The 576,716-nt window shown below is 24.9% G+C and overlaps 5 protein-coding genes across 12 annotated transcripts; all 5 read left to right on the forward strand.

Moving 5' to 3' along the window:
* The first annotated feature begins 114,764 nt into the window (after nt 1-114,764).
* On the forward strand, nt 114,765-172,854 carry LOC129610852 (uncharacterized). 2 transcript variants are annotated; one of them, XM_055523615.1, is made up of 2 exons: nt 114,765-115,201; nt 172,459-172,854. In XM_055523615.1, exons 1-2 carry the CDS (start codon nt 114,775-114,777, stop codon nt 172,473-172,475), a joined length of 444 nt encoding a protein of 147 aa, XP_055379590.1. In that variant the 5' UTR covers nt 114,765-114,774; the 3' UTR covers nt 172,476-172,854. The 2 variants fall into 2 exon arrangements, with proteins under 2 accessions (XP_055379590.1, XP_055379589.1); XM_055523614.1 differs by lacking the exon at nt 172,459-172,854 and adding an exon at nt 133,761-134,086.
* Nucleotides 172,855-174,982: 2,128 nt separating this feature from the next.
* LOC129610851 (cyclic nucleotide-gated cation channel alpha-3) lies at nt 174,983-372,712 on the forward strand. 3 transcript variants are annotated; one of them, XM_055523610.1, is made up of 12 exons: nt 174,983-175,028; nt 235,187-235,235; nt 285,161-286,321; nt 287,110-287,452; nt 287,693-288,606; nt 348,627-348,778; nt 348,908-349,049; nt 354,931-355,080; nt 368,212-368,379; nt 369,574-369,721; nt 369,799-369,965; nt 371,778-372,712. In XM_055523610.1, exons 3-12 carry the CDS (start codon nt 285,427-285,429, stop codon nt 372,065-372,067), a joined length of 3,369 nt encoding a protein of 1,122 aa, XP_055379585.1. In that variant the 5' UTR covers nt 174,983-175,028; nt 235,187-235,235; nt 285,161-285,426; the 3' UTR covers nt 372,068-372,712. The 3 variants fall into 3 exon arrangements, with proteins under 3 accessions (XP_055379585.1, XP_055379587.1, XP_055379586.1); XM_055523612.1 differs by having other exon boundaries at nt 369,592-369,721; XM_055523611.1 differs by having other exon boundaries at nt 354,931-355,068.
* Nucleotides 372,713-381,792: 9,080 nt separating this feature from the next.
* On the forward strand, nt 381,793-465,603 carry LOC129611221 (filamin-A). Of its 5 annotated transcripts, none has more exons than XM_055524232.1 (18): nt 381,793-381,849; nt 402,362-402,861; nt 419,947-420,597; nt 420,678-420,983; nt 421,051-421,843; nt 421,901-422,097; nt 422,397-422,744; nt 422,866-423,485; nt 423,556-423,974; nt 454,610-454,990; nt 455,061-455,691; nt 455,781-456,001; nt 460,925-461,073; nt 461,133-463,329; nt 463,393-463,754; nt 463,811-464,812; nt 464,876-465,055; nt 465,127-465,603. In XM_055524232.1, the coding sequence occupies exons 2-18, from the start codon at nt 402,622-402,624 to the stop codon at nt 465,256-465,258; spliced, it is 8,829 nt and encodes a 2,942-aa protein (XP_055380207.1). In that variant the 5' UTR covers nt 381,793-381,849; nt 402,362-402,621; the 3' UTR covers nt 465,259-465,603. The 5 variants fall into 5 exon arrangements, with proteins under 5 accessions (XP_055380207.1, XP_055380209.1, XP_055380212.1 ...); XM_055524233.1 differs by having other exon boundaries at nt 381,822-381,849; nt 402,279-402,861; XM_055524234.1 differs by lacking the exon at nt 422,397-422,744 and having other exon boundaries at nt 465,127-465,602.
* A 55,124-nt stretch (nt 465,604-520,727) lies between these two features.
* LOC129610879 (GATA zinc finger domain-containing protein 14-like) lies at nt 520,728-552,675 on the forward strand. The gene is made up of 6 exons (XM_055523652.1): nt 520,728-520,815; nt 520,990-521,197; nt 521,372-521,762; nt 521,847-521,986; nt 552,476-552,609; nt 552,662-552,675. The coding sequence occupies exons 1-6, from the start codon at nt 520,728-520,730 to the stop codon at nt 552,673-552,675; spliced, it is 975 nt and encodes a 324-aa protein (XP_055379627.1).
* Nucleotides 550,066-556,356, forward strand: LOC129611156 (uncharacterized). Its single transcript, XM_055524126.1, has 4 exons — nt 550,066-550,323; nt 552,476-552,910; nt 553,835-553,930; nt 555,817-556,356. Exons 2-4 carry the CDS (start codon nt 552,675-552,677, stop codon nt 556,082-556,084), a joined length of 600 nt encoding a protein of 199 aa, XP_055380101.1. The 5' UTR covers nt 550,066-550,323; nt 552,476-552,674; the 3' UTR covers nt 556,085-556,356.
* The last annotated feature ends 20,360 nt before the right edge of the window (nt 556,357-576,716 follow it).

The raw sequence follows: 576,716 nt of genomic DNA on the forward strand, positions 1-576,716 counted from the left end.
ACAATATATCGATAAAAATAAAATGAATAAATTACATACGTGATTATATCCTTTTTATATATATGTACATATATTTATAAAATCTATAAGAAAAACGAGAAAAATGAAAAAAAGAAAATCGTTTTAATTTTTTTTCTGTTTTTTTTTTTGTCTTTGGTTCCATATCTTTTGTATACGTGTTTGTTTGGATCTCTTCTCAATCTGCTCCATTATTATTATATACATACATATATAAAATAATTTAAATGAAAAAAATTTTAATTATATTGTGCTAATATATGTGCGTATTTCCATTATTTAATGAAATTTGACGTCATGCAGCGTTATAATTTGAATTGGCGGCGGCTTCATTGTTTTTTTTTTCTTCTTCTTCTTCTTTTTTTTTTTTATGTTAAATCGCTATATATTCAGTGTTTTTTGTACCTGATGAAAAATTACTCAAAAATAATGATAAAAAATCACAAAAAAATTAAAAAATCGTATAGTGTAAAAATGTACTCATTTGTGTACGTGGTGTGAAGGTGTCATTAAGGAAAAAAATGGAGATAATTTATTTTAATGTTGAAGGTGAAAATCGTAATCAATACATGTACATTTGATTAAACTTTGATATTCAAATAGAAAATGGGATTTTAAAATTTTGTAATAATTAAAATTTTTAATATTGTCTGTTCATCTATTGTGATGTTTTATGATAGTTTATGGGGATGATTTAGGCTTACTTATTCTTACTTGATTTTATTTAATAATATTCGAAATTCATATTTCAAAAATTCATAATTATTTAATGCAGATTTTTCTAATAATTGGAAAATGTCGACGTATTAATTGTACTCGTGAAATAAAAAAATTTTCTGTAATAATTATAATAAAGGCTCAAATCATGTCAATAATTTGTAAGGGATATTTTCCTTTAAAAAGTTAAATGAGCTAGCTACTTTTAAAGAAAAACAATTTTTCATTTAAACTGATATTCTTATAAACGTACTCTAATTATTGCATACTTTCAGGATAAGAACAAAAAATTAATAGAAACGTTTAAGAGATTAAAATGATGGAATGCGAGACCTAATTATGTGATATGCTATATTCTCTAGAAGTTATTAGAGACGGAAATGTTTGGGGCCTTTAATTAAAAATAAACTCTTCTATTGTATTTATTAATTTTTTGTTTTATAAAATTTAAAATGTTCTATTTGTCTCACTAGTTAAATTTACGAAAATAACATTTGCAGGGACAGAAAATTTTATATTTTCTAAATTGTTGTATCTTCTAAATTGAAATCCTTGTTAATCATTAGAATTTAAGAGTAATTTTTTCCGAATTTTGTTTTGTATATTGAATATTTGAGTAGAATGACAATGAACTAACAAAAATTTTATCGGTAGTTTTAAAATTTTGATTTTTTAACTCTAAAATTTTACTTTTGTATACATTAGCAATAAAAAAGTTTATATTAAATTTTTTTTTGAAAAATAAAATATAATTGCCAATTCATATAAAATATTAAAATTAAAACATGCAATTACAAGTATTGAATATTTTTTCTTAAAAGCATACAAAGGACTTTGTTTTTATATTTTGCGGAAATATCCTTTAGAAACGTTCATATAAGATATGAAGCAAAAAATTGTAATATGAGAAAAAATTATATAAGATGAATGTATGTATATATGTAAGTGAGAAAGTTGGCAAAAAATAAAGAAAGATGTGTACCAAGTTTCTATTGTGAAATGAATGAGAGACAATAATATGATAATGAATGATTTCATTGTTCCAATTTATAAATATATATGTACATACAAAAATATACAGATTTTATAATATATAAAATATAAAAAATTTTATTTAGGTCAGTTGAATTAATATTCCGCAGTGTTAAATGAATTTTAATTGAATACGCAATGACGCAAAATGATTGCTATAAGTATATTGTATTGATTGTGATGTTTTTATTAAAAGAGAATTTGGCCAAAGAGTGTGTATTATAAGAATGCTGGAGGCTTAAAAGACTAACGTATTTTTAATTTTCTGAATTTTACAAATATAACAAAAATAAAAAAATTCTTAATTGAATTTCAGTCAAAATAATTTTAATGATAATTTTAAGAAATCAGAAATTGTTTTTTTCTCATTAACTTTAATTAAAAGTTTATTTGGATTTTTATTTAATTGTAATTGCAGTTAAAGAATTAAAATTTATTTTTTCTCCAATTTAATTGGTATAAAAAATTTTATTCGAAATTAACTTATTTCATATGTCAGAATGGGTTGTTTACGGAGTGCAATGTATTTTGAATTTACGTTTTTATTTTGTAAGAATATAAATTAAATGGGATATATTTAAGAATATTTGGCTGATTAATTATAATCATCGCCATATATCTGACAGAATATCAGTATTAATGCAATTGAACTTATTAAATTTTATTTATAATTTAAAATTTTTCAAATATCCTTAAATTGAATTGAATTTGAACTGTAATGATCTTCACAATTTCCAATTATTCTAATAATTAATTCTAATAATTTTTCTTTTGAATTTGATTGAAAAAGAAAATTAGGCTATTTTTGGAGTTCTAGTACCATAAATTAACAATATAATGAAAAAGAAATAGAGATATTAAACAAAAATGTGTCATACCGTTCGATAATGTTCGCTAGGTAGAGCAGATACCATAATAGCTAATTGTGATGGTCCTTCATCTGACCTTAATATGACATTTTAGTTATTTCAGTTTTTGCAGTGAATTTTAATGGACCTACGATTTTAAATTTAAACTGAACTAAATTTTTTTGTTTATTACAAAATATATATTAAGTACTTACCATAAGTACTATTCCATAAGCGCATTCATAACATTTTAAAATGTAGGCAAAACATGTTAGCATATATTTTATGTCTGAATTTCATAAAATACGAGTGAGTTCACTTGACCGCATATTACTGTGTTAAATTAGGATATCAAAAAAAATTTTGATTCGAACTCTTAAAATATTTAACCTCATTTTTTCATATAATTTTTTTTTTGTACCATGATGGTTTTCATAGACTTATGCTTATATATACAATATAAACTGCGTCCAGTATAAAAATTTCTTTAAACCAGGAAATACAAAAATTTCTCTTGAATAATTTTCAAATATAAAATTTTTCTTATATCCTTTTTATACAATTTTCTTTCATTTATTAAGAATTCTAAACTAATAAATTTTCTTTTTTTCAATTTTTTCATTACAGGCATTACAATGGAAGAAATTTTCCTCTTAAACAATTATTATCAATAATAAAAACGAAAAGGACATTTAATTTTCAATATTTCATTAAATCTTAAAATACAAAACAAAAAAAAACACAAAAACATTTAAAAAACAATAAAAAAAACCAAAAACAAACAAAAAAAAAATTTAAAACTAAAATTTTTGAGAAAAACAAAAGAAAAGAAAAATTATAAGAAAATTTAAGTGAAAATTCCGTAAAAAACAAAAATAACTTCTCTCGTACTGTTTATATTTGTCTTGTAAATCTTTCTATTAAAAAAACGGAAGATCCTTAAAAGTAATAGTAATAACAATAATAATAAAAAAGGAAAGAAAATCAAATAACAAAAATCCTTCGGAAAATTAGAAAAAAAAAGAAAAAAAGGACAATGTTTTTTTTTTTTGTTTAATTTCCGCGTCTATGGTTAAGTGAATTGAATGTGTTGTTGTTGTTTTGGAGACAAGATAATGAAAAGTTCATATTGAAGTGCTTGTTACGAAAAGTGACATTTTTAATACTAAAACAAAGAAAACAAGGAGAACAGAAAAAGTAAAAAAAAAAAGAAAATTAATATAAAAAGACGAGAAAAAAATTTTTTTTTTCTATTGAAGGGAGAAAAAAAATCCTTTAAAGTGATTTTTTATTTTCTCTGTTTATTTTGTAAATTATTTATTTTTACATTGTGTTTTTGTTTTCCTATATACCCTCCTTAAAAATTAAATATTTAAATTAAAAAAATATAAAAGAACCTTAAAACAAAAGCAAGACAAAGAACGAAAAAAGAAAAAAAAAAATTAAGGAGACCATTATGTTTTTGTATGTTTAATGGTTAACCTTAAAAAACCAATGGAATAAAATTTTATAAGGTGAGTAAAATTATTATTTTTCTTTTTTGTTTTAAATTTTTTTTTTAATTATTTGTTATTTAATAATCAAAATTCAAATGAATTTTAATTAAACATAATTGAAAAAATGAAATAGTCCTGCAGGCGTTATTGTTTTTTTTTTTTGGTTTTAAAATTTTCTTTCCACTTTTTTTTTTAAAGAATTTATTGAAATAGTAAGTGAATTTATGGTTTATAATTTTAAAATATTGCTGTCAATAGTTGCAATAATTTTCGTACCAATAATTGAATTTTCTTGAACTACTTGGTAATGGATTGAATAAAGGAATTGCTTTTAATCAGACGCAATGCCATATTTTTAAAGCTGCACGAAATGGAAAAAGATGAACTTGAATATTTGCTTACTACTTAACAACTACGAAAAATGCAAGGAAGTCTATCAAATAAATGAAAAGTAATTTTTAATGATTTAAGAATTTGGGTATTTTTTTTTTTTAAATTTGATAATTTAGCGAAATTTTGTACTTCGAATAGCAATTTTTATAGAAAAATTTTAAAATATTAAAAATTAGGAAATTTTTTTCCAAAATATCGCGTTTATTCTAAACCCAGGGTTAATTCAATTATACTTATATATAATACAAGAAGAGAATAAATACTATTTTGCCGGTATACAGTCATTATTCTTATATGAAAAGCCGGCAAATTTTTTTTCTATAAAAATCAAATGGCTTTGTTTTTCATGAAAATTTTCGATAAATTAATGAATATTTCTTTGAATAATAGAATTTTATGGTAAATTAATTATTATAGCCCTGTATTTATACTTAATTATTCAAATTCATACAGTAAATTTGCTGTATGAGTTATAAATAATTGTTTGTACTTTCATCCTTTATAATGTACTCATTTCATATATTTTTGAATAATTTACAGTGGTTTATTAGCATTCATAACACTATATGTACTATATGTAGATTGTATTAGCATTAAGATATTTATTCTCTCACTATTTTATGTATACTCGTAACATGATTAACAACATATAACAGAAAACAATAAAGTAAAATTTCATGTACTGTCACTATTAATATAAATTTAAACAGCCTGATGATTAAAACTTTATTTTCTGAAATTTTTAATTTATTTCATCTTTAAGTTGTCAATTTTAAATGTCAACTACTCATATACATTGAGAAGACTATGCATGTATTTGTATTTGTAAAAGTGGAAAATTTTTAATTTTAAATAAATTAAAAATTTTCCCTTTATTATATACACATATGATGAAAATGAAAATTAATTTTCAATGGAAAATTAAATTAAGAAAAAATTATTTTTAAAATTAATTTAAAATAAAAATTTTATTTTTCATTATTTAAAGCTTATAAGTAATTTCTATAATTGTTTTTATAATCATGTCAATTGCGTTTCTGTACCGATTTTATAACAAAATTGTACTGTTTATGTCAAGTACTATTTATAATATATGTGAAAATTTTTGTAGAATAACGCAAATTGGAATTTCAAAGAATCAAATAATTTTTATTTTGTACAAGTTTTGGTTCCGAAATATTTAAAATTAAATTTACTAAACAGCATAGCTATTCTGAAAAATTTCCTCGAAATATTTGGGGCTCTGAAAATTTTTTTTTTAAATTTTGAAATTTTCACATTTTCAAACTATGCCTATGTTATATTAAACCTAATTTGGTTTTGTATAGTTTGCGAAATTAGGAAGTTTCTTTAAAAATGAAATGCACCATTGGTTCTTGGAAATCAAATAAACAATGAGATAGACTCAAAATTTTATTCAAATAATTTTTCTTAAATATTTTTTTTTAGATATTGATTTTTTTTTTATTTAAAACAACTTGCAATGCAATTATAAACTTTTATTTTATTTAGTTACGTAATTACAATGCAAATAATAAATTTTTATTATAAATATTTGTAATGAATTGATTTTAATAATTAATTATGTACGGTAATTAATTATAAATATTTAAATTTACAATTTTGATTTTAAATTCAATTGTAAAGGTTAATATGGTAAATGGCAAACACATACATATTGAATAAATAATATATTTCCAATTTGTAATGTATTGTATATTTAAAAAATTGCAAATTTAATTATTTAAAAATATAAAAGACTCAAATCAAATTAAAATTTTGTTAACGCATTAAGTTTAAAGCATTAATAATAATGGAGAAATCTGTAAAATGCGAGTATTAGGTAAGTAATTTCCCATTCAAAATACTTTCTTCATGAAAGTTTTACGCACTTTAAAGGATTGTCATAAAAAAAAGGAATTTTTAACAAAAAATAATATTAATTTTTATACAAATAATTTTATACAGGTTCCTGCTGAAATTAAAAATAGTTTTTTACATTTTCGACGAAAAATGAAGAGTTTTATACGTTGGTTTTACGAAAAAAAAAAATAACAAAAATTAAGAGTTTTTATTAGAAATCACAAAATTTAAATTTTTTTTAACTAAAAAATTGTAAGTTTTATTCGAATTTACATTTTTGCTAAAAGCAAAGATGTTTTCACATTTTCGACGAACTATGAATAATTTTTAAAATTTTTTATTTCCAGAAATTAAAGTTGAATAAGGATTTGTTTTCTTAAGATTAAATTCTAAATTTTTTTTCAGAGTTTTGATACTTTTTTAAGCTGTAAAAAAACTACGGTATGCAATAAAATCTTGCGTTTTAAGAGTTTGAAGAAATCTACGTTAATTTTCCTTTATTTTATTTGTTTATAATTTCTTTTCAGAATGTAGCAATGAAAAGTAGGACCTGTTCTATAATATAAAATTCAACAATAAGAAAAAATTAATGAACAATAAAGTAAGAATTTATAAAATAATTAAATTATTTTTGACAAGGAATTCGAGAATTCATGGAAGACTCAGGGTAAGTGAATTAAAATATAGGTTTTATAATTAAAATAAATAAAAATATTTTTTTTTACATTTTAAATTAAAATTAATAAATTTATATTTTTAAATTAATTCTTTAATAGTATCTAAGTATTTATAATATTAATATGATAAAATGAAATTTTAAAATCATAAATTAATTATTTTACAGAAAAACTTTTAAATAGAAAAATTTCAACAAAAATAATGGTATACAAAGGGAATATAAAAGAGAAGTCCAACATCCTTTTATCATATAAAAAAATAAATTACATTAAATTTAAAATTAATGAGATCAAAGACCTTTATCTACATACATACATACATATAATATGCGCCATTTTTTAAGCAACAGTTCTATAATAATATTTGCGTTGAGATTATAATAAATTACGCAATAATAATACTAACATGTATGAATGTCCTTGTATTGACTGATAATGTTAAAAAAAATTAATTTCCGTATTTATTAGGTAATAAAATTCGAGAAAGGATAAAAATAAAAAAAACAAAAAATAATATTTTGTTTTTATAAAAATTTAAATTGATTTCTAATGCAAATTTTTATCTAATTTACATGTTTACATATTACATACACACATACATATGCATATCTATTGAATTTTATACATTTTTGTTATATACAAAATTGAATTTATTATATTATTTTTGTAATGTTAAAATAAATTTCAAAATTTCAATCAAGATAAAACTAATACATGCATAATATTATGGAAATAAATTATAACTACACATATATATGTATATGTATGTGTCTATCGTTAATCTCGTCGTCATATAATATGTGGATGATTTTTTTTTTTTTTTTTGGAGAGAAGTAGAAAATATAAAAAAATCATATATCATTGAGAAGAATGGCATCATGCTGCGCTTTTAGGTATGTATAAAATTCAATATTCAGATATGGTAAGTATATGAAATTTTTATTCTTATATTTTAATTATAATATACATATATATATTTTTATAATATTTAATAAAATAAATTTTGTTTACTATTAAAAATAAATTCTTTTTATGCATTAAGTATTATTTATTTACTACATTAAAATTATTATATTATTATTTTTAATATTCCGAAATTTTTATAGTGTTTTTCAAAATTTAATATTGTGAATGGCAACTAATTTATGTATAAAAGCTCTATACTAAAAAATTATTATATATTTAAACATTATTTATTTATTTAGAATTATTATTTGAAAATTTAATGTTAAATACGACTATGGTGTTATGACTGCATTTTCCATTTTAAGGGTCCATTTAAAAGTAACACTTTTTTGTTTATTTCGATAGGAACGTCGTCTACTAACATTAATCAACTTGGTTTTAAAACCATAAACAAATTATTTTTTGTTAAAATTTTTGTATTAATGTACAAATATTCGATCAATAAAGAGAAGATATTTGATATATTGAAGGATGATTTGAATATTAATCGATTTACTCAGAGAGTAGTCAAATTTCGCTGAACAATTTTTTAAATGTTTAATAAATGTATTAAAAATATATTTATATTTAAGTTATTTTCTAAAAGCACCACACAGAAAAATTCTATTGCAGCTTAAAATTTCAAAGAGTAAAGATCTGTAGAGAGAAGAATGTGAGGTGCCCTCTTTATATTTCAAAAAATTTATTTTATATCTCTTAATCGGATATAATAAAGTTTTCCGGATTACACTTATAATTACAAACTTATAACTTCAAGTAAAGAACTAAAATATGAAAACAAATGAAAGGGACGGAGTGTACAATTATCGAAAATTACATTATCCTGTTTCCCTGTTAATTTGCTTTATTTTTTAAATTTACTCGTTTTTATAACCTAGAGGTCTTATGGCCATTGGTATTACCCTTTTCTTGACATTGCTCACGATAAATAATTTTACACTAAAATACAAAAGAAAAGTTTTGTCTGGAAAGTGAGATAATGGAATATTTACACCAAGTATTTGAAATAGTAAATCTTTGAGTGCTAGCTTGGTCTATATTATATATAGATAAAGAAATTTAAAATATTCTTGATTTCTTTAACAGAGTCCAAGTGACATATCCAGCAACCTCAACCGCTATAATATTGCGAATCATTTGAGGCTATAGTGTTTCCCAATATTAGCTATATATATACGAGTATATACATGAAAAATACAACAAATTGGCACAAAAATTAAAGAAAAAAAATTAAAAAAGTTCAAAGTTTTTTCAATACAAATCGAAATCTGCATCCGCTTAAAATTTATATAGCAGAACAAGACAGGTGATGGAAAAAATTTGTGTAACGTGACAAAAGAAATTATTGCTTTGTCTTGGTAGTTATTTCCAAACTAGAGAACTCATCAAACTTAGCAAACAAAAATAAAATTAAAGAAAAAAATCAATTGAATATTTTTGGAAAAGGGCTTAAAGGATAGAATTAAAAGAAAAATTAAATAAAGTACGAGAAAATCAAACTGTCAATAGAAAATAAAAACTTCATTTTCCATTCTATTCGTTTCCCCGACGACAATAAAATAAAAAGAAAACGAAACGATCAAATAGAACTTTTAAAAGTATAAGAAATGAACAAAGGAAATAAATAATGATGTGAAAGAAAGAGAAAATGAATGGAAAATGTAGAATAAAAGAAAAGAACCAAAAGAAAGGGAAAATCCTTAAAGAAAAAAAAACAAAAACAAAAAATTGAGGAAAGTTTTCTTAAAAAAAATTTTTTGTTTTCTTAGAATTAGAAATTTTTTTCTTCTTTTTGGACAATTGAATATTTTTGGAGCAGAACAAAAAGAAAAAAGAAAACAGAAAAACAAGAATAAAAATAGAAGAGAAAATGTTAAAAATCCAACAACTTTTGAAAATCCTTTGGTTCAAAAAAGACTCGTCTACCACTACCAAACAAGAGAATTTTTAATTTTATTTTATTCGTTTATATGCTAATAAGCAAAGAGCATTGTGTTTGGTTTTTGCAACTTAATATAAAGTTTAAATTAAAAATAAAGTCATTTAATATTAAGGTTCTTAAGCAATTTTCATTTCAGATCACAATACGGTGCACTACTAAGGTTATGCGTCTATATTTAGCAGTTTTTTATTTAAATTTGTTTTTTTTTAAGCAATGGAAATTACTCTGTTATATGAAATTTTCATGATTCTATGTCCCTTGTATTATTTTCTAATTGGAAATGTGTGCGGTTTTCAAAGAAGATTATCTTGAAGGACACGTAGTTTTGTTTTTTAAATAATATTAATGAAATTCTGTTTGCAATATTATATTTAAATAATGTTAGTATCAATGAGAATTAACAACAATTGATGTTGTTAATAAAATGATTACGAGACAAGAGAATTAATTCTTGCAGAATTTGTGTTAGTTTTTGATATGATAGAATGCAAGCAGTGCCTTTATAATAATCTTTTGCTCTTAATTAAATAAAATTTCTTTTATAATTTTGAATATACATAATTTCTTTTGAATTAAGTTTGAAAATTGGTATTTCAGTTTTTGAAATTTGTTAGAAAAATAGGACGAATTATTCAATTAAAATTAGCGAAGAATAAAATTAATTTTAATATCGTTTAAACGTCAAATGAATAATTTCGTCTGGGACATTGTTCTGTTAAGTATAACGTATAATATTGCTTACGTAATCGAGTTTAAGGAAAGTACAAAATTTGGAATTCTGCGTGTCATAAAATTTGATAAAACACAAAGACGAACTAAAAATTTGTTGAAACACAAAGCTTAAGTCATAGTAAAATGAAATGGCAGGCCACGATTCTTCTATTAAATGAAAGTATTCATAATTTGTAAATCAAAAACTTCAATTTTTTTTCAACTGTTTATGTGTATATGACATTTTATGTAGTCGTAAATTTAATTGTAAACCACAATATTTTAAAATGAATTTTATTTTAAATTCGCAAACGATTAAATTTTGACAAGCTAAATTTTCAATTTTGATTTTTCCTTTTCATATGTACATAGGTTAAATTTTCAATTTCAATTTCCCTTAAAAAAACAAAAAAAAGAAAAAGTCAAAACAATTTTAAATTTCCTTTATCCTTGTATGAAAAATTTAAAACAGTAAATTTGTCAATTTCATTATAAATATAAAATTTCAAAATAAATAAATGTTTTATTTTAAGGAACTCCCACATATATATATATATATATACATATAAAGTATAATGTGCGTGTATTAATATATATCTAAGTATATAGAAATGCAACAATTTAATATCAAACCCATGTTATATTTTATATGAAAATCCTTCCTTATTAGGATAATTCCCATTTAAATTCTCTCTAACTCAAAATTTCTCTATTTAAGATTTATTGACATTTAGGTTTTTCCTCTTATATTTTTCTGTTATATTTTCTCTTATATTTACCTACATCAACTACATTATATATGTACATAATATAACAAATATATAAAATAATATAGAAATATTTACATAGGTTTGCAAAATTTATTTTTAAATGGTATAGTAAATTTGGGTATTCGATAAGAATACAATGGGAAATTTTCTCAAATATGAAGAAACATAATTTCTCCGTGCAACTGGAAGAATGAGGAACAAAAATTAAGGTATTTTTCAAGATATAAATCCCAGAAAATCCATAATTGAATTTCATTAAATTTACATAGCTATAAAGTTAAATATTTTATAATATCAAGATATTTTCTACAAGTATAATATTAAATTTAATTCATAGAATAATAGGCAGAATTAACTTTAGAATATTTCTTTTTTTTTTCTCACAAAATGGATTCCATCCAAATTATTTTAATACTCGAGAAATAAAAAATTATACAAAATTAACCACAACTTTTACAAGTTACTCATATATATACGTATGTCACGCTCATATATTTAAATATATGTATACCAGGAAAAATGACAAATTCTTGACATTTATCTGTTGACAAAATAAAATATTACCACGTTGTTTTGTTTTTTCGTGAATTTTATTTTCTGTGTTTTTGTTCATTACTGGCATTTTTTATTTTAAAATTTTTTTACTATATTTTATAACGAGAAAATTTTAGTAGTTGTTCAAGTCAATTATAAGGTGCATTGTTCATGTTATATTGCCGCTGTTATGTATAGTCAATATTGTTATCTTAGTCCTAATCGTTAGTTAAATTAAAGTAAAAATCGAACGGGGCTGTGATTTCACAAATTTTTGTAACAATTTAAATTATTAATAATAATTTATTTTCAACAAATTTATAAATAATTAAAAGTTTTTAATGTCATAATCTTACCAAAAAGTTGTTCATATAACTTACTATTACTATTTAGTAAAAGTTAATGCTACATGTATTCTAAATTGAAATTTATTCTGCTCTAAGAGGCATTAAATTTTACTGTAACTTATTGATTCGGTTCTCAGAATACGACTTTATATTTGAATCAAAAAAAATATTAAGTTTATTAAAATTTAAACCGACCTTTTAAAAATAAACCCATTTTTGGTCCTAAACCTAAAAGTGATCGTTGTATTTATATTTCATATCTGGAAATTTAGAAGAATATCTGAAATGAAGGTACGAATTTTGATGGTAATTCAAAATGCTGACAAATTTTTATGAATAATTTCCTCTTGAATTAAAATTTTGACTCTGATTTTAAGAGAAAGGTTTTAAATTTTAAGAAAATTTTTCCATATTTATTTCAATTTTAAAATTATGAACAAAATTTTGATATTATAATGACTTTAATTCGGCGTGATTTTCAAAATATTATAATAAGCATAAATTTGTATATATGTATGTAAAAATTATGCATAGCGGAAAATGAGAAAAGAAATTGATTAAATCTTGTCGAGCTTATATTGAGAAAATTTCCTTTTTATTTTTTATTATTATGGTAAATAGCATACAATTTTTTTTTTTAAGTATATAGGAGTAAGTACTTTTTATTATTATTGTTATTATGATTTTTTTTCGGGAAATGTGTTGCAAAAATGATTGTGGTTTAATAACACTTAAAAATTGAGCTTCATCACTTGTTATGTCGCGCTGTTGACGATATAAAACTGCTTATTTCTCTTAAATTTTTTTTTCATATTTTATAATGTGAATTTTTTTTTTGTGTATTTTCGTTGAATTGTTAAATTTGTATGTATGTATATACATTTAATGCAGGTTTATTAAAAAATGTGTATAAAATATGTACATTATGTAGATTTGCCATACCTATAAAATAAAATTATTGTGCTTGTAAAATTTAAAGAAAATAAATAAAAGGAAAAAGGCACAATAAAGAAACAAATAATAAGGACCAAAGGGAAATAGAGAAAAAAAAACAATAGAAATATTATAAATTTCTTGTTATATTTTCTTATTTTAGAATTTGAATTTTCCATTTTCTTTTGAATTATTATATTATATATGTATGTTCATAAAAAAATTGCCATATAGAGCTGAAATTAAAACTGTGATTGAATTTAAAAGTGGAGCAAAATAAAGGAGCATAGTTGTTATATATAAAATTTTATTTAATTTATTTAGTCAATGCTAAGGTGTTCCGCCGCATGTTATATATGAAAAACAATATTTTGGTTTAAGTAAGAGTAAAGGGTATAAAAGTGTGAGAAAAAAGGAGTATAGAAAATCTGTTGACTTCTAGAATTTCTAATCACATACATTTATATATTGCGGCATGTATACTAGACATTTATTCTAAATTTTTATAAAGTTGTGTCAACTATCAATAGATCTATGTGATTTTGAGATATTGTTCCAATATTAGCCGGATGGACGAGCAAATAAAACAATGAAAACACTTCAGTTATGGACTTTGTATTGCAGTTTTCACTATATATTATACAGTATACCTTGTTCATGGATATTTAAACTGGAGTAACACAATTTGAGTTGTTGTAATACTGCAAATATGGTATGAATTGCCATGATAAATTAAAAGGAATTTATTGGAAATTGTGAAACTTAAGGGAATTTATAGCTATTTTAAAAAAATATTGCGTACAAATCTAAAATTAATCTAAGGCATCAAATTACACAAAAATATTGTTTCTTCAAACCATTTACTCATTGTCTTTTGCAGCATTTTCTTAAGACAGATTGCTATGTCAGCTAATCGTTATGTCAACGATTCCATGACGGAACTTGTCAAAGAGCTTGTAATAAATATTAATTTTCAGTCTCGAATTGTAAGACGAATTAATGTCTTAAAATAAAAATTAGGTTTTTTAATAAATCTCTGCAACGGATTAAATAACTTGTATGAATTGGCGTTTTTTAATGTTTTGCCAATAATTTTAACTACGGTTTATCACAAACGTATCGATTTTGTATTTTTTATACAAAAAAGCTAAAAAATTGCATAACCCATTATATTGGCTATTCATTCAAAATAATTTTTCAAAAAAACAAAAGTCCTAACACTGTTTTATGATGAAAATATTGTGGAAAAAACAACCGCATGGTTATGTAACGTTATGTTTCATTGTTTTTATTATCTTTTGCAATCTTTCCTGGAATTTGTAAATTTCTTCAAGTTTTTATTTTATTTCGTTTAATATTGTTTTTTTTTTATCAGACCTTTAAATTTTTCATTTATTTTTTTTTTCGTATATAAAAAATTTTTTTTTTCTTTGTTTTTCTGCGGATACCGATTCAAAAGCACAGAGAGTTTCCTCTTTTTAAGTTAAGGTATATTTTTTTTTATTATTTTCGCACTTTTAAAAAGGAAGTATAAAATAAAATATTGTGAGGTGAATGATTTAAGTCAAGTAATTGTAGAATTCTAAAGAGAGATGATTTCGGTTTTTGAAAAATTTTAATAAAAAAAAAAATGTTTTTCCTCTTATTTATTACAATTTACAAAAATGTGTATTTAAAATGAAATTAATATTGAGACCGTTTTTAATTTGAAATGCGTTGCTTTTAATGTGTTTTTATCCTTACTTTAACAAGAATTTGATGAAAAATGTTTATTATATAAGGGTTAATAAATATTTTTTGTCATATACCTATGTTTAATTTATTAGGTACTTGATAATTTAGATTAGTTCCACTATTTCGTGTATAAAGTTGATTTTCTCTCACATTATGCATAGAGTGAATCAGAATGCACACAAATTAACTGCCAATTTTTAGTTTTCCCTAAAACGAGTATATTTAAGGTGTTCTCAAATAATTTTTATAATTAAGTGAAAATTAATATTACAATCGAGTGATTTTGTGGCAGAAGACTTATATTCGTTGATGTTCATCATAAAATTATTATGCCTTGTTTTGGAAAATGTAATATTTGTGATTTTGTCATTCTAAATATCTTGCTATACATTCTAAATATATGCTATAAAAGTAACTTATAATTATTATAATAAGATTTTAACGAAATAATTTAATGTCTGAAATGATTAAATGCGCATGATGAAACGGTTTGTCGAAATTGAAAATTGATTTAACCGGGGTGTAATTTTTGCCTTTTTTGTTTGAAAACGACGACAATTATTAGTCTTTTCTTATGGCCAATAACCCAATTGAGACCTTTTTGGTCGCTATAAAATATTTCTAATACAAAGGCCTGATAGCGCATTGGCTATTTAAAATCGGTAAGTTTTGTGTATAAAATATGGAAGGCATTTCAAATTTGAATAGTATTGTGCTTGTACCAATAGCTTTATATTTATATGCTCTATTATTGTGTTTTAACCATATTGTGTATTTTTATATGCTGTTTTTCTTTTCAATTATGCAAAATAATTTTTCAACATTGTGTCAAATAAAAGAGAAATAATTTGAAATTGAACATGCAATTTTTCATTGCGATTAAAAAAATGCTGGAGATTTTTTTTGTTAAATTGTGGATGTACGAGTATATGAAAATAGTTTCAATCACACATTCAATTTTTTAAAAATTTTTGGGACCACTTGATAATTCCACAGTTTTATATACAAATTCGTATAATTTTCGCTCGTATGTAAAATATCGAGTGAAAATTTAATATATGTACATAATATGTTCATAATTTTACTGAAATATCAAAAAAAAATTTGATACTTTTAAAAAAAAAATAAAGTGTCACTTTATTAGTTACGGTCAGTTAACTTTATTTTTACAAAAAATTTTTTTTTGTTCCTATCATCGTACATGTCATAAAAATATTGTTTAAAAAATTTACATCTTAAAAATTTCAGGGGTGTTTAAAAAAAACAAAAATTTAAATAGTTCCCTTGAATTTTACTATAAACAAAAATATTTTTTTTTTTAATATCGTAAAGCTTAACAATAAAAAAAAAATTCAAAAACAAGTTTTTGTTACGTTTTTTTGCTATTGCTCGTAACATATAGGAACAAAAATTTTTTTAGTCAGGTGTTATGCTCTGAGCATCAATATAGTTTCGAAAAAAACAAGGCAAGTTGAAAGTATTATGAAAAAACAAAAATAAATTGTTTTTTATTTTTTTCTTCTTATATTGCAAATTTTTTTTTTAATACATTTACAAATAAAAAATAAATAAGAAGAAAAATTGGCATTTTTTCTCTGCCGAAATAATATGATAAAGGAAGTGACAGTACCTACATTATTATAACATGATGTTTTCATATACAATTTCAGTAAACAACAAATTTTATAAATATATACAGTAAACCAATTTATTACATTGACATTTTTTTTCATTAGGTTTGTTAAAATTTACTTGTACTTTATAATATTGCAAAATGAAATTGAATGGTGTAACAAAGTGTCCTGCTATTATTTTGAATAAAAAATTTATTAATTTTTAATAAACGAATTGCTAAGTTAATAAATTTAATATTTCAATCAAGATTTTATATCCAATTGTAAATAGGAAATAAAAATTTAGTATGGAAAATAAACTACTAATTTTCAAGGTTATTTTACAGATTATTTCATTTATGCAGCACAGCTGTTCACCTTAAAAAATTTCAAGCTGATAATAACTTGAAATTACCACTCAAAATGAGGTTTAATTTGCTTTTCCTTATATATATGAATTGACTAATATTATCATATGATCAATGAAAATATTCGGACTATAAGTGATAAATTTTTAAGAAAATGCTCTAATTCCTCAAAAAATTCTATAACTTTGTTAGTACCATATCGAAAAACCTTTAACTTTAGTTTGAATTTAGAATTTTAGTTTATACTACACTATAATTTAATATTAATTTTGAAAAAATAGTAGGTTTCCTTAAAATTTTCGTGAATTAAATACATTTTTTTTTTGCCCGAAATATGAATACTTAGAAACAATAAGCAAATTGAATTGAATAAAATTGCAAAATTATTTTAAAATGTACGCATTTTGCAAATTTTATTTCAGCTATTTCTAAAGATTTCTAAATTTAAATGTAGTAGCAGAAAGCAAAAGTTACCATGAAATTTTAGAAATTACAGACTACTTTTATTTTTCAGTCTAACTTTTAAAAAATAGTAAAATTTTCTTATGTTATAAATTTTGTCACCTGCACTATGAAGATCACTGTATATATTCATTCAAAATTTAAAACATTTGCATATTATATCAGAAAAATAAAGTAGTAAGCCCTAACTTTTCATTTCAAAAAATATATTTTTTATTAATAAACAATATTTGCTAAAAAAAAAAAAAGTGAAAATTGCAATATGATAAGAAAGAAAACAAAAAAAACGAATTTTATTTTATATTCTTAAATAAAAAATAAAAGGAAAAGGGAAATAAGCATTATTTACAGTTATAAATCGATCAACTCCATAGTGATAATTCAATAAAGGTTTCATACCTGTACCTCAACACATAATTCATATACACACAATCATATAATATTGAATATAAGTGATGTACCAATGTAGAATATGAGGTACCTTATCTATACAAGCACATAATATGCACAAACTTTTGTACATTGAAATAAAAAACAAAAATATTATGTACAATTTATTTTTTTAAAAGGCAAAAGTGAGAATTTGTTAAAATAAAGTGTAGTGTGTTGTGTACGTACGATTTTTCTTTTTTTTTTTATAAAAATTTTTATTTTCTTCGTACCTTGTTATTATTTTGTATATATATATATATATATGAATATGGAAAATGTAATATAGGATATATGGGATATGGGTATAATATAGGATATGGATATTAAATTTAAATTATTTATAATATTTGAAATATTTATTGTAAGATAATTTGCCTTTCATGTACGTATTTTTAAAATATTTTTACATATTCAAAATGTATGTACACACAAATGTTGTTCACTTCAAACATTTTTCAAAAAACAGATAAACAAAAAAAATAATATAAACAAACAAATTGAAATCTTAAAATGGATTAATTTACAACATGAATTTTATGAAAAAGAACAGTCTGATAAATTGATTGGGTAACATGTTTGTTTTTATAACTTGTAATATCAAATAGAATTTTTGATTATAATTTCGTATAATGTTGAAATATCTGTTAAAATATAACAATGATTTGAGATTTTGAGCTTGAGAATACTTCATATTAATATATCAATAATATAAAATAAAAAATCGTTGCATACTTTTAGGAAGTGGTTTAATATGAAGGCAGAATAACCCAAATTAAAAGAATAAACGATTGCATTTTCTCTATGGCACCACATTAACATTACAGATAAGTTTTTGTTTTTTATAGAAATTTGAAAAGACTTGCTGTTCCGGAATAATAAGACTCCAATAATTGAAGTGTTGCTAATTTTGAGGATAACTTGGGAGAGGAAGAATATGGAGAAAAATTGTTCCGGAAACAATATTTTCGACAAACTTTAAAAATCTTATGCGACAACAAATTTAAAAATTCATTGTTATGTTCCAGAATCTATTTCGCGTAGAAGACACTGCTTGTTTTTTCTTCTTTTGTTTAATTAAAATAAAAACTTTTGCAGTTTCAAAACAATAAGAAATAAAAACCTTATAAACTTTTGGGCTTTGACCTGCCATAATTGTTAGAAAATTGAGAGTTGTAAAAATTTTTTGTCAGAGAAAAAATTTGAGAAATTTTCGTTATAGCAAGGAAGCAATTTTAAATGTCTACTATTACGACTTAATTAATCGATTCACAAAATTATTTTACCTTTTGTTTCAAAATTTATTATTATCCTAGTGATAATTCAATAAAAGTTTTATACCTCTATCGCAACACATTACTCATACACCATAATTCATGCAACATATAAGCAATCCTAACGGTATGCAACAAAATAATACGTTTTCATATCAAGAGAATAACATGTAAAATAGAAATATGTTTTGCACAAAAACTACTATTTTAGGGTTACTTTATAAATCATTTATTTAATCCATTTCTGTCCATGTTCTACAAATATTTCAAATTTCAATAAATTTTTCCAATTAAATCTTCATTTACAATGACAACCCATAATATTTTTTATTGATTTTTATGAAATTTATTATTAAAATTTTGAAAATATTTTTACACTTTTGTTTACAATATTTTTAAAGTTAAATTTATAATATATTAAGATGAAATATTAAGTTCATGTTAAATTTGTTTTAACACCAGGAAAATAAATGTATTAAAGAAAAAAATCTATCCGAGAACAGAAAAATAATAAATTTTTTGTTGAAAGATTTTGATTTATTTTTTATTAGCATATACGAATTACCTACAAAATTTTCCGTAGTTGTTATATATATAGATATGTATGTATGTATATAAAATGAAAAAAATTTACCATTTAAAATAAGATGTATGCACGAGAAGTTATATAGGCCTGCAAATAGGATTTAACAAGTGATTGTGTATAATATTTCATATTGCGATGACAAGCTTAAAATTTAAAATGAAAATATAAAAAATATGAAATAGAAATATGAAATTTGTTTCGGCCAACTTTAGGATATTTTAATATCAAATTGTGTCTAAATATGTTCAAATATGTTCTGTGTATAAATAGAATTTTGTTGAAATTATATTAGAATTTAATCCGTATTTTGACTATTAAAAGATTGAAACGCTTGTCGCTTTGAAAATTTTTTAAAAATTAATCAAGTCTTATCATAGCGTACGTATAAATTAAATTTGGTCTCATAAACATAAAACTAAAAAAAAGACTAATTTGATATTAACACGGATAAACTGGACTTTAAAAATTTTAGAATCGTTAATGAATCTTCAAGAACAATAAGGATTTGAAAATAATCCTACCAATTTTATATTGTTCTTAACAATATTTTTCTAACTTAAGAAAAATTATGCAAGAAAACGAAACTTTTCAAGCGTTTTTTTTTTGTATTAGAGAAAGTCTCACCACAACCTCGAATTGAAATTTTTTTACTTGTTTTTTAGTGTATTATTTTACAATAAAGAGTTCATATACTATAGTTTATATATGAGGAAGAGACGGCCGTACATTCTGTGTGACTGCTCTTCCCGTTAGGGGGTGCAGTTGGCTTGGGCGGAGCTTTCTCAGTGTTGGGGAGCTCATGTTCAACTCCCTGAGGAATAGCCCTGGATATTTACTTGGAACCGGGGTAGTGTAAGTGCGATATGGGACGGCTACAGTTAGCCATGGCTGGCTGCGGTGCTCGGAGGGGAGGTGTGTCTTTGCAAATATCTCCCTTTAATAATCTATAATCTACAATAATGTTGAAATTTTATCTAGATTTGCTTATATCTATGATAAAAGTTATAATTATTTTTCAAAAATTGAATTTTTGATATTTGACAATTATTGGTCATTTCTTAAAGTAACCTTAAAATAAATCTTGTCATGTGTAATCGAAATGTACATATACATATAGGTATATTACGGAAATATTTTAAAATACTCAAATTTCCAATTAATTTCAAAGCGTAATGAAGGGAAATGCTAGCTCTTTATGCATAAATCGTGTGAATTTTTTAAGAGAACAAAATTATATACATCTTATTTGTTTCGTATAGTTATGTATATTATATTTGCATGTAAAAAATATAAACTTGTGTACATTCACCTATATAAATATAAGTATATAACTTTTTGGAATTTTTACATTTTTTATTAAATTGAAAAATATATGTACAAAATGGTATTAATTTTCAAACAGATTTTCATTCAACTGTATTATGTAATAAAAACCTCAGTTAAACAAACTTAGTCGTGTATGTATTTACCATGGTAGGAATGAATGAGTAATGAAGTGTTTCCTTTCTTTTGAAGGATTTCAAATAATAGAGACAATTCAAAAATAAATTTTGTATATTAAATTAATCCAGTTTTTTTTTTCTTTATTATTTTTATTTTTAAAAGGATGTAAAATTGTTGAATATTATGATTTATTTACTTTTTTTTTCGTATATAAATTTATACCTACAAATATAAATATATATGTATTTAAAAATTTTACACGGTTACTTGAAATTTTATTGTAGAGAATAATAATATATTGAGATTAATTTAAATACTAAAGAACTGGTGCGACGATATTTTAATTCTGTTTTATTATTTTGTAATTTAAGGAGGGAAAGTCATCTGAAAATTAATTTTGTTTTAATTTTAAAACTTGATATTATTGAAAAATATTTGTTTAACAATAAATTATTTTGTGGGCCAATATGGTTTTCCTGAATTAATAGGACAGCTGTTATTTAAAAAATTCGATATTAATTTTCTGATTCTTTTAAGCATAGCTTTTAGATTAGAGTATTTTTAGATGAACTTTAGAAAAATATAAATCACATAATCGGATTGTGTTTAGAGTTAGGACCTGATCGTTCATCTCGCTATTTTACTATATCTATATAAATTTCAAGTGAGAAGAATTATTCGGTATATTCTATAGAATTATTTTTTATAAAATTTATACAAAATTTATTCACAAATTTGTGGAGATGAGACATTCAGTCGATAATTTTAGAAAAAATACAAAAATCCAATAGAAAAAATGAAATATCCATTTAGAAAAACTAAGAATTCTAATTTGAAAATGAATAAAAAATGAGTAAAAGAGCGAGATATATAATAGGGCTATTGGACTTTATTATTGCTAAAGTTATTCTTAATAAACTTTATATTTTATAAAGTTTAAGTTTTTTAAAAAATAAAAGTGATTAATTGCTTTGTAATAATAAAAATTTAATTGTTTTTGAATAATTTTCTGTAAAATTGTTTGAGTAATTTAAAATATAAGCTTAAAGTTCATGCAATTCGCAAGCATTCGTTCAGAAAATTGTGTTATCCAACTGACAGGGATTCGGCAATACAGAATTGTAGAATCTGCATTGGAGTGATCTTAGATGTTTTAATTGGCAAAGTCCTTCTTGGAACAATTTGAGGAAAATAAAGTGTTTGTAAGTTTACAATAATATATGCCTTTAGGGTTTTAGTTACATATATGTATGTATATACACATTTAGTCATGTCATGTAATAATAGTAATGACAAAAATGATAATTAATTTAGAAAATGCTAACATTGTCAACAGATAAAATATTGGTTAAAATATGCCTATAGTAAACGCTTTTCATATAATTTTAATGAGGGCGTAAACACAATAAAACTTGAGTACTTTTATAATAATTGTATTTTCGTTTAATCAACTTGAGAACTTGTAGTTCTTTCTTTCTGTCACAGTTTTTATTTTTTTTCCATATTAGGCCGTAAAAGTTGAAAAAAAAAATAAAAACTTTTGTTATTTTCAAAACTAAATTTCATTCTTGTACACATGACATTGTAAACAAAATTTCATATACATACACATATATATATAGGATGTGTAATCAAACATTTTGTCCTATGTTTAACCGTATCTAGTATAAAGAGCGAAATCAAGGTAAATTTAGAATCTTATTTTTATTCTTCGTTTTTTTTTGTAATTTTTTTTGTGTTTGTGTTTGCTTTAGTTGTTTATTAAATCAATTTATCCCCGTCAGGTGAAATTTATAGCTTTGTTTTTCTTTTATCTATTCTTATCTATATATACATTATTATTACATAAGATCACTAGTACAATTTAAAATCAAAAAAATAAATAACAAAAACAAAAGTAAAACAAGAACACAAAAAAAGCAAGAAAAAGGAAACATAAAAATTAAATCCTTTTGAGATTTCTAAATTTATTATTTTTTTTTTACACTTTAAATCCCACTGGTTTTTTTTTAAGTTGTAGTGTATATGCACGTATAAAATGAGCATCAGTTTCATTTTCATACTTTTTATGAAGGTGTGCGAAAGCAATTAAAATTTCAGTTTTTTTTTTGTTCGAATTTTGTTGTGTTCTGAATTTTCCACTGACTTCTTTTGGGGGAACACTTTGGTAATATTTTGGAAATAAGGATGGATATAATAAATCACTCAAAAAAATAAAAAAATACAATTTCTATTCGTTTACCATCACCTAGCTTAATTTGAAAAAAGTATTGTGCAAAAAAAAAAATCATTTCAAAAAGGATCTTTAGAGAATTGTTGTCGACGATTATGTAAAAATATTAGTCTAGAATAATAGAGCACTTAAATTTTAAAAGAATGATTTGAAGATAAATTTAGTTTTAAATTTTTGAAAGGTATATTGGAAGAGGTGTTCAATTTATAATGATTATATTAGTTAAAATAAAATTTTGGGTAGTAATTTTGCGAGAGAACCATTTTTAGGGACTTGAATTAAATGTAAGAGTAGTACATTATAATAATTGGCAACCAGATTTTTCATATGTAGTTTATTTTTGAATCCTCAGTTTATTGTGTTCATTAAGGTGGAATAGCAATGATTATATATTACAGTTAGGTTCATATGCATATGTTCATGAGACAAAACCATAGTATATCTAATATGAAATTATGAAGTAGGGTATTTAAAGCGGTCGCAGTATTAAGCCAGAATTTATGTTTTAGCATCCGTATAATGCATATAAATATAAAGTCAGCGTTTTAAATAAAACTTTTTTTTTTTTTTTTTAAGTCAGCGTTTACAGACTAATAATAATATTTTCGATTAGTTGTTGAAGTGCTATATGCTTATCTTTCGAAGCATAGAGCTTCCGATTGACATCTCCATCTGGTTCTATTGTTGGTCTCCCTCTTAGCTTGTTCTCATGTTAAACTTGAGCTTTTTGCCACCGCTTTTATTTAAGCTGATTCTGGTAATGTTACTGATAGATTTACTTCCAATCCATCCAAGTTTTTTTTTCTTATTAAGAAAAACTTGCTTGCTGATAGGTCCCCGGCCTGTTATTATCCAGAGTTCCTGATTGTTAATAGTTTTCGTCCAGAATATTCGGCATATAATTATGAGTCATTTGCTGATGAAGAATTTTAGCCTCTGGCCTATATATTTTAATAATAACCAGGTATTGCTACTTTATGTCAATTTCCGTCTCTTTTTCTTGTATATGTATAGAAGATCCTTCAGATCTTGTATTTGTAAAACAAATTAAACACAGTTTTTTTAATAACAAGATTCAAAGTCATAGGAATTTATTAGTTATACCGATAATATAGATGTTTGGTGCATGGGATGAAATAAATATTGACAACAATTTTGTAGCAATTTAGAGAGCCTTAAGTGGCCTTAATTCTTAATGTAGTACATTTTGCAGATGGGAAGTACTCTAATTTCGGGTAATTACCCGAAATTTTGCATTTATTACCTCTATATTCTATTAAGTAAATTTCTTCTGATTAAGGCAAATATTATTAATTACAAAAATTCAAATTCCATTAAAGTTTTTCGTCGCTTGCTCTTATAAAGATTTTAACAAAAAATTTTTCCAATCTTCAATTAGGAAGGTAAATATTTAGTTATAATTAAAGCTAATAAATGAGATTCCTTATAAATAGATTGGGATCTAATTTTCGCAAAAATTTCGTTGTCCTAAAGAAATTTCTATTTATTTATATTTTACTTAATATGTATATGATATATTTATATATTTACATAGATATTTTGTATTATATATTTATTCCTATTATGTATATTTTTCATTATATTACAACATCAAGATTTCAAAGATAAACTTTTATAATGTTATAATATTATAATTTGATAAGCAATTAAATTATTACTTCAAAGAACCTTGATTTTTATATTTTCAACTTTTAATAGCTAAAAATAATTCTCTTACATAATAGCCTACTTAATATATATATAAATAAATATGGGTGTGTGTAAATTTATATATATTATTATAACTGACTTAAATAATGACTAAAAATTTATTTAATTTTTATAAAAACAAATGTCTCCTATTAAAATATTTTGATAACATTATTTTAAATTATCGTATATAATGTACTCGTACAAACCACAATACATTAATTTTAGAAAAATGAAAAACAAAAAGGAAAAAAACTTTTTGTCTTTTTTACTTCCTATGTGAGTTATTAAGGGAACCATTTTAATACTATACATATAAATTTTTTGATTTATCGTTCATACTTCTTTAAGTCGTAAGAGATAGTAGACACGTATTCAATACAAAGGTATTGAGTCACTAATCACAATATAATATTCACACACAAACATAATGAAGTAGTACAATTTATAGTTACTCTACGATTTTGACATCACGTCTGTTCCTAGAAAAGTCTACTCTAACGCTCAAAACTTAATCTCACTTTGTACACCACGTAATTCAAACCAACTTGGTCGCTGAGGTGGTTTCAGTTGGAAATTAGGGCTTTATTAAAGTTAAGATTTCTGGCGTAGTTTTACAATATGGGCTTGTAATGAAGAGCCCTACCTCGTACGTAGTTTATCGTAGCAGCATTCCTGCTGTATGTGAAGTAAAATACTTGATTTTAAAGCAATCGTCAATAGTATTAATCAAATACGTAATTTGTGCTTTAAAATATCAAGGTTTTCTTTTTAAATTACATTAATGTTTATCTGTAAATGTATGTCTTCAAAAAGATATGCGGGAATATGTACGAAATATCTGTGAAGATCCATATTTATCATAATTTTACAATTAAGTAGACAAGTTTTCACAATAACTATACATACTCTTTAATTATTTACTGATATCTTAAAATTATCTTGAACAACTCTGATTCAAAGAACAAGGAACAAAAAGAATGGAAGGGAAAATAAAAAATTTATTTTATATTTTATTTTTTAGCTGCTACATAATGCTTCCCTTTATCATCTTTGAATTTTTTAGCTGGAAAATATTAAAGTTAAGACAAAATTTTGATTCCAATTGGATTATGTTATATATAAGAAGCTAGAACGAATTATAGAAGTTTTGTGGTGAATGTTAATAAAGCAGAAAGCTTATGCGTCATCTCTTTTTATAATTTTAACTTAAGAAAATGAATAAAAAATTTTTTTTGAGTACTTACACTATTTATACACAGTTTGTAAGTACAATGCCTATATATGTGTGTATATATTTTTATTAAAGCGTACTAAATAAGTATATGGTTTTCATCAACGTATTTATAATGCGAGAAAATTTTTCCAGCCCATAAAACGCGAAATTAAAAAAAAAGAAAAGAAAAAACGTGTCTTCAATTAGAGAAAATTTTTGATTTTTATTTTTTATTTTTATTTTCTTTATTCTTATACATATATATTTTCTTATAAATACTTTTCTGTTGTTATTGTCCTTGTCTTTCTTGAATACAAAGATAAGAAATGAAATATTATTCTTTATTTCCGTTCCATTCTTCTTTGTTTTTATTTGTGAGATTTTTTATTATTCATTTGGTTGTTGTTGTTGTTGCTCTTGTTTTTGTTGGTTTTATGATTAAATGTTGGAATTTTTATGTTGTATGGGTACATGCCTTTTGTTTTCACCTTGTAAAAGAGCTTTAATGACATTTTAGATTTGAATAAAGTATGAACATATGCACCGTATTATAAATCACTGGTTTTCAAGATTGATATTATGTAAGAATGACCATATATGTTTGAATTATAATTTTAGTAAGTCCTTTAGGATTGTGGCGAAGTTTTGTGTTCACATTTTGCAATTTGTATCGATTTCACTTTCACATTAAAAGTAAAATATTGAAATGTGTTATACAAAATAAGATGATATACCCGGTATGATAGCACGAGAGCTCAACATAATTTATTGAAAGAATAAATATGAGATTTCTCTTCCTATCTAACGGTGCAACACCATATTCACCACATGGTATCATTTCTCTAAATGATAATGTACTATATTGTACATTATAAATAATAATGAAGTTAGTCTTTAAAAAGTTACCAAAGAATAAAGACTTTAATAAATTTATAGTCTTTCAATAGTTTGCTGATAACCAAGGATAACATTATAAGGATTTGAAAATTTTTTTTAATAAAATAAAGTGAAAATTTCAGAAAATTTACTGGGTATTTGAATAAAATTTTTTGTATACAAAACGATACACTTTGTACTTTAAAGTTAATAGTTCGCAATAAATGTGTTGGAAAACTTAGATGACACATTCTTACATATTGTATAATATTGTAGTGCTTATTGCCATATGATTAAGCGAAGCATAACAAAGTAGGTTTAAATATATGTAACGGTAAAATTTTTAAGCAGAAAATAGTGTAACGCTTGAAATAACGTATAATTATTATGATTGTGTATGGGCCTGGAATAAAAAAAATATAAATGTTTTAATGGTAATAAAATAAAACGTTTCATATGGCCATAAATGTGCAACTTGATTATACACAAAGTTCATAAAGCATTTAAAATGAAAATTTTAACAGTTTTTATATTGAAGTTATTTTAAAGAAAATTTTCACCTTGCTCTTGGGCACGTATATTTTTATAGCATTTTTATATATGGGTGTCTGATGCATTACTTAATTTCTTTAGTTTTATAATATTTTTATGCGATATTTTATTATGAGACCATTTTTAAAACTTAATGTCTACAAAAATCTTATTTGTACGACAACGTATTATGAAAGATACCATTTATAAGTAAGAATCTAGATGTCATATTATAATATAAGAGAACAAGATCGTACGTAATAATGAGTTCGGGATTGTAAGATTTTCTCAAGCAGTAACTAAAAAAATTTTGGTTTTCAAGTTGATTCACTTATGATTAAAAATTTTTTATTTATCTAATTATTTTAAGAAACAGTTGTAAAAAAATAATTAAAATGAAAATTTTATTTTGGTTTTTTTTATGATTCTTCTTCTTATGATAAAAAGTAATTAGAACCATAAGGAGAATTTTCAAGGATATTTTTACTTTGGAAGAAATATGCTGAGCGAATTAATTTAAATTGAACACCATAAAGATGTAAGCGTATTCAAATAGAGAGATAGATTTTAAGTTTTTTTTAGGAAAAGAAGCATTTTTTATTATTGAAGTCTACTGTTTTGTTTTTTGAAAATAGAATGAATTTTAAAGTTAAATTACGTCTTTTTCCATTAAGGAATCGAAATTTCCCTTCAAAACTTTATGTACATATGTATTTAAAAGTGAACAGTGGGGTAAGATTATTGCCTCATATTGCAATAATGTATTTTTTTTAATGTAATTTCATGGTTTTCAAATTAAAATTAAATTTTTTACAATAATTTTTTTCAAAAATTATTACGTAAATGATACCCCCAAAAATATGCAATTTTATGCTACAAAATTTAATTTTTTTATGTTCTTTAAATTTTGTTTTTTTTTTTTACAACTGAATTTACTGCATATTTTAATTGAACGAAGGATTTTTGGTTATTTTAAATGCATAAAATTTGTGACACTTACATTAATACACTTTACATGTGAAATTTAGGTGACAAATAGGAAGAACACTTTAATGAAAAATTTCAGAATTAAAATGCTAAAGGAAAAAAAGAATTTTATTTTTTTCTATTTTAATTCTTTTTTATTTTAATAAAGCACAATAATATTCACAAAGATGATAAGTAAGGAGACGGAAAGGGCAAAACTTGTGAAAAATTAATGAGTAAATTTGAATATTACATTGTAATTCGTGTGTACAAAGTGTAAGAGATGAAACGTGCGGCATGTTAATATAGAAAAAATGAAAAGTAGATGAAAAATATAGAGAAATTTTTTTTTCTGTTATTTTATTTAAAAAAATAAACAATAAAAAGTGAGAAGCAAAACAAAAGTTTTTCACCATATCAGCTGTAAAGTTTTTGTAGCGTTCAATTTAAAAGTATAGGATTTTTGTTTTTCTTTAATGAGAAAATACAAAAGAAGTAAAAGTTCTGCAGTGTAGTGTGGAACAAATGGCTTTTAGGAGAATTTTGATGGAAATTTACCTAGAATTTTTACTTTATTTTTCCATTTCTTGCTTTTGCAACTTTTTATTATTTTTTCTCTTCTTGTTCTATAAACTTTTCTGTACGGGATTTTTTTTAACTTTTTTAAATATTTTTTGTCTTTTTGGTTTGATATCGTTGATTTTCTTTTACTAATTTGGATACGATTCTATTGTCTATGGATTGTTTGAGGCTATGGTAGGTTTTCCGAAAGTGGGTACGTGTATTTTTTAATTTGTTTCATTCTTTTTAATTCTCTCGATATTGTAGGTACTTTGTGAAAAACTCTTTTTTTTTTTATAATATAATTTCATTTGAGAGATTTTTATGGGCTAAAAATTTAAATGAGTTTTGATAAATTTTTATTTTTTTTTTGAAAATTATAATTATGAAAAAATTTAACTTTTTCTCTTCCGTAATATTATTTTAATATTCATAAAATATAACGAGGCATTGTACAGGTATAATGTGAACGTGCAGATGCTTACTCATGTATCATTTCTAAAAATACATACATATATAAATTTATACAATTTGTTTCAGGATATAAGAAAAAATAAAATATATTATGAGAACATTCACTTTTTATGGGTATTTTATATGTATGATACGTAATGGTTGTAAGAGGAATTTATTTAACAATGTTATAGTTAAAAACAACAACAGGTGATAAACTTATAATATATTGTTAATGTTACGAGTTACGAGATAATAAAAATTTAATGTTGAAATTTTCTTAATATGTTGTAATTTTTTCTATATAAGTATGTTGTATGTATTGTGGCCAGCTGTTCGTTTGTCAGTTTATATACTTGTTGGTTTTTTGTTGCTAATAATTATTGTTAAAAAAACTGTAATATATTTGTAATTATTCATTTTATTTTGACGATATAAATTTTTTAAGTAAAAGAAAAAAAAAAGTTTAAAATTGCTTTTGATTATAGTAATTTTATTGCATTGTACTATGAAATTCACTTCAAATAAGCGCAATTTAAATTGTCTAGTTGCCTAATGCACATTGTGGCAATTTTTTTTCCTCTAGTGAATAAATTTAGTGGAATTTTTGCGAATCCCAATATAAAATTGGTTTAAAATTTTATTGTTGGTTTGCATATTATTTTAACTAATGGATCTTTCAGATTTTTAATTGAGATTTTCAATTTTTGTAAAAATTTTGCCGATTTCTACATTTGCATTATATGTTTAATTATTATTAAATGGCTTGTATTTTTACAATATTCTCAAAAACACAATTTTGATTTGTTAATTTGCTATGTTACATATCGCTATAAGATTGATTTAATATTAAAACTATCCATTAGAAAAATTCTAAAATATTTTATTATTTAAGCAAATAGAAAATTTACGAATGTTTTCATTGTTATCTGGAAATAACTAGTACTTAAAATTTTGTATGCTAGTATTTTTTTGGAAAAAATTTAAATTGTGATCACTTATTACTTAATATTATTAGGGCTAATTGAACACAGGTGTAAAATATGATAAAATTTAATATTTATATCTATACATTTTTAAATATTTAAGTGTCCATTAAAATTATATCAAAAAAATACTCATGTTATTCAACAAGTGTAGATAACAAAATGTACAAAAAAAAAAAGGATTATAAAAGATTATTAAGAGGATTTTTATTTTGGGATAAAAAATATATGTTGCATACAGGGTGTTGGAAATGTTATTGATATATTTCCACAAATATATTAGAGAATATTACGTGTGTCAATGACGATTCTGGTATTGTAAAGCTATTTATAATTTCAGTTCAAAAATTTTACTAAAAAATTGCTTCAGTTTTTCTTTATTAAAAGAGTTGCCATATGTTTAATAGTTAATTTACTATTTAATTTAATGAAAGTTCTGTTTATCATAGTCATTAAAATTTTTATTTTTAACATGAAAAATTGTAAGTTTTTAAAAACTCTAATTGATCGACAAATGGCATATGATAAATTTTCATCAGATTAATCTAAAAATTTAAGCTGTGCATTAAAATTCTTACAAAACCTATTTTAGAATTAATTTCTAATATTATCGTGAATTTCAGCAAAAAATTGTTGTAAAAATTTTAATTTGTGCCTCTGATCAAGTCAATGCTATAATATTATATTGATATAGATAAATTTATCTAGAACATTCTTAAATGTTACAATTTTGTATTAAAAATAGACTTTTTATTCTTGTTAAAAATATATTTTGATTTAAAAATAGTATCAGAAACAATTAAATTAATAGCAAATTTGACTGTACTTGTTATGTCCATGTGTGTGTAAGTACCTATATATTTAAATTAAAAAATGTCTACACCATTTATACCTTAATTGTCTATTTACATACTTTCCATGTAGTCATATATAAGTATAACGTAGGTGTTTATCTAAATTATTACCTTTTTAAAATATAGAAATTCTCGAAATAATATTTTATATATAGAATATATAATTCCTTATTTACATACTGTACGTACATAATATAATGTATGTATATAACAAAAACAAAACAATAATAAATTTTCAACAAAACAGAAAAAAAAAAATATTTTTTTTTGCTATTTTTAACAAAAATTCTTTGTCTTTTTTTTTCTACTTTTTTCTATTCTATTTTATATTTGTGTAGGATTCAGACAGGATATTCTTATGAAAATATCAAGGATAGCAGTAAAATTAAAATGAGAGAGAATTATTGTTATATAAATTATACAATGTGTATGTATGTGTGTCTTATTGTAAAAGTACACGTACACATGTATGAGTGTATGTAAATTAAAAGAAAAAGCAAAATAATAAAAAAATTAAAACACAAAACAAGGTCACAATATGACAAAATAATTTTACTTAATTGTGAATATATTTTTAGAATAAAATTATAAAATGAATGAATGAGTAAATGAAATGACATTAAAAGATTCTTTTTCTTTTTATTTTTATTAAAATTTAAAATGGACAATCCATTTTCGTTTTATTTACAATAATAACAAAATAATTTTTTAATCTTTTTTTAGAATAGCTATTTAGAATTTATAGAATGTTAATTTTAAAGAAATTAATATATTTAGTGGTACTGTGAACAGGTTTTATCTAAAATATGAATTAGAGGATGGATGAAAGAATGAATGGTTGAATCAATTAATAACACGAATCAAGAAATTATAATACGAGTACATAGTTAAAATAAGGTAGAATTTATACTGAAAAATATTAATAAAAACATTTGAAAGAAATGCGCCACCTCATGAATTCTGCAGAGGAAAGTTATACATATGTATCCTCCTTAGCTATAACCAATCAAAACCATAATAATGTAAGTTTTGTTCAATTCATAGGTAGTTTTTTAAGGTTTTAAATATAGGATTTATTTCTTTTAAAGGTCTTTAAAAATTAACCGTTGTCTAGAACAGATTTCTTGTTATATTTCAAAGTAACTATTGTCTAATATATGGTTCCTCGAATGAGTTTGTAATTGAGAATCATTGGTGTTAAATATTTTATTTTACTATGGGTTTATGTTTTAAAAACATCATTTTCCTGTACCGTATTCCATTGTCTCTTGAAGCTCTAAGCTTCAAATCAAATCAATCAACGAATTAATTAGGCCTTATACTGGTATGTACTGGAAAGGTTGTACTCCCTTCGTACATTTATAAAAACATATTTTTTTAAAATATTCATTTAAATTTATGCAAAATTATTTTAACTTAAATTACGAGTATATGTATATAAACAAGTTTCAGGACATTAATTATTTTAAATGTGCTATTGTATAAATCGAGAGTCAGGTTGATTGATTTTTCTTTTAAAATCAGAAAGTCAGGTTGAAAAATGATTAAATCGTTGTGATTACTTGAGAAAAAATAAACGATAATAGAAAAATGACAAGAAAAATGAAGAATTTTAAATGGAAACTATTTTGTCGTCAATTGAGTTTATTGCTATAAAAAGTGTTGGTTCCACAATATATGCAAAGTAAGCATTTGCAATGAGCGACAGAAAACAAGTGTGTCATTGAAAACTTGAAAGAAAACTATATTTTAAAAAATAAAAATTTTTTTCTACTTTTTTCTATTACGTGTTTTTTTATTTTTTTTTCTATTTACAGCGAAATTAACTTGATAAAATACCTATAAAGGGTGTAAAACAAAAAGCTGCAAGTTTGATTTCACATATTCTTTGACTAATCCTGCACTCAGCATGATAAAGTTACAAAAAAATTATTTATTATTTGTAATGTGCAATGTTTATTGCATATTGTACATTTATTTAAAAGGGGCGGGGGGTTGGAAAGGGAAACACCTTTTTTGGAAACCGCGTGACAAATATTAAAGGTAAATAATAAATTTTATTTGGAAAGAGTTTTTTTTAATTCTGATCCAAACCGCAAGAATTATGATTATCAATTTTATCAATTAAAATATGTACATTTCTTGTACATTTGTTTTAAGCTATAATGAAGTATATGAATTCTCAAACCTCATTATTGACGTTCGTATAGTAATTTTTTGGAAACTTCTTGATTGGTGTCAAATCTTATTCGTTTCTATTGTGCAATTTATGTTTAATATTTTTTTTAATATTAGCAAACAGATCTCATTTATTTTGTTCTAAATTTCTTCTCAAAACCATGTTTTTCTCATAAAATAAATAAATTAATTGCTTTTGTTTGGAAAAATATTTAAAATGGTTAAAAACTGAAATTATTTTTCTTTTCCAAAAAAAACTCAATTTATGAAAATTGTTTCTTAAGCAACATTATACTAAATTTGTTTAACTTTACAGTGATTGTCTAATAAAATTGGTTAGCATTTTAATTTAATTTAAAATTTTATTTTGTTTATAAGTTTAAATATGTATGTATATGTATGTATCATGTGTAAAATTTCAACATTTTTAATCGAATGGTATACAATTGTACATATTATAGAGAACATAAATTATTGCAGAAGAAAGTTATTTTGACATTAACAAGAATATAAAAGTTTTAATGTTGTGTTGTACAAATTTAAAATAATTTTAAATATTCTGATTTTGTACAAGTAAGTTTATATTTTACATTGCAGTTTTATTATTTCTTAATGCAATAAAATTTAAAAAAAATATATTTTATTTATATTTGTTACACCACATATAATAAGAAAACAGGTGTCTAAGAATGGATAGTATTGTCTAAGGAGATGATAGGCTTCCGAAACATACGCTTAAAAAAATTTCAAACATCCAACAAAAACCAATTTTAAAATTTATGACTGCTGAAGTATGAGGCATCAGAATCATAAGATGGGACAATGTAGGCTTGATGTAAGAGTTCGATTAAAAAAATTGGGACTGTCTTCCAAATAACTAACTTTGCTTTATTTTCCGAATTTTTGCTATTTGTTGTGGTTTGTTTACAGCAGCAAGTTTTTGATAGTTTGAGTTTTGAAAACAGGTTTTTTAAATATGTTTCGAATGATTTTCCCTTTTCGTTTTGTTATTCTTCAAATTTTTGTTAAAAATTTTGATTTTGTATTTAAATATTATGGTAAGCGAAAAATGTCTATGACGCGAGTGATGATCTCGCTATAGAAAAGACATTTTATTAGCATTTAACTTCGAAGCCAAATAACAAGAGGAAATTTAGTGCCTTTTGTTCATGAGTACTCTTTCTATTCCCCATTATATGAAAACCATATTCTTCGACACCTTGTATTACTTTTATAATTGTATTTAGGTAAAATTTAAATTATATAAAGTTTTGTGTATGGTTAAGCATTTAGTAGACCATAAAATAATTGAAATTCTGTAAATTGTTAAGGATTTATATGGATTAAATTCTATAAAATAAAAAATGTAAAATAAAATTATGTAGCTATTTTGAAAAATTAATTTTTAATATATTTTTGAAACTATTATGAGAATTATAGGGGTTGTTTTTTTTTAAATATTTTAATACTGTTTATGGTCGGTTTATGCTCAGTACAAACAAATTTTGATGTAATTTCTTTAAAGTATTTCGTTTTAGAAATTTTAAGTTTGCAACTTTAATTTTACTTTGAATGTTTTGTAGTTTAATTGCTTGAGAATATAGAACAATGTCAGCTATTTGATGAAATTAATGAAGATTTTTACAGAATTAATGTAAAATATCCCCAAATATTTTGAATTGTTGAGTATTTAATTTCCATTTTGTTATGTTTTCAAAGTTGAATATATTAGATACCTATTATTGTAAGTAATTAATATGTTTGACAGTATCGAATCAATTACCCCTAAAACTATGCAAAATAACTTTTTTTTATTGGAAAACTAGAATATGATAATAAATTTTATTTGCTAACACATTATAAATATATAAATGGAAAAGCTAATTCTAACGTACAATAAATTTAAATATACATACATACATATTGTATGTATACACCAATTACTTAAATATACATAAATATTTGTATAATAAATTGAATAAAAAAAAAATAATTTTTAAACTTAAAATTATGTCGAGTGCATTGAATCAATGAGCCATAAAAATGGAACATTATGAAAAAAATGCAGAAAAATAAAAAAAAAATTAATATAATTTGAATAATATACATGCATACATATACTTAAAGTATTCTTGAAAAATATAAGTACACTTATAGAACATGCTTAAGAAAAAGTTTCACGTTCTTTAAAAGTACAAAATTAAATTGCAAAACTAATGAAAAGAACAGATTTTTTTTTTAATTTTTGTTTTCGAATTACTTAATATATAAATTTAATTCTTTATTAAGAGTTAAAGAAAAACCATGGAATAATTGATATACCATATAAATATCATGGTCTAGTTAGCAAAAGTTTTAATAAAATTGAAATAATTTTTATCAAACTTTACTAAGTACGTATATATAGAGTGCCTCGTATCAAAGTGAACTGCTAATTAAAGTGCACAGGGCTAACGGCCCTCATAAGTAGACGAAAATTTTGTATAGAGACGATGTTCATAGCTTAACAAGTTCGGAATTACAAGGGTTTAAAGTCAATTCCGATTGAATTTTAGCACAGCTGGAAAACTTGTCTACTCACCTTTAATTTAGTATATGGGTTATTTTTGAACCTGTTTGGATTTAGGAGTTATTGAGAAAAATAGAGTGCTGCAAATCTTATTTTATACCAAATTTTTTCCTTCAATGACTTAAAAAAATGTACAACATGACATCATTCAAAATGGTGTCTCTCTTCTGTTACGCAAATATGCAACTTAAAAACCGAGTTTCCCTCACATTTGCAAAAATTAATGGCCCGAGGAATACCACATGACGTCTTCTATAGTTTATCCAGCTCTGCAAGTTAGTTTTGATTTCAATAATCTATAATATGTAATGGTATATAGCAGTGCCCTTTGATATGAGACACCTTATGTTGTGTTATAGAACCTTAAATATTATTAATAATTTTTAAAATATATAGCTATAGTGAAAATATTATTGAAAATTTAATTTAGTCAAGTTTTAAAGAAAACTTTTTATAGTTCAATAAAATTTCTTTATATAAAAATTTTCAATTAAGCCTCTTATAAATAATTTTTGATTGTATATAGTTATTAAATGGAGAAAAGGCAAGAAATTTTAATATTAATTAAAAAAAAATATTTCAAACTTAAAAATTAAAAAAAATGGGAAAAATAGAGTTGACTTTGTCAACTATTTGATACCCGTACGAATATGTTATCGTATGTGCGAATATGATGCCATAACTGACTATGGGACAAACTATGACTTTAAGTTGCCGTACTACCATATTAAATTAATTAAAAAATTTAATATTGTTTATTTCGCAAACCCATCCTCAAATTTGAGAAAAAAATTTGTCACCTCTCAGTACTTAAAGTGTCGTAAGTAAAATATTACAATTTAACTAGCATATTCGTTTATATTTTTAATCTCTATTTGTCCTTCTTAAATAAAATCTTTGAATAGATTTAGAAAATTCAAATCATATTTTCGACATATAAAAATATTTTCAAAGAGCACAAATCCCGCACTAGAACCGTTTTAAAATTTTCCACTTTATAGTAAGGGGAGAAGATATATTCTCTATAAGTCTATAAAATATAGTTTAGTTTAGTTGTTTAAAAGTTCCATTTAAAGTAAGATATTTAAAATCAAAAGTCAACAATTATTTATTTTCTTTAAGCCTACATAATCTACAAAAGTCCTTTGAAAAATGAGCACATCTTTTCGTTTTATATTAAAAATTTCAAATAAATCTCGGAGTGTGATTCAGTGTTGTCTCTATCTTTCAAATATTAGGATTCTTTTCTATCTCCATACAATTATTTTCATTTTATTAGCTATATTTTTTTCTCTCATTTTCTGTTTTTAAATTTTTCATTATCACAATACAATTAGCTATTATTAAAGTTAATGTTTTAATTTAACTTTTAAATGATTCCAATAATTTTTTAACTTTTCAACATTATTATACTTTTTTACATACATAAAAAAATTATGTAATTACACAATATATAGGCAAAGAAGGCGAAGAAAATAAAAGCTCTCAAAAAAAAAATTCTCAATTGAAATAAATTAATTAGCATAAGGACAATTACAATTAAGAGCATAATAATTTAAATAGAAAGATTTCAAAGAATAAGTATACAAAGCAAATTTTAAAAGCAAGAATTAAGAATATTTTCGAACAATCAATATTACAACAATTTTCCACTTAAATCATTTCATATCATTTTGTATTCCTTAAGGGAAATAATGAAGAGAATCAGAAATAAAAAAAAATTATAAAAATTTAAATTTAAAAAAAAATATCACAGTGAAAGAGAAGGCAACAAAATAAGGAAAAATCGAAATTTTACATCATAATTCCAATGCAAAAAATCCTTTAATACCATCATTAAAGAGAAAAAATACATAATATATAAAAAAATCCGACACAAAATAAAAAAATGAATTAAAAGGAAAAAGGAAATAATAAAAAAAAAAAGAAAAAAAAAGAAACAAAAATGAAATTTCCTCGGTATGTTTTCATGGTATAATTTAATTGATAATGGAAAGTTTTCTTCAATATCCTTTTTTTAACACCAAAAATTACACAAAAAAAAAATGCGTTGTTGCAGTCAACATTAGGTTGATTGGAGAGTTGACGTGGTCGTTGCAACCCCAATCAGCAAAAATATGCCGTTTTGCTATCTCTACTCCATGATCACCAGATCGTCATTGAGCATACGATTGCAGGTGGCCTATTTAAGCTAACCGTCATACATGCTCGGCCCCACTTGACTATTCTGGACGCGCTCACAGCCGGACACTTGCAGAGAAAGTGAAAAATGATCGTCTTCTTATCCTTATCCCGGCAATCAACACTAAGTTAATTAATAATAGTTTTTGGTCTAAAGGGTATTTTTATTTTTAAAGTATATATGGAATGATGACTCTGATTTGTATACAAATTTAAATCGACACCAAATCTGATTTGATTTGGCGCGATTTAAATTGGCGCGTATTAATACAAAAGTGGAATGTAGAAAATGAAAGCAATTCTTTATCGCTTTATTTATCGCTTTATTTTATTTTATAGAAGGACTATACGTTTCCATTTTGCACTTTATCTTTTTACTCACTAAGTTAGATACAAAGGAATATTAATTTAATATAATGTTTGTATTATGGGTCTTTAATAATATTATTTTTCAAATAATTGTTGTGAAAATATGAATTCAGTAACACTTTTTTTTTAGAATATACCAAACCTAGTATAGAATTTCAGAGAAAAATCTAGTTGAAAAAAATTATAAATTTAACTGAGAACATCTGTAATACGGTATTTTCTCTCATTTGGTAGTAAAAATATGGCCAGATGCATAATAAAATTTTAACGAATAGTTTCGGAATTAAATTACGTGATTACATTTAATTTTCAAGGTCCTTACAATGAATTTCATCTTCAAAATTTATAGGAAATATCAGGTTATATCATACTGTATCCTATACTTCATCCAACCCATATAAGATGAGAAAGAAACATTTTCAATGGAAAATTATTCTCATAATAAACGATGAAATTTCTTATACAATATTCTCAATATACTCAATGGATATAACACAATTTGAACGTTTTGCAGCTCCAATAAAAAACAAAAGTTTTCCTTCTTTTTTGACCAGTTCTCACTTTGCTTCTATACTGATCATAAAATTGAACCACGTAGAATTAAGAAAGCTGTAAAAACCAAGAAAAAAAGAAAAACACAAAAAAAAATCATATTGAAAACAAATGTTTAATGACTTGCTTGGATTATAACGAAAGCACGACTACAAAAAAAAACAAACAAAAAATGAAAATAAAAAAAAGGAAAAAATAATAAAAACAAAATAAGAAAAGAGTGAAAGGAAATTTTTTTTGATTATTTTCCTTTGCCTTGACTTACCCTTTTATCCTCTGCCAAAAAAAAAAATTTAAACAAAAATAGGAAGTGAAAGCTTAAAATGAAATTATTTCTGACCTGGGTGGTCTTATGTATAGTTCTGAACTGGTACGTTTTTTTTTGTTCTTTTCTTCTTGTTGTATTTTTGGAATTCTTGATAATTATTATTTTGATTCTTGTTTTTCTTTTTGAAATGGATTTTTTTTCTGTACAATAGTTTGTACTGAAGTAGAATTTCGAATTGAGTTGCTTATGGTGTAGTACATAGCATTGTCAATTATCAGTCATATTATAACTTCAATGTTGTGCTAGAAATAAATTTAAACCTAAAATTAAATGATAGCTGTAGTGTGTGTATTGTAAATTAAATGTAAGGCTTGTTATTTTTTCGAACACGAAGAATATTTTATTGAGTTTTGGATTTTAAAAGGTTTTACAAAAATATGTTGGGAATGAAAATAGGATACGTTCATTTCCAAATATTCAAGGGCACACATATTTTAATACGATAACTTAGTTTGTCTGAAATACTTTTGAAAGTTATTATAAAAGAACCATTTCTAGAATCTAACATTTTTGTCAGACGTATGAGTCCCTTTAAATGTAATCAACTCAGGTGGTTTAAAATAAGTCTGTTAGTATTTTTTTGCTAGGTGTATAACATCCTATTCATTTCATTTTTAATTGTGTTCTTTGTGGTACAAAATTTTGAATGTAACATTGACTTTGTTTTTGCATCTTTAGAACTGATAATTTTGAAAATGTTACTTTTAATAAACCATCAATATTATGCTTTAAGTAACATGGCTACAATAATATTTTTGAAATATTTCTATGTTAGTGTTGTGATTTTAGCATTTTCATAACAATTTTTTAGTATTTCCATAACAGTAACATGCATACATTAAATAACAAATATTTCATTTCGAATATGATTCCCCTGTTCTTTTCTTACTATACAATTTGTTTTTTTTTTTCTTTTTTTGCAACATGCACAAATACAGGAAAATTTTTCCTTTGGGCTATATCCTTTCTTAAATTTTGTGTTTTATTTTTTTCATGTGCATCTGGTTTTAAAGTTTTATTAGGATAACGTTGTATAAGTTTTTATTTGGCGAATATTTTTGTGAATTTTTCAGGTTTAATTTTTTTATTTTTGTTTTCTTTTTGCAGTATTTTGTTTCAGTTTTAGAAATTTTTTATGGTTTCAGTTCAAACCATCTCAATAATTTGAATACCATTAGGTAAGGATAAAAATTTGTGTTTTGGTGGCAATGGTATCAAATTTATTTCCCGTTCATTTCAGGTTTCACTGTGATGAATGTATTTTTATTATATTTTATGAAAATAGTTCCATTTCTTTCAAGCAAACAGATTTCAATACCAGAAGGTATTCTGACAGAAGAATTGAAATTTATGAAAGCTTATATGTAAATATACAAAGTTTTGTTGAATATTTGCGCTTTTGTTGATTTGAATAACATTGTTAAAATATAATAAATTTAAGAAAGGACATAATATATTATAGAAAGAAATTTTGACTTATATAGCAATTAACAAATTAAATATCACAAATAAATTAAGATTTACAATAAATATACTTACATATATTACAATTTTATTAAACATTAGTCAAGACAGAATAATTAACTATCTAAAAGTATAAATAAAAAATTTTTCATCGGGTCTTTCGTTATTGTAAAATCGAGTGTGTTCTTTAATTTGTTGCGGGAATGTAGTAATCTATTGACTGCCTCAAATTCTCTATAATTAGTTCTAATAATTAGTTTTAATGCAAATGGACAATAAAATATCAGGGAACCGAGATCTTCATTAGTACACACGATGATTCTATAAAAGTGTCTGGAGAAACTATGTCAGTTTTTATAAGTTGAAAGATGAATATCATATCTGCGACATCACCTCTGTACCTTATTATCGATAAGTTAATCAGTTTAAGATTATTCTCATAAAGGTGGAAGAACAAACAAGGTTTTCCCAAGGAAGGTGGTGAAGCGCAAATCTTTTTTCTTCCATATATGGCAATAAAGTCATAATTTTAAGATAAAATTTTATAAAAATCAGTCAAAAAAGTTTTGATTTCAATGCCTTTTACATTTTTTAAATACGTTTTTTGTTTAATCTCAAATTTTAAAATAAAATAACTACAAGTCAAACAGTTTTCAAATAGTCTCAAATAAGTCTTGTAATTCCCATAAATAGTATAAAAATTTGTTTCCGAAAGATGGAGCCATATTTCGCCTTAAAATATTCCAATTTGTTCAGAGCTTCTAAGAGCCTGAGAGAATTAAAGGTTAAGTACTCAGTTAAGTACTGATTTTCTAATGATTTCAATTTTGTCCTAAAAATTTTAAACGAATTCAAAAATTTGCTTTTTTTTTTGAATGTCTTCTAAAAACTCTTAGTTTTTTTGGCAAGGTTGAAAGTTTCTCAAAATCTTCAGAACATAATGAAAAACATTGTCTTTTTCAGTTTGCCAATTTTTTTATCATTCTGACTTCAATGTCTAGCGCTGTTTTATAGGTACATATATGATAGTTACCATAGAAACCAATACAATTTGAAAGAGATATGCTGAAAATGATGGGCACATCGCCAAATGTGTTTGTTCAGTATTTTAGTTTTCTAGTTTTAATAGTTTCTGAAATAGGAATAAACAGCTTATAGGGTTGTATGGCAGCTACTACAAGCAGTTGAGAAATTTGAACGTTCGAAGTTTTTGATTTATCGTTGGGACGGACGGACGGATGTAGGTACGGGCAGGTGCACAGGCGGACGGGCGGAAAGATATGTTTAAATCGAATTAGCTTCGACGTTGATCAAAAACATATACTTGAGTCTATATCCCATACCATTATTTCTTAGTGTTACAAACGGTAAGCTATCTGCATATCCTTTGAACGTTTGGACGAAACTTAATTGAATTTAAAATTAAAAAGTTTCTTAATTTTCCTTAAATTTATTTCAAACAAAATTCAATAGAATATAGAAACTAAAATTTAATAATTATTTTCTGAAACAAATTCAATAAAATTCACATTTAATTACATTAAATAATTAAAGTTAAATCACCCGACCGGACTTTATTAATTAAAAATTAAACTTTTTAAAATAATTACATAAATTTAATGAACATTTTTTTTCTAGAAAATTTTTTATGACAAAAAAAATTTTATCTAGAATTTTAAAAATTATGAAAAGAAAAGTAATTGACTTTAATTTATGAAAAAAAGAACCATTATTGTTAAGGACCTTTTTAACTTTTTTTATTAGAATTTTTCTTTTAATATTTTTTTCCTTTTTCTGTGTTATTTAATTAAATATGGTTCTTGTTTTTTTTGGCAAATACTTTAATAAAAAATATTTAAAATAGAATTAAATACAAAAAGATGGTTATTTTCTCTTATATGTTTGTGTGTTTGTGTAAGAAAAATGTGGTGATTTTCATGTATGAATTATTGTTTAATATCGTATAAATTTTGTTTTTGGAATTATTAAAAATAAAATGAAATTTCATTATTCGTTCTCGTCTAGACTTAATTAAGTCAGTTAAGTAATGCAAAAAATAATATAGAGAAATGAAACAGAAAATAGAAAAAAAAATTGAGAAAAACATGAAAAGAATGATTGTAAAAGGTTCACTTATGGTACTTTCGATTGATTACATTATTGCCAAACACTAAGATAAATATTTTAGTGAAAAGAGTGAAAAAAAGTGTTGTTTCAAATTTCGGATAGGTTTTTGGACTGATTTCAGTTATTGTTATGATTTTGATAGGAAGTTTCGATTTCGAAATTAAAATCCAATAATAATATTCATAAATAATACTAAAAATATATTGTCACCGAATGACAGCCCCCAAACTGACAATTGATAATCATGGTGTGGCGAAATTAATTGTTATACCACAATGGCAGCTCGCAAAAGGTACCCATGTACTGTTCGGCCGCAAAGACGATTGATGACAGGAGACAAGTGTGACCATCGTGCGGATAGCTGTATTAAAGTAGTATAATCATCTATCCAGTGAAAATACAAAATAATTCAAGAAACTGAAACAGACCCTCGTATATCGACTGACCATACAGTAACACTTATTAGACACGTATAAAGACTAAAGTAAGACATTGGAAATTTCGTATGGCGCAAAATAAAGTTCGATGGATGCTACCAAAGGATGTGAAGTAGAAAAAAAATTTTGTTTTCTCAACGAAAAATAAGATTTATAAATATTTTGCGAAATATGTGCAATATTTTCGCCATTTTACGAGATTACTTTAGCTAATTCTTAAAAATATGAATTGGTATGCTCAATTAAATTCAACAAAATGCAAAAAAAAAATTTTAGATTCCTTCATTTCTTAGTTGCATTTTTCAACGTTAATAAATTTCTTAATTAAAAATTTTCTTCACCATGTGGCATTCCCAAAACAAAAATTAAACGTCATTGACTTTGAATATGGTTTTATTTTTGCCAAATTTCTTAACTTTTGATTTCTTATATTTTTTTGTGTCCTATCTTATTTATTCTCTCGCTGTTTTATTTAATATAAAATGTAAAATCTTTAATATAATAATGAAGGACTTCATTTACTCGGTTCTAAATGTACGTTTATTGTACGTGTGTTTGTGTTTTGCCATAATATTTTTGTATTCTTATATTATTATGAAGAGATTATTATAATAACGCAAGATTTTTAGGACAATAATTGTGAATTTGTGGAATTTTTTAATAGTTAAGTATATAGGCTGGAGAAAATGAATAAATTTAGAATTTTGGATTTCGAGAATAAAATAGTTTTTTTTTTGTTAATTTGAATACAGAATTTTTGTTGTTCCTATCATTGTTTTCAAATAAGAATGGTTAATAACACTTTTTATAATTTAATCTAATAAAAATATTAAAATTTTTGGAATTGATGCAAAAAATGATTAATATAGTTTGGCAGAAATTTTTGAATTGAATTAAAATATTAATTTAATTTTCGTCCAGAAAAAATCTGAAACTTGAATATGTTTTGACGTTGTATTCATTAATACGAGTATAAGTGTTATATAAAAAATTTCAATTAAAAATTTTATTCATATTACGAATTTACTAGAGGAGTAGCTAAATATTGCATAAAAGTGTAACATACATAGTATTGGAAATTTTTAGAAAAAAATATACGAGTATTAGGAAACAAACAGCAATTTTATTGAGAATAAAATAAAAAACAAAAAAATCGGTATTCGTTAAGCGTAAGCACATAAAACAAAACGTGCTTTCGAAAAATTTATTTCGTCGCAATGCTGCAAATATAAAGGCACAGTGCATACACATATAAATTTTCGTTTAAAAAATAATATTTGAGTATACGCAACGCATAGTATGAAAGAAAAAAAAATACTCGTTCAAAAGGATAAATTTTGCGTGTTTGTATGTTACACGTGTATAGAATACATATACACAGACATATCGAAAAATTAATAATTCTTTAAAATATTTTTGTTTTGTTTTCTTCTGTTTTTTTGTTATGAAAGGTAATCGTAAAAATATGGCATGTGTTTTTTCTGGTTTGTTTCTTCCTTTTTGTTTCTTTTGGCTTTTTTGGTGTTCTGGTGGTAGTGTTTTGCGAAATTAAAGCGTTTGCCTCATAATAAAAAGAAGAGAAAAACATATTCGACTTTTAAAATATTAAAAATAAAAAATATCAAAAATTTTTACATTAAGAAAAAAAAACTCCAAAACCCTAACAACAAATTTAATAATTATAAAGTTGCGTCAAACCTATGGTTTGTAAGGGAGCACTTTTCTCTTAAAAAAGTGGAAATACTACCTGTAAAAGTAATTTACTATATTATTTAAATTAATTTCATTATTTATACCAAATTAAATATGAAACTATTGCATACATTTAGGGTGAGCAAAAAAGAAATTTGAAAGAAGCATCAACATATTAGTTGAATTGGATGGTTAAGCGATTAAGTTAAGAAAAATAATTAAATTTTTTGAAAGCTTGATATTTACCGTAAGTGTTCTGAATTTATAGAAATTTTGAGAAATTTTGAAAAGCTTGCAGTTTCAAAAATATACGGTGCCAATTCCAATTTTATAAATTAGGGGGGGGGGGGGCGCGATAACTTGAGAGGTGATCGAATTAAAAAAAAAATTTTTGCTAGAAAAACTTTTTTATTAGTACCTAAAAGACTCCTACATCTTATCATCTAAAAGGAAAGCAGTATCGAAAATTTTAAAAAAATTTTGAGAGAATATAACTTTTAGAGTGGAGGGAGTTAGGTTAAAAATTTTCTTAATAAGTTTCAAATAAGACCAATAAGACTATAAAATTTTGGCTTTCTATCTTCAAGCATGTAGAAGTTGTGTAAACAGATACGCAGGCAGGCGGACGGACGGACGGACAAAGAGAAACTAAACATTTCCAACAACTCCCTTTGAAAAAGTGCTAAAAATTTACTAATTTTAGGAAGGCTTTGGAAAATGCTGTGAATAATATTAAAAGGAAGGAGAGAAAAAATCAAAATTTTTAATATTTTTATAATTACATAACTTTAGGCGTAACAGAGTTTTAAATCTTGGCTGAATATTTTGTTTTAATTAATGTCACAAAATTCAATCGAGGATAAAAATTAAAAATGGAGGATAGAATGAAAAGTGATCTGTTAAATGAAAAGTTGTATTTGTAGTTTAGAAAATGCTTGACATATTTATCGCTAATTTCTTTTAAATTCCGCAAATTTTCTTATAAGGTATTGTTATAATAAATAACCAGTTTTTATTTGATTGGGTGCACTATTAAATTTTAATTGATTTATTGGCATCGAAAAATATTTTCGTTTTTAAGTAAATTTTAAATTTCATTAGAATTGATTGCAACATTGCAAGAAAGCGTTGTTGTAAAACTAAACTAGAATTGAAATTGTTGTAAAAAACTAGATCTAAATAAACAGACACATTTATTTTAGTTTATCTATTTGTGCTCATAAATCGATCTTTTTTTTATGAAATATTTTATTTTAGCAAGGAATTTTTGTTAAAAAAAATTCTATACAATTTATAATTTTTTTTTTCTCTTTGAATTTCAAATGCAAAACGAATCCATTTATAAGCATTAAATATTTTTGACAACTTTATTTTTCCTTTGAGAATTTTTCTTTTTCAAAAAGGACAATAAAAAATAAAACAGTATTTTTTTTTTATTTGAAAAATTTTATTATTTTGAATAATAAATTGCAACTGCATTAACTTGTCTTTTAAAATTTTATTCGCTTAAGAATTAATAATCAAGGATACTTTGATATACATGCATATATTTTTAATTATTATGATTTTTTTTTGCTAAATCATTTTTTTTTTGTATATAGCTACGTATAACTTATTTGTATAACGAGAAATGTTTTTGTTAGGTTCGTAATTAAATTTTGTATTGGATTTTAAAGAAAATATTTAAAAAAATTGCAAACATTTAAAATAAATAATGTGAAAAACCAAAAATTGGAAGTTTGATATGTGAAATATTAGGAACGCATAATGTTATTGAATATTAAAATTCTGATTGCATTTTTTCGTTGTTTTATTCTTGCTATTGATGTTATGCAGCTAAGAAATCTTGCTTATATGACAAATTTCCATTTGACAAATACATACATGGTTGTGTTCTGCATCAACAGAATTATACACACATAGATACATATTTCAATATTGTTGATTCTTATGAATTTTTAGTTTTTGAAGCCTACGATTAATTCCAAAAGGTGTGCAATTTTTTGTTTTTCGGCTTCTGAAATTCTTTTCGGAAAATTTTTATTTTCGTGTAAGAGAAGCCGAAAAACAAACAATTGCACACCTTTTGGAAAATAGAACGACATTGGCTTGTTTCATTGTCGAATTGAAACAGCTGTGCTTACACACATCTTTCAGCCCTCCTTTTCAGGAATTTAGTACAATTATTTTTTATTTGTAGGAGTTCTAAAAATACTTTAGAATAAATGATTTGTGAAGAATTCTTACCAAGTATTAAATTTAATCTCGTAATTCTTAATTATATTTTCAGTAATTTTCTTTAATATAACTTGTAATTAAAAGAAAAATTTTTAAATAAACGCTCAAAACGTAATGAAATCGAATTTGTATTTCACTAGTAATTTTTTATTCTTCAACAATATCAAATTAATTCTTATATTAATATTTTTCTATACGAGTAAAAAGTGAATGAATGAACAAAAATAAATCATATAGCTAGTTAATTGGATTTGTTTGTTGAATTTTCTTAAAAATTTAAAAAAAAAAAAAAAGTCAAAAATAAATGAAAAAATTAATTCGAATTTATCAACTCATTCATCCATTTTTTTTTCTTTATTATAATTTTGACTTTAATTTTATTGCATATTTTGTTCAAAAAAGAAATTTATATCCTTTCAATTTATTCCCTTTATTATCATTTTTATTAATATTATTATCGTATATTTTAAGTATACAAATAAATATTATATCTACACACTATGTATGTATGTATGACTAGCATGTATAGGTATAATGAATCGATTGACACATTCATTTAATAAATTATAAAAATAAAAATATCATTGTCCTTTTAAGTTTTTGTTTTTTTCGTTTTCGGTATTGAAATATGAATAAATGAAGATTATAAAATAAATATTTTTTTTTGATGGATTCTACTTCACATATGTATGTATATATGAAATGTAACCCTTAAAACGTCCCCAAAATATAATGTGAATGGAAGGAAATAAATAATTTATGTTTTTGAAATGTTACATAAAAGTCAACGAACTGTTTAATATAGTGTATCGAATAAAAATGTGATAATAACGAATGTTGAATTGAGAAAATTATAATATATTATAAAGGATAATAATGATTTTATATGAAAAGGATACAATATAATAATAATTAAGAATATTTTGGGTATAATTTAATCGTGTAAATGAAATTGCATAATTTTTTTTTTTTGCAAACACAGTTTTAAATTTAAAAATGGTTAAATGTATGTACTTTGTTATACAGATTTGCTTCGTGACAAATAAAATTTATTGGCAAATACATAAATGCATGAAGATCTTTAATGCTCGTTTAATGGAACAATTTAATATTGAAATTTACTTAACAGTTTTTTTATTTTGAAAATTATTTTATATGTTTTATATTTGAATTTTTTACTTTTGAAAAAATTGCATACTTTTCGGTTCAAATAAATATTTAAGTTGGTGGGATCATAATTATTTTGATAATTTCGAATATTTAAATTTTAAATTAATTTTCACTTTAATTTCGCAAGTCATTTTATGGTAATGGACAACAGAGCGCCTATACAAAAACAATTTTATTATTAAAAGTACTCATATTATTGACTACATTCGGTTTGAAACGATAGATTAGACCATTTTGTATTATTTTTCTTTTCTTCTGTCATTAGTTTTTAATTACCGACCGCATTGCATATAATGAGAGAAATTATGTGATGGAAAGAAATGAGTTTCTCTCTGCTAGGAAAGCGTAAACAAACTATTTTTAGAGAGATAACTGTATGTCTGCCGGTGTGTCTATCTGACAGTCCAATTGTGCAGATCAGTGCCTCAAGTTCGGCTGATTTGATTTTGATGTAATTTTATATGTGAGTTTAGTTTTAGGCTGAGACGGTTCGGTAAACTTTTTTGATATGTTACGTCTCGAAAACTGAATCTTTTTTACGGCCCGAACCGATTAACTTCAAATTTTATAAATAAGCTTCGCCTGACAGCACAATTAACATAATTGCTTGAAATTTGATATCTGCTACTGGAAGATTTGATAGTTTACTATTGGAAGTTACTGACTAAGTTTTCGGAAAATTCGAATGGAATAAAGTGAAACTCTGCTAAGAATATACTAAATTCCTTAAAATTTGAAAAAAGTGTTGAAAAAGCATTTTCATAATCTTGTGCTACTTTTTTTTTTAAACTTGTCAGTACAACTTGCCGTTGGTCATGTACTGATTGCATCTGATTTTTTTACAATTGTAATAGCAGTAACATGAAAAAAAAGAATTATTTGCATTTTAATAGGATTTTTTTTTTAAATTTTTGACAAGTGCTCTATTCGTATGAACGTACAAAATATGACAATAATGTGCTACTACATACATATGTATTTTTTCCGAATTCAAACAAACGAAAAATGTTTTCGCTTTTTGAATGAATAAAATAACGAGAAAAGTTTTTAAAACAATGATTGAAGAAAAATATAGGCGAATGTAGGGAAAGACACATATAGACAAAGGAATAGGAGCAAAAAGCTTAAATTTATTTTATTTGATTTCATTTTCATTTTTTGCGGAATATGTAAAACAGAAACTAAGCTAAGGTTTATTTAAAAAAAAAATAATATATTTTTTTTTTTTGCCGAAAATGCTGATGAAAACGATTAAAATGTTAATGTTAACAAAGATATTTTTGGAAATATTTAATATTCATGTTGTATTTTACAAAATACAAGTACAAAGTACAATGCTTTTTCACGGATACAGGCTGTTTAATTGTTCATGAAATTACTTTCATTTAAACTTTTCAATATTTTAGGTTATAAAGAATTCCTGCAGGTTTTGCGTCTTGTTATAGTAGCAGTTTGAGTTGTATATCCAAAATGACTGAATTGCATAACATGATAAACAAATTACTGTCTTCATACCAAATTTCACATGTCCTGATTGTAAAGCAAGCTGTTTATTTTTTTTTTCTTGACATGTTATTTCCCTTAAAATTGTACATTTTCAGTTTTTTTTAGTAAAACAGCAAGAATAAGATAAGTTTTCCGGAAAATGAGTGGCGAAAAATTAGATCATTTGTTCCAAGTTGGATCACAGAACAATTTTTTGATATTCCCACATGTAACAGATCAAAGCGTATAAATTTTCTTAATAATGTTATAGTCAAATTTTTAATTCTAATAAAAAAATTGAAGGTGTGTCAGGGATAAGTTAAATTTTCCTGAATCTACGAATTTATTGCAATTTTTTGTAAATGATATAAATTTGATTCTTTTTAAAATTAGTGCTAAATTCTGTTAGTATTTAATTTTATGGACCAGTTGCTTATAAGTCTTTTAAAAAGCTGAACATACTTTTTACTTTTTAAGATTAAAAATTGAGTAGTTCCAAATTTCGAACACACAATTCCAATTTTTTTCTCAATTTCAATGACTATATAAAATAAATTTAGTTGTATTAATTTTTTTGAAACTTCCTGTATAAAATCATTCTACAGTTTTCATTCATTTTGCAAACAAACTATTTCCATTTTTTTTTTTTGTAATTTATTGTGTACTTTAAAAGGGGGAAAGAAAAATTCTTTTTCTGTTACAATTTTATTTTCATAATTTAGGGACTTCATTCAAATTCAGATCATAAAGAAAATTATTTTCAGTTTTAATAACAAACATAAAATATATGTTTTGTCCTTTTGTCCTTTGTTTTTATCAAAAAAAAAAAAACAATTCAAACAAAAACAAAAACGTTTTCATATTTTAAGGAAAAGTAAAAAAAGAAAATGTCGTAAATTTAAAGTTTTCTCTCCCTATTCATCAGCATTTTTTAATTTGTCCTCTAAGAAATATGACAAATATTCATAACGAAAAGTCTTTGCAGTAAAATTATAATTATATTTGGAAACATACAAATAAATTTATGTAAATATTTTGTATGTATATGTATGTCAACATAATAATATTATAAGGTGTTTCGCATTAAGTGCACATATATTGCTCACATTCCATTTAATCGAGTGTAACACGTTTTATTTAACCAACTACGAGTATATATTAAGAATTTTCAAAATATGGCATTTTGTGTTTGAAAAATTCATGTTGTAGAATCTGTGAATATTATAGCTGTGGTGAATTTTATAAGTATGGTGAAAATAAAAATAAGGTAAGTAAAATAAGTACCGGTCAAGCTAAACAGTTCAAAAATATTAAAAAACAACTTGATATTGCGAGATCCGGCTATTGATTAAAAAACAAAAAAAAATTTTAAGGGTTTGTGAATATTACAACTGTAGTAAAAGAATGGTGAAAACAAAAAATTAGGGTAAATATGGTAACAATTCAAAAAGCTTAAAATTACTAAAAAACATCATATATTCCGAAATCCAGAGGGGTGCGCACATTTTATAGAGAGCTAAGTTTACCACAGACACAAGTGAGTTAAAAGAAACCTAATACAATGTTCTCATTCTTTTTTCAGTTTTTGTATACGATACACTATGTATGAATAAACAAGAGCATGGAATTGGTGTATGTAAAAAATTTGCATAAAAATTTTGACTGTAATATTAATTTTTTTGTTTTTATCAATTTTAAGGAAATCTTTGTGGAATAGAAAGACGAAAATAACAATGTAATATTGTGTATGTGTATTAGTAATAATATAAAATGAAGAAAAATTAAGTAGGTACATTAAATAGAAATTATATAATGCGTATTCGTCCTAAATAATATTACTCTTATTTTTTATAATAAAAATAGCTATTAATTTTCACAGTTGAAATAAAAATATGATGAAAAATATTTACTTTTTTTTTGGAAATAGGAATATTTTTTGTAGAAAAAAATTATTTATGTCCCATATTTTCTATTGGGGATTTTAATTTTTGAGCGGACAATTTAATATATTTTAGAAAAATTAATTATAAGGATTGAATGCGGAAGGTTTTCTTTTTAATAATATAATAAACTTTTAATGAATTTTTATTAAAAAAATCCTATGGTGACCAAATCGTATGACAATGAATTTTGACTTGAAAAAAATTTTGTTTTTATTTTAATCAAAAAGATAATATGAATAAGGAAATGCATAAAAAATTGAAAGAACTGAGAGTTATTGTTGCCTCTAAAATACTGTCGGTTCGCATTATTCCAGAGTTACAGAGAATTTTGAGAAAGTAAAGAAAATTTGTCAGCCATTTTAATTTCTCTTAAAATTAAAGAATCATTTGAGTCATGTGTCATGATATTTTTGTTAGAATTTTAATTGTTGTTATTAAATTTAATTGTAAATTTTAATTTATAAATGCTCTTCAAATTTTGAATTCAATTCTTAAAATTCGCAAATTCAACAAATTTATGACAATCAGTTTTATTGACAATAATAAATAAATTTTACTAAATTGTATTTTTTTATTTAATTTCAGGTGAGCCTAAAAAAAAATATTGGAAAAATTGTAAGTAAAGTAAAATTAATAAAAAAAAATCAAAAAGTATGTAATTTTGCACAAAATTCTTTATAAATGCTTTTATTTTTCAATAAGAATTATTATGACATTTTGGTTTAATGGTTTATAAATTGGGAAACAAAAAAAAAACTATGTATAAAACTCAATCCCATATTATTGTACCCAAAATATACTCAGTAAATTTATGTTTTTTGAAAAATTGAATTATAAAACCATTACAAAAATTTTGGTCATAAATTTCTAAATGGTTTTTTGGTTCAAAAAAAAATTTCAACTTTTAAAATTTTCTTTTTTGTTCAACCTAATTTCTTCTTTTATCTTAACCGAAATTAGGTTAAATTGCAATATATTAAGTATTATAAATTTTTATTTTATATATTTTACTTTAGGACATCAATTTATATTATTTTACAATTAAAACCAATTTCTCTGTAATATCAGAAGCTTCTTGTGTATGCAATTACATATACTTTTGTAATAATTTTGAAATTTTTTTGGAATATTTTGCATATTTTATGATTTTGTAAGTTCTTAAGTTTAAGAATCTAAAAAACATCATGGCAATTTGTAATCATTTCAATAATATTTACGTATTTTGCAAATTAAATTTTTAAGTTAGGTAAGTTCTCTTTGCTATTCAATTTGTTCCAGTAATTCAATCATAAAATTCCAGTGAGACTAATTTAAATTTTTGGTTTAATTTTTTTTAAGATCTTTTACGTTAATCTTGTAAAGTATATGGGTTTTTATACAACTAGTCTTAACCCCCCTCGAGAAATTAAGTGTTTTTGGGTAAGTTTTGATAATATCTAGAAATTCTGTCCGGCAAATATCCATAACAATTTCGGGAATCCTAAAATTAGAGTAATGTGTTGTTCGTAAAGGGTTAAAATCCCCCTTTTTTTATATATTTTTTTGATGTGTTACGACTTCGTCACGGTATTTCATTTAGGGTCATACGCACACACCGTTTTTCACACTGCATAAAAAAATTACTGTGCGTGATTTTTTACACGCACACTGTATAATGTTTAATATATAAATATTTATTTTGAACATAAAATTATAACAGCTTTACTATTTATATAAATTTTTTGAATAAATTTTAATAGCATTGGTGTTGAACAAGATATTTTGTGGCTGAATTATATAGAAATAGAATATAATTCTCATAGACAACATAAGCATCTTATTGGTTAAAATTTACTTAAAAAGTATATGAATCTACTTATAATCTTACACAATAATTTAAAATGAAATGGTTGCATAAGATAGTTTTGCCATAATAATTTAAATATTGTTATACAATAATTTCGTAGATGTAGGTAAGGCACATAATTAAATACATATAAACCTATTCAAATATTCAATATAAATGTGAAATTCTCTTTTTCTCTTTGGTAGGTTTTACAGAAATTTAATAATCCTTTTTGCATTCCTGTTTTTTTTACGTTTCGGTTAGGTCTCTAGGTTTTATAAAATAAACTATTAGAAATCAATGTGAATTGCTACTGCTTATTTAAGAAATTTAATTGTACTTATGCATTTATGAATTAAAAGCAGAAAGATCATTGCCAAATTTCACTCTGTATTCTTTCCATTCTCACTATTATGTTATATTCGTTCATTGTGTTCTAGTGAGATTTTTATAATTAGCTTATAATTCGTATTGAATTTTGTAAATTTTTAAAATATACTCGTATTATTACAGAAGTGCCGCAGTGAGAATGAATTTATTTTTGGACATTTTAAGTATTCTGAATATTATTTTTCTGAATATAAGCAGTTTTTCAACAAAAGTGTTCGATTTGGTGTTAAAATATTAAAAAGAACGAATTGAGGAAGAAAAAAATTTTTTATTTTAAATTTATTTGAATATTATTCAAATGAACATTCTACAGTTAACACATTTTTCGGGGCGAAATGTGTCAAATGTACAATTTAACAAAAACTTTTACAAAATTAATCACACTACTCGTAAATGGTATTTTATTGTATATTAAGATTGTTTTGAACAATTCAACAGATCTGCCCGAAAAAAAAAGAAAAAAAAAACTTCCTAGAACTAAATTTTTTTTTATTAACGCCTACATTAAAACTAAATTTAAGCAGAAATTTTTCAATACAAAATACACTTGAATATTTTTAGATTTCTGGAAAATTTCAGTAATTTTATAAAACGATTACAATTAAAAAAGTATATAAATAGATAAGAAATTATTCAAACATTATTTTTGCACCAATTCATACTCTTCTTGCTATGTATGTATATAACAGAGTGTCGAGAAATTTATAAAGAAATTTATCTTGTCTAAATAATCAGAAATTGCAAACTACTCTTATGACAACGTAATTTTTTTGCATAGCTCGTAGATAATAAAATTCTTCTCGAATCGTTATGCATATTACTCGTTCCTAATTTATGAAGGTTTTAAATTTGGTCGAATCTAGACTCAATTTTTCGTTATTAATATGAATAATTTTAAGACAATTTTTCCAAATATGTATATGCAAAGAAAAATTGTTAAAAGTGCTCAAAAGATTAAATATTTTCATATTTTTCAAATATCAAATCTGACCGACGGGATGTACATTTTGAATATTCAGAACAACGAATCGAAATCAGGATTTTCCATTATGTAAAGCCCATTGTTATCATGAGTAGTAGCATAGCATGTTCTATGTTTAAAATAAAGTAAGAATTATTCTGTAAAAATCCGGACCTATACCCTTGTATGTAAAATATTAAAAAAAATACTGAGTATTTCAAGTCGCTTTAAGAAGACAACCGCTTCTAACAGTTAACTGATTTATGAGTATAATTATATTTACTGATTAAGAGAGAAACAGAGACAGAGAGAGGAAGATTTTCTTACTTCAATTTCATTTTCTTTTTTTCTTTAGATGATTGCATTGATAAATGTACTTGAAATTTAAATATTATAATATTTTGCAGATATCCACATACTTACATGTATATATATATTGAATGTTTTGGGAATTATAGTTATTTTACATAAAAGATAATGAGATGGTTAGGTAGATGAACTACATTGTTCAAATGGTTTCCTTTATTGCTTTTTATATAGGTATGTTACTCGTACGTATATCTAAAAATAAAAATTTTATAATTTATAGTTTTGCCATTTTGTAAAGAAAATGGTTCGTTCGAATAAAAAAAAGATAAATATTGTTGGAAAATTGCCAAAAATATTTACATATTTGGATGTTAAAAAATTATATACGGTTCATGTGCCAAAAATTAAAATAACAATAGAAAGTTCATCTATATATGGTGTATCACCATATATAGATTACATTTTGAGCTCATTTTGCTGTTATGGTTAAATAATAAAAATAAATATGATTTAGATTTTTTTATATATATACAAACATATATTTCTATAGCTTTATTAAAAAATAGTAGGCCAATTTGTTTAATGTTTATTATATAGTTTCTTGCTCAATAAACTATATAAATTGCATTTTTCATACAAACGACATTGTGCTTCCTATATAATACTAGTAATAGAGTAAATTAAGGATTATGGTGTAATATTTAATGATATAGATTAAGCTATTTTATATACTACTAAAATATTATTAGAATAGTGGTTCTTTGGTTTTTCAAAGTTCAATAAATGTCCTTTTCAATATGAATAAATAATGAAATATTTCATGAATTTACAATAAATGTTGTGGATATTATGTGATGATGCAAGTGTTAAAATTATATTTGGTATGTATATGAGTATAGAAGTACAATAAATATTAATTGAAATAAGGTTATAATAGTGATATTACTTAATAATTACAAATTCATTGCATAAAGAGATGGCTTTCTTGAACTCATGTTTCCACAAAAAATTTTATATGAGAAAAATATTCATTCTGTACACAGTACAAAGTATTTAGCTTGCGTGACTATATCGCAAATAAATATTTATTGCAAGAATTTCTTAATGAAATTTGAAAAATAACGAAATAATTAACTTGCAATATTAAGGGAAAGAATTCATTTATTTAGGTTACTTTAGTAACAATTATTTATTTTAATTAGATTTTATAAGTCTTTATGAAATAAATGTACTATTTGAACTTCCAAAGTTCTCCAACTTACGTTAATTTAAGCATCCCAGGATATGTACTCCTATAATGTTAGTAATTATCAAAATATTTGCAGCGATCAATCAAAATTTTGCAAAAATTATTCATGACTTTAGGCAGTATAATATTCATTGTTCATTTCTACTGAACGCATTTCATATAATGTCACCGAATTTTATGTGTGTGATAGCATTAAATTTTGCTTGTCGAGTATTTGGCGGAAATGCACTCCTCCATGGTAAGTAAAGTATTTCGTACGAGATGTTTGTCAACGTTTCTTAATTTCGGCTGAACGAATATTCATGAAAATTTATATCAGCTTTTACTTTGATTATGTCAAAATTGATCAACTTTTTAAGCATGTTATAGACTTTGAGAAATGAACCTTTAATTCAGTCTAACATATAAAGAAATAATTATACAATCGTTTTGAGAATTAATATTTCATCCCAGGCTGCTTGGGGAAAATTTGGCAATATCAGAGCTCAAAAACGAACCTAAGCACTTTGCTATTGGTTTTGTGTTTACCACATCAGATTTTTTATAACTCTACAACAAAGTTCGATTAAACTAGTTTCGCATAATAAATACTTTAGATTCATATAATTTTCCTTGTTTATATTCTTAGAAAATAATTATTACATTTAAGATACAATATTATTAATGCTATGGTTAATTCTTAATTAGTTTATTAAGTGATTATCATATTACGAGAACGTTGTATTTGTTGACCGCATTTAGTAATAAATATTATTTTGTAAGCAAATTTTAGGAAAATATTTGAAATTATTTTGGAAAATTTATAATCAATTTTATTTAGATAAAATTAATTAATTGAAATTATTATGTTTATTTGAGGGTATATTATGCAATATATACGATATAATAAAAATGTTTTAGGGTCATACGAGAGAGTTCCATTATTTACAATCGTTATTTGAAATTATATTAAATGAAAAGTTATTGTCAAAATTTGTTATTGGAAGGGATATTTATTTTATTGGTAATTACAGAAGAAATATTATGGCAATATCATTTCTATTAGTAAAATAATACAAATGATAATTATTTATTTTAATTTCCAGTTCTAGATGATTTAGGTTTAAAACGGTTCGCAATGTCATTACTATATTCTAAACTTTACCTGGGATACCAATTCGATCCTAAATATTATTTTCCAAAGCTACAATCTAAGCAGGTACACATGTTTAAAAAATAAAATGAATTGCTTACACATAATGGAATAAATCCTATACTTGATATAAAATACCAGTTTGTTAACACAGCGTGACGTTCAAGTCCAGCTCTTTTATTATAGATTGCAAATACTTTCAATATATCTACTTGTAGTGGCTGCCAATGACCGTAACAACGGTGCTAGTGCTGTCTTTGATGAATTATTCGGAGATGATTCTACCTGATCAAAAATTGCTGCAAGAAGTATAGCTTGCGCGGAGCACTGGAAGATTTTGTATTTGAAGAAATCAAACGTTTATTAAATTTTGTATACAATATTCTATTTAACCGGAAATAAAATATAGTCGTAGCTCGTGTAATAAAATTCAAAAATTTGGAAGCGTTGTTTCGGCTTCACTCTTTCCGTGAGGTAAATTGTCAAACTACACTACAGGACAAAAATATCCACTAGTTCAATATTTTGATTACATACTTTTAGGGATTTGCATTAAATATCTATTATTATACTCGTATAATATAAAAACTTTCCATTTTAATTATTAAATTAAATTTTAAACTAATAATTTGATTCTCTAAAATAAATAAAAAAACATGTCAAAAAAATATAGAATTGCTATGACTAAGAGAATACAGATTGAATAAACCATAACTTTTTTAATTAGTTTAAAATTTTATTAATGTGAAATCTAATTTAGCAAACACCATTTAATTTAGTCTTTCATTTGGTTTCTTTTTTCAATATAAATAATTTATAAATGGTGTTCATATGCTCGTCCATTCATAAATAAACTCTAAGAATATTTCACTTTTTACACAGACGAATGCAAGTGAAACAAAAACGAAAACAAAAAAACAAAAAAGAGAACAAATCCTTTCAGAAGAGTCATAGATATTTCAACAAAAACAAAAAAAAATAAGTTTTGCTCAGATTTTCCATTTGGGTAAATTTTCAGTTTAGTTTTTTTTTTACATTTTTTCTTTAAATTTATTATTTTTATTTTATTCAGTTTTCAGTTTTCTTATATTGTAAAGTCTAAACTTTAGCATATGCATATGAAGAAAAATTACCATTTAAAAATTCATATATATATATATATATATATATATATATATATATAGAGATACTTACGTAATATGCATTATATGCAAAGATAAATGAATTTGTTTAATATTTAGGTATTCTATGATATATGAGAATTTTATAGTATTTTTTATGATGCAAGGTGGAAACTATATGATGTACCAACATTTCAATTCTACGAAATTGCATATAAAGAAACAACTCTTCTGAATAAAAATAACTAATGGAAATTTCTTCATGCAACTACAGAACAAATTAAAATATTTTTCTCCTCGAACTGGACTCGAACAAATAGGCACAAAGGGCACAATAGGCCTAATACCTAGTAATATGCTCTTGCGATTGTGTTTTAAATTAAAGATTACATGTAGCATCTCATATAAAGAACACTTTGTAATCATGTAGATTACAGTATAGCGCAATGTGAAGAACAATTTGTTGGCAATTTCTTCATACCTCTTTAGTTCAGTTGATAGAACTTTAATTTCTCTACCTTGACTCGTTCCTTTGATTATATATTCCATTTGTTTTGCAGTTGCATGAATCCATTAGTTAATATTATATTACTTTTAAGAATTAATAATAAAGACAAACGACTACATGTTGTATTAGTAATTGGTAAAAGTCTTCTGAATTTAATAAGTAATTTAACCTTTTCTATATTAACATCTCATTCTCCAAATGAATTCAAAAATTTCTTTACATTTCGATGGAAATTGACAACTGAAATTGATAGCATTCTCATTAGATAGTTATTTAGCTAATTCAGTTGATATAGGAAGTAAGGAGTTGGAGTTTGGGAAAAAAAAAAATTTATTTAAGAATTGAAAGTTAAACCACCTTCTTAGACTTGGTTTGTTAAGTTTTTAAGGGATACTCAATAGTCAAAACGTATATGAAATTATTATTGTTTAGTTAACGACAAAGTTAAGGGTGAAACTCTATCGAGTTGGGATTTTATTTTATTTGAAATCTTTTTAAAAGAGTTTTATTTAAGTCATAAAAGTTTTTATTGAAACGAGACTGAAACATAGGTAATATTCATCAAAATCTATATTTCAATTATATTTGAAATAAAATCAAGAAAGTTTTTGACCTTATTCAATTACAACGTTGAGATTTCGAAAGAAATGAAAGAAAATCATTTTTAATAAACTTTAAATGAATGGCACTACATTTTATCCACCGTGCATTGCAAAATATATTTAGTTACATATATGGACAAAAAGAAATAAATACAAAATTTTGTAAAATAAAATATTTATATGGAAATGTAATGGCTTAGCTCTATTTCAAAATTTTATAATGCCAAAACAGACAAAACAAAAAAAAACAAGTACTTGGCCGTGGTTGAAATTGCACTTGTATTAAATTTTCTCTATCTTGCTTCTTTTTTCCTCTTAAAAATTTCAGAGTTTATTTCAAGCCAAAAAAAAAAAAGGATATTTTCTTTCTCCATATCTATACATCTACACATGTATGTGCAAAATGGATCCAAGTACACAGTTTACAAGTTATTTTATAAATCATGTAAATACGAGTAATATAAAAAGTTTGTTCTCTGAAATTTTATAATAGGACGAATAAAAAAATAAAACTAAAATAATAACAGAAAAAAAAATTAAAATAATAATATTGAAACAAAAAAAATATATATAGTATAATATATGTGTATTAAGGATAATTTTAAGGATTCAAGCAAGTAAATGAACATTCCGTATTATAATCTGCACAAAATGCATATTCATACATATAAATGAATCCATTTACATTTTCATAAAGTGAAAAGATTATAAACTTTTATGAAGTTCGTTTGGAATTAGTTGGGATCCTTTTGCATCTATAAAACTACTTTTTTCCCATTCCTATCTCTTCTGTATTTTTTTTTTACACAATATACAGCGTTTTGTTAAATTATGGTTGTCCTTGCTGACGTTACACTTTTTATTTAGAATTTTTCAATTCTTTCATCCAATATAGAAATAATAAAAAAAAATAAAATTAAATATAAAGAAAAAAGAAAAATATGGAAAAGAAAATTGGATGTTTTTACTTGAATTTTTTTTATATTAAAATAGATGAAATTTCGTTCTTCCTATATTGGTTTTTTTTTTAAAAGAAAATTAGAAAATATATTTAGTGTGAATTCTTATCATGTAAAGTACAATTAACGTGAATAGATTTTTGTAATGGTAATTATAATATTTTTTTGTTTCCTTTCAATTTTATAGCTTATTAAGGAATGTGTATGGTGAATATAAAGCAAGACGAAAGAAAAAAAATCCATGATGTTTTTTTCTTTGTTATTTTCAAAGTAAAGGATATAAACTGATGGATTATAAGTATATGGTTATGTTTTCATTATTATTATTTTTTTTAAGATTAAGATTTACATTTTTGGCTATGTTACAAATTTTTAAATTGAAATAACAATAATTGTGTACACATAGTGGATAGGTAGAGAATTTTAGAAAATTAAATAATTTTCTTAGTATCTCATTATTTTAGTAGTTCATTGTTTTTTCCTCATTCTTATTTTGTAATAAAATATTAATTGCTTTAATAATTATTTTATGAAATTAAAATTAATATATTGAGTTGCAGAAAGAATCTCGAGTACATAAGCAAAGCATGTCCAATAAAAACTTTTTGGTAAATTTCAATATGTATTTCTTTAAATAAATACAGGGTTTGGCGTGTTATAAGCAATTGTATAGGTTTGATAAAAAATGTAAAATTGGCCCTAATTCGATTTTCGAGTTCTGATATTCCCGAAAAATTGTTTCAATACCCAAAATTCAAATAATAAATTTTGAAAAGAAATGGGTTGATTATTTCTCTATTTGAGCAAAAATATAAACTCGGCTCATTGTAAAAGTCCACTTACTGATTTTTAATTTTCTCAAAAAGTTGGGTGACTTCATGTTAAATACGTAAATAATTTTCTTCTATATAGTCAAAAATGTAAAATCGACCGTATAGTAAAGATACACATCCAGAAATCTGTATATCCCGAAAGCTAATCAAACCATCTCATTATGTAAAGGAACTCATATATCATTTTTCGTGAAGAGCGGTTCAAAGGAACTTGAGATACTGATCTGCGCAGACAAAAAGACAGATATCTCTCTAAAAATAGTCGAAATACATGTAGACCGAAAACTCGACATGCTTTCGGTAAAAAATTATGTGATTTTGCATTTGACATGAGTTTATTTATAAATTTTTAAGGTAATTGAAAAATCCTGTAGAATAATGTGGTTCAAGTTCGTGGAGCGAATGTAGTTTTTATAACACATGTGTACAATATAAAATATAATGTAAACTATCATTAGAAAGAAAAGGAAATGGTAACGAGTTAGTTGAAGCTAGATTTTATTAGTATGACAAAATTGGATAAAAAGTTCTTGAGTTAATTTTTTTAAAAAAAAAAAAAAAAAAACAGAAAAATTAGAGGGAAGCTACAACACATAAATAAATAAATGTTAAAGCAATCAGAATTGGTAGCACGCTACGTCCTAATCATCAGCTCATTCCTATCACAATCCCTATTGTAATGAACAATTTTCAAAAGCTCTGTAAAGTTCAAATTGTTAGAATTATCCCTAAAAGAAACCTGCACCAATAGAAAAGGCGAAACTACATTCGAAACAAAGTTGACGAATAAAATTTTCTTAATTTCGAAGTCCCGGTGGATAATTTTGTATAAACTAGACTTTAGTTATGTACTAATAACAATTTTTAACTTAAATATATTTTTATGTGTGAAATAATATTTAAATTTTTAAAACCTAAAAATAACTTTTAAAGTGATACTGGGGATAAGATAAAAAGAGTTTCGGAAAAGTAAAATTAGAATTAATTGTAAAAAAATTATAAAGGAAAATTAAAATTGAAATTTTCCAGAAGCAATTTAATTAAAATTTAATTTCTGTTAAAAAGTTTGTATTAAGAGACAAAAATATAAACTTGCTTACCTAGGCAAATAAAGACTTTAAAATGTAATTACTCTTTTTAAAATGTTCTTAAGGTACACAAACACATATATGCATAAATAATTTGCGAATGAAAGAAGTAAAAAATTGAAACAAATTAAAAGTAAAAGCCAAAAGGTCTTCTAGTAAAACGAATAAAAATTGAAATAAAAAATTTTTCAACTCTTTTAAACTTTCTACGAATTTTTTTTCTCTTTCTTCTTTTATAAATTAGGCTATACTTATTATAACTTTTTCATCGATTGCATTACATACAATAAGACAGGTATTGTCATCGCAATAAAATTTATACACTTCTCTAAATTGGAGAAATTCAAAGATATTTTAATCTTTATCAAAAAAATTTTAAAGAGACTTCGCTTTGTTTGTCTCTGTACATAGATAATTTATATATTGATTGGTTTAATTTCCACATCCATCGTGGTGAATAATTAATTTTGGGATACGCTGTCAAATGAAGACTACACCTTTTACCATGTGTTTATTTTATAATATGAATGATATCTAACACATATATCAACTGATTTACTTGAACATTGTCATTTCATCTTTATTCGGATGTAGAATAACTGTGTAGGTCTTGATTTGCATTCTTACAAATATGTTTTAAAATAGCTCACGATTAATATTTAAAATCAGTTTACAAAAAAAATATTTCTTTCATCTTCAGTGTAAATAAATATGTGATTGTTGAACTACATAATGCCTTCGATCATGTGCTAGCCACATCAATATTTTTCTCCCTTATACCTTAAAAATAAAGTTTTCTTTCCAGTATTTAGAAATTAAATGTTTTAACTTCAGATCAAAACTTTATTAAAATTTCGAATAAAGAAGAGAAAAAAATGCACTATAGCAAATATTAAAAGTTTTAATGATATTATTCAAAGTATTTAGAAATAAAATTAATATTTTTAATGAAAAATTCTGTATTTTACAGTTAGTTCAATATAGATAGTTAGTTTTAGAGAAAAATTCGATTAGGAAGGATATGGTCACTTAAACTCAAGAAAAGGCGTGCCATGGCCGCGAAATATATGGGCGATTTTGTTATCGTAATTTCAGGGTTCGGTCTTCCAACAAATATAAATAAAAGGTTGTTTTGGAAGTGACATTAAAAGCAGTCATTTTCCTGGGCTGAGAAACTCCAATAAACATATGTTAATACTTTATTTGATTTGAAATTTTTGAATTTAAAGTTTGTATTAATGCTGCTAGGGTTTTAATGTTACATTAAAAGCTATTCTGGTAGAGATTGTATCTATATGGGTTCGATTTTGTTTTGGAAAAACCTTTTTGTTATGAGTTGAGTTTTAAAATGATATGTGCATGTATGTAATTTAGATATACAATGAATAAATAATGTTAAAATGGTCATTTTGAATTCAGTCTAAACTAAAATTTACTATTTATAATTTTTTTATATAACTACAGTTGGTATTTTAATTCAACCACATTTTATGTAGTTTGTTTAATTTTTAAAATTAGAAAACTACACTATCATTTAGTAATTATTTTTTTTTTTTTCAATTATTCTAGAAATGCCACGAATTATTGGTTTTCGTTTATATGAATTCAATGTGTATTTTTTGTGTTTCGATATTCCAATTATGGTTTTGAAAACACAACAATTTATAGAGTAATTGTACATGAAGAATATTAAATGATATATCAATAAAATTCTGTATAAAATATTCTACATTTTGGTAAACCTAAGATTTTGAATATTCTCCACATTAGGTACATATAATTATGTGTGTAAATTACAAAATTTTCATATATCCAGTTTTAATTTCAAACTTTGTGAAAATGACAAAAAAATGTAGGGATGAAATTATATATAAAAAATTTATTTAATTATTTAAATTTGAGAAAATTTCAAAATAACTTTTTAAAGAAATTTAAAAACATTTTTATTCCAACTTTTAGTGAACAGCACTGCGAATAAAAGTTCTGCGAAAATTTGGCGAGAAAGAAGTTCTTGCTAGTTTAACAATTTTTTAGAAATTTTTCTAAAATCAATTTTTCTAAAATTGATATTGTTTTGAAGTCGAAAAGTGTCATCTAAAAAATTTTTTTCCAACATGTAGATTATTTTGTATATCAAAGAATTTGCGACATATCAGGAATTTCTGTATTACTGTTATAATTTGAATACGTGCAAGCTGTTGCTACGCAACGAGGCAATAGAGCAATCTAATGGCAGGTGGGAGGATGGGGTGACATTTCGGGCGACTAGGCAATTTTGGGGATATGGAGATCCTGCGGTAACAGATTCAGCCCAAGTGCCCTAGGTATATCCTTGGATGGCCGCGTCAACTTAACTTAACCGTCAACCTAACCTATTTGTACCTAGTGATAAGCTAATTTACAAAAGTCCGTGGCTGAGCTAGCTTACATTTAACAAAATATTAGCTTCTGTTTAAATTATTTTTTTTTCACTATGTTAAGAAAATATTAAGCACAGTAATTATTACCAGCTGCAATTTTATTATCGAATTTAATTGCTGTTTTTTAATTTTAATTTTAGAATTTTTCAAAATTAATCAACATGATGATAATACTGTTATGACAGTACAAATTGTAAATATTGCGGTACACATTGTGTTTAAGCTTGTATACGACTAAGTCTGTGTATAGGAGCAACACATGCAAATTATTTATGAAAATTTTTTGTATATTGTATTTAAATTTTCCTTTTAAGATTTTCTATAGCACAACAATGATGTAATTTAGCCTTTTATCCCTTATTATATTACTATGTCAATTAGTTTTAAAAGTCACACAAATGAATCTCTAATATGTACTTGAAATAATAACATTTTTATTCATGCATGTATATAGTCTACTTTATTTTTTCTGTGTTTATAAAATTACAAGAAATCCTTTAAGGTTCTTTCTAATGAATAATGTATACATGTGTGTCGTATTGTAGTTGTTGGAAGAAGTGGAAAAAATAAAAGAAATAAAAAAGCAAAGGCACCGTAGAAAATGTTTAAGGTTTTTGTTTTATCCTTATATATTTTAAAAGTGCATACATAATTACTTTTGAGTATATAATTAAATTTTTTAAAAAATTTAAAAGAAGTGAAAAAATATGTATAGAAACCCTTTGGAATACGAAAATGAATTAAAATTACATTTCGTTGTTTTCTCAACAAGAATTTTAAAAGTGAACGTAAAATTTTTGAGTCTTTTTAAGGCTGAATTGTAAGCAAGTATTCAGGGAGAACGTTTGCTTTCCAAGATTAAAAATATTTACAAATAAATTACATATTTCTAACTTTACGATTACTTTAATTGTTAAACGATCGCATTATAGAGCTTATTAGGCAGAGTCGGTAAAATTTTAGATTCACAAAATCATATTAAAACTGTTAAAATCCGTTAGCTAGCCAAAGAACTTTTAATTGAAAAAATTGTATTATTTAGAATTTCGGTATTGGAACTACAATGGCAAAAAAGTTTTGATTTTTCTTATTGATTTTGAAATTTTACCACTATTAAGGATAGAATTGGATGATAGCTTTTGTAATATTGTACACATTTGTTCTATATTTATCTTGAATAGTCTTTTAGGGGTGCTGTGATATTAAGAAATTTTTTTATTTTTTCATAATTTTTAATATATTCTTTCGATTGTTATAAAAATTTTTTATATAAAATATTCTGAAAACGTGTCAATTTTTAATAAATAAAAGATTATTAAAATCCGTTTGTCATTCATATTGCACTAGGAGGTTATACGCTTTATATCGATTTAGAATATAATATTTAGTTTAGAGTATATAAATATATATATATTTGCATATTATATTTTTATGAGCAATACATGGCCACCTACATCAAGCAGTGTTATAAAGTCTTCGTTCAAAATTTAACCCTTAACTGACTTTTCAGATTTCCCTTTGTAATTTGTTCTAACATTTAATTAGATGAAGGTTACTGTTGGCTAAAAAGGTATTGATCGTTTATCAAATTTTTTTTTAAAAAATTATGCTTTGTCTAATTTAGTTTTTCAAATTGTATTTTGGCTAATTAAAGAGAGTGCTTTATAAATTAAAATTGATATTTTTCATCACTTTAAAATATGCGGGAAAATATGTTGGAAGAACCACAATTAGCTAAATTTTTGATGTTTCTATCTTTTGTGTTTCTATCTTTTGTGTTTCTATCTTTTTATGTTTTGATCTGAAACTACAATCTACGTATGTCCTAAAATATGTACTAAGGTTTTTTAAAAATTTGTTTTCATTGACAGTTAAGGGTTAATAAAGTTTTAAGTACGTAAAATATAAACAATTTTACATAAAAATAAGTTTTATGTTACATCAACATTTTAAGTACATACACACATATAAATGCAATATAAATGAATTGTGAAATGAACATATGTGCAAACATAAATAAATTATAGGGTATTATAATATTTGTTACTGTCAATAAATTCTCAAAGAATCTTGCATATGTTCTAATTAAGTGTATAGAAACATCAAGGTCCAATTTCTCATTTTAATTTTTATTTTTTTCTGCAAATAATTTTTATGTTGAGAGTACGGTTTGGCATTTGAAAGGGAATTAATATTATGTTACGAGTATAATATAGCTTGATGTATTTTAATATCTAATACGGAATTAAGCGGGGTTTAAGTACATTTTAAATGATTTAAGTAAAAAAACTTTCATGCTAAAAAAATGAACAATTCAAGTATATATTTGAATTCGAAAATTGCAAACAGAACAGAAATGAATTGCCGGATAATTGCGTCGAATGTTCATTTTATAAGTGATTAAAATAAATGAAAAAAAATTAAAATAATGGAGTCATTAGTAAACTAGTGCAGCGCCAGTTGTTTAAGAGAAAAATTTGCTATCATTGCATAAAAACTTTGAAATTGTTCCGTATTCAAATGGTATTAAATCAGGAGGCCGAACCAACCGAGGCCTTAGTATTTTGCAATCACCGTAATGAGTAGTTATTGCTTATTTAAAAAATTCTTGGTTTGCAGAAGTAAGTTGCTTAAATACAACTAAGTGGAGGAGTGGTGCAGATATACTCGCTTTCAGGCTACAGCCTGTTTGAAAAAACAAGTACCAGGTTTTTCCTATATATAAATAAATGCTTATATTTTCGGAACCATGCAATATAGAGGAACCACGGCCTTCTTTATTTCCAGTCTTACGATCAATTTGATTTGAGTTAAAATTTTCAAGATGAAGCTCGTCAAAATCAGAATTTTTGTTTTTTGAAATTCTTTTTTTAAAAACTCGAAATTTCTCAGATATTTTTGTAATTTTTTTTCTTTTATTTTCTGGAAGGTCTATAATGAGAGCTAAAAGTTATGTCGAAAGGCCCTGAAGTTATTAGAGGGTGTGAAAAATCTGGTACCTTTTTTTTCCAGCAAATGATCAAAGCTTGAAGTTTATCAAACGTTATCCCGGAAAGTACTTGTCACCTTTTGTGGAATACCCTCTATGATGCTGTTTTTATTCAAAATCAAGTAAATTATAAATTGATTACAAAATTGCTTTCATCTTTGGATTTTTAATACCTTAATGTATGTAAATTAACCATATGAATATAAAAACATATATTATTAAATTTAATTACGATATTGAAATTAAAATGAACTAGGAAATTACAAGAACCATTTATACATATATTGAAAATTATTCATGTGTACATGATCTAATAAAAAAATGTACATACACGTACATGAGTGTGCATTACGAGTATATTATATAGAATATGTAAAAGAAAGTAGATAATATTTGATAATAAAAATATCCTTGTTATATTAGAGATATTTAAAAGTAAATTTCTAATCTGGAATCCATTTCATTTTGATGAAAAATTTTTCATCAATCAGTTAGATTAATGAATAGATAGGTTGGAAATCGATAAATCACTATCATTCTTTTTACGGTTTCCTTTTATATTTTTTTTAATATTTTTATCCTAACTGAGGTTAACTGGATAATCTTGAAGTTTTTTTTTTTACTTATATTTTTTTTTTTGAAATTTGTTTTGATTTGGTACAATTTTTATAAGCGACTATGTAGTTTTTAATATGGAAAGCATTATTTTCATGTATAAAAATTTCAGCTACTCGAAAATATTTGCTCGAATCTTAATTATTTTAATACAACTGTAAAGTATGATGATATTAAGTCGGCAATACTTTAAATCTCTAAATAAATACATGTAAATTCTTCTGTCCGTTTCGTTAAAAATATACAAACCTCATGTTTCCAAAATGTAAGAAAAAATTTTGTGCATATTTTAATTTTTATCACTTTTCGAAAAAAATTGGAAAAACATGTTTATAAGTTTCACTCTTCCCGTCTTAAAACTTCTACATTATCGAAACCACATGCTCGAATCTTATACCACATATATTACATACTCGTTGTGGCATCGAAACCAGAAACATTTTTTGAACACCGCAGAAGGAAGTGATCTGTTTTCTTTTTATTGCGGCACAACGTTAAACATTGCAATTACAAAATGACAATTATGATTAGCTATCACCGTTGAAATTATTGCCTCTCGAAATCTGCAAAAGTGAATTCCGTCGCTCTATATTTTCAAAATTAAAAGATTTTCCAAATTTCTTTCATTAACGGATTTTCCAGTTTCACTTGTTCGACGGGAATCCTGACTTGGAGTAGCAAAAACTGAAATCTTTAATTGTTACTTAAGATAGAAAGAAATGTATTTTTGTCACAACCAATTAACATTCGAATTAGAACTATATTATATATTTATCCCTTGTAACATTGATAATTTCAAATTTAACAAATCCTAATAAAATTATTGAAAAAATTTACTCAATACGATAACAGAATCAGTTATAAGCTGTCCACACGACGTTTTTTATTTTTTAAAAATGTAACTGAGTAAAATAATTTCTCGGAAAAACGTTTAAAATGAATGTTATATTCTCTAAATGATGATTGGTCTTTTTCTGTTCCAAAGCGGGTTATAAAAAGTAATCAATCGTCGAAGTATTGTGTGTGTACATTCTATCCTCTATAATATTTTAATGTGATTATTTGAAAAATTGATTGATTCCATATTGAACTGCCTCTTTTTTTTTAACTAAATTTAATAATCCTCTTAATGAAAATATTGGAGAGATATAAAAGTTCTATTCTTTGAAAATTTTTAGACAATGGTTGGTAATATAATTTGAGCTAGAGGATGTAAATTTAAATGTTTGTAAACTTTTTTATTGCATTATCTGCAATCCATTGAAAATTAATAGTTCTAATGTGTAACTTAAAATTTTAGAAATTTATGCAGCTTAGAATTTTAGAAGTTGTTGTAAGTGTGTTGGTTATAGCATTGCTAAAATGTAATAAACTGTGCAATACTTACCTTATTAATTTGTAAAATTTTGCAAATATATGCGCACTGGGATATCGGTAAAAAAGTAATGTGTTATTTTAGAAATTTTATTCGGAATTATTTTGGAAAATTGGCCCAAAAAATATAGTTATTAGCCACAATGATTGTTAGACTTATAACAGTTTAAAAGATTTGATATGTTAAACTATATCGGTTTTGTGTATCGGTCCAGTTTACGACTTCTGCTCGAAATTTCATCAGTTTCCAAAATTTGAAAATTACTAACTAGTTCTTGATGAGGTGGCAGTTTTTGGTAGCTAAATAATTTTTATGAAAGAGACAACAATAATGTTATTTTTTAGGCTATTATTTTTAGGGACACTTTTGGATTATTATTATATACAGGGTGATTCAGAAAGGTATACAATAACATATACCATTGGTTAGAGGATTGAAAATGGGTAAAGCATTTAATCCGGACTGGGTGGCAAATCTCAAGGATTTCCGAGTTCCAGGGATTTCAACGATTTTCACGAAATTTATACTTATCCAAGTTTTCTTTGACTATAACTTCCGTTCTGAAAAAGATGGGGACTTCAAACAAACAGTTTCTGAAAGGCCTAGTAGAGGGCTTAAAATAAACATGTTGCTTGATTCTGTATTTTATGTATCTTTAGAATACAAAGTATTCGAACTTTAGGGAAAATCGAATTTATTTTTGTTTTATTTTATTTATTTTATCAGTTTTTCTAACTAGATAATTTCGTAAGAAATTTTTTAAAACCTTGAAAAATTTTTTACAGAATTTTACCCAGCTGCTTGAGCTTTAATTTAAGTCCCCTAACGTTAAAAAATTTTTTGTGTTACAGAAGATGTAGCACAAAAACCATTACAATGTCAAGATTTTAAAGACCCTTAATGTCAAGGATTTTAAGAGTTGTAATTATCAAATATCATTCAATTTTGGTGTTGGTCAAAATAGTTGCTCGAATAAACAGTTGAAATTTTTAAGAGCCGTTATTTTTATTAAAATCTGAATTTTAATGTTCTAATTGAAATACAACAAATAATAATAAAATTGAAACGAAAATTTTATACAAACTTTTTAATTTGAAAAACGAAAATCGATTTTAAAAAATTTGAAATTTTTGAAAAAAAAAAAATTAGAATTTTCTATTACGAAAAACAAAAAAAAATCTAGTAATCAAAAAATTTTTTTCGAAACTTTTTTTGGTAAAGAAAATTGATAGGTTTTTTATTTTTGCCAATTTTTATAAGAAATGGTACCTATATGGTTTGAAATTTTTAAATGCATTTTTCTCAGATTGGGTGCAATTTAAAAATTTGAAAAAATTATTTTTGGAATCTAGACATCATTTGGCATCAGAAGTTATTAAAATTAACCAGCCGGAGCGAATTTTTAAAGGTATGCCATACAAATTTTGACATTTATTTTAATAGAAAAAAATTTTTTTTAATAGGAAAATTAAATTTTTTTAAACAAAATGGAGTTTGTATATGATATGGTATTAAAATTATGAAGCTAATAAATAATTAATAAATAACTGAATGGGATTAACAAGTTTTCAACATATTCCAAAATTGGTATATGGTTGATGCAACTAAAGAGGAACTCCAATAAAGCAATTGATTCGAAATATGCGATTGAATAGAAATAGATTTGAAAGATGAAAAACATAAATTTTTTCCGATTCTGGTAAATTTTATTGAAAAATATGGTGTTCGCTTTGAGAAATTTGTAAAATTTTTGCATAAAGGAATATTGAATTGAATTTAATTTTAGTTTTATCAATATCTGGTTTGATTTTAATAAAATTTTTGGCTCGCAATATTTGTGGTTTTTGTGGTATATCTTCTGTACCATAAAAATTTTTTAATGCTTGACGACTTAAATGGTTGAGCAAAATTCTATAAAAAAAATTTTTAAAAATTTTGAAAAAATAAAACAAGAGAAAAATTTGATTTTGCCTAAAGTTCGAATGCCTTGTATTGCAAAGATACAAACAGATATTTTATCCTCTGTAGTCTATCTAAGTATGTCTGTATAAGGAAGATGAAAATGGGAAAATTACCAAAAAACTTTAATCTTAGTTTTATATCTTAAATGGTAAAAAGGAAAATTTAATTTTGGAATGAGTAGGGACAGAAATGTTGTATTTTAGTAATAATTTATATTTTAATTGTTTCTATGAGTTTCATTCTTGCGAACATACGTATTTCTTCTTAATTAAAATATATTATGTCCATCACAAATCCAAATTGAAAATCTGAAAAGGAAAAATTTTCATAATTTTTTTGTTAATGTTTTTTTTTATAGGAAATTATTATTCTGTTATGATTATAATAATCAGTCTCATCTATCTTTTATTCTCTTTAAGCTAAGGTATGTGTTGGCTACATAATTGCTAACATAAATTTACATTAGTTAATATACGAATTCTTATAATGAGCTGTACATATTCAGATATACAAGTACACATACGTGAACGTACAATATAGCGTTTATAAACTATATTTTTATAAACGAAATATTATATTTGAGTAATGTGCGTGCATAATATCTAGTAATTATTACAGAATAGAAAACTAAATAGGCAAATTTTATTTCGACAATATTTTTCTGAATAAATGGCACTTTTAGACCTGTAAAGGGACAAATGTAAAATAGAAATTCAATTTTTTGTTTTAAAACTGTTTCATACAATTACGGGTGATATTAAAAGAATGCGTAAATTTTAGCTAAGAATTATTGTGAACGATGGCAAAATATTTTTAGCTGATTTCTTACTTTAGGCGTTAACAGCTTTTCATGTTCGCACATTGTTCTATTCTTTTTGATCGGAAAGAGAAGTCGCAAAATTTCTGTTTCTTAAAATCAAAGAACATTTATGGTTTCAGCTTAAAAAGTCGTGAAAACCGGCTTTCTTGGGCTTTTAGAGACTAAAACCTAAAAGGTATGTGAGATGACTGAACGTTTTTTTTTAGCAAAATAATTTTGAGAATTCTAGGCGAAATTTCGAAAATTCTTATCTCAAACTTTTGTGAACAGATGCACGAATGAATGGACAGGCGTTTTTTTACAGATTATTTTGTTTTCTGATGGAAAGAAGTGCTAGAATTAAAATAGAATGTAAAAAAAACATCATTAAATTACGTAAAGTTCATATAATTACAAATGAGAATGTATCTGTCATTGTATGTATGTACATATATTAGCAAGTATGTTTTACATGTTTTGTAAATAATGTTCCACATCATGAAGTATGTTGATGACATGTCAAGAAGAGAAACATCTTATTTTCTCATATTTTCATATACGTTATATGCTCAAATATAATTCTTATTTTAGTGGATTGGACATACTATTTAGGTTTACACACCTATATAGGGTTGATATGGTCACATTTGTTCAAAATAATTTATGTAAAACAATGAAAACAAAAAAAAAAAGTTAAATTATGTTACCCTTTTGCGAAAATATTTTTTATGACTTTAAATTAATTATATATATCTTAAAATAGTGTAAGTATTCTAGTTGTAATAAAGGTAAATTAGAATTTACAAAAAATTAAGCTGAGTCTAATGAATGTTTTGTAATGTAGCACTTTCTCCTTCAATAAGTAAGCAAAACTGCTTTTAAAAACAAGCTGGTTTTGTAGTACATTAATAAATTATTATTTTAATTCGTATATTATGACAATATTTCAAAAATTGCATATATGTATAATGAAACAAAAATTAAAATTGAAATAAGCCTTAACATAATGCTCGAGTTTAAGGGTTAATTGTGTGGATTAAGAAAAATTACTATACATTTAATGGCACGGCATTTACCGTTAGTTTTTGGCATTTATAGAAATTTGGAAAAGCTTAAACCTTCGGAAATATAAAGTGGGCAAAAATTCAAATTTTACAAATTTTGAGGGGCGATAACTTGAGAGGGAATCAAGGTGGAAACAAAATTTTCTTTTAACGAAATTAAGTATTTATTAGTATCTAAAAGCTTCCAAAATTTCAGACTCCTAGAACGTGTGGTCTAGAGGAAAAATGATATCAAAAATTTGGAATAAACGGATTTTAGATAACCATAAATTTTAAAGGCTCGTTTTCTTAAAATGATTATAGTTTCTCTGCAATAAATAGTTGAAAAATAGCGTTTTCCGAGTTTTGGGGGACTCTAACTTTTAGGGGGGGATAGGTAAAAATTTTTTTTTAAGAAGATAAAAAAAAGGTTATTGTGAAGATCTATATACATATAAAATACGAACTTTCTATTAAATAGAATGCAGAAGTTTTGTAAACATGTCCACGACTAAACGGACGGACGGACATAGTGAAAATAATAAAAACTTTTTTCATATTTTTTTGGAAAGTGCTAATAAAAAGGTACCAAATACAAATAGAAATTTATTTTTATTAATGTGCTGAATTTTTATTACTCGAAAGTGTTATAATAGATTTAAAGCTCTTAAATAAACAAAATAATTCATAATAATATTTCCTTGCGAATTTCTTTAATTTTATAAAATTAAAGAGTAATGTGCTTAGTCGGGTTTGTTTCAACCCCAAATTTAAAAAAAAATTACTTGTTACTCGTATACTTAAATCTATAGGTAATGTGAAAAGTAGGGTAAATAAAAGTTACATAAGTTTTGATTGAATTTTAATTCCTATCGAGAAAAATGATAACTTAAATTTAGTTTGGCGAAGTTTATATATATATAAATCATAATATTGTAGGTAATTTCAAAATAATTTTGTCAAATCTTCATTTTTCAGTCCTTTTGCTTGAATTCCAAGAGTATTTCCTTTCAACAAAGCTTCAATTAAATCCCTTCAATCAAATGTTATTTAATACAATCAAAATTAAAAATATGATTGGCTAAACAAAATATCCTTTAAAAATTTCGTAATTAATTAATCTATTCATATTTCTTTATAGTAAACATTAAAATTTAAATATAAAACCTGTTTCATTCCATCACAATTTAATGTAATTCTATATCCTTCTAAACAATTTTCAAATAAATTATCATTAAAATTAGAATATTAGCAGTAATCTGTTGCTATTTTTTTTTTCTTTTTAAACCAAATTAATTCATAAATATTTTTAATCATTCATTATTATTTTATTTTTGTTATTTTTGTTATTAATTCTCTTTAATTATACACTCTGTCTTAAGTTGAGAGTGTACTCGAAGAGATAATAACTGTGGTAAGAATTATTTCCAATAAACACTTTTAATTTATTTGATCAAATCTAGACCATTCAATTCAAATACTCTAGAACTTCTTGTTTCTTTTTTTTTGCACCCTTTCATCTAATCCGCGTATTATTTTCTCGATATGAGAGAAAAATATAGGAATAGGGTGAATGAATAACTATAATTTCATCCTATTTAATTTAAGATTTTTGGTTTGTTTTTGATGTTTTTCACTCTGTTTTTTGTTGGAATTCTTGCAATATTTTCTAATTGTTAAGTTTAATAATTAGAATAATAAATTATGAATTTAGTCATAATTTCCTTAAATAAATTATTCTGGTGATGTAAGACTAATCTCAGAGTATACATAAAATTGTATAAAAAATTGAAGTTGTTAATTGGAGACTGATTAGTGTTAATGATTTCCCTATTTCATTGTACACAATTTTACTCTATTATAAGGTAATGAAATATTATTTTGTTTTATTGGTTAGGTTCTTAGGATCACATTTTTGACTGTCATTCTAAGACTTGCAACTTTGTTTAGGTAAAGCAGACATAGAGAATTATTCCGAATAACAATGCAAATTTATATTAAAAAAGTTGTATACAATGCAAATACGTCAACTTTCAAATTTCATTACTGCAATAAAACAAAATTTGAAACCATACGAGAAATATACGCAAAATAGTTACTAAATTTCTTTTTCTCTTATTACGATTTTTTTCTATTCACCACCCTTTTAGAATATTTTTTGTTTCCCCATTGTACTTAACTATCGTATTTCTAGTATTCATTATAAAAAGCATTATCGCACAACACGATACGACATAGAAAAAATGGCCAGATTATGGTTTGTTTGTTTGTGTATTTTTAATATTACAAAAAAGTAAAAAACATATACTCGTACATATGAATACATATAAGTATATAAGCATTGACCATGTATAATAATGTATACACATACATATATACATATATAATAATATTGTAATATAAAATACTTGTAATACGTATACAATCGGAGTACTTCTATCCGACATCTATATATCATGATAAAAATAAATGAAAAAAAAATTAAACAAAAACAGAAAAAAATGAAAACGAATTAAAAAATGAAAAACTTTAAACGTGACGTCAAACAGAATCCTTTCATCCTTGACATCGTGAATGAAGAGAATAAAAACAAAATGCAAAAAAAAAACAGAGAAAATAAAATATAAAGCAAACATGAAAAGTATATTATATAATGTTAATATATATATGTATGTGTTTATGTATGAATATCATTTATATACATATATTTAAATAAAGTACATAATGTATATAGCTCTATGTATATCATTATGTTCAGTTATGTTTGGGGGAAAACTGGTCCACCAGTTTATAATATTATATTATATTATCTATATACCCACAAACTGACAAACATATGTTTATATATCATACATATATTATAATGTTTATACATATACATATTATATATGAAATATATTATGAGTACGAAATGAGAATATATTACATAATTGTAATAACACAATTATGTTCGTTATAATATTGAAAGGATATGAAAGGATGTGAAACGAGAGAAAAAAGAGTATATTTTCGTAGTAAATATTTTACTTTTATTATTTTTTTTATATTCCTGTACTTGTGTATATGTATGTATGTATAGTTGCCTTTATATTTTGAAAATACTCAGAATAACTTCAATGTTATTTCTTACTATAATACATGTATATATATACGTGTATGCTTTTATGTATACGTATGTTGTATATAGAATGTTAAAGAAAGAAAAATATTTTTTCATTTGGATTTGATGTAGCTAGCTATGAATATGGCTATAAAATTTTTCATATTTTTATTTTTAATTGAAAATAGACTTTTAAATATTAAAATTTAATTTTACTGATTTTTCAATATTAATTTTTAGAATATTACTTTAAAAAAAAAATTGAAAAATTTTTGTTATTATTAATGTTGGTAATTTTTACATTCATATTAATTTGTGTATGATTTGGAAATTTTTTTTATGGTGCAATTATTTTGTTTCATTTAAGAGAAAATACTATACGGATGTACTATACGGAATAGTTGTGAAAAGAGTTTGTAAATGAAATAATTAATAAATTCATATATTAAGAATTTTATGCTTATTTTCCAATTATGAGAATATTTTTAGTCATTTACCGGAAAATAAATTTACGCAAATGTACATTATTCAATTATTATTCAATTATTATTCTTGTATATGGTAAACGATTTGGTATATTTGGAAGACTTGCACAACTATAATGTTTTATACGCTTAGAATATAGCTCAACAAGTTTTATATACCTTTGAAAGACGCGCTTTAAGTTTGGGTAGGGTGGTAAAAAAAATTAAGAATAATATTTTTAATATTTAGCATTAATGAATAAAACGTTGAACTAAAATTTGCCTCAAAATTCATTGCTTCAATTATTTATGATAAAATTTTAGATTTTTCTTGAATAAGTTTCAAAAGAACTCGTAAAACTTACAGGCGGCATTTGATAAAGGAATTTTAGTGAAAATATTGTGCCAAAAATATTTTTTGCACTAAAGCCACTTTCGAAATTATTTTTGTTTCCTTTTTTTAAACTTTTGGCATTCAAACTTGTATATCTTTCATAACACCTTTGAATACATTTAGTTTAAGAAATATTGAATTGAATGAAACCTTCAGAACTTTAAAAATTTAGTGAATTTGACTTAGATTTGATTACTTTGTAATGATAGTTGAACTAAACCAATATAGTCAATAAGTTTCTAAATCCATTCCAATTTATTTTGTTGCTATTAATACAAATAATCAATTGATCTTTAGAGAAGTTTTGTAATTTAATGTTATAAGTAAATGAAAGAATTTCAATAGTATACAAAATTTAAGTACAAAGTAGTCGCTTAATCAAACAAAAGCCACAATTTGGCAAAATAGTAATTTTTGTTAATCTTAAGTGACACAATTTTCAATTATATTTTACGACTTTGCAAAAAAAATAAAAAAAAAAGTTTCATTGCGAAAAATCATTTGCAAAACTTTTTGCTTACTCCTTTTGTTTTGTGACAAAATGTTGCAATTTTCAGGATAAATGGAATAAATTTCCTTCTATACAGTATTATGTATGTATACGAATATAAAAAAACTGAAATCAGTATAACACAAATACTTTTCAATGATTTTGAAAATAAATGTTTTTTTTTCGGAAACCAAAAAAAACAGCAAACTTTTGTTCATTCACAAAATTTTATAAAACATTAAAAAACCAATGCATTTAAACTGTGGTTTTGTCAAAGTTCTACTGTCATTTTAAAAATAAAAAAAAGAAGAAAAAGCTGACCCTAAACAGATACTTGGTTTAATTGTTAAAACAGCTCCAAATTTTATTTAGGAAAATGTTAAATAATTGAGAAAGCGTAATCAATTTATATTTATTTCGTATACACAATCTAATTAATTGTGATTAGAATGTCATTCTGACACTCTATACACAGTGATCATAAATAGTAGTTTACTTTCACACACTTCACATTTGATAATTAATTGGAAATTTACAAGGAAGTCAAAAGTGGTAATAATAAAAAATTGCATACTTTTAGGGCTATGCATTTTTTAAATTCGTTTGGATTTATAATTAACTAGCTATATTAGTAAAGGAACAAATATCTAAGTATAAATAATAAATCCAAAAGCTCAATTTAAATATTCTACTCTAAATTTATAATAATTATAAAATTTTATTTTACTAAAATTTTAATTATTTTTCAATATGAATTTCAAATTAATTCAAAAATCTAATAATAGTAATTTGATAAATATTTAATTAAAATTTTTGTATTCAGAGTAAAAAAATAGCATATAACCTTGGGGTGAAATTATTATTGTGCTTTTTAAATATAATTGTAATTAAATTTAAAAAAAAATAAATTATTCGATTGAAAATTAAATTTTATACTTTGGGATTTATAAAGTTTCAATTTTTTTTGTACACAGCATTTTGTACACAATATTTAATTAATGGCAATTGAAACATATGTTGAGTTGCAACTATAAATTGAAATTGCATTAGAAAAATTTCTTATTGCCATGTTTCCTACTTATGTAACATACAAATTTTCGGTAAATAAATTGAATATTAGGCATTCTTAGAGAATTGACAAAAAAAAAAAAAAGAATAAAATTAAACAGTCAAAGCATTAACAATTGCTAGACTGCAGATACACTCCCATTATGATTTGAAGGTTGGATTTTTAATTCTAATTTTAATGACGTCTTTTAATAATGCATTGTATTTTCTGTTCCCAATCTAAGAGTTAAATGTTTTTTCCTAAATTTTTTATAGTCGCATAGTAAAACAATTTAATAGACTTCCTTCCCGAAAATCAAATAAATATAATCTTCTTAATTTTAATTTTTACTAAAAACTCTAATTATTTTTGAATCCATAATATAATATAAAAAGACTATTCTTTCGCAATTTATTCATTTATTTTACGATTTTCAATTTGATTTAGTTTTGGTATATGGTGAAAAAAGCTATTAAATTAAGAGAGAAGAAAACGCGCGAATAATGGTGTTTAAATTCGTAGTTTTTCCCTCTTTTTTTATTGTGCTTGGATTTTGCTCTTTGAAATGCTAAATATTTAATGTGAACGTAAAAAAAGTTCAAGACCATATACGTATGTATATATATAAGATAAATGAAAAGAAACTAGACAATAATTTAAGTCCATTATCGTTATTGGTCTGAGAATTTTTGTGTTTTATAACGCAAAAAAAAAAGCATTTATTTTACTTTTTGTTTTTTGCTGTTGCTGGTTATTTAAACCACACCTTTATTTGTTATTGCCGCCGTCGCCGTCGCCACCACCACAATAATTTTCTTTTTTTTTTGGTTTTATTTATTTTTGTTTTTTTCCATTAAGAAGTCCTTAAAAAAAAATGGTATAGAATCGTATTTTATTTTGGTTTTTTGTTTTATACTAAAAATTCTTGTGGTTTTTATTCAGTATGTAATTTGTGTCTGAATTTCTATTTATTCAAAATTTAAATGGTTTATCTTTGTATGTGTGTTTTTAGTTTGTAACATTTTGGGATATTTTGTTACAAAAATTTTTCCATTGTTAAGGTATAAAAGAACATTTCTAATACAGGAAATTTAATAAACATATCTAGGAAATAAAATAATGTGAAAGTAATTTTTATGCTTGTATGATTCTATTTTGGAATAGAGGTGGTATAATAAATTTTCCATTCAATCCGTATATTTGCTATTTATATGTATATAGACTAAAATTTAAAATTTTGTTTTGTATTTTCGTATACATCAGGTTTAATTTATGAGTATGAACATAAAAAATAGATGAATAGAGGAAAGTATATAAAAAACTAGGTTTCTTAAAATACTTTAATAAATAAGTTAGTCTTAGATTTTGGAATCTTGGATTGCAAATTCTTCTTGTCAGTCAGAGAAATCTTAGTTAATTCCTAAAGCGAATTTTGCTAAAAGTATGATGTCTTTTATATTAGAGTATGAGTTCTTTAATTTGTTAAACCTAAAAATATTTTTGAATTATTATCATATTTTCAGTATCACTCTTATAATGATCTTATTATGCAACCAAGAGAACTTAACATATTTTTGGGTTAATAACATCGACTCAATTATTGTGCTTTAAAGAGCAATGTTAGGAAAAAAACCTGATTTAAAAAATAAAAACTCATAAAATAACGAAAAAAAAAAATAAATTTACCACTTACTAACTTAGGAGACCAGGAATTTTGACCATTTTGGTCAATGAACTACACATAAATTAAATTGATGAAATATTTTTATAACGTGCATAAATAACAACGTAAAATATTTCACATGGGTAACATTTAGAACTGGACTACAATTCGAATTCTTTCCGTCAATATTTTATTTTATTTACGTTAATAGTTTTTTTGGTAATTAATTAAAAATAAGTTTTAAAGTTCAGTTTTATTGCAATTTGGTTTTTATAGAGTTCTACCGTGAGGTTTTTTTTAATGTGATTTTAAAAAGGAAGTTCTCTAAAGAAAGTATGTTATGTATTTTTGCGAATATGAAATAATTTAGACACTGCAGAATATGATTTACTAAAAATTATTCTCAATTAAAATTTCTGATTTTTTTAAAAATAAAAATATAAACCAATTAGCATTAGATACTCGTATACGTAATATAATATTCACGATTTCCGAAATAATACGCTGGTTCAATTACATAAATAAAATTTAATGATCTATGGCGGTTTATTAAAATTATGTAACGTGGATGCATTGTACATAATTAAATTAAATGCAATTAAAACAAGTGATATTTATTTTTTAATTTAGTAATTAAAGGAAATTCTCTTGCTTCTTTTATAATTGTGAAATTTTTTCAACACTTTTAGTTAACATTTCATACAGGAAACTGACATATACATATCTTCAAAAGAAAGATTCTAAAAAAAATATGCAATTTGATTATTATTCGTCTATACAAATATAACTTTAAATAAAATTTTCAAAAATTTTAATTTTATATCTCAAATGTTTGCTTATTACTAAAACTCAAAATTATTTGAATTTCATTTTTCTTTTCAGGTGAGCGCAACAAAAAAATTGCTTTAAAGCATTTAAATTAGAAAAGTTAACTATGTATTCGAGGTTTTTTGTAAAATTTAGTTTACTATTCATACACAACTAAACAATGAGAATTAAAAAATATATAAGATTGGCAAGCAAAAGATGGTTATAGAGCACATTTTACTCCCGTGTAAGTATAGACAATATTGCACATTGTAAAGAGTTTAATATTTTATAGGGAATTATTGTATAAGAAAATAAAGCATTTTGTATCTTTGATTCTGTGAAAAAGAATTTAATATAAAAAGCAGACTCACGGTTATTGCAATTGAACATTAATGGCGCACTTGGAAGAATAATTAATCTTTTGTTTATGCTGATTTTCTTGAGTATAACAGTTAAATTAACGTAAAGGATTAAAATTGCAAATGACAATTTTTTTTTCCCCGAAAAATTTTTATCCAATTCGGTTTATACACAAAATCACTATTTTATAATTCAAAAGTTGTGGAAGTGTTTCGATCAATAAGCGGAAATGAATGAACAAAGTGACAGACATTAAAAAAACAGTAATTATATTTTTTTTTTTCCAATATATTATACACGTAAGTTCAAAATATGCTAGAAGCAATTACTTTTAAAATAGAAATTAAAAGGATACTAGCTTATATACAATTTTCGAGTTTTGTACACTCCTTAAAAAAAAATATTTAATTTGTAAAAATGACGCGCATTTTCGTACAGGAAAAAAAAACCATTTTTACTTTTTCTATTCCGTTGCTTTTCATCTCTTCATCCTGCTCATATAGGAATTTTAGCGAAAAAAAGTAAGAATAAAGAAATGTGGTGGTAATGCAATGGTTTTAATACTCGTCGTAACAAAAATGACAATGACAACATTGTCTAAGAATAGTTTTTTATTGTCTAACATTAATAATAGGTGAGCCTTCATTAAAATGAATTAAAAGAGAATAAAAAGCATTTTATAGATATATGACTAAGTTCTGGATAACAATAATAATGAAACTCAACTATAATACAAAGGGAATACAATAAATTTTCGAATTTTTCGAATTTTATTTTATTAATGATTTAGTCAATTATAACTATTTCTTACAAATAGACGGAATTGTTTTTAATAATATTTTGTTAAATTATTCTTGCTCCGTTGTCAGAGTGTGAGGCGTATAACGTACATATCATAGTCTTAACCAGTGATTTAATATGGAACCTTTTAACTTGATTAAGAATGGTTTTAGTTTGACACAAAATTTTAATTTTAAATTTTTAGAAATTGAAAATCCTTTGTGTAAGTTTAATAATAAGACAAATAGGGAACGAATATTGCAAATTCTAATTAATAAGAATTAATGTTGTTTTGCCTGCTGGTTTACAAATTCTATATTATCTTACATTATCATTAATAATATAAAGATTAATTTTAATTCTTTTATAATATTTAGAGATCAAATATTAAAAAAACTATTGCATGTATGATTCAAGTTATACAGTTGAAAAATATTTAAAATGTTAAATTACAAATGTTTAAAATGACATTTCTCATTAATTATTGAGGGTGCCACATGTTTTCTTTCGTTGTTTAAAGTCAGATAATCTAAAATTTATTATACGTACTTATTTAGTATATTATATGAAAATATACAATAATATTGTGCCCTAATAAATGACAGAAAGCGTAAAAAAAGATAATTTAAAACAATGACAATTTCACAGAATAAGAATAATGAGTGAGGATAATAAAGAAGTAATTGTAGTAAATTGATATAAAACGTAAAAGATAGTTTTTATAATGTATACATAATACGCAACTGGTATATTATATGAGTTAGTCTATGAATTTGATGTGTTTAAGAGGAACATATGCACGTTGCATTATACTTCAGAATACAAGTATATAGGTATAAGATACGTAGAGGATATTTTAAATTACAGTTATGTCAAGTTAACATAAATATTTTCCTACATTTTGAAATTATACATATATTATGTATATATATATATTAAGTTTACACATATAATTACAATTATTTATCTGTGACAAGTTCATTATTTTTACGGAGGAACATAAAAGTATAATGGGGAAATAGTAAATGTATGTGTATGAGATAATGATGGAAAGTAAAAATAAATTAAAATTAAAATTTATGACTCGAAAATTAAAATATGTTATTCTGTAAGATTTTTTTTTATACAAACATATTATACTTATATAACAGTTAAATGATTAACTAACCTATATGATTTTTTCCTTTAGATTTTCAAAATATACGAAGTTTTATTTGAAAATGAAGGTTTACATTTGTTAAGAGATTGCATTCGTTCAATTCAGATTGCAATATGAGCAAATTAAAGTTGATTCGTAGAATTTTTTGCATTCTTATAGAAAGCCCTACAGCATTTTCAGTTTAAGATTTAAGAAATTTAGTTGTACGTGTATTATGTGTGGCTTTGCATTGTCACTGATATTAATTAAAAAAAATCTATGCCAGCAATAACACATTGAGATTGTTAGTTCTATTCAGTAACAAATGGTGTACTCATGAAAACATAATTTTTATGCCGAACAATCTCCCTTGTTGATTATCGAATTAAAACGTGGTCATCGAACCTCAGCTCTAGAAAGAAATAAAAGATTTAAATTAAAAAAAGGACAATGCCATGAGATGCCGAAATACATTTATATTCTTCCTTAGTGTTCAATTTTGAGGCTATTACGATATTTTTATTCGTTTATCCTAGTATGCTAAATCACTTATTATAACCACTAATTTGTCGGGAAGACAGAATTGCACAGGATAATGCTGCCTAATTTTAGACACTTTTGACATCAAACTTTCTATTTTCAAAAAAAAAAAAATACTTTATAAATTTATTTTCATTGATCAAAAAGCTTAATACAAAATCAATAAATTTTTTTCATGATCAAATTTTTCGTTTCCAAATAAATAATTTTTTTAATAAAAATTTTAATAATGCTTGATAATAAAATATAAAAATTTCATTTCATGAATTATTCGCTATGCTCTTATATTTCAAATGGAAATTTTTATTTATTAAATAATGTTATGGAAAACATCTGATGTAGTCTACCCAATATTGAATACCTACATTAGAATTAGAAAATTGCAATAACATTACATTAAAACCTGCATTACATTAGAAACTACAATAACACTAATCGGATTATTTTTTCGAAAAATTTTAAATTACCTTGAAAATAGGCTTTGCTATTCCGAATTGGAAAACTGATTTTCTTTTTATATGCAGAGAATTTATACTCTTTTAACATAATTTCAAACAGAAAAAACCATAAGAAGAAGTTTATATTTCAGAATCAAGCAGAATTCAAACTAAAATTCAAAAAGCTGTCTATGGATATGGTTAAAATATATAGTTCTCCGCTTTAGTGTTACCGGATTTCATTAGTTCCTTGTTACGAGTAAGCTTCTACTGTTGAAAAGGGGGATCTCAGTATTGTAGTGGGCATTTTGACAGGACACTGTTTATTGGAAAAGATATCTAAGGGGCTGGTAATTTCCTCATCGGATATTTGCTGGAGATGTCAAGACAACGGGATAATGGAGGATTTACTTCAGTGCTTTGCGAGTGCTCCGCTTTGATGCGGAAGAAGGGACGTCTTTTGTGAAGATATCGCTTCGACGGATTGTAAGAGCTCTCTCGGGTACCTGTCGGTGAACTGCTAAACTTTTTCAAGTGATTTCAATGGATTTAGCGGCGAGAGGTGTGTTGTGGGGACGATTGAAGGTGCTATCTCCCTTCTCTAACTAACTAACTAAGCCCCTACCAAATATGACACCTGAAATTTAATCTTATAACAATACTTCCCTTATTGTATGCAATGCAGTCGTAAAAAAATAATTTATTAATTTCTTAGAAATTTTAATGTTGCATTAAAATAAACAAAAAAAGAAAAAAAGAATAATTGAAATTTTAGCTCAATGACAATTGACTTACGGAATATCACTGTAGATGGCAACCATATCATAATAATAGCGAGAGAGAGAGCTGAAACAAATACCATAAAATTAAATGAAAATAAAACCAGCAAAGTATCAAAGATTAAATGAAAAACTTTTCAATGAAATGAAATAATATTTAACTTTTACATTATCATTGTTATTAAATTTTTAAATTTTCTTTTTTTTTTATTTCATAATAATTTTCTAATCTTTAACGTAACTTTTTTTCTTTTATTAAATTTTTGATAATAACCTTAAAATAACTTTATTTTCGGGAACTTTTCCAACAACACAACAAGTAACAGAATGAAGACAACAATAAAAAAATTACGAAATATGAGTAAAAAGAAAAATAGGGGAAAAACGAAATTTGTATGTCATCTAAGAAGGGGCGAGTTGATTACAATCAATTATTATGTATAGTGTATATAGAAAAGTTAGAGAAGTGAAGAAAATATTGAAAAGAAGAAAGAGACAACGATTTACAATGAAATGGTCTCCTCCATATAACATTTTGACCTTGTTATAATATTAAAATACCATTAATTCACAAAAACTTAGATAACGTCTTTCGGTTTTCTTTAAACTTTAACACAATCAAAATTTTTGGCACAACAAATATAATATTAAGAAGGAAAACACATTATAAATATCAATGTATATCTATAGGGTGTACGCGACTTAATGATTTTGATTTTTTTTTGTGATTTTATCTCAGATTTTAGTCATATCAAAATTAAGGTTATAATAACTGGTCTTATTTTAATAATTTAGTTTAACAGTTGTAAAGCTACTTGTACTATTGTAAGTAAAAAACCATTAAAGAAAAACTTGTTAAAAAATTATTTTATTTTGAACTCAAATATTTCTCAAATTTAAAAATTTTTTCACACACATTTAAATGCAGCTGCACCAAGTTGGTTTTGGCTGAAAAAAGATTCCAAGTTTGGTGTAGAATTTTTAAAGTTGGTTGAAAATTTTTTTGAGCTATAAGAAGATGTATACAGAAAATTTATGGGTTTTCAGAAAGAGCAATTTTCAGGCCTCAAAACTTGAAAAGGGGAAAACGAAAAGAGAAAAACATGTTGTGTGCTGTTCTTCTGAACAATGAAATATTTTTTATTTTTCTGAACTAATCCTATTACGTTGCCTTGGGGGTATTATGGATTGTTAGACACCCTGTATAATATAATAGTAAAAAGTAATGTAATGGTGATAGATCATAATAATGATGAACAAAGATGGAAATAAATTTAAAATACAAAAATTTTATTATTTTCTCTTTCTCACCCCATAGTTTTTTTTTCCTTTTTTATTTTTTGGAAAAAAGAAAGCAGGAAATGGAAAAAAATAACAATTTTTTTTATTTTATTCGTGTTCGTTTTGGTTTCCTTCCCTGTTTCTCCTTACAAGGTACAATTTGTGTTATAAAATAAAACGAAAAATCATAAAAATGGAAAAGAAAATATGAAAAAAAAGAAAAACCAAAATTCATCACTCAATCATTTTCTATCTAAATCGTACTTATCACATTTCGATTTTTTTGTGGTATTATTCGATTTTTATTGTATAGAAATGTTTCGACTCTAATAATGTGATGGTATCTTCCTTTTTCTTTTTTGCCAAATTTTGATTTGATTTTCTTTTCAGTTTTTTATTATTGTATTTTTTATCTTTTTATTTCTGACATGTTGGAAAATTTTTGGATTTATTTTCTTTATTTTCTATAAATAAAAAAAAAATAAAAACAAAAATTATTTTTTGATTTAGTTTAAGTTTTTTTGCAAAAGTAAATTTTTTTTTTTTATTCTATGCCGTATAAAAATTCCAAATTAAATTTTAAAGTAATTTTCATTCAATATTTTTATATTCGCATGATTCGATTGAAAATATAAATTGAGGTTTTTCTTAATAAAACAAAATGATTAATTCAAGGTGAATTTGTATAGAAGAATTTTAGATGCCATGTAGATAGCATCTTTCATTCTGAACCACAAATTTCAAATTTTTTACCAAGCATCCAATAATTTGTGTAGTGGAAAATTTTGTGCCTTTGTAATAGTTGCAAATTTTCGCATTCATATTATAATTTTAAAACTAGAAATAAATTTTCTTTTATTTTAAAATTGGAATTTTTAAAAGAATATTAATATTAATTTTAAGATAATCTTTTTTTGTGATCTCATGCAGCTAATATGATTCTTGCGACTGACATATTAAAAGTTTATATTTCTTAAATCGTTGGAGTATTTCAATGTAATCAATAGTGTTAAATGAAAAGCTGAATATTTGCGTTTGAAATGAGCAATACGGCATGTGTTTATAGCTGATCTGCAAAATTTTAATAATTAATTTTTAAAATTCTTGGCTTACTTTCTCTTGATTAATTTGTGATCTTGACAGAAACTTTTTATTGATATTTCAAAATAGTCCAAACTATTATTTTTAAAAAAAAATATCAATAATTCTTCTTTTTGATATTTTATGTCAAACAACTAATTTTAATTTATATATTTTCAAATGATTTTCAAGATTCACAAAAAAAAAAAAACAATTTCGTAATTTAAATTTGCAAATAAACAAATGAATATTAGAAAATCAGTTGTGGATTTAAGGATTAATTCTGGAAAGAGTATTATTAGTAGTAGAGAGCATCAAATACATGACTGTCGAAAAAAAATGAAAATAAAAAAAAGATTTTAGGCATCCAACATCACCAAAGCTTTAAAATTTCAATGCAAATATTCAAAAAGTGAGTAGTTGTTAAAAAATGTCTGTAGCACGCTTCGTTTGCCTGAATATTTTCAACTTTTTCAATTGTATATAAAAGAATATTTTCTCCACGTTTTGTTTTTCTCTTGAAAGCAACAAAATATTTTTGAATTTCCTTCAAGCGCATAATAAAGGTCATAATTATAATCATCATCATTATTATCATTACTATCAACATCAGAACATCAAAATACAATCATCATCATTGGTAATATCATCTTTGGATTTATACAAACATATATACATATCTTTTATTCGAATATTTTTATAAGAGAAAAATGTGTGTAAATGATAATAAATATTAAAAAAAATTTCCATTAAAAAAAAAAACTGTTCATTTTATTCCTGCTGTGAGTTTATCAATGAATAGCTGGAAAATAAAAAAAACATTTTTTTTTTTAAGAAAAATTTCAAATCAAACATGGAAACAACACAGAAGGAGAAAAATATTTTTTTGGAATAATAAGAAAAAGAAAAAAAATTTGCGTGTTCTCCACTTTTAATTCAACTTCTATTATTATCCAAGGAACAATCAACGTATATAATAGAAGCAACAAAAGAACCAAAACTACGAAAAATAAAAAAAAAAATAAAAGATTCAAGATTACTTAAACAAAATTTTGAATGATAGCGTATTGGGCAGCGTTAAACAATAAAAAGTATAAAATAGGCTGATACTTTTCTCTGTTTTTTTCATTTCCGTTGTCCTTTTGAACAACCAAAAACCGAAAGCCAAAAAAAAATGTCGTGTGATGAACATTTTGATGTTTTGATGAAAAACAAGTTTGTGTATAAATATTAGGAAAAAATATGACATAAAATAGTAAAAAAGAAATATTAAGAAACACAGAATAAAAAATGAGGGATAAAAAATGATTAAATCATAAAAATGAGAAAAATTAATGCATGAATTGTGGTGAATAACTGAAATACCCAAGTTGAAATTTTAAATAATTTTTTTTTTCTGAAAATAATAAAAATAGCTCCAATACTTCTTCGAAAATGTATTTCTTAATTTCAGAAATTATTTCATTTCTGTCGAGATCCAAAAATATTATTTCTGAAGTTGTTTGAAGAAAATTTTTGAAGTGCTCCTTAATAATTTTTATCTGGCGCTTTGCATTTGCTAAGGACTAAAATGCTAATATTTTATTTAAGGACTTAAATGAGGATTATAATTTATACTATTTTCAAATAAATTGGAATATATTTAAATTATAAAATTGCATATTTATAGGATGCTCAAATTAAAGTTGAGAAAGTCTTATATTCATCATAAATTTTGATTTGTTCATATAATGAAACGTAAAACTATTCCATAACATAAAAATTAAATGTAAAATTGAATATGGTAATGGTTATGTTTTAAAATGAAAAAAGCTAGTTCAATTAAATTTAGATTCTACCGATTCTATTGATTTTGTCAGTGATATTATTTAATACTTTGGAAGAATGTTGTAAAGAATTTATAATTTGTGGTGAGTAATCGATGTATTTTTATGTTCGTTTTATTTTTATGAGTGATTTGATTAGAGGAAGTTGTATTAGAAAATTTTGAGCCTATTCACATTTTTGTAGAATTGCCTTGTACATACTGGAATGCAAAGTTCTATTTTGAACATTCTATTTGTACATTTGGAATGCAATTTTCGTAATCTTTATTTACGATATGACACCTTTTATGTTCGTCTAACGCGAAAACGAATTCATAAAATTTTTAAAGACGTTCTATTTTGTAGGGAGAAATTGTATTATTGAACACGCCTTTTGGTTTATCTTGTTTATAATTGTCGTTTCAACAAGTCATAGAACTGAAAAACAAATAAAAACAACCATATTTTTTGATAAATTTTTTTTTCCTTTAAAAAAATATAAAAAAGTTTGAAAAATACTTTTATATACAAAACGCTTGCTAAGTAGCATGATAATAGAATTTTTTTTTTTTTTTGAAAAATTAATAAAAAACGAAAACAAAAAAGTAAGAATAGCTAGAGAGGAAAAAAAATTTAATTTATTTCCCTAAAACTTAACATTCATGACAGATTACTAGTATTAGTGTATACACAAATACGAGAATAAATTTTTACTATTATAAAATAAATAAAGCTTAAATTTGGGGTAAATATTCGTAAATATATGGGGTAAGTACAACAGAATATAATAAAGTATAACAAAAAAAAATCATTAGCAATGATGGTATCATTTTGTGATTGTTCTGTAAATTAGAAAAGAAATTAGGTCTTCATGTTTCATTGTTTTAGAGAGAATAAACAAAAAATTAAAAACAAAAAAAAACAAATAAAAGAAAAGGAAAAAAAATATAATTTTCTACCTAAATTGCATATATATAGGCGTATTAAACGTGACGACTCTAATACGTATTTTATATTTGCTACAAAAAAAGGGATTCTAACATTCCCTGGAGGATGTTTTTTACAAAAAAAAAAATTTTTTTTTTGCACGAAAATGTCACTGACTATAAAAAAAAAAAAAATGTGTATGAAAGTTTTTTTATTTTTTTTTTGTTAACGAGTGTTAGATACTTTTCCCATATTTTTCTTACTTCTGTTTCTTTGCTGAAATTTGCATTTTCCACTTTATGTCAATCGTATTTATTTTTGTTTTATTTTGATGTAAAGCCGACACAAAAAAAATTTTTTTAATAAATTTAATTATTTTTTACTTTATATCGGCATTATTGGAATAAAAATCAGTGTAGCTAGTACAAAACAAATTCTAAATAAAACTTAAATAAATTAGAACTAGAACCATGCGTGCGCTATGCATTTGGTGTAAATCGTTATTGTAATAATTTTTTCTATTCCAAAAAAAAATTGAAAATTCTATTAAGAATGCAGCTCAATTACATTTGTGTTGATGGCACTAAACGGAACAGAATTCAAATTGAATAATTATAGGAGCTTTATTTTAATAGTGTGTTATAATGTTTATAATAATAGTGTGCTTATAATATTTAAGAGCTAAATGGATTACAGTCGCACATGTTTTATATTGTAATAAACGTAAGAACACTGTACCATTTGAATACGGTCAAGCTAGAATGGCCATAACTACCTAAAACAAATTACCATATTTTTCAAGCAGTTGAGATTTGTGTAGGCGAATTTCGTATAATTTTATTACAAGAACAATTTCCTCAAAAATAAGTTTTTATAAAATTCCCAAATTCAAAATTATTTGAATTTGTGTAATGATATCCACAGAATTTTTATTAACTGGATTTATATTAGTCCATATTGCTACTTCGACTTATGGAATAATTCATTCGTGAGGTATTGCAGAAGATTACCACGAACGACATTATCCATTTTTGCCTCAAGTATAGTTTAAGCTTTTACTTGGGTTAAGGTCTAAAAATATTTTTATATCTTTGCACATTATACGCGCAAAGTAAGTTGGTTTTATAAACTATTTACTTGAAGAAAGCCTTAAGCAAATATCGAAGAATTTGTTAGTTTAAAATCTTAAAATGTTCCAGTGTCGCAAGTAACTTAAATAATATTTTTGAAAATTAAACTATTTGTGGTTTAAACAACATTTGTAGCAAAACTATTAAAAATATTTAGAAAAAAAAATGTCGCTTTGTTTTTTTTGTGTAAGAATGGGTTTTTGCTTTATTTTATTAATTAAAAAATTTCGTTACTTAAAAAACTGAAAAAAGGACACTTAGATGTGGACTAATTGAATTTTTTAATTGAATTTTTAAATGATAAAATTTTTTTTTTTTTGGTATTTACTTTAATTTACCAACAAAATGAATGTTTTTTTTTGTATTATGCAAAGGATGAAGCACAATGACTTTTTAAATACAATTGGATTTCATTGATGTTTGAATAAAATGTTTTATGTTCGCAATATAATCGCTCTGAATGTTAATTGACAACTTCAATTTTATTTTGATGAGTTTTAAAAGGACAAAAGAAAAAAAAGCAAAACATAAAAGAATTTTTTTAAAGTGCAATCATTTGTGCTTACCAGAATTCAAAATTTATTGATTTTTTAAATGCTTTGCAATAATATCAACTATACACTGACAAGAAAAAAACTCAATTTCTGATACTTTTGGGAATAAAAAAATTTTGTTAGTAAAGCTTCAATTTCATTTGGCGTGATTTTAAAAATATCAAAATAAGTTCGGTATCTTATAAAATTCGAACAAAAATTTCAAATTATTTCGAAAACATTTTAATATATAAATTACGTAGGTATGTTCAATTACGAATTTGTATTGTTTTCAAAGACATTTGATTTCAAAGCTTGGTATACAATAATTGATCAAAAATTTTTAAAAACTCCAAGTATAGTAACAATTTTTTACTGTGTAAATTGGTTCAATTAAGGCTTTTTTCGTGTGTTGACTATACAATGTACATTTTTTGTTGTCATGACTGTTAATAATAGAATAGTTACAATTAAGAAAAGTATTGCTTCTACAGTGAGCTTAAAATATTGAAATCTTAATGGATATTATAACAATCAGAATCTCAAATTTTTGCTTGTTATAATTGAAAACAAAAATTAGTTTTGAATTGTTACTAAATGAAATTATAGTTCAACAAAATTGTAATATAATCACACTCCCGCTTACGCTTTTTCATTATAGATCTTGAATATAAATGCATTTTGGGAAATCTTGGTATTGGATCAATAAAATTATGAAATTGGAATTATCGAGATAAAAATAAGTGAAAACATGTTTTTCTTATTACAATTAGTCATAAAAATATTGACCGGTACAATTAGTCATAAGAAAAATTGGGATAAGGAAGGTACTGTGATGAATTTGCAATGAGAAAACAAGTCTCCGTGATAGTAAATAAACGCAGAAATATTTATAGGTCTGCCTGATTCATATATACCCAAAATATTAACTCAATTTATTTTCAAAATAAACTCATAATATTTTAGCGATACAGCAGAATAATTTTCGGATTAATTAGTTTCGAAAATTCAACTACTATAGTATACTAGAAATTGTTCATAAATTTGAAAAAAGCAATTAATAGATTCTCTCAACTCATTATAATATATTATTACATATGGGGGTCAACTTAGCAGCTTTATTAAATATTAATCTATTCCCTCTACAATGTTAACATAATAATAATTTTTTCTTTATATCTCTTTAAGGCTATAATTATAATAAAATCATATTTAATACATGAACTTTGTATTACAAATACTAATTAAAATTGTGTACAGCATCATGAATACTAATCTGAATGGATTTAAAATAGCGGTAATGCTCTCTTCAGCTTTAATTACATACACATAAATAAGTATGACTTTAATCAAAAAGTTGCATTTAAACTGTTTGAGCAGTGCACACCATTTTAATTATGCGACTATGCATAAAATTTTGATTAGATGATGAATCGCTATGATTTTCGAATCGGTATGAAATCAGGTGCTACCAATTGAATTTATTTTTTACTACATGCTGGTCTGATGGAATGAGAAGATGATTTGTCATATAAAATATAACGTTTTGGAAATTTTTTTTCGAAATTTTCTTATATTTTATCTAGACATACATATAAGCACTGTGTATGTACCTTTACTTATATAACCCACATTACCTTTTAATAAATGATAAATGCCTGAATATAAGATTAGAATATTTAAATATTTTTGAATTTTTTTTTTTGATAAAAAAAAATTTTATTTTTCTACGAATTGAATTTATTTATTTGGAAAATTAAAAATATAGAGAAAATTGTCAAATGCCAAAGGAAATTTGTATCAGGTGTTTAAATAATAGGATGTAACTATGGTAGTATAAGTGGATAGAGAAAGAGATAAGTGAATTTTTGTATTCCAGTGAAATTATGAATTAATTTTATGGTATTAGAATAAAGAAAAAAAAGGTATGGAATTGACAACTTAAGGCTCCCTTCTTTCCAACTTTTCTCTTTGCTTTTTACGTACTAGTATTCTATATAATTTGCATAGTTTAAATTAGAAGAAAATAAATAAATAAGAAAAACAAAAAAAAAAACTTAAATGTATATATAAGATTTTCTTTTCTTTAATTTCATATTTTTCACCTTAAGTTTACCTGCGTGTTCTTTTCATTTTTCTTATTTCTTTTTTTTTTTGTATTTTTATTATCTAAACATCACTCTGTCATTTTTCTGCCAACAGCATAGCAAATATTTACCGACAAATTTTTTTTTTTTTTAGCGTTATTTAAAATTTTTTCTTTTTTTTTGTGTTTTTTAATCTCTTTGTCACTTTCACTCTTGATTCTTTTTAATGTTCTTTTATTTTAGTTGTTTGAATTTGAAGTATCGTCGCAGAGTATAAAAGTTAGATATCGTTTTAAAAATGGCTACTGGGTAAAATATTTTTCTTCGTATTTATTTCTCATTTAAATTATATACTGTTTTTTTTTTCATATTATTAAAGCGATAACACTAAAAGATAAAATAATAAAAAATTCTCTTAAAAATATTATATTGTGTATATATATGTATATGTATGTATATGTGCAGGATAATGAATATAAGAGTATTTGATAATTTTATATTGCGTAAAGTTTTATAAATTTAATTAAATTTAGAATATAGAATGGTCCTGCGTAACATTAGTTTAAATTTTTACTTATTGATTGGAATTCTTTTAAAATTGAAGGTCATTTGAAGGTATTTAAACAACGATTAGATGGCAAAAGTTATAATATTAAGGATTTTTTATGAAAATGTGTACGTTTTTTTTTTAAATTGAATTAAAATTATTCTTGTTTGTTGTATTTTATAGGATTAAAACAACACATAGACTGTCATATCTCTTAAAAGCAGATATTTATGTGTTTTTGGCAAAAATAAGCGCATTTTTGTGCAAAACTCAATATGTAAAATGTTACTCCCGATCCCAATATCTCGCAACACATATATTGACACGTTCAACAATGGTATTTTAAGTATCTCACTATTATGCTTTTAAAATTATAGGAAAATATTCTGGGAATAATTGTGAAAAGAGGTGTGAAAAAATTAAGAAGTAGAAAATGTTTAAATAATGTTAATATATCAGACGATTTAATTAGCACAAGTCGAGTACATGAATTTCTTACAGAAATTCTCCCTGTAAGAAATTCAATTCAATAACACAGAGGCAACCACGTTGCCCACCACAAGTTGATGCGAATGAAAAATATATCAGAAGCAATCCTTCGACATCGAAATGACCTTAGCTCCCAAAGTTGAAGCCTACTTTCACAAGGGGTCGACCTAAAAAGATCCCAGTAAGCTACATATCACGAAGAGTAAAACGAAGGAAACGCCTCTGCAGAGCCTCAATACGATCCCTATCAAAATTACGAAGGGGAGAAAATGCAATGAAGATTTTAACTAAAATTTTAAGTTTTTAAATTTATAAAAAATTGCATACTTTTGGCGGCAGTAGAAAAATACATATAAGATTATTTCTACATTATTACAAAACAAGGCTAATTTTCACAAAACAGTGAAAATTGGAGCTTCATTACAAATATTAACTATCACAAAATTTTAAATTTGCTTTAATTTGATTAGATTTCGGTACCAGAAATTTTATGTTACTTTTGTATTAATGTTTCTAGACCTACGTCACTTATAGAACAATTACAACATTCCAGAAAAAGGAAAAAGAAATCATTTAGTCAATAGGTGATGACAATACTTTTGAAAAAACTGATGTAATATCTGGAATGAATGAAAGTGTTTGAAGTATTTAGTTATATTATGATTTCATCGTTGACTATTTGAAAAACCAATTAACAGTAAAGCTTAGTGTAAGCTCAATGTCGCCAAATTGATTTAACTATTAAAACAAGAAGAAGATAGCTAACCGAGGGATGCTCTTATCAACTTAAATTAAACTCCGAATCAATAGAATGCCTAGTTCTTACAGTAAGGGTTTTCTTTTTCGTTACTATTTATAGCGGTGTTACAGGATCTATCTTATTTCGTCTATAGATGAATTCGACACTACATGTAATAGCATAATTATATTAGTTTTATGTTGAAATTTTATGAAACGCAAGAATATTATAATTGACTGTTTATGTTCTATAATCAAATTTTGTATTTATTATCAAATTTTTGAATTTAAATTACGTCTCATTTTATTTACATTTTCTACAGCATCAATTATATTTTTATATATTTTTTACTTTTTGTACAGTTTTGTTGCCAGCAAATGTCAAACATTGTATTTATCTATATGTATTTTATTTATTTTGTGCTATAAAAGTTGAAAAACTACTTTTAAATCCATTGAAAAGGATATCTTCTTTATTTTAATATTATTTAAATCCATTTACTGCTAATAATAACTTTAAACTTCAATGCATCTTTTCTCTATCACACTGAGACATTATAAAACAATGGCACCTTAAATAATTTTTTAAAAGTATTAAAAATATAAAATTAATATTGTCATCTATCGGATATTTCTTGTATGAATTTATAAAAATTGAAATTTAATGAAATTATATAAAAATTGGTTAGGTTTTCACTTCTAATTTTAATAGTTCTTTGTAGAGAAGTTCTACGAAATTTTTATTTAATAAGAGTAAAGTTCGATTGTAATTTGTAAATAAATTGAAGATTTTGATATTATCACATCTGTCATTCGCGAAAATTTCAATTTTATATGGTGTAATTTCAATCAAGTTCACAAAATGATGAGCGCGGAAGATTTAATCAAATGCCACTTTGGTTGCTATGTTATAGTCTTAGTTCTGTAATTTTTGTAATTTACTTAGAAATGCAGTATAGATTTAATAAGAGTGTATGGCGTATAATATTTTCACTTCAATTGATGTTTAGCATTAAGAATTTTAGATATATTATAAACATTGCATAATTTACCACAGTACATACTTAAAAGTTGTTTTAAGTTGTTGTTCTCCAACAAAACCAAATCTAGTAATAAGAATTTATTAATGTTAATTATGTTGAGTTTTTAAATTCGATAAATGATTGAAAATATTTCATATTTAATTCAACATTATAAACGGTAAGAGAAATTTGCATTATGCTTTATTTCAATATTATCATATAAAACGCAAAAAAAAATATTATGGGTAACGTTGTGTTTTATCTTCTGTATGTGAATTATAGCCCTTCAATGTTATTATACTGCACATTTAGCTATGTACTCCGCCATTACTGTTCGAGGAGCATATAATATACAAATAACTTAAATGTGCTATAATATGTAATCTTTTTTTTTCAGTCATTTTATGTCTTTCTGTTCTGTGTATTTTTTTTTTCAAATATATTATGTTTCACTACTATTTTCTTTAGGGATGATCTATGATTTTACATTGTTGTAAGGTAATCCACTACATATGAGTAATATATAATATTGAGTTGTATAAATGTATGGGTAGATGAGATTATAAAGAAAAAAAAAAATATAAACGAAATAAAAATTGCAATTGTAACGATAATGATGGGGAATGATGATAAAATGATGATATTGAGGAACGCGATGATGATAATGATTAAAGTGATGGTTATGTTCTGTCATGTAATATGCAATAAATTATATTGTGTGTCTAGATGAAATTTTTTTTTTGAAAAAGTGTTGGTTTTGTCCTTTTGCATTCTTTCTTATACATATATAATTTTTTTTCCCTTATCAAAGTCATGATAAATGTTGGAAATGAGAATAAAGTGTGCAAAAATACGAAAAAATTCGAATAAAAACAATTCAAAGAAGTGATGTAATAAAAATGTAAAATTTATATTCATTTTTACATCAATTGGCAATGGAAACTTTACAATGTAATTTTTAATATGATAACTAATTTTTATTTTATATTTGGAACTCAGCTTTTTTAATGGATTTTCAAAAACGAAGGCAAAAAAAGAGAAGCAAAAATACAAGGACTAAAGGTCAAAATATTAAGTGGTTAATTTTTATGTTTCTGTATAAGAAAGAATTGAACCTGTTGGATTGTAAAAAAATATAAAATTAGTTTAATAACTTTTTTGAATAAATTTTCATTAAATGTGAGTTAAAGTGTAGTTAAAACAATTATTATCGTACTAAAACAAATTGAAGCGCAATTTAATTGTATGAAAATTTTAAATTTGTTTAATTGTAATGAAAATTTTCTTTTAATTTTTTGTCTTTTTTATATTCGAAACGAGCTATTAGTTTGCAGTGCAGTGGTTATAGCACTGGTCCTTTACCCGAAGGGTCTCGGGTTCAAACCCCGGTCAAGTCATTGTAAAAATTTTTATTCAATATATGCAAAAATAAAAAATTAGTAAACAAGTGATTTTCATATATCTTAATATTCCATATTAAAAACTAACCCTAGAACTTTACCGACAACGACTAAATGTTACAAAAATAAATAGTTGTAGTTGGAAATTTGGCAAGCGGAACATGGTAGAATTGGAATACATTTGGTTGCCAAGCTGTTTTTCAATTTAAAAATAATCAAAAACAGAGATGACCTTTTTTATAAACAAATGTATCAAATGAACGTGTTCAAATTAAATAAATGAGTTTTTAAAAATTCACTGTTCACCAATACATTTTTTGCTTATTTTAAAAAGGTTGTTGAATTTTGTCGTTCCCATTGAGCGTTGTTTCACAAACATCAGCTGATTACAGTTGTCATTCTCATTGGTCGACGAGGGTAATTAAAACAAACAATAAATATTAATAATGATATAAAGAAAATAATATAATATAAAATATAAAGAAATATATAATATATAATATAAAGAAAATAATACAGCAGGCTAGTCACTTACTAAGTTGAAGACGCAGTGAAACTGGGATATGACTATCTATGATATCATGCATTAGCCCATTGCTCCTTCTAGGAGTGAAAGACATAAGAAAATAAATTCGAAACTGGGATCATATAGAATGAATTAAGATATTTGAGATATTCTTCATTAGACCTTTAAATACTATATAGTTATTAGTTCCTGTGGGTTCTTATTCAAAATTTCACTGTGTCTAAGGCAGCCTCACTTTAGAAATAATAATGGCTTGGTTCACAGTATTTGAATAAAAAGGAACGTTTAAGGTTTAATTTTATCTTTATTCTGCCTTTTGTTTAATAATTACAAGCTTTTTATAATAAAAATATTGCATATTAAGCAATTTCAAATGTCGTGTGCGTTTAACATAAAAAATCAATTTTAATAACAAATTTATCGTATGCTAAATTGAATAACAAAAATATTGCAACCTAATCAAATTTGGAAAATAAAATATTATTGAATACTATAGGTGAATGTGTTAACTTATATAAGGATATCAGATCTAAAATTTATCTTCTTAAATTGTGAGAAAACTGGGTTCGTTTAGGTAATTATACTTATTTAATTAATGCGCAAATGGAGGGTTAAAATTGCATACGAAAATTTTTTTTAATCTTTATATGCAGATTAAATAATTCTCCACCTGCTGTTCATTTAAATAAATTTGATAATTACATAAATTTTTCGAAATTTTCCGAAATAAATCATTTCCATTTTCATTGCATCGGAAAATTTAATTTGTACGAAAAATTTAAAAAGCATAATATTTTCATTTTATATTCAATATTATGCGGCTATGCACTCATATAATATCGTAATCAACTATACTGTCTTTATATTTCATATTTAAAATACAAGAAAATGCAACATTATATATTTTTTATATAAAAAACAGAAAACAAAATGGAGATAGTTTTTTCATTTGGAATAAGCAGAAGCAACATTTTTTTTGCTATTTTTAACTATCAAAGCATAAAAAATGATTTTCTTAAAATCTTTGTAAATCCGGACAATAGATTTTTTTTTAATATTTCTCTTTTTTTTTTTTGTTGTTTATTAAAATTTCGTTATATCCAAATTTTAAATATTTTAGTCTCTTTATTCTTCTTCTTTCCTTTTGTTATTTTATGCTATTCTTAAAGGATTTTGTTAAATTTTTTTTTATACACTTGGCATAATTCATAAAACTGAATATAATGTGTACCATATTATATAAAATATAAGGAGAACTTACAACTTCTCAGATATTTTGTACGAAATGAATACAATCATTTTTGATAGTGGTTATAAACGAATACCTATAGATATACATTATTGTGTGTGAATATTTATGTATATTGTGTTTTTATAATGTAAATAATTTTTAAGGATTATATGTATTTATAATAAAGAATATTTTATATTTATGCATATTAAATATAAATCTTGTGTAATTACTACATGTGCATGTATCTTATGTAGCAAAAATGTATTATAATTCAGTCTGGTTCAGTGGAATTGAGGAGAACTGACGGGAGTCTTACAAGTAATATAACTATAAAGAACTTTTTAAAGTTATTTTGTATGGAAAAATTATTGTAAAGATCCCTTGATATTCTTAAAAACTAGATATTTTAAAATATTTTTTTTAATTAATTTAAAATATTAAATTTTAGTTCTTAATTAAATAAGTTTATATCTTACATATTTTCTTTCCTGATAATTTAGCATATAACTAAGATCTACCTGTTCGGTAGTTAGTGTACAAGAAAAAGGATCAGCTATCAAAAATCATTTTTCATTTAATTTTAATATTTTTAAAATATTTCATTATTTGGCTATAGCTATGCGTAATTCCAATTTTAATATATGCAAAACTCAAATTAATCGTATAAATTTTAATAACTGAATTAAATTATGTTATAAATAAAGATGAATCAAACCAATGGTATACATATACGAGTATATACTCCATTTTTGAACAATAATCGTTCACTTGATTTAGCTAGTTCATTAGTGTACCAAAATAATATTATTATATTGCTATTAGTAAAAAATCAAAATATTGCATACTTTACGGGGAAGAAAACAAAATAAAAATTGTCTTCAACATTATGGCCGAAAAATCTTAACAAAATAGTTCAATTCAAGGGTTAGTAATAATTATATTTGTTGATGGCAAGATACTTCCCGTTAGTTTTTTGCTTTTATAGAAATTTGGAAAAGCTTGCAGTTCTAGTGTAAATAAAAGTAATCGCAAATTGAAATTCTATTAATTTTTAGAGACGATAACTTGAAGGGGGTGAGAGATGAAAAATATTATTCTTAGAGTAAAATAAATTATTTATCAATTTTTAGAAGCTGTTGAAATTTTAAGACTTTACAACTTACCATTTAATAAAAATATATTGTTTAAAATTAAAAACAAGCTGTTTTAAGAAAACGATTAATTTAGCAGATAACGGTTAATTGGTTATAAAATTGTAAAATTTGCTTTTAACATAATAAATTGTCAAAAAATATTCGTTTTTTAGGGTTTTGAGGGGTCGTACATTGTAGAAGGAACGAGGTACATAAAAATTTTCTTTTAGAGATTTCCAGTTTTCTATTTCAAAGGGTTTAAAAATTTTGTAAATGCATGCATGGAAAAATGGGCAGGGTGAATTTTCAGTAATGTCAAATAAATATTCGCTTTTAAACAACGTTGGAAAACCTCTTAGTAAATGTCTAAAATATTCAATATATGAAAAAGTAAAAATTTAAAAGTCACTGTACTTGATTTTTCTGGTAAAATGAAAATTAAATAAATATTATTTAAAGCTTTGATCATTGAATCATATTGAATTAGATTAAGCTTAAATTTTTCCAAGAAATTCAATTATGAAAATTACATGCAATGTATGGTACTCTTGTTTGTATATAACATGTACATACTATGTAAATATGTACTTACTCTGAACTATTTAGATCTCCTGCAATCTACAAATTTTTCTATTCTTATAAAATAAAAATTTCATGAGTGAAATCGTATATATGTGGCATTGGGTAGAAATAAAGTCAACCAAATGTACAAGGTTTGTATATGTTTAAAATATACAACAAAAATGTAATTCTATTTAACTTTGTATATGCAATATCAACGACTACATGGCTACATGGAACTATACATTTTACACATACTATATTTAGATAAGTGATGAAGAATAATAACAATGTGTAAAAAGGGTATATGTGATTTCTAGAAATAAAATCCAAAAGTAGACTAAACGTAAGTATTAAACAGAAAAATATAAGTGAATAAATACTTTGTCTGTAGATTTTCAATTTCAACAAATTAAAAACTTGTGTATTACAATATGTGTATAGGTTTATATAATATATATAGAGATCAATTTACACATGAATGTAGAATACAATGTAAACATTAAATAAATTGTATGTGTTAGTGTATGTAAAGAAAATCTGTGGTAAGTGGTTGTTGCATTATAAAATGTAATTATATGTGCACTATATAAAGTTAAAGTATATAAATGGATTGTCCATATTCATGTATGTATCTATGTATGTAGGGAAATATAAATTAAATTAAGATTTTATCCCTATGAGGTATACAAACGAGTAGTATACTTTTATATTTTATTAGCTAAAATGTAATACAATATCGGGAAAAATTAAAAAGTAGTATACAGGGTAGCTCTCCCTTTTTTTATTGAAAACTTTTAATATATTGTGTAATATTTATCAGACTGGATGGTGATTTTATTCTTTAATATAATACGGAATTTTTTCTTCAATTAATAGTTTTTTAACATCTTGAAAATGAAAGATTTTGACAAGAGCAAATAAAAGGCAATATTTGAATTCTGCAATACAAAATTATCAAAATTTATTCCATTTTTCATATGGAATTCAGAATTGGTTTTTCGTTTAATTTATAAAAGTAGTTTTGTATTGTTCCGACATTGTAACATGAACTCCTTCGATTTTTATAAAAACAAGCATGTTGCAATAATCAATCGTCTTCGTACCCAAAATCTTGTAATTAGTGATTAAATCTAATCTGCTAAAAGAAAATGCATTTTTGTTTATTTTGCTTGATTCTAGAGAGGAATATTCAGAAACACACTGTAAAATAAATAAAACGCATATGTGAATAAAAGTCAAAAATTAGCAAAGGATCTGGTGATTTTAGAAACTACATATTTACATGAAATATCTATATGTATATATGTATGTAGTATGGTTCATGCAAATTGATAAATATACAATTTATATATATATATATATAATATATATATATATACATATATACATGTATGAATTTCTGTATTCGTGTTTGTGTGTCCTTATAAATTTGACATTTTACCCGTATGATATGTGCATTCAGTGAAATGTTTGTAAGTTTATACAAAATAATATAAAACATGGATGTGTGTTACTGATATATTGTATGTGTACATGTAAATGTTAAGTATGAATGATATACTAAAAGTATAATAATAAAGCGTTTACATTGTGGCGTATTACAAACAACGCAGCATTTCCATATATAAGCTTTATTATACTCTTGTTTTTGTTTTTATCTCTTCACCTATTCATATTTCTGTATATTATATTGAATAAGTACATTTGTATATGTATATTGATATACAAATTTTGTATGTATATATAAAAATAACTTAATAAGAAAATTGCTCTTATGGAGTGTAAAAGACGTAATGGGCGTAAAATTTATAAATTATTTAAAAAAAAGAGAGAGAATCAGTGAAAAAAAAAATGAAAAACTAGTAAAAAAAAAAACAACTAAACAAGAAGCACAGCGAAGAAAAAAAAACAAAAAATCATAAGAAAAGGAATAATGAACGTTGTTAGAAAAAAAGAATGAAGGAATTTAAAGTTAAACGATTGCTTTTTTCTTTTTGCTTTTTTTTTGTTTGTAGTAATGCTGCTTTTCTTCTATAGTTGTTTTCTGTTCTTATTTTACAGCATCTTGGAAATTATTTTCATCAAAATAATTTTCCTTTTCTATTTTATGAGTAGTTTTCTTTTTCGTGTTTCTTAGAAATTTTCGGTTCTCATTCCTATACAAGCAAGTGTAAATGTTTACTGTGGTATGCGTACAATTCCTGCTGCTCTTTTTCTTGAATTTTGATATTATCTGAAAATAGCATTCTTCTGACATCATCATCACCTACCTATTATATATGATTATATTTAAATATACAGACATAATACATAATATTAATAAATAGTCAACATCAATATCATCATGATTTTTATCATCAATATTATCATATGGTTAAGGTTGAAAAATTTTTTTAATAATAAAATTTAAATATTTTGCAGCGCTTGTAATTTAATGAAAAAAATTTAAATTTTTGTTTTTTTCTGCTTTATAATTTCACCTTCTTTTCTTCAACTTTTCAAATATAAAATAAAATGAGAATAGATATAGTTGACCGTGTCAACTATTTGATACCCGTACGAATAAATGATTTTAAATGTCGGAGATTATTCACTAACAGTTCCGTACAAACTCTTGCTTTCTACACGTCGTTTGTTCAAAATTTAAGCTTTATAGCTTTAATAGTTTCTGAGCTATGACGTTGTATGGCCGCTGCCATAAGTAGTTGAGAATTTTCAACGGCCTTTATGAAACATAACTCCCTTACCATATTTTTCAAATTTTCAAAACGATAGCCTGAATAATTTCGGAGATATGGCTAAATTATTTTATGAGTTGTATGGCAGGTACCCGAACTAGTACCTCGATCATATCCAATTTAAATATGATACTTTAATTTAGTATAATAAATCATTTGGTGAGAAAATTTGGTGACCTTTGCGAGTTACTCACAATATAATTTTATCTCAGATCATTATTTCTTAGTGTTATAAACGATAAAGCAATTTAAGGTAAAAAGCGAAACCTTGAACAAACGTTCGTACGGGCATAATAAAGTTGATTGAAACTATTTAAACGTAAGCTATGAAAATACAAAATTCTGATCAAATCAATTGTTTGTGTGGTAAAGAATAATTTTATTTACATTGTTTTTATTAATTCTATGGCTCCTGGGAAAATGTACTTAACTCAGAAATCTGAAGAAATTATTTTTTACAGCAATGTCATTGATTTTTAATTGTCTATCGATTTATATTATCGCTTCGTTTAATGAAGCATCCTAAAAGAAACTATCCCTGTAAAACCAATAATATAAAAACTATAAAGAAAAAACTGTTCTCTGAAAACCTACTAAAAATGTCTTAAGTACTTTTCCCCTGGAGCCGTAGAATTATGTCCTTTGATTGCATACCGTTAGGGGATATTAATTTAAAAACGTTTGTGTTTAGAAAAGTTTTTAAGAAATAAGTTCCCGAACATTTAAATTTTATTATGAAGTATAGTAACTTCAGATGGCAATAATTCAGAAAAAATCTATATTATATTTTACAAGATTTTTCCAGTTCATGAACAGGTATACATATAATCTAATAAATAACAAAAACAAAGAAATGAAAATAGCAAAAGAGAATACTGGGTACATACATTACTCAATTGATTATACATACTGTAAAACAAAAACAAAAAATGAAAAGCGAAAAGCGAAAGAGAGTAAAAAAAGAGTAGTAATATTTTTTTTGTTTTTTTGCTTTACTACCATAAACAAAAATAAAAAGCAAAAGGAAGCGAAATATTTTAAATGAGTTAAGTAAGAGTAAAATAATTTTTTGTTGTTGTATTTAACATGGAATGGAATTAAAAAAAATAAAACTAAAAATTGTGAGAGATATAAGAACACGAATAACGTTACGTTACGTACTTATCTAGATAACGTTGTTTAGAAGGAAATTTTTCGTTCTTAATTGTTAACTAATTCTTAATTTGAATTTTAATCATATCTATGTAATTAACAGTGACACATATTACATCTTAAAATTTATTAAATTAAAAATATTTCCATTACTTTTATTTATCATTAGTATTCAAACCAATATGTATTTATGCATATACAAGTATATACCTGCATATGTATGCCATAATATGTACAAATTTTTCTAAACTTATTTTAAAATTGATTGCCACAATCCTGTTTTTACAACAGATAATACTGCTTATAAGCAAACCACAGGGGCCCCTAGTTAATTTATATTAAATAAGTTTTTTTTAAAGGTCTGCCAACAATATTAAGCGAAAAATTTTTAAAAATTAAATATTTAATATTTATTTAATTTTGCCTTCATTGAATCACCAGAAAATAAAAGTTAAAGAAAAATTTTTATTTAAATTTTCGATTATACCTTAAGTCCACGGATTATTTTTCTCTTATATACCAAAACTGTTTTTATTCATTTTGAAATGCTAAAATGCAAAAGGTGAATTTTATTTTGAAAAATATTCAAGATAAAAATTAAATTAAAAATTAATTCAATTTTCTTTTTTTTTCAGAATTTTTATTTATTCTTAATCAGGAAAATGTACCGAATAAGAAGTTTTTCATAATTTTCTTTATCCATTTTCAATTCATATTCCGTTTTGTTCTAAAAACGGTTTTCGAAAAATTTTTCTTCAAAATTGATTATCACTTTTTCTTCATTTTGTGTTTTTTTTTTTTAAATTTCCCTTAATCATATTAAAATTAAATTTTGCTATGAAACAGAAAAAACCAAAAATAATATTTTATAAGTCAACTAGAGTGAGAGTGCATTTGAAGTAGCAAACAAAAAGTTAAAAGAATGTGGGGGTATGAGACAGAAAACATTTTAATGATATATTTCATGCATAAGGGATAAAATAATCAAATTTATAGAATGCAGGAGCCTTGAATCTGACATGAAAATAAAATATACAAAATATTATTGTTGCTATAATAATATACTAGTGTATATTAGCATCTTGAGTAAATCATATCGGATATATATGTGTGCGTATAAAGTTTTATGTTGTTATTTAAGAATACTGTTATTTAATCTAATTAAAAGTTTGTTTAAATTTAATTTTTTTTGTTCATTTTATTCTTCAAAAAGTGTCATGTCTTCTATCCTTGAACAAAATATGTGTATAATAATATAGAGTACATATAAATTGTAACAGAATATCTGTTTTATTTTTAAAATAATATAATTGAATTGTAGGAATGAGTAGTTTTTCTTTCTGTTTTTTTTTTAAATGAAAAGGTAAGTGAACTTTGCAAATTAAATTTGTGATAAGTTTAAAAAAGAAATTTAAAATAAAAGATTGTGGAGTATACAAGTTTTGAATTTACTATTTATATAGATATTGGACTATGCTACATTATGGGAATGGTTTACGTTTCATATCGAATTTTCAAGTTTTATATATTAGAATTTAAGAATAACGACCTTATATTTTAATATTTTTTCTCTAATGCTGTGCAGTTTCTGTAATTTTTGTAGTATAATTGTTAATTAAAAATTGTGGCTGTTGTTTATTTATTTTTTGTTTTCATACATCTTCTGAGTATGAAATTTTATTGATATTATATTTTTCGAGATTTTTATCAATCATTTTTTCCAAAAAGTTGAACTTTTCCAAAAAGTTTTTGAAAAAAATGCTTAGTTTGACTACCGCCGTTCGTCCGTCCATCCGTTTGTCCGTGGACATGTTTGAGAATAAATGAAGCTGATATTTAATATGTTCTCACCTCTCTAAAAGTTATAGCTCCCTCAAGCCCAAAAATGCAATTTTTAAACTATTTATTACAGCGAAACCATAAGCATTTTTCAAATTTTCCAAACACAGAAAAGTAGTGGCTGGTTTTTCTACAGAGGCACAAGAAACAAAATGGTCACTGAAATTTACCGTTATTTAAAAGCTATTCGTTCAAATTTTCGATATCGTTTTTCTTTTAGACTATAGGTTGTAGAAGTCTGAAATTTTAGCAGGTTTAAACATTAGTGAATAGTTCTTTTCCCTAGGGAAAAATTTTTCTTCCACTTCCACCCTCTCCCAAATTATCGCCTTTTAAAATTTATAATATTTGAATTTTTGACACATTATATTTCCGAAAATGCAAGTTTTTCCAAATTTTTATAAATACACAAAACTAATTGTAAATGCCGTGCTATCGAAAAATAGAAATTTTTTAATTTACGCAATTAATCCTTGAATTTGAGCATTATATTATTAACATCTATTTTTCATGCGTCATCCTAAATGCATGCAATTTTTTAAATAGTTTCGTATATGAATAAAATTAATATAATCTATAGATTAACAACAATGTGTTAAATAACGGTAGTTAAATTTTTTGAAGGGAAAAGTTTTCGTTTACAAATCATTGGCTTGATCTAACTTTATTTAATTTATCTTGTAATATTATAGTTATATAATTATCTAATTATAGCTTATTATATCTCGATAATAAAAATTGGATAAGCATGGAAACTTAATTAAAACACTTGCATCTCTTGTTAAGATTTGTTAGGTTGATGATGATTTTTTATTATCAATTATTTATTATCAAGAGCAGAACAGTGTTAAAATTTAATTAAACTTCAATTTTTTTTTAAACATTGGCTGCAGATTATTTTTAATTATAAATTTAATTATTTAGAATATTTGGAAGTTTTTCCGAGTATTTTATTTAATAATGAATGCTTTATTGGTATGCTTGCATGTGTATATTTAATGTCCTATTTTCTGAAAGGCAGCCTTTTTCTTCAAATGAATTGCGAATTGCAAAATTATGGTGTTTTTATAGTATGCATATGGAATTTTGAAAATAAAAGTTAAAAAGCTTAGTGGGCAATTTTCTGCCAAAAATAAAACTTCATTTTCTACGAAATGGCGAATTGTGCTATGTAAGACTAATTTTTCTTCCAAATTTCCCATTTTAAATTAAAGAAGAAAATTACTTTTTGCAGAATACAATTCAACTAAAATTAAAGTAATTGTCTATAGGACCATATGCATGTATGTACTGTTATAAAAAGGACAATTACTTCTTTTTAACAAAAGTTCTGTATATGGTAAAAAAAAAGGAATTTATATTTTCTTCATTAAAAATTTATTGTTTTATATTTTAAAATTAAAATGATTGTTTCCTTTTGTTCGCTATAATTGAAAAAAAAGAATATTTTTAATTGAGAGTCATTAAGTGTTTTAAAACATTAAAAGCATCCTACGCGCAAATGGAAAATTAATAAAAAAAATTCATTTTATTTTTCTTTTTTTTATTATTTTCGTTTTTCTTTAAAATTAGAAAAATTATAAATTTCTCTTAATCACATTTACACATTTTTGTATACATAGGTCATTTTGGTAATTAACGAAATTTTGGTTTTTTTTTTCTCTTCCCAAATGTAGTATGATTTTATTTTAACATCGTCCTTAAAAGTTTAGAATTAATTTTTTTTTTTGATAAAGGAAATTAAAACAATTTTCATTAACCATAAGTGGCTACTATGTTTTCTAAGTAAAAAAAAAATTAATATGAGATGTCTGCTCTGTACACTTTGCAAGGACCATTATTAAATTGTCGCATTGAAATTTTATTTCTTTGAAATATTTGGAAAATTGTTAGCTATAAAGTAATTGAATTCAAGAAATAGAGCGAAAACACATTTAATGAATTAAATAACTTCAAATTATATAAATAAGGAAATTTCGGAAAATTTACTGGAATATTATATTTATCACGGAAAATGCGATTTGTCTAGAAATTTTTCATTTTAACTGTTAGATTTTAAATATAAGGGTCAATGTGGTAGAGTTAGTGTAATGTACAAGTTAATTTTTAAAATCTTTTACTAAATTGTTAAATATTTTGGGCCTGATTATATTTCTCCAATTCCGGTTATTGCCACCTTAATTTCAGGTTTGTACAAAAATTATAAATTAGTATTAGAATTTAATTTACTAATTGCCTGAATAGAATATTGAAAATAGTTAGCTTTTGAGAAAAAATTATATTTTCATTGAAAATTACCTAAAAACAAAAAAAGAAAAAACAGGAAACATGAAATAAGAAAGAGAAAAATTAAATGAAAATTCTATTTTGTGTTGTATAAGATCAAAAGAAAACTCAATTTTTAAATTTGACGTTTTTGAGAAGGAAAGTATTGGTTGTTATTAAAATTTTTCTTTTTGCATAAAAATAAGGAATAATTCCCTTCTGTTCCCTTTATACGAGTATTGGTATTTTTAATATGGACCGCAATAAAATCATTACTACAAATTATTAAAATATTATTGTTTGAATGAATGAATTAATAAAATATGAATGACAAAGGCATTAAGACTACTGTAAGTTTTCTATTCTTATGATTTGAAGTTCTTACGAAGGTTTTATAATATTGCTTGTATTTGATAAATTGTGTTTAAGTATCTATGATAATGATAAAAACGATTTTAAAATATCAGAATCCAACAAAAGAAGAGTCCGAACAAGATACTTTACGTGTCTAATAAGTTATCGATCGTACTTTAAATATTAGAAGATTATCAATTTATTATTTGATTTTCTTAGTGAGTAAATTAGTTCTAATAGTTTTGTAGGAATTATCCAGTTTTTATTTAATATTTTGAAAATATTTTGGCTGTCGAACCATTAACTTTGTTCGATCTTTTACTGAGAGAATAAATATATTAAAATTCTGTAAAATGAAATACCATTGTTAAACAACACTAAAGAAAACCTTTTCGGACAAACGTGCAATATATACGATTAAACGTATTGGCAATGAATCCAATGTGAAATAAGAAATTTATTCTATATAGATGGAAGCGATTTAGAATCTCGTACTAAATTGTTAATCTAATTTATGTTTGAACCATGGGTTTTTGTTCCATTAAAATCTATCAAAAAAAAAAAAAGAAAAGAAAAATAAAATAAATTTTTTTTGCTTTGCTTTTTTTTTGTTTGACTTATCGCACGTCATAATTTGTAATATAATTTTCTAAGGCTGTTATTCTATTAAACAAGCCTACACATACATACTTATAATTCGAATATAATATATACATACAATTTGTAGTAACTTAAAACGAAAATAAATAAAATATACTAAGAAAAATAAGAAAAATTCTGATAAATTTCCATAAAAAAAAAATAAACAAAAAAAAAAGAAAAAAAAATTTTATATCCTTATGGTTTTTGTTTTTTTTTTTTTTATAATTTTTTTTTTATATTCCTTATTCCTGTCATTATGTTATATTTATTTTTTTTTTGCCTAAAATAATAGGAAGAACAAAAATAATAATAAGAAAATAAAGGAAAAGAATAACATTTTAAGGGAAAGGAAAACCTCTGAATGACATTAACATAAAATTAAGATGAGCAGTGAAAAGACTAGCTATTAACGTTGCCGTTAGCGAAACACAGCTATATTTTATGTGGCAATTTTGTGCTTTGCTTCTTAGTTTTCTTCTATTAAAATCATATTTTTTTTTCGGCTTTTTTTTCTTTTTTCTTTTTGATTTTTTCTATATAATATATTCTGGCATGTACAAGGACATTAAACAGCTGGTTTTTATATAATTCATTTTAATGTTTAACGAAATTTCCTTTGATGGTTTTATATTGGACGCATATTTTCTTTTTTGTTTTTTAGTTTATGTTAAGTTTTGGTTTTTGTTTTATATTCGCAAAGAAAAATCATATTTGCGATAATGAAGAGCTTTCCCTTTTTTCGTTTTTTTTTTGTTTTTTTTGCTTTCGTTTTTTTCTTTAAATTCTACATTTCAAATGATTTTGATTGTATAATGCTAATGATAATGACAAAAATAAACATAATATATTCCTGAATTTTTCTAAAGGACATTCAAGAACACAAGTACACAAAAAAAAATTTTTCTTTTTCTAAAACTTAACAAATATCCTTCTTAGATTCCTTTAATTAAATGTAATTAATTGGAAATTTTTTATATTGTCTGCGCTTTGTAGTAATGGTAATTTTCATTGGATATTTGTCGATTTTATTACTTCTATGCTTAGTTAAGTTAATTTTAAAATTGAAATCCTTAAGCTTGACTCGTAACAGTGATCTACCGCTTTCAAGGCGGACACTTTCAAATTGAGCTATAGAGTCATAAAGAACAACGAGCTGTCGGCAAACTTCTTATAAAGGACAATGAGCTATTAGCAAATTATTCTTCACGTTGCTTTACGGTAATCCTTATGATTACCAAGTATTTGTTCACATGAGATACAAATTTTGTGCTACACTATCACAAGAACAAATAAATAGGTATTATGCCTATTATACACTAATGATATTACTCATTTACTGGTACGAGTCCAATTTTAGGAGATGAATTTTCAAATTTTGTTGACTCGTTTCTTTGGTTGTGCCACCCATCTGTTCTGCAGTTGTGTATTAGTTATTCTTTCTAAGAACTAGAAATCATATTTTAGGCCGTTATAGTTAGTTTTATAAATTATGACTCAGTCTTGTTATAAATTACATCAATGAGTTTCACATAGCCGACGGCAAAATGTACTTTCTGATTAATATTTTGAAATTGCATTTAATTTTCTCTTCTAATTTTGACGCATGGAGTGCAACTGATTGTAAAAATATTTCTTAACCGCTTCTATCAAACTTTAAGAAATCCAGCAACATTTTAATTAATAATTCTTCAAAAAATTAAATTTAATTTTTAATAGAAGTTTATTAGACACCCTGGAATAGAATATTTTTTCGAAGAATTTGTTAATTCTTGTATGTCAAATGAAATTCAATTTTTAAATTCCATTGGATACTTTTGGCTATAATAATGGTTTTGCATTTGTGCTGTTGAATATTGAAAATTGTTAAATTATGGAAATTAATTTCATAAATAAATAAAATTTTACATTTTCATTGTTGAAAATAAGTTATAAAAATCACTTTATTAGAATTAGACTTAAATTAGAATTATCACTTCACTTAAATTCTAGTTGGAGTTCTATTAATATTTTTAAATAACTGCAATTATTGATATTCGAAATTATTATTTATAAAATCTTAAGTTCTCAAATGCAAGAAATTAATCTGATATCTTCAAATTTTTAGAAGTATTTATTATATTGGCAAAAAATTTTCCATCAAAACTAATTAGGCTAAAAAATCTGTACCAGTTTTATGATAATCCTTTCAAAAAATCCCTTAACATCTTAATTTATATACATACTTAGTTCTTCCTTTTATGTACTGAATAAATTTTCCATAGTTATACTCTCCGTATATTAATCTATAAAATATATACATATAAGAAACATAACATTCAATCCTTTTCCATTTAGAGTGAAAAATGTTTACTCAGTAGTGAGTAGGTACATTTTTTTGAGATTATTTTTAGATTTTGATTTCTTTGAACTTAATTGATTTACTGTTTTCATGGAAAAATTTTTAAAGAAGAACGAAAAAATTATGTTAAGGATATGAATGTACATATATTTCAAAGAGTTTTATTAACTGACTTAATAAGTTAAGTCGAGAGCTAAAAAGTAACTTTAATAAATCAGAATGTGTCGGCAGAAGTAAGAAAACAAAAAAAAAATTAAAAAGAGAAAGAAAAGCGAATTCATTCAAAGAAAGACAAAATTTTAACTTTCTAAATCATTTTTTAATCCTTAAATAACACAAACATAAAGAAAGGAGAAATATAAAAAAAAAATAAAAAGAGAAAATAACAATATAAAATTTTTAATTTGATCCTTTTGAAATTAGAAAAAAAAAATGTTTTTTTTTTAATTTTTTTTTTCTTATTTTTCTCTCATTTTAGTTAACGTTAGTGGAATGTCAACAGCCAAACGGCTGGTTTTATCTTTAAGAGGTCGCAAATCAAATCAACAACAAGAATCAATAATACAAGAAAATAATATTAGTTATAGTGGAGCGACTTCATCACAACATCTATTAATATCATCATCAATAAATTCAGCAAATAGTTATTCATCACCGGTTAGTGATAATCATGAATTAGATGAAATAGCTATTGTATCTGGGCCATCATCATCAAGTAATCAACAATTATTATTATATGGTTCAACACAAACAACATCAACAACAACTGCTACAGGTGTAGCTGGTATAACAGGTGTTGGTACTGAATTATTATCACCATATGGAAGGCAATCATCTGTATCGATTAGTGGACACGATAATCAATTATTTGTTAGTGGAATCGGTGAGGATACAAATGGGCCAACACGTTTTCCATCAGGTTAGTTCAAATTTCGTATATATATAATTTTTAATTTTAAGCATTTTGTTTCATTTCGGATGAAAATTTATTTCTATAAAATATTCTTAACGTTTAGATCTACAAATTCTAATATATTATAGATATATTATGGCTTGCCTTCGACCGAACCAAAATGAGAATTTAGAAATGACTGTTATATTTCTGTTTAACATACAAAATCTATTATACATACATTGTAAATGATTTTTCATAAATACGTTATCAAAGAGGGTACTTTACATATGTGTCTTTTACCTTTTTAATTAATTTGGAAACTTAATAGAAAAGTCGAAGGAATTTTTCGTTTGTTTTTTCAATATGCTTTCTGAAAACAAACCAATTATTGAAAAAGGATGCTTTTCTTGCTTCACCTATTTTTTTGACTTTATTTGCTTGTTCCCTTTTCAGATATTAAATTCAGATATATGAATATTCATGTAGAATATCGTAAGCTCAAATTGGCATATGCTAAAATTAAATACATAAATATTGGAATCTATACCTTCTTTAGGGCCGCATAACATGTACATGTGTATGTACATACTTTCCATATATGTTAGTGTTTATTCCAAAACATGAATATATGAAAAACGTCCTTCGAATCAGTCATTTTTATTGTTACAAAGATTGTCAATATTCTTTTCTCTTCTTTTTTGTTATTTTTTACTTTGGTTTTTCCCTTGTTAAAGTTGTTATTGTCATTAATATAACGGCACATATATCATATTTGTTGGTTTGCTTGTTACGATATGTTCTCCTTAAAAGGACATTTATCATAAATTTTTATGTTTTCATATTTTTAAAGTATTCAGTTAAAAAATTTTCATTATTTTCTTCTTTTTTTTTAGTTTAATATATTGTTGCATATTTTATGGGGTTTTTCATTTTTTGTTTTTGTATTTTTCTTACCAATATATTGATATGCAAGCTTTTGTGAATTGTATACAATAATAATGGAAAATCGAATATTTGAGTGAGGCAGAGACAGAGAGGGAGAGAGGGAGAGGGATAGAAAGTGAACGACAGACACACATAGTCCATAGAGTAAAAAACAAAGCAAAAAACCATTATAAAAGCAATATAAATTTTTATAAATGGAAAAAATTTAAGAAAGAGAAATGAAGGAAAAAGAAAGCAGTTATGGAATATTTGTTGAGAAATTAAGAAAACATGTTTTGTTGTTTTCCTAACCTCTTTTTTTGTATTTTGAAAAAGGTGATGCATGAATGACGTATTTAAAGGGAGATGAGCAATCCAATATATTTGAAAATTTGCACAAAATGTTGTGAGAGCAAGGGAATTATTGGTTTTAGTCGATTGTTTAAATTTTATTGACGGTTAACATTGTAGAATATTGTTGTTTTTTTTTTCAAGAAAAAAAACTTAAATTCAATTTTTTTTTGTTAAAAATTAAATGTTCTGCCGGTAATTTGAAAGGTTTACAAAAATTTTCAAAAAAATAACGATAGTGTTTGCTGAATGGTAGATTTCAGTAAGTTGATTAATTTAGAACATTTAGAATTAAAATTTAGAATATATTGTGTAAAAAAATTTAGAATAGTTTCAAATAGATTCGCTACGATTAACTTAAACTTAACGATGGCTTAAGGCTAACGATGGTTTACAATGTTCTTTCTAATTAAAGGACTAATTTCGTTTGCCTTTTATCTAGCTAATATAAGAGTATGTTAGCTCCTAATCGAGCTAGTTTTGACGATAGAATTTGTCTGCAATAATCCTCATCTCTTATCATCAATGTCATGATTAAGGTAGAATTGTCAAAAATTTCTTTTTAAAACAAAAATTTTTAAGATTTTATGGAAAAAAAGTTCAACTGAATGATTTTCCACATTAATGTACGAGAAAAAAAAATTTTCTTTGATTGGACGAAAATTCAATTTAAAGAAAAACAAAACAGAAAAAAAAACAAATTTATTTTTTCTTTCTTTCCAGTGGATTTTAAATTATGAATTTCAACTTTTTAGGAAGCTTATGTTTATAAATTTTTATTTGCAGCAGTAATAAAAACTGTTTAAAAAAAAGGATACAACATTTTAAATTTTAAATAAATCTTCTAAAAAAAAAACAAAAAAAAAATAAAAATAAAAATCAGCTCTTTATGTTTTCGCCCTTATGTACTAAGTAGGTTTATTTCTGCAGATCGAGAGCCAAAAGAAGAAAATAAAAAAAACAATAAGAAAAAAAAAATCGATTTATTTGAAAGAATTTTTATAGCGGTTGACTTCTCTAATTTATTCCAGAACGAATATTTTGTGTAGCTTCTCTATATTTTTGTAATATATGACTTTTGGTGGAATAATATAATTTTTTATATTTTACGAATTGAATGAGTTAAAATAAAAAAAACAAAACAAAATTTAATATTTTTATAATAAAAATAAATAAATTACTCTAAAAATACGAGATGAAATAAATAAAATATTATGGTTACTTTTGTTAATTCTGGGATATCTTTATGAACATTATAAATTTAAAAGTCGGGATGTGCGGCCAAGAAATATGAAAATGAAGCGGGGCTTAAGCGTTATTAGTTCTGCGGTGTCAACCTGTTGAAAAACAATATGAAAATAGCGTTATCTGTCAAATGGTTGTTCCTTAGAATTAAAGCATTCTTAGAATATGAAAAGAGAGAATTGCAATGTGGAACAGTGAATTTTGTTTTACTCGTAGTAGAAACTGATTTATTTGATTTTGAAAACAATTTTCGGGTTACAGAAGATTTCAACAAATTGAATATAATTAAATGGAGGTAATATATTTTTTTCATCATGAAACTAGAAAGTTTTCCGTGTATACAATTTTGTAGATTGATAAAATTTTTGAGAAACCTTATTATTATTTTGAGTAAATTTCGTGCAGCTTTAGAAATTCTGCAATTAAAATTTAAAAACTTTGGGACTTTTGAAATAATTGGAGATTTGAAGAAGTACAGAAACTATATATTTAGAATTTTTCATTTCTATTTTTTGATTCGTTGATAAAAATTTTTAACAATTTGGTTGTTGTTCTAAATGTGCCTTTAATATCGCAAATTTCGCGACGAAGCATGTTTTATTTTTTTTTTACAGGCGGAGATATTAACTGAAGGAAACTTGTTGATTCTTGATTAAAAAAAAATTTGTATCTTAATAAGTAGCTATTGGATTGTACCCATTACCGTAATAGCGGTCTACTTAATAAAATAAAAAATAAATGCAAAAATAACATTATTTGCTCATTCATATAAGCAAACAAAAAGCTGTAAATGAAGCTTCTCCCAAAAAAATCCATTTCGATTAATGAAAGCAAAAATGTATCGCAAACAATGGAAAGTACTGCTATAGATATAGAAGAAGAAAGTTTGAGCTTGGTTGCGTGTTATATTTCACCTCTTTGTTTCTAGGGCTTTATTCATATTCGTATAGTTCTACAAAACATCATGAACGAAATCATAAATTAATAATGGACTTGAAATTCAATTCATAATCGAAATATCATTGAAAATTTTGAATTTTTATTAAATATGGTTTTTTCATATTAAACATAATAATAATATATTGTTAGAAATAAAAAGTTAATTTTAAAACGAACTCATAAGCATAAAAGTGTAGGGTAAAAATGAAAAGGTAATAAATTATTTCCAAGAGAATATAATAAAATTCTGATAAGAAAAATTAAACACAGTGTTGTAAAGGAAATGTTGAACTTTTTTCCCCCGAAATATTTTGTTTTATTGAAAATTAGAAATTGAAGTCAAAAAAAAAAAATTTAATATATATGAAATTTCGAACCTATAGAGTAAAATTATTGATGGCAGGTACTTAATCGATATCTTAAGTATATTAAATTGAACTGAAGAAATGAATTTGTGGGAAATTGAGTAAATTTTATTATAATTCGATATTTGAAAGCGAATATTAAAAAAAAATATTAAAAATGAAGTAATTCTCTTTTCTCCCAAATGGCAATAAATTTTGTTTGGAATTTTTTTTTATTCGGAATTATTTTAAAAATATTTAGAAAAATTAAATGATTGTTGTAGATCAATCAATCCCTTAAATGGTTATGTAATTGAAATTATTTTACATGAAAATTGAATTTTCTTTTGACTATTTAGTCAAGTTCCTTTTTCACGTATTTTAAGGTATTTTTAATTTTAGAACTTATGCAAACACGTAAGCATTTTTGGGATAAAATTCAGTTTAACTTTTAAAATAATTGAGAATAGTTTTAGAATTGAGATTTGAGAGCGTTAAATTATAATTGCCGATCTGCATTTCATTAGCCTGATTGAAAAATGTTAATAAAGACAGTCAAGAGCATTTGTCATCAATATCCTGTGTTTACTTTAAAAGCTTAAGAACAATTAAAAATATTAAATTCAATTTGACATTTTGTATTGGCAGTTCATATTATTGTTCAAATACATAAAGTTTTTCTGTCAAGGACATTGCCATCTATAGACATGATTAATATTCTAATAAATTGTTGCAAAAATTTGGTCGCTTCTACATTTTGGTCACTCGGAAGACCAATATAAGAGCTTTAATTTTTTTTTCTAATAATTTTTTCAAGTATTTTAATAAAATTTGTGTACTGATGTCAATTCCTTAGCTCTGAAACAACTCCGATTTGACACTAGGTTTCGAACAAAAGTTCTACTTATTTTTGAGAATCTAGATGATGGAATATGACTCCTAACTTGAATCACTCTGTATTTAATTGGAGATTTGTTGAAATTGTGTAGATTTGTTGTCGATGTTGTATTATGTACGGTAATAGAAAGAATTAAAAATACAGTAAGAAAAGACATGGTTTTTTTATATTTTTTGATTAAAAGTAATTTATTAAATATTTATTAGTATAAATAAATTTCGCATATACATTTAGAATCCCCAACAAATGATCAACTTAAAATTTGTTGAGATTAATTTGGTTAAATTCAACAAATTTTTCGAGGATCTCAACTTAATTGAAATTCTCATATGCCATTGCATTTCATTCAACTAGAATTTCTAAATATGAAAATGTATAAAAAGGACGACATTTAAATTAATTCCAAAAAATTTCTTAAACTCCGTTCATTAATTTGAAATTTTAGAATAAGAAAACCTTTATGTAAATTTATTGTAAATTTTGAAAACAAAATGTAAAATCAGGGCCTTTCTTGAACATTAGTCAGGAGTTTATGATTATCTTTTGTATTACTTAATAAAAATTATATGCAATATCATGCGACACATTTTTATATCGTAACCTTAGTTGCTGTTTACCATAAAATCTCAAATTTTTGCATTAAAATTTATTTATTTTTGTTTTTATTATTTTTTAATGTTTGTACAGTTGGTACAGGTATTTTAAAGTTTTTTTTTTTTCGAAAAAATGATTTAACATAAATCAGAAAATGGAAAATAAATAAATATTTATAAAAAATTCAGGTTGGCTATAGTTGTTTGTTTTTTGTTGTTACTGCATTGAATAAAGTTCCCTCCTTTGGGGATTTAAGGAAATTTGAATGTACAGAAAGGAATTGATTTATTTTTGATTTTTTTATATCATTGATTTTGACGTTGTCGTACTACTAATATATATCCGCTATGTGTATGTGAGCTGGCTTTTGAGGATTATAAAAAATATTTGTTCCAAAAAAAAAACCATAAGTAAAATAAAAAAGGGTTTAATTTAAAAGTACATGAAGGAAAATGTCGTTTTTATTTGAAAAGGATTTTACATATACATTTGTTCCTTTTAAAGTCACGCTTTGACCTCTAAACATTGTAATAAACCGAAATCATGAAATTAAATTAACCATAGTCATTCAATGGAATGTTGTAAAATATTTTTCAATGGTATAAATTTCAAGGGAAATGTTTAACGTCAACTTTGTTCACTTTCTTTTCATTTTTAATTTCAAATTTTATTGGTATGACACACAAAATATTCTATATATGCGAAAGCGTTATTTTATATTATGAAAAAAATGGAAATTTTGTAGTTATTGCAATGCAGTACCATTAACTAAGAAGAAAATGCTGTGTTTTACAAAAATTAAAAATGAAGTTAAACAAAATGAAAACATGAATATAAAATTATGTCAAATATTTTGTGATAGTATTACGAAAATCCATACAATTGGGAACTTATATAGGAAATATGGAAATTATAAGAATAATGGAAAAAGTGAAATTAAAATACGATTTAAAATATTAACTATTTCTTCTATTAACGACACAGGTTTATTATACATTGGTTACTGTTTGAAAGGGGTCGGTAAGGATGGAGTACTTTGGAATACGCGTAATACGCACATGTTAGAGCGAGGCCTGGTTGTATACGTTATGCAAGAACTCATTGTGAAAAGCAATGATTCTCAAATACTATGATTCATTAATTGCGTACAATTTACATTGCAACTGTGCAGAATTTTTGAATCAGCTGTCAGTCTAATTATTTCACTTAATTTTTTATTATATTTCTATTTAAGGTATTCAACATTGTACAGGGTAATTCAGTAATTAGTAACGTAACATATACCATAATTTAGGACATTTAAAATGAGTACAATTTTTTTTTAGAAGTAAATGTCAAATCCCAATAAATTTCCGAAATCTGAGCTAAAATCTCTCGTGTAATACAACGAACTTTTCAATGTTTAATAAGTTAAATTAAAGCCTAAACAGCTACATAAAATTCTGCAAAAAAAAAAGTTCAAATTTTTAAAAAATTAGTACGAAATTATCCAGTTGAAAAAAAATATAAAAATGAATGAAGGAAAAAATTAGATTTTTTTCAAAGTTCGAAAGCATATAAAATACAAAATCAAGTATTATGCAGTTTGCAAACCCTGTACTAGCTCAAAAAAAGTTTATTTGAAGCTTCTATCTTTACGGAAGCGAAGTTATAAGCAAAAAAAAATTTGGCAAGTAGAAATTTCGTGAAAATTCTAGAAAATCCTTGTACCTCAGAAACCATTGAGATTTGACACCTACAGCTGTAAACAAAAATTTTATTCATTTTTGCGGCCCTAAATGATGGTTAACGACATGTCAGTGATTTATATTATTTACCCTGTATAGAGCAGATCTATTGTAACCTTCCATGTAGCTCAATATTATTTGTATTAAATTTGTTATTATTCTATGAAAAATATATCAAATTTTATTTACAGTTTGTGTTATAAACGTTTTTGATATTGCTGGCCTCATAAAATGCAACATATTACTTAAAATTTCAAATTTATATTTTTTACTTTTTTCTTTTTTAATTTAATAAGTCGAATTTTATAGTCATTACAAAAATAAACTTTAATTCAGTGCTCTTTTTTTTTTGTTTTGTATTTGAATTAAATTTAAGGGAGGATGGAATTTTTTTTTATATGATTTGCTCTTTTTGTTTTTTTTTTTGCAGAAAAATATTGTAGATTATGTGTATTTCCTTTGTAATAAGCATTATAAATTTTTTATTACTTTAAGAAAATCTCTAATATACTAAACTGAAACATACTTACATGTACACGAAATGTATTTTGAGAATATTTTTGAAAGTTTTCCAAAAAAATAAAGCAGGTGCAGAATTTTGTTTTTGTTTTTGTCCTTTTTGTAAAATCATTTTTTAAATTTATTTCAATTTTTAACTAAACCTCTTAAACTAAAGCACAAAATACATTTTCCAAGAAGCAACAATGTAGCAATTTTCTTTGTTTTTTTTTCTTTTATTTTTTAAATATAAAGATCCTTGCTTTTAGTAAAACATGTGAAATAAGCTCTTACTTACGTTATTTTTTCTTTTGACTATATTTTTACATTTGATATTAGTATATAAGTGTATTTTAATGTAAGTACAATTATACATATATATACATGAGTTCTTATGCTATTCATTTCTACTTCTATACGGTACTTACATACTTCTACTTACTTTTTATCCAATATAACTTGTTGTGTAAAGGTAAAATGTAAAAAAAAAAGTTATTCATTTGGTTCATTTTTTTATACCCTGCACTTGGTGAAGGGTATATTAACTTTGGTATGGAGTTTGTAACTACTTGAAGGAGTCATCTGCGGTATGGACATATATATATATTCTTGCTCAGCGTAAAATTCTGCGTCGATTTAGACATGTCCGTCTGTCCGTCCGTCCGTCCGTCCGTCCGTCCGTCCGTCCGTCCGTCCGTCCGTTCGCACGATAACTCAAAAACGAATAATGCAATCGACACCAAACTTTCACAAGTTTTTTCTTTTGTGCCAAGGACGAGCCCTATTGTTATTGGACTAATTCGGACAACGGGTTCGGGTAGCTGCCATACAACTCAAAGAGTTTATTTTAAATATTTCAGAAACTAATAAAGCTATAAATATAAAACTTTGTATACATGTGTCCAATTATATTCTACACATGCTCTAAAAATTATAATGTGATACCTGCACCGGTTCGGGTGGCTGCCATACAACTCCAACAGCAAATTTTTTATATTCGGCAAAATAATAAAGTCAGATTCATGAAACTTGGCAGTCATGTGTCCAATTATAGGTCAAATATACTTCTGAAGTTTTAGAGGAATTGCTTTACAGGTTCGGGTACCTACCATACAACTCCAGAAGCTAATTTTAAATATTTGGAAAAATAATAAAGTCAGATTCATGAAACTTGGCAGTTGGATGTCCGATTATAGATCAGATATATTGGTGAAGTTTTAGAGGAATTGCTTGACAGGTTCGGGTACTTGCCATACAACTCCAGAAGCTAATTTTAAATATTTGGAAAAATAATAAAGTCAGATTGATGAAACTTGGCAGTTGTGTGTCCAATTATAGGTCAGACATATTTCTAAAGTTTTAATGGGATTGCTTGGCAGGTTCGAGTAGCTCCCATACAAGTCTTAAAGCTTATTCTTAATATTTGGAAAAATAATAAAGTCAGATCCATGAAACTTGGCAGTTGTGTGTCCGATTATAGATCATATATATTTGTGAAGTTTTAGTGGAATTGCTTGACAGATTCGGGGACTTGCCAAACAACTCCAAAAGCATATTTTAAATATTTGGAAAAATAATAAAGTCAGATTCATGATACTTGGCAGTTGTGTGTCCGATTGTAGATCAGATATATTTGTGAAGTTTTGATGGAATTGTTTGACAGGTTCAGGTACTTGCCATACAACTCCAAAAGCTAATTTTAAATATTTGGAAAAATTATAAAGTCAGATTCATGAAACTTGGCAGTCGGATGTCCAATTATAGGTCAGACATATCCGTGAAGTTTCTACAGAATGACTTCACAGGTTCGAGTAATTGCTACACAATAACGAAAGGTGCAGGGTATTATTCAATCGGTTTATACCGACTGAAACGTTTTTACTTGTTTTCTTGTTATTTTCTCTTTGTTCTTAGAGTAAAAATTCTAAAAGAATAAAGGCGAATAAAAATTTTTAACAGGAATTCCGCTCTAAGTTAATAATAATAATGAAAGAGAAAGAGAAAAATAAGAATAAGGACTCCAATCAAAAGAGTGAGAAAGAGAAGAGAGGAAGGAACACAACAAGAAAAAAAAACAAAAAGGAATTTTTCGTCTTTTACATGTTTTAATAGTGAAACTTAAAACTATGAAATCCATAACAGAGAATATCAAAAGCAATAAAAGGAGAAGAGCATAATTGGAATAAAACAAAAAGTGGAACATTGTTCAGTTATAAACTAAAGAATTTTCAAAGAGATGTTGTATAGTATACAAAGAATACAAAGAAAATATGAAATTGGAAATTGGATAGTCAAACTAAAGGATATTCTCTTATTTATTGGATTTAGAAAAAATTGTCCGTCAAATGGAATTCTTGTTAGACAATGACACTTAAATTAAAAATTTTTATACGAGTAAATTTTTAATATTGTTAAATTTAGTAAATTTTCAAAATTTTCTAAATATAAAGGAATGAAGTGAAAAATAAGAATAAAGGTTTAATTATATTAAAATTAGTTTTAGAAATTTTTTAGCGATCATCATGTTAAATTTCGTTCTCATCCTTGAATGCACATTCCGATGCTTTCCAAAACATTCATTTGATCCCGAATATTACTATTTACTGTTCATGAATCCGTATACATATGTATATGTGAACTTCGGAGAAATAAATTTTTAAAATGGCAATACTGCATCGGCTTTCATTATTATGAGTCAGTTAGTTTTTGGATTTGGGATTCTGGTTTGTGTCTTTACTAGGCATACGAAATACTTATTTGTCATTTTTTTTTTTAAATTTAAAACTTAAAAATTCTTAGTAACCAATAATTTACGAATGAATAACGAAAAGAATAATACACCTGGAAAATAGTTTTGTTGCGTTATTAAGATGATACAAAATTACTACAATGTTAAAGAACAAAAAAAAATATATAGAATTGTTAAAATAAAGGAAAATAGTGGCAAGAAAAAAGGAAGAGAAAAAGGCCAAGAAAATTAAAATAATAAAAGATTCTTGCTGCCACTTGTTACTGCTTACAAGAACAAAAAATTGACTTTAGCTTGTAGCGTTTTAAATGCAAAAGTATTATAGTGAATAAAGTTTTTTAAAATTATCAAATGAAATGAATGAAAAAAATATACAGAAATACCTTCAAAAATAGTTTTAATTCTTTGGGAAAAAATCCTTTATAATAGTTGAATCCATCAGGATTTAATATTAAAGAAGCATAAAATAATTAAAATTTTTAGTAATAAAAATTATTTTAAATTTTTGTTATAGCCATTTTAATGCACAATTTTGAAACAAGGTAATCCAAATGCATTTTAATGAAGTTTTGGTATTCCTAATTTACAAAATTTCTAAGTTTCTCCATATTTTTTTAATAAAACGCATGAAAATTAAGTGCAGTGACGATATTCTCATATGAAGTTTCTTGTTTTTCAATATTGGATAATATTTTTCATTCGTTAATGCAGAAAAATTTTCATATTTTATAAAAATCCCTAATCATGTGGAGGTATTCAGGTGCGTATATTTTACATGCACTTTGAAGCACTGAGTATGAATTTTAAGCTTGTTTAAATTTACCAATAAGAATACATGTTATTTGTACTAAAATGCGTAATTTATTAACAAAATTTGTTGTATTTACCTTAATTTTTATTTCGTATAGGATTTTTCAATTAATTTTTCGCAAAAAAAAATATACACAATACAAATTCCTTAACGAATTAAAAATGAATTGAGTTTTAAAAATGCAAAAGCAAAAAATAAAAATTTTACCCTTAATTTTCTATCTTATTTTATTTTCTTTGTTAAAAGTTAAGAAAAAGGATATAATGTAGGTATTACGAGACTTTAGTCTTGAAATGAACTTTAATCCCAAAACTTTTACTTAAAATATAAGAAAATTCCTATATTGTAGCATCCTTTTTTTTCTAATTTATATAACAGTTAGCTATTTTTATACTGTACCTATATTAAATATAAAAAGGTTAATAACTTTCAATTACTTTCAATTGCATACATGTATACGTTCATTTACACAAAAATACGGATAAAGGATCAAATAAAATTAACTTAAGTAGAAAAATAAAATTAACTTTAGTTAAAGAAAGAAAAAGAAGAGTAAATAATGAAAAAAAAGCAGAAAAATAAATAAATAAATAGAGAGAACAAATCTAAAATTTACAAAATACAAAATGAAGATTAAAACGATACTTTGATGGTTTGAACCGAAAGGAAAATCAAGGACTTTATTGTGTGTATAAATTAAATGACTGAGTTTTGTATTTTTATGTTTATATACGTATTATATGCTGCGTGATAAAACCGTAATCGATTAAAGATACATAAAAAGAAAAATTAAAATAATTTTCGCTGAGTTTTCGCTAACTAATTTAAATTTGAATAGTTTAATTAATGGAGCAAATTTGTCGTGGTATATGCGCAATTTGGTTTATAAATGCAATATGGATTTGTTGTTGTTGTTTTAAATAAATTTATTATATTCGATTATTTGATTAACGAATAATATTCTGGTTTGATTGCTGTTTTTCATAATTTCGAAATGAATATGCGTAACAAGGCATTTGTTACAACGATAAAATCACGTAAATTTATGATAATTTTCAGATATTCAATTGAATTTTTGTAAAAGAGGAATAGAGCTTAGCCACAGAAATACTAATGTAATATTGAATGAAAGCTATTTGATCTACCATTAATAATATAGTGAACTAATTTCTAAATTTTTAGATTTGAACCAAAATTTAATGGAAATTTATAATTTGTGGGACTTTTTCTTCCATTTAATTTACTTCTGTCCGATAGCCCTTACCGCACCACGATCGTTTACAAAAATTGTGAATGAAAACTTGAAATTTAGATAATTTCGAATTGTAATTTCTTTATGTTACGTAAGATTAATTTTATCATTTTCATACACAATTCTATTTTAAGTTTTGGGTTTTTCATATTCAAGTGAAATTATTGACACACATATATACATAAATATTCTAAGCATTCAGATATCCACTTAGAATCTATTTTGAATCTTAATAATTATTTTTGTTTTGAAAGTTTAAATTCAATAATAAATAGCCCAGCTATTCTATTTTTTATATTTAAATTGTTTTCATTGAACGTCGGTGTATTCAATTAAATAATTCTTTTATTAAAATTTAAAAGATTTCCCATTTATAAATATTTGAATTCAATTAGAAAGTTTTAAAATAATATTTGTTAAGATATTTTAAAAAAATTTTATAATCAGCTTTTAAGATAGCTATACTTTGTAAATTAATAAATTAAAAATCAACCCCTAACTTTATGCAATTTTTTCTCTTATATATTTTTTTTTCCAAAGTTTTTAATAAGAATTTCAAAAAGACTACAAAATAAAATAATTTCACTCATGATATTTTCTAAAATCATTTTAATTGAGTTGAGAAGCTGTCGTACTAAAATTAGAATCGAATGTCAAAACAATATATTATACTTACTTTTGGATTTCATTTTATTTTATTAAAATATAGAAGAACATAAAAGAACTCTTTTCCTTTTTAAATGGAGAAAAGGATTATTTTTCAAATTAAAAATCTAATTGATATGAAATTCTTAAATTGAAAATTTCTAAAGTAAATAAATTCTTTATTTAAAAAAACTTTTAATAAGAAAACTATAGAAAAACTGTTTTTTTTTTCTACTTCTAATTTTCCCATATTTTTTTGTATTTAATTCTATTAAAACATTTTTGTTATAACCGCAACACGACCAGGTAATATTTTCTAGTTTTTTTCGAGGTAAATATTAAATAATGGCAGTGGTCTTTTCAATTCCTCGTTTTATCTATTAATTCAATGAATTCATTATCAAAAGCAATTTAAATATTTTATTTTTGCTTCTCGATTTAATTTCCTTTACTGTTGTATAAGTGAAGAAGGAATAAAATATGAAATCCTCTTTTGTATATCATGTAGAAAGAAATAAGCTGACAAAAAGATAAAAAAATTATGGATTTGAATATTATCAGACTATTTTTTTGCAAAGCTTTGATTTTTCATTTTCAATTTTTGTATTTGAATGCAATGAAAAAAACTGGCCTTTTCTATTCAAATTTCAATGAAAACAATTAAAACGGATGCAATTTTTCTATTTTTTATATATATAGGTACTAATCTAAGTCTGGTATGCTTACCTATTTTCATGCTTTTTATAAGATGGCATACGTGTACATGAATTGAAAAATGGAATTGAAATGTCAAACAGTTAACTACCATATATTACAATTGGATTTCGAACGATTTCAAACTGCTTTATTTTCCAATCAAAAGATAATAAAAGATATTCCAATTAAAATGAAAAAGCAGATTTTCAATTTTTTTCGAATTAGTTATTAACTAATTCACAACACCTAGATGCGCATCTATGTAGATACATATGTATACAAAAAAATTATTTTGCCTGTAACTAATCAAGAAAATGTTTCCCTATGTAATTTGCGAAAGGAATACTATTAATGCCATCTGTTAGTGAAATTTGGGTTTAAGGTAAAGTTTTGAAAAATTTTAAAATATGACAAGCTAATGTTATTGTTACGCGTAATAAATTCTAAGTTGGTGTAAAGTAAAATGAAGTATGAATAGTTATTTATAATAATCTTTTATTGCTACTCAGGTTAGCCGAAGATAATGCATTGAAACTCACATACAAACAATTTTCTAGAAATTTCAAGAAAAAGTATATCGTATAGATTTAAGATCGTCGCAATCTAATATTAAAACAAATTTAGTAGGAGCAAAAAATTAAGGGTAATTTGTGCAGTAAATTTCATAAGATTTCTGCAAAAGGATTTTTGATCATCCTTGAGGTTTATTGCATGGGAGTTAAAACATCACGACGTAGTATTTGGCTTTGATATTACTATCGTTGTATTTCACTTAAGATATAAATTTGAATTTATAGTTTTAGATGTTGAAAGCTTGTTGAAATTGATTTTATATTGGGAATATAAGTACAGAACGTTATGAAAGTAAATGAAAATTAATTAAGATTTGACTGAAAATTCGAGCTTTTGGATTAAATTACCTAAATGTTATTAAAATAAGCGAATGCCAATGAGAAATTTTTTGAATAATTTGGGTTAGCAGATTTTTTACGGTTTTGGTAATAGCAAAATATACATATACATAATATGTAGATAGTACATATGTACTTATACAGAAGAAAATCAAATAATTTATTTTTGATTTTACCGAGATTCATTTCATACCACAGATGTATACTATCAAGATATTTAGGTTTTGTGAGTGGCTGTATGTTGAAATGGGAAAATTTTACATTTTCAGACGTCTGATAGCAATTTTTTTTTATAATAAATTCAATTACTTTTAGAATAAAAGGTTTACATTGGGCGATGACATATATAATCAACGTGAATATGAAGAAAATTTCCGAAATCAATAAAACCTATTCATTTTTAATACAATTTTTTCAACCGCATTGCATTCAATAAAGGAAGTATTGTTTTGGTATCAAAATCGGCATGTTAAAATTTTAAGGTTTAATGTTAAAAAAGAAGTTGGTGAAAAAAGGTGAATTGATTAATTTTTGGAATAAAAATTATTATGTTGGTTGAGGTAAATTTTATATTTTACGGCTATATGGGATTTTTAAAAATTTTATATTGGTTTTTATTATCAAGTTTTTTTTTTTTTTGATTTTTAACAAGCCAATGGATTGTTTCTGTATTTTTAGAAGCAAAACAACTAATCCTATCATAATATTAACCTTATGTTATAGCTCAAGTAAAATTGTATCCAATCAAGGGAAATATTTTTGATCCACTTCTTCTACTTTTTTAATACAATCACATACAATTACGGTCGGTCATGTTTTGCTCACATCAGTTTCTTTTTCAATTGCTTTGACATCCTTTAATATTTTTTTTTATTATTTCTATTTTATCATTTTACTGTATACTGATGATCATATCCGACAGGATTACTGAACCTTATACTAACCACATAAATTTTTTTTTATCTATTTTCCTTATTTAAACTAGTGCAGAGATTCAACAGAACATTTTCATATTCTATTTTCCGTTATTTTATTTTTTCTGTTTTTCAATTTCTTTTTGTTTATTTTTTGTTTTTTTTTTTTTTAAATTGAATAAAATTCAGAGAGAAAGAAAAAAAAATAGACGGAAAAATAAATTAGAAGAGTGAAATCTGCCGTGACCACACTTGCCACTGCATCACAACTTTTTTTTTCTATTTTCTGTTAATAAAAATTAAAAAAGTTGAAATAATAAAAATAAAAAAAGAAGATGTGGAATACATATAAAAAACTAGAAGGGATAAAATAAAACTTTATTTTTTATCTGGAAGAACAAATAAAAAGTTAAAAATATTAATATGAAATGAAATTTTGTGGGGTCTCAATGACCTCTTTAACTTATTTTGTTCAAGTTTCCTCAATATAATGAATAATGTTAAAGATCATCATTAGAAGTGATGAGTTTAACGTGATTAAGAAATCTAAATCTTTTACTGATCCTTTAAGATTAAGGAATCTAAATTTCTATAAGACCAATCATGTGCAGGAATTGGGCTCAGAAGGATCAGAAATAAATTTATGTATGTAATGACAAAATACATACATGTGGAAGTGTGTTATGGGTATACTATGATCAAAATACAAAAACTGACGCCACTTGACGCCTAACAATTGACAGTTGACATTTGACATTTGAATTTGACATTTGATATTTGACATTTGACATTTGATATTTGACGTTTGACATTTGACATTTGACATTTGACATTTGATATTATTTGTAATTTGATATTTGATATTTGACATTTGACATTCGACATTCGACATTTGACATTTGATATTTGACATTTGATATTCGACATTTAACTGTTGACATTTACCATTTGACATTTGACGGTTGACAGTTGCCTTAATTCCATATTTCGTATAATAAAAATTCTCCATATTCTCAAACTATTGTTTATTAAATGAAAATATTGTTGAAGGGTAGTTTAAAATTTATTTTGTTCAGTTCATATGTTTATGTTTAATTGTATGTTTACGTTTTGTCATTTCGAGAAGTTGAAATTGTTTTTAATTTTGGGAAAGAGAGCAAAGTCAAAAAAATAAGGAGAAGAATAAAAATCAAAAAACTTCATAGTGGGAATTCTCTCTAATTTTGTTGGTTTTGCAATTTGCACTCCCTTTAACAAAAAGAAATACTAAAAAAGTAAAAGTTTATTTTGCTGCTAGTTTTTTAAAAATATTTTCTAATAAAAAGAAAATTTCAAAAACTTTACCGACTTTTTAATTTTATTTTCCTATTATTCAATGTAGACAAAATACAGGTGTCTTATTTGTAAGTTGAAGTAGGAAAAAACATTTATATTACATTACAGTTCAACAATTAGATCTTTATAATGTTAATTTGAAGCATTTCAACATACACAAATACTAATAGAATAATTATTTTTATTTTGCAATTGACAAAATATCTGGGTTCTCGTTGAACTTAAATTGTATTGTAAAGTAAACTTTGATTTAAAAATATAAATGATTCCATTAGAATTGAGAACTTGAAAATTGATTACTCGTCGAAATTTGAACGTTGTCATACTTACCGTATTACGTTTAATTACGGTTGTTATACCAAACATTTATTACGTTTCTTTATAAAGTTTGATTATAATAAGCATAAATTTTTAAGGTCGAATTTTGCAATTGCAATTAGTTATAGCACCATAACGAAAATGATTTAATACTTATATTAGATTCACGATAATGACGGCAGCCTTTAAAGTATTTGATGATTTGATGGATATAGCCGCAGTCGTTATTATGAAGTGTACAAAAATTTTTTAAAATTTCATGTTCATTTTTCTAAATAGATCAAAAAATAAAAAGAAAATACTTGAAAAACTTTTTCTATTTTTTCAACATATATTTTCTTGGTGATCTACAGTCATTTATTTGTTTACATTTTATATGCCATTTGTTTTCGAACATTCTTCAGAGAATTCCAGTTAGTGAAATAGTTTTCGTGAAAGTTTTTTAAAGTTTTTTTTTTAAATTAATTTTTCAGTTCCGTTGGTTTTTCTTTCTGTCTGGTTTCAAAAATAATTTTATTATTTTTTCTTCGATAAAGAAATAGGAAAAAAAATTTTTGATTCTATGTTTAGTTCTTATGATGCAATTTAGAAAATAAATAAAATATGAGGTTACGACGCAAGGAGATAAAAAAGAAAATGAATTTTCCAATTATTATATAAGGCAAGTATTGTGGTAGACCAAAAAAGTGATCTAATTAGGTTTTCAATTTTCTATAAATAATTTTATTTTTTTAAGAGCTACTTATCCTTTAGACTTTTTAAAGAGGCTGAAATGTTGTTTAATTTAAATATAAGGTAGATTTTTAAGAAAAAAATTGTTAAAGTTTTTTAGGCATCTCATGTATTTGTTTTTCCATTCATTGCAGTGTTAAGAGCGAAAATTATTAAGTGCCCCTTGAATGATAAGTGGAGTTTTTATTCTTTATAAGGTGATTTACAAATTATTTAAAGAATATTTTTCTCAATTGTTATCATAACCACAATAACTGCCAATCTAGGTAAGATACATGAAAGTTTACTGGACCAATTTTAACAAGTGCAAAAACGTGAATTTTGTAAAATTTAATAAAAACAGTTGTTGTTTTTTTTTAATTTAAAAAAAAAAAAACGTATCAAAATATTGCATACATTTAGGGGCAGTGATTAATTTTTCGCTTATCACTTAATTGTAATGTAGTGAAGAATTTAAGAAAATCCTTTTAATTTACGAATTAACAGTAAATTTTAATTTTCTTTTAATGTAAATGATAATTTTTCACTTATTAATTACATGGCTGATTAACAATTACGATATTGTATACATAATTATGATACAAATTAAAAATTAACTATAAAAACATTGTCATAAATTTATTTTGTAAATTTAATAATAAATTTTTGTGCTTATAATTACAAATTTATGTAAAAAAATTTCATTTTTCTTTTTTTCCAGGTATACCACATATTTTTTAAACAATAATTCAATTAAAAGCTGCTTTAATGTTAATTATCATTAATTTAGTTTAAGAATCATTCAATTTCCGCAAATATACAGGTATGTACAACAAAAAAAAAAACGCAATTCTTTGTGAGTCTAAATTATATTCATGAGTATACAGTGTTGAAGTACCGATGGATTTCAACATACAAGAGGAAAAATAGAAAATGTTACTATACAATAATGTAGTAAATTCGCGATGTAATAAATTTTTTAACTCGAGTTCGAAAATTTCGGATACTCACATCGTATCAATACCTTCTTTACCTAATAGAACTTTAAATAATACAAGATCATTGACAATACTGTTGGGAGAAAGAGTAAACATTGCTATCAAGTTCTTTTGCTTGTAATTTGTGAAAAAAAAATTCAACTTTTAATACTCAGCCTTTCGCAATTCGGTATTTCATTTAAATTTTTATAATAAAATTAAAATTGCTTATTTAATTGTTGAATTAATAGCTAAGTTAGAGATTCTATATATTAAAATTTTTTAAAGTTTAGTGTATAGTTTAATCAACAAGTTCAAAATCTTCATAAAATTTTTGTTGGATATTTTCTAAATTGACGAAATTAATTTAAAACCTGCATCAATTAGCAAATAACCACTTTAAGAAGACCAGTTTAAAGTAGGGTTTATGCCAGAAATGTTTTTGATTTCAGTAGGGATATTTCGTTTTCACAAAGAAAATTTCAAAAAGTGGAGGTAAAATTACAATTTTATTAACTATAAGGACATTGTAAGAAAAGAAAAGATAAAATGTATAAGAATTTAAGGATTGAAGTTAGAAAACAATTTAAAAATGTGAAATATCGTCGTATCACACTTAATAGCTAATTTGAAGGATTAATCACATTATTCGATAAGGGTATCTAAAAGCACATTGCCAGCTTTCAGTTCCAGCAGAATTTTGAAAATGCGGTTGATTAACAATACAACAAACTTATAGACCGAAAATGTAAAATTTTTTAACGTTGTTTTCAATACTAAAGAACGTATAATAATTTTTTATTTTAATAATTTCAATAATTTTAAATTAGTAACTTAATTAAATTTATTAAAAAAAAAAAGTGAGCAATAAAATATCAGAATTGTTTTTCTTTTTTCATCTTTTATACAAATAGTTTATTGCTTCAATAAATAAAATTTAATTCGAGTAAAAATATTTTTTTTAATGTTCATTTTTAATACCACAAACATCGTAAATTTAATTATTTAATATAGTGTATAAATTAATTAGTTTTTTTTTTAGTTTATTTTCATTCCTGTTGGAAAGGATTCTTTCCTGTGAAAATGAATTGATTTTTTTTATAAATTTTGCTTTTTGTATAACTTAATGTTAAAAAATAACTAAAATTAGTGGTGTTATTTTATTGAACTCAACAACTTTCAAGAAAATTAAATTATACAAGCATCATTGATGATTCAATTAAAACCTCTTTGAATAGTTACCTGAATTGGAAAGTAATTATATAAATTCATTAATAAATTTAACACTATGTTTATAATATTATGATATTAAATTTAATTAACATACAATATTTTTAATAGAAGTTTTATTAATAAATTATGTTGGTTCTGAGGCTTTTTGTTTGATTTAAACAAATTGAACTGCTGTATTATTTGAGCTTAATTTGGTATATGTGTAGTATTTTTACCTCGTGTAATTTAGACAGAAGGAAATGTAGAAAAAATGAGTACTTGATTGAACATTGGTTACTATTTAAATTCTTAACTCCAATATTATACTTACACTCTTTATATAAGGATATAAAAAGAGAAAAGGGATTATTTAGTTTAAACATTGAGTATTCTGCAAATAATTTGTTTCATTCGAATTCAATGGCCCTCTAGTTTGCTAGTATATTGAAGTTTTACTAAATTTTAAGCAAATCATGTGATTAGAGTGGTCGATAGAAGAATATTTCACAGTTTTTTTATTCATCTCGAATTTTAATATTAAAAATCCTACTTTGATTCACTGAAGATAGCAAATTCTTGAATATATTTTCGTTTTTCTTTCTAATTCCTAAATATTTTTCACTTGAATATTACCTATTTGACAATTTATATTAAAAAAAAAAGAAAAAAAGTGAAATTTATTTTCATTTTATTGGTGATCGTGCTTGGTATTTTGTTTCCTCCATACAAAAAAATATACAAGAACAATAAGAAGAAGAATAAAGAGCAAACAAAGTATCCAAAGGGGCGAAAACACAATTTTAAATTAAAATACAACAACTGGTTCCAAGTATTTATGCTCAGGCTCCCAGTTAACTTTATTATTTTTTGCTTTTTTCTTATTTAGATGTGCTTTTTTTATGCTCTGTACGTTTTGAAAATAAATTAAAAATTAATTTCATTCCATAAAATTTGTTCGCATCGCAGAATATCGTAAAATACGCAATAGGGTAACTTTGCCAATTTTTTTCACATTTACTTTTTTGCTCTTTTTTTTTATTTTCTTTTCTATTTGGGTTAGCAGTTATTTGCCGCATTGTTTTATTTTATTTTGTTTTTCGTTTTTTGCAAGTATTGTTTAAAAGTGCTATTCAATTAAGGATATTCAATTTATATAAAAGGATTAAAAAAAAACTTTGGTTTTGTTTTTTTTTTATATTTTTCTTTTTTGTTTTTACTTATTAACTTCTTCCACAGTACTGGCCCAATAATAATTAATAAATTTTAATTTATTTTCAAATATTTCTATGGAAGTAACTTGATTTCTATATGATGCATATTTAACCCGATTTCACTGTGGTGATGAATAAATGGCAAGATTAATGCAATATCCTTATTTACTATAACCTTGTTGTATTGATTTGGCGATCGTTAAACTAAATGGAAAGTTTTATTGGCATACTACACTTGTATTGAAAATTCAAGTGGTTTTATAATGTGATTCTGTCTTTTCTTGGATATGGAATTCGCAAATTATTCGAAAAATTTTAATAATTTCGTCAATAAGAAATAAACACTCTTACCTTGCGTTGTATTTTATCGTATTAATCTATTTTTTAACACATCTGAATCAATATGGAAATTGATCATATATGAATTCACAATTTGGTGTAAATGACTAAAAATCAATGAAATAACATTAAAGTAATTGGATATTGGATGAAATGGAATGATAATTTCTGAAAAATTTATGAAAATATTGAAATATATATTTATAGTTCAGGCATCGAGTAGGTGTGCGACATAATTTCCGGGATCATAGGTTTTCAAATGCATCTAAAACTATTTTGTCTCTAATGAGTTACAAATAATTAGAGTGGGAATTACAATGCATTTGCGTTTACAATTTGTCCCATTTTATCTCTTTCAGGCAGATGTGATAAAATCTCAGCTTTAAATTTTTAAGTCAGTGTTGGTTGACATTAATAATTTCTAAATTAATTTTATGGTCAAAGTATTCGGACAAAATTAGATGAATATTTTAGAGGTTTTTTTGAAGATTTTTTTTTTCAATATTCGAAAAAAATTTTTATTGTTTTTTTTTTTTTTTAACAAAAATTTATGATTTCTTTTATTCTTCATAATTGACCCCATACATATTTTAAGTAAGAAATTTCTATGATAACAATAAATTTTATTTGATTCTTTTTTTTGCTTTATTAAATTATATAAATAAATAAATTGTTTTTTTTTTCCATTGTCTAAAGAAAAATGGATTTACGGTCTTAAATTTAATAAGAAAACGAGTATTTTTTTTTATTGTATAACATTTTAACATTTAATTAAAATATTTCCATGAATATGAAATTTAATAAAACAAAAGATATTTACCACAGCATGAAAATTCCACCAGAGGGAGGACATTAAAAACGTTGGTCATAATATAATAAATTAACGGTAATAATAATTTTATTAAGGATATTCTATTAATATTAATAATATGTATGTGTAAAGAGGAAAAAAATTCAAATAATGAGAATGAGTTTATAAACCGCAGCCATGTTATTTTTGTCAAGATTTTCTCATAAAAGTTATTTTTTAGACTCATTTTATTCTTATTCAATATAAAATCTAGATTTTTTTTTTTAATTTTGGAAAAAAATTTTTATACATTAAAATTTTTGTATGTATAAGTAGATTAAGATATTTTTTCTTTTAGCAAAGCCACAAGCCATTATAATGACGTATTCCTTGGTAAAGAGAAAAAAAAAGTGATTATATTTTTTTTATAATGTGTTTATGGGTTAAAAAAGTTTTATTCTCAATATTTTTGACCACCTAGTTAGAAGAGGTCATAAAATTAAAATAAATTGTGTTATTAAAATTACCAGATTAAATTATATCAGATTAAATTAATAACCAAGATAAGTCAGATACAAAGCCATTATAGATTTTCAAGTTGAAAATAATTTATCTAACAATTATTTAATTATTATGAGTCACGAATGCACTAACAAATCGTAAGGTTTGCTCATGATCGGACTGCATAAATTACCATGCAAATGTGATAGCGATAGGCAAATAAATTTTTTAATGTAATTACTACAGGGAGAACGGGTATAACTAGTCTTTCCAAAATTAAATATTTGAAGCATTGTAGTATTTTTCAACTTTGACTAAAATACTCACGTAAGATTAATAGAATACCTAGGCAAAAGTTTAACAGGAACAACAATTACAAAAACAGGAATTCAAATTTGGTTAATAAATTCTCTAATTCTCATAAAACTTTTCAATTTTTCAAATCAATAACGATATTTTTTCCAATAAAAAAATCATCTATAAGGGATGGTAACCCAGTTCAAGTACGTTAATGTTATTTATACAATAATTATAGGTATATATTTCTGGTAAACTGTCAAACATTTTTATGAGCACTTGTATTTCTTTGACAGAGTAACATTCGGTGAACGGTAAAATTATACACAAAACAAAAAATAAAAAAAAAATAAAAAGAATACGTGATCGTTCATGGTTTCATAATATTTTATAGTCCTTTAGACCATTAATTCCATTGCTACCGGCTTTTTTTATTTTCAAAAAAAAAATACAAAAATGAAGACATTTTGTTTGTGGTTTATATTGTGTTTTTTGTTTTTTTTTTGTATTTTTCTTATTATTTATATTAATTTAGTAAATTTATGCGTAAGTTGAAAATTTTATGATGGCGGTTTTGAATATTAATTAGTATACAGCCATTTCAGATTTGTCTTAAACAGAACGGTGTACATAAAATGTTAAAATTCATTACAGTGGAACAAAAATTAAAATAAATTAAAAGGAGTGATGGCGAGTTTTTTCTGGGCTTTTTTTTTTTTTTTTTGTTTTTAAAAATTATTGAAATTAAAATTTCAATAACAAAATTATAATTTTAATAAAATTTGAATAATTTTTTTTTAAGAATAATTCCAGAATCTTTATAACTAGTCTATAAAAAATAACATTTTCAAAGGATAATAGAAAAGTACTGTAATAGAATACTAGGATTGCAGTTTTATTTGAAAATTTTATTTTTATTATATTAATAAAATAATTTACTTATTGGAATATCTGGCGAATATAAATGTCAAGGATCTAAATGGGCTCTATCTGGCGATATTACAACGGCCCTAATTAGTTTAATAAGGATACATTCCTTGGATGGTCGCGTCAATCTTAAATATAAATTACTGGAAAGTAATGGAAGTTATTCATGATCAATAATATATACAGAAATTTAAATTTGTTTGGATTGAATATTCCATATAATTTATTTGTACTTGCTTATATCATAGCGTAGACATCAGCAAATTACTCTTTTTACATTTGTGGAGTATTAAATTCTTGTTGTTTTGGGGAAAACCATATTTAAAGGTATTATCGATCAGTGTATTTCTTTTAAATTTTATTCATTTTTAATAGTTGTTGCCAAATAAATGATATAATTCGTGGTGAATGCACAATAAATAGAACTATATTTTTAAATCGCAGATCAAATGGATCACACAGCTCACAATATTTTCTTAATTTATTTTCCGGAAAATTATTTTAAAATTAGAAAAATTCACTTTCTGCCAGCTAGCTAATTTATACATGAAAAGTTTACAGATTTATACGAAAAATATTGCATATTTTTAGGATATTGAAAATTTTAAAAAGAATAGGCGTATGCGTACATACCATAATGTTTTATTTTACAATAAACCAAAAAAAAATTGTGTAAAAAATTTTATTATTTGATAACTTCAGTAATTCTCTTAGCACAATTTTATATTGTTAGATAAGAAAAGAAAACAAGCTACATATTATGTACCATAAAAATAATGTAATAAAGAATTTAAGGTTCATATTCAAGTTTTAAAGACTATCCATATGTATATCTATTATTCCTATATCTAAGATATATACATAATGTTATGTGGTCTCGTTAAGTATATTTGAAAAGGTCCTTATTATTGTAAACGCCATTAAGATGAATTTCTTTACGCTTTATAAGTATATAATATAAGGTATTAAAATACGTATTCTTATATGCCACTTAAACCAATCAAATATATGACAAAATATCCATTAAATTTTTAAGTACTTTAACGTCATAATCTTTTATAATAGAATTTTCGTAATAAGATTATGACTAGAAAATGTTATTCAGTTTATAATAGTATTTTTTCTAAAATTTGAATTATTCTAGATTTTTATTAAGAAATTTTGGATATTTTGTGTTAAGATCTGAATTATATGATTTCGTATAGGATATGCATAATATACTGACGATTTTATTCTACTGGTATCTTCTGATTGTCCAGAAATTAAGTGAATATTATGGTACGAAAAATGTCTTACAGGTTTTGGTAATAAAAATTAACACAACTTAATAAAATTCATACAATTTTCTATGTTTTAGTTCTAAATAATATTAGGCCCCTTTATAATCGCAGTATATCGTAATATTTAATGAAAACTGCCCTATATTTATTATCATAAACAAATGTTGCTAATCAAGTTTGTTCAAAAACATTGCCAAATTATCGGAAGTATAGCGCTACGTTTTTCCAGAATTGCGGTTTGCATTTATTATGTTGCGTTTATGAAAATCTCTACTGTATTTTATATTCTGGTATTTTCATTTTTGATTACAGTTTTCTAAGTGTTGTTCTTTAATAGTGGCATGTGCAATAATCAATGAACAAAATCTTATATTGATAGTTCATAATAATTTTAATTTTTTTATTACTTTTATACTCGTACTTGTACTTATTATTTTTATATTAAAAATTGTTCGTTAACATTGTTATATTTTTTTTTAACAGCAAACATAATATTTTTATGTGTTTTATAATATAAATATTAAAAATAATATTGTAAAATAAACTAGGGTGAAATATAAACATTTTTGTTTGTTTGTTTGTTATACAATATTTACGGAAATTAGAGATGTCTTGGTAGATAAATGTTTCATAGAAGTACAAATTTATTTTTTAACTGAATTTGATATTTTGTAGGGTCCTAACTGAGTGAAAATGTCTTTTATATGTGCGATTGATTTTCTCCGAAATTGATTTTATTTCGTATGAGAAATATTTTCGTAGAATGTTAAAAATTTAAGCAAATGATATATGATATTATTATAGTGAATAAATTTGCTTTAATAAGTTTCCGAATCAGATTTCAATAATTGGTATACAAATGTACATAGGTGCATCTATATAATTTTAATATTTGGTGTTGATCAGGTTTCGTTTGGAATTTAGAAATTCCATTTGAATTTTTTCGCTTTTAAGAGTATTGAAATATCTTTAATTAAACCAAAATTAGAGGAAAGTAGTGTGAAGTAGAAGCTGCTGCTCATCTTGGCTAGTATCAGATACATATTATTTTGCTAGTATTTAAAATTGTTCTATATTTTGAAAAATGTAAGAAAATTTTGTTTAGTTTTGCCCATAACGAATGCAAATTTCTGTACTCTGATCCACTGAACAATAATTTCAAAGAAAATGTTAAAAAAAAATGGTGTTACATAAACAATTTATGTAGCAAATTTCCACATTTTCTCCACTATAAAAATGAGTACTTATTGTAAGTAACAATAATAAGCGCGAAAATAGAAATGCGGAAAATGGGCATAAAAAAATTTTTTTGTTCCTTTTTTTGTTGTTCTTAATTTATTTTTAATATTATATTTTCATTGTTTTCGCTTTGTTATTCTAACCTTAAAATGTTGTAAAAAAAAATATAAAGTAACACATATGAGTATAAAAATGACAGTGACGTTTCAAACGACGTAAAATGGCCAAATAAACATTGTTATAAAGTTGTAATGTTTAAATATGACAAGTCATATTATGTCAAAAATTATCAATGTAAACAAAAAAGAAAAATAATCAAAATAACAATAAAACGGTATTAATACGTAAAATATAACGGATTTTTTTTTTTTTTTGAAAATGAATTCCAGACAACAGAAAATGTTTTGCATACATTACGATATAAGTATATTAGTTGAGAGTTGCCAGCGGTAATAGAGCAACATGAACTATAATTGCGTCTTTCAGCCTAAATTGGTTCAGTAATAAATTAAGTAATATATAGAAATTGCAGTCAGATTTGGCGGTTTCGAGTATATCAAATTGAAAAATGTTTCCAACTATAATAATTCTTCAGTATTCTTACATGACTTTGTTTAATTAAGGGGACAGCTGTTATATAATTCGAATTTTAATTAATACGTGAAAATACACACCACAAAACTATAAAACCCCACATACATTTTTCGTGGTTTAGGTGTCTTCCCGGTGAACCACTCACGAGTTAAATGTAAAATGAAATTTAATTTTCATTTTTGTTCTTCAGGGTTATTTAAAATTGCTTCTGCGTCTTGTATGTTGTCTATATGTCTTAGCGTTTTCTTCTTGGATTGCGTATTGTTTCTAAATATTTTGCCATCACATTCCGTTTATTCATAATCTCTATAGTATTATTCAAATATTTATGCAGCATATTGTACTGTACTTACCTATAGAAAATATTTACGTAAGTATTTGAAATATTTTACACAAGTGCTTTGGAATTAATTAAAAATATGATCATCTTAAAGTATAACTCGTCGATTTCAAGTCAGTGATTTCACTTTCTTAATTTGAACAAAAATGTAGCATTAATTAATAAATTTCTAATTTAGAATAGAATACAGCGGTAACTCAATTCTATAAACGCTACTATGTAGGTACTATGTTATATATTTGTAAAATATACATTATGTACAAAATGTATATATATAGGTATATTATATATTTATTTAAATTATAAACAAAAGTTGGTAAATTTTCATGATGGTATTTTTTATTTTTTTTTTAATATGTATTATGTGCACTGGTATATCTCTGTGTAAGATACGTGTCAAAAATTTCACTGAACATTTTAATGTATATTGTGAATGACAGAATCAAACAGCATAAACAATAAAATTGTGAAATTATCCTGCTGTTTCATTCTAGATTAGAATGAAAATTCATACTCGTAATATTTGAAGAAAAATTTAAAAATGAAATGAAAAAAAAAATCCGTATTTTAAAAGCACGGTTATTTCTCTACAAGTACTTGTACGATGTTATTGCTATTTTTCAATTTAAAAAACTGAACTAAAAAATTTTAATGAGGAAAATTTTTTTAAAATTGTCATGGAAGACAATTTTATATAATTTTTGTTGTATCATGTGCATTTTGTGTAATTTTTCAAACATGATATTTGGATAAAAATTAATATTATATCTTTTATGTACGTATTATGTATGTCATCCTGTCTATTTGTTTAATCACGTAAGTATAAATTACAGTATAAAATGAAATGCTTTATGTGCATACAAGAGTGTTAGAAACTTGTAGAATAAGAAAACATAAAACTAACGTGATTTGAAATTAAATTGAAATTTTGAATTTAAAATGTAAATAAATTTTTATAGGTTATGTTGTTGCTTTTTTTCAAAATTGTTCATTTTCATTGAATATTTTCAATTAGAGTGTATTGAACATGTATAAATGTATGTTGAACATTTTGTAAGTGTATTTTTAAATTTTAGAATTATTTAAAGAATTTTTTTGAAAAAATTTTATAATGAAAAAATATTTAACAAAAGGAAATTTATAAAATATTTGGATAACATTTGCAAAATATTTTTAAAATTTTAACAAAAAAATTTTTTAAATAACATTCAATTTCAGTTGTATATGACGAAAATGTTTTGTAAAAAATGCAATTTATGTTGCAACTGTTGAACAGTGTGGAAAAACATTGTTGGTTAAGAATTCAGCTTACCTTTTGGTGAATATTTGTTTACAAGGACGATTAAAATTAAGAGCTGTTTAAATTTAATTGGAACAATTATTTAAAATTATGCTTTTATTATAATAATTCACTAGTGATTAATTTCTTTATGTTTAGAAATGCTTTATGATGATATGGGCGAGCGAACTGTTTCTTGACCTTTTCGTTTTTCAGTCAATTAATTGAAACGAAAAATTTAATTTCTGTTTTTTGTTTTCTGTCTATTTAGGCGTGCGTTCATTAGTCTCGTAATTTTACCATAATTTCCATAAGGGTAATAAGTACCATCAATAGTATCTGTTCGGTACACTGCAGACTGAAGTTCTTTGAGAAATATTAGTAATTCAAGATTGCGAGCATTTTCGGTGACTTTAGACTTGAAGTAAAATATTCGATAATTCTCTGATAATTACGGTAATTTTAAGAATATTTTATTTCAAATACTTTACATAGGAATTAACTATGTAGATAATGTTAAGCAGAATATTTCAATGCATTCTATAGTAAATAGTACAACTTTATTATTTTAAAGTGTGTATAGTTATTCATTTCAATTTATGGTTCAGTCATCTATATAGTGACTCAAAACCATACCTTTCCTTTCGATATAAATTATATAGTTGCATCTCTTTATTTATCGTAGATTTAAAAATTAACTTTTAAAAATAATAGGTACATAACATGTAATATGTGCACCTTTGATAAATTTAATGTAAAACAAGTTAATTATATGGAAAAAAGTTAAAATATTTTTAATTTAAAATTATTTTGCATTAAATATTTCTTTTACGTACAAAATCCGTTCGATTGGATTAATAAACGAATGTAAATTAAAATTTTAAATATTTTATATAGTGCAATAATTGCCTGAAAGTAAATATAATTTTTATAAAATATTTTATTTGCATGTATTCTATATACTCGTAATACACAAATATGAATGTATGTAAACTAAAAGGTTTTAAAAACCAAAGAATTATCAATAAATTGTATAACATTATATAATATTAATATGAATATGTATATATATAGATGGTCAATTGATATATGTAAATTTTTATTTCAAAGGTTAATGTAAAAGTCTGAAATACAATCCGGAATTTAAAAGCTTACTTAACAGCTATTATAGGCAAAGTTACGATATTAAAAAAAATCTTGGTTGAAATGGCAATAAAAACATAAGCAATTAGTAAAATAAGACAGTGAAATTAGCTAATTGCCGAAAAATCTGTCAAATCATCAAAAAGAGCCAGGATTCTATTGCACCAACAATTTTTTACTTTATTTTTAATCAACTAATCAAAAATTTTGCAAAGTTTCCGCAAATTTTTTCTTTTATACCTCCATTTTTTTCAAATATCTTTATCTACTTCAAAACTATATTCGCTGCCAAGGTAATTTTTACAAATCTAGATCCTGGTCTTTCCAGGATGTGTTTTGAGTGTTTTGTTTAATCAATAATTTCAGGATATTTTTAGATACATGCTAGAGATATGCTGCTTTTAATAGAAGAACTAGACTAAAGTATTTTAGGGGAACTATTAAGATATTTAACTTTTAATTGTCAACCAAATTAAAATAAATGTTGTACTTTTTCATTAAATTCAAAAGTACTTTTCAAGAAAATATAAGGGTATATGCAAGTCATTTGAAGACTTTCACTAATAAGCTGGAAGAAAATTTTCAATTAAAAGTTTATGAAAACTTTTCGGTTTTCAATTTTAATTCTACTCAAATGAAACAGAAATTAAATATAATTTTATTCATAAATAAAAAAATAATTTGTAATTGGGAAATTTTAGAAAATTTTCATTTTTCACATGCACATACATATGTACATTAAATTCCAAAAAATTATTTTCAATTTCACTTTTCCGTTCTTTTTTTTCGGGTTATTGTTTTCTTAAGAAAAACTTTTCATTTATATATGTAAGAGAACAAAAGTACTAATAACAAAAAGAGAATTTTCAAATTGAAATTTTACTTTCTCTTGAAATATTGAGAAAACCAAGTATTTTCTAAAACAATTTAAAGTTGCATAAAAGTAAAACCACAAACTTTTAAAACTTCTTAAATTGCATTTTGTATACACAATATTTCTACAATTCTTTATAAATCGTACACTTGTATGTTGTAAGGATTATGTTCATCAACATTAACAGAAATCAAAATGTCATGCCAGAATCCAAATAAATAATATGTCAGACATTATTTGGTTGTTTTCATTTTTGTTTTTTAAGTAAATATAAGTAAATAAATGAGTAAATATTATAAATAAATGTTGTGGTTTTATTATTTAAAGATATGAGTATATGGAGTTTATATACATCCATCCATATAATGTGTAATTATTATCGTATGAGTGTGTGTATGTAAAAAAACATTATTATATTAATATTATGTACTCTATATTTTGTAATAATATAATAATAATGAAGTAATTTGTAAAATATTATTATTTTAATAATTTTAATTTTCAGAAATTATTCGTAACTTTTGATTATATTGTTGTGGTTAAAAATTTTTGTAAAATATTTTCTTATAATTATATATGAACTCGTATATGGGGGTGAATGAGAATTTATTCTTAAAATTTTCATAATATCAATAATTTAATAAATTTAAGGAAATAATTTAATTGTATTATAAGATTATATGGACTAAATTAAAATTGTATATGTATTTAAATGATTGTGATAAATTCTGAAACAATGATAAATGAGAGAAAAATAATATTATTATATTGGGTGACTAATAGTATAATTTTAATTTAATTTTATAACTTGGATAAATTACAGGAAATATTAAGAGATTTTTGAATAATAGTATGATTTTTTTTCCATATATGTTTATTAATCTAATTAAAAATCCAATAAATAATATTCGAAATGAAAATATTATATAAGAATATTATCAAACGAAGAGAGCAGCTAAAATTGTAATGGGAAAAATTAGTTTGTTACACCTGTGGTCACTACATATATTTTTTAATATTATTGCTTGTACACTTGTTTACAATTACACGTATATATAAATATACAGGGTGTTTCGCATAATTAATGATTTATGCACTTTTCATATGTTTTTATTATGCGCTGAACGCATTTAACACATTTTGCTGGAAAACCTATGAGAGATAGAGGAAGATGTTATGTGGATTAAGTTATGCTCTCATTGTAGCGGATCGTTAATCTAATTAAATTTAATTTATTGCATGACCGAAAGTAAAGAACAATCAATTACCTGTAAAACAAGCTTGAGATGATTAATCTACGTCTCGTGATTCCTAAACTATAAAAATTTATTTATATGCAGGAAAAATCCGGTATGTTGTTTTTTTTTTTAACCGGCTGTAGCTCCAAATTGAGTTTATATCTGCAACAACTTCCTCCATCCATATAATTTTTTTGCTGGAAATTTATCAAATTATTTGCCACCTTAAACAAGATAACCTGTATATAAAAATGTTAGAAAATTTTCTAAAAAATAAAAAAAAATTAGTGAAATGGGATAGGATATTATTTAAGAATAATTAGTATGATAAAGGTGTGTATGGTAATTAAAGGATTACAAGTTTTTAAAAATAGGTTAAAAAAAAAATTCAATTAATTTTGTTTTTTTTTGGTTTCGGTAAAAAAAGCCATTTTGGTGTTCAAAATTTTTAATTACTTTTATGAAATTTTAATAATTGAACGATTTAAAATAATATCCTTGTCCAAAAGTTTTTGAAGTAATTTTAATTTTAAAGTAGCTGTCATATTTTTTTTCCAATTAGAAATTTTTTTAAAACAATTGTTAATAATACAGAACCGTTCACTAATGAAGGTTTTTTTGAATCATTTAACATTTTATTGTTCCAAAATAGAATTTACAATATTATTTTACATTTATACAGGAATAACATAGTGGTTGCTTTTTACCTTACATCTGTAATAAAATATACATTTTGAGTTTTTGACAAATTTTACAAATTAGATAAGTATATAGAAGAGGAAAGGAAAAGAAAACCTCTTTTGAGTTTGTTTTACAGCTAAAACTAATCTATGTACGTAACAAACTAACAAAGGAAAGGGAAAAGGGAGAGGGAAAATACAAACGGAGGTTAATATGTACAAGGGAAATGTAAATTATTTTCCCAAAAATTTCATATTATATTTGTACTAAAAGAGTTGGTAGTCAGTTTATTCCCTTTAAAACAAAATAACCTTTAATATACAAGGACATTGATATTAAAATAGCTGATCATAATTATGCAAAAACTAAAATGATCTAAAACTAAAACTACATTTCATAGAAATTCAATCTGTATACAATTTACTTACTTAAATGGATAACTAAAACAATATTTGATTTAGTAAAAATTCAATTTTTAATATTTAAAAGGTAATTTTTATGTTTTTTTGTTTTTGGTTTTTCCTCATAACCATTAGGGAAAAATTATATTTAGAAGGTTATTTTTTCTTTTTTTATTATTTTTTTTTTTATTAGGTATATGTACTCTTATTATTTGGTTTGTTTATTGATTATTTATATATTACATTATATTTTATAAAAGAATTTGTTTATATAACTAAAAGAAACATGAAAACAAAAATAAAATTAAGGAAAAACAAAAAATGAACTTAGGAAAAATTCTATCGAAAAATATTGGAAAATTTATTTACCTCAAAGCGAAATTTATAGATAGTAAAGTAAGCAACAACGATTTTCAATTATTATTTTGTTTTGGCTTCTTTATGCTTTCATTTTTACAGACCAGATGGATCAACAATGAATGATATGAAATTTTCTTTCATTTTATTTTGTTAAACTTGTATGAGTGAGGCGATAGAGAAGGCATGACAGTAAAAAAAAAATATATAAATAAGAAAAATTTTAAAATTATTAAGCTACGCTTTTTAAACTCTAAGATATTTTAGGAGGAAAAGTTGAGTTTATTTTGGCAGATTTTATGTAGATCTGAAAATGATTTTGTGACAAGAAAACAAGTAGATTGTTTTTGTATAAAGAAGATCTACTTTAAAGAAGATTGTTTTTGTATAACTTTAAAAGATCTACTATTCATATTGTCGGCATGAAAATCTATACCGCCAACAATCAAAAACCGACATAACCTAAAAATTTAATTGAATAGTTATAAACTGAAGATGGCGGAACCAATTTAAGTTAAAATTATTGGTTAATTTCAAAAATTAAATGTCATTTATGTAGTGCTATCAACTGTTTTTATAATTAGAGCTGTTTTCTTTAGATTTACAATTTTCTGCTTTAGAATAACGCTGACAAAGAAGTAGAATTAAGTTTTAAGATCCCTCAATATGAACTCAACCGAATTCTTGTATAAATTTTTGAAATTTTTATTTAATATAGTTGTTATTGTAGCGTCTATTTAATGTGGGTTTAATTCACAATTTCATATAAATTTTTTTTTAGTGGCGTTTACAAAAAATGATCAATAGATTTTCAAATTTTTGGACTAATTTTAAGCTAGCTTCATTTGGTTACATTTTAAGTGAATAAGAAAAAAAAATTTTTGAAAAAGGCAAATTATGGGATGAATTATGGAATCCTTTATTCGTTTACTCGAATAGTTATAATTTAATGTTAACGGAGGATCAAACTAATTTTTATAGGAACAAATAATAAATTCAATTACTCTATATTATGTTGATAATTAAAGTAAAACCAAAGGATATCTTCTCGAATTTATATCCTAAAAAAAAAGATGGGATGGCGCCTTACAGTTTAAATTAAGATGAATTTTTCACTATACACAAACATACAAAAAAAAAAATTGAAATAAAAATTTATTAATTAATTTTGTAATTATGCGTAATTGATAAAAATTTAATTTAAAGTAGCTTAAATTTTTAATTGAATTTCTAAGTAATTTAATTATAGAATCTAAAAACTTTTAATTAAATTTAAAATAGAACAGAATAGATATTTCAAAAGTGTATTATGCATTGGGGGGATTATATTATTTCAAGTCAAGGATATTTTTCGTTTTAGATATTATTGAACTCCACTCAGCTTTCAGTGTATGTTAACTATTTTTTCGATAGTATATTTAGCGATTTTCTACTATATATATTCGATTTGTTCTATTCTAATTATTCTCTGATGATATTCGCTTAAGACAAAACATGCTATAATAATTTAACATAATTGATATTTTTTATACTTTCGAATAATCAGTCCTGTCTACCATAGAGTTTAAAATAAATACTTAGTTATCTAGATTTCTTATACTTAGAATAAATTTTCATTTTGAAGAGGTCAATTAAATTGTAGATTGAAACGGCTCAATTCTTTAACCAACAAAATTGAAAATATACCATAAATTACGATCTCTAATCACATATTGCATAAATTAAGGCGTTATATTCGAAAAGTCTCATTTGGTTGTATGTACTAGCAATACAAACAAAAAAAGAAAATCAAGTGTTTTTTAAAAAAAAACATTTTGTACTAAAATCAGTAAATTATTTTATGTTGCTACATAAAGTGTATTGCTGATGTTAGTTTAAATTATTAAGTGGTATGCGTTTATATAAAAAGAGCAAAAGAGACAAAGAACAAAAAAAGAAGACTACACGATATAAAAATGATAAAAAGTTTATTAAATTGTATAGAAACACATTTGATACCACAAAACAACAAGGAATGGAGCTAAAAAAATATACACTATGTTTATAGAGGGAACCTATTAGGAGTGTAAGTGAAAAAGTTTTTTTTTTTGTTTTGTGAGTGAATTTAATCATATTTTTGTTTCTTCTTTCTCATTCCTTTTGTATTCTTGTTATTTTTGCAATTTTAATTCACATTCAAAGGTAAATATTGCTTTTTTATGGGCGTGTTTGTATTGATTTTAATTGAATTAAAGGAAAAACGAAAATAAAAACGAAAAAAAAAAAATTTTTTTTTTATTTTTGATGAAAAATAAAAGTTTAGTTTAATAATATGGTGTACTGTATATAATAATAAAATGTGTCTGTATATTTTATTTACGAGTCTTTTCGCATTATATGAGTTTGAACGTTTGTACGTGTATCAGTACGCGCAATGATTTAAACCCTAAAGAATTATGTTTTTTGTTAGGTAAAAGAAAAAAGGGAGCGTCCTATAAGTATGATTTTATGTTTGTAATCACGTTTTAATCTTTGAAATGAAAAAATGAATTAAATGAAATATTTGGTATAAAATCCTAATAAAAAATTTTACTTAGTTCAAAAATTTAGATTTTATTTTTGAACATTTCTGCGTATATTGTACACATGATATGTAAAATTTTTATCCTGATCCAATAGAGTCTCTTTGAAATTTTATAATTTGCTTTACTAGCGAAATTTTTGTAATTTTATATACTGTTGTTGTTGTTTTTTTTTCTTATAATATGGGCATTACTTATAATCTGGATAGTGCATAATATAATTGATTACTTAAACCCTGGAACGTCAATAATATGACATTCTTTTAGAATATTTATGAAGGTAATTATATTTTGTTGTACATATATTTTAAAGGGCATTTCATTTAAGAGCCTTGAAGCGATTTAAAATGGTTACGTGAAGTAGTTGGCCTTTGTTACTAATATGACTAAGTTCGATGATCATTTCAGAGATAATTAACAGATATGCCAGAACATTACAAATTGATTTGTACTACCTTATTATTTTACCGAATACGAAAATCGTTTCGCGAAAATCGCATTGCATTGTAAGCCCCCCGGTTTTCAAAGCAAAATTTTAAATCTTGAGAATGTTTTTGTAAAACTGAGACAAATTTTATAGAAAGTCAATAATTTCAACTCAAAGAATTCAGTTAGAATATGCTATTATAAATCGAAAAATACTGAGTGAAAGAAGATTAAATAGTCTAATCTCGAAATATTTTAAAGATTCAGATTAAAAACACTGACAAAAATTGTACTTATACTCTTAGGAATACTCTTATAATAATATTTATGAAGGTCCTGTATTTAAAAAAATTTAAATAAAATTTAATATTTTTTTTTAAATTTTCATCTAACAAAAAATTTATTCTTATAATTGTTATTTTAAAATATTTAAAAAAAAAAAATTTAATAAAATTAATTTTGTTAAATTCAATCTTATATAAAATGTAAATTTTTTGAAGAAGTTTTTGAATAAAAATTTCTTCTCTATTTTCTAATTAATTCAATTTTTTTATTTGTTTATTTGTTTGTCAAAGAAAAACTAGAAAAAAAAATTGTATAATTAAGTTTAGTTTTTAATTGGAATTCAAGAAAACAAGAAAAGAAATAAAATACAAATTAAATTTATACACCTACACTATATTTACGTAATACCATTGATTATGTTATACATACATATATGTATATGGTATTTAAAATTGTATATAGAAAAAAATCAAAAATAAAAAAAAAAATGGCAGAAAAACTTATTTAAAATCTTTATTTAATAAAAATAAATTCAAAAGTTAATCGAATTGCAAATGCTCAATTCAATTAAATATTCTATTTAACACTGTATAATATTTATTCATGTATGTGTGTATGTGGTATATGTAGATTTAATCTACACATTTCCCTACAATGTTATTATTTCAGATATGCAGGTTAACCTTTGTTCTATTTTTATATTTGGTTTTTGTACAAATATTTTATGAGTTAAAAGTATCTTATTTGCATAAAGCTCAGTACATTACAAACTGTTTTTTTTAATTTAAGTAAAATATTCCTGCTGAATCACAATAATTTAAAAAAAAATTCAATGCTTTCATTTGGAAGGGTATTCAAAAGCTTACAAATCACTAAAATGCACACCTCAAAACAAAACTTTGAAATGAAGTAAATTGATTTACTTAAATATAAACTGTCATGAAATATGTACTGCGAGTTTTAATCACAACTTGGGTGATACAACTAATTGCAATATGAAAGGAACAACCTAATTGATTGTTCAGTATTTAATACTAAAACTTATAATTTAACTGCTCTATACTCGATATGATTCGCTGTATATAACAATAAAAAAAAAAATTATAGAAAATTGCATAGTAATATTTTCAGCTAGAGCTTAAGGATTAAAAAATTTCAAGTGCTGGAACGTTTTCTACACTCAAATTTCGTTATTTAATTTTAATGTTTATATGCAATTTTTATGATGCTAAACGTTATATGAGTATACAACGATGTATACTTAAGAATTATTGGAAAAAATTGAAAATTGTTTTTCTTTTGTTTTAAACTACTAAACTCAGTTGATAATTTGAGTTGATAATTTGACAAAAAATCATGTCGGAAACATGAGTAATCTTATTGGAAAAATTAATCATTCCCATTAGAAAAGTGGGAGAATTCTAATTTGAAAGTGAATAAAAAGTGAGATGAGAAAGCGAGATACAGGATTAGGCTTTTAATTGCAGACATTTTTAAATAAAGTACATTTAGAACTGTTTGTTTTTCCATATAGAAAATTCTGTAATGGATCAACGGAAATATTTGAGTCCTTTGCTTATATCTGAAAAGAAAAATTTATTGTATTTTATACTTCATATCTTTTGTTTTTCCATTCTTCTGTTCTAACTCATAATTGAGAATAACTGGTATATGATAATTGACTTAAAATGAATTTAAAACAAAAGTATAAGCGCCATCTAATATTGACAATCGGTATTTTGTGTATATGTATGTACATAGTTATTTGAAATTTTTTGTACTACGTATAAGTTTATGTATACATTTTTTTCAATTTAATATATAAGTTAAAAATTTTAAGAAATAAAAAGTATAATAAATGAAAAACAATATAAATTTTCCAAAAATAACTACACAAACATATGCATATATATATATATAAACTATATATAAATATATAAATACAAGTAACTTAATAAATTTAATTACATACACTTAAATAATTGAACTTACCTACCTATATGTAAATACATAAAGTTTATATTTAGGCAAGAGTTTGCATATACAAGAATTTTCTCAATATATAGATAATTACATTACGTCTGTATGTATATTATATATATATACATACATTCACATATAATATTATTTGAATATTCTTTGCTTGTATTAAAAAGTTTTAAAAAATTCATCAATTCATCAACTCTGATGTGTAAACAATTTTTTTCGATTATTTAAAAATGATTGAATACTCTTGGTCCCAATCTTTGTGATTTTTTTCCTTTTTTTTAATACAAGTATACCTATATATATAAATCGATACAATATTGTTACATAATATTTTTGCATAAACTTAAATTAAACCTATATTATAGGTGTATACAACAAAATTTTCAGTTATTGTGTATTTTATTTAACGCTTCAAGCATTATTATGCCTTTTGTTAAATTTTTAATTTTTAAGGACTTTTCATCGGTATTTTATTGTGTAAAGTCTTAAACGTTATTTATGTGTATACTAAAGCATAAAATTTCATCTTGAAATAATACTAATAAATAAAATATTTAAATATATATACATACATACATGTAGAGACTCCGGGAAATATATGTGTGCACGATACTTGAAAATCACCATTTCATGTATCTTTTGATAATAGGAGTGAAAACGATACTATATACTAAAAAACTGGTCCTTTGCATACGTTATGTACATTGTGTGTTAAGGGAATGCTATATTGAAGGGCAACAAATTAAATTGGAATTATTTAAATTTTTATCTTTTATTTTTCATCTTTTTCTCTTGTGTATCCATCATGAAAATTTTTTAAGTATTGGTATTCATTCTACGGCTGTATATTAGCTTTTATATTATAGTGAGCAACTCTAGAATCTAAAAAAATTGAAGGAAATTTTATAAGCGATTTTTAAATATTGTGGAAACAATTAAAAAAAATATTGATTTTGAATATTTTAAAAACTTAAATTTTTTTTTTACAGAAAGTTTCTTTCAAATTATTTTAATTGGAATATTTTTAGATCATTCACTAATCGATATTATTTCCGTGAGAAATTTAGACATTAAAATTTTACAATACATTTAGTATAGAGAAAAAAATCTTTTTGATTAAAACTATACTTTAAGTATTTGTTAAGTCAAATATGTTAGAGTCATAACTTAACATTAATTTAAATGCCAGACGCAAAGCTAAGAAACCATTTGCTTTTGTAAAATTAAAATGAACTCTTGCATATTTGATACTAAATTATGTAAAACGTTCTTCTTATTTGCTAACATTTTCATATTCAATATTCATACAATGACTAAATCGAAGGCCTTTTTTGGTTGTTTGTTAAAATGTTCAACCTCACCAAAATATTATTCACTGTGTTTTTATTAGCAAATTCTTTATTTACATTAAATCATTGTAATTTCATATTCATTTTAAATTCATTTTTTGTAGTATTTTTTATAACTAAAAGAAAAAAATTCATATTAACTAGGAACTTGGCATTTTGGAATAGATTTATTTGAAAAATTTTGCAAAAAAACGCAATTGTAGCTCTGCATTTAATGAGACTCTATATTAAAATTTATACAAAATGAATGAGCAATTAGATCCTCGTCATTTCACGCTATCAATATTAATTTAATGGATGTAGCAATTCGGTTGATAAATTTATGGGGTACAGTATTTACGATATTTATATGAAAGTAAATTAGATTAAGTGTATACGATTTATTAAAAATATTATTTACAAAATATGCATAATATAAATTTAGTCAACGTTTATAGTTATTTCGGGACCAATTCTTAAATTATCATTTTTATTTTTAGTACTTCAAATAGTTTGATTTCTAATTCAATTAAAACTTGAATGATATTTACAAGCACTGGAAAACACCAAGGGCAAATTAAGTGGACCTAGTTAACTAAATATAACGTATAAGCTTCCATTATTATAATTTTTCCATGATCATATTTATAGCGTTTTAGTTAATTGCATATAACACCCAAACTGTGTAACACTCCGAATTTATAACGATCAAAATTACAACATTTAATAAATACATAGATATAATCGTGAGGAATATTTACGTTCTTAGAGAATTTGGGATTTTTATACAAAACAGGGTTCCATTTACATACTGTACTTTTAATAAATAAACTAGAATTAAAGAAAATTTAAAAAATTCTTCAAAATATTTAAAACATAAGAATTTTTTATTTATAAGAATTTTTCGTAGAACTTGCATTTTTATGTTGAACAATTGTAAAAATATTGAAAAGAAGAAATTTTAATTTAATTAAGAATTTAAAAACTAAAAAATAAAAAATTTCGATTAAACCGAAATTTATGTTTAGGTTAAAATAACATGGTGCTTACATATATTTTACACTTACATAATATTTTTATTGAAAATTAATTATTTATTCTAAAATTAAAGAATTGAGAATTATTTAAAATTATGTAAAAATAATTAAAACAAATTATAGGATAATTTTATTAGTTAATTCATTACAATACAATTTACATAGTAGATTTTACCTATTTGTGTAAGGTACATACATGAATAAATTAAAATAATTTGACCAAATAAATATCCAATTACAATATTTAAATAGGTAAATATTACTTATTATTTATATACATATATACATAATATTTAATTTAACAATAAATTTAATATTTATTCAAAAATTTTCTTAAAATTCTACTGAAAATACTCATAAATTTCAATTGGAAATTTATTCTATCTTATGTACTAAGAAAATTTTGTATTTAATATTCTGTGATTTTTGAATTTTTATGAATATGATATATTTGATAAAAATTTCTATTTACATACATACATAATATGTTTTATTTGCACAAATTTACAAAATAGAACTTGATGATAGGGTTTTCCATTACAGGTAGTAAACAATGGAATCATCAAAACATTTGAAAGGGAAAGTTCTTTGAAATTTTCTAGAAGTTCTTCAAAATTTGTAATACAACAAACATTTTTTGACTAATGTAAAGTACATTGAACGTTTCAGGGGAATTTTTTTATTAACGTCCTGGAAACCAACCTTGTTCCTCAAATTCTAAATAATTTTAAGTTTCATTTATATAATATAGAGGGTGATTCAGAATGGTATACAACAATAAATACTATTGGTTAGAGAATCGAAAACATTTGTTTCGGACTGGGTGCCAATTCTCAAGGGTTTCCAAGTTCCAGGAATTTTAACGAATTTTCACAAAATTTTCATTTATCCAAGTTTTTTTGATTATAACTTTCGTTGGGAAAAAGATGAGAACATCAAATAAACAGTTTCTGAAAGGCCTAGTAAGGGGCTTGAAATAAACATGCTGCTTGATTCTGTATTTTATGTGCCTCTAACCAACGGAATATTATAAAATTTAAAATTTAAGAAATAATTTCGGCCACTGACTATAACTTAAAATTCATTTATCTTTATTTCTAATCGTTTTCCTGGAGCACTTCATGTACAAAATAAAATAAACAAAGTATAGGCATGTCCATATTATGTGTATTTTGTGTAAGTGACGTATGAATTCTATATGTATGTATTTTTATTTTTAGAATATTTATTACAAAATTTCTTGAAATGGTTTGTGTGTGTGTGTATTTAATGAAAAATAGGAAGAAAAAATAAAAAAAACTTCCATTTAAAAACATTTATTTAATTTTTATGAAATTTATTGCAAATTGTATTTTCTTGACGAAAATCTTAAATTTAATTTTATTTTACAATTTGTATGTCCATATATGACAAAATAGAAGTGAATTCAAATATAAACAAGATTTCTGTATGTATTTAAATGGAATTGACTTTAATTATTTTTATATATTAAGATGTTTTAGAACAAACTATAGGCAAAAAGGTAAATTTTTAAAAAATAAAATATTAAGTTTAAATTTAATATCATTTTTTCTAAAAAATAAATGCATGTAGGCAGAATTTTGTAAGATTTTCGAAAACATTTGAGGAAGCGATATAATGAAAATAACTATTATAGGGCAATCAACTTGGTGGAATTTTAGAAGCACGGTGTTGCAAGGGACTCTTAATTTGAAAATTGTAAAGGAAACAAAGATGCTCAATTAATTGGCTTGTTTTCATTATAAAGAAATCGAAGGAAAGGCAAAAAATTTTAATCAAATTAGTTTTTAATCGAAAGGGAAATTTGTCATTTGGCCATGTTATTGTGATTTTTGAGTGAAATTTATAGAATGAAATGGAAATTAACCGGCGGAGGAAATTTTTTTCGAAATAATATCGAAGAAACCGTAGATCATTTCAACTGTCTTAGCCTTATATTCATATTAACTGAATAATTAGAAAGAGATAATCTTAATCTATTAAAGAGATAATCAAAATCTTTTGCTCATCTATAATATCGCATTTCATATATTTAACCCCCATCTAGAGTAGGACATCTACTTTATTCATAATTACCTCAATAATCATCCCAAGAATTTACTATATGTAGGCCCATACATTAGTTTCAGTAAATTGTATATTAAGGAAATGTACTTAACAGCTTTCATACAAAGACATACAATTTCTAGTGCTCTATCTCTTATGGTTTAGCCGGAAACTGTGTTTAAAGTTATTAAATGGTGTTTTTTTAAATATCTTCAAAAATGTATTTACTACAGCTTAATATCATATATTGGCGGAATCTGAAAGTTACTATTGACCATGAAATACGCTAAGAATCGCTATATCTCTTCTAGTCTAGTCAGAAAACGCGTTTAACGGTCATTGTAATTCTAAATATTGCGTAATTTCAAAATGTAAAGTAATTAAATTTAAAGCAGAAAAAAAAATTCGATTATATCGAGTCTGTATAGTAGTGAGATCTAGAACTTTGGAATTAATTATTGATTATAAAGTTTATTTAATATTTTCTCGTCCAATTAACACAAATTGATTTTTTTCAATATCGAGCAATTTGATAGCTTATGTTATAATTTATATATAATTACATTATATAAAAAAATTTGAAAACAGCAGCGATAATTCGAACCTTTAAAATTTAAATTACAATAATTTATTTTATCATTCTAAATCATTCAACTGTTACAATTAAATTAAAAGTGAAACGATATAACTATTAATTAGAACTCAATGTAAACCATGTGGAACGATTAAAAATTTTCATGTGGTATAAAATTTTATTTGAATATAATAAATTCCAAAAAAAGAAAACAAACCTTATACGAGTAATTAAATTGAAATTGACCGAAAATTAATTAAATTAAAAGGTTTTATTTGAAAAGCACAATTTATTGCTCTTTGTTTTTTAGGTTTAAAATTATAAATTAAATTATTTTAGATGCGTTTAGGCGTAAATGAGATAAGAAGTATAATATTATAGTGCTTAGAAAATTGTTGTAATTTATTATCGAAATTTTTATAAAAATGATATTAATTGAACTATACTTTATTTTATTTGAATTTCATGGAAATTTAGTATTAACCATGGTACAAAGAATATAAGGTGTAGGTTCATTTTGGGCGAAATGCTGTCATGACAAAAAACTTTCTGAAATATCTTATACCTTATATTCTTTGTTCCGTGCATCTTAATAAAATTTAAATCGAAAAATTATGGAAATATGTAGAAGAGTAGAATTTTTGTAAAAATTTTTTAATAAAGTGCGCTAGAACAATTTTGCATATTTCAAGATGATTGTCGAATGAAGGAACTTAAAAAATACAAAAAAAATATTATTGCTGCAAAGAGCAACGTAGGGGAAAAATCTCTTAAAATATTTTATTAATTTGTTTTCTCCTATTGTTTTGTTCCATTGTTAATGTCATCCATTCCCACTAAAATCATAAGAAGAGGTCTTGATTTTTTGAACACTTTTGATTTTTTTTAATAAAATATTTTACCGTGTGAGTCAGAATTTGTGATTGTAGATATATTGTCATCTAAGTAATGTAGTATAGGAATTGTGTTGCCCCCAAGTATTAGGTAACGGATGATTGCTTTCTTTTATCCTTTTACTTATCCAAAATTTTAAATTTTTCCAAATTAAAATATTTATTCTAAATTACAACATTTTTAGAAAAAACTATTGAAATTTTCTAAAAACAAAACACCAAAACCCTTAATGAATAAATTAAATGAAAAAAAAAAATATTTACTATAAACTGCGTTTTGTTTTAAGATTTCATGACAGCAGCTGTTTATAATTAAATTCATAAAATTTGTTTTTGTTTTGTTTTATATTTGCGCTTATCAGTAAAAAACCATACTAAATTAAAACCACCATTTTGATGGACTTATGTAATTTCAATTCATTTTACATAATTATTTAATATTGCTATAGCGTATAGGATTGTATTTGTAATTCTTAAGATTTTAGGTTTTTTCATTATAAATTCTATGTTAAAAAAAAATGTTGAGGAACACCACATGTTTAGAAGGAAAAAGTAATTTTTATTAAAAATATTGTAATCCTTAAACAAGCGGTCTTATACAATACCGTTTTATTCTATTACAAATTTTTTTCCACAATATTATACTATAAATATTCTTTGGTTGATGGTTTGAAGGCGAAACTTTTTAAAAGTTGCATTCGCAATAAATTTGAATTTGAACAAAAAAATAATTTTTATGAATGTAATTTTCTCTGCCCAAATTTGGCTATCAATAATCAGATGAAAAATGCTCCTTTAAATTATCAATAATCACATGAAGAATTCTCTTTTTCAGAAATGTGTTACTCAAGATGGTATTTAAGAATTTTTTGGCATTTTTAATAAACGCTTTGGGATGATTGAATGACTTAGGTGGATGGAACGGCTAGTTTATTTTAATTACTGGTTAGCATGTTGGTGAAGGACCATAGCCGATTTTTAAATTTGATTATTTTTCTTTAAACGGTTAAAATCCTACAAAATTTCCAGTATCTTGTCCATTCGAGTATCTTCTCGGAATAGCGTATATTTTATTCAGTTTTATTGAAACATATGAATGTTTAAAATTCAGGAATTAAATCAATTTTAAAGATATTTTTTAGGACGTTGGAAAACTTTTATCAATTTAAATATCACTTTTATAATTTTCATTAGTCATTCCATTATTTTTACTTAAATAGCTTAAATTTTCAGCTATAAAGGCAAATTTTTGTATAGAAATAATTTTCAGGAAAAAACTTCTTAATTTTAGTTTTATGCAATTGGTTAGATTTTGAATTTTCTGTTCCTATAAATTCATATAAAAGTCAAGGCAGACAGTTTTTTAAGCAACCTTTGTAAAAATGTCGCCTATTATTTAGTACAATCTAAATGAAATCTTCTTATATACAAAATAGAATTCGAATCTAAACAATGTAATTGGATTGTCGAGGTAAAAACGCAAAATACAATAAAAATTTTAAAATAACACTCTTCCTTACAAATTTATCACTAATTGCTCGAAATAATTTTAAAGATTTATTGTTTTTAACTAACTGAATTTAATTTAAGTAGCTCTAACAATAATATTAGTAACTTTTAATTTAAAAATTTTTAATAAAATTTAGTAAAATACAAGAGTTTTATTTGACACCATTGACATTATGTAATCTTTTATTATAACATTTTTGTCCGCCATTTTTATATTCGCTGAAAATTCCAAGTTTATTGTTTTGAAAAGTTTTTGATATTCCAATAAAACAAAAAAAAAAACAGAAAAACAGAGAAAAACAAAAAGTAAGTTGAAGTAATCAACCAACCTGTCTATTTCAGGACAACACCTTAATTGAAAAAATTACAAAACAAAAAGAACGTAAAATAAAAAAAAAAACAGAAAAATAAGAGAAAATGAGAAGTAAAAAAAGGAGCAACTTAAGAAATTTCATAATTCTATTTGGCAAAAAAAAAAAAAACAAGAATATGGAAAGGGGGAGAAAAAGAGAAACAGAGAAGAATAACAAAGAAAAAAAAGGGCTTTTAGTATATTGCGGAGATCTTGATTTGATATTGATTTAATAGTAAAATCATACTGTGAACTTCCTTTTAACAACACGCTCCCAGTAAAGGAAAGATGAATATCCTTTCATATTATTTTCAGGAATCTTCACCATTTCATTTTCTTTTTTTATACATTTTTATTTTTTTTTTTGCTGTCTTTTCTCTGTTTCCTTATAGCAAAAATATTATGTGTATTAAATAAAAGAAAAATATAGGACATTAAAAGCAGTTAAAAAGGAAAACAAACAAAAGACAACAACAATAATAATAGAAAAGATCTTGTCTTCGATGTTAAGTTTATATCCTCCTATAACTGTTTTTGGTTTAAGATAGTGCGGTCAATTGTATTATACTCCCTATATAATATTTTTTTGCGTGTATTGAAATTTTTTTTTTATTTCTTTTTATGTAATATTTTTCTTTTTCTTGTACTTTACAAATGGGTAGATTTTGATTTAATTTTTTGATATCCCAAGGGAATTGACAAAAGAATAATATAGAGTACAGTATGTATGAGAAAAACAAAATTTTTTTTATATAGAGTAAGGAAAAAATAAAAGTATGTATAGAAAAATTAATAGAGAAAATGAATTCTTGGACATTTAATTTAACATTTTGTTTCTGGTTTTTCTTATTTCTTTTTGCTTATACACCTAAGATAAGGATATCATAATAACTGGGATCTAGGAGAATTTGTTATCAAAAATTTATTAAGTGTGTGTATGTGTATGTAATGTAGTAATAGAAAATTGATTTGTTTATTAAATGTAGGAAAGGAAAACTTTTTGGGTGTATTTTTATTATTGAACCGATTTTAACAAAAAAAAGTTAAGTTTTCTAAAAACTTTTTCCAACAATTTACTGTGTAACCTCAGTATTATTAGTAAAAAATTTTTATTTGTTAAAATATAATTCAATAATTTTACTACATACACAACATATGGCAAGTGCTTTAATACAAACTATACAATTTTACTATGGAAAAATGGTTTCCCTTTTAAAATATGAGTAATTTTACACGATCATGTTTTTAAATCTATACAAATATAAAGTTTGAAACATTTTTTTAAATTTATTATCCAAGTGTAACGGAAACATATAGACATTTGACTTACAAGCATCCGCATACTACTATAGTCTTTCTGAGCGTAAAATTTTGTAAGCTTTCATAAATTTTTAAAAAAATAATAACTGTTAAAATTGCTTATCACATGATTTCTCTTTGTGGATTTTTTTCCATCCTTACTCCACTGCTTTCACTTGACATCTCTGTTGTTTGTCATACATTTTTGACTTGATCCCGTGTTGAACCTGCTCTTTCTAGCTCTACTTTAGCTTAAGTATTCATAGGGCGACCGCAAAATATCAGAAATTGATGAGTTTCAGGCTCATAGTGCTGCGATATTCTATCACTTTGGTCATTTTCACGTTTATTTCTAGACCCATATGCTTGGCAAGTTGTAAGAGTTGGTTTAATTTGCTCTGGTTTGATAAGGTAGTACAAATCAATTTTTATTTGTAATTCACGAAAATCGATTTTACATAGTAAGGCCCCAGGTTATTCCCCTTCTTCGTAAATAGGTGGGTTTTAAATATGTTGTATAAAACGATTTATTTTGGAATACTTGTTAAATAGGTTGCGTTTAAGCAATTAAATATGTTAAAAATTTCAATTTTCAATTTTATAAATACTAAAACATTTTAACAATTCATAAGAATTGATGAATATATTTTTAAAGTAAATTAAAACCTTATAATTATTACTGCAATTAAATTTTTCCCACCATCACAATAAAAACCAAAATCCAAAAATTTTATTTAGAAATCACATATTGTTAAAGTAAAAGGAAAATCGGAATAATTTATTAAATCGAATGAAAAATAAATCAATTCGAACTTAATTCAATTATGCTGGTATTATTCATTAATATAAAATTTAATATTCACATATAATTATAGTAAGATTTTATCTTAAATGTTCCTGATTCATCTAATGTATTTACATCCTTATAAGAATAATTAAATATTTTATTAATTAATTTTGTACATTTGATTATAAGTTATTTTATCAGTATGTATATATCTTTTACTACATAATATGTATGTATGTATGTATGTTTATAAATATTTGTTTTTAAACCGCAATCTATCATGCAATGCATAATTAAGGTTCAACTATAGATTTGAATAAAATTTTTGTACTGATAAACGAAGAAATACATTCCCCTATAAGTATGCAATAGGTAAATAGAAAAATATTTTGTTTATTTTAATAAATTCTTTAGGTAGCCACCTAGTTCTCTTAAATATTCTTCTGTATTTCATTCTAACTAAACCACATTACATAGATAGTTACTATAATGATTAAATTTTCTTTTTCTTTCCTAAAATTTATTTCCAATTTGTACATAAAATTTATATTATAATAAATAATATAATAACAAAAACAAAAATAATAATAAAATGAAAGAGGAAATTTTATATCCTGATCTTTAGGAGGATAGGATATAATACAGGATTTCTAATTGCTTTGAGAAGAAAAAATATATAGAAGCAATAATAATAATAATAACAAGAATAACAAGAATATGGTAAAATTAGGAAATTTATACAAAATTCATACATACATACATATTCTATCAAATCTAATATTTTATAATCGTATTGTTATTTATTTTATTTCAGTAAATATTGTGGTTTCTAAAAGTCATAGGGTTTAATACCTCTATATAGTAAGATATATTCTAAAAATATATTGAATAACCTAATTGAGTACGCATATGAAAGGATATTTTGTGTTAAAAAGGTAGAAAAAATCCTTTTATTTATTGGCATTTTTGTGTGCTCTTTCCAGTGTAATTTTTGTTTTGTGAGAAAGCTTACTTACATGAATAGTAAGATTTGTACTTTTTCTTGTTTTTTTTTTATTATTATTGTTAAAGATTTTGGGGGAAAAATCAATTATTTTTCTCTCGATGTTTTTGTTTTTATTTTGTTTTGGTTTCTCGTAAAACATCATGTAATATTATTGAATTTTTTTTTCTTTTGGAAAGCCTAATATGGCTTGTCATTGTTATACACAGTATTGAGTTTTGTTCTTATACTTTTATGATAATCGCACATTTTTTTTTGTAATGATTTGTTTGTTAGAATGAATAATTGATTTAATTCTGTTTCCTATGGGGAATTAGGTGTGACATACTTAAGATTTTTCTATTTGGAATAATAATATAAAAAATATTTTTAAGAGGACTGGTTGTACATTCCTATAGTTGAAAACAAAAAAGTTAATAGGCAATGATTTTCTGTTTTGATGTCAAGATATAGTTTGAACTAGTTTGCTATCTAACTAAGTATATTTTATTGTAATAAAATATTTTATTTCTAATGTATAAAGTGGTACTGTGAAAATTTGCAATCGCCATAATTCACTACATCTGAGGCTTAATAAAACTTAGAGTGTATTAGTATGAGATATATAGGATTATTGGATTAACTGTTATATAAAAAGAAAAAAGAACTAACACTGTCAATACAAGCTACTACTCGTACTATAAATGAACGGCGAACAAACATAATTTATATTACGAAAACTGAGAACGTATACGTTTACCAATACCAAGTTTGATATAGTTATAATAAAATTGATATCGACTCATTGCTACTACAATTTGTATTTTTCTGAGAAAATCACCTTTTTCTTTACATTTTTGCTATTATTAAGAATTATTATTATTAATGTTACTTAAAGAACCTGTGTTCTTTTTCAATTTTCAAAAACCAAATATTAAGAGACTAAGAATTTTTAATACATGGTTTTTGTGAATTTTATATGGAAATTTTGAGGCATAGTAAATTTTCTATTTTTCCTAAAAATTGCCAATATTAAGCTCTATCAAGTCATAATCCGCACTTGTTATTTTCGAAATTTTCAATATATTGTAATGTAATAGTTTCATTGAAATTAATGTATGTGTATATGATAAGTATATTATTGCAGAGCATGAGATATGGTTATATTTTCAAGGTTGCAGATAAAGTGGTTATTTTATACAATTCACCATTACTAGTAAATTTTTCACTTTTTGGCACACAGTGTTTTGTACTACTTTTAGCACTTTTCCAAAAAATTTTAGAAAAAAGTTGTTATTGGTTTCAATCTGTCCATTCATTCGTGCAACTCGTTTACAAAACTTCAACAACCTTGAAGATAGAAGGCTGAAATTTCAAGCTGAAAGTAGATCTTTAGATATTTTTTCTTCCAGACATTAAGTTTTTTAGTCTGAAATTTAAGCAACTCTTAGATATTAATAAATAGTTCATTTCGTTAGAAGATATTTTTTTTCTGGCTCAATATATAATAATATATGTAAAATAATTTTTGTTAACATTGACATTTTTCCTAGGATTATGGTAACATTTTCTAGCATCTTTAATTTGTTTTTTGTCTCATCCTAAATGTATGTATGAAATTTTTGAAATATTTTAATTTTATATGAAAGTAATTTTAATAGTAGTTAGCCTAGCTTATACTATTCAAGAGAAAAGTGCTGCTTTACAAACCATTGGTTTGACCCAATTTTATTTTGTTTCAAAATTACAAGAGAAAAGAGAAATATTTTTTTTTGTTTGTTGGTTTTCTTCGAATCCTCTAACATAAATTTTTTTGCTCTTTTATGCCTCAATGTATACTTTTGTAAGATGATATATTTAAGATTTTTTTTTGGTTTTACTTGAGTTTCTTTAAGTATTTTTTGATTCGATAAGAATTTTTACGGTTAATAGTTATTAAACTGTAATATGAGAATTTATATAGAATCAGATTCAAGATTTTTAATGTAGATATATTGTATGTTATATGAAAGTTTAAAGAATGACTGAATGACCTTGTAAAGATATTAACAGTGAAAAAGTTTTTTCTTTTTGATTTAACAGATGAATTGGCATTTGTAAGCGTGCAAATGTATATTACGAATATATCCATATATCCGTATCCGCTTATGAATGCACACGACATAATATAATGGTTTAGATAAATTATCATATGTTTGTGTATTAGAACCATGGTTGTTCCGAATGTGAACGAAAAGCAATATGTTAATGCTTTCCGTTCGATTTGTTGCCTCAACTTTTGCTTTAATTTCACTTTGAATTAAATTATTTTTAAAAATTTTTAGTGAATGAAAAGATTTTTGTAAAATAAATTAATCTTTTCCGATATGAAGATCATTTCTTTCTCTTTTATAAAGAAAGGTACTTAATGATATTGGAATAATTGTAATTGTGAGGCATGTAAATTTTGTTTTGTTTTTGAATAATGGGACTGTGGTTATTGTACTAGTCCTTTAACTGAAGGGTTTCAATTTCAAAGCCCAGTCAAGTCACTATAGATATTATATTCAATATTATATATTTCAATAATACGCAATTTAAAAAAGATTAGCAAAATAAAACAATTAATATTAATAACCTTAAATATTTAATATGAAAACTACGGTAGGCTCGTCATCTACCTATATAAAATTATCTTATACTAGAACAGAAAAAAATTATTAATTTATGTTCTAACTTTGTAAGAATTGATTGAACTCCTTTCACTGATTCTAAACTTTTAATAAATTATTATTACAACTTCCTTCCTCTGATTCAATACCTTACTAATAAGTTATAATATATAAAATTTTCACATTTTATATGGATAACGAAAATCACGTTCCTTTACTATTTCTTGATATTTATTTTATTTGATTTTTAGGTTATATAATATGTCATTCTATTTAATCCTTATACACGAACATAAGGTATGGAAAAAAAAGGATATTAATAATGATCGACATTATTTTCTTTGAATATTGGTCATAAAGGTATAGCGATGAAGTAGGTACTTCTTTATAAATTTAAATTGATTTTTATGGATTCTTGTAAGAAATTATAGGTGGTACATAAGAAACGGATTTATTACATTATATGCAGGAAATAAATTTAAAAATTGTTTTTGCCTTCTTTCTTTTTTAATTTAAATTGTAATATAGATGTGAATAAGATGACAAGGAATATATAATTTTAAATTTATTTACCTAGATATTTTAATCTTATGGCAAACATTTTCAATATCCGTCATCATTAACTTCTATTCTTTTTGAATTTTTGATTTTACTCACAAGAACAATTTTTTTTCTTTGTGGTTATATAGAATAAAATTTTATTGACTTCTTTCTGATGCTCACATCAGTGTCTTATAAATAAAATAACAATAATTAAATTTTGGATTGTGATTATGTTGCGTCTGAATATACATAATATATGGTTGATTATATGAAATTTACATGAAGTGTTCACATATAACGAAATGATAAAGCTCATATGTACGTATAGCTTGCAGCTATGGGTTTATGCCAAGCAAACACACATCAAACAAACTTTTCAGAACAAGATTGCTCGTAATATGGTGGGTACTCCCTGGTATGTGCAAAATAGTGACATTCATAGTGATATGGGTGTTCCCCTATTAATTGAAGAAATCAGGAACAGTGCCATGAAACACAGGGTGGGTGTGGATCGGCATGTAAATGCATCTCCGTGATTTCCTTCATGGAATCTAGACACAAAAATACCTTAGAGCAAGACTAAAGGTTAGTCAGTTTTACTAGTCTTGGGAGTATATGACCATCTAGGTACGTTTTAGGTTGGGTTAAAGCCCCCCACTATTGATTGACCTGATGACAGATCGAGTCCGCCTATTTTTGTTCTTCGACGACTTCATAATTTTAGTTCATTAATTATTTTTTAATTTTTTAGCCAATGGTTTCTTAACGTAATTAGCACATTTTGCAATGAAAATCCTTTAATTTACTGAAAGTCCTTTAACGTATTTATTGTTAATAGAATATTTACTATAATTCTTGCATACTTTTCGGATGACTAGAAAATTAAAAGAAACTATAATAAAATTTTGGAATTGCACGAATACTTTGATTACAGTTACGTAATATGAACTGCATGTCAGCATAACGCATTTGGAACTCTATGATTTCCTGTTGACAAACTTGAATTTGCCATTTACAAATTATACAAATTAAAATTATTCTAAATAATATTCACCAATGATGCACGAGAGCTATACGATACCTCTATCATCAATGATAACATGATCTATGTAACAATTATATTCAAAAATTTTTCTTGAGTGTATGCGTTTGTTTTACTCGATCTAAACTAATTTTTGTTTTAAATAATTTGTTTTTCTTTGAAATAAAATGAAAAATAATTTTACTAACATTTGAGATAATATTATTGTTATATTTTTTTTTGTAAAACAGAAAAAAAAGGATATGCTAATATTATAATGTTCATATAATATGTGTGTGTGTGCATATACGTATGTAGAGTATTCATCTTTATATGAGTAGGGCTATAAATAACTCCACACTTCGCACATACATGCATATATGAGAATAAAATTGAAATTGTGTTGAAAAATTTGGAAAGAAATTGAAATGAATGTTGTGAAAAATTTTTTTTTTTCGAAAATGAATTCAATGAATTATTAATGAAAATCAATTGGAATACAAGCTGCACTTATTGTATGGTAATTGAAGAATTCAACCACATTCAACAATTTTTCAATTTTTTTTTTTTATTTAGATTGAAATTTTTTTTTTTAGTTTTTGTTTATTTTCATTGTTTTTATACAATTGTATTGGACATAAATTTCTTTTTTTAAAAAATATAGGTAACTGTTTGTATGTGTATTGTGTCCTTTGCAATATTATCCTTTTCATTTTATATTATGTGCAATATATTTGAGTATGTTATATGATTCAGCACTGACTATTTATATGGGAAATTCATTTAGTTTTATGTATGATTGTTATAATTTGAAATATTGAAAATGGTTTTCTCTTTTTCTTTTTTAAAAAGGATATGGAAAAGAGTTGAAAGTATGTTATATACAGTGTAAGAATAAATATACAATATAATATTGATATGAACAATATGAAAGTATATCAGTTGAGAAAAGAACCATATGGTGATTGAATATAATATATTTTTGTTTTTGAAAAGGAAAACATACACACGAAAAAAAAACAAAGCAATCAAAATAAGGAGGAATCTTTTTTTTTTTGTTATGGGTCGAATGAAAAAAAAAAGTAATTCCATATTGCAATATTTTCTTTCTCTTTTCTGTTTTTTAAAGTTAAATTAATGCTATAAAATTGTGGGAAAGTATTAAGTTGGGGGGCAATGTTTTTCCATTATTTAAATTTGCTTAGAATGTGGTTATAATATGATAAGATGATGAGTGAAAGGAAAACAATAACAGAATGTTGTCCATTATCAATTGGAACTTTTTATCAGGTTCAGGTTTTTACTTTATTTTCTTTACAGCTTCTATTCCTTGTCCTAAAAGAAAATTTTTTGATATTGCATAATTTTATCCGAATGGATAAGTTCATATTATCCTCAGAAGTACAATATTGTGTTTGAATGTGTGAATTAAGTGAAATATGATTTGAAATCATAATTGATTTCCAATTTCTATATATGTTGTATTTGTTTTTATTTAAAATTGAATTTTAAATTAATTTTTGTGGACATTTTTTAGTTAAGAAAAGTTGCTTCCAGTTTAATTATCCATATTGAAAGTTATTGTGATAATATTATATAAATGAAAATTGATTTTAAAAAGTGAAAAATTAAAAAAATTCAAAGTTAAACATTAACAGAAATGCTATTTGAAAATGGTGTATTTTTGGAATAATATAATTGATTAAATAATAAGGATATTTTTAAGGATTTTATAGGAAGTCCTTGACTTGCCTTATCGATAAAGTGATATTAAATGAAAATGTAATTGATATCATGTTCTAGTTCTTTATCTTCGTGCTATTATTAATTTTTCCGGTAGTTTTCTTCAAATTACAATTTTAACTTATCACACGTCCAAAACTGGAATTGAATTTATTGAAATTGTGATAAATTTTGAGTTTTTTCCATAAAATTATGGTTTCTATGGTTTTGCAAAATGCGGCATGGAAGTATGCATGCAACATTATTCGTGAATAAATCTAAATTTAAAAGTCTTTTCGCGAATATTGTAAACAAAAACAAAAATAAGTTTTTTTAAACAAATATGGTAGAATTAGGTAGAATTGCTTAGAATTAATAGCTCGTGAATGAATTGTTCTTTTTCTAGTTATTTCACTTAAAACGAGAACATGAGATTTAAATTTATAATATACTGAGTTTATAAAAATTAAAAATTTTAGTTAAATTAAATTTTGTGTAATAAATATAACAAAAGATTTATACGAAGTGGTTTGGTTACCAAGCGAAAAGGATATTTCTAAAAATTTATAAGAATCTTTAATATTAAAATTTCTCATGGAAGATGTTAATAGTTTTGACGGGCTTATTAATAAAAGAAGGAAATTTCAACATTACTGAACAAGATAAAGGTAAGTATGTCTTTACAATTTAAATTTTATAACCTTAACAATTATTTTACGATTTTTATTAAAATATATTCTAATGTTAATCCAATATTGTCATTATTCTTAAACCGAGGTGAGTATTTAAGATTTTGACTTGTTCAATTTTATTAAATTTTAAAATCTTGGTTTTTGCTACATGATAAATGTTAGCGAAGAGGGAAGTGAATGAAAATTTATATTCCTAATTTTTTAGATGCTTTGTGTCCTGGAGATTTAGATGCTTTGTGTCCCGTATTTAAAAAATAATTTCATTTTTTCCTCTTTTTTTTTTTTGCTTTCAGGTTGGTGTAAGAAATTGAAGTTTAAATATTAATTTATTAATTTAATTGAGTACACAAATATTTTTTTCAGAAATAGACATAGATTCATATAGCACATTCAAATAGCACATAGATGAAGATTTAAAAAAATCTACAAAAAACTATAGAAAGAAGCAAAATCAATGGATTCGACAAAAACTGAAAATCATAAAAATAATAAAAATAAAAAAAAATATTAATTTTATTTACTAAAATTGTCTTTTAGATTACCTGCACTAACAAAAAAAAATTTAATGATATTTTAAAATTTATTCTGTAACTTTCGGGTAATAGTACTGAAATAACGAAATATGATCTTAAAAGGACATCGTTAGCTTAACAAGAAAAATCAAGAGCTGTTAGTAGCTTTTATCTGTATGAGCTATACTGAGTAGCTTATACCATACGGGATTCAGTCAGTGGTTCGGTTTCAATCACTTCTGAAAATTCTGATAAATTTTTTCTTAAAAACCAAAAAGCCCAAATTTTATTGTAAAAATTGATAAAATATTTCGAATCCTTGAATTCAGCGAATGCTTTTTATATTCAGCAACTGCTTGAATTATTTACAAAGAATTTCGATCATATTTAAAATTAATTATTTAATAAAATAAATTTTTTTAATAAATTGTTAATTACTCTATGTATCTATAATTTATTTTGAGGAAAATTTATCATATTAATTTGACTTTCTCTCTTTTTTCTTGCAGATTGCTGTTGTAAATAAAAATCTTAAAATGAATTCATTCAGATTGTATTAATGTGGAAAGTACGAAACGTTTGACACATGGATCAGCAACAGATCAATTTTTAATTCATATTAAATTTAAGGAGACGGGGCAGTAAATAAGAGGATACCCAAATGGTTTAGAGAAAGGTTGACTCAAAAATCATCGGTTTCGCAAAAGATTCAATTGTTTGTGAGGTTGTAAGACCTATTAACAACATCAAGGAGTTTAAAATTAACTTTAAGAAAAAAAAATTTTTTTGTTACTTCAACTGATCCCGCGCCTTTCATCACGAAAAAGTGGATTATTTGATTAATTAGTTAAATCAAAATTTTTTTTTGGAAAAGTTTTTCTTCATTTTAAAAATTTTTAGAATATTTAACTTTTAGTGGAAACGTACGATTTATTCTTTAACTTTTCCGAAAGAACAACTTGATTTAATGTTTTTTGAATTTCTATTTAAAATTTTGTTAAAATTAATTGCCTTCTGGAAAGTTTCCATAAAAAAATTAAAAAACTGATTAATTAAATTAAAAAACGGTTAAAATAATATTTTTAGTTTATGCTTTATTACTTCAAGTTTTTTCTCCTTAAAAATCCTAATATTATTTCGATTCTTTTTTTTCTTGCAGATCACTAATGAAACTCGAAATCTTCAACAATTTTTAAAATTTTCTTAAATATTTTGTGAACCACATGGAGATTTAATAAATTCCTCGCTACAATAAAAACCGATTAACAATATTTGTTCAACTTTATTGCCCATAAAAACAGATCACCTTAGAATTTTCGGAAATAATTGAAATTTACTTAAATAAACTTAATAATGTTACTTTTTTTATTTTTGCAGTTTTCTGCGACAATAATAAAACAAAGAAAAAATTAACACAATTTTGCGAAAATGTTGATATATTTGGGAATTACTAGCGCGACTGAAAATAAGAGCCAGGTCCTGAGGAAGCCAATGATAGCGTATTTGAAAGATATTTAGAAAAAAATTAAATAGCTCGAAAAATTATACTTTGCGTGCTAAATTCAATAATAAAATGGTTTTTATTTAATTTTCAAGGCAAGAAATTAACTTGGTTTCAGTATTGGAAAAATTAATAAAAAATTTGAAAATGTGTTCAAGGATCGTTCAATTTATAATAAGAATCCTGCGAATTTTCTTTTCCAAATTTGTAATAAACTTGTCACAGAGATAATTTACCGAATTACCGAACAAGTTTTAATTTTAATGATCTTTAATATTTATTTTTCCTTGCAGATTGCTATTATCAAACTATTTGTCTTAACTAACAATTATGAATACGATAAGTTTGAAATTTTTTTAAAAATAATTCAAGAAAAGCGAAACCTTTATCTGATAAGCAATTTATTATTTGCAACAACGTCTGGGTTGTTCTGTAAAAGTTGTAAGAAAACAAAATATTTTTAATATGGAAAATAATGATAAAATTTTTTAATAAATTTTGTACACATACAAAATTAACAATTATTTAATTTATAATTTATAACAAAATTAATTTTATTCTCTTTCCTTGCAGGTTAGTGTGTAACAAAATAAAATTTCAAATCAAATTTCATTGTGATTTTGGTAAGCTATTGTAAGATTTATTACAAGAATAATTCTTTTAAAAACATAACAATTATTATTAAAATAACTAAGGGATAATTCAAAAACATTAACAAAGTTTTTTACTTATTTTAATTATTAATTCCAAAAATATTTTTTTAATCTAATTCTGATTAGGAATAAGAAGCATAAAGTGAACCTAAAAAGGACATCATCAGGCGCCAGTGCAATGAACATTTTACAGTATTGTGAATAAACGAAATATTTTGCATATAAAATAAATAAAATTTTTTCTTTTACAGAATTTCAGTTTTTAGACTAGAATTATCAAAGCAAATCCTAACTTCTTATTAGGTTTTAGAATTTTTCCAAAAAATTTTTGAAAAAAAATTCTTTTTTTATTTTGTGAGACAATTAAATTTAATTTTTTTTTGTTTTTGCAGAATGGTAAATGGTAAACAACACTTATATCTCCGAAAATTAATTTGTACTTCAAATGCTACATATAAATGCAGTAGTCATAATATACTTACGTCCGAACTTTATTCTTCGTTGTTTAGTTATACAAAATGTGTAAACAATTTTTTTTCGTAAAAAACGTAAAAAACTCTTCACTTCGTAAAAAATGTAAAAAACTCTTTATTTTTCATTAAAATATAAAAAATATAATAATCATAAGGGGGTTCTTTGATAGAAATGCAAAAAATTTTTACTTTTTATTGAATGCGAATGAAGAAATATGGAAAAAAAATGCTTTAATTTTTGTTATATAAACTTGAAAATCTCATTTACTTCGAATTCGTAAAAATTTTAATATATTTTTCAAATATTTAATAAATTTTTAATTTATTTTTCAAATTATTAGCAGTAAATAATTCCTATAACAACTAAAACTCAAAATTAATTTTAATTTATTTGCTCTTTTCTTACAGGTTAGTGTCAAAGATCGAATTTTTATCCTCTTAATATGAGTTCGGTAAGTAATTCTCATAAATTTCGTTAAAAATATTATAATAATGAATTGAATATTTTATTTTGAAGCAATAATTCAGATTTTGCATTTGTTGAGGGCTTGAATTTATAATGTACATATATTGTGTTTATTATAATGTTAATGTGATCAGTAAATAATCAAATACATTGCCTTCATTGTCTTTTTTGATTAAATTCTATATTTCTAATAAATTTATTTCTATTTGTTTGGCTGGTTGAATTGTTCAGTGGGTATATCGCTTTCCAATTAACATAAATGTGTCATTTTACTACCACTACCTCGTGAATACCCAGCCACAATTCAAGCAACCCGGTTCTCTACTAATTTTTTATTTATTTGTCCTGTCCCGTCACATGTTTTGCCCTGCGTGATCAATCTGGCCCCGCCTATTGCAAGACACTCGCGAAGATTGAAAAATGGTCTTCTTCTTGTCCATTTTCCGGCAGCCCTGCTTTTAAAGGCAATCTCAGAAAAGTCGTTATTTAGGCAACGTGCCTCTAAGATATCGTCAGGATCCAAACCGTTTTACTAAGGTCATATTTTTACTATACGTAAATATATATTTGGTTTTTGTTCAAAAAATGAATGTTTGACATCTAATTTTTCAAAGAGTTTTCCAATTCTGTTGACAACAGATATAAATTTATAAAATATAATCAAAAATAGATAGCTGTAATATTATGACTTTATGATAAATAAAGAAAAATTCCTTACAATTTGCAATATAAAATAAATTAGTAAATAATATTATTGTGTATATAAATAAATAACATTATATTTCAACTTACATCTATGGTAACATATAGTACATTTTTTGAAGCCATCACATATTTATAATAATTCGATTCATAAAATATAAACTGCAATAGAAATAACTATCAATCCTTTATTATTAGAATTTCTACTCATTTGATTCTAATTTATAATTAATTATTTTGGAAAACAATCATAGATGTGTGATTAATATTTTAAATAATTCATTACTTTTATGAGAATTGTTAATATTTGTTGGAAAATATTATTATATTTCAAATTATATTCTTGGATAGGATTTAATTAACAACATTCTATTACTAATAAATATTAATGAGGATAATAAACTATTCTTAAATTAATTTCAACATTGTAGGTGATTTTGTTGAAAATGAGTTCCATCTCAGAAATTAGCTCCATATACTATTGAGCATTAAAATATTAGATCAAGCTTTTTTGTAACCTTGCTCATTAATTTAATTGGAAATCAATAATTCTTATTTTTGGTGTCATGTAGAGGTAATATCGTAAGAATGATACTGGCTAATTGTTTGAGTTTTTTCAAATGGTTCAATAACTTGAAAAAATTTACATAAATTATTTGAAGAGGTGAAAAAAATTCAGAAATTGTATAAGGAAAGTTTTAGTATTTTATTTAATGGTTTGTCTACGTTATTATTCGCAATTTCCCTCAAATTATTTTGCAGTTGCATATATGGCGTCCATAAATTTTTAGCAAAATCGACTCTATTTTATTTGTTGCCAGCATTACAGCTGAAAATAGTGTCAATTGAACGGGAAGTTGAATTCGAAAATTTTTATTTTATTCGTTAAAAAATTTTCTGGCTTATTAATTCATTGATAATTAAGGAAAATGTTTCCTCTTTTCACAAATTTATAATATTGCAAGAAACAATGTTCGACAAATGCAATTTAGTTCGACAAAATCACATTTCATTACTCTCCTTAATACTAGTAAAAGTGATAAATATTACAACTTCCGGACCGAATTTAAATTTTAATTCTTTTCTAAAATCGTTAATAATTACCATTTTTTCTTGCGTTATAATTTTTATTGTATTTATTCATTTTTATTCATGTTGTTTTATTGTTCAGATTTATTTAAACAAAGCGATTGATTATAATTTTATTAATGGTACAAAAATTTCACAGATTCAAATTTTGCAATTAATCAAATATTAATAATTTCTAGGTGTCTGTTATCTTTCTTTTATTCTTCATTATGAAAATTTATCAAAATATTGAGAAGTTAGAAAAAATCATGTGCAAAAAGCAACATAAGATTTATTTATTTTATTGTCTATTAAATTTCACATTGTTTAAATTTAATAAAATTTTTTTTGATAATGTTCAAAATCTTGTATAAATTCATTGAAAAAAACCAACTATTCAAGCTTAATTCATTAGATTTCTAGTTTCTAGATTTTTTCATCAAATTCCTGATGTCGTGAGGTGTTTGTATATGTGGATTTCTTTATTCCGTCTAGATCATAAAACTATGAAAATATACTGATTTTATTTTCTCCATTACGTATTTTGCATTAGATCATTACACTCTGAATTGTGCAAAATCCAGGTTACAAGGATTGTACATCTATTATGTTAAAAAATTTGCAAGATTACCATAACAAAATTATTATACTCGTATTCAAATAAAAATCAGCCAATTTGAAAAAATTAAAATTTCATATTTAATAAATAATTATAGACCATTAATCATTTATTAATTCTTTTCATATTATTCTTAGTTCTTACAAATAATTAAAGTAGCTGAAAATCAAAATTTAAAAATTTGAATATTTTGAATATAGGTCCTTGTTTTTAGATATTTGAATCAAACAGGAAAAAATCTTTAGTCGAATTATCAAAAAATTTGATAAATTGAATTAATATTTTATAATATTACAAATAATTAATAATTTTAGACTAAACTGTAATTCTGGGTAATTTTATCGTGTCATTATGATTTAAATTATAAAAATTTAATGAAAATTTGCGTAAAATAAAGAAAAAAAAAAATATAAGATGTTTGTTTTTCTGGTTCTTGCTCAATTATATAGCAAAGAAATGTGAATTAGGCAAAACACGATATTCAAATTCTATAAAATTACAAAAAAAAAATCAATAAATTAAATTCTAAGGAAACGCTAATGAGCCTAAATAATGTTAATAAATCTTCTAAAGTATTACATTTCAAATAAATGACAATTTATTTTTTTCTTAAGTACGCAATATCCTTAAATAAAAAATTTTAGATCCTGTTCTAAAACTTTTCCGCATTAATTTAGAAAAGAATTTTTATGAAAAGTTTTGATTTTAATTTAAGCCTCAAATAGGATTTGATAATTTTACAAAAACCAATCACTTTTATTAATATAACACTTCTTATTTTACATAGGCCTCTAATAATGGTAAAATTTAGCACAAATGATTCTTGCAATTGGGTCATCATTTTTAAAAAAAATTAGTAGATTTTCTTTTGAAATTTTATGACAAAGATGAAATGCTACTTCAAAAATAATTCAATTTTATAAAATATTAAAGCTGCTGTGCCCAAATTATCCATCAGCAGGTTTTTTGATGATGGGGCGCCTTTTAATAAAAAACACAGTAGTCAGATAAAAAGAAGTAGAATTTGGAAGCACAAATGGTAGGACAGTTTTATGAAAAATATCATTCTTGAGGAGATTTGGGCGCAAATGAATATTTAACCTCCAAAATTGCAGTTGAAAATTTTTGGTATCGAGAAAAAAGTGAGACGACTTAAAAATAATATGCCATTTGAAGAATAACTTAAAAACTTATTGAGGAAATAAATTTTTCACAAAATGAACAATTATTAAAAAAATTTACCCTATTCAATTTTTTTTGTTTGCGAGATAATTCGGTTGGAAATAGGATGGTTTCCAGGGAAAATCGGTATTTTAGTCTAAGTAAAAATTACATAAGCTAAAGATAAACTGTTACATGTTTGTTGCAAGAGTGAAAAAATTTTGCATATAATTAACAGGCATTACTTACCTTTGAAAGCATAAAGACAATTTTTTAAATTATGAATATTTTTACATATCAGGAGCTATTAGATACGAGTATGCATTTGATTTAAGTACTCTGCAATGGTAATTTGAATTCAAGAAAATATCCAGACAGACGATAACCATGTGCAAGACTATTTCACTAGGTGAAATATCGGCGACTAGGTCAACAGAGAATATAACTTATAGTAAATTTTTTGATTGATATTGCATTGCATAGCAAGTAGGCGTCTCGTAACATAAATTGTTTCAAATTCACAAACACTTTTTTAGTTCGGGTTATTAATTAAAATATTATTTTATTGTATAGAGAATTTACAAATTCAACTACAAAAAAAAAAAATATTCAAAAATAATGACAATTATTACTTTTATACATATAATAAAATTTTAAAAAATTTGAATTTTTAGAAATTTTAAAAAAGAATTTAATACTTTTATCTAGCTACATGTATAAAAATTTAAACGAGACCTAAATTTGTATGACCTTTGAATTAAATTCAAATTTCAATGATAAAGAAATAAATAAATATAAAAATTTATTTAAATATGTTAGGCATGCATGTAGGTTTAAAGCTCGTAAATGAATGAATGAATGAATTAATCAATGAATCATTGAATATAAAATGAATTCTTCTTGTTTTTTTTTTCAATATTAAATTTATTCCAGTCAATTAATATATTTATATCCTTCTGTTTCAATGTGTAAGTTAGTTTCACATTGGTATTCAACAGTCACTATATGCTTCACTATATCGTTAATATTTAAAAACCTTTCGGTTCGAGAGTATTGTATTGCCACACAATATTCAAGAATTGAAAAGATTTGCGTTTGGTTTTTTTTTTTCTGTATTTCTTTAGAATTTCAATTCAGATCCTATATACAGATCTTTTGTATTATATGACTATAACATCGAAGGAACGAAATCAATATGGATAAACGTGCAAAAAAAAAAAAAAAAAAACCCAAAAATTTTAAAGGTTCAAATTTTGTAGATATTTCATTTCTTATCTAAATTTTTTATATCCTTTATTTTTAGTTCTATCAGAAAATGTATACTGTAATTGATACACTTGAGTGAGTGTTTAAGGTCCGTATTTTGAATGGTTGGTTACATTAAACATTTATTTATTTTTTTTTTTCTCGAAATTTTAAATGTATCCTTTATGCTTGTTTGTATACTTGTGTTCAAAAAGAAGAACCTTCATAATAAAGAGGAGTATAAGGAAAATTTGAAAAATTTACATTTGAATTAAGAGAAGAAAGAAAACCAAATCCAAACATTTAATTCGATTTCTGTTTCGTTTCTTTTTTTATTTCGAATTTTTGAATAATCGTTCAATAATCGAAAATAATCACAAAACTATTAAAAAATTTAAATCTTATTTTTTAAATGATTGTTATAGGAGAAAAAATTTTACTTCACTGTTCATATTTATAATAAATAAAAGCGCACTGTGGTTATTTTACGTGCTGCATGGGTAATTTTGAAAAATATATGGAAATTCAAAACAATTTTTAAAATCAATATTGAAATTTTTTTTTAGAATATACGAATTTGTATACGTTTTGTAATAGCAAGTTTAATGAAGAACTTCATTTCAATACTTGCTTCCTACCAATTTCACTGTGGTTACGATATCATGATACGCGTAATACAAGCACTGACGGTTTATTTTTTTATCTTGCACGATAGTGTAATCTATTCCATAAAAGAAATAATGCCATTTTCAATAAAACTTAAAAATAAAAAAAAAAAATAATTTTTGAAATGACATTAATTTACTCAATCAGGCTTTATAATACACACTCAAAAAAAAAAAAAATATTACTACATGTGAAATAGTTGTGCATGCTCCTAGTGATTAAAACTGGTAAAAATCGGGATAGTTGGGAAAATAAGGTTTTTTGCCTTGTTTATATACAACAGTATTCTTAACATTAGTTGCTATTTTTTTGTCTTATACTGCAAAAAAAAAACAAGCCGTTATCGTTACTTAGAAGCATAAAATTTTATTGTATTCGCAATCATAATTTATTTCAGCATGGACTGTGTAACTTCACTTAAGTATTCTCTTTCCATATTTTATATAAATATAGAAAAATATAACTATATAAAGTGACTAAATTGTCGGCATATATTTTAGGTATTCCAGCAATGTTTTAATACAGTACAAAAAACATTACAGTGAAAGTTGTAAGTGAATCTATGTTCTATTTCAGAAATAGTCATAATACTTAGCTAAATTTTTAATGTTACGCAGTAATTTAATAAATGTTTTGTTTGTCATGTTCACAAGAAAAATCTCACTGGGTCAATTATTGTAGTCATAAAATCTGGCTATATTTTTTATGCCATAAATCAGAAGGATAAATATGTATTCAATATTTCAATATTGAGTAGAAATATTGGTAATTTTGTAATTTATTTTTAGCAATTTTAGATAATAAGTTGCTAAATTTTTAATAAAATTACAATTTAATTTAAAACTTTGGCAACTAAACTTTCAATTTGTCGTTATGTTTTTTAGCTACCAAAATAGTGACTAGTTTTTTTAGTGTAAAATATGTAAATAAGAATCTAGTATATAATTTGCTACCGAAATTCATTCACATTGAATTTTCATATTTAAATTTCTCATGTTTTCATTCCATATAATTTTGTTCTGGTTGTCGTATTCAATAAAACGATAGAATGACATTATGTTAAATGAAAATAGAAATTGTCATTTTTCTAACTTAAATTCATAGTTTACGAAAGTGAAATAAAAAGTTTTAATATTTATGCATTTTCAAAATGTGAGGTTACATGGTCTCTACTTTTAATAATTTGAAAATAAGATTTTAAACTTTTTGAAATTTAATTGAAATTGTATTCAACTGCAATAGGATTAAACAAAATAACTCTAGTTAATTTCAATGTGTTGAAATTTATATTTAAATTTTTTTGTAATTTGATTATAAAATTCCAAATCTTAATATTTTAGGGTAATTCTTAAAATTCATCTATTTAAAATAACTGTGCCTATTATCCAAATTCTTGAATAAATTTTAAATATAAAGCTAAAAAAATTGCCTACTTTAGGGTGCAAGTTAATTGATAAGAGTTATTATTCAATCTGATCATTGGTGCAGTGGTTATGGCACCGGCCCTTTAACCGAAGGGTCTCGGGTTCAAACCCCGGTCAGGTCACTATAAAAAATTATATTCAATATTATATAACTTAATATGCAATACTAATAAATATTAAAAAACAAGTAATTTTCAAATATTCATAATATTCGATACTAAAAACTAAGAAAAATAAACAGTAAATATTAATAACCTCAAATAATTAATATAAATAAAACTACGGCAGGCTAGTCACCTACCTAGCTAACTCTCTATGACTATAAGAAACTAGGGCATGATAGATATCATGCACTAGCCCTATACTCCTCCTAGAAGTAAAGAAGGAAAAAAAAAAATTATTCAATTGCAATGAATGTGGAAAATTTAGAAATTTTATTTCAATTTCGTTTTTACATTTCTTTTTACTGATAAACAATGTATTTTGAATAGTTTTTAATTAGTACAAAATTTTGTACTTTTGTAGTTCCGTAAATATAGTTATTCACCCTGTTTATTCTACCATAATATTACTTTGCGTTCATACAATATAATACTCAATTATAATTATACATGTAAAACCGTAAAATTATAACTAATATTGGAAAATTTATTCAGAATTTTTTTACACACTCATAATTCTAATCATAAAGGAAATATAGGTAGTAATCATTTATTTATTGTTCTGTAAAAATATCAGCACAAAATGTGATTGTAATGACACTAGGAATGCATAATATTATATTAAATAACTTTCTGAGAAAGTCGAAAATTGCAAAATTCAATATTATAGGTTAGTGTAGCAGAAATGTTACTAAAAATTATTAAATTTGTCTGTACTACAATCGATTACAAGTCGAGCTTCTAAATCATATAGGTTTATCGATTTAACTTTGTTGATTATTAGCTTAAATTATGCATCATGAATTCCACACTTTAGGGAACGTACAGCTACTGTGATCTAGTAAACAAAATGCTGATCCATTTCTAGCATCAACAAAATCATTTTAGACACTAATTTTTTTGGACATTAAAAGTGCATAAACTAGAAGACCGGCAGACAAATATTTTATTAAAAGTATGTAGTTTGTTTGTGCTTCTATGATAAGAAGAAATGCAGGTTATACGTCATTTCCTTTAAATTCGAAATTTTATGAAATCACAAAACCATCTGTATATTGTATGTAATGCGGTCAGTAATAAAGGATTATTTTTATAATAATATGAAACGACATTTTGATTTTGTTTTTTATTTAAAAGTTTATTTAGAAAAAAGAATATCATCATCATTATCATAATCAACAACATCAGATTTATTTAATGATAATAAATTGTAAGGATGCAATATTAAAAAGATTAAGAACTTATTTGCATCATATCAAATAGTTAATATGGAAAATAGTAAAAAAAAATGTAAAAGGGAATTTATTGGATTTAAATTTATTTGACATAAAAAGGACATTTTACTGCAGTGATCCTGAATAAAATTATTTTTTGCTTTACTTTTAAAATATTTAAAAAAAATAAAAGAGTTTATTTATATAATAAGGAAATTTTCTATTGGACGATAATGCATTTTGAAAAATTATTGTGCATTCTTAAATAAATTAAATTTTATTTAGAAAACTTAAAGTAAGTTTAAAATTTCGAATGCAAAATTTTTGTTTCACATATTATTAAAGATTTCTGATAGACAATTATTTAAATTACGAATATTTTAAATGAAGAATATCTTTTGCAAATTTTGTTATACAGCACTTATACACAGTTTCATTCGTTTATTACCCTGTTCATATTTCCATGCATCTGTTTACAGCTTACATTTTACAAATAAATTAACATGTGTGAGAAACGTGCTCTTTTAAAGCATAAAATTTTCACTCTTGAATTTATTATTTCGAAAGAGGCTTTAAAAGTTTTGTATAAAAGTAAAAAAAGTACCGAAAGATGACTTTCTCTTAGAAAATAGAATTTTCCAAAATATGTTATTTTAATTGGCCCTAAACAAAAATTCAACTTAGTTCAATTCAAAATTCAACCTAGCTTTTCAAAAGTTTCCTCATAATTCCTCATCCAAGAAGTATGCAATTTTAATTTTATTTTCTATAAATTAAATCTTAAATTATGTAAAGCAAATTTGCTTAAAAAAAGTAAAAAAAAAGTATATTTTTGCAATAATAATGAAAGTGTTTCAATTAATATTTTGCATTATGAAATTTTATGATCAAATCGCTCAAGAAATATGGGTAAGAATGTTATTGAGTAGCCATTATAACCGTAGCCAGAACCAAAAGGAGCATATATTTATTTGCGTATTTTGTAAGCTTTCCGTACACCAGTCTGATTGGAAGAATTTTATATGTGAGTTTTGTTTTTTGAGCAATTTTTAATATTTTAAATCTTTCATTATTTAAAATGCGTTTCTCTATTTGGAATGAATTAAATTTTATTTTCTATGCGGTTAAATTTAATTTCGTATTTTGATAAATTAAACTCAAATTCATGTAATTAATATTGCAAATAAAATTTGAATAATATGGAGATCATACCCCACGGCCCATGTGGTATTGTTATCCATATTATTCAGACACCATGTGGAATGATGCTGATACATGGTGGAGAATGGAAATTATTTCTACATCAGTTTTTGTTGAAATACATCTTAAAAAAAGTAAATTATAAGATCTATTTACCAGATTTTCAGAAAACCATTTCAGTTTTTCATAAAATTAAATTTCCTTTGAGCACGCGTTATTAACATACTCTTCCTTAAGTAAGTGGATTTCCAAATACTTTGAATAGCAAATAATAATTCTTAATAATATTAATGGTGTGGAACTTCTTTATTATTTTCATTATTTAATTTTAAACCACAAATTTATTTAAAATTTTTTAAAATTAATTTTTGGGATTTCATTAAATTTGTAATAAGAATTTGTTTTTCTTTGAATTAAAATAAATTTTATAATTTAAAAATTTTTAAAAGTGTCATTAAAAGTGTAATGATTGAAAAGGTTGAAAAGGAAATGTTTTCAAATAAATTTTAAAATATTTTTATAAAAATTTTATTCTTAAAAGTACGCGTGTAGATTTGTAGGTATGTAATATGTGTATTATGCGCTCAAATGTATTAAAAAACCACAAAAAATAAATTTTAAATTAAATTTAGAAAATTTTTTGACACATTTTAGTTTTTTTTTTTGTAATATCCTTTTTACTATTTTATATGTTTTATAAGCAAAAAAAATCTACAATAGAAATTTCTGTCGTATCTCAAATAGAAGAAAATATGCTTGGTAGTTTCTGTATAGCATCGCCGTTTTTGTTACAAGAGTCTGTGAAAATCTCTGTGAAATAATTTCGGCAAGTTGAATTTTTCTTAATGTGTATTAAATTTTGTTGAATTCCTAATTATTAAAACACACGGAAGATGTATGTATATGCATGCGAAACATTTTTTCTAAAAATTTTAAAACTAGACTTGACTATTAGAATAAATAATTGAAATTCCTTCATATAACTGGAAAACAGATAGATGACGTTACCAAAGGAACGAGTAAAGGAAGTAAATTTAAAAAATATTTTCTTCTCAAACTGGAGTCGAATCAATGACCCACCGTTTTTTAGGTGGACGCTCTACTAACTGAACTATAGAGGTATGAAGAAATTATAATTATAGCAATGTTAAGAAAAATTTGCTGGCTCTGCTCATTTTTAACTATTAGTCTGATAGGCAAACTTAATATTTAAATTATGTTCTTACGATTGTGTGTTTCGTAAGCTACGATTGCATGTAACGATCGCATCTAAAAAATATTTAAGGTATAATTACTATTTAAATAATAAAAAGTGAGATAAATTTAATTACATAATTATTTATTATAATAGTTAAAACCTGAAAACTACTCCCTTCATTAAATAATAACAATGGGAATAGTTTCGATTAGAGGCACAAATACATTTTATGAGATGTGTGTATAAAATTAATATTAACTCATAAGTTGTTGGGGCCATTGTATTATTTAGTTAAAAATTTGTTGCAGTCTGTATTTCATATATAAAAATATGTACATATATTTTTGTGTGTCCTTTGCATATATGAAGCTTATATATTGCTTAATTAACCGATGCATCCCTTTATGATGTAAATTTTACATTATTGTTTTATGATCGCAGAAAAGAAACAATAAATTAAAAAAAATTTAATTTGTTATTAATTTTCAAAAAAATTGTGTTATATTCACCATTTGAATAATTCGTTGTGCCCAATATTCCATAGAAAGATACATGAAAAATTTTTTTTTTGTTTAATGCAGGAGTTAGAAATCATCGAAAGACAAGGATGGCCAAATTCGAGAGGTCTCATTCGTTACTTCTTTTGCTTCGTTTTTTTGTCCAAACTCTCTCCTATATAAGTCGAGAGGCCTCAATATTTACATGCTGTTCCAAACGTACTATCCAACATATTACTAGGATCGTTGTAACACTTTAAATTGACTGCCACAATATTTGTTTTTTTCTTATAATTGCAATTTAACATTATCATTTTTAAATAATTTTTAATCATCTATTAAGTGTGAATAATAATTTCAAAGTTTAACATTATAAATTTAATAAAAAATACTTTTCAAAATTTCCTATTAAAATTTACTATTACTTCTGTAATGTGGCCCACCATTTTGTTAAAAATCTTTAATATATACTATGAACAGGCGCGGTTCTGATGTATTCGTCGCCCTAAGCGGTTCCTAAAAAGTGCGCCCCCCCCCCCCCCCCCTTTTCACCTATTTTATTACTGTGAACAAAATTTAATAGACATTGCACATTGTGCATCATAAAGCAGTTTCTTGTAACCTTATTGTGCTGAATTATAGAATTAAATTGTGCTGAATTATAGTCTGGAACTAAACTTTTAATTTTTTGTTTTATAAATTCAAAAACAAGGTAATTTATTTAACTGTACGTTTTTTTATGAAGCTATGATCAGATTTATATCAATCACTTAAACTTGATTTTTTAATTTTAACAACCAAAAAATTTACTTTTTGACGTAAGTGAAACTTTTTGTAAAAGGTTCTATGAAAATTATATCAAATGAACTTTTTCAAAGCTTATTTGAATATGAAAAAAAGTAAAAAATTATTTTTATTTTTATTCGTAATTTTATTTTTATTTTTATAATTATTTTTATTTTTATTCGTAAAATTTGGCTTTTTATTTCACAAATCGCCTGAGAAATGAAGCAGCGTATAAAAAAAGTTTCGACTTGCATTCAAAAATTTAAGGAAAATCAAAGTTTCGTTCTAAAATTTGTGACTTAAAAACTAAGCTTTTCATGTACATAGCTATAAGCTTTTATACTGTTCATTATATTTTTTAGATTTTATTAAAATAAATGCATTTACTGGTATTTATAGGCTCGTGGTTTTGAAATTTCAGAATGTCGTTTTGCTTAACTGTTTTAATTTTGGAGACAAATGTGTGAAGCAAATTATGCGCCATTTCATTTTACTCTTATTATACCCGTACGAACGTATGTTCGAAGGGTATACTAAATTTGCCTTACCGTTTGTAACGCTAAGAAATAACGGTGTTAGATATAGACTCAAGTGTATGTTTTTGATCAGCGTCAAATTCTGAGTTGATTTAGCTTTGTCTGTCCGTCCGTCCGTCCGTCCGAACGATAACTCAAAAACTAATTGAGCTAAGTTCACCAAATTTTCACAAATGATATATTGTAGTAAGTGCCAGAACCCTATTTAAATTGGACGTGATCGGGGTACCGGTTCGGGTAGCTGCCATACAACTTCAAAATTTATTTGGCTATATCTCAGAAACTATAAAAGTTGTGGTATTGAAATTTCACACAAACGAATATATTAATAGGGCCAATATGTCCCATAAAAGTCGTTGAAATTACTTGGCTCCTTCTGGTACCTGCCACACAACTTCAAAAGTTATTTAGCTATATCTCAGAAACTATAAAAGCTGTGATATTGAGATTTCACACAAGTTAATATATTAGTAGGGCCGATGTGTCTGGTAAAAGTCGTTGAAATTACTTGGCTCCTTCTGGTACCTGCCATACAACTTCAAAAGTTATTTGACTATATTTCAGAAACTATTAAAGCTATGATATTGAAATTTCACACAAACGAATATATTAGTAGGGCCAATGTGTCTCATAAAAATCGTTGAAATTACTTGGCTCCTTCTGGTACCTGACATACAACTTTAAAAGTTATTTGAGTATATCTCAGAAACTATAAAAGCTGTGATATTGAGATTTCACACAAGTGAGTATATTAGTAGGGCCGATGTGCTTGATAAAATTCGCTAAAATTTCTTGGCTCTTTCTGGTAGCTGCCATACAACATCAATAGTAGTTTGGCACAACCATTATTTTGAATAACACATAGTACTGAAATTTTGCATAAATTAATATGGTAATACGGCAACTTAAAGTCATAGTCTGCCCCATAGTTAGTTATGGCACATTAGTTATTCGCACATAGGATAACAAATTCGTACGGGTATCACAGAGTTGACAAGGTCAACTCTATTTTTTCTCTCGTTTTTTGGATGACTTACACTACATCAATTCAGCATAAAAATTCTTAACATTCACTTGATTATTAAACAACATTTTTTCAATTCAATATAAGTAGTAGATTTTATCAATTAAAATTTAATTCTGTGATTGATAACAGTTTTTTCAAAAACTAAAGCAGAACATAGTAGTAGAAATTCATAACGATCATGTAATTTTAAAATTCATTCAAAATTTTTTGTTGTTAAACAAAAACAAAATATTGGTATACACAATCTCAATATCAAGCTATGCTTTCCATCATTTAAGAATATTGCTCTCATTCTCTTTTTCTAATTTCTTTCTATTCTCATTCTTAATTTGTGTTTTTTTTGTTTTGTTCTTGTTGTTTACTAATGCAATAGTATACAGAAAATTAATACATTATAATAATGTGTTTGTTTGTTTGGTGAGTGGGCGACAACTAAGCAAAAATAAAATTTTGCATGTATGAAACAATTTAAATATAATGTGTACGAACGAGTGTAGCCACTAAGCATAATAAAAACATTGCTTTGTGATATAATTATATGTGTACGAGCGAGTGTTGATAGGGAGCAATCTCAGCAAAATAAAAATTTTGCTTTATGAGATAATTATATGTGTACGCATGAGTGTTGATCTTATTCATATTAGACAATATAAATTATGTGTACATGTGTATTTTTGAATATTTTTATTTGTTGCGTACATTGCTTCTATATATGTATGTATATTATATGAGACGATTTCACTTATATATATGAACGATTGAATGTATACAGCTGTGTGAAATAATATTCTGTGTTTATAGGCATATACAGTACATAAAAAATAAGAATGAAAGAGTAGTGTAGAGTAAAGAAATGTATGAGTAATTTTAATTCTATGAACATTTTTTGTTATATGGTGCAAATAGAAAATATGTGTAGGAACAAAATATTATGTTTGCATGTAGGTAGATTTTATTAAGTTAATTTCGCTATAAAATGATGTATAAAAAAAAACTTGGAATCCTTTTTTTTGGGTGAAAATTTTTTTTTTTTAAATTTAGGGGTTTTTTAAGTTTTCAATGGCGCCCCTATTTTTTATCGCCCATTGCAAATGCATACTTTGCATGTATGATAAATCCGGGGCTGACTATGAAATACTGAATGAAGGTTGATGGCATCTTAATGATCAATGCAATGCAACCCGTATACTATATATACTTTATATGTACATATAATACAATTTTATTTTGCCAAATCGACTGTGATTAATGGTAACTCTATAAAAATCTCTGATATAAAATTAAAATTGGGGTTCTATATTTTATTTATTGAATTATAATATTGTGTTGTATAACTTAAATTCTCTTATAATGTATATATATATATATATAAATATATCTTAGCTTTGCTATATTCCGCTTTCGTTTTTTCTCTTATTATTGTTACTGTTATTGGGGCAGGAAAACCACTTTATATTTTTGTTGAAATTTATTTTTTTCTATATACATATACAAATGTAAATGTAAATGATAAAATGAAAGGAAATCGAAACCGAATAACAAATGAAAATATTAAATGAATAAGAAAAAAAAAGAAAAAGGTTTTCCTTTCACTCATTGTGATAGAGTGATGAGATTATAGCTTCGATGATTATTCAAATTGCTAAAAGATAGATAAGATATTTTGGAGAGAACAAAAGAATGTATAAAAAGGGAAGAAAAATATTCTAAAAATAATCTCCCGAAATATTGCTTAAAGGTCCTTAACCGTTCAGGTCATTATTTAAAGGAAAATTTGAACTTTATTGTAATACATATTATTATTGTTATACGATAGTGGCATTTTATTTTAAAGATTTTCTCTTTTTTTTTTTTACAAATTTATTGAAAATTTTGAATATTTTAGAAAAAATATTGATAAGAAAATCAACCGTGAATATTGATAAATTAAATGTTTTGTTTTTTTACAAAATATTTTCATGGTCTTAATAAATTTAAATAATATTTTTTCCATATAATGTCATATTAAATTGAAATCAGTATAATAATTAAATTTATAAGAATTGTTTTTGTAGAAAATTTCAAATGTGAAGTAATGTTTTTGAAGAGAACTTTAAAACTTTGCTCAACTCTCTTGTCATGAGCAATAAATTTGAAATTATTGAAATGAAAAATTAATTTGTATATTATTTTTTTTTTTATTAAAACTTTTAACATTTTGTGGATTCATTAAAATTTATTTAATTTTGCTTTGAAGTTTATATATTTGTTTATTTAATTATCATATTTTTTTTTGTATATATCATTCCTGGTATTTTCAAATTAGCTGAAAGCATTTAGGCTTTTTTTATAACTTCTTCTTCCACATATTTATTTTCTATTGCTTAATTTTAAATTTATTTTAGCATCAGAAGATGAAGTATTAAGGGTTTTGCAGTACCTATGTCTAAATTATGTTTATAAAGCAGAAATTATTTAAAAATCCTTTTTGTATTTTTATTCATAAAGGATAATAATCTTGTTCAATATAGGATTCTATTCAAAAGTTTATATATGCCAGTTATTGAATACATTTTGTTGTTAAATTCAACAATGCAGAGGCTTTTGAATCCATTTTAACATTATTGGTATTATTTAAAATTGATCATGTGACCAAGAATTTTCTTCATAAGTATCAATGTATTTGTATACTTATTTTCCTTAATATTAATCTAGTATAGTGTAAAATTTCGTTATTTATGCAATAAATTTAATAAGTAAAATAATTATATAAGTAAAATAATTTAATTTGACTTAAAACAATCAGTCTTATTCTATTAAACGCGTCCGCATATTAAAAATGTAAAAGGTGACAGATTAGACGCGCATCTCACTATTCATCACAAAAAGCGCCCATGCTAGACAGATTTTTGAAAATTGTCACAATTAGTCGAGTATATTTTGTTGTCGACAGTTGCTGAAAAATAATATTTAAGGAAAGTGAAGAAATTTTTTTAAATATTATTTTTCAGCAACTGCCAATCGGCAGCAATTTCAAATTTTAATCGAGTTAATGGAAAATTAATTTTCTCAATTTTCTTCATCAGTTTTACTTCTGCTTTCAAAATCAAGAAAATTTCAAAAACATCTTTCTTTCTCTAGTTAACTACTTGTTATTTATACTTTTTTCTGTTGAAAACCAATTTGCTAACCTTTTAATATCAAACAAATTTCGAGTCTCGTTTCTTCTACCACGTCAGTTTGCGCATCTGGTATAATACCAAAAACGAAATATGACAGTCACATATGTGATGCGTCTAATTTTTTAATAATATTGGTTAGTTCAATCAACTGTCATGCAGTTGAAGAGAGTAAACAATTGCTGTGTTCTAAACTTTCTCTTAACATTACAGGTAACATAACTTAATGGATATAATGAGTGGCTTTGTTAAAAAACCGAAATATTTGGTACTGCTAATGTTTTAAATTTTCATTTTTGCCACATTAATTTATTTCTTGTGAAAAATAATAATTTAGTGAAAAAATTTAAAATTACATTTGAAGCGGAAAAAATATCGCATCAAATTCTATAATTTTTAGAAAATCTTCTTAAAATTTCATATTAAAATGAATTTCTATTTTTAGCTTAAAGAATATTTTGGTTTTTTTTGTTGTTAAAATTAAATAATATAAGGTGTTTAATAAATAAGGCATATTTGTACACAATATGAATTAAATATTACATAGGGAAACCGCGACAATATATGATTTCAAAGGTTTTCTAGCTATAGAGTAGAAGCAGCAGAAGATTTTGTTATTATAAGTGGAAGTGACATCGTCATACCCCAGTCCGTTGTACGTATTTAAATAGCTTATAGGTATTTAATGTTTAAATCTGGATGGTGTTGTTGCTTTTATACTTCACAAACGATTATTTAAGACAAACAAAACAAAATTTAAGGAGAATTTCAAGTTTCTATTTAAAATTAATCATTTTTATTTATTTAGAGAGTTATGCCATAATCCATCTATTATGTTCTAGGAAGAAGGGAAAAAGGAGCTATCAAAATATGGTTATGTGCCGCACATAATCAAAAACGTATTGGAAGGCTTTATAAATTTTGTTTGGATCCATTTTCAACTGGGGAAACTCCCCAATCTTAAATTCAATGCACGAAATACGTCAACCGTTGGCAAAGCGCGGCTCATTATGCTGTTTTCAAGAGAAAGAGATTGTAATCATTAAAATTTGAAAAATTTTTTTTTAAAAAATTTTAAGAACTCAATCATAAATAATATAGATAGGCACATAAAATTCCATTTTTCATTTGTTTTTGTAATTAGGTAATGTAAGGAATTCGACTGGCCCAAACTCATACACACATACTACATATTTCTTCACAACCCACAAAAGTTTACCGACGATTGAAATACGTTATTTTAAGCATAATGCTAGAAAGCATGGAAGAATTGTAAAAACTCAATAAGCATTCATTTACATGGAAGCAAGCATACACGACTGCTTCTCATACGTATTTCAACATCTTACGTATTTTTTATATCACCCTGTATTAATAGACATTGATATTTGGTAAAGAAATTTTGTAATAGCTATATTTTTTCCTTTTTTTTTTGTGGAAAAGATGAAAATTTTATAAAGTTTGATTTTTTATGCTATTTAAGCGTATAAAATTTTCATATTTTCTATATTACAAAAGAAAAACAATTTTTTTTTTTTCAACTTTTCCTTTACCCAATTTCCCATAGGCATGAACATAAAATTGTGAAAAAGTTTTCTTTTTTTCTTCATTTTTGTTTTTATTTTTATTTTTTGTTCAATCAGAATAAAAGTGCTTTCCAATTCCCTGGTAAATAATAAAAATAAATAAGAATTCATGAAAATTGAGAAAATTCGAAAATTTATTTAACAATTTTCATGCGTATTTTTTTTTGTTTTTTTGTTTTTTTTTTGTATAATGATCTTGCATGTGTATATTACACATGCACACACACATACATATATTGTATAACTGATGATTAGTTGAAATGTATTAAGCATATTTATAATAACTGAGAACATCATTTAAAAGTATTAAAGTATTCCTAAATGTTTTGTGTTCATATTAAAACTTTACTTGAAAAGATTTCAATAATTTCTTCTTATTTCATCAATAGTTTTTTGTTTTTGAATATTTTTGTTTTATATTTTATATTTAGTTATTTTTTGCCATTAACACTTTATAAAATTTGTTTTTTGATTGTTTGTGAGCAAAATGGAAAGCTATTATATAGACTCTAAATTTTTTGCTCTTAATCTTAAGGAACTTTTGAACAAATTAGCATTTCGCTTTGGAAATTGAATTAAAAATATTGTTGTATCTACATTAATTTTTTGTCTAATTAAATATTATATATTAAAATTGGATTCGCAAATCTATATTACCGAACTCCTCGCTAATTATATTGTTTAAAACAAATAATATAACAATTCCTAAATATTTCTTAATTTATATATTCGCTGCCATTAGAAGCCCACTCAAAAAACACACAAATTCTTTATGGAAATACTAGTTAAAGGCTAATTGGGAAGATTTTAGCTAAGTTATACAGTGTGTTGCGCGATGATAATTGATTGCTCTTAATTTACGGTCTTACAATCAATTTGATTTGAGCCATAGTTTTCGAGACAAAGCCCGTTATAGTCAGAATTTTTATTTATACCTGCCCCATGCCCAGACACGTGCAATTTTTTGTTGGAAATTGATCAATGAACCATGCCTGAAATTATTTTGCCACCTTATGCGGGCCACTCTGTATTACACTTAATTAAACGAATTATAATACAATAAATTTTAAATTTTTACCTTTACCTTTCCTATCTCAGAGTTGGTTGGGTTAAACTTTATTTATATCTAACCAAACATTTTGATTTGAAAATTTTATTTAATTTATTTTTTCACTGGCTTCAAAACAAAATGAATATCGTAAAGAATATCGTAAACTTTTGTTATTATTATTTAAAAAGCAAATTTTTATAATTTTCAAAAGATTATTATAAAAAGGATAAAGGCAAAGAATATACTTTTAAGAGTTGAATATAGTTGAGACAGAAGAAGTGTTATTTGCATCTTGATAAGGGTTTTATTTTTTCTTATTATAGTAAGTTTAATAATTTTTTATTTCCTTTATTTTGAAAAAAAAAAACTGCAAGAAAACCAAAGTATGAATTTAATAATGTCAAGGAAAACTGCTGCTCTTGACAAAAATAAATGGTACTTTCTTTTTCTTAATTTTTTTGTTAAATTCTATTTTAAATTTTAAAATTAATGAAAAATTCTTTTGAATTTATAGTTTTTATATAGTTTTTTTTTTTAAATAAAACATTGGCTACTTGTGCTGTCATTTTTATAAGAAAATAAAATCTTCATTTAGAAAGACAGTTAATTTAGAAAATAAATTTTCTTATTATTCAATCAGAAATTCATTGTTCTGAAAGAAATTTTATGTTAATTAAAATAAAAAATAAAAAAAATAGTTTTTAAGAGTAAATTCAAAGTGTTTATGGAATCTATTTCGCCTAAGTTTATGCAATGTAAAGGAAATAATGCATAATATTTAACATATTGAAGAAATTCAGAATAAACTCAGTAGGTGGTCAATGGTATCATTCATTTATAATTTTGCTTCCACTCTAAATAAAGTTAGATTTTTTAATTACGTGCCCTAATTTATTGTAGAGCCGAAAGAATTGAGTAGTCCTTGATAAAATTTTGAAACCATTTGTATTTAATGACTTGCATATTCTTTGTAATCAATTGTGATGTAGTAAAGAAAATTTTTCAAGGTTTCAAATCAATAACGTGTTTCTCAATGAATTGCATGATTGTATGTCGCTGATCAAGGTTGCAAAATACAATTGGAAAAGTTGTCCGCTAATTGATTGTTGTACATATTGGCTTAATGAAGTTATAATAATTTTAATATTACTCTATACTAGTGACAGTATTCTAATAGAATTAGTATTAGATATACATACAAAAATAAGTTATTTTAAGAATAAAAATTATTAAATTGCTCAAAGAAGAAGTGAGGTCAAAATAATGAATTACTTAAAGTGTTCTGCTAGACTTAAAACCAATTGTAATTTAGTTTGATTTTTAATTCTTTTTCAAATTTGTAAAATTTTAGCTATAATTTCTATTTTTTCAACATTAAATCTCTTTGATATTTTCCTCTCTTCTTTTATACTTAGATTAAATTGCCACAGGTGATTTGTCATTGTCACAAACTTTTAAAATTAATTTTGTTTTTATATTTTCATCTCTTTTTTCCATCTATTTTATAAAAGCTTAAAATAGGAAAAAAAAATAATCTTCCATTATAAACTCAAATTAAATTTAATAGCATAAGGTGAAAAAGGATAATATTTAACAATTAAAGTCTTGATTTAAACCACTTGGTTCTTTTGATATGGAAATGCATTTTGTTGTTTTTCAAAAAAAAAAACAAGAAAGAAAAGCAAAAAGGATAAGTGTAAAAAAGTAAGAAGTAAAAAGTAGAATGAAAGAAAAATTCAAAAAAAAAAAAAAATAAAAACTGAAATCTTGGAAAGGTGCCAAAAATTTTATTTCTTCGTTTTTCATTATCTTTAATGTTGTCACACTAATAAGAAAGATTTGTTTATTCACGGTGGAGTGTTATGGTGCAGAGTGCGTTAAATAAAAGTTATTTAGCAAACAATAACAATAAGAAACAGAATAAGTGAAAAGTGAAAGAAAAAGTTTTTCTTATCCTGCAGTTTTTCGTGTGAAAATGCAATTTTTAATGCATTTTTTTTCTATTTATTTACTTTACAAAGGAGATGATAAAAGTTTTGGGTTTTTAAAATTTCCTTCTTTCATTTATTTTGATTTACGATAAAATTAATAGTGGTATTTTTCGCGAAAATAAAATTAAGAATTTTTGTTTTTTCCTTTATTTTTACCTTTCAAGTTCCGAACATTTTATTTTCAGATATTCAAAAAGAAAAAGAAAACATTTAAAACTGAATTTGACTTGCTTGAACAATTATTATAATTATAATTCTCATTTTAATAATGGTGAAAGTATTTTAAAATATATTAATAGAAAATTGTGATTTCTATTAGTTTTTCAATAAAATATGGTACAGGTACTTTTAGAAAATACAGGAAAAAAATTTCAATAATAAAAATATTATTAAATAACTAGGTTTATTAAAACCTAAAATTAAATTTGAGGCTATAACACAACAAAAAATTAATAAAACAGCGATAAATTTTGCACTAAATAGACAGAAATGTGTGTGTGTGTACGTAAATGCACATTATATTATAGTGAGATTACAGGATAAAGTAAGAGTAGGGTAATGTTTTTTACAATATTTTAGAGTAATACCACAGTATATTAATATTTTTTTTTAAGAAATAGCCCATTTGCTCATTAAATTTTAATCACTTTAAATTTTCACTTGTTATTTAATATAACAAAATGCTGGGAACCAGGCCATGTCGGTAAAGAAGGGAATTAGGCAGCGGACGCGCTGACGGGGAAAGGGACTAACGCACTTCTTTGCTGGGAACAAAGAATGAAATTAGAGAGAAGACGTTCAGAGGACTGGCAGACCAAAGAGCTTCTCTGAGGTTATAAGCGGAAGAGTTTTAAAATAATTCTAGGGCTGAGCAAAAATGAGATAAGAATCCTCACCAGGGTTTTGTTGGGTCATAGTAGAATTAGGGGGTACCTCAGTAGGTTGGGCCTGGAAAGTGGAGACACTAACAAATTTTGTGGAGAGGATGTGGAAACCTTAATATAGCTTTTGGGGTAGTGCGATGCTTCCGCCCATACCAGAAATGAAATACTGGGTCACAAGTTGCTTGAGTTTACCGGGAAAGTGGGTCTCGAACGTGTGTTGTAGGTCATGCCTCGCAATCAGGAGGTTGGAGGACACAATAAATCTTTATATGTCACGATGAACTGTTACTCCGGTTATACAAATCTAGAATTTATATAGTAAAATAAATTAAAAAATACTTTTTATTAAGACTTTAATAAAAATTTAATTAAAATTAAAGTAAAGGAAAAATAATTCAGATACTTTTTTTTTTCCTGCAGAATAAAAGGAAATGTTTGTGTTAATTTTTCGATTAACAATTTCATACAATACAAAATATGATGCTATTTATAGAAAATTACTATATTTCCAATAAAATATCTAAAAATAATTGCTAGTTTATATTAATAAACGAAAAAAATATAATAAAATTAAATTAATGACTTTGTGCTTTAATATTGCAATAAATTTCTAATAATCATAATTGTTATACTACCAATATTATTTATTTATTTTTTTTTTGAAATCGTAATATTTTTATAATTGCCATCATTTAATTTTCGCTCTATAATTATTGAAGAATTTTCATTAAGTATGTGTATGTATGTGTTAATCAATGATTTCTTGTTTATATTAACAAAGAATTGTAAAATATAATTTGAATCGTCTTAGTTATTTACTGGTTTGCTTAAATACATAATACATTTACATATACGTTCCCGTTATCCTTATTTACATAAGCAAACGTATTTTGTTCTATGTTTCATTTTAATTTATGTTTTTATTATTATTATTATTCATGATTTTTTTAATTATTTTCTAAATTAACTTTCATAATATCTTTAACTTAATTTATGATTTATCTTATTATACACCACATTATTATAAAAATATTGTCTTCTAGAAATAAAAATGTTATTTTTAAACAATAAAAAAAAATACTCAACAATAAAAATCAATTAAAAATTAATAAAATTAATTAATTTACGATGAAATTTTTGATATAAAAAATTAAATGTTGCAGTATTAAAAATTATAAACCATAATATTTATATGTATTCGTATACATGTAATATATACTGTATATCACATTGTAAAGATAGATATTTATAATTTATACTGTGACAATTTAATGTTAGATATAATTATATGGGTTTTATGTGTGTATGTGTTTCACATAATAATGATAATGATAAGAGCTTCTTACAAAAAAGTATTTACAATTTACATATGATTTAATGTGGTAGTTCCAATGTATGAAATCTACAAGAAAAGCTGATTTTCAACACAAAAATAACAAACTCGTGTTACCAAATTTTGTATATCAAGTTTCCGCTGGTAAAATAGTTTAACTGCTGGTAAAGTAGTTTATTCACATATCCATGGTATGGATGTGTGAATGAACTTTTTTTAGTTTTAGAACACGGCTTGAAAAAATGAACTGGGTGACAACTTCATATTTTTTTAACATATCTGCAGAAATAGTATTAAAAGAAACAGTCTTGAAATTAAATATTTGAGATTTGTTTGCTACAAAAATTAATTGAGTAATTTGAGGTAATTCGCATTATATAAAGTAAAATTCTACTAAGAGACAAATTCAAATTTTTCTAGGTATGTTAAGTAAAAGCTTACAAATATTCTTAAAATTAGAGAGAAGTGTTTAAAACACATTTTCATAATCTTCTGTAGTTCTGTAAAAAATTAGTAAAAAATCTCGAAAACTTTAAAAGTTTTGATTTTAAATTACCGTTTGCTCATTTATTTTCTAAAAAACAGAGTAGGTCAGGCAACTACAACTTGTAATTTAAAATCTGTAAATTTACATGTAGAGAATTTAAGAAAAATTTGTAATTTTTAAATGTGTGTTAGAAATTCAAATATTGTGTACATTTATAATACGTAGGTATAATTTTGACACCGGCCATATTGTGAATATTGTGAAATAATTAATCATTATTTTAGTCTATCATAAACGTATTGGAAAGATTTTTTGAAATTTTTAATTATAATCTTATATAAGAATTAATCTGGAAATTTTAAAACTCTATATTTTTGATTCCAAAATGACATTACTTGAATCAAAATTAGCCTTGTGTCCCTGTCATTTTCTTTCAAATTTCTATTACCTCTGTCTTATTCTGTGATATTTATAATATGTAACTTTGTATACAAGACTTTCATTTAAAGCTTTATAAAAATTAGAATTATAATAGAATAAGATGACAAACTGGTCAACCCTTATAATTATATTTAAAAAATCTATAAGCAAAAATGTTTATGAAATTAAAAATAATAAAAATTTAATGGTTTACAAGAAGTCCTCTTGTTTTAATTTTTATTAATTGGGTAGCACACCACGTTGATATTTCTAATTAATTTTAATAAAGAAAAGAAAAAAAAACAGTAACAATTGAAATAAATTGAAAAAAATAAGAGAAGAAAATTTTTTAAGAGAAAATTCAAAACTTTTAATGACTTTAATAAATGAGAACGCGTTTTAATTATTCTGTAAAAAGCGTCCTTCTGACTCCATCCACATTTTTGTTTTCGGAACATTTTAATTTTTTTCTCTGACGTTTGTTTTTATTATTATTATTATTTTTATTGTTGTTATTTGTAATTTTAACGTAAGTTTTCTATATTTTTAGAATAAGCGTTTTGTACACAGAACTTCTTTCTTACAATATAGTTAAAAATTACTTTTATACTTATAGAATACTTGTATATTTTTATACACTTACATTAATGCTAAATAAATATACAAGAATAAATAAATTTTTAAGTTTCAATATAGGAAGTCGCTCTTACTCTTTTTGGCGCATAATAAAGAAAATAAACAATAAGAAGAATGAGATGAAAAAAAAAGGATAATTTTATAAACTCTATCAAGTGAGAAAAGGATTGTCAATTTATTTAATTTTGTACATAACATTACATTGTTGGAATTTGATGAAGAAAAAATATTATGTATTTTTCGGAACAAGAAAACAAACAAAGTAATGTTTTCCTTCTTCTTTTTCTTTTATTTTCTGTGTGTTTTTAACATCCTTAAAATAATATTTTCTTTCTTTATAATAAAATAGAAATGGAAATTATTGTCCAAAGGATATTTAAACATTAATGGTAGATCTTAAATTAGTCTCAGAAGGGTTCAAAAATACGACAAAAAAAAATGATAATATTTTATAAAAAAACACGAAAAGGAATGAAGAAAAAAACCAAAAAAGAAGTAAAATGTGTAAAAAATAGTTAAAAGTCAAAGTTAATATTAACACACGCGCGAATTGTACCTGAAAAATATTATGATTGGAGAGAGAGAAAGAAAATAAAATTAAAAATTTACAGAGTGTTTTGAATTTATCGCATAATTTAGCGGATTTTACTTTTTCGAAATTCTAATCTGATTTCCATGCAAAATTTGTTATTCTATCATTCTCTTAGAGAATAAACTTGAAATGCAACAGAATAAAACAGTATACATACTTAGTTATTGTTTAATTGATTAATTTACAAACATTTAATCAAATTAAGATACAAGAGGAATTAACCGACATTTCAACCAACATAGAGTATATTTTTTCAACTTTTTATAGCACAGAATATAATTTTATAAATATAAAATCCGACAAAAACTAAATAAATGAAATTTGATATGAAAAGAATACCTATCCCTTTGGTATTCATATTATTCTATAAATATTCTAAAATCTGCTGAGCTGACAATTTTGACTTCAGTCAGCTATAATTCAAGGATCAATCATTTTACACAGATAATTTTATTGATTTTATTGGATATATGGAGTGGCAAATTTTTATCGCCATAATAATTGCCATAAAATCTGCAAATTTTATGAATGTTCTCCGTTTTTCTAAAAGATTCAGCAATATTTTTATTCGATCTTTGTTTTCATTCGATCTTTTTTTTTGGGAAATAAGACAATTATGACTAGATTTTAAACTTAATTACTTTGAAGCACCCCACACGTTTTTACACGTTTAAGAGCGTGTAAATTAAAGCTGACCCTCTATAACACATTTATATATGTAAGATGTTTGCCATTCAAAAGGTATGATAAATATACTAAAAATGTTGATTTAATTTAATTTCTTAGAATATTTTTAAAAGATTTCATTTTGTTTGTAATTTTTCAATGAGTAAAGGAAGAATATAATATTTTTGCTTCATATTTATCTGCTTCTGACCGTTGTTCTTCACAATGTCCATTAAAAGGTTTGCCATTTGAATTGTTCATGAAGAAAATCTCACATTTAAAAAAATTGTAAATTTACTGCTTCTTTTAGTTTTTTTTTTATTTTTTTTTTGAAATAATTTAGCCTGAAGGGATCATCGAATTTTTATATTTATGTAGCAAAAACTTATTTTTAATTCAGCGTTTTTTTTTCATTTTCGAAAAAGGTTTTCGAAAAGTTGTTAAATTCTTTGTAAAATATTTTTAATTTATTAATGTAATTATAAAAAAAAAACTTGTGTTGTATTTGAAGAAAGTATTTATTTGAGTGGTATCACTTCGATTTCTTTGCTTATTTAAATTTAAATGCATAGCAATTAGTTCAAAATAAAATTAAAATTAATTTTACGAATAATATAAAATCCTATAGATTATAGACTGAAATTTATTAACTGAAATTCTAAATTAAAACTTTCGAAACTATGATTGAAAATTAATTGCGTCACATCTACTTCTTATTTAATTATTCTTAAATTGAGGAACAAAATATTGAATATTTATAAAATTGCATATCTCCAGGGGCAAATTAAAAATTATAAAAAATAATTTATTTAAGAAATTCATATTCAATACGGTCTGTTATAAAATATTTTGTTTGACTATATCTGAACCATTTCACTACAAACTTAAAATTAAAGTAATTTAATTATTACATTTACATTTAAGCTTACATTTCAATTACTATTTGCAATTATTAAAGTGTTTCCACACAATTTGCTAGTGTTTTATGAAATCGAGTTACATTTAGATACATGCATATAAGTACTAATGTATTGTGAAGTAAATGGGCAGTCTATGTAGTGAGAATTACTTATCTGCTGAATTATTCAGCAAAATTCAATTTTTAAGAGCTGGGAGCACACAGCTAAATTATATTATTTCTCAATTATTAATATTAAATCTTAAAGTACTCGTATGTATATACAGAAATCAATATAATTTATAATAAGATAATAGCAAAACAATTTTACGAAAAACGAGAAAGTGCCAAAGTGAAAGTTTCGAAAAGGGTTTCTTTTAATAAAAATTTCCCAAATTTTCCTTTAATTGCCGAATATGTTTACATTAAAAACTTTCATTTTTATTTTTTAAGAAAAGCACTATTGTCCTTGTAACTTAAAACGAACTAAAAATAATATAACACTTTAGTTAACATTCTTTACTTATACAAGCAAAATAAAAACCAAAAATATTCGGTACACAAAACATATTATTCATACATATAATTTTACAAAGCTTCAAAGAAAAAAATAATAATAAGATTGGCAAAAAACCCTCCATTTTGGCTTGTTGACAAAATTCATAATGGCTTAGTAAATAAGGAACGAAACAACAAACATTTTACTTTTAACAATAGTATAACATTAAAAATATTCATAGGATTATTATTATAAGAGGAAAAATGAGTAGAAAAATAATACAAACAAATAAAAAAATAATAATATAAAGTAGAAGACATATTGAAAAATAGATTTAGTAAACTAAATTTCTCTACATTAATATATATATAGTTGTACACTTAAAATATGAGAATAAAATTACTTAAAATATTCTTTAATATTCCATTTAGGACCATTTAAAATCATTTCAATATAATAATGACATCCTTAATAATTTAAATATATATCAAAAACATTGAGAGTTAGTCCTTTAAATGGGAATGAAAAGAAATATATATATATATAAATGCAAAATAACAACAACAATATATTAATAATGAAATTATATGGTAGCTATATGAAAAATTATTATTAATATTTTTTCTAAAACTATATAAGAATTTTTTGTCCTTTTTTCTCTCTCCATTATTGTTATTGTTATTATAATAAATAAAATCCATTTAGGCATATAAAATTTTGCAAATCCTTTTTTTACAATATTTGAATAATATTCATTTCATATAAAGATTTTAATTATATTAGAATTGAAAAGAGATTTTTATGCCACATTATTAATTTTAATTAAAATATTGCAATTTTGTACGGAATTATGACGTATTGCTTTAAAATGTAAAATAATTTAATAGAAATATATAACAAGCTTCGAAAATATTCATTCTGCAAGCTTTTTCTTAGTTTAACATTTAGTTTAGAGACTCAAGTCGGTATACTGATTCCGTACACCCAAAATATACGGGTAAGCACGAATATACTTTAAGAAAATAATTTATGGAAGTAAGGACGTAACATAATAAAAGTAAATTATTAATTTTATAAAAATATTGTGTTTTAACATGCTGTTTCAAAAATTGTTAATTTTCTCATAAAGCGGTACATTAATCTGTTAATAGACAATATCATCTGTTAAAGCAATATGGAATTTCAACTGAATGCTAGCTGCAAATAGATTTCCGGAAAGTTCCGCACCTTTTCCTGATAGAACAACATTTTCATCATATATTGAATAACAATCACCTTTGTGTCGAATTTTACCAAACCTAATTTCGTCGGTTAAGAAGCAGAAAGCATTAAGTCAGGAAACCGTGTTTTGAGTAAATTCAATTTGAAAAAATCGTAAAATTGCAAAACTAATCAATTATGATTTTTTACCACAACAAAGAATATATTTTATCTAGCGCAATGAATTATTGCAGTTTTAATTTATATTTCGGCTTACTTTCTGTTCCACTTCTAGGTTTAAAATTTTTAATGGTTTCGCTGTTTGTATGCTACTTTTGATTATCTCAGGTAACTACATGACTTTACAATAATTTAGGTTGGCTGTAACATCGAATATATTGAAAAAGAACGCCAAGGGTAATCGATTTGTTGATCTTTTGTACGTATATTAACACAGCATTTTGTCTAAATATATTATTGACATCGTCCTTTGCATGGTTACACTCTAAATTCATGTTCGATTTTTTACGATATGAACCAGAAAATCCCTACTCTTTTGAACATATTGTAACCAGAAGAAAACATTGTATGTGTACCTTCTTTTAAAATCAATTTCATATATCCCGCTGCCATAATTATGTTCACTCTTATACCAAAAAAAAAAGAAAAAGAACAATAATTCTGTTCGGAGATAGGATGAGGAGCTTCCCCAATGTTTCATTTTAAAAACTCGCGAAGATGGTTACTGGTGCTCATATACCTGTACAGTAGTGTAGTTCATACTCCTGTACAGAAGAGTTAATTTTATTTAACTTTTACTTTTTATTACAACATATTTTTTAAACATCTGCTTTCAATTATATTTCAAGTCGAATTCCATATAAACTGTATTGAATGCTTACTGCTTACCTGGGTATGTTGGATATGCGAAATAAGTGGTATACAAATCAAATCGCTTTATAATGGATGAAGTTTATATAAATATTATTTTTTTTTTTAAATTTTTATCAATATTCAAGAAGCTGCTAAAAATTTCAGATCATTTGAATTCTAAAAGATATCAAACGATGATATTAATTATTAAAATTCAAAACCATGCCCAGGTAATCGGGTATAAACAGAAGGGTTAAACTCTTTTCGTTTACACAATTTTTATGTTATTATAATTAATCAATTTTATTTTTAATAAATATTCTGAACTCAAAAATATAGGTAGAATAAAGAGTCAATAATGTAGAAAGGAGTCAATTTCACTTCAATTAGCTATTAACATTAATATTATGTTAGATTTTAATATTATTGGAATTTGAAACTTTAATTAAAATTCCAATTTAAAATAAATCTAAAATAAAAGCAGAAATTAAATATTCAATTAGCATTATAATAATTTTGTAAATTCATTTAATATTTAATACTTATGCAGGTTTGTATTACTGTTAATTCTGCATAATATTGGCATAAGTATCCATAGCAATTTAATAAATTTTAAAATTCTAGTAAAATTCTTAATAAATTAATTTGATCTATTTTTTTTTGTTATTTTATTAAAATGCATGATAATGATTAAATTGATAAGAGTTTAATAAAATATCTCACAATTCTCATTTCAAAATTAAATTTTAAATTTTGAAAAGAGAATTCCATATCAGTTTACTTATCAATTTTTGTTTAAATATTCGGAAGCGGTGAGGCAGACTGCAAATTTTTAAATTTAATGGATATGATTTACAGTCATATTTAAAATTAATACTATGAAAATTTTTTAACTTCTAAATTGATTTTTTGGAAATTTAATATGTTACCAAATAGTTTCCATCTTCATCATATTTCAATAATTATTAGGATCAACTTGCGAAAATTAAATTGAAAATTAAAAATATTTTTATATTCAAATTAATAGCATATTTTACATTGCTCTAAATAAAATAATTAAATATGGTTCTTGTATTTCACATGGTATACAGTTAATTTTATTGCATTAGCCTTAGATATGAGCCTTTCTTTGAAATACAATCCATAATTGTTATGTATTTCCAATAAAGTTGGTGAAAAATTTAATGCTGGTCCTTCATCTTTTGATATAGGAAGCTAAAATAAGTAACCGCAAGTGTTGACGAGCAAAATATTTCTCTAGAAAGAAATTTCTACTAAACATTCTAATTGAAAATACTGAAAATAGAAGTACGTTTCGACCCGTAAGTCATGAAAAGAAACACGACTCAAGGAACATGCCAAAACAGAGTATGAGCACCGAAAATGGGCGCACCCATCCTCTTTGCGTGTTCGTTAATCAGATAGTAACCAGTTGTAACTTCTATGATGGCTCCGATGTCACGCCGAGGGAGAGAGATCTAATTTGCATGTCGTTCAATTTTTCCAATTCCAAGTGGGCTTGCTCCATTACCGGCTTGCACGTGCTCAGGGACGTCCTCCTTTTCAAAAAGGACTCTGAGAGTTTTTCAATATTGGAATTAATAGTTTCGAAAATTTCAAATTAAAATATGCCACTAGTCGAAAAATATACCTTGCTACTTTAGATGTATTTTAATTTTTGCCTTTATCTAATAATTGGAAATTGATACCAGGTCCAAATTATTTTTGATAAATGAAAAAATCAATTACCAAAAACACTTATAAAACTAAAATTTATTCTGACTATATAGTTATAAGGATATAGGAATCAAAAAATTATTATTTATTCATGCTTAAATTTCAATCGAATACGTACATATATTTGTTTGTTTGTTTATATGTTATTATTATATGTTATTATTATATATGTTATTTGTTTATATGTTATTATTATATGTTATTATTATATATGTTATTTGTTTATATGTTATTATTATTACTATAATTCATTTAAAAATTTGTTCATTTGAATTTAAAAATGAATTCATTTGAATTTTCAATATAATAATGACATCCTTAATAATTTAAATATATATCAAAAACATTGAGAGTTAGTCCTTTAAATGGGAATGAAAAGAAATATATATATATATAAATGCAAAATAACAACAACAATATATTAATAATGAAATTATATGGTAGCTATATGAAAAATTATTATTAATATTTTTTCTAAAACTATATAAGAATTTTTTGTCCTTTTTTCTTAAATTTCAATCGAATACGTACATATATTTGTTTGTTTGTTTATATGTTATTATTATATGTTATTATTATATATGTTATTTGTTTATATGTTATTATTATTACTATAATTCATTTAAAAATTTGTTCATTTGAATTTTTGTGTTGTTACACTTTCTATGGGGGGAAAAACCGGATCTATCAACCTCCTCGTGGTTCTCCCTGGAAACTGGTAACACAGGCCAATAGATAGACCGTGCAGGGAGTAGGGATGGAAACTGGATAGTGGGCCTGATAGCATAGCTATCTAGACTCCCTCGTGCAGATTTTCTTCCCGAAGCAACTGCGAAATCCAGAAGCGTCTGACCTAGAATGGGCGGCTCCCTGGTCTGCGTCTGACCCCAAAGGGGCGGCAGTTTCATAAGAAGGAAAACTTATACCCTTCAGAAGGCAAGGGGAAACCACTGAAGTACCGTTCCCTAGAAAAAATCACATGGAAAACAACATAAACCTATGGCCCTCAGTCTCCGGCAACACGAGGGTGCTAAGAATCCCCGGAGGTAAAAACAAAAATAAGCAAAAACTAAATATAGGAACTTGGAATGTAACTAGCCTGTATGAAACGTCAAAATTAGCAAACACTATCAAGGAAATGAAGAGACTTAAGATCGAAATCCTAGGAGTGAGTGAAACTTGGTGGCCAAGTTCTGGTGAGTGTGCTACAGAAGGAGCCAAACTTTATTACTCTGGCAATGAAACGAAAAATCACAGAAATGGTGTAGGGGTAATAGTAGCGAAGGATATTATTGAATGTGTTACTGCATTCGTACCGCATTCGGATAGGGTAATGCTTTTAAAAATTAATGCCAAACCTGTAGCGCTAAACATAATTCAGGTTTATGCACCAACGGCAGAAAAAGATGATACTGAAGTCGAACAATTCTACTGCGATATCAAAGAGATGCTGAAACTAACAAAACCGCATGACATAAACCTGATTATGGGAGATTTCAACGCGAAAGTTGGATCTGAAAAACTCAACGACATAGTTGGAAACTTTGGTCTAGGCGACAGGAATGAAAGAGGTGATCGTTTAATTGAATTCTGCCAAGAGGAAAATTTTAAGGTGACCAATACTTGGTTTTGCTTACCACCTCGAAGGTTATACACTTGGATATCGCCGCAAGACAATAATGAAAGAGTAGTGAGAAATCAGATTGACTATATTTTGATTAATAAGAGATTCGCCACATCTGTTATGAAGGCTTCGACCTACCCAGGGGCAGACGTCCCATCAAATCACAATCTGCTTTTAGCAAAAATTAAAATCAAACTGGCTAAAATTAGAAGGTCACATCGATCACCACGGGTAGATATTGAAAGACTTAACAACGAAGCGGTTAAATCGACACTATCTACTGAAATCAATAGACAACTAAGGTGTATCGACAGAGAAAATGTGAACGCTGGTGCCCTGTGGAATGAAACAAAAGAAGTGCTGAAGAATGTGTCGAAAAGAGTGCTGGGAACTAAAAAATCCTTGGCCAAGCAGAAATGGATGACTGCCGAAATACTTTTATTAATGGATGAAAGAAGAAAAAATCGTAATAAAAACCATTCAGAATACAGGCGGCTGCATCGAGAAATTGTATCAAAATGTAAAATAGCCAAACAAAACTGGATAGATCATGAGTGCAATGAAATCGAAAGACTGCAGCGATGCCACGATGATTTCAATATGCATAGAAAAATTAAAGAAACATCTGGAATATTTCGCAAAACGATTCCCACAGTTTTAGTCAATCAACATAACCAAATAATCATCGAACCAGAAGAAAGGAAAAGGTGTTGGGAAAACTATATTCAAAATTTATTCTCAGACCCAAGTAGGACATCAGCTGTAAACGTAAATTTGGAAAATAGCCAACTGACGGGACCATCTATTACTAAAGACGAGATCCGCAGAGCTATTGGCCTATCAAAGAACAAAAAAGCGCCAGGGCCCGACGAGTTACCAGCTGAAATAATAAAGCTAATTGATGATGAAAATTTGGAACTACTTGAAAAATACTTTAACTATGTCTACAACACTGGAAATCTCTCAGAAGACTGGCTGAAATCGACTTTCATCGCAATACCAAAAACCACCAATGCAAAAACTTGCGATAATCACAGACTTATTAGTTTGATGAGTCATAGTCTAAAAATATTTCTTAAAATAATTCATAGTCGAATATATAAGAAGTGCGAGCATCACATGGGAAGAACGCAATTTGGTTTTAGAGACGGAACAGGCACCCGAGAAGCTCTATTTAGTATTAACGTACTAATACAGAATTGCTGTGATGTTAAAAAAGACGTATTCTTGTGCTTCATTGATTATGAAAAGGCTTTTGATAAGGTTCAGCATGACAAGCTAATGGAAGTCTTAGAGAAAACGGGTATAGATGAAAAGGATATTAGGTGCATTCAAAATTTATACTGGCATCAATCTGCTCAAATCCGAAACAACGATGGTATCACCAGCGAAATACAGATACAAAGAGGAGTCCGTCAAGGATGTATTTTGTCACCACTGCTGTTCAATATATATGCAGAAGCTATATTTTTAGAGGCGGTGTATAATTTAGACAAAGGTATAAAAGTTAATGGCACATACATCAACAATATTCGTTACGCAGATGACACCACTTTATTAGCTGATAGCCTTGCAGATCTGCAACATATAGTCAATAAAGTACACCAGCATAGTAAAATGTACGATCTAAAAATTAATATCGCCAAGACTAAATTTATGATTGTAAGCCGAAACAGAATGAGTTACAACAATGCTGCAATTCTAGTTGATAATATGGCAATTGAACGGGTTTCCAGCTTTAAATATCTTGGATGCTGGCTAGAGGATGACTGGAACTGTAGTAAAGAGATAAAATGCCGCATTGAAATTGGCCGAAATGCTTTTTTAAAATTCAAAAACATTTTGTGCAACAGAAGCATAAGTTTGTATCTTCGTCTCAGGTTTATTAAGTGCTATGTTTGGTCTGTTTTGTTATATGGTGCTGAATCTTGGACACTTAAAGTAAGGCATATGAACAAAATTGAAGCTTTTGAAATGTGGATATACAGAAGATTGTTGCGAATATCGTGGACAGACCATGTATCAAATGAGAAAGTTTTAAGACGGATGCATACAGAAAGACAACTTCTTCAAAACATCAAATACAGAAAGACGTCTTATTTCGGCCATGTAATGCGAGGGTCAAAGTATGAACTCCTTCAGCTCATCATGCAAGGTAAAATTGAAGGCAGACGAGGTGTCGGTAGAAAACAAATGTCCTGGCTTCGAAATATCAAAAACTGGACTGGAATAAGAACGGCTCAAGAATTGTTTCACACCGCTACAGATAGGAACGAATTCTCCAATATATTATCAAGGATTACTTGATAATTGACATGTGATCGCTTACATCCTGCGCAGGATAATGGCAGTTTAGAGAGAGAGACACTTTCTATTTTGACACCTCAAATCTAAACCATTTTGACCAATAAAATAAAATAAATGTCTGTTCCCAAAAAAAGAACATAATATTTCCGTCAAGTGATCATTAAAATTTCAATTTATCATCATAACTATTTATAATAATGAAATACACACAAGCATGCATAAAAAATTACCATACATGGATATCAGTGCCAGTAACAAGCACAACCATTTTAGTTGGAGGAAATATGTTAATAGTACATTGTTTGGCCTGAAAATTAATTTATGTGAGAGTAAAAATAAATGCTGATAATCAAATTAAGGAGACTTGAATTACATTACTTTTAAATTTTCGAAATATACAAGTTTTGAGCTTAAGATTCTATAGCCGGTCATTTAAATTCTCTAGACTTGTCTACTCTCACCCTCTTATAATTTAAAGTTGCGATTCAAAATGTGATACAAGTAGAAAATTACTGGTGCAGGAATCGAAAAATTTATGTGTGACTGAAAATTTTTTGCTAGCACTGAAAATTTTAGTTATAATGTTAAAATAGTTCGAAATACTCAAATGTTACCACAAAAACCATATTACATACACACAACAATATACGTGTATTACGTATATATAAAAATATAAGATCCTTATACGTGTATTTGTGTAATGTTCAAAAATTAATTTGTAAATATGTAATTTAATTTCCAAAAGAATAATTTTCAAATAATAGGAAGACAAATTGCTTCTCATAAATTTATTTTACTCTTGTGTTATTGTTTTTGTTTCTTGCTTTTGAAAAGGATAAAAAAATATTAAGAAAATGCGAAATATTTTTGGAGGAAACAAAGGGAAATTAACTGAGTAGAAAACATAACAACAACAATAAATTTGCATTTTTGAAGATAGACAAAAACAATTAAATAAAAACAAGCTAACAAAATATGGTCAATAATGTTATGTACATACATGATTTCAGTCCATTTTGAGAAAGGTTAGCAACTACAATACATGTGGTGTTAGTCCAACTTGAAGTTACCTCAACTACAATAGTTATATGTAATGAAGATCCTATGCTTTGGTTGCGTAAGACGTAAACGGAATAAAGGTGCATAATTTCTGCTCACCACCCCTTTTTGCAGTTTTAGAATTATGTTTCATACTTAAACAGAATTACATTTGCCTGATTGTAAATTGTTACTCTATTTATGTTACATAGAATGAATAACAATCAGGAATTATAAACAAATATTTTGCGACAATGTTGTATATTTTATATGATAATATAATTTTGCAATAATAATAAAGAATCTATAATATATAACAATAAGTTCGAAGATGTATAGATAAATATATACCTATACGCAATAATAGTAGTTACACCTAACGATAACTATACGTACGATAATAGTAGATAAATATTATACCTTTACGGAATTACTTATTCTACTTATACGTATTCTACACATAATATGTAATAAATTTATTTATAAATTAGAATATTAAATCAAGTATATAAATTTATAAATAAAGTTGGGTCAAACCAATGGTTTGTATTGTAGCACTTTTCCCTTCAACAAGTGAAAATACTGCTTTTAAAAACAGTCAATGTATATCTACCACACTATTAAAATTATTTTCATTTATAAACGAAACTATTTCTAGGATTGCATATATTTAGGATGAACCATTTATGCAGTCTTTGAAATAAAGCAAAATTTAATATAAATAGGGGGTTAACATAATGCTCGATTTGAAGGGTTAATTGTGTGAGTTAAGAAAAATAATTATATTTTTTAATGTCATGGAATTTACCGTTAACTTGAAATTTGAAAAAACTTGCGGTTTCAGGAATATAAGGTGTCAAAAATGCAAATTTTACAAATTTCAAAAAGCCATAACTTGAGAGGGGATGGAGATGGAAGAAAGTTTTCTTCTAACGAAATGAACTACTTGTTAATGTCTAAAAGCCCCTAAAATTTCAAGCTTCTATAGGCTGGGGTCTAGAAGAAAAACGACATCAAAAATTTGGAAAAGAAGGACTTTAGATAACGGTAAATTTGAACGACCATTTTGTTTTTCTAAAATTTAACTTTAGTATACCACGCTAGGGGAAGCAAGTTAATGCCTTTCTGTGTTTGAAAAATTTCAAAAATGCTTATAGTTTCATTGCAGCAAATAGTTAAAAAAGGCCATTTTTAAGGTTTTGGGGGGGTATAACTTCTAGAGGGGGGAGATAGGTAAAAATTTTGTTCTACGGAAGAAAGTTTCTAGTAAAGATCTATGTACCTATTAAATTTCAGCTTTCTATCTTTAAGAATGTAGAAGTTTTGTAAACAGACACACGGACAGACGGACGGACGGACGGACGGACGGACGGACGGACGGACGGACGGACGGACGGACGGACGGATGGACGGATGGACGGACGGACGGACAGACAGAGTGAAACTAATAAGCACTTTTTTTCAAAAAATTTTTAGAAAAGTGCTAAAAAGAAAGGAAATTAAATTTTATAATAATTAAGAAGGAAATATACACCTGTCCTTATATGTATAATTTGTTATTATGTATAGGTATATGTGAATGTATGCAATCTTATATTGTTAAACAGTTGAGTGAGCATTCATTCAGATAGCCGCACATGTTTTTATAATTTTGTTAAACATAGTTTTTGACATTATTGTTCAGTTCATTTATTTGTAAGTCTTTAGACTTTCTTAAAACTTTAATGCGAATCATTGAATATGTAAAATTTTTGTTCAATATTTTAATAATTTTTAATTGCTTTATCCAAAATCGATGAGACTTTATAAATACTTTTAATTTTGAAGGCCCACAAAATTATTTTTCGTCTGGAAATTATTGCAGAAATTAAAAAATAGTTTTTAAATACAAAACAAAACTACTATAATTTTTTTTTAATTCTAAATATTCGAAAATTAATTAGAAATACTCATTGATCCTTATCAGATTATAAGGTGTATAATCAATAAATTACGTATTTTGTAATAGGGACTGATTTTCATTCCAATTAAATTTGCTCAATTTAAAATCGAATTTTCTATATATTTCTCTTAGTCTCACTTCGGACGCCATTCATGTTAAATCAAATTTTCTATATTTAGCTTACGGTCTCACTTCGGGCACCATTCGTTTAATAATAAAATTCACAAGCTTAGTATAGGGGAAAATATATCAATTTCATTGCCTTTTATTTTACAGAACAATAATATTCTGCATAGAAGACACTAAGATTAAGAGGTTTCGAACAAATCCCCAGTAAATATTATATTTTTATTAATTCTAATTTCTGCTGAAATTTCGAAGAAATTTCGAAAATTCTATAAAAATGAGAAATTGCTTGTAAAAATAAATCTCTACTGAACATATTGTCAAGTTGTCACTCAAGCTTGTCATATATTTTGTTACTGACTTCATCAATCTAAGCAGTTCTTCTTAAGAAGCAGTTCTTTGTAGTTCTGCTTAATTTTTGATTAAAGTCTATTAACATTTTAAATATTTTTAGAACAAAACAAAATCTTTTGTTTTTATTTTTTTTGTTGTTATGTCATATTTTTGGTGTATAATCCTTCTTTTCACAATTCGCTCTCATATCAGTGTTCTCTTTGAAAGAAGAGAATCAAAAAGAGGCAAAATAAAAATTTTCAAGTGCTTTTGTAATGAGAGTACGGTGTATTTCTGGTGACCATTTTCATTACTCTTTATATTTTTAGAACAATAAAAATGTTCTTTAAATTTTTTACTTGAAATGTTTATAAAACGTGCGAACATTATTTAAGTTATACATATTTTATAAGAAAATGAACCCACACACGAACATACTTACATTTCTAATGTCTATTATAATATAAAAGTCGATTTGTGTTAAGTTATCGTTTAAAAGCAAATATCATTAAGGGGTGTTAAAATATTATTAGAGACAAGAGAGTATATAAGAAAAAACTAAAAAAAAAATGAAAAGAAATCACAGCATGTGAGTGTCGCACGAGTTGAATTTTAATAAAAAAAAAAGCAAAAACGCATTTGAAACGTAAATTCGAGAATTTTATTTTGTGCGCGTAATAAATTTATTTTTCTTTCATACTTTGGTAGTTTTGCTTTAAAAACAAAAAAACGCAAATGCAAGAAAAGAAAAAGGATTTTCTTTAATATTAAAACGAATTGATAAGATTATTTCACATATGTGATGAGAATACTGTAGACATTTCACACGTGTTCAGAAAAAAAAATGAAAAATAAATGACTAGTCCTACACATGGCGTGCTCTTTTGTAATTTCAACATACGCAGCAATTTTATTGCAAATTTGCATACTTTTAGGGTAATTTATTTGGTAAAAATCAAACAATTTTTTTTTTGTCTGTTGTAATGTTAAAATTGATTATGATGTGAAAAATACAACAATTTTATTTTAACTGATAATAGAATAAATTTATGATATTTTGAGTAGGTGCGAATAATGATAGTTTCTTATACTTTTTTGAGGAATCGCAAACAAATTTGATTCTGTTCCATAAATTTTGAATTTCTAAAATATATTTCCAATTCCAGTATTTTAATAAAAATATTTTATAAAATAATTTAGTTGGAGCTATGAAAAGTGGAGAAAGTTTTGCAATCCTATTTTTAGTTTTCAAAGTCTTTACATTCATTTTCTCCTACATGTGTACAAATCAAAATAATCTCACCCCCTATTTAATTAATATGTTATATTCATTTTGTTGAGTTGGTATTCAAAATCTAGAGTTCATATACCTGAAGCAAGTAAGGACGAATTTAAGAATAAGTAAGAATTTCAGCATAATTTACTTTATAATTTCAGTTGGTAACAGTATGTCAAACTCCTTTTCTGTAATATTTGTTCTAATTTAAAAATTAAATGATTTTTCTTTACAGTTCTATATGATTTCTTTAATGTACTAAGTTAATGTTATTGTTACTTTTGATATTCTTGTCAGTGCAATGGTACGCAGAGCGGTTATGGATTTAATCTGCTTAATCCAAAATTTAATTATAGCATAGTAGTTGAGAGTAAAATTATCTTATGCACAATACAATATCTATACATTGCATATTAATAGGGGATTATGTAATTTTTTTTGCTTTTACTTGAAGTTTACCAGATTTTCGAGTAACAGACAAAAAAAAACTTTTTATTTTCTTGAATAAGACGTTTTGTATTACTAGATATGTACTTAAACTTGCTAGTATTAATATCATATAACAGCTAAAGTTATAGACATTAACATGGCGAATTATTTTTGCTTTTTCTTCTCTTTTTTTTGGTGTCTATTGGTTTTAATTGGAGTTGACTGAAACTTTGCACTGAATATTATTTTTCGCTCCAGAATTCTTTGTTTTATTACTGTAATTTTATTTTTCTAAAATATCAAAATCTAGTAAATTTTCCACTGGGGGGTTGGTACAAAATAATATTGTATTGCTTCTGGTATCGTAATAAACTATTAAATGGTTTTGTAGGCGTTGCTGATACACTTATGAAAGTGAATTTTCGCCCATATTTGCTTGCTCTTAAAGTTTTCTTGTTGATCTTTCTATTAAAGAAGAAGAAAGAGAAAAAAAATATGAAGAACAAAAATACTTTAATTTTCTTTTCTCTACATGTTTTTATTGCAGTTTATTTTATCCTTTTCATTATTTTTATTTTTGATGAAAAATATTTTTAGATTTTGCCATGTAAGCTGAAAGGGAAACGCAAAATGTTTATATGTTTTCGTTATAGCTCTTACTAGTTTTCTTATGTTTTTGGATTTATTGAATATTTGCTGCGTTAAACGAAGGACTTCATTCAAATAGTTGGTCAGCAAGAGTGTCTGATTTAAAATAGACTCTGTGTGTGTTATAGAATTTGATAGAATACTCTTTATACAATTAAATTTTAATGAATATTATGAAGGATATACAAAATTTTTTAAAACCTTTTTATTTTTATAAATGTCTGTTTTTTTTTTAAGTTTTGACAAGGATCCTTAGAGAATATTATAATTTTTAAAAATGTTACTTTTTCCTTCCATATATTTTTTTTCTTGCTTTTTGAAGTTAAAAAGTTCTTTTCTTAAATTTATTTTTTATTTATTTCTAAAAATTATTATTAATTTCCAGCCCTACTCCTGCTTCTTTATTTTTCTCCTTTAATTTAAAAAGGTTAATCATATACATACATATTATAATAAAAATATAAATTTATAATTTGTAATATGATTGATGAGATTTCGAAAATATAAAACGGATCAAATCCCTTTTCATTTTTCAAGTTTTTCATTTCTCTTGCGTTTTTGTCTTCGTTTTTTCTCTTTTTGTTAAGAGGCAATTTGAATATAATTTTTCAGAAAATTGAAACGCAAGATTTGTCAAAAAATGAGAAAAAAAAATTAAACAAAAATTAAAAATTAATTCTATTTAATTGTTAATGAGCCATAAATTACCAAGAAAATGTGATCAGAATGATTTCAAAAATAAAATTCCAGTACGGCTAATAAAAAATAAAATTTTTGATTTTTCGTTCATTTTCTTAATTTATAAAAACTTTTTAAAATTTTGAAATGAATAGTAAAAAAAAGAAAAAGTTGACGGATGAAAAGATTTAATTTTATAAAAAATCTCAAATTTATACTTCATGCACAACTAATTTAAATCTAAAGAAGACAACGAAATCTTCATAGTGTTATAAAGAATATCCTCCCCATGCACGAGTCACATTTCATTTAATTGTGATTGAAATGAAATTTTTAAAATATAAAAGTTTTTAATTTTTTGCAAATTTTTTGATAATTATATTACATATAAAACCTAAAATAACAGAAAGGACAAGCCGTAATAAAAATGACGGAAATCTTGAGGTTTATGAAAATTAAATTTTAATAGGAAAATAATTTGACGTGGTCAAATTTCAATAAAGTGTTAATTAAATTTTTTAGTAAAATAAACTAGCTGGAGGAATGATAAGCTTGCAACTAACCATTATTATACTCCAACAAACTTATGTTCGAAAGGTATTGTAACCCTAAAAGATCTAATGATTGGGGATATAAAAAATGTATGTTTTTGATCAGCGTCGAATTCTGAGTCGATGTAATCATATGTGTCCGTCTGTTTGTCTGTTCCTTTGTCCTAGCAATAACTCAAAAACTAATTGAGCCAAACCAACCAACCAAATTTTCATAAATGAGTTATAATTGTCAACGTCAGAAGGTTATTCAAATTGGATGTTAGTTGCCATACAACTTCAAAAATTATAGTGCATTATCTCGGAAATTATTGGAGTTGTAAACACAGAAATTTTTCGATTCATGATATTGTGGCTCTTCATTGTATCTTCATTCGTACGGGTATCGTAGACAATGTCAACTCTATACGAATTCATGTTTGTTTTAAAGTTTGAATATTGTGGCTCTAATCTACAAAATTTACAGTTATTTTTAAATGCAGTGAATTGAAGCCAGTTTAAAATATTTCGTCCACGTACTTAAAATTACAGAGGGTTGTACTATTTTCTCGCATATATCTCATCAATATATATCTCGCAAATATATTTTACTAAATTTTAGCTATTTCAAGTAATAATTTATAAAATTTCAATATTTTTATTAAATCTATAACTTCCCCACAACTTTATAAACTTCAGAATTCTTGTATATTAAAAATATTCATTTGCATTATTAAAAGTATTATTCTTGTAAATTGTACTCATCTTTAAAATGAAAAAATTTATTAAAAATAAAAATATTGCGAAAAAAGTAAAATTTGTCAGAATTTGCGTATGAAAGTTACAAAAAACGTATGTTCGAAGGGTATACCAAATTTGACTTATACCGTTTGTAACGCTAAGAAATTATTGCCTGAGAAATAGACTCAAGTGTAAGTTTTTGATCATTTAAATTGGAAATGATCGGGATACTGGTTCGGGTGGCTGCCATACAACTTGAAAATTTATTTGGCTATATCTCAGAAACTATGAAAGCTGTGATATAGAAATTTCACACAAAGTGAATATATTAGTAGGGCCAGTGTTTTTGATAAAATTCGTTGAAATTGCTTAGCTCTTTCTGGTAGCTGCCATAGAATTTCAGTAGTAGTTTGGCCATATCTTAGAAAATATTGAAAACATATAGTACTGAAATTTGGCATAAATTAATATGACTACTTAAAGTCTATCCCATAGTCAGCTAAGGTTTATTTATCCGCAAATAGGATAACAAATTCGTACGGGTACCACAGAGTTAACAAGGTCAACTCTATTTTTTCCTGTTTATTTTAAATAACTAAATTTCTTTTCAATGTAATAAAATAGGTCTGTATAGATGAGATAAAATTAATTATATATTAATAAAGTATATCAGTATAATGTTATACTTTTATATACAAAAAGAGACCAATAACACGCCGAATTCTTTAGTATTATTATTACGTAGGAATGGTAGGATACTATAGTTTCTGCCTAACATTTATATTCTTTTAATCATATCTATGTATACTGCTGCTTCTATAATGCAATATAATCATTAAGTATTTATTCTTCCACCTACTTGATTATTCTAAAAAGATGCAGAACATTAAAAGCTGTTCGAATTATTTTTCAATTTACAGGCAATTTTATAATTTTCTATCTAATTTAATCGCAGGAATGTTCGGTAATTTAAGAGAAAAATAATAAAAAACGCAAAATAAGAGTAGGAAAACATAAAAGAAATAATATTCATATAATTCGCTTATAATTTTCCAGCCTCGGATCTCTTTTTATATAATATACTTATAATAACGCATAATAAAAGTAATAAAATTCTCGTATAATTATTTATTATTAAAAATTATAATAGTAGGGGGGCCATTTACGTCCTCAGTAATAAATTATTTAATTAGCTTATAATTTTTTTTTCATGAACATTTTGAAATTTATAAAATATTTCAAATATCAATGACTTTTATAAGGTCATCAGAATGGGACGAAATTTAATTTACAATACTCTGCTTGTGTCCCAAATGCGACTTAAAATCGATTCAAATTTTCCCTCGAAAAAGCGATTGTTTTTTAATTAATTTTAATAATAGTTTCACATAATTCTCAGTTCATCATCAAATAAAATATGATTTTGTATTTGGAAAACATAAAGAATAATATACTTTTTTCTAAAGTGAAATTCCAATCACACACTAAAATAATTGGAATTTATTAACAAAAATTATTTTTACTCATTTTCACATTTTTATATACAGGGTATCCCATATGTTAGCCATGTATGGACCCTCGTTTGTAAAGCTAGATAAAAATTTTCTATGGAAATAATGTTAGTAGGTCAACCAACGGGTTTCGAATTACAGGGAATGAAAATCAATCTCGACTATTTTTCTTGTTTTTTGAAATTTTAAGAATAATTCCGTTCTTGCGTTAGATAGACTTATGGTTATATATGCGATTTGGAAACCCCAAAAGAATGGATTTCTCTTGTAATATTATTGTATGTCTTTTCAAATTTCGGAATTATGTGATTTTAAAAGTAGAAAAATTATAATTTTAAATTTTTCAGTTTTAAAAATCTTTAGTATTGCTTATATGACGTGACAATGCCACTTTCTCTAATTTCTCTAACGCTGCTGGGAATCTTGTTAACTGAGGTCGAATTCGTACATCGGTCATTTTCCTAATGCGTTAAAAAATTTGTAGCAACCGTTTTTAATATTGCCTCTCTTTTATTCAATTTTAACCATCGAGTTTCCCTTGTATTTGCTGATATTGATGATTCGAAGAATATAATATGGCATTACTCATTGATACAGACTTGCAAGTTAGTTTTGATTTCAACATTTTTTTCTTAAACAAAAACTCTATGCAATGGTATAGACACTATTGTTATATAACAATAAATTTATAAGTATTGCAGTGTTATAATACTAATGTAATTATTTTGATTTTTCTCATTTATTAAACCTTGAATAATAAAAGGAAATTATTAACATTGCATTTATTTTAGTTACGAATCAAAGTCTTTTATATAAAGATTTTCTGCATACATTATAATCCCAAATTTTCAAATAATTATCAGTAATACGAAATGTTTTTTGAACTCTAAAAAAGTTTCTTAAATAAATTTATTGCAAGCAATTTTTATCTTCCCTGTCGTCAATCATATTTTATATACGATATATTTTTGGTCTAGGTTCAAATAAAATTTTTGATATGAATAGAAATTAAATCTTTTATTGAAAATCTTTTGAAGTTTATTGAAATCTATTACAAAATAGAAAATGATAATATAGATTCTAGAAACATAATTCGAGTATATGCACCACATTTCATATAAACACATACACATGTGCTTGAAATCGTTATATGATGTTGCTATTGTTAACAATAGTAATTATTATACAGAGTACTTTATAGAAGTTTGAGGAGGGACTGATTAATATATAAAAGAGTATACGGAGGATGTATAGAAAATTTGAAAAAAAAAATGCGATTAAATATAAGAGAATGAAAATCTTTAACTTTGATTTATGGTTCATAATTCGCGTGATGAAAATTTAAAAAAAAAAATTTTGTTCTTGTTTGTTTTCTTTATTGTTTCTCTATTCATATTTTCCTAATTTCTTTATCCTTGGATTTTAGTTTTCATTCTTGTTTTTTGTTATTTTTCTAAAGAATTTGAAAATGAAAAAAATTCTATGAACTTTCAAAATCGATTGTAAATATTATGGAAGTAAAAAATAATCTTATTAATTCGGGACATAAAGCTATCAAAAGAATAATCGATGTATTGTTTGTATGTATATATTTGGTATACATAATGTAAGTGTTGGTTTGTTACATATTACAATAATTGTTATGCATATGTTAGTGTATTCAGTATGAATTTATATGAGATAAGAAATAATCTTACCAATAACCCCATAATACTAAGAAGCTTTAAAAAGCTGTTTGTAAAAAATTCAATGTTTTAAGAATTTTTATTTTATTTGTTTTTTGGTTTTGTATATGTTTTAGTTTTTTTCATTTTTTAATCACGTTTTATATGAGTTTTTTGGAATATTGTGATTCGTGATAACGATTTATTTCCGTTTTATTATTTGATAATGGCTGTTATACATATATATATAATATACAGTTAAACATCGATATATCTATATAGTATAACACTTATATATTTATTTATTGTAAGTATTCTTAGAGAAATGTTTAAGGATGTTTTTGGCTTCAATCTGAAATAAACACTAGATATTCCATTTGAAATGTTGAAGAAGATACTGATAAAAATTTCATCCCATAATTTAAAATTTTTATATAGTTGGAAAAAGTGATAGGCTTCTGGAAAAAAGATTTCAAATATTTTCATCAACATTACATAAAAATTTTTACAATCCGATCCGAAAAATCTGTATTATCTATATAGAGTAACCAGGGTTTTGTTTAAAATAAAAGTAACTAGTTTCTTAAAAATCAATAAAATAATAAAACGAGAAAAAATAGAGTTGATTTTCTCTAATTCAACTCAGAATTTGACGCTGATCAAAAACATACACTTGAGTCTATATCTAAGACCGTTATTTCTTAGCGGTAAGGCAAATTTAGTATACCCTTCGAACATACGTTCGTACGGGTATAAAAAACAAGTAATTATGCGTATTATACACGCATTTCAATTACTTAACTAGGCATTTCGCTTTTGGAAAATACAAATCCGAACTCTAAAATCCATAAAATTTAAAAATATCAAGGATCTCAAAAGGTAATTATTGTTGTGGATTTCTGATTATAGAAGTTATACTGTCTTTCTTATACTCATTTAACATTTTGCAAAATTTTTTAAAAATATTTATTGAAATTTTAATTATAAATAAATTTTAGTACTATAACAAACTCGCATTCTATAATGCACTCTCTTTTTCTTTTTATATGTGCACATAAATATGTAGATTATATAGATATTAAAAATTAATTAGAAATTTTATTGTGCTAAACAGTATTATAGCTGTCAATAAAAAAAAATCAATTTCCTATATCTTTATATCTCACTCCTTTTCTCATTCTCTATCTCCTTCCTTCTACTTCAAACCATCAGTATAGCTATACGTATTATTTTATCTTTACATGTTCTGTATATTTTCCTATATTTTATGTGTATATCTTAAAACATGACAATATGACAAATTATTTATATATTTGTATTTGAAACAATAAGCTATACCCACATAATATACAGAATAGCGAAAAACAAAAACTAAAATAAAAATAATCACCCTCGTAAAGTTCGAAATTTGAGAATTTATGGTGACAAGAAAATGGAAAATATTCAAGTTATAATTAAAAGAGATAGCAAAAAAAACAAAAAAATAAAAAAACAGCAAAAATGAGATTATATCATACGTGGGTGTTTGAATTTTGTGGGTGTGATTGCGCTGGAAAAAATTATTTGTTATAATTATGCTTTGAGAACTTATTATATTTTTTTAATTGTATAGGTTATGAAAGGCTCGTTGGAATATCCAAACTAAGGTTGTGGGAAGCGGTTTAGATAAACCGAAAATAATAACTTCCTTTTACGATCTATGAAGCCTTGAACTTGATCTCTTTTGAAAAAGAGTACAATTCTTCATTTTCTGGTTCTATTCTGGTTCACATTCCTTTAAAAAACGAAATATGTGTAACGCTAGCACAAACTAGGTGAATTAATTTTAAAGTGTTGTTGGAAAAATTTTCTTCCTAATTTTTCTTTGTAATAACACTAACAAGCATATTTTATTTATTATTTCGTCACAAAAGTGCTAAAAAATGAATTCTTTAATAGCTTTCCATTTTTTATTATTATACATACATATATATATACATATATATAGCACGTATATTAATAATATTGAGAAAATTATAAATATTTTAAATATCAAAGATTTGTGCCTATATTGCTTATCATTATTATCTTCGTAAAACGTTATTTTTAGTTAACCACTATCTTATTGTATTTGAAGTATAAATGAAATATTGTCACTGTCTACATTATTTTAATATAGAATGCGCATAACTAATAGCAATGTACGTAATTGTAGAATTTCAATAAGAATTCTAAAATTTCGTACATTGTAGCTATAATCGTAATTTATTGAGAAAACATTAAAGGAAATTTTAGTCAGGATTTCATTAAATTTGCAAATTTTTTTTTAAGAACTATTATAGCTTATAAACAAAAGCAAATGTTTGTGAATTTGAACAAAACTATTTGAAAATATTTAGACTTTTATAAAATTATTTGAAATTTCATATTATTTAAATGTGATATTCAATATTTTAAATATTCTGGCGCCTTTATATGTACATAAACTAAAAATTTCTATATAATCTATATAATAGATCCTTTTCTATTTGTAATACATATTACTCGATTCAAAACTGATAGCGATGTAAGCAACCTTTCCGATGAAATCGTTGACCTACGATATAAGAATTTTATTTTATATTGTTATCCTATATATACATATACATATATAAGATAGAATATCTTTTCTTTATCTTTTTTTGAGTTCAAATGTCATCATCATAATATTCTTAATTCGGTTATAGGGTTAAATGATTCAACAGGGATAATAAAGTTTTATATCAAATTTACTCCCTAATTAAAATAATTTCTGGGATAAAAAGTTTACCTTATAATTTATTTTGTAATAAAATATAAGTTTATATAATGAAATTTATTGAAAGGTCAAACGTTTATAATAGAAAATAACAATGCATTGCGATAACTTAACAAGGCATAGTCAAATATTTTAAATTAATATTGTAAGTTAATCAAATAATATGTAGGCAGATTCACATAAGAATATGAAAAGTATATAAGTACTCGTACTAGGAAAAATATCATATTCAAATTGTATACTGAAAATCATTAGGTTTGTTGAGGAATTACGATGAAATTTTGAAATATTTTTCTAATTTTAGGAATTCAATTTATTACACATTTATAAAATATAAGAAAGCCCTTAATGTCTATCTAAAGAAACAATTTTTATACTTCAAAGTTTTATGCCAAAGTGATATACGCTTTATATGCATTAAGCCATCAAGATAGGAAATGAAGTCCACCTTTATCAATAATTATGAAGCTATTTGGTTAGTAAAAAACATTAAATAGAATAAAATGTATTACAACAAATTTTCAAGTGGTATTTGTTTAAATCTAGAACTGGCATATGCAATTTATACGATTAATATCCTAACAGCAATAGGTAATTAGTGAATATGCCTTTAAATTATTGGAAAACTATTCTCTTCACAGAAAATTCAATATAAAATGCAAAATATTTCCTACTCTATTTTCCAGCGTTTTTGAAAAAAATTTAAAAGAGTACCATAATTTTCCAATATGCTTTTTAAATTCACCTTGTAATAAAACACAAAAATCTTTCCATAGACAACCTTGTATATATACAGTTTTTAAATAATAGAAAGACGCACGGCACGTTATTGTGTATATCCGGCTTTATAAATAATTAATTTCATTTGAGTAAATAAATTATAAAAGGAAAGTTTAAGTTACAAATTTTCAACCTCCAAAAACCCATATAGAATATTAGTTAAAAATAACTATAAGAGAGAGAGAGAGAGAGAGAGAGAGAGAGAGAGAAAGAGAAAAAGAAAATAATAAGAAGAAAATCACAGTTAAGATAATAAAAGATCATAAAATTACTTTTGAGGAAAAAAATAAACTTTAGTTTTTTTCTTCCTCTTTTGCATGATTTTCGACCATTAAAATTAATTCGTAAGACTCAATTTAATAGACACCAGACATCATTTATAGGCACATAACACTATGTTCACATATATGTATATGTTTACATGACGCATGTTGGTATGTACATACACATTTGAAAATGATAAATGCAAGGCAATTTTTATTACACACTCTCATTAATAAAACATGCTCATGTTCCTTTATGGGCAAAGAAGTACTAAAATAATAATGGTAATAAAAATAATAGTATATTGTGTATATTATAATAGTATTATTTTAGTTATTGTTGAAGTAAAGTTATAGCACGAAATTAACATGTTTGGCAAAATAGCCATTTTTTTTTTGTATGTTTAAGACGAAATTTTTTTTTGCATTTTGTTGCTTTCAACAAAATATAAAAGAAAAATTAATTTTAATTTTCTTTTCTATTTTCAACTTCAACAAATATTTTTTTTGTCGAAAAATATCAAATATATTTTTTCTCTTAGTGTACCTAATTATATAATATTAATTTGGCGACTTTAATTGTTTTTATTCGATTTAAATAATTTTAATTTAAGAATTGAATTTTTTTTTTAAATTTTGTGTTTAGGTCGAATTGATGAACCGATTATTTACGACATTAATTAACAAATTCTATACGAAGTTTAAGTAGAGAAGAGAAATTGCTACAATCTGTTAAAAACTGAAAATTATCCGCGTAATTTTTGACAAATTAATGAATTTTTTCGTGAATTTTCAGTATCAGAATTTCATTTCAGAAATCTTGAAATCTGGAAATCTTTATCTTCTATTTGAATGTATTTTTATAAACCTATGTAAAATCCATATTTCAATGCAACACCTTTGAGAAGAATTTTTTTTAAAAGGCACTTTACAATTAGTTTATAAAAAAAATATTGTGAATTGTAAAAGATTTCGATAAAATAAAATTTAGAATTTTGAAAGTAAGAAAATGTGCAAATAATTTGTAACTATAAATTAAGGGAAATTATGAATATTAATTCGTTATTGGAAGATATAGTAAGGTTGGGGCAAACCAATAGTTTGTAAAGTAGCACTTTTCCCTTCAACATGTGCTGAAATACTATGCTTTTGAAAACAATCTACTTTGTCATTAAAATTGATTTCATTCACACACCGAAATATTTGAACGATTGTATATATTTAGAATGAGACTGCATAAAATAGACTTTGAAATAAAACGAATGAAATAATTAAAGACCCGATAACACAATGCACGAGTTCATGGTTTAATTTCGTCAGCTAAGAAATATTATAATTTTTGTTGTCATCCTGAAGTACTGTAATATATTCGATTTACACTGCAATTTCAAATATTCGATTCGATGCAGTTAAGAGCTGACAAAATAAGAGCTTTTCCAATAAAATTGGCAAATTATTAGAAGTATTAAATTATATTATAAAATTCTAAAAATTAAGGTTTTTAAGAAATTTATGGCTTCCGGTTATTAACATATAACTTAACAAATTGGAAGAATTCAGTTACTGCAAAACCGTATGTTGCATACCTTAGAACAAGGATGTTTAAGAGGATACTCTAAATTCCACAGAAATAATAATTTGGTAATGTTCTAATATAAAAGCTAATGTACAATCAAACTCAACTTTTCATAGTGAACCTTCATAGAAATCCGGTAAAATCACATTAGACTCTTATTTGGGTCCAACAATTTTTTATGGGATAACTTATAGACCATCTCACCTAAATTTTACTATTAATTTTCTTTCTTGCGAAGAATCTATTTTTATTCTGTTATTTTAATATTTTGCTTATTTAATTCCCCGTTAATTTAATAATATATATGGACATATAATATGTGTGTGTGTACCATAGTTCAGTTTTCAAATTATTTACTATTAATAAAATATGTATATGTTAATGTCTCGTAATCATAAGGTTCAAAGATTTTTCTCTTTAAATATTCATCTTAATAAATTTTTATTTATATTTTTGTAATTTTATTTTATTAACAATAAAAATGTAGTTGATTTTTATAGTATACCGTTAATCGCGAATAATCATATGTAATCATTTATTAGCCAAAATGTTTATATACATACCCATACATATTTATTATATATATACATATATTACCATTGTTTATGTGCATATTTCAATTCTTTCAGCATTTCTTCTTATTTTTCACTTATTGTTCTCATTATTTTACTAGCCATATTTGTATTGCCGTTAACATAAATTTTCAGAGAAGTAAAGGAAAAAATAGTGTGCCATTGTGTAGCACGAAGAGTACCGTTAAACATCTAGGTTTTTTTTTTTGCTTTATTTTCCTCTATATTGGTTGCCATTTTTTTCATTTTCTTTTTCTTTGTGTTCTTTGTGTTTTTGTATGTTTCATTAAATTTTTTCGCCATGTTAGATTTAAGTTATAATTTATTGAAAAGAATTACATGAAATGTTCATTTTGATTAATTTATCTAAATGGAATTTTTATATAAAAATATTTTATTGTATAATATGTACCAATACATACACCAATTATATATAGTACATTATTTACTTAATAGTAAATAGAATATATACATAACGTATAATAATAATAAATTAGTATTTGGTCCTTATTGATAATATATAATGTATATGATGATAATCGCAATGGTAATAATGATGGTTTTGATGATGTCGATTGATATATGATGATGATAATGAAATTAATAATCTGATAATGATGATGATGATGATTGTATTTATTTTTAACATTGTATCCTGTTGTTAATGTTAGTTGGATATTTTGTACATAGAAAATGTACGCAAGAAAACAATAATAAGAATTAAAATTTAAAAATGTTATCCCTATTACGAGTACAATAATTCTCTTTATTATTTCCATTGTTCGAGTTATTAGTACGTAAATACGAGTTTAGAGGGTGTTCATACGATACAATACATACCTATATACGTTCTCGTATGTTAACAAGAAAAATGCTTTTCAAAATGTAAGGCGGTTACTATTGTATTTGTTTTGAAAGATCATTAAGAAGAATTTTCGTGTGTTCTACGTTTTCTTAAATTTTGTTTTTTTTTTTCAAATAAAATATGTATTTTTCAATGTTTAACATTTCGGAAGAAAAACTATAATGTTATCGGTTTTGTATTAAATTGGTTAGCGTTGGTATGTTTAATATTGCTAACAGAAAATTTCTATTATACGTCATTATCAAGGGCACAAAATTCATGATATTTTGTACAAGTTAGCAAAATTTTTATACCAGTACAAACGTATGTGTTTCGTATATATGTATATGTTTTGATCAGCGCAGAATTATGAGTCGATAAAACTTTATCTATCCGTGTGCTCGTCCACCCCAACGACAACTAAAAAACTAATCGAGTTAAGTTCGCTAAATTTTCACAAATGATTTATTATAGTAAGTTTCAGATCGCTATTTGAATTGATTATGATCGTGGTACTGGTTCGGATACCTGCCATACAACTTCCAAATTTATTTGGCTATATCTCAGAAACTATAAAAGCTGTGGTATTGAAATTTCACACAAACGAATATATTAGTAGGGCCAATGTGTTTGATAAAAGTCGTTGAAATTGCTTGGCTCTTTCTTGTAGCTGCCATACCACTCCAAAAATTATTTGGAATTATCTCAGAAATTATTGAAATTATAATATAGAAATATTCTAAAAACAAGTGTATTATTAAGGCTGTTGTGTGTGATAAAAATTTTTAAAATTCCTTGACTCCTTTTGGTAACTGCAGTACAACTTTAACAGTAGTTTTGCCATATCTTAGAAAATATTCAAAAGGACTGAAATTTTGTACACAAAAAGTACACAGTACTGAAAACCACAGTAAAGCTCTAGTCTATCCATTAGTCAACTATAAGAGATATTCATAATTCACACATAGGATAACAAATTCGTACGGGTATCACAGAGTTGACACGGTCAAGTCTATTTTCTCTCGTTTTTTTATAATGTAGTTGGAGTTTGCTCTCTCGGTAAAAATACCAAACTAAATGAACGAAAGCTATAAATTGTAACAAGGTGTTAGGTGATTTTGATAGGTGGTATTACGATTTATTATGAAAATCATACTTTAAAATGAATAACGCGTTTGCAAAACATTAATTGGCCGTAACGAAAATTTTGGAGTTTTAGTAAGAGTTCGTTTTCGATTAATTTGTTAAAGATCAATTCAAAAACATTGAATGCATGAAAAATAATAATTATACTTTCTTTTTTTTTGATAATTATGCAGCCATAGTTTGCTTTGTTTCCAATTCGGTACCTATAAGTATGCAATCATAAAATTTAAAGATCATTAAAATTATTCAAATCTTTCTTGATATTAAAACGAATTTAGTATACGCCAATATTTTCTATAATTTTCAGGATAGAAATTTTTTATATAAATGTTTAGTAATTTGCTATATAGACCATTGTTCCTTTTGTTTTAATCATGAGCAGTAAAAACAAATTGTTAAATTATCATTTCTCTATATCAAATCAACTCTTATTTGGTGAACTGTTCCAAAAACACTGTATATCGACTAATTTAAGGCGGATTCTATTCTACATATTTAGAATAAATTTCTAATTCAGCGAAAATTCAATTGCAATATTCAAAATTGAACGAGTAGAAGTTTTAAACCATAAGGTTTTCAAATAAACTTTTAATATAGCTAGGTACTTTTAAATTTAAGCGTTTCAATTAGATTGTCCCTTACTACCAAATTTAATTACATTCTTTGAATCCATTGTCTCATTTTTAGTTCATTATAATTATAAATTCTAATGCAAATATTCAGTTCAGATTTTATAGAATTCTTATTATAATTCCTTTCAAATTTTTCATACATTATGACACACGATAAATAAATTGTTATACGTATGTTCTCTGTACAACATAAATTTTAATAAATAATTTGATTTTTTTTTTTGATTTAATTTTCAATTTGTTGAAATTTTTTGATGAATCACAATGAAATTTCATAATTTTAAAATTGTAAAAATTCGGTAATGATTAAGCTATTAATTATTATTAAAAAAAATGGCGGTTTGTTAAATTTCCAAGTAATAAAATAATAATTTGTAATTTCAAATTTTCAAAAATACAAAAATGAATGAATGACGAAGGATACAAAAAAAATTGCTTTTTAATTGTTTAGAATTTTCATTTAATTTTCTCCATTAGAATTCCATTTAGATTAAAGCGACTTTAATTAACATACAGAAAATTGAAATATTAAAATTATGAAAATTTATTTTTAATATTCAGAAATTTTTTGGAATGCAAGAACAATGTTGGTTGTTATTGTTATTACAGTTGAACATTATTTAATGCTGTGTTTTATAATATGATTTATTTTTAGGAATAAATTGATAAAATATTATGGACTCAATGAAAAACTTTAATTTTATATTCACAGAGTATCAATAAATCAAATTATTAATTTATGAGCAAATTATTTAAAAAGTACTTTGAATTTTGATTTATTAAAATTCAGGTTTACATCAAAGATTTAAGTAATAATATTGTGTCGATTGCAATTTGGGCATTGTGTACATATAGTGTTATTATAACGGTTCCTATGATTATTGTTAAATATAGTTATTGTTAAAAGTTTCTATGATTATCAATAAAGCAATTATAAAACCGCCGATATTTTAAAAATAAGTTTCCATCACAGATTTATATTCATGAATCCAGCTATTATGAATATGTAAAATTGAAGAATTTAATATATTATCAGAGATTTTTGATATATTAAATGGTTTTGAAATAATAATTTTTTTCAGAAAGGAATAAGTACCTATGAGTACCTATCAGTACTCATGAGTACCTATGAGTATCAATACTCGTTAGGGAAAAAATTTAACTAAATGTCCGAGAGACTATTAAATTTTATACTGTTCAAACCAATATAAAAATTCTCGTAAAATTTTTTCTAGGATTCTGAGATATTTTAAATGCAACACTACTATTTTCCATAAGGAGTCAATTTTACTTCTATATGTATACCTTTATTCAAGAGAGTACCGAAGTATCATTTAATGATCTTCCAAACTTATAATTATGTGGAAAGCTTTTATATATTCTTTCTTTAAATTTTACATATTTTCAAAGGAATATTAAAAAATGTTAGTTCTTGAAATTACAACAAAAACACATGTCAGATTCTTGCTGTAATTATTAAAACTGTCCTTTTGTAATTTTTATAAAGAAAAAATAATAATTTTCTTTTGAATAACATAAAATAAAAATATTTCTTTAATTTGTTCTTTCAATTCATAAAAATATTTTAAATGCTTCTTTTCTCTGGACCAGTTAAGATTTTAAGAAATAAGTCTTAAGAAATTTGAGATTTGCTTTGCAAATTTTGGGCTCATTTATAAATTTCGAGTTCTACCTAGAAAATCGCAGAGTAAAAATCATATAGAAAATTTTTTGGTTTCAAATTTTTCAAAAACCGATGAGAGCACTAAGTTTTGTATTAAAAATTATTTTTTATGCCAATTATCTTTTGCATTTTTTCGCAAACTTTTAAACTTTAATTTTACTATCTTGAGAGCGATTGTTTCACGGGTGATCAATTTATCTCTTAATAAAATATTTTATATAGAATAAATTTTGTATTATAAAGATGGTGGATAAGTTCTTGAAGGTTTTCACTCATTATTGTAGATTATTTAATCTCATTAAACTGAATAAATTTTCTTTTATATTCATGAAAACACTAAAATAAATGAATGTATATGTGTGTGTCCATGATTTTATATACACAAATTATAGTACAAAACATAATTAGCCACAATAAAGACTTGGTCTAGGTTCTAGGATATACGAGTAATTTTATTAAAACAATTATTTTTTTCTTTTTTTTCTGCTTTTTCTTTATTGTTATGACCATTTCGTTGGTCTCTCAATGAACCTAATTAAAGATTTAATTTTGTAATAAGGAAAGTACTTTTACGATAAAAATTAGAAAAACTTTTCTACAAATTTATTCTATGATTTAATTGTTGTTGTTATATTTGCTTTAAAGGGTGATTTTTCATATTTATGCGATAGAGAGAAGTTTTTTCTCTTTGGCATAGAAAGTGAAATAAAATTAATAATAATATAGAAATTTGTTTTCATTCTATTGTTTCTTTTTCATTTTTTTTTGGGTTAGACGGTTATGATTTATGGAAAACTTAATGTTTTTAATAAAATTTATTGTAAGAAAATTTCTATTTAGGGGATCTGCATTAAACGGTAAGAACAAAGAGAGATTAAATAAGGAAAAATAGAATAATAAAGAGAAAGAATTAAAAAATATTTAGTAATATTATTTATTTTTGCTATCTGAAAAAATTATTTAAATATCAAATTTTTGAGTAAAAAAGAAATTTTTAATTAGGTATATTCTAGATTTTTAGGTTCTTCTTCAAATTGAATGCACATCATTACCCAAAGATCACAAACAATTTCAATAACAATATTAACAAACGCATTGCATACAATAAAGGAGTTTATAACGTATGATAGCATCAAATTTCGGATGTCGAGTTTTAGGCCGGAGCCTACTTCTCCATAGTACGGAAGCGTAAACAATTTGTTTTTGGAGAGATGTCGTCTGTATGTGCACACGCGTATTCTCAAGTTCGGCTGAACCTGTCTTGATGAAAGCGGTTATTTGAGTTTATTAAGTCTACTAACCCGCGGAAACTGGACCTTTTGGCGGGACGATTTTTGCGCATATAAAGAGGAATTATAAAAAAATTCCTTTAAAATTTAATATTTAGATTCGGGATGTTAAAACAATGAATTCATAATTTTTTTGATAGATCAGGGCTCGGAAACGGAATTGGAAGGCGATTTTTCACTTTTTACCATATCCACGGAACGGATTGATGGAATTTCTTGAAATTTGATATTTGAGCTCTGTGGCACAAAGCGAAACTCTACTAAGAGCCATATTTAAATTTTGCTTACTTCCTTGAAAATTGAAAGGTAGTGTTTAAAACGCATTTTCATAATCTTCTGTAACACTTTAACTAAACTAAGCAATGTACATTGCGGTCGGTTATGTGTTAACTACATCAATATTTTGTTTTTTTCGGTACGTTATTTTGGTTTTTTGCAGAAAATTATTATAGTTTAGTTATTATAATTATACAATAGTTTCATCAGTTCAAATGTCGGATGCCAGAGACAAAAACTTTCTTGAGTTTATTAATCATTGCACATACGCAGCGTTGAAAATCCTTAAAAAGAATGATTTTAGAATAGAATTTAGATACTTGTTATGACTACTTAATAACTGAAGTATTTTTGAAGCGGTCTAAATTCAATAATAAAATACCATACGTAAGAACCAAAGAAATGTAATAAAAATTAAGAAATTTTTTGCCTTGTTTAATATTTTGATTACTATATAGAGGTAAAACCTGAAATACTCGTAATATAAAAATGTTTCTGGGTAATTTTAGATTTGCACTTTTGTCATGGCTTAAAATTTAAGTTTCTAAATAACTAGGCTATATTCAATAATTTACATTTAGTTTTTGCAATTCTGGACCTTTATAACAAAATATAAAATAAAATTCTTCTATCCTTAATCGAAAAGAACAAAAATGTGAAAGAATTAAAAATAAAAATAATTTTTTTTTTTCATTTTTAAAATATTTAATTAAGTTATAATAGAAAATGAATAGAATGCTACATAGTTTATTTTAGTATTTAATAGAAAAACTTTATTAAAACAAGTTTCATTTTATGAAAAAGGACTTTAGCCACAAAGTGAAAATAATGTTTGTATGGGGTTTGAAAAATAAAACAGAAGAAGAAAAGAATTAATTTTAAAATTTTAATTCAAATTTCTTCTTTTTTTTGTGCCTTTTCCATTTAAAGTTGAACATTTTAGAAACCTCAATTCGATTTCAATTTATAAACACAACTTTTTGGAATTTAAAATAAAATTATTAAAAAATATCGTAGTAAAATTTATATATGAAATTTTTATTGAATTTGTGAATGAAATTTTAAAGGATAGAATAATTCTAATATCCATTCGAAAATGATGTGGAAATAAAGTGGAACCAATATTGAATCGGAAATATATTTTGAGTCAGGTGCTGCAGAATTGTTTTGTATAAATACAAAATATGCAATAAATTTATGCTAAAATGTTCAAGATTAACTTGGTAGGGAACATATGAGTAACTAATATTAAGTATTAAAATTTTTTCAGTTTTTGTGGTTAATATTATTAGTATGAAAGTTTTAATTCCGTTTTGCTAGATTTTAGTATAAGCATAACTCGTTCGTGGATCTAAACTCTCATGTGTTTTATTCGTTCTTCCGTCAATAATAAAAACTTTTGCTATTGATAATGTTAATGTTGCACTCTTGTTTACTTTCAATATACTACAAGTTTATTAAACAAATTTATTTCATTCCTAAAGTCAACCAAATTTGCGATTAAAATTATAAAATTTTAAAATTCAAGAATTCTTTTATATTATGTTCTTCAATTCTAAATCAAATAACAGGGACGTAAAACATAAAAATTGTAATTTTTTAGTTCACTCCTTGCCATTATATTAAATATCCTTAAGAAAAATGTCCTTAACAGAAAATAAAATTTATAAAAAGTACAATAGTACTAAAGATGAAATTTAATATTTTTTTATTGCTGATAATTTTTAATTGTATTCCAATTATTGTTTGTCCGGAAATGTAAAATCGTTCTTTTGTATTATGCAAATATGCTGTTTACTATTTTATTTTGATTTCATAAATCATAAAGGTTTTGTACATATAATAGTCAGTATTGCTTTCCAATATGGATTTTAAAATTTTTATTGAATTGTTGTTAATTAAAAGCGGAATTTATAATAATAATCCTTTTTTTTTGTTTTACAGGTATGTCATAGCATTACAATTAACGCAATTTTGGCATAAATAACATTATGTAAGTAAATATTATTTTAAATAATTTTTAACAAACCGTAAATAGAACAGTTTTACATATTAATTATACATATATTATGTCTTTATTTAATCTGGAGTCTAGACCAATATTTTGATTGAATGATTAGATTTTACAATTTCATTTAATTTTCAATATGTCTTTAATGTAGGTATGACATTCCAGTTTATAAAAATGCAGATAAGTTTTCCTTGTGAATATTATACCAATTTTAATTCTACATAAATCAATACCGTGAGATTTTACCCTTAAACTCGCTAGAATTTAAGAAATTGAGAAGAAATGAAGAAATATTAAAGTTACAATTACTAAAGAAGCACTGAATAATTCTTGTAGTTAAAAATAATGAAGGTATTACTTGGTAAATGTTGTTATACAGGGCGTATAAAATTGGTGTAAATTCCCAGTTCTTTATAAATTTTGAAAAATATAAATGCAATAGAAGCACATACTAATTAGTAATATGTATTAAAATTTCTTTAAGAATAATTTTCTACTGAAATCATATCCAATTAAAAAAAATATTACTTTAAAAATTAATTATAGCTATACATAATATGTCTTTGTATAAGACAACAAAGATTCGGGCAATTTTAATTTATCAAGTCAACAAACAAACAAAACTTTGAAAAATAAAATATGTATATTATTTTCTTCATTTGCTTTTAATATAATTAACAAAAAAAAAACAGAGAAATATATTTTGTATTCTATTCTAATACACTCATATTTCCTGTTAAGCCTTTACACTTACACAATTTATAACAAAAAATATGCTTTTTCTATTAAAATTTCTATACTAAATAGAATAATGAATTCACTATGCTACTTCATATATAAATTCTAATAAAAAAAAGAAATTCTTAAATACACCTGTGCTAAAGTATATAAAGGGAACATGGTATAGGGTAAAAGAGAAAATATTCTTTTTGAAAATATTTTCAAAGGATTTTTATGTTATAATATTGCATACACACATAAAGAAAAATAAAACGAATGTAGTCATATACATAACAACATAAAGTATGTTTACGAGGGTATACTATGGTAAAGGAGTCTTTCGTTTCCTTTAAATTATTTAATTTCCTTATATATTAAGTATTATTATGCAATTTACATTAAAGGATATTTAAGTGATTTTCTAAAGAAAATATTTTTGTTAATTTCATTCGAAATAGGATCCTTTAAGAGTTTTTTCTTTATTTTTCTTTGGTTTACTTTTCTTTTGATGAAAATTGAATAGAGGGGATTTTGATGTCAATAAAAACAATTGGATTGTTTATGGTTGAAAATTTTTATAATGAAGTTTTGAATTTTAAGGAATAATGAAAAATACCAAAATGAAATGATTCTACTTTTTCTAAAAGTTTTTTCTTAACTTCACCCTTTTCACCAGAATCTCATAGTGTGTTTTGCCCAACGAATGGTATTGCAAAAACAAGTGGAATTTTTACTGAGTTCTTATTTTTTCTATCATATATTTTGTCACTTACTCCCATGTAAAAATTTTAAAACATAATTGAAACTTACCGCATTCTTATATAGCTATAGATGAATGTATAATAAACTAGTAATGAAAAAAACTATATGAGAAATTCATTTTCGGTAAAAACTCGTAATGTGTAAATTCCTGCAACTGCTTTCATATTTTGCTTGGAATATGATTAGCTAATAACATCCATATTGATTTCTGAAATAATTGAAAAATGATTACCTAAATAACAGTGACCTAACGTAAATTGACATATTAATGTAACGCAACCTAACGTAACGTAGCGAATTTTTTTCAAAAATACTTCTTTGTTAAATTATACTAGAAATCCAACTAGGAATCCGCGTGCTTTGCTATGATAAATACTACTCGTAAATAGCATTATTTGTTATACTTTTAAGGACGTTAAGTTAATTTATGCTAAATTACATGTTGTGTCGTATTGCGATCCGCAAGCTTGTTCGTCGTGTCACCTGGGTTAACGTAACGTGACGTAACCTAATGTTACGTAATACGACGGAACGTGACATAATGTGACGTAGCATTAATTCAAATAATTATTTTTCTAAAACTCGACATTAATTATGAATAGAACCGAATTAACCATTCTAATATACCTTTTTCGGGCTCTTTTATTGCAAATTAAGAGTTCTTCAATTACGACTAGAGCCGAACATCTATTACGACTAGAGCCGATTTAACCATTCTAATATACCTTTTCTGGGCTCTTTTATTGCGAATTAAGAGTTTTTCAATTAATGTATTGGAAATTGTGAGTAATGACTATAAGATTCATGAATTTAATGAGTAAAGTATACTAAATTTTAGTATTTGCTATTAATTTCAATATTTTAATATTGTTGAATGCAACTTTATTATTATTATACTAAAAAGGATAAAATTTTTTTTTCTTAGTAAAACAATATGTTAACATGTGTTCTCAATTTATTTAAGATTCAAGGCTTTTTTATATACCTACTTATTTAAAAAAAAAATCATTATAAATTTCGATAATTGAATCATCCCCTGAACCTAGAATCTTATACATACACATGTTAAGATCCGAAAAATATCACAAAATTATTCTAGACACTTGTCCTTTTAAAAAGCACAAAAAAAAAACAAACAGAATTGCTTTTATAGAGTAAATTGAATTTTCATCTATTTTTTATGTAACGTAGGTTATGTACTTGCATATACCCACATATTATAATTATATCCTTATTTCTTAGAAAACTTAACAAAAATATATATCCTTTTAAATTTTACTATACCAACTTTATAATAAATTCTTTATTGAAATATTTTAATATATTAAGATCCTTCTCATTTTTTTTTTTCTTTTTAAATTAAAAGTTTTTTCCCCAAAAAAGGAAACCGTCATTTATTGCACAAAATTATTCACTCTTTAAAATGTATTTATATATGAAGGTATATAAAGAAAGTATGAAGGTGGAATGGCAGTAGACTAGTTTAGAAGAAATTTTTTTTTTAATTTAAACCCAGAATATTAAGGTGTTGTATAGGGTTTCTTTCTTTTTTTTTCCTTAAATTTCACGTAGTTTCAATAAAAAAAATTTCTATGGGTGTAGCAAATAATATATGAATGTGTTCTGTATGTACATATATATTTGTAAGTTTAGTTAATGTAAAAATTTTTTAGAATTTTTTCTTTTTTGTCGGGGTTTATATGAAAAAGCAATCAAAAACATATTATAAATGTTAAGTAAGTGCGGCCTTTCAGACATAAAAATTGTAAATTTTTACGAACCTAATATTAAAAATATTGACTTATAAAGAATGCTTTATTAAATTATTTATATTCTAGATGGATGGATAAAATTTTAATACTATATGTATACTGTTAATGTTATAAAGAAGAAATTATGAAATAATATTTAAAATATTTGATTGAATAGAAAGTGAATTATTAATAGTGACAAAAGAATGTTACAAATACTGTAATGTTGAACTGTTGTTCACGCGTTATTAGAAAATTCGCTACTTCATATTCTATAGATCTACAAACTGCTAGATATTTTAAATACATGAAGAAATTTTTGCTAATTGTGAATAACCAATCAATTAAATTTCTTTTTATTATAGGAGAATTCATTGTAATTTTGAAAAATTGAAAACATGCGACTACTTATTAATGCCATCAGACTATTTCAATTTATAATTAGTTCTAGCTTTCATATTTTTCAAATTGCTTCACTTAAATACTCTTTAGTATTCAATCACATGGTTTGATGAATTTCGTTTGTATTCTACACTGCTCCTGAATGTAAGTTTTAATATTGTAAGCTTGCACTCATTGTATAATTTGAAATATAGCATACAAATTTTAAAGTAGGACAACGATTGCTCGAGCACAAATTTCATATTAGTAAAATTATTGTCAAAACTAAAGCCGAATATATTAAATCAATACTTTAGCTTCAAATTGTTAATTGAACTATACGTAAAATAACTTTTATCCTAATTAAATTTGTGTGTTAAGTTTGTTTATTCCCTATCGTTACACATATCATTAAAATGTTAAGATAAGGGTTTACATATGCGATGGATTGAAATTTATGAAGAAATCTTAAAATGTCAAGCTATATTGGATAATTAAGAAAAGGTTATAAATTCATTTAGATGGCTTTTTAATCCTCCCTTCGATGCATATAAAGTTTATTAACAAATTTTTATAGTGCTAGAAAAACTTAATGAATTCATAATTTTTAATAAAACTCATTTTACCTTCAATTTCAGTGATGAGTTTCTTAATTAATTTTAATTAATTTTTCACCCAGAGAAAGGATATTTTACACATACGTAAAAGACATACATGGGTACATAGTTAGATTGAATATAGTCAATAACTAAAGTAATTTTGCTTCTACTTTAAAAATGTCTTCTCATACTCAATTTTCTTATTGTCCAAGTTTTTTTTGCAATTACTTTAATAGAGATCCTTTTTTTCCATTGTATTTTGGTTATTTAGTTCTGAAAAGAAAAAGGATATATTTTCATTAAAAATGACAAATTGTTCATAGACAAATTTTGAAGTATGCACTTTTTTTCACTTTCCTTTTTTTTTTAAATTTAAATTATTGTACAAAATATGAGGTTTTTATTGTTTGTTACCGATAATCTTAAAATATCCTTTTTTATTATTAAAAAAAAGTGTATTCAAACAGATAAGGTTGAAACTGCCATGCCTAAATTCATAGGACTATTCCCTTTACTTTTTATTAAATGAAAAGGATTTTCTTCTTCGCTTTTTATGGTATTACAATTTTAGCATTCAAGATTCTGTCAGATAATTTTTTTTTTGGACCCTTTAGTAGAAAATTAAAATTGCTTTTGACAGTTTTATTTTTGACTTTTTGATTAGCTGTATTTAATGATTAATTATCATAAGATTGAATTAAAATAAAGTTGGGCCAAACCAGTGATTTGTAAAGTAGCACTTTTTCCTTCAACAAGGGAAAATACTGTCTTTAAAAAGAATGTAGGTATTACATTATATAAGTTATTTTCAATCATATATCAAAATATTTTAAATATTGCATACACCTAGGATGAGACAAAAAAGAATGAAATTTAAAGAGACATAATGGTAAATTCAAGGGTTGATTGCGTGAGTTAAGATAAGTTACCACATTTTTTGAGAGGATTGCGTTTCTTTCATTAAGTTAGGATTATTAGTTTTCTTCAGTTGAGGAATTTTGGAAATGTAAGCTGGGAATTTCGAGAAACAAAAACTGGAAATCGATCTAAAATACTTATTAGTATCTAGAAGGTGCCAATTTCAGATTCCTATAACTTATAATTTAGAAGACAGCGGAAATTTGTTAGTCATTTTATTTTTTAAAAGTTTAACTATACTGTGCTATAAAATTTTAGCTTTCTATCTTAAAAGTTACAGAATCTTTTAAAACAGACAGACGGACGGGTAGAGTGTAACAAATAAACACTTTTTTTCAAATTTGGTTTTGGAAAAGTGTTAAATAGAAAAAATCCAAAGAAAAAAATTTAATTTTTTTTTATACTCTACAAAACTTTTGACGGGGACGATTTAATACAATGAAAAGTTTGTAAGAATAATTTGAAATTTATTGATTAACTGCGTGGGTTATTCTAAATACTAGGGTACGGGTTTATAAATAGCCTAACACTTTATAAATTTTTTTAATTGTTACTTAAAAAACTCTGATATTTATACAAAGTCCTTTAATAAATACTTGAAATGAGTGCTAGTTGGAAGGCAAAAATTCAACGAAAATTCGGAAAATTAAAGAAAGTATAAAAGTTTCACAAGGAAATTTAATTTAAAAAAATCTAATTAAATTGTAAATTTAATTGGACTGGCTAGTTAGCTGAACTGTCGAATTTAAGAATTTTAAGTAAAATTATTTAAGTGTTGAACACACAAAAGTTTTAGAATTTATTTTTGCCTTAAATAGCGTTCGCAATTCAAAATGTTGTTTAAACCTCCAATGAGCTATACTAATAAAAAATTAAAAAGTTGAAGCAAAAGTAAAAAATAAAATGAACTTGGAATTCCTTATTCCATGGAAACCTTGAAATTCCATTTACATAAAAAAAAAAATCTCATTAAATTTTCTGCCAAGTCGTTATTCAATCTGTTCCATGCAATTTTATAAATAGAAAATCTTCAAGTGTTTATTATTTATTCTAAATGTCAAAAATTTTGATCTGTACAATTTTTATGTTAATCATAATATGTGTATACTTGAAAATCCTGTACAATATTAACCCTCTTCTATAATTATGTAATTTATTCTTGAAAAGCCTTAAAAAAAACCGCGATTTTTTCTTCATTTTATATACCTACATTTTTTTTTCCAATTCTTAAAAAATTCTTTAGAAATTATATTCAAAAAAAATAAGTAAATATATAAAGATTGCTTTTAAATAATCAAATAATACGTCACAATATCCTGTTCTCTCCAACCTCTTATTGTGTGTGCAACAAAAAAAAAGAGAAAATAAAATAAGCCACACATACAAATAATCTTTTAGGTTTTCTAAAGGATTTCAAGTCTAAAAATATGGTGAATATCATAGAAGTAAAAATGGAGAAAAAAATTGGAACATCCATTTTCTTCTTCCTTTATATTTATTGAGATTTACATTAGATTAAATTTTTTTCCTTTTAAAAATCATCTACTTTTATTTGTACAGAAAAAAAAAAAAAAATCTCAAAGCACAAATTTCAATATGAAAAATAATAAACGATATGGGGTAAAAAAAAAAAAAAAAAATTGGAAAAAATATATGTATGAAAAAAAAAAAATAACTGATATTTACTTACCTTGATATCCTGTTAGAATTTCAATAGATGAACCGAATATGAAATGTATAGAGAAATAGAAAAAAGAAAAATATTTAAACATAGTAATCATTTAAATCGTAGTTATGCTAACATAATCTTCAACATATAGGATTTAAATTTTACGTACACTTAATCCGACAACACAATCATAATAATATATAAATTGTTTTCAAACTTTAACGTTTTACACATACATACATATATATTTAACGAAAAGTGTGTGTATAATAGATAATTTGGGGACCCTTACAACATTATAAAGATTTAGACAAAAATCTTAAAGTATCTAACCATAATATGAGAGTTTTGAAAATATTTTCTATAATTTTATTATGGTGTTGTTGCCTTTGCCGAGGCGAAACAATATTATTTTGTAAAAACTTGATTTATATACGTATACTTTTAGTGTGGCAGCGCAAAAACGAAAAATTTTATTTAGTTTTCACTAATAAACCTTATTTATTGTTCAACATCGATTTTATTTAATTTGAAATTTTCTAATTAGAAATATAAGCAAAGATGCAATTAAACAGCAAAAGTGATGGATATGTGGACTAAAATATGTAGCACCTACAACATATATATAAATCAATGATAAGGCACAAATTAAAATAATTGAAGAGGCAAGCTCATTCTAAAATTAATACTTCAAGGTTGTGATTTTAAACATATTTTGTAAGAAATTTGAAACAAATTCAAATTTGATACAAACCTGTCGCGTAAGTGTCAGGTTTTAGACTTACAATCGTCATGCAGAGTATAAATTTTATATAAATTGTCCAATAAATAATAATATAAACGATGAAAAGTAAATTCTCCATAACATTTTTTTTTAAGGACGAACGAGAATAATTGGACAGATTTTGTAAGATCGAAAGATCTTTTCCATAATAAAATTTTTAAGGAATTCAGAAAAAACATTTTAGGTTCAATAATTTTGTATGGCCGCTGGCATATAACATTTAACCTTGAATTAGGTCATATCTTACTTACAGTATAATGAATGTATAACAAAATGGTACGAGATGAAATGTTTACAGAACGAAACGATTATACGAAGAAAAATATTTTTTTTTTTATTTTAATGGAGCTCATAATATAAACCAAATACAGTTTGAGTATAATTATTGACTTAAAATTTAACTCAAAATATCTGTTTACTTTATTCTTATAATATGAGTTTCTAGCAACATATGTGTACCTGTATAGTATTATGCTTATATACATTATGTATAGAAAGTGTATTCGAAATATGTTAATATCAAAGTGTCTTTGAAAACACACATAATGTGCATATGTTAATTCCAACATCTTATATACATATATGTATGTAATATGGGAAAAGTATGAGAAAACGTGCTGTATCATTTTCTTATGTGCAATTCATTTGTATAAGAATAATAATAAAGGATATAAAGACCATTTTTTATACAATGATGACATGATATACTTCTCACATGTTCACCTACATATTATACAAATATTACATGTTATGCTTGGTTTGTGATTATATACGTACATACATACATACATAATAATATGAGTAAATTGTTTGCTTTAATTTTCTATTTCATAACATTAATCGTGCTCATAATTTTCTTTTACTAAATACTAAACGGAAGTTACTATAAATGGAAACTCTTAAAATTTATTTTTATGTTTTTATTTATTTTTTTTTTTTTTTTTGTGAATTTTCCTGTTTGTTAATGTATTAAAAGAGTATAGAGTTGAGGGTGCTAATATTTAATTTTATAACGTTAAAAGCGTTAACAGGAGAGAGTGTAACTTTTTGAATTGCTTTGAAGATAACTTAGAAAGTTTTGATTGCAATTAACAACAGTTCAGGCTCTATAACCCATATAGCAACTACTAATAGCATATACCCTTATATTTTGTAATAAACCTTATATTTTGTAATAACAATAATTATTATAGCTTAAATATATAGCATACCATTAAGGGTATACAATGGTACCCATATAGTTAGCAAGGAGTCCAACTGTATGAAATGTAACATTATTTAATCTGACAGCTGTTTCCTGAATCTGACAATGAATACTTATCTATTCAGCAAACTCATCAATGTGACACACTGATTTATTTCATTAAAGTCTAAAAAATTTTTAAATTTCCAATTTTGAATGAACTGAAAGAAGAATGAACTAGGCAATAAATTTTATAAGCTATTAATAAGAGCTTTCAATAAATTTTAATTTTCAAAATTACAAATTTCTTTTCCTTTTTCTATCATTGATAATCAGCTAGCTAGTTCAAAGCAATTATTTCGTTTTTACATTTCCCATCTAAAGTTGTTCATGTTATACATACTTAAGATCTAGATCTACATATTAATTTGTTACTATGTATAATCGTATACCTTACAAATATATTTATTTTTCAGAATGATCAGAATGAAAATTATTTCATTATTTTATTTTACATTTTGTTTTACTTTTTATATTTTTGATTTTTGTTTTCTTCCTTTTCTTAATTTCTTTAAGGACTTTAGTTTAATGTATTAAGAGAAACAGAAAATAAATTTAAAGAACTAAGTAGTATTGTTAGAAACGATTTAAGAAAGAGGGAAATTTTAATAATGAGAAAAAATATTATTAACCTTTTCATAGCCGATTTTATTCTTAATGTAAGTCTTAGAAAGAAATCTTATATGATTTTATTTATTATAGAAGGAAGAACAAAATAAAGAGTACTACGATCATTTCGAAATATCCCTGAAAATTTTGAAATTACAGAATTTAATAAAATTTTAGTAGTAAATCATAAGCCGCATTTCTATACAAAATAGAGAAAGAAAGAGCAAATGATGAGTAATTGATTGTTGATGAATCTAAAATTTGGTTTTTTTCATGTAACAATCTTATTCAATATGATATTATAATGACTAATGCCCTCGAACTAGTTAAAAAGAAAATTTTTAACAAAAATATAGCGAAAAATCTTTTCTAATTTAAATTATAACTTCTATCTCCATTTCTTTTTCCGTTTTCAAAATGACAAAAATAGAAATATTTTTAAAAGGGGGCGGCTACATTACAGGATAAAGAGATTTTTTTTTTGCCAAAAAAGAGAAAATAAAATTAAAAACAAAAATATATTTTGGGAAATTTTTTCTCGTTTCTCTTTGTCATTGTTACTTTTAAAAGGCTTACATTAACTTTGTTTTTTTTTTTTTTTAAATTTCCACTTGAATTGTACGCAATCCTACTATATTTTGTAGATTTCCAATGTACTTGTACGAATTAGTCTATATGTAAATATTCTCTTTTTCTCTCATTTATCTACTCTACACTCTATTATAAAATACATGAGAATTTTGTGCTTTTTTTTTCTGTTTCGTTTTTTTTTTATAATCTTCTCTAAAATATTAAGATAACTTTTAATTAGACAACAATTTAAGTTTTTCCGAAAAAAAAGGTGCTCTTTAGCAGGAATAAGAAAAACAAAAGAAAAAAAAAATAACAAAAAATACAAGAATAAAGTAAATCGAAAAGAAAGATGTTAAGTGTGTGAAAACATGCGAAAGTAGAAATGATGGTTAAGCAAAATTCTATCAAAAGATCAGGAGCAGGAAAGCAAAGGACATATGTACGTCGTAATATGTGAACTATTTTTATTTTTTTTTTATTTTTGTTCTCTAACAACCTAAATTTTATGTTATTTTCTTATAATAAGTTCTTTTGCCAATTTCGTGTATGAAATAGAAGAGGGGGCAAATGGTTTTGAAGGATAAATTTTTTTTTCGTATTATTTTAATGTTATTAAAAAGGAAGTACAAACCTAAAATGGTTGTATATGTATTTTGTATATAATATATGTTTGCCAAAAAAGAAAAAAAGGTCTAGGATTATAATTTTTTATTATTCAAAAAATTTTAGGTGAATGCCTTTTTTTTTATTTTTGTTTGTTTTCTTTTTTTGCGTTTTTTTTATAGTTTTTTGTCCTTTTTGTTGGTTTTTTTTTTCTTTTTAGATATTATTATTGTAGTTAAGAAGTTGTTGGAAACATTTTATTATTTTCAACATCATTCAGTACACATACAGGATGTTTCGCTTAAAGTGGAAAGTATTTTTGGGGATAATCGACTTCAAGCAAAAACATTGTATTTGAAAGATGGGGGTGGTTGCAGATATACTCGTTTTTGATTTACAGCCTGTTGAAAGAGAATGGTTTCAGATTTTCCTGCATATAAATAAATGCTTATAGCTTCAGAACCATGTGACATATAGTCTTGTTTACAGGCGATTGATTGTTCTTTGTTTTCAGTCCACCAGTCAATTTGATTTGCGCCATAGTTTACGAGATAAATCTCGAAATCAGAATGTTTTTTTAATTTTCTTTTCGAAAAAACTCAAAATTTCTCGAAAATTTGTGTTATTTTTTTATGTTTTTATATTTATGCACTACAATAAGGGGTAAGGGTTAATCAATATAACATTTTCCTTTATCTCTCAACATTGCGTTCAAAAAACATGCGAAAAATGCATATTTTTTTACATTTCATACAAATTCTAAATTATACGTACCAAATTTTAAATAGGCTTATTATATATATATAGCTACTTCTCAGGTGGTAAAAAGTACGGGTACTTCTAGAAGGGCTAGAGACATGGAACAAAAGGCATTAGATAGAGTTTTGCCTCCAGGGTCCCAGAAAAATCTGACATTGGAACTTTTTAGCCCCGAAATAGCTCTATTTTAAGATTTTCTGAAAAAATTTTTGTATAACAAAAGCACGTTTTTCTTTTATACTTTTTATAATTAGAAACACAAACCAAGAAATAAATGATACGTTTTACGTTATTTTTATTATTAGAAACACAAACCGAGAAATAAATAATATTTGAAAATGCAATGATCTCACATATATTTTAATTTCGAAAAATCGAAATAAACTTAAATAAATGTCAGATTTTATAAAAGACATCAGATGTTTTGTGGCAACTGAATATTAATGCTTCATTTGTTATTGTTTTGAATATTATGTTTCGTCAGCAAGCTTTAAAAAAATATACATACACAATTTATGTACGTATGTATCTACCTAAAATTTTATTTTTATTGTTCGAGCGAAAACCTGTAAAAAATGCTAAATTCCAATACATTCATATATACATACATACACACATATATTCATATATACATTCATACACATATTTTTACATACATAAATTATTATTTTGTTTTTGACTATACCTTTTCTTTATGTTTAAAATTCAATCCTATATGTTTACCCACAGTTTAAAAAAAACAGGTATCCATTCATAATTATGTATATTTGCATTTATAATTTTATTTATAATTTTTCCAACAGCAAAATTTCAAAATTTTCGATTCTAATACATTCATATGTACATACGTTCATATGTTGGAACGAAAAATTTTAAAATCTTCAATTCTAATCCATTCATATATACATACACACATGTATTCATATATACATACTTTCATATATTTTTACATACATAAATTATTATTTTGTTTTTGACTAAACCTTTTCTTTATTTGAGAAATTAATTTTTGTAAGTTTACCCCCATGATATAATAATTATGCGTTTAAAATTTATTTCTATTTATTCTACAGTTTTGAATATTATTAAATTCATATAGAAAGCTTAAAAAAAATTACTCAGTAAGCTTTAAAAAAAATATACATACTACATACATATTTATGTACTTAAAATTTTTGCGAATTTTTCCAAACTATTATAAGAATATTTTTTTGGAAATTTTCTTTAAACTTTTATATAACATTTATCAGTTATATATTAAAAAAAAATAAAACACAAAATTTAAACAAAATAAAAAAAAAAATTTTTAAAATAATGCAAAAAAATAAAAATACAACATCCAGGCAAGCATTGATCCAATAACCTTCTGGCTATGAGACTACCACGCTAACCACTAGGCTACGCAGTACCTTGAATTTCCCTTAATAATTCTATATTTTATTCATATATCGTATAACTCATCAAAAACCATCATATTTTACATTATATATATATAGCTACTTCTCAGGTGGTAAAAAGTACGGGTACTTCTAGAAGGGCTAGAGACATGGAACAAAAGGCATTAGATAGAGTTTTGCCTCCAGGGTCCCAGAAAAAGCAAGAATTCCACCCGCCCTCCCCCTTCACCCCCTCCCAAGATGTTTTGTAACCGTTTTTTACAAAATGGTTTTACATCCTGTAGGGGTAATTTTTTACTTACTTTTGGAAGTATTAATATTGTATATAAATTCATTTTTGGAAGTGTGAGTTATAACAAAAAATGAAAACTTTCTTAAGAAAATTGTTTTAATAAAATCTACATTGTTTTATAATAAGTGTGTACATATGAATTTAGTTGTGCATTCTTTTCGGGATCTGTTGCAACATGTATTAGAAAGCAAAACATAAGTTTACATTAAACTCCTTGACAATATATTTTTAGGGTAAAATTTTATAAGAAAATGTTATTCTATTGCATTAAACTTTTTACAAGTAGGGTAAAATTTTTAGAATGGAAACTCGCTGATATTGATTTGGTAAGGGTGAAGGTTTTTTAATTTTATTTTAAAAAAAAATAAAATTATCAATAAAAAAAGTTGATCTGGCAAATCGCATTTTGCAGGGTTCGAACCTGAGACTTTTCGCATAGAAATCGTATGCAATACGTATTACCCTATATACGTTAGTATTGGTGTTAACTCATTCTACAGTCACGCGTTTTATTCGCATGTATACCAAATACATACGTGCATGAATTGTAGTTTATAATTAACAATAATTTATGGCTAAAAGTGTTTATTGTAGAAGGTATTTTACGATTTTATGCGACATAACTCAAAGTGAAGTTTTAAAATAAATTACTCAAAAGGTATTAGATTTCAAAGGAACTAATTATTTGTTTAATTATGTATTTTTGGGTAATTATTTCTCAGAACTTTTTTATTTTAAGTTTTAAGTTTTATCTTATTATTTATCAGGAAAAAACATATCTATATGTATATTATGGGTGTGTTTTTGAAGAAATAAAGTAAACTTAAAATATCTCAGCCACAGAATGGAACACAATTTCAAAACTACAGGCATCATACTTGCAAGGCTTGCAATGCAAGCACACACGACTAGTTTGAAATATTGCAAATAAATTGCTCTTCATTACCTGTAAAACAAGCTCCCGATGTCATATGGTTCCAAAGATTTAAGCATTTATTCATATGAAGGAAATTCTAGTATTTTTTTTTCAACAGGCTGTAGCTCGAAAAGGAGTATGAATCATTCCTGAAATTATTTGCCACTTTATGTGAAACATCCTGTATTTTTATGTAACATTGTATAATGTGACAATAGAAAAGGTATGATGTTAATTAATATTATTTGTATATATATATATATAAATACACATAAATATTTTACATAAATAGGCGTATAGAAATATTAAAAATTAACACATTTCTTTTTAGATCTTTTATAGTTTAAATGAATTTTAGTTTAGGTTTTTGATTTCTTAAAATAATTTCTAATAATACAAAAAAATTTCATTATTATAGTTTTCCTTTTTAGCTAATAGGTATTTGGTTTGGTTATATTTTTAAGGTGCAGAAGGAAATATTATACACGACTTTATGGTTTCGACCAAAATAGGTGCCTTTATATTACTGAAATGATTTTTTTTTATTAAAACAAAAAAAAAATTGGGTTTTCTTTTTATTGTTCCCTCAATTTTATTGAACGTTTTTTTGTAAAGAAATAATTCATGCAGCTCAAATAACACTATAAATAGTTCAAATATAGTTTTTGTAATTTTACTAAGCACCATAAAATCTGTGGTTAAATACATACAAACCTATAATGTGCATTTGAAATTGTTATATGAGTTAATGAAATGCGTAAATCTTAAATTAAACTATAAAATATTTTTTTTTTATGATAAGGTTAGAATTCCAACTTAAAATTTAGAAACTTTTTGAATTTGAATGGACGTCTTAATTCTTATAATGTCAAGAAAAGCATTTAAAGAGAAAGGATCCTATAATTTGTATCTAAGATTTTGGAATATAACACAATTCATGTGTATTCTACTAAATTCAGTTTTTAATTTCTAAATGCATTATAACATTCTTAGGAATTTGAATTTTTAAGAATAATTAGGAGATTTCTTAACTCAACGCCATTATAATGATTAGACCATCCTTATTAATTTTTAATTGCTTTTGAATAATTTAAATTATAAATTTGCTCGTCTTCGAGATAAAAATTCGAATTAGAATTTAAAATAAATAAAAGCAATATATTAAGAAAACAGATGAAAATGGTTTGCGTAGAAACGGAAAACACTTGAACCTAAATCTGCCTAGAACTTAATAAAGCGCTTAAATTAAAGCGTTTACTTTACTTCTTAAGGAAATAAATTCGGACTTATTTTTAACAAATAGATTGAAGGTTTCCTTATTTAATCCTTATAAAGCCTAAAAGCATTCGTGAAAGATTTTAAGATTACATATTTAAGAAAATTGTTTTGTGACTTTGGTGAGATACTTAGAATTAGAATCTAAATATTTAAATACGGTGATTTTTATAAAAAAAAAACAAAAAATTTGAGTATCTCCAAAATGAATTCGCAAAGTAGTTTTATTTAACTCTTGAATTTTCTAAAAAAAAATTAACATATTACCTAGATATTTCTGTACATTCATTCTCATTTGTTCTTATACTGTTATAATGAGAACTATCATCACAAATACTAAACGAAATCTTCTCGAGCATTTGTTTATCCTGTATTTTATCATAATGTTTCATTTTCTTTAGGTACCTAGGTACACGTACTTATGATATAATAATATTATAACCTTCATAACCTTTATTATGTTTATTTAATAACACTTACTTCTTTTATGTTTATTGAAAACTCTTATATAAAATATAATATTGTGGATTAATTCGAATACGTATACGTTCTAAGCTTTCGTCTACTTAGCTATGTTAATATTATTATGAACTCGCTTTTGAAATACATTAAACATATTATACAGAATTAAAAAAAAAAGTATAAATATAAGAAATAAAAAAATCTAGAAAAAGGATATTTGTATAATATTAAAGTAGATAATAAGGGAATTGAGTAGCTTTTACTGATTATACGCAGCCTTTCTATAATAAAAATTTTTTGAAAAAAAATTTAATTTAAGTTTCTTCTACAATTTTATAGAGTCATTAAAAATATTCGAGTGTGTTTTTTATATCCAATAATACACATACATTAAGCAATATTGAAAAATATGGTAAGTACATTAAATACATAGAAGTTAAATAATAGTGAAGGCTTCACGCAACGAATTTTACTAGTAGTTAATATAAATTGCATATGTTTAGGCGAAAAAAAAAATTTTTTTTTTCATAATTTTCATGCTTATTTTATTAGTAATAGTAATATGAATTTTCGAAAAATTTTATTATTGTTTGGAGGGAAGAGTGTTAGACCAAAGAAAGTAATGTTTCTGCATTAATATTAGTTTAAAAAAATTCTCTATGTATGGTTTTTACCCATAAGATTTACCCATAATTTTTTTGAGAATTTAATAATTTCTTTTAAATTTATGTTTGTCTGATTATATTAATTTTGGATTTTAAAATTTAGAAAATTTCATATAATTTGTGTATGTGTAAGGCTTTGTTAAAATGCTTGTATAGGTTATGCTTATAAGTGACTCTTGTCTAAGTTTATTTTAGTACTATACTTAGTACGATTTCAAATTCAAATTTTTTATGCGTGGTATATATAGTGAAATGTATAGTATATATCGTCGGCAAAACTGTGATACCACGTAAGTGCAAATATTTCCAAAAGTACTTTACCAATTTTCTGTTTAGGAAATGTCAAACAATCCATCTTTTAAATTTATGAAAATATGAAAATTATTTAAAGAATATGAATTATTTATTAGTTTTTACTGTTTCGTAAATTTTAAAGATTGACTGTTTGAGATTTCATAAACAGAAAATTGATAAAGTACTTTTGGAAATATTTGCACTTACGAGGTATCACAGTTTTGCCGACGATATATAAATTATAATTTTATTGGTGAGTTACTGAATAGTGCATTTTATAAGCGAGTATCAAATAGCTGAACGGAACAAATTTTAAACGTACCACAGTGTTCTATTAAAAAGTAATGTAGACTGCATGTGAATTTACTGTATATGAGATAGCAGGATTATTATTGTGTTGATCCAGATCAGAGCTTATTAACTTAGTAATAAGGAAATTTTAACTAACCAAAACTACTTAAGGCTTAATTTTATTGTAAGATTTATTTAAAATAGTTTTTTAAATTTGAAATAAATATTATTAATCTTTCAATTAAAATTATAGTATTTTAAGAATGCCTTTAAAAACTAAATTCTCAAAATTTTTTCAAAGAATTTGGTTAAATTAAAACCAAACAAAAATTAATAATATTGTCGTCATTGTGTACTGTTCGAAACGTTGAATGCGTTGCATTTCATTTCGCAGTATTGTTCCTATAAAATTAAAAATAGGGAGAGGCAATCATGTCAATCTCTTTTTGATACTTGTATAAAATAATTAACATAAATCTATAGGTAAAAGTAATTTAAAATTAATTGAATTTATTCTTTCTTTTATTTTAATTTCGAGTTCACATAAAAATGAGGTTAAAATTTTGTTAAAAAGCAATAAAAAGGTTAAAAAAAATTTCAATTGTTTCTCAAGAAAAATTTTTCATTCTCTCTCGGTACTTTAAATACTCTTTTTTTTTTTTTTTTGGAAAAAAAACTGCTTACCTACTAAAGTTTGTTATTGATTTTTTACTTTTGAATTGAAAACAAAACAAAAAAAAATTTATTAGGTAAAAACTAAAAATAATAAAAGCCTTAGAGAATAATGTAAATAATAATAATAACAATAATAGTATTGAGGATATCTGACGCCATTTTCTGTAACAAGAACAAAAAAAAAAAAACAAAAAACTGCCACTAAACGCCATTCAAAATTTATAAGAGGTGATTGAGATCAATTTCTCAAGTTGTTTTTTTTTTTTATTTTTATTATTGTTTTGCGCATTCTTATATGAGTGCGTTAGAAAAATAGTGATTGTATCCTATACTAACACACTTTATCTGGCCTATATTATTGCGATTCTCTTTCGCTATAGATAAAGGACGATTTTCAAGAAAACCATCGCACATATAGAAAAACAAAATATTTTATTCAATTTCTTGTTTTTTTTTTATTATTCTTTTAAGATTATTTATTTTTAGCACAAGATTCTTTCTATTCTATGAATTTGCACAGAAAACAAAAAAAAAATTTTCAAAACTTTATTAAAAAGAATTTCAAAATATTTTTTTTTTCTCTACTTCTTCCTTTAACTAGTTTTGTTCATTTTTTTTTCCAATCTTATATACAATTGTTCTGTCATTGCCCTTTTGTTTTATATTCTATTGTAGATAAAGTTAAGTTAGACTTAAAACAATAACGGAACTAAAATAAAAAAAAAATAGAAAAACAAGTGAAATATAATCGAAGGATAACATCTTTTTTACTTATTTAAAATCTTCATTTTCATTTTTATTTTATTTTTCACTACAGTTTATACTTTTATAAGGATCTCTTACAATTGATGACATCAAAAATTGAGGGAATTATAGTTTCCTTTTAAATTTAAAATTCTTATTATTAGAAAAGGAATATTGTTGAAAGTTGAAAAAATCAAAAGAAAAACAAAAATTAGGGTAAGCACTTTTATTTGTTTTCTATTGTTTCTATTGATGAACAGCGGAGCCGTATATAGTTCGTTGATATTATAATAAAATTGCATTGAATTTGGAATTTGTTCTATTACTAAAGGAATTTTATAGTTAATATTAATTTATTCACAAAGAATGAATTTGGACATGATTAAATTTTTTAAGTGGATTTTCCTCCAGTTGCATTAAAAAATTTGAATAAATCTCATGAAATTTACCAAATTTTGCTAAAATCTTAATTAATTTGTCCCTTTAATTTCTTAGAAATTAAATGGAACATTGCGGCAACAATTTATTGTGGATAGAAGTATTAACATTCAATATTTTATTAATTTGGAACAAATTGTCAATTTATTACAAATTTGGCAAGTTCAATCATTTTTAATTGGATGATTCGTTAAAGGACTGAGACAGATATGCAATTTTTAGTTTTGCAACTGTTTGATTGCAACTGAATAATGATCGCATGCAATTATGCCATCAAACAATTTGTAATATTTTACAAACTGATTGTAATTGTGAGTAAACACAGTTGATTTGAAGTCAAGCAATAGTTTAGTTGCTTAGATATTACAATCAAACGCAACGATCAACCAGTACAATCAAACAGTAATTGGAAAACTAAAAATTGGTCAGATTTATAAGACTATTGTGAAAATTTAAGAAAATTATTTCACAACTTGTTCACAACTTTTGATGAAATTATTGGAATTATTGAAATATATATGAAGTTTTCTCAAGTTCGGGATCTGAACTAAGAATTTGAATTATAATAACTGTTACAAGCTTGAGCAACAATCATCAAAACTAACACAGAAAAGTAAATATTTTTGTTTTCAGTTTGACTCATACCAAAAGAAAAAAAATAGTTTTCGGTATAAAATACTATTGAGAAATGCAAACGCATACACAAACATGTACATATATAAATAAGAGAAAAAATGAATTAAGGATAAAAAGGATGATGGAAATATAATGGGGAAATATTTACAATTTACATATTATTTCTTATTTTTTAAATTTAACCAAAAAAAAAAGGGAAAATATAAAAGAAAATTGAATATAAATAAAGCAAAATAATAAAATCATATTTGTACAAGGATATTGCTAAAGGATCAACATAAATATGTATGCAAAAGAAGAAGAAGAAGAAAAGCGAAAAACAAAAATAAAATTGCTTTTTTCCGACTTTTTTTTTTTTGATTTTTTGTTTGTTGAAGTCGTTAGACTCTTGATGGTTTCAACTTTAAATTGAATTTTTAAGGATTTTCTTTTTCTTTTTTTTTTTTTGCTTTTCTTATAAACAATATAGAATTGTTTATATTAAAATTAAATTTTTAAATTTAAAAAATGATTTCTTTCTAATATTTTTCTTGTCTTTTATTGGGGGGGGTACTGACATGGAACTGGTAGGATGCTTTCTTCTAAATCATTTTTGTTGCGGACGAGTTTGATCAATAATATTAATTATTTTTAATTTAACAGGGTCTAATAAATATTTGGGAATTATGGTAGAAAATAAGTTTTCTAGAATCTAGTTTCAGAATATCAGTTTCAAATTTCTTGTTAAGCAATAGTCTTATATGAATTAGTTACAATTTAAAATCCTGTTTAAAGGCACTCCTAGCAGGTTGTTCAAAATTCTGAAAGGTATTCTTAGCTATTTATGAATTTCTTACGGGATCTGATCTCACACTTAAAACTAAGTTAGTCAAATATATCTATAAAAAATTTAATACCTCTACGGCAGAATGACTTACAAATAGTTTTGTTTTTACAATAATTTGCAAGACTTGTTGGTAACTAACAATGGTTTTTCAACCGAACTAGCTATGCAAAATTCCAAATTTTGAAAAATTTCAAACCGAAAAATTTTATTCGTGACTTCTTTGCATTATACATGTGTTGTATAAATATGCAGGTGTATTACATGATTTTTACATGTGACTTTTAATTTTATAAAAAATCTAAAAGAAAATTTCCTTTTTTCTCTATATGAGATTCTATTAAAAATTCATGGTAAATTTATTCTATACTATATTTGAACAAAGTAAAAGAACTTTTGTGATATACGATTAAAAGGTTAAAAAACATTGTTATACACAGAAAATTTAAGTAAAAAGGAAACTTATTACAAATGAAATGTAATTGAATGAATCAAAATATTATTACTATATATTTTACTTTGGATTATTTCAGAATTAATGGAAGAAAGGAAATATTAAATTTAAAAAATTTTAAAAGCATTTTGTCAAAAAAAAATAAAACGATTATAATTTGTAGAACTAAAAAATGGAAGTAAAGAAAAAATAAATTTTGTCTTAAAAGGGTAAAATCAGGTCCTAATGGTTCCTAATAACAATAATTTTTAATTTTTAAATGTGTTCTTTGTCCATAAGGTGAATTGATCATCATTGTAATGATTGGCTTACCAATATCATTAGTTTCAACAATCTAACAATTTAAAGAAAAAGCTACATTTTTAGTATCTCGGTATATTCCGATTTTAATCAAGGGTTTTAAATCAAGGAATCTAATTTATTTTAAAACATTACCACTATGGGAAAGCTTAATATTGCTTCTAACAGCGTTTTAATTTTAATTTTCAATGTACATTCTGAAATCATATATAAATACATACACACAATTTTTTTAAAAGTTTTACATGTCGTCTCCCTAGAAATAGAGTGCTGTATATCCAAAAAATAGGATATTGGGAAATCGCAATTAAAGTTATCACGGGATATTTAAAAACTGAGGCGAATAACCTATCATTTTCATAAAATGTGTCAAGAGTTATTTGAAGAGCTTTTAAGAGTTATTTGAAGTTTTGATGTCAGAATCATTTTGCCGTATATGCGATTTTTTGTGCTGAATTTTATAAACCCAAACACATACGTCAAATAAAATGTATATGCGGCAGAATAATACAAAACTTTCTTCTATTTCTGTATTTTCACATTGAACGTCAATTACTCTGTGGTAAGTATTTCATGGAAAGCATTTTGTGTTTTTACATTTCAATTACTCTGAGATAATTATTTCAAGAAAAACAAAGGATTTTAACACATAATGCAATTAAGCTATTTGGCTCAGTATTATTTAGACTAACCGTCTAATAAATCATCCAACATTAACCGGCAAAAGAGTTTCCTAAGATTCTAATATATTGTAAAATAGTTTAAAATTCGAAGAAAATTTATAGTTTTATGTCCAAAATAATTGTAGGAATTTAAATTTGATCGCTCAGTTACAGTTTTTCTCACAGTTTGATCTGCATCTATAGTTTGTGGTATCCAATTCCTCAAAAAAATTTGTTATTTCTTATTTAACAAACGAAATTAAAATTTAAAATATTAAGAAAATTAATTAAATAAGTAGTGGATATGAGCAAAAAAGGTATTTAAACTTTATAGTGAAGCTTCCATTTCTAGCATCTGACATACGCATAATTAACAATTACAATGAAACTCGAATTTAAATTTTGATGAAAATTCCTTCAGTTAAAAATGAGATACATGAGGGCTTTAAAACGGACTTACATGAAGAAAAAAATATTTTTTCTTTGTGTCTTTCTATGCACATTCTATATTTTTTTGCTCTTCTTTAATACTTTTCATATAGAAGTTTAGTTTTACAACAAAATCGGTATTATCAAAATCTTTGAAGAAAAATCTGATTAAACGATTCGATAGAGCATGAAAAATTAAACAAGACTGCAGTTAAAGGTTATTATTTTGATTTTGGACTGTACAACGCTTTAAGTCTGAGGCGACAATATGTACTTACACTCTTAATTTGCAAAGAAATGTACAAAAAATTTAACCCTTTAAAAGTTTTATGACTTTATAGTTGTAGTAAAATTCTTATATAACTATTTTTGTTACCTTAATTTACATAGAAACTTTTTATAATTTTACATTAAGTTTTTTTTTGGAAAATGCATCTTTCTACCTTTATAAAATAATGTACACACAAAAAAAAGTTTTAAGATTAAAATAAAAGCATTTGTGGTAGTAAAACTAAAAAGATTTACGTGTACAAAACTTTTCTGACACCCAAGATTATAATAGTTTATCATGACGTTTATATACCATTAAAACATGCATAGAGCATGCACACACACAAACACATCTAAAGAACAAAATTGCATGTATATGATTAAATTACTACCTGTTTTGCATGCATTGTCTATGTTGTATAATCTTCGTTAAAGAAAACTTAATATTTTTTCGGGTTTTAAACAATTTAATACAAAGTTTAAGAATACATATTTGAATATTGCGGTTAACATAATATTTCAAAAATTTAGACTATAATGCATATGGAGTGATTCAGAAATGTACACAATATTATATGCAATCGGTGATTCTCTAACCGGATTTGAACAGTTTGAAATTTAAGAAAACTTTGAATTCCAAAAAAAAGATAAAAGCTTTAAACAAACAGTTTTTTAAGTATATTAAGTATAATAAGGGTAAGTTAAGTATTTGAAAATAAGACCCCGTATTTTTTTTAGTAATTTATGTACTTTCAGAAATTCAAGCCTTCGAACATTTGAAAATCTTTTATGGCCAAGCAAAATTTGAAAACCGTTTTAATTTTACGATTTATTTTTAAGTACTCAGTTAGCATTTTCAAAAATCGTTTATATCAAGCCTTTATCTTGTTGGCAACTACACTTCAAAATAGAAGCATTTTTTCAATTTGTAGGAAAGGGGTGGGGGTTGGGGAAATTCCTTCATTTCTCTTCAGGAATCTACAATCTAAATTATTGGTATGCAAATGTTTTCTCAAATTTTCTTAATTTCCCAGTACCTCGGAAAACGTCAAGGTTTAGCAATCACTTCGGAAACTCTTACTATTTTTTGATCCTCTAAGCGATACACATCTCTTTGTTTAACCCTGTATAGTTTGTTCTATTTAAAATTTAATCACATTCACGTATATAAAATTTTGCAATATGTAGTTGGATAAGGCATAAATCCAACTACACAACGAATCTAGCTTTACTTTAACTGTGAATTAATAATAGTTGTAAATTAATTTTTTTTTCAATTATAATACTTCGTTCTCTCAATCAGGTTACCAACAACTCACAACAAGTTTTATATGACACAAGTTCATAATATTCACAAGCTCCTCGATGGTGTTTCAAATTACTAAAATGAAATTTGTTATAAAATCTCCAGTTTCACAAATTATAGGTAAATTTGAAATCAACATCTTTAATCGCTGTTAATTTTAATATGATTCATTTGATAAGGAAGCAATTTTAGTTTTGAATGCCATTATACAATTTACATTACAAACAAAGAATCTAGTGCCTTATCTATTTTATAAGTGAAATTAATTTAATGTTAAAATTTAAAAGAAAGCCAGAGAAATAGTAAAAACAAAATTAGAATAGTTTTAAATAAAATAATTTAAAATCACACACATAACACACAGAATGTTGAGGCAAAACATATAAAGTCGTTAAATCTATAATATATGTGAACTTTAAAAAGTTTTTCTTTGAAATTTATTCATTATTTTTCTAAAATCTACTGCTAAAATCTGCAAGTTATCATTGACAGTAATGTAGGATGGAAAATGTATACTGTATACAACATTTTCGCTCGTATATTTTAGAAAAACTTGAGAAAGTTTTGAGAATAAATTTTTAACACGTGAAACAAATAAAAATTTTAACACAATGTTTTTGTTTTTTACACACCGCCTCAAAACATAATATATGAAATTCATAATACAATTTCCTCTTATATCATGATAAGAGAGCTATTGAATTTTTGTAAGGTATAATGAATTTTAAATTTCATTTGCTCTTCAAAGTGATTCAATGGATCGTCGGTCGTTATGCTACTTTCGTTCAAATCTCTTTCTTTCATTGCAGTTGATAAGTTCAAAAATCCATACCAACGTACCTCAGATGAAGAGTATAGTTTGAAAATTTATTTAAAATTAATTGCATCTCCACAAGTATCGACTTTTGTTTTTGCATCTAACTGCCTGTGATATGCATATGATTATATAGACTTGTAGATTTGTTGCTTTCTAAGGAAACCTAGTAGAGCAAAAGGATTTCCCTCGGGCTATTGCAGCCATTCGTGACTTATTGTAGCCATCCCACGCTCTCGCCTATTTTATCTGGAGATATCTCGAAGGGAGTTGGATATGATTATATAAGTTTGTACACATTCTCTTTAATAAAGAAAATTTTTAAACTTTCTTTTTTTGTTGGATGTTCTTAATTACGTGTCTTATAATTTACAAAATCAAACCTAACTTGCTATACAAGTAGATATTACTAGTTACATTTCCTTGTTCAAAATTTCTAAATTTTCAAATACTTTACTTATATGGTATGGATATATATGAACTGGTTTTGTGTTTAAGTCAACGTAGAAAATTGAAAAAGCAATTGAAATTCATGAGAAGAAAAAAATGGAATAGAAAAAAAATTTTTTTTGTCCTTTATTGGTTTCATTAAAGTATAGCTGATCTTTATTACGTTCACTTTTTTTTTTTACTTCAAAACAATTTTTCCTTAACTTGAATAATAATATTATGCTAATAGAAATTTAAAATGCCAAGCTAGTAAAATGTCAAGGGTGTGTATGTTTGTATAGTATAGTTCTAACGCGTATATACAAAGTAAATAGCCTAAAGATGACAATGTTTGTACTTTATAGTGAGATTTAACAAGACATTTTATGTCTAAATGGTATATTTAAGGGATTTTGTATTACGTATAATGACTACCTATAATGTGTTAGAAAAATATATATGAAAAATTTTGTGTTATCCCAAAATAATGAGAAACTATTTAGATAATATATATGTATAGGTATAATATTAAGGAATAAATACCAAGATTACAATATGTATAGGTATTGAAAATCATATTAAACTGAATAGTTTCTATTTTAAATAATTTCAATGATTAAAATCAAGAATATTTTGAAATTTTATTTGAGAAATTTAAAAAATTTAAAGGTTTTGGCAATTTTGTGGTTAGAATACTACATAATAGAGGAATATAGTATAAAATATGTCACCCATTCAAATATATGCTACCATTTGCAAAATATTGAAATCTTGAACAGCAATTCTGTTTTAACATATCAGAATTCGATTACTCTTTTAATTGGCTTGATTAATTTATTAAGTTTATATTAATTATTTTACATAGCTGGCAAAGTCTGAAATTAACTATAGCTATAACTAAATAACAAAACTGCGTACTTGTTATGAAATTTATCCCTTACATCTCTTAATGTAAACATTTCAATTACTCAAAATCTAGTTATTCTATTTTAGAAGTTTAGGTGAGTTTAATCTAGAATGCTAAATTCTAGATTAAAAACATTCGAAGACGACACATATGATGAACAGTGTAGTTTGTTAATAAAAACGTTTATTATAAGTGCTATGCTGGTAATTATGTTATGTTACGTATTGTGCATTTACATAATTTCACACTCACACTAAATATTAATTTTTTGTATATAAGATTTTATTCAAGATCAAAGTTGGTTCAAAACCCAATTTTTCCTCTAATTCAAACCTTCTTTGGGGCGAAAAATATAACAGAAATAATATTTGAACTCAAATATACATACACACCTTGAAAGAATTTTAAGATAGAGATTTAAACTAATGCAACTTATTTCTGTACGTTCTGTAGTTTAGTATTAATAATTATGAATTTTAAAACTCAAATACATTTTGTGTATTTGTAATAGCTTATTTAACAACAATAACTGAATAAAATTGTGTCAAACCAACGGTTTGTACATTAAAACTTTTTCATTCAACAAATGAAGACACTGCTTTTAAATTCAAAGATTGCATACATTTAGTATAAGGCAAAAAAAAAAATTACAAGAGGCGTTAATATAATGTTCGAATTTAAGGATTAGCTGCGTTAATGAAAAAAATATTTATATTTTTTATTGGTGCAGATATTTACCGTTAGTTTCTTAAGTTTGCAATTTCGGAATATAAGGTGCCCAATAGTTCAAATTCTACAAATTTCGAGAGGTGATAACTTGAGAAGGGGTCGAGATGGGGTAATTAAAGAATATGAATTCAATAAAGCAATTTATTAAATTCTTACTACAATTTTTTGGATATTAAAATAATATAATATGAACTTAGTCTAGAATCAAATGATTTTTGATACGACAAAATTCTTCTTCTGCAATAATTTCTAATTTACTCTAATTAGCGTATAGATGCCAAGTTACTTTAGAAGTGTTGATTTTTAAAATAGTCATAAAACATTAAATACATAAATTGATTGTTCTTCCAAATTTTCTCTTCATTCTTTCCTTTGTTAGCATTCTGAATATTATGTGATTTTATAATATGTACAAATAAATATATATACATATATGTATATATTAAATAGTATATAAATACATCCACGTATTTATACATTTTGTTATTTACTATAAAAAAAAGTGCTCATTCCGTTCCCTCAATTTGCTACATTGGCATTCCATCGCTTTCCTGTCAAGAATTTCTCTTTTTATATTTTTCTCTTACTTGCTTCCTTTTATACACATATCTTGTTCAAGTCAAAACAAGAGATGAGAAATTAAAAAGTGGAGTGAAAAATAACCAAAAAAAAAAAAACAATAAAGTAAAAAAAAACCAAAATAAAGAAAACAAAGAACAAAAAAATAAAGGTAAATTGACAACACACACTTGACTCACCTTGAGTTATTCGTTCTAATTTTTTTTTCCTTTTTACTTTGGGGTTTTTGTTGTTTTTTCCTTTACTTTTCTTCATTTTACCTATAAGGTAAATTTTCACCTAAATTAGAAGAAGATGAACCTAAAAATAAAAGAAAAAACAAAAATAACAATACAAAAAGGCATGAAAGACAGAAGAACTCAGAAAAATAGCAAAAACAAAAACAACAACAAGAAAAATTAACAACGAATGAGTAGTGAAGAGAAAAAAGTTTTTGTTATTCTTGTTGTTTTTTTTTTTTTATTTTTTACTTTTTTTTCTGTAATGTTCAAAAGTTTTATAATCTAATGAATGAATGATCCTTCGAACAGTTAAAAAAAACAAAATAATAATATTAAGGACAATATAATAAAATAACATAAAAAATTAGAGAGAGAGAGAGAGATAAAAAAAGAGTAAAGATAGGAGGCGCTTTCGACGAATGAATTTTCTCCTTTTTGTTTGTTGATATAGTAAAAAGCGATATATCCTTTACGATGCCTACAATTATAATATAAAGCAAGTCAACAGGAAAAATGTAGAAAACACAAAAAGAAAGTAAGAAACAAAAACAAATTTTAGAAGGAAGATAAATATTATGTAAGAAAGTTAAAATTATACTCTTATGTTTAGGGTGTTAGTGTATGTTTAGGCTTAAAAGGATAAAATTATAAAAGAGAATAACAATAAAAACAAAAAAAAAAGAAGAACTATATACAAGAAGAATAAGAACAAGAAAAACAAAAATTATTTCTTTTTTCCTCTTTTGTTCTTGTTTTGTTTTTTTTTTTACTTTATTTTATCTCTATTTTGTTGTTGTTGATTTATATTTGTTGTATGATTTTGTGTTGGTTTTGTTGAAAGCAAAGTTCAAAGATCCGATTAAAGTTAACTAAAAAGAAAATGGTGAACAAAGATATTAACTGAACTGCAAAAAAAAACAAAAACAACAAAAAGAAAAATTGTACAAGAAAAAAATTGTTTTCCTTGAAGAAAATCCTTATGATTGCGTTAATTTGTTGAAGGATATAATAAATTAGTGCGATGAAAACACATGTTTATTTTTTCGGAGTTTTTTCTTCTTCCTCTTTTGGAAATTTTTATTTCTCCTTATTATTTTTATTGAAAATAAATATTTAAAAAAAGTTTTTTTTTCCTTTTTTTTTTTTGAAATTTTTTGTTAGCACTCTCATTTTTCGATATTTGTTACTTTCGAATGTATTGGTTTTCTTGTATAATTTGGTTTTGTCACTTTTGTACAAGTACAATGTGGAAGATTTGCTAATATTGTTAATTATGGAAAAGTGTGTGACATTGTATAAATAATTATTGTAATTGATTACAAGAAAAGTGATGATATGAACAGAACATGGGCGACTGCTCGTACAGTATACTTGCCGCATGATTTTTAGAATTCTTATATGATTAGGTGGTATCTATTCTTGTTAATTTTGAAAATGTTATCTTCGGCACTATAATTTATTGTAAATTTTGAAAAAAGTATTTTTTTTCAGTAACAATAAAATTCAATCTATTCGAAAATTGTTTTAATTGACTCGTTTTGTGGTTCCACAAACCGTTCAGGTCTACAATTTTAAAACAATTTCTTAGTTATTCTCTTATGATACATAGTTTGCAGGATTAGATCTTCATAAGGGTTAATTGCCAGAATGTAATGTCTAAAAATTGTAAATTAATTAAAAATATTGTAATATAAATATTATAGGTTCGAGGGAAAGGAGAGTCTTGCGTTTTATTTTCAATAAAGAGGAAGGCATTTTTTTTTAAATCGTTATATGCAAAATTTGATTAGAAAATTTTTATGTGTATGTTTAAATCGAATTTTGCAATGGGCTCCAATATTTGATAAAACTAACTGAAATTTCTTGAGCTGTTAGCTGCTATACGACTTCGAAAATCATTTTGGACATATATTATGGAAACTGTTGAAGCTACAGTTCTAAAATTTTTCTTAAACGAATAAGGCAATATGGTCCTTATTTTTAATGAATTTTAATATGTTTGTGATAATTGCCATAAATGTATAAAAGCATTATATACATACATATGTATAAAATATCATGAATATATATGAAACACTGTGGCCTAAAGCACCTAAAATTATTCATTCGCGAGGGAATCACGAAATTGACACGGTCAATTCTAGCTATTCTCGTTTTTACCTTAAGCTGACAGAAGCATGATAAGTTTATGGAAGCATAATAATTAAAACAATAATTTGTGATTCATTTGTGACCTCAGATATGGGTAAATTCATGAAGTAAACAACTTCAATTTAATTGTATATTCAATTAAGAAATTAATGGAGCGCTCAATTTGGGCAAATAAATTTAAAATTAAAAAAAATACCAATATATTTTACTTTTTTTATAAACCCTCAGCAAATTAATTTAATATTTTCAAAAAAAAACTTTTATGTGTTTGGTTTTTCTATGAAAATTTAAATTTAATGCCAAAATTAATCCAAATTTAATAATTTAGAATTTATCAATAATTTATACAAAAATTGAAACTTAAATATTTGTTAAACGGGGAATTTCAATAATACTGGGGGAAAAAAAATAGAATTGAAAATTGTTTTTCATTTTTCTCTAATCCAATTTTCCCATAGTAATGTTCAAATATTATAAAATGCACTTTGTAAAATAAACACCATTATTTTAATTCAATTACCCTTTATGTAAAACAAAACAGTACAGTTTACTGTTTATTGTAGGTACACAAAAATTTTCCTGCAATAAAAATATTATTCATAAACATTTTACCTTTACTTTATGCTCCCAATTTTTAAATCTAATTTTTCTTAAAATATTTTGAAATTTTCTCATGTTATAAAAAGTGGAACTTTTTATTAATCAAATAAAATACTATGTGCTTATTGAGGGAAATTTGAAAAGACTGACTACTTAAAGTTCTTGGGAAATTATTTCTTTCCTTCCTCTTATTTCCTCTTATACGGATAGCGTATTGAAATTTTATTATAAAATTTAAATGTTATACAAATCCAGTCGAAAACTCAATTTCAACATTATTTTACAATATTTTGGTCGTAAATCATCAGTTTTTACATTGTTTCTACTTGATACGTAATATTAGTGTAAAAAAACATTTCGAGGTAATATTTGAGCTTCATATTCATTTCATATTTACATTGAAGATATTTGCCTGAAAGTATTAATAGTTACTTTCATAGTTATTTACTATTGGTTAACTGTTTACAAAAAAAAAATGGGAACAGCTATAGCTACGATTTGGATCATAAAGAGGACTCGAATAGAAGTTAAAAGTTGCCAATATGAATGACAAATTGATAGAACGTAAAAACTTTAAATTGTATAGCGAATAATATTTTACAATACTCTCTTGTAATCCACTACATTTTTGGTAAAAATTTACTTAACTATTTGCGAGGTTTTGCTCTTCAGTAATCTAAAAAGAAGTTAGCCCTATCTTTTTTGAATCATATACAGTGTAGCCCGGAAATACAGGCAAGAGTCGGAAGTTCGGATAACATAGAATCCTTTCGTTTTCTGTCAATCACTTATTGAATCACTCATCATTGTGGAAATCATACAATCTTTTATTTGACACAGTCCGTACAAATTATAAATTTTACAATAATTTTATATAAATATTATGCTTAAATTTAATTCAATAAGTATGTTCGAATAGAACAAGCATAGAAAATAAAACATAATAAGAATAAATTATAAACCACATATGCTATAAATTTTTTATAGTTACAATAATATTATTATAAGGGAATAGAAAATATTCACAAAAATATTGCTGTTCAGAATTTTGGATATGCACCGCAAGGGATTGTAAAATGAAAATGAATCACTCACTCTCTTTTCATTTTATTGCATACGATTTCGAAAAATGAAAACAAAAATTATTTTTATTGTTCGTTACGTAAATCTTATCCCTTCTTCTGAAACGAATATTATCTCAATTTATCTATTTTTGTGCAAAACTCGTATTGGATACAGAGTGTTGAGGATAAGGATAACCTATGATTTTTAATTGAGGTTAGTTAAATCATGATTCTAAACAGGATCAGAAAGCTGTAATACAGCCCTGCAAGGTTATTTAGGTATTTAGGTAAAATTTTTTGGGGATTTTATAATCAGATTCTCATAGTGTACGCCTTACAATTCATACCGCTGAAATCGACTGAAACGTTTTTACTTATTTATTATTATAATTTGACATGAACTTGCCGCTGACCATTTCTTCAGCTTCTCTTATGTACATTCTCTGTTGAGACTTGCTTGGTCAGGAAACTGTTACAAAACTCATCAAACCTTTTAATTATTTCTTCGAACTTGACACTGTTACAATCATGAAAATACTTTTTGTGTTTAAACAGCCTGTAACAAAAATATATTCAAATGAAAAAAATAAGCAAATATAATAGATATGAGAATACTTATGCAATAAGGAAATCTCTCTTAAAGATAAAAATTATCCTTGAAACAAAAAATGTTTTTCTTTAAGAAAAATAATAAATTTTTATAAAAAAAGAAAAATTAAAAATCAAAACTATGTTTACAAGATGTTTGTAAACTCTTATTCTTTATATAACAGTTTAAGAATTCTCTTCACACATTGCATAAGAGGGGGAGAAACTCTTTTCCGAGTAAATTAATTAAAATCAAATCGAAACGGAATTTTTATAAAAATTGGACATTTCATATCTAATGTTTGATGTGCATTATCCAATTAGAGCCGGCAAGCATTCAACTGTATAGAGAATTTTAATTCCAATTTCATGAAACTGTCCAATTTGCCTTGGAAATTTTTGCTCATAATTGTAGCATTTTGCTGTAAAATCATTCGCAAATGTTATATCCATATTAAAGGGGCACAATAGATGGCTGTGCTGCCCCTAAGAGAACTATTTTTGAGTATCACTTCATTTTTATGGAAATATTTTGGCACTGCTTTGGAAAGCAATTCTTTCAAAAATGCTATGATAACATTGTTGACCTTATTTTTGTATTTTAATCGGAACACTGTTACGTTTTGTCCTTCAATTTACACTATGTGGACATTTTTTTCATTATAGTTCTATTTATTTTATTTCTTTTTCTTTGTTTTCTTATTGTTCTGTTTAAATCATTTTGATGTACTTTGAAATGAACTAAATATAAACTTTTATACACATTCTATATTATACAAAATAGATACATTTATGCTAGTAATACATAAAAAACGAGAACAATTTACTGTTATAAGGAGATGGTCTTTTGTTTTATATAGTTAAAAGAAAAGAAATGAAAATAGGAATGAAAATATCTTACAAATAGCTACCAACAACAGAATAAAAATTATATAAGAATAAGATGAAAATAATCTAGAGAAATAACATCTTCTTTGTTATTTTTGTGTAAAGAAAATAAGGCAAGGTAAAAATAATAATGAATAGTAAGAAAAACAACAAAAGAACCGAAAACCACAAGTAAAAATTTTATAGGCAAGAAGAAAAAAAATTAAAACAGGACATTATGATAATGACAATACGGTCTATGGCAACATTTTGACAGTTCAACAATGAAACTAAAAAGAAACAGGGTAATAAAAAGTAAAGCAGTATCGAAAACAAAAAAAAAAAACCAACGCAGAATGGAAGCTAATAAAAATTAGAATTGAATTATCAATTAAAACCTGAACAAGAAAATTTTTTCCTATTAAACTTGTACTTATAGAAACAGCGAATTGTAGCGAGCTGGTATTATTTACGTTATTGTTATTATTACTTTGAAAAGAAATCTTCTCTTTTGTTATCCTTAAAATAGAATGTCCTTTTTATTTCTATTCAATTCATTTTTATTCTTTTAAGATTCTCCATTTTTTTTTTGTTTTCTATTTTCATATAAAACTTAATATTAAGGCTACCATATTGTTGCTTAGATTTTTTGTTTGCTATTATTGTGCTTTTTGTTTAATAAAAGAATGTACAAATTGTTTTTAAAATGTCATTTATAAGCTCAGTTCTTATGGCATTAGAAAAACTTTTTCACCATAATTTCTTGGATTTATCTAAAATAAATAGAAAGAAAAATTCAATTTTAGAATTTTACTTTTATTTTATTAAAATTATTGTAAACCAGAAAAATTTTAAATATTTCTAGAGAAATTAAAGAAAATTATTATAATAATATTCAATTATGCTATGTTAACATTATTGCTAGGATTTAAGAAGAAAGTATATTCAAGGATTGGTAATGAAAATATGCAAGCCTTTAATCATCACTCTCTCCGTTCGTCCGACTGTGATTTACAAAATTTCTACATTTTTGAAGATAAAAAGCTAAAATTTTATATGTACATAAATCTTACTTAAAATTTGGTTCCGTAAAAGAAAATTTATACTAATCTCCAACCCTCTAAAAGTTATAGTCAATCAAAATCCTAAAAATGCCATTTTTTAAGTAGTTAGTGTAGCAAAACCAGAAACATTTTTTAAATTCTGCAAACGCAGAAAAGTACTGACTAGAAATTTCAGATTTTGATTTTGTTCTACGACTTAGGTTTTGTGAAATTTAGTATCTCTTAGATATTCAGTAAAAAATTTTTTTCAACTTCCACTACCCCTCCTATAATTATCGCCTTTCGAAATTTTTTTGTTTGCAATGCAAACAATGCTCATCCTAAAAGTATGCAATTTTTTAAATATATTGCTATATGAATGAAACCAATTTTAATAATGTAGTACAACGCTAGATTCTTTTTAAAAGCAATATTTACACTTGTTGCAGGGAAAAGTGCTATATTGTTTTAAGCCAACTTAATTATTCATTAAATGCTCATCAGTTTTTATTTCAAAAAAATTTTTTTTCTTTTCTATTGTGTTCGGCCAATGCAAGTTATTTTACAAATTTTTTCCCAAATTTTTCACAAGTTGGCTCGCACAATTATTTTGATGAATTAGTAACATGCCTATAAAGAACTAGGATCACCTACATATGCAGCACTAACGTATAAATAGCAATTTTGCGAATAGTACAAAAATTTTTACAAAGTGGAAACGTACAGAATTTGATTTCGAAGTTTACGCTAAAATCTTATTATTTTCTTTTGTAGCACAACAAATTGATATTAGTGACTAACTTAATTTTAGTTGATATCATGTTATTAGGGTAGATGGCACATTGAGTTTGAGTTTTAAAAAATTTCAATAATGAAAATTTGTGGATAACCGCATTGTCATTATAGAAAAACGATAACATCCTTTCTTTTATTCTTTGAAATATGCAAACCAAATTGATTTTTTTTTGATTTTGTTAATTTCAATTTAATTTTAATCTTAACTCTCAGTCATTTTCATATAAACTAACCATTTAAATCGAAAAAAATCGTTGTCATGAATTTATTTTTTTCATATCTTGAATTAAATTAACAATATTTGTTTTTTTTTTTGGTTTTATTGAACTCTAATCGTTTCTAACTCTACGAAAGAAGAAAAAACATAAAGCTAACCTTAATTTTCACATCAATTTTCTTAATTTTCACTCATAAAAGAAAAACCAATTTATATATTTTATTATTCATTAGATTCCAATTAACAAAAATTTAATTATGACCAAAATATCTTTAAGTTGTCATTACTTTATAAATAAATTATATTGATTAATTAATCTTTTAGGTTGATCCTTTATTACTTACGACAAAAAAAGCATTTTATTTTATTTATTTTTCTTCAATAATAATTAAATAAAAGTTTTGTCCTTTTAAAAAAAACTCTTCTTCCTGGAAATAGCAAAGACACAAGAAAAAATGAAAATAGGAGAATCGTAAAAGGATAACTTAATTAATAGATTTTTATTGGAAATTATTGAGAATTTAAGTTGATTTTTTTTTCTTCTATAGTAATGTGTAAATGAGTAAAAATAGGAAAGTTCTGTACAACAAACAAAAAATGTTATCCTATATAAAGAAATGTTAAAAAAAATTATTCCAATATAATAAATAAGGTGGAGTGTGTCAACATTCTGTTTGATTCTAATGCCTTTATTCCCAGTCCTGCAAATAATTTAAGAGAAAATTAGGAGCTCAGAAACCCTTACAAAAACCCTTATAGTACAATTTTAAAATTAAGAGCTTTAGATTGATATTTTAAAAACCCAAAATATGTCATGTAACCTATTAGGAACGAAATTTAGAAATAATGACCATAACGAAAAAATTTCCGAAAAAATTTGGTACTTAGTTCAAATTATATCTTTGATTGGGTTATCATAGCGGCTCATTCTGATATCGTCACCCGATAATTATTATTTTTTAATTATAATTGGAATGCCAAATTCATAATACCATTTCGAGCGGGGGAAAAATTGTGAAAAATAGCATTTAAAAAAAAAAGGGACAACCTATAATATCACAGAAAATCTCAATCGTCTCTCAAAAGTAATTGAACTAATTGAGGTCAAAATTAAAAAATTTGTTAATTATTGGAAAAACAAAATTTTGTTTTTCTAAAATTGATTTATAATTTTTCATAAAGGTTTAAATATTTTCAAAATTCAATGACATTAAAATAAAACATGGAGAAAATTAAAGAAAGGATGTGAAAATTTAAATTAATTTAATTAGTGTAAAAGAAATTTTTGAAAATTAAGAAAATTTTGAATTAAAAAAATCGATTTGACAGTTTTGTGGTTATTTGTAGAATAGAATATTTTGGAAAGGCAAATTAAATATTTTAGAAATTGACAATTGTTTAAATTTGCGCAGTATGTGCAAAACAAAAGGTGAAAATACTTTTCCCTTTTTAGAAAAATAGGAGGAAAATGTTCATCCTTGTGTTAACTTTTACCATAGCTTTGCTGATGCTTTGCTCAGCTAATCCTAATTATTGCATTTGAATTAGAATAGATGATCGCTGAATTTAAACTAGAAATTAAATCTCAGAATGGGGGAAATATTGAAAAGGAGTGTAATGCAAATGGCATGTAACTAAAAACGGAGGCATTGTGGTGGCATTGAATTCATATTTTTCAGTTATGTTGATTGTAGGACTACTAATTTCCTCAAAATTTGAAACTATAACTATATAGAAGAGGCTTCTTCAATCTCATAGAATTTTTTCAGCAAACCAATTAGAGCAAATTTATGGGGCTTTGGATATATAACGAATTAATGTGTTATGAGCCTTTTCAAAATGAAATATTTTAGCTTTCCTATTAAATAGCTAATTGAAAATAATGGGACATTACAAAAAATTTTGAAAACACTGCCACAGATAATATGCCAAATTAATAAAATATATAAGATTGGCAAGGATTTTCATTTTTTAGGCAAGTATGTAGGAATAAATTCAAAGAAGCGAACCTAAAACTTGCCTGAGGAATGTTAATTATAATTTGAATTTTTAAAATTGAACTTTTGATTTTTTAAATTACAAGCCTTTTAAAATTTTAAATATAAATTTCATTTCGAATTCAATTTTTTCTTTATACATGTAGAATTAAATTACAGTAGCCAAACCTTAATAATAATTTCTGAAGGAATCTTTATTGACTGTAATGTATAATAATTACAAATTATTAAATAAAAGACAAGACAATATTAAAATGTTATGTACGATAATTAAATTATAACTTTTAATTAAATTATAAATATACACTGAATATTTTTATAAAAAATAATAATGAATTCAATTCTATTCTATTTTCATAAATATTTCTTCATGCAGAAAATAATTTTTTGTCTTTTTAATTATATATTTCATGGTCTATAATTAAATGGCACTCCCATAATAAATTAGACTTTTACTTTGTCACATTTTCACACCCATTTTTTTGATATTTTATCAGACAATCCTTAAGGAAAATATAAAAAAAAAAATCAAAAAAGGAGATCACAAGAGAAAAGAAAAAAATTGCAAAAAAAAACTTGACATGCATGTGTTTGAATCATGTACAAAATGGTAGATAAATGTAAGAATTGAAGTCAAAAATTTATGAAACAAAATGATTTTGGCTTGCTTTTACTTATTCTATAACAGACATGTGCGAGTAAGAAAAAACTAAGAGAAAAAAATGATTTTTTTGTGCTGATGCGGTTACCCAATAAAGTTATCTAAAATCTTATATTTTATTTCAAATTCCACTATGAGTTCTGAGTCAGCAAAATTGAAATGTTTGAATTGAGAGAACCAACCGATACTAATAAAGGAATTTTTGATTTAAGTTCACTCATAATAAAATTATTTCGTGAATTCTTCTTAATTCTTTCTTAGTTCTGTAAGTAAAATTCATTCCATTGATTTTATGATTTTTGTTCAATATTAAAATGTGTTCAATAAATTCTTAACGTTTCTATGGCAACGAACTTGATGATTGCATCTAAATTAATTTTGTTGAGTTTATTAAAAATTATGAAAACAATCCTACTAAAATCAGGTTTATATTAAGAACGATCATGTGCATCTTCTAAGTACGATTTGAATACAACACTACGCAAAATACAGAGATATGTTCTTGTTTTGCCAATAAGGCAGAAAGTATCATTCCGGCTTCATTATAAAAATGACAAGGCAAGAAAAAAGTATATTTAAATTAAGAAACACTTGCCTATAAAATGCCTTGAAAATCCTATAATACAGCACTTCCACATAATAATATGCAGAAACACCTCAATTAAAAATAGGGTTTTTAAAATAGTACATTTCCATTTAATAATTTAAGTATATACTAGAACTTTAGAGAATAACCTTAGTTAAAAATTTAAGTACTGAATAACAAAAGTTTTGAATGAAATTCAAATAATATTTTTACTAAGACAAGTTCGCTTACATAAGTAAGATTTCAGATTTTCATTTTGAACGGCATTAAAATGTTACTCTTAATGAACTACAGTAATTATTGTTACCGAAATTGGTACTTATTTTAACCACGAGCCAGTCCAAATATAATTAAATGAGAATTAATTGAAGTAAACTTGAATTGGTGCTTGTGTATGTTTATGTGATTTAAGTTTTAAGAACCGTAATTATTACGTGTTTCACACCATTTTTCAAACCATTATTCAAAGTTTTGCTTCAGAAATAGCTAAATTTTAAACGCAAATGGATATAATTTCCTGCTTATTTTACCTTGTATAGAACTTTTAATAACTAAACAATAATATATAACTTTTCTGAATATTTTAAAGGGAAAATAATTTAGTTAGGTTACGATCACTCTGATAGCTCTTTATTGTTCAAAAGCTCAAAATTTTAACTCTTAGCCTCATAGTTTATTGAACTATACTGAATAGTAGAGTTTGTTAAAAATCCAAAACCATATTTATTACGGACACAGACACAGTACTCAATACGAGTACAGATTATATGGGAAAAAAACCTTTGAAATTTCAATAAAATATTGTTCCCGTCATTCTTAATTTTCTTATTCATTATACCGAATTGACAAACAAAACTTGTGTACAAGCAATAAAGTTAACAAAGCAAATTATATTATTTGTCAACGTCATTTAAAATTTTTTTTAAATATAGAATATTTTGTCGTTCTTATATTGTATAATCCTTTTTACGAAAAGTTTTTACAAAAAAAATGAAAAAAAAAATAATGAAAAAAAATGAGAACAAAAAAAAAAGTTTTCGAAAAAGTTTAATAATAATAATGTAGTTCTCGTTTATATACGTATGTGGGTATATACAACTCAACAAGACTAAATTCAAGCTAAATGTTAAAGAATAAAGTCACAACAATTTTTGAGTTAATATTGTCAATTTCTGTTCTTTTTTTTTTCGATATTAAAATGTGATTAAGACAAAAAACAAAGAAAAAAAGTACCTACATGATTTCAGTATCACCATTTTTTTTTTCTCTGTGTATAAAACGATGATAACCAACTTTTTCTTTTCTCTTCTCTAACATAGTTTAGACTCTTTCATTCCTACTAGCTGTTCATTTTATTATTGTGTATAATATTGTTAAAATGTATAAAATATATGAAGCACCGTTATTATCACCATGCTATATAATATAATACTTTAATAAATAACGGTACAAGTATTCCATAGCGTATAATAACTTATTTGTTAAATTATATCTTCTATAGCAGAAAAACATTAGATACTCGTATAAACTATATAAAGAGCATTCTAATATATTAAAAACTGACCCCTATGTCCTTGTATAACATTTTACAACTTATATACACTTTAATTTTCATGCCATAAAAATAGACAAAACAAGTAAAAAACAAGTATCAGTCAGTCGTTTTAAACCATTTTGAATTATACCCTGCACCCTTCATTGCTGTATAGTAATTACTCGAACTTTTGAAACTATTCTACAGAAACTTCATGAATATTACTGACCTGTACTTGCACACACGACCGCCAAGTTTCAAGAATTTGATTTTATTATTTTTTTCAAATATTTAAAATTAGATTTTGGACTTGTATGATAGCTGCCAGAACAGGTGAAGCCACTCCATTAAAATTTTTAGAATACATGTACGAGTAGAATGTAATTGGACACACCCTAACAAAAATTGATATTAATATTTTTATTAGTTTTTGAAATATTTAAAATAATCTATTTGAGTTGCATAACAGTTGCCCAAACCTGTTATTCGAAATGGTCAAATTACTACAGCAGCCGTCCCTGAGAGAAAAGAAACAATTTGTGAAATTTTAGTGTCGATCGCATTATTCGCTTCTGAGTTATCGTGCGATCGGACAGACAGACGGGCGAACGAACGGAGGGACAGTGATTACAAACTCCGCATTTCAAAGCTAATATACCCTTAAAGAAGGTGCAGGGTATAAAAAAAGAAAGAGAGAAAAAAGAAAATTTTGAGGAAAAACTTTATTTCACTTCAATTTACTTAAAGTCACTTTTCTTTTTTTCATTTTTGTTTTCATTTTTGGATGGTGTCCATATAAAACTAGTGTAAAAAATTGTTTTATCATGTTACATCAGATTTTTATATAGTTTTTCCGCATGATGTACTCACTTACTTGTATATTATTAGAAAAAAAGTATTTTAGTTTAGACTTTAGACTATAAGTAGTATGTGTAGTTCTCGATAAAGATAAATTATTGTTTAAAGGAGAGAGAAACAAAAAAACAATTTATTTATTTAGTTTTTTTTTTTGGTATAAAAAGTTTATTAATATTAATAAAACTTTAAGTTTCAAATATAAGGGTGAATAATGCTAATCTCTGATATTTTGTTAAATTTAAATGTATATAAATAAAATATGTAATTTAATACTCGTAATATACAAGTAGGTTATAAAATAATACAGAAAAGAAATCAGATGTTATCAGCTCCTACCCGATCGCATTGCGTAAATTTTTATAACAATGTTATTTCCAATAAATTTGTGTTATTATTTATTGACTGCAAAAATTGCACGTGGAGTTGTAAAAATATGGCTCCAGTACCTATTTCAATCTTCATGTAAACTAATTACCTATATTTCTAGTTAGATATATACGAATATCTTCAAAAACGTACAAAATATAGTTCTTAGTACAGGTTAACTCTGTGCCCTAAAGCTTATTTGAAAAGAATTTAGTTTCAAAGAAATTGAAGTATATCAAATGCTATCTATAAAGTTAAGATACTGTTTTATTAAAAGTTTGATATCCGTCCCTTCAATATTCTCGCAAAAACTTACTATAGCTCATTGTTTTGATAACCAAAACTATAATTTTAAATTTCAATGAAATCTGTTGACTGTAATTCTTTATATGCCATGGTGATTCAGAAAGGTGTCTAAAGATATAATAATATTGCGGTTAAATGGGTAAAAAATTTGGAATGGGTATCAAATTTCAATGGTTTGCGAAATTCGTGTAGGAAGCTTAAGAAAATTTGATAGATTTCTTATTTGCACTTACTATATCTACAACCATAAGAAGTTTGAATAAAATTTTTTTAAAAGACTGTATTTTGAAGGGCCTTAATTATTCTATTCTTGTTCTTGTTCTATTACAATACCTACCTTATACGATATGTAATCGGGTTAGTAATAAAATACGTATGAATAAAAATGTGACTTAATGTTTACGTAAATATTTAAAATAATTGTATAAATGAATATAAAGTGAAATATTCGGTGACTGATTTGATAAACTTGATTTGATGTTTAATTTTTCAAATAATTTTTGGGGGAAAAAAAATATGGGGTTTATTTTCTCATTTTATATGGATAAAAAATAATAAAATTCAAAAAATTCAGAAATATCGAAGCTCCATTGTTTTCAATATTAACACAAAGGAAATTCTCAGCACAAAAAGGAAACTCCCTATATGGAAAGAATAAACTTAAAGATCAATAAAATTTATTAAATCCATAAAGGATAGAAGAATAAAATCTTTTACAAAATATTGATGTTTTAAATGAATTTTTGGATTTAATTTTTTAATTTTGATTCGCTGTATCTGAAAATCAATTAGAAAATCTTTCCAAATTTCAATTATCAAGTAAAGATGTATATAGACTGAACGCTCAAACGGGTTTCTAAAATTACTTTGAAAATTCTAGTACAGATTTGCTTATTCTAACATTAAAACTTGTTCAAAACTTCATACAATATGAATTTAAAAATGAATTTGTGATTATAAGCTCACACTTTTGAATTTTTAGTGACACAACTATGAAATAAAACTTAAAAATCCATTCCTTATTATCTAATTTTAATAAAAAATTTTATGTGAAAATTTCTAAAGCCGCATTTTTGTTAGTATTTTGAGGCATTTTTAATACAATTGGAGAAGAAAATAGATAACAACTTCACACTCAGTTCGATATAACGAGAGCCGTGCCTTTTTTTTATAAATCTTCTACAGGTTTTAATATATAAAATTCCAATTTTATTAAAGAAAACATTTTAGGGAGAAACTCATTGCTTAAGAACAAAGTTTTTTAAATTATACCTAGCATAATCTCAAAATTATTTGTCTGAAACTTTTAAGAACGCTTTAAAAAGAGCAAGTACATAAGTGTTAATATCGAAAAATATTGTTAATTTGATTAATTTGTGGCATGATTATTACCTCATAGATTACAAGCCTTGAATTTACGCATTTTTGTAAATATTAGTAAAAATTTTATTCCATTTTATTTTCTAATGGAAAATTTTAATTTCATCGGATATCTTTTCGTCGCCCCTCTTTTTACATTATGTAAAATAAAAATTGAAGTTCTAAGGGCTTAAAATAATTCGACGATAAAATTGTGATAATTGTAAATTCTTAAAATTGTTTTCGGAGTATGTTTAATTCATGCAATCCATGGCTGAATGATAGTATAAGAAAATAATTTTAAACAGTTATTTAAAATTGAATATTTTTGATAAACAATGCTTCTTAAATCTTAATATAATCCTTAAAAATCTTAATATTCATTTAATTAAACAGCAAAAAGCTTAAATTCTCTAACTCCTTTTTTCATAGTAGATATTTTAGAAACTAGAACAGTTTCCTTTTTCATAACATTATGTGACTTGAAACTGAATCAGAATATGATTTTTGTATTTTTTGGTTTCTGATGTTTCCAATACTCTAGAGATATCCGGACACATAAAAACTAAATAAAATCAAAAATAATAAAAAATAAAAAAAAACTATAAAAAACTACTACTATTTCCTTTATTTACTTCTATATTTACTTCATTGTCCTTACACATCTGTTATACATGCTGACTCAACTTTTATATGTAGAATATTAGTAACAATATTACGTCAAAAGTAGAATATAAACCGACAAAAAAGAAAAAACAGAATAGAAAAATATTGCAGTAAGTGGCGGATAAAAAAAACATTCTGCCTCTTTATGCTGCTGATACAGAGAATTTTTTTCTTCCCATATACATACATATATGAAAAAATATTTGACTCACAATTTTCATAAAATTTAACAAGCATAATCTGCTACAAAATAATGTATAACAGAATGTATATAAAAAAAATGTGTCCCGCCTTTTGCATATGCGCCTATATGTATGCAATATAATATTGAATTATAACCCCTGCCTTATACCAAAAACTATTTTGTCTTTTTTGTTTGGTTTTTTTTTTTTTATTGATGAAGAGATATTTTTGCGTGAAGTGAATTCATAATAAACTTTTAGATTTCCTTATTAACTTTAATATAGCGACCACAATTGCACCAGTTTGTGCCAATAATAATTTTCTTGTTATTTTTGTACTATGGTTGACAGTTTTTAGTTTGTAGTGAATGTGATTTCCTATCTGAAATATGTCTAGGTTTTCTAGTAACTTATACAAGAATTAAATTGCTAGTATAAATTAGTTTCCTTGCTGTAATGTTATAATATTTTTGCCTTTACATAGGAAAATAATTTTTATTTTTCAAGATTTAATAACTAGTAGTTCTTAGAATTTGTCTCAAAATACCTAATATTAATTAAATTGGCCAAATTTTTTGTTGTCCCATTACTATCAATTTCCCCTATATTTATCATAATCTAAAAAATTTCCATCACGAATTTGAATTTTCATAATTTCTAAAATTGTGTTGAAATTAAACATCTTGTATCTTATAGTCAACCTAGTTAAATAATAATTCTTGCCATTGTACACTGTATGTGTACACATAATGTTTATTTTAGCTTTTATTCCATGTTGCAGTTTATTAACATACAAAAATATTTAGATTTATAACTCATATACACCAAGTTGTTATTTATAATAGCATTTTTTAGAATATTGTTTGCACATATAAGAGAAATATTTGTTGAAAACTGGGGTTTCCTGAAAAAAAATTTTATTAAATTTTAACCGAAGGAAGAAGAGTACTACTTTAAAATTTCCAAGCGAAAAAAGAGTCAACCTAAATGAAAGTTATTCCATTTTTAATATAAGGTGAAAAAGAAAACAAAAAGGGTAATTGCAATTTTGCAGTACATAGTGTCCTTCATTTAAGAAAACAAAATCGTAACTTAAATAAAAAAAACGATTTTGTAAAATAACATGTAGAGAATAGAATAAATAAAAGGTAGAAGAAGCTAAATATGAAGTTAATTGGAATATGTCATGATTTATAGTTGATAAACGTTTGAAAAGTGTACGGCTAATTGGATTATATTCAAAGAAATTTTGTCTTCAAGAAATTTATTTGTCTTGCTTGAATACTGTGAGTAAATAAGGTGTAAATTCTCGTACAAATACATTTTTTAAGAAAATTTTCAAAAGCAGAGTATAAGATTTCAATTTAAGCTTCATATATAGAAGTTCACTAAAATCACATGTTCACAGTATTTTTAATGTACTATAGGTATGAGCGGGTAGTTGATGGAACTAAATACCTATAGTAACGCAAAATTAATTTCCACCTAGAGAAATAAATGTAATGAAAATTACTCCAAATATTCTGGCAGAAATATTCTTTTAATTACATATTTGGAATTTCATTGGCTAAATTTTCTAATTCACAAAACTAAAAAATTATATTCCCAATAATAATAATAATCTTGTTCAAAATTTTTAAATAAATTATAAAAAATCTGAAAAAAAAAATTTCCAATTATAGGATTTAATATTGTATATTAAGATATAAAAATGTTTCATGCCTCAAAAGCTTATCAAGTGGCCTTATTAGATTTAAAAACACTTCAATAAAATAATATGCTCGTTGACCAATTATAACAATATTGCAAAATTTTGAATCAATTTCAACTAATCAACAATATTATATTATGTCATTTGGAAAATTTTGAAGTTGAAATGAATGTCACATAAGGTTAAAATTCAAAATTATTATTTATAAAACACAAATTTTGATTAAATTGTATTCCACATTCCCTATATGATTTTGTTCATTTCTATTTTGTTATACACAATAACAATAATTTTATATAATCCACATAAATATAGATTTATGATTATATATAAATATAAGACAGCTACACATGTGTATACATATATTTATGTGTAAACAATAAATTCAAATAAAAATCTAAAAGAATCAAAGTAAAAATAGATTCAATCAATGTCAAAAACTTATATTGTAATAAAATATTATTTGAAAAGTTTTTCTTGTTAAAATACACATAGAAGGCATGGCATTGCCCACATATACACACAATTATATATATTATTTTATCCTTTGTTATCCTACATTCTTATGTTTTGTTTTTTTTTTGCAATTGTTTAACAAGTTTCAAACTATATCACATTTCAATTTTAATGGATAAAACCATATTACATATCAATCACAATATTGCATAAAGATATATTGCATATATATGTACTTACATATACAAAGTACAATATTATTTATCCGTTATCCTTGATGCAATATTTTTCATTCAATATTTTTTATTCGCTTTAATTATTTTCTTTTTTAATTTGTTTTAATAAAATAAAAATTTTAAGTGCATTTATCTATACACAATGTGGTAATATTGTATATACTCTGAAATGATATACTCAATAATAATAACACATGTATAATATCGTAAGAAAAATTTTCTGCAACAATATGCTTAAATAACAAATTTATATTCACATAATAGTTTTGTATATTTGAGCGTATCTTTCTTTTACATTCAGCGGAAGTTAAGGAGTGAATCGCAGAAATTATTTAAATTTTTTAGAAACTCTTTATATTTATGTTATGGGCAAAAAATAATCGCGAGGCAACAAATCTATATCAGCAATTAAAATCTATTCAAATTAAAATTTAAATTTTAAGTTATTTTAGGAGAACTTCTTCCTGAAAATAATATCCTTGTTTACTTTCCCATCAATTTTTTTTAATAAAATTTGACATTATTTCCTTCGGTTTTACTACATAACATCGCTTTCATTATTAAAATAATATAATAAACCTTTTAACTGTTATATGAGTATTTTAAAGTGCACAATATACTTGATATCAGAATTCTATTATAATTGAATTATATACATATAATAATGAAGAAATTTGTTATTATTGTAAAATATTTTTCACGCAAATTATTGAGAACAATGCATAATATTCATATAAGTAATATTTGACGTGTAATAATTTATCTCTATCCTCTATATGTGGTTGTACGGTGCAAAAATTTCGATTCGTGATAGCTATTACCCATTCATTCTGAAAGATTTTTATTCAAAGATTAAACACTGTTGAAATTTTTTAAAATTTGGTAATATTTTAATGAACTAAACTTGTTCTAGTGAAATTTTTAAAATTACTTAGAAACTCTTGTAAATATTAATGCAATCGCAACCAAATTTTGCCAGAATATAGTTACTTATAGTTACTAAAATTTGAACAATTCGAACGTTCATTAGTACTGGTATAATTATAATGATTTAAAAGTATTCTTGATATAACATTTAAAACAATTACTGTCATAGAACAATATTCTCTTCTATTTTACTGCTATAAAATTTGTTTTACATAATAAATTGACGTAAATATTTGTTGCAAACTTTCTTAGTTGGGCAATATAGAATAAGTTTTCTTGTTGATAGTAGGCTCACGCATATAAGAGAATATGAACACAATAAGAAGTACATTTATTGACAATTTTTAGGTTAGTTTATAACAAAATATGCCAGAAAATGTTGTACACTTCCCAATATACTTCCAAATATGCTATATTTATAATATGTCGATTTATATATTGTATCGATATGTTATAGATATTTCAATGACGTAACAATAACCAGCAATGCAACCAAAAAAATCGCCTAATTTTGCTTAAAATTGTGTTGTAAAATTTATAAATCTATTTAATTTATAAATTTACTTTTAAACTTTAGAAGCTTACCTAACTAATGCTCATTAATTTTGTTATGTTAACTGCAAGAACAGCTCTTTCGGTAAGTACAGTTTCAACAATAATAAAGAAATAGGCAATACCTTCAAGCATATTTTAAAAATCATAGAATTCGATTACCTGGATGGAGAAGCAATATGGATTAAATATCATAATTCAATTTCAAATTAATCTGCTAAAAATTATACATTACAAGTTCAACTAAAAGAAATTTAAACTTCACGATATTTTATACGAATATAAAAATAAATAAACTAAATTTTTAAAAATTGTTAAACAACATAATTATTCCTGTAATTTACTGGCAATCATTTTGAATTTTTCAGAGACTAAATTGCAAATCAATAAACAATTTCTTGTTTTGTCTACCAATCTTATTTCAACCCCACATAATATAGAAAAATACAATGTAAAAACAATAATGAAGAAATTTTCATTTAATTTCCAAAGTTTTTTTTTAAAGTGATTAAGCATTAAAAAAAAATTCAATAAAAAAGTTGTGAAGAAAAAAAAAAAATAAATAAATAAATAAGGAAATACTAGAAAAAATTGCGACAAAAGAAGCCGGAAACCCATAAATAAATCAAAATGAAGTATCTGACAGATAAGTTCTTATAACTCAGAGACTGAATAAAAAGTGTGAAATTATTTTTTTTAGATTATTTCTGTTTTCTGTTTAATGGAGAATCTAAGATGGTGGACATAAAATAGTTGATATAAGAGAAAAGAATGCAAATCGAAACGTTTTTTTTTGTGTTCTTTTTTTTATCTTTTCATTATGGCCTTCACATAATAGAATATTTTCTTTATTTTCATATTATGAATGTGTTATGAAGTCTATATTTTATTGTAGCTTAAAATGAATGTTTTTTTTTTCAAAAAAACAGACCAGAATTTAATTCTAATAATGAAAAACTGAGAAAAAAATAAAGAAAAATGTAAGACGAGAAAGAAAACAAAAAGAGCTTAAAAAATGAAAATTATTTATAGAAAAAAAAAATTCAAGTGATGACATTATCTATGATAAATGTGAAATTTTGAAAGTTGAGAATTTTATGTGCTATTCTTTCTATATTTTCATAATATTGTGCTTCTTGTCTTTTTCTCTCATCATCTCATCTTTGGACTTCATTTCGAGAACAAAAAAAGCTACACACGTGTGGAAGATTCTATAAAATGTAAAATATATAATATATATATATATATATATAGCTATATAATATTAAACAAAAATGAAAAAATTATAATATTTTATTTTTATATTCTTGAATATAATGAAGACTTTATTTCTAAAATATTAATATTGAATATCTTATGGAATCCTTATAAATAAATTGATATTGTGACTTTCTAAAATATTGAAAAACTAAGCATTTTTTTTCTTCCTTTCTGAACGATGTCCTTGAAATCGGATAATAATTCAATATTTATTATTACAATGTGTAGTAAATAGTCCTAAATTATAATTTTGTTTCATGAAATCTAAAATTAAAAAATAAAAATTGAAATAACTTTCAATTAATTAAATAAACGAACTAGCGAAACACTCTGTAAATTCGATACAATTATAGACACCCATATTTCTTTTTAAGTATTGATAGAACTGAAAATGAATTACGTATTCTAATTGTTTGATATTTTCTTCATTTTCTACTTATTTATAATTTGATGTTTATATAATCAAAATGAAAAACAAATATTAAGCATCCTCCTTGCTAAACGATATAAAATTATGAAGTATATAAAATTAGGGGTGTCAATTACTGACATAAGGTGTCAATAGCTATATGTTGAGAAAGTATAATTATTGATACCAACTAAAAATGGCACAATTAACTGATTTAGGAAAAAAAAAATATTTTCAAATTAAAATTTTTATCCAATATTAATATTTAATAAAGTACGCAAAAATTGCATACTTTTAGGGCAATGATAGCAAAAAATCTCCTTCTCTAATAGAAAATGTTTCTATTACGCTATCGGAATTCTGTTTTGAAGTATTCGCAAATAACTTTTTTCATAATTTAATGGTCTTTTTTAGTTCTGGAAACGCTCCCTTAAATTATACTTATTTTATTAAGTATATTATTGCTTATATTAATTTATAGTAAGTAAATTTTGGATATTAAAAATTTGCTTATTACTTATCTGCTATAAGGAATTAATTGCAATGGGAACTGGAAAAATTTTTCAATTATAAATCTTAGAGAAATATATTATAACTGTACTACTTAAATTTATTTGCTTATTATTTGATTATTGCCAAAAAATGTTGGTATACAAAATTTTTTCTGCCAAAAATATTATTTGCATTGAATATAAACAATTAATTTAAAATTATAAATAAAATTTTATTAAAAAAAATAAAACTAACAAAATTTTTTTTATTTTTACCTTTTCTTTTTTATTTTTTCCCCATTTTAATTTTTTTTTTTGTATGTATAATTGAATCAAAAATTGACCAAATTGATTCCAATAAAAAAAAAAAACAAAAAAATATTAATGTATTCTGCAACATCTGTTAAAACACCTATAATAAAATAAAAATATAAAAATTGGCAACTTTCATAACAAAAAAAAAATAAATAAAAAATATTCACCACATCAACAATAAATTTGAAAAAAAATTTTTATAAACAACTATCGAATATTTTTATTTGCATATCTTATACGCAATCTATAATATGCTCCAACAATTCATATAACAATATTATTAAAAACAAAAACGATAAAAAAATGTAAAATTATTAATAAATATAATTAGAAAATTCAACGAATAAAGGATTTAAACCAATTCATAAAATTAAAGGAAATAATCATCAAAATCATCATTACCATCATTATCGTCATAATCATCAACATAATCAGCGCCATATCAATAATAGTAATAATAATCGAAAACATCAACAACATCAACACTCTAAAAATCATAATAATATTATTTCACTGCCAACAACAAAAAAATCAAATGAAAGAAAACATTCATCATCTTCATCAAATAATGCCGACATTACATCAATTGATGATACAATGAATTTATTGAAATCGATTGATAACGATACTGAATCAATAAATAGTAAAGTAACAACACCATCTTGTACAGCATCAATAACAACAACATCATCATCGACAACAACAACAGCAACAACAACAGAATCATCAGATACTGATATACCACCTCCAACTATAACAACAAGTTCTATATTAGCAGCAACAGCTTTAACAACTGCCACATTATCCGCAACAAACGGATTTAATAAATCATTTTCTATTATTAATACAAATATTAATAACAATAATAATAATAATAATAGTAATAATAACAATAATATTAATTTAAATACATTAAATAATAATAATATTATTAAAACAAAAAAATTAAATACAAATAATATAAAAATAAATATTAATAATAAATTTAATACAATAGGTAGAACAAATTATAATTGTAAAGAGGAAAGTGATCATTTAACACAACTTTTATTACAACCACGTTTATCATTAAATGGTAATTGTTCACCACCAATTATTAATAGTACAACAGCAACATTAATTAAAAAACCAATACCAAAAAAAATTTTAACAACTGGTGCTAATAATTTAACAACAACAACAACAACAACATTAATAAATACAAGTGGTATTGGTTTTAAACATTTAGAACCACCACCAATTAGTTTACTTGGTGGTCATCATAATGATCGTAATTTATCTAGTTCATTTCAACCAATTATTACAAGAACATCAACAACAAAAAAAACAAATAGTACAGATGAAATTCATGGCATTGCAACAACTGAATTATTAATGAGATCAAATAATTGTCAAAATGAAAATGTTGTTTTAAATGTTGATAATTTAAGAAGATTTTCAGCTGCAAGTGCATGTAGTGGTCAAACTGGTAGTGGTGGTCAAAAATTTAACGGTAAGCATTTTCTACATAAGTTTTCAATGTAACAATTTATTATCACACAAAACAAAATGGCCGTATTTTAAAATTAAATGCTAATTAAGATTATTAAAAAATTAAAAAAAAAAAATTAAAGAATTTTTATATGTAATTGTTGGTGGTGTTCATTAATTTAAAGAATTCATTTTTTATTTACTTTTTATATTTTTTTTTAATAATAATTCTTTAATATTTAATTTTATTGTTGATGTTGTTGTTGTTAATGTTTTAAATTTGTTGTACATACATCCTAATCTTAATCATTTTGTGTATTAATAAAAAAAAAAAATAAAATAACAATCATTAAGGAAAATTTGTGTTACCAAAAAACATACACTCATCTCTTTTTGTTTCATCAAGAAAAAAAAAAGAAGAAATATTTTCACAGTGCATTTCATTTCATTCACAAATCACGTAAAATAAATTTAATAAATTTTTACTTCTACAAAGTTTTTCGACGGTAATGCTATTATTGTCTTTGTCTTATTACAAAAAAAAATTATATACTAACTCTCTCTTTTTTCTCTCCCAAAATGACACAATGAACTATGTTTTAAATTTCTGTCATCATACATTTTGTTAACTGTGCTCATATTATCGTTTTTCATTCTCTTATACTATTATTCTTATCATCTACTTCATTATGAAACAATAATTTACTGTTATACAGATTATTTAGTGTCAATGAAAAAAATTAATTTTATTATTTATATTTTTTCTTTTTTATCACTTAAATTTTTTTTTTTGCATTATTTTAATTTTAGATATCGTAGGCCCTAAATTTGGTATGTCGCGACCTCAGTTTGGTCAAAGCGTTTCACAACAAGGTTTCTTTTCATCGCATGATAGTTTAACAGCACCATGTGTCCAATCACGTGCCTCACATCCACATGTTTCGGTAACAGCATCCGAAATGGATTTATCAAGAAAACAACGTCGAAAAGAACGTAGTAATCGTTTAAAACCGACAACATCTGGTGAACAACCGTTATTAGGTGGTTCATGGAATCGATCTGGTGTTGTAAGAGGCTCACAAGATAATACATTAAATACAACACATTCAAATAATTATTTAAGTGGTGGTGCCAGCTGTAACGGTACCGATAGGTAAGTTTTTCTTTTTTTTTTGTTATTTATTTAATTATCAAAATTGAAAATAGTTCAAGTAGTGTTATTACTGATATTGATAATAAAATTTTTATTGTCATTGTGAAAAACAGTCAGTTTTAATCAGAAAATTTTTTATTAAAATTTCAAATTTCAATTTTTGGCTCGTGTTTTCCACAATGTGAATAAGTATCTTATTAGTTTTACCTGAAATTGCCTATTTACTTATTATAATTACAGACTGAGTCGACGTACTGGTGGTGGTGGTGGTGGTGGTGCTGGTGGAGCCAGTGGTGGTGGTACAAGTGGTGGTTGCCAACAAGGAACAAATACTAGTAGAGTACATACGGCACGTAATAGTGCCAGTAGTTCAGCAACAATTACACCAAAACTATCATTTGTATTTGATCCGGCCGGCCGATTACATTATTATTGGTCAATGGTCGTTAGTTTAGCATTTTTATATAATTTTTGGGTTATAATATATCGTTTTGCATTTCAAGAAATTAATGGTCATACAATAATTGTATGGTTTTGTTTAGATTATTTTTCGGATTTCTTATATCTAATTGATATATTATTTCATTTTCGTACTGGTTATTTAGAAGATGGTGTATTACAAACAGATTCAACAAAATTACGTCAACATTATATGAATTCAACAACATTTTATATTGATTGTTTATGTTTATTACCATTAGATTTTTTATATTTATCAATTGGTTTTAACTCAATATTAAGATCATTTCGATTAGTTAAAATATATCGTTTTTGGGCATTTATGGATCGTACTGAACGTCATACAAATTATCCAAATTTATTTCGTTCAACATCTTTAATACATTATTTACTTGTGATATTTCATTGGAATGGATGTTTATATCATATTATACATAAAAATAATGGTTTCGGTTCTAGGAATTGGGTTTATCATGATTCAGAATCGGCCGATGTAGTTAAACAATATTTACAAAGTTTTTATTGGTGTACATTAGCTTTAACAACAATTGGTGATTTACCAAAGCCAAGATCAAAAGGTGAATATGTATTTGTGATATTGCAACTACTATTTGGTTTATTATTATTTGCAACAGTATTAGGACATGTTGCAAATATTGTAACATCGGTTAGTGCAGCAAGAAAAGAATTTCAAGGTAAGTGAATTTTTATTTTTTTTCCAAATAATATATTACCATCAATAAATGAATATTAATTATATTAAATGAAAATTTTGATATTTAAGTTAAAAATATAATTTAATGGGTTTAGAATTTTTTTAAAATTCATCAAACGCGCACGATGAACTTAATTTTGCCTCTTATATTTCTGATAAATTTCTTTCCCGGATATCTACCCCGCACATTCCTTGTCATTTAAATTAAATAAATATATTTAGGGAATTGGCATTCAAACTCTTTTTCGTTCCGTATTCTTATTCTACCATATATTAAAATGCTTACTGAACAAAATAGGTATTTAGTAAAAATTTCATGTCTAATCTAAAAAATACTACCACACAATTTTAAACTACCAAAAAATTGTTGAATTTTCAAGTCATTGACTCATACTTATATGTAAGCAACACTCTTTTCTCTTTTTCACCTAACATAATTTTTAAATTTAATATTGATTATGTTAAAGTCTGAAGTTGAATAATTTTCCAAGTAATTTATGGAATGGTCTTCCTAGACGGAAAAGGTTTATAAAATATTTTTGTTCCTTATTTTGTTACAAAATGTTCCTGGAATTTTGATGGACATTTTTGAAACAGAAAATTAATTGAAAAACTTTTTCTCTATAATACACACTTGTTTTTGCTTTTACTATCATTGTTTTGCTTTTTGGGTATAACCGAAGTTCTTCTTTAACTCAAACCAAGTTATCAAAAATAAAACTGTGTAGTATAAAATTGTGGGTCGTGTATTTATTTTTCTCATTCAAAAATGTTTTGTTTTCTTTTCTTTTCGCTTTCTCATTCTTTTATTTTCTCTTCCTTTTTTTCTTTTGGGGGTGTTCCAATAAACAGTTAAAATGAATTTGTTGTAATCGTAAGCGGTAAAAAAGTGAAAACTTTTTGTCATAATAAATAAAAAGTTTTTGGACTGTAGAAAACAAGGGTAACTGAAATGAGTGTGAAAGAGAAGAATATATAATAAAATAAAAAATAAATAAAATAAAGATGTTTTAAGGAAAAGCAATTTATCAAGCTTAAAAAATTTTTTTATTTCTTATTTTGAAAGAATTAAAGGTAAAAATATCCTTTTTGAGTAGAGCGAGTAAAAAAAAATTTTTTTTTACTATAGAAAAGGTCGTTCAGAAGAACCCTATCAAAACATATTCAAGTTTTCGTTTTTTTTATCAACATAAGAAAATTTTCTTCTCATAAATAAGTTTAGGTCTCATTTCTTTTAAAATAATAGCAAATAATTAACTAGTTAACTACGGGTTTAGTGGTTAAAATAATATTGTAGTCCGAAGCTATATTTAATTTTCTTTGCCCTGAATTATTTCAAGTTATTAAATTAAAAAATTACATTTTTCTAATAGATAAAAGAAATTCTGATCAAAATATAACAGATGATTAAAAACTATAAACTTTCTCAGTTCCTATCGTATAACCAGCTATTATACATAATAAAGAATCTGGTTTAAAAACCACTTAACTTGAAGAATAATCAAAAATAGTGATGAGATTAATGTTAGATTGTAAAATTTTGAACACCATTAAATTTTATGAAGGTATAGATGGGATTAAGTATGAAATAAAGAAGTTTAAGAAAACTTTTCTTTTATATTATGGTGCACTATAACTTAAACAAAGATAATTTATAGAACATGGAAAGGTTTAAGAGGTAAAATTTAATAAGATAGGTGTTGAGGTGCTTATTAAATAACATTTTTGCAATTTATTGTATTGCTGTTATCAGTCGGTCTTTGCGGAAATATTTAATAATAACCTAACATGTTATGTGTTGCTCATGTACCTATAATTAAATTTAACTATTACAACTTTATTTTTGTAAATCAAGGGAATTACGCGAATTCATAACTAAGATGTTTTTATAATTAATAAATTTTCGCAATACCTGTTTCTGTTTTAGAACACTGTTTTTTTATTAAGAAGTCATTGTTAGATCACTTTTTGCACTTTGAAAGATTTGGTTTTTTTCGAAGTATAATCGTTTCCGTATTATTTTCAAAATAAAAATTTCATGTGGTTTTTCCATAATTTGACCAGAAAATTCATTTGGTTTTTTCACGATTCTATTGGATTGTTGCCTTTTCTAAAAAGAACAATTGCTGTACAATTTCCTTGATATTAAACTCAATATTACTTATTATTTTATATTTGACGAAGCAGCAGCAGTTTGATTAAGTATTCGTAAGAATTTTAAATTTTTCTTTCAAAATTTTAATTAAATACAAAAATTTTGCTTTTCATTTTCATTTTTTTTCATTTTTCTCTTTATTTCAGAAAAAATTTCTACGATTTTTATCTTTGTATTCACATACAAATTTCATATATAATATTCAAATCCTAAATTTATTACAGCTTATTTTTCGTGTATAGAAAATCAAATTAAATTTTTTATTTTTGCTTTTTTTTAATTCCTTCCTAGAAAATTCTTTTACTTCAAATTCTTTGTATACGTACCCAAATACGTATGTATATCGTGTGTACTACATCTTATGTACAAAAAGTAAATTAAATTTATACGTAAAGCTATTTTTAGAATTTTCTTCATATGTTAATAATTTACACGGAGAAAATTTACGGTATACTTCCATTTAAAATGTTAGGCGAAAACAAAAAAGAAGAAGAAAAAAAGAGAAACAGAGATATATTCTTCCTGTAATAACGAAGTCATGAATGTAATTTGTTTAATAGCAATAAAGTCCCGAAAAAAAAAAAACAATATTTTTCAACTTGTGAAAAAGAAACGAGATAGAATCTTTCATGTATATGCATATTATGCGTATATGTTTGTACGCGAATGTATAATTTATGCATGTAGTAATAAAGTCGTTTAAAAAGTTACCACATTTTTTTTCAATAGTAAGTTGAGAGGGTTGCCAATTGCATTAAGTAGAGTATTAAATTAAATAATCTACAAAATTTTTAAATTTATTCACACTGTAATTGCGACGAAATATTGCAATTATCCTAAGCGACTTGTGATATATTTCATATCAAAGAAATCAAATAGAAATGTAGCTCTATGTACGACCAAATCACACGAATCTCATTTCATTGTCGGTTACATTTCTCTTCTTCTCTCCTATTTTTGACATGGAATGTATTTTACACGGAAAACTACTACAAGATATCTAAATAAAAAGATAGAATTCGGTTTCATAATAATAAAATAAAATTACGCCTGTAAGTATGCAAACAAAAATATTATTTTTTAAATATCATTGCCGCTTTGGTGATCTTATAATTCATTTTGTTTATCCTTCCCATATTCTCTATATATCCATGTATATTGTTTTATACAAGTATATTTTATTTGATATTAAGTTATGACATCAGAACAAAAAATTTTAAAATAGCCTAAGGGAAAATAATATCTAAATAGTCTCCTTAGATTTTAAAATGTATGCAAATATGAGATTTTCGTGAATTTATCTTTATATATATTATATACACACTACTGATATACACAAATCTTAACTATATATATACAAACATGGTATACGTGTACATTACATTTCTAAGCAAACACAAAAACAGAAATTTTTAACATTATACGTTTTGTTTTGAATAACTTTGTTTTCGTATTTTACATGTGATTGCGATAACATTTTCATTGTTTTAAGGATTATTTCTTATAGTTCTTAAAGGTGTGTACATATATATTTTAATATTATACAATTATTGTATAGGATACGCATGTGTATGTAGACATGAATAATAATGTGAAATACTGTATAATGTGGTACTACTTTTAGCTAATCTGTACAAAATTAGATTAAAAGTATTCTAATATAAAGGTAATCTGTTGTAAAATTAAACAGTCTTCATTTCTCTACTTATGCCACAAGGCTTTGTAATATTAATTTTAATTAAGAATATTGTATTATGTATTCGCATTTTGTTTGTATACTCTACGTGCATCATAAAGGCAATATGCGCTTGAGTTTAAACAAATAAAAATAATAAAGTGAAAGTAATTTTTGTAAATTAAATATGAGCAAAAAGAAAAGACGAGAAAAAAATGAGAACTTAAAAAAAATCCTTTTCGTTCTTATTCTACTTTTTGAAATGGTCGATTTAAAAAAAAAAACATAAAGTTGAAGAAAATAAATAAACAAAATTTTTATTTTTACGGAAAAATATGCTTCTGTGTTTGATTAGTTTGATTTTATGAATGACAAATATTTTTCTTTCTGGAGAGGATCTGCAATTTTGCAAGAACAAGAAGTTTATATTTGCATTATATTCTCCCTATTAACAAAATAATAAAAAATGTTAGAGCAATATGTCCTTGTACGATGAAAATATGAGATTTCCTTGCAAAAATCTTATGGGTTATTCGAAAAAAATATTTTAATTAAAATAAATTTAAATTGTAGTTAATAAATTTTTACTGCAAATTTTATTTCTCAATTTAGTTCTCAATTTTGCATCATACGAACAGAAATAAAGATACTCATACGATTCAAAGGCTTGCTTGGAGTCGACTTTTTAACTTATTAGTGATAAAATCACAATCATATTAAATTTTCAAAAAATTGTTAATAATATCAAATATCCGAACCCTATTCAAGTTAAATATAATTGAGACAGTAATTTTGGTGGCTGTAAATCAATTTCAAAAGTTATTTGACTATATTGTAACTACAAAGAACTGAGACTTCGTAAAAACTGAAATTTAGGTATGATACTCGTAATACATCCATTGTTTATTGGAAATTCGATGAGATCGTATAAATTCTTGTAATATTTTCCAGACAATTTAAAAATTTATTTAATTATGTGAAGAAAATGTTCAAGCTACAAAATACTAGCATAAGCAGAATTAACTATATATGAATAAGAAAGTCAGTAAATAAAAATTTTCGACCGTTGTATTTAGTAGCATTGCAATTAACATGCCAATTGTTAAGACCGTTCAGTTGTACGGACAACACATAGATTTGAAGCAGGTTAAATCTATTAATTTTGTTTTAATTATTATGCTTGATTTATTTCGTAAAATATTGTCAATTTAGTTTTATAAAACAGAATTGTTCGCAGTGCTCTGAGCTAAATTTTTGACTTGGCTTTAGTGAAACGCTGTATGAAGCTGTACAATATGATAAAAATTAACTTAGAATATTTATATTAAACTTTCCAAATTATTTAATTCATTTTCGTTTAGAGACCATATCTATTTTAGATCATCTTAAACTGTTTATCGTAATTTTTTCGGCTTATATTTGGCTGTTTAGAAAAATAGTTTCTGAACATGGGGCACTATGTATCAAATGTTTTTGAACAAAATAAATATTTTCAAAATTTCATTTGTAACTATTAAAAATTTAAAACCCAAACTTTATCATACGTACATATTGTATATTAGTTGTGTATTAGTATGATTGGTTGAGGTGACCGGTGCAGCCCCAAATATGCCGTTTTGCTATCTCGATCGCCGGACCATCATTGAGCGTACGGTTACAGGTGGTCTATTTAAGCCACTCAGTTCTCTTGAGGAATATTTGTAAATTCCCGGTGGTAATTTTCCATATCTCGTCCATCTCGTTATACATGCTCCGATCCACGTGACTAGCCTGGCCATGTATAAGTATTTTAAGGAAATTTCCCAAAGATACTATAACAAATCATGGCCAAAATCAAAAATTTACGTTTGAAACCAATTTTATTTCCTTTGGCATTTCTATCAGACTTTTTATCAAACTTAATAATATCATACTTTATATTTTTAGGGTAAACTTTATTATTTTATGAGCACACATTCATGTAATAGGTATTTATAATTGTATAGTTATTTACGCCATATTTTATACTTTACATACAAAGTCAAATCATTTAGATTTTTCGCTCACAGTACTTTTTTCTTGCCTTAATTATAAAAACTGATTTTAATCTCATTTCATGTTTATTTAATTTTTCCAGTTTAAAAAATTTATACCAGTTTTTCTACATAATACACACATACCATATTTACATACATAATATTCATATATATATATAATAATGCTAAATGTTATACTCGTAATGTAATAAAAACCTTAAAATATTAACATTCAACAGAGTGGTAGGTACCGACAGAATTTAAATAGCAAGAAAAGAAAAAAACAAAAAAGAAAACATAAAAGCAAATAATTTTCGGTACTTAGTTTTCCTTATATACGCAAATGCACATGTATATTTAGCCACGTGCCTATAATTTTATATCTACCTTTATATTTCACACTATATTAAAGTAAATGACAACAAAAAAATAAATACTCGCACCAACGCTCTTTCCCTTTGATACTCACATTTTTGGAGTCAGCAAAAAAAAAAAAGAAAAATATATTTTCCTGCGTTTTTTTGGTTGTTTTTTAATTTTCGTATTTCCGTCAGCAGGAATGGAAAAAATATATCAAGAAATTCGTATAAAGGCAATTATACTTATTCTGTTTTTGAAAAATTTTTTTGTTTTATTTTTGGCTGATTTTAAAATATTAAATTGTTTATGGAGAATTTGTTATACAGGAAAGGGTTAGTTAAGTTAATGTACCTACATATTTACAATATATGATAAAAGCAAAGGGTAATGTAATGAGCTTCCCAGTTAATTTATATTTTGGAACTTGGTAATAATTGAGATTGAATGAGATTATTGCAAGTTTTAAATTGGCTTTGGTTATTTTCAGTAATTAGTGCATATTGTAAATGCTGTAAAATGTGCCTATAAAAATTTTTGTCTTCAAATTTAAAAAATTACCATTATTGTAAGTCAAAGGACATTTTAATTTCTAATTTTAATACAAAAAGCTTGCAATGATCAACAAAAATTCATGATATTTTATCAGAAAAGAAAAGTTATGTCTTTACTTCAAAAAAATTTGTCGAGTCTGTGAATTTAAAAGTGTTAAAAATTAAGTGTTAAAAGTTTGAACTTTGGAAGTGTAGCTTTCAAGAAATTTTTAATATCATTCATACTCTATGAACAAGCCGTACACAACCAGAATGGGAGAGTAACTGCTAACAACATTAATTAATGAGAGCGAAAAATAACAGAAATTTTGTACTCTCAAATACTCTCAAATTTTCCTCATTGCAATGATACTGCTCTCATGTAATAATTTGGTATAATATGCAGTTATACAAATATTGCTATTTACTTTCCCTACAAATTTTTTGGCCTGTCAATTTTCTCCTACAATTAATAATTTCCTATTAATACTGTATGGAGTAGAAAGTTTTTTAAATTTTTAATAACTGTTTCACAAACGCCAAAGGATATGCAAAGCGTGTTAATTTTTAGTTGCAAATATTAGATTTTTTTATCATAACTATTGTTGTGTATTAGTTTCGTTTTATAAAAATTAGTACACTATATAAATTAAAGCAACCAGATTCAGCAATGAAAATTTCATCATACAATAATTCATGCATATTTCAAGGATATTTTGGAATTCTTAAATTAGGTATATTAAGACAACCACATTTTGATCGTTGTTCAATATGTGATTAAATGATCGAAAAAAAGCTGAAACATAACATTAAAAGTATAAATAAAAATTTTCAAAAAATTATGTAAGTGTTAGAGGTTTCAATATAACGTACACCATAGAACAGTTAGAGTATTGGAATCGATTAAAATTTGTTTAATAACAGTCTAATCGTGCGTCTCGCTTTTTAATCTCATTTTCCAATCAGAATTCTTCTATTTTTCTAATGGGTGTTTCATTTTTTTAATTTTATATTATCAATTAGATTTTTGCAGTTTTTCTAAAATTATCACTAAATTTTGTATATTTTAGAAAAAATAAGATACGGAATTCGGCAATTATATATTATACAAATATAATAAGATAATAGCCATTCACCTTTTTCTTACTTAGCGAGTAAAATAGCGAGATACACGATACTAAATTTGGAAACGTAATGCTGACTTTCCTAGGTAATCGATGCTCTTATGTCCTAATTAGTAAAAGTCATAATTTTGTTGACGAAATAGTCTCATTAATTTCTCATTGAAGTTACTTTTCTTAATTTACCAATTACAGAAATGGTCATCGTCAATGCATTCGATTCACAAGACCATATTTATTTTGAACGTCAATAAGTTAAATGAGTTGCAATTGCTACTATCAAGAAATTTAAAGAAAACATAAAACTAAACTCCCTTTTCAAACATTCTGTACATAGTAGTCTACATCTACTAATCAATATTTCACACAATCTACATCCACAAACAATTCGAGTCCATATAGGTCATAAACCCAACAATGTTGCACTAACAATAACAAAAACCAATATTAGCTATGTAACAATTTTAAAATTACATTGTCAATTGAAATTAAATTGATTTTAAAAAACCAAACGATTTCAAAATTTCAAAAGTACAACACAAAAAATTAAAGAAAGTCAAATAGAACGCGACAGGTTGAAAAGTAAATTTATTGGTTTGATTGCATTTAAATTTAATTTCTTAATTTTTTTTTGGCATTCTTCCAGAATGAAATAAAATTTTATTTGAAAATTCACTTTATAAAGCAAACATGAAAACTATTCGTTGCAGGCTTATTATTATGCTAAGTGCAATAGATTGCAGCCACAAGTCTATACTAAAATGATTTCAGATCATTTAATAAAAGTGTTATCATAATTTATTATGCATAATTTATATTCGATGTGGAAATTTGTGTTGCAGTTGTTGAGCTCATATTAAAGAGAGTGGAAGAATAACATAAATAATGTCACTCTAATAATCGGTACATAGTTTTGCATGCTCCTAATGATAACTATAATTGATTAAAGTAGTAGTGTAAAACGCTATGAATTATTATTCTTAAAATTTTTAAGGGTTTCATGCAAAAATAAACTTTTCACAATCAGTGTTCAGTTTTATTTCAACAAATTTCATTTAAAAATATACTTCTAGTGATCTAGAATGGTTCTAGTGATAAAAAATGGTAGAATTCTGCTATGTTTCATTGCACAGCTTTCTTAACATTAGTTGCTATTAAAACAATGTTTTATTATTGCTCAAACAAAAAATATTACAGTAAGACTTATAAGTGAATATTATTTTCTATTACAAAAACAGCTACAATATTTATCTAAATTTTTAATATTACGCTGCAATTTCAGAAATGTTTTGTTTGTCATGAACACATGTACAATCCCCCAAGGTCAATGAAACATGTAGCCCTACAGAATAAATATATATTTAATATGGAAGCAGAAATATTGTTAATTTTGTAATTTTTTTTAGCAACTTCAGATATAAAATTGTATAGCTATGTTTTTTGGATACCAAAATAGTGAACATTTTTTTCAGTGTATTATTGAAAACATAACGAAAATTCAGTTATATGATAACAATAAACCTGATATTATTTTTTTTTATTCTCAGTAGAAACAATTGATTTCTTTATTTAAAAGTGGTTTTTGCATCGGTAAATGAATATTTTCTCCAGTCCAACATTTTCGCAGAATTATCGACATTGTTCTCTCCCTGAAGAATATTACATACTTTCCTACTTGAAAAAAGATCTCCTCAATTCTTGATTTTATATCAAAATCAATTTGAATTTCTACCATATACAAAATATCTGGGATACGCATTCCATGTATGCTTTCCAATATTTATTGAGCTCAAATTTGAATGGTAGCTATTTTTATATTTTGGTAAACAAAAATTTTGCATTAAAACCAATATTTTAGAAGATTGGTTTTTTTTGCACTTTGCAAGTTTTCGTTTTTCTTCTCTAAACTATTTTTTCTATATCTAGTTTATATAAGACCAAAAGACCAATTTGAAATTGAATATTCCAACAATGAACAAAAGTGCATAGGAATTGGTTTTTTATTTATTTATTTAAACTTTTCGTTATTAAAAAAATTTTTGTGTTTAAACAATAACGAAAATTTTGTATATGATACACAGGATAACTGATTTTAATATTACTCCAATTTCAGCTTTTTCATAGGATGCGAACAAAAATGCTATTGAAAAGGTCAAAAATTAAAAATGATTTTCAAATTAATATGAAAAATCGTTCATATTACATGTGGCTTAAATACTCATATTGGATGCTGAATGCAATGCAATTGTTCGTATTTCTAGCCTATATTTTAATTATTTTTAGTTTCAATTTTCAAATCTCTAAAATCGAGGGCCAGTAGCTTAATCGATTCTATTAACAATTTAAGATTGTGAATGAAACTAAAGTTAATAATTCACTATAAAACTTACCAAAAATATTAATTGGAACTCCTTAATTTCAATTAAGATTTCCATTCAATTTCGATTCGCTAAAAGGGACATGACACCTTTAAGTGAGGTGCAAACATGGTAATTTTTGAAATCATTAGCTCAGTTTCAGTTCAATTTATACCTGTAATTATATTTACAATAATTGAAAGAGAAATTTCAACTGCTATAATTATTTGTTTAAGAAATTGCTTAAATATAACAAAATTTTAATTAAAGCTTTTTAATATCAAAGGACCCTTTGAATCTCATGATTTTTTAAAACTATACGAAAAATTAAAAGTACCTGATTGATTTTTGGAATTAAAATAATATCGGTGAGTCCAAATAGTTAAGAAGAAGAAAATGGGCTGCATTGAGGAAAAACATAAAATTTCTTTATTACTAAGAGTACTACTCCCTACTTTCCTGTTATAAAAAGTCGAATTTAAAGTCAAGAACACTTTAATATTTTTCATCTAGGAATATTTAGAAATTTCTTTTAAAACATAAAATTTAAATTGTAAATTTATTATAAATGACAAATTTTTGTTGCCACTAACAAAAAAAAAATTATTCTTAGAATAGCAAGAAAACATCGAAAACTGACAAAAATTTTCCCCTGTAGAAAAATGTTTTATTGCTTTCATAGTTTGTAAATTTAAAAGTAAATCCTTTTAGAATCCTTTTTGCTTTACTGGTGCGACATACAAAAAAAAAACAAAATCCTTTTCATTTAAATTTTATGTGTTTTTGCGCTCCTCTTTTGCTTCTTTTTGTTTTTCTTTTTTTTTTTACCAATAATCTTATTTTATTTTATTATTATTTTTTTTTTTTTTGAATAATATTTCAACAAAAGCAATCCATTCACTTGGAACTAACTTACGGAAACCTAGACAACAAAAACACAATCGCACACACACAAAAACAAATATGTACAAAAAAATACGAATTCAAGTGGAAGCATGGTGATTTGTGTTTTGTTGGGTGTAAATGAAAAAATATGATTTTAAACGGGTTGGGGTTATTTAACTTTAATCTAGAGAACAATATGTTTAAATTTTTTTTTATCATTTTCCTTGCTCACACCGATTATTATTGTTTCTTCAATATAATATATTGTAGTCGATTGCTCGATTTATATTAGGTTGTACCATGAAATTTAAAAAGAAAATTTTGCTATAGATTAAAATATTGTATATGGAGCGGTCGAAGGTGGGATAGAAAAACTCTTAACATTTTGTATAAAAAAGTAATTTTATAGTATAGTAAATACGTACGTGTTAATGAGAATTTTTAAAATATATTCGAACTCGGTCAGACACTAAAACAACATAGATTTGACATTTAATTTTTTTCAAAAAACCTATGAATTTTTCCATGTTTCGGAATCACCGAATTTTATTTAACAGGAAAATGGAACTCTCTAAGGAGTTCTCGATTTACGTTTTCTAAGGTGATATACTGAAATCACGAGTTTTATGAAAATTTTTTTTGTTTAATCTGATTTGCAATTTGATATTATGCAATATATTGGATATTGCAATTCTACGTTACTGTTCCTATTCTAATTTCAACGAAAGTTTTATGGTAGTATGTGCATTTAGTATAAATAATCGAGTAATTTAGTAAAACCAGTACACACCGGTAATATAATAAAAAATTTACATTAATTACCATTGTGTTACCAGTAAACATTTTAAAGTGCCTAAATTTCTTTTTTTAATCTAAATGACTATTGAAGGAGTCATCTGCAGTATGGACATATATATGCATATATTCTTGCTCAGAATCGTCCAATTGCACGATAATTCAAAAACGAGTAAAGAAAATGCGATCAATCTTTCAAAAGTTGCTTCTTTTGGGTCCCTATTTTTATTGGATCAATTTGGCCAACAGGTTTGGATAGAAACTAATAAAGATATAAATATGAAATTTTGTATACGTGTGTCCAATTACATTTTACATATGTTCTAAAAATTTAGATGGAGTGGCTACATGGGTTCGGGCAGCTACCATATAACTGCAAAAGCTTATTTTATATATTCGGAAAAATAATAAAATTACGTTCATGGGATTTGGCAGTCATACTCCTTATTGCAAGAAAGATAATATTATTGAAGTTTTCGTGAAATGTCTTGATAGGTTCGAATAACTGAAATACGACCGTGAAAGCTAATTCCAAATATTTTTGAAAAACCAAGTTTTTATATTTAGTTTGTATAATTTAGTCGGCTTAGACTTTTTATTTGTAAGTTGTTTTTATGTTGATCGTGATCACAGGGTGCAAAGTGTTAAACTCATTTTCAAATTTACTTTTACATTTGTATTTTGTGTAATTGTCTCTTTTGGAACGGAAAATGATTTCAAAGGAATTATAGAAAACCAAGTTCTGTTGGATGTTAGTGTTAAGGGAAATGAAATTCGTATTTAACACTTGAATACGACTCCTTCTTATCATAGAATAACCCAAACATTGACATTTTAAATTTCTAATTCAATAGTACAAATTGAAGAGCCCCAAGAAATTTGTCTAATGATAAAAAATGTTATTGAATAAAGAGAAACTGAAATATGATATCTCGTTAAAATGAATCTTGAAAGTGAAAATTTCTTAAAAAATTTTCTTTTGTAAAATAGTGCGTTTATGATGTAGCGATTATCTTGTTTCTCTTTGTTTCCTTCTTTCAAATATCAGTCACATTTTCGTATCTAGAGCTATTACAACAAAACTGACAGCATACCAACCAAATTTATTTTTCTCTTTTTTTTTTTATTTTTAGCATTTTCTTCCTTTTTTTTTTGTTATTTGTTAAAAATATGTCAGAAATGTTTTGTCATCATAAATGCTTGAATGAGCTTTTAATAAAATCATTGAAGTAAATTGAGGTTAGGATCAAACAGTTTCTTTAAATGTTTTTAAACTATTTCAACAAAAAATTTTATTTTATACAATTTTGACCTTTGAATAATGTGTGTAAAACTAGTTAGCAGTTTGATTTCTGATTATGAAAAATGAAAATTTTTTCATCATTAAATATTTCTCTTTAAACATTTCATGTTTATTTGTCGAAAATTGTGTCCTTTTCTGAGAATTAAATAATTATTGCTAGTCAATATGATTTTGATTATAATGATTTTAGACAAATTTTTTTTTTATTCAGTGGTTTTAATTAGATTTCATGATGTTTTTTTTTCCTGTCTCTAATTTTTTATTCGAATATCAAATAGTATAATGAATTGAGATTATAATGAAAAATAATTTGATGATGCGAGGAAATTTTTTTTTAAAAATTTTCAACATTTTCAGCTGAAATATGGAGAAAAAAGGACGAGATATTTATGCTTTTTTTCGTATATTTTTGAATTATTGTGAATGACAGAGATTGGTCAAGTGTGCAAAAGCATTAAAAATTAAAAAAAAACGATTTTTTTTTGGTTTCCATTGTATTATCTGTACACTATGAGAGAAAAGACCGTCAAAAATGGCGACAATGATATTTGAAAATTACTAGTGTAGAAGGCAAGTAGGATAATCTCTAACAAAAATTTAGAAATTAAAATATTAAATTTTAATTTATTGATTATTCATTATTGTACAAATGAATAAAATTTTGTCTTTCCAATAATAATAATACCCTCAAAATTGCTTAATAGCATTTAGTACGGTATTATGCAAAAAAAAAATTTTTCATTTAAATTCAATGAAATTTAAAGCAATTTATCAAATTTAAAAATTTTTAAAGCAATTGACCTAATAATTCTTGTAATAACAATAGCATATTATATAATTGATAACAACAAAACCATAAAACTCAATTATTAAAACAACTTGATCCGCTAAATATTTTAACTAAGGACGAAATTGTTCCGATTGTAGTAATTTTTTGCATCTTGTAGGATATTCTGCTGATTATATACACAAACCTGTAATGGATTACCGAGTGCATATCGTGACGTATGCAATTTACTAAACAATTAAAAAATGTAGTTAAAAGTATAACAGTTCACTTCTTCTATATTTTACTAAAATATGGAAAAAAAAGTTTATTTGTAAAACATTTTCAAAAATTTTGATTTTGCTCTTAAATATCTCTGAAACTAAGAGAGTCTTTATAACCTGTAGTATGCCTTTAAAAGGGGAATTTCATGAACTTTAAAATGGGCATTCTAAGTTATTTTTTCCTTTTATATTTGCTGGGTCAATCAAAATTTTTAAATTCACAACAATGTTTAGAAATTCCAACTTTAAGCACTCATAACTCGTGAAGGAGGGCTCAAAGAACAAAATATTACTAGATGCTTTTTATTTCTGTTTTTGCGTTCTGTAACCATGCTTTGAGAGTACCATCGAGTCTTAACTCTCATTGTTGAGGACGCTTGTACAATACTTATATACTTTAATAAATTAAATATCTACAGTGAGACTGAAATATTTTTAAAAAATAGTAAAAAATTACGGTCTGAGTTGTTTCTCTGTATGTAAAAGAATCCACCACGTTTATATTTTCATAATTAACATAATAAAGCACTCACTGTTTATTACTCAATAGATCAATTATATTATTTAGATTTTTTTAATCACTATTGGGTGAGTGCTACACGAACACTACAACATTTCAATTATTGTAAGAAAACTTATAACTTGCAGAAATTATAAATACTTTTTTTTACATTGAGCACAATTAAAACTTATAAATGGCATACCTAATCTCTCATTTACTTTTACTTTGTAATAGCTTATTTAAAAATATTTTATAAAATTTTTTTATAATACTTTTAATATTTAATTGGTGTGATAGTATAAGTAAAGTATTAAATGAAAAGACCATTATAATTAATTGCATTTTATATTCTACATTTTTTCATTAATTGCAGCATAGTTTCATCACTGCCATGCTTTTGTCTTTTTCCTCTATTTTTTTTTTGTATCCCCAATTTTTATTAAATTCATTAAATTTTTTCCTTTATATACCCACCCCTTTTCACATAATTATATTTGTATTTCAATGTATTCTGTGTGTATAATATTTTGATGAAATGTCAAGTCAATCTTGCATCAACTGATGAATCATTTTCATTAATGGAAAAACTCTTATGATAAATTACTCATTTATATATGTGTGTGTATGTGTGTATGAATACAATTGTATAAAATAGAATATAAAAATTTTAAATTGAAAAAATTTGGTAAAAGTTTTTTTTTTTAAATATTTTTTTTATTGTGTGATCCTTTTATTCGCAGGATTGTCATTAAAATTCCCATTGGAATATAAATAATCATTTCAAAAATAAAAAAATAAAGTTCTTATTTATTATTATACAACATTAATTGAAAGTGATTGTAAATTTTGTTTCAAAATTTTTATTTATAGTTGCTTGTGACATAAAGTTTCCATTTATTAAATTGAAAGCTTCGCCACTGACTTAAAATAGCAATTGCCTAAGTTCAACATGGCGGTAAATTAATTAAGAAGAAATTTTGAAAAATTTTATCAATTATAAAAATTTTACCGACTAACATTATTTCTACTGAAAATAAATAATTTATTCATAATATTTCAGATAGTTTCCAATATCTTTGTAATTTAAACAGAATTTTGCTATTTAATTTGAGTAAAAAATTTAAATTAATTTAGTTGAATAGAATTAAATAATCAATTCGTTATAAATTATAAAGTTTATACTCGTACAATAAAAAATTTTAAATTGTTGCATAAATTATGCAATCATATTTTATTTGGGAAATAATTTGAAAATGGAGTCGCTTCCTTGTAGGATTTTATGAATGTTATTCAATAAATAGCCATTAAATGGGAAAAGTAACAATATTTTACAATACATACTAAATTGAATTAAAATTTTAATATTTTTAGTTGCCCCGTAATATATGCAATATTTCGTATATATTAAATAAAAGACCTCTGATGCATTTGAAATACTTATTTTAATTATTTTTGATTTCTGACTAATAATTTTTTAAGTAAAATGACTGTCTTCTTAAAGATTCTTAAATATGTCACAACTCTTTAAGTGAAAATTTGAAAATAACTTATTTTTAATAACTAAAAAAAATTAAGAAAAACAAGTAAAAATATTTCAGCAGATCAATGTCAACTGAATTATACCCTACACCAGAATAATCTGATTATAAAGTCAAAATCCAGTGGGGTAATGAAAACGTTTATAAATATTATAATTCGGAAATTTCTTACTAAATGGAACACCTCTTTAGTTGCATCAACCGTATGCCAATCTTACCTTTTGTAGAAATATGTTGAAAATTTATTAATCCCATTAAATTATTTATTAATTATTTATTAACGTTATAATTTTAACACCATATCATTTACAACCTCCATTTTTTATTAAAAAATTAAATTTTCGTATTGAAAATATTTTTTTCTATTAAAATAAATGTCAAAATTTGTATGGCATGTCTTTAAAAATTCGCTCAAGCTGGATAATTTTAATAACTTCAGATGCCAAATGATGTCTAGATTCCGAAAAAAATTTTTTCAAATTTTTAAATTGCACCCAATCTGAAAAAAATGCATTTAAAAATTCCAAACCATATAGGTACCGTTTCTTATAAAAATTGGCAAAAATAAAAAACCTATCAATTTTCTTTACCAAGAAAAGTTTCGAAAAATAATTTTTGATTACTAGACTTTTTTTTTGTTTTTCCAAAATGAAAATTGTAGTTTTCTTTTCAAAAATTTCAAATTTTTTAAAATCACTTTTTGTTTTTTAAATTAAAATTTGTATAAAATTTCGTTCCAATTTTGTTATTATTTGCCAATAATAACATTGAAATTCAGATTTTTTAATATTTAAAACAACACTCCCGTCATCCAAAATTACTGATAGTTGATAATTACATCGATTAAAATCAATAAAAATCAAAAATAGTGAAAAATAGGGCCTTTAAAATCTTGACATAGAAATGGTTTTTGTGCTACATTTTTTGTACCATAAAAATTTTTTTCATGTTTGAGGACTTAAATTAAATCTTAAGAAGCTGGGCAAAATTCATTAAAAAACAATTTCAGGTTTTCAAAAAATTTCTTACGAAATAATCTAGTTAGAAAAAACTGAATAACTAAAACAAGGAAAGAAAAATTTGATTTTCCCTAAATCAAATTTTTTTGGTATTCAGAGTCAAGCAGCATGCCTATAACGCCCTTTACTAGGCGTTTCCGAAACTGTTTGTTTGAAGTTCCTGTCTTTTTCAGAATGGAAGTTATAATCCAAAAAACTTGGATAAGTAAAAATTTCGTGAAAATTCGTTAAAATCCCTAGAATTCGAAAATTGTTGAGATTTCGCATCCAGTCCGGAATAAAAGTTTTACCCATTTTCGATCTTCTAACCAATGGTATATGTTGTTGCATAACTTTCTGAATCACCCTGTATATAAGGATCTTATGATGGAACGAGAAACCGGCTTATTTTTGAAAAGAAATCAGGTACCAGAACCTTAACTTTTACTGTGGGCCAAATTTACATCTTGTGCTTATAAAGAGAAATTTCGTATTAAAATATTAAATTTAATAATAATATTAAATTTTTGGAAATATAAGATCTCGGATGTCTCAAAGTGAAACTCTACTAGATGTATATATGTTAATTAACAGCTTGCAAAGGCTCTGAAAATTTAGAAGAATTATTTAAATTGCATTCTCATAATCTTACGTAACAATTTTTCTTAACTAAACTAATCCCAATGTATATTGGGATCGGTTCTTTGTTAATCACATCAGATTTTTCTAAGTGATATTTCTTCAAATCTGCTGCAATAGGAAATTTTCGAGAATTCTGGGAGAAATTGTAGTTACTTTTTTAAGTATAACCATTGCACTGGACATTTGTCATAATTTTGAAGCATAAATTTCCTCAAACTCAAATATACTAATCCTTCTATTAAAAATGAAAAAGCTTAGAATATTTTTTCATCCTTTTTACGAATTCTATAAAAATTTAAAAACTGCAATATTTTAAGGCCCTTATGTCACACATTAAAGTTTTTAAATCGATCAAAATAAAATTTTAAATGCAATGTCCTTTTAGTGTTGCAAAACAATTTCTTTTTTTTTTTTTCATATTCTTATTATTAAGTTTTTAATGGCTTCTATCATTAGTTTTGTATTTCCTCTTGTTATTATTGCCATTATTATTGCCATTATTACATTTATATATAATTATAGTTATTTTTATACAGATATCTATATATACGAGTATATATTATATAAAATATTATAAAACTGTTGACATGTAAATATTTATAACTTCCTTAAGTTGTTATATTCCTTATTAAAATGTCATCATTATAAATTTTTTATGGAAATCAATTTTAGTTTTGCTTTTATATTGTAATTTTTATTTATGCATAAGTAAAAAGTACAACTAGAAGAAAATATTATCAGCTTTTTTTATTTTTATAAAAGGATGCATAATTGGTGAAGACACCAAAGTAGTTAAGTGCTTTTCAATTATAAGGAAAATATATAAATGTTCTAATGTGTCCTATTATATGTTATTGATACATTTGCATACATACATTTACAGAGATATGAAAGGGTGGAAAATATAAAAAGAAGAAGTCATTACTTTATTGTTAGCCGTTATAAATCTTCTTGTATTTTCCCTTAATTGAAGGAGGTTTAAAAATATTATTAGGTTTTTTTTATATTTACCTTTTATATATAAACTTTATATGCCATAAGTTTTACTTAAAAAAGATGAACATCTTAGATTTGCTATTATTATAACATTAGTTCCAACGTGGCATGGAACAACTATCATAAACCAAAAAAATTTCGAACAATCCAAAATGTATTAAAGAATTTTGCTAGGAAATATTTCATAAACTTCTTGGAAAACGTGTTATGCTCTAAAAATTCAAAATAATTTTTATTTGAAAAATCCGATTTCAATGGGCAATGGAAAGAAACAGTTTCGATTTCGTTGTTATACAAAAAATTTTCTACGAAATACATTTGGAAATTCTAGTTGGTTGCTCAACTAGATAATCTTATTTAGCCTTTAATTTGGAAAAGTCTTACATGTCTCCGTATATTAAAAGTATCTTATTGTACATCAATCGAATTATTCATATAATACAACGTCACCAATATTTCTTAAATATTCTCAAAAATTGCATATCTTCAGGTGCATAAAATAAAAAATTATTATAACGATGTAGCTAACTATCTATTTTGTTATTGTAAATATTTAATAATCATTTTAACATTGTGGTACAAAATATAATAATCTTCCATACACAACTAATAATAATATGTATATTTTGAATCCAATATACTAACAATATTATGCGGTTAATTTGTTTTCTCCACAAAATACGAGCAATACGGTATACAAGCACAATTACATTTACAACATTTATGTAGTAAAAGGAACTTATCAAATTGAGGGAAATTTATTATAAGTGACACATAATATAATTTTGCTTAATAATGCTATTGTAATGTATAGGTGTTATAACACGAAAGATACATGCAAAAATATAAAATGAAGGTAACAGAAACATATAAACACCTCGATGAATAGATGAAATTTTTGGGAAATATTTCGTTTCATAGAAAAGTACATTGTATTTTTAACTTGTAAGTACAAAGTACGACATAAAAATTTCGTTCTTAATTTGTCAATGTATAACAATATTATGGCGGTAGAAATATTTTTGATTCGGAAATATAGTGAATTCCGTTCAGTTTTATTTTTAAAAGTTTTTCAATTAATCAGTACACAAATTTATTAATTTAATTTTAGAATTTCGTGTACAGTTCTGTAGTTGGTTAGACTCCTTATTTCAGCCATGAATTTTATATATCACATATATATCACATAGCAAATAAACATGCACTTAAAGTTATTGTAATATTATAAAATTCGTGAAATAACATAGAGAACTACATTTTTAAAAGGCTGCCACTTTTGAAACGCTATCGATACCCAAAAGACTCATTAGCATTATGTATTATATTGTAATCCATTTGTAATCCATCAATTTTAGTATGTGTTCAGCCGTAGCAACAACATATAATAAAATTAATGAATTATAGTGATTGGGGAGGTTCTGCACTGGCTTAGCTGCAATTTGATACCGGTCGGCAACGTCAATATTTTCACTGATAAAAGCAAAATCATAAGACTATTGGAATCTCAACATCCAGAATTTTCCTGGAGTGTAGGTCGACTCTTAAAAGATAGCTGGGCATTTCGGGATTGGTTTGGAACTCCGGATATAGTGGGGTTCCGGAGAACTGTAAGGCGGACGAGCTTGCGAGATATGAAACGACCCTTGAAATTCTACATGAGAACCTGGGCATGCCTCTCCATCAGACCCTTAAAATGATTTATTTTTTTTGTAAAGATATTGCAATTAAATATTTCCGAAATAAAATAACCATAAAACGCTTAATAATTTAAATAATAATTAATTTTCATTTTGAAAAACAAATTCTACTTCTACTTTCATATTACACTGCAGCATGTCATTCCCGTATCATTTACAATGAACAATAAAACTGAATCATCACTACCTTGTTTTTTTTCTCTTTTTAAAATATCATTAAGAGCTGGTGTCATTTTATTCTTATATTAACTTCATAATGTTCTGTACCTACAAACATAATATTTCAGTCAAATTTGCATACATACATATAAGAATTGAATAGAATTTTACTTCCATTTTTTACTTCTTTTTAAATTATATACAGCTACATGTATATAATGAGAAAAATATTTGAAAAATGAAAGTTTATTTGAGTATTTTAAACATTTACAAAGCAGTAAATAAATTTTCACATAATATATTATGATGACAATATACAAAATGGAGTGTAAATACTTTGTATATGTGAATATATGGATAAATTACATAAAAATGAATATTCATATTAAAAAAAAAATGAAAAAAAAAATAACATTCATGAATAATTTACTTAATAAGGATTCTTTATTCCTTCTTTTTCATGTATGCAAATTGTATTCATTTCACTATGTGTACTTTAAATGAATGATATTTACTTTTAATGCTAAAATTCAAATATTTTTCATTTAATTTTCTTCAATAAAATTTAGAGTAATTTTCATTTTATTCGTTTCATATTCATACAATTGGTTATGGGATTTCAAATAATTGAATTGTTAAAAAGAAAATTCATTATTACCTGGATGCGTTACAAATACGTTAACAATATTGTATGTATATGAAAATTCAAAATCATATTAAAATCCTGAGGCAATAATGATAGTTAAAACATAGTATTTCATATATGTTAAATTGAATTTTGAATAATAATTAGTGGTAAAGAAAATTCTCATTAATTGTTATGTTATGCAAATGATAATAATAAAATTAGGCGAATAGCATATTTTAGTTAAAAGAAAAAATTTAATGATTATTTCCGATTACATTTGCCTATAAATTAAAAAATATTGTATACCAATGCCAAAAAAATTTGCAAATAGTTAACTGTTTGCATATAAATATTAAAGGTTCGTAAATATAACTGAGTAAGGACTTTTTTGTTATAGATTTACAATTCATTGTTGTAATTCCATTCAACAAGCGTTTTAATCCTTAAAAGCCTAATTTGCTTCCCTTAAATTATAGTTTCAATTATTTTGCCAAAACTATGATAAAAAATGGTTTTTGGTGGCCAAAAAACAGTTCTTTGCTAAATTTTCTACTTTTTGAACTAAACAAAATATAAAATATAACAAGCACTTTATTCAAAAAATTATTGATAAAAATAATCTGGGATAAGTTACACAGGTAAACCAGTATGGCCGTTATGGTTACTACGTACTCAAAGGCATTACAAGATCGTCTTTTTCAGGTAAAACACCAACAGTCTTCCCATGCCTGGCGAGCTCATTTGCCTTGCAGTTTCTTTGGTTTCTGCTGTGTTTGGAACCCAAATCAGGTAAATTTCGAAATAATTCATCATCTCATTGAGAAGCGATTTACAGTCTCGTACCGTTCTCTCGGAAAGGCGATGTTGCTGATTTGTCTGGAGCATACCACGTTGCCAACCAAGCAGCATAAGACGTTCTGCAGCATACAACGTTGCAGAACGGCAGTCCGGCAAATGAAAGAAAATCGCCACGCTGGCATGTTTGGAGTAGACCCCCGGCCCAATTCTGTTATTCAGCTTAAATCTATCAGTGTAGAAATGTAAAGATTCACGCACCCTGTTGCCTTCTTTCCACCAAGATTATCAAAAATGATCTAACAAGGTGGTCTATTTCAATTAGTTTTGAATTAGTTTCCTAGAGTTGTATTTATGCTGTTAATTTTCACCGAATTTCAGCTCATAGAATAACGAAAAACATGTTATGCGTTACTACTTTCAAACCTACGCTTTTGCCCTCACATAAATGCCGTCAGGTATTTCGTATTTTAATTTTCATATACTAGTGATTTTTCTGAATTATTATTTTGGTTGGTACTCTCTTTTAAAAATTTAACAAAAACTTTTAATTTTCATTCATCATCTTTATAGATATCAAACATTAACAAATAAAATATAATTTATATTTATAGTAGTTTTTTTTTCTATAACATTAATTTAGGTGACGTGTTTAATTTTTTTTCTCTCTTTTCGCGTATACTATAAAATTATTTTTATATTCTTAATTTCATATATAAATTTATATTACGTATAAATAAAATAATAAAATATAATGGTCCTTGACTATGTTAAAAATTAATATTTACGTTTGTAATTTTGTGCATTATAAAAATTTTCATTCTATCTCTTTTTCCTTCTATATACGAGTATATGATTTCTCTATATTGATTGTTTTATAGAATGACACATATATATTAGTATATGTATAGATATTATTGTTTCCCTTACCATATATATTTGTTTTTTCTTATATATTCGTATATATCATGCAATAGAAATGTATATATCTATGTATCTATGTAAATACACCAACAATATAATTACTACTCGCTGTACCAGTAACCTAGAGAAAAAATCATAATACAAAAAATATAATCTGCAACTTTAGAATGAAAAATTACAAAAAAAAGAGTAAAATTACAAAAACGAGAAAAAATAAAAAAAAAAACAAGAAAAAGAGACAAAAATAAAATTCTATTTTTAGAATCACCATAACAACAATAATGAGAACAAAAAAAATCGCACAAAAAAGAAAAATTTATTTTAAAAAACAAAATCTCCACGTACTATGAGAGCCAAATACAGACACACATTGGAGAAATGTAAATATACAAAATGATAACAAAAAAGAGAGGAAATGAAAATAAAAAAAATCCACACACACACATACATTCAAACATTATCCACTTTATCCTTATTTATGTTTTCAAATTTTCACAGTTTTTATATAGGTACACAAACACAATGAAATAACAATGTACTGAAAATGACGACATATCAAGAGTAACAGAATAATAAAATGACATTCATTCTATGTTCTCTTTTTTAGCCAATTACCCGTATTTCTAAATTTTTAATGTTTTATTATTGAAAACTGTGAACTTTTGTATCTATATTCTCAAGAAGTTTCAGGAAATTTTAGGAATAAATTTTTTAACTACAATTTAATTTTATTATTTGACATAGCCATGCACACAAATATTTCAATTGTTTATTATCAAGCATACTAAAATTAGTGTAATTTTTTATTCCTATTCCAACAACATCTAAAAAAAATTGAGTTGTTTCAAACTTAATAATAAACCTCTTGGCTCTCAGTGTCCAAGCATTTTACTTTCCCTGTGTAATAATTTTAATACAAATACATATGCAACATATTTACTTTTCAATATACATATTTAATACATACATATAAGATTTTCTAAATGATATAATATGCACTATGTAAACATAAAATTTTATACCAATTTTAGTTATTCAACATAAGACACAATTGTATAAAATTTAAAAAAAAATTGCATATATTCAGGGGCAGGCATACAACTCTAATGTATATGTATATAGCCAGAATAATAACACTGATAATTTTCCTCTGATATTACTTTACATTTAAAAATCATAAGGATAGTAGGTACTAACCATAAAGATACTAATCTTAAAATCAGCTGGTTGATTTTATAAAAATAACCTTGCATTTTTCAGAATGGAAAAATTTTTTTTTTATTGACTTAAGTTTTTTATCTCTATTTAAAAAAGTGGTAATAGAGTTGGAGATAATATTGGTTGTTGAAATATTCAACTTACAAGTTTGATTTTGATTTATAATAGCTACACACACATTTATACATATGAATTTATGCATACAATAATCTTATGACGCATATTATGTATGCTGTTCCGTTTGTATGGGCTATATTAACTCTTAATCATAATTAAAATCGTATGGCAATTCTTAAATTTGAAAAAGAAATAAAAATTTTCCTGTATTTTTTTTTTTAATATTTCCTCTAAAACATGAACTTGAATTTTTATGTTCAAATTTCTTCTAACTGTTATACAATATAGATTCATTATTTTCTTATAGTACGTAATACGAGTACTGGTATATTTTCATATTCTGATTTTCTGCTTACGAAAAAAGAAGAAGAAAAAAAAATTGAAGGAAAAAGAATAAAAATTGCAATGTCTAAAAATAGAATTTTATTTTTGGAAAACGTAGCGTGACCCACATTTAACCAATAACAATTATTAAAGAAAACAACAAAAGTAAAATAAAATCAAACATTATAAATATAGAATTATTGGCAAAAGGAATTTTACCACAATATGGGTGATAATTTACGTAAATACTACACCTATTCATTCTATTTATGTTATCGCCATTCATACTCTATTTTAGAATATATGCTATGTGCGTAGGTAATTATTTTTCACATGTATTTATACAGTCAGTGTGTCATAGTTAAAATGATTGGTTATTCACCTATTTGATATTCACTCCCTCCCGAGAGGTAGAGCCTGTAGAAAAAACATTGCAGATTTAAGTATTATGAAATATTTTCAATGGAACGGGAAAATTTATTTTTAAATGAATTAAGCTATAAAAGAGAAAAACCAAAAATAGAAACAAATTTATTTCATTAATGAAACGTTTATTAATTGCTAATTTGACTTGTTTCAAATAAAATTTGGGAAAACCTACATTGAATAAAAATAACTTGTAATGAAATTTGTAATTATCATAATTCTTGCTTACTCAAGAATCAAAGTATTTAAATAAAAATAATGGTAATTTTTTTTTATATCAAATTCTTAAATGTTTTGTACGTACAATTTTTTTCAACTTCAATTTTACATCTCAATAATGTTGTGTTTAAAAATATATTTAAGTTCTAGCAAGTTGTATCATGCATCATGATTCTAAAGAAATGTGATTTAAATTACAATCAATATTAAGAATAGACAACCTGTACAAGTTTGTGTGGCAACATGAAAGAAATTCATATATAGGGTAAATCTTATTATACAGGGTGTTTTGCTTAAAGTGGCTAACAATTTCATACTCGTTTATATACTCGTTTTCTTCCACAGTGTGTTGAAAAAAAGAGGTACTAGACTTTTTTTTGCATATCAATAAATGCTTCGAAACCATATACGACGTACAGTAACCATCGGGAGTTTGTTTTGCACATAATTAATTCCCTTTATATTATTTTCGTACAAACTTCTTATACATACTAAACTAAAAATATTAGTGCATTATAGAGCATCGAAAAAAAAAACAAAAAACAAAACAATAATAACACAAATTTTCGAGAAATTTTGAGTTTCTAAAAAAAAAAAATTAAAAAAGAAAAATAAAAATTCTGCCTATCGAAAACTATGACCCAAATCAAATTAATTGTAATCAACTGTCAAAAAAGCCTCCGATTGTTAATCTATGTCACATGGTTCCGAAGTTATATGCATTTATTGATATGCAGGATAAATCTGGTACCGTTTTTTTCCAACAGACTGTAGCTTGAAAATTAATGTATCTGCAATCCCACAAATACAATTTTTTCTTGAAATTATTTGCCACCTGATGCGAAACACCCTGTATATAGGAAATAAATATATAAATAGACTTGGTGTACCAACTTTTGCATTATGTATGTAGATAGTAGTATAGTATACTCGTAAATAATATGTACATAAATTTATGTGTGTATATTAAAAATTATTAAAGGATAAAAATATTTTTTTTTTCTAAAAATAGAATTTTTCCTCGACATTCTTTGTTCTTTTTTTCTGTACTTTTTATTTTTCTTATTATTTTCTCTTTTAATTTATGAAAAGTATTTAAAAGAAATTATTGTACATAAAATGGAAATAAATATATATATATATATATATGTATATATATAAAAATAGAATATGTAAGTTAAAATAGTTTTGACTGCTGATACTACTTTAGTGGTAGATGATGCCAGAAGGCTTTGTTTTTCTTTTCTTTTTTTTATTTATTATATTTAATATTTTTCTGTTTTAGTGTGACATGATGACGTTGTTGATGCTGCAATTGCTATTGTATTGCATTTTGAAGGATAAAAAACAAAATATAAGAATAAGGAATAAAAAGGAAAAAGAATTATAATCGATTTTTTTTTCTTTCGTCTTATTTTGCTCTAATTTCGTTTTTTATGCATCAACATGATTTTATTTTATAATGTAATATGGTAGAGATAGAGAAATCTATATGAAAAACTCTACACACAATTCTCATAATATTTATTTATTATTAGAAAAAAAAGTGTGTGTAAAATATTTTAAATTCTTTTTATGATAGTTTCTCATGTGACGCAATATTTTTTTAATTGACTTTCTAAAAATTAAAGAGTTTTTAAAAACATGAATTTTTCTATTTATGTTATCCTTTAGTTTATAATAATTGTATATCTTAGATTTTTATTATCAACTTTTAATATTAAAGTGTAACAAGCATTAATAAACATTTATGATGATTGTTCTTCTTATACATAAAATGAGTCCCACAAGAATTTTTCTTTTTAAATTTGTTACGGTAATTGTGGGTAAAAGACTTGGAAGAATTGCTGTTATATGGACGCAACAAGTGCTGTTTATTGTTTAAACTACAAAATACATAGTTTAGCTTTTATGTAAAGTTGCATATTTGATGATCAGATAATATATCAGACGATTGCATTTAGTATAGCAAAATAAACATCACTTCCCCAATAAACGTGACTATTAGTAAGATTAACTAAAATCGTCATCATTTATAGATGCAAAGGGAAGGGATTTTTTATTATTTACTTCTTATTAAACAAGAATTAAACTTAATAATTCATTTTTAAAGTTAAAATTTACAAGAACTTAATTCGCATCTTATACAGATTTTGTTTGACTGACATTTGATAGATTGTATAGTGGGTTTAAAAAAAAAGTATTCAAATGGCATACGGTAATTACCGGAGGAAATTTTAAACTTTGAATAAAATTTTATAACTATCTATAATCATGTAGGATACCAAGAAAGAGATTGAAATAGATTCGAAAATTTAGTTAAACTATACCAGAATAAATAAAATAAAAAATATTCCACTTGCTTTCTTCAAAGATCACTGGAACATTTGACTGAATAAAGCTTGTTTTGAATTTAAAAATTAATATGCAAATTTGGCTTTATTTTAAATTTAATATTGCAGTTGAACTTCTTATTTCGTAACTTCCTATTATTGTTGTTACGATTCAAATGAATTTTAAAAGTGTTATTTGAGAGATTCGTATCCGTATGCTAAACACATTGCATCTTCTTTTAGTGAAATCAATCAGGTTATAAATTTTTAGAATAAACTGCTATCAGGCTCAAATTTTTGTTTGGAAATGAATTAATTTAGAAAATTGTTGTTAAATTACGCAAATTAATTATTTAAGAATGTTTAAATTAAATATTTTCCGAGTTAAAAATAGACAATTGTCATAAATTTCAATAAAATGGCCATAATTTTTAAAATATGTTTGCAGATTTTTTATGAATCCAAATGGCAGCCTATTTTTATAATTTAGAAATTGTATTTAATGTTGAATTAGTTGTATTGAATCCTTAACATCTTATATACATTAACTTTTGTAAGAATAATTGAATATATTTTGTTAACTGATAAATTTGACCTTATTTTCTATTACTAATGATTATTGAACGTTTCGTTTCGAGCTTATAAGGGCTATATACATCTTACGTAATTTAAAATTATTTAATTATTTATTAATTCAATCAACCAAATTTAGACCTACTACTACTCGTATTTATACAAAATTCTATTATCTATACCAAATTTTTTATTTTTATATAAAATTCCCTTTTAATAAAATATTGTTTTCCTTGTTAATCAAGAAATGAATTGAGATGAGGGAAGATTTTTATTCTAAATAGGTAAAATAAAGTAAAAAAAAAAAGTAGGTTTATTTTACAAATTTTATTGTTCTATTTTTAGAAATTTATTTTTATTTTTACGTACACATACACATACACAAAAATTATTTTCACTTCATTAATGTTGTCATACATTTTTCAACAAAATTGTAATTGGAATAGATAACGTACAGTGCTTATATAGAAAATTCTATTATTATTACTTATATAAGGAAATTTTTATTTAATATACAACTATACGTACACATTATATTATGTATTTGGATGTGTATGAGTGCGTAATGTGTGTATGCAGATAACATCAAAATAACTTTATTCTCGATTGGACATCTATCCGTTTATCACGTACACGCACATTTCTTCACATTCTTTTATCTTTTGCCGTTTCCTTTGCTTTCTTTTATTCTGCTTTTCTTCGGTTTTTCAACTATAGCTTTTCTGAATACGAATGGAATTTTTCTAATAAAATTTCCATAGAACAGTTCTCTTTTCTTTTGAATAAATCATTTTGTTTAATCCGTTTTTAAGAGCATTGTATATAGAAATAGGTATATGGAAAATGAAAATGGTGGTTTCACAAAAAAAAAAAAAACAAAAACAAGAAGAAAAAGAAAATAGAACCTCTTGAAACCCAAAACTTTTTCTCTTTATTTTATTTATTTTAAAAGTAAATACACACGATTTAAATAAAACAAAAAACAAAAACAACATAAAAATGAACTTTTAACTTATTTTTTTTTTTTTGTAAGAATTTATTTACCTGTCGTCATATAACAATAATGTGAAAATATGTATAAGTGTATACCTAGTGGAAAAAAAAGGATAACGAATGTTTTAAAAAGAAAACAAGATATAAAAGGGAAAAATAGAGGGTAAAATCGATTAAGGATTCGTGCTTAAATTTAAAATTTGTTTTAAATTGTATTGTCAATATCCAAGAAGAAAAAAAAATAAAAATACATAAATAAATAAAATAAATAAATAAATGAGATTAATTTAAACACGGTTTTGCTGACTATTATTTTTTTGAAATATTTGGACTGATCTAAGGGTAATTTCTTAAACAAAATCTTTTACACAATTAAATTGATTTTAATATTAATAATGATAAATTTCATTGAAATTAATGGTGGCCACTAGTGAATGTTTGAATACAGAATAATTTTGTCTATCGCATTTCGGTATCGAATATATTGAATCATATTCGAGGAAACTATTTCTGTGAATATTCGATATTGTTAATCATACAATTTGAATGCATTTCGGCGAATTTATATTTAGTATTAAAATTTTATCGAATAAATTGACTCCGTTCCATCCGAATATTTAAAAATATATAAAATTTTCGTACTTATTCGACAGTCAATACTTAATACTTCTCATCACTATTTAAAAGGTGGGAAATATGTGGGTTCGTCAGTAGTCTTGGTACTCGTAGTGTCTTGCGCAACATTTTGTATTGTTCTCCAAAATCAGAATAAAAATAAATAAATTATTTTCGACTCAGCCATTTTCGTTATTAAACACTAAGAGTGGGGGGGGGGGGATGGATCCAGAACTAAAGTTTTATTTATTTTGAAACCACGCGCTTTATTCTAACTTTGTGGTTAAAACTTTATTTGACTTACTTAGGTATACACAGTTTTGAAGGCATTGTCAGACCAAATTATATGTACTCAAAATTTTATGTACTTAAAAACTGCGATTATACCTTTGCTTGGAAGACAAGGTAGCTTTAAGTCCTGAAAAGTGTTAATAAAAAGCTTTAAGTACATCTGAATAATAAAAATTGTACATTGGATGCTATTCTTAGTTTTGAAATTATTGTTATAAAATTTTTCAGCTCTGTCTTTTGTGGCCTGTACTCGTTCTCGTACCATAATACTGTCTATATTAACCAACAGATATCTTAAAACTAAAATGTGCGATAAATTTGTCTTAGATATTAAATAATAGAAAGATATTTATTCGCTGAATGCCTACGATTTGCATATTTTTTCTGTTGCGTAAATTTTTGACACAAATTCTCTTTTATTTTTATAAATTGAGTATGCAAAATACTAACATATTTTTGTTGAACAAGCTATTTGAGTATTTCCGAAACGATTTAAGAGTTTTCGTTTGCAATCTGGAAGTAAATTATTTGCTCTTTCTTTTGGAAATTTTTTTTATATTATAACAACATTATAAATATTTATATCGTGTATTAAATTGTGATGGTATTTTCCAATATTTATAATAAAATTTTGTATTATTTTAATACATTGGCGAAATAGACTGTATAATCCCTATAAAAAGATTAACGATTAGTCAAAACTAATTGAATTATAAGAAAAAATAAATTTCTTATTAGCAGATTAACATCCATATAGTGTAGGTGCAAATTGCAATTACGATGATATTTGCGATTTGACTTACTTTAGAATTAGCAAGATCTCTCGAACAAAATTGAGTGATAAATAATAAAACGAAGAAAAGATTGAAAATTTATTCTAGATGAAATAAATTCCAAATTAAATTACTAATTTGTATATGTAGCTCTAGAACTTCACAAAATATATGTAAAAATGCAATACAAAAGAATGGATGAAAAAGTTTATCATTTGTACTAACTGAAGTAATTGCCTACCACATTTAAATCAAGGGTAACTACGAAAGCAGCTATTTTTTTACAGGACCTTAATTAATTTCCGCAATGAACAAAATTTGGGTTATCTCACAATATATTAGACAAATAATTTTGTTTCCAATTATGAATGTATTCTAATAATTAAAGGATAAACAATTTATCCTGTTCATAATTTGTCAAATAATCAAAAAATTTTGTTGGCTTAAAAATTAGTTTACTTGAATTTACAATGTGATGTTACAATGAAAAACAACAGCATCCAATAAAATATTAACGTAAACCTAAAGTTTTAATTTTTTTCCAAAACTTTTATATTAGTATTGTTGCGGTCATTACTTTTACTCTGCAATTTATTATAACACAAGGATAATACTAAAAATAGCAAAAAAAAATTTATTTATATTAAAATTTTTTTTTCTTACTGTTTACTCTAAAATACTCAAACATAACAACTCTTAATACCGAAAGGTGCACTTAATATTCAGGACTAAGAACAAAAAAGTGAAAAATAGGAGGAAAAATAGAAAAGTTCATACTGAAGTCAACTTGATTTATGAATTTATTCAAACTTTTCTTTTCGATTCCCTGCAATCTAAGATGGAAAAGTAAACATTATTGCGCAGTCTATAAAAATATTTTTTTTTGTGATGTTTTGTATGTCCTTTTGACCTGTTCATTTAATAAATAAATTTGGAATGAGGCTGCTACATGTACATATATTGTGGAACTTCTCATCTTTATGATGTTGCAGATTTTTTCTGTTTCTTTTGCAATTTTTTATAAAAAATTTCTTATACTTATTTTTTTTATTTCAAAACATTGTTCCACTTCCAGAGAACTATTTTAAAAGTTTGTAAAATATTGGATCAAAATGAAGAATATTTCAAAAATAATTTGTTTTTTATTAAAAATTAAAAATGAAAGAATATAGAATGTAAGCAATTGACCATTGAACGAGAATTCAATTAGAAATTTTAGACTGTAAGAGAAAGTTTTAAAATATCTTTAAATTATTTTTATTAATTATTAATAACTTTTTGTGTATTTCATTAATTTGACAGCCTTATCGTGTATTTCGCTTTTTTACTAACATTTTATTCTCTTTCAAATCAGAATTCTCAGTGTTTTCTAATGAATATTTAATTTTTTCAATTGGATATGGTTTTTTGCCTTTTTTTCTCAAATTATCGGCAGATGGTCTCACTTTCAAAAACAAAGTGCATAAATTTTGTACGCATTTTACTCGAAAATTCTTCTAACTTGAAAACTAAATTATACAAATATATGACAGTTACTCACTTTCCGAGTAAAATAGCGAGATAGCCCATCAAGCCCTAAGTGTTAAAGCATCACTTGGCCAAGTCAAAATTGATACCAAATCTGTTTTAAATTCTTAACTTTTGCGAAAGTTTCTTGTTCTTTTTAATCTTATTGCGTCTTCGTAAAACGCCAGCTCTTTTTTCAATATTTAAAAGCCTCTTTTTTCAAAAGCTTACTATGTAAACCTAAACTTTTAACCAACTTCCTAGTTCATAAAATTTTCGATATAGTAGTTGTGTACTTAATGCTATGTTTTGAATTATTTCTTGTTAAAATTTTATCTAAATTTTAAATAACTTTCAAATCAATTTCTCAAATTTTTCTCTATTTTTTTGTTAAATGGAATGAATTTTATCCAAAAATGGATATTATTTTTCTATATAAAATTCCCTTATTTTTTACTTCTCTAAGACAAAAATTTTATTATTGATTTTAAGCTTCTGCCCCAGTTATTCTACCTCTTAAAATTTATTAAAATTTATTAAGAGGCAGAATAACTGGGGCAGGAACTCTTAATTTTGTCAATTTATTGCATCAAAGCACAAGCAGTTTTTGAATTGTGTAAATATGAAAAAAATGTTAACTTATTGGTTTTTTTACTTTGAAACAGCGTAGAAAAACGTTATATAATAGTAAAATTTAAGTTTCACTAAAATAAAAAAAAAAATATTCAACAAGAAGAAATTTGTATTATCTTGCCCTTCTTTTTTTCTTATCATATTTCAAGCAGAGTTGTAGTTAGTCCGGATTTATCAAAAAAAAGTCTGTTTATTTTGGGAAATTTGCTCTTTCAGAAACAATTACTTTAATCCTTTAATTTTTCAATAAAGAAACAAATTGGATTCTAAATAACCATTAATAATCAACGCCTCATACCATGTAGTGTCCTTTATCAATTAGTCATTAAATATTTCCTATCTGTTTTATAATAAAATTAATATTAAAATAAAAATTATGCATCCTTTTAATTATAAAAGTGCAAACCTCCTTCAAATTTCTAATATTTTGTGTTGGAGAAAACCAAAATGGTATTCCAATACTTTTTCATCATATTAACAAAACCAATAAGATCATAATAAAATTAATGAAAAAAATAATTTCAGATGATTTAGGCACGTGTTTTATTCATGTTAAATCTACCGTAATAAATTTATTTAATATTATAAAAATTTATATTAATTTCAATGTGTTCTTGAAATACCATTTCAGGTTCACTTTTTAAATATTTAATGAAGTAATTTTGAAAAATGGATCAATTTAATTTTGGAAATTTTATATACGCATGCAACATTAAAATTTGATATCCATTTTGAGACTCATTTCCGAATTTTTTTATTTTTGCTTTTAAGAAGCGCGCATCCTATCATCTCATTATTAAGAAAAAAAAAGAATTTTTTGTTTTTTATGAATTTTCAGTCTTACATATTAGAAAAAAAATATCAATAACACGATCTACTCAACTATTCATTGTCAATTTTATAATATTCATCAAGGTTATAAAAAAAATGGTGGATATAGGGGTAAAAAGGAAATTTTCATCTCATCGCATATCCTTTCATTTAGATTTTATCTCTTATTATTTTGTTTTCCTTGTTTTTATTTTTCTAAAATATTTTTGACATTAAAAATTTTCACTTCAACAAACATCAATAATTTTAAAACTAGGACTACCATATTATTATTACGTAAGGTGTATCTATTGAGAAAAAAAAATTTCCTAGGATATTTCTAATAAAATATAGAATAATTTTCATCAAGATAATGCCTTACAACATTTCCGTTTTAATTTTTTATTTTTCTTTTTATATGAAAGAGATAGATAGATTTTTGAATGACTTAAGGAAAAATGAATCATTAATCATTTTTCAAAATATATAATGATGAAAATCAATTTGCAAAAACAGAAAGAAAAGAAACTGAAGGCAAAAAATATTTTAAATGAAAAATAAAAAAAAAATATGGAGAGAACATATGAGTAAAATAAACAGGTGCTGTAAGAGTAGTGCTTTTCCTTGAACAATTTCTAGAAAGAAAAATAAAGCAAATATAAAAGGTTGCCTATAAAAATTTTTAGGTCTTACATTCGGATTTCATATTTTTTAATAATCTCTTATAAGATTCAAATTTATTTGAAGGTGTGCTTTAAATATCAAAGAACATAAACCCAAGATTTTGTTTGAGGATTTACTTACTGGAGTAAAGCAGGGAAATAAAATTTTGTGTTTGCTGAGATAAATTTAATAGTGCCCTCAATTTCCAAATTTTAAAGTTGAACTTAAAAAAAAAATATTTGTATGACCAGTATATTTAATGTAGCAGATATTTAAGTGGCGTTTGATGAGAGAAAATCAAAATATCTGTAAAATCTGTTACGACTTCAGTCAATATTATTTTTTAGTGTACTAGTATACTAGCGTTCTATTTTTTCGTTCATACAACAAGAATTTGATGTCGAAAACATTATTAACGGATATCACGTTTTTATTAAATTTTTATCAACATAAATTAAATCGAACGCACGAGAATAACGCTGAAAAGTGTATAGACTTCCCTCCACAAGTTATTTACAGAGTTGAACGATTGAAGTTACATTTTAATAATAATAATTATTTTAAAAATAAAATTCTTTTTCAAATAAAATTCAAATGGAAATTTCACTATAACACAGTGGCCGCACTAAAATTTTCAAAAGATAAAATCAGTTTTCGTTTTGGTTAACTTAATTTTTACCATCACAGCCTGGTATAGTGCTGTTAGTTGAGTTCCATTTCACGATTTAATTAAAAAAATAATCATTGAACTTTCTGTATTGGCATAATAAGTAGACAAAGTAGATTTTTTTTTTCAGCTACAACCATAGTAACACTTACATTCACTATAACAGAGCGAAATTCGTATACATGTAGTGACATAAACACACAATCCCAATTAAATTTTACTTATAAAGAAAGAAAAAAAAAAACAAAATGTTCAAAACGATGAATAATAAAGATGTACGAATGCAAAAGAAAAAAATAAAGAAAATTCGAAAATAAAAAAAAAGAAAGTGCCAAAAGCGATCTCTTTCTCCTATAGCTTAATACCAATGAATTCGTATTTCATATTATAAAAGGATAAACAAAGAGAGAAAAAAAAACAAAATTTGTGAAAAAGGAATAAGAGAAAAAAAAACGCAAACAAATAATTGAACAGACGTACTTTTCGTTAAAAGAAAGAAAAATTCAGTCAATATTTTGCTGTCTTTTATCATTTTTTTTTTTTCATTTTTGTATGTTCACTTTTCAAAATTCAAAAGAACAGCAGCTAGGGAACAACACTTCAAGGTCTTTATCCTTAATTGAAGTTCAATTCGTAGACTGTCAAGTACTAAATTAATTTTTTTTTTATCTCTCTCTTTCTCTTTTTTTTTTTTTAAAGAATCGTTTTAAGGCAACGTTTTTTATTATTTTCGTTTTTTGCTCTTTATTCTTTTTTCAAATTATTAAATTGGATCAAACATATGGACACGTGTACTTAGAAAGCAATCTATTTTAGATTTTTCATAGATAATATTTTGGGGCGAAAAATTGTCTTCTTTTTTTTTGAAATTGTTTTTGTTTTTCTATTTTTATTTTGCATAGGACAGTCCAATACTCGTAAATTAAATGCCTTCTTCACAAAATTTATGAGATTTAATTAAATATTAAATGGTGGTGATCTTTTTTCTCTTCTCGAAGGAAATTAATGGTTTTACAATAAATTTATATTTAAATTTGTTGAAAAAAAAATGATACTTTTAAGGAGGAGGAGAAAAAAACATTTTTCTTTTGTAAATTTATTTTAAAGCATTGTGTACTCTATGTGGTTTGCAAGGGATTTTTATATATTACTGGTTTAATAAGGTCATTGTACTTTATGCTACAAATTGATTTCAAAGAAAATTTTAAAATTCCTGAAGGAATTTCAATATCTTTTATGAATTGTGGTATAAAATGCAATAATATAGTGTAGGAATTTTTTTTTCCAATAAAATCAAAATCAAAAAAATTAAAATGGTAATTCAATTGTCTAAAATTAAGGATATTGGTGAAATTTTCAGGACTATCAAAAATAAAAGAAGTCGTGATGATATTTTATTAAAATAATCTGTAAATCATGTTTACCCACAATATTAAAACTAATCTACGCATTAAAATATATAAAACATTACAATTATCCTTGTTAATTCACACGTTTTGGCTATTCTAACTATTATGATTAGATTATCAATACGTTAATGTTATAAATTATATTAAATTGGGTCCATTTTAATTTTGTCTAATAAAATGTATAATATTTTTTTTCTTTCATTACTACTTATTTTTGCGTTTATAATTTATTGCCGGAATCAGTTAGCATTTATTAGCAAATGTAGAATGTAATCAACTCAGAAGTGAAACAATTATAAAAATATGTGTATACAAAATAACTTTTATTGGGTACAGAGTGTTTAGAAAATATAAAATTATTAGAAAATATTTTTATAGTATTCCTTAAAAAAGGTATTATTTTGTAAATTCTAACAAATCTACTAACATTATTTTTTGTATTTCTGAAAAATGGGGAAAAATATTTTTTTACCAATACCTTATCTACTGCATGCAGTAAAATCAATTTCAATTGGGTTTAAGAAGAAAACTTCGTGCTTTATCAAGTATACATAAAATTCATAAACGTCCAAAATTCCAAATATTCTCGCATATTGAACTCGTCATAGCATTATTTTTTACAATGGCAATATAGCAATTAAGAAGAATATCAATAAATTGTGATTTAAGCATCATGAACGCTTTCCTTGTTACAATATTGCTTCTGGCTCTTTTTAGGCAAAATATTATTTTTACTTTTGCAGTACTTGTTCAAAATCTCTTCTTTGAGACTTGCATTCTTAACTGCATAAATTCTACTTTAGTAAAACCTTAAATAAGAGAATTTGTTTTTCACTCTAATAAAATCTAATTTATATTTTGAAATTTTGGTATGGCCACATTAATAAATTTTCACAGAAATGAAATATCCTTGATCCACAAGTTAATCGAATTATGAATTTTATACAAAAAAAATTGGCAGAATTAGAATTTTATGACAATATAATTAACCAAAGCCTAAAAATCTAATCAAAAATAATCAATTTTTAGCGGATTTTTTTGTTTTATCAAAATATAGAAATCTATAATATTTATTGTTCATTCATTTCGAATATTAGTCATATTAAATAATTCTTATAAATTAATTATAATATCACATGATCTTTTAGATATTGATATAAATGCGTATATGCGAAAATAGGTAGGCACACTGTAAAAAATTATCATGCAACATTATAACTATAATTAAAGGAATTTTATTAACTTTGATAACGAGATTCGAATGTTAAACAATCGAATAACCTTGAAATAATTAAATGAATTTTATACAAAGATTATATTTTCGAATGAAAGTTGCTGGGAAAATGCTCACTAATGCCAACAAAAGTCAAGGAACTTTAACAAGTTTTATCAAATATATGTATGAGCCCTAGTAACATATTTTGCGTGTGGGTAATTTTAGTACTAAAGAATCTACAATTTCTGAAATCTACTTGGCTGGATGGCAGCTGTAATAAACACTTACAATATCTTAATTGCTTCTACCGAAAATATGAACATTTTGTGAAAACAAATATGGCCATTTTACCATATTTGTTTTTATAAAATTTTAGCACTACACCCTTAACAATTTCTAAGCTATGTAACCCAGTAATTTTTTGAGGTTGTATAGCAGCTACCACAAGGAGTCAACAAATTTAAATGATTTTTATCACTCATAAAAGTCCCAATAGTCTGTTTGCTTGTGCCATATTTGGATATTATAGCTTCAATGAATTGAATTTTTGAAACATAGTCAAATAAACAACCCCTTTAAAAAGAGTTCTGACATTTACTAGAACCCCAGATAATCATTTTTTAATTTACTTTTTAATGGTGTACTACTAAAAAATTGATGCTTAATTTAAATTTGGTTTAACTTTCTGAATCGTACTTTAATATTGAAGTGGTTGAACAAATATCTAAGAAGATTATGTAATTTGAAATAAACATTAAAATAGCGCATTTTACTATTTTCCAACTCCCTCAATTATTCCCCAATCAACATTATATAATTACAAGTTATATAATCTAAATTGAATGAGGTAAGTGAAGGTAAGCAAGCATCAATTGGGATGAGAGAACAATTATAACAAGTAATTTTGAAAATGATGATAATATGGTAACAGGACAAAAATGATTTTCATACACTGATGATATAATTTTATTGTTTAATTTTTTTTTTCTTATTTTTCTTAATTTTTGTTCCTTTTTAACATGATTGTATTGTCCCTTTAATGATGTTACTTAATAAAAAAAAAAAATAGAAAATATAAAACAAGAAATACCAGAAAGGAAAATTTCTGTATTCAGTTATCTAGGGTCTATTGGTATAGAAAATTACTCTTAATATTACAGATGTTATGCTTTAAAAGACAAGTTATCCTATTAAAATATTTTTTTTCCTGTACCTATGCAATATGAATTCATATAAGTAGGTATATAGATATATAGGTATGTAATAAATGAAACAATGTTCACTATATATGTGTGTATACGTTCATAATAATCTAGAAAGAATAATAACTGAAATTTTATGATGCTCACTTGCTTCAAATTAAAAAAAAAAATTCTGTAATTCTAAGGCGAAATGGTACCAAGTATTAAAATTTGAATTTTTGGAAAATGAATTGAAAATTGAAGCTGACAAACTTATCTACGAGTAAAATTTTGATTTAGGTACATACAAGGTTATAAATCGAATTTATTCTTCTATAAATTTTGCAAAAAAATTTAAAAATATTTTGAAAAACCGGAGTTGACAACTGAAATATGTTTGTGTAATGAATTAAGGACTCCGTTCTGAATCTCATTTTTTTGGTCAAATCCTAGTATCATTATTTTTGTAATAAAAATTCTCATTTTTTCCTGTATATTTTATATATAAATTTTGAAGTGAGTAAACTAAAGACCTTTTAGAGCTATGTGAATTTAAATGAGTAAATTTTTATATTTCAGAAAAAATCAAGAGCTAAATAATACACAAAAAAATATTCTCCTCACTTAAATCTTAACGTATAATAACATCAAATACTCGCCCACTTTTGCCTCCTCGCTCTTTGAGGTAATAAATGAAAATGCCGCAAAGAGCGGCAATAAATGAAAACAGGCAATAAATGAAAATGAATCCCTGAATCTTTTCATTATAGGCCCTTAAGATTTGACTTAAAGCGATTTTATTTTTAGGTATAAATTCATAAATCTACACATTTACAACATTACTATAAAACTATATAATATGTAGGTATGGTATTCATTGTTAGAAAACGCACAAGTAAAATAATTATGTATAGGTATATAAGTATGTATGTAAGAAAGAAAATTATATGCAAAACAATAACAAAATGTCGTTAACAGTTTTTCAAAATGATAATGTCGTTATACGATAATATCATTATACCATGAAGATAATAGGCTTACGGTTTAAAAGCGAAATAAATATAAATAAAATTATACCTAGATACTTAAAAGTACAAGGGCATAAATATATTATATTATTATAACTCAAGTTATATTATATTATTTTGTATATCCTTAGATAATATTGTTGTGTTGTTCAAAATATTTTTACTTTTATACAGTGCTGTATTTCGTGTACAGGCGCGCATATGTAAAGGAAGGAAGAATATATTAATTATATAAATTCTTGCCTATAGCTAACGTTAATCTAATACATCTTTACCTATTATTTGAAGTTATGTTTGTAGATAATATACCTACATCAAATTGTATAAAAGTTTCTATAATATGTACTCGTGTGTATAAGTATATATGAATTTATTCGAGCAAAATAGCTAATTCCACTTCTTTCGAAAGTTTCGAATTGTAATCTGACTTCAAATATTTGGTAGATTTGTAAAGGGTCGCTATATTGGTTTAGAAATCGGCTGGATATTAAATTATTAGGTCTAGTTCACATTATGAAATTTCTTGTTGAGTCAAACAAAGTCGAATTTTGGGTTCAAGTACAAAATTGTATGCATTTTTATTGAAAATGTAACATACAGATTTTCGCCTTGTAGGTCTGAATTTGGATTAGAAAAATCGGGCTCTTTACGATTGTTTTTGCAAATTTTTTTGATTGGTTGCTTTATTTTGAAATCAGGATGAAAATTTTGTAAAATAATACTACTAAAAATATAAAAAGACATGACATGACACAAAAGGAAACGGAAGAAAGAGTGGACCTCCATAGGAATAGTTTTGGAGGGTAAAATTGGATTGAAACATTTGTTCATTTTAGCTTCGAAGCTGTTGAATCTATAGCAAATACGTTATCTTAAATCAACTACAGTGACTATTGATGTACTTTATATTTTATTATAAGCTGTACTTTATTCATTGCGATTTACGTTAGTGACTTCTAATTGTATGTAAAATTTAAGAATGAGAATCACCATTCTACCCATTCTGTTTGGTTTGCAAATTTTTCAAGAGTCTTATGCAAATTTCGTTTCTAAAACTCAAATTATACTGTTATATATTACAAAATTATTTTATCATACTATTATTATGTAGAATTTATTAAATGCGACATGTTTTAATATTACAATGAGAAAATATAATAATTATAGAAGGAGAAAACTTAAATATCTTCCGCCTTAGATTCTATATTGGAACAACTTGTCGTAGTAATCGAACAATTTGTTTTATTGCATAAATTATATAACAGTTTCGTCGTCTTATTTCTTGTAATTCATCATCATCATTTTCTTCTGGTGCTGGTGTTGTTGTCATCATTGAATCATTAAAAATTTCAGTAATATTACATTTATCGAATTTTAATAAACATTCATGAACAATTTCATAGTTATTCTTTTGTTCCTCTTGATTATTTCTTAAATTTTCAACTTCTTTATTTAATTCTTCAACATTTAATTTTATCTGTTTATTTCTTATGAAATTTGGCATGATTTTATGAAATATTGTTTTTGTTTTATTTTCAATAATTTCTACTATATCCGTTAATAGAATAAATGGGAACATAGAATATGATAATTTCGGATAAACATTATTCATATAACAACGAGCAAATTTTATTTCAGACATAAATGTAAAAATTGGTCCCATAAAAAGTCGACCTTCTGATGCAGATTTTCTAAAGTGAAATTGAATTCAAATTATTTTACAAATTATAGGCTTTTGCATCATTAAATTTTACCTTTTATTATAACGATCCGGTAATAAGAAATCCTCAATTAATAATTGAATTTGACGTGCAAAATATTTGGCTTTTTCAAATAAGGGTTTTGTTCTTAATAAAATTCGTAGACTTGGAGCATATCTACTTGTACTAAAAAATAAATATTTAGAATTTTAGTTTTTATTTAGAATAGTTTTGATTTTATTTATAAAAATGATATTCAAAAATAAAAAAGAAAGGTGATCAATTTTTTTTCAAATAAAGTTTATTAAATTAAATTGTAAAAAATATATTGTCAACTAATCTTAATGATGCTTCAATTCCATAAAAGAAATAACAACGTGCTGATGAATTTCGTCTATTATTATTTTCCATTTCTTCCATTGGTTCTGTTGTTGTAACAATTTCCTCCTGCTCTTCCTCCTTTTCTTTAATTGCTTGTGTTATATTTCTTTTACGAAATTTACTATTCAATTTTACATGTCTTCTTCTTCTACTATAATCTATTATATCATTATTAAGATCATCTTCAAAATCAATTGAAAAAAATTCTTTCAAATTAAAATTGAAATCTGAACTATTAAATACTCCCGCTATATATTGAAACATATCCCTTAAGAAATGAAATGGAAAGAAAATAACTGGTTGATTTGGATAATTTCTTGACATATAACAACGTGTAAATTGAATTTCCGGTACTAATGTAAAAAATGCATTGGTAAATAAACGACCTTCAGATGATGGATTCAAATTATTGATTTGATTTCTTTGTCTAAAAAATTTATAGTATAGTAAGTTGCATGTCATTCATATTTTATTGTATATTGTTATTTTCGATATTTTCTTTAACTTACAGGATTCGATTCCTTTGGCCATTCAAATAACGATTTTCAATAACAATTTCAATCATACGGGCTAATCTTTTTATTATTTGTAGAATTTCTCGCGCCTTTAATAAATAATAAGTTCTTGTAGGTAAGTTGTATGAACTAAGAGTAAAATAAACAAAAAAAAAAAAAGAGTTATTTTTTTTTTAAATAACTGGCATTTTACGGATTTACACACGATTACTACTATAATAGTCGAGTTACATTGATTAAAAATAATGACCAATCGAATTTCTGCAATTTTCTTAAATTTTCTCTTAACTATTAAATTTTCTCTTAAAATTAAAATATTAAGGTTATAATTGCAAAAAAATTAAAGAAATTCGATTTTTTTCTATATTAAAATTTATTAATTAAAAATTGATCACCTTCGTTTAATATTCTTATATAATTATTTTAATTATTATAATGCTAGCACTTACTCTAATGCGGTATCACTTTTAGGCTCTGGTACAAATTGCAATATGTTTTCAATAAATTTTTGTATTAATATTGAAATTTTATGTGTTTGAATTAAAAACTTATGAAAATCATTTTTCTCTAACATTCCTCTGTACAAATAAAATGAAAAAATAAAATTAATTTTAAAAATTATAATTAATTTTTTAATAAAATTCACTTACAATACATCAAATTTAATATTAATTTTTGGACGTTTTGTAATTTTAATTAATTGCCCATTACTATTACTAACTGGAATATTATCATTATTTTCTATATCATTTTCTTCTATATAATAATCGCATTTACATAAATTTATAATTACTAAATTTAAAATTAAAATTATACTAAAAATTTTCATTTTACTAGCCATTTTTCTATTATGTAGTTTAAAAAAAAATCAAAATTTTTTTCACTTTACGAACACTATGATTATATCTTAACACTAGCATGGACGGAATTGTACTGTTACTATTTACGGTAAAATATTATTAAGTATACAAAAGGTTAATTGTTTTCTTAAACAATGAATAAATTACTTAAAGAATGAATTAAGATCCTAGTTTAACCAGTCTAACAATTTTTTTTTCATACCCGCCATAGTCATATCAAATATCTATTCAAAATATTCATAATATGACCATTATTTTCAGGTAAAATTATTTTCTTGCACCTTTTAATAAATACCTTTACAATATTGTTATATACATACCAACATGCATTGTATTTTATACACAATATAAACGCTCACCTAAGTGTACCTTTAACGTTTTAATAATTCTTCGAATTATTTAAATGCTAATTAAATATTTTTGAATAATAAAATCATAACTAAATATAATTAAAATTTAATATGTTTACATTTTAATTATTAAGATATAGTTTGAATATCTATGTATTTGAATATAAGTGTGTATGTATATGTTGAATATATACAAAATTATTGTATTTTAATGCGATAATAATTATTATAGAATTATGCATGACAAAATAGTAAGTCTTATTATTTTATAGTTTTTTTAGTAGTTATTTAATTAATTTATAAAATAGAATATTCGAGAAGTTAATAAGTCAATAATAATTATGCTAAGAGAATTTAATTTTTTGTTATTCAGAGTGAAATGTAAGTATAGCTATAAGGCATTTTATTCGTATCATTAACTAATAAAGAGAATTGAATAAAATTTATTTCTCTTAGAAAACTTATATCATCTATATACTCGTAAATCAAAAAATAACACTAGTTAGTCTGCAAAGCAACTTCACTAATAATTTTGGAGATTTATTGTTAGGCAACTACAATTCAAAATACTCTAATAATAATTGATTTCGCCCTAATTTTGGATTTTTAGATTCAAAAAATTTCAGCAATTTTTATCTTTATTATAGTATTAAAAACATATAATGAAATTTACTAATAAATTTTCTACTTGAAAGTTCAGTAAATTTCCTAGATTTTTTTGGAAAGAGTCTTATATAAAAATTTCGTCACTAATATCATAAAATTGTATAAAGAAATTTCTCGAAAATCCTTTCTATGCAGATTGATAATTTTAACTTTATGACCTTAAAAGCAACTGAATTCAAAATTAAGAAAACAATCCTACATATGTTGTGCATACAAGTTAATTTTTTGCACAAAAATTTTGAGTTACTACCTCAAAATCTAGAAATTACTTACGTTCCTATCCAAATTTTGATTATACAAAACAGAAATATCGGATAAAGGTATTTAGATTTTTGAAGTACAACATTGTCCATGTTAATTTTGTATTCCGAATCTAAAATTCCAATCTAGATTTTGATCAAAAAACTATTTTAGCTCACACTTGATAATAGTTCACATATATTGAACGCATATTTTCAAAATTATATTGAGATCTGCTTTCCGCAATACATGCAGCAAACCTGTAACTTCTGTATATACATGCAACAAACTATAACTCAAATTAAGACAAAACTTAAAGGTTGTTCGCTAGAATCATCCAATAGTTCACACGATCTTTAAATAATAGTATTAGATTTTTTAGAATTTATACTCTTAAAGCCTTCCGTTTGTAACGCTACGCTATGAAGCATAAAAGAAATAATAGCTGCTACTGCTATAAACTATAAAAAAATTCTAAAAGACTGCAAAAATTCATGCATATCAAATCAATATAATATTTCATTGTTTAATATTAATTTCCTTCTGTTAAAGTCTACTCTAACTACATTTGAAGCTTAAATTGTGTATCCGACTTAAAAATTAAATAAAAGTAATATAATACAAATTCATTTACACAATCAATTACAAAAATTACCTATCATTATTAGACTATCCTGCTATACAAATATATGCTACGGTATACAAATCTTCAAATTATTTATTAGTATAAGGCTCCCCGGAACAAAAACACAGAGAAAAAGGATTTTCTATATTCTTTTCACACACATAATTATTATCCTTGTTCAGCAGATAGACGACCACAAAAATAAAATTTACGAGAAATTTTTTGTGGTAAATAAATGTAATCAGATAAATAACATTATTGGAATGGTGTATATTATAAGGTAACGTGGTATTTGGGGTTAAAGCCTTGAAAATATTGTACGAAATGAAAAGAAGAAAAAAAAAAGTTTATTCAAAATAATAAATTTTCATTTTCATAGTACGGCACAGGTACCAATACAATTTGTACATAGATACATATATACATATGTATACAAAAACACCTTGATCAGTAATAAATTTGTGTCTAAACAAATTGAATGTGTTCAAGTTAAAAGCAAGGTGTGAGGAAATATTACATACGAAATTTGTCTTACCCAAGTATGAGATGGTCTTAAGAATTTCAAAATTGTACTTGGGATAATAGAATTTTAGTTAGGTGACAAAATTACGTTTGATTAGTGATTGTTTTATAAAATTTGGCTTCACAAATATTCCGTTCATCCAATAAAAATTTCTTTTAATATTATTTTAAGTATTAAGAAATTTAAAGAAATATTCGAAGTGAAATTCTTTTAAGTTTTAATAACCCTACAGTTCACATTACATAAATTTACTATTTACTGCATTGTTCTTCCTGAAAAGAATTTTCCCAAAAAAAGTTTTGCTTCAGTTTTTACAATAATCTGCTGATCTCTGCAAACCGCAATATGCAAAACTTCAGGCTGGTTTTCAGTTTAACAAATCTCTAAAAACACAATTAATTTTAAATGCAAATAGACAAGAAAAATTATGAATGTCGAACGTAATATCTAATAAATTATAATATTCATGTTGTAACCAAACCCCAGTTTTGATATTGAGGCACACACAGGTGTATACAGTGAAGTAAAATACAAGTAGAATAACGTATATAATATGTATATGAACATAAGTTCCGGAAGTTGAAAAATAAAATTAACTTCAATTATATTTTTACATAATTGTATTGTGCTTTGGTACGTGTCTACATCATGTACATACATACAAACATATATAAATGTATACTGTTATAGAAAAATTTCATTATTACAAATTGGCGCTAAATACTCTTATCTAGCGTTAGAAAAAGTTTTGAATTTTTTATGATTTTTAATGCTTCTCAAATTTTTGTATATTATTTAGCACAAAATTTATATAAAAATACTAATGTATGTATATATGTAGGTACATTTTGCTATTACATAAATATTGAGGTTATATAAGTGCACGTTCAGGATTAAGATAAAAATCAAAAAAAATATATAAAATGGGGAAAAACATAAAAACGAGAGAAATATTTTTAGTTAGTGGGGAGAATTTATATTTTTTTTTTTTGGAGGAAAATTTGATATGAAACATGATTATTTGCTTAATTAATTCCATTCTTTATCGAAAGGTTTCATCATTTTAATCACCTTTACAGAGATTTTAGGTATAATATTGAATTCATTTAAATAACAAAAAAAAATTTTTAACCGCATAATAAAATGTAACACGAGAAAATGTATTTTGGGTAGAATGTACAGTTTAAAAAAGTTGTTAATTTGCAATGTGTAGCATATTTTTAGTATTTCAGTAAATACCTGTACAATGGCAAGTAAATATGGCAGTAGATATAATATGAATTGAACATTTTATTTTAGTATGGATCCATAGCTGATTACTGATATTATGTGGATGAGAGCTATTTGACACACAAATATTGTACATAATATGACGATATTAAAGAACAAAATTTAGTATGTACGAGTATATGTAAATGTGTAGTAAATGTAGTATTATTGGTGGTAAAAAACCTAGGCTGCGAAAATAATATTTCATTTATTATTTTACTCAATAATAATTATTATTGATGACCACAATATATGCGATAGATAACTTACCGTTTTGTTACAATACGTGACTCTTTACACATTGTATGTAATAGGGAATCCAAGTAATTTTAATTGTTCAACATTTTTGGTTTAAATTAGTGTTAATAAAAAAAATTTCTCGAGTAAAATTATGTTGTATTTGATCGAAATTTTATGAATTTTTTAATATTTTATAATTAAATTGAAGCTGAAATTATATAATTTTTCACAAAGTGGAAGTATAGAAGGTATTTAGAATTGTTTTAAGTGAAAATTATGCTTAATTAAATTTCAAATTTCAACTAAATTTTCTGTGGCATACTTAAATCAATTGATCATTTGTTTAAATTCTTAAGTGTAATGTAAATTAGTTCTATAACTTTAATTTCCATTTTCATTTAATTTCACTGACATGCATGACTTCATTCTCTATATACAAAGCAAAAATTTCAAAGATAAGATATTTTTCGTTATTATTAACTTTAATATGAGAAAAATATACTTTTTTCTGATATTAAAACTAATTTGTTGAAAAATTTTTATTGCGAAAAGATTTGCAAATGGTGAATATGAAACAGTGAACTTGGCCAGCTGATAGAGTGCGAAGATATAGTTAGATTTACTAAGTCACAAAGGTTGAAATAGGCTGGTCATGTGGCCCAGGATGCGTGAAGAAAGGACACAAAGTAGAATTATTTAGAAATCGTCCTAATCTTACTCGGGCGAGAGGAAGATCCAGAACAAGATGGTTGGATTATGTTGAAAATGACGCACAAAAAATATGGCGGTTCCAAATTGGAGAACACAAAGGCTAAAGATATATCAACATAGAGGGGAATTATGACGAAGGCCATGACTCACTTGGGCTTGTAGGAACAAATGATGATAATGATGATTAACTTTAATTTCTTGTTATCTCAATAATATTTTTAAAAATTTGTGTTAAATTTTAAAATGAAATAAAATTTCTTAAAAGATTCTTTTAAGTAAAATTCAGTTTTAATATCCTTTGAATTTTATTATTCATTTTAAATTGCCTAGAAGCTGTTGTAATTTAATATCTTCAATTTTCAATATTCTATTTTGAAGTATTTATTAAAATTTTTTATAAAATTATTGTAAATTCTTGTAAAACATAATTTATATTAATTGTATACATTTTAATCTTAATTGTTATATAAATTATTTTTAAATAAATTTTCAAAAAATCATAAAAAAAATGGGTTGTACTTAAAATCTCTAAAATAATATTTATGAAATTGAAATTTTCGAAATTAAAATTTGGAGTATATTTAACAAATTCCAAATTACTGTCCGAACACAGTAACCATTCTAAGTAAAATCTGAGGAAAATCCAACTGTATTGGAAATACAAAAACAAATATTATTTTCAATGAAATTTATTAAGATTTTTTATTACAATTTTTAATATTAATGATATTTTTACTTTAAGCATAAATTGAAATAAATAATTTTGGGTTCAAAAATTCTTCAGCACTTTAAAAGTCTGAATAAGTCCCATGGGTGATTTATTATTAATTTCTAATAATAATTCTATCGTTCAAAATTAAAATTTTTTGTTCTTAATTTTCTATTTTAGTGGACAAATCACCATGCCCAGATATACATACATTGTTCTTATTCAAATTTTGTATCTATATACATATATACGATAGATCTCCTGTATTTTCTTATTTAGATATTTATTATTATTGTAAATTACGTACCTACATTATAAATTATAATATTGTTGTTATAAAACTTGTGTTTCTTATGTTAAAATAAGGTTGAATAAATTCACAAGAAATTTTAAGAAATTTTCATGTAAGCATTAGTCTACTCATACGAAAAAATAAAATTCTATAAAATTGAAATTTGCCTACCCAACATATATGATTTATGATAATAAATTTTCAAAGGATATATGATAAAAATTCTTTAATTACAAAAATAATCAAAATAACGAAAATGTAAGCTAAAAGGTATAGTTACTAAAAGTTTAAAATTTTTAACTTTAATATTTTTTTGCTTTATCCCAAAAAAAAATAAGGCAAAAGGCAGAAATATCAATGTGTTAACAACATTTATAATATTGTAATAATAGTCAACAGACGCAAATATAAGCATACACACATATACCTATGCACATCATATTTATATACATATTGAAAAACATAAGGATATTTTATTATTTTTTTGTTATCTTCATTCTTTTCGGTTTTTAATTGTTAAAAGTTTTTTTTTTTATTTTTCACTCTGTCCTGTCTTTGTAAATAGTGTGTTGTTTTTTTGATTTTGCTATTTTGTCATTAATCCTTTTCTCATTATTATAAACTTTTCCTTATAATAATAATAATAATATTGTTAATTTATGCATGAAATGACCTTTTCCCTTTTATGGAATTAAAACATGTAAATATACACGATGTGTGTATCTATATACATATGTTAATAAATGGTATGAATTTTCCTTCGTTTAAAACGAATAGTAAGATCTCTAATTAAAATGATGACTGAATTTTCATTTAAATAATTGTTTAAAAATTTGCCAAAGTTTAAGAACTCTAAAGCTTGGCCAGTATATTACTTATTTAATGATCAGAAAATTTGTATTTATAACATTGAAGAAGTATAGAATGAATACCAAAATTTCAGACGCCATGATGAACACGTTATCCAGGAAAGATTTCATTATTGCTATCGAAATTTTCATTGGACGGTAAATGGTGTGCAAAATAAATGTATGCTGTTAGCGCGCTAGGCTGATGTGGAAAAGGAGAAAATATCTGGGATGGTTTTGATTTGGGATATGAAAGAGGCATCGAAGGCATCCGTAGGGAACGTACTGGAGCTTCGTTTTAGTGGGAGAATGTGTTGTGAATTGTTGCAGATGGGTCTCTTCGAAAATTAGTGCTGGGTGTCCTCTATGTTATTACTATTACTACTATTATTGCTACTACTATTATTACTACCACTAAATTTCTTCGCTTCTTTCCTGGTATAAAGTGAATAAACTTCGATTTTGTAAAATCAGAAAATCGTGAAAATTTGTTCAAGATCATTTTTCTTTAATGACCATAAAAGTTCAATACAATGTTCATTTAATCTAATCTTTACTGTAGATTAGTTCGTTTAATGTTATAATATATTAATATTATATAAATATTAGGAGCAATTTTCTGTGCTTTTAAGAACAAATATATGAGATTTTCATTAATATCAATACTTTATCAAATATTTAATAATATAAGTACACATAGACATGTACATTTACATAATGTTGAAAGATTTTTTTGCTTCTTGTTATTATTTTTAATTCTTAAAAACCATATGAGTTAAGAATTTAAGGGTTGATTACCTTAAAAAGCCTTAAGGGAATTTTTTATTTAATAGTAAATTTTATATTATTTAAATATTATAGTAAATAATTTTAGTAATGGTTACAATAAGTATATATACATATATAATGGTAGTAACATTAATTTTCTAAAGTATTTTATATTATTTTATATTATCATAATAATATATATTTTATATATAATGCTCATATATATATATGTAAATATTTAAATTTATACATAATAGATCTATAAGAGTATAAGAATTTATTTTTTAAGTAAATTGTTTAATTTTAATACTATAAAAATACCTGAAGGAATATTTACATATATATGTATGTATATATAATATGTAATATATATATGAAAATATTTTCTCCTTTAAAAATATTTGGAATTTTTGTTATACTTCAACTATAAAATTTCTTAATTAAAAACTATTTTTATTCATGTAAATATTTTGTTATATATATACAAGTATTATATACTTAGTATAACATTTATGCACAAAACTATACATAGTATAAATATTTACATATTATAATCCTTGGTCATACCTTGATTCGCATATGTATATGTATATATACTTCATATGTACTATGTAGGTAAGATAATATTTGATTAAATTTAAAATTTATTTTAACTTTAAATTGAATTCCTTATATAAAGGTTTAATAATTATTTTATATAACGCTATATTATATACATTTGTACATAATAACAAGATAATGAATTTTTTTGTCTGTTAAATCAAAGAAATAACATTTTAAAATAATAACTTTATTTATTTAAAATGACAGTAGAGGGAGTATTTTTTTTTTTGTTTTAAAATATTATGATTTCAGCATAAAATAATTAAAATGTCAGTCGCACATTTTTATGAAAAATTAAAATTAGATCTTTATGTCTATATATGTTATATATAATTATTATTTTATTTATTAATGATAAAATAATTATCCTTTAGGGGAAAATTAGAATTTGAGAAAATTTCATGATCTCCTCAATTAGTACAATGTTATGTACGCATTAAATATTTTCTAAAAATTAATGAAACTCTATTTACTTAGATAGCATATAAAATCTCCTTTTGTGATTTCATTTTGGAAAATTTAAAATTTTCATGGTTAAGTAAGGAAGAGCGTGGGTGGGCTACAATAAGTCAAGAATGGCTGCGGTGGCTTGGGGGATTACTCCTGTCCCACTCAGTTCCCTTAAAATCTACAAAAAAAATCTACAAAAGGATTTATTTGCAAATATCCTCTTTAATGTAGTTACACGTACAAATATACTTATGAGTCCTACAAATTTGAATTTTATTAAGTACCTATTTCATGAAATTGTTCAGAGTGTCTTAAGAAATAAATGATATCGAAAAATAATTATTTAAGCTGCGGTTGTTTTTTAATTATCAGCGGGAATTTGTCTAAAATTAATACAAAATTTCAAAAACAATATAAAGACTGAATTGAATTTCAGCAGGAAAAATGTGCAATGTCAGTCAAGAGAATAAAAATTTTTCTTTATTTTCGTTTAAAAAAAAATGTTAATTTTTCAAATTTACTAATTTTCCGGAATTTTGATTTGGAAATTTTGCATATGCTTTTAATTTAACGCAAGTATAAAATAAGAAACGAAAAATTCGAAGCTTGAAAATTTCAACAATTCAAATACACATACATACTAGTATTCATTAATTGCATTTGTGTTTTATTGTAGCTTGTTAGTTGCGTTTTGCTTTTCACAATAATCCTCTTGATATTTTATATCATAAATGAGTTAAAATAAATTGGAATTTGAAAAAAAGGGAACTAGTATAGTACTAATGTTTAAATTTCAAAATTCTGTTTGTGATACAAAGAACAATTACTACTCAAAAATTTAATATTTCTAATTTAATTAGTTCAAAGTTTTAAATTCGTGAAATTAGTTGCCCATTTCCCTATTAACTCTAACAAACAGCATAAAAACTACAATAGTTAATTCGATTTGATCTACATAATATTCCTATACATATTTATATAACGTCACAGTGTTATGATATGCGCAACATTTAAAGGAAGTGTAATTATATTACACGGATAAAAGGTTAGGCACATAAGATTAATAAGTATTTAAATGTAATTTTGTATTGCGATGTGTAATTATTTTTGAAATTGGTTAAAATGTACGTCTGTCAGCGAGTTTTCGTTTTTTATTTTCTTCTAAATACCCAAAAATAATAAGGGAAAAATGCCCTTTTACACATTTCACAACCAAAAAAAATAAGGTTTATCCGCAATATGTTTGGTATTTCCTGTATGTGAGTGTGTTTTTTTTTTCACTTTCCTTTATTAAATAGAAAATTAAACATTGAAAAATAATTTTCATTAAATGATTTATTACAACCTCTTTTTAGCACTTTTCCAAAAATTTTTTGAAAAAAAGTGCTTATTAGTTTCACTCTGTCCGTCTGTCCGTCCGTCCGTCCGTCCGTCCGTCCGTCCGTCCGTCCGTCTGTCCGTCCGTCCGTCCGTCCGTCCGTCCGTCTGTCCGTGTGTCTGTTTACAAAACTTCTACATTCTTAAAGATAGAAAGCTGAAATTTAATACGTACATAGATCTTTACTAACTCTCTAATACGTACTAAATTTTTACCTAACTCTCCCCCTCTAGAAGTTATACCCCCCCAAAGCACTAAAAATGGCCTATTTTAACTATTTGTTGCAATGAAACCATAAGCATTTTTGAAATTTTGCAAACGCAGAAAGGCAGTTGCTTGCTTCCCCTACCGCGGTATACTATAGTTAAACTTTAGAAAAACAAAATGGCCGTTAAAATTTACCGTTATCTACAGTCCCTTTTTTCCAAATTTTTGATGTCGGTTTTCTCCTAGACCCCTGGCTGTAGAAGCTTGAAGTTTTAGGAGCTTTTAGACATTAACAAATAGTTCATTTCTCTAGAAGAAAATTTTTTTCCATCTCCACCCCCTCTCAAGTTATGGCCTCTTGAAATTTGTAAAATTTGCATTTTTAATACCTTATATTTCCAAAACCGCAAGCTTTTCCAAATTTTTATAAATGCAAAAAGTTAACGGTAAATTCCATGACATTAAAAAATATAATTATTTTTCTTAACTCACACAATTAACCCTTAAAATCGAGCATTATGTTAATCCCATTTTATATTAATTTTTGCTTTATTTCAAAGACTGCATAAATGGTTCATCCTAAATATATGCAATCCTAGAAATAGTTTCGTTTATAAATGAAAATAATTTTAATAGTGTGGTGGACATACATAGACTGTTTTTAAAAGCAGTATTTTCACTTGTTGAAGGGAAAAGTGCTACAATACAAACCATTGGTTTGACCCAACTTTATTTATATCCTTTTAGTTTTATATTTCTTAATGTGCTCGTACACATATGTAAATTTCTGTTTAACGTACATATGTAAATTTCCCGTCTAGGTACGGGTTTAAAAAAGTCAGTGTTACAGTCAGTACCCGCCATATAAATGCACTTGAATTTGGACAGAAGAAATCACAATGGATCTTCAATAGTTTTAGAGGTGTCTTCCTCATTTAGTTTCGAGTTGCTTTAGGAACTTTGAAGAACCCTGCAGCCTTACTATGTAATCAGATTTTCGCATTTGCAGAAATGGAAAGGTAGGACCTTATAAATCTTACCATTATTCCGAATACAAAAATCGTTCCACTAAAATCAAATTACATAGTAAGGTTCTTGAAAAAAGTTTTCTTTGAATTTAAGTTAAATTGTGTTATAAAATAAATTGTGTTCCAGAAATGAATTTACGTAAAAAGAGCTCCATAGTTATAGCAATAGATGTGTTCCATCCTAAAGAGACTATGAAAAAGCAAAGATACTTGAAAAATTATTCTTGAATTTTTTTTTGTTCTATGAAACTTTTATGAAAGTTGTGTCTTAAAACGTCTGTGGATTCTGTTTGGTAAAAAAAATTGAATGCGATCTAATTCTTGTCAAACATATCATCAATTCAATATAGAAATAAACGCTTAAAGATTAGACTCTACTTAGCAGAGAAAGAGCAATTCGACAATAAGTTGTTTTTGTTTAGAATAAAAATTTTTTTGCGTACTCAGTGTCAGTCACCTATATTACTTTTTTGTTATTTTATCCTTAGGACCTTTCGGACTTTTCCGCATTCTCTTTGACATTAGCCTGTATTGAATACCTCTGTTAATATTATTTTTTGTTATAAGATAAAAGCAAGCAACAATTATATGAAGCGTTCTGATGCTTCAAAATTTCTAGAACATATGGAAAATAAGTTTCCACTTTTTTGTAAAATGATTTATTGTTAAATAGAAATAGGTCTTACTCATCGAACATAAACGATACTGAAAAGCGACAAAAAAAAAAGATACAAACACTAAAAATATGAACAGATCCATTATCTGAATTGGAAAGAAAAGCATCATTGAAAAACTTTGACTAAAAAAGAAAAAACAAAAAAAGGAAAGCTTTTGAAATGTCCAATTTGAAAAGGATAAAAATGGAAAAGTGCATTTGGTAAGGGTCAGACTCTTAACTAACAATGAAGTATAAACAAAATATCAAAGTTGAAATATGTTGAACATATTTGGCGTGTCTACTGATATATTTATAGTTATGGATATCTATAGCAATAAGGCTACAGTTTTATTTTTTTTTTTTAGATTCTCAAAATTTTTATAGAGAAATCTTTTAAAGCGTATGCGGTAAAATCAGGCTATTTGATTAAGTTTGTGATAAAGTATTGAAGTCATGCGTGCCAATATGAAACAGTTGAATACACTGGTGTTCCTCACTACATCAGCAATATTTTTCTTTATTATGCTTTTGCAAATGCTTATAAATTACATGTAAAGTATTTGTGGTGATTGTTAATTGTCATTCTAAAAAAATGCTTTGTAAAAACTATTGTGTTCTTCATAAATTTCAAAATGAAAGTTTCTAAAACTCTTCTCAATTTCGGAATAAAAGTTTTTTATAACTCTTGGCCTAAATTTCGTTTTATATTTCAAAAGGACCCTTCAGCTCTGTACGGCCGGCGGTTTACAATGAATTCAGATAATAACACGATGCAGTTTTTCTTTTTACTTTAACAAAATCATGGAAAATAATTGGAAATTTTTGTATCCTTTTTTTTTGCGACACTGCTTAATAATTTGTTATTCTGCTAAGACTGGCTGTTCAATAAAATTTTGATCGTTTTAATTGTATTAAAAGTCACTTATATCGTCTTTAAATAACAAAACTTTTTGAAATTTCAGTGAGTCCTGTTGCTTTTCAAATAAAATTAAACTTTTTTTTTCACTTTTATACAAAAATGTTTTCTTAATTTGATCTTTATTTCTGTGTGTATTTTTATAATTTTTTTTTTTCTTGTGTATTATTTAGTTTGAGGGTTACCATAAAATAAAAATAAATAAAGTTGAATAAACTATTTGAGAAAATGGAAAATTTGAGAGGAAAGAAAAAAAGAAGGGTTTAATTTTGGAAAAGAATAAAAAAATTTCTAGCCACTGACTGCTTTTAAAAAGTAAAATACAATTTTTATTTTTGATATTCCAGGAAAAATCTAAAATATTTTTTATCTCTTTTTTTAAGGTCTCACATTATAGACTATAGAGTAACAAAAATTCTGTGATTACTCGAGTGTTTAATTTTTCCATATAGTTTTTCAAAATAGTTTTAATTTTTAATTTTTATATTCTCCTCAAGTATAACGTTTAACGTTAACAATGTTTTAGGGCAGACCGACAGTTAATATTAATACTAGGTAACAGTGACCCATGCAGAAGATTATAATGTTAAATGTTCTTGATTTGTACATTATAAGGAGAATTTGCAGAAATTAAGAAAGAAAGAAAGAATATTAAAAAGAAAATATTGTTCTTCAATATGGAAACCTTTTCTAATGATTGGAAGGACAAAAGTTTTTGAAATAAGAGGAAAAAAAAATCCTAATGAAGCATTCTATCGTATATTTTAGTGAGAGAAGCAGTAAAGCAATTCTTAGTCTCCTTACTTTATTTGTAAAATATTAAACTTTATAGAAATTTCAACTGAATTTCTCACTTTGCTTAACAACTTTGTTATAGTTAAGATCCAGAAAAATAACAGAAACATCTAATTATGTTTTCACCAATTTGTGAAAATGAATGTGAATGAGTATTAAATCGTATTTGTGTTATCTATAAGCAAGTGACTAGCCTGCCGTTGTGCTGTCTTTATATTTAATATTAAAAGTTATCGAATATTATTGGATACACAGGCAACTACTTTTGTAATATTGAATCACATTAAAGTTTTATAATTTTAAGTATAATTTTAATAGTGATTTGAACAGCATTTCAACAAGACATTTCGGAATAATAACCACTGTACCATTGGTCAGATTTGTAAAAATTGCTAAGACCATTAAATATAATTTATACAAAGTATATTTTAAATAGTTCTGTTACAAAATCTTATAATAAAAAGCTTTACATCCTGTTTCTCAATCAACTTAGTTTGAATGATTTATGCTTTGACGAATGTGTTTAAATATGGCATTTTCCGATTACAGTTTTTACTGTAATAGTTGTTGGAGGTCTGTCGAACGCCTATATTGCAAAAATCAAATTTTAACCTGTGAAATTTAGAATTCTAATAAAATGATGACATAATAAAGAAACTATTCATTATTGAAAAAATTTTGATTCTTGAACTTAAATGCAAGTCTGTGTGGGAGAAGCAAGTTAAATTTTACAACAGTTATTTCAATTCTTTTAATATACTCGTAAATTAATAACAAAATTTAATTCTCTTATTTAACAACAGAATTTAAATTACCATTTAACTTATATTTTCCGTTTTCATTTATTATAATTCTGTTCCATCACCCGGAGTTTCCATTCTGTTAATTTAATATACAAATTTATAATTATTTGTTCACAAAACAGTAATTGTACTTTCAAAGACTATAAGCATTTAAAAGTACAAAAAAAGTTTTTAATGTTTCAAGCTTTCGATTCAAAAATAAAAATTATAGTTTTCTCTTTTATTATTTCTGCCTTCACTTTATTCTTTTGTAATTCAGAAAAGTATAACTTAGTTAATATAAGAGAAATGATGTAGGTCTTACAAATTTTATGTTAAGTACCTACATACACACTTTCAAGTACATAAACATTTCAATTTCAGCTACATTATACATTATTATGTAAATATATTTTATTATGTGTGGGAAAAGAATTAAATAATGGCAAAAAAAAATAAGAAAATACATACAATATTCAACATGTGTACATACACACATAATTAAATATTAAGAATTTAGAGAGAAAACAAAAGAATTTTTAATAATATACAAAATATTAAAATGTGTACAATTAAATATATCTTAATTCTTATAATATAATATAGAAATTGTTCCCTTCAATAAATTTTGAGACCGAAACATTTTAACAGGGAAAATGAAATAAGAACAAAGAAATAAAAAGTTAAGAAACAACAATTTACAATAAAAATAACTTAAACTTTGTCAAATAAAATGAGATTTCTCAAAGGATTTCTAATTATGCCTTAAAGGCTTAATTTTAACAATAGCATAAAGGCATGGAACTGTATACAGAACTGTGTATTATAATATTGTAAAAGAGAGAAAGTCAAATAAATATAATAATATTTAAAAGTGGAAAAAACAAAGTATATCCAAAGGAGAATGAAAAGTTTTGAGGAAAATGGAACCATGATTTCAGGAAAAATGATGAAACAAAAAAAAAGCATTTGAAATGATTTGAAAAACTTACTTAAATAATGTAAAATTTTCAGAAAAAAATTTCAATTGAAAATAAAAGTATAAATGTGTTTATCGTATGTACCAAGTACCAACATAAAATTTAGTTCAAAAATTAAATTAAAATTTTCAGCTTTTGCCTTCGGTATGCGGTTTTACACATCAGCAATCATTTTCTTACAAAATAAAAAATTAATATTGTTAATATGAATTTAAATTTAAATATTAAGACTTTATCTTGGAAATGAAATTTTAACTTATGATTTATAAGACATAAAAGTTTTCGATTTAAAAACAAAAATGTACTCGATCAAACCCATAGTTAGTAAAATGGCAAATTTCCTTTTGGCGATATTATCAAATTTGGCGTGAGGTCATTCGGTTCTTCTCATTCTCTGAATTGTCAATGTCAATCGTTAGGGACAGAATTATCGTTCTGCTTGAGGGGGAATCGAATCTTCACTCGGAGTCTAGTGAAAAATTTCATCATGCGAAACTGTTCCTTCCATCTTGTTCAAGAAAGGACTCTTCAGAGATGCTTGGGATGAGCCGGAATCGGATTACTGTTTGCTTCACTGAACGAACTGGGCAAATCGGACTAACTTTTGTGCGAATTCTGCCAAGATGACGAGAGGACATCTGTGTAACTGTCTTGCTCTGGCTGTCAAGAGTTGCAGATGGTTTTTGCGGAATTTTCTCAATATTGGGGAGCTCATTTCTAATTCCTGGGGGCTATCTCCGGGTACTTACTTTGAACCGAAATGGTTTAAGTGGGATATTTGAGGGCTACAATAAAGCAGGATTAGCTCCAATGGCGGGGAAATTTCTTTGCTCATATTTTGCTTCAATAATCTACAATCTAACGCCTATTTCGAAGAGCGCATTCAACAACTTGGCATTGCTGTTCATACTTTTTTCTGAAAGAACAAAATAATTCATCTTGTTATTTAGAAAATAACATTCTACGTTTATATTATACGAAAGTTGCTTCAGTTTCTGTTTTTTCAAAAATTTGAAAAAATGTTTTCACGGGTGAAATTGACGGGGAGGAGACATTAAAGTTATTAAAATTTTGTTCTAGAAAATTAATATTTTCTCTAAGGTGTATTTGTTATGAACCTCACTGTAAGCACACGAGTATACGGACAGATAGAAAATAAAACGAACTTGTGCATTAAAAATAGCAGCATGACTGCAATTTGAGAATGTCATTATAACATGTTATCTCGATATGTTGTATGATTCGGAATCTTATACGCAATTCTACTTCGGTAAAAATAAATTCTTGTAAAAAAAATTTTTGTTAAAATTCCAATTAAATAAAATTTATTTTTATAAATTATAAAATTCATATTTTATTGTACATATTTTTATTTTTATTTTACAGCAAAACTTGACGGTGTTAAAACATATATGAGAATGCGACGAGTACCAAATCACCTTCAAGTAAAAGTAATTAAATGGTTTGATTATTTGTGGTTAACACAAAAATGCTCTGACGAAGAACGAGCTGTATCCTGTCTTCCTGATAAATTAAAGGTACCTTTACATTTTGTACAACTCAATAGAAATCTAATTATGTGTCGCTCGCAAATATACAAAATTGAAAATTTTCAATAAAAAATTTAAATTATATTTTGTTTTTTCTTGATTTTATTTAAAATATAGGCTGAAATAGCTATTAACGTCCATTTAGATACACTTAAAAGAGTTGAAATATTTCAAAATACTGAAGCTGGTTTCCTTTGTGAATTGGTATTACGATTGAGACCAGTTTTATTTTCACCTGGTGATTATATTTGTCGTAAAGGTAAAAAAAAACTTGCACTATTCTTGTTTTGTTTTATAACTATATTTTTATTTGAATTTTATTTTATTAATAAAATGACTAAGAAATTGCATATCTACTTAAAAAATATTAAATAATAAAGTTCCAACTGAAAAATTTCTGTTTGTAATTCTAGTATTTTCCACGAAATTTTCACATTTTATGAGATTCTCGTCTAAACCATGAATAATTTTGCAATTTATTGTACAATTACATAATATTTTGCATTTTCCTTTTTGTTCTTGTATAATAATATCCTTTATGAAAACTGTTTTTAGCTAACTAACAATTAATATCTGTTACCGTATTTAGCATAATTTACTATACTCATTATTATTAGTTCAAATCCTAAAATACTAATATCATTGAAAAAACAATGCATTTTATATTATGTAGGTAAACATTGTGCAAGTCGTTGCTACAAAATTATTTACAAATTCATCATATCGTTTCAGTACATAACAAATAACAACTTGTATCCTTTAATATAAAACCACAAAAAAAAATAATTTTAACATACACATGAACATTTTTCAAACATTCAAAGTACCTATACATATTTTAATTGAACATGACTAGTCTTTATCTAAAACAATTTTTATGCTAAAATATCATAATGCAAATTATGTTGTTTACATGTGTATCTACATATAAAGAGCACTGACAACCAATTTATTCTAAATTCATGTCCCTTATTATTATTCTTTTATATGCGTAAACAATTTGTTACCAACAAATTTTATAAAATGTTTACAGGATGATAAAATAGAAATTGTACTATTTTGGCTTTTGAATGCATTTGTACTATGGTGCATAGTAAACAAAACGAGCAATCACATAATTTTCCAGTTAGGGCTGTATATTTTAAAACCTTAAGTTATTATATTATTATTAAGGTTCTGGAGAGTAGAACAACTTATTTCTAACCATAGCTCCCTAAGTAACAAAATTCATCCCAACTCGTCTGCAGAAAATTTTCCATGTTCCAAAAAAAATATTTCAGTATCCATGTTGAATTAGCAGAGTTGTTTTGCATGAAAATAGTAAATTCTATTTTAACGTACTTAAATACATCTTTTTCAAATGAATATTGCTTTAAATGTTAAGAATGTATGGTGTATTTTGTCACAATTTTATCACATATTTCTACTATCAATACGCTAATAATTGCTAACCTGATTATTGCTAGCCGGCTAACCTGATTATATCACGCTTTAACAATTTATCTACAAATATCGTGTAAAATATTATTTGTACCACACTACATAGTATAGGTTACTTATATTATATGAGAATAGTAGAGCACATGCAAGGCGTACCAAACAAGAAATATTCCACTAATGGGAATGCCCTGGGCAAATTTCCATTATTTCAATTACTTTGTAACTATAGAATCTATTTCCTAAAATTTCAAAATTGTCAAAACTCTTTCTTAAAAATTTTCATATATGTACGCTGTTCCATTAATATTTTTATTTCATGGAGGCCGAAAATGTACTATAGGAATTGCTGGAAAATTTTTGAAATGGATTCAAATAGAAATTCTATCAATATTGTATTCCATCAATTGGGAAATGTTAGATAAAAAATTTTTAATAAAATTTTAAATTTAATTTAACATCCCTGTATCCTTATACAAAATATGTTCCATAAACAGAATATTTTTATAAGCGGATATTTTATTGCATTGTTTGCATATTTTAATTTTTATTTAATCATATACCAATTTAATCAGCATAATATTCTCTTCTATTGGTCCCTCTGTTCTTGCATATCCTTTTATTTTAGAACTTTCCACATATTATATAATATATATGTGTAGTTAAATATAGTGCCAGCTATACTATTTTAAAATAATAGAAATTATTGAATATTATTTACTCTTTTACTCATTATTTATTCATTTTTTTTTATTTTTGTTTTATTTTGAGAAACCTTTAGAATTTTAATTCAAAAATGGTGTGAAAATAAAATATGATGATATTATGGAAAATAATACAAAACATTGGATATACTAGATAATAGAATGCATTACATGAATAATTCATACGCATTCTGTACACGAAAATAAAAGAAAAAATTTCATTTTTTGAATTCAAAATTAACAATTAAAATATTTCTATACAATGGTCAAATTTTATAAGTGATTAACGAGCATATTATTAATGTCAAAAATGTTATTATCAAGAAGAATGTCATAATCATTAATTTGTTAAGCATTTTATTAACTCTTAAAAAAATTATTTCTTTTGTATAATTCTTTAATAAAAAGAATAAATTAAACGCCATTTTTATTTAATATTCTTTTCCATTTGGCTAATATTCTTGTTTTACTAAAAATTTAAGGATAAAAATAACGAAAGTTGAAAATTTAATTTTGATAATTTTCTTAAGATTCTTCTTTTACTCAATTAATTTTGTAGTTAATAGCTACGAAACTGTAAATAATATATATTTTATATAATTATTTGAAAAAAAAATTTAGTTCTTTTCCAAAAACTACCTATGGAACAAAATGAAAAAACAAAAAAAAACATATTAATAAAAATTGCATACTTTTCGGGGCGAGACCGATTACTTTTCGTTAGTCTACTTTCAGTTATATCATACAGAGTATAATTAATTTGTCATGACGACCCCTTTAAACACATGTTATACTATATAAATTGTTATTTCAGAATATGTTTCAAAGTTGTTATCTGATCATCGTCCTTTGAGTAATGAAATGGCGTATATGAAAAATTATAATTTCAAGGTTACGTTAAAAGTTAATATTTTTGTTAAATAATTAAATCATTTGCTATTCTTGTACATACGTAATTTCATTAATGTAGAAAGAAATAACCAATAATAATAGGACAAATCCCATGGTGCTTTTGAGTTGAAAAATAGGGTATTACTATTATAAGCCATTTTTATACTGAAAGAGCGATGTAGTCTTGCAATAGTTTGTTGAAACGTTTATTCCTCAACTGAAAAAGCTAGAAATTCGGTCTATTTGAATGATCATTTCTTATAAAAAATTACGATTATCTACGTGCCATTAAAATGTCGTACAATTTTCATTTTTTGAAAATGAAAATTTCAAATGTTTAATTTTCAAACGCGATTGGAAAGTTTTCAGAATATAAGCATTTTTTTTAAAGCGTAGCTTATGAAAAGAAAATACCTTTTAATAAAATAAAAATAGACCAGGGGTTTAAAGAAAAATAAAAGCTTTTTTTTTACGAAAACTGATTTTCAAAAATGTTTTTCAACAAATTTTAAAGAGCACTTCTTATAGTCTTTTCGTGGATATACGAATGTATTTGGTTATTTTCGAATTTAACCAAATAGGACTTTGTCTATTGTTTCGGGCCCGATAACTTCCAATTTTAAAATTCTTTGGAACTCTTATCCTTATGAAATATTTCCAAAGAATTTTGAAATTGGAAGTTATTCCTTATGAAATAATGTACTTATGGACGCATTTTGCTTTTAGTCGCTGGTTCTTCTAGAACTATTTGATTTTTTTAATTTTTAGAATCGAAAAAATAAGTGAAAAATTCTTTAAATTTAATTTGATAATTTTGAAAGTTATTTTCAATTTTTTATACATTGAAACATTTAAAGAGCTACTGTATTAAAAATATGTAGCTGGATTTTATAAATTAAATTTCTAAATATTAAATAATTGATATTTGTTATTAAAAAACTAAATTAAATAATATAATTTTAAATTTTTTATACTTTTATATACAATGATAATTTTTAATTACTATTTATATTTCTTTTTTTTTCATCTTCCACAAATTTTATCTACGTATATATATGGAAAATCTATATGGGAAAAACAAAAATCTTATTTGGTGAATCTAACCTAATTTAAATTGGAATTAAATTTTAATTTTAAAATAATAACTATAATGATTCTACTACATATACACGCATGAATATAAAATGAATGGACTAATAAATAATGAATCTACATTTATTTTTATAATAACCAAAATATCTATTCAACCACAAATTAACCTATAAATTCGGTTTGCGTGCAATTGGAATTGCATTTTCAAAAAAACAAAAACAAAAAAACAAATAACTTATATAATAATTGTATATTTTATACAAAATACAAATATATAATATTTATTTTATTCTTGTTCATTTCATTCATCACAATATTAATTATTAAAATATACAATATATCTAAATGCATAATATGTGCAATAAAATATATGAATTTTGTCACGTATCGCGTGGAAAAATAAACAACAACAAAACTATATTGCATTCCGGCTACCTACTACCTATATACTATTTTCGGAAAAACTTATAAATTATTTATATAATATTCTTTGAAATAAAATTCCTAATATAAAATTGAAAATTTTATTCAACTTTCAATCATTTCATCGTATTTTTTTAAATAAAAAATACATGTTATACATATAAACGCATACATGAATAAAAAATATTGAAAAAATCATAAAAAATTTTAATTTGATTTGTTTTTTAAAACAATGATGAATTCCGAAACAATCTATTCTCTCGTGTACACCACAAATTCACTTTAAATTTTATGAAATAACCGATGACATGAACACAATACGCATTCAATTTGTATTTTATTGATTTGCATTAAAAATATTATTGAATTTGCGAAAAATATTTTAATTGGGAAATTTTTGTAAAATCATTTATGAAACAAAAATATGGAAAATTGAAACTCAAAATTTAAATTGGAAATTTTTAATAAATGAATTTTAATTTTTATGCAAAAAAAATTTTTCTTTTTTTTTTGGAAAATGGTTTGGTCCTTTGCGTGAATTTCAAATATATTCAATTATTTTTTTTATTTTTTTTCGGAATTTCACTACTTGTTTGTACTTTGAAAATTCTATAAAAAAAATTTTTTTTTGACAATATCGCCATTGATTTTACGTGAATGTCAATTGAAAACTCACCTTCACACTCACCCTATTGTTTAAAATATAAAAAACAAAACCCAATTCTCAAATGCAAAATAAAATGCTGGACATCGATTGCAATCCGTTGAAATGAAATTGTTTATCCTTTTGTTTTTCAAAAACAACAACAACAACATTCTATAATGAAAACGAAAATAAATGAAATGGAACAAAAAAAAAATCGAAACCTTTTGTAAATTTGACACCACAACCGGTCTATTGAAAACAACAATGAAAATGAAATTTTGGGAAATAAAAACAATGCAAACAAAAAAATGTAACAATAATAAAAACAACAACAATAACTTAAAACAATTGAAATTACATGAAATGTTAAATTGCAATGGAATTTTTGTTATTATGCACCTTTTTTAAATATTTGCTCGCTACTCACATTTTCTATACGAAATGCATTTAAATTTTTGATTGACGTGATTTTGAAATGTCAAAAACAAAAAAAAAAATTATTCTGCTTTTTCAATTTCTCTCTGCGCTTTACACGCACATATAAAATATAAAATACGTGCATATTTTGGAAAAAAATTAATTTTTATTAAATATTTAAAAAAATTAAATTGAAAATTGAAACCATATTAAATATATTAATTGAAAAATGAATTGGAAATAAAATGATCAACAATTTATTTTATAAATTAATAACTGTAATATGTTAAATTAACTTCATATGTCACGTATTTTCAAATTCAATTTGAAATTCGAAATAATTCACTGAAATACGGTAAAAAATAACAATATAACAAATTTATAACAATTATGAAAATTTAAATTAAAAATAAAAATAAATTTTATATGCGATTATAATAACTGTGCTACATAATATTAATATAATGAAATTGCTGGAATTGAAACATGGAATGCAAAAAATAAAATAAAATAAATAAAATCAATATTAGGTGAAGTTGGAAAAGAAATGTATATTGTAAATCGTGGACGATTACAGGTTGTTGCAGATAATGGTAAAACAGTAATGGCATCATTAAAAGCAGGTTCCTATTTTGGAGAAATTAGTATACTCAACATGGGAACAGCAGGTAAAGAACTTGGTAAATATCGAAAATCAACGGCAGGCGGAATATTTATAAAAAATATAATGAAAAAACAATAATTATATATAAAAAATAAAGTAAAAAAATATTTAATTTTATGAATAAAAACAAAATATATATATGTATAATATATTTATATGTATATATTATTATATATATATTTTTTTTTAAATTACAAATTTTATTTGATATATTTTTTATATTGTTATAAAATAAACACTTTAATTATACATATTTTATGTTCGAATAATTTTCGAAATTGTAAAATTGAAAATTTTGTAAATAAATTTTTTGTTTTTTTTTTTTTAAATTCAATTTCAATAAAATTTCAATGTGATCTTTTTCTTTTTAAATAATATTAACAATTTTGTTGTTAAAATAAATTAATTTTTTTTTTAATTTATTTTATAAAAAATAAAAATTTTTTCAAAAATTTTTAAATATTAAAATTTAAAAATGTTAAAAAATTATTTTAAGTTTTTTGCTTAAAATTTAAAAATATTTATTTATTTTTTTAAATAATTTTAATTTAAATATTTTAATATATTTTTATTGTTCGAATGACAATAAAATAATTTTTTAAATATTAAAATTTTTAATGAATTTTGGTACTATTTTCTTTAATATAAATTTACTAAAATTTATGAAACTAAAGACTTTTTTCAATTTTTCGATAATTTCAAATTTATTTTTTAATTTTAATTATAAAATTTGCGTTAGAGAAACAAGAGTATTTTTTTTTTGTAATTTTAATTTACATGATTTGTCAAAATGCGTTCCTTCCAACCTTTGGTACTTTTTGAATTTTAAAAATTTCAAAATTATTTCTTTAATTCACAAAATCATTAAAAACCATTGAATATAACAATTATTACGGTTTATAAATTGAATATGTAAATTTTTAAAACAAATCCACACAATTTTTTATTATTAATGTAAATTTTTAACACAAAATGCTGAGTGTTCGTATGATATCAGAGCATTAAAGTAAATTAAAGCAAGTAATTTGAAAGATAGAAGTAAGAATTCAGATTATATAAAAATTTTTTTGATTACACAAATCTATATTTTCAGTATAAGTTAAACAAGTCGTCAGATAAAATGACTGTCGAGTAAATGAAGTTCGAAGAATCGTACAATTTTCGATTCCCCTTATTAACTTTATATATCTAATTTAATTTTTGCTTGTTTTAAGCCAAATTTAGAAAAAAATACCCTGTTTTCTCTAACAACTTATTTATTTTGAAAATATTTTTTTATAATTTTAAAATTATTTAAAACAAATTTGATGTATTTTATTTAATTTACCAATATCTATTTTAAAATAATTAAATTTATTAAATTTATAAAAAAATATTTAATTTAAAAATATTTAAAAACGATATTCAATTTAATTAATGTCAATTTTCTTAAAAAAAAAAAACAAAAACATAAAATAGTTTCAGATTTTGTGTGTTCATATTATATGTGTGCATATAAGTGTTTAGAATATTATTTTTGTAAGTTACCAAATACCTATACCTATACTCACACAACATCAAATAAAATTAAAAAATAAGATTCCAAAATATTATTACATGATAAAAGGTAAGAGAGGAAAAAGGAAAAATTAATCAAGATCCGCTCATTCTGCTTGCATGACACGATTTTAAAACTTATTGAGAAATATTTTATTGAAGAGAAAAACGCCTCTACATACTTTGCAATATTGAATAAAACTAGTATAAAATTGGTTCATAAAGCTGGAAGCAGCTGCACAACAATTTCGCTATTAAAAATAAATATTTTACTTGTTAAAACAATGCTTAAATTTATGAAAGCTAAAAGCTTTTTATACATACGAGAAACCATAAATTTGGCGACTTAAAATAAAATTGAGCTCTCTATGCTAAAATTTTGTATTCTATTGAAACCATCTAATCAGAAATCACACAAAATTCTATTCTTAAGAACATTCTAAAAATTTTTGACAATTAAAACCAGATATTTCTCAGCCAAGACGATTAAGCTAAATTTTAATTTATAAGGAAAAATCCAAAAAAAAACTTTTAATTGGCAGGGCTCATTAAATTTTCTAATTTTTCTAAAATTTTAGAATCGCGATATTGCAAACTGTAACTTGCGTTTTGTTTCCCACGGCAATTTTAATAAGAATGTTTTAAAATCTACCAGGGTAATATTTTTTTAAAATCATTTAGTCTTAAATAATTATTTGTTTTTTTTTTCTGATTTCATGAGCAGCGATGATTCATGTGTGATATTCTGATTTCATGTGTGCGGTAATATTTTTTTTTTCATTAAATTAGCACTTTGAAGCAACAATACACTCATAAGCAACATACACGCATGTACCAAAATAGTTCACCACTTTGTTAACATCAATTTTAATAATTATAATTTTTTTTAATGGAAAAATAAATGAAGTGCTAATTAAATATATATATATAAATATTAAATTGTATGTAAAACATATAAAATAGATATAGATCTTTTCATATACAGCTAGCATTTAAATATTTTAGATACATTACCTTCCAAGTTCATTCAATTTCAGTGTTAATTAGTTATGAGGTATAAGATATACAATTTATTGCTACGGCAACGGTATTTCAGCAATAACAAGTTAGGCAGTCGGATTTATTTATAACCTGTGATTTGAAAAAGATTTACTTTACTTGTTCCGCCAGTATTTGAAATTCTTCCCAAATAGATTAGTAAAAAAATTTAGTTTTTCACTATGTAAGGATTTTTCCTTTATAATTTAATTGCAGTATTAAAAGCAAAAAGTTGCGTTAGTTTTATTTTTAAAGAACTTATACTAAACTTCAAGTTCTTTAAAAATAAAACTAACGCAAAATTCATTGTATTCAGCCTTTTATATTTTATGTTGTATGGTAAATAGATACGGTTGTAATACGTTCTCGGCCTTTGTTTCCCTTAAAAAGTCACTGCTAATATGAGTCTTGTAAACATAAAAATTTTTATAAAAAAATTATAATTAAAATGTCAACCAAAGAGTGCTACAGTATATTGGTTTTCTGTTTATTTTACATTATTTCAATAGTGTAAAGCACCCCTCGGCAAAATGCGGCCTCGGCAAAATGCAAGAAAAATATATATTCGATTGCGCTAAAAAAATTTTGAAAACTCAATCATAAATAATAGATATAGGTACATAAAATTCCATACAAATTTATTATTTGTCAAAATAAACTAATTAATAAAGTCATTTGAAAACGTCATTTCATTTTGTAAGTATAGGTAATGTAAGAAACTCGAGTGGCATATACTCATACTCCCACATTACATTATTTTCCCATAACCCACAAAAGTTTGCCGGTGGATGATGTTTGTCACTTCAAACAAATATAAAAAAAAAAATATTCAAATATTTTTGGAGAATATTTTAGAAAATTCTAAAAATTATTCAGAATATTAAAATTTTTTTGCATTTGTGAGATTTGTATCATCTACGTAGTATCTACCATAATATCCACTAATTTATACAAATTCATATAATAATTAAAATTTTTTAAATTTATATTTCTAATAATTTTAATTCTCTTACAGGAGAAATTTGTTACATCAGAAAATCGTAATAATCATATTCATAATAGCGATAAAACACACACAATATACAGAATACAAATACAAAAATTTTTTTATTTTAATCAACTTAGGCTTTTGTTCTGCATGCATGCTTTGTAAATTGCTTTGTTTCCTGAAATGTTTGCAATTTTTTTTATTCATTTGTTTATTTATTATTTTTTTAATGGAATTAATTTATCTATTTACTAAAGATAAATTCAAAAAAAATTAGAGAGTGAGTAAGCAAAAATTATAAATAAGCCGCTACATTCACACATGGAGGGTAACTCTTACCAAGTATATTATGAGATTTCACTACAATTAAGAGAAAAATTGTTTTAATTATTTTAATTTTTAGTAAAATAAATGTGTTTTCAGCAAATTTTATTTAAAAGATTTTGCAGAATCACTGATTTACTTCTATTTCTTATTAGAGGTTGTACAAATTTATTGATTCCTAATTAACAAATTAATAAAGTAGTCTTTATAAACTCAATACGGAATTCTTCGCCATATTGTAATTAAGCTTAACAGGATGTTTTATTAATAATATTTAGCGTGAACACTTATGCCGTTTAAAATTTTTAGAGAAATATATAGGAAATATTATTTTGTTATTCGAGTTGAAAAAGTAATGCAAAAAAAAGACTTGTATAAAAAATATTAAAATTCAAATATTTTAAAAGCGTAAAAATTTTTAATATAATAAATATGGAAAGTAATCGTTTTAGAATTCTACAAAAGCTTTCCTTATTCGAATGAAAATTCCTCGTAATCGTCAATGCGAAACCTGCAATTCTAATATCTGTACAATAGTACTATTGTTCATACATACATCGCACTTACACATAATATTATTATACTATCAAAATATTGCGGTAAAATCATTAATAAAATTCAATTTGAAATCCTTTTATTTTTACAAGAATATGTTTGTCACTTTTATTGTGTAGTTTTTTCCGTTACAGAAGCAAAAATGTCCTTAAAAAAAATTCTTTGCAGTAAAAAGCTTTGATAAAATTTACTTGCATAAAATTATGCAAATTATTCTCTGAATATTATGTTTTGTGTTTTGTTAACATCAAAATGTAAATTTGTACTGTCATTTAAATTTTTTCTTTTTGGAGGGGGGGGGGGGGGGGGGGGGAAGAGGGGGGGGGTTAGTTAATATTTGCCTTAATTTTCAAATGATTTTTTTTTTAGCATCTGCAAAAATAAATATTTGCGAGTTATTACAAATAAAAAGCATTTTTAACATTTTTTTTAAATAAAATATGTAATGAAATTTAAAATTGGTGCTTTTTTGCCACAAATATACAAAGTTGCTATTAGTTAATAGGGGGCTTTTAGGACTAGCCTTTCTAGAAATTTGAATATTTTGTGTATTCCTTTTGTTATAATTTTTTCTTTATCATTTCAAACACTAATTTTTCTTTGAGTATTATTTATAATCTAAAAATTTCTAGTCTTAAATTTAGTCATTAGCTTATTTTCGCAGTTTTAAAAAGTTCAGATACTCGTATTATATGGGGTTAAAATATTGTATAACATATTTTATTTTAGGTTCTTTTCGTCTTTTGATCCTCAAGTAGAATGAAATAGAATCAAAATTTCTTTCAGGTTTATAAGGTATCCCGAGAAAGTAAATTTGCGAAAAATAATAGTTCCCGAGAAATGTACACTTGCGGTATAAGCATTGTAGCATTAGAAGCCCATTTTAAATCATAAAATGTACTTATATCATATAAAGTACTAATTTCAAAATGCAAATTTCTTTAAACAAATAATAAACACTATAATTTCACTTTAAATTATTGTACTTATTTTACATTAGTATAACAGTTTTTCATTTCAAAGCGATTTGTTTATGTAACGATATAGCAATTTACTTTTAATACAAAACTTAATTAACATTCTACATATTATTCGTTTATAATTTAAAATCTCCAAAACTGCAAAATATTAAATGATCCAATTAAAAAAAAACAAATTTTTAGTAAATAAGCAGTTTCTGTTTCTATAAAAATATTTTATTTTACACAGATACAAATAAACCAACCTAAAATATATTTTAATTTAATAAAAAAAATTCTAAATTCATATACCAGTTTCAATATACACCAATGTTTATGTCAAAATTAAAAAGAAAAACAAAAAATGCCGAAAATTTTCTGCTTGTATTCTGTTCCTTTTATTTTATACATGTATAATAATTATTACAGCAATATATTATACTATATAATCAGAATAATAATTACAATTAAATTTAATGAAAGAAATTTTATATAGCAGCTACACACAATAAAAAAAATTTGATTTTTCTTTGTTCAAATTCTATAGAACAAATAAAAGGAAAAAAAAAACAGAAAATATTTTCCCCAAAAAAAAATAATTGCTATTGTACAACAATAATTGAAGGTCGAATTTAAATTCAAACAAAAGTCAGGATTATAGAAAAGAAACAGAGCATAATTATGGCTGGATAATAATACGTTTGGCATATAACAACATAAAAAAAAATTGATTTAAAAATGGTATATACAATAAATGAAAACAGGAAAATTTAAAGTTTTACTAGTCAACTATAGGGTATATATTTTTTCTATTCTGCATAGTGGAGAAAGAACAGTATGAGTAAAAACTCTATTTTCATATCAAAGATTTATTTATACTGAAGTATAAATGATTTATATAACATTAAACCACAACTCGTATTGATATATTGTATGCCCCACCTAACAAGCATGCCTATCCTTCAGACTCAACATTCTAACGAACATGTTCTCTATGTGAGAATTAAAGTGCAACAGTAACTAGTTACAATTACATAACATTTTCCCTTTCTTTAGAAGACCAACTTTTATTAAATTCTTTGTATTGTCACAGAAGGTGTACGAAATTATTTTCCAACTCCTTTTAAAATTTGCGAATGTTATTGTAATGAAGCTTTTAAAATTTATAAATTAGTGATTCGTTTGAAAGAATTGACACCCCTACTTTCTATATTATATCACTCAAAAACGTTTTTCCTGTTTTAGAATCTTCTGAACTAAAAACGAAATTTAATATAGAAAAAAAAAAATAAAATAAAAAATTATACTCGAACGGAAAAGTAGATAAAAAGAAAAAATATTAAAATTTTTTTTTTGGGGTAAAATTATAATATGTATATGGATCACTTACACATGTATGTGCTAAATCCAATTATGTATATATTCTATTATACATATAATTGTAAATTTTATAAATAATGTAGATAATATAACACATGTAATAGCTTGACATAAACAAGATAAATATAATAAAATATAATTGGAATAAATAATAATTGCAAATACCATATGAAATTTAAAAATTTATAATTTTTGTAGAATAATTTGTCTTTATGTACAAGCTTATATACAATTTCTCAATATTCATTAATTTTAAGGACTTGGTGTATATTGAGTTAGAATTACTATAACACTATTTTAAATTCAACAATTTTTTCAATATTTTTTTTTTGTTTTCTCTTGTAATTTAAGAAAATCTTGAAGTTTATTATTAAAAAAAAAGCAATTAGTAGTTCGTGATAACGTTATATTTCAGTTTTCAAATTAATAATTCAGGAATTTTGAAGAAAGGTCAAAAAAATCGGGAGATTTTTGAACTGAATTTCAGAATTTCACATACGATTTTTTCTTAGATTTGGATAAATTTTGGATAAAATTAATTTAGAGTATTTTTCTGTTTGAATCGCAACTTCATAAAAATTATAAAAGTCTTACACAACTTTATTATCATAAGTAAATCTTTTAAAATTTTAATAAAAATAAATGAAATTTTTGAATCAGAAGAAACTCAGCCAGAAATGTGATTCAAGAATAAAGTTTTCTGAAATTTTTTGCATAATAGAAAAGAATTTTTGATTTAAAAAAATTCGAATAAAAATTTTGAATCAAAACAATGGTTTTTAATATAATACATTTACAGGAGAAATATATTTTTTTTTCCAAACAACGAGTTATAATAAATAAAGAACTTGCGTCTTCCAAAAAATTTTCATTGCTCGTTCAATAAATTATATTATGATACTTCATGTCGTATTGCATATATTTAGGATGACAGCTAAATTAAGGAATTCTATTACTGTAATTGATTGTACTATGTGTAATTTAAAATTCAAGTACTTTCAAAGAAATAAGTTACAGAAAACTGCAAGTTTTTAAATTTTGAAAGGCGATAAATTAATGGGGAAAGAAGGTAAAAACAAAACTTTCTTCTAACCAATTCTTATTTCAATTTTGGTTTAGGCTGGTTATAGTCCATTGATTTATTTTTAAATTTTGTTTCGCTTATCTTCCGTTTATTTTAATTTATCTCAAATGTAAAAATTATTTTAATATCGGTAGTCATTGTCTGTTGGTGACAACCATATTTAATTACTGCCGAAATTTATAGTTATTGAACTTATTTGAAATTGTCGTAATATAAAATAGTTTTCCCTCAAATGTATTATTCAAAATGCCTGAAAATCAGAAAAAAATTCTTTATTTTTGCCCTAATATTTGATTTTAAAAAATTTACAACAATAATTTAAAAATTATTATTTAATAATAATTTTCTCATTCATATTTCAGAGGTTACGTGGAATGCATCATAACCCTCATTTATTGTATTTTTAAATTCAATTCAATCAATTATTATCTAACAACAATCGTAAATTTCGAAGATATTTAAATCTTTTGATTTTTTTTTTTTTATATTTATTCGTTTTTATGTACTACGTATATACAGGGTGAGCCTGCGTAACGTGACATAATCTCTCGGCGACAGAAAGATTGGAAAATTTTGTTAAAAAAAAATCATTCCTGGGCCCCCTGCCATTGACAGCAATTTGTCCCCCCCGGACGGCCAATAAATATTTAACCTCCAAAATTCCAGTTGAAATTTTTTTGAATTTAGCTTTCCATTGCATATTAACATTTTTAAAATGTTTAATAATAATTATTATGGAACTTAAAGCCATATAAGTCGATATAACATTTTTCGAAATTAAAAATTTTCAGCAGAGATTTTGGCGGTTAAATATTCATTTGCACCCCCCAGGAAAGATTTTTTTCATAAAATTGTCCCAACTTTCTGATTTCTGAAATTACACCAGATTCACTCTGTATACAATTTTTAATATATTTTTATTCAATTTTTGTAAGGATATTAATTCTTTAAATTATTATTAAATTGCTTATTACTGCTTTGTATGAATGTAAATGTTCATATTATAAAATAATATTTTTTAAGCATTTCTGAATATTTTGTTATACATATTCTATGATATGAGAAGAAATTATTAAATGTAGTAGATTTTCCAATTCTTTTATTCCAATTTTTTTTATTTTACACAATTTTTCAATTATCCTTTTATTTTTTTTTTTTCTCGTTTAACTACATCTCACAATTTTTGCTTGTTTTCAATATTTTATTTATCTGTGGTTAACATCAAAGCAGTTTTCTTTTAACATTTTATTTATTTTTAAAATTATAAAGTTTTTTATATAGAAAATTTTAAATGCAAGTTCTCTCTTTTTTTTCTTTTTTAAAATTTTTTAATATTATTCTTATATTTCTTATTCATATATAGAACTTACACTTTAAATATTATACACTATTATCCTTATATATTAATCTTTATGTACATATAATATTATTTTCACATACATAATAAATGCAAAATAAAAAAAAAAGAAAATGGTTATGAAATTTTCACTTTTTAATGCTACTCTCTTCAATCATATAAAAAAAATAAATATTATTTTAATTAATAAAAAAGACAAAAAAGAAAAAAAAACAAAATATAATTTTTTGTTTTGTTATTTTAATATTAAAAATCAATAATTATATTATATATATAAGTACATATATATATATATATAATATATATATGTTTATATATATATGTATATACACTTACATATGATTTATATAAAAAAAACATTAAAAATATCCTTCAAGAAAACTGCATGCTGTGCGTGAGTATGTATCCTTGCAACTAATTAAATATAATCCATTTTTTTTTTTTATTTATAATTTGTTGTTTTCATTTTTCTTGTTTTTCCTCAAAATATTTTTAATTGAAAAGAAATGGAAATTTAAAGAACGGGATTTATTTTATTTCTCTAATTTCCCTTTTTTTTTGTTTTTCATTTTTAAAAATTTTATAATATTTTCACCCCTCTTAATTTTTTTTCTCACCTTTTCTGTTAACTTCTTAACCCTATATTTCTTTGTCGTCAATAAAACATCTGTTTTTCCCTTGAATATTTTAATAAATTCTTTGCCGTGGATGTAATTTTTTTTATCTCTAAATTATCACTATTAAGAAATATTGTTGAATAACTTGTCGAACAATATTCTCGCATACAAACATTCTTTGCTAAGATAATTTGCATCGAAAAATAAGTAGCAGTCTCACACTAATTACATATACATAATTCTTTTTTACCCTAAATGGGAAAAAAATTTAGGAAATATCGCAAGAATTATTCAATCAACAAGAATTTTTTTTGCCGAACAATGTATGTATTTCGGTTTTAAAATTTATGTAAAATTCAGCTTAGTACTAATTATAATATTGTTGAGTAATTGGCAAGTGTTGAGTAATCTTATGTTCGAGTGTTGATCGATCTTATATCAATGAATAGTTCAAGCATATTATAATACCCAAGAAATTTTGTTGAAGAAAAAAATAAAAACAATTTCCAAAAAAAAAAGATTTAATTAATTTTAGAGAATTTTGAATTTCAAATATTGACGGGAATTCTTAGTTACCTTTTAGATTTTGCATTGAAAATAAGAATCCGTCTGTACGTCACTTATATAATTCAACAATTCTTTTATTTAGAAATCACCTTTAAAGAAAGTCGATCCTATTCTATTTTTACATAAAAAAGGTAAAAAACAAGTAGAAAAACCCATCAGTTTTTGGCAGATTTTAGGGCCTTGAATCACACTATATACTCTTCCATCCATACAAATTCTGACTTAAATTTATGTCAGCCTAAAATGCTAAAAATAAAATGACTCTTAAAAATTTCTGTTATCTTCAATTTTTTTTTCTTTTTTTTCCAAATTTTCCAATCTTTTCATTTAGACGATAACTAGAAAAGTTTTTAACAGGACGGACCTAGAATGTTCTTGTCTTCGCAAATTTCCTGCATTTGCATCTTATTTCTGATTCAATTTATTTCACAATAACTTTAGATTCCATTCAAAATTCTCTCAATCAATCTTCCGACAACAAGTTCATCTCAAATCCCCCTACCTTTTTTCAAAATTTCTTTTTATTTAATTTTCTCTTTTAAATTTATGAGTGACCGAATAATTTATTTTTTTTTTGTATATTTATTTTGTGAATTTTTCCAGTGGAAAATTTTATATATATGAAATGAAAATAATTATTAAATATTATTAAATATGAAAAAAAAAATTAGTTTTTTTGTAACTTTCCGCCTGTGTAGTAAAAAAATTTAGTTTTCAATTTTCACACATAATATTTTTCTTTTACTCATTTTTCCTTCATTTATTTAAAAAAAACATAATTAAAATCAAAACTTTTAATTTGAATAGCAAAAAAAAAAATATTAAAAATAAATTTTAAAAAAATATTAAAATTTAAATAAAAAATTTTTTTTTTTTCTTTCAAAATGTTTGAAAATGCAATCTGTAATTTTTTTTATTTAATTTAAAATTTTAATTTAATTTTTAATTTGTTCTTTTTTTTTTCATTTTGTTTGGAAAATGAAATTGAATTTTTTGTTTTCATTCCTAAAAATTTTGTGATAAGTTTTTTAACTTCACAATTTCAAAATAACAAAAAAAAAAAAAAAATTTAAAATTTTTAAAAAGAGCACCTGTTTTTAAAATTTTTTTAAAAATAATTAAAAAATAATTTTATTTTTATTAAATTTCAATAAATTTAAAAAAAAAATAAGAAAACACTCATTCATTCATTGAATGTAATTTGATGTTCACTATGCTTAATTTGTTAAGTAACAATAAAAAATAAGTGAATGAGTTCTTTTTGGAAACGATTGTATAATTTTTAATTAAAAAATATATTTTTTATTTAATTATTATTTGTATTTATTATTTAAATTTTATTATTAATTTTAATTTTGCGTTAATTTTATTTAATTTATGAGAATTTTTTTTTTTTCAGTGAAATTTTCTGTCACCAAAAATTGGAAATTGTTGAATGAAATTAAATAAATCTCTGTTCAGCACTTGAATTTAGCGGTCTTTGAATTCTGTCCACTTAAATGGAATGCAATATCGAGTAATCTTATAATATTATGCAATGGTTCTGTCTACACTGAACGCTTACTAAAAAACTTTACTGAAAAGTTTATCGCAACAAAAGTAAAAATATTACCAGATGAGAAATAATTTATTTCTAATTATGCTACAAATATTTCTCAATTCCTCGAAAAGTATTTCGGATTTGGCTACAAAATACATACAAAATTATTTTAGCCCATTCAGAAATTTTTTTTATTCTAACTAGATAATTTATTTTCGTAAACGCCTCAAACGTACAACTAATTTGAAAACTTTATATTGCTAAAATTGCTTTAAATTATATTCAAAATAATATGAAAGGGTTGAAAAGTACAATTATGTGAAAATTAGCTAAAAAGTGTGGTTGTCTCGACTTTGGATATAGATTGTATCTGTTCACTTTAAAAAAAAATTTCTAATTTAGACAAAATTTTTCTTAGTGCAGGACATTTCTTATTATTATTCATCATTTTAAAACACGTAGAACCATATACACATAAATAAATTATTTTTCATATTGTATTTTATATTTAAGATGAATTTATAATAAGTGCTGGAATATTTTTAAATAATTTTACTTATAGTTTCTAATTTAACAACAACTTAACATTCCGTAATGAAAATGATAACTGAAAAATTTTAATAATTCCGTTGCATTAACACAAATAATTCACGAGTACTTCTAAAAGTCATCTCATAGGCCTCGAATTGTGCACAGAAAAAGCCATGCTAGTTGATTTCATAAAATTTCGGGAACAGTTCAATTAAAATATGATTTTTAATTGGCTATTTAAGAAGTATTTTCTTAAGAATTTATCGGAACATGAAAACTATGTACATAAAAGTAATACCATATGACTTTAAAATTCTTGAACTCTAATACTTTCGGTTTTTCGAAGAGAATTTAAAAACAAGTCTTATGATTAAATTTTCAAATTAAGGAGAAAGAAAATTTTACTTCCATTATTTTGTTTTGTATCATTTACTCGATTTTCTTCATTTTCATTCTACGATTCTAACTATAAATTATTGAATCCTTTATATAACAAAAATTATTTTTTTTAAAAACAAATACTAATGTAATTTTTTTATTTCTTTTTCTTCCCTTCAAATATGAAAAAAACAAAAATGGTTTTTTTTTTTTTTTTGAAAACTTATGAATGTAAATTGCTGCCATACCATCATACCTTTTGTAAAACAAATTGACCACATCATTAATATCAGGAAATCGTCGAACAGCAAGCGTTCGCTCAGTTGGTTACAGTGATTTATTTGTTTTGAGTAAAAAGGATATGTGGGATGTTCTCAAAGAATATCCAACAGCAAGAGTACGTTTAGAATCAATTGCTGTTAAACGTTTAGAAAAATATAAAAAAGCACCATTAGAAAAAAGTAAGTAAAAAAATTTTTTTCCTTCATTCTTGTTTTGTTTCTTTTTTTTTTATTTTAAATTTGTTTTTTTTTTTCATTTACATTCTAACCTCGTAATCAGATTTTAAAAGTAGAATTTAATTTTTGCAATTTTCTCTTATATTTTTAATTATTTTATTATTTTTTTTTATTTTGCAAAGTTTACATAAACTCTGTTAAAATGTAGATATTTTTTAATAGAATCGTAATTAATATCAAGTGAATAGGGCATTAGAAAAAGATATTAGAAAAAGATGATGCAAGCAATAGGGAAATGTAAACTCCAATACAAAAAATTTTATTCAAAATTTTCAATCATAAAAATATACGATTAATTAACGCATAAATTAAAAAACTGCAGGGGTCTTACTATGTAATTTGATTTTTGTGAAAAGACTTTTGTGTATTCGGAAAAATGATAGGGTAATACTAATTAATTTGTATGGTACTACCTTTCCAATTCTGAAAATACAAAAATCGTTTCACATAGTACTATTCGAATTACTTAGTAAGGCCCCCATTTTAATTAAGCAGCGAACTTTATATTAATGAATATAAAGTTCTATTAAACATTACAATTTACATGTACAGTTTAACAGTTACAGTTGCTTTTACCTGCGAATATTTATTTTGATTTCGTCTTTATTAAATTCACACTTAAATTACTAGAAATATATGCAGATAAAATATTTATATTTTTGGTAAGGTCCTAATTTTTAATCGTCTTGTCTTAAATGTGAAAAATTTCGAAGGTCTGACCTTTTATTCAGATTGTATTCTCTGCATTTCTATATTAAATGTTTTAAAATAACAAATGCATTATTTAGTCCCTCTAACCGCTCAAATTCTCATCTAATCTATGGATCAAGCACAATAACCGGTTTAATAGATCATATTTTACATTCACACTGAATTTTTCATGGAAATAAGCTTGAAATCATATTTTCTGAGCACTTGCTTTTAGAATTATTAATTTTAATATCCTCTTAAACCTATATCCTAACTATAATAGCGTAAAATTGGCGAATAATTTCACATCTTTGTTAATACGAGTACTTTTATAATTTTTCTATTTATCAATCAGCATATTAAATATTTTGTTTTGAAATTCTGATTTGCTTTTTATAAATCCCACCATAAATATATTCATAAAAACTAATTTTTAATTGAAAATAGTAACATATTTTAATCCAGTTGCAATGGGACGTTGTCAATCAACACCTGGTTTAGTTGAAAGTGAAGGCCGTACAACCCTTGAAGATATGTGGTTACCACCACCATCATCAGCACCTCCAATAGCTTATAATCAAACATTAAATTACAGGTAAATATGAAATTAAAAATAATTTATAAAATCATATTGATGGAAAATTTCTGCAATTCTTTTATTATTTTATAAAGTCGAGCACCTAGTCCTAGATCACAGCACACTATAATTACTGAACGTCCACCAAGGACATCTGAATCGCCAGGCTCTATGAGTCCAAGTGTACATAGTTCACAAGATGAACGACCAAGAAGTCGTGCAACATCACATCAATCAAGGCCACAATCTCAACCATGTCGAGGTACGTAGTATATATTGTTTACGCTAATACAAATATCATTTTAAAAGCTAAAATTAGAAATTAAAATTTAAAATAAAAAAAAATTTAAAGTTTAATTTGATTTTAAGTATTAACAACTGAAGTTTTCTTTTTTTATTGAAAAAGTAACGAAAAACAAAGAAAAAGTTTCCATTTGAAGTAAAATGCAGCTACAGTGGCTCAAAGCTCATTCTTCGGGAGACCCTGTCTTTCAATTTTTGCACTATATTGATTATCATTATCAACTTGCACCTTGTTCCCTGGATTTTCTTCTGAAGGATTAAGTACGCTTCCATCTTCTTTGGTAACAGTTTCAACTGTTAATTTTTCATCTTTGTTAAGAATATTTGATTTACTATTAGGATCGACTGCACTGTGATTTTCTTCAATTATTTTATTCTTAGGAACTCCATGTCTTTCAGGTTTTTCACTAAATTCATCATCATTTACTAATTGTGCTGCATCCTCTACATTTTCTTCTTTTGTAATTTCATCGGTTGTATTTTTATCTTCAGTCGGATTATCTGATTCAGTATTAGATTCATTATTGTTTTCATTATTATCATCTGTTTTATAATAATCTTGCTCTTCATTATAATCGATTTGATATCCGGTATCATAAACATATTTATCAAACAGATTACTCCACAAATGATCTGGATAACTCCAATATTCTTCCATTCTAGTTAAATTTTCTAACGTAGCAAAATCTTCACAATTTTCGATATTATGTTGGAAATCTCCCTTAGCTAATGCAGAATCATTTCCATTAAATTTGCATACGAAAAATGTATAATCATTTTCGCTACCCGTAATCACAAGTATGTTTAGAGTCAAAAGAAACTTTAAATATAAAATATCAAATATTTTAAATATAATTGAAATGTTAAACTAAAACTCACAGTATTGTAAAATAATAAAAATTTTAAATTGATCATTTTAATTTGAAATATTTATTAAAAAAATAAACTAATAAAATAAACCTAATAATATTGAAATCAAAAACCAAACTGACAATCACATATTTCCTATTTGTTTAAAATAGCAAATACTTAAATTTAGTCGGAGTTATAAAGTTTTAATACGATAGTTGCTTAACTAATAAGCCAGCTGATTAAACTACAGCGAACTTTTGTTATTGTTTATTTTCATTATTATTCTAATGTAGCTCACCAAAATTTTGTTTAAAAATGAGAAATTTGGCAATTATATGAAAAGTTTTTGAATTGATCTTTGCAGAAAATTAAAAGTCAATAATATTTATACTCAATTCCTTCTGCTCTTTAAACAGTTTTGTACTCTCATTAAATCCGCATATATTATTAAATTATATGATACGAAGAAGAGTATTCGGAAAATTATTAAGAAAGCAAATCTCTTTTCAAATATTTTTGGCATATTATACAAAAAATTTTTGAAAGAAACATGCTTAATAGTTTAAGTCTGGTTGTCCTTATCTGGTTGTTTACAAAATTTCCTACACCGTTCAAAGTATCTTATGACAAATAAACCTTAGTGAGGGCATTATTTTTATATTTTTATGACAATATGTTCGACACCTTCCCTTCACTTTTAATTATATAGCTCTTAAAAATTTTTAAAATGAAAATTTCTGATAAACTGCTTTGTTCAAACTAAAAACAATATGTAAACTTTCGCAGTTCGAAAAATTTTTTTGTTAGTCTCAATCTGTTTACCAAAATTTCAATCAATTAAATAAAATATAAAAATAATAATAAATTCTATTTAAAATTCCAACAATTTAAAAAAAAAATTTTATTAAATTTATTTTAGGTCAAATTTGTGGTTCAATATCACATATTGAATCATGTGGTGGAGGTGCAACACCATTACTTGGCTCCCATGAAGCTTTAGAAGATGAAATAAAACGTTTACGTGAACGCCTCCATACAGTTGAATCTGAAAATCAAGCATTAAATACAAAATTATCACAACAACAATGGGAATTAGAAAATCGTTTAGCTGAAATTGAAATGCAAATATGTGGTGCATCATCAGCATCATCAATTGATCCAGAAAATGATACAGAAGAATTGGAAAGAAATCGTGAAAGTATCATATAACACGGAAAAGAGCTGCCCTTTATATATTATTATAAAACGTTTGACATATTAAATAATAAAATTAACAACAATAATGATAATGACAATTCATATTGGTTCAATAACAGTAACAGCAGCAATAATAAATTTTTTAATAAATATCATTATTATAAAAATAATAATAATAAAAAAAATAATAATAATCAATTATTATATATAACTTGTATTTCATGACAAATAGTCAAACGAATGTCAAAATTTATTCTTACAATGTGAATTTATTGAAAATGGAAAGAAAAATTAAAGAAAACGGGACAAATAAAAATGCAAAATTAAAATTTAATAATTCGTTATTTGAATTACAAAAACAAATTTTTTAAATGAAACCAACTCAAATGTAAGTATGCCAAAATCCAACAATGGAACTACATTTTCATTACGACAGAAATTGTAAAAATAATTTTGACAAGAAAGTTATCGTATATTTTGGGCAGCTTTAAAAGAACTATAGAAACTAACGTTACATTTAATTTTTTTTTTTATGTTAAAAACCTAAAATTTAAAATGCAAAATAAAAATTTAATATCGAAGTACTAAAAAAAAGCCAACTACTATTAAAATTATCTACTAATACTATAACTACGTACTACCACTAATGTTATACTCGTATTCAACAAATTAAAATGATATAATATATAAGAATATTAAAAACAAAAATATTATGAAAATATTGTACATATATGTATGTTATATATATGTGAATATTCCTAAAATTTGTATATATATATATATGTATTGATATAAGTAAAAAAACATACACGAAATATAAAAATTTTAAAAATAAATATTTGTAAAGAAAACAAAAAATTATGAAAATCACATAAGAAAACATTCTCAAATTCACTCTCTATCTGTAATTCTCCTATAAGTATGCAAAATGTAAACTTATATACAAAATTATTTAGCACTCATTTCGGCAATATTTTTCTTTTGGTTACTAACTATAACCATATTTTTGTTTTTAGTACTAGTAAGAAAAAGTAGAAATGAGACAAACAAAATACAGACAAAAAAAAACGTTTCAAGAAAAAGCAAAATGGAAAAGAAACCATAACAAAAAAAAAGAAAGAAAAACAAAAAAATTATTATGAAAACTGAACGGAAAAAAAGAACCATTTAGAATTAAAACGACAAGAAACAAATAAAATTGAAATTATTTTGTTTCAACAAATAAAAAAAAAATGTAGTTAAAAAATTTTATTAAATTTAATTATCTAGTAAAATAAAACAAAATATTATTAGAATTACTTATAGAAAGAAAATTATGAATTTTTAAAAAAATTTCAGTAATGAAAAATAACAAAAAACAAAAAGGCGAATCCACATTCAATGCGGCCAAAAGAACTAATCTCTTTCGTATACAGTAAATTTAAAGGAAAAAAAAAGAATATAAAATAATTTTATAATCGCCCGCAAATTCAAGAACACATCTTCGTGTTAGGGAATATTAAAATTCTGAATTATTTTTAAAACAAATAGTACAATAGATCCTTACAATTTTCTACACAATTTTCTTGCGTGTATAACATACGCAAGCATTATTTCTTTTTGGCCAAGCATAAAATTTCATTATAAAAAATTTTCGAAATTCAAAAAAGTTTTGAATTTATTTTCAAAAAATTTAATATAATTGTTTTATTTTATCCAAAATTAATACCGAGTCTAACTAAAACTAGATTCTTAAATTTACAGTAGAAATTTCTAATTATTATTTTTATTTAAATTTTTCGAATTCATTTTATAGATTACTAAACAAATAAATAAGTAGAAATATTATACACCCCACACTTACACAAGTCACATCATAAATGGGAAAAAAAAAATTTGTAAATAACAATATTATATAAAATGTACATATACATACATACTAGGTTAATTTAGAACTCAAAAAAAAATTTTTTGCTTAAAGACTAATAACGAAAAACAAAACAAAACCAAAAATACACTCAACGAAAATCATCAGCATTTTGTTCAAAAATCATCACAAATGCTAATTTTTTGCTATTTCTCATTAGTCTAACTTGAAAATTTGTGCTTTTAGAATTTGATTTTTTTTACAAAACAAAATTTTTCATCTGAAAAACTGAATGCATGTTCGGATGTTTGTAGTTTTAAATAAAACACAATGCTCATTTCTACTTTCATAGGGATGACCTTGTTTTGCTTCTGTAAGTCAATTTTTTATTTGATCAAATAAAATTTAATTTAAGTATGAAAAATTTTTCGAAAAAGAAAATGTTTTTTCTTAGTGTAGTCTTGTTCTCAATTTAATTTCCTGTCAAAGAGTAATAAATTTTTAAAATAAATACCAAATTTTGTTTTTCAATAATTAGGATAAAAGCCAGTTGCAACCAAAACAGCGTTTTCAATAACAGACGTTTATTTGATTATGTAAGAGACCTGATCAAGTTTTTTTATTCTAAAAATGAATTTACTCTAAATATACTCCATAAAACTGATTTTACCGCATCCTTGACACTCAATATACAGAGGAGTTTTACGCATTGAGCAAGCCTGCTTTCTTTTCTTACCTTTCTGCTTTATTTCAGAAAAATTTTTCAAAAATTTTCTTTAAAATATACAAAGTTGTTTGATTCACAAAAAATTCCGAAAAGTTTACAACTGGGTATAAATCACCCGTTAGAAATGTTAGACAATTATCGAATCATATTTCCCATTCATATAAATAATACAATGACATGCAAATACACTTGTACATTAAACAATTTTATAATTAATATTAATACACACAAATACACACATTTAAAAATTTCTAGAAAAAAATTCTCACAATCTCTAAAATATTCTTAGTAAAACATGAGTACTAAATTTACTATATATTCAAAAGAAAATCATATTTAGCTCTTTAAAATGAAATTTTTAGTGTACATTAAAAATCATCTAAAAATTCACAAAGACAAAAAAAATATTATATATATATGTATGTAATATATACATATAAATATATTTCTAGTTATATAATTAATTAATAAAAAAAAAACAATAAAAAATTAGTTGATATTAAATATAAAACTTTAAAAAATAAAAAAATGTAAAAATTAATAAATATTAAAAAACAAAACTTGAACTGCCAAACAAATTATGTAAAATCATTACTTTCACACAAATTAATAAAAAAAAATTAATTAAAAATAAATAAGAAGAAAAAAATCAATTGTAAATATTTAATATTAATATAGAAATTATAAAATTTTGTTTAAATAAATAAAAAGCAAAAAAAAAAACGAATTAATTAAGAAATTAAAAAATCACTTTCAATACATAGAGAAATTATAAAATAAATTACAAAAATTTAAAAGTAAAAAAATTTGGAATAAAATCCAACAAATTGAAATTTTGGACAACAATATACATAGATAGCACTGTGTTGAATGATAGATGGCACTTGATTTAATCTACTCTCTTATTTTTAAAATTTTTTCATCGTTTAATTTTAGGATAAACAAATTTTTACTGTCAAAATATCCCAAAACACAATTCCGAAATTTAGTTGGAACAATTAAGTAATCTACATTGAAATCGCAAGTTCTTCATATTCGAAATTTTGAGTTAAACTTTTAATGACAATAATCGACAATAAAAGTACGTATTAAACAATATTCACATATTCACTGGCATTTGCAGTGTACAATTTTCTCAAAAACCAAAATTGTAAGAGCATTCCATGTGTTCTGTCATATATTTTTTCATATGAAAACAATAAATTGAGAATTTCCAGAGCAAACGACAATATGACTAATATTTTCAATGCAGAAAAACTAGCATATTCCCAACAATTATTCTTCCAATTAGAAATATTGTGGTAAAAACTTAAAATTTATAATTTTACTGTAATTATGTTAATTTAATATGAATTGCATTTGTAGCTAACATATATAAATGTCATAAATAACATTAAACACATTCAGTTACTAACCATTCGATTGGATTTTATAGTAGACTACAAGTGACATCTTAAATAAAATTTGTGCATTCAATAGAAATTCTAATAATTGAAAAAGAAAACAGAATCAGAAACAGTATAGAATATTTAAATTTTACAATGATTAAAGAAAAAAGGTTGTATGTATAGATGGGTCGTATATGTATGTAAATATCAGAAAATTCGTTTAGATATCGATAAAGAAAAACAAAATAAATAAATATGAAAAATCTTTATGTAAATAGAATCACAAATAATTCTTTGGTCATTAATGACTAACTATTAAAAATTATTTTTTCTATTTATTTTTTTTTAAAATATTATTAAATTTAATAATGTTATTATTTTAAAATTCACTTCAAAATTAATAAATTTAAATTTAAAATTGCTGGACTTGAATTATCAAAAATTTTAATCGCAAATTACAAAACAGACCCTGTTACAAAAAAACTTCAATTTTCAAGTTTCTTGACAGCCTGGCTAGTCAAGACGTTGACAGCCCAACAAGCTAGTTTTCGTTAATTTTAAATTAAATTTTTGTTTAATTTATTCGAGTTACAGAATTGCCATTCTTGAAAAACTTTATGACCCCAATTTTTGATAAAAAACAAAAAAATGGACCAAATTTGAATAAAATGGGGAAAATTGGAAAATCCTTATATATGAAATCCAAAAAAACATAGTCTAATACGATCATGGTCTATACGATCATGGTGGTAGAAAATTTCATTAAAACGAAATGAGATTTGTTCAGCCAATTTAATCGAAGTTGCCAGACGAAATGAAATTTGTTTAGACAATTTAATGAGAAATTGGCAACACTGTAGCTAAATAAAAAATAAAATCGCATTTTTTTTTTTCATTTTTTTAACTTTCATTTATTAATATTTTTATTTAATTTTAAATTTTTATTAAAGATACAAAAGACATAAAAAATCCGAACTTAAATAATTGTGTTCCATAAAAAAAAAAAACATAAAAAATTTTTTTTAATAAAAATAAACAAAAAAATATGAGAAAAATCTAGAAAATGAAAATATTCTTTTAAAAAACAAAATGGCTTTAAAAAAAAAATTGTAATAGTAATTTTAATTATTTTTAATTTCATAAAAGAAAAATATTTTAAAAATATTTCAAATCAAAGAATATGACGTGTAAAATATTTTGAAATTCAGAAAGGAAAGCTGCAAAAAGAAATTATAATTAAAATAAAAAATTATATTTGAAAAACAAAGAAAACAACAAAATTCACTTAAAAAATAAAATTAAATAAAATGTAAAAAAAAAAAAACAAAATTGATAAAAAAATAAAAATTATAGTAATAAAAAATAATAAAAAATAAAACATTTATATTTTTTATGTTAAAGTTTTCAAATTTTAAATAATTCATTCTTAAATGTTATTAAATTGTAAGACATTATTATTAAATTATTATTATTATTAATTAATTAATTAATTATCATTATAATTATTATTATTAAAACAAATTGAAAAATTAAATTAAATTTAATTAATACAAAAACAAAAGAAACATTCAAATTTTATTATCATTATTAATTATTAAAAGAAAGAAAAAAAAAACCAAAAAAAAAAAAACGAAAAAAAGTAAACCAAATACAAAATTAAATTATTGACAGTTAAAATTACTTATAGTTGTAATCACAAACACACTTGCTTTTCCAAACCAATTAAATACAATAATAAATTCTATTTACAGTTCTCATTACAAAATTACTATTTTTCTTAAAAATAATGAAATTGGTTTCAGTTCTTCGATTCGAAATTTAATATTTCCAAAATCTTATTTACAAAATCGGCTAGATTCTTCTACCGCATCACAGCATAGTCGAACTTTAGAAAAACAAAATGGCCGTTTAAATTAAACATTATATAAAACTAGTTTTTTTTTTTATTTTTGATAACATTTTTCTCTTAGACAGCTTTAGGAGCCTGAAAGTGTAACAACTTTTACATATTAATAAACAGCTTACTTCGTAAGAAGAAAATTCCCCCATCAGCCTCTTTTGTCATTAAAAATGCCTTGCAATTAACCCCTTGCCTTACGATTAAATCTCGAAAAATAGTACGCGTGCAGCCAGATAAATTTAGAGTAATTCTATAAGCTGAATTATCATAAACTAAAACTTAAGTATTTTTGTTTTTATTTAATCTTAAACCGTTATCTATATTATGGACAATTTAGCTAGAATAAAGAAAAAAAAAAACATGTACAACAATAAAAATATTTTTATTTTTACAAGTTTAAAGAAATTCATATGATTTTAAATATCAAAATATACTGCAGGCGACGCCGGCCGTCAAATTCGAATTTAGTATATAAAATTTTAACGAGCAAGGCCCGTCATTTCCACTCAAGGGGTTAAAAAATATAATTATTTTTCTGAACCGACGCAATTAACCCTTAAATTTTAGCATTGTGTTAACGCTACTTTAAATTTTTTTTTTCATCCTAAATGTATGCAATTTTTTTTTAAATATTTCGGTATATGAATGGGAGTAATTTAAATAATGTAATTGATTGTTTTGAAAAGCAGGGTTTTCGCTCGTTGAAATGAAAAGTGCTACATTATGTTACAAATATTATAACTTCACTGTTAATATTCAATTATTTTATTTGCGACTTCGTTTATGCAATGTAAACTTATCATTTATTTTTCTGTAGTTTTTCAAACGAACTACAAACTCTTCATTCTTTAAAAGGCAACGTTTCACATATAGTTTTAATAATTATTATGACTAACACCGTCATTATTAGCTTCTTGAAATAAAAACCTTTAAATAATCTTCCTATAATTTCAAAAATTTTAAATCTGTCACAAATTAATATGCAACTTTGTATCTCTAGATCTCTGGCTGGATATTTTTTAATCGATTTTTTTTTTTTCAAATTAACTGTCAATATTTTATAAATCTATGATTAAATATTAAAAAAAAAAAAAAGAAAATTTAAAATTAACTTTATTATAAAACTTACTAATTTTTATTCCATTTCAAAAGAAAAACAACAAGTTATACACATTAAATAAAACTTTCAAGAGAAGAAAAATACGATCGAATACAAATCATGAATGAACTTTAACAACGTATAAATTTACAAAGTGTATGTCATAGTTATGATTAAAATATTTATAATTATACTGAAGATCAGTATTGTGTATTCATATATACCATATACATAATTACTATATATTTATATAAATCAAATAAATTCTATTTAAAACGATTACAAGTAGTAGATATTTTAGTTTTTAACTAACAAATCATAATGATTTCTTTAAAAAAATCATAATTTAAAAAATATTTAGGTAATCATCTTAGCTCATATTTGTAAATAACATACACACACCATCTTCATATATATATATTCAAAGATCATATCTTACATAAACTGATCGAAATCTACTCTATCTATACTATTCATTAATCGCCGAATAAATTTATAATCGATATACTTTGAATCCTGATTATGACATATATTTATCGAAATTTTATGCATCACAGTTAAGTAAATTAAGAAAACAAAACAAAAAAAAAGAAAAACACAAATATTTAGAAATCCATTTTAATTAATTTGTAAAAAAGAAAAAAAAGGCCAAAATATATAAAAAATTAAAAAAAGAATAAAAGTTTCTTAAATAAAAATAATAATAAAAAAAAAAAACAAAAAGAAAATTTGCTTTAAAAAACTCAATCTTAGAAATAAAATGAGAAGAAAAACATAAATGAAAACAAACCAGACAAAAGAAAACAAAATAAATATGAAATATTACAAGGATTAAATACAAAGAAAATATAAAAAGAGAAATCAAATTATAAAGTAAAAACTAAACACACACACACATATATAAAAAAATTTTTCACATAGAAACAAAAATAAAAAAAAACACAAAAGACAAACAAATAAACCAGCAAAAAAAGGATCGAATCATTGTAATTTCTATGAAATATTGAGAAAAAAAAATAATTAGAAAAAGAAAAAGAAAATAAATAAAAAATAAAAATAAAACTGAATATTCAAGTGAAAAAATGGAAAATAAAATAAAAAAAAATTAATAATTCGCAGTTTGTTTTTCTTAAGTCCCTCTTTTCTCCTTTAAAATTTCACAAAACAATATTAATGGAACGGGTGTACTGTGAACTGGGGTCCGATTTTGTCTTCTCACTCAAAATTGGGAAATTTTGTTTTCTCTTTTTATTATTTTCTAGTAAAGAAAATAACAATATGCAATTACGGTATAACGATTAGGTTATCGTTACTTTTGAATAACAATTAATCGTTACTTTTATGTATAACAATTATTCATAAAATATTTGTAAAGATACAGTGTTCTAAAAAGTATTTTAATACATTGTATGAAGTCATTAATTTTTTTAATTTTTCATAATAGTATTTTGCTAATATTCACTTCGTAACTAGTAATTTTACTCAAGTTGCACGGAGTAGAGTTAATAAAGTAAAATTTTGTTCTAGTAAAGTAAAACATTAATAAATTGATGTTGATTTGAAAGAGAAAAATTACTCCAATATTAAAAACGGGCAAGAAACCAATTAAATATAACGGTTAATTTGAAAAATGCACCCGATAGTCTGAAATTTGTCAATAGCCTGATATTTGATATAAGAAACAATTTCTGATCTATATGAATTTATGGAATTTATAAAATATTTTCAGTTTGGATGCACAATATCTAGTCAAAAACTAGGATTTTTATGACTTTGAAGAGTAACAACTAGAATGGAAAATTGAAAGCACATATAATTTTTGTTCTAGAGAAATAAAGACTAATATCTGTTAGCTTACAAAATATTAGCTTACAATATTTTATATATTTTTAACACTGTCGAAATTTTGTAAACAGAAGAACGAACAAGTGGCCAGAAGAACGAGCAGAGAGGTCCAAATGAATAAACAAAACAACAGTTCCTTTAATATTTGCAATTCACATTTTTCTCAATATATTATACTTAAAAAATGAGCAGTTTTCAAAAATAACAAAACATTCCAATTCTATTAAAAATTTTATTAAAAATTAGTATTGACTTGAATAACAAAAACATATTACACACAAATTACGTTTTCTCTTTACATACATACATATATTACATGCATATCTCTATGTTCTCTCCTATATTAAAACTAATCTAAATTTGTTTTTATATTAAAATAACATGAAATTATAAAACTGAAACCTCCCTCAATATTTTATCATTTTATAAAATTTTCTCTCTTCTCTGTTGTATCTCTTTTTATGGTAAAAGAAAAATATTTTATCGTTATACAAATAAACAAAACATGACGTCATGATAAGTGAATAATATAAAGGTAAGCAAGTAATCAAAAAAGAAAAAAATAAGGCAGAAGCGTGACTTTTATTTTCAATAAAGTTCCAAAATAAAAAATACCTGGAATTCCAGTAACCATAACCAGCTTTTCTTCTCTATCTTATTACTAAAATATTGCTTTTTTTTTATAGCAAAATCTCAACTTAATACAAAAAAAAAAGCACATTACAAAAATACCATAAAAGAGAAGAGAGTCGCCTAATTTTACCTTTACACTAACAAAAAAAAAACTGAATTAACAACAGCACAGCAGAATGACATCCGTTATTTAAAATTGATCTCATCTAAATATTTTAAAGCTACATGTACAGACTACAACAGCATTAAACTCAAATATTAAGCTCAATTTTAAATTCAGTTATTATTAAGCAGCCGTAGTGCGAAGACGTGTGTTAAAGAAAAATATTAAACTACGAAAGAGAAGTGTAAATAAGGTAAAAGAAAAAAGTGTGCAATAAAATTAAAAAAAAATTAACTGTGGTTTGTTTGAAAAACATAAAGAAATAAAAAAAAAATTTACGCTTCAGAAATTTCAGCAATAATAACAAAAAAAAATTTTAAAGAAAATTATTTAAACAAAATTTTTAAAATAAAAATTTTAAAAAATTTACAAAAAAAAAAATTAAATATTAAAAATTTTTTATAATATTTGTGAATTTCATTATTATTTTAAGAATAAAAGTTACCAAATTTTTAAAGAAATAATGATAAAAAAAAACTTAATTAATTAAAAAGCTTTACTCTGTTTTTTTATTTAAATATTTATTGTGAAACAAAAATTTAAATAATGGATAAAATACATTAATTTTTTAAAAAAAAAAAAGCAAGCAGAAAAAAAAATTGTTATTTTTATGAGAAAAATTACGTAATGTTCTTTAGTACGTGCTAGTGATCTTCGCGGAATAAAATTCACGAAAAAAAAAAATAACAAAACAAGAAGAAAACCAAATTTTATTTTGTTTCGTTTTTTCGTCTTTCTTCTAAATGTTAGCCGCTGCGTTGCGGTAAGCCAAGCCATTTTTGTACTGATAAAACAAGAAAAAAGGGAAAACAACAGTAAAACAAAAAAAAATTTTTTAGCTGAAAAACATTTTTAGTAGTGTTAGCCATTGCAATTTGTTATTGTTGTGCCATACTCTCTTGATTTTTAACTGCTTAAAATTTTATGTATTTTGTTTTCTTTGTTCTTTAATATCTACACCTTAATATATAATAATATTATGTGGCTCTACATTTTCTGGATACTCAAAATCAATACATATACCTATTCTATATAAATAAACGTACATGTAAGTACATAAGTACTCATGAATAAAGGAAAGGTTGGAGGTTAGGGCAAATGTATGAAAATTTTTATCATACTATTCACGATTAAAATTAATTGAATATATTGAACTTATATTCTCGAATGTTTATTTTTTATATAATTAACAAGATAACTAACTAGCACAGAGAGATGAAAATGTTTTGTACTTAACAAAATTTGAAATTAATTATTTAGGCAATAAAATTAAAGTTATGAGTATAATCACCATGGTGTTGTGTGTGCAAATTATTAAAACCAGGATTACATACACATATGTAAGGATTTATGTTAATATAATTTGAAAAAACATCTATTACTGCTAGAGGAACTAGCTCTAATTTTTATTATCACTAATCTATTACTTAAATTGTTTTAAAAATATTATCAGCTTAAAATACCTATGTAATAGACCCTAGGTGAATTTCATGAAAGTATCTAAATGACTGCACTCATATTTTTCCGATTTTTGTTATAATGTTCCGATATTCATACTGTGTTTAGAACAAAACATTATTCAACATTCTCAACAATTCACTTTATTCACACATCCAGAACAACATCAACATTTCAACCAAATTGGGAACATGAAAAAAAAAATATTTCAAAAGTTGAGGTCTGAATTAGTTGAAATAAAAGTTTAGTTTTCCTTATCAAAAATAAATATGTATAGGCGAGAATCAAAATAAAAAAGGTCTCAATCTAAAATGATTGAGGGTTTTTTAAGGAAACGTAATACAGAATATAATCAATTAAAAGCACAAATCTCATTTCGATAAAAAAAAAACTTAAAATTTTTCCATAAAATAAACAAAGGTTGGTCTTTAGTTATTTTATGACAATAAAGACTTGAAATCTTAAAAGATTAAATTTTAAAGAGCACGTTATTTTTCTTGTCACAAAATTTTATAATTTTGAACATTGAAAACAAGCTGTTCTTATAGAACAAGTCCACTTTACTTACTGTACCTTAAATTTTTATCGTTTTTAACATTTTTTCATAAACATAACTACATTCCATTGTCAACCTTCAGGTGTGTGTAATAAATATTGAAACGTCAATATGTAAAACCTTGTTCTTCACAATATCTTTAAAATAGGAATTCGGATTGTGACCGTAAAATTAATGTACACAAACTTGTGTTACATAAAATGTTTTATACAAAAAAAATCTTTAGTGTCGACTCTGGAATTTTTGAAGGTATTTTCGTTCAGTTATTTTGTCGTCTGGTTTTGGATCTGTTTTCTTAACTTGTAATAATTCTGGTGTTCATATAGTTTTGTTATTTGTTTTATTTTTTTACTATTTTGCATATGATTTTTAATTTTGAAATTTTTTAAGTCGACTGTGCCAATTAAATTTCGGGCGGAGGCGCGCTAGTAAGATTTATAATATTTTTTTTTCTTTTCGATTTGTTTTTTTTTTGCTGTTTTTAAAATTTAATTTGTTTTTTTTTTTTGTTAAATTTGCCATTTTAATTTTTAAGTTTTGTCATTAATGAAATCGAAAAAAAACTTGGGCGTTGATAAAAGAATCGATTATTTTTTTTTTCTGCCTGATATAAAAGAATTAAGTGAGAAACCTGATATTCAATTGAAGTTTTTTTATTATTTGCTCCCTAAATTCTTTATGTTCTTAATACTTTTTATTTAATTTTAAAAGTTTTACAATTATTTTATAGTTCCTTACGATTTTGTGTGAAAATTAGTAGAAACTTTCATTATTAGTAAATGAGATTTAAAAAAAAAATCGATAATTTGAAGTTAAGAATGAAAACATTTTAATTGAAAACGCTCATTGCTGCTATTATTTTTATTAATTATTTTAACCCACTCGAGTAAATTCCATTAATAATTTGGATATAGCAATAGGTAGGTAATTTAAATTTGGCACAAAAATGACGTTGTTCAGTAGGCTTATTTTTTGGTGTGTGAAATTAAGTTTTTGTGAAAGAAGGCGCTAAAAAATGGTTAATTGCAAAAATTAGGAGCTAATTTTTTTTTCATTATTCTGAAAGAGATATTTTAAGATATTATTTTTGACTAAAAAATATTATTCATTTAGTTTTTCTCTTTTTCTTTGTTCTTTTTTTAAATCGATTATTTTTCAAAGGCAATTAGCAATAAGTTTTTATTTTTAATATTAATTTCATCCATTTATGGTGAAACATGTTTTACACTTGTAGTTTTCAATAGCTTATGTTGCCTTATAGGAAGTAATTTGATATTTAAAAAAAAAAATATTTTTTTTTTCGAAAGTTTAGTTTAGAATTTATTAGATTGATATTGGTAAAATTAAACACTAAAAAAATTTAATATAGCTATAGTTGAAATTTATTTCATTAGTTTGGTTATATCGCCACATGATTGCTCCAAATCTAACAAATTTGGTAAATAACCAGTTTATTACTCGTATATAATGTAGTTAATATGTTAATAAAATATTTTAAATTTCTATATATGAAGGAATGGTAATATTATGTATTTTGAGATTTATGCTAATGTTTATGTTGCTATGAAAAGCTAAAAGCTATGTGTTCTTCAAAATTTTGAAAGTTAATAGTTATATGATAAATCTAATTTGGTGAAATAAAATTTATTGATTAACTTATTTTTAGTTGATTAATTAGATAATCAGAATATTGGTAAATTACTTTTTACATAATTTATGTACAAACTTAGTTTCTATACTTTCGGTTTCAAAGTTTCTATACTTTCAGTTTTTAAATTCTTAAAGAAAAACGAATTTTCCAAATCAAAATTAATTAATTTTCCTATAATAAAAATTATCAGTATTTTTGATATTGCTAATAATTGCTAAGTATACACCTGTAAGTATTTTATAAGTCTAATTATAAGATATAAATTATAAGATCACTTTTGTTACCAACAATCATTGTAAATATGAGCTTAATATTTCTTCATAAATTTCATTTAAAATATGCCGGAATATGACTTAGAGTTCTAGTATATTGAATATTACATAAATTTCATCAAATTTTAGAAATTTTTATACAATGGGACATTTAAGTAAAATACAAAATTTCTTCTTTTAACATTCCTTGAAAATTTGTTCTATTATAAATAACTAACAATTTTATAAATCAGATTAAAATCACCTTTAACCATAATGTTATGACATTAAATACAATAAAAGATTTTTGGTTTTAAAATAAATAAATAAAAAGTTAAAAAAGCTTCAAAGAATTTTTTCAGCATCTGTTGCCATAAAACTTATTGAGAATTTAGTGTTAAAAATCGATTTTATTATTTTTTTTTTCATAACTTTCTTAACTGCTTTTATGAATCAATGCTATTTCCTATACTTAATTATTAAAACTCCTACACATATATCGAATATGAAGTATGAAAACAAGAATGCTAAATCGTTGCATAGAATTATGATAATTTTAATAGTGTGTAGGTGAAATTTAAAAATGAAAAATATTATTCCAATTCGATAATTCATTGTTTGCTGAATTGAAAGTTTCAAATTTTTTTTTTTTATTTCATTAATTTGATAGATTACTAGAAGTTAGGTGTTTGCATAGAAATGGTCACTAATAGACAATTGAGAATTTGATTTTTGAAAATGAACAATCTGCACGCTGATTTTGTGTAGAATTTTTTATAAATTAAAAAAAATTGATTGAATAGGGGTAAAGTTTTCGATTAATAGATTGATGTCAGTTCACTTAATCGATAACTATACCCACGAAAGTTCATTGCGATAAAATTATTAAACCGAAAGAGTGTAAAACCCAAATCAGATCACTCAAAAATTTCATAGAGGCACAAAAAACACTTGTCACTCGGATTTATACAAATTATGCTACGCAGTCGTCTTCTCCCCGTGATAAGATCTGGGACTTGTAACCAAACTCGGTTTTGTTTAATTGATAATTGAACCGCAGTTTTGCGTGAGAAGGGCATTGTCATACCTTTAAATTAAAGTTCAAGATCTAGTCATTCACCACATATTTCCCGCGAAGATAAACTCATCGGTGCGGTCCAAAGAGCCCATCTGCAGTACTCTGATAGTCCACCGGTATAGACTCCACTCCAATTAACATTGATTTATTTATTATATTTTATTTATTTGTTTAATATTCATCTCAAAAAATTTCGTTCCGTTCCAGTTATTAAAATTCCTTTGAAGCTATTTATACTCTTAAATTGAAAGCACGGACAAGAATTTAGTATACATCAAATAATAATATTCATATTGAAATTGTGTACCTTCTCTTACTTAGCTTTAATTCCGATTTGATACTTTAAGTTTCTTTAATTTTTAAACATCAATTTAATCCCATTACAGGAGGTACTCATACTAAATATCATTCCAATTCTTATATTTATCCATTTATTCCTGAGCAATCATTTGATGCTAATGCAAAATATCATGAGTATTCCTCAATGTGATCGTTTTCTAAAAATTATAAATTCTTGTTAAATACATAAATTATTAATTACAATTGAATTAAGCTGTATAAATAATTGAGTTAAAATTCTATATTTAAAATTTATCATGTATACCAAATATTTAATTAAATTTGTTATTTTTATGATAAAATCTAAAAATAGAGGCTAGACTATTTTAAGAATTCCCCATTTAATATAATTAAACATAAAAATTTATTTTTTGCTCATTCAAAATTAATAAAAATATTTTTAAAAGGAAAAAAATTCACAAGGAATTTTTCTCATGAGAATAAACAAAAAAACAACAAAAATTTGTTAAACTTAATTGCTAGTTATTTAATATTTTTCCAAAAATTTTTTAAAAAATTAATTAAAAAATTAAAATAAGCAAAATGATTATTAAATATTATTCATAGTTTCCATAATTGATGAAAACAATAACAGCAACAATCGTTAAAAACAAGTATAATGAAAGCCTAAAATGAACAACGTCATTTTGTTTGACAATTAAAGCCTCGGTCATGCATGTAACTGACCTTCATTTAATAATTTTATTTTTTTATTTCATTTATTATACTTTAATATAATTCTAAATATAAATATGTATGTATTTGTATATATTTTTAATTTTATATATTATATAAGTAGTTCAATATAATTTTCACGTTTTGTAATTGAAACGCAAAGATTCCGGCAATGAATTTTTGTGATTTTTCTCTAAAGTGTTTTCGTTGTTATTGCAATCATAAATGAATTAATATTTTTAAAAAAATTTTTTTTTAACAAATCAAAATACTGTGTACATGTTTTGAATACAGTCGAATCTACATTTTAAAAAACCCTGGAAATTATTTAAAGATTTTTGAAATCTTTGTTAATTATCATGTTCAATAACATGAATCTGATCTGTTGCAGTGCCTGGTCTTTCACTAAGACTTTCACAAAGACACTTCAAAGGTGTTTTCGAGTAAGTGGAGACCGTGCGTCGCACATAATATAGCGGGAGGTTTACCATCGTATCCTTTGCCAAACAGAGCCAAATGATCTCATTCTTCACCTTGCTCATCTTTTTGTATTGAGCACGTAAGAGAAAATATTCAGGGTACTTTATCGGCCTCAGGTTAAGATGACAGAATGAGACACTCTTATAAATTTTTGTTCTTTAACTTTTCTATTTTTCAAAAATTTGTATAAGTCAATTTTCTTCGGAGTTCAAAAGTTCTTTAAAATTTTGTTGACTGTATATAATAAAAAACACAAATTGCAAAAACAATTGGTAATGTTGTTGCTTTTTTACCTTTTATAAAAATTATGAAAAAAAAAAAGAATTTAATTTATTTTATCATCAAAAGAAACAAAAATGTTAAAGGTAGGTTTTGTTGTATTTTATTTTGAAAAAAAAAATTAATATTAAAAAAAAAAATTTTTTTTTAAACAAGCAAACTGTTAATGAGCGAGCATATTTAGCGAAAAGTTGAGGTCAAAAATCACGAAAATAACAAAGAAAATAAAAATAACAAAATGCTAGCGATGAAAATGTCAGAAAATTTTACTAGAAAAATCAAAACAAGAGAGGCAAAAAAAAAGAGAATCGTAATAAGTAATAACAGTAATCAGGTTAAAGTGTGTGAAATTGCTTTATTTTTTTTTTTTTTAAGTTTTGAGAACAAAATGGTTACTTTTCGGGGTTTTTTTTTTTGAACAGAAATAGAAATTACAAAAATCTTCAAATTTTTTTTATTCAACTTTATGTATAACATGTGGAAATGAGGGTAAGAAAAGTTAAATTTTATTGTAATTGTTCTTGAAATGGATAGTAATTGTTGTATAGCTTAATTTCAAAAGCCTTTATTAAATTAAACATGTAATTTATAACTTGACAAGTTACTATCAAAACAATAATTGTGTTCATAAGTACTGAAATTAAAAAAGAAAATCATTTTTGTTTCATTTAATGCGATAATAATTCTATACTGCTCAAACATGTGTTTATGTATTAAAATTTGTGTAATTCGCGCAATTAATTTAGACACTTTTAAAATAAAATATTTAAAAGAGTAGAAGATGAGTTTGTAATTGTAGATTGTTTGTAGAAATTTTAACTTTAAACTTGAATTTTCAGAAGGAAAAATTTAATATCATAAAGTCAGAAATTAAGAATAATTATTTAAAAATTGGATGGTCTGTTGTACATTTATGTCTGTTATGGCTTTTCTCAGTAAAAAGTATCTGGCTAAAGAGAAATCTTTAAACGGTAAAATTATTTTCCAAGATCCAATAATGTACTATAATTAAATGCAATTAGTTATGATGAACATGACAATTAAGTACTCCTGGTAGAAATACTTTACCTACATACGTAGAATTTTCTAAGAAAAAAATTTTGTTTTTGTTTCAATTTAAGAAAATCGCTGCAAGAACCTTAATAGAAGAAAAATTACAAATCATTTCAATAGGACAAATATTTTGACTTTATGGTTTTCATATTATGTAAGTTTCATTCGATTTTCGAGCTGTGCTTTACTTCTTGATTAACTAAACGATTCTATTTTAATTAAAATTTAATTTTTTATTAAATTGTACTCGATTTTTCATCCTGTATTTGCTATTCGATATTAAACCACCTTCATTCGAAATATTTGAAAAATTATATAACATTTTAAAAATATCATTGATGATCAATAAAATTATTATACATTTTAAATATTTTCTGTCTTCGATATTATATAACTTTTATAATTTTAAATTTTATTGGAAATAAATTTTTTGTTTCCATATTCTTTGCATTATTCTTACATCATCTTACATTTGAGCTGCTCAAATTAAAATATTTTGTTTTTTTTTTTTATTATAATTCCAAAAATAAATTATTATTATTATCTTCATTTTAATTTTTTAATTTACAAACTGCTATAATAGTCGCGTCATTATAAAAACTCTTTTTATTTTTTGTTCTTTCATCAAAAACTGATTCGACTACTTTATAAAGAATCAAAATAGAAAAATTAAATTTTTTAAATAAATATTTGACTTTTTACTTCTTAAATAACTTGTTTTATTTTTCGCCTCTTTATTTTCTTAATTTTTCATTTTGGTATTCAGTTTTACTTCTACTATTTTTAACACCTACGAATTCTGTCAATAAATTGTTAAAGTTTACAACGGTTTTGTTGACAAAACATTTTATAATGTTTCGAAATATTTTAAACAAGGAGAGCTTTGTGTATGTGTTTGTTAAACTACTAGTTATGTAACATAAATTCCATTTTCATACTTTTAATAAATCAGAAACTCTATTTTATGTGGGTTAATTATTATGAAAAGCAATAAAAGTGTTTGAATTAAAGGATAATTTTAACAGTGATTTAATTAAAAAATTAAAAATTATTTACATTTAACTCTTTCTTTTTGAAACTTTGTCGTATTAGGCTTTAAATATTGAGTTTACTTCAATTAAATTTGAATAAATCTCTTATGATTCTGAAACCGTATGTATTTTAGAGAAATTTTGAGCTATGTATGTATAAGATTTCAAATTTTTAATATTCTTGCAATTAAAAGAATAGTTATCGGAGTTAGTTTAAAATAATATTGTCCACTTCTTTCAAAAATTTATGAAAGATGCGTTGTAGAACAAATTAATTTTACAGGAATTGTATTACCTTCGGGAATTTATCACTGTTTAATTCTGTTTTAGGACAAATTTAATTTCATACCTAATTCCATAAATTGTAAAACCCATTATTTACTTCATTCCAATGTTACTTGTAATATTTGAGAATCATTAACTTGTGTGTTTACTCACTATTTAACGCCTAAAGTATACTATATTATAATAATATATATAGGAAGTAAGTAATACAATAAAACCTTTCTTCTTACTTTAATAAGATCCATGATGTTTAAGTCATGTACAATTTATTACATTTACATGGGTTTTTTAGAAAAAACACAACAGAGAACAACAATATATTTAAAATGTTAATAATATGTTGCATAACATTATGTGGACGAACAATGAAAAAACATTTTATGTATATACTAACAACACCTGTCACCTGAATTTGAAAACAAATTATAAAATTTTTCACTAAATAAAAATGAATGAAAAAAAAAAAAAACAAAAATTATAAAAAATAAAAGTGTTCCTAAATTTGTTAATCACACAAAAGTCTTATGTTTTCTTGTTGGAAAATTATTATGACTTGACAAAAATTATGTGTTTTGTAAACACAATCAAACCTCGGTATTATATTTGCGTTTGTGTGTATATGAATAACTCTTTTTGATGAAGATGAAATATCGATGATTATAATTTTAAATTTCTTATTTTTCTTCTTCTTTTCTTTTTTATATTATTATGATGATGTTGATGACTTCATGCACAAGATATGACAATGTTAAGAATTTAAAAAATTTTTTATTACGTTGCTAACTAACAAATAAATCTATAATAGATATAAAACATTAATAAAAAAAAATATAGAGAAAAAATGTGAAAACCAAAACAAAAAAAAATTTAAGATATTCATTAAAAGCAATTGGCTCCGTATCGCTTAGAGTGTACACTGCATTGTGTATACCAACATATACAAAGCTATAAAATATTAAAATGGGTACATTATAAAACGAATCAACGCTTGAAGATCTCCGACAGAGTGATGATCAACATTGAAGATTATTATATACCTATTTGTTTTTTTGTTCTTTTATTTTTTCTTTTAACCAGTTTAATATTATTATATTATATGTATAATTTATATATAGATAAATGTTATACGTATAATATACCTGTATTTTAACTAAATATTTCATATAGTACAAATATTTCATATAGGACAAACATTATTATGTCTATTCATTGCAGATAAGTAAAAATTAGTACTACTTAATTTGTCATTCCATTTATAATACACACTTGTTAAAAAAAATGGCTGCTGATCTAATACAATTCGTATATAAGAAATAGTTTCAAAATGTTTAAGATTAGAACCTTAATCGCCTAAACTTGTTATTTTCGAATATGAATTCCATTACAGTTAATCTTTAGCATCTTAACTATTTGTATTGCTTAAATAAGTTTTAATCAAAGCTCATTACTATAGGAATACACATGGTATAAAGGCTATTTTCCTTATGATAGTCTTAATATTATAGGCGTAATATATTTCAAATTCTGGTAAAGCATAATTATGAGCTTTAATTAAACACGTCGAATAATTCCACTTTTCATATTATTACAGTAAAATTATAGTTACAATCTTGTTAGACGACTGAACGCAAAAGTGTGCGTTTATAAAACTTTTTTTATTTTTGATTTGTGAGTCATCCGTAGACGTTAATGGTTTAATATTGTAATAACATTAAATATAATTAATATTAAACACTTTTGCTTTTATTATCTACATTATTATTTTTTAAATTTAATATAACACTATGAATATCTCAAAGTTAGCCTCCCAACCCAAAATGTTTTGTATTTTGGTTTATTTATATTCAACACACACGTACAACTTATGTTTTGCTTTTAAGACTTAAAGAGTTCAACAGTTGATCAATTGTTTTTATGTTTACAAGAAGTTTGCTGACTCCTAATTAAGGTAATTTTTCAATGTCTTTTTTTTTCTTCATCTTATATAGTTTTTTTTTTTGTTTAACGATTATCCGACTCTTATTTTCTTTAAATATAATAATAGTTATTTGATTTTTTGCGTACTACTATCATTAAATTGTGACGAAATATTGAATAATTTTTAAATTTTTTCCTTTTTTTTTCGAATATTTATATTTGAAAATTTCATCGTTTTGTGAAGTTAGGTACTTGTAAAACTTGTATTGGAGTTGTTAATTTAATTTTCATTAGAAAAATACCATAAAATTAAGTAAATTTTTAAAATAATTCTGAAAACTTGCTAAACATAATTATGTAGTAGAATGTTTACATATTAATTTTATTGTTCTTGACTACATCTAGAATATTTGAGAAGGTAATGTTATTGAAAAAGGAGTAAGGCAAGAAATTGTGGAAACTACATTAAGTACATTGTAAAGTTAAAAACGCCAAGAACTTACAAAAACAGATTTTTAGTTACTTTTAACGCGGTATTTTTATGACATAAGAGCCAACTCTTCTACGTTCATCCTGTATTCAAATCATTTATTCTTGCTACTAAAGTAAAATTATAAAATTGATGGAATTTAAAAAAACTAATTTTATTTCAATTTTAACCATGAATAAAATCAACCTATATTTCTGAAATTTCTGAAACGAGTTGAAACAACATTATTATTATGACAATCGACAATGAAATATGAAATCGAAACTTGTATTTCATATTTTTTTTTATATTTCTTTGTTTCTTCTAATGTTTTTCTTCTTTTCTAAAAATTTTCACACATTTTTAACATTAACTTTATATAAAAACCATTTAAATGATGGTAAAATTACTTTAATTGTATTTCATGATGAAAAATAGAGAAAAAAAAACAAAAATAAGATAGAAAATCGTAAAATACCACTTAAACTAAAGTTATTGCTCTTTTTAAAATGAATTTGCTATTTTAAAGAAGAAAAAGATACATCGTATAACATTAACAAATGACCATCAGTTTTAGTTTCAATTCACACCAACAGTTTTAAATATTATAAAGCAAAAAGCATCTTCAAATTATAACCTAGTAGTTAAAATTACCTCGACTGATCTCTATTTTCATTGAAATTAAGTTTTTTTCTTATAATGTACCGTATTATTTTATATTATTCTCCTATAGGTATATACACCATAGGTTTTGTAAGATCATTGAAAGTCACATTGAAATAATATATGATGAGAAGGTAAACTTAGATGGGAGAAGAGAGTGAAAAAGAGATTAAAAATTAATTTAGTGAATAGTAAAGTTATGTAATAAATAAACGGTATAACCATATACATATTATTATATATGTATGTGTTAGTATTTAAAAGTGTATAATGTTAAATTTAGCATAATAATAATTTTATTAATTAGTAGTTTCTAAATGTTTTCTTTCTTACAAATTTTTATTTTTATAGGTATTTAAATTTTTATTTTATATAGGTAATTATGTTACCATATAATTTTTTGAATTTTGTTTATGCCTTACATATTTACTTAAGTAATTTAGATTTTATTACAAGATTTACTAACATGGTTTTAAAAAAATGTTTCTCGAAATAGACAAACTGCTTCAAATTATTAAAATATCGAATCTAATGCATCCAATCTTTCCTACAATTCCATTCGACTATTTCCACACAACTAATATGCAAACTAAATTTTGTACATGTAGCAAACAACATACTAATGTAGTTTTTAATAAAATATAATTTTCATAAAATTATCAAAATTTAAGTTAATTTGCTAAAATTTGTTACATCTCCTCCCTTCAAATTATAGTAAATAGTAATCAAAGAACAAATAAATAGAATAAATAAAAACGAACATACATAAAGATGTAACGATGTATGTGAGAAGATGAATAATAGAGCATTGAGAAAAATCAAAAGCGAGGAATGCATAACCGACCACTTTTGTGTATTTTTATAATGCAATTTCCACATTCAGACAATTCTAACCTTTTCGATTCAGCGAAATAGCTGTCATTGAGCAAAAATTTTCAAAAATGTAAAATTGTCGCTCCGCAAAGTTTTACATTCTGCAACCCAATCTCATCTAAAAGCAAATTTCTTGTTCATTCACATGAATAATATAAAATCTACTCCTAATAAATTATCAATGTATTTTGAAGTCTTAATCTATAAGAAATAAATCTTTTCAGTCGAAAATAAGAAACAGAAATCTGCAAACTGTCGACCGGCCTCTCACTGATTATTTTTTTAATTATTATTTATCATTTAAAAGTAAAGAATACCCGGTAATTTAAATTGATCTATAACACGAAGAAGAACATTTCTAATGAAAACTGAACAATTTGTAAAATTTAGTTCGGTTACAATACTTTCCTTGCTTTATAAGCAGTACACGTCACTAAAAACTAAGAGAGAAATAGATTGTGCTTAATTTTTGCTTTTTTTTATACCCTGCACTTCGTGAAGGGTACATTAACTTTGGTATGGAGTTTGTAACTACTTGAAGGAGTCATCTGCGGTATGGACATATATATATATATTCTTGCTCAGCGTAAAATTCTGCGTCGATTTAGACATGTCCGTCTGTCCGTCCGTCCGTCCGTCCGATCGCACGATAACTCAAAAACGAATAATGCAATCGACACAAAACTTTCACAAGTTTTTTCTTTTGTGCAAAGGACGAGCCCTATTGTTATTGGACTAATTCGGACAACGGGTTCGGGTAGCTGCCATACAACTCAAAGAGTTTAATTTAAATATTTCAAAAACTAATAAAGCTATAAATTTAAAATTTTGTATACATGTGTCCAATTATATTTTACACATGCTCTAATAATTATAATGGGATAGCTGCACCGGTTCGCGTACTTGCCATACAACTCCAAAAGCTTATTTTAAATATTTGGAAAAATAATAAAGTCAAATTCATGAAACTTGGCAGTTGTGTGTCGAGTTATAGGTCAGACATATCCGTGAAGTTTCTATAGAATGACTTCACAGGTTCGAGTAATTGCTACACAATAATGAAATATGCAGGGTATAATTCAATCGGTATACCGAGTAAAACGTTTTTACTTGTTATTACTTAAAATTGCAGCATGTTGTTTTGTAATATATGAGATTTGTATGACGTCATCATTAGTAAATATTAAACAATGAACAAAAAAACGAAAAAAACGAAAAGAACCGAAAAACGACAAAAAAATTTTAAACAGTGATTTAAATTGACTAAAATGAAGGTGTAGTATTTGAAGGTGTGTAAATTTACTATGCTAAAATGTACAAATTTTTTATAGTTTTACTAGTAAATACCTTTTTTATTATGATGGCTTACATATTTTTGTGCTAATAGACGATATATTACGTTTTCGTTTACATATAGTATGTATAGCATGCATATATATATATATATTATATATATATATATATATACAATGTACATTTATGTAGGTTTTTATTATACACAATAGTTATAATTTTTATAATTGTTGTTAATTTTCTTTACTCTCCCTATTTGCCTTTTAACAATGAATTTTCTAGATAAAAAAAAAGCAATTTTCGCATTTGACTTTGTTTTGTTTGCTTAAAATGTTATGCAGATGCAATTTTTTTTAAATCTTTATGGCTATTTTTTGTTTATATAGGCGCACATATCGTCTCATAAAAAAAATGACTAGAAGTATAAAATAGTAAACGTTTCAACAATAAATCTTTAAAAAAATTGTAAAATTTAAAAAAAAACAAAGGTTTCACCTAAATTTATTAGCTTTTTAGGGTTTTATTTATGCTATGCCATAGAGACTGGTATTAAATTAAAATGAAAACATTTAAAAAAAAATTCAATTTTTATAGTTTTTTCTTTTTTACTTTTTTACTGACCCGTATACTTATTAGAAAATTGATGTTGTCATTTTATTTTTTCGGATCTAAAGAGTTAATGGTATTATAATTTATTGTAATCACTGATAAAGATTATAAAATAAAACTTAGTATACAACAAGTATTTAAAGCATTATTCTAATTTGTAGTTTTTGAAAATTTTTAAAATTCAATTTGATTTTATTATAAATGAGACGTTATGTAAATAAGCAGCTATAAACTCGTTTCCTATAGTACACCTATTATACCGGGCGAGAAGACAGCCATACACATTCTGTACGACTGTCTTGCTCTGGCTATCAGAAAGTGCAGATAGTGCGGGCGGGATTTTCTTAATGTTGGGGAGCTCACGTGCAACTTCCTGAGGGATATCTCTGGATATTTGCTGGGAAGCGGAGTGTAAGGTGGGATATGGGAGAGTTACAATAAGCCACGACAGACTGCGGGTTTTGGAAGGGAGTAATTCATTTGCCAATGTCTCTCTTCGGCAATCACTAATTTAATAATATTATGAAAAATAGCACGGAACAGAGAAACAGTTTCGCTCTTATTCTCTCAGAGTTCAAGTTTAACATATATATATATTACGAATTAAAACGAATATTAAACTAATAAGTTTTGAGCACGTTTTAAAAAATTAATATATAAGTAATATTACATAAAGGAATATTAGAAAATATATTTCTGCTAATATATAAAGTAAAATTATGATGATTCAAAGAGCATTTTTAGAGCATTTTCGATTGAATCTTTCAAAGGTTTGAAAGATTCAAACGAAAATGCTCTAACTAACAAAATGTAAACTGACATACAAACATTTGTTTCAGGAAATTGCAAGAAGGGAGTTTATGTTTCAAACTTCTTTTATTAAAGTAAAATGTAGGCGAAAAACTCAAGTTTATTTTCTAAGATAATTCTCAGCTTCATTAGAACCATGTGGAACCACATTTTCACATGTTTTGCTCCAATAATTTAATGTGGCAGTTGACATACATATATTGGTCTATAGCTCACAATTTGACACATTTCTTAGAGAAAAATTAGTTTTAGAATTAGCTACGACCCCTGTTCTGCAATCAAATCCCCATATTTTGTATAAAGTTATTCCGTTTTCACTTATATTTCTTATAATACAACTTTTAACAACATAATAAATTATCACATTTTATTCCTATATATTTGTTCAATTTTATTTTAACATTTCACAAATACGATTTACCAGTAAACCAATAGTAATTTTTCATATAACCAAAAAAATTTTTTCATTTTCATTATATAAGTATTTTGAGAACACATAATTATTAATAATGTTTTGCCAAAGCGGAATCCAAACTAACCACTTTTTGTTTTGTTTAATACTTGCTATAATTCAGAATAAATTTTCCAGATCATTATGCGAAACGGAAATTTTGCAATATCTATTTGATTCATTTTTCCAATATAGTGTTAATATATATATATATATAGATCAAATTAATTAAGATTACATACCATAATAACTGACACGAAGTAAAGGCAACAAAAAATTAAAATAAAAAAAAATGCTTTAAAAAAAAAAGTGTAAAAAATTTTTTTTTATTTGTTTTCTGATGGTTGCATTTAACTGATCAACCGCATCTCGCGCAACAATAATCACAATAAAATATAGAGAAGCGGAAAACAATAATCAAATCAACAACAAAAAAAAAAAAACAAGGAAAAAAAGCACTTCACATAATGTGATTCATGATGTAATCTAATAATTTTAATACTATTATAATTTAATATAATTATTGTAAAAAAATTTTAAATTTTAAAGACATGTGATTCACAAAAGATTATGATGACTGTGAATGAAGAAAAAACAAAAGATTTCGGTTCAAAGAAATACTTTATATAAAAAAGCACATTTTGCTTAACAAAACTTATAATTTTGTGGAATTTTTCATTTAACTTAAAAAACATTAAGTTCTACTGAAATAATCTTCTCGCGCCTGATGTTCCTCTTATACTTTGTTGCATTCTGCTCTCATCACAATTACATACACGTCTCCTTAAAAAAACTCAAAGTGATGTAGAATAATAAAGTGCCTTATAAAGAAGCGTTGTTTTTTGCTACTTTGCTTTTCCATATCCTACTTTTGATTAATATCTGTCTTCCGCTATACCTGACAGGATAAAAATTTCCAAAATTTATTTTTATGATTGATATGAACGTTCACAATAAGGGCAATAATTTCGGATAAATAATTTCCACGACAATTTCCTGAATTATACAGGAATATATCATTAAAGGAAATAACATAAAAATCAAAATCTTTACAAAAAGAAAACTAGATAATTCTATTTTTGAGTTTTTGAGTTAGTTTTCCCAAAAATGGTGTTTTGCTAACATACAGACAAATTTAAAACATAAGTCTATTTCTTTTAATTTTGCTACAAAAATGTACTGGAATCAAAGGTATTCATTTTTTTTAACATCTACTTATTTATTTTGGATTTTTTTTCCTCTGTCATTTTTTTTTTAAATTTGATTTCCTTTCGTGCAAATTATAATTGTTTTCCTGATGATAATTTTAATGAAAACCTATAATAAAGATAATGGGAATAGTAACTAAACAATAATTTTAGTGAAGTATTTTTTTTATTGTAATTGAAACTCTAAAAGCAATTCACATCATATGTCAAAATAAAACGAATCAATATATGGAAGTACCTACTTCTATTATGTATACCACATTTCCCTATTTTGATATTTATTTCCAAAGCTATTGGTGATCATCATCTTGAATGAGACTCTGAAAAAAAAAAATAAAAATAATAAAAAAATCAATTAATTTCACCTGTATCTGTTTTATATATTATTTTTTTTTAGCTTTTAATTGTTGCTTAAAGCGACACGATAATGACAGTTATATGAAATAAAAATGTAACTAAGTATAATGCAGGTAAAAAGTACAATCATAAATAATTATAGGTATGGAAAAGTGATGGGTAAACTTATACCAAAGTCGGTTAGTATATAAATTATTTTATTTACGATAAATATTACAAATATGTATGTTAAACAAAACGAGTGATTTATTGTGGAAAATTTTACGGTATATGCTATTTAAAATATAAGAGATTTAGTACAAGAGATTTAGACAGTTTCTTTCGAAATTTTCATACGATTAAATCATCAAGAAATCAAAACTTTGCAAATTTCAAATTTATACTGCATAGTCGTATAGTCGAAAATGATAAATATCGTCTTCTTATAATGTCACAATATCGCAATTTTTTTTTTGCCTCCATTCTAAGGATTGATTGAATTTATAACACCATATTTGAAAAGACTATGTGGTCGAGTCAATAGAAATTATTTTTCTCCCTTTTTTCTAAATTGTCAAAACACTTGAAGAATAAAACTGTCAGTTATACGCCTCTCTGGCTTCACACTTCTCAGAAGTTGATTTTCATGATTCTCCTGAAAAAAAAAAACTGAAATTGTACAGCGATGACTGCAGAATTTAGTATTTTTCATATTACAGTCTATATATGTATAAGGTTTTATTAAGGGCACTGAACATTCTTAACGTACAAATTTTTAAGGTATTTACTATATATAAGACTCCCAATATTGAGTATTTAAAATTAAATTAATTTCTACTCACATATCAAGAGAACTCTATGCAGAACATCCACTTACGCACTGCTCCATATTATTCCGATGTGTCACATCCAATAAGTATCGTGAATTCAATTTCATCTCTGCGATCATTTGTAATGTAACTGATATTGTTAAATGAATGTATAATATTAATATACTTAACCTTATCACAATTTACTTTTCATATGGTATACCCGGTACGTGCTATGCCCTAAATAAATCTATTTTATAAATAAATTTATTTTACATACATATGTACATGTACGTACACATGTTTTACAAGTACATATTTCATATATTATTCACATATTTTAAAAGTATTTAAATTAGGTTTTAATTTGCATTACTTATATTTAATTCCATTATTTGTATTTAACAACATGTGTATTTATTTGTATATATAATTGTATTCCATCTGAATATATTACTGTGTGTATGCGTGCATGTCTATCAAAATAAAACTAGTTATTCAATTTACATCACAAATGCTCTTAAATTATTTTAAATCTTAACTACATAGATTATGAAAACTAAATTTTAATAAATATATTATATATTTATTAAAACACGTATGTATGTATATACGTTATATTTATTTTATAACACTATGTACTAAATTTGTGTTATTTTAAAATTAAATACCTGTTGTTAAGTTCGATTGATGTTATAAATTTTTTGATCACATATGTATATAAGATTGACAAAGGAAAATTAAAGTAGAAAAATTAGAAAACATATTATGAGAATTTTTAAATTCGCAAAAAATAACAAGTTTTTACTATGACACTTCTGCATAGTTTTGATTTCATAAACATTTGAGAATTTACAGAATTTCGAAAAATTATATAAAATGGTCGTTGTTCAATTTGCAGCACAACTAATTCGATTTTTGTTTAGCTCAAATAAAATTTTTAATATAAAACACTACTTATACAAAAATTTTTTTCGATAAAATTGGCCAAATTCAAATATAATTTTTTATAATAAAGATCCAAACCATGCAGAATGTTATATCAACTTGGAATCATTAAAAGTTTTTGGAAATATAACTGCGATATAAGCCAAAAATCAATTGTGCTTTTAATTAATTTCGAATATGTACTTCTGAAGATTTTAATGTTTTCTGAGATGAGAGAGGGTTTAAGGCATCTATTTCAATGAGAGAGAGGTTTTATTTTGAGGGTCGTCTATTTTAATAAAAATTTTTGCAAAAATATAGAATTTTTTTTGAAGTTAGCTCGTATATACATTACAATAAAGTTAGTGCAGGTGTTGAAAAATGACAATTAAAGCTCATATGATCCAAAGTGAAAATTTAAAATTAGTCTCTTGTTTTAAGATCTTTAACACAATAATTTATGTATTCTTAATTAGAACTTTTTATTGTTGCCACGGGGTTTTCTAAATTCTAAAATATTTAAACTTTAACCTTCAATTCATATACATACGACCATACACAATATATCTTATAAAATACTGGCACAACTATTTGATAATTTTTTCGAATTATTTTCGAATAACACTGGAACAACTTGATATTTTACATTAAAGTCGATTCAAAAATAACTCTTTTTTAATAACTTGTAATATTTACATTTTATTGTTATTTTTTAAAAAATAAAAAAAAAGAGTTTTTACTTTTGCTTTCTTCTTTTTTTTTATTTTTTTTTCTGTTTGCTTTGAAATATTCAAACATATTTCTAGCGTGTAAAAGCTAATATGAATGAACGTATGGTATTGATTTGCTAATAAGTATATGTTGATGTGCGCGGCAGCGGCAGTCGATAAAAAATAAAATCTATTAATCAGTTTAGTTTTAATAATGGTTGGATTATGCGCAATAATTTTAACGCGCGAATAGTTCGCGTTATTCGACAAAAAAATTTTTATATGTATATTTTTTCATTTTCTCTCGTTGATTTAATTATTGTAATAATATGAAATAAAAATAATATATACGAGTAATATTAATAAAATAAATAAAATTAAAATTTTTTATAAAATAATTTTTTTTTATAGTGCTTAGCATTACAAAATTTTTATTTAATTTTATTCAAAATTTTTAATATAAAAATTTCATCAAACCTTCATTGAATTTTTAGGAAATATGAATTTTTAAAATTAGAAAAAAAAAATGTGAAAATGTTAATTATGAACAATAATTATTATGAAACGCACGATAAATTTGAAAAAAAAAATCAAAATACAAATTTTTTGTATAAAAAATCGAAAGTGAATTAATTTTCAAATATTTTAAATGAGTGTTAATAAAAGAAGAAAGTAAAAATAAGAAAAAAAGAGATACAAAAAAGGAGAAACTACAATAAAGTTAAAAATTAAATAAAAGTTTATAATAACTTTTATGATGGATTTTAAGGATTTAAAAGGTGCCAAAATAACACATGCGGGTCTATTACAACATAATCCCGATGGCACCACCGAAACACAAAAAATTACCCATGCAGGACTTGTTGCAAGAAGTCCTGAAGGTACTGCTGCTAAAGGTATGAATATACGAGGTAATGAAGATTTATGGGTTGAAATACAAGCCAATACATTTCGTAATTGGGTTAATGAACATCTGAGAGATACTGGAATGCAGGTGAGTTAAATTCATATAATATAATTATATTAAAAATAATTTCTCATATTATTATTAAATTTTTCTTTGAGTTCTGTCAAATTTTTTCTCAACAATCGACGATCTAGGTATTCTAAATTTTCTAGCTTTCATATTATACATCCGAAAGTTTTAAGGAAATTTTTAAGATGTGATCAATAAAACTATTGATCATATTAAATGTGAACAATTAATGGCTTCATCTCTATTAATAATAATTAAAAGATTTGAATTTAAACCTAGTTTAAATTATTGCCTTAAAAAAATTTGAATGTACATATTTTAGATACCAGTTACAATTAATTATAATATGCAATTTATTGTAGGCATGGAAACAATGCTGACGATATTGAGTTGGCATACCTTAGATTAAATTACTTATTTATTTAATTCATTAACATACCTATTATAATTTAAAATATTCAAAGTACAATCTGATTTTTTTCGATTTTAACATATTTTACCCTACACTTCAAATTTAATTTTTAGAAAAAAGTTAGAAGACATTTTAAGAAATTTCAATTATGTAGTTTGCAAACTGCTCTGACTTCAAATCTAACACATATTTCACAGGTACCATACATTTTTTTCGAAAATAACTTACAAATAATTAAAATTTATCAATAAATTTAATTGAAATTAGAAAAATAAACACCTACACTTACTCTAACTGTTCGTATTTGCATAAACACAAAAATGTATTACACATAATGGAATGAAATCTGTTATACTTGGTAAATAATGGCATTCATTTTATCAATCATTTAACTGTTATAATAACAATAAAGTTTCTTTCAGATTTTTCTTTAATTTTTATTGAAATTTTACATAAACTTACACATTGTGCACATATATTTACTTTAAAAATTTGCATTTTAACGAAATGTCATGAATTTCGAAATTTTTATATTAAATTTTATTTATTTATTTTTTACAGTCCTATCTTTTCACAAAATATAAAAAAAAAAATTAAAATATTTTTAACAAACAATTTATGATCAGTCATTTTCTATATGAGATGCATTAGTGATCGCAAGTCATATATTTGAAATAAAGAAAAAAAAATGTATGTTAATTGTTAAATTTTTTTCCCCATAGTTTAAATAAATTTAGGTGAGTGCTAAAATGGTTAAATAAATTGTCAAGTTTTCACTAAAATGAAATTGAATAACATAAATGAAAAAAAAAATTAACATTTTTATGTTAAACTTAAAGAAAAATCTATGTGCTTTTTATGAATGAATGAAAACCCACAGAAATTTCTGGCACTCACTTTAGAAAAAACAAAATATACACCAACAACCAACATTCAATAAAATTATATTCATAAAGTGTTCCAAATTTGTGAGTTACTACTACCTACTTGTAACCTTGATCATATTGTTGTCGTTATTATTATTGTTGCCTTTATTATATTGGTTAAATGGTATATAAATTTTGTCACCGCATCCATGATTCTTAGCCTTATTCACACACATATATTATCATAGTATAATAATATATTATAATATTGATATTATTTATATTGAAATAATGTTAATGGAAATTGATTGAGTAGAAAATCTATATGCATATATATCAAGTTGTCTGTATAGTCATTGTGTAATAAAACATAAAGAAAGAAAAACTAAACCACGTTTTTAGTTCACTACTGCCATTATAGGTTTTGTTTAAAGAAATCTCTTAAATAAATTCATGAATATTAACATTATTTTCGTTTATTTATTGAAATAAGTTTACATAGAAAGTGTTTTTATAGGTGTATAAGACGGAAAAACTTACATAGAATTTTAAATAATTAAAATGTGTGTGTTATAGATGCACATATATATTTTTTACCGGAATAAAATCGGAACAAAAACCTTTTTAAATATGCACCTTGAGTACTGAAAAAATTAACATTTTTTACATTATTTCCATGAATTGGCATGAAAAATGGAAAGTTTTCTTTATGATATTGTAGACTTGACGGATACTTTAGATATAGAATATGAAATGTCTTTTAAATTTTGAAATAATGAATTATTTGCTTGTTAATTAAAATAAAATATAACAATAATTTATCAGTAACTTATATAAAATATATAAAATATTTAAAATACGAGTACTTAAAATTTGTTGAATGTTACCGAAGAAATTAATAATGTTATCCGTGTTCTTGATAAAAATAAAAAGATTTTTTCACTTCTTTTGAACTAATTTTAATATTTGAATGACAGAAAAAGTGATATTTTTCAAAAACTTACTTACATTTTATGATTTCAGAATATTTAATTTAAAACGGACCTTGCAAGTAGCATAAACTTGAATAATAAATTACATTTGCCCTAAAAACAAATTACTCATACAGAAATGTAAAAAAAACATTTGTTTTACATATCGGCTTAATCATATTTCATTATGCCTAAGTGTTTGCAGTAAAATTAGAAAACAAAGTGCCTAATACAGAAATTTCTCAGCAGGAAAATTTTTACATGCCTTACAGCCCAGAAAGTGATTGACAAATACTAAAAATGTCAGTTTTTGCAATTTATAATTAATTTTATCCAAACCCCCAACGTACTTCTTCACCTGTACTTGCTTCTTAAATTGACAACGTACTTGCTTCTTAAATTGATTTTTGTAGCTCTTGAAAAGAAAAAAAATTTTCGTTTGATTTTCTTGTCTTAGAATTTCTTAATGGTCCAACTCTAAATATAATATTAAATAAAATATTCCTAAATGTGACAAACAACTTTTTAAATTTGACACTTCTTACTTATTTTTACAATTTGAAATTATAAAAGCTTCTAAAAAATTATAAAATATTTTTTTTTGCAAGAAAAAATTGATATGTCGCTAAAATCTCTTTATATTACCATTTTTGTCAAACATTTTTAAGTAATAACGTAAGCTTCATACATTTACCTTTATAAATATTTCAATTACATTGAAATTAGAATTTAAAAATACTTGAATTTTTAATTGAAATTATTTTAATTTTTTGTAACACACTATACATGAGAGAGACTTTTCTTATCTTTCCACTTATGTAGATGTATGTAAAATCAATTAGAATTTTTTTGTTTTCTAAAAAAATTATTGAATATGAAATGAATTAGAAGTTTCCGTGATGTAATATTTCTTAAAATAAAATTTTTTATAAATCGATGAGAAAATTAGAGAATTTTAGTATTTTTGAGAAAAAAAAATTAATTTAAATATTATTTTATCTCTTTGATCAGTGCCAAACTCGTTAATCAAATGAAATCACTTACACATTTGAGCATATAGTAAGGGTAATCAGAAATATTTGACACTGGTCAAATTATAACTCTTCGTAATTTACCCAATGTTTTTTTGCCGTAAGCACTTCTTAAGTCTGGTATCTCCGATAATTATCATTTTAAAATTAAAGCTACTTCTTGACCTTGCCACTTTTTAAAAATTAAATTTGTATTTTGTTATTGTCAAAAAATGTTAGGTAAAATTTACAAAAATTGGCCACAATAATAATCGAAATGAAAAATTACTAAAAATAAATTATTTTATGCAATTCGGAAAGATTTAAGTTTTTGTATAACAAAAATCAACCTGAAACTGTAATATTTTTATCTTTGGCTTTATTTATTCAAAGTTTCCCCAAAATTGGCACAAAAATTTTGATTTAAGCTTTTAACAACCGATTTTATGATGCAATTTCATTTTTATTTTAATTTTATACACATTTCATATGTAAAAAGTAATATTGTTAACTAATAAATTGAAGTTTGTAATTAAAAGAAGAAAACACAAAAAAAAAACTCGTTTACACATTATTTTTTCCCCTTTTTTTTTTGTTTTTTAATTGCATTTGAATCATTTTAATTACATCTGAATTGTAATTCAGGATTTTAATTAACTCTATCATTTAATCATTGCATATATACTTTTAATTTATATTTTTAAGTACATACAGTTCTCCCCGGTTAAATGCACCACGCTTAATTGATTTTCCCCTTTTATTGAACGAAAAACTAAGGCAACTTTAAATCCCTATTAAAATATACATGAATAACATCGTTTAATTGAGTCCCGTTTAATTGAACAACTCGCTTAAATGAATCTCTTTTTTTGGTATTACCTTATAAAAACTGTGAAAAATTCCCCTGTTTATTGACCTGTTTATTCTATTTGTTGTTGTTAAACTAGCAATAGTAAATTTATTGAAAAATTAGATATAACGTATGAAATATTTTGTTTTCTTTGTAATATGAAATATTTATTTTTAATTTTTGTTATGTTATGTGATATAAAAATATTATGGTTTACATATTTTGAATTTGAATTCACAGTTACATTACTTAGATGGATTTAAAATGATGAAAAATTTAAATTTTAAAATTTTGAAATAAAGAAAAATTTGAGTTTTAGTATTTCATTAGTGTATCCCCTATTTTAAATATAGCTTTTTACCTAGGATATTTTGATAAGTATATGTAATAGGATATGCTTCCTATTGTTTTTATTAATTTTATGCAGTAGCAGGATCAAATTCAGTTAAAAACGATTCAGTTAAAAAAATTCGTTTTATTGCACCAATTGTTCAATTAAACGGGATTTTTTTAATTGATTTACCCGCTTAATTGATACAAAAAGTGTGCAACTTTTCTCGGTTCAATTAACCGGGGAGAACTGTATATGGTTGTGTAAGTACTTACATATTTATGGTATTTAATGCAATTTCTGTAGCGTGTGGCTTTTAATTGTAAAGCAGGGTTTGTATAACATATACGTAACCATGTAAGGAACATCATCACTGCATTTAAGTATTTAAATATTATTTATTTGTAAAATATCTTAAGGCTAAAATTCATTACATTAATGTACAGCTTATGTACATATGTATATGCATACATAAATATTTTAAAACACAAATTCATTGAGTGAGAGCGACAGTGAATGAAATTAATTAAATTAAGACTTGGTATCGATTTAAACTTAAGAGTCGACCCAGTCCAGTAGTCGGCGGTGTCATTGATTTGTCAACCATCAATTATTATTACTAAAATTTTTTGGTGTTGTACAACTTCTTTGCATATTTTTCTTGTTTATACTTTTTATGTGTACCTTTAAATAAATACTTACAATTTTTATCTTTTCCACTTTTTATTCAAAAATATCCAAAAACCGGTTGGAATTGATTGAAAATAAAAAAAAAAAAACAAATAAAAACAAGTAAAAGAGGAACCCAGACGATGCTGTTTTTTTGTTTTGTTCGTCTGTTTTGTTATTCAGTAAAGAAAATTACGTCATTTTTTGTAAATAACCACATATTTTTGTTTACGCGTTGTATACGTTTTGTGTCCGATGATAAAGTTATTTTAAAACAAATAAAGAAAAATGTTTGGATTCAAAAGTAAACTTTTAAAACAAAATATCAAAAACAATATTTTAAAAACGAAAGAATAAAAGAAGAACAAACCTGCATTTTTTTAAGAAGATTAAAAAAATTAATGTATGTAGTTGTTAATAGATTTAATAGCTAGCTAGTTATTCACTGTACAGGTTTAGATCAAATTCTTATAAGTAGTGTTTCTTATTTCGAACACCAAAGTTGATCTTGCTAATTGTAATACTGCAATATTTAAAAATTCCTGAAGATTCCTCCTTCAACTACTGATTGTAAAACCTCTGTAACGTCAAGCACCTGTAACAAGTACTCCCATAAGACGAAATTTGCCCTAACGCGAATTGTTTTGTTACATTTTATATAAGAAATTTTTATGAAATAACACTTATTTTGAAATAAGCTTATTTTGTTGCAAAATGGTGATTCGTGTTGTAGAGGGTTGGTTATATATGTTCGTTTTTTGGTTGACTGTCGTCAAAATTATTTTCGCAAATTTTGAATGCTGAATAATTTCTTTAAAAAAATGTTTAAGTGATATTTGATATTGAAGGAGGACTATTTATAAAAATCTTGTAATTACTTTAAATATTCGGCTTTAAATTTCTCGGCTAGTAGAATCAATGTGTCGATTACATGCAAATTAGGTTAAATAACTTGTGAAAGTATTTTGAGCTTTTTTGATTCTACTTCTGAGTTGTTATACTGCGACAAAAGATGGTAGATGTTGTTAAATGAAATTGCGTAACTTAATACACATATCCGTTATTGAGACCATATTACTTATAAAAATCTTTACTATTGATTTATTCATATTTAATGAATTCATTAAAATACGGAAGTCGCAGTTTAAAAATATTTTACATATTATCCAAAAATGGCATGCATTAACTTACTGTTGTTAAAAAATAAAATTTATTGCTCTTATTAAAACAAATGTGTAATTGTAAACTTATAAATATTCAAACATTAAAATTATTAATTTTAAATGCCATAAATTAACATTTAATTGATGGGAAATCTTTGTGCCATTACAACTTTGTTTAAAATTGATTTATTGAAAATTAATCTTTAGTAAGTACTAGATTCAATTTCATTTGTTTTTTTTCATTTCAGAAGAATCTGTGGCATTCAAAATTTCAAAACCCCTTTGTAAATTGTTTTAAAAATAGTACACTAGGCTAGCGAATAAATAAATAAGATAAAAACGACTGGCTTTACTCTTTATTCATGCGTACTTTAGTACAAAGATGCATTCGCGCTATTATTTTCTAGTTAGTGGTACGGGTGAGATATACGTTTTAGGTGAATTTTCATACCACATTGGTAGATCATACGAGTATTACATAATCTTTTGAAAATCTGATAGCATCTTGTACAAGGTTTTGAAACAAAAGAGTTTTTGTTTAATTAAGGGCACGGTGTAAAATTTATAAATTTTAAATTGGATTTTAAATGAAATGGATGTTTTTTTGATGATTTAAGACATCTTGATTTTTTCACAAATAATACAAAAAAATTTCTTATGAATTCAATACAAAAAATTCTTTTGGTAATGAACTTGTTTTTCATAAAATACAATTTCTATCGCGAGGAAAAGCATGTGAGAACCACACAAACATGTGAGAGTGTATTGTAGTTTTGAATAAAACATCAATATTATTTTTCTGGGTCAAAACTTAAATTCATCATCATTAATTTTGTGTATTATAAAAGAGTAAATTTAGTCAAATCTAAACGAATCTCTAAGTGGTGATTGGAATTCATAATAAGAATTCAATGAAAATTTAAATACGGTCTGGATATATGAAAATCATTTAAAATTTTTATTTGATTTAATTTCGTATATTTGATTTTTAATTGTTTTATAGTGAATATTAAACTCAACTCAGAATATTTTCTGACATTGAAGAACATTAAATGTTTCTAATACTGACAATTGTAGACTAATATTAAAATTAATTTTCTTACAATGTAAGTTAAGAAGGTACGAGTAATTTTAAATAATTAATTATAGATATTGCGAAAATTCGTTTTGGCCCTTGAATCTAGTTAGAGAATTACATTTTGTGAATAATTAGTATTTAATTATATTAATAGTCAGTATTACAATGCAGTCATATAAAAACACGTTTCTGAGTCCATTTACCGTGGTAATCGAATGTAATCATTTATAGTTAATTAATATTAAGATCCCCCCTGGGCCACCGCAGTCATAATTCGCCTCCTTACGTTCCGCCTATAATATCCGTGTTCCAAGTACTATACTAAATTCAATTTTCGATATTCTCCATTTTATATTGTAATTTTTGACCATTTTATACCTAATTACCCTTCACATTATCCTACAACTAATTTGATTAACAAATAAATGAAATGTATTTTTCCAATAAAAATTACTTTCACACACCAATAATGTAAAAAACAAAAGGAAAACGAAATTATTCAATTTTTTTCCTAAAATATTATGCGATGAGAAAAATTTTCCAATAATTACGAAGTACAAAAATTAGAAAAAAACAAAAAATCTAAAGAAAAAGTAAAGGTTTATATTAAAACTATTATGCCGTAATCCGCGATGAATTCCGCCAGATAACTATTTTTAATAAAAAATAACAAAAATAAAAATAATTTCATAATTGCATTAATGCAATTCTGTGCATTTCACCTGTATAGTTACTGTACATTCGGAACTATTTACTCGTTTTTGCGCGCATAACATTTAGACTCAATGAGTTTTTTTACCTTTTGGCATACAAATAAAAATTTTAAATTGTTTTTGTTTGCTTGGTTTTGCTTTTTTACAAAAATTCTAGTTCAAGAAATTTTTTCTCAAATAGAAAAAAATGTTGGAAATTTTTGTTAAGTTCATAATAATCTTTTTGAGTAGACAAGTTTTATGATTTCAAAAAAAAATTTCGATACCACAATTAAAGAAATATTTGCAATGAAGCACATTTCATTTAAGTAAAAGTGATAAGTCTCTAAAAATAAATATCATTTATGTATGTATATAATTTCGTACCCTTATAATCATAATCTTTTTTACATATATATAGGCGTAAAGATATAGTGGAAAACATATTTATAATATTCTATTGCACACAATAATAGTGTGCAATAGAATATTATAAATATGTTTTGCTCGGCTGTGCATACTCTAATGCACATACTCTAATGTAATTGAATGAATCCAGTTTTCAATTACTTTACTCAATATGCAATAGCAATTGCGAAATTCAATGTTGAAGATAATTTAGGTCTAGTATATTTGTAAAGACCAACGACTCCTAAAATGACAAAAAGTATTCTAATAGCAATACTTGAGAGCCAACTATTAAGTGACTTTCGCAATATAATAAATGAATTCATTAAATTTGACCGTTTTTAATTCTTCAAGTATAACTCTTGTTATTCTACATTTATAAAATTTTTAAAATAAACTTAAAATGGGTACTAAAATTCAAATTAACAAGAATGCATCCATTCATTAAAAGGATGCATAATTATCTACAAATTTTCCTTCCTTCTCACGACTTCAACGCTACAAACATCTAGACTGACAATTCCTTAAAAATATGCTAAAAATCAGTCTAAAATATATCTAGGAAGTTTTTTATTTTCTTTTTTTTTGCTCAAACTAAAACGCGATGAAGTACTAAACAATGATTGTCGTATCGTATGATTCAGCGAGCGATAATAATTGTGAATTTGAAAGAAAAAGCAATTATAACAAAAAAAAAATTATTAAATAGAAAAAAGTTAGAGTTTACTTTTTTTTCTTAAAATAGTTAAAGTTAAGTTCAAATAAGTACGAATAGGTTGTTCTAAGAAAAATTGTAAATAAATTGTATCATTATACAATGCCGAAGTTTTGTTATCGTCACGATATAAATGTTATTTAAAGTTAAACAAACGGGTTGTACTCATATTAATAGAAATAAAAAAATATTGTGAAGTTACATAAGATTTTAATGAATTATAAGTACTCACTCGCGCAAGTACAATTGAAGTCTAAATGAAAAAAAAAAAAACAAAGAAACAATGTTTCTTATTTAGATTTTTTTTTCATTTTCATAGAATTTAAGTGTGTATTTCCGTTTTGAAGTTCAACTTTTTATTAACTAAACTTTTGTTAACCGTATAATTGTTGTGTACTTAGAATTTTGTGAATAACTTAAATATAGTTTCTTTGCACATTTTATAAGTCGAAAATTAAATTTTGCAAATTAAGAAACATTTACTCGGTATTTTTTATTTGTATATTTACTTTATAACTTTGCGTAATATCAATAGTAAGAATAATTTACTTTGTAAAGGAAATGTGACCGTGTCAACTTTGTGATACCTTCGAACATACATCCGCATGGGTATAAAGAATAAGTTTTGGAATACTTAATATTATTTTTAAAATTTCTCTCTTTATGTTTCTCATTTTTATATTTTAAGCAGAAGAATAATTTTAATTTTTATGTTTGTGTCAAGTTTTATAAAATTAAAAATTTTTTAAGTTTAAAAGCTAATATTTTTAAATAAATCTCAAATTCTTGGGTAACTACAAAAATTAATATTTAAATGTTGAATTACTTTTGATACATTAAAGTTTAATCTCTCTCTCCATGCTTTTTTACACCACTTATTTACGTGTACTTCATCACCAAAAAGCTTAAATGCGGCATACGGCTGTCAAAATTTTCGGCATCCCGAAATTGATTCGAGCATACAACAGCATACGTTTTGAATTTAAAGTTCGTTCTGGTTTTTGCATGGTGAATTCGGAATTCTTTATATATAAGAATGTGAACGAGTTTTCTTTGAAAATCTCATGTAGCATACCACATACATTTCAGGAAAGTGGTTTTATTTGAGCAATTTATAATTAACAGTTGATTGTTTCGATATTTTGAAATTTCTATGAAGAAATTTATTAAACAAAAATTTTCGAGATTCGAATTTTGTTACCGAGTTTCGTGTAGTCATGTTATGTTGTAATAATAATCCAATAACAGCTCTTCTCTTGAAATTGTTTAAGCTTATCTTTTTTTCTGACAATCGCTTAATAAATTTCTTCGAATCATTAAAGAATTTTTGAAACCGTAACTTGAATATAAAAACAAAAGTTAATAAAGTTTAAATTCATTTTCTATTTCAAAATACGCATTTTGTAAATTTAGAATATTTGTTGTTCTAATGTTTAATCAAAATGTCCTTAAATTTAATAGCTTTTTTTATATATTGGTGCTTGGATAGGTTATCAAAAAAAAATCAACTAATTACACATTAATTAATGACATAATTAAGCGCAAAACTACATGAAAGAAGAGCAAAAGTAATAAAAAAAATAATGACAATGCGGTAGTATAAATTTATAGTTATAATGGCCAAAAATTTATTTATTATTACCCACTTTTAATATACGAACTTTATACCTACAATTATTATGTGAGTGAACCTTGTTAGTTTTTTTTTTGTAATATTTTAACAGAAAACTATTATTTGCCGTAACTGGACATAATTTATTATAATTGAAGCACAAAAAAAAGAAAAACCTACAAAAACGCTCCGATTATAAAAAAAAATGTTGATTTAATTAAAATTTATTTTAAAATTTATGATGTTAATTTTCCATAGCAAGATAAAAATAACAAAAACAAAAACCTTAATAAAATTCATTTTTTGTATTTTTATTAGAGCCTATTAGAAATTGTAGAAATTATTATCAATTGCCATATTGAAATTGATTTACGAACAATCAGTTCCGATTTATTAAATTTTAGTTCCGATTTTCATGGAACAGTTTATGACTACACATATAAAATTTATTTATTTAATATTCAATCTAGTTAAGCTAATATTTTAGGCATGGATGAAATAAGCATAATTCACACGATTTATAAAAATACCAACTAGAATAGATTACTAAAGAATTATCCTTTTATCTTAAGCATCTCATAGTATTATTTAGGAACATTTACCTAAAAATAATGTTACCTTTTCTAAAACAAGTTTTACATAATAATTAAAATTGCATCGAGTGTAAAAATTTTCGTTTTATTTTCTATATATGCATCAGTAAATCGAATTACACATTACTTTAGTTAAATCATCGTTGAACCTTATGATATATAACAAATTTGGCTGTGAATATAGTGACTGTCCTTCTCAATTATTCAGTAATTAAAACTTAGTCGATTGTCGAAAAATGAACCTCTCCATCAACATTTTAATCACACACATACTACTCATTCTTTAGTTTTTGGTAACTTTTTCATATTAACTTGAACTATCCAAATAACTACTAATTTTTTTCAATGCATTTAAATTCAGTTACAAGTTCATTTATAATAATATTTTTAAGTTGATTTATTGTGGTTCTAACTAAGATATTTATTTCAGATTAACTGCTTATGAGTTAAACATATGTATTCGAGCATTAATTTTAAATATGACACTAAATCACCCAAATATTATATAAACAATAAAAGGATTGTATTCCTCCCCAACCCACAATAGAATTGAAATAGTAACGAAAAAACCAAAAACCATGTACTTATTGTAATCTTTGATGAATTGGAATTTTATCTATTCGAATTCTTATACAATTGCATAATACTTCTCATTCATTAATATTATATATATAAATATATAGACGACTATTGTAAGATATTTTGAAAACCTTAAAATCCTATTTTGTTTTTTTCTATTCTTCGCATATAATTATTGTAACCACAATTGAGTAATTTTGATACCCATTACCATTTTAGGTTCAATTCATTTTTTATTGTTATTATTTTTCTTTTTGATTTTGTTACGTTATTCTACTGGCAAAATATAATATTGCATTTTTTTATTGAGGGAGATTGTGATAGTATATGTAAGTGTAATATTATAAAAACAAAGATTGTAAACAAAATTTTTGAGACTGAAATAGCCGAATCTAAAGCATGCATTAAAAAAAATTAGAGAGGAAAGAGAAATAACTGAAGCTAGAAAAAAATAAATGGGTGACAAATATTTTCTCTATCTCTTTCTATCTCTTCATAGCCTACTCTTCTCTCTCTCTCCCTCCCTCTAACCGAATTCTCCTATTTCTATTTCGTTTATTTCATTTACCCAATTTTAATTCAGCATTTTTATTTATTCAGTTTTTCTATATTTTTAACTCTTTTTGATAATTATTTTTCATATAAAGTTTTAAAAGTTTTCCTTAGCTTATTGTTTACAATAAGTTGAAATAAGCAGGTTGAGACACTGTTGTTAGTACTGGTTTTTGTAATAGAACTAGAAATTCTAATTTTGGTAATGGTATGAAGGAAATGACGAATACTTTGTTTTCATTGTTATTGGTTTTCTTTTTTCTGTTTTGCATTATTTTTGGTTTGAATTTCAGTTTTGATAATTTAAAGTAACTAAATAAATTTTTTAAATACAAATATAGCCTGCAGCTGTCATCATACTACTTTACAGATATTGTGTATATTTGAATAATTATTAGTAATAATATTATTTTATTTTTTAAATATAAATTTTTTACATATATAGTGTATGGGCTGATGTTATAATCGGTGTTATAGAACGATTTTCCGGAAGTTCCAATAGTGGCGTAATTCCACTATTGTTACTATTGTGTTCTATTTTGATATGCAATCCATTACGAATCTTTTATTTTAAGGGACAATCTGATATATGACTTTTCTTTAGGTTTTAGAGGTGATTGACTTTATAGTAGATTATTCCATTCATTTTTTAATTATATGGATTGAATGCATGATGGAATGTACCAACAATAACTACTATCCTATAATTGTTAGTTTGCCCGAATGTATGCAATTTTATTCAAAATTATTTAAAACATTTGCTGTACATACATAGAAATCGGGATAATTTGATGTAATCATTCTAAAAAAGTTTCTATTCTAAGGAGTAATTTTTTTTCTTAGTAAAATCAATTTTCCGGAAAGTATAAAAAATAAAATTATTATTGAATTATGATTCTTCTACATTACAAATGTCTACCTGAATTCTAAATGCACTATTAGAATGTAAAAAAAAAGTTTTTAATGTTGCTTTAAGATTTCATGATAAAGTTTTGTTCTTTCATGATACCTATATGTACATACGTTATGCAGGCACATATGAATATATTATATATAATTTGTAGATTTGTATGTACAGAAACAGATGTGTAACCTAAATAGTGGGTAAAATAACAGCAAAAATTGCATAAGTGCAGTGATTTAATTTCTTGAATGTTTAAACACAAAAGCGTCATTTATTTTATTTATAAACTATACATGTCATATATGTATGTAAGTATGTACATAGCAATAAATTATGTACATACATATTGTATCATTTCAATGTAATATTGGTTGCGGCGGCGTTAGCAATATTGTGAATACAAATACAATTTTAATATTGCTGTTAATGCCGTGGGAACTTTTATTTTTGTTTTTTTGTTTTTTGGATCTCGTTAAAGTAAACGGCAATATTAAACGGAAAATTTACTTTTTTTCTCCCATTTTTGTTCATTTTTTTTCTTTTTTTTTTTAATTCGTTGTTTTTTTTTTTATTTGTTCTAGGGTTTGGTATTAAAATGAATGGATTAAATTCAGTTATTTACATTACATGTGCCTTTACTACTGCAATAAAAATGTGTAATAGTAAAATTTTAACAGTTAGGCTATACCAGTTATGTATACAGAAGATTTAGTAAGCACACTTGAATTAAATTAACAAATATAGTAGAGAGGTGAAATTAAGTAGTAAAGTTGAAGTAAATGAGCTATTAATTTTAAAGAAAATAAAAGCTATCAGGCATATTTAGGTATTCTTATATACAATATAATATGTTTAGTGTGTATACAATTTTGAACATTAAATTGAAAATGAAAATAGAAAATTTTTAAATTCAAGTAGGTAGTTCAGTCTTCAGTCCAAAATAATTATAATAATAACGCAAAATTTTAAAATTAGAATCACGATTTCATATTAGAATATTATTATTGAATTGCAAATTAGTTATTCGTATATATTCAATATTTCGAAAAGAATAAATAAAACTGAATAAAAATTATAATTTATGAATCATTTAATATGTATAAAAAAACATATTTTATGGCTTTATAAGTAAGTATCTCAAATATTGTTGCCTTCCTATGTGAATACTAAAAAAAATTTATTTTGTTTTAAAAATATATTTTTAAAAACTCATTTTAATGCAAAATTTTTTATGATAAATTCTAAATCATATACGTACTAATATATTCATACACACACACGCTGTAATTTAAATGTTATATTCAAAAACAAAAACTTATAAATCTTATACAATAGTTTATCATAAGAATCTTTGCATAATAATCTTTTGTACTTTCGCAAGGCATGTAAAATTTATATAGGATTAAATTTAAATAATTTTAGATTTCTTTGAATTTTAGATTTTTAACGAATCCCATGATATACAACTGCGATGTATATTGTGCAAAAAATTGAATATAAGGTTCTAAAGTAAGTCAGTTCTAATTTTTGAATAATTGAAAATAAATCATTAACCATATAGGAAATTTGTTATTAAAGTCTAGATTAGTATTTTTCAGAAATAGGTCTGTTTATAGTAATATGTCAACAATGTTCGAGACTATATCACACAATAAAACCAAAATAATAATACTTGTTTAACGCATTCTATAGGTCATTGTAGAAATTCTTATGCTTTATTTTTGAAGGTCCAATTTTTATTAACTTTGTTCGAAATTTGAGAGCATTTCGAAAATTTTATATCACCAAATTTTGTCAGACTTTTCTTCATTTTATAGAATATAACTGCAAATTCTATATCTCATTTTTTTTAATTCTTATATTTTCAAATTAGATTTTCTCATTTTAGTTCAATAAATCAATTAAAAATTCTAAAATAGATGTAATCGAACTTTTAACTTTCTCTTGAAAATTTCACTCTAAAAACATTTGGTGCTAACTCAGATTTTTCTCACCGGGCAATTAAAAAGGTGAGATACTGAATCTATATACACAATTATTGAAAAAATATTTATTGCTTTTACCTTTTTATTACTTTCTGTTTAGTTGGGATGGAAGTTTAATACCTTTAAAATTATTACAGTTGCATGCCAATTTACCATAAAACAACTGATAATCTTAAAACTCATAAATCACATAAAACTTTACAAAAAATTTTGAAAAAATTTTGTATTAAAACTTTTTTTGTTCGTAAGGTGAGAAAAGGTTAAAGATGAAAATCAATTTATGTAAACAAAATTTACTTATATTGTTATCAATTTTCTTAATTTGGCTTGATTTTCAAAAAAATAAATAAATTTGAGTCAAACGTATGTTATGTAACCAAACTTGTATTTATTACAATTTATTAAATTTTGTATATCATACTCGTAAATATCACTAAGTAGTAGTTGAATTCTAAATAAGAAATAAAATACTAACCATGTCAAACATAAATGATTTGAAACTCTGTTATCAAATTGTTAAGTACGAAAACTCTTAAATATTTCTGTATTTGGAAGGCAACTCTTCATTTATAATACCTCATGCACGTATAGCATCATATTAAGAACCAAGACTAAGATCACCTTTCACGCCAAATTGCTATTAAAGAGAATTATCATTGTGATATCCAACGATCCATCTAAATTACTGCTTTTTTTAAGAACACTTAAATGCTTAAAATTCTTATTTGACTAGATTGCTTTTTGCCAATAATAAACTGTTTTATATGGACTTAAACCTTATCTTAACTTGTGATTAAATAAATTAAATCACACCTGTTCATAATTTATGAACGTGACCGAAAGTTTTAATCCCTTTTCTAATTGTAGATCGAATCTTTTTCTATATTTGCAGCTGTAAAATTTGGAAATGTCTTTATGAATCGGTGATTTAATATAATATGATTATAAAATGATGCTGTATTTTCCACTATAGAGCGTTGAATTGAAATTTCATTGAATAAGTAAAAATTTCAAAAATAGTCAACTGCATTTATTTACACACCTCAGTTAGCAAACCACTTTTTTTATGCAATAATATGATCTCATATTATATACGTAGTGTTAAGTCAACAAACAATAATATTTGTGTTAAAAGAAATGTTTAATTATACTTTACTAAAATTAAAAGTATGATTTAATTGCTTTAACACATGTACATGCTAGCTAGAATGTTTTACAAAATTTTGTCATGATGATCTGATTTAGAATTTTAAAGCGTATTGTTTTGTAACATTCAATTTCCTTTTGCTTTTTATTACAAATTTTATTCGAATTTTAGCTTTTGACGATTCAATGAAAACTTTTGACTTCAATTTGTCATTTCCTTGACAGCTTATGCACTTTGATTTGAAAGCGTATATAATCTAATTTACAATAAAATCAACATTTATTTAGAAAATAACAATGAACAAAAATTACATTTTTAAATGCAATTCGTTTCAATAACGACATTCCTATTCAGATTTAAAATTTATTCAACAGAATCATCAGATTCAATCAATATTATCTTACATAATCATCATTATACGATCAATTTACAATCGACTATGTTATGTTAAAGGTTATAACAAAGTTGTATTAGGAATTTTGAATATTTTTTTTTTATAGAAAACAATTAAAAATTAACAACTTAACTAATATTATGTAATTTTCTTTTTTTTTGTGTTTTTCCAGGTTCACGATTGGTCAACAGATTTCTGTGATGGTACACATTTATGTGCTTTAGTTGAAAAACTTCAAACAAAACCATTAAAACCGTCATGGAATCGGCGACCAGCAAATCAACATCATTATTTAGAGAATGCAACTACAGCACTAAATGCTATCGAAGCTGATCATATTAAACTTGTTAATATTGGGAATGTTGATATAGTCAATGGAAATATTAAACTAATCTTAGGTTTAATATGGTCTTTAATTGTTCGTTATCAAATAGGTAGAAGTAAATTCCCACCTAGAAAACTTATGTTAGCATGGCTACAAGCTGCTTTACCTGATTGCCGAATAGCCAATTTAACAACTGATTGGAATAGTGGTGTTAATTTAGCAGCATTATTAGATTATTGTGAACCAGGTTTATTCCCACATTGGAGGAGTTTGGATCCTAGTCAAAGTGTTAGAAATTGTACAAACGCCATGGACATAGCACAAAGAGAATTTGGTATACCAAAAGTTTTAGAACCAGAATATTTAGCATCACCTTGGCTTGATGAATTATCCGGTATGACATATTTATCGTATTTTATGAAACCCGGTGGTCCAGGCTACAATGCAACAATGAGATGGGTCAATACACAAGTTAAAGATAAAGTTACGAATTTTACAGTAAGTCACATTTATTTTATTACGAATGCCTTGGTACAATAACCTTTCTTACAAAAAAAAAAAATTTTTCTTATTTATAGACTGATTGGAACGACGGCAAAGTATTTTGTGAAATTATAAGAAATTTAGGCGGATCGGCTCCAGCGCCTGAAAAATTAAGTGTAGATCCATTTCACTATGAAAACAATATTAGGAAAGCAGTTGAAGCTGGTAATAAACTTGGTGTTAAACCGGTTTTAACACCAAAAGATATGGCAAATCCAGAAGTTGAACACCTTGGCATAATGGCTTACGCAGCTCATTTACAGTGGGTTCCACCAAGACCTCCACTTTCTGATTTAATTAACGTTTATTTAGAAAGCACTTCTGGTCGTGTTGGAGAACCAGTAAGCCTTAAATTCTTGCAAATAAATAACGAAACTGTATACATGACTATTTTTTTCAATATTTTAGGCTCATTTTCGTGTTGATGTCTTGTCACGTGAAGTCGACATACACTCTGTTAGAACTTTCGTTGTTACACCATCTGGTGTAACACATCCAGTTCGTCTTAACAAACATGGAGAAGGCGTTTTTATTCCGGAAAAATATGGCATGCATGAAATAGTTGTAGAAATTGATCAAGATCAACTAGGTGGTCACTTCTTCCGTGTTTTGCCAAGATTTATTCAAGTACCCCCACCTGGTATGGCTCCATGTGCCTTAGGAAGTTTAGTTGAAGTATTAGTTAATGCTACTGGTGCACCAAAAACTGAGGATATTTTAGTAACTGCTGTTAGTCCGACTGGGCGAGCTCATAACTGCCCGCTAAAAAAAGTTGAAGAAGGTCACAGTGCCATATTTAAACCAGATGAAGCTGGTATTTGGGAGATCGCAATTACATATCAAGGCCGACATATACAAGGTGGTCCATTTACTTGCGCAGTTTTCGATCCTGAAGGTGTTTCAGTGCATGGATTAGATGGTGCTATGCCATTAAGAGCTCATGCATTTGAAATAGATGCACGTGGTGTAGGTGTAACTGGTGAACTTCATGTTGACATTGTGCATGATAAAAGATCACTTGTTTGTTCTGTTGAAAAAATTCTTGAAAATAAATATCGAGTAACTTTTATGCCAAGGCAAAACGGAAAATATCGGGTCTATGTTTATTTTAATGGTTATGATGTTAAAGGATCGCCATTTATAATGAGAGTTGGAACCAAAGGAAAATCTGGAAAAACTAGAAGTAGTCCAATGCACGACAGTAAAATATTTGTGATTTTTGAATTAACTATGATTTTATAACATAAAATGTTTTTAGGTAAACACCGTTCTGAAAGTCCTTCAATGCATTATACAACAACAACCAATAAACACAACGACTTTAGAACGGCCAAAAAGGAGCTTTATAATAGTGAACGAGAGCGGTCGTATTCACCATTATATCCTACTTCTTCGAGAACCGAACATGATGGGTACAAATCGAGTAGTTTTTATTCAACAAAGAGAGAAACTGAGGTAATGACAACATTAAATAATCTGCTATCACATTACGGATAAATTCGCAGGATTTTCAAGGGTGCTCTTTAACATTTAAACATTTTTATATATTATAGCAGTAAAACTAACCTTAACACATCAATTCACATACTTTTTCATGTATATACGCTATGCACTTTTACATTTTCCACTATTTTAAACACGAAAAAAAATCAAATTGAATTTTGAGCTTTCTGCAAAATACGTATTCAAAATTTCATTAACAAACAATTTTTTAATTTGGAATATTTTCGAAATTCACTGTATTATACACACAGGTTCATTCCCCAAAATTGGCATCAACACCTACACGTGACATAATGTCACCATCAAAATATGGCACAGAAATTTATTCTTCATCTACTAAAAAGGATGTTAATAAACATAATAATACCCACACTACTACACCAAATAAAAATGATTATTATTTTGAAAAAGAAAACGATTTAATAAAACAACGAAAAAATGAACGAGATATTACGTTAAGTCCGCCTAGAGACTATAACAGTCCATCGAAAACATTTAGCAATAGTTCCAATACATCGAGTTATTTGATTAAAAATATTAGTGAAAATTTTTCCTCAGCGACAGGACACAAAGATAGTCCTGTCGCTAGCCCAGTTAATGTATGACTATTATACTTAGTTATATAAATGTGCAAAGTAACATACAAAAATGCTACTTAGCAAGCAATATCCATTCTACATTGTTAAATTGTAAAGATAGTTTTAAAATTTTAAATTTTAGATTCGTTCCAGCCCTGTGGTACACCAAAGTCCTCTTACTATAAAATCAACCAGTCATTATGAAACTAGTTCAAGAAATGTAACATCAAGTCCTAGAAATTTATCAACATCACCATTGCCGAGGTATTATAATTCATCACCAAGTAATTATACAACAACGGCAACACATCGTATATCAAGCCCATTAACAGTAAATAGAAATACAGATAACATTGAAACCGTAAGGCATGTTGAGAAATCGTATAAAAGCTCTTCAAACTATATTAGTGAATCAAATATTCGTGCGAGTCCTCTAATGAGTTCAACTACAACAACATCGTTAAACCGTAGAACTACTAGTCCAGATCCAATTGTTGACCATTCATCAAATGTTCGTGTTTCTTCTATTAAACCAGCGTCTTCACGTCGTGATAGCTGGGATGTTATAAACAAAACGAAACATTTACTTTCACATAACTCTTTAGAATCGCTAGCGAATATGACTGAACGGCAATTGAATACAGATTTATCATATAACCGTCCAGATATTGACCATGAAACGCATAAGAATACTCAGTACAATAAATATTCACTAATATCATCACTGGGAAGGCGGGGTTCAGATGATATAGACAATATTAGGTATGTTAATTGCTTTCAATAGACATTAACTTGAAAATATTTTTATTCAATTTGCCCCTTTTGCTTTTAGATCCGGTGGAGTAACTATTAAACAAGCTGATAATTCTTATGGTTCACGTAATAATTATACAACAACAATTAAAGAAGAAACGAAACGTACTGTAACTGAACGTACCGGTACTGGCAATAATTACGGGACAACAACTGAACCAATTTATTCAACAAGGTTTCGTCCAATAGATAATAATGCTACAGGTGCTAGAGCTATCAGAGTTCAAGATATACCTAATGGATCAATGGGTCGTCCAGTTGAATTCGAAATTGATGGATCAAAAGCCGGTTCAGGAAATTTAGAAATTTTAGTTAATGGTGGTCGTGTTACATCGTCCGTAAGATCTTTAGGTGGTCAACGATTTGTTGCTAGTTTTACACCCCATGAACCCGGAACACATACAGTGCAGATAACATTTAATGGAGACACAGTGCCCGGTAAGTTATTCTTATATATATATAGATTTTTTATTAAAAGTCTTGATATCTTTTGGCTTTAATTTATTATACCTTGAAAAATTCGTCAGTAATAAGTTTTTAATATTTTTTAATTTTACAAAAAACGATGACATATTTTATGAAATTATTTATCATAATCAATCAGAAAATTAAAAAAAGAAAAGAAAATAACTCCCACGAAAAATTTAAAGCAAAATATCGTAAGAATGTTAAATGTAGGTTGATTTCTTAAGCTCATATGTTTTTCGATTTAAAATCAAAATTCTTCGTGTGAATAAAAAATAATTATGAATAAATGTAGTTCTATATAGCTAGTTACCTAATTAAGAATTATTTGAAGGTAAAGAATTTTTTGAAAATTTCATCATTATTATTTTGAATCTTTACGAGAATCAAATTTTTTTTTAAGTATGCGGGCAAGAATACATTTAATTCGATTTAAATCGTGTAGGTAGACTCATACTTTTATTTGTGTCAAGTTTTAATTAGTTATTCAAAAGCGAATTTAATTTTTAATTAAATCTGAAAAACTAAATAAAAAAAGGACTTAATGAAATCATTGCGAGCAGGCAAATCCGTTTAATGATATAAGCATTGCAAGTAGGCGAATATTTATTTCTGCAAGCAGACTATTTTAAAATTTTGCAAAATCAAAAGATGATGAAACCAGACATTTAACATTTAAGTTAACAACTGTAATAAATAATTAGTAAATTTTATTTATTTTAATTTTTGTTGTCTTTCACAAACATTCCAATAAAGGAAACTCAAAAAATTATGTAACTACTTAGATAATGTACCTAAATTTTCAAAATTCTACTTTACATAAAATTGCATATATTTAGGATGAGCATCAAACATATTTTTCTACCAGTTGTTTCCAAATTGTTACACAATAATGTTTTAAGCTATAAGCAAATCGTTAATTCAAAATTTTGCTATTGGTAAAGGAAAATTGAAAAATACTTATATTTTAAAGAAAAATCATAAAAATATATAAATTTTCACAATGTGTTAATATTAGATCGCATAATTTTATAAAATTTTTCTCCTTTAAAATTCTGTTCACACGCCTGGTTCGTAAAGAATTAATAATAATTAATGGAAAGAATAGCATAGGAAAATATTTAATAATATTTCGGTACTTTAAATAATTTTATAATAATAAATTTTTTTATAAAACATGTAAAATGTTGTAAGCTTTTTAGGAAAATTGCAATAATTTTAATATAAAAAATTGCATATACATATTCAAATACCAAGAAAACACGAGCTCATTAATGCCTCATAATTGAATGGTAAATAATTTTGGTATCATTCACATTTTTTCGGGAGTTTATTTGAAATGTTGCATTTCTAATTGAGCGAAAATTAATATCGAAAAAAAAAATATGTCTCGTAATAGATTTGTATGTTTTAATTTAGATCATGCAAAATTGGATTTTTGAATTTTTGCACCGTTGGAAGTCCAAAATTTATGATTTTATTTAACTTCAATTATATACATTTATAATTTAGTAATATAAATTTAATATTATAATTAAATCTAAATTACAAATAATGACCGCGCGTTTGTGCTTTTAACACTATTTAGAAAAAGTTCAAAGTAATAAAAAATATGTTAATAATCTTAATAAATGCTTAAGTTAAAAGCCAACCGCAAATAATGTAGTTCAAGGCTAAAATTTTATATGCTCTCCATTTTAATTATTCAAACTATAAAATATAAACTTTATCAAAAGAAGAAGCAACAATTAAAAAGATTTCAAAAATTTCTTTCGAATGCTCAAATGAAAGATCAAAATATAAGATTATTATGAAAATATATTATGGAGATGCTATCGTATTTTAATTTAATTTTAAGAAGAAATATTCATAAATACACACACATTATATATTTGTAATCACTTATCATACATATATACTTATATGTATTTAAATAATATAAACGTGCAAGGTAAGTACAACTATATATTTTTGTATAACTTTTATTTACAAATTGATACTAACAAGTACTCGTATATATTCAATTTCATATAAACACTGACAAAAAATTTTAATATTATTTTTATATTGTGATGATCACGTCAATCATTTTTATATAGTAAACAATCTCTCTCTTTATATTGCTCATGATTCATGAATCATGATCATAGCTAAATTACATACACAATATTGTTCGTTGTTAAAATTTTAAGAGATACTAGAATTAACAAAATTTCCCCAATGTAAACAGTTATAATATGTCTTAAATTTTCCTCTATTTTCTTCGTTAAATACGATACCAACGAAGATATAACAAAAAAAAAAAAAATTATTTGTACTATACGATTTAAACAAATTAACAGTTAAAATGCAGAATTGCTTCGTTAAATAGTTATAGTATATATGTATAACATTTATTTTTTTGTTTGAATTTTATCTTATTTTTATACACGTAGTGTAAACGTTATCATTTTCTCTTAAAATGTTGTGAGAGAATAAAAACATGTTTTAAAATTCTACTCACTGATATTAAATTCTCTCGAATTTCCTAAGAAATGTGTTTAAATTTTTTTTCAACGAATGATTATAAAAAGATATTAAACAATATTGCCGTACTGCTTTTATGGTAATTAAGTATAGAGAATCTTAAAAATTGTCTCAATAGTGTTGAAACAGTAAGTTTTTTTAATATCGTTAAAAAAACACAAGATAATAGCATTAACTAAATTTGTAAAGTAGGGATGGTAATATTACTATTAAAGTATTTGTTACATTTTTATGAAATATATTATTATACAAAATAAAAAATGTTACCTTCGCAAACTAATAAAATATAAAAACTGTTATGTAAACTAAGAGTGTCATTTTAAAAACATTTTTTTTTTCTCATCGAAGCTACTTACATGCCATTCCTTGGCAACCCATAGTTAGTTATGTGTTTTACCACCAAAACCTCCTCTTTATATTCTGGTACTAGTGCCCTTAGACCAACCATCAAATTTTCTTTGATATAAATTGAAGAAGATTCAACGCTCCCCGATTTGTTGAAGCGCATTTTGCGGTAAATCAGAAGCAAAGTCCTCTTTAGCCTTCTGAAAGAATCCCGGATAACAAGCAGCCGAGAGGCCTCTATATTGAGATGTTGCTCCAGATGAGCTCTGTGTCTCATCGCCTTTTCGTTAATTTCGTCAACTACATATGGAAGTTTTAGATCTCTGTACAAATCTCCATTTCGCACATACCAAGGGGCATCCACCATAATCCGTAAAACCCTATTCTGGAACGTTTGTATTCGCTGGACATGTATTTGTTTGGCACATCCCCACTTTTTACATGTATTCAACATTTTTACATGTATTCAACCGAAAATTAAAAGTGCCTCACTATTGTACTATTTGTTTGCGTGAAAAATTGAATGGGTATCAAATAATGCCGAATTTTCAACATTAAAAGGTCACAAACAATTCGAGTAACATTTTTCTACGTGAACGTGAACCTATTATATTTTTTAAATTTTGATGTGTTTTTTGAAATTTCCTGTGGAACAAACCTTTTTAAAATTTTCTCTAAAAAAAAAATTAAAAATCACATTCCAAATCTCATTTTTTCAATCAAGTAAATGTCATAATAAATTTATATAACAATATTTAAAATCTTGTATTAGTACAAGTTTAGTCAATGTTTTAAAATTTTTAAGAGGAATATTCAAAATATTCAAAATCCAATAAAATAAATTACTTATATAAATCTACAACTAACATAAATCGAAAATGGGAACTCTAATATTAAAGTGGTTTTAAAGGGCAAAATTCAAATTTAGAATTTAAAATAAAATTAACAAAGGTTCCTACCACTATCATGCAAATTTAAAAACTACATTCATACGAATTTTGCATTTATATCAAAATATATATATAATAATAATAGTTGTTGTTGTTTCTTATTCTGAGAGCAGGTATTTATATATACACCGTTTTCAAAAATATACTGAGAGTAAAATTAGTAAGATACCTACCTAACCTTACTTACCTTTATTAAATTTGTTATTATTACTATTTTTTTTTGTTTTTTGTTATACGAAAGTAATATCTAGAGAAATATTTTGTTATTGTATTCGGATTCGATAAAAATTATGTTTATATTTTCTTTAGTCTGCGTTGTTAGCTCTTTCAAATCGGTTCGCTTAAAATTAAAACGTTAAAAAAAACGGTCGCGTATCGCGTTTTGTTATACTTACCTTTCTTTTTTATTTTGGTTTTGTTTTTTTTTTTTTTGTTTTTATTTGAATATCTTCAAGAATCGCATCTTTTTTTTATTGTTTTAAAATAATAATAAAAAAGAAAACAAAAACACGTTTCGCGATTATTTATATAACTTTTATACTACAAATATAAAAAAAAAAAATAGTATAACATTAATAATATGTGAAAAAATATGTGTATTTGCCTATATATAAGTTATATACATAAAAGTACATAATACATCCATATATAATAATGTATTTCTAAAAAAAATAAAAAAAAAACCGGAATTTTAGAAAAAAAATATTTTTTTTTAAATAAATGAATTATTTTACTGTACCTCTAGACAATTTTTATGCAGAAAAAGAAGAGGAAAACTTGAATAGTTTTTTTCTTAATTAATTTAAAATAATATTAAAAATATTTTAAGTATTTGAAGTGTTTTAATTTTTAAAAGGTATATTTTTTTTTAATTTTATTATAAGTAATTATAATTGTTTTATGAATATTACCTTTTTATGCTAACTTTCTTTTTAAAATTATAATTTTAGTCTGTGAATTACAATTTTGAAATTAAAATCAAAAAACAAATAAAAATATTACAATTTAAAAGAGAAATAACAATTAAACATTAAAGTGTAATTTAATTATTAATTTTTTATATTCATAATTAAAATGCCAAAAGATATTTTGAAAAATAATATTAAAACAAAAACCTGAAAGGAGAGAATTGAATGAAAATGTTTTCATACTTTTTGCTAAAATGCAGCGAAATAAGCGCAAATTAATCTTAACTGCAATCGACATTGAATGATCAGCTATTAAAATATTTTACTAATAAATATACCTATGTATATAAATATTTTGATAATCGCCATTTTGTTTAAATGTAATTTTATAAATTATAAAATGTTTCTTGAAAATTAAAGTACCCACACATTTATTTTATAAGAACAGAAATAAAATTTTGTTCCATCTGAAAAAATACGACTATAAAATTTTTTATTTTGTTTTACAGGGTTGAACAGTAACAATGGTGCATTATTTTGCTCTTTTTTTTTTAATTTTTTTTATTAGTTATTGTTTTATACATTTTTTGCAATAATACCTTGTTTATGCACAAAAAAACAACGTAAAAATAATTTTTATATTTCTACCGATAGATGACGTGTATATTATGTTATAATATCCAGATAAACAACTTTTTGTTTTAACATTTATTTTTTTTTTGTTGTTTTTGGTAGGTCTATATGTATGTACATACTATAGTTGTCATGGATGTGTAGAAATTTGTAAACATAATATGCATATACATAAGTATATTTTTAAATGTAATAATATTAAATTGCAATTCGATTGAAAATATATGCATGCATGGTTTATTCTTAAACATGATTTATTTATGTACAATAACGTGTATATGAATATAAGCGCCCCAAGTATGTTGAGTGATCAACATCTGTGCATTGGTTTGTGCAATGTGCATAAAGTGGCTATGTAGGTACATACGTTCTTAAACACAGATACGTTTATCTTAGATTTAAATTGCAAAAATAAAAATTTGACTCTATACAGATTGACATATGTATGTATGTATCGTATGTATATGCAGGTAAACAAGTATTATTTTTATAATAAATACACAATTTACATATTATTATGCACTTATGTATGCAGACATTCTGAATATTAACATGTGGTTAGATTTGTTTCGCTTTACGTTTTCAATGCATGTATTATAATTGATATATTGAGGAAACATTAATTTATTTAAAATAAGGAATTCATATACCACCATAAATCGATAAATATGTTATATATGTATATATATATTTATAGATAAGAATAATGGTACATATTATGTAGGTATAATATTTTAAAAATTACTCATTCTGTTTAGGTTGTCAAAATTAAAATTATGTTGTTGTTCCAACATTTATTGAAAATTCTTGTTTCTGCGTTTATTTATGGTGCTGTTGCGCTGTTTAAGTTTGTTTTGTTAGTAGAATTGTAGAATGTATGTATGTAAAAACTAAAAAAAAAAAGAAGAAAAATTTGTAAGAAATATGATCGGAGTAAAAAAGAAAAAAAATTTTTAATTTAAAAAATTTTAATTAATAAAGGAATTTTAAGAATTTGATATCTTGTTTCAGCAGTATGCGTTTATATTATGTTACTTTAATAATTTAATCAAACCCATGAATGCATATAAGCTAGCTGGAATAAATTGAATTTGTGTGACACACCCAAGTCGCATATTTATAATTTAATCTTAGAATAAAATATTGAAACGCACATCTTATAAGATTAAAATGTGATAGCAATTTATTTTATAGATATTATTAGTATATGTGTATATTTTAAATACATGCCTACTTAGTACGAAAAAAATTTAAGAATATCATTGGAAATTTATAAAACTAAGTAAAATATAAGCGGGTTTTTTTCACAGTTTCATTGACCTTTTGACCGAATTTTTAATTTTATTTCTTCTTCTCTTCTCTAGACTCTTGGTTAAATCTTTTTTTCTTATTGTGTTTTATGCTGTTGCTTATTCCATTTTCTTTTTTGAAATTTTTGGATTTTGGATAAAATTTTAGTATGATAATGGTATATGTACATACATATGTATTTATGATATTATGTATATACATCTATATTACGATATCTAAATAAATAAGTTCTCGTAATAATGTTAAAATATGTCGAGTTAATTTCTTTGGTTTAGGATTTTAGTTGATTGTACTACATTTTGTGCTTATTTTTTGTTAAATTTTTCTAAAATAAAGAATAGTTTTGGTACCTATTAAATTTAAGAATTTTTCTTTTGCCGACTTTTCCCTCTTTTAATAATATAATTATAGATAAAGCTAGAAGTATATATACATAATAAATATGTGAACACCGTATGTACAGATATTAAATTTAGGCAGTATATAAGCTATTTTCAGTGCAAAATCCACTTAAATCCAAAAAGCTGCAGTCAAATTATTAAATACCGGGCAAACGGATCGAAAATTTGCATTTCAATTTCTTTTTTTGCTAATACAGAGCAAAACGTTAATAATGAATATTAAATAAGATTTAGGGGTTAGTAGCAAAATAAAATATATTCGTTCCTACTAGAATAAGTTAGAGTACTTTATTAAAATAATTTTATTTACAAAATCATGCAATTTATATAAAATTCTTAAGAATACGTTTTAAAGCATTAAAAATTCTATTTGAATATTAATTCGCCACCTGAAATAGTAAATCCGACTCTGTTATATTAATCATAAAGGTACATATTAAATACTCGTACGAACGTAAATATGTGCATACAATATTATACAAAATTCAACAAATAGGAATGGTTGAATTGATGATTTAATTTTTTTTTTAATCCCATACCTATGATTAAAATCATTTGTATATAGTTTAGTTGAATTTCCTTGTTTAGAATTAAATTTAGTTTTCGTTTATTGAATAATATTTTAAGGAAACATCGAGATTTTATTTTCAAAATAAATTATATAAAAAATTTTAGAAAAATGTGGCACCTTTATGTACCTAACATCATACTATCGTGACACTGTAATTATTATTTTCGCACTGCATTTCGTTTGGGTTTTTATTATTGAATTTTCAATTTTTTTTTTTATATGTATACTTAATATAAATTTAGTTTATAAAATCAGAGAATACTAATGAAAAAAGTAATTTCCAAAAAATTCTCCAACTAACTTAAAATATTATTTGTAAAATTTTTACATATAGGCAAAATTTTATGACCGCTAGGTTACCTTCGGTAACCTTTAACTTAAATAACTTCATTAACTTAATTTTTTTATAAATTTCGAAATTTTATTTAATATTTTTTTTGGATTAAGAAATTTTTAAGTAACAAAATAATTTTATACATACATACATAACCTATGTGTATTGCAATTTACCTATTCCAATTTTGAGGTGCGTTATACGAACATTAGTTACACATCTAAATTGTTATTACTTATTCATATTGTATAATTTGATACGCCAAGTTAAACATTTGTGATTTATTTTTATAAGAGAAAATATTTAGAGCAAAATCATTGCTTTTATAATAAGTATATTTAATAATGTTGGATTTATGAAATATCATTAATATAACCTCAAAAAAGAAAATTTCAAAAAATCATTTATCAGTTTTCTTCAAAATTATACCAGATTTCCTTTAAAAAAAAACCAAAAACTTCCATATTGGTTTGTAATTTAAACTTTTTTACTGAACGAGTGAAGTAGAAAAAAATTCAATTAATTTATTGCATATAGAAAAAGAAAATTCAATTCAATATTATAGTGTCCCCGACTTTTAGTATTTCTGCTCACAATTTAATTTCGTTAGTTTGTTACTTCATGATTTACTTGTTGTGTTAACCAGACCTTTTATAAATAATTATACTTTTTCATGTACCATAATAAAACTAACTATCTTGCACTTGTAAGTTATCTTATGTGTACTATCTTTATATCTGAAATTATTAAATTACATAGTTCAATTTTATTCTATAAAAATCTGAATGATCACTTACCTTGATTTTATTTCAAATATTTTAATAATAAAATTTAATTATTAAAATTTGAATTAATACACTCACTTTATTTAAAAAAAATTGTAAGTGAAACTGGAAATCTTGGAGTTGTTATATAGTTGTAATTTTCATTATTTTCCAAATATTGTAGATTAATATATAACGCATTCTGAATTCAATAAATGCAATACAAGTCGATCTAGAACTAAATTGAAAAAATAACTATTTCTTTGTAATATAGATGACATACACATATTATATGAATGGTCCATAGAAAACAGTTAGCATTCTAAGGTACAATTAAGGATATTGAACTGAGTAAAAAAAAATAAAATATCAATTAGGTTGTTCTTACAAGTATTTTTTAAGTTACACATATGGAAATTGGCAATATCTTGCCTTTAAAATTTTCAAAATTCTTATGAAACTTATACCTTTAAATTTTCAATCTTCCATTTATAAATGGAGTAGGATTTGGAAAAAATAAAATCATATTGGAAATGTTTTTAACTGCATATTTTAGCTGTTTCATGTTCAAGCCATCTCGTAACGCCTATAGATGTCCGAATTCAAGAAATATTATTTTATTTTCAGGAGTTTACATTACAATTAAGGACTTAAACCAAATTTTATACTGCTTTACCATTACTTAATTATTTTAATAAAAATATATAATGAGTAATTTATTACTTTAATAATTTTAATTAATTAAAATTTAGTATTCATGTTTATTAGTTTTCAGCCACAAAATACTTAATTAACATATTTATGAATATATACGATTGTGTAGTCTCTTAAATTGAATTTATTAAATTTCAAATGCTTTGGGTAGTGAATTAAACCGCATAAAACTTATTATTCAAAAATATTATTTAAACAAATTTTTCGCGTGACATTTCCATTATATACGGGTATAAAAAAAATGGTATGGTTTTTATAAAAACATTTTTTTTTTTACAAAATGTTAACATGCTAAATTTAATAGTTTTGAAAGAAAATTGAACTAAAATCAATTATTTTATTTAAAAAACCATGTGGTTCATTGTTTTAGTTTCATTAATTTGCAATTTTGTTTTTCAAAGAGCCGCAAAATATTTTTTTTTTTAAATGTAAGTGTGAAACTAATTAGAAAATTAATTTCTAATTCTATTTTATATATGATTATACAATTTGGAAAAAAAAAATCGAAATTATTATTATAATTAAAAATATTAAGTATACGATCCGAATTTATTCAAATGCTGATTCATATTATGTATAACACTTAAACGTAATGTACTTGATAATGAATTTAATTCAAATTAGTTTCATATTATTAAATTGAAATTATTATTTAAAATGTTGTATGATGCCAGCCAATTTTAATTTTGTTACCATATTTGTAATATTTAATAATAACTACAGTGGAATTTAATTATACACATGCTCATAAACATGAAATTTGTATTGTTTTATTATTAGTTATATAAGCTTTTAATTAATACTTAAAATAAAATGAAGTATAGGTAATTAAAAATGTTAAAAAATTTTGAATGTTTTAAATTTTTGGTTAAAGAGACAAAATCAAGGTTAATAGCCAAGATATACTTATAATATTTTTTTTGGAATTTAAGAAACAGTTATGAGTTGCACACAAAATATTAATATAATGAATACAAGTAACTAAAATTTCTTTAAATATAATAGAAATTTAGTTAAGTTGTATAGTAGACAAGAAGAAATTTGGGTAACTTTAAGTTGAATATGGGTTACATTAACTGTAATAAATAATTAAACGCCTTCTTGCTATTAAAAATTTATATAAGATAGCCCAATTTACATTATCGATTTGAACAATTTAATTTTTTAATGAATTATGACCAAGTAGCACATTTTCTCAAAATTTTTGTCATACAGTGAACAGCCGCTAAGCAGCATTTTATACATGTCAACTCAATCTATTTACAAAGCAATTTTTTTCACAGTAGAATTTTTTTTATTCATTGACCCGTGCTGTTTCTGTGTTACGAGCAGAGTAACTGTGATACTTACATTTTTATCATAAATAACGTCTGCCTGTAGGTACCGATTTTTCTGAAATTTTTCACAATTTTAACTATATAGCTATTCTCGAAATTTTATCAAAGTACGTTTTTCAATTCTAAAATTGTGGTTGAAACCCAAGAATCGATAATTCGATGTGCGGTTAAAAAAATTTGTAGTTTGTCGCTTAATAATCAGAATCTATTCATCAGAGTTTTTAAGAATTCAAAATTTTTTCTTCTTAGTTTTTTTTTTTCATAATCATTCCTTCAACTTAAACAGGATTTTATTTTAAAAGGCGTTCAGAACTACGATTGTATTAAAAATATTCTAACATATTTCTTTTTTATTGCTTTCTGTTTTCTATTTAATTCAATATTTTGTTGTTGTTTCTGGTTTAAACGTTCTGAATTTGATTCTAGCTTCATTTTTGTTTTATAAATTTCTAGAATGACGATCAACGATTAAATTTTTATTGCATACAAAATTATAGGTTTGTATTTTTGTTTTTTAAAGGCATTCCAAAAACTCACCTTTCAAGTTACCTGTATTTTTTTTTGTTTTTTTTTTTTAATGTTTTGTTTTCTTGAATAGACAATTTTTGGTTGCCTTCTTTGATTATTCGTGTTGTTGGCTTTATTTTCTCTTTAATGTTTTTATTCTATTATGCTGTCTGCCTGCCATTTTTCAATTTCTTTTTGAATATAAGAAAATAATGAATATTATCTTTCTTTTACCTTACGCTTTTACCATTCTTATAAAATTCTAAAAATGTATAGGTATGTTTATATGTTATTACATATTATTTTAAAATTGCAACCCCGGAAGAAAAACAAGTTTCAAACAAAAAAATAAAAAAGGTTGATTTTCATAGGTGCGTTTTCTTATAATGAGCTTGTACCTGTAATATAAAAATTAACATAATTGGCATAAACATATCTATACATCCCTATATACATACCTAAAATAGTTGTCTTAAACATATAGCGAGTATTTACTTGAAGGAAAATAAAGGAAATTATGTAGGTAATTTAGTTCGTAACTGAAGTGAACAATTGATTAGAAAGAACTGAGTACTTTTCATAAAGTATAACATCGTAAAATTGTTGTAAAATAGTTGTATTAAGTAATTGTATAGGTAATGTGCGTTCACCCTAGAAAAGTCTAGTGAAAATAATTGATGTACTTATGGATATAAGTAATTCTATTGAAAACAAACATAATTGCTATTTCTTTACTGGGAATAACTATTCAGTATTAATTTGTACAGTACAAATACGTACACAAAACTTATGATGAAATCTAATTTATAGTAAATCCCATCCATAATAAGTACTAATGCTAAATTTCTTAAACGGCAAACTAAATAAAATATTTCAAAACAACAATTGTATAGTGTTATTATTGAAAGCAGAAAACCAAATTCAAATTACTTTATAAGTACTAATAATGATTGTAATTTGTGTTGAAAAATTTTTTGAAATCTTCCGCTTGCTTAAAAATAGTTAAAAATAAAAATGAATTATGATTTTAGTGCAGGTTAATAATAAAATTTGGCAAGTCTAAGGAGAAATGAACACCTTCTAAATATCTATACCTATATTGTGTTTTCTGTGAACTTTGTGTCAATAACACTGTAATGTAAACAGTTTTAAGCTTACTTTGCAACTAATTATTGTAGAGCTCCTGTTCCAATAATTAGAAAACGAGTTACATGACAGACATCACTTCAGTATTTCAGTAAAGTAAATGAAAACTATGGAAATTTGCGGCCATTTTTATTTAAAATGACGTTTTGAACCATTTGATAATCAAAATGAAATACAAAACTGTTGCTGCACAAAAATTACTTAATTTTCCTTGTGTCTTCTTACATCTACAACTATGTATTAATTATGTGACTTAAAAAAAAATTAAAAACACATTTCATAAATGGCAGTGCCTTGTAGTTTCGTTTACATTTTAGTGGTAGTATTTTTGTAGTTAGCATCGACAATATTGATATTGGACATAAAAAAGTCAAGAAAAACATTTTTCTTCTCAAAATATTTCAAAACGAATTCAAAACTTGATATAAAATTATTGAATTCCAAATATATTTTGCTGTTCAAATGATATTATAATCTCGTTCCCAAATTTGGTTTACAATATTATTTTACTAGCCGTCATTCTAATATGGTTATTTCGTATTTGTAGTCAATATAATAATAACCGGTATCTATTCTTTTGGAATAACGGTGCAAATATGTATTTTATGTTTTTAATATATGTTAATATGTGTAATTTAAATTAATATTTGGATATCGCATTAACTAAATTTAATTTATAAAATTTTAGAAACTTTTACTAATTTACAGAAAAACTAAAACGACACAATTTGAACTGAAGAAATAAGTAACAAGAGTTGTACGGCCGTTTTACAATGAAAAAAGGAAAAGACAAAAATTCTTTAATTAAATCTCATTTAAATGATTAGTGCTTTTTAAAACTGTTTGATGATAAAAGTTAGTTGGAATAACTTTTTATAAAAAAATGCATATAGTACCTATACACTGTGAGCTGCATACATAATGCGCAGTTTGAATGATTTAGTAATTCCAGTATTTTGTTATTGTTAAATTTTAAATTTGAATTTTTAAACCATTTTATTTTTCCTATATTTACTTTAAATAAACAGTTGTAGCTTGTAATACAGCTCATATGATATTAAACATGAGTTGGCATTTGTAATTTTTGTTTGAAACAATTTAGGGCGGTGTATCGAATAGTGTTGACTGTTGACAAAGTGGAATATTTTTGTCGAAAAATTATTTTTCAAAAAAAATTAAATATTTTCCTTTCGGATTTCACTCTATAGAAAGAACAGTTTTTATTTCCAAAAAATGTCAAAATGTCATAGTTCAAGCTTTTAAAAAAATTTGCTTGAGCATTTACCATTTAATATATTTTGGATTGACAAATGCTTCAATTGACATTTGAATTTTTATTAAAAATACTAAATAGATTTGAATGTATCGAGGAAGCTGAAATTACCAATGATGATCTCTTAGAATCACTTAAAATTTGGTACTGTTAATTTTATTTTACTTAAAAAACAGATTATACAAGCCATAGTTTAACCGTTTGAGTGCCAAAAATTTGCATATCTTTACCTCAAAATGCCGTGTAAAAAATGACTTTTAAAAAAAAAAATCATTTTTAAAAACTTCTAAATATTCATCGATAATTAACAGATTTTCTTGATTTTTTCTGTGTTTTTTTGAAGAATTATAGTAGTTATTGGAATAAAGTAAACAATATAATGAACACAATATTTTATTTAGAAAAAAAAAAAACATGAAACAAAAAAAATTAACAATTGTGTTTTCCTGAACATTCGGTGTGCAGCTCCTTTTTACACCGAATGCACCATCCTTGTGACTACAGACCACACAGCGACACATCATTACTTTGGTCAGTATAATCATCACTCGAACTATCACAAATTTTTTTACATTTTCGTTTCGCACGAGAAACTTCGCGAAGCAATCGACGATCGGCAGTTTTCGGGAACATTCGATTTGACGAAAATCGAAGATCGGCATTCTAACGGTTCAAGAAAAGCTTAGCATGCTTTCGCGAAACATATTTTCCCTTTTTATCACAAATCCATTTTAAAAATCACTGAAAAAAATCTATAATATAAAACGGAATATTTTTTTACAAGTTGAATATTTTAGCATTTTTTTGAGCAAAATTAGCATATTTTTTTTGGACCATTTTGGCAACACTGGTGTTATGTTAAAATTAAAAAATACCAAATTTTATTTTCAGGTGTATTTGCAAAAATCATTATTTCCACGTGTTCCCAATATTATTGTGATTCCTTCATACTACTGCCCCCAAATCCGTCGTTCTGCTTCTCCTGTTTTGTAGTTCAGTAAACTCTTTTACATTGTTTTCTCTTTCGAAAGTAATTCTAAATCTCGTATTCATTATTTTTACAATATTAAGTATAACTTTTGATTTGATTATAATGACTTTTCAACTACCATTATTATTTATCCACCTATTAAAAATAAATATAATTTATTTTAAAAGTTTATTGACCATTTCAGTAGTTTCTCAACACATAATTATATTTACACTCATTTATATTATGTGCACTTTATTTTATTTAATTTATTTTTTTTTTTATTATTTATTTAATTTATTTTTTAATAAGTTTTTAAGAAAAAAACGCTAATGTCATATTGGAGAAAAACATCAACCCAAATCAATCTTAACAAAAGCACATATGTACAAATGTACTCATATAGCAAAAACAATTTTTTTATTATTTTTTAAATTATAAATGTAATTATTTCATAATAATAAATCAAATATATTTTTATTATAATTATTAAAACACAAAAATAAGAAAAATCGCGAAAAAACGAAACAAAAAATTGCCAGTTTTATTAAAAAGCGCGATTTCTTACCTCTTTACTTGTATCTAAAGATATTAAGTAAATAATTTAAAAAAAAATTATTTTTCTATGCTCATTTTAAAATTAACAATATCGTTAAGTGCATAAACACACGCTTTTCTATTTTTACTGTTTATTTTTACCGACCGTATTGTGTAAACAATAGGTAGGTTATGTGATGGCAACAAATTTTGCATATCGAGTTTTCGGTGGGAACGTACTTCTCCATAGTAGGGAAGTGTAAATAAACTATTTTTAGCAACCTGTCGGTCTGTCGGTCTGTCGGTCTGTCGGTCTGTCGGTCTGTCGGTCTGTGTGTGCATGCGTGTATCTCAAGTTCGGCTGAACCGATTTTGATGAAATTTTATATGTAAGTTTGTTTCCACCATGGCACGGATCGATCAACTTTTGGTACATATCAGGCCTCGGGAACTGCACTTTTTAGCGGGCCTGTTTAACATTTTTGAACATTTTGAAGAAAATATTCAACCGATTTACTTGAAATTTTATATATAAGCTCAACTCGACCGTCCGCAAAAATTCGTATGTTTTGGAAGAAATCAGGCGTCGGCAACTAGACGTTTACTACGGGCCAAATATACATTTTTGTGTATATAAAGAGAAATAATCAACCGATTTCATTGAAATTTAATATATGAATTCCCCGTATTAAAACAATGAACATGTAAATTTTTTGGAAAGATCAGGCATCGGCAACTAGACGTTTACTACGGGCCAAATATACATTTTTGTGTATATAAAGAGAAATAATCAACCGATTTCATTGAAATTTAATATATGAATTCCTCATATTAAAGCAATGCACATATAACTTTTTTGGAAAGATCAGGGCTCGAGAACTGATTTGCGGGCCGATTTTACATTTTTCACCATATCCACAGAACAAATTGATGGAATTTCTTGAAATTTGATATTTGAGTTCTGGTTGTTACCGAAACTAACTGGGGAGCAGTTCAGGGAATTCGGGTAGCACAAAGCGAAACTCTACTAAGAGCCAAATTTGCATTTTTCTAAGTATGTTAACTATAAGCTTACTAATGTCCTAAAAATTGGAAAAAAGTATTTAACAGACATTTTTATAATATTCTGTAACACTTTCATTTAACTAGACAATACACAATGCGGTCGGTTATGTGCTGACCACATCAGATTTTTTTTATTTATTTTTTTATTTCCTTCTATTTTTTTTTTTACTTTGAAAGTCGATAATTAAATTAAAAGTAAGATTAAATAAATTTTAAAATACCAATTGTCATTTTTACAATTAGACAAAGTTACACACACACACACGCACTCATATACGCCAGGTAACAAAACTTAAGTCTAACAGTTATTAGACAGAGAAAGATAATTATTATGTGAACATTGAATGTTGTCGTCTGATAAGACTGCGTAACAATTAAAATAATTAATTTTTGAAAAAAAAAAGAAACTAACTACTATTTTTTTTTTATTTTTATTTTCTACTAGCTGACAGACAGTAGTAACAGCCATTAACTTCTGTGTTCAACCTTTTTCTTCCCATTTCTTTCATTTTATCGCATTCAATTTATAATTGAAAAAAAAATAGTGTTGTTTTCACTTGAATAAAATTTATATCCGAATTTTTTAAAGTTTAGCTGATAAACAATTGATTAATTTAAAAAAAAAATATATAATTATTTGTCTTCGAAATCAAAAAAAACAATTCAACTATAGTTACCACCTCAAAGATGTTAAAATAATAACAAAATTAAAAATTACTTTAATTTAATATCGAAAATTTATGATTGCCTAAAATACGTGTGTAGGTACATGAATGCCCCCGCTATTGAAAGATATTGCTGAATTATTGGCAACGCAGGCTTTCCAATTAATTATCTCCAATGAAAATTTATTTGTTACTTGATTCTGACGTAAAAATGGAATGTTACAGTATCGTTAGCATAAAGTAGCAAGAATATATACTATTTTACATGAAACTAAATCGGTGAATGTACATATTTATGCATAATACAGTATAGTCGCTCAGCACATTAGTAGCCTATGCAGCACTTTTACAAAACTAAGTTATTGTATTCAATAGAGCTGTAATGGCCTAAAGAATTGTGCTGTATTTTCACAACGCTTAGTTTACTCCTCTTTTCACCCTGTTTTGACATGAGTTCGTTCGTTAAAAATTGGCTTAAAAATTAAATATTTAAATATGTCAATCACGATTTAAGCAATTAATGTACGAGTACTGGCCACCTATGTGAACCAGGTCTATTAACATTTTTACTTTTTAACGAAAATAATGTTAAATTAGCCTAATTCTTTAATTTTTTGCTCCTTCAATGTTTTAATTTATAAGTTTTTAAATTCAAAACTTCAAATTTGAAGAATTCTTATATTTCAGCACAATTTTTAAGCAATTATAGCTTTTAAGCTGAATTATTTACAAAAAATTTACCTTATTGTATTTACTACAATTTTAAAGAATTTGTTGTAATAGAAATGGGCTAGAAAATTTACAATATCATAACCGTTCAAACTTCGTATTCTATATAATTCAGTCGAAAATTTAAAATAATTCTGGCAACATTACTATACGATGGTACATAGAATACCTAGTACTGGACGTGTCATTTTTCACCAACAAAAATTATAAAAAAAATCAAAACAAGCAAGAAAAAAAAAGCAAAAGTAAGCAAAAATAATGAGAAAAAAATTAAATTACCGTTGAAGTGAAATTTTTCTTTAATTTTTTTTTATACCTTAAAAATTTTTCCGTTTTTAGTAATGTCATTAAAAAAAATATATAAGACAATAAAAATTCAAAAATGGTCAATAAATTTCATTCAAAAAGAAAATACAAATACACACATTCATACATACACATATTATAATTAATGGTGGTCACTGGCCATCTTCGTGCCCAGAAAAAGTAACTAAATTATTATTATTTTTATTAAAAAAAAATTAAAAAAAAAATGAAAATTGAAAATCGTTGAGTCACGATAATGAATTTGAAGACGATATTTTGTTGTTGTTGTTGAACTCTAAAATTTTATATTGTATTTTCTGATTGATATCATAAATTTTATATTATTAATGTTATGATATCTACTGTTGCCAGCTTTTTAATTTTAAAATTAAAATTTTTAATTTAAAAGTGTATGAGAAAAAAACAATCTTTTCACACATTTCACATCTAATCACATACCTATAAGAAAAACAATTGAACAGTTCCTAATTATACGTGGTACAACGCGTTATTGTTGAAATAGAAATTTCATTATCACTGACTGATTCAAACTATATGGTCAAATTAGAGATTAGAGAACGATATTGCATAGTGTTTAATTTAGGAAAACTAATTTTTAAAATTAAATTTTGGAAACTCAAACACAGAATGCGCACTATCACGAGGAATTTTTTTTTTGGGAATAACATTTTTGATTTAAAGATTTTATTTCATGTAATTTGAGTATTTAAAAAATTTTTAAACCTTGAATTTTATTTATTTCTTGAACTTAAAGCTTGTAACTCAAAATTAAACAAGGTTTATCGAAAATATACAAAGATGTCAAAGATATAGCTGAAGTTTTATAATAATTGGTACCTTCTCTTAATATTCACTTTGCACAATATTATTTCAAAATCAATCAAAAGTCAAAATGCAATTAAATTTTTATTGTCCAAATATATTTTATGATCAAGAAATGCATAACTAAAGTAAATTAATACTCACAAACAGAACAGAATTGGGAAAACCGTTTTAGAATTGTCACCATTTATGTATTTAAAACAAATTTTGATTAATTTTATGTTAAAATTGTATAAAATTGAACATTTCCACTTGAAAAGTAAAAACTATCTGTGATTATTTAAAAGTTTATATCACCTATTTTTAGTTACATAGCTACCTACTTGTGAGAAAGTGATAGTAAGTTGTTAAATGGTCAATGGTATTGTCTTGTTTCTGTATGCTTAACGAACAGTTTTTTCTCAGAATAAAATTTTATAATTTTAATACGAATTTCATGTCAACTTGCAATTGCAATTTTATCACATTAATCTACAAAAACTTGAATAAATTTTTTTGCAAATATAAAAAAATATTTTACATGTTTTTTTCTTCGTTAAATAGCCAACAATTTTTTTTTCCTTAATTACATTTATAGTCAATAATAATTAAATATTTATAAGGCATAAGAGTACTCTGATGAGTAGTTTACTGATGATGGAAAATTTCTATATACTTTCATATACTCGTATAAAAATAAATATTTATATACCAGATATGTAAAAAAAATAAAAGAAAAATTTAAAACTATTCTATTGAAAAAGTGATATTTGAACAATTTTTAGCTTTCGCCTTTTATATTTCTTTGAAGTTTCCAATGAAAATGGTACGCCGCAGTTAATTATACTTAGAAAAAAAAAAGTTATTCAAATAAAATTGTTTTTCTAAGTTTCGAATTTATTTCAAATGTGGTATTCTATTGTAATGATTAAATTTTATGAATTAGAAAAAAAAATTAAATAAGTTTTGTTAAATATTAAGGGCTTTCAAAGATTGTACTTTAATTCAATTTAAAGTTGTTGCTGTTGTTGCATCTTTGAACGTTTGCTGAGCGAAACCACAAATCAAAACAAAGTTATAGCAAAGAAATTAATACAGTAAAGCGAGATAGTAAATTATAATTAAGAGGGTTAAATGAAATTTTAAATACTTAGTAAATTTCAACACAAATTAATTATGTGAGCAAGTCAGAGTATGCTTAAGTTTAGTTATAATTGTAATTTCCTGCTTAATTAATCTTGAATTAAATGGAATTATTTAAAAAATTAAAGTAAAGTCACTTTATTATACCCAAATTCAAATATTTAAAGCACGTACAATGTATTACAATTTAAAAAACACAGACTGCCGGACTATTAAAATAATTATTAAGCACAAATCAATTTTGAAAAAAGAAATGATAATTTCCGTAAAATAAATAAAGAAAAGAGAAAAATCAGCATACTAATTGATGAATTCTTCATTCACATTGTATGTACATAAGTATATTGTACGGAAATAACTGTAGGTGATGTGAAATATTAAAAGTAAACTCTGACATTGCATTGTTACAAGTTTTATTAATTTTATATATTATGAAGAGTGGGATTTTAGGTTACTCATAATATAGTACATACATATACATATGTATGTACATATATGAAATGGTGATTGTAGTTGTTACCTTTTTTTTTAATAACGTTTTCTTCCTATATGACGTACCTGTAGTATTTGGATACTGTACATTTTATGAATAAATAAAACCGGTGAATAAATATTTTTGTCACTATTATCTTTTTAAGGTGTTATACTTAATATATACACACACACACACACATATACAGGGACGTGATTGTAAACTTTATTATTTTTCTTTTACGGTTTTTCAAATAAGTGAATATTTATTATGCCATTATTTTTCTTGTAATAATAGAATTGAAAGTAAAATTTTTTATAAAAAAAAATTAAAAACAGAATTAATATTGTAGTAAGAAAGAGTTAAAAAAAATTGTTTTCCCATTTTAAGTGTTATATGTACTTGTGTACATACGTATATAAAATTTTATTTCATTAGCGGGAAAAAAAATAAGTAAATATTAATGAAAATTCAACCATAACCACATATAGGTAAAGTTTATGCTAAAAATGAATTTTTATGGCAGTTTCTTTGAATAAATTCATCAACTTATTTGAAAGATTTAAGACGAGTGACTATAGTTTTCACATTTTTTCCCATAAATCTCAAATGAAATCAAATATTTTATAAATTTTTTAGGTAATAATTTTTCTATAAGATACGGCAGTATTCTTGCCTTATTGAAATTTCTCACATAATTAATAAAATTACAAAGTTTTGGAAGACAGTATTTAAGAATCAAAACGTTAAGACCTATAAATTCAGAATTTTCTTTAAATTATTAAGTACAAATTAGGTCGAATAATAAAAATCTATTTATGTAATGTAAAAAAAAATTCGACGTTTCACAAAATTTTATACAAAATTATCGGGTTTAAAAAAAAAAATTAATTAACGAAAAAATTGGATTTTTTCCAAAGTTCGAATGCTTAGTGTTCCGAAAGTACATAAAATACAAAATGAAATAATTGGTTTCTTTCAAGCCCTGTACTAGCTCTTTCAAAAACTTTTTAGTTGAAGCATCTATCTTTTTCCGAAGGGAAATTATAATCTAAAAAGCTTGGGCAAGTAGAAATTTCGTGAAAATTTTTTTAAAATCCTGTGCCTCGGAAACCTTTGACACCTAGTTTTGAACAAAAATTTTACTCATTTTTGATGTCTTAAATGATGATATATATGTCTCTGATACATTCTGTCCTACGTATACATGTAGGGATAAAAACATACATACATACATTTTTTCATTGACTGAACTGAAAGGCGGGCGAGCTAATTGATTTATATTTTATAAAAACTAAGATCGATTTATGTTTTACAGGGAACTAGACATTTTTATCTGCAACGGTTTGGGTAATTCTTCAAAAATAAAATTTAATAAGCTTTTTATTGGCTCATATATCTTATTAAAAGCTCAAATTATTAATGTTCCCGACATAAATTAAAGGTCAAATTAAGGGCTCACAATATTGTCTTCTCAACAATCTTTAATTCATTAACTAATTAAAATTTATATTTTTTTCATTGTAAATTAATGAAGAATTTTAATTAGTGTTTACTCACGTAAATGCAATTGTTCATTCAAAATTAATGACAATTATAAGGCACTTTTTTAAAATATTAAATACCATGAGGAATTTTTTAGTTTGATTAATCAGCAAAATTCTTTTAAATGTTGTACTCAATCAATAATTTTTAATTGATCTTTTAAGTTTTTCAAAAATTTTTTAAAATTATAAATTATTACTTACCATTATTTAAGTACAATTAAAAAAAAAAAAACAAAAATAAAAATTTACTAGAAATAAGAACAGGTTTCGGATTTTCAATTTTTTATACTTAAATGTAGCAACATACATACATACATACATGTAAATTTATAATAACTTTCGATTTATCACTTCAAGAAATTGATAATTTTTAAGTGCAATTAAAGGCAATTTTTATTTTCTTTTGATTATTTACAATAAATTCGATGAAAAAAGCGAAAGTAAATTCCAAAAAAAAAAATTTAAAAAAATACGCCAATTAAAAAACAGAAAACTCAAAAAACAAAAATTGAGAATAACTACCGTAAATGCCTTTTAATACCCGCCATAAGATAACTATTATTCTGTTTGATTTTTGATTTTCACTTTCTACATTAATAAACTCAGATAATATTTACCTATACTTTTATAAACATGATAGTATTTACACCAATATATTATTTTTTGCCCTTTTCAATTTAATGGTATACGAGTACGTAGGTATATTTACCAATTTTTTTACCAATATTTAAACAATTCGAATTGATTTGTGTTAGATATATGAAAATATAGGTTAGTTTATATAGGAGTATGATGAAAAGTAAATGCAAAAGAAAATAAAAAACTTGAAAATTAATTCGGATATTAATTAAAGACCCCAGGGGTGATTTTGTAATACGGATAATTTTTACAACATATTTATAACTAAAGGCAATCAATATTTTGTTATACATGCATATATATGTGTCTAATATATTGTAATTTTTATGGTACTTTTATCAAAGCAAATATTATATTTAAACTTTTTATATTCAATAATAAATTGCAAAATTTAAAAAAATTACGGTGATAGGTGTAATAAAAAAAAAATTACTGTAGAAAGAAACACGGATGATTTTTTTTTGTTTTTTGTAAACTACGAATGGAACAACAATCTAAAAAGTGAATTAACTTGCGGTGCCTGTACATAATGCATTTAACATAATGGTTAATATTGTTCATATTGCTGGCATTTCCACTTTAACCAGGAACCTTCGTTGAAGTTCCACGCCGTTTTATTTTATCTCAGAGGTTGAATCTGATCAGATTCTGATTGGCATATAGAAAAAATAAAATTTTCTAATTTTTTTGGGACCCTGATTCTAAAGAAGAATACGATCATTCTTCTATTTAATAATTTTTTAAATTTGAAGTATCAAAATGGTATAATGAAGACTGTGAATTTTGGAATTATTTTTCGAATACATTTCGAACATATTTTGACTGTGTCTCCCATAGTACAAAGAAACCCGAATTTTTATTTCAATGAAGAATTTTTCATTGAAAATGTTGATATTTCTTCGAACAATAAAGATCTATAGGAAAAGATAACTCAATTTTTTCGAAATAAAATACTTTTATTTTTACTACTACATTCTGTGCGCTACATATGCACTTTATTCAAGAGAAGAAAATTATTTTTGAGAGCTGAACGCTTTCAATTAAAAAACATTCACAAATCTATATATGTATATAGATTTAATATGAGCACAATTTTTGCTTATTCTTCTAAACTCAATAAGCAATATTTCCCGAATTTGTATTTGGGCGTGAAATAATTATCCTTCCATTAAAATTGCTCCAATTACCCTTGCAGGTTGTCAATATTTTATCCATCATATTATACAATTTAAAAATATAATGACTTTTTTCTCACTACATAGCTATTACTTAAATTTTATTTTAATATTTAAAAGGAATTTTAAATTAATACGTGAATTAACAGCGCGACAAACTGGTTTTTAATAATAGAGAGAAATTTAATAATTTTCGTTATACTTTTGCGTACATTATTTACTTACTTTACATATTATTCTGTTATGTAAGTGGGTTGTTATTATACTCTAACCATTATTATAAATTATTTTTGGTAATAAAATAAAAAATGTTTATTAAAACATGATAATAAATAAAAATATTCCATTTATTCCATAACATTATAATTTCGCATTCCAAAAATAATTTGTTAATCTAAAAATAAAAAAATGAAAAAAAAAACAAGTTTTTTGTATATTATTAAAATTATAATTGACTTTTCATTGCATTGAAATTACCTTACGCCTGAGTTATTTCCGCGGTTTCGTACTCATGCATATTGGCATACACTATACTACGTTACGAGTATACTATAGTATAACAATAGATTATAAATTTTTTTTTGGGTTTTAATTTAAATGAAAATTAGTATTTAAAGTGTTTACGGAGAGGTTTTTTGAGTAAACAGAAAATAATGTAGAAATTATTAAAAAAAAATTTTGAAATTCCGTACAGTAATAGGAAAATCTTGATTTGTCTTATTTTGACGTTGCGAAGCCCCCAAAAGAGGTTGTACTGGTGATAATTTATTTCACTAAATTGTTTATTGTTCGCTTTTTATCGTGTGTAAAAAATATTTATGAAAATATTATTTGTAAATCAAAAATGTTAAATAAAAATAGAAAAGATTATCAAATTTATGTAATTATAAATTTTGTAATATTTAACGGTAATTTTATAGAAAATTTCTATTGTTGTCTATTATTGGTTAAATTATTAAAGATAAACTTCTTTGCAGTTAAATCTCTATAAATATCATGTATTGATACATGGTTACTTTTCCATTTCAAGCCCAAATTAAGTGCATGAAAACGCGTTCATTTGAAACAAACGAAACTAATTTTTAAGATATTCTAAATAATTCTTGAATTGTGTTTTATTTAACATGATTTTTCTATTCTAAACTTTCCTAACAAAATTTTTTTTTAAAGTTTTGTCCCAATACTGTTTTCATTACCTAATTCAGCAACGTGGTGTATAGTACAATATTTTCTTGTTTTCAAAATAATGCAATTAGAATCATCCGTTTTTTTTTTTTGGTTTTTGTTGTATTCATTTATATTTTTAATTTGGCAGTATTAAGATCCCATTTAATAAAACTCCAGAATATTTTGTATTTAAATTTCCTTTGATAACTCAATTTATTAAATGACTCATAAGTCTTATAAGTATTAAAATATTTTTAGTTAAAAGTTTCTTAGAAGAACGTATTTTTTTTGAGGTCAGAATTATCATCCTAAAAAAATGTATTATAAATGACTCTATGTTATATAAATTTCATTATAAAAACATAACCAAAACGATAAACGACAACGGCGGGCGATTTCCGCTGTTAATACAGAATCCAAACAACGGAACAACAAAATCAACTATACAGTATTTTGAATATAGTGTCGCAAGCCCATGGAAACTAATAAAGTCCAAATTACATTGCCAGCGGTGAAATAAAAATTCAGGTTATGAAATCACGGCGGTAGTTCAGCTTAAATTAGAGCAGTTAGAATTCATATAGAATTCATTAAATATATGAATTCTATATGAATTCTAACTTTTTGGAGCGGAAAATAGCTCTTGTTCTGGTTTCAACTTATATTGTTAATATTTTAAGAGAAACTTATATCAAATTCCTTTAATTTTAATGGCATAAGATTTCGTAACAATGAATTAACAAGGATTAGAAAAATATTATTGAATAAAGAATACAAGGATTAGAAAAATATTAAGGATTTGTGAATTTGGATATGTCCAACTTGATAACGTTAAGAAACTGGCATATCTGTGACTTCAAAATTGCAATAATGCTACATTATTACGCAATTCAGCAGTAACAACCTGAATAATGCTAAAATATCTTATTACTACAATTTTGAAGTAAAAATGAGTGTGTGTAATATAATAATCAAAGAAAATACATAAGCCAAATATAATTTTAAAGAATTAAATAAAAATAGAAATTAATTTTCCGGTTCCGATAAATCTTCATAATATGTACATATATAAATTTTATTTCTAAAAATTTCTGTCAAAAATCAATAGATTTATTGAAAATCATAAAAATTGATAGGATATTAATGAGGCTCAATAAAAAAACATTAGAAATATTTTATAGAATATTAAAATTATATAACCTTGCCATAACTATTGCATTTAGTGTTATTAAGCATTTCGTGATTAATTGATAATGGGAATAAAGGTATTATAGTAACCTTCAGAAAAAATTAAATTCTGTAATATTTAAATTATGCTAGACAATAAAAATTTTTATACAACTAATAAACAAAAAAAATCCATATTGAACTCTTAACCAATTCAATAAAATATTAAAAAAAAAAAAATTGGTTTCCAATCGATCAATATAATATAAAAGTACAATGTACGCATAAACATAGTTCTTTTATTTCTAAAATTATTAAGCTACTATACTTAAGTAATCACGAACAAACTACAAAATCACACCTCTACAAGTAGATTATAATAAAACAAAATAATAAATTGTTTTCATTTCAATTTCTGAATTGAATTTCTTAACTTTCAAATTTTACAAAATTTAACAGAGTTATTGTGTGTTTCAATAGTAGATTGTATGTAGCAATCAATGTAAACAAAACAAATACTTAGTAATCATGTGAATTACAGTATAAGCAATGTAGAGAACATTTCGTCGGCAATTTCTTCATGCCTCTGTAGCTCAGTTGGTAGAGCGTCCACCTAGAAAGCGGTAGGTCACTGGTTCGAGTCCAGTTCGAGGAGAAAAATTTTTTTAATGAATTTTTCTGCCTTTAACTCGTTCCTTTGATTACGTCATCCATCTGTTCTGCAGTTGCATGAAGAAATTTCCATTAAGATAAATTAACAGAGACAATTAATTTGAATATTTAAATTCATTTATTATGCTGTGGCAATAAAATCAAAATCATTTTACTGATGATAATGAGACATAAACCTTAATTAAAGAAGACTCAAAATAAGTATGTACCAGTATTTCACTGAATTTGTTTAATTCAAGTTAAGTTGTTGTAAAATTTAAGATTAATTATTTCTGAAGAAACATTTTGTTTGAAAAATTTCAGACAGCATAATATACGAGTACACAGAATACAGATAAGCTTTTATGTTATTATCTGTAACTAAATTATGATAAAAATTTAATTCCAAGAAGTGTTTATTACAGTATATATATTTATATCATAAAATACTAGGTAAACAAACTTAGAGTTAAATAAACCAAAATTTAAAGTATTAGTAAATCTTAACAGTTCTTTGCATCTTTCTTTGCAAAGTTGGAATGTATTACTTAAACTGTCAAAAATACTGTTACCGATTTCATACATTTATGCTTTATGTCAATAGTTTTTAGTTGTGACTGGTTTACTCCAATCAAAGACCACTTATAATTATGCTTTTATCGTTTTTGCTTAAACGTAAACACTAAAAAGATGGCGAAATAAACAGATAGAGTGCCATTAGATTTTCCCAAAATAAGTAAGTTTTGCCTCTTTATACTCGTACTTCAAGTATGTTTGCCTATCAAATAAATTTCAAATTTCATTCAACTGTATAGGAATTTTTATTTGGGGATGCAAAATAAAATGAAAAATTTGACTAAATTAAAAAAAAATTTACTGTTTTAAAACTTGACACTATGTTTTAATGCGTTCCTGTAGACTTTTAATCATATTATTATCAATCAATGACATGACAGTGGTAGTTAAGCTTTTGAATTCGTAAAATTCCAATTTCAATATTTTTATTATGCCATCAGGCTGATTAAAATTCGCGATTTGCATACGCATACATAAAAATCGTGTTTTTTTTTTTAATTTTTTTATGTTTCAAAAGAATTTTAATGCCATATACAAATGCAGCATAAAAATTGAATAAAAACTCAGGAAACTTGATTGACAAGACAACTTCAATTTTTGTTTTTATTCTGATTTTGTTTGATACCAATAGTTATACTTACTCCCCTACAATTTATATGACGTGTTACGCTTAAAGATTTTTTTTTCTTGTTAATTAAATAAACTGAACAATCAATACAAAAATAGAATGAGAGAAAAAACTGCGTGACTGTAAAATAAATAATAATAAGTGAGAAAACAAATGACTAAATCAGGTGTTAAAAGTTTCAGAAATAGATTTTAAATGTTTTTCTTCTATTTTCTTTTCTACTAAAATTTTTTTTATTAGAAAGTTTTCTTAATTCTTTTACATACGTTTATAAAAATTGTAAATACGAAGATTTAGTATTTAGAATGATAATAACAAAAATACATACATAATTAGAAAGTGTTACCAATTACGTTTGAAAATCAATTTTAAATTACAAATTACAAACTATAACATCTCTTTAGTACTATAAAGTTAACAGCGATCGACATTCTTATTGATTTACTGATCAAGTTCCGAGCGCCACGTATTCTTAGCACTTCTCCAAAAAATAAAGTTGGGTCAAACCAATGGTTTGTATTGTAGCACTTTTCCCTTCAACTAGTGAAAATTACTGCTAATACAGTCTACGTATATCAACCACACTATTAAAATTATTTTTAATCATAAACGAAACTATTTCTAGGATTGCATATATTTAGGATGATGCATATATGCAGTCTTTGAAATAAAGCAAAAATTAATATAAAGAAGGGTTAACAGAATGCTCGATTTTAAGGTTTAATTGTGTGAGTTAAGAAAAATAATTATATTTTTAAATGTCATGGAATTTCCCGTTAGCTTTTTGCGTTTATAGAAATTTGAAAAAGCTTGCGGTTTCGGAAATATAAGGTGTCAAAAATTCAAATTTTACAAATTTCATGAGGCGGTAACTTGAGAGGGGGTGGAGATGGAAAAAAATTTTCTTCTAACGAAATGAACAATTTGTTAATGTCTAAAAGCCCCTAAAATTTCAAGCTTTTACAGGCTGGGGTCTAGAAGAAAAACGACATCAAAAATTTGGAAAAAAAGGACTTTAGATAATTGTAAATTTGAACGGCCATTTTGTTTTTCTAAAGTTTAACTATAGTATACCGCGCTAGGGGAAGCAAGACGCTGCCTTTCTGCGTTTGCAAAATTTCAAAAATGCTTATGGTTTCAACGAATAGTTAACGAATAGTTAAAAAAGGTCATTTTTAGGGTTTTAGGGGGGTATAACTTCTAGAGGGGGGGAGATAGGTAAAAATTTTGTTCTACGGAAAAAAGTTTCTAGTAAAGATCTATGTGCGTATTAAATTTCAGCTTTCTATTTTCAAGGGTATAGAAGTTTTGTAAACAGACACACGGACAGACGGACGGACGAATGGCCGGACGGACGGACAGAGTGAAACTAATAAGCACTTTTTTTCAAAAAATTTTTGGAAAAGTGCTAAAAAAACATTTTAAAAAAAAAAAAGTGCTTGTTAGTTTCACTTTGTCTGTCCGTCCGTCCGTGAAAACTGAATTTTCATATGTAGTGAAGTAGTCACTAGCTTCTTTTAGTATGGCATACCATATTTTAAAAAATGGTATCATTTACCATAAAATTTACCGTTACCTAAAATCCGATTTTGAAGGGAAAAGTGATACGTTACAAGCCATTCGTTTGACCCAAATTTATTTTTTTTATTCCTTCCAGCATTTTATTTGAGTTCTGTAAATTATGTTACAATCAATAGTAATTGAATCATGTTGATTTCCCAAATATTTATTTCAGGTCAATAAAATTACAAAATTTTATTTAGTAGAAAAGTGGCTTAAATAATTGACAAATTAGGGTTCTTTCATTTCTCAAAATATTACGAATTGTAAAACAACAATACTGTGAAAAATTTAGTAATTCTTGATTCCATTTTTTTTAATTTAGTTTTGCTTCTTGTAGCCATTGTAACATTTTTCTACTTATTTCTTCAGATTATCATTGATTTGTAATGTTTGAAAACAAAAATTTTGTGGCAATGTTGTTTTCAAATGTAACAAATTGTCTTATTCGTTAAGGTAGAGTTTTCGACATACTTTTCCGCATGAGAAATTTTGGTTTTTTTTTTAATCTTTGAGGAATTTTTTATTTTTTTGTGTCTTCTTTTTAATAATGTTAAGATTAAATTAAAAATTTGGTTATGTTTTATTATGCAAATGATTATAAATGATCATTTACCTCATTTCTTTTTGAGTCTTTGACAGTCATTTTGAATTATTTATTGATTTTGTTGAATTTTTATAATAAAAGTATCGTCATAACCTGCTCATCTTCTTTTTCACTGAAACTGTAAATTAGGTTTTAATCGTAAGAATAGAAAATAATTTATTGAATTTTAAAATAATATTTTTCCAAAATAATAACGGGTTCGTTATTGAAACCTAGTTTATATTATCTGAATAAGGTCTAATAAAAATTTTACTGTAAATAAATTAATATGTGACATGAACAGCAAATTTTACCCTCCTTTAATTACGATTTAAATGAAAATTTTTGGCGGATACATTTAAGAAGTACAAGTCGAATCAATTGAAAGTTGAAAACATTTTCATTCAATTTCTTATACATATATAAAGAAAAAAATCCTGCCGTACAATTTCGAAAAATCCAAAAATAAAAACCTTCTTTTAGGATCACCTTGGCACGTCGATATCATGTCATCACCTGGTTTAACAGCACTAGGTGAATCAACACGTTTAGTACCAGCTAATTCACCGGCGGTTTTTGAGATACTGCCGCCTCCTGGAGCAAGCCTAAATAGAGGCGAGTGCCTAGCTTCAGTTTTGTCACCATCAAAGACAAAAGTGAACGCTAGAATCACCCACGAGGCGGCAAATGGTGCTATGCGAATTGAATTTGTACCAACAGAAGTTGGTACACATATAATCGAAGCATCAATTGGTGGAACAAAATTATCTGGTGGACCTTTAATTGCAAAAGTCTATGATTCCAGTTTAATACAAGTTACAGATGTTAATGGTGGTGTTGTTGGTCAACCATGTCAATTTCGAGGTAATAAAAATTTATGAAAAAAAACGCGGTAAAAAAATTTGTACTTACTTACGTTTATACATATGTATAGTGGATGCAAGTGCAGCCGGTGAAGGGCAATTAGAAATATCAATAAATGAAGGTGAAGTACCAAATCATGTACAAGTTGTTGGTGGTGGACGATGTTTAGTTAGTTTTACACCAGAGCAACCAAAACCACATATGATCGATATAAAATTTAATGGTGAAACAGTACGTGGATGTCCATTTACATGTCAAGTAGCTGATACAAGTCGTGTTATGTTAAATTTACAAAATCTAGAATTAATACCATTAAATAGACCAGCATCATTTCATATAAGTGTTGGAGGTGGTGGTGCAGCTGAATTAGCAGTTAGTGTACGTGGGCCACAAGGTGAATTACCAGTACGTGTTACTGGTGATATACATGCTGGTTTTACAGCAGAATTTACACCAACAAATGTCGGTGGACATACAATTAATGTTGAATATAATGGTTTTGCTGTACAAGGTACACCATTTACAGCTAAAGCATATGATGCCAGCAGAGTTGTTGTTGGTAATGTATCGAAAGGTACATTAGGTAGACCAGTACAATTTACTGTTGATGCTGGTGATGCTGGTGAAGGAAATTTAGAAATAACAATATCAGCTAAAGGACATAATATACCAACACAAGTTCATCCACAAGGAAATGCAAGGTGCGATTATAAATTCCACAAAATTTGATTTTGAACAACGGACAGTTTCATGATATTGAAAACAAAAACATTTTGAATTTTTCTTATAGATTCTCAGTTTCATTTGTACCAAATGAACCCTGCGAACACATAATAAATGTTTCATTTAATAAAATGCCTGTACCAGGCTGTCCAATAGAGGTACAAATTGGTGGTGGTACATCTGGACCACAAGTATCATTAGGTGGTCCTGGACCAGTACATCAACCCAATTCATTTATAATCAATCATAATGGAGGACGTTTAGAAGATATCGAAGTTAATGTTGAAGGTAAGATGGATTTTTAGTTTATTTGTCCAAAAATTGTGTAAAAAAATTGTAAAAAAAATAAACAAAAAAAAAACAATTAAACAGAAAAAAAAATGTCATTATTTCTCTCTCTCTCTCTCTTTTCTTCTTGTGTTTGTCTCTAAAAACATGTATTAAAAAAACCAACATTTTCATCAATTTTAATTGAGAATTCATGTTGCACAAACAAAGAAACAAATTGAAAAAAAAAAAATTTTTAATTTTACTTAAAAAAAGTTGATTTTTTTTTCAATTTGTTGATGTTTTCTTTATTGTAAATTAATTTTACTATCGAAACATAAAATAAAAAAATTCCTCTTTGAAATTTAACTATGAATTTTGTAAGAATAACTTTAATCGAATATTTAATTTAATGTTTTGGAAACGACATTTTTATTTACAGAAATCGTGTAACTATTATGGTAATTTCACGCTTTAATGTTTGTGATACCATATAAAACTATTTACGAGTGTATAGCGTACAAACGTGATTTGAAATTCAAAATATTTTCAAAGTAATAAATCAACCGTTGCTGTTCATCAATAATGTTGTAAATTTGTAATATAAAATCCATTGGATTCAATGTTAGGCATATCTTTAATTTACATACATAACTAGTACCTGAAATTTACTTAAGAAATTTTTGTATTGAAGATTTTTGTAAATAGTGTGTATTATATAAAAATAATTATTTCTGGGGATCTTATAATTTATTAAGAACTCAGAATTCTACTGATTTGTCTTTTGACATTAACGCAACATAATAACCAACTGTTATTTTAAGTAAATTAAGTAATTGCAATTAAAAAGTTTATTTGCATCATCTCTGAATTATGAATATCTGCTTCTGATCTCTGAACGTGTAATCGTGCAAATTATGTTTACTGAAAAACTCCTCGTTCATTATACGACGAGTGTAAATAAAATGATAAATTTTGATTTGCTAAAAGAAGATTGTAAACTAAGCCACAGCGAAGTATAGTCGCATCTAAAGAATTTTATCACTAATATATAGTTTTTTTTTATTTATTCAATTATTTAAAATTAAAATGTCTGCAATGAACATTGAAAAATTTCAAGTTTCAATAGAGAATTCTCATAATAATTAAAATTTTTTCGTAATAAGTTATAGGGCTAGGCTAATAAAAGTTTAGAATACTTAAAATAAGCTTTTGTCATCTAAAAATTGTTTTTTTTTTGGATTTCTGAAATCTATAGTTTTTGCTTATCTCAGTTTACTTATAGTATATGGCCCCCTTAAAATTTATGTAGCGGTTACTGTCTTTTGCCCAAATTCTTGCAATTTTGTATTGCATTTTCGTATCTAACGAGCGGCCTATGTCTTATTCATGGAAAATATATTGCTTTTTTTTCGTAATACAATAAGTATTATAATTGTATTACGATATTAACATTATGGAAAAGTAAAATAAAATCAAATACATAATTTATATACAATTAGCAATAATATTAAAAAAATTAACAGTAATACTGTTGATTTGTACGTAATTTTAACGCATTCACTGCCAGCTACAAAATATCTCGTAGTAAAATGTTCTTAAAATATACCACTAAGAGATATCTCGTAGTTAAGACCAGGAATGTTACTTGTACTTGAAATCAATATGGCACAGCTAAATAAATTTATTATTGTTTTACTTGAAAGAAAGTTTTTTTTAGTTCGAGCATAAAGGGAAAGTCCCGAAAATTTATTTTGTTTTGGAATGGAATTTTATGCATATAAAATTTAGTAGTGCTCAGTTTTTCGAGATTAAAGGCTGTTTTAAGCTCGAATTTCTATTTCTGTTTATTTTTAAGGAATTTCCTGTAACTGTCCAAAAATTTATAAAGAAATAAGTTCTACAGGTCCTTTGTAGTTCTTTTTAGAACTTTACTTCGTATAATTTATAGTACAAGATAAAATTAAGAAATGGCACCTGGGGATAAAATGAAAAAAATCCCTTGGCAGCGAATGCTTTAAAACGCGCACAATATGTAATCGAATGAATTTTAAGTTTTTTTATAAAGCATCAACAAAAAAAAAACAATCACTTGATCGTATTTTGATGATATTGGTTAAACTTTTATCACTCTAACGCTAATTTTTTATAAAATAAATCAAATTATCGAGAAATTTATCAAATTTATATTAGCAATGAATTTATTTACCCGGTGAATTTTAGACAAGTGAAAGCAAAACAAAAGAATACAGAAAAATCGAAATTTTTAATTAATAAAAATTTTTTTCACATATCGTAATTTCTTACAAAATACATAGTAAAATTTCTAATTTGTATTTATGTTGTATAAATCTTTTCATATCCCCTTTTATTATTATTGTTTAATGTATTGGATTGTGATTTTAAAAATTCTTATATATTTATATAAATATCCTTCTTCTATATTATTATTTCAGGGCGACGAAGACTCTTATACTAGACTTCTTTAATCATTGTTATATATATATATATATATTATAAATATAAATACATATTATATTTTGTTCATAAATTATAAATACACTTGATTAATTTTATCGGACTAATTTGGCAACATATTGTATAAAATTTTTCTTATAATTGAAATTAAGAAAATAAGAAAACAAAAAAGGTGTTCAAAAAGCATAAAACAAAAAAGAAAAGAATATATAATTGTATATATATATTTTTTTTTATGAAACTACCAAGTACATACTTAAAAAAGAAAAAGAAAAAACTCAATTTTTTTTTTTTAATATTCAATGCATTTCATAAATTCATCAAAGCAAATAGCGCTTCTTTAAATTTTTAAAAATTGTATACTAACCAACCCCCTTTGTTTTATATAGGGAAATTAAAAAAAAATTGCATTACTATACTTAATATGCGTAACTGATAGCACAACGAGCAAAATAACGATTTTTTTTTTGTCATTCTTACAAAACATCAAAATTTGACTTATGCGCTTTTTTGTTTTAATTCTTATGTAATTTGCTTTTGCCGCAACATTTTAATTTTTTTGTTTTTGTTGTTTTGGTAAATGGAGAATCCGATAAAATTCAATATTGTTTTTTTTTTTTTTTGTTTTAAGAAAAAAAAACAAATGATTTTTATTAATTAGCTATTAAAAATTAAAAAAAAATATTGTTATGTATTAATTACATACAATTTAAAAAAAGACAAAAAAAACTGATGACTAACAGTAAAAGTTAAAATGCTAATTTAATAAATTTAATGAGAAATAATCCAGCTTTACTTTGTATTTAGGAATTAGAAGAGAGAATTAATTGTAATTTTTTTTTTGTTTAATTTTTTTTACAATTTAATTTTATTACAATAATTATATAAATTAATTTAAGCTTTTAAAAAAATAAATATGTTTTGGTTTAAAATATTTTGGTGTTGGTTTATATATTATATATGTATATATATATATATTTTATTTTTTCTTAAAATTTTATATATAAATTAAATTTGAAAAGAGAACAAATGCAATATAAAATTGAGCTCAGTTGAGTATTTCATTAAAAATTCTTATGAACAAAATCAAGCGTTCTAATAAACTCTCGTAAGTTCATTTGTAACACTCAAAATTTATGAACTGTATATTTAGCAACAGTTTCTGTATAATTGAGCTTTTAAATACAATTAATTAATAGCTATTATTTGAGTGAAATTTCATGGACAATTCTAAAATTCTCTAGGTTCTTAAATAATTATTTAATGAAAATATGCATAGTGCAATATTTTTATTCAACAGTTTCTGGCGATACGAAAAAAGCCTGAAACTTTTTTTCCTCATTTTTATGAAATTTTGTTATAGTGCCACACATGTTACATTAAACATAAACTACACCGTTTTCAATAAAAATTTGTATGCACAAAATGACAATTTGTAATGATTTCTGATTTAGTTTTTATACATATACATTTAATACATACGAGTATGCATATTTTGTACATGAAAATAAAGTTATATAAGACAATAATTTGCTAACACAATTATTCAATTATAACTAAATCGACCAATGATTCCTTGATGAATAGAAGGAAACGGAAATATGTTATAAAATCATTTCTGAGCAAATCATTCGAAGTCACTTCAATTTTGAATGTGAATTACAAAGTATAACAACTATTATACTGAGTCAGAACCATGCAAAGGCAGTTTTCGTAGTTCAAATTGTCTTATTTAATTATCATATATGCGATTATTATTAAAATTTCTGGAACAAAATAAATAATTTGATACTTAAAGTGTCAAGTCATTTACTTTGTTTCTACAATACTGAAAGTTAAAGTCAATCGCATTTTCGGTGTTTTTAACAAGGTAACTGAAAGAATTTTTAAAACTAGGTTCAAACTTCCAAATTATTTCAATATAACAGTTTAATTTTACGTTGCAATTTTTTTCTTTTCTAAATTTTATTTATAAAACTTAGAATATATATATATATATATATATTGATAAATAAATATAAATGTGTATATATAAAATTTTACTTGTATAAAGCTGTAAATGTTTTGCATTCGCATTTCTACCATAGAAGACTAATTAAAAAAAAATTTAGTTTAAAATATCAAGTACATTTACTAATTCTTATACTAAATCAATTTCTAACTTATTAACATTAACTTTTTGGACTGCATTTTCATAATAAGTGCACTTTCTTTCAAAAAATGAAGAAATAAAAAATGAAACCTTAATATACCGAGTTATTAAATATTTTTTGACTAAACCTACTTTTTTTAAAAAAACACACAAAACCTTCAACATCAACTTTCGCTCAACCTAAAAAAAAAAAAATATAAAACAAAATAAAACCATAAATTAATAATATTCGCTAAAAATAATAATACTACACAAACACACAAAAACACATAATGGACAAAACTATTGGATGTCGAATATTTGCATAAATAAAGGTCCAGCAGGACAATCTGTTCCAGCTCAGGTTCATCAAACAGCTGAGGGTATATTTAAAGCAGAATTTGTTCCACGATCAGTTGGAGAACATCGTGTAACCGTTACCGTTAAAGGACAACCTACCGCTGGAAGTCCATATGCTGCTAAAGTAAGTACATACTATATTGTTAAAAATTGATTTACTGAAGTTTTCTTAATTTTCTAAAGGTTTATGATGTAAGCGCAATTAAAGTAAAAAATGTTAATCACGGTACAGTTGGAAAAGCCGTCACATTTCTTGTTGAAACTTCACAAGCTGGTCCAGGTAATCTAGAAGTAACTGTAAATGGAGGACGAGTTCCTACATCAGCACAAGCACAAGGACAACACACATATGCTATAAGTTTCACTCCACGAGATGCTCAAAACCATACAGTTGAATTACGTTTTAACGGTCAGGACGTACCAGGAAGCCCATTTACATGCCGCGTATCTGCCGCAGCTAGGGTAATAGCTCCTGAATCAATGGACAAAATAAGTGTTGGGCGTGTTTTTGAGTTTGTAGTAGAATCAGATGTTGTTCCGATAGTTGAAGTTTTAGGACCTGCACGCCGGGCGGTTCCAACAAAAATTGATCCTATTGAACGTGGCCATAAAGTTAAGTTTGAGCCTCTTGACGTCGGTGATCATTCAGTAGAAGTGCGTTTACCAGGCGGGGGGCATGTTGAAGGCAGTCCATTTTTGTTAAAAGCATATTCAGCTGAAAAAGTAATTGTAACTGATATTCGTCCCGGAATAGTGGGTAAAAGTGTTAGTTTTGGAATAAATGCAAGTCAAGCTGGTGCTGGAAATCTTGAAATTATTGTTGCAGTTAACGGGAAAAATGTTCCTAATTTTGTTCAGTCAGAAGGTAATGCAAGATTTAAAGTGAACTTCAAACCTACAGAGCCAGCCCCCCACTCTCTTTCTGTCAGATTCAATGGTCATCCAGTACCTGGATCACCGTTTACATGCCATATTTCGCCAGCGCCAATTGCAATTCCAGCTGTAGCAACAGGTGAATCTCTTAAATTAGCATCAGTGAAAATGGATAATCAATTCGAAATGGAAGGCTTTCAAGGCATTGAGCCCCAAGTATTTGTAACATCTCCTGCTGGAGATAATGTAGATTGCACTGTAGTACAACGTGGAGAAAAGTATATTGCCACGTTCCGTCCAAGTGTCGTAGGAAGGCATTTAATTAGCGTTACAGCAAATGATCAACACATAAATGGTTCTCCATTTTCTTGCAACGTTTTTGATGTATCTAGAGTAAGTATCAGCGGTTTAGAACAACATGACGGGCCAACTGCATTAGCCGTTCCAGTTACATTTAGTGTTGATGCAGCTGGTGCAGGAGAGGGAACACTAGAACTAGTTGTTTCCACGGAAACCAGTACTGTCAAAGCAGAGGTTGTTGCCTGTGCTCGAGGTTTATATGATGTAACTTTTGTACCGCAGACTTGTGAACCTCATTTCGTTAACATCACATTTAATGATTTACAAGTTAAAGGAAGTCCGTTCCGTGTAGAGGTAGCTCAAACCAATAAACAATTTCAAATTGGTAGTTTGGCGATTATTGACCTACCATCTGAAGATCAAATTATTGAAGTTATTGGACCAGATCACAAGGTTGTTCCTTATACCTTGGTGCAAACAAGTGCTGAATTTCGTACTCATATGATTGGAAATTATGTTATCAGATTTATTGACCGAGAAACAAGACATCACATTACATCGAGGACACTGTCTGTATTTGATCCAACGTTAGTGAAAATAACAGAAGTTGGAGAAGCTCTTTGTCATCGACCAGCAACAATAGCGGTTTCACTGAATGACGCTGGCCAAGGAACCCTTTCAGCATTAGTGAGATGTGGTTCCACGGAAGTTCCACATTCAATTAGAGGTCCTTCTAAAAATGGTAATTGGGAAATTGTGTATCATCCAACTAGAGTTGCACCTCACAAAATTACAATCATGTTTAACGGCGTACCAATTTCATCAAAATCCCTCGAAATAAATGTCTTACCTTCTGGAGCCGGTAAAGAAATAAGTGTTAATGGGTTGGGGTTGTACCAAGCAAGATCAGGAAAAACTACTTCATTTTCAATTGACACAACTGGGCGACCAGCTAGAGAATTTGATGTGGTTGTTTCAGGACCTGGTGGTCAGGCTTTACCTGTTAGATGCTACCAGACAAAAGGTGGACATTTACAAGCCGAATTTACTATTAATAAAGTTGGACCATGCATAATTGAAGTTTTACACCAATCTAAACCATTACCAGGCAGTCCATTCACGTGTGAGGCATTTGATTCAAGCAGAGTTGTTCTACAAGGTATTCAAAAAGGCCCTATGAATATTCACAGCCCGATTTCTTTTGTTGGTAAATTTTGAATTAGTTTTGATTTGAATAATTTAACAAAATAGTAAAACTTGTTTATCCTAGTGAAATCTGACCAAGCTGGAGTAGCTGAAATTGAAGCTTTAGCAATTTCACCCATAGGACAAAATGTTCCAATCAAAGTACAAGAACAAGTAGAAGGACTTCACACCATAGAATTCAATCCTAATATGCCAGGTACATACAAAATTACTGTACTCTATGGAGGAGAACCTGTACAAGGATCTCCAGTTACATTTAATGTAACTACTTCTGGAGCAAAGACTGATTCAAGAGCAACTGGAAACGGGCTTGAAGTTTCTCATCGAGGAAAAGAAACTTCTTTCGTTGTATATTGCCCAACTACACCGAATGTTCAAATTGAAAAAGTAGATGAATTTGCAGAAAGGATCGAGCCAAAAATTAGAGTAAAATTACAAATCATATTTTATTTAAAATATTTTAAATTCTATTTTATTTGTAGTCTATTGGAAATAATGAATGGCGTATATCATACACAATTCTTTCTGTTGGCAAATATGATATTCGTGCCAGCTGTCCCAATCGAGGTGCACTTCCAGGATCACCTTGGACAATTTCTTGCGTGGATTCTAATAAAGTAGCACCTGTTGGAGGATGGGGATCACTATTAGATTATGAAGGTCGATTAATTCTTCCAGCTAGAATAGTTTTTGATATATCACAGGCTGGGCCTGGTGAATTAGTTTGTACTATTGATGGTCGAGAGGTTCCTGTTGACAAACATTCGGACGGAAAAGCAAGAATATTTTTATCAGCCGACAATTTAATTCCAGGAGAACATGACTTTGATTTAACATGGAGCGGTGTTTCGATTAGTCAATGTCCTAGAAGTGCATTTGTAACAGCACAACAAGCCGCAGACAAGGTAGTTTTAACTGGTAGAGGTTTAGCTGCTGCACAAGCTGGAGAAGCAGCACATTTTACAATTGATGCAACAGAAGCTCCAGCAGGACGTCCTGAAGTAATTTTAATTCACCCAGATAATACAGCCGTGCCTGTTAGTTTAGCACAACCACGACCGAACGAAGCAGTTTGGCTAGCTTCGTATACTCCACAAAAATCTTCCTCAGGTCCTTTAACATTAACAGTTAAATGGAATGGAAGAATTGTTAAGGGTTGTCCTTTAAACGTTGCCGTTGGATCTTCAGTTGATTCATCCAAAGTAATTTGTTCTGGTGAAGGCTTACGACATGGCATCGTCGGGAAAGAAATTAAATCATGGATAGATACAAGAAGAGCTGGGCCTGGCGAATTAACAGCACATTGTGCTGGTCCAAGAAAGGTGGCATACTGTGAATTATATGATCATGGTGATGCAACTTTTACATTAAATATAAAACCACAAGAAGCTGGACGCCATTTACTTACAATAAAATATGGTGGACAGCATGTTACTGGATCACCTTTTGCATTAAAAGTCGCTGGTGCACCTGATGCTAGTAAAGTAAGTTAATACAATTTTAAAGATTTTTTCAAAGAAGTAATATTCATTAAATAATTTCTTTAGGTACGTGTGTATGGACCTGGTATCGAACATGGTGTATTAGCAACGTTTCAATCTCGCTTTATATGCGATACGCGTGGTGCTGGCGCTGGCCAATTAACAGTACGAGTACGTGGACCTAAAGGTGCTTTCAGAGTTGAAATGCAACGTGAAAGTCAAAAGGATCGTACAATATTATGTAAAGTAAGTAATGAATTGAAGTTCTATTTACAATGATAATTTAAACTAATATTATAAAAATTTTTCTTATGTAGTACGACCCAACTGAACCGGGTGATTATCGTGTAGAAGTGAAATGGGCTGGAGATTTTGTACCCGGATCACCATTCCCTGTAATGATATTTGACACTGAAGAGGAGCTTAGACATTATTTGCAAGGCATTTAAATTAATAGTAAAGAACGTGAATAAATACATTATAAGAATGACAAAAAATAATTACTCAACTTGAAATAAAAAATGCAATGAAAATTTATCAATGAGCGAATATCAATGGGCGAAAATTTCTTAATTTATAGAATTATGTAAAGAAATGGCAATCAACGAAAAATATTTGAATTTTAATTATAATCTTTATCTATTTTGTTTATAATGTTATAAAATATATAAAAAAAAAATTTACTTTAATATTATTATAATAATATTTTATTATTGTTTCCGTCTTTTGAGAAAATTTATTCCATTAATATTTTTAAAAAATTTTATTTTTTGAAATAAATTTAATTATTTAACAAATTTAAAAAGTTTTTGTGATTAAAGATTTCAAAATAGTACAAAGAAGAGAACCTACTCTCCAGAACCCGAAATGAATTTAACTTAATATAATTAATTAAACAGTTATTTGCTTAAAAAACCTTTATGAGGGCAAAGTATGGGAATTTTCAATTAATTAGTTTAAGAATATTACTCGTATTCTTAAGTCAATTAAAATTAGCCAATTTATTAACAAAAAAATATAGTACCGAAACAATATTTTTCAAATTAAATGTTTTTAGTGACATCTACCATTATGTAGAGTTTACATGCATTAATCCGGTTGCTGTCATAACTCAGCATATAAATTCTAAAATTTCGGAGTTTCATGAAAATATTTATTCGCTTCAAAAATTCAAAAGGTTTGTGTCTTAAGTGGAATATTTTTAAATAAATATTTACATTTAATTTAAATGGTTTGACCTCATAGTAAAGTTGAATTATTTTTTTAGGTAATAAGGTGAAAATTCAGGAATTTGTTTAATAACAAAATTATTTGAATTCATCGTAAGATGTCGCTAAAAGTTTTGTTGAGTTAACAGAGTTGAATTGAAACAGAAGTGCTGAATGAAAATAATAGATTTTGTGCTTCTTTTAGTGCCATCTGCAATGTAATTTCCAATTCAGAAACAAAATCGAAATAAAAAATTTTAAAAAAATTGTTCAAGGACATTTCAAATTTGAATTTGTAAGTGTATTTTAACAGTAGTATGTAATATTGAAATATCAAAGATTTTTGCAGTATGATGATAAAAATTAATGCATAATGGTTACTTTAATTTACAATCATATACGTACATAAAACAATTTATTTATTTGTGACTATATCATATCATTAGCCATGAAATTGTATTGATGGTTACTTAAAAATGAATAATGAAGTGCAAATTCTTCAGATTAAATTCTGTCAACTTGACGTAATATTAAAAACAACATTTCTTTTTAATTCATAGTTTTATTAAAAATTGGGGGTTTTCGTTTATGCACGCTACGCTAAAAGATCTACATTAGAACTAAAATTTCTAAGCCGCAGCGTTAAATAGTATACAAAATTTTAGCTATGTTTTTTTTTGTTTACGCAGTCTGCAAATTCTGAAACTTCTAAATAATCAGTCGTTCGAAAATAACAGAAATAACATTGTTTATGAAATTGTATCCCAATACTTTTCCCCTGCCAAATCACTGCAAAATAAGGAAATTTTTACAAGATTTGAAGACTTGAACCATTCAAAACAAATTTCATGGGGCAGCGATAACATTTAAACTAGAGGTGTGCGCTACATTTCTAACATTCCTTTATTACAGATTGAATATTATAGATTACAACTGCTAACGCACTTTATTACAGCCAGTAATTTCCGAACGATCTATATATTTTCATTGTATGCATCGCGAGTTTTTGAACGTCATGAAAACCCTCATATTCTTAAGAAATTATTGTATTTATCAGAGTAATTAGAGAAAGATTTTTAAGAGCTTGTATTCCTAGAATGTAAATCTATAAAATTTCTAACATCATTTAATCACATTTAATTTTTTAAATATTTCAGATACTGTGATTATGTAGAACAATTTACTTTATTACAGGCGCATATCACTTGTATGTTATACATTGTACTTATACACTCATTGCGTATGTAAACTTTTGGTTATTCCCTTGAAATTTTTAAAAATTTTTCAAAGTCGTATTGTACAAGGGTTTACCGCTCCAATAAATCTTATATGAAATTTTTTCCTTTTTTATTATTACGAAAATTGTTTAAAACACAAAATTTTTTTTTTTTGGTTTTTTGTTTTTTCATACACATAAGTAGAGTGTAGGAATGTAGAATACAACAATTTTTTTTTGTCAAAATAGAAAACAAAAAACAAAAATACAGGTATTTATATTATACCTGTATTACTCATATTAACATTACAATTCTCGCAAAACTCCGTGAAATTTTCTATGTGCGAGTATACAATAATTGAATTGAAGAAAAAATAGAGCAGAGATGGATTTACAATTTGACTTTTTAAAAGTTATGTATAAGTACACATAAGTATGTAACATTCATGTGATTGCATGGGAGCTGCAAATCATCATGAAGAAGAAAAGATTTTCACATCAATATCCTTTAAATATGGCAAGGTATTATTCAAATCTAACTTAACTTGTCTAAATGGGACCAAGTATTATATTAAAAATAATTTTAAGGATGCAGAAAACGGAACCTTTTATTGAAAGAATTTTTTTTGATTTTTTGAGATTTTGTAGATGAAAATAGAAAAAATCGTCATATTTTTTTTTTCTGGTACACGTCGGTTGCTTTATATTTAATGATAATCTTCGTCTCCTTTAATTAGGGAGCTTATAACTCAAATATAGTTTTCCTTAATTTATGATTTTAAAAAATGCATTCGTTTAAATGCATAAATTTTCTTCTCATAAACGATTAATTGTAGGAGCATTCATGCTCTAAAAATATTATTATTCGTATTTAACTTTAAATACATACACACATATAATGGATAAAAAACGCAAAATTTACAGTTCAATGGAAAACCTTTTTATACCCTGCACTTCGTGAAGGGTATATTAACTTTGGTATGGAGTTTGTAACTACTTGAAGGAGCCATCTGCGGTATGGACATATATATATATTCTTGCTCAGCGTAAAATTCTGCGTTGATTTAGACATGTCCGTCCGTCCGTCCGTCCGTCCGTCCGTCCGTCCGTCCGTCCGTCCGCCCGTCCGTCCGTCCGATCGCACGATAACTCAAAAACGAATAATGCAATCGACATCAAGCTTTCACAAGTTGCTTCTTTTGTGCCAAGGACGAACCCTATTGTTATTGGACCAATTCGGACAACGGGTTCGGGTAGCTGCCATACAACTCAAAGAGTTTATTTTAATTATTTCAAAAACTAATAAAGGTACAAATATAAAATTTTGTATACATGTGTCCAATTATATTCTACATATGTTATAAAAATTATAATGGGGTAGCTGCACCGGTTCGGGTGGCTGCCATACAACTCCAAAAGCAAATTTTTTATATTCGGCAAAATAATAAAGTCAGATTCATGAAACTTGGCAGTCGTGTGTCCAATTATAGGTCAAAGATATTTCTGAAGTTTTGGTGGAATTGCTTGACAGGTTCGAGTGGCTCCCATACAAGTCCAAAAGCTTATTTTAAATATTTGGAAAAATAATAAAGTCAGATTCATGAAACTTAGCAGTTGTGTGTCCAATTATAGGTCAAAGATATTTCTGAAGTTTTGGTGGAATTGCTCGACAGGTTCGAGTGGCTCCCATATAAGTCCAAAAGCTTATTTTAAATATTTGGAAAAATAAAAAAGTTAGATTCATGAAACTTGGCAGTTGTGTGTCCAATTATAGATCAGATATACCTGCGAAGTTTTAGTGGAGTTGCTTGACAGGTTCGGGTGGCTCCCATACAAGTCCAAAAGATTATTTTAAATATTTGGAAAAGTAATAAAGTTAGATTCATGAAACTTGGCAGTTGTGTGTCCAATTATAGATCAGATATATTAGCGAAGTTTTAGTGGAATTGCTTCGCAGGTTCGGGTACCTGCCATACAACTCCAAAAGCTAATTTTAAATATTTGGAAAAATAATAAAGTCAAGTTCATGAAACTTGGCAGTTGTGTGTCCAATTATAGATCAGATATATTTGCGAAGTTTTAATGGAGTTGCTTGGCAGGTTCGGGTACCTGCCATATAACTCCAAAAGCTAATTTTAAATATTTAGAAAAATAATAAAGACAGATTCATGAAACTTGGCAGTTGTGTGTCCAATTATAGGTCAAAGATATTTCTGAAGTTTTGGTGGAATTGCTTGACAGGTTCGAGTGGCTCCCATACAAGTCCAAAAGCTTATCTTAAATATTTGGAAAAGTAATAAAGTTAGATTCATGAAACTTGGCAGTTGTGTGTCCAATTATAGATCAGATATATTAGCGAAGTTTTAGTGGAATTTCTTGGCAGGTTCGGGTACCTGCCATACAACTCCAAAAGCTAATTTTAAATATTTGGAAATATATTAAAGTCAGATTCATGAAACTTCTCAGTCGGATGTCCAATTATAGGTCAGACATATCCGTGAAGTTTCTATAGAATGACTTCAGAGGTTTGAGTAATTGCTATACAACAATAAAAGGTGCAGGGTATAATTCAATCGGTTCATACCGACTGAAACGTTTTTACTTGTTATTAATATAAATGCGTTCTTACAAATCTTTTCGAATATAATTTTTGTTTGCATCACTTATTGTACACATATGCACATACATTAATAATATATAATTTAATTGGTTCAATATATGAACCAAGTATATATGTAGAGTGTATCACAATATGTGGTTGTGTACAAGTATCGAGTATATATTAGAGTTTTATACTCACAAATATATTATATTTTATGCAAATGAATCCTTTGAACTTTTCAATATACAAATTTGAAATTTTATGGGCTTTTAATTCATTGCGTGTACCTTATACTTTATACAATGTTCTTTATAAAATATTCTCGTTTGCTGGTATGTGTATTACTAAATATGTTATACAATATAATACATAGCAATCTACAAGCATAAGAGCTTGTATATTTTATAAAATGCCAACAAAGGATTTTGAATATATAATTTTGAATTATGTGTATATTACGTCTCTGTGTAATATTTGAAAAATGTTTTTAATTTCAATATAAACAGTTAAGTTCCTATATAAATGAATATTAGACTTTGAACTCATCAGTTGTTTAATAGATGCAATCGCACAAGAAACGCACACACAAAATACTTTCCACTTACTTAAAAATCACATAATACAAAATTATTTTCAATTTCCATATTTGCTATACTAATAGATAAGGTCTATCGACACCATTTCTTTAAAGTTATAATTTAAAACATGAAAAAATTAAAACTACAAAAATTTTTTTTTATCCGTGCCATGGTGAATACTCAAGCACATTTACTAAAATTATTTAAAATTTTAGGGCATATTACTGGTGTTTAGTTGCAGTTGTTGTAAAAATTTAGTTGATAGAAATTTGAAATTTTATAGCCAACATTGAAAACTGAAATTCTCAATTTGTACTTTGATCAATATTTATTCGTATTTAACATAATATGTACATACTTATGTGTGTATTTAGAAAAAAGCAGAAAAAATTGCTTCTTTCAATCAACAAGTGTGAATTTTAATCGTATTCTTTGTAGCACAATATTAAAAAGTAAAAGGTTTTACTAATTGGACTTAGATTGAAACAATTATTTCGTACTGGAGAATCTTAGAGAACTAGAATCATAGTTATTTGCTTCTTCAAAATTTTATGAATTATCAAATGGTTTTAAGAATTACAAATATTGTAGAAATTGAATTTATGGTACCGGTTGTTATTCTAATGTTTTATACAATTTTTTATATTCTGTTATATTTACCGCATTGCATACCTCAAGGGAGGTTATGTGATCAAACCAAATTTCGCATATTGAGTTTTCGGTGGAAACACACTTCTCCATGGTAAAGAAGCTTACATAAACTATTTTCAGCAAGATGTCGGTCTATCGGTTTGGGTGTGAAGGCGTGTATCTTAAGTTATGGCTCGGATTTGGGATATGTCTGGCTTCGAGAACTGGATCTCTTTACGGGTCGATTCTACATATTTGTTTATTTTAAAGAAAATATTCAACAGATTAACTTGAAATTTTTTATATAAAATATAAATTTCGTTCGAAATTATAAGAAATACTAACATTTGGGAGAAATCAGGTGCCAGCAACTGAACGTTTACTACTAAGAGGAAACATTAACCAACTTCCTTAAAATTTAATATATATGAATTCAGGGTGTTGAGACACGAATGTGTTAAATTTTAGGAGTACCTAAAAGAAGAACTAAGAAATAGAAATTGTTGAAATTTAATATTTGAGTTGAATTTGCTACCGGAAGTTACTGGCGAACTTAAGTGAAAATTATACTAAAAGTCAAATTCACATTTTTCTAATTTTTGGAAGAAGTATTTAAAAGGCTTTTTGGATAATACAACTTGCAGTATATGTTAAGTGCCGACCACATCAGATTTCAATTTAATATAACAGTTTCTTAAAGGACGTTCTTTATGCTTATTTTTTTTTCTTTCATCTTACACTGTCTATCGTTGTCGCTTTCAAGGTTCATGATTTCGTTTAAGGAAATGATAAAATGTCTAGTTTTATAGATTTTATATGAAACTATTCGAGTCCCAACAGACAATCTACGTATAATTATATAAATTCAAGTATAGCCACCACACGCGAAATTAAAAAAAAAAAATCTGATGTGGTCAGCACATAACCGACCGCATTGTGTATTGTCTAGTTAAATGAAAGTGTTACAGAATATTATAAAAATTTCTGTTAAATACTTCTTTCTAATTTTTAGGACATTAGTAAGCTTATAGTTAACATACTTAGAAAAATGTAAATTTGGCTCTTAGTAGAGTTTCGCTTTGTGCTACCCGAATTCCCTGAAATGCTCGCCAGTTAGTTTCGGTAACAACCAGAACTCAAATATCAAATTTCAAGAAATTCCATCAATTTGTTCTGTGGATATGGTGAAAAATGTAAAATCGGCCCGCAAACCAGTTCTCGAGCCCTGATCTCGCCAGTTAGTTTCGGTAACAACCAGAACTCAAATATCAAATTTCAAGAAATTCCATCAATTTGTTCTGTGGATATGGTGAAAAATGTAAAATCGGCCCGCAAACCAGTTCTCGAGCCCTGATCTTTCCAAAAAATTTTTATGTTCATTGCTTTAATATGAGGAATTCATATGTTAAATTTCAATGAAATCGGTTGATTATTTCTCTTTATATACACAAAAGTGTATGTTTGGCCCGTAGTAAACGTTTAGTTGCCGATGCCTGATTTCTTCCAAAACATACGAATTTTTGCGGACGGTCGAGCTGAACTTATATATAAAATTTCAAGTAAATCGGTTGAATATTTTCTTCAAAATGTTCAAAAATGTAAAACAGGCCCGCTAAAAAGTGCAGTTCCCGAGGCCTGATATATACCAAAAGTTGATCGATCCGTGCCATGGTGGAAACAAACTTACATATAAAATTTCATCAAAATCGGTTCAGCCGAACTTGAGATACACGCGTGCACACACAGACCGACAGACCGACAGGTTGCTAAAAATAGTTTATTTACACTTCCCTACTATGGAGAAGTACGTTCCCACCGAAAACTCGATATGCAAAATTTGTTGCCATCACATAACCTACCTATTGTTTACACAATACGGTCGGTAATAATTATCTAAGCATTTTCACGAAACATGGCTGTCTTTATTTGCATTTCTCAGCAAAATATCGAATATTTTTATAAAAAGCTTTGAATAACTTCGTTCATTATTAAGGTAGTCAACATAAAATTATTAAATATTATAATTGCTTTCATTCCTCATAATTGCCACGAATTCCTAAATGGGAAAAAAGAACAAACCCAAAACAAATTTATTAATAAAAAGTTTAAACATGCTCTAAAATTCCTGTGTAGCTTGCAAAATTAAACTTTAAATGGGAATTTTAAAGTTTCAATTATATAAAAAAAATGTTTTCAGGATATAAATAATATCCTTGTATTAAAAATAATATCCTTGTATGGTTGAATAGAATGATTTCTAACAAATAAATTTAATTTGGAAAACTACTTATTATTTATTAAAGTTTTTTTTTTGGAAAATTTTCAAATTGTTAAAGTCCTTGGAAAATGAAAATAATTTTCCTGTTTTATAGAAAAAGAAAAACATAAAAAATTCTTCAGAATTATTTTTGCTTTCTAATTAATTAAAAAATTTAAAAGGATCATCATGTCGTTGGGGTATAGCCGGAAATTGTTCCCAATTTTTGTATTTAAAGCTTTACAATTAAAATTGAAAGACTGGGCCTTAATATAAAAATTTTTTTAAAAAAATTTTAGTGCCTAAAAATTTATGAATTTCACAAAATTTTCCAATTATTGTAATTTAGGTGATATACGAAAATTCAATACGAAATCCGAAATATTCAATAAGTAATTCAAAATTTTTTAAAATTAAATTTCAATAGTTTATTAATTTTTTAATAAATCTTGTGGGCTTATAATTTCTTTATTTTTTCCAAGAATTTCTATTAGGATTTTATTTTCTAATTTAAAATTTATATATTAAGTATTTAATTTTTGTAATTATGTGTTCTCCCCTGTTACTTTAAAATATGTTTTAATTCCAATGTTGATTTAAAATGTACAAAGTGTTTAAAATATATAGGATAAGGTAGCAAATAATTTCATGAAAGATTCTTTGACCTATTTCTGGAAAAAATCATATGGAGGAGTGGTTGCAGATATACTCGTTTTCGGGCTACAGCCTGTTTAGATTTTCTCTGCATAAATACCTATAACTTCGAAACCTTTTTTTACAGATAATTAATTGCTCTTCCTGTGCAATTTTAAAATCTAAATTTTTTCAATTTTTTGAAAATTTGTCTTAATTTTTTTTTAAGTAAGCTAAAAGTTAAGTTATATAAAATTTTCCTGTCTTTCTCATAGTTTTACCACTAAAATGTATTGAATGTGTTTAAAAACATGAAAAAAATGCATATTACATATAGACATAATATGCACTAAATATATTTTTAGTTTAGAATGTATAAGAAGTACATATGAAAATAAAATAAAGAGTAATTAATTTTCTGCAAAACAAATGCCCGATGGTAACTCTACATCGAACAATTTCGAAGTTATAAGCATTTATCGAAGATTTGGTACCTCTTCTTTTCCAACAAAAAGCATATATTACTCGATCTAACTCAAAAGCTAGTAATATTCGCTTTTTCTTGAAAGTTGATCAAAGAATTGTCCCTAAAATTATTTGTCACCTTATTTGAAACACTCTTCAAGGATTGCCAATAAATTATTTAAAATGGTTAAAAAATTTTGATAATTTTGTAAAATCTGATCTTAGATGTTTTCGATAAACCCAAAAATTATTCAAATTTCCTTGATTTTAATTAAAATAATTTTAAACTTGTTATGATTGAATGAAGATTTTCAAATAAATTTGATGATCCAGCAGGATTAAAAGGATTTTTCATGTATTAAACTTATTTTTATTCATATAACCGAAACTAAACAAAACTCTTGAATTAAAACAAAGCTATTGAAAAAAAAACTATGAATATTTTTAACAAGATGCTGAAAACATAATGGGCTTTGTCAGAATTCTTATATTTGTGTTTTGTATAAATTTGACAAAAATATTACAAGTAATCATAAACAAAAAAAAACACAAAAAAAGAATATATATAAGGATAATTTGCAAAAACATACACACTTCTATTGTATTGCTTGGCTAATATTTACATTTTAAAAATGATAAGGAAAACCTCAATAGAAATTCAAAAAAAAAAAATAAAAGAAAATAAAAATTGTTAAAGATTTAAAAAGGGATTTATCGCAATTTTATTTTCAATACTCATACACATACGTAATTTATGTGTATATGAGCATAAGGATACTTTTCGAAATTCGTATATTTGTAATTCAAACCAAGAAGATTAAGGAAAAAATAAAAGAATTTTGAAAAACAACTTAATTTAAAAAAATAAAAAAAAATTAAACAAAAAATCCTTCAATTCCTTTATTCTTTTTTATTCGATACATGCGAATTACATTTTACAATATACATACATAAGTGTATGTGTGCATTTTACATTATTATGTTATCCTTAATCCCCTGAATTATGTACAAATATCCTTCAAATTTAATAAGGTATATGTGCTCTTTTATTCTCTTTAAACGTATACGATTTTGTACCCTTTTTCTTATTTTTCTGCTTTAATTTTGTTTTACAGCAAAAATCCAATAAAAAAAAAATATTTTTAAAGATTCAAAAGATTCCAAACTAAAAAAAAATTAGAAGAAATCAAAGATTTTTTTTTAAAGTCCTTTTGATTTTCTTAACTTTTGTTTTTGTTTTTTTTTTTTTTTTAAATGAGAGAAGAAAAAAAATTTTGTTCCATGAATTTCATTTCTTATTCATTTTTCTTTTTCCCCTTATTTATAGGAACTTCAACAATAAAAATAAAAAAAAATCAGAAACAAGAAAGAATAAAACAAAGTAGGAGGATCATCTAGGATTTCTTAGATATTGCAGTGCAGGTAGAAAATTTCAAAAAAAAAAAAAACAATAAGAAATTAAAAAAAATATTTTGTATTTTTAATTCTTTATCGAATTTAAAGAACAGTAAAGCCTAAATTTTATTGTCGAGCTTGGTACCTGCAGTTCGAACGTTACAAATAAAAATTTTAAAACAAAGATTAAAAATTATGAAGGCTCTGGGTTTGTTTGTTTTCTTATGTCAAGTGAGAGCAACTAATTGTAAATACCAGGCCAGTTCGGCAGATATGAGAAGAGGAGGAATACGGAAAAATTTTATTTTGAAAACTAATGCCTTCACTAAGATATCATATCATTTCGGCTGCTTCATTTTGTAATATTGATCTTGTGTGACAGAGACCAGTTTACTTGTATTAACGTTACCTTAAATATTTTCTGAGATATTGGATGGTTATTATTACTATCATGCATTGCAGGCAGCAGCTATAATAAGAATTTAGAAAATCTCGACCAAAACTTTTAGAAAATATGGCAATTCACTTTATTTATTAGCTAGCTGTCTTGTTAAAATTTTCTTTATTAAAAATAAAAATATTTTTAAAATTGTATGGCAACTACTAAAAACATCAACAATCTGACTGGTGTTTATTGATAATTGCATAATATTAGGCAGAACTATAACCTCAAAAGTAGCTCGTGCATTTTTAAATTTAATAATTGGTTCTGTTTTCTTTTAACTCTTCTAATATATAGAAGACCCTTCCTTATTACGACGAGATTCTTCTGTTGTCTTACTCATGACTCACTGTTTCTATACACAACTAAAAATTTTGTTAGTAAATAAATAGAATGTGTTAAGTGATACGTTCTTTGTTTATCCGCATACATAAGCATAAATATTTTTGACTTACCATATTTTTATGGAAACACAAGGTATTAAAAAAAGGTTGTGGAATTGCAATGAAAATAATGAAGAAACGAATTCTATACATAATGATTATATGATGACGGTTATACACTAAATATATTGTGGCATGAAATATTAATGATTTTTTCAAATTGGTAGGTTCAGAGCGTGGATTTCTAAAGAAATCAAATATGTAGGTAGGTATATTATGAAAGAATAAGACAAAAATTACTTAGAAATCCTTTTCTTTTCCACTGTTATTAATTTTATTATTATAGAATTCATAGTTTTATAATGAAATACTTGGTATCAAAAGATTTTATCAAAAATTTTATACTAACGTTATTATTACGAGTACGGTGTAAATAATTATTATTTTAGAGTTGCCAATCAAAAATAATGTTATTTAGTTCGGAAATTTAATTGTAAAAGATTAGTTGCTGCTCACTTAATAAAATTTTCACTTAATTAATGGGAATCTAATTAATGAAATCTTAAAATGGGAATGGGAATCAATTTCGATAAGCAAGTTTTTCCTACTTCATCATTTATTTTGGTGGATTTTATAAAAAATACTCTCTAAATAATAAATAAAAATTGAAAAATTTACGAAAAACTTATTGTAATTAACGAACCGCAAACAATCCACGAACGTAACAGATTCCATAGTCGAAATTTATAAGTTGGACAAAAGCGCAATTTTATTTTAATTCTAAGACAACTTAATCTTTGACAAAACTAGTTTTAATAAATCTAGTAACAGTTTAATTGAAAATACTCGCATATTATTCAGCACAAACAAAGCTCACAATTTTTATTATGTTATATGAATACACACACACTCACTACATATTTTGTTGTTACGCTCATCACTTACCAAAATTGAAACCTAAGAGCACAAAAGCACTTAATATGGGCACCCTAACTCTCATAATTGATATGTGATACTATTCTAAATACATTTTTGTACAATTTAAATGTTTTGTTATTACAATCATATTCTAAAATAATAATTTTTCACTATACCGTTAAATTTTTATTTAAGAAAAAAAAAAAAATGAGGGATGTCATGCATTTTTGAAATTATTTTGAAAAATTTTTCTAAACCTTGAAAAATTAAGGAAATTTTACCGTGTATACTACATAGTCTTAAGTTCTAATGTAGTTACAGCTATTTGTGCATAAATAAAAATATGAATGCAAGCACATAAACAAAAACTTGTATGTATTATAAATAAATGTAATTGAGTGTATTTTTAATTCCTTTTTCTGAGCACACAAACAAAATATGTGCATTCTATAGATATGTGAATGCCCTTAGAAAAATTCGATTGAATTTGAAAATTTTAAATAAACTAGAGCACGTCACATTTATGTATGGGTGTACGTATGCATGTAAATATAGAAATTTTCTACATACGAGCATTAAAATAATAATTTTAGGGAATTTTTTAAGATGAAAAACATCTGGTCCACTTTAAAATCATAATAAAAACAAGATAAAATAATAACAATAAAAATAAAGAGGAAAAATTAAATTTTATTTTAATGGTTTTAATTGAATGTTACGCTCTTTAATATTTTTATTATGTGTGTATGAACATAAATTTTTGATACGGTAAATTAAAATTATTGTTTTTTTTTATATACCTAATAAAAATATGATCATTTATTTAAAATTTTCTTCCTTCGTATATCATAATATATTATCTTTTGATTATTTTAACCCGAGATACTCACACTGGGGTCTGATAGAAACCCGAACGGAATTTAATTTATTGATTTCTTTTTTAAATGTTAATGGTCTACGATAAGAAGAACGGTATTTACGGTATTGCTACAGTATCTTTTAGCGAAAATACCCAAAAAGTAGTCTTAAAGTAATTTTGGGCTCCGAGAGACGCCAGTGTGAGTAATGAGTAATTTTTTATTGAAAACTTATAAAGAAAGATAAAAATCTTTTTGCCCCAAATTTGTATTTTCTCCCATGAAAGACGATAAGAAAATTTCCTTCTCGTGCAAATTGTGCTTTTCGGCCATTTGAAATTTAACTAAAGCACCTATTTGCCCTAATAAATTATGAATTAAATAACAACTTTGAATAAGAAATAAGATTTATAGTGCAGGCTGGAGTTAATTTTTTTTAAGAAACCTAGTTTTAAGCAAACAAAATTTATAATGAAGCAACATTTATATGATTTAAATTTTTCACATGAAGGCTTTTTATATAATTTAATGAATATCGAACTAATTTTTGTTTTTTTAATAGTATTTGAATAAAATGAATTGCCTATTATTTAAAATATGTATTTTTGAAGATAAAAATTGTTAAAATAAAAAAACAAAAAAACTTAAAATAGACCAAAATTAGACGATATTACACATTAGGGTCTGATAGACCGCAGTGTATGAATAAATTGTTTTACGAAAATAAGTGTGAGTGTAGACGGTTAAAACATTAAGAAATATTCTAGAGGGTATATCAATACAAACGTCAGAGTCCGATAAGTTTGAACAACTATGAATTTTTTATTTAAATTTTAATAAAAATATTCCTAATTATTTAAAATTCAATGTGGAAATTTGAGGAGTAAAGTCTTATACTTGTCTTCCTTGGAAATATCTTAACTTTGGTTTAACCGGCAGTAATAAGCAAGTATAAAGCAACATGAAAGACAACAACTCCACAGCACATTACAACACATTTATATTTTGAAGCAAAAACAGTATTGTTAAAATGATTATGGAAGGTTACCAACATCTACTATACATAAAATATTAAAGAACGTTTTAGTTCTAGGAGTTTTAGCTTAGTTAGGAAGAAGTAATTCCAGTTTTGATATTTAATCCATGATTTACTGCATTTATTTGATTAAATTTTATTATTAAAACCGCGACAAAATTTGTTAACATTTTATGTTTCTAATTGAAACACCTTTTATTTGAGTATAAAAATTCTATCTCTCCTATTATGAGAAATTATTTTCTACAATAAAAACATATGAGAAAATATTTTTATATTGTACTTGGTCAGAAACCCAATTTAATTTTTTTATTTCCATGATGATTTTTAAATACCATTTTATCCTATTTGAGGGGGTGTGTACCTCATTAGGAATTCGAAATTTCTCCTATATACTACTATGTCTATACTTTCTTTTTAATTATTAATTTTTAATAAAAATGCCATGGATCTCATAATTCATATGTGCCATTTTAAAAGAGAAAATTATTAGTTATTTTTTGTCTTCTATAATTATTTTAGATAAAATTTACGCGTTAAAATAATTATTAATTATTAAATTTGACATTCTATTATTAAAATGATACTCGTATCTCAGAGGTACGCATTTATACGTGCATATAAGGAAAGTTTACCTATTATATAAGAAGTTGCATGACTAAGTACAATAAACCGTGTTTTGTATTTCCCTCATTTTTTTTTTCAAAAAGATTAACGAAAGGTCAAATAAGTTTTACTTTTCTTTGGGAATTTTGTTTTCCAAAATTTTTCAGTAAATTAATTATGGTAAAAAATTACTGAAAGTTTAAATATGAGCGCAGGTGAAAGGTAATTGAATGATGCGTCATAAAATATTATTTTATAGGTTTGAAAAGCAAAAAAAAAATTAAAATTTTCTCAGATCAAATGTTACAATTTTTAGTTGAAATATTTAAATTACAGATAGAGATTTGCACTTTCTTTCGTTTGGAGTCGATTCATTTAAATCAAAGCAATTAGAATATTAATATTGAATTTTTGGCCATCAGACAAAACTATGAAAGTCAATTACTTCTGAGTAAATTAAGTTTAAAATTTTAATAACACTTTTGAAAAATTTGCAACTCTCTAATTTAATTCGAATTTATGGAGCTTTTTAACAATTTTATTTTGCTTCTACGGATTTCGGTTACATGTCATGGATTGCAATGTGGAGAATCCGAAAATTTTTTATACTTTACTTTGATTTGCACTGCTATATACCATTGTGTAGGCCCTCTCACTGACATAAGTTTGCTGTATCTTTCGGGCCATTAATTTTTGCAAATGTAAGGGAAACTCGCTTGTTATGTTGAATATTTGCATAATAGAAGAGAGATACCATTTTGAACGATTGTTGTACATTTTTCTAAAGTCATTGAAAAAAAAAATTTGGTGTAAAATAAGCTTTGCTTTATTTTTCTTAATAACTCCTAAACCAGAAGTGGTATATAAAGATGACCCATTTAACAAATCAAAAATCAACAAACGAGTTTGGCAGCTATGCCAAAATTGAAGAAAGCTCCCATGTTACGTTAAAATTTCTAATTTTTTTAACCTTAAAGTTGTGTGACTCCGATATTTGAACAGTTTATAACTAATGTAGATATTCATACGAAAGCCCTTATTCTGAGGTTTGCAAATAATATTAAATAATGCGCCTGTCTTACACAGGCACGGACTTGTACTTAGTCAGTCAAATTTGATTTTAACACCTTGTAACTCCGAACCTATTGAGCTGTTAACATGGTCTTCATACAAAAGTTTTGTCTACTTCTGAGGGCCAATACAATGGTATACAGCAGTGTACTTTGATACGAAACACTTTGTATAACAATTTTCTTGATTTATAACAAAAATGAAAATGAACCGAAATATAAAAGCTCGAAGAGGCGAGCATAAGAAGAAAATTTTCTTTATTGTTTTTCTTCATCTTGGACTCTTATCGGGTCTACAATAATCTGGGATATTTTGTCCCCAGTGAACTAAAATAAAACATATTGTACAAGCTACATTTATAAAATTTCAAATGTGTATTTAAAAAATTTAAATTTAATTTTTTATTAATCAATGATTTACTTATATAATTATTCCTAGCATTTGGTACATTGCATTGAGTACATTGAACCCTGCAAATTAATTTACTTTAACAATATTATCACAATTTTATTATCGAAAAATTTAAAGTAAATGTCACACGTAATTTTCCTATACTTTTTGTGACATTAAAATAATGCACCATTCCACTTAATAATATAATTACTCCGAAAATTTAAAATTTTCAATTAAAATGATAAAATATAGAGCAAAGAAATTTAAAATAAATAAATTTTGTGTTTTTTCACCATTATTTTAGTTGGTATAAACCATTGTATAACATTTTCAACTCTACTATATAACATTATTAAATTGTAAATTTTGCAATTATAACCTAAAATAGGTCAAACGTATAATACATAAAATCTTTCAAAATCAAGATAAAACCTCCAATTTACTAATTATGTATTGTATAAAGGTTTTATTATAATTATTGTGATATTATTTTATTAAATTTATATTGTGGCCTTTAATATACCTACAATGTAGATTATAGCAGCAAAAATTTATGATAATTATTTACACATTCTAACTATAAATAGAAAATATAACTAAATAGAAAATATTTCGAAAAATAAATTTGAAAATTTACATTGTTTTCGCTTTTTAAGAATATTAGGTCAAAGATTCATGTATCGGGTAAGAGGAGAAGGAGAATTATGAAAGTTTAATGTGCTTTAAAATTTTCGTACTTATTATTGTAGTTGCATACTATTTACCTGTACCCATATAATATACAAAATTAATAAAATTCATAGATTCAAATATGTAAGTGTAAATTTAAATTTTTTGAATGCATCATCAAGTTTTAAATCATATGCATGGGTCTAATATAAAAATTTATTTTAACAAATCGCTTACAATTTTATTTCATTCATTTAACAAAATTTAATTTTTAACTACCCGAATTATATGTATATGTGTACCTATACATATAGAATTTCAATAGAAATTTCAATTATTATTCACAATTACAGCATATAATAATGATTTTGTATGTAATTTACACAATTCTTATACGTGCATATATATGCTGCACATACAAACGAACATATAAATGCATAAGGGCGTATATAATTAGAAAATTATATAATATTGTTTAATTTGTAGAGGAAATTACAAATTATATAATAATGGTAAAATCTTTAATCAGCATTAAATTATTGTGATAATTGTATATTGAATGTGGTAATTTTCTAACAAAATTTTATTAGATTTTGTTATATATACGAAATTTTCAATAATATTCCAATAAAATTTTAATTGTATACAGATGCATATTTGCACATAATATATAAACATATATGTATGTAAATACTATATATAATTTGATTGAATTTTTGACCTCTTGAATTTAAAAAATTTAATTTTAAAATTATTTCTTAGGTGCAAAATGACCATTTTATAGAATTTTATTGAAATGGAAAATTTTAAGTACAGTTTTACTGCTTATGAAAAAATATTCGACACATTTCAAGTTAATTTGTGAAAGCGTGAACCAAAACACATGTTTCAATGGAAAAATAAATTTTGGCAAACAGAAGCAAATATTCTTTTTGATGCATTCTGTAAATAATATTACAGAGAAGATAGAAACGGTACAGAAATTGTAAATGAAATTCTTAATAATCTTACTAAAAATTAGTTGACTTAACAGAAGCTTAGAAAGGTGTTTTTTAAAACTTTTGTATTGAATTCTTTATGTATGGTAACGCAGGTGAAAAGTAACTCTTGAATCCTTTTTAAATTCTAATACATTTTTTTCAAGTTATTTAAGTCGAACTAAATCAGAGAATTTCTTCAAATGTAGTTCAGAATTTTATCAGCCTAATCTCTTCGAGAGTATTTGAACATTGGGGTAGTAGTCGTTATGTACCCGGTGCTTTAGACAAAGGGTCTTATGTTCTAAGCCCCGGTCAGGTCATTATAAAATTATATTCAATATTATTATAGCTATTATTATTTTAAAATAAAAAAAATTAGTATAAAATTTTCATATATCCATCGATATTAAGCTAAGAAAAATAAACAATAATAATACCAATAACCTTAAAATATTTAATATAAAGGAACAAAATACGCCAAACTAGTCACCTACCTAGATAAGAGCTCTATGACTCAATGAAACTGGGTCATGACTATCTATTATATCATACACTAAGCCCTATACTCGTCCTAGGAGTGAGAAAAGAAGAAAAAAAAAAAGCTCTTTGAGAGTATCATAAAAATATCGAAGAGATTAGGGCGGCAACTTCCAAAATTTCTATTTTGAAATGAATCACTATAAATGCTCCATCGATTTATTACATCTCCTCATAATTTTAATTATGTCCCACTCTCTAAAAATTTAATAATTTAATTCTAAATCATCTTTGTGAGAAAAATTCACGCAGCAGAATTTTTGTAATTTACAAATAAAATTTCGTATAGTTAAAATTCAATGATTTATTTTAGTTACAATTTGGTGTATATATGCAATTGAGCAATTTGAATGCGAGTATTACACATAGTGTAGTGTTTATAATTTAGATTGTAAAGCATAACCGCTCAAATTAAAATTAAATTATACTCATATAATAGAAATGCATGTATATTTGCCTAAAGGCTTTAATGAATATGTCAGCAACATATTATAATTAACAGAAATATTATCATAAATTTCATTAAAAAAAAATATATAGCTGCTTAAAATTGATGTTATGATAATAGTTTCTATTTTAGTATGCTAAAAAATTTTAATGTTCCTATGAAAAAATCTGATGCAAGTGATGAGGGATTTATAGTTATTCAACTGACGTTATATGTATATAATATTTTTAATTTATATACAAAAATAGAATATAAAAATTCATATATAATTGCTCGAAGTAAAGCCCCAATAGTATAGTTTTAAATTAAATGAAAACTATCCGTTATACACACTCAAAAATATTTTGATAATAAAATATTAAATTGCATACACAAAACTGATATTGGGTACAAGGATAAAATAATTTCTTGTTTTCCTTGATTTTTAATAAAAAAAAAATTTTATGGTTCAAACTTGTTTTTATATTGTTGTTACTTTTAGCTATATTTTTCAGGAATGTAATCAAATTGAAAATAAGAATTTTACCCATAATATAACAGTTATGTAAATTGTGTCGTTCATCCCATCAAAAAATTATTATTAAATTTTCAAATTAAATAAACAGTAAGTATAAGATAATTGCATAATTTTGGTAAATTTGGATTTGATTTTTGTATAAATTAATATATGTATACTAAAAGGATATTATTATTGATAATTATTGAGTGTAATGAGTAATTTATGTTAGTATCCTGTAAATGTTTATAATCTAATTCATTTATTATTCTATAAATTTTTAGAATAAATTAACGCAATCTTCTTCAATTTAATAAATTTATTCTTAAAAACTGTGCTATTGAGATGAACAAATTTATTTTAATTATTCAAATTATTTCCGTCATTATCATAATAATAATTAGAATTAAGTTAAATAATTTCTTAAAATATTGGACTTGTATGGGCGTATACGGTTCATTGAATATATTCAAAATCAAGTAGAAAATAATTAATTTAAATTTTCTTTTATATACGCCCATTTATAATGAAAGAAATTTAATGAGAAATTTTGAGTAAATAAGATGATAAATATGTGGTTTAAAAATGCATTTTCATTTGCATTATTGGTTGACCACTGCATAAAATTAATAAAATAAAAAGTGGCATTACACCGCCTTAAGGGATAAAATAGGTTTGCTATAGTTATGGTAAATCATAACATTATTTTTTAGGAAATTTTGAAAATTTTACACCATGTTTTCAAAATCAAAAAAATTTTTTGAAGTAGTTTTGCAATGATTACTTGTAAGTTTTCGGTTTTGGGGCCTCAATCAAACTTTTCATGCCACTATATTTGAATATTTTACATTAACTTATTCATAGTGGATAACTGTAGGTAAATGAACCTCAGTATATACTTGATTTCAGCTTTGAACATAACTATGCCAATTAAAAATTAATAACAAAAAACTTGACTAGATGAGACTTCTAATTCAGTGAACCTTAAAGTGTTATTTAATTAAAGGTTACTAAGACTTCATTCAATAGTTTTTAGTAGTGAAAAAAATTCTAATATTTTATCGCCATCATATCAAACGTCACGAAAATAATAAATTTTTTAAAAGAACTTTTTTCCACGGGTTAATTAAAATATAATTGTAAGCGAAACTTCGTATTATTTTATTATCCTTACGAGTACTTATTCCTTTCAATAATAATTATCCAAATAAATCCGATTAAAATCACGTTTTCCGCAATGATTATTCGGAAATCCGTATAAATTTAAACGGAAATTCAAATTTTGTTTCAAATTATGAAAATTATTGTAATTATTAATGTATAAATTTGATAAAGCCATTTTAAATTCATCTTGGTTAGATCGTAAATGTTAGATTTTCTTATAAATATTGTAACCAAATCAAATTTCATTGGTTATATTTTTGCAACTATATTGTATTTAAATGTATGTAAGTGTTGTAAATTTATTTAAATACGCAAAATGTGTAATATTGGCAATTTCAAATTTTGTGGTTATTGTTGTGTTTGTTATACCAAGATATTTCTAAATATTGTGATTAATGTTTTATTAAGGATATTGCTTTTTCAATTACTTTTTGGTTTAATGTTATAAAACCTACATTTAATTTTGAATATTGAACATATAGAATCAAAGACGATTCAATGTTTAACAAAATTATTTAATTTCTAAAAAAATTTAAATGAATTGTTATTTGAAGAAAACGCTTAATTGTTTTACTCCTTTCACGCCATTCTAAAAGCTATAACACTTCAAAGTCCTAAAAGTGTACAATAAACTATAAAATTGTTTCGAAATCACAAACAAATTTTTCCAATTTCGTAAACGACAAAATATATAGGATTCTAACTGGAAAGGACATACCTGTAAGCACCCATAAACTTCCCTCATATGGTCAAATGGAACAACGTGTAACGTGTAGAGGCAGCTATTGCCAAGGTTAGACTTGCTTCGCACAAGGGACCTGATATCTCTTCGACGGAGATATATTAGTGCTGTGATAGCGATTTTGATGGGCCATTGTCTGATTGGCGAACGTGCAAGAAGGATGAGCCGCAAACGATCTCTGCAGAAGCTGATCCGACGAAGAGGAGGAGGAAACGGTGTCCCACCTCCTGTATTCATGCCGGGCGCTGGTAAACTTAAGGTAGAGATTTATTGGGTCTTACTTCTTCGGTTGTGCTGCGGACTTAGCCGGTGTAAATGTTAGGGATTTTAGCCTTTTCCGATTAGTTCAAATGAGGAGCGGAAAAGCAGAGGTTCGACGGTACCGCAACGAGGGGCTGGGGGGGGAGGGTGTGTGTGCTAACTTAACGTAATATTGCGGTAAGCTATACGTGTTTGGAATTTTATTCAGTATTACTTCTTAAAAAATCAACAAAATACATTCATTCTCAACTTATTTCTAGTTTGAAATTAATCTTCATTACGGAAAACTTACTATTTTCAAAAAATATTTTAAATAACCCATACAATATAGATTATAATGGGTTATTACAATATGCTTCTTAACAAATTACTGATTTGATCTGAATCCAGTAAAATTTTTATTTTTTAATAAAATTTTCAAGTACGTAATATTTTTAAAGCTGCAATTTTTTTCAATACTCCCATTCTAATGAATATTTAGAATATTTTAAATTTTCGATTGCAGTTCGAAAATAAAATTAAATTTTTACAAATTCCATGCAATCAATTATTCAGTTCCCTTTAACTTTCCCCTGTACATAGCACATACGTTTACATTTAATTTTTAAATTAATATGTTCATATAAAATTAAATCGTTATCTTTATAATTAAATCACTCAACGTGTAACCCCAGAGGTATTTTTGGTACAGAAAATTAATTGGCATATAAAAATTGTGCAGAAAAAAAAAAGAATTGATTTTTTCCAATTACCGCCCCCTCACTATAAAATTTTCTAATTTTTTGAAAATATTTTCTTTTTATTTTTGAATTTTTGTTGTTTTTGTTTTTCAGTTATCGCAGTAAATTTAATTTTGCATCCCTAAATTATAAATGGTTTCCCTTTTATTTTTCTCTTTTTTTTTGTTTTTGTTTATTACCATTACATAATTCATTAACCTTACTATTATTTTCGAACAACAAAATAAATTAAATTCAACTTTTAATTTATCGCAATAAAATTGATTCAAGTTAATTACAAATTGTTAGCAGTATGAAAAATAATTTGAAGTGCACAAAATATCTAAATAATATGAATAGGAAAAAATTGAATTGATTTTTTTATTTTGTTCAATATAAAATACATGCAAACAAAAAAGGATATTCGAATGAATATCCTTTTTTTGTTTATTCGAATGAATTTTTTTTCAAATTTTATTTATTTTTTCTTATTAAGAATCTTTTACCTTTCTTTGTTTACCTAAATGATAGCAGTTAATATAAGAACTGCCAATATTTATTTATTTTATGTATTCATGCACGGTTACGTTGCGTATATGTGCAAGTTAAAATACGAGTACACAATTAAAAAATTTTTGGGTATTAAAATCCTTTGAGATTCTATCACTTTCAATATAATATTTTTTGCTTCTATTATTGTACAATAGTCCTTTTTATTTTCAGTATTTACATTATATGCAACGAAATATTGTTGGTTTTCACAATTTTTGAAGGATATTACATTGTTACATACGTCTGCGTTATTATGTGCATTATATGATTCTAAATAAATTTTGCTATTCACCTTTTCTTAAATGAATATTATTTTTGTTTGGACAGCTGTTTGTTATAATTCGCATTCATTTTTATGAAATTATTGTCTACCTATAAAATGTATATAGACGTAAAATGGAGTAAGGATATGAATTTTCATCTAAGAAACATTAATGTAGGTGAAGTTTGAGTTGCTTTCTCGATTGTAATGTTTGTAGCAAAATTACTTTAATTACAAAGTGAAAACTGACACATTGTTACAATAAAATTTGATTAGCATTATTAATTTAGAAGTGCGTACAGAAATTTATTATTTTATTGATTATTATCAGAAAATTATATTATTGACTATGTTTCCAAAGTTTAATTTGAACTTTGAGAAAATTAATTATTAAAACGAAATAAATCAATTTTTTTTAACAAATTTGTAGGAAAATTTGCGCAATTTACTCTTACACAATTTTCGCTATTGCATAGGATTGTCAAAATTCTGAGTATATCCTGCAAGTGACCGGAACAGTATAGCATTTTATAATATTAGTTTTAAATAGATCAATATTACTTCAATTTTTAGTTAGGCAAATATTAAACAAATGGTGAGAATAACAACAGACATTTGCTATATATGATTTTCAAAAAATTTTTGGCAGATTTAACGTTTTTTAGAATAAAGCAAGTAAAATTAGCTTTTAACTAAGTTTTCGCATTATGTAAACATTGAGCACTGCGATAAATTGCGTATTGTGGCCCTTAAGTTGTTTCTAGTTAATCAGACTTAAGTATCTCTTACTTGCTATGCAATCTAAATTTTTTTGAATTTTTTAAACGCCATTTGTCAAGGCCGCGTATTTCTTTTTATATAGTTTTTGAAGTGGATACCAGAGCAATTTAATTAAAATTTCTATCGTGCAGAATTATGATTTCACAGCAAATTACTTAAAAATTCTATTATAACCGGAAACTATTCTATACACCTTTCAAAATTTATATGTACAAAATCAAATATATTTTAAAGTAGAATTCAAATAAGGGCGACACATTATCATCATTATTGTGTTTACATATTTTAAAAAAGGTGTATTTGATTTTTATTTGATTATTAATATACAGAGTGCCTGGCACTGAATGGTATTCCTGAAGCAGGGTGATAGAATGACTTCCAACGAGCAAAATACACCTATAGTGACATTTTAATTTTTGGGCACTTGTTCTCGATTTATGGGACCTCAAAGTTGGAATTTGCGAAAATCGTCTAATTTTTACATTTCTATTTATACCTCGGCAAATATGACGGGCAGAGCCAACTTTGTATACTCGTTTTAAAGCTAATGAAGGTTTCCTTCTAACAGTATGTTTCTTTTTCCAGTGGTTACAAAGACTATTTTAATATCAAAGATATTTAAGTGCGAATTTTAAAATTTTTCAAAAATTTTTCCAATAAATTTTTGTTTAATCGTCATTTACTCAAAATTCTACGTTATTAACCATTGAGTCCCGTACAGCCTGTACATACGATTTGTTTTACCTTTACAATTTCAAAAAAAAAAAAACAATCATATCTGCTTAAAAAATCTAGGGCGAAACTATTTTTTTTTTTTTCTTTTCACCTTATTTTATTCATTGTTCCAACATTTATCCTAACTTCTTAAAAACAAAAATATTTTGTTCTTGTATTAATTTTTGCCATTGTGACACTATATAAAGAAATAGGAACAAAAAAAATGCGGGTGATAAAATATTATCTTTCCAGGTGCAAAATTAATTTAAAAAGGATACACACCTATAAAATATATTATTCATTTTGCAACTTTTACAACACAAAAAAAACAATTCAATGAATGCTTCATAAATGATTAAAGGATTTTCATTAAATTATTGAAAACTATTTTCTCTTCTTCTTTTCTAAAAACATTTAGAACAAAAATAATTGTTAAAAAGCCACATTGTAATGGGTAACTAGAAATACAAAAAAATAATTCTATGTCATATAAGAGTTTTGTGCAGCAAAATAAAGTACGGGACTGTTTGATAAAATGCTGCAATTTTTGACTTTTTCAACTCAAAAGGAACCAAAGAAAACAAAAAAGTTAAAAATGAGAATAACAAATTGAGAAAATAGACTGAATATTCATTGTTTGGTTGAAAGGAGAAAAGAAAGGACGAAAAACAAAAAAAAATGCACAGAGGTTTTGTTTAAAATTAAAAAAAAAATGTTATTTAAGAGCAAATTCCTTTTATATACGGTAATTATTTATTATAGAACAGGAGAAATAAATTACAGAAAATTTTGTATTGCATTGTATAAATTTTATTTTTATTTTGAGGAAGGCAAGGCAGCTTAAGGCAAACAAGGATACGATAATATTCAGCAGGATACCATTTTTATTATACAAATAATTATATAAAGTAGAAAATTTATTAAAAATTGCAACTGCATAAAATAATTATTATCTTGCACAGAGACCGTACAGTTTTAAAAAAAAAATATTAAACAATTTTTATCAAGTTATTCAATGATATGAAAAAAATTTTTTTCAAGAGAATATCAAAAGGGATTGGTGGGAATTTTCTTAATTTTCAATAAATCTTCTTCTTCTTTTTATTTCTTTATTCTCCTTGTTTTTCTGCCCTTCAATTTTAATTAATTGTATTTTTTTTGGTGTTGAGAAAATTATCTGTGAGAAAAATTTTACGCTCATATTGCTTTTCAATTTGTATAATTTGTTATTTTTAAAGAAAATTCTCACCTTATTATTATATAAGGATTATTTCATTAATTCGTAATTTTTGAAATTCCTTCAATTAACACCTTTATTATAAATAATTTTTTTTACTGCTTTTGTTTAATTTTAAAAGTTGTTTTCTTGATAAATATGAAATTTGTCAAAACATATACGGAAGAGCATTCAATTGAAATATGTACCTTTTGAAAAATAATATTTTCTGTTAGCTTTTTTAAGCATTTTGTAGACAGGATAATGTAGCAGGATTTATACAAAATATTTAAAATGTTAGCTACAACATTAGTTCAAATCTACAACAACATATTGCGCTTTGCGAGTAATTTGAAATTTTCAAATTAGTTTTCAAATTTTCAGTTTCGACTCCTATAAAATTCCACCTCGCTTATTTCTGATAAATTCCAGTCAGAAAAGTTATAGTTACCACAGAATTTGAAAGGGTGTTGTAATTATTCGAATCAAATAGAAATTTTCGTTTTTTAGTGTCGTTTTAACAATAAAATTTTCTGTTATAAGAAATCGTAATTTCACAGCCGAATTGACAAATTTTTCAAAAGAAACACACGTATTTTTAAAAAAATTTGTCTTCGTAAATCGCTTTATACTTTGCTAATGACGGGGCTCTTTTTTTCGAAGAGCACAGAGTGAAGAAAGAATGAGACTTTCTAAGATAAATTTTCATGTGATCTTCAAAAGTCTAGATATATGTACATATAAAACTATTAAAAGTCAAAGCTCTGAAGGTCATTGAATTTTATATTATGTAAAACTGGAAATTTACCTCTGATATAGGCTACGTATACATATAAAATTATTTATCATGATATACGGCATTTATTATATCTGTTGGAAATGTCATGCTAACAATGCACGTTTAACAATATTGCTTCTTGGGAAAAATAATGATAATTCAATTGCAGTACAGATTTGGTAGACAACAACAATATCTTAAACAAAGTATTTTCCACAAATTTGTTTTAATAAAAATATGAAGTTAGGTTTGCACGATTCCTTATCGACTTTTAAAGAATTCAAAATCTACAAAAAGGCAATTATACAACTATATTCAGAAAAATAAAATATTTTCACTCCAAATTAATTGATCATCCAAAAGTTTTAATGGTTTCATAATTCTCTTTAGGTCTATTCAATCGAACAACATACACACATATACGTAATCTCACATTTTGCAAAAATTACATGAAGAGGTGAATATGTATATGCATCCTGCAATAAAATTATTTTGCGATACCATAATAAATATTGCTTGTACGTCTATTCTGAATAAAAGAGTATACGTATATGTATTCAAACGGCATTATGATTTCCCTAGGGATTCACTATTTTATTTGCAATATGTAGACATCATAATATTATTTTGGCAGCCAATTATCCTTTTTAAAATTTTGTTTCCAATTTAAAAATGTCTCGACACCTTATTATTACGTAATTTCATGTATGTTTTATTCATAAAAAAAAAAAACAAAAGTAGGCAATGAATGTGAAAATTTGATATTATTATTTTGTTTTTGGGCCACACTCACAGAACGTGTTTAAAATTTATATTAAGAGCTTAAAAACAAATGGTTGATTATGTAAAAAGCGTGAGTATAGTTGGAAATTAACTATGTTTTGAAGGTTTTTAAATTCATTAAGAATTTAAAATTATGCAATTTAAAAGTTAATTTTTGAAATTTTTTAAATATAGCAAAACAAAATGAGATAAGGAATGTGAAAAACGCTTTTCTCTTATCAAAACTGCGAGGAGTTTTAAAACATCAGTTTTAGAGAGTAACGATCTGTACACTCATAATATTTTTTTTTGGGTTTTTCTAATTGTAGTTGATCTTTATAATATCTGACAACATAATTGGCTGCCTTTGGATTTATTTTGTAAAATTGCTAAAATAGTAAAAGTATATTTCTTTTTGGCAATTATATGAAAATTATCTGAAAATTCCCTAGTCGATCAGGTAACCTGTAATACAGAGTACTTTTAATTGCTTATATGCATAATAATATATTAATTGAGTTTAATAACCTTATTTCCTTTCTATTGAATTAAATTGGTAAAAAAAAATTAATCTGTACATTCAAAGTAATTTCAAAGTGAAGTACACTGTTTTACGAATCATTGAGCTCGACTCGAGTTTTTTATAAATATAATCACCTTAATTTTCATTTTTCATTTTTTTTAAATAAAACATTTCTCTTAAAACATATCAGACGTTCTCATTTCAATATCAAAGTGTAATTGTTTTAAAATTACAGGTTTTTAACCCAGGAATTTCAATATATCTAATTTTTCTTTTTTGTCCAAATTTCCACTTGATTGCGTTGTCCCAAAAAAAAACATTCAAAACCTTGAAGTAAAAAACAGACCAGAGATATGAGCAAAAAATAAATTTTTTATTAAACAAGAAAAAAAAAGAGAAAAGAGTTTTAATGAGTAATAAATTTTTTAAGTGCTCAACCGTAATTTAATCCTTTTAAGGATAATAAAAATCCATTTGCTCATATTAAATTTTTTTCCTTAATTTTTTTTTTTTGTTTTTTTTTTACAGCAATTTTTTGTAATTTGCTGTTATAATATGTGTACATCCGCCTTTTAAAATATCTAAAGTGTTGCTAATTTTTTTTGTACAAAATTTTTTATATGTGCTACATGGTAATAATGAACTTTTTGAAAGGTTTTTCTACAAGTATGCTCCCAATCAGTTTTGTATTAAAAAATATTAATCGATAATGGTTAAAATATTGTAAAGAAGTCAAAATCTGAGATTAATCAGAGAGAAATAATCAAATTTAATCTTAAGATATGAATTTTATTAATTCCAATGCAATTAGGGGCTGCTTTTGAGTGGGAATAAATTTGGAATAGTTGGAATGGAGACTTGATATGCAAATATAGTATGCATTTCGTAAACATTGCCAAATTTGAAAAAAAAATATTGATTATTTGTGGTTGCAGAATTTGGAAGAAGTTTATTACAATGCAATTAATTATTGTAAAATCAAGATTGTTGATTGTAGATTACAAAGTAGGGGTAACAGCGTACTGCGACCAGCTTAAAAGATATATTGTGCCCCCAACTTGCTGTGGGACAAGGCTCTACAACACACTCCTAATGGATTTATAATTATAGTACTTAAGGAAAAGGCTCAAGACCCACCCTCCTAATGATTTCGATGAACTTTGAAGTCCTGATAGACCACAGCAACACCGGAGTGAGCATGTAATTTCCCAGTGTTTCCCTTCTCTTGCTGGTGAAAACCCGCATTCTCCCAGAAGGTGGACATTTTAAAATCAAATAAGAGGTTTTGCATAAATTTTTTCCTTTTTTCACAATTAATCATAACTGTTCAAGAGGATTAAAGCATATAATTTGACTTTAATAGTAATTTAGAAAAAAATCTTGTTAAAAATCTTTATACTAATTCTATGTATTTATTAAGCAAACTTTTTCAACGATTTCCGGATATCATTCCCTTCCAATTTATTTAACTTTTCCTAAAAGAAAAACATAAAGACAAGAGAGGAACAAATATTACTCAAAGTTAACTAAAAATGTCCAAAAATAAAGAGAAGAACATAATTTTTTGAGTAATATCCTGGACTGGATGGAGTACTTTATTTTTTTTTCTCATTTTATTTTTTACTTTCCGAAAAAAAAATGAAGATGTACGCTTTTCATTTTCTTCTTTATTCTTTTGATAAAATAATCCTCTTAGTGTCAGTCTATCAAAATTTTTCTTATTGTTGTTCTCTTTCTATAATGTTTGTAGAGTAGTTTTTGTTTATGTTCTTCGAAAAAGTAAACTCTCTGGCCTAAATTTATCTTTTAACTCCCCAAAGCATTTGAAAAATGAAGTTATAGTATGATGGTGTTCATATAATAATTTTTTTTTTTATTTTCTTAAAAATTATCCTTGTACTGCAGTCCTTTATTGAATTTTTTGTGTTTTTTTTTTGCTATTTTTATTTTGTTTATTTCTTAATCTTTTCATATTTTCATTTATTTTCAGATTATTTTTTTTTACTGTACAAAAGGAAGAAAGGATCCTTATAGCCATATTGCGAAAAAAAACGATGTTCATTATTTTTACTCAATTGTTTTGTGTACGAGTACTATATATAGAACGCCAATACATGTTAAGAATATATAGAGTTTTGACAGAACTTTTCCAAAAATTATGGATTCTTATAATTTTCTATAGTAGGTTTTGTTTTTGATAATTTATAAATATACGGAACGACGTAATATATATTTAGAAATAGCGAGTAAATTAATTTATTTTTATAACAGTCTAAGGAAGTGAATGAATATTTACAGAAATAATGGAAGAAAAGGAAGTGTCTTCGAATGTGATCTTTATAAAAAAGTTAAAAATATCAATGATGAAATCATTGCAGAAAGAAAATCTTCTTGCAGAACGTTGTCTAAATGATTTGAAAATAAACTGGGAATTAATTTCTTTATTAGCATTTTTAAACTCTAAGTGTAAAATTTTGTATTTTTCGCTGCTAAATGAATTTGAAAAAAATATTTGATTAATATACAAACTTATCTGAAAAACGGAAATAAAAAGAGCAATCAACTTCTAGTGCTCTTTCTGAATTTCGTATAAAATTAGAGACTAATTTAGACATTAGAGATTAATTAAGCTAATAACGAGTTTTTAAATTAAACGATGATAAATACTTATAGTTGATCGTGTCAACTCTGTTATATCCGTACGAATAGAAAAGTTTTACTGAAATAATGGCCGCATCACCAAAAATTCAAAATTTCAACTTTGTAACTTGAATAATTTCTAAGCTATGAACAAACAGTCAATGAATTGTATGGCAGCTACCCAATCCAATGCCTTGATTATATCCAGTTTCAAGAGAATTCTGACATTTGCTATAATAAATTATTTGTTAAATTTTGAATAACTTAGTTCAATTTGTTTGAACGGACAGACGGATAAGATTTGAAAAATCTAGTCAGATTGGAAAAATCTATATTTCAAACCGTTATTTCTTTTGCTTTACAAACGGTAAAGGAAATCTATTATACCCTTCGAACACACGTTCGTATGAGTATAAAAAAATAATTATGTAAGCTATAAATTTAAAATTAAATCTTTCAAAAGATTTGAAACACAACAAAATACAACTTTGTCTTGATAATTAAAAATTTTCAATTCGAGTTTTTAATTAGCAATTTTTTCCGATTATTCCTATTAATAATGAAATTTCATTATCAAGTAATTTCAAACTCCATTAGATTCACCAATTCCAGTAGTAACCATACCAATTTAATCAACGATCTAGTTAAACAACTTTCAATCTTTGTGTATATTTTGTTCATATCTTCTTCGCGTTCCCATCAACCAAGTTTGAAAAGAACAGATAACATTTTAAATGAACCACATCTGGTCGATATCCTTTAAGAATTATTTCAATTCGTTTGTCGGTCAAGAAAACAAAAAAAAGGGAAAAACGGAATAAAAAAATTCTTTTAATTTTCTTGTTTTTATAAAAATTTTTTTTATATACTTAAAATCTAAAATCCTGCCGATGTCTATTACATTTCAGTTTATAAAACTTACTTTTGTATATTATTTGAGAGAGTCAATTTTGCTTAAGGACGACTAAACATGGTGTGGTAATAATATTATTTCGGTTAGTTAATTGAACTGGAATAAAAATGCAAGTAAATAAAAGTTTTCTTTGAGTGAAGAGTTTTTTCTTACATTTCTAATTTTTCAAAGTAGAAAATATCCTTGTTCACCATACAAAAATTTTACCCCAATGGTATATAATAAAGAAATTTAAGTTAATGGTAACATCTTGTAAAGTAACGAATTGGGTATGTATGAAATGAGATTTTTAAAAGATTTTCTTCTTGTCGAATTTTTGAAACGTGTTTTTGTTCTAAAATATTTTTGCAAAACAATTTTATTAATAGAAAGTTTATCCTTGGAATTCTACATTGTTTTGTTTGTGTTAACGGTGATGAATAAGAAAAAATGCAATTATTTTGTTTCTTGAATGAATTTGGCATTTCTGAACAATTCTTCTTATTATTTACGTTTTAAATATCTAATAATATACATAAGACCAAATATTCCTTCATTTTTAATCCTTGAAATATAATTTTTTCTCTCAATGGTTACCATATTACACAGTTACATGGTCTTAACATGAAATTTGTATTTTGTTTTCAAGAATATTTTAAGGATTTTTTTTTCTTGTAAATGAGTATGAATTATTTACAAATCTTTGAAAAATATAAGAATATTTCTTATAGAAATTCGTTTCACTTATAAATATTAAATGAAAATTGGAAAATAAATTGATTGTTTTATTTTGGTATATGAATTTTAAGACATTTAGTAAACAAGTGGATTGTGGACGAAAAAATAATAATTAGGAAGAAATACGTCGAAATGAAAATTATTTGACAGGTAGTATGACATGATGTTTGGTTTGTAAAAAGTTAAGGAAAAATTTATAATTATTAGGAAAAAATATTTATACAAGATTAAAATTAAGAATTTGTCTTGCACGTCAAAAATTTTACTTTACGGAAACTAAATGAATCGGTAGAGGTTTTGTTTATTTTTCGACATTTTGAAAGATTTTTTTTAATGGTTTTTATTATTAATTTACTTTTAAACTAAAATTTACTGTTCTTTTTAAGATATATGAAGTGTTGCTTATTTTTTGTGTCAATCTTTCTGCTACTAGGAATATTTGTTACAATTATTTGAATTTAAGTGAAGTGGTATATTTATATGACCGCAAATTATTTTTGTTAGAATAAAATTAAAATAAAGTTGGGTCAAACCAATGGTTTGAAACTAAGAAAGCACTTTTTCCTTCAAAAAGTGAAATTACTGCTTATAAAAGCAGTCTATTATATTATTCAGTCAATGGAAATTTTCTTGAATACAACTGCAGAACAGATGGGTGACGTAATCAAAGGAATAAGTTAAAGACAGAAAAAGTATAAGAATTTTCTCGTGGAACTGGCGCTCTACCAGTCTACTACATTATTTAAATTGGTTTAAACTATTGCATACGTTTAGGATGTGCAAAAAACTAAACAATTGAAAGAAGTGTTAAAATAATGGTTGCATTGGATGTTTAAGCATGTGAGATAATAAAATAATTATATTTTTTGTTGGTATGTTATTTACCGTTAGGCTCCTCCACTTATAGAAATTCGGAAATACTTGCTATTTCAGAAATAGCAAGGTGCCAAAAATTCAAATTTTACGTATTTCGCGAGCCAAATTAGAAAAATATTTTCTAGCAAAATGAATTGTTCATTAGTACATAAAAGCTGTTAAAATTTCATACTCCTACAACTACGGATAAAAAAAAACGAATTTTAGATAACGGTTAAATTTAACGTCTTTTTTATTTTTTTAAAGGTCAATAAGGCTATGTCGCGGTAGAAAAACCTTACTACTATTTTGTTTGCGTTTGCAGAATTTCAAACATATTTGTGGTTTCGTTACAATAAATAGTCAAAAAATGACATTTTTAAAAACTTTGAGGGGCTAAACCTATAAGAAGTGAGAAAATAGGATCGACCAACGGACGAACAAATGGAAGGAATAAGGTATAGACTGATATAATTTCGAATTGGAACAGAATATCGAATCGAGGAATTTCATTTCAAATAAAATTAAGACTTTCAAAAGATGATTTATTTTATTTTCGCTTCTATGATTAGATTATTTTTACAAAATTCCAATTAGCGCCATTCTGAAAATTTAATTTTTTTAATAATATTATGAGATTTCCAGACATCTGCATATTTGTGCACAGAAACTGGGTTGAATCGATCTTTAGCTAACTTGCGTACTAGGAGAAACTTTTCTTAATTTAGGGTGCTGTTAAATAATTTTAATTATTTTCTTTCAAATTTATACTCGTAATAGTGGAAAAGTATAAATAAGAAGCGTTTACAGCTAGACCTATGATTTGTATAATTTATTTTAATTCATATTTATTTTAATAATTTAAAATGTAAAATAATGTTTAACACCAAAAAACCAGAAAAAAAGCTTCATAATCCAGTAAAATTTTCCATTTGAAGGTGCTTCCATTAAATCTGGGATTAAAAAATATATTAAGAGATAACCACAATTTGTTTCAATTAATTTTTGTTATATCTATACATCTCCTCATAAACTTCTGTAATATCCTCATTAAGAACATTATAGTTTACTATAACGTATAATATTCAAATATTATTCATCTCCGGATAAAAATATAAAAAATTAACTTTTGAAGATAAAGGTATGTTATCAGCAAACAAACTTACTCATAAAACTTTCGTTTCTTTTAATTACACTAAACATTACGATCAACATAATCATCGTAATCACCATTTTCCATATATAGGTTCCATATATCAAAAATTTCCTTGTATCTCTTCTTGAATATCTCTTAATTGAAGTTTAATTGCATTAATAATATCCTGTTATAATCGTTATTATTTAAAATTCTTTACTTTTACTCTCATAATTACTCCTCATATACTCGTAACGTAGACAAAAAAAAATAACTTTTATTTTTTCCTCGAAAAAAATTTTCTTATTTCTAATCATACTCGTTTCTTCTATACTCAAACACCATCCATTCATTTATATATATATATATATATGAATGTTCGCATAGCTTATTAAAACATAGAGTAATTATCTACCCCACGTGCAAATAAAATAGCAACAAATCATCATTGTACACGAAGTCATTAAGGATTTCGAAATTCAAAATGTGTGGAGAAGAAATATGAAAGTATTAAATCCTTTCTATTACCTTGTAAACATGCATATATACAAGTGTATTAAGAGAGAAACCTGTTTAGCTTACAAATATTATAACGATAAAAAAATAATAACAATAATAATAATAAAATGAAAATTATGAGAACAAATACTCAAGAATAACACTCATAAAATTCACCTGTGCTTTTCATTTAACCCATCTTAAGCCATACTTCAAGTTTTTTTTATACTTGTATGGTCTTTTTTTTTAGTTTCTATTTTTTTTTGTTGTTTTAGTTATTATTACCATCTTTATAACAGTTTTACGCTATATATGGTTTCTGGTTTTATCTTACCTTTATTATATACTTTTTATTATTTGAGAGAATGATATTAAAACAAGAAAAATAAAAACAAAGAAATAAAGCTAAAAAAAGGTCTTTAAGGATTAATTTTACTTACATTAGTATTATGATTTACCAAAAAATATCCTTAATGGCTTATTATTATCCTAAATTAACTCCTATATAACAGTTACATTTCTCTCTCTCTCTTTTGTTTTTTTAGAAACTCATTCCCTCTTCTCATAGAACATCTCCATTTGGCTTACCCCGTTTTAGTCTCACTTTTCTCTTGATATGCAGTATTGTGGGTGGGGGATTTTATTTATTTCCGTTATTGCATGATTTTGTGTTATTGATTTTCTTTTTTACACCAAAAAAGCCAGAAAATTTATTTAAGTTTCACTTTGTATAGCTCATAAGTTTCACTTCTCATATTATGTATGTTGTTTAAGTTTTTCTTTTTGGTGGAAAAATACAATATTTAAGTTAAAGTTTTTCCCTGTAAAATTAAACTTCCGTGTAAATATTGTGGAAAATAAATCAAATTTTTGGGTTATATTTTCCACAATGAACTATATCTCGTGTATGTATACATATATGTATGTAAATATATATGAAAGAGGAAATTATGAACGGAGTCAACCAATATGTACGATTTTTATAAGAAAATTTGCAAATATTTTCAAGATATGCAATTGACTATCAAAATTTGAACTGGGAAAAGCTGAAACGTTTTAAATATTGTAGAATTTAAAAAAGAAATTGCTGTATAAACGTTTAAGATACAATCAAATGATATGACATCAATCCTGTTATAAATATTTAATTATTGGTAGCGGCTACAAAAAAGCGCCGTCTTGCACAAACACATTGCAAAACACCATTAAAGGATCAATTGGCAATCCTCCGAAACATAATATTATACATAGACTCCTTTATGAATCCCATAGTAAATCAGTTCTAATATCAAGCAATCTCAACAAAGAGACAGTGTCCCATCGTATAATATACTAATCGAATTATCTACACACCTAATCGTCTAATACTATACAAATCGTATTATTAAAGTCCCTTCTGTCTAACTTTAGTAACCACTTAATTTATTCTTTCTTCCTTGTTTTCATATTAATATAATCAGCCTTAAAGCTTCTTTAGCAGCAGAAGAATTTTTTTTATAAAATCATGCCGGCTATGCAGTATTTATTCTTCTGTGCACGTTTGAATGTAAAATCAGTACATTAAAATCAGTCAAATCAGTACAAATCAGTGTTCGAACTTAAGAATTGTGGTATTAAAAGAGCCTAATCAAAGATGTCATTTTGAAAAAGATTTACATGATGTTCTCTATGTCAAATTTGGATTTTTTTAAAATATTGTCATGAAAAAATTTTAATGTGATGTCTACTTCAATTATAAAAAGTGTTTAATAACAAAAAATTTAAGAAAGGATTATTTCCTGTCCTGAAATTTTAATTTTTAAATCATAATAATTTCCCCTTTAAAACCTTTATCAAATTTTAATACAACTTTAGTAATAGTACCAAACTCAGGTGTTTAAAATTATGAAATTTATTTTTACTGATAAACTCTATATGTTTGTCACTCATTTATGTAGGTACCCCTATATTATCCATGCTCTTATCATAATATTGTATTGGTAAAAGTATCGGATGTTTTTCTTAAAATTTTTCCTTCTTTTTTTAAGATTTTTGTGCTTGTATAGTTGTATGGTAAGGATATAAAATATTATAAATGGAAAACTTATGTTATAATTTAAGATGGCACCTAAATACCTCCGCTCTACCTATGTACATTCATAGCGAAAAATCTTTTTGAATTTATCATTCCCGTGACGCTGGCATACCTACTAATTCACATCTATCTTACTTCTTCATTCAAACACTTATGACTTTTATTATAAAATAAACTTGTGAAGAGTTTTTCTTATATACTTATATAGTAAAAATTCTCAACAAACTAAAGTAGGTATAAATAAAATATGGCAGTTCTATAGTAGTTTTGGATTAATAAATTTTTTTTTGAAGATCCTTTATAACACTGTGTATGGATGGATTACTGTAGTCTGTAGTGCAGAGTATATGATAAAGAAAAGAGAACGTATAGTGTATGTGTGGCTTAAGTGTAAAGGATAGATTTTCTTTCTGTCTAAAATTTTGTTGTCTTCTATATAAAAGAGTTCAACATTATATGAATCATGAAAATTTTGTTTCGTGAAATACTTTATATATCATGTAAATATTTTTTAAGTGATTATAGTTAATGAAGAATAGAATATTGTCTACATAGAGAAGAATAGCTAAGTAAGTAGCCTGACAAAAATATTTATTTTTCTTTTTCCTTAAAATTATACCACATTTTTTGTTGTTATTTTTATATTTTAGTTACTTTAATTTTCTACATCACATGTGGGGCTCACTTAACTAAATTAGAAAAGTTTTCAAAATGTAAAAAGTTTTATTTGTAAATATATATGTATATGAACTGTTGTTGCGCCAACTTAATGCTGTTAACAATATACAAGTAGAACCCACGATACTCGTTTTCTCGTAATAATACGGTAGTATGCAAAAGTTGGTATACGCTACACGAATATTTTCATGAAATGCTGAGGAAAAAATCGTGTAAATAAATTTGTAGTGGAAAATGTTTTTTCATAGAAAAATTTTCCTTAACTCACTTTCCTCATTTTCATTGTTATTTAACAAAATTCTTCGTTATCCTATGTTTGTCTTTAATATTAAACTTTAATGAATTTTTAATTTATTAGTAAAATTTAATTTTTTACTTTGCTGTTTAGACTGTTCTATACCAATAGAAGTATATTAGTCAAAATAAATTTATTTAGAAAAAAATTGTGAAAGTTTTGACGAGAAAATTTATTAAAAAAATATCAATCAATTCCCCCCATTTTGTTTAATATTTTCTTTACAAGTACACCATGTAGCCAAGAAAGTTTAACCATAAAATACAGGAAAGTTTCCGTCAACATTGTGTGGTATAAAGAAGTTTTGTTTTCCACATAATCAAATTTAATTATGGTATTGTGTTTTTTGTAAATACATATATATACATATAATATACTTATACATATATAATTCGTGCATGCACGCATATATCTGGAGAGTTTGAGTAAGCAATTAAATTAAAAATTGTTTTAGTACTTATGATAAACGCACAAGTACATTATGTAAAAGTTTTTAATTATAATTAAGCTTATAAAGTAAGTCAACTTTTAAAAACAAAAGGGTTGTTTATTTCCTCTTCAATTTGCGTCACATTACAATTTTTGTGTTATATCGGCACAGGGTGTTTCACTTAAGGGGCCAATAATTTCAGAAATAATTTTTTGATCAATTTTCAGCAAAAAATTTTAACGATGGAGGGAGAAGGTTGAGATATGCTGGTTTTCAAGTTAAAATAAAATAGCAAAACTATGAGAGATAGAGGAGAATCTTATATGGGCTAACCTTTAGATCTTATTGTAATGAACCGAAGAAAACCCCAACCCCGCCGCCCATACAATTTTTTGTTAAAAATTTATTAAAGAATCATCCCTAAAATTATTTGCAACCTTATCCAAAACATCCTGTTTATGGAAATGCTTTCGACGCAATTAAAATTTTATTGGAACGATAATAAATTTTATTTTTTTTAAATAAATTTTAAAATAAAACTTTCAACTTTAATTACATCAAATTATGAAAGTACTTATTCTATAGTAAAAAATTGTTTCCATTTCCTATTAAATAAAATTTGTTTAATAAGAATTTGGTTGGTATATAAAAAAAAAAATAGAAAACAATAAATTTTATTACCATAAGAGATCAATAAGCAGCCGATTAGAAAAATCTATCTGAAAAGAGAAAAAATAATTCGCATGTTGCAAGAAGATTTCACCCTTAAATTGGAATATGGAATACACGGATGCTAGAAGTGTTGGCTTACAAAATTTATATTAGTTTTAAAACAGGTGAGTATTAAGGCATAAACGTTTCGTTATTAATTAAATATTAGAATTGGTTTTTTCAATCAATCACATTCTAACGAGTCCGTATCCAATTTTTCTTCACAAACACAGTCATTTTTCCCTCCTATCCAATCCAACCTAAGCCAACGTTGATAACATATTTGATTTTTTAAAATCACTGAATGTGGAGTAGAATAATTTAAAAGTAAATTTATTGTAATTTACAAACTAGAATTAAATTACTCTTAAAAATTAGACCGGATAGTCTTATTAAGTGGTGCTTATTGTATTGATTATAATTCTTTATATTGTAATGATTATTTGTAAATAAATAAATTAATAAATAAAATTGGTTGGCCAACAAAATTTTGGACATTTAAGAATCTTATTGTCGCGTGCAATATTTCGTTAAATTAAGAGCACGGGTAAGCTAAAAGTTGTTACTGTGACATCATTATCAGCAGTAGTTATTATTTTAGTAATAGAATTATATCCTAATTGTAAACAGGAATGTCTAGTGGAATATTTTCTTTGTTCGGCAATTAATTTATCTAAGTCAAAAAGTTCGTCTATTCTATTTTATTTAAAAAATTTTCATTTTTTAATAGTGGTGCACTTCTAAATTAAAGTTAAATTCAAATATTTAAGTATTCGATAAACAACTTAAGTTTTAATAAAATGGTCGATTTAGAACTAAAATGACTGTGACGAAATTAAATTTTTGTTTTACTCAACTTGGCATTCTTGTAAAAAAACAATTTTCAAATCTTGCGAATCTAGAAATTTAGTTTTATTTCAATCACAACAAGAATTAAAAATAATAGTAAAAAATTTAATTTTCAGAGTCCTTACATTCTTTTTTTGTTTTTTATTTCCTATATTTAAAAAACAAAATCAAAATAAATTACAATTTATTGCAACTTTATTAAAAAATCAGTAGCGAATGAAAAAAAAATGTTTTTGCTTTTGTTTTCGATTTCATGCGGTAGCAAAAAAAAAATTCAAATTACATTCATGATCACGATAAGAACCGGGCATTGAGAAAATTAAAATGAAAAACATTGAAAAACTTAAAAAAAAAAACAAAAATGGCGGAAACATGATTGTGAAATATTTTATCCAATATATTAAAAATAAAAAATAAATGGAAATTGTGAAAAATTAATAGTAGCCCATGCCAGTCATAAGATATTTTTAAAGGAATTTCATTCTTTTACAATATAAAACTCTTCAATTAACAGTTAAATAAAGCAAAAAGTAATTCAGCAAATTCCTAGAGAATTTTGTATAGAAAAGGTATGATACAAGTTTTAGTAAAAGAAGGCAAGAAAATCGTCAATATTGATTAATATTAACAAGTTTAGCATCAAATAATGAAGAAGAATTTATCCCGAACACATTATAACTAACACAATTATTGCTTCTTACCATCAATTTTTCGAAGACAATTTCACTGACCTTATTAGTTATTTAATTTATTGTTCATAATTATTCTATGGGTCATTTAGTGATATTTTCATGTATAACATTAAGCTCAGACATTTGGAGTTATATGATTTTGTTTATCATTACAATTAATAAATTAATTAAAATTTAATAAATATAATTAATTAATTAAAACAATAATTTATGAAGTAAATGCCGCTAAAAAAAATTCATGGTTGAGAAGCATAAATGAACTATTTTTTGCAATATATCCATTTTTGTGATTTGTGTGTGCGCACGTGTACCTCGGTTTCGGTTGAATCGATTGACCACATCAGATTTTTTCATTGTTTAAAGTAAAGCAAAATAAAGAAAAATTTTAAAAGTCCGAACCTCAGCATCTTCACAAACCGGTCATAACTTTGGATAGTTAAGATTAAAATTTTAATTTTAGAGATTACAAGAAAGTAAACATTTTGTCGAAATATCCTTCGACTATTACTGAAAACATTCCACCTCGAAAGAATTCCAAAAGGAATTTCAATATTTTAATCCTTTATACCAAATTTGCGTATAAATATTTTCCAATAAATGTAAAAATATTTCTCAATATTGGTTTCGCTGATACGCGGAATACTGAAATAAAATCTAGCAATTTGTAATGTATATTTTATGCTTTTCTTTTTTAAAACGGTATGGACTTTTCCACGTTATGAAAAAATGAAGAAAACAAAAAGAAAAAAAAACAAAAAGCAATAATGCAACGGCAAACATAAAAAATAAGAGAAAAATAATAACGTTTAATAGTTGAACATTTTACTATTACCGTTACTATTATTGTTGATGAAGATAACTGCTATTTTTTCTTCTTTTTTTTTACCTATAGAATAATTTAACGAGTTTTGTTTCGTCTTTTTTTCTGTTTTTTGTATTTCTTTATAAAATGAAAATGAAAAACGGAAAATGTGAAAATCAGGAAAAGAATATTGTAACTTTTCCGACCTACTTTTCATCTCTCTCGAAATGAATTTCCTTTCTCTGTTAATTTTCATTAGTTTTGTTTTATTTTTTTTTAAATTTTTTGTTATTGCTATTGTTTTTGTAATTTTTGTTGTTGTAATTTGCGCCAGCATAATTACAATTGCTTTTATTTCGAATATTTTTTTTAACACTTTGCAATAAGTACAAATTCAGATCATTTTATGAAGCATTTGTTTTGTATGGCATTGAACTTTATTTTCGGTCTATCAGGCTTTCTGGAATTTAAAATATAATATGTGGATATAGAAGTATAATGCTGTATGGTTTCTCGTAATTTTTATTGTTTCTGATTAAAAAATAAGAAGTTGACCTTCTTAATCTAAAAATAGAATGTAGTAAAGAAGTGAAATTTTCTTATGAATTAAAAAATAAATTACTTTGGACTTAAAATTCAGGTGGAACTTCATCATGCATGGTGCATTTTGATTACATAACATCATTAAGATTTAGAATTTTTCTTTAAATACGAATTTTCTTTTATGCTTATCGATGAGTAGCAATAACTTAAGCATCACATTTATATTTCGAATTCTTTATGAAAAACAAGAATCATTGTTGATTATTCGAAGACTGTTAAAAATGAAAAAATATTACTTGCATAATTTTAGGCGAAATGAAAAAAAAAATTATTAGTTAAATAATCCCACTTTTAGATTGTAGATTGCAAAATGGGGTGATGATGCACCACGACTTAAAGAATCTATTGTGTGCCTTCCACCACGAGCGCCCAGTACCAAACATTTTTGATGAATCCGAGTAACTTTACTGGAGAAATATCCCACAATGGTCCACCAGCGAGGGTCCACTTACAACAATATTCCCACTTACAACTAATTATAAAATTTTACCACCATGTTCTGGTTCAAATGTAGGTACAATTAATTTGCAATAACACCAAAATTTCTATTCAAGTTAATTTTGTTTAGTTTTATATTTGAAGAAAGCGCTGTAAATTTCTTCATTGAATCATAAATAGACAATTTGTTGTACCATATAATTTTGGTTAAATAATTATTCTAAATTAGAAATTAACAGAGAATAAAACAAACCCAAGGAATGGAAACAAAAAGCTACAACTACTATTGTTAAACAGCAAGAACTATAACTTTTAAATTATCTTTCGACAGCCAATATCTATGAATAACGTGAAAAAGGTTATTTAGTTCTTCGACAATAGACGCTTTAGAAAAAAAATAATGTGGCTATAGAAATCCTTACAATTTATCTTTGTTCGCTCTTGACCGCAACTCCATATTACAAAATGTTGGCATATCGGAAATTGTGGTGTCAATCGACTTTAATTCTTTTTATTTTATTTTGTCGTAATAACTAACTTCTCATACTTTTTTAATCTTACGTTATCATTGTTAAGCTTGTTTTTTTTTTCATTTCAATTTATTTTCCCATATTTATTGTCCTATACTGGCTAAATCTTAATTTCTGCGAATAGCCATAATACAAACAATATATATTAGGTATTATATAAGATTAGAAAAAAATAAAACAAATGAAGCTTGAAAATATTGTACAATCCTGAATGAATTGTCCTGTACCTTTTGTTATCATAAATGTTTTGTTAACATTGTAATCGAAAATGTAGTAGCGTAATATATTTAATCGTTTTTATGTTAAATTTAAAATTGCAATCGCAGTAATTTAGTTCTTCAAATAGTATTTCCATTTTTATACAGCAATGTCACTTACATACACTAATTTGAAGTCCGCTAAGATTGTTTACCACATATATTGTATGTAGATTGTAAACCAATATAAATTTAAACATTGAAATTTTTAGGTTTTTGAAATTTCAAACTTTCATACAAAATTAAAAAAATTTCGGAACTTTTTATATAATATGTGTAACAAAAGCAAAGTAAGAAGTGCTTCAAATTTTGAGAATTCTGTAAATTGACCCAAAATGTAAAAAACTCTATATTTTTTATATAAAACGTAAAATACTCTTTATTTTCACAAAAAATTTAAAAAATTTTTTATTTACATTAAAATAGTAAAAAAATTTTTATTTTCATACAAAACGTAAAAAACTCTTTTTTTTCATGCAAAACGTAAAAAACTCTATAATTTTTTATATAAAACGTAAAAAAAATCTTTATTTGCATAAAAAACGTAGAAAACTCTATACAAAACAAATTAACAAACTTTTGCAAATCGTGAAAAATTTTTCATATCAAACATGTAAAATTCTTTTTCATAGAAAATAATAATTTTTAATCATGTTCTATTTAATTGGGTTTTGAAACAGTATAACAGTTTAGAAATGAAACAATTATAGGGTTATGATTTTAGCCTAAATGTTGTAATGTGAATTCAGATATGCTTAATAGAGTATAAATATGCAACAGCTACATAAACATTTGTACAAACACCTTTTTATAGCCTTTATAAAATTTCATTATTTTCTATTTTAATTCACTTGCACTTGTAAAACTTTTTAAAATCTCTTATATAGTTTTACTTTATATTTTATTGCATTTTACTTAAACCTGTTTTACCTTACTTTTGTTTATCTTATCGCACTATTTTTTATTACCGTAAAATGTTTGTATGTTTTCAGAAATTTTAATGGATTTTTTGGTTTTGTTATTAAAAGTGTTATTGCATAAATAAAGGAGCAATAAAAACAAAGTTAAAATGGTTTTAATAAAAGAGCACTTTTTAAAGTAATAAAAGAAAAGAAAAAAAAAAAACAACGGTGATTACCTTATTTCCCGAAATTTTATTTTCATTTTTTTTAAATGCATTCTTAAAATTTTTCTATTCTTAAAATTAAAGTTAAATTTATTTTATTTTTTTTCGTCATTCTTTGGTTTTTAAAATTTAATTTTGTGTTCACAGAAATGGCGCTACCATACAACAATTTTATTGTTATTATTGTTATAACAGTAAAAACGTAGTTATACTTTAATTTTAAAGAATCAATTTTTCATTTATCTTTAATTAAAGAATCTTTAAGGATTATAAAAAGTAAATTATTATGCTGACGAACAAAGACTTTAATTAAAATTTAAGTAGATATAAAAAAATTATTTTTCATTTATTTTATTGTGTGCTGGTCAAAATGTCTCTTCCATGCATTTATTCAACTACATTTGATCAATTAAAATTTCCTTATCAGAAACTATTAACAGAATACTGGTCATTTAATGTTAGAAAGAAATTTTACAGCGAAATTTTAATCGACACTAAAATTCAAAATCTTATTGCCGTCAGGAATCGTAAAGTATTTTCATCTACGTTATGCAAAATTTTTATTTATCCCTTTTTTAACAGAAAGAGTGGTGCGTAAAATCTACTTTTACCAATTGACCTTTCGTACATTGTTCGTTCAGTCAGAACAACTTTTCTAAACTTCAATTTTGGGAACAAAGACATTCCAAGTTCCTAGATTAAAGGTTCTACAGGAATTAGTGGGGTTGTTATCGTCTCCGAATGGCTATGATTACCTTTTCACTATCAGGGATATTGTACGGCGGCTAGAAACTTTGCCGTTTTTGCAGTGTTTCTTTTGAAAAAATTTAGAGTCGTATTAGTAGGAAAGTGTCCTGAGTAAAATTCATAATCTAACACGTCCATCCTTTCAATTCATTAAAATATATTTAATAAAAGTCATAAGAATGGCCTTAAATTTTTGTATGAAAATCAGTTTTACATACTTTGGAATATTAGGTCGGCTATTATTAAGGTCTTGGGTTTGTTACTTACTCAGTCTTATTATTATGGTAAACATTTGCGATGGCCAGGTACATAAGTTGCTTTAACTCTCAAAACAAATATATCTTTTAAAATTTCTATGAAAAGTGATTTAAAAACTAATATACATAAGTAAAGCAAGATAAGATAAATCTTGACACCCCAATTTTCCCAATAGAATACAAGAAATTTTTATACTGAAAGAATTGTAATCACGTTTTTATCCGACAAGATGTTAAATATTAATAGAACAATTAACATCTTGCGGAAATTAAACATAGAGTAGTTTTCATAAAATTTGTGAAAATAATTATCATATAACAGATGTTTCTAAAAATATCCAATTTCAATATTTCAAACTCTTTAACAAATCATATTGGTTAATAGCAACCAAACTCGTTTTCATTAATTATTGTATCCGTAAAACCTATTCCTACAAATAATATTGGCACATCATTTTCAATGCACTTAAATTCCCTAACGAATTCATTGTGCAACGAACATCCCTAAATTTTCTACTGCTTAAATAAAAGTACAAGGTTTGGACTCTTTGTTATTAGAAAATTTTAATAGTTTCAAGAATCATCATTATTAAATGCGAATATTTAACGTGTATATTAAAAACGCATATTCTTTAACTGTCATTTAAAGTGATGTTGGTGCTGACGATTTTTCCTTTTACTTTTATAGATAATGTTTGCGTTATTATAGCGTTTCTTCATCATATTCTAATGGTCCTTGTAGTACTAATATAAAAGATATAGAATTCAAAAAAGGGAAAAGCAACTTTTATTTTACTTATACCTACTGTTGTTCAAGCTTACACTGTGTTCCTAAATTTATATGAAAAAGGATGAAATGTTAAAATTAAAATTAAAATAATTTAAAAGGGATGACAGAGCATTATTTTCTCTTTTACTTTATTGATGCCTTTATTATTTTAAAAAGAACACACGTTGTACCAATATTTACTGATCTAAGAGAAGTTGATGAGATTATAGTATATGCATATCTGATTGCACACATAATTATGTACATATTATTGAATGCAGGAGCAAAACATAGTTTGGTTAAAGACAAGAAAGAAAATGCAGGAAATTTTTGAAAATAAAATAAAAAAAAATTTAAACGCATTGAATACCAGACGTTGAAATCGAAGGACTAATGGGATAAAGAAAAATGTGGAGAAAAATTAAAAAATCATAAAAATACAAAAAAAAAAATTCAAAGTCAAATAAGGAACACATGGCCACATGTCATCAATTTTATAATAAAATCATTCTCAAAGAAGGGAGAATTCATAAATTTAGTTGAATGCTCTTCGGTTAGGTGAAAAAATAAAACAAAAATTATAAAGGAAAAGAAAAAAAAACGAAAACAGGAATTTAGAGACTCGTCCTTATATTGAACTTTGTGTCTTTTATTGGTTTTTCAGTCTTTTATTTATTCAAAAATAAAAATGCAGAAATTTTATGATAAATACAAAACGAACATGCAAAAGAAGTCTAGAATTTTACAACTCATTCATTTTTTCGTTAGTGCAAGTTGTCTCGTTCGAATTCATATTATGAGGAAATTTAATTTTTATTAAAGCTAGACTTTAAAATTTTTTTTAAAATTGTGTTACGTTTCATTTGGCCCAAACACCAAATTCTTTATTAGTTTTTAACAATTAACAATTTCATATTCTTTTATTAAACTTATATCATAGCCACAGCATAGTGTAACCTCAGCCGAAATAGTGAATATATTGCAATAGGGTAAACAGAACTTTAAATTTTTAATAATATTTTTCTTCCTTACTGTTAAGAACGAAGACACCGAAGCGCGACTCTTATTTTAATGATTGGAACATAAATTAATTTATAAGCTGTCAGAATTTAGTCAGAGAGAGAAAAAATTTGTGGTTTCGGAGGGACATTTTAATTTAGGACGAATTTAGAAATGGACGATTATCTTCTTTCAGCAATAATTGTGTTACTTTTATCTTGTTTTAACAATAACTTTGCTGTTACTTTTATCCTGATTTTTAATGACAATTTTACAAACTAAAGTCCTTGTATTTCGATATGTTCATTGCTCTGTCAGCATAATTATATTATTTCAGCTGCATATTTTTTAATGTTTATTTAACAATATTGAAAAGATTTCTTTGACTTAACTTGTACTGCAACAAAAAAAAAGGATAATATACAAGCAAATGGTGTGCGTACTTAACATATACAAGAATATTCAGAGTGACAAAAAAGGAAAATAATTTTTTTTTTTTGAAAATTTGTAGCCACATCTAGGGTATCACAAGATCCTATGTACATATATGAAAATAAAAATTTTCTCCACTTTAATACCAATTTTTCTCAAAAACTTTATTTTATAACAAAAAGAACAAAGAGAGTACAGAGAGAAAGAAAATAAAAACCTCAGCTTGGGGTCCACGTTTAATTACATTTTGAGTTTTTCTTTATTATCATAGACATATTCACAACCAAAGTAGGTATATAGTCGACAGATTCTGGATAAGTCTCAAAATGAATATTTTGTTATTCATATACACATTATAAAAAATTAAGGTACACAATATTATACGAGTATAAGTGAAAAATATTTATGAATATTTTATATAAGTAGATAGAAAAATTTTTAAGGAAATTACCCTTATAATAGATATGTGAATATTTGAATAGCATTTATTACAAGTGTAGTTAGTACATGTATTATGTGTTTATAGACATGGTTATGGGGTAAGTACACCAGACTTCTCTCCATTATCATCCATTTTTTAATTTTTTTTTTCTCTTCTTTTTTAATAATTTAACTAACAATAACTCTATTTGGAACACCATATTGCTAATAGACTATAAATTACATACAATAAATGACCATGTAATAAAATTTTTTTCTTATAATTTTGTCTATTATTTTTAAAGAGTTATTTCAGAGAAAAAATTTAAAGGAATAAAATTTTAAGGATACAATATTGTAATTTAAGTGAAGAGAGAAAGAGAAGTCTGTCGTCACTATATTGTTACTCAGGTGAAAAAAGCAAAAAAAATAAAGTTGGGTCAAACCAATGGTTTGTATTGTAGCACTTTTCCCTTCAACAAGTGAAAATACTGCTTTTAAAAATCTATGTATATCCACCACACTATTAAAATTATTTTCATTCATAAACGAAACTATTTCTAGGATTGCATATATTTAGGATGAACGATTTATGCAGTCTTTGAAATAGATAAAAATTAATATAAAGAGGGGTTAACATAATGCTCGATTTTAAGGGTTAATTGTGTGAGTTAAGAAAAGTAATTATATTTTTTAATGTCATGGAATTTACCGTTAGCTTTTTGCGTTTATAGAAATTTGAAAAAGCTTGAGGTTTCCGAAATATAAGGTGTCAAAAATTCAAATTTTACGAATTTCAAGAGGCGATAACTTGAGAGGGGGTAGAGATGGAAAAAAATTTTCTTCTAACGAAATAAACTATTTGTTAATGTCTAAAAGCTCCTAAAATTTCAAGCTTCTGCAGGCTAGGGTATAGGAGAAAAACGACATCAAAAATTTGGAAAAAAAGGACTTTAGATAACGGTAAATTTGAACAGCCATTTTGTTTTTCTAAAGTTTAACTATAGTATACCGCGCTAGGGAAAGCCAGCCGCTGCCTTTCTGCGTTTGCAAAATTTCAAAAATGCTTATGGTTTCATTGCAACAAATAGTTAAAATGGGCCATTTTTGTGGCTTTGGGGGGGTATAACTTCTAGAGGGGGGGAGATAGGTAAAAATTTTGTTCTACGAAAATAAGTTTCTAGTAAAGATCTATGCACGTATTAAATTTCAGCTTTCTATCTTTAAGAATGTAGAAGTTTTGTAAACAGACACACGGACAGACGGACGGACGGACGGACGGACGGACGGACGGACGGATGGACGGACGGACGGACGGACGGACGGACGGTCGGACGGACGGACGGACGGACGGACGGACAGAGTGAAACTAATAAGCACTTTTTTTCAAAAATTTTTTGGAAAAGTGCTAAAAACAACTATTAGTTAGAAATTGTTGTTTTTCTTAAAAGCACTTGTGTTAAAGTCAAGGATTTAAACAATAAAATTAAATTTTAATAAATTTTACGTAAAATATCGAATTAAACGCAAAATTTAATAATATAATTTGTATAATATATTTAATTAAATAATCTTATGGAAATTTCTTAAATAAATTTAATATTACAAAGAAATAAAATTAATATACTAAAAAGATAGATTTTGAACTGTTATTCGGGATTTCGGCATTTCAGATTATATACATACCTTATACATATGATTAAAGCGATTAGAAAATTCCATTTATCAGCAAACCTATACTAAAATAAAATTGAGTTTCAGAATATACATATATAAAATCTCAACCAAACATTCAATTATTTAATAGGGCTGGGCAGTAAAGGTGAAACAATTTTAATAATTTATACGTCATATTCTAAAATTATATAATATTCATTCCAAATTTAGACCAAGATATAAACTACATTAATACGATTTCTTATATATAATAAATACTTAAATGAATACAGAAACAATATTTCTTAAGGCTATATTTAAGTGCAACATTAAGCAATTAATATAAAAGAAAAAGTTTTCAATTAATGCGATAGATTTGTAGGTTGAATATCGAATTTATATCAGTGCATTTTTAATTTTCATTTTATTATGCATCAATAACAGCTAATTGGAAATTATTTTTCATTGCTTTTGGTTATATTTTTGTCATGTGGGAGAAATATTTTATTCATATGGAACATGTTTTTTATACCCTGCACTTCGTGAAGGGTATATTAACTTTGGTATGGAGTTTGTAACTACTTGAAGGAGTCATCTGCGGTATGGACATATATATATATTCTTGCTCAGCGTAAAATTCTGAGTCGATTTAGACATGTCCGTCTGTCCGTCCGTCCGTCCGTCCGTCCGTCCGTCCGTCCGTCCGTCCGTCCGATCGCACGATAACTCAAAAACGAATAATGCAATCGACACCAAACTTTCACAAGTTTTTTCTTTTGTGCCAAGGACGAGCCCTATTGTTATTGGACTAATTCGGACAACGGGTTCGGGTAGCTGCCATACAACTCAAAGAGTTTATTTTAAATATTTCAAAAACTAATAAAGGTATAAATATAAAATTTTGTATACATGTGTCCAATTATATTCTGCACATGCTCTAAAAATTATAATGGGATAACTGCACCGGTTCGGGTGGCTGCCATACAACTCCTACAGCAAATTTTTTATATTCGGCAAAATAATAAAGTCAGATTCATGAAACTTGGCAGTCATGTGTCCAATTATAGGTCAAATATATTTCTGAAGTTTTAGAGGAATCGCTTGACAGGTTCGGGTACCTGCCATACAACTCCAGAAGCTAATTTTAAATATTTGGAAAAATAATAAAGTCAGATTCATGAAACTTGGCAATCATGTGTCCAATTATGGCTCAAATATATTTCTGAAGTTTTGGTGGAATTGCTCGACAGGTTCGAGTAGCTCCCATACAAGTCTAAAAGCTTATTTTAAATATTTGGAAAAATAATAAAGTCAAATTCATGAGACTTGGCAGTCGTGTGTCCAATTATAGGTCCGACATATTTCTAAAGTTTTGGTGCGATTGCTTGACAGGTTCGAGTAGCTCCCATGCAAGTCTAAAAGCTTATTCTTAATATTTGGAAAAATAATAAAGTCAGATTCATGAAACTTGGCAGTTGTGTGTCCGATTATAGATCAGATATATTTGTGAAGTTTTGATGGAATTGCTTGACAGGTTCAGGTACTTGCCATACAACTCCAAAAGCTTATTTTACATATTTGGAAAAATAATAAAGTCAGATTCATGAAACTTAGCAGTTGTATGTTGAGTAATAGATCACATATATTTCTGAAGTTTTGGTGGAATTGCTTAACAGATTCGAGTAGATCCCATACAAGTCTAAAAGCTTATTCTTAATATTTAAAAAATTATTAAGTCAGATTCATGAAACTTGGCAGTTGTGTGTCCGGTTATAGATCAGATATATTTGTGAAGTTTTGGTGGAATTGCTTGGCAGGTTCAGGTACTTACCATACAACTCCAAAAGCTAATTTTAAACATTTGGAAAAATTATAAGGTCAGATTCATGAAACTTGGCAGTCGGATGTCCAATTATAGGTCAGACATGTCCGTGAAGTTTCTATAGAATGATTTTAGAGGTTCAAGTAATTGCTACACAATAACGAAAGGTGCAGGGTATAATTCAATCGGTTTATACCGACTGAAACGTTTTTACTTGTTTAATTAATAATAATGGCAATATAAACCTTGACAATTTTTTTAATCGTGGTATACTGAATGTAAAATTTTATATACTAATTCAAATTTTAAATTTCAACTAATTTTCAATTAATTTATTTTTTATAGAACTACATTACTTTAAATAATAAGATGGAATTTGAACAGTGTTTTTTCTAATTCAGGTGTTAAAAATCATTTAAAGACAAAGAGAGGTGAACTCAATATGTGATCAGACCTATCGCAATAGTGGGTGACTTTATCTTAACCTAAAATGCACCTGGATGGTCATAAACTCCAAAAACTAATCAAAATGACTATAACCATTAGTTTTACTCTACCATGTTTTTGTATCAAAGCACTCTAGGCTAAATCGAGGGATCTCCTTCGCTTCAGTCTTTTTGCCTAAACTCTCTCCCTTATAAGTCGAGAAGCTTGGACATTTACAAGCTGTTCCAAACGCACATTATGTTTCATGGCACATATCTTTATTTCCTTACTTACTTGGGGGACACCCAGATCGCCATGTCACTATTGCGCACATACCAAGGAACATCCATTATATTACGAAGGAACTTATTCCTTTGATGAATGTCTGCTTCGCACAACCCCATAGCTACAAGCCATACGTCCATGTAGATTTTATCATTTGGTTATATATCAACAGCTAATTGTAAGTTGCCAGAAATTCGGTCTTTTTCTTTAATTTTAATAGAAATTGTACTCAACTGGTTTTTATTTGTTTATAAACTTCGCCATCTACAAACCCGAAACAAATTCTATTAGACTGGAATTAATTTAGATTTTCTTTTTATAAAAATTATTTTCAACAAAACTTTTTATATTTTCAACAATAAATAATTTACATTTTACAATTCAATTTTAAAATCAACATAATATGAGTGAATTAAGGAATTAGGGAATAATAGTTTGCAATATATGGTTTGCTAAATATATATATATACCTAATTCTGTAAACCACAAAACCACATATTCTTAAATCACTGTAATGTTTACAAAGTTTCGACCCCACAGTTGAACTGAACAACTTGACAATCACATACATACATAATATTGATTAAACCATTACTTATTAATTCAATGCTCTTACGTTTGTCTGATTTCATGTATTTTTTTAACTTCTAAGCATTATTTTTTATTTTGCTTACTTAGCCCAATACGACGGTTATTGTGTCCCTTTTTGGACATAATACACAATAATATAAACGCAACAACAACAAAAAAAAATCAATAAAAAATTAACAGAAACATTTTTACCTTCAGGTAGAAGACATGATTGCACCATGTTACTTTTATACATTTTTTATTTGTTAGTTTGTGATTTCTTGTAGGAAGGTATAAGAGCCCAAAAAAAAATCCTAAAAAATAATATTATAAGTTATCAGAAAACAAAAAGAAAAAAAAAGACAAAGAAAAATCGAATAAGGCTATTAACAAAAATTCGACAAGCAAAGAGAATTAAAAAGAATAAAAGAAAAAAGTAAAATAAAAATTGATTGAAAGTGAGGGAGAAACGAATAAATTTTATGCTCTTCTTTACTTCTATGAAATAAGGAAGACAATTTATACAAATACATTCATAAGAACAAGAAAAAATCAAAGATGGGAATCAAAAGTCGTAGTCATGTAGAGCCAAAGTATGAAGCAAGTAGAAATTTCGAGCGTAGTATCACATGAACTTTAGTTACGATTTAATTTCATCATATGAAATGGGCTATAGTATGCGGCGGGTTGATTTGGATACTTTCTGTGAAATCAAATCACATACAGCTCCGACTGAACTGATAAAGGAATTAGAAGGGGTTCATTTCTAGTTACAGCCCTGTATCTGCACAGCAACTTCCTGTATGCCACTAGGTAGTCATAGAAACACAAATTAACAATAATTTAGTATAAGAGATGGCATAAAATTCAAAGTAATACCAATTTTCAATTTTCATTGAAAATGTCCAGTATATTCAAACTTATTCGAAATTTTATATTTTGCTGTTATTTCATTAAGACGACATGCTTCAATTTTAAGCCTCTTCATACACTATCAATCTCATTATACGAAAAAACGAAAATAAAACAAGCAACAAAATGAAAATATATATTGTATATAAGAAAAAAATATCAGAAAAATTAATTTGAGAAGGGCTAGCTGAAACCTTCGTATAGCTAAAGCAATAAGTAACAAACTACAATAATACTTTGGGTTTTTGTTTTTCTCTTGTTGCAATCAACATTTTGATTGAAGCTTCCATCGATAATTTCACTCCATTCATTTAAAACACTCGTCGTATTGCACTTTATCTCTAGTTCATTATGTGGTATGTCTATTTATTATATACATATATCTTTTTATTCTTACTACAATACATGTATATTTTATGTTTGTGTATATAAACTTTTACCCAAGTTGTCAAGTTTAGAAAAAAAAATATTATTATTCAGAAAAAAGTTGTAAATTTTAGATTTCTTAATTTTTTAATTCAGGGTTATTTTGAAAATGCAATTGAAGATTTTGAAAATACAAAAACAAAATTTCTTAAATTTCTGATTTCCAACGTGATTTTTCACAAATACTTGGCACATATGCATATAAATAATATATTGAGAAAATTGATACGCAAATTAAGGAGCACTTGAGTATTTCAAGTATTTAAGTAAAATTCGATATTCTATTTTGTTTAAGTATTATAAAAGAAAGTAATTCAAAACACTTTGAGCAACTTCTGATCAATTTGATCAATTGCTTTGGGTAGCTTTTCAAATCACTGACATATCAATCAGTTGAAAAATTGTACTACAGTTTAAATTTAAATAGTTCCTATAGTCTACAGATAAACAACTCTGAAAATAAGATAGACGAGAGAACGAAAACGAAGTAAAGTAAGGGTAAACATAAAATGTTTAAAAGAGTGGACATTTTTTTTTTTATTATTATGGATTTTGATTATCATCATCAAATTAACTTCAAAATGCATGAGCATTCTCCAATAAACAAATCAAAGAAGAGATTTTAGAATTGACATTAGAGTTGCATTTAAGTAGTTGAAACAACAAAACATTCAAATGAAATAAACAGTCAAAAATTTGCAAGAAATGTGAATCTTATTAAAACAGTGTCAACTAATCAATAAAAAAGGCCCTCTTACCACAGTTTGTATAAATTTTGTTTGATATTCATCAATCTGAGAAATTATTTATCTTTTTGTTGCCTGGGTATTTTATTGCTATTTACATCAAATTTATGTGTAGCTATGTGTCGTTTTCTTATATATACATAGAATAGGACTATATTTTTAGGTTTTTATCATATTTTTTTTCTTTTTTTGTCTTCTCATTTTTGTATTTTCTTTCGTCTCAAAGGCATAACAATTTTTCCCTTTTCAATATTTTATGTTGTTTGTTATTGCTTTTTCTGTTTTATGCTGTTGTTGTTGTTGTGTTGTGAGTAAAAAGAAAAAACCTAAGAGCGTTCTCAAATAATTTTTGTTAGGTCAAATCGTAGTTAGTAAACAAAATTGAAATTAGTTTTTGGCGGCACTCGTGTTGCGTTAGATACACACAAAAATCTTTCTTTTTTGATTTACGTCGGCGCCTTGATCGTAAATAATTTCCTTTTTTTTTTTTTTTTCTTTAATTTTGATAATAATTGTCGTTAGTTATCAATTCAATTGTAATTATTTGAAAATTTTACAATGTAAATATTTTTTTATTAATTAAAATTTAAAGTAAATAAAAATATTATTGAATTTTGTAAATAATAAATTAATCAATGGGTTCAAAAAATTTCCATAAAAAATTAAATATTTAAGTGATTTTACTTTGGAATAACGCAATAAAAAAGCATAATAGGAAAAATTAATATTTAAAATTTTTTAGAATTAAACAGGAAGTGATATGACATTAATGCACAACAACGAAATTCAAAAAAAAATACCATTTAGTTTAAGTTTTATTGTAAATTTTTTGTTTATGTTTTAATTTTTGCAATAATTTTGTAAAATAACGCAATCACCACCTGTTACTTGAACAAAACAAGTGAAATAACAATGACTTCAACAACTACTGACACCGCAATAAGCAATACCAGTAACAATAAGGATAATATGAATGATGAAATGTTAGTTTTTGAAAATGGTACAATTTTAGATACTATTTCCTGTGATTCTTTAATAATTAATAATAATTTAATTGAAAATAATTTTAATAGAAGCAATATTGGTAATAGTAATAGTAATTTAATGAAATTAAAAAATAATAATGTTATAATAAATAATTCTTCAATAATATCCTCAACAAATACTTCCGTAGAAATACCACAAAACTTGCAACAAAAAGATAATGATATTAAAAATATTGTTGAAAAAAAATCATGCAATACAAGTACAAATCTAATACCAAATATTAATAATAATGATATTCCTAAAATTACCAATACTAATGATATTAATAAAAATAATTGTTCAACTACTTCATGTATAACAAATTTAAATAGTTCCAATGTAACAACAACAACAGAGTTAAGTACCTTACTAACAGATCAAAATAATTATAAATTAAATAAAAAAATTATTGAAAATGATAATAAAATTAATCAATCTAATAATAATAATGATAATGATATTAGAAATAATGATATATTAGTTAATAATAGTTATACTATAACTAATAATAATAATAATATTAATAATAGTATTAATCAAATTGATTTATTGAATTCAAGTATATGTTCATTTGAATCTCATATAAGTCTTGTAAATGGTAATAATAAACGTATTATTGAACAATCTAATATTACAATGACCGGAACAAATACAAATGGTCTTGCAATAACAACAGAACAAACAACAACAACAACATCAACAGGAATATCAAATCAAAGAAAATCATTTACGTCATCAAAAATAATGAAATCAAATACAAATCTATCAAATTTCTATGACAATCGCTATCATCCACCACAATATACAGCAATATATTTTGATACAATTCCTAATACAACAAATCCTAATACAAATTTAGGTATTAGAAGGGGTGATGGTGGTGGTGGTAACGGTATGGGAATTGGTATTGGTAATATTACAGCAAATTATTTTCATGGTAGATCATATGATAATTTAAATCAAATTCATCATCATCATCATCATCATTATCAACAACAACAACAGCAACAACATTATAACAATAGTGATCTTGCAAATAATATTGAAATTATTAATGATGTTATTGGAAATGATAGTAACCAATATGGTGGTACTACCAATAATAATAATAACAATGTTGGTACCAATAGAATTGATAGTAACAGGTAAGTTATTTTAACCACAATTTTTTTGATTTCAAATCGTTTTTTAATTTCTTTTTTATATTTTTGTTCTATTTTATGGTTATATGACTTTAGTTTTATCATTTAGATTTCTGGTTATTGAGGTTGTAATTTTTTTTTTCGAAATTACATGAAAAATACCCATGTAATTATAGTGTTGAACATTTTTATTTCTGTTTTTTTTTTTAGAGTATATTTCGAGTATGCCTGTATGATTTGGACGATGTGTTTTTCTTTTTCAGAGGTTTTTTGATTGATTGAGTTGATTTTGGTTTTTGTAAATGAGAAAACAGCAAAATTAAATTAATATCTATAGTACGAAAGTATTAAAGTACAATATGAACTCTGTTCGATTGTAAGAGTCTTTACAAGCTTATATACTTAAGGTTAAAACGTCGTGAATAATAGGGTTTGATAAAATGTGTATTTTGTCTGTTGAGAAATTAACTAGGTATAACTGATTCTGTGTCAAAGCAAATAAAATCCATTTTGAATGATTGGATTCAATTGAATTTCGAAAAGAAAAAAATAAAATTACATATCGAATTTTTGAGGTTTTCATTTTTTATGTTGTTTTTTTGTTGTTCAATTTTTTGTGGTTTTCTCTGATTGTAAAAATAACATTTTTATTTTGAAAGAAAATCGTGAATTTAAAAATAATGGAAATTTTTTTTTTTTTTTTGAAATAAAATTTTTATATTTTTAGAAATTTTTTATATTGGTTTTCCTTTTATTTTTTTTTTTTTAAGAAAATTGATTGACGAATACGGGTTGTAGGTCGTCTATGAATTGAAATTGACTAATAATAATTGAGAAAAAATAAAACGAAAATAAAATAAACATTAAATTTCTATTGGCATTTTTAAACAATGCCATACTATTGTATAAGTGAAAATGTATTGTGAAAATGTTAAAACGATATTTGAACAAAATAATTTACAAGTGAATACAGATGGCTATTAAATTAAACCGTTTGTATCGTATAGTGATGACTTTAAGTGGAATACAATACAGATTGTAAAAATTGTTTTTGGAAAGTTGTATTCACATAAGTAGTTAGCATCTCACTTGATAACTCAGTGAACACTTTTGTATTTATAAACATTTAACGTTAGAAATCTGAAAGTTCATTGACAAGATATGAAAAATTACATGTTTTTGCTATAACTTGTCCAAAGTATATAAGAAACATGTTTGTACCGTAATGTAGCAAGTATAATATGTAGGTAATATTGGAGATATCAAATATTAGATTATTTTAAATCATTTTATTTGGCTTTAACATTTAATTTTCCCTTAGATCTAGATTTCAAGGGCCCATTCTTTAATATGTTTGTGAAAAGATTGCCAAAATATTTTCGGTCTTTAGTCATCTTGTTAAAATAGGTTTCAAAAGTTACAGAATCTGTAGCCCTTTTGTTAATATTGTATATTGTCTACCGTATTGCGGTGATATTGCAATTTTTCAAGGTAAATATATAAGTAAATCATTTCGGATATTATCATCGAAATATAGAATATTAATTTAAAATTATATTAAAATGACATTATAAATTTTAATACCCGTACACTTGAACAAATATCTCAAATAAAATTATTGTTTATGCATTTCAGATTTCTCTATTTAATTGAAATATCATTAAAATTTTTTTTTGATTTTCTTTATCAATTTATTTTTATTCAATTGCAAAATTTCTTTTCTTTTACCATTGTTAAATCAAAGTAATATTTTACCACCCCCTTGAGAATTATTTTGAAAATATGATTTCAATATCTTTTTAATTTTTTTTTTTTTACTTGATTTAAGCTTTTTCATCTACCTTGCAATTTTCTAATTCTCTATAGAGCAATTAATCTTAATTTTATTTTTTTCTCCCTTTTTGTTTTTTTTTTAAATAGGAAAATTTTTCATATTGGCATTTTTATAATCGTAAAAATTATTTTACACTTGAGACTTGAATTTTAAATTTTTTTCATTTTTTAAGAATAAAATGTTCCTTTGCATTGCTGTTCAAGGGATGATTTTCTTCTTGCACACAATATTTTTAGTATAGACACAATTTCATGGTGCATAAATATTTTTTTATTGAATTTTTTACCAAAAATTGTCTTATTTGTAAAATTTATTAAAAATTAAATCATAATTAGTTTAACAATTTAAAATATTACCATAATTTATATAAGGATTTCTAAATTTCCATAATTATAAGGAAAATTGTTAAAAGCTGATTGAAAATAATGAGAAAGCTAATATAGTGTACCAATTTACTGCGTGTAAATATTGAAAATCATTATTATATTAATTACTTATAATAGATTGTGCCTAAAATTAGGAGTAATTTCAAAATAATTTATAAAAATTTTCGTTTAATCGCTTTAAAAATTTTAAGATCTCTTATACTTACATTAAACTGGCAATTGACTTAGTTAAGGCTTAAGGCTTTTTTTTTGTGGCATGTTTGTGTTTTTTCGTCTACTGAATTTGCAAATTGTTCTCAGACTAAAATTGCAATTAAAAATTATCACCAACAATTTGGATAATTATTATTGTAAATGTTGTCGTATTGTCTCATTTTGAAAATTAACAATAACTATTGTCGCAAAAGTTTTTCCTGTGGTCGCAACTACGTTATGCTGTAGAAAATACTATATCTTTTATAGACAATGTATAATTTACAATAGAAGGCGCCATAATAGCCTACCGTTTGATCATTTCATATAATCCCATATACTAATGTATGTTTATGTATTAATCGGTACGCGTATTCTATATCTCTAAATATACCTAAATTATATAACATACATTTAAATATAATATGTGTAAAGTATACGTATACGGTAGCTATTGTGCTAAATGTAAAAACAATTAAATAAACCTTAAAAAAAATCATGTTAAATAAAGAAACATAAAAGCTATTAAAAATTGTTCTTAAAGGTAATTTTATCATTGTTTCTTTAACATTATACCTTTGACCCTTTCAAAAAGGAAAGTAATATAAAAATTTTATAGCTATTGACTTCCTTAAAACCAATACGTTATATACTTATAGAAACATAAGTATACTGGTGGTAGATTGTGCATTTTATTAATGATTTTGTATGACATAATCACCCACGTAATACTTTGAATTTAAACGAATACCAAAAAAACACAAGAAAAACGTAAAAAGAATTCAATCAAGAAAAAAAAATCTAATATTCTACGAGTTTTGATTTTTAATTAAAACAATTTTTTTTTTCAATTTTTTTCTCTTTTAGTATTTTTAAAACCCTTTTGTTTCCAATATGTTTTCAATTCTCTGAAAGTAAGAATAGCTGATATTCTATTAAGTATTGACATTTTAACTTTACAAATCCGTACCAAATAAGAAAGGAATTAAAAGAAGGAAAAAAAAATCGTACATTAATATTGAATATTAAGTAATGATTAAAAAGAAAAAAAAAATTCAAATTTAATTTACATATTTATAACTTTCTTTTTAATAATAACAACCCAACTGGAATTGTGTATAACCATCGCGACATTATTACCAATTCGTTTTAGATTCTTTATTTCGATAATATTCAATTCAGCGATTGCGGCAATATGCACACGCATATATAAAATTCTTTTTAGATTTTACCAATTCACTATTGGTGCACGTATTCGATATTGACCGGAAAAGTTGGTATTATTCTAAAAGAAAAACAAAAAAATTCCAGTAGATCAATTAAAATTGAAAGTATCACTAACATAATAAATAGATATCACATTTGCATGCCATTATAAATTTCTATATTGTCATTTTAGAATTCAAAAAAAAAAAAAAAAACAAAAACAAAAATAAAAGAAAATGGGAAAAAAAAAATAGAAATGGAAAAGACTAGCCCCATGTCAAAGATTTCTTTTTTATTTCGCTGTTTTTTTTTTTTTGTTTTTTGTTTTTCATTTTAAAATCGTTTTAAAATGTAAATGAATTACTTCCTCTCTTATTGGATTTAAATTCAATTTTTCGTTTTCTATTCTTCTTTCTTTTGTATTATGTTAAAACATTTTTAAGATTAGAAATAACAAGATTTTGCTGTTAAATTTTTTATAAGTAAATCTTTATTATAATATTATGTACATATTATATACATTAACATAATATATGTACATAAGTGTGTACGCATAAAATAAGATTTTTACTTTTGTTATATCGTCATAATCCAATATTACAATAATACGTAGAGGGTTACCAAATGTAAATTTTGAATAATGTGAATAAAAAGTGCAATTATGTCTTAAATGCCGAATTGGACCCAAGAAAATGATATTATAATGTTGGTAAGACGTCGATGAGATCTTCTTTGTTTTTGCAGAAATTCTGTTTTACAGAAATAAAAACTAATTTATAAATTTTTTAATTATGCCAATTGCTTAAATGCTTAATAATTTATTATTTTTTACAAAAGACATGAGTTTGAAGTAATTTAAGCATTTTTCAGTTCGGTTTATATTATAAGACTGTTTTGCTAATTATACGTATTCAATTTACTGTTCTATGTGATCTCATTTATAAAATTATGTATTTTTTTATAATACGAGCGTATTGGAATTCAAAACTACCACTAATTAAAAATTTCGGTAATACTATATTCCTATGTAATTCAACAATTGCAACTTGAAATCTGAAATATAATGCTTAAATAATAATGTAGTATTGCTGCAATTTGCACACTGTTCCAATAAATTTTATTTCAACGCAGTCTTTAGAATTTATTGATTAACTTTGTGAAATCACAAGTTAAGTGAAATGATTTGTCTCATTTTAAGAGATATTTTAAGGGTCGCGTAGAAAAATTAATTCTTTATACCAGATTTATAAGGTTTTTTCGCTTTGTTTTCACAGATTTTAGTCTTAAGAGATTTTAAAAGACACGTCACTCTAATAAATTACTTGATAGATTTTTCACTTAATAAATAAAACTGTATAGCTGCAATTTCGTTATGATCAAACTAAATCAAAAGAGTTCTATTTCCCAAAAGCTATCATACTTAAAATTATTATTTGTTTATTGAAAATAAATCAAAATTACTTTTTTTTATTAATCTAACCTAATTTATATTTTTGACCCAAATTACACTGTAATTTTTAATTCATACTTTATTATCCAAAAAAAAAAATTAAATCAGATCTGGAACCCCTAAACCTAAACTCACTATGCGTTCTATTACATATACACGATTCTCTAAGATAATATTAAAAATTCAGTTCGAGAAGTGTGTCGCAACTCAGCGGGTTTTAATAAAAAAAAATATTACAAAAGGAAAACAAAAATCATTAAAAAGGATGAAAATGCAAAGCATATTATTATCGTTGCGTACACAATACAACACACACATACAAAAAACAAACCATCATAGTACAAAACAAAAAAAACAAAGCCAGGGCACCAAAAAAACATGAAAAGAAAAAAAGTTTCTAATATTATAAAGGAAAAAATAAAAATGAAATCTTAAAAGTTAAGATTTATCGTAAATTCAAATGATAGGACAACAACAATAGCAGCAAGAGCAACAAAAAAAAATTAAAATTTGAAATGGATTCTTTGAACCCTACTGATTTTCGAACAATTTTTGATCTTTTGATATTGTTTCTTTCTTTTCTTTATCTAAAAGACTAAAATAGTAAAATTTATGTTCTAAAAAAAATTCTTATCATCATTGTTGTTGTTGTTCTTCTTCTTCTTATTTTTTTTCTTCTTTTTCTAAATTAAAAAAAAAAATATTCAAAATTGAATAATTTTCCAATCCATCTGTCGTTGTTTTCAAAACTGATTCTTCTATACACATAAAATATACTATATTACTGTAAAAGTAGGATGCTCTTAAAAGAAATCCTTAAAAGATTAAAGAATTCCAAATCTAAATTAGAAAAAAAAAACAAAAATTATTTTTTCTTTTAATGACAATGGGTTTTTTTCTCATTTTTGTTTTTTTTATGCCAGGATTTACTTTAAATCCAAACATCCAATCAAAGGAACAAAATTAATAATAAATAAAAGGCAGGCAAGAAACTATATATACAAGGATTCAATATCGTTTTAAGAGAATATTGAAAAACAAACAGTAATAATAAATTAATCCTTACTTCTTTGGCTAGGATCAATCAAATACAAATTTTGCATTAGTATTCAACCATAGAATTTTACAGGTGAATAACACCGAAAGATCATTTTGTAAGACATGACAATATTAATGTTATTTGTATATAAGTACAATAAATGCGGTTTGAATCCATAATATCCATTAGATCTTATTAAAAATTTGTATTTGAACGTAGACGAAGCATAAACCCAAATTTCTACAAGATTCTATGTTAAGAATCACAAATTTATTGATTAAATATAAAATGCACAGACGGCTAATTATTTTTTTGTTTTTGAAATTTTCCCGTATTCTTTTTTGACAATTCACGTGTAATTCGTTACAGTTGTAAACATCAAATCAACTTGTACTCTTTTTACTTGTCATTTCGTCATTAAAGCATTGACACCCGAACAAGTTTAAAGTTAGTTTATTGAATTTCATTATTGATTCATTGATGATCATCATTTAAATTTCGTTTCTGTTTTGAGAGGTCAGTTTACAAATAAAACCGTCGTATTTGATTATAAGTGCAAATAATGACATTGCACGAGTCGCTTATGAAATCTAAAGAGTATAACTTGTTGTTTACATGCAAAAAGAACTATCGACCCTTTTTCTTCAAAACAAAACTAACTATTGTTACCATGCTGTAGTAAATCACAACTGTTATTAAGTGATAACTTCGAAATATTTGTAAAACAAAATATTTCCATTAACCGACATGATGCCTCATCAGGACGGTGCTAGATGTCGCAGAAATTACATAATTATTGTTTAACGAATGTTTTAATAAATAAAACAGTCAATCAGTGCAATATACCTAGAGATTGGGGATGTTAAAGTAACCTTCTTAATCTTATAAAGAACAAAATAAATTAAGATATTTTAAAATATAAAATGAAAACAATTTTAATTTTGGTTGTCTTGTTTTAGAGTAAGACCAGAAAAACGTAATGGTTCCATTTATTTCCAAGTTGTTGTCATTATTCTCAAGTGATAAAAATCTTTCAACAGAAATTAATGCATTACTATCCGATTGGCTGACCAATATTTATTACTATGTACCACAATCATTAAAATAATTAATCAATAACCGAATAATAAATTTACCAATAACCAAACCCATACCCGTCCTATAATTAATTCTGAATTATTATCGATTATCTGAAAACTACCACAGTTACCCATGTATATATATATATACTTGTGCTTTTGATCTGCACATTTAATCTGTGGTAGTGCGTAAATTGTTACAATTTGCTCTTTATATTTCAGATGAATTTGATGAATAATTTATAATCTAAAATTCTAAAATCATTGTAAATTGAAGTACAAAACAAGGAAGAGTAAAAATTACATTGACAACCACACAAAAAGTCATCAATTATTTTTATTTTATGGATTTGATTTTCATATCAACAAAATGGCTAAAAACTAAAACACAAAAAAAAAATTTTTTTTCAAACTTCCTGTTTAGGTCCTTTTTTTTTTCTATTTTTCAGTCAATTTTTATTTTGAAACCTACATATTAAAATTTAAATTATTAAAAAAGGATATTTTTTTAATCCATGAAATTCAGTTCAGGATTTCGGTGTTTTCGTAGAAAAATAACCGAAATATATTAATTTGATCACCATGTCGAATGTCAAAAAAAAAAGAAAATTTTAAACTATAAATCTCATATTTAATGACTTGAAATTTTTGTGGTACGCCCATATCTGAATTTATTTTTATTTTCTGTAAAAAGTTATCTGTGAGGTCACATATTTGGGTTTAAAATTATAATTATTACTTGATTGCTGTTTCTGTAAAAATATATGAATCCAAACAATAGGTTTTTAATTTTTTCAGGAGTACAATTTTTAAGCGAAAATTAACAAAAAAAAAATTAGCAGATTTTATTTTTGTAATTTTTTTTCTACAAGGAGAAACTCAAAAACTATTAATGCAAACTACGTTATTTAATACTGTAAGTAAATTAGTTTTAGCTTTTTTAACCCCTTGTGTCTTCATTATAATTTACAATGTTTTAAAATAATTTGGAAATGTCAGAAATTCTAACATTTTATTCATTATAATTAGTGAAGATAAAGGGCATGAAATTTAGTAAATTTAATCCAGACTAGGCTATAAAATTGCATAATTACAGCATAGTCCGGAATTTCCTAAATTTTATGAAAAACCTAATTAATATCTCCAATTTTTAGTACGAATATTAAAATTTAGTGTAAACTTTTAAACCAACCATTTCATTGTAGCGCTGATCATTCACTCATTGACCTCAATTTTTATCATTCTCCGTTATAACACCAATCATGAAATGGAACTATAGCATTCTCAATATCCGTTTCTCATCGTCTATAAGATTTTACAAATGTCATTATTTATGTATCAAGAACAATATGGGTTAAAAGTGTTAAAGAAAAAATTTTAGATACCTACAGAAAGAGAGATATATTTTGTCGACAAAACCATATGAACTTTATAACGTTTTAAATGTGCACTTGAAAATTTTCTTAAAAAAAATTTTTTTTTCTCAATTGGTATCAAATTTCAAAATAAAACCAGAAATTTTTAAAAGTGTTTTGGGAACACTTAAAGTATTGCACAGTTTAGTAGTTATTTGGAAGTAAAAGAACAATAATAAATTAAAAATTAGAGTCCTTAAAACTATCAATCTTAAATTTCTAATTGTTAAAATAATTTACAGAACAAGTAAAATTTAAAATTGAAGTGATCAAAACGATACCATGTGTTTTTTTTTTAAATAATGAGCCGCTCAAACATCGTGTTATGGTTGAATTAAAAATGAAAAAATAAGAAATTTTTTTAAATTATTTGAAAATGCTTAATTGGCATTTAGGGTTGTACATTAAAACAATAAGATTAATTGCAAAGTTATTGTCGAAATGAAATTCTAGCACTTATTTGGTGGAATCGAATTATAAAATTTAAAGTTTTCAACGCTTTTGAACAATTTTTCGGAATTTTGGGAAATTTGGAGAACCAAACGAAGTTTTTGTTTTAGGATTTCAAAATTCAAAATTTTATTGTACTAATTTTACTTTAACAATATTATAATCACATTACTGAATTAGAATTTGTAAATTATGAAACTCAAGTCCCCTTCATAGCTGCTTATTATTTGTTTCTTAAGCAAGCACTGGAATTTAAACGCCTTTAAGTGATATTAAGTAACATGCTTTTCAATTTGCTTTGAGTACTTTAAGTAGTTCTATATAAAAAAACATAAACCCTTAGGCAGAAATAATGCACGTTTCTCTCGTGGTCACCCTCGAAAATAGTTCTCGATTGTACAGACCTAACCAATGTATAATTATGTCTGTGAAGAACCATACCTCGAGGATTTGATTCAAAACCTTAGAAATATTTTCAACTAAAAATATTTTCTTACACTTGATGTCATTCAAAATTAAAATATAAAACAGCTGAATATGAAAATGTAAAATAAAATTTTAAATTTATTTTCTCAGTTTATATAAGTATAAGAAGGAATTCTTGCGTTTCTAAGGTTTTAAAATAAAAATCAAAATATTCTTCATAATATTCCCCCCAGAACTAATATATTCAAGATATAATAATTTTGTTTTACTATACATATATGATCAATTTATCTTAAGTGTATTTTACGCACTTAAGAAATTTTTCAGAATATGAAAATTTATGTGAAACAATTCATTTTCTTAATAAAAATGATAAAATGCTCCAATAAAAATATTGAAAAAAAATTTATTCTTAATTTGATTTAAGGTCGAATGGTTTTATTTTATAATGGTTTTGTTTTCTTTAGAATTAATGTAATGTCGAATAAAAAATATTTTGTAAGAAGGGAGAAAATATTTAAGAATTTATGTCATAGATTTCTAAAGAAGGTGACAATTATTCTTATATCAAAATGAATCTAGAATATAAAGGGCTGTGTAATTGTACAAATGGGAATTTTGGTATACGGAATTCACTAAGATGTCTGTAATTTATGTGTTTTTTTCAAAATTTTATTCATTTAGGCAGAAATTAATGGTGTTTTTGTATAAAATTCCAAAATGCTTACATCACGTTTCTTGTTTATTTCTGTTAAATGATAAATTTAGTGTTAAATTTTCTTTTGAGAAATTAACTAATAAAATGAAGTCAGATTGTTTTAAGCTTATTTTGCTTAAGAAATAATTACTAGCTCATAAGCATTTTAAAGAGAAATTTCTAAAGTAATTAAAAATGTCCAATAAAATTTCGTCATGCTTCCCATCAAATCTTTAAAGCAGAGTTTAAGTTTCCAAAATCCAAAAACGTTATTGTTAATAAAAACTATGTTATTAACAATTGTTGGTTACCTAATTCCCTAATAAGGTATGCAAAATATTATTAAAAGAATTAAGTATATGTATATTTAATTCAATTTTTAGAAATACAGTACAAATCAGGCGAACTCCGCCGCTATGTTTGTAAGAGTGAATTCGATGAAAACAATTGCTTAATTGAAATGCTGCACCTTTCATTTCCTTGATATGCTTGTGAATCTTATGACAAAAACATGAAACATTTCTGAAAAAAGAACATAATCCACGTTTCAATATTTGGACAAATATAAATATTTTCTAAGTAATTTGCAATTGGGAAACAATTAATTTTTTTTTTCAAATTTGTTCTAGAGAAAAATGAATACATTTTATTTGTAATTTATTTAGCCATTCTATATTAAAACTGTAATATTATTTTACTTCACCCTCAACAAATTTTCGTGTAGTTTAGAGAGAAAGAGAAAAATGGTTTTGTGCCAAAAAAAAAATGAATACAAAATTTTTTTTTAAAATGGGATCAAAAATTATTCCACTTACCAAAACGAAAAAGAAACAAAATAAAAAAAAAACAAAATAAAAATTATAACTGTATTACATACATTGCGTATCGCCGTCCCTTCCCCTCCCCTCTCTTTTCTTCTTGTCCTACTATAATTCTTTACAATTCAATTTAAAGGCAGATAAATTTCTTATAAAAGAAGAAACAGAATTAAAAACTAAAAAATAATAAAAAAAATTATAATGTCCTTTTATTCCAATGATTTAAAGGAACAAACAAAAAAAAAAAAACAAAATTTTTTTCTCTCTTTAATTCGTTTCTTATTGAATTTTATTGCCCCCATTGTAAAATATCTTTGAAGATTAAATTTTATCGTGTTTTTTTTTGTCCTCCTGTGTTCTTCCTCACTATATCGTTACACACTCTCTTCTCTCAGACAGAATAATGGTATACTTGCCTAACTATTCGAAAATGGTAAAATAATATTTGCCTTAATATTTTGTCGAAGGATTTTTTGTGTATATTGGAAAATAATTTTATTGGTTTTAGATAAAAGTACACACTATAGACTCAAAAAAAAGTACGACTTAATATAAAAAAATCCAATAAATTTTCGAAATAAAAAAAAAATTAAGAAAATATTTCTTAAAAGCAATCGTAGTTTAAATACTAAAAGTTTTATAAATAATTCACAATAGGTACTTTGAGAAATTTTTTGAGTAAAAGGAAGAAAACTCAAAAAATAATAGGGGGTCGTATTGTGTGCTCGTATAAAAATGTAAAATAAATTATCTAAAAATATTTTAAATAAAAAAAGGAAACAAAAAATATTTATAAATACTTATACAATTGCAAGTGATTCCTGATAAGTTTATATTAATCCTGTAGCGGAAAAAATATAGGGGGAGTAATTGAGAAGATTTTTCATTAAAGGAATAATGTGTAGAAAGAAAATCACTAAAGGAATATTTGTTGGTATTAAAAAGAAATTGAAACTAATGAATATTTTGTGAAGATTTAAGAGGAAGACAATTTGAATTGGAAAATTTTTAATTGGGAAAATTTTAAAAATCTAATTTAATTTAATTTCGTGACATCTCTATGTAATTACTCTAAAAATCAAAACAAAAGTAATTTACTGAAATTTTATGGTTGATTTCATTTTAATGAAGTATACGTGCTGAAATAAGCAATTAATAACAAAATTTTGTCTACATAATTTACATTACATACATATGTGAATTATAGAACTTTTAAATACGATTATAAACAATGAATACTAAAAATTTTAAGAAAAAGTAACGTGGAACTTTACAAGCACAGTTTATATATTAATCCTATAGACGCGGCATAATTAAAGTTGTCCTTTGGCAAAAGAACAGAATAATGTTTTCGTAAGGAAATGTTCCCATGTAGCGAGATTTTTTTGTTTGTACAGTTTTTTCTCGCTATAATTCCGAAAAAAGTTTTCTCTTGTCTACTACTGTAAATAATTAAGTAACTTGCTAACAAATTCTTATATCCACCTTTCTCAGTATTACTGCTAGTATACTGGACATTCATAAACAAAAATGCAATTTGCAAAAACAGTAATTAAAATTTAAAGTTTTAAACTTTTAATACTATAATGTGTTAAACTGTTATAGTAAGTAATGAATTTTCGATAAAACACATTTTGCGATCAATTTACGCTTCCGATAACGAACATATTTTAGAAGATTATTTTGCAGTAAAATAAATGTATTAAAAATTTGCCTCCTTCGTCCTGCATTATGTTCGCTGTACCAGATTCGTGTGTTTGTTATATTATTAGGTCTTAAAAAAAAAGGAGAAATCTTAAGGAGACTTCTATTTTTCTATGATCCTGCCAATTAATTATAATTGCATCATTTCTTGTAATAAGCGATAATTTTTTTCTAATAATTATGTTAAATAATTTGAATAGTAGGGATCCAGACTTTTAACAAATTAAATATTTTTCAAATGTATGGATAGTCCGCTTTCAAATAATTTTATAAAAAAATATCTTCCTTTGAAAAATACTTATATGTATTGAAAGATCCTTTTGAATGTGATTTCGACTATTGAAATAAAAATAATTAAAAGCTAAATAAATTTATGTTGAATCAAAATTTTAATAAGATTAAAATTTCTTTAGAAAATTTTATTAACAAAACAAAAAAAATACAAAATCAAATTTATTGAATTTTGAATAAGTATAAAAGAACCGGAACGGGCATTATTAAAATAAGGAAATAAACGATTATTTAAGGATATATTATTAATGGTATCTTAACAAATAAAAGTGAATTAGGATGCTATACTATAGGACTTTATCATAACCTATTTCAGGCAATCTGCATTTTAAACTTTTATGAAATTTGTCATATTCTAACTAAAGTTTAAGTTAGTTCTACATTTGAGCTTACATTGTTTTCCATGGCGAACGACAAAGAGAATGCTTTATATTTTTAAAAGAGATGGTGTCCTTAAAGAAAATTGTGACATTTTTCTCCAACGAAGACCTTTGGCCTTAACTTATGTCGATATCTTTACCAAAATATTTGCTAGCACCGAAAATATTGCAGTGTACTCGTAAGTCTAAGCTATTTTTAAAAAAATATTTTTTTATGGCAAAACTAAAAATATTTCCAATTCAATTCCAGACCATGCACTATTAAAACTATTATTCATTTTTATTCAAGTGACAAATCCTATTCATTCCTTTTTATTTATTTAATAATAAAAAATAAAAATATAGATTTCAGTTTATAATATTTTACAAGGATTAAAATGATTATTAAATAGAAAATCCTCTCTATTATATTTATTATATTTTGTTAATATTAATCCTTAATGTTCATCTATATATATTTTATTAAATTGTATTTTATTTAATGGAACGAAAAAAGGATTTAATACCTAAATATAATTGACTACTATCTATTTTATTCCATTTTGATTTTTTTTATTCTCTTTGAATGTAATTTCATATTTACATTTAAGAGTATTGAAAAGGAAATTGTGTTCATATTTATTATATTGAAATCCTTTGATACTTTATTAAATTAAATTAAATCGCTATAAAAGGATTAAATTATAAATTATTATTGAGCACCAATAGTAAAAAAAAAGAATCTAGAATTTTTCTCAGAATTTTAAATTGAAAATTAAATAAATGTAAAGTGCAATAATTTTTGATTTAGAAAATTTGTTCTGTACAAAAATCACCATGAAATCAAATGAAAATTTTGTAATGACGAGAAAGTGGACACCATGGGTAACTAATGAACGCTCCAATTATATATTAAAATCGAGCCGTTTTATTATCACAGACTATTTGGGATTGCTTTTATATAAGAAATTCGTCTACATTTCTAATATTGCTCTTGAAATGTCGTTTAATATCTAATAATGTGCTAGTCTCGATTTTGAATGCAATATTTATATATTCGCAGAGATGGTAGAAAAAAGTTTTATTTACCTATTATTACAATGCCCACCTTCATGGTCTGCATGATCCAAATCTCAGCGCTTTACAAAATCTTAAAAACATTGGGGCTAAATTAACAGCATCAAATGCATTGCAGGTGTTTTAAGTTGACATATTTGTTGTTGTTTCGAAAATCTTTACAATATTTTTTTGCTTCGAAAAGCTTTACAATATTTTTTGGGGAGAAAATCTTAAATTATATGTATTAGAGTTTGAAAAAATTTATTTTAGTGTTGAGTAGACCCGTTGAAATTATGATTAAAACATGCTTAATTATTGTTTGTTATAAAAGACACCTACTTTTATTTTGGGTGTTTTTAAACATAATTTGGATATTTGACCTATATATTTCATTTAATTGAAAGAAACTTTGCATATACATATTTGGTAAAAATTAAGAAAAACCTCAAAATTTTTGTCTTCTTTAAAAATATTTCTAAATATGTTTCTTCTTACTTTAACTATTCCAATACTCAATCAATTTTAATTATACTTATATAAGGTAAAGTAAGGTAATTTCGTCATGTTAAGGGACTTTTTCGGTTTTTTAACGATGTATTTCGAAGAGTTAATGTGTGTGCAATAAAAGTATCATTTTTTGTTAGTTTGGAATGTTGATAAAATTATTTTTAACTTTTTCAGACAGTTACTTTGTGAATTATTATATTTTTTTAAATTTTAAAATATCTCCAAAAGTCATGTAATTTCGTCAGCAAAAACTTTGAGTTTTTAATTTCGTCATGTGGAGTTGCTAATTTCGTCATGGCAAAAAAAAACTAGGTTTTAATACAGTTCATTGGACTAAAATAAAAAATAATGCAAATTTAAATTGTGTATATCATAATTAATAACTATCCGGTAACAATTTTGAAAAAAAAGCGTGACAAAATTTAAACAATTCAAAAACTATGTAAAATTTTAATTTTGTCAGCACCCTATTTAAGTATTACATTCCGCCGCCTCACAAAATATGATTGTAAATAAAATTTTAGTAAAAATTAGTTTTAAATTTAATAGTTTTTTTTAGATATTGTACAGAACTCTTATATTTGTCAAATTTAACATTTCAATTGCCGTTTTTCTCGTGTTTTTATCATTATTTGTAGAAAAACTTTGCCAATCTACATTTTTCGTTACTATTAAAATAGATTGTACCGGTGATACCTGAATAAAATATAACTGACGAAATTTTATATTTTGGCTAGAAACACTGTAAATAAAAGTTCTGCATTCAATTTTTTTTAATATTTTAAGTTTCAAAAGTAAATATTCATATTTTAAAATGTTTTAATAAACCACTCAATTTCGTCATTCTGACGAAATAATCTCCAACTCCAAAAAATTTGGTTGGTAATTTCGTCACTTAACTTTTATTTTTTAATATTTCACTTTTTCAATTTTTTTCTCATTAATAATGTTTTTTTAAGTTTAATTTGTCTAAATATAAGCAAATATGTAAGAAATTACACATATTTCAACAGATATACCCTTAAGAAACTTTCTACCTTTCTTAAAGAAAACACTAAGAAAAAGCAAAAATTTGCCCCGGTATTTTTTTCAGTAATTAAGAATGTCTTTTAAAATTAATTTATTCTAATATTTTAAAATTTAAGAACGAATCTTCTCACTTCAAGTATATTTAAAAACAAAAATGTTTAAAGTTTATTGAAAACAGATAGGGTTTCCTAATATTTGACAAATATGTGAAGGAAGTGCGACCTATGACGAAATTAAATGCACTGACGAAATTACCTTACTTTACCTTAATTTCCATAAATGGCTCGTTCTTTCTTCAATAAATACAAGAGTTATTGAAATTAACTGTTCTAATTAATAATCAAATATTTCGTCAACTCAAAATAATCCTTAACTTTAAATGTAAGGTATAGTTAAAGAGAAAAGACTATTTTATATAACAAATTATTAAAAAATTTTGATTAATTCTGTGCACGCATTCCTTTATAAATATAGTCTTAAATTTCTATACTAGCATTTTTAAAAGGATTTTATTTAGTTATTCATTTAGTTACGTAAGAAATTATTCGATCAAATTCCTTTTTTGTTGCTATTGAACAGAACTATTCCAATTTTTTTACTATTATAGAAATTATCTTATTTTACTACATCACAGAGAAATTCCTAATTGAAAATAAACAAATAACCAGAAAAAAAACAACAAGAAAATAACAATATTATGGTTGATTGGTTTCACCTGTAATTGAGCAGAAAAAAAAAACAAAAAAAACTTTTATTTTTTCAAGGCAACTACAACCAAAAATGTGTTGATTTTAAATTTATTTTATTTTTTTTTTATATTTTTATATAATAATAAATTTTTTATTCGATACATGTATTTGATATCCTTGTTCCTGCAATAAAAACATACAAAATTCGAATACAATTTATTGTTATTTCTGTTTTTTTTTCGTTTTTCTTTTCTTTTAATTTATTGTTTAAATTTATGGACCATGTTTTTAAAATATATATTTTTAACAAATAAAAATTAAAACTACAACTTTATTTTATTTTCAAAAAAAAAAATTTTTATTCTATAATAATGAAATCCTTTATTTATTTTTGTACAAAACAAGAAACAAAAACAAAAACCAAGTGTTTATTGCATACTTGAATCTTAAATTGTTTAAATTTCGTTTATAACAAAAAAAAAATTATTCAAATAGCTTTAGTTGAAAATAACAAAGTTAATTTAGTTGTGCTTATTCCAAATGTGTGTGTAGGTCAAAGTTCTTAATAACAAATGAAAACGTAAATATTTTGAACGCGAATTTTTAATAAAGTTTATGAGCTACTTGACCCAGAAACCAAAAAAAAAAACTAAAAGTTGATAAATACTTGCGTCAAAATTTAACACAAGTCTAACTTGTTCGTAATTTTCTGAAGCATTTTTATACTTAAGGCCGGTAAAATTATTTCTAGATCTACATTTTATATAATATTTAATTGACAAATTTAAGGCCAAATTCATAAAAGGTGAATGAGAAAATTAAAATTTTCTAGCTTCTTATTCCTATGAATTGTATGTTTTTACCAAGACAATTCGTTTATTAAAATCGAATAATTCGCAATAATTTTACTGTGTTATTGTTAGTTTGAAATCAAGTGAACTATGAAAATTTGGAATATCAAACAGTTGAACCCGATCAATATGTACAATGAAGACTTTAATTTCAATTCATTTTTTATTTATACTAAAAAGAATCCTATCGATGCACATTCTAACTCTTATATTCTTTTGAAAAGTTTTATTTTTTGCTCTAAAAGCCTTAAGCTAAAAAGATTATAAAAGTATATTTTGTATTTAATATTAAACAATATCATTTTTATTATCTATAAATTTAGATTCTTAAATGTTATAAAAAGTGTGTATACAATAGAAAAATAAAGATAATAAATAATAGGACTACAATTAAAACCAACAAAGTACATGTGCACCTACTTACATTTATATGTACAACTTCCTTGTACGAGTTCTCAACATTTTTAGGATTTTAGCTTGTATTTTAAATTTTTTTTTCTTTGCTGTTGGTATAGGTATTATAAAATCCCAATAAATTCCGTTCCTATTAACACCATAGCTCCAGATATTATAAAAAAAAAAATAAAATGTGAGCAAGAAAAATATGGAAAATCCTTTCAGTTATGGAATTTTATAAATTGGGAAAAATAGATTTTTTTTTCTTGTGTTTTTTATATAATAAAAGTAGAACAACAGTTAAAAGGAAACAATAACAAATTTTCCATGCTGCCATGCTTTTATTTTTCTCCTCTTTATTATTTTTTATTTTTACATTTTCATTACAAAGAAAAGATAGTTTTATTTCATATCACAAGCGAATCGAAATGGACCAAAAAAAAATATTAAAAAAGAACAAAATCCCCCGTCCCGGTCTCTTTTCGTTTTTTATAATTTCTTTGTTTTTTTTTGCTATGCTGTTTTTGCTTTTAATATAGAACTGATTTTTTTTTAAATTTTAAACGTTTGTGAGAATGCGGATAAAAATTGTTGCATTGTTACTAAATAAAAATTATTGTTTTGTTAAATTAAAAATTGTAAAGAGAAAAAAAAATGAAAAATGTGTTTACAAATCAATTCAAAGGTAAAAAAAAATTTAACACAAAGAGCGATTCTAAAAGTAAAAACAAAAAATGTAGCCAAATATATGGTTTGTAAAATGGCACATTTCCCTTTGACAAATAAAATCTAGAACTTGTATTTGTATACATAGCTCATAATAACGTTTTATTGAAATGTTTAATTAGAATCATTTGGTTCTATAACTTTGTTTGATTTAAACGTAGACAAATCCGACCGTCTGGTATTTGTTAATGACTCGGTGTCATGAAAATAAACTGCCCCTTAACAGTTTAAAATATATACCTTTGGTGTGAACACAACATCTTGTCAAAAATTTTCATTCTCTAGAATAGAAGTGAGAATTGTAAATATTTTATTCTAAAATCGGTTTGGCTATAAAATTTCAGTTTTACATCATGAAGGGTTTAAAAGTTGTGTGACAAACATACAATAGCAGACAAACATTACAGAGTAGAACTAATATGTACAGGGTTTTTATTTTTTTTTTTTAAAGTGTGATAATAAATTAACAAAGTTGAAAAATTATCAGCCTAGAAAGTTAAAAAAAGTTGAAATAGTTTTGTTTAAAAATGAAAGAAAGAATATTTTGTTATTTTTTGGTCCAGAAAAATATTCAACTATTGTCTAGTTAAAAGAAGAATAAAAAATTCTAAAAAAGTGCGTCTACGCGTAAACTTACATAGAATACAATTTGATTTAAGACTATAAGAATAATATTTCACATTTTAATAAAGCCATTCATATTACACTATTATTAACTTCCCTTTTTATTTTATTAAAAAAAAAGGGAAATGAAATAAAATATAAAATAATGACTAGTTTTGTAGACAACACTAGAATATATGTAGAACTGATTACTATGCATATCTCACTGAATTAAAATGAATCTCACTGAACGATTTGTAAACTTTTTGCGACGATGAACAGGGCATAAGTAATGAAACAAATTTGGGAATAAAATTTTTGAGTCAACTAAGTAAAACAGTATTTCTGTTAAATATTCTTTTTGATAACTGAAAAATTAAGTTTATTTTGAAATTCTAACATAACGCAATCGAAACAATAATATTTGAGTTACTGCAATACGATTTCAAAATTAATTTCAAAAATAATTTTAAAAGTATTTCAAAAATAATTTAACCTAATCTTAGAAATTACTATACTGAACATTTAGTTTCTAAATTCAGGACCTTAGACAAGTATTGTGATATAAAGGTTTTCTAATATTAATTTATGAATATCTAAATTGCTTCAATTCCCGGTTCTTTGACCCCTCAAAGACTTTGACCCCTTTGTCAAAAATCATACTAAAACTAGGGTTTTATATAAAATTAAAATTTTGGATATTTTTCATTCATTAGAATTCAAGATTATTTTGTGATATAGCACTAATTTGAACTGAAGTATAAGTTTATTTTACCAAAATAAACTTTCCAAATTATAACAAGATCCGGCAACTCGAATGTTTTTCTAACTATAAATGCCAAAAATAGACGATCATTATTTGGTCAATTTTATTACCAGTTTTGCTATTACAAATTCTATAAAAAAATCAAAAACAAAAAAATATTTTTTTATAAAAAAACACAATGAAAATGTTCAAAAAGAATAAAATACAAAAAAAAAAGATTTTGTTCCAAAAATTTTTAAAAAATGCACCAGAAAAAAATTGACTCTTTTCAGTAATTTTTTTTTGGCCATTATTCATTTCTCTATTATTATTTTACCAATTTAGTCTCGCCATGGACAAATCAACAAAAAACAAAATTAACCAAAAAGTAAAATTTAAAAATTATAAATTTATACTATGGCCCTCCCAAAAATATTATCCATGTAGAGGTGCATCTATCAAAAGTTTAAACGTGGAAACATAACAATTACCTGCCTGAATATCGAACAAAAGTAAATTCAAAGTGAAAAAAATGTTTAAATTTTTTTTCTGAAAAGCCTAAAACATTTCTTATACATTGAGCATAGTAAATCTTCTTACCATTGTTTTATACTGATTCAAAAGAATATAAGAACCAAAAAAAGTTATTGTACATTTCTTATATTGTCTAATTTAAGACGATTTTAAGGTTTATATATTAGCCTAAACGAAATTCATTGTATACAGGACCTTATAAGAAAAAAATCAAAATGCTATATGTGCACATACAAATACACACTTACTAATTTTCAATGCTAAACAAATTATCTTCAGAAAAGGAGAGGAGATAAAAAAACAAACAAGTACAAATGAGAGATGAAAATAAGGTGGAAAAAAATGTATAAGCATAAAAAATATTAAATCAGAAATATTTGCTATTTGCACCTGCGTGTGCTTAGAACAATTTTTTTTTTTTTTAAAAATTCTTTTATACCTTATGTTATTTTCTTAATTCCTTAACAACCACATGTATGTATGTATATTAAAATTTATTTGCTTTACAATCGATTGATCAAAAACTCATAAAACGAGGTAGCTAACACTTTAGATTATAATTTTTGTGGAAGTGTAAGGATGCAGTTTTTATGATTTAAATTTTATATAGCTATAATTTAAGTCTCACATTTTATGATTACATTTTAACACTTTTGAATTAAAAGATTTTATGTAGGTGCATTAAAAATTATGAAAATTGGAAAATTAATTATAAATGTAAAATTGGAAAATTAATAATAACCAAAGAAAAATTCTGATGAATTTTAAAATGAAGTTTAATTTATTATTGAAAGCTTATTGTATAGCCTTACAGTTGTGACAAGCTCAAATCGTGTACTTGATGTAATCTCTGAAAATTTTTTAGTAATTCTTATGACGCCAGTATGTACGTTCTACGTCTTTTAATAACAAACTAATTACTGTCTTATATATCAGAGGTTCGATTCTTTTGTATAGATACAAGAGATCATTGACTTGAATATCAAATCAATATTAAATTTGCGACAGAACACATATATACATATCTAGTATAAAAATCAAAATGCGAAAAAATCAATTTCAATAAATTAGGACATAAATATATGAGGTCTCACTTTTCACCTCATATATACTTAAATTATTATCTATAATTTATTTAAGATACAAGCATGAATATCAATCTTCTATCCTGTAATTTTACTCGGTAAGTGAGAAGAAAATTAATAACTATCATATATTTGTATAATGTAATTTTTGAGTGAGAAGAATTATTCGGTATTGCTTATCTCGTTTTTTTTCGGTATTGCTATTCTCGTTTTGAGAAGCTCAGTTAATAATTTGCAAAACCCAATGAAAGTCAGACGAAAAAATGCAAAAACCCAATTGAAAAAATAAATAATCTGAGAAATAGGAGAATTCAGATTCAAAGTGAAGAAGAAGTGAGTAAAAAAGCGAGATACACGATTAGGCTATATTATTATCGCAACCGAATTTAATACTTTACCAAATATTTAACAAAAATTATTACACGCAGGCAGTGATGAAGAAAGAACTAGAAGAAAAACTCAAATTTATATTCATATTCCGATTCCGAAAAACTTCTTGAGATCATCTCGTAATTTATTTCCAAAAAATTTCATTATTTATTTTATCAAAAGGTTCAACTCATTAACCTGTAGGAGATTTTTATATAATATATTATATCTATATGTAGATACAAAAGAAACTACAACATAAAAAGAAAATAAAAATGGAACATCTTTTCTTATTTTTTTCATTTTAAATCAAGCAAGAAGAAAAAAAAAATACTTTAATTTTTTAATGAAACAACGACATGTGTTTGATATAGGGATGCCTAAAAATTCGATTTTTTTAATTTAGTCAGCACTAGCTATAAAGACCAAATCATTATCTTCTTCTTTTTCGTCTTTTCTTATAGTTGCCCCTACTTAAATTACAAAATAACTAAAAAAAAACTTGACGCTGCTGGTTTCTTGGCAAAAAAATAAAAATTAAAATAATAAAAATTTAAATTGAGAGTTAATGATAGATTAAAAAAGTTAGCATAATCCCAATCACTCTGAACATCATTATCAGCATCATTATCAACATCATTTATTAAGATCATCGTAATCAAAAAACATTTTAATATCATTTTCATTATTCTGATCGCCAGATCATCAGACTACTACATGAATAGTGAAGGTGGAACTGCTATGTCAGTGGTTATTTTGGAAGATTTTTTTTTTATTGTTTTGATTGTGTTATAATATTTCTTCCGAAATTTTGACTACAATAGTTTATGAGTAGGTACCATGTAATGAAACTTTATTTTTATATACATAAGTATACAAATATAAATAGTTTGGACAATAAAAGTGATATTATCCGCAAGTAAATTGAAGAATGCCATAAACAAAAAACGGAAAAAAAAATTCTCAAAAACCAATCAAGAAAAGAATGAAAATAAATTCCAGTTGAAGGCGTTGATTAAAATTCATTTAATGAGATTCCGTGATAATTCAAAATAAAGGTTTGATAATAATCAAAAAAAAAATAAGAAAATCAAAAGCAATCTGGTGTTTTTTATAAAATTTTTTTTTTCCGTGTACTTATACACGGTAGCCATAACTAAGAATAATCATAATCTTTGGATATGATACGAGAAGAGGGAAAGAAATATGGGTAACTAATTACCTTATAGTATTGTAAAATTTTAGAATGGATTCAGTTGAATATGATGATGGATTAATATCAAAATAAAAATATTAATGAAATCATTCAAAAAATGTTGCATTCTCATCATCATCATTAACATCAACATCAATACTATCATTATTATCAATAACAAACAAATCAACATAAGCTATGTATGCATACTGTAATGTTAATGTTGCCTTTTTCTTATTAAATTTAATTTAAAAGCGACGTGATGCCTTTAGCACATTATTCGAATAAAAATCTAAAAATTTTCGGAAAAACACGTTTCTTTTTTTTTTAATTTCATATTATTCAAAATATTTACAAACGTTTTTTTTTCTCTATTATCTTAGAGATTTTATTTTTCCTTTTTTGGTTGATTTAAGATTAGAGGTTATGATATTGTGTGCTCCTGGTTATTTATTGTTTGAGTAACATTCAATATCAAAATGTATAAAATATAACAATAAGAATTAAATATTGGGATTTTCTTCAACAAAAGAAAAAAGAATTATGTTTTCTTAGGCTCATGGGCTCAGTTTCCTTCATTTTTTCTAACTAAAAAGTAACAATTGTTAAAAATACTTTAACAATTCTTAGATAAAAAAAATAGTTCTTAGCACAATACATAGTACTTATATGTATGCGTGCATTTGTTGCCTTATTTGTATTCAAATTGGAGATTTCCGATTTTTCTACTAAGCCAACTAATTTAAATGAGTATTTACAATAAAATTGTAGTATTGCATTTATTTTAAGAAATAAAATTGTGCACAAATATTATAAGAAGGCAATAACAATATTGCAACATGGAGACCTATGGTAGTGTAATATGATATTTTTATTTTTCAAAAACCTGGCTTAATTATCACTTAATTCGAGATTTTTCTATTAATTTGTTTCTGGATATCAGATTTCAAAACATTATATTATTCATAAAAAGCAAATTAACAATAATTTGGACGAAAAAAATGCAACTACCAGATTGCTCTAGTTCCTTGTATAAATCATTTACATTTAAGCAAGAAAAAGAGGAACTGGTAAAGAATCGGTTGAAATTTAGAAAGTACTAAAATATACGCTATGTCTATATATATAAACTTTAACTAAGCATTATTTCAATTATATTTGAAAATTAAGATCTAAAAGCATTCTTACTTGCAATAACATTACAAGAACCAAAATTTCGATTCACAGTATAGTTAAATAATTAGAACTCAACTTAACTTATCAAATAATGAGTTTAGTTTGCATCTTTTACAATAAACCAATAACAATATTTTGTAATAAGCCAGCAGATTATGGCCAAGTATTGCTGAATAGTTTTGGAATCGAGCAGAAAAGAATATTTATATAGTTTTGAATAATATTATTTTTTTTATTAAGATTATTTTGATACGGGTTTAGTGCTATATTCAAGAATTGGTTTTCATAATTTTATCAAATCTAGATTGTTTTTGCATTTATTACCAAGTATCTCGTCATATATAGATTTGTATTATGATTGTGATGTATTGCATATAATGTATTTATGTTTGTATTGTAATTGACCGTAAAATTAATTTATAATTTTGAACTTATTCTATAACAAATGTGTATTTGCTCACCAAATAAATTAAAAATGTTCTGATATTGAGTTTTTATAGTTTAATCAAAATTTGATCTAATTTCGAATGATTTATTTCAATTTATTTAATTATTACACAATTGTTATACAAATACAATTAATCGAAATCCAATAAGTTTTTCAGTTCATGATATGTCGAATTAAAGCGAGCTAAAATATAATTTAATTTTTTTCTTTTATTTGCAGAAATTTTACTTATTGGCATTTTTCACTTATGCATTATTTTTTTTTTTGTTGTAATTTTTGTACTTTAGTAGGGCATAATTAATGCGGTTTTTCCTATTGCGTCATTAATTTTTACCATGCTTGTCATTAATCAATTTGAAAAATATTTTTTGCTCTTTTTTTTTGATTTTTTAACAATTTTTATTTTAATTAATTTAATGATATAATTATTTATAAATTTGCAAAGTTTTTATTTTCTTTCCACTGTTTTGATAATTGAAAAATTTTATTTTGAATTTGAAAAATGGAAAAATTGTAAAAATCTAAATTCAGTTTTTTGCCAATTCTTAAATTATTGAAAATTTTAGAGAATCTTTTCAAAACTGAATTCTTTAAAATTTCCTTTATATTTTGTAAGGTGTTCTTTATCTTATTCTGAAATCATTAATGAAAAAGCACCAACAAAATCAATCTCAATTTTTTAGCTCGATTTAAATTAGAAAATCTAGCCAGTTTTTGTCAAAGCTACAGATTTGTGTTCTAATCAAATTTTATATTTTCTCATTGTATAATTATAAGAAATTTAAAATGATTGCTTTTATAATATAAAACTTAACCTTGCAAAAAAACCAAATATTTTATTTGAGCTAAACCTGTATTTAATCTCAACTTTATTTAAACCTTAAAGCTTTTTATTTAATTTTTACGTCTGCGAATGTTGAATGTACATACATTAGCAAATACGCAAACCATTTAAATTCTCTTTTGATTTCATCTTTAAGCTTAATAATTAAATTTCTTATTCTTAGGGTGATAAAATGTTTTCGTAATTGCGACTTGTTACTTAATTTTTTTTACTTCATTGTAATTTACAAAAAAAAGGTAATAATTTTCCGGTAAATTGCTAAGAATCGTAGTAACTAGTACGATAATGCTATACTACTTTATTTGAATATTATCAAAAAAGTACAAATTTCGTAAGATCTAAGTTCCCCAAATAGGCTTATTTTGCAATTAACATCTATAAATAATGTAATTGAAATACAAAAAAAAATTCTACAATCAAAATACTAAGAAATATCTGAAATTATTATTAAACTTAAATAAAATTAATTAAAAGACGAATATTATCACATATCACACCTCTTAACAGTAGCATTAGTTAATTATTAGAGTTACCTTCTTTGGTTAACAAATTTTTAACTCATTAATCAATGACATATTTGAATTATTTTAAATAAAGTTACATTTTGGATATTCTCTAAGAAAGTTACCCATACTTACTTATCTATAATAAATAACTTAATTAACCTCTTAAACTATAGTCATAAAATTTATTTAATTTCGAATTTTAATTTTTTAATCACAGACTTCAATCTTCTAAATTATCTTAACCATATAATGCACTTACATAATTTATATAGCAAGGCTAAACAACTGTATTGGGAAAAAGAAAACTTTCAAAAATTAATTAACTCATTTGAACTGAATTAACTTTTTTGACATAATTTTTCTTTTAATTCTTTTTGCTTTGCTTATCTTTAAAGAATTTTAATTTCTTTATAATTCCGCCAAGTCAAATCATTATCATATTAGAAAGCCTTTTTTTGTAAAAACTTTCTTTGAAATGTTCTGTAATCAGTGCTTTGTAATCAGTGATCATAATTTTACTTTTGTAAATCGCTTATAAATTAGTTCATTATCATCACTTTAAAATTGACATTTACATTGTGATTTTAAATATAAGTTGCCTTTCCAAAACTCATCGATTCTGATAATTATGTTCCAATTTTCATCTTAAAATTAGAATGTTTTCATTTATTTTTTTTTTCGGCAGCCAAAAAGACCAATTATCAATAAAAATAAAATAAAAAATTAAATATTTTATTATATTGTTCAAAGAGGTATAAAAAATCGAAAGAGATATTTTTTGTTATAATTGGGACTTTTATCACTCAAACTCTTATCATCAATTTAAATGAATCAAACATGCTTTATTTTTCTGGTTAATTTTAAAAAGCTATAAAATAAATTGCTTATACTAATACCACTTTAGATTACTTTTTAATTAAATGCCAATACTATGCTATTGCTATACAATGAATACATAATATAAAAAATACAGTAGAATCTGTTTAAAACGAAGTGAAGGTTATAAATCAAATTTAGAAGTTAGTTAACTTGTTTAACGAACACAATTGGAGTGTTTTGCAAAAAAAAACTCTGAATTTGAGTAAAATGAAATGACGCAATAATGAACTCAACTTTGCTGAATCTACTTCAAGTTAATATTATTTTCTTTACTTTCTTTGTCAGTTTGAATATTCGATTTAATTCATGTAAGATATGAATTTTTTGAAAAATAGTTAAATTGTAAGGAAAAACAGTTGAAAATTAAAATTCTAACATAGAACAGTTTACAAATTACTTTAGCTTAAGGACAATACACCGTGTGCAATATTTAATTTTTGTCGTATAAAAGCCTAAGTAAAAGTTTTCACAGGCTCTTGCTCAGACTTAAAAGTACATTTTAAGTGTTATCAATTTTCGAGAAATTCTTTTTCCGAATTTCCGTGTTCTATGCGATAAACAGAAAATTTTGTTCTTCTTACGTAAATCAAGCTATTACCAACCTATAATTAATATCCACATATTGAGAAGAGTTAAGAAAATTTTAAAAATCATAGTGTATTTTAGAAATGCTCGACTGTATATTAAAATTTTCATATACGTATACAAACATTTAAATCGCTATATAAATGCTTGAGAATCAAGAAAAAAAAATTCGATGTTTTTAGGTGATTTTCTTTTCAATCTCACGTTATCTTCTTTACTAACACACAATAATTATATCACTACTACTATTATCACTTTATTAAATTTTATGAACTGATACAACAAACGACCACATAGCTACTTTAAAAGCACATGTATGTACTTATGTAGCTATATACCTATATAGTTGGAATTCGACGTTCTTTTTTTTTTTTAATGATTATTTTCAGATATTTTTATTAGGTCATCATTTTAAAGTTATAGTTTGCGCTTAAAATACAGAAAGCTGTAAAAATTAAAAAAAGGTATTTTAAAGTTTTCTTTAACTTTTATTTGAACAGTTGTTATTACTGTATGCTATACGATGTAGGTTCGCTTCATCAGTAATTTTTCTCGCATTCATTAATTGAAGTTTTAAAAGCGTGTTTTTTTTTTAAGATTTTAAGAGTTTGTGAAACTCTATTAAAAATAATAGTTATTTTAAATTGGTTCACCATTTTTTTTTGTATGTAGAGTTGAAAAAAAATGGCTAATACAAAAAACAAAATGCTGAACAAAAAAAAAATAGTAGTAGAAAACAGTTAATGGAAAATAATGGCTAAAGTACAGGTAAATATGCACACACGTACATACCACATTTTTTTTTGTTTCCTATAATTTTTGAAAAGATTGTTAAAATAAATACCAAAAAAAAAAAGTGATTTTTTCAAAAGAAAAATGAATTTAAAAAAAAAATTTCAGTACCTTTTTGGAGATTTTTTTTTCTACTTAATTTTTAAGTTTCAATGATAAAAAATAAATGAAAGCAATTTTTAATTTTAATAGCAAAAAAAAAAGTGTTGAAATTATTTATAGAATAATAGTTAACAAATAGAGTGTACCAGTTTGCTATAGCAAATTCAGAGCATCTCAACTCTCAAAACTTAATCCGTGAAAAGTAGTAGATAACCTAAAATTAGAGCACGTGCTTTTGGAAGGTTTGCCCGAAAAATTATTGAAAAAGTTCAATGATACTTCCACTTAATGTTAAGCAATGGAAAAAGCACATGTTTTTAAAAATAAAATTGACATTAACTTTAAGTGGCAATGCTACGTCATTAAATTCATAATTGCTTACGCTAATGATAGGGTGCTACGTAAACGGGATGTAATTTTTGTTGTTACGTAATATGAGAACACGTGCTTTGACTGGATATGTATTATAAATAGGTGCAATAATTTTTAAAATTTAAAAAATTCATAACATCCGCCATTTTGTTATTTACAAATCCTTGAATATTAGCTCAAAGAAGAAAGTTGGTTTTTATTTTTCGTGTATGGTGTAATTAAAATTTTTTGAATCTCAAAAAAAAATTTTGAAATTGATATTGAAATCTATGTCACAGATTCTAGAAGCAATATTTGATAGATTAAAGGGGTATGATTTGGACCTCACTAATTCTAATCATCTCATAAACTGTGTGATAATTAAAATAAGAAACCATCAATAATTTGTGATATTAAATGATTCCGAATTTGTGATCCCGAAAATTGAAAAAACCTAAGAGACAAAGTGAAAACAGGAGTAAAAAAATATTAAGTGAAGCTTGTATGCCGTTATTAATTAAGTCCACTTTTGAAAATTTAATTAATTTTAAATTTCTGTAACGTGTACAGCCTCATACCTTATAATTTTTTAAAATAAAATGTTCAAAAAATGAATGTAACACCTTGTAAGCACCCTTAATATTACACAATAATAAACTCAATTACATTTTACCTTTTATTTTTTTTACCTGGTCATTTGTAATATTTGTTTAAAAATTATACAAAAAGAATAAAATAGGCAAACCAAATAGAAATCGGTACGTTTAAGAGACTCTTATAAGAGCATTTCTATTGAATTTTTTTTTTATAAATTTTGTGAGATTTTTTGCTTTTTTTTGTGTTCGCTTTCCTCTTTAAAAAGCGGAACAACAATTAATGTCATCTTGCCATTATCTTTTATGATAGATGATAATTTATTTTTTCTTTTCGGACTTGCATATTCTACTTTTATTATTTTTTATTTTTTTGGCTATGAGTTTTAAAATGATTGGTTTTACGATCGTATCATGGTAATGAAAAAAATCCTATTAAATTGAAATTCTCACGATATTTGAAAAATTCAAAGAACACAACAAAAACAATTCAATTCCGTAATTTACACAAGTACGTAAATTTTTTGTCTGCTCGCTTACAAGTCTGGATATTCTAAAATTTTTATGCAATACTCATTCTGTTCACTTACCCAAATGTAATTACTATAGCGAAATTTGATATAATAGATTTTCAAAAGGATGAACGCCGATGAACTGAACCCATATAAATTAGATAATAATAAGATTTAGAATTTCTACAAACCCATTAACCCGCATTTTCATATATTTATTTTTTACTTTAATTTTCACATTAACTATAGATTCTGGAATGGAAATTTAATTATTTGCGTTAAAAAAAAAATAAAAACTAAAAATTTTCCAAGAATTTTGTAATAATTTTTATTATTTTGATAAATTGTCCAATTTTTTTTTTTCACAAAACAATCAAAAATGAATCTCAAATAAATTAAGAATAGCCACCATTAATCTTTTTTAATGTGGAGCCAAAAAAAAACAAGACAATAGAAATTGTCTATTGTGTAGTTATTTAAGGAATGAATTTATGATTGATGTTTTACCAAAAAATTTATTGAATATTACAAAATGTTTATTATATAACATTTATTTATTATTTTATATAGGGCTATTGGAACTGTTGATATTATACAAAGACGTCGACGTGGTATAGGATGTTTTCGTCAATGGTTTACACGTCCATCTTTACCATTTATTATTGGAATATTAGCATTAGGAGGTGTTGCATGCACATTAGGTGGTATAATACTTGGATCAACTGGTTTAGTTGAACATTCAACACAATATTTGAGTGCTGCATTATTAATGATTGGTATTGGTGTATCATTATTAGTGATATCTGGTGCAATATGGCGTTTAAGTATACCAGATGAAATTGAAAATTGTCCATGTTTTAGACATTTAGAAACATGCCGTAATTGTAATAGTCCATATTGTGGTAATAGATTATTACAAACATATAATGGTTATATGTATCCAGAATTTCAACATAGACCACCGCCACCATCATATATGACAAGTTTAAATGAATGTACAGTTGGGTAAGTTTTAATCATAACAATATTTTTTATTTTATTTAATACAAAGCACAAGTTATTGTTTGTATAGATAATACAAGGAAGATTATCACCCATATTCTGCTAGTCACATCAGTTGAAGTGATGGGTTGTTATTCAAAAATTTTTTAATTTTCTGAATAAAATAAATTCTGAAATTCAAAATTCTATACTAAAAAACAAAATTCTTTTCAATAATAACCCGTTACTTCAAGTGATGCGACCAACAGAATAAGCCTGTATATTTTTAGAATGAAATTAATTAAAATCTCAAGTACATTTTTGGATTTGTCTTAATGTTAATTTTTCCTTTTTTTAATGCTAAATAAAAAATTATGGCGTTTTCTATTGTTGTTGTTCAATACTAATTTATTTTAATTCAGTAAATTAGAGTCATACTAATTGCAAAATTTCAGCAATATTATAAGATCTTCAAATAAATATCGATACTTTCTTTCAAACTGTTTAAAAATTTTTAAATGAGAATGAAAAATATTCTTCTATGATTTTGAGCAGTTTACTAAATTTGTCATTATGAAAAGAATCTGAGTGTACTGTTTTCCAACAAAACTATTCTATTGTAAAGCAACATTAACAAAAACTTGCTAGTGATTCTGATTATCGATGTTAAAATTACTAAATTAAAAGTAAACACTTTAGTCAAATAGTAGACCATAATAAATGTTAATCTGTAAATAAATTTTAATTGTTAATCCAATACAAATCAATATAGAAAAAATTTATTTTCTAGATGGCGCGACAAGATGCTTACATTTTATTTATTTTTTCATTATGCTACTTGTGAATATTTTATATAAGTACAAATTATTTTTTTCTCTCCTATTTTTTTATTACCAATAATTTTAAAAATTTTTAAAAATTAATTTTTTTTTTTATTTATTTTTACAGTTTGTTATTTCATCATGAAGTCGCTAATTTACAAAGAAATGATAGTATTAGAATATCAACACCACCGCCGGCATATCGTTCTTCACAATCATTAAGGTAAGAATATGCGTATGCAACATATTATATTTGTAAAAATAGGAAAAAAAAAGTAAAAAATTTTACGCAATGATGCATAAGATAACGATAAGTAAATAACGTGACACTTGTACATATACTTGGTCTTTTTCTTTTTATAAAGTCGCCTTTTAATCTTGTTACACAGAAACTATACATTCTATAAGTAAATAAGTAGGTACATAATAGGAAAAGAAAAATCTGTCAAAGACGCCGAAATATTAATAGCAGATGTTATTAGTACTCTATATATAAATAATAATGTACTTCTTCTATCTTGCACATGACGCAAATGTTGCTACAGTCTTCTTGTAAATTTCCAATTTCCTTCAAACTGTTTAATATATAGACTGGTGGTAGGTCAATAAAAAAGTAAACAATTATTCCGATTAATATCTTAAGGTACATATTTATTTAAACATGTAAAATATTGTATAACGTTCGGATAAAATAAAGAGAACAATAATAAATGTGACACATGGGTGTTGAATTTATCGATGATGAATAGATTTTTAATATACATATGTATAACAATTTAATTGATTGAATTTTATTTAATATATATGTACGTTATGTATAACAAATAATTAAAAAATGTTTCCTTAACTAAATATTTATTTATTTATTTTTAAGTCAATATTTTTACAACGCATACAATCTATACAAATCAAATTCTCTAATTTTGGAAAAAGTATGTATAGCATATTTTAATGAAATGCTGTTATATTGCGGCAACAATGCTATTTAATACGACAGCAATACTGTTTATTTCGACAGCAATACATTATTAGATTATTGGTAATTTATGAAAACAAGAAAAAGCTTGAAAAATAGATTTTTTCCTGATATGTAACTGAAGCAGTGCTAAAGCATTTCCCCCTATATGAATGTAAACTTATTATTACACACGTCACATACAATGAAGATTGCAGGTCTAACAATTTAATCTATCATCATAAAAAAATTAAACTAAAATTTTAGAAAATATTCAATTCGATTAAGGATTTTAATTTTTATCTGATAATAGCAATGTAAGAGAATATGCCATATTAAATCAAAATTCGTTTTATGCTAAAATAAATTATTTTTTAATGCTAAATCAAGGTTTTCGACGATTTCCATTGTAATTGTTTTGATACACTAGTTTACGGAATGTTGCCAGCACTAAATTTATTTCTTATATTGTAAAATTTTGTCAAAAATATGGCAGTTTAGGTATAATACTTTAGCTTTTTATATAGAGCTAAAGTTTCATGAACAAAATCATTATTCTGAATTAAAACTATGAAAAAAATTGCGGATCATGTTCTGCCCATTTGCGGTGGTAAATGTTGTGTTTTAGTAATTTTTCACCGAGATCAGGCAGATATAGTAAAATAATGTTTATTTCCGTGTTGAAAATATATATAATAAAAAAAATTATAAATGATATTTTCAATCCCGTAAAACATTGACAAATTATTCAAAAAATAGCTATGCGTGTACATTAAAAGTTAGTTAAAATTATTATAGAATTCTAATCAAAAACTAAAATCTGATGAACAAGACTAAAATTTTTATTTGATTTTGATGTTTTTGATGAATAAATAGAGAAATAATCTTTGACTTCAAAAATTGTCGTAATAGGTAGTAGAATTATGAATATTCAGATTATAATTTAGAATTACAGAAATTCATAGTAGTAAATTATTTTGGTACACTAATTTTGAAATCATGGTATTTCATATCAAAGCCCAACATAACTAAACAAGAAATTATTTAAAACTGCAAATAATTCACAAGTGATAATTTTAGGCTTCTTTTACATTTTAATAAATAAAAATTTCATATTAATTATAATTTAATATTAATTTCAATTTCATTTTTAGTGTTTTTGTTCCATTACATGCAACATTAAGTCCAAGTCAACATAGTTTAATACAAGAAGTTACAACAATACCATTAACATCGTCAACAACATTTACAGAATCGGAGAGATCACAATTAATTCTCTCACAAACAGATACAATTATTAATAATAATGATGTTATAAATAATTCTCAAGTGTTACCAAAGGTAATGAGCACGGTACATGAAAATTCCTCCACTCCTTCTCACAAAAAAGATGGAGTAACACAATTATCGGAGACAATTTAAGGAAAAATCTGTAAAAAAATATACAAAAAAAAATTTAAATTTTTTTTTCTCATTCTTATAGCAAATTTTATTCTACTCTTGATTTTTTTACTAATTCTTTTGTAATGCAATTTTTAAAATAATTTTTTTTATATACTCATTATCCCTGTTAAATCGTAAGAGAATCAAAAAATATTTATAGAGAAAAATATTTTTTAACAATAAGTGTACAATTTAATAGAAAAATTTTATTTTCTCCTTCAGATTTGATAGTTTTTAAGTTTTCTCTATCTGATTTAGTTTATAAGTAAAAGACTGCGTTTAAAATTTTAAGATTGTAAAAAAATTGAAAATTTTTTAATAATAATAGTTTTTTAGTAACAAAACAAAAAAAATATAAATAAAAATTTGAAAACGAAGCTTTAATATTAAAAAAAAAAAATCAAAATAAAAAAGGAAGTAAAGAAAACTTTCAAAAGTAAATATAGAAAAAGTTTTTTGTTTTTTTTTATTATTTTATTTTTCTTATCTTTAAAAGTGTAGTTCCTGGATTTTTATATTATACTGTAATAGTCTTTTCATGAAATTTTAAGTAACTTATTTCAACTTCCGTCAAATAGATTGAATAAGTTGAAAAACTAGAAAATTTTGTTTTTGAACCATAGAAGGGTTATCCACAGGAATGACAAATATGCGTGCTTTTATATCGTAATTTTTAAAGATGGTGTTCGATTTAATTTGAAATCTTCTAAAAATGTGAATGGAATTCAATAATGAAAACATTTTTTCAAATATTGATTGAGGGAAATTGGCAACAGATATGGAACGTCATCCATCTGAATGTTAGATGTGAACAGATATGGAACGTCATTTATCTGATTACGTCATTTATCTGTTCTGCGGTTATATGAAAAAATTATTTTTATTAGTTATTCTTATAAGAATTATTAATAATTACAAAGAACTAGACGTTTTTTATATTTGTAGTTAGCAATATACTAATTATGCAAATAGCAGTCGATATTCCCCTTGGGACTAGTTTTCTTAAAAAATTTTCCCTTGTCATACTAGTTAAAAATTAAATTAATTTTCTTTGCAAAAGTTTACATAGCCCATTTAAATATAAAATTTGCCGCATGGTCAAAAATCGAATTTTTGTCCAGCAATTAATTATGTTTTTTTGTTATACAGTCTATGAATTACAAGTGTTATTAAACAATATTTTATTACAATATGTGGGTTAGGCCATTTTTGTACTGGAAAAAATTAAATTTTGAGTTTACCCTTTTTGAGTTTAGAAATATTTGAAAATTGAATTTGGAATTTATTTTTAAATACATTTCTAACGAAAAAGCAAAATTTTTGGGAGTGAGGTTTAGGCCACTTTGCTTCTTAGCCTCTCATTTTGAGTATCGAATTTTTAACAAAATATTTAATGAAAATTGAATTTGAATGATGGCATAACTAACAAGATAATTTTAATCATATTTTTTTTTTAAATTTTGAATATAATTTTCGGAAATATTCAAATTTTTTATAGAGCAATTTTTCGAAATCAAACTTTTTATTGAAAATGTTTAGAATTAAAGTTTTTAATGCAATGCACGTGGTTAGTTGAAGATACCGCTGTACTTGTTTAGTACACATTTTTTTGCTGTAATCTTCTACGAAACTTTAATTGGCATCATTATTCTATTTTATTTTCAACATATTGTACGGAACTAAATGACTTACGGATAGCTTTGAAACTAAATCGTGTTCATTCTCGAAATCAACTAGAAATCATCGAAATATGAACTGAAATTTTTAAAATAATAATTTCATTTATTTTTCATATGTCTTAAATCAACCATCTCACCTCATAATAATATAAAAGTACAGGTGAATTCTATATATATATTTTTTTATTGTGTCAAATAGATATCCTATTATTTATATAACATACACCTATATAGATAAATTTTTATAAATTTAAATATTTTGCACAAGAGCATGAAAAACTTTCTCACTTCGGAAGAAAAGTATAAAGTTTGCAAAAAAACTTTTTTTTTTATTAAAAAACTTTTTCTTCTCCAAAAAAAATTTCTTTCAGTTTCCATCTTAAAACCAGAATTTTAAAAATTCAAAAGAGGTAATGTTTTTTTTTTAAAATTAAAAAAAAAATTCTAAATTTTTTTTTTCTTGAATTTTAGAAAAAAGTTTCATGTTTCATTTGAATTTTATTAACAATAAAATTCAAAAAACGCTGTGTGCTCTATTTTTCAATTTTATGATAGTTAAAGCGTGCAGTTCATTCATGTATTACATAATCATAATACCCACATAATATAGATAGATAGATAGATGTTAAGGTACAAATGTTTTTCAAACTGAGATAAAATGAAAATAGAAAAATTTTAGAAATAAGGCAATATAATTTCCCCATCATGAATTTTTGTTTTTGTTTCAGCTGAAATACAATATGTTGCAAAATATTTCGTAATATTTCTAAAGCTGTACAAGTGCACAATAAATATATAGGTTTTCACGAAGGCAATATAAGTAGGTTTTTGGAAAATTAAAAATTGAAAAATTTTCTAAAGTTTAATATTTTGCATACAAAACACGTGCACCCACTAAACAAATATGAATAGGAAAATGAAGGCTCAAGGTATTTTTGCTATTTCAAGGTATTTCTTCATCCTATATACTAGAATGGACAGATAATTGAAGTATTAATCTGGAATCAGCAAATTTTATTTTGTCATATAATATACTCCAAATTCTAGCTTTAATAATTATAAATACAAAATCAAAATTTTATCCTTGTTAAGAATAAAATTTTATTTTTACGAAAAAAACGAAAAGTGTAAAAAAATCACAAAATAAAAATTTTCACTTTGAGAATTAAACAAAAATTATTAGTGAATCCTATGAGAAAATAAATCACAAAAAACTTTGTTTTTTTTTTTGTTTTTTAATTGTAAAGTTGAGGGTCCTTACAATATCAACTTAATAAAGTTATTACAAAAATCGTTTACTGTAAGGAAAAAGAAACACAAAAATTTATGTAAAAAAAAAATAAAAAATATGCAAAAAACTTTTCATGTCCATTATTTTTGGATATTTTTTGGCACTCATTTATCATTGAACACAGAAGAACGTCATGTAAATGAACTTGAAGATTTTGCCAACACCTTTTAATACCAACAGGTTGCCGCCATATGAAGATAGGCTATTATTGTAGTAGAGTAGATTAATCGCTGACATGGTTTTTATTCATCTTGTATAACTTGTTTTGGGGAACGTTGTTTCGGCGTTTTTGAAATGGTGTTTTGACGTGTATACTAGGAATTTGAATTGTGTTTGTTAGGTACATAGCCGCATTTTTGTGCGCTTAAATGATGATTTTTTCTGCTTCTTATTATGCAATATTATTTTGCATGATAATTTAATGTTTGGCCTAAAGAATTCGCCTGATTGGTATAATTAATACTGAATTTCTTAATTATTTCTCAAACTTTTCGAATTTTCGTGTAACTTTTAATGAGCTTTCAATGTACCAAAATCAAATTTTTATATTATGCTCCGCAATAGCAGAAATGCAGAAAAGACGCAGAATGCAATGCAGAAAAGAGCCATGAAAATAAATATTTGTGACTGTTAACGTTTTTTCATTTTTGTGTAATATTAAAATAGAAATTCGAAATATTCTTAATACTTGAAGCTACTCATTGCCTTTAATTTTCTAAAATTTTTTGATTAGCAAAATCTTAATTTCAAAAACTTGAGCCCAACATCTCATAATTTCTAAATTTTTTTATTTAAGTGTATTAAATGACAATCCAGAGATCATTAATAAGATGAAATTCAACTGTAGAAAAATGCAAATTTGAAATTCATTTTTCCGTTTAAATATCGCGAAAATTCCCATGGGTTCGATAACAGTAAATTTAATTTTATTTTCTGTTCTTTTTTTTTCTGTTTACCTTTATTTTACTTTACTGTTACTGAATATTTTTATATTTAAGCCATTTTTTTGGGCTGTGCGAAAAAAAAAACTTAAAAATTTTTTGTTTTTATTTCTCAAAAATTTTATTTTTGTTTTGCCTTTGTGCTTTTGATAATAAAATTCACAAGGGATGTACGTATATGTATATGTAGATATACAAAGGTAAAATAAATATTTCTGGCCAGTAATATAAAAGAAATATTATACTTTTTCTGTTCTCATAAAGGCTATCATATACTTTCCCTTTTTATGTTATCATTGGTCAGTGATAATATCAAAGAATATGTTAAATTTAAAACAGCAAAGGGACATGAAACGAAACAACATTGATCGGGGATGAAACACAAAGTTTTTATTAAATTAATTTAAAAATATTTACGAAATAAAATTTAATTTTATAAATTTTCTTTCATCTACTTCTCTTTTTCGAAAAGTTTTACTTTGATTAAATCGCGCTCTTTTAAAGGCTTTGAATTTTTAAACAAGAATTTCTTTATACATGTATTTCTGGTAGAGTTTTACAAATCTAAACTAAAAAATTTAACCTAAATACTCTGTCTCCCTCAAAATTTAGAAAATGTTTTTATAATATGGAAATAAAATTTTTATTCAGTTTACTTTGAAATTCATACTAATTCTGTAAGATGCATACATCATTCGTTTACTAGGTGAGGTAGCGCTTTTCTAATCTGTAAAACTTTTACTACGGCATGATAACCATTTAATATCACTTTTAGTCATATACTGTACAGAATAAGGGTGATAGTTTGTTAGTTTATTGACGTGGCCGGTGCAGCAGGTATATCGCACCCTTATAACACAGACGTACCATTTTACTACCACACTTCTCGTAATCTCTAGACCGTCATTGAGCATAAAATACAGCCTATCTAAACCACCCGATTCTCTAGAGTAATCTTTCTAAACCTTCAAAACCAATTTTCGATATCTCGTCCAGCCAGCAGCTACAACGCATTGATAAGGGTGATTACTTCTTAAAATATCAAAATTAATTTTTTGTAACATCGTGTACTTCTTAGCAAAAATTTGGTTGATTACTTTCAAGAATTTTTATTAAAATATTGCAATGTTCTTTGTCCAAGTAGAAAAAAAAATAATTTTACATTTTTCATTTAGTTTCCCTATACAAACTATTTACTTTCAACTTAAAAAATACTTGTTTGAAAAAGTAAGTTAATGGTACATTGACCCAATTTTAAATAGATACCACAATTAAAGGAAAAATGAATCTTCATTTGATTATTTTTTCCGTATTTTTTTTTTAAGTTCTTCTGAAGAGTTTTGCAGTGAAACCATAATTATAATTAAAGAAAATATTTGTTGTATGAGGACATGAGTTCAAAATTCCTTTGATTAAAATACAAAGGTTTGTAAACTTTTTTCCAAACGATTTTTGTTTTGAAATTTTTAAGATTTTTAAAAACTTTGTCAAACAAAAATATTTTTTTTTTGAGAAGCACAAAATATTATTCCAATTAATTTAATTTAAAAAGATACAAGAACTTCAACCTTATTATATTGTACTAGATTATGGCTATAATTGAAATAATTGCCTACTTCTTGGATAACATAATCGTCTCTCATTTTATTTTCTCCTAAATACATGCAAAATTTTTATTATTATACGTCATGGCATTGTACCAAAACTTTTTGGTAATTCGTAAACATTTTTGTATTGGAAAAGAGAAATGTTGCTAGCAAAATGTTGATAAGTAACTAGTAACATGCAATACTTTTAACGTGTTTGGAGAATTATTGAATTTAGAATTAAAATGTAGCAATTTAGCTTAATTATTTGGCAACAAATTGAAAGGTAATACATATTGTACTTTTCCAGATTAATTGAAGACTTAAAAAACTATATCAATCTTTGAGATCAAATGAATTATATTAAATAAATTTTATCAGCAACACAAACCCTTTCAATTCCTTTATAATTAAAAAAATATTTTTGAAACTTGTTGCAATTTATGATTTGTTCTACTTTTCCTTTTGAGTATCATACATGTTTTATTTCTTGTATAATGAAAGCAGATGAGTTAAAATTTGCTAATTAAGATCGAAAATTCGCTTCAAAAACTTGCTTAGAATTAAAACTTTAAAGAATTTCTGCTAAACTCTTAAATTTAATCAAAACGAATTTTGTACGATTAATTTTTTTCACTTTTTATTCATCATATCATCACTATGTCATGCAATTGATTAGAATTTGTTATACTACAATATACATTTATATTTATATTTATGCACCATTATGTTGAGACTATATTATAATAAATTCACTTTGTATATTTACAAAGAGTTCATTTACTTCACACATTTTAAACAAAATCTTTCTAAAAGGCATAATATAACAAATAAAAAAACAAGAATAAATAAGAAAAAGCCGACATAAAACTCTACATAATAAATTAAAACATATCAATTTTCACCCGAAATTTATACCACGAGCTATACACGTCCAAAAATAGAACACATCATTCAAGTAGAACCAAAATAAAAACAAAAAGAAAATTAAAATTGTGTTATAACATTATTCAACATAAAGGATGCCCATATGCACATTCGTATGCACATAAAATATAATATGTAAAATACAATATAGAATGATGGGTACACAAAATTCAAAAAATTCTTTAAAAGTAAAAAATTTAATATCTTCAGTAATTAGAAGAAGGTAACCGCCAAAACATACATTTTTGAGTAAATGAAAATTGATCTTTTATTGCTAATCCTTTTTCATTTAAAATAATTTCAGATTGGGAGGTTCAGCAAGATTCCAAAATTAGAAAATATTTTTTATGCTAGAAAATGAATTCCGTTTATTGACATTGCATTGTCAGATTAAAACCGTGCAAATGGTCATTGAATATGGAGAAGTATTAGATGAAACAACGCAACTTAGTTTCTAAAAATTATTGTTAATAAGCAAAATAACAAAATTATAAAATTTTTTACTAAAATGTTCTTAATAAAAGGAAATTTGCCAATTCTTCACATGGCAATTAATAATTTCCAAAATTATTCAGGCCCACCACAGATTTCGAAAACTTTGTTTATTAGTATTTAATAAGAATGAAACATTTTAACTCTTTTTCCACTTTAGAAACCTTTTAATTTTTTTCCAAGATTTCTCAAATTAAAAATTTTTAACATACATCGTTTTCTCATTGACTTTCATTTAATTTTTGCTATCAAGAACAGATATGGCAAACGTAATGTAGGTACTCGTAAATAAAGATTCAATATAAAATACTTGTACTTCCTTCCTTTCTTTTCATTCTAATATTCCATTATATTACTATGGCATATACCTTATATCGGATATAAAAATAATACACTTTTACCTACATACATAAATATTCATTAAATTACGTGAAACTGTTCAATATATACATTTACAATGTTAGAAAGCGCCAGTGGTAGTAATAAATTTATTCACACTCAGTTTTGTTTTTGAATCATCAACGCCTTTTTGTTTTTGTTTATATGTTTTCATCATTCGATTCTATTCTTAACACGGAACGCATATGCATAAAAGTATGTAGTATTTTAAGTACAAAATAGATGAAGCGGCTTAAAAAATTTTCATTAAATAGAATTTTCAACAGAAAAATATGGTCTTTTTACATGTTAAATCATGTCACCCTCCAAATAACAAAAAAATAGAAATAAAAAAACACAATTTAAACATTAAATAGAATTTTCCAAAAAATAAAACAGAAAAACAATAAAACAATTTATTTTTGGAAAAATTTATTATAAATTTAATTTTTCATTTAAATGGAAGAGCGAGCGCATCACATCAGCCTCTGGTGTACTTTATTTGGAATAATTTGTTGTGTTCATTTTGAAAAAACAGAAAATAATTACAACTATGAGAATAAATTGGAATCAAAGGCGATCTTAATCTAAGAGTTGGACCATAATAATTAAGGTACAAATCGAATCCTAAGAGAATTTTACAAAATGTTTTAGAATATTTCATGCAACTCTGTAAGGAATGTAGCAGAATCTTTTATGGTTTATAATTGGCAGGCATTAGATTCAATAAAATTGAAGATTAAATTGGAGACCTAATTCATGTGACTACGCTTATTTATAGTTTCAATTTGGATTTACATGAAAGAATGCATTTTCCACTTTCCACTAATTGGTATTCAAATAAATTGTGGACGTGGTTCGGAATTTTTGTACACATTGAGCGCAAAAGATTCAAAGGCGCAAGTAAAATTCAAAGAACATCAAAACATGTTCTTGTGGCAAATAGAATACTAAATTTATAATGGGTATCCCAACCGAAAATAACAGGAATAAATTATTATTTTGTATTTTTGGATTTTTAGTATTCCTTTCTGATGGAGTTCTATTCTTCCTTTTTTGTCTTTTTGTTTTTTTTTTTTGGTCGTTCATTTCTCTCTGATTAACGTTTCATTCTCTAAAAGTATATTTTAATGAAATTGTGAAGTATCACCCAAAATATATCGTGTACACAACATATACATTAAACATACTATAATGACAAAATGTAAATATAAAGGTATAAGAGAGGGGAGGAATCCTTTGTTTTCCAAAAGTAGGAAAATTTCATATAATTAAAATCGTGTGCTGCTGCTTGTATATTTTGTTTGAGGTTTTTGAACAGATTGAGTTGATTATTTAGCAAAACGTATTAGCCAGTCAGTATCTAATTGATTTCGGTTTGAGGCAGGTTAGTCCTATTAAGGTCATACAATTTTTTTTTTCTACTTATTTTGCATTTTAGTACAAAATTAAACATTTTTGAATTTTGTGGAGAAAATTCATCCGAAAATAAGATAAAATAACTAAATAAAGATTTTTTGATAGAGAAATTTAGTAGTGAGTTAAAAATTGAGAAGAAAAATGGATTATCAAAATGAACGAACATATTGGAGGAATAAATTTATACCAGCGGTAACATTAATTGCAATTGGTGGAACATTATGTTTTCTTGGTGGTCTCTGTTTACTATTGTTTGTTGCAAGACATTATTTAAATAATGAAAAATCAGAAGCAATATTTTTAGCTGGTAAGTTTTTAATATCTACATATAAAGTATGTATAGCATAAAAGTGATTGTGACAAAAAGTAATTTTAAAATATTTAGTTTTAGTTAAAGAATCATGATCAATGTACATATGTATAGTTCACATTCTAGTCAATTAAAAAGGTGGTTATATAATTAAGGTGAGATTTTGAAATTTGTAGTTTAAATGAATTATGTTTGATTTTGTTGTTATTGAAAGAAAGTGTTGTGATTCAGACACCACTTGACTAGATGGTGACACTTGAATGGAATAGAAGTTAGAACAAGAGGGTGAATTTAGAGTGGGATAGAGGAGGTTTTGTAAAAATAATAGATCCAATTTTAGTACTCGTAATCTGTTTTTTTTTTTACTTTTTGTTTTTTGATATCCAACTAAATTTATCAGGAAATCATTAGCAAAACTGCTAAGATCTAATTCAAAGTACAATTATAACGGTTTCAAATTCTTAATTAATAAATTGAGCTATCATGAAATTTAGGATAGAAATCATAATTTTTGTTTGATTGAATTGAAATATTATAAAAATTACCATTCCTAAGTTTATGTCAAAAATTAATTCGTCATTTACATCCAATCAAACAAATTTAATGAATTATTTCTGATGTCTAAACCTTGCCTTAAGAGCTCAAGCAAATATGCAACTAAATATTTGCGTCAATTCAAATCGTAAGAAATTACAAACTGCTTAATTGCTTAATAGCATGTAACTGTATGATCAGTTACGTGTGTGCGCGCTTGAATGTAAACCTATGAGATACAAATAAGCAATCAAACTAAACCTTAGTCATTCCTGTCTCAAGTCAAAAATTACACATATTGTTTTTTAATATTTTATATAAGTTGCATAATAGTAATTATAAAATTTGCATAATTTCAGGAGTTGGTGTATTTATATTGGTAGTCTGTTATATTGCCTGGAATTTAACATCAAATCGAAGTTCAGAAATATTAAAAAGGATGCCAGATTTTTTACGTGAAGATGATTGTATTTGATTTAATTAATTTTATTTTAAAAACAGTTATAATTTATTAAGATTTAAAATAACTTTTATAATTAACTTTATTACATTTATATTAATTGAATAAATAAATTGTGTAGACTCATGAAAATTTTTTTTAAATTTGAATAATATGAATTTAAAGATTTCGTTCTTATTAAATATAAAGGTACTTTTAAGTATCGTGTTTTGTGATTTAAGGTTTTGTGAATTTCTGAAAGAAAAAATGTGTTATATTTGAGATACAATAGTTTCAAATTTAAATTTTACATAAAAAATAATAGCCTAAACAGTGTCAGAAGAAACTCATAGTTAACGAATATCTAAAATTATGATCTTATATTTCTCATCAATTAGAATAAAATTGAACTTAAAGTTGATATCTTGATTTGTTCAACAACAATCACATTATGCGAGCGAAACTCCTGTGAGCTGAAACATAAGCTAGTTTTTTGAATTTTCCTTTCTAATTTAGTGTGATTTTTGCCAATACCTGTGAATCTCTTTCATTAAAAGCTTTTTACCGACCGTATTGTGTAAACAATAGGTAGGTTATGTGATGGCAACAAATTTTGCATATCGAGTTTTCGGTGGGAACGTACTTCTCCATAGTAGGGAAGTGTAAATAAACTATTTTTAGCAACCTGTCGGTCTGTCGGTCTGTCGGTCTGTCGGTCTGTCGGTCTGTCCGTCTGTCGGTCTGTCGGTCTGTCGGTCTGTCGGTCTGTGTGTGCACGCGTGTATCTCAAGTTCGGCTGAACCGATTTTGATGAAATTTTATATGTAAGTTTGTTTGCACCATGGCACGGATCGATCAACTTTTGGTATATATCAGGCCTCGGGAACTGCACTTTTAAGCGGGCCTGTTTTACATTTTTGAACATTTTGAAGAAAATATTCAACCGATTTACTTGAAATTTTATATATAAGCTCAGCTCGACCGTCCGCAAAAATTCCTATGTTTTGGAAGAAATCAGGCATCGGCAACTAGACGTTTACTACGGGCCAAATATACATTTTTGTGTATATAAAGAGAAATAATCAACCGATTTCATTGAAATTTAATATATGAATTTCTCGTGTTAAAACAATGAACATATAAATTTTTTGGAAAGATCAGGGCTCGAAAACGGATTTGCGGGCCGATTTTACATTTTTCACCATTTTGAAGAAAGTATTCAACCGATTTACTTGAAATTTCATATATAAGCTTTGCTCGATCAATCGCAAAAATTCCTAACTTTTGGAAGAAATAAGGCATCAGCAACTGGGCGTTTACTACGGGCCAAATATACATTTTTGTGTATATAAAGAGAAATAATCAACCGATTTCATTAAAATTTAATATATGAATTCCCCGTATTAAAACAATGAACATGTAAATTTTTTGAAAAGATCAGGCATCGGCAACTAGACGTTTATTACGGGCCAAACATAAACATTTGTGTATATAAAGAGAAATAATCAACCGATTTCATTGAAATTTAATATATGAATTCCTCATATTAAAGCAATGAACATATAACTTTTTTGGAGAGATCAGGGCTCGAGAACTGATTTGCGGGCCGATTTTACATTTTTCATCATATCCACAGAACAAATTGATGGAATTTCTTGAAATTTGATATTTGAGTTCTGGTTGTTACCGAAACTAACTGGCGAGCATTTCAGGGAATTCGGGTAGCATAAAGCGAAACTCTACTAAGAGCCAAATTTACATTTATCTAAGTATGTTAACTATAAGCTTACTAATGTCCTAAAAATTGGAAAGAAATATTTAACAGACATTTTTATAATATTCTGTAACACTTTCATTTAACTAGACAATACACAATGCGGTCGGTCATGTGCTGACCACATCAGATTTTTTTTTAAAAAGATTTAAATTTAGTTTTGAAATTATTCACTTCTGTAGAAATTATTCACTCACAAAAAAAAACTAGGTAAAAGTACAAATAAAATAGAAAACAAATTAAATACTATTTTTCAATTTTAAAAATTAATTAAAATACAATTTCAATAAGGATACACAAAATTCTATATATTTTCCAACTTCTCTAATATCCTTAGGGAATATGACAAAAATAATATTAACAAAAAAAAAATAGAAAAATTCTATTTAAATTTTTATAAATCCTTTTTTCTTCCAAAAAAAATTCAAAAAAATTCAAAAAAATAATAACGAAACGCCAAAAATCAACTTCCTATCGTTTTTTGAAAAAAATGAGAACTGAAAAATAAACAGTTAGGTAGTTCAATATTTTGTTTTTAGTCCTTGAAATAAAAATCTTTTATTATTTTTGCGTTAGATTCGTGAATTGAAATCAAGAAACTTCATTACAATAAAAATGAAAAAAAAAAAATTTTCTATGTTAAGAAAACAACAACCATGACAAAATAAAAATCCACTTTTTTTATTTTTAAAGCTCATTTAGACTTCATTTTAGCCTAATGGCAACGATATTACAAACAACAATGATTTCTATTCGAGTGAAAAAATATCAAGAGAAATGAAAGAAAAAAAATTTAACAACTCTTAAACTTTCTACTTCCACAAGAATAAATTACTCGTTCTCTTCTTATTTTGTCTGCTATATTTTATTATTTGCTCTTGTACACCCCAGACCCTTATACATGAACCACTATTGTTTTTTATCTACATCTTCTGTATTATTATAAAAGAAAAACATAAGGCAACGGAAAATTTTTCATATAAAATTCAATTTTCCATCGTATAAACTAAAATATAAATATAAAGTGTATGCTTGTGTGTATAGCCATTATTTTATTATATTTACACTTGGTATATTTATATACTTGTATGGTATACCAGTCTATACCATTAGGAATCGTTTTTTTTCTCTTATGACAAGCAATTGATTCTTTCATTTACCGTTATTATATAGACAATTGCTTCATTATATTAAAAAAAAAAAAAAAGCAATTCTTTTAAAATTCTGGCGCTGATTTCAACTCCCCATATATAAAACATCAACATTGAAATTACAAAATATAAACAAAAAAAAAGGAAAGAAAAAAAAAATAAACATAAAAATGTAATATGGAAATTGGTGTTCCTCTCTTAACGGGATCACTTTGGAAATTCTCCAAAATATATTTTTCAATGACGAGAGTGAGAATAGACAAACTTACAATCTCATTTTATTCAATGAAATTTGGGAAAAACTTCTCTATGAAAAATAATGTTCGATGCTTTGTTGTTTTTTCAACATTCGTCATACTAGTTTGGTTCAACAAACATTAAAAATAATTTTTTCTTTTAATTTCGCCATCTTTTATTGAAAATTTTTAAAATACATCCTGTATTGAAGCTTAACTTTATAATTGGTTAATTTTAAAATGAAATGTAGAGTAAAATATTTTTTCGCCTATAAAATCTGTAAATGTTTTAAGTTAACAGATTATGCCTTAACACTAATTAGTTTTCCTACTTTCTGACACAAGCATAATAAATTTATTTTCTATATTAATATTACATTTATCATAAGGTGGACTATATGTTATTTTTGTATAAAAATAAGTTCCAGCTGAAATATACCAAAAGTAATAGCGCATATTGGACATAAAAAAGTCACTGTTCTTTAAAAATTTTTTGAGTGAGTATTAAAAAGAATTATAAGAATTATTAAAACTTTTTAATTTTAAAGAAAAAATATCATGTACCATTAAACTAGGACCGAAATTTTGCAATGCAAAAAATAATCAAAATTTTAATTTAATGGACATATGATTTGGAGGTGTACTAAACTAAACAAACTACTAAACGGGTTACTAAAGGGTAAACTATTAAAGGGGTTGTACTAAACAAACACACGTCAAATATATACAAACTTTTGAGAATAAGGTCCTTCGTTATATGATGAGCGCTCCATGGTATGTCCGCAATAGTGAAATTCATGGGGAGCGGGATGTCTCCCATAAATATGTAAGGAAATAAGGAAGTATGCCATGAAATATAGGGCACGTTCTAAATAGCATTTCAATATCGAGACATCTCGACTTATATGGGAGAGAGTTCGGACCTCTCGATTTAGCGTAAAGTGTTATGACAGCACTTCCGTGCCATCCTTCACGGAATGTAAACACATAAACACGATAGAGCTAAACTAATGGTTAGCTAGTGTGACTAGTTTTAGGAGTTTATGGCCATCCAGTTGGATTTTATGTTGGATTAAAGTCAACCACTACGTTTGACGAAAGGTCTTTTCTATGAATTCTAAAACATTAATTTTGATTACAAATGCTTATTTTTTTTCTATGTGGAATTTTAATTCAATTCTAGTATTAAAATTATTTTAGAATCTAAAACTTAATTTGATTAAATCATAAAATCTGTCCTTATTCATAAAATCAGAAAAATTAAAGCTTCTCATCATAAAATTTTTGTTTGGAAAACTTAACTGCAATCTATCTAAAAAGTAAGCCAAAAGAATTAAGAAAAAAACTACGAGCTTTCTTCTTGCTATTTTAAAGGAAAATATAATTTTATGTAGGTTATTGAATTCTTATATAATACATTTTCATTCATGTGAAATTCACTAACAAAATTTAAAAAAATATGAAAAGAAGAAAAACTCTCACTTAATTTTCATAAACTTACTAAATTCCAAACTTTATAAAATTTGACATTTTTTTTCTGCTCTTGCAAAATATGTTAGTGGGGATAATCAAGTTTACATTTCATATATAGGCTTTACATGTTTCTCTCATCATTTCTGTAATAAATGACCAAGTAAATTATAGTTAAGATTCTTGACGATTTTATAGATATTATGACGAGTAAGTGAAAGCTTCCGTTTTTCATAAATTAAAATTAGATATTCGGTTTCTACGAAATTCTATTCTGAATAAACTTCTATAAATGAAAAATATTATAAACAAGAGTGTAGAAAAGAATAAGAAAAAGGATATTTTCTTTTCATCCTGTATAATGTACTCTCCATCTTTAACATTTTTATCTCATTTTCAATTTTTTGTATATGTAAATTTTATTGGCTTTTGTATATACAAAAATACAATTTCAACTAAATTTTTTTGAAAACAACTTGAATTGGAGAGAGTCCCATCTTTGGTTTTCCTTAATTTTTTTCCTTTTGTTATTGAATATATATAGATCCTATTATAGACCCATATCCTTATATATTGTTATGATAATAATAATATAAAATGCTGCAGGACTAATCAAAAAATATAAGAGAAGAGAATTTTTCATACTTCCTTTTTTGTTTATTATTAGAAAAATATTTTTTCTTATTTTTTTATGTATGAACGTATGTGAAGTCAATTTGTGTTTTTTTTATAACCTTATACAAAAAATACTCTAGTATCATAGGCTTAACAATCATATATACTGGGTAATGATTACAATATTTTTTTGGAAGAAGAAGATGAAGAGAAAAAAATGAGCAAAATGTGAAGCAAAATAAGTAATAAGTGGGGCAATTTTAAAGTTCTTTTATGCCTTTTAAATTCTTATGATGCCATTTTTATTTTTTTCTTTTTATTTTTCTTATTTTTTTTGCATAAAATTCATTTATTTTTACTAGAATTTACGCTAGAATTAGCAATAATCTTATATTCAAAAATTTATGCAAAAAAAATACAAAAACAAAAATAACGAAATAAAAATTAAGAACAAAAAATAAAGGGAAAATTTTAATACAAAAAAAAAAAATGCCTAAAAGTATGCTATAGAATAATATAGGAATATTTTCAAAATATAAAATTTTAAATGCAGTGCAATTTTATTTTTAAATTTTGCCGCCTAGGGCATAGCAGTGCAAAAATGTTAGTAAAATAAGTATATAGGTACATACAATATGTGTGACTTATAATACAATTTGTATGTATGTATTAAAAATTATAGGAATACATCATGTATTCTAGTGTGTACATAATATATTATGGAAAATAATAATACATTTTTACTGGATTCAAGTCAAAATCATATGGTAAAGGTATATACAGAAATTTTTGAATGAAAATATTCTGCATATTTTAAAATGGAAAATTATTAACTGAGATGGGACTATTAATTATTTTTGCTATGCTATCACGATGCAGTGGATTTAAAATTTTGTGATAAGTAATTTAAAAGTATAATCATGTGTATTATTTGATTATCCCGCAAAATCTTGATAAAGAAAAGGACAATTTTCTTTTAAGGTTCTATAGTGCTCAAAATTAGCTAATTTTGCGTTGTCTACGAGTACATGTGAATTGTTTCTATATAAAACGATATAATCATAGCTCCAAAATATATTCGAAAAAAAGCGATAATAGTAAAATATGCCCAATTATATTTTGCTAGTCTAAGTCTATTCTATCGCACTGGCTTGGAAACATGTGTGAATTTTAGACAAATTTCGTGCGGTAAATTATTTCCTTAATTATTATGACTTGAGTATTGTGAGAAAAATATTTTCTCATAATAAAATATTGTAAACCAGTTATTTAAGAATTTATTTTAGGGTACCAACACTGTTAAATCATAATATACTAATATAAACTAGTTATACAATATAAAAGAACAGCCTCTTTATGAGAAATAATGTTATTAGGTAACTATACTATACACGTTATATAAAAGAAACAAGAGAGAAACTATATCAAATATATTCAATTTTTCAACACTTCCATTTCAGAAATTTCAATGAGAATTTAAGAACAGAATTAAAAAAAAAAACAACTTTTCCATTTTTATCTTGACTTCTTATGGTAACAAAACTTATGTACATATAATTACACAATATATAGTTAGATTGCATATAGCTCAAAAATGTATAGTAAAATTCCTTTTCAGAATATAATGAACTTATAGTTTTCTGCATTAAATTTGGAAAGTTTCCAATATAATTGAGTTAGCAGTTGCCTTTTTCCTCTATATACATAAGTATATATATATATATACATATAGATTAAAAGGCTTTAATTTTTCATAAAAGTTATATAAATATTTTTATTTCATATTAAAAAAAAAAAATTTTTTTTTCTTCCTTTGGCATTTATGCAATTTTTATAAATGGTACATCAAGATTATTTTATATAGGAAATGCCTATGCACACATATTATGTATACTTGACTTGTTCTTTTTGTCAAAAAATAAAGGAAGGCTCCAATACTTACATATATAAGTTATAGAAAAAGTTTGTTTCAAGTGGAAACTTTTGTACATATAAAAATAACTATGCAGTATGTCAAATAAGTTGCTTAAGACATGAAAATATAATAATTTATAATCCTTTATCTTGGAATGAAAATGATCACTGTGGCATGGGTGAGAGTTTTTCCCTTATTTTGATTTAAGATAAAGACATTTTAAGAAAGTCTGAAGAACGAAATTTATTTATCGTTTATTACCCTCGTTTTGTGAAATTTTGAGAAATAAATAATCTATACTAAAGTTTATATACTAAAATAATTAAAATTTTGAATATAAACATGACTTTATCTTCGCGATTCACTTGAATAAGGTTCAATGCAGTTGATTTTGGTAAACCACTCATTATTTTTGCTATATGAATTTTACATTACCCGTGTTTTCTCACAAGAAATAAAATATAATTACAATAGTAAACTATAGTAAATAAAATATAACTACAATAGTAAACGTTAAGAAAACCAATTAAAAGACAATATTTGCCGTCTTTGTCTGTATCGATGTGTACGTCAAACTACCATTATTCGTTCTCACTCTAAATAATGAAGGAAGATAAGTGATTTGGAAATGGCTGGGCATTTTGCTCCAAATGTATTTTTAATATTTTTGTAGGGAAAATAGAATGTCAAAGTCTTTAAGATGTGAAATTTCATACATTTATTTTTAATAATCTCAACGATGAAACGTCTTCGTGCATGTTGATGTAGATTTTCCATATATTTAACTTTAAAAATTAAAATAATTTTTACTTTTTCTAAACAAAGTTCAAGTTATTGTCGAAAATATAAGAGCGTAGACCAGTGATTCCCAAAGTGGTCTATATAGACCCGCAGGGATTCATGAAGACCTACTAGAGGTCTACAAAAATATATGAAATTAATCAAATAAGTATTAAGGGGGTCTATCAAAAATTCAAAAACACGACAATGGGTCTGCGAGGGAAAAAAGTTTCGGAGCCTCTGGTTTAGACAGACAGGTAATTTTTAGTTGTGGAATTACTATTTGATTGCAAAATCGTTGCAGGCGCATCTACGCAACTCAACTATTGCTTCAATTTAAATCGAGTGCGTTAGCTAAAATTGGCAATCACTTTGTAAAAAATTACAAATTATTTGATTGCTTAATTGGTGTATTACAAATAACCAATCAAACAGTTGCAAGACCCAAAATTGCATGTCTGCCTGCGCCCTAAAAACCATCACAATTTTGTCCTGAAAATCTAATTCTATATATTAATAATATTATTCTTACTTTTTTTTCTTCAAAATGAATTGGAAATCATTCTGCATGACGACGATGATTTGTGTATAACAAAATACAAATAAATACCCTTTCTTTTGGTATAAAAAGAATACCGAAATCATAACCAAATATTCTTCTTAATTATTTTTTAACATATCAATTATAAATAACTATGGTCGAGATCATCTACATATGTACACATGTTTTAATTAAAGTTACTTTGAATATTGTATATTAAATTATTTTGCATACACTCAAATTTTCACTCCAATTACGTAATGCTTGTATACGTACAAAATAACATACATACATATTATATAATATATACATATTATCCTTAAAATATGTTATAAAAAATATGTACTGCACAACATGTCCCCATTGCAACATCATGTCAATCTTTTACTAAAAATCTAAATTTTTCATTTTTTTTTTTAGGTTTTCATGTCCTCATTGTCTTCTTCAATTGAAAAGCTCAGCAATTTACCTTCTTCTGCCCACTCATAATTTTTTTTTTTTTTTTGGAAATTTACATCATATGCGGAAAATACAAAAATTTTAAATGAAATTAAAATATTACATTTTATTATTTACCTATATATTTTCACAAAACTTCACAAAATATACAAACATACAAGGAAATTCTTTCCTTAATTCCATTGAGAACTTATTCAGCATAAAATATAACTACAAAAAAAAAAAAGAAAAAATCAGAAAAGAAATAAACAAAAATTGTTTTTTTTTAGTATGCAACCCTGTGCAAGGACATCATATTATGTTTAACCTGAAATACCAAAAATATTATACAAAATGAAAAGAAGAGACAGAAAAACCAATAAAAAGAGAGAAAAAAAAACAAAATTTGTTATACCAAACTAACCTAATTTCTCTTGAACTCTCAGGAGCGTTAAAAACTGTACTACACAGGTATGTATAGTATTTATATCTATACTCTCATTTTATATGTGTTTGTATAATATGTACGTATACTACTATATAGAGAGATAGGGAAAAAAAGAAGTTCAAAGGGCATTGCACTTCTTTACTATTTATTTTATAAAATAAAAAAACTTAAAAAATACATTTATTTTTTTAGTATTTTGTTCGTATACTGTAAAGTATATAAAGTGTATGCAAGTATAAATGCATGTATGTAAATACTTTAGACCGTCAGAGCTCCAATATACACAAATTCTCCCTTCATGTGCACATTAAAACGTTTGTATAAATAAGCATATTATGTAAAATGTAAAAATGTAACCTTTTACATTTTTAATTGTATGAAACTCTTGAAATGTTTAAATAGAAAAATTTTTTGGAAGTGGTGTCTAGTCGGTATACGATTTTGTACACGGTCGTCATGCATTTGTAACGTATGTATGCCTTATGCATTTGCTTTTTTTATTTTAAGTTTTTTTTTGGAAGTTATTCACTCTTTTTGCTTCTATAACTTTTTTTTTTCATTTAACAAAATGACTGCAAGGATTTTTGTTTCGAATAATTTTTTAAAAATAGGTGCCTAAATAATAAAATGAATATTATTAATGTATGCCGCCACTCTTGGAAATTATTAAACAAATATTTCTAAAATTATAAAGAATATTTTGATGAGAAACTAGCTTAATTGAAATATAAATTAGTTCGTAAAACTAATTGAATGTACAAATTTTTGTAGCTACTTTGGGTAACTCGGGAAGTTGCCTATAGTAGCTAAAATAATTTGTTAACCACTGGCTTTTAATATGCTATTTTCAAATTTACTGTAACATTGTACCGAAAATATTGAATTCGAATTTAAAAAAAAAAAACACTCAATTGTAAAATCGAAATCTATATACCAGCACTTGAATATTTTATAGATCGTTTGTTATAATAAAGTTTGCAAGTTATTTCAGAACGAATACTATTCCAAATTTGCGAGTATACGAATTATATTAGAGAAGTGTTTGAATTATAAATGAAAAATTTTATTCGCTAACAGATAGTTCTGTTTTATGTCAAATTGATACTATAAAAAAAATTTGAATTTGGGATTTGGAATTTTGTATAAATTTTGAAATACTGAATTAAGCAAAAATAGCTAATACAAGGAGGAACTCATATACTGTTAATAATATTGTCAGGAGTTTAATCAAAATATGAAAATGAACA

Source organism: Condylostylus longicornis, unplaced genomic scaffold (genome assembly GCF_029603195.1).
Source record: "Condylostylus longicornis isolate FDR11 unplaced genomic scaffold, ASM2960319v2 ptg000048l, whole genome shotgun sequence".
Classification (NCBI taxonomy): Eukaryota; Metazoa; Arthropoda; class Insecta; order Diptera; family Dolichopodidae; genus Condylostylus; species Condylostylus longicornis.

What these genes read in the sequence shown, in the direction of transcription:
- LOC129610852 (XM_055523614.1), top strand. Translation starts at nt 114,775, where the DNA reads ATGTCAACAGCCAAACGGCTGGTTTTATCTTTAAGAGGTCGCAAATCA. An exon ending in GCCAACACGTTTTCCATCAG is followed by an intron (nt 115,202 to 133,760) that starts GTTAGTTCAAAT and finishes CTTTTTTTCCAG; the next exon opens with GTATACCACATATTTTTTAA.
- LOC129610851 (XM_055523610.1), top strand. Translation starts at nt 285,427, where the DNA reads ATGAATTTATTGAAATCGATTGATAACGATACTGAATCAATAAATAGT. An exon ending in AACAGCAGGTAAAGAACTTG is followed by an intron (nt 355,081 to 368,211) that starts GTAAATATCGAA and finishes CATTAATATCAG; the next exon opens with GAAATCGTCGAACAGCAAGC. An exon ending in ACAATCTCAACCATGTCGAG is followed by an intron (nt 369,966 to 371,777) that starts GTACGTAGTATA and finishes AATTTATTTTAG; the next exon opens with GTCAAATTTGTGGTTCAATA.
- LOC129611221 (XM_055524232.1), top strand. Translation starts at nt 402,622, where the DNA reads ATGATGGATTTTAAGGATTTAAAAGGTGCCAAAATAACACATGCGGGT. An exon ending in CTGGTCGTGTTGGAGAACCA is followed by an intron (nt 420,984 to 421,050) that starts GTAAGCCTTAAA and finishes TCAATATTTTAG; the next exon opens with GCTCATTTTCGTGTTGATGT. An exon ending in GAAGTCCATATGCTGCTAAA is followed by an intron (nt 461,074 to 461,132) that starts GTAAGTACATAC and finishes AATTTTCTAAAG; the next exon opens with GTTTATGATGTAAGCGCAAT.
- LOC129610879 (XM_055523652.1), top strand. Translation starts at nt 520,728, where the DNA reads ATGACTTCAACAACTACTGACACCGCAATAAGCAATACCAGTAACAAT. An exon ending in AATGTTAGTTTTTGAAAATG is followed by an intron (nt 520,816 to 520,989) that starts GTACAATTTTAG and finishes ATACTTCCGTAG; the next exon opens with AAATACCACAAAACTTGCAA. An exon ending in TTGGTATTGGTAATATTACA is followed by an intron (nt 521,763 to 521,846) that starts GCAAATTATTTT and finishes CAACAACAACAG; the next exon opens with CAACAACATTATAACAATAG.
- LOC129611156 (XM_055524126.1), top strand. Translation starts at nt 552,675, where the DNA reads ATGATTGGTATTGGTGTATCATTATTAGTGATATCTGGTGCAATATGG. An exon ending in TTAAATGAATGTACAGTTGG is followed by an intron (nt 552,911 to 553,834) that starts GTAAGTTTTAAT and finishes TTATTTTTACAG; the next exon opens with TTTGTTATTTCATCATGAAG. An exon ending in CGTTCTTCACAATCATTAAG is followed by an intron (nt 553,931 to 555,816) that starts GTAAGAATATGC and finishes TTTCATTTTTAG; the next exon opens with TGTTTTTGTTCCATTACATG.